Source organism: Pseudophryne corroboree, chromosome 5 (assembly GCF_028390025.1).
Source record: "Pseudophryne corroboree isolate aPseCor3 chromosome 5, aPseCor3.hap2, whole genome shotgun sequence".
In the NCBI taxonomy this organism is placed as follows: domain Eukaryota; kingdom Metazoa; phylum Chordata; class Amphibia; order Anura; family Myobatrachidae; genus Pseudophryne; species Pseudophryne corroboree.
In genome coordinates, this window is record NC_086448.1 from 210,594,245 (window position 1) to 211,096,869 (window position 502,625).

At 45.1% G+C, this 502,625-nt stretch overlaps 1 protein-coding gene and 3 pseudogenes across 4 annotated transcripts; 2 read left to right on the top strand and 2 right to left on the bottom strand.

Moving 5' to 3' along the window:
* Window positions 1–21,668: 21,668 nt before the first annotated feature.
* Window positions 21,669–21,787, bottom strand: LOC134930993 (5S ribosomal RNA; annotated as a pseudogene).
* A 4,915-nt stretch (window positions 21,788–26,702) lies between these two features.
* LOC134930266 (5S ribosomal RNA) lies at window positions 26,703–26,821 on the bottom strand (annotated as a pseudogene).
* A 450-nt stretch (window positions 26,822–27,271) lies between these two features.
* LOC134930076 (5S ribosomal RNA) lies at window positions 27,272–27,390 on the top strand (annotated as a pseudogene).
* A 43,284-nt stretch (window positions 27,391–70,674) lies between these two features.
* Window positions 70,675–315,454, top strand: ZEB1 (zinc finger E-box binding homeobox 1). Of its 4 annotated transcripts, none has more exons than XM_063922067.1 (9): window positions 70,675–70,773; window positions 201,791–201,985; window positions 235,600–235,662; window positions 250,556–250,717; window positions 255,203–255,405; window positions 260,501–260,606; window positions 262,636–264,386; window positions 309,320–309,500; window positions 312,976–315,454. In XM_063922067.1, exons 1-9 carry the CDS (start codon window positions 70,716–70,718, stop codon window positions 313,506–313,508), a joined length of 3,252 nt encoding a protein of 1,083 aa, XP_063778137.1. In that variant the 5' UTR covers window positions 70,675–70,715; the 3' UTR covers window positions 313,509–315,454. The 4 variants fall into 4 exon arrangements, with proteins under 4 accessions (XP_063778137.1, XP_063778136.1, XP_063778139.1 ...); XM_063922066.1 differs by lacking the exon at window positions 70,675–70,773 and adding an exon at window positions 71,928–72,031; XM_063922069.1 differs by lacking the exon at window positions 70,675–70,773 and adding an exon at window positions 72,114–72,135.
* Window positions 315,455–502,625: the final 187,171 nt, after the last annotated feature.

Genomic DNA, 502,625 nt, shown 5'->3' on the forward strand with positions numbered 1-502,625 from the left:
GGGGGATGTTAGTGTAAAGACTAACTACGTCTATGGTGCACATAATAGTTTGTGCTGCCACCGGATTAAGCTTTTGTAATTTCAGTAAAAAAGCTGTAGTGTCCTTAAGGAAGGTTTCCTCAGCCTGGACCACAGGCTGCAAGTAATGGTCTAGAAATTGAGATACTGCATAGTAGATGGAATCCCTCGCCGCAATTATAGGTCTCCCCGGCGGTTTTTGGGGATTTTTGTGCAATTTAGGGATTAAATAAAAGACCGGTAACTTTGGCCAATACCGTTTAAGGGAATCCCTATGTTTTGAATCTAACAAACCATCACTTACAGCAGCGTCCAGGACTTGGAAAAGTTCCTGCTGAAAAGACTCCGTAGGGTCTTGATCAAGTTGTTTATACACATTGATGTCCGACAGTTGTCTTAACGCCTCAGCCCTATAATCCTCCACATTCAGTACGACCAATCCCCCACCCTTATCAGCCACCCGCACAACGATATCTTGATATGAACTAAGATCTCTTAATGCCTTACGTTCTAATAATGTAAGATTATGGTGTTTAACATTCAGCCTGCTCGCGTTTATGACCTCGTTTTCCAAACGCTGTACAAATACCTTAATGGCTGTGTTTGTAGAGGGGGGATAAAACAATCCGTAGCTTCAAGGAAAGGATGGCTGCCCACCGATCAGGGATTAGAAAGGCCATAGAGAGTGCGGATTCTGCCCCTAAAAATAAGAACAAAATGAATGATCAACCGGTTGCTAGACACTTCCGAGATTCTCGACATAGTTTAGCTACATTAAGGTATAAAATGATTGATTGGGTACCCCCCTGTAAAAGAGGTGGCAATAGGGACAATCTATTATTACAGCTAGAGACGAAATGGATTTATAAGCTACAGACATTGCAGCCATTTGGGCTGAATGAACATCTGTCTTATGCATGCTTTCTGGATACATAATTTTCACTATATCAATAGTTGATTTATTTTTTGTTCAGAAATATTTTTTCAAAAGTATTGTGTATAATGTTTTGATTATGATGTTATCACAGTAATTCAGTGCTTCAACTTAGATGCATTTGTTGTTGTTCAACTATACAACCATGGTGTTGGGTATCACTATAGCAACGCCCCGGCCGCCTACCAAGCTTGAACCAACAGTGTGACGCGGATTTACTTCCGGTGACGCCAGCGGGACGGCGACGGGAAGCGGCCGACGGGCTTCACGTGCACCTGGGTGAGTTGAATAAAGGTATGTTTTTTTCTGTTGTTCTGTATTGTCCTGACGAAGGAGATTAAAGGTCTCCGAAACGTAGACCGATTACATTTACTACTTTGAAAGTCTCCTGAGTGCCGTTTTTTCTTCATTATCCTATATATATATATATATATATATATATAAAACAAATCAGCCTGACGCTCCTCTATACACAATAACAGCTCAAGTGCCCTCTGGAATGGCTGGACAAGGTGCATTGACAAAGGGGCACCATGTAGTCGGAAGGCAACATTAGTCATACAGGTGTTTACACTGGCATCATAATGGATGATGTTTAATTTCCAAATTATTTATGATGCTATTGTTTGTGCCCAGGTTACTTGTAATATACTTGTCATATGATAAGTATATTGCAAGTTATTTGGGCACAATCAATGGGAGGCATTCAAGTTGTCGGTTGCCGGGATCCCGGCGGTCAGGATACTGATGCCTGAATCCTGACACTCAGTGAAATACCAGCGGTTGCAATCCCGACCCACGCCCGGAATCCCCACTCGGGTGGTGGTCCATGCCACCACATGAGGGGGAACATAACCGTGTCACCACTGGGCCCGAAGGTCTCCACTGGGCCCCAAGCATGGCTAGCACAGTGTGCCCGCGAAGGGACACGCTGCGTTCGCCACCAGTATTCATGGATCCCAGCGTTGGTCTCCGATATCGTACTAAATCCCAAACAATAACATAGAAAATAATTGGTAAGTTACTCATCATCCATTATGATGCCAATGTAAACACCTGTGTGACTCCTAGGAAGTCATAACTAAGGTAATTTAGCTATAATATCTAATTTAGGGTACTGTATTAGAGGTTAGTTTAGGGGGTTGGATTAGGGCAGGGGTAGCAAACCCTGGTCCTCGAGAGCTACCAACAGTGCACGTTTTCCAGGTCTCCTCACAGAGTCCACCTGTGGATCTTTTAAAATGTGACAGTTCGTAATAACTGCACATGTGCACCTGCCAGGTGAGCTGGACAGCGTGAACTGTTGGTAGCTCTCGAGGACCAGGGTTGGCTACCACTGGATTAGGGTATTGCGTATAGGGTATTAGAGCTGATGTAGTGGTTTGGGTTAGGTTAGGGTCCTATAGTTAGGTTAGGGGTCTGGGTTTTGGGGGCGCCAAACCGGTATCTTGCCTAGGGCCCCATGAGGTCTAAATCTGTCTCTGTATCTGGAACTCCTATTCACCTGTTAGTGATTACACTAGAAATCCACTTCATACAGTACGTAGAAATTGTTTAATCAGACAAGGCAAAATAAAGTATGGTCAGGTGCTTACAATAACCAGGTAATAATTTTTTATTGATTGTAATTGAAAGATTTAAAGACTTGATTAAAACTTGACACATTTTTGTAAAAATTGAGAACTTTTGTATTTTAAGACTGCTTTCATAAAAGCTACCCACCAACATTTATTCATTTTACTCTGAAGGGTCAAACACACGATCACATTGTAAACACACAAACTAATTAATGTGTTTTGATGTAACTATCCAAAAAAAACAACTGTATATTTATGGAAGTGATTTGTATTGAATGCTCAGAACATATACATAGAGGACACAACTGTGTGTGTCTGAGCATGCCCAAAAAGAATAGTTTGATCCTCTGAAATGCTACTATGGTCAGTAACTATTGCCATGGATGTGTCTACAACACAATGTGATGTTATGGGGAGGCGGTTAATACATAGTTAAAAGATACACAGTCATTAGGTCGACACCATATAGTCGAAAGTCAAAAGATCGACAGGGTCAAAAGATCGACAATCAAAAGATCGACAGGTTCAAACTTCTGACTGTCAAAAGGTTGACAGGGTCAAAAGGTTGCAAAGGTCAATACACATTCAAGCTTTTAAAACTTTTTTTAATTTACTATCCATGCCACAAACTGTTACCTTTAATAACCTTATAGCGAGTGAAGCGGAGTGAGCCACCGAGTCCGAAGGATTGCAAGCAAAGCGAGCCCGCGTTGGGCCAAATTTCAACAAATTTTTGTGAACATTTTTAAAAAACACAAAATATCTCTAAATTATTTTTTGTCAACCTTTTGACCCTGTCGAACTTTTGTCTGTCAGTCTTTTGACCCTGTTGACCTCTTTGCCTGTCGACATTTTGACCCTGTCGGACTTTTGGCCCTGTCAACCTTTTGACTGTCGACCATATAGTGTCGACCTAATGACTGTCTATCTTTTAACAGTCTAACTTGTATAACACACCTGATGTTATGATAGGCAATGATAATAAAAACATACAAAATTATGAACGAAGGACCATCATTATCATGTGGCAAAAAGACATTCCAGTAAATTATTTTAAAAACCTTTAAAAGTGAAATAACTACCAGTAGTATAAATCTGATGAGTATTTAGAAAATAATATAAGTACATTTTGGGGCATAATCAGTTGGGCGTGTTATATTTTCCCCAAACGATGCGTGAAATTGCATACAACCACAAAGGGTTTTCGTAATCCTTTAGCCGGAATCTGCGTTAATTTCAAAAGGATTTATCACAGCTTTGTTCTCGCAGGTTTAGAGCAGGTGCAAAGTTGGGAAAAATTAATATTTTAGGGTAAAAATGTCAGGACTTGGTTGAGGCAATTAGAACATTTAATTAGCTTAGTTAGGGTAATAATTACTAGAGATGAGCGGGTTCAGATCCCTGAGAACCGAAACCTACCAGACTTCACTACCTGAGCCCGGATCCAAGCCTGGCTCCGGTTTTCCCGCCTGACTCGGAAACCAGAATGAGGCAAAATGTCATCATCTCGCTGCCGGATTCTTGCGTGTTTTGGATTCCATATAAGGAGTCGCGCGGCGCCCCCATTTTCACTCCGGAATTGGAGAGTGTAGCGAGAAGATGTGTCCTCAGTGTCTGTGCGGGAGGGAAAGTGGGGAGGCGATTCCAGTGCTGTCTTGTGCTGCTCAGTACAGTGTAGGGTCTTATGCTGCAGCGTGATCCCAGAGGGGAAGTCAGAAGACCACTTGTACTACTTCAACTAAGGAAATGACTGTCCAACAGTCCTTTGTGAGGAAGATGAAATATGGCAGCAGTCATCCTGTTGCAAAGCGGACAACTGAGGCCTTGACAGCTATGTTGGTGTTAGACGTGCGTCCGGTATCCACCATTAGTGCAGTGGGACTTCAGTGCCAACCCTAGATGAGTCAGTTGTTTGTGCCGCACACTTGTGTCACTTAGCTTAGCCATACAGCTACCTCATTGCACCTCTTCTACTTCTTTGCATGATGTACTGTTTGGGGACTATTTTTTTTAAGTGCCATCTTGTCTGCCACTGCAGTGCTACTCCTAGATGGGCCAGGTGTTTGTGCCGCACACTTGTGTCGCTTAGCTTAGTCCCATAGCTACCTCATTGCACTTCTATTACTTCTTTGCATGATGTGCTGTTTGGGGCCAAGTTTTTTTTAAGTGCCATCCTGTCTGCCACTGCAGTGCCACTCCTAGATGGGCTAGGTGTTTGTGCCGCAAACTTGTGTTGCTTAGCTTAGCCATCCAGCGACCTTGGTGCACCTCTTTTTTCTTTGCATCATGTGCTGTTTTGGGACTAGTTTTTTTTTTAAGTGCCATCCTGTCTGCCACTGCAGTGCCACTCCTTAATGGGCCAGGTGTTTGTGCCACACACTTGTGTTGCTTAGCTTAGTCATACAGCCACCTCTGTGCAACCTTTTGGCCTAAAAACAATATTGTGAGGTGTGAGGTGTTCAGAATAGACTGGAAATGAGTGAAAATTAATGCTATTGAGGTTAATAATACTGTAGGATCAAACTTACCCCCAAATTCTGTGATTTTAGCTGTTTTTATGTTTTTTCAAAAATCATCCAGATCCAAAACCAAACCCAAAACACAAAAGGGTGGTTTTGGCAAAACTAATCCAGATCCAAAACACGAGCATGGATCCAGAACCAAAACCAAAACACAAAACACGAAAAGTGCCCGCCGCACATCTCTAATAATTACATGTAATTATTGGGGTTAAATTCTGAAAAATGCAGAATAATGAGCTAACCTATTAACCTATTAAAACTCCAACCCATAAAGGTATCTTTAACCTGGTATTGAACATGCAGGTGTCGCAATTAAAACTATTTTCACTGATACTCACACTTTCTCTCAAGAAAGACACCATAGTGTCGAAACATGTCGGAGAAGTGACTAGGGACTTTTTTCCTTACCAGTCGGATCCTGTACATCTTGCAGCAGTACATATACCTGGGTTCCATCTGCAGCTTTATGTCTGGCATTCCATATTGTAACAACTTTCTGATACGGAGGCTATTCCCCTTGTTGTTTTAATTAATTTGTACTGTATTAAAATGTTTTAAACTTCTGCACCATTATCTTTGTCCTTATGTGGAGTGAAAAATGGTGAAATCGCCGCATGGGATTGAAAGATACTTTTACATGCATGTATCAGCCATCTCCAAGTAAGAAAAAGTGTGAGCATCAGTCAAAATAGTTGAAATTGTGACACCTGCATGTTCAATACCAGGGTAAAGATACCTTTATGGGTTGGAGCACAAGTGTTATCATGTAAGCACAAATGTGAGTATTCTGTTTATAGTCACTTACTACAGTGTGTTTGGTGATTGCCTATTACACCATCCAGGTGGTTTCTTGGATCATGGGCCTATAACTTACCCCTTTCCATTCTCCATTTACACTTACTTGTGGATACATTGTATTCAGTGGTTTATCACTATTTTTCATGCCTGATTGTGATCACTGAGACGGAGTGAAAATATTGGGAACAACACGGTTCAAAATCATACGGACTCTCTGTAACAAAGATTGGCGCAAGAACTGATTATCAAAAATTGTTCTACAAATAAATAATGAGACTACAATGATGGGTTTTCCAGTTATTTATTTATTTAAGTAAAAAGAGGTAATTAAGCATATAACCATATGAATATATTATGAAGATGACTGAGAAATTAATTGGGTATAAGGTATCAATAAAGTGCCTAATACTGGTATACGGGAAAAAGACATACAACACGACATAAAAACGTTCAGCAAAAGTGTCAAATAATCACTCTTCTCTTTAAGGGTATAGTCCTTGGAAAAAAAGTCTTATTAAGTCCAGTAAAGGAAGTATATACAATGAGTAAACATACAGGGGATATGCCTTGGCGTTTTACTCACCCTGTATATAAGTAAGGTGCTGTAATAGCTGCAATGCTTTATATTAAAGTTACTTGGTTGCTACCTGGGATTGGAACACATTCATAGCATGTGGATATGCAGTATTTGAAGTGTCCTTTTACCCATAAGGGTGCAGGTGAGTGACAGTACATTTATGTAATATGTGCTACATGTAAGGGTTGGGGCTACAAAATGTGTTACCGAGTTGAGGGAGGACACTTAGAGATGATGGGACAGAGGGTTAAATGTTTTTCCGTGATAAATAATAAAAAATGTTAAGAAAATCAAAATGTCATTGCTGCTTCTTCAAATGTGTACAATCTACAAATGTGCCCTGTGGACTATGAAAGGTTGTCACTTTTGTTTAAAGATGCATAAAAACAACTAATTACTTTAATTGCCACTCACCTTTCTGGTAGATTATATCCCTCCAAGATACTGAAAATTGGAGCTGTCCCACGGAAATTAGTATTGTTGTCAAGTATGGAAATGGAATCAAGGCATAAAACTAGACATTAAACACTAAGAATATGCAGTACTAAGCACAAAAGGAAATCTATATATAATCAACCCCATAACCTTGCTGTGTAAATTACTTTTGAAAAAGTATTAGCAAAATTGGCACGCAAGAAAGAAAATATTAATTTTGTGCTGTTTGCTAGGTTGGAGCGAGTTTTGGTGACTATAGCTTATGAATTTTAGTGTTAGAGAGTCCATTTTTAAGATAATAATTCAACTTGTACTGCCTATGAATAAGATTTTTTGTAGTGTGTTTTTATATATACATATTTTAATACATTGTTTTGCTGTCATCGTGGATTAATGGGCAGGACATCACTTAATATGGAGTGAAGATCGGCTGAATGCGGCAACCATAAAGATACCTTTATATGAAAGCTCTACCTAACTTGATTGTAAGTCTGGAATGCAAACTTGACAGAGGGTCGACTACATTCATATAGATACCTTTATGTGTTTTTTCCACTATTCTATTTGAGTGAGTGGGGTGTGCCCTTTCTTCATTTTATGCATGGTGTGGAAGGTTTGGTTGGTAACACATAGTAAGAAGGATTAAAAGATACCTTTACATGCATGATTTCACTTTCTTTTAAGTGAGTATGGTAATAGGTGTTAGTATGTGATCTATGTGGGAAGGTCACCGTACTGTCTGGAGTAATATCCTTGTGAATTGCACCTTGGGTGAAGCATTTTTTTTCTCTTTACTTTTATGCTAATGCACCCATAAGGAAAGGATCAAGTGTGGAGTGAGAAACGAGAAATGAACAGATTGAACTACGATCATTTATTATTATTATTGTTTTTTTATATGGCACCACATGGGTTACGCAGCACCTAACAGAGTGAATACACAAAGAGCAAAATAAGAAAACAACGACCTATGGTAGAAGAACAATGTACAAGTACATGTTACATAAACAATGTTGCATTAAGGTACAGGACACTGAAAATATTATCAGGATGGCAGAAAACGAGGGTTAGGTGGCATTGAATGGGGTATGGAGTAGCAAATAGCCTAAGAGAGGGAAAAGTATATGAGGGGAGAGGGCCCTGCTCAAGAGAGCTTACAGTCTGAAGGGGAGGAGCAGACAGACAAGGACACAGAAGGGTAGAAGTCCCCAAGGGTGCACTTAACAGAAATTGCTCATTTTCGGGAGGAGTCCTGGTCAGAAAGCATCCTAATTTCAGGAAGAGACCTCACTTCTGCCATTGTTTGGTCCCTTTTCTTTTCTTTTTTTGAAATTGTTAGTAACTTGTGTGAATTTTTAATACTTATCACAATTTTTGTAATCTTTTGTAACCGTAAGCTTTGAAGTGCTTACTTAAAATTAAACCCTCATTTTTAGTTCTGATATTCTGTGATTCTTAAGGAGTATACACACGGTGCGATTTTGTCTATCTTCGATTTTGACTATGCGATATGGACTATGCAATATTGACTATGTGTGCTTGCGATATTGGCTATGTGCGATTTTGACTAAGTGCCAATTTTGACTATACTTTAGTACTAGATAGTCAAAATTGACTTGCCTGCACAGTTTATCTAGCTATCTAGGCTAACACCTTGCGATTTGCACTAACTTTCCTTGCGATTTTGCGATTTTTACTATATAGTCAAAATCGCAAGGATAAATCTCACCGTGTATACACACCTTTAAGCTCACAACCTCTAACCAGTCTTGACTCTTTATGGTGGCAGAATTGGTGTTTCTATTAGTGTGGATGAGATTGTGACAGATTGGTGATGTTTGCGATAAGAACATTTGTTCAGTGTTGGTGGTTCTACCCATACCTACTACTTTATTTGCATCATACTGCTTATCCTTATAGGGGGATCTTGTTTATCAGTTTTTGTTTTATCTGTATTTATATATTTCAAATCTTGTCTGTCAGGTTGCAGCACCTTTGATCCTACCTACTGTACCTTCTATGTATTACATTGAGCTGTACTTATTGCTGTCTTTCCACTCTGACGTTCTAGCTCTTTAAGTAGGAAAAACATGAATCAGTTACTGCAGTATAATTAACATTTCAGAAGTAAACTACTAGCGGGAATTAATTTCCAAGCAATGATGTATGTTTTTCATTTATTACACCAGTGGTGATTTCTATATATTTTAACTCTCCCAGCACTTATGGAGATTCAATAATTAATGTGAGACTGAGACAGCTATTTGAGATTAATATGGTCAAGGCATCTATTTCAAGCAATTTGTTATTGTGTATTTACATATGTAAGTAACTAACTGGTGTTATATGTCGCTTTGACATTTTTACTGACCCAATCTCCAGATATATTATTTGCTATCAGTGTTATAATAAAAACTTTTATATTGTTTTATGTTATGTGCCAGTGTGTGTTTGAGTGCTACCTTGTCATATTTTTAGGAGGTTTGGCATACCTCTTCTATGTGAGCAACTAGTGCCCGAACTCCCACCTAAAGTGATGGGAGATTGTGGGGCAATATATAAATGTTTTTTTGTTTTTTTTGTGTACGTCATGCCCAGACTGGGTTTAGCCATGGAAAGTGGGTAAACCCGTCTAAACAAATGGACTTGATGTAAAAAGTGCTGTTTGGGTGTCCAAATAGCTGACTTTCGTACATTTCAGCACCCCACCTCAGGAGACTGTGAGCTGACATCTGTCGCACCGTGACTATTCGCACCTGTATGGAGCAACAATTGAATTGCTCCATTGGGCACCATTAAGTGGCAGCCACAAGGGAAAATATTTGAATCCCCCCCCCCCCCCCCCCCACAAGTGAGAAAATCCCTTTAAATACATAATTTATGTCCATCTAATGTTGCAGAACTATTGACTTCAGGCATCTGTCAATTAATTTACACCTGGGAAGAAAAGGGAGGCTTTTACCAGTACAATTTTTCTGTAAATTAGAATGTAGATATACAGTACAGTCCACTAGTGTTCAAATGAGGGATGGAAAAAGTATGTTATTGTGTGTATTCATTCCCCTCAATCACAATAACTATTCATGAGCTGGCAGATGCAGTGTGGATCCAGCTAACACATGACCACTATTCTGTCACTGTGAGCATTGACTCTCTTCCAGATCTCATACAAGATTCTGTCAAAGACATATTTGTTGGATAGCTTGTATGACCTTAGGGAAAAACTATGTCCAATGACTCATTAAATATCACAAACATATCCTAGCCCAATAATGTACTTGCTAAATTTCCTACATTTTAACTAATATATAAATATATATATATTTACTGTATTACATATATGTATATACAGGCTTTTAAAACCTTTGAGATCTACATCACTTGGTCTTTCCAGTCGATGACTGAAAACAATCCATGACACTGCCAGGTCTCCGCTGTCCAAAGGGGGCAGTACAAGGTATTAACTCTGCAGGGTGCCCAAACTTTTGCAGACACCATTTTTTGTTTTCTGTTCTTTTGAAAGTGTAAATGATGGAAATAAAATCAAACTTTTTTTGACATGTTATAAGAATGTCTAATCTGTAATTTGATGCCTTTTGGAGATTTTTCCATCTTTCCTTGCCTTCTTTTTGCACATTAAAATGATTTTTTGCCTGGGGTGCCCAAACTTTCAATCCCCACTGTATATATAGCAGGTTGAGTATCCCTTATCCAAAATGCTTGGGACCAGAAGTATTTTGGATATCGGATTTTTCCGGATTTTGGAATAATTGCATGCCATAATGATATATCATGGTGATGGGACCTAAGTCTAAGCATAGAATACATTTATGTTTCATATACACCTTATATACACAGCCTGAAGGAAATTTTAGCCAATATTTTTTATAACTTTTTGCATTAAACAAAGTGTGTGTTCATTCACAAAATTCATTTATGTTTCATATACACCTTATACATACAGTCTGAAGGTCATTTAATACAATATTTTTAATAACTTTGTGTATGAAACAAAGTTTGTGTACATTGAACCATCAGAAAACAAAGGTTTCACTATCTCACTGTCACTCAAAAAATTCTGTATTTCGGAATATTCCGTATTTCAGAATATTTGGATATGGGATACTCAACCTGTATATATATATATATATATATATATATATACACACACACACCCACACCCACACACACACACACACACACACACACACACACACACACACAGTACTGTGCTAAAGTTTTAAGCTAGTGTGGAAAATTGCTGCAAAGTAGGGATGCTTTCAAAAATAGAGGTGTTAATAGTTTGTTTTTATCAATTAACAAAATGTAAAGTGAATGAACAAAAGAGAAATCTAAATCAAATCAATAGATCAACCTTTGCCTTCAAAACAGCATGACAGCATCAATTATTCTAGGTACTCTTCTACATAGTTTTTGAAGGAACTCAGCAGGGAGTTGTTCCAAACATCTTGGAAAACTAACCAAATTAACAGATCTTCTGTGGATGTACGCTTGCTCAAACCTTTCTGTCTCTTCTTGTAATCCCTGGCAGACTTGATAATGTTGAGATCCGGACTCTGTGGGTGGCTGGGGCCATATCATCACTTCCAGGACTCCTTGTTCTTCTTTACGCTGAAGATAGTTCTTAATGACATTGGCTGTATGTTTGGGGCCATTGTCCTGCTGCATAATAAAATTGGAGCCAATCAGATGCCTCCCTGATGATACTGCATGATGGATAAGTACCTGCCTGTATTTCTTAGCATTGAGGACACCAATGCTTTTTCTGCACCCATTAATCCAAACCAAATCCCCAACTCCATTTGCTGAAATGCAGCCCCAAACCTGCAAAGAACCTCCACCATGCATCACTGCCTGCAGACACTCATTATTGTACCACTCTACAGCCCTTTGGCGAACAAACTGCCTTAAACTGACTTCTGTTACAACCAAATATTTCACATTTTGACTCATCTGTCCAGAGCACATGCTGCTATTTTTCTGCACCCAAATTCGAATGTTTTCGTGCATAGTTGAGTTTAAACAAGGCCAAGCAACTCAAGAAATCATATATTCCTAAGAAATCAGAATTGTATCAGGCTTCATTGGGATAAACAGCTATGCACATGCAAGGCCAGAAACCAAGCATGCACTTCACATTAACCTTTTGCTGGCAGTGTTTGGCTGTCGGCGACAGAGCAAAGGACATTGACAAGGTGGGAGATTACACTGTACATCGCTGAACAGGTAAATATGGATAAACACTGGCATTATGTAAATATGTGAAGAGAAGTCACACAAAACAAAAGGTACGGCCAGTTGTGGGTCATATTGACAAATAGAGCCCATAGAAACAGGGGTGTTTCTAGAGAGGAGGTCCATGTGCAAGTTCCGTCTGGGCCCCCTCCTATCTAGCCAGCAGCGCTGTAACTCTGGGAGCTAGGGTCCCTAGGGGACCCTAGCGCTGTCCCAGAGTCTACAGCACATGCGCAAAATTACGGGAAAATGGCGCCACCCCATTTTCCCAGTGATTTCTGCAGTGCTGCAGCTGCACCATGGGACTCCAAAAGTTAAGCATTAAAAATAATGGGTGCAGGGTGTGCGCTGAGGGCCCCCCTAGATGCCTGAGGGCCGTGTGCCCCGCACACACTGCACCCATTATAAATACGCCAGCGCATAGAAATCAGTGGTCTCAGTGATTACAGTAACATTGTCTGCGTTCATATACCCAAAATGCAAAGATCTGTTATATTGCTTCATCAGCTATAGTCTAGTGCATGTCAAATCTGCAATATCATGCGGCTGTTAACTCTAAATTAAATACCATGGGCATGGTTGTAACTAGGGGGCCTAAGTGGGTATGTGCCCCAGGCACTGGATATGAGGGGGCATAATTAAGCTTGTCACCTGTCCTAGAAATATGCTGCCAACTGCTTTACTGCAGGGTTCATGGTGGAATCCATGAAGGTTCTGGGTACCTGGGTACGCTGACTGCACGGATATCTTCCATGTCGGTCTCAGCCTGCAGGGGACTTGCTGACGCGGAATCTAGGAGAAGTGTGGAGAACCTACCCTACACAGGTCAGGCTCTATTTGGGGGAAGCGTTGGATGCGTGGATTTCCACGGCAACTGCGGGTAAGTCACCTTTCCTTCCCTCTGCTACACCTTCTACGAATAAACTATTTGCTTCAGCTGTGTCGCAGTCCTTTCGGACCGCTAAGGCAAAAAAGTCCAAGCCTCCTACCACTTTCTTTAGAGGTGGTAGTGCAAAATCCAAAAAGCCTGCACCCACAGGCTCCCAGGACCAGAGACCTGCTTCTGGCTCCTCAAAATTCTCAGCATGACGGTGGACCACAAAGCCTGGAGGGTTGGGGGGTGCGAGACGGGTTGGGTGTCGTCCGGCCTGGATCCCTGGGTACAGGATATTGTGTCCCAGGGGTACAGACTGGAGTTTCAAGAACTCCCGCCTCACCGATTCTTCAGATGAGGCTTACCAGCTTTGCTGACAGACAGCGCTATCCTACAGGAAGCCATCCTAAAATTGGAAAAGTCACAGGTCATTGTCCCAGTTCCACCTCATATGCAAAACAAGGGTTATTATTCGAACATTTTCGTGGTACTGAAACCGGATGGTTCGGTCAGACCAATTTTGAACTTGAAATTGTTGAACCCTTACCTGAGGGTGTTCAAATTCAAAATGGAGTCTCTCAGAGCAGTGATTTCAGGTCTGGAGGAGGGAAAGTTTCTGGTATCCCTGGATATCAAGGATGCGTACCTCCACATTCCAATTTGGCTGCCGCACCAGGCTTATCTAAGATTTGCACTATTAGATAGTCACTATCAATTTCAGGCACTGCCATTCAGCCTCTCCACAGCACCGAGGGTGTTCACCAAGGTGATGGCAGAGATGATGGTTCTCCTCCGCAGACATGGGGTGAACATAATGCCATATCTGGATGATCTGCTCATGAAGGCATCGTCCAGGGAGACATTGTTGCAGTCCATTGTTCTCACGACTCGTCTGCTCAGGAATCACGGTTGGATCCTGAACCTTCCAAGCCGACCAGGAGGTTGTCTTTTCTGGGAATGGTCCTCGACATGGAAGTGCAGAGGGTGTTTCTCCCGAAGGCAAAAGCGTTGGTGATACAAACAATGGTCTGGGATCTCCTGAAGCCAGCCTGGATTTCAGTTCATTAGTGCATTTGCCTTCTGGGGAAGATGTTGGCCTCTTAAGAGGCTCTACAGTATGGATGGTTTCATGTTTGGTCCTTCCAACTGGATCTCCTGGACAAGTGGTCAGGATCTCATCTACACATGCACCAGAGAATATGTCTGGTGCCGAAAGCAAGGAAAGCAAGGATTTCACTCCTCTGGTGGCTGCAACTACCTCACCTTCTGGAGGGCCGCAGGTTCGGGATTCAGGACTGGATCCTTCTAACCACGGATGCAAGTCTCCGGGGCTGGGCCGCAGTCACTTAGGGGTAAACCTTCCAATGAAAGTGGCCAAGCCTGGAATCCAGTCTTCCAATAAACAGTCTGGAACTAAGAGCCATCTACAACAGTCTTCTTCAAGCGGCCCTTCTTCTGCGAGATCAAGTCATTCAAGTGCAGTCGGACAATGTAACGACGGTGGCTTACGTAAACTGACAGGGCAGAACGAAGAGCAGAGCTGCAATGTCAGCGGTAACAAGAATCATCCTCTGGGCTGAAAAACACGCGTTGGTGCTGTCAGCAATCTTCATTCCGGGAGTAGACAACTGGGAAGATGACTTCCTCAGCAGACACGATCTCCATCCAGGAGAGTGGGGACTCCATCTGGAGGTGTTCACGAAGATAACAGATCTTTGGGGTGTACCTCAAATAGACATGATGACCTCTCGTCTCAACAAAAAGCTTTGGTGGTATTGTTCCAGGTTGAGGGACCCGCAAGCCGTGGTGGTGGACGCCCTAGTGACTCCGTGGGTGTTCCAGTTGGTGTACGTGTACAAGTTCAGGCAATCCTCATTGCTCTGGACTGGCCAAGAAAGGCTTGGTAGGCGGATCTTCTGGATCTACTGCTAGAAGAGCCGAGGCCTCTTCCTCTTCGGGAGGACCTGCTGCACCAGGGGCCATTCGCTTATCAAGACTTACCGTGGCTACGTTTGACGGCATGGAGGTTGAATGTCAGATATTATCTCGGAAGGGCATTCCGAACAAGGTTATTCCTACCCTGATACAGGCTAGGAGGAGTAACGTCTAAACATTACCATCGTATTTGGAAAAAATATGTATCTTGGTGTGAGTCCAAGAAGTTTCCTACGGTGGAGTTTCAACTGGGATGGTTTCTCCTCTTCCTGCAAGCTTGTGTGGATATGGGCCTGAGGTTGGTATCCGTAAAGGTCCAGATTTCGGCCCTATCCATTTTCTTCCAGAAACAGTTGGCTTCCCTCCCTGAGGTTCAGACTTTTCTGAAAAGAGTTCTGCACATCTAGCCTCCCTTTGTGCCACCTACGGCGCTCTGGGATCTTAATCTGGTGTAACAGTTCCTCCAATCGGATTGGTTTGAACCTCTACCGGAGGTCAAGTTTCTCACGTGGAAGGCTGTCACTTTGTTGGTCTTAGCTTCTGCTAGACGTGTGTTGGAGTTGGGGGCTTTGTCTTGTAAGAGCCTCTACTTGATCTTCCATGAAGATAGAGCTGAGCTCCGGACTCGTCAGCGGTTCCTTCCGAAGGTTGTGTCGGCATTTCATATCAACCAACCTATTGTGGTGCTAGTTGATACTGACTCCTCCTTTTTATCAAAGTCCTTGGATGTTGTAAGGGCTCTGAAAATCTATGTGAAGAGGACCGCTCGTCACAGAAAATCGGACTCTCTGTTTGTCCTGTATGATCCCAAGAAGCTTGGGTGTCCTGCTTCTAAGCAGACTATCTCTCACTGGACCAGGTTCACTATCCAGCATGCGTATTCTACGGCAGGATTGCCATGTCCTATGTCTGTTAAGGCCCACTCTACTCGTAAGGTGAGTTCTTCCTGGGCGGCTGCCCGGGATGTCTCGGCTTTACAACTTTGCCGAGCGGCTACTTGGTCCGGGTCGAACACATTTGCAAAGTTCTACAAGTTCGATACTTTGGCCTCTGAGGACCTGAAGTTTGGTCAATCAGTTCTGCAGGATCCTCTGCGCTCTCTCTCCCGTTCTGGGAGCTTTGGTGCATCCCTATGGTACTAATGTGGACCCCAGCATCCTCTAGGACATAAGAGAAAATAGGATTTTAATTACCTACCGGTAAATCCTTTTCTTGTAGTCCGTAGAGGATGCTGGGCGCCCGCCCAGCGCTTCGTGATCCTGCAGTTGTTACTTGGTTCAGTACTGCTTGGTTCTTGGTTAAGTACTGTTTTATTGCTTGGTTAAGTAATATTGTTCAGCCGTTGGTTAGCTTGGTTTGCCTTGTATGTGTGAGCTGGTGTGAATCTCGCCACTATCTGTGTAAAATCCTTCTCTCGAAGTTGTCCATCTCCTCGGGCACAGTTTATAGACTGAGTCTGGTAGGAGGGGCATAGAGGGAGGAGCCAGCCCACACTCTCAAACTCTTGAAGTGCCAGTGGCTCCTAATGGACCCATCTATACCCCATGGTACTAATGTGGACCCCAGCATCCTCTACGGACTACGAAAAAAGGATTTACCAGTAGGTAATTAAAATCATATTTATGGGGGGGGCGCCAAATTACTGCCTTACCCTTGAAGCAGTGATAAGAGTGGAGAAGTGAGCCTGTAAAGAAGTTGCCGATGGCAACCAATCCGCTTTTAAGTAACATTTATCAAGTGCATTCTATAAAATTATACATAGCAGCTGATTGGTCGCCATGGGCAACTTCTCCACTAGCACACTTCTCCACTCTTTTCACTAATTCATGAATAGACCCCCAAGAGCTCTTGTGATCATTCGTGGGTCAGTGGCTGTGCTATGTATTGCTGCAAATTAAATAAGACTGTTTTACCAGTATTTAAAAATCTGGGGCTCCTTTTGGAGCCTCAGCAAAACCCTGCAGCTCTCCAAGTTGCTGACAGCCTCATGCTGCTGGTGTAAGCTTATAGTGAAATAACATAGTAGCTTGACCTGGCAGGAATCAAGCAAAGAGTCTACAGCTTCAATTATCCCAATTGCCTTAAAGAGTTAACACCTTCCTGAGAAGGCATTACCTAGCGGTGGAGAAATTAAATGGAGAGAAACTTAAGCTCCCTAAACATAGCATAAACCATCCTCCAAACTGTTGTGGTTTAAGTGGTGTTAGTACAGAGTTCCTGTCAGAGGTGCTAATATACTCTATTAATGGTTCTGACACTGACCAAGGAAAGTTTGCTCTGATACATTCTATGGGGAGATTATTGGTAGATCCTACTATGGTAGTACTGTAGGTGGCAACAGTTGGCGATGGAAGTCAGTCCACATGGCAGAAAAACTTAACCAGGGAATGGTTTATTAACTGGTAGAAGCAGGCAGCAGGATTACACGGGGTTAAACAATATGCAGCAGGTACAGGATTTAGAAATATCCAGTTGCAGTCAGCAGAATTTAAGAGTAGGCTGGTGGGGTTTTTTGCCGTCCGGTGAAAACCGGTGTGTGCGAAAAAGCCCATAGGCAACAGTTGGCTGTTTTCTGCTTTCCCAGCTGATAGCCGTGCCTGCCAAAGCAAATAGGAATCTGGTGTAGGGACACCTGTTATCTTCATCTAATTCACAATTGGCATAACATAATGCCTGTAACTCCAAAGTCTCAATTTTCATGGACTTTAGCTTTTAAGTATCTGTGGATGCGTATTACAACTCTCCAGAGTTCTCTTCATGGGTTGACTGTATATTGACTTACGAGTTTCATGCTTTTGTGGAATAGTGTGCTGAATTGCTTGGCATCTGTCATTCCAAACTTGTTGAGCATCGCCTCAGTGTAGCCTTGTTGGTCTATAACAGTCCCAGCACTCAGATTTTGTATGATCCTCAAATTGGTGCGCCAACCCAAGGTGTTTGAGCTTGTCACTCAGCTATTTGGCTTCGTGACTGTACTTTCCAACAGGTGGGAAGATCTCCATGTAGTCAATGCCAGATTTTTGAGTTTGTGCAATGGAGGTCAGCCCACATGGCAGATAAACTTAACCAGGAAATGGTCTATTAACTAGTACAAGCAGGTAGCATGATAACACAGGTTTAAACAATATGCAGCATGTACAGGATGCAGAGATATCCAGTTGCAGCCATAATCGTTTAAGTTTGTGCTAATGCTTGTAGTGCACCTGTAGTACACACACATATACTGCAGTGGTGCGGTGGTGGCAGCAGCAGGATCTATATATTGCTGAACAGGTGTGGCATGGTATTTATTGGGTCTGCACCATGTGACTGTATGATACAATCTCTGTTGTGCGGAGACAATAATGGGCACATCTGTTATGCAGAATGGAGCTGGTGGAAAGAAGTGCATGCGCAGCAGCCAGATCGCAGGATGACCCTCATGCTGCTGCGGCATCGCTGGATCCCAGTGCCAAGTGGCAGAACAGAGAGACTGAGCGCACTCTCCTAGCACCTCTTTGGTTCCATATCAATAATATGAACAGTCCACATTTGGACACCTCACCTGTAACTAAAACACACTTTCCTAACAGAGATTCAATACCTAGCCATATGTGCTGAGTGCATCTGTAATAATCGGGTGAAGGTATTGCGTGACTAATATCTTTGCTCAATTTTCCTCTCAACCCATAGAGGTGCACAGGAAAATGAATGGATTGCATACATTATAAAATGGCAATGTACAACAGCTGGACATCGCCAATGAGGACATTTACATTTGACTGAATTGGATATGTTATTACCCACACCTATTAATATTTTACAAAGTTATAAAAAAAATGATTGGATTGTATGATCAGATTGTCATCAGGGTAATAGAGGACGAGAAGTAAGTTACCTGCACACAAAAGAGAAGGTAAGGATGAGGAGCTTGGCAAACTGAGGATGTTCCTGGCAAATAACAGAGTAGGCGCCCAGGTGTAGCCATTTTGTGGAGCAGTGCATTAAGAGGATTTCCTTCCCAATGGATGGGATAAAGGGCACAGTACTGGTATATTTTACAGGTGTGTTCCGTATTGGGGGGCACATTTCTAGGCACCAGTGCAATGTTAGAAAAAGAGTCACACACACAAAAATGATCACACAGTGAAGAAAGTTTCATTTGTATCATTTAAGTCAGAGTTTCCCCAAACTCGCCATTTCAGTCCAGGTTTTAAGGATAGCCATGCTTGAGCACAGGTGACTTAATTAGTACGGCAGTCAATTTGATTTAACCATGTGGACTGAAGCATGGATATCCTTAAAACCTGGACTATAATGGCAAGGTTTGGGAAATTCTGATTTAAGCCATACCTGTGGCTAAACATTTTGTTGCCTCCAGTTAATAGTGATATCAGTTGCTGCAAATCAGATCATGAGCTTGTCTTTTTCAATTAGGTAACAGCAAATGGGTGACTCTATTTTTCATGTATTAACACTAACCATTCAGTGGCATATCTATAATGCAGTGTTTCCCAACCTCGGTCCTCAAGGCACACTAACAGTCCTGGTTTTAGTGATAGCCAGGCTTGAGCACAGATGACTTAATTAGTACCTCAGTTATTTTGATTTAACAATCTGTGCTGAAGCCTGGATATCACTAAAACCTGCACTGTTGGTGTGCCTTGAGGACCGTGGTTGGGAATGCCTGCTATAATGTGTGCAGGATTTGCAGTGCACATGGGCCCTCATTCCGAGTTGATCGCTTGCTAGCTACTTTTAGCAGTCGTGCAAACGCATAGTTGCCGTCCACGGGGGAGTGTATTTTCGCATTGCAAGTGTGCAAACGCGTGTGCAGCCGAGCGGAACGAAAAAGTTTTGTGCAGTTTCTGAGTAGCTCTGGACTTACTCAGCCCTTGTAATCACTTCAGTCTTTTTTGGTCCCGGAATTGACAGAAATCAGACACCCGCCTGCAAACGCTTGGACATGCCTGCGTTTTTCCAAACACTCCCTGAAAACGGTCAGTTGCCACCCACAAACGCCCTCTTCCTGTCAATCTCCTTGCGATCGGCTGTGCGAATGGATTCTTCGTTAAATCCATCGCTCAGCAACGATCTGCTTTGTACCCATACGACGCGCCTGCACATTGCGGTGCATAAGCATGAGCAGTAGTAACCTTTGCGCTGCGCTGCAAAAAATGTCAGCGAGCGATCAACTTGGAATGACTCCCATGGGCTCCTGGGTCCAGGGAGGCCCATACTACACACCCTGCATCCATATTCTACAATACTTATCCCTGCGGAGTTCCGCGATAGCAGCACTACACAAATCACCAGGAAAATGGTGTAGTGGCACTTTTGCTTGTAATTTTATCATGTGCATTAGAAAAATCACTGGGAAAATGGCTGCCACGCTATTTTACCAGAGATGTGCAATAGACTGCCTTGTGCCATTGGATAGAGAGCGGTACCAGACATAGACTGTACATGGGCCCCATCCTCTCTTAATATGCCCGTTAATATTTATTTTTATTGTTTTAGCTCCAATGTAATGTTTTTTCCCCCCAAAACAACAGAAGCTCTTCACAACTGAACTGAACTATGAAACTGTAATAAAAAAAAAAAAAACCCCAATGCTTCATACACATTATTGCTGGATGAAATAAAGGCATTGTCTCTATTGTACAGTCTCACTCACGTTAACGCATAAATTAGGCTAAACAGAGCAGGAGAATAAATGTCTGTTTTAGTGAAATGGGTGGTATTAGAGTGGTAGAGAGGGCGGATCAAAAAAGGCTATTGGAAAATACTATATGGGTGAGGGGATAATGGTACAAGGACTGCTAGACATGCCCACAGGGTGGCACTAGACACCCCAGGGTGGCACTAGTCACTCAATAGGTGGGTTGTTTTTGTTTTTGCAGAAATATCAGATAACCTTTTAAAAATATATTATTTGCTTAATTAATTCATTTTTAAATATAATTTTGAGACCTTTTTTTTTTTTATTGCAGTTAAGTGGTTGAAGAAAGTGAGGTCATTAAGGCTGCGGAACCCTTGTGGTGCCATATAAATAAATAAAGGATAATATTAATAGTAATAATAATAATAATAATAATAAGGTCTGATACATCATTAAGTAGTGTGAGGCAAAAATTTTAAATAACCCACATTTTTATTAAAGCCTTTCAGCACTCATCCTAACCCACCATTTTTTTTCTCCGCTCACACGGGGTTATTCTGAGATGGACACCGCACCACCCATACGGTCTTTGCATGCACACCGACCACAGTGCGTGTACGTGACCCTTCACCATGTGATTGCATTCCATAAGGCTGTATTTGCATAGTTATTGACAACAGCGGCCGTCGGGGGGGGGGGGGGGGTGAATGCGGCATTTGGTGGGCATGTCCGGATCATTTTCGGGGTGGCTGCATGACATCACATGCAGCCACTGCTGGACAGAAGATGGTTTTATGCTATTGGTACCTATTAATTTCTGTGTTTATATATATTCAAGGTGACGTTTATGTGAGTTAATATTGAGGATCAAAATGTAGTTTTGGAGTCTAAAAGATAGATAGATAGATAGATAGATAGATAGATAGATAGATAGATAGATAGATAGATAGATACAAAGAATACCAGGCACTTCTGCTTTCGCTCATCTGTTGCCATTGAATGAGTGATGAGAGGGTGTCATGCGCCTATTTTGTAGGTATTGAAAAAAGATAATAAGTGCACTTCTGCTTTCCCAGGTGTTGTGGTAGTTCAGCCTATGTGATTCTACAGTACCTGATATTCCCAGAAGGTTCCCCTTTCCGGTACTGATCAGGCCCAACACTGATTGGTTTCCAAGATCAAATGGGATCGGGCATAACCAGTGTGGTGTGACTGTAGATAATATATACGCGTCACTGTTAATCGCCTGTATTAACCTGTATTGGATGAGAGAGTGCGTGTGAAGAACAAAAATTAGAAAAAGTAAGAAAAAAGGTAAGTACTACACTTCTGCTGTCCAGTGGGAAGTCTCTGTTGTTTGCGTCAACATTGCAGAGAACAGCCATGTACATGAGAGAGTGTGAAATTGAAGAGTTATGAAAAAAAAAGTATGTTGGCTGAATTTTATCTATATTCAATCAAATTGTCAGAAAAAATAATAATAAAGAGTATCGGATTTTTAAATTACAAAGTACTAGTTTTGACTTGTCATTACCAGCTTACATCCTTATAGTCTATTGCAATTTAACTGATTATTATTATTATTATTATTATTATTATTATTATTATTATTATTATTATTATCATCCTTTATTTATATGGCGCCACAAGGGTTCCGCAGCGCCCAATTACAGAGTACATGAATAATCAAACAGGAAAACAGCAACTTACAGTTGATGACAGAATAGGACAAGTACAGGGTAAATAAACATAGTTACATCAGCAGATAACACTGGAATAAGTATCAGGTGGCAGAAGACTGCGAGGAGGGGGACCAACCTTTGGCGCTGCAGGTTTTTGAACAAGTATATAAAGGCAGTAGGGTGTCTATGGGTGTGATAAATAGATGTGTGTAATATGTATAGGTGTAGTGGAAATATATACGTACGGAGGCAGTGGGATGTAAATGGGTGTGATGAATATATATGGAGGCAATGGATTGTGTCCAGATAAAAATTGTTTATTAAGTGAAAAAAATGTTTAAAAATATTAACAGTTTTTGACAATATTCCGTAAAAAATTAGAAAAAGAAGGCAATTATGTTCAGTGTGTTTCTATTACATAATAAACATATGCAGCACATCAATTAAAAATATAAGATATAAAAAATACATAAAAATTATGGAATAGAGTAAAGACACTGTCCCTGACGAAGCACGGCACCATTGGCCGAGTGAAACGCGTTGGACCACGCCCCCTCTTCTCACCCGAAACCCGGAGATCCCGACTTCCTGGAAGACGTCAACGAGGTAACATCAAAGGAACCGGAGTTACAGGCGCCTGTAACAAACCGCGGATACGGAGGAAGAAAAAAGACAAAAAGACACCTGCAGCAGCATAGGACACCCACGGACTCCTCAGCCCTGCTAAGGGCGAAGACACGTAAGCAACCCGTGACACACCATCACCTGAAAAACATCACCATTACAAACTGCCTTTCTAAGAGCAACAGGAACTTATTATAAACCGGACCCTTTTGTGGACACAGACAGCTCTGCCGTGACTCACACCATATTAACCCCGTAACACTCTAAATAGAAGAGACCGGTCTCTCTATGATCAAAAGCAAAGTGTAAACGATCACATATCGATTGACATTAGATTCAAAATCTGGTTTTATATATATATACAATTTTATTTTTATTCTATATATATATTTTTATTTTTATTCTATATATATATCTTTACTCTATTCCATAATTTTTATGTATTTTTTATATTTTTTATATCTTATATTTTTAATTGATGTGCTGCATATGTTTATTATGTAATAGAAACACACTGAACATAATTGCCTTCTTTTTCTAATTTTTTACGGAATATTGTCAAAAACTGTTAATATTTTTAAACATTTTTTTCACTTAATAAACAATTTTTATCTGGACACAATCCATTGCCTCCATATATATTCATCACACCCATTTACATCCCACTGCCTCCGTACGTATATATTTCCACTACACCTATACATATTACACACATCTATTTATCACACCCATAGACACCCTACTGCCTTTATATACTTGTTCAAAAACCTGCAGCGCCAAAGGTTGGTCCCCCTCCTCGCAGACTCTGTAAAACCAGGAAACAAACGAAAAGAGTTTCCTAAACCAACCTGGGCCGCTCGGCTACACAAAACACACAAGTAAACATTTCTAGGGAGCGCAGAGCACATCCCCAACTACACAGGTGGCAGAAGACTGCTGGAGTTGATGCAGTTGAAGATTATTAAAGTAAGAAAGGATAAGCACATGAGGGAGGAGGGCCCTGCTCGTGAGAGCTTACATTCTAAAGGGGAGGGGTAGACATACAGGGCTGACACAGATGGGGTACATGGAGAGTGTAGATACTTTGTCGGTCATAATACCACATCAACAGATTATGTATCCCAAGAATGAAACTGTTGCTAGTTCTTTAAGTCAAAAAAAGAAGAGCAATTGTATCAATTACTTGTAAGGAACAAAATACATGAATTGTACTGTACTCAAAGAAAGTTTTGTGAATATATACAGCCGATTATATAGGTCTCTCTGTCACATGGGAATATATGAGGCATAGTCTATTGCAAGACAATTGATACTTTGTCTGTAATTATACCACATCAGCAGATTATGGGGGTAATTCCAAATTGATCGCAGCAAGAATTTTGTTAGCAGTTGGGCAAAACCACGTGCACTGCAGGTGGGGCAGACATAACATGTGCAGAGAGAGTTAGATTTGGGTGTGGTGTGTTCAATCTGCAATCTAATTTGCAGTGTAAAAATAAAGCAGCCAGTATTTACCCTGCACAGAAACAACATAACCCACCCAAATCTAACTCTCTCTGCAAATGTTATATCTGCCCCCCCCTGCAGTGCACATGGTTTTACCCAACTGCTAACAAAATTCCCGCTGCGATCAACTTGGAATTACCCCCTCTAACTCTCTCTGTACGTTATATCTGTCCCCCCTGCAGTGCTCATGGTTTTTCCCAATTGCTAACAAACTGGATGCTGCGATCAACTCAGAATTAGGCCCATTGTTTGATCCAAAATAGGGAATAGTTGGTTGTATGATTAAGTTGCAATAAAAGATAGTGCATTTAAATTATATCCTGAAAGGTTGATTTAATTAGAACCAACCTGTACTCCGGAAGATCTAAACACCGAGTATATCAACCGATATGCCGGATATTAAGCTGATGTATAATTCCTGGTAGCAATCACAGTCCTCACTGTGATGGTTCTGCACCTATGATCCATGTATTGTGCAACAGTGAATGCAATGTGGAAATGATGGTGTCCGGGAGCACACCTAAGTGTCCGACCGGACGCACACCTGTATCTGACGGAGGTGTAGGTAGCCGTCTGCGGTGCTCGTCCATAGTGCATGTGCGCGACCCTTCACCATGCGATTGCATCCCATAAGGATGTGATTGCATAGCTATTGACAACGGCGGTCATCGGGGAGGGGGGGGGGGCGTAAATGTGGAATTTGGTGGGCATGTCCTTTGGGGCGGCTGTATGACATCACATGCAGCCGCTGCTGGACAGAAGATGGCGCCGGACTGCCTGCCAGGGGTCGTCCTCTAATTGATGATTGTGAATGCATCACGGGGTGGTGCAACACACATGCTGGCCGGCCTTGCTCTGTGCTGGGTGTCCCCCAGCATGTGAGTAGATGGATGTAGATCTTGCTGCTGAAGGAAGACCTGCGTCCATCTCTGAATAACCCCCACTGTCTCTCCCTTCCATGTCACCCCTATATGTCTGTCAGTACCACTTAGATCAGGGGTGGCCAACCAGTCAGAGACAAAGAGACAAAAAAAATTTGTTAGGTACGTCATAGAGCCGACATCGAGCCGTAGGCGCACATGCAAAAATGGGGTGTGGCCATGTGCCTTCTAGGCCACGCCCCTGGTAAAAAATATATTGAAAAAGCCAGATCCAAAATAAAATACATTGAAAAAGCCACTTCCACAGAAAATAATTGTAAAAGCCAGATCCACATAAAATATTTGAAAAATCCAGATTCACATAATACACTTCAGCTCCCCTATGTGTCACTCCAGCCAGCACCCTCCTGTCACTCCAGCCAGCACCCTCCTGTGTCACTTCAGCTTCCCCCAATTTATGCCACTTCAGCAGCCCCTTATGTGTCCTCTGTTTGCTGGTGGGTGTCTCATCTGTAGTATCTGACTCCCTCAGTTCTAAGTCCCCGTAATGCTGCTGCGTGTTTTTCTGGAGAGCAGTGGTTACCGGATCTGTTGTGGTCATGTGACTTTGTGTGTTAGGAGCCACATTTGAAGAAAGAAAGAGCCGCATGTGGCTCAAGAGCCACAGGTTGGCCACCGCTGACTTAGATTGTAAGCTCTCATGAACAGGGCCCTCTTCCTTCATGTGCTTTTCCTCCCTGTTTTATTTGCACTGCTGCTGTTTATGTATTATATAAGGTACTGTGGACCCCTTGTGGCGCCACGTAAATAGAGGATAACAATAAATAATGTGATTATAATGAAGTTATTAACATATCTTTGGGGAATACCGCACAGGATATAATTGATATAGAAATATAATTTAGTCAGTACCAAAATAGAAAATTGCAAAGAAAACTAGGTTTTCTAATTCTTATAGTTTGGTGGTGCACCCCGAGTCAGTATTAAGACTTGGGACAACAGAGAGAAAAGAAGACTCTTTTGTGGGTGCACTCTTGACTTTGAACAATGTATGAAATATACAAAATATGATATATAATAATAAAATCAACTTTTATTGACACAAAATAATATAAGTAGTGGTTAATGAAAAAAATAACAGTCAAAAAGACAATATAAGCAAAAAATTGCTAATGTATTAATAATATCCCGGCTGACGGAGTTGAATCTAGATGTTATAAGTAGTTAACGTAAATATTTGACGGTGCGTTCCAATAACAGATAGATCCCTGTCCTGTGTTAGTGCCAAAATGAATGGTATACGAAGCCTGAATACTGATTACAATTGAGAATATAAATTCCTATGATATCCAGCTGATACAAAATAAAGAAGCAGTTGGAAATAAGATGGCAGTGTGAATCTGCTGTCAATGTTAGACACTGAGCATGTGGAACCAATGTATGCTCTACTAAACTGAGTCTTCCTCAATGGTCCCCCACTTGAGTACTGACCCAGCCCAACACTGATTAGCTTCCAAGTTCGGACGGCTTCGGGCATTTCCAGTGTGGTATGATAGTAGAGAGAGTAGGCGGTAATTGGAAGCTCTGGAATCACTGATGAGAGTTCACGAATTACATAGTATCAAGAAAGAGACAGAAATTAGCCAATAGAGGAAAATAGATGGATCTGCTGCCAATGTTAGACAGGGGTGTGGCCCTGAATCAATGGTGAGAGTCCATGAAATTAAATGTAGCTAGGAATAAGAAAAAAGAGTAAAGAGAAGTACCAGTATAAATTAGGTATCAGCAAAAAGCATATATCCTGATGGACTATTAAAAATTAATAAGGAGCATATGGGCACATTAAAAAACAACAATCTTTTGCAATTGCTGAAGTGAAGCCAGACAACAGTGTTACTACTGGAAAAATGTACTATTTTCCTCTATTGGCTAATTTCTGTCTCTTTCTTGATACTATGTAATTCGTGAACTCTCATCAGTGATTCCAGAGCTTCCAATTACCGCCTACTCTCTCTACTATCATACCACACTGGAAACGCCCGAAGCCGTCCGAACTTGGAAGCTAATCAGTGTTGGGCTGGGTCAGTACTCAAGTGGGGGACCATTGAGGAAGACTCAGTTTAGTAGAGCATACATTGGTTCCACATGCTCAGTGTCTAACATTGACAGCAGATTCACACTGCCATCTTATTTCCACCTGCTTCTTTATTTTGTATCAGCTGGATATCATAGGAATTTATATTCTCAATTGTAATCAGTATTCAGGCTTCGTATACCATTCATTTTGGCACTAACACAGGACAGGGATCTATCTGTTATTGGAACGCACCGTCAAATATTTACGTTAACTACTTATAACATCTAGATTCAACTCCGTCAGCCGGGATATTATTAATACATTAGCAATTTTTTGCTTATATTGTCTTTTTGACTGTTATTTTTTTCATTAACCACTACTTATCTTATTTTGTGTCAATAAAAGTTGATTTTATTATTATATATCATATTTTGTATATTTCATACATTGTTCAAAGTCAAGAGTGCACCCACAAAAGAGTCTTCTTTTCTCTCTGTTGTCCCTTATAATGAAGTTGTAATGGTTGTGTCTGTACATAGAAATGCTTTTGGAGAAATATGCTTTGTGATCAATGTTACAAATATGCATCAAAATATTACATGCCACTACTGTCTTTGTAAAATTAGTTCCGCTGAGCAATAACAGACATCCACACAAGCCACAAGCAAACGCTAGTTGAGTAATCCTATATACAGTAATAAAAGGTTAACGCTGCTCCACAACTCTATGGGGGAAATTCAAGCGTTTTGCATGTCGGCAGCCACTAGATTGCGCCCGACAGAGTAATTGAAGTGTTGCTCCATTCAGCCGCGCAAAACCGGTGCTGATGTTACTGTTATGTTGTTCCGTCATTTTGAAAGGCTGGTAACTAGCAAGACATAATGAGCCTGATTCAGGTTTGTAAGAAAATCTACACACAACTGTAACATGTGCAGAGAGATGAAGATTTGGATGGAGTGTGTTCAAACTGAAATCTAAATTGCAGTTTAAAAATAAAGCTAATATTTGTGGACTACATGCAAAAGCAGCCAGTATTTACCATGCACAGAAAGAATATAACCCACCCAAATTTAAATCTCTTTGGGCCTAATTCAGACCTGTTCACTCGCTAGAGTTTTTTTGCACACCTGCGTTCGCATAGTCGCCACCCATAGGGAAGTGTATTTTCGCCTTGCAAGTGTGGGAACGCATGTGTAGCAGAGCTGTACAAACAGATTTTGTGCAGTCTATGAGTAGCCCAGGACTTACTGAGCAGCTGCGAACACTTCAGCCTGTCCGGGACCGGAATTGACGTCAGGAACCCTCCCTGCAAACGCATGGATATGTCTCAGTTTTTCCAACCACTCCTGGAAAACGGCCAGTTGACACTCACAAATGGCTTCTTCCTCTCAATCTCCTTGCGAACGCCTGTGCTAATAGATTCTTTACACAAACCCACCGCTGAGCGGCGATCCTCTTTGTACCCGTGAGACGTGCCTGCGCATTGCGGAGCATACGCATGCGCAGTTTAGACCTGATCGCCAGCTGCACAAAAATGCAGCCTAGAGATCAGGTCTGAATTAGGCCCTTTGAATGTTACATCTGCCCAACCTGCAGTGCAATATGGTTTTGCCCAGTTGCGTGCTTTTTTGCTTTGCTTACAAAGGCCTGAATCAGGCCCAATAAGAATGGATAAAGTGAATTTTAAAAAATGGTGTCATTTTCTATGCGAATCTGGCATCTGGCAAGAGGCGTTACAACTTCACGCAAATATTAAAGGTAAACAGTAATTTTCAAATGAAGTCGGAATATCGTACATGAAATTCAGGACTAAAAAGAGGAAATGGAAAAATCCCCCACGCCCCTCAAAGTTGACCAATATTGTAGTACTGCTTTCTATATAACTTCCTCCAAATGGAATTCCTCTTGTACAGTATAATACTGTATAGCTACACGTAAAAATCAGGTTCCGTTTGCTCTTGTAAAACTCTATAGTACAAGAATATTAAGATTTTTTTTCTACTTCTGCATTGTTCAAACTTAAGTCTAATATGTATCTATATGTTTTGATACTATCACCTTTTATAAGCCTCTTATTTTCTGTATCTTCTCCCTGAAAACTCTATAATAAAGAGTAGAAACTAAAAGAGTAGGATATCCATAAATGTGCATGTCTGATTATTACAAAAAGGTAACTGAAACTCTGATAGAAGATTCCATACAGTAAATAATAACTTTACCTGAGACAACCTTTAAAATGACCAGACTCACCGTGCTGAGCTAATATGTAATAAACAGATCCTAACTCCCCCCCACCACCACCACTCCACACACACATACACACAGCCACACACATACGCACAGCCCCCCACACACACACACACACACACACACACACACACACACACACACACTGCGTAAAATAAGACCATCTGGGTCAGGAAACATAAGATATCCGCATCCTACAATGGGCAGTGATCATGAACCAAAAACTATAGGTTGCTCCCCATAATCATGTGATGTATGCAATTCAGTAAATACTAGCTGCATTAACAAACTTTATCACTGGGAAAAATTCTGTCAGCCTTGGCTCAGTAACACCTGAAAAACATAATTCTAATAATAATAATAATAATAATAATAATAATCTTATATCTTGTTCTTGTTATCATGACCTATACTCTGTGCAACCTGATAATCCATCTCTTCATGAACTCTGCTCAGTGAGGCTAAACTCTGCAAGCTCCCCAGTGCTCAACGGGATATGCTGCATGCAGATACTAAATTACTGGCTAATAAGAGAATATTCTGACCTACATGCATTTAGGGAATCCGATTGGCCTTTTCCTCACCACACTTTATCGCGAATTACAAAAGGATTCCAAACTTTTCTTTTCTTTTTTTAAGCTTGGGAAAAGGCTAGATCAGGTATCCTCTTATAATATAGACTGATAACCTTAGTGAACTTTTACAATTTTGTCTAAAGTAATGGTCAATTATTATTATTAACAGTTTCTTATATAGCACAGCAAATCCCAATCATTTACAGATTATTCATCCTGGTCTCTTGACCAGGGCTGGAGCTACCATTAGGCAGCTTTAGGCAGCTGCCTAATGGTGTGTACACACGGTGAGATATTTTCTTACGATTTTGACTATATAGTCAAAATCGTTAGAAAAGTTAGTGCAGATCGCAAGGTGAAAGTCACTTTGCGATCCCGATTCGATGCCGATGCGTGGTCCCGCGCGGTCGGCATCGCAAGCCTAGATCGACTGTGCAGTCAAGTCAATTTGGACTATCTCTATAGAAGAGATAGTCAAAATTGACACTTAGCCAAAATCGCACATAGTCAGTAGCGCAAGCACACTCATTGGTGGTCATTTTGAGTTGATCGCTAGCTGCATTCGTTCGCTGTGCAGCGATGAGGCAAAAAAAGGCACTTCTGCGCATGCGGCGCAATGCGCATGCGCGATGTACTATTACAACGAACAATGTAGTTTCACACAGGGTCTAGCGAATCTTTTCAGTAGCACTGCTGGCCGCAAAGTGATTGACAGGAAGAGGGCGTTTCTGGGTGTCAACTGACCGTTTTCAGGGAGTGTTCGAAAAAATGCAGGCGTGCCAGGAAAAATGCAGGCGTGGTTGCGCAGGGCGTGTTTGTGACGTCAAACAGTCTGAAGTGATCGCAAGCGATGAGTAGGTATTAAGCTACTCTAAAACTGCACAAAAAAACTTTGTAGCCGCTCTGCGATCCTTTCGTTCGCACTTCTGCTAAGCTAAAATACACTCCCAGTGGGAGGCGGCATAGCGTTTGCACGGCTGCTAAAAAATAGCTAGCGAGCGAACAGCTCGGAATGACCACCATTATGTGCTTGCGATGCCGACCTTGCCCCTGTCGCATAGTGTGAATCGGGCATAGCCCGAATCCCACCGTGTGTATGGGCCTTAAGTGCACCGACCACTGGAGGGCACCACTGAGTCCACGAAAAAAAAGAAAAAGGATATCTCTTTCAGTATTGGCAAGCCTCCCCTAGACCCCCAACACTGCTCTCACACCTGTGAGTGCGTTAGACTCAAGTCAGCAGCAGTGGTGCCACCCGTTCACTCTCCTGCAGTCCTCCCTCTGGGTGCTACCAGCCTGTCGCTCACAATCACAGAGGAAGCTCCGCCTCCTAATCAACACGAAGAGCTGCTGCTGCATGGAGCTGGCTAAGGTATGTCTGTTATGCTATTTTTTAGGAGAAAGGAATACTGAGTTTATGTGTATGGGGTGGGGGGCTTGTGTGTAGTGCTGATAAAGCTAGAGTGTGTATGTGTTGGTGGGGGGAGATTAATGAGTGCTAGCAGGATGAGTTTGTGTGTGCGTGGGGGGTGGATTTGTTGTGTGGTGACTGGGTGACTGTGTGTGGGGGGGAGGTGGATTTATTGAGTGCCGATAGGGAGAATGTGTGTAGGGGAGTTTAATAAGTGCTGACAGTGTGTGTGTGTGTGTGTGTGTGTGTGTGTGTGTGTGTGTGTGTGTGTGTGTGTGTGTGTGTGTGTGTGTGTGTGTGTGTGTGTGTGTTGGGGGGGTGGATTTCTTGAGTGCTGTCAAGGTGAGTGAGTGTGCGGGGGTTAATGTGTCCTGGTAGGGTGAGTGTGCATGGGGGTGGATTCATTGAGTGCTGACAGGGTGAGTATGTGTGTAAATGTTTTAATGAGTGCTGGCAGGTTTTGTGGGTGTGGGTCAATGAGTGCCGGCAATGTGTGTGTTAACGAGTCCTGTTAGGCTTACTTTTGTGTGTGTGTGTGTGTGTGTGTGTGGGGGGGGGTTAATGGGTGCTGACATCTATTGAGGCACAGATGTGTAGCATAAATATGTATTGGGGGCATTATACTGTATGGCATAATTCACACTATGTGGAATACAAGGAATTTGGGGCACAAAAGTTTGGCATATTATGAATTGGAGGTAGCAGGGGCAGTGGGTGAAATGTTGCCTAAGGTTCCCAGAAACTTGGCACGGGCCCTGCTCTTGACCCTTTGGTTTTATGCATGATCGTCACTCAGTTTACGAGGTACCACCTCTAGTTATAAAAGTTGCTGGGTATCTTTCTAAAGCTGGACATATACCATACAATTATCTGGCATACAATCTGCCAGATCTCCCTGGTTGTAATGAAAATCTGGTAATGGATGAGAGCAAATGACAGTAAACCATTTGCTCCCAAACACTGGAAAAATAACAAAAACTATCTTTCAGAAAAATTGGTTTAATCACAGATTTAACCAATTGTATGAACGCAAGGTTTTGTTCATTTTCCACTGTTTGGGAGCAAATGGTTGATTGTCATTTGCTCTCATACATTACCAGATTTTCATTCCAACCAGCCAGATCTGCCAGATTATTGTATAGTGTATGCCCAGTTTAAAGGCCCATACACAATAGAAGGCTTGAAAGATGTGAAAAATGAACAATCTGGAAGATGCGCGATTTCCATTGAACTACCTGACAAACAATATTGAGTGTACACACTGAGCGATTTTACAAACGATCTGAACGACGAACGATCTGCTCTGCTGGGTTTGAAGGGATTGAGTTGCATGCATGGAAGATTGACGACCTGCTTCAAACGAGTGCGCGCATAGTTTATCGTTTACTGTGTACACACTAGACAATTTGAGCGATAGATCGTTCAAAACCATAGTTATCGTTTAAACCGATGGAAAAAATCTTCTAGTGTGTATGAGACTTAAGTCAGATGTGGAAAAGACATTGACAATGTCTCGTGGCAGCATATCCAAATATTTTTAGAAGGTGGTGCTTGAGTTTGCTACATTCTTTCATTTACTGCCCCCATTTCTCTTTTATAAATGGAGTTTATGAGCCACATGTATATATGAAACAGGGGTAAGGGTATGAAACAGGGCCTCCCGCTCTCCCTACTCTAGTTTAATCTGCCTTTGGTTTTCCTGTTACATTTGACATCTTTTCAGTTTCATTGTAAAGGTATAAATTGGTGACGAGCAGGCCCGGGTGGTGGCGTTTGCTGATGATTGCTTGAGATTTGTTTCTGATCTTCATCCTTTGCTCCATCCCTTACTTTCTAGATTTTTGTGTCATTATAAATCTATAATGATGTAATTAGGCTCCATAGTCAAACTGTCGTTGAATTTACATTCACTGTATCCTTTTCCTTCATGTATATGAGAAATTCAGCTACCTAAGGATATTTCAGATTTTAAATATACAGAAGGAATCAGGACTGCGATTAGGGAGATGGAAGGCTGGAAACATCTGCTATCTAATTTAGGGGTTTGGGACATGCAGCAAGTTGACACTGTACAAATGTCGACATCCTCCAAACAGTGAGTTCTGGCGGTGCTGTGATCACTTACCTCCATTCAGTTCCGGTGGTGTAACGGTATCCTCTGCTTCCGGCTGTGTCAGGTAATGCAGATTTTTGGTGGTGTCATCTGATCCAACGGTTCTAGCAGTGAGTACGCTAACTCTTAAAGCAGGCTAACTCTAATGTCGGCATTCTGCACAATGTTGGCATTCCACATTTCAGATGTCGACATTCTGGAATTATTGATATGTTTCATGTCAAAATTCTGACAACGTCGACGTCATGGTGGTGACTGCATCCTCGCCAATCTTCTTAAAATAAAAATATTCCCCAAGCTTCTGTATCCTCTATGGCAGGGGTAGCCAACCAGTCAGAGACAAAGAGCCAAAAATCTTGTTAGGTACGTCAAAGAGCCGAAATAAAGCCGAAGGAGCGTGTGCAAAAATGGGGTGTGACCTTGTGCCTGATAGGCCACACCCCTGGTATAAAATACAATGAAAATGCCAGATCCACATAAAATACATTTTAAAGCCAGAATCAACATAAAATACATTGAAAAAGACACTTCCACATAAAATAATTTAAGAATCCAGATACACATAAAATATATTGGAAAAGCCATATTCACATAATACACTTCAGCTCCTCCATGTGTCACTCCAGTCAGCACCTTCCTGTGTCACTCCAGCAAGCTCCCCCATGTGTCAATGTGTCACTCCAGCCAGCACCCTCCTGTGTCACTCCAGTCATCTCCCCATTGTGTCTCTTCTGCCAGGATTCTCCTTTGTCACTCCAGCCAGCTCCCCATTGTGTCACTCCTGCCAGCACCCTCCTGTGTCACTCCAGCCAGCACCCTCCTGTGTCACTCCAGTCAGTTCCCCCATTATGTCTCTCCTACCAGGATCATTCTGTGTCACTCCAGCCAGCTCCCCCTTGTGTCACTCCAGACCACCTTCATATGTCACTACAGCCCAGTATCTGGCTCCCTCAGTTTTCAGTTGCCGTAGTGCTGCTGTGTGTCTGGTTGGAGTGCACCAGTTTCCAGGATCTGTTGTGGTCAAGTGACTTTGAGTGTCGGGAGCCACATTTGAATAAAGAAAGAGACACATGCGGCTCAAGAGCCACAGGTTGGCCACGGCTGCTCTATGGATTTCAAATTGCTGCAGACTCCCTCAGATTGAGAGATTAAGTTTTCCAAAACCATATGCTTATGCTGTGTTCTCTGTTATATATGGGAATTGTTGCACATATGTGATATTTTTGTTGACCTTGCATTAGAACAAAAGTTTGTCCATGATACTGACCAGATTGCCTTTCTCCATTGTGAGAGATATCCCTGATTCCACACACAACAATTACTTTTAGGATGGGAAAATATATGACGATGCGCATAAGATGCAACATCAAGTGAAACGATATTGGCCCTCATTCCGAGTTGTTCGCTCGTTCTTTTCCTTTGCATCGGTGCGATTTTCCGCTAACTGCGCATGCGCAATGTTCGCACTGCGGCTGCGCCAAGTAAATTTGCTAAGAAGTTTGGTATTTTACTCACGGCATTACAAGGTTTTTCTTCGTTCTGCTGATCGTAGTGTGATTGACAGGAAGTGGGTGTTTCTGGGCGGAAACTGGCCGTTTTATGGGAGTGTGTGAAAAAACGCTGCCGTTTCTGGGAAAAACGCGGGAGTGGCTGGAGAAACGGGGGAGTGTCTGGGCGAACGCTGGGTGTGTTTGTGACGTCAAACCAGGAACGACAAGCACTGAACTGATCGCAGTGGAAGAGTAAGTCTCTATGCTACTCAGGAACTGCAAAGAAAAATATTTTCGCAATATTGCGAATACTTCGTTCACAATTCAGCTAAGCTAAGATTCACTCCCAGAGGGCGGCGGCTTAGCGTGTGCACTGCTGCGAAAAGCGGCTAGCGAGCGAACAACTCGGAATGAGGGCCCTTGTACATACACACTGAACGATATTGTTACCGATATCGTCAGTGACGGCATCCACCCACATCCAGGTGCATGCAGTCTTGTCCAACATCTTTAGATTTCAAGGCTGGAACTAAAGATATTGGACTTTGTTAATGACCCACGGAAACACGCATCATTAACGATACAGAGTGTAAACACTGGATGATATGAACGATATCAGAATCAGCTTTATCGGCCAGGTGTACTCACGTAAACTAGGATTTTTTTGCGGTACAATGCATCGCCAAGCAGCAACATGAAAGGGGAATACATAGCATAAGGAGGAGAGAAAACGTAGCACACAATACAAACATTACACGTATGAGTTCATACTGCACATTGCAACTGTACGATAGACTCAACAAATTAGACATATTATACAAGTTAGACTTTTAATATATTGTTCAGCTGGTGGACAGTTAGTGAGAAGAAGCTTTTAATGGATCGGGTCGACTTCGCGGGAATGGACCTGTAGCGTCTGCCTGATGGAAGCAGTTCAAATAGTTTGTGACCTGGGTGCTGCATATCTGCCACGATTTTCTCCACTCGCTTCCTGACCCTTGACTGGTATAATTCCTGGATGGGAGGGAGGTCCGCCCCAACGATCTTCTCAGCTGTCCTCACCACCCTTTGCAGCCTGTCTGTCACTCTTATTGGCAGCTCCATACCAGACTCTGATCGAGGAACATAGGACCGATTCTACAATCGAAGAATAGAATAGAAGAATAGAAGATGAGCAGCAGCTTCTGTGGGATGTTGAATTTCCTGAGTTGCCTCAGAAAGAACATCCGCTGCTGGGCCTTCTTTACAACAGTGCTTATCTTGGGTCTCCATTTAAGGTCTTGAGAAATTTTTGACCCTAGGAATTTGAAGGAGTCGACCCACGAAACCACGCTGTCGGTTATTACGAGTGGTTGCATGGCATTGGGTTTCCTTCTGAAGTCCACCACCATTCAACTGTTTTGAGGGGATTTAGGTCAAGGTTGTTCCTGCCGTTCCACTTCACGTCTGTATGCAGATTCATCTTCATCCTTGATTTAGCCGATGACTGTGGTGTCGTCTGCAAATTTTATAATTTTTACTGATTGCTCGGCCGAGGTGCAGTTGTTGGTATATAGAGAAGAGCAGGGGGAGAGGACACATCCTTGAGGGGCCCCCGTGCTGACCGTGCGCCCACTAGACATGAATGACCCAGCTTTCACCACCTGTTTCCTTGCTGTCAGGAAGTCAATGATCCAGAAGCATGTTGATTCTAGGACCCCTAAGGAGAGGAGTTTGGCTTGCAGGATACAGGGGACTATTGTGTTGAATGCCAAACTGAGGTCGACAAATAGGACCCTCGAATAAGAGCCCGGCCATCTAGGTGCTATAGGATGTAGTGCACCCCCAAGTTAACTGCATCCTTGACACTCCTGGTTGCTCGGTATGCGAACTGCAAGGGGTCTAGGTGGGTGTTAGTCACTTCTCTCAGGTGGTTCAGCCCTAGCCGTTCAAACACTTTCATTGCCATAGATGTTAGTCGATTGGCCTGTAGTCATTTAGGTCTTTTGCACCTGCGCTCTTTGGAACCGGGATGATTGTTGAACATTTAAAGCAGGAGGGAACCTTGCACGTCTCCAGTGAGGTGTTTAAGATCCTGAGAAGATGGCTGCGAGCTGAACAGCACAGTTCTTTAGGGCAGATGGCGATACTCCGTCCGGGCCTGTGGCTTTCCTAGGTTTGACCCCTCTGAACATTCCTTCTACCTCTTTCTGATACACCCACAGTGCCTGGGAGTGGGGACCAGGATAGGGGAGTGGGTGGTCAGCTTCGCCCGGGACAGGGGTAGGACTGGGACAGGGGGGCCTCCTCAAATCTGCAGTAAAAGTTGTTCAGTTTGTCCGCCGGTTCCTGGTGCATGAGAGTGGGTTTTCAGGTTTTCTTGTAGCTGGTTATGGCTTGCATACCTCTCCAAACTCGTTGTTAGTCAGCTTGTTGGAGAATTTTTTAGCCAGCCTGATTTTGCGTGTCAGCCTGATTTTGTATGTTTGTACAGGGCCTTGTCCCGGCTGCTGTATGCCTCCTCCTTGGCCCGATGAAACTTCCTGAGCTGGGAGCTGAACCAAGGCTTGATGTTATTGAAGGTGCGGGCTGTTTTTGTTGGCACACACGTGTCATCGCAGAAGCTGAAGTAGGATGTCACTACATCAGCCAGGTCGTCCAGGTCGGTAGCAGAAGTTTCAAAAACCCACCAATCTGTGCAGTCAAAACAGGCCTGAAGCTTCAGCTTTGCTTCACTTGTTCAGAGTTTGGCCAACCTGACCACAGGTTTTTCCATCCTCAGCTTCTGGATGTATGTGGGGAGCAGGTGGACTATGCAGTGGTTGGAGAGGCCTAGGACTGTGCAGAGGATGGACCGGTAAGCTGTCTTGATGGAGGTATAGCAGTGGTCCAGGGTTTGCCCCTCCCTGGTATGGCACTTGACTTGCTGCTTTTACATAGATAGCTCCTGGCTCAGGTTGGCGTTGTTGAAGTCTCCCAGTACTATAAGCAGTGAGGCCGGATATTTGAGTTCTGTATCTGTTATCCTGGTGGCCAGCTGTTGCAGGGCATCGTTTGCGCTTGCTTGGGGGGAATATACACCCCCACCAGTACTGTTGAGGCAAATTTTCGGGGGAAGTAGAACGGGTTGCAGTTAATGATGAGCGTCGTCCAGCCATGTCTTAGGAAAGCATAGGATGGATTATCCAGGAGTACCCGACCTTGCATCTCTCATGAGCAGGGATAGCTCATCCATCTTGTTCGCGAGGGATCGAGTGTTTGAGAGTAGGATTGCTGGAAGAGCAGATCAGTGGCCTCTGCGTCTCCACTTGACTAGGGCCCCAGCATGGCAGCCCCTCTTGCGGGCCCTGCACCTCTTGTGTGCTCCATTCTGCCCTTCAGTCCACTGGGGTCCCACTCGGGAACCCTGTCCGCTGTTTCAGCCACAGCTGCAGGGGTATTCCCAGTCCATCCTGGGTAAGCCAGCATGCCAGGTTGTTGCTGCTCCACTGCTGGGAGTTTGGTTGCGGGGCACCCGCCGGCCAGTGTCCCATGCCACAGGGGACTTTTCTGCTCCATTGTGCCTCCTGGTGGTGCCACAGGGGGCCAGCTTCGCACCGCTGCTCCCAGTGGCCGCTGACGCACCGCAACTACAGGAGCTGGAGTTGTGGGATGGGCCATCCTGGCTGAGGGCCATGGATGGAGCAGCAGGCGGGTTAGCCGGCGTGGGGGGAGAGCCAGTGGGGATGGGGCCCATGGCTGGAGCAGCAGGGGGGAGTGCCAGTGAGGGGGTGAGCCAAGGGGGCCTCAGGCCAGTGAGGGGGGTGAGCCAGCGAGGCCGCGGGCCATGGCTAGGCCGTTCATTGAATTAATGGACCAGGAGATGTGCGTACTGAGGGCAGCATCAAGGGGGAGAGTCAGTGTAAGGGGTGAGCCAGCGGGGCCACGGGCTGTGGCTAGGCCATTGCTGGGATGGGGGCCACCACTATTACTCACCAGGGCAGGGCTTCCGTGCTGCCTTCTCCGTTGGCTGTCCCATGGGAGCCACCACCGGCCTTTCCAGGAGCCGGGTCTCCAGGTTGTGGGCTGAGAGGCACTCTTCCTCCTCTGCACCCTGTGTATGTACCACGTCCTGAGGTGCTCAACGGGGCTCCAGCCTTGAGGGCATCGCCGGCGCCTCTCTCATGGGTGTACCACAAAGGGCTACCGCGGGGTTCCGGGCGGCCAGCCGCACGTTTCCAGATGGGGCACCTCTTCTCCTGTGAGGTCGCCGCGAGACCACCACCATACTTCCGGCTGCTCCGGCTTCACTGCCCCCACACAGGATATCGAGAGCAGCAAGAACCGGCGATACGGCCAGCAGCTCCAGTGAGTTTGGCCGGGGGGGCGAGTCCTGAGAAACCCAGAATTTCCTCGCTGCTGACAGTGGCGCTCACAGGGGGGGGGGGGGGGGGGGATAAACTTAAAAATATGAAAAAAACGAAGGCTGCTTGGCAGAGCAGCACCAAGACAGCCATTTGCGACGCCATCTTGAACTCATTTATAATGTTGTGTGATCCAAAAATTATAATGGGTTCAAGACGGCCGCCGGACCGAACTATAGATCGGGTGCATACAGGGGCGTATCTACCCATTGGCCAGGATGGCACTTGCCAGGGGCGCCAGCTGAGGAGGGGCGCCACCAGGCAGTGTCATCCGCGGCCAGGGGTAGATCCTAGTGTGCCCCAGTCCCCCTGAGCAGTGCCTGGCCAGGACGGAGACTCGCACCGCATCTACTTACTGTTAACAGCGCCGGTGCTCTGTACCGCACTACAGTAAGGACGATCTAAAACTACAGCTCCCAGCAGCCTTTGCTGCTGGCCGTCCTGCAGCCGGCAGCAGCAGCAGCAGGACACAGAGCCCGGGCGGAGGGATCTATTGTTATTTATTGTGTGTGTGCGGCCGCCGCACTCGCTGCCCGGGATCGCATGTGTTGCATTTACAGCGCAGGAATAATAAATGCACAACACCCGCTGCCCCGTGCGCCGGGAGAGCGCTGCCGCCGCCACTGCGGGTGAGTGTTGCACTTCCCAGCCCGGGACTCTGTGTGTTACTCCCCATCATATTTCCTTATTTGCATTTACTCACTTTTCTTCTGCAAACTTCTCTTTTTCCCTTTATTTGCCTCCCAGCCCCCCTCTGCCCCGGGCACTGCCAGTCTTACTGTCCCTCCAAAGTACTTTTGTGCCTCCATGGTGACTGGTCTCCATGGCTACTGTGATGCTGGAGGCTTCTGCAACTAGTTTGCTCCACTTAAGTAGGCGAAAGTTTAGTACATGAGTCTGGGAGCTCCCGGCAGTAAGGGCTGCTGGAAGCTGTAGTTTTAGTGCTTAATCACGGTAGTGCGGTAACGGGCACCGGCGCTGTTAACAGTAAGTACATGCGGTGACACCCATCCCGTTCCAGCCGACCAGTGTGCCACAGTGCTTGATGAGTGGAGGGCGGCGCAGCAGCTCCTGCAGGTCCAGCTGGAGGGGTGAGGAGCGTCCGGGAGGTGACAAGCGTCAGCCCCCCTGCCCATGGAAAACACGCTGTTTAAACGGATCCTTTTGTGAGTAGGAGCACACTGCACACTGTGGAGAGAGGGAGCATGTACAGTGGCACACACAATAGAAAAGAGAAGTGTGGGTGTGGGGGGGGGGGGGGGGGGGGAATATGGAGAAGAACACACTACCCCAGTGGATGCCAAACTTTTTTTAATCACTAGAGAATCAGAAAAAAAAAATTCACGGCACCGCTAGGCCAAAAGTTTATTATTCAGAAATTTAGAAATAATATTACATTGAGTAAATTGTGTTTATAAGTCATCCTTAGGGTCAGTTGTGTGGTGAGGGACAGGATTTGCTTCTGTTTGTTCCCATATTGGTGGTCATTCCGAGTTGTTCGCTCGCAAGCTGCTTTTAGCAGCATTGCACACGCTAAGCCGCCGCCTACTGGGAGTGAATCTTAGCTTATCAAAATTGCGAATTAAAGATTCTCAAAATTGCGAATAGAAATTTCTTAGCAGTTTCTGAGTAGCTCGAGACTTAAGGCCCATACACACTTGACGATAAAATGAACGACGTCGTTCATTTCAGCCCTCATCAACGACGTCGCTCATTATATCGTCAAGTGTGTATGCATCCGACGACCACCGATGCGCGGCCCCGCGGGACGTTAACGACCCTCGCTTATCTGTGGAGCATGTATGCTCAATTTCCTCTATGGTCGTTACCGACCAGAGACGTCGTTGAATGTGTATGGTGTGAACGACCAACGACCAAGCCACTGTTCACCAGCCCTGTTCCCAGCTCATTATTTAAATAAACTGTTCAGCTTGGATGCTTCAACGATGAATGGTCTATGGTCTTTGGTCTTTCGTCTTTGGTCTTTGGTCTTTCATCGTTGGTAGTGTGTATGCTCATGTCATTTGCTCAGCTGTTCAAGGGAAGTTCAAGGGAAGTCGTTAACGACGGTCGTTAACGATGTGTGCATCGTCAAGTGTGTATGGGCCTTTACTCTGCCAGTGCGATCAGTTCAGTCAGTTTCGTTCCTGGTTTGACGTCACAAACACACCCAGCGTTCGCCTAGACACTCCCCCGTTTCTTCAGACACTCCCGCGTTTTTCCCAGGAACTGCAGCGTTTTTTCACACACACCCATAAAACGGCCAGTTTCCGCCCAGCAAACACCCACTTCCTGTCAATCACATTACGATCACCAGAACGAAGAAAAAACCTCGTAATGCCGTGAGTAAAATACCTAACTGCATAGCAAATTTACTTGGCGCAGTCGCACTGCGGACATTGCGCATGCGCATTAGCGACTAATCGCTCCGTTGCGAAAAAAAAATAACGAGCGAACAACTCGGAATGACCACCATTGTATGATTGGCAGCCACCAGCTCTGGTATTCGCTACTACATTGACCATAAATACTTTTCCGGGCAGGATAATAAATTATGGTAAATTGCTGCTGCTAAATACTGGCCACAGGGCCTGATTCAGACCTGATTGTTGCTGTGGGCACAGCGGGCAATTATGGATTGACTGTGCATGGGTATGCACCACAATGCACACATGTGTCACCAAACAGCAAAAAGCTGGTGCGAAAATTTTGATTACACAGCCATTCACAAGCTGATTGACAGGAAGAGGCCATTTGTGGGTGGTAACTGCCCATTTTCTGGGAGTGTCAGGGAAAACGCAGGCGTGCCCAAGCGTTTTCTGGGAGGGTGTGTGACGTTAGTTCCTAACCCGATCAACTTGTTCTTTTCGCACTGTAGGAGTTAGTCCTGGACTGCACACACTGGAAAAAACATTCAGTGGTGAGTGAGTTGTAAACGGATTTGCAGCTGTCCGCTGACTGAGGGATATTTTACACATGAAATCACACACTTGCACGGGCGAATTAACACTCCCCCTTGGGTGGCGACTTCCTGATCGCATTACAACACAATTTTTTAGCACAGCGATCAGGTCTGAATTAGGCTCACACTATAAGGAGCACTACTGTGTGACATAATGTGTATAAGGGGTACTACTGTATGTTGTAATTTGAATTTGTGGTACTATTTTGTGGCCATGCCCTGTTTTCAGCACACACGCCTTCCCTATTTCAAATATGGGGGGGCGCCCATCCCCTTACTTTGCCAGGGGCGCTCGGACTCCTAGATACACCCCTGGGTGCATATCATAAGGTGTGAGTGTACCCACGCAAGCCCAGTCTTGGTACTTGGTGGTCATTACTTGATAGTTTTGTTGGTACCCTACTCTGAACGTTAGGATGCTGCAATCACCCCCTTTTTGTGTCATCTCTTCTAGGGGTGGACTATTTCACCCAGGGTAATCCTACGCAGTACACCCAAGATGGCTGCCGCACCTTGTACCCTGTAAGGGTGGAATACACTACCCATGGAAGTTATTACCCAAAATGCCTACACAAATCCTGCATTATGATTACTCTATGCGTTCTAGGTTTTTCATTTTCTATGTCTGTGTGGCCTGTGTATTGCTGTATTAATCTTCTGTATTATGTTTATTGTTTTGATGTCTGTTTTGAGTCCTGTTTGGCGAAAGAGCACTATATAAATTAAATTATTATTAATAACTGTTCATTAACCCATTATAATTTTTGGGTCACATAACATTATAAATGAGTTCAAGATGGCGCCGCGGATGGCTGCCTCGGTGCTGCTCTGCCAAGCAGCCTTTGTTTTTACATGTATAATATGGCTAATATGTCGAGTCTAATGTACAGTTGCAATGTGCAGTATGAACTCATACGTGTAATGTTTGTAATGTATGCTACGTTCTTCCCCCTTCTTATCCTATGTATTCCCCCCTCCCCCGTTCATGTTGCAGCTTGGCAATGCATTGTACCACAAAATAAGTTGCTGCTTGGCAATGCATTGTACCACAAAAAAAACCTAGTGTACGTGAGTACATCTGGCCAATAAAGCTGATTCTGATTCTTTTCTTTGAATTTACCTCTACTAGGAAATCCCACTTTAAAAATGGCCAGGCTCAGTTGGCTTTTATTTTTGGACGTCTCAGAACATTGGAGGTACTGTATCAAGCAGTGAAACGAGTGGAACAGTGGACAAGTGGAGAAGTTGCAAAACCAATCAGCTTCTATCATTTTATAGAATGTACTTGATAAATGCTACCTCAAAGGAGATTGGTTGCTATGGGCAACTTCTCCGCTGGTCCATTGTTATCACTGTAATTGAACGCTATTCCTTTACCTCTTGTCACTTTGCAATCTTTTAAGCTTGGTATTAATGTAAATTCAGTATTTAAGCTACCACCTCTGCTTGATTAGTCCAGTGGCTTAGATGTGTTATTAACTTAGCCCCTTACTGTCAGGAAAACAATAGCCCAGCTCTATTGCCCAATTTTGATTATGAGGTTAGGTCAGGATTGTTCCATTATTAAGTAGTTTTCCCTATGGCCCTCATTCCGAGTTGTTCGCTCGCTAGCTGCTTTTAGCAGCATTGCACACGCTAGGCCGCCGCCCTCTGGGAGTGTATCTTAGCTTAGCAGAATTGCGAACGAAAGATTAGCAGAATTGCTACTAAATAATTCTTAGCAGTTTCTGAGTAGCTCCAGACCTACTCACAGATTGCGATCAGCTCAGTCTGTTTAGTTCCTGGTTTGACGTCACAAACACGCCCTGCGTTCAGCCAGCCACTCCCCCGTTTCTCCAGACACTCCCGCATATTTACCTGACACGCCTGCGTTTTTTAGCACACTCCCAGAAAACGCTCAGTTACCACCCAGAAACGCCCCTTTCCTGTCAATCATTCACCGATCAGCAGTGCGACTGAAAAGCACCGCAGGATCCACAGCAAATCTACTAAGTTTTTAGTTAAATAACTAAGCGCATGCGCATTTAGCAACAAATCGCAGCATAGTGAAAATCGGTAACGAGCGAACAACTCGGAATGACCCCCTATATGCGGTGTGGCTATTAAATTACGAGATGGATGCTATAATTAATTTTTTATTATATTGAGTACATTTAAACTCCATTCCCCTTCTATGTATTCCCCCCCACACACAGCTACATTCATATTTTCCATTGGTCAAAGTCATGCTTTAACTCATCTGTCAGCTGTCCTTACAGCTCTGATGTTTTCTGCTTTACCTCAGTAACTCATGCAAAACAGGTTCCCTTGAATATAGATTTGACTTTAGGGAAAACAAAGAAGTCACATGGTACCAGGGCCTGTGAATATGGAGGGGATTCTAGCACTGCAATCTGTATCTTGGCCAAACACTGCTTCACAGAGAAAGCTGTGTGGGCTGGTGCATTGTACTGATGGAGGCTGAAACCATTTTTCCACAAATCTGGCCTCTTTCTTCTGATTCTTTCCCGCAAACTAGAACATTTTTGTAGTAATGCTGATTCACTGTTGTGCCTTCTGGTACCCAGCCTGCATGCCAATATAACACCCTTGATATCAAACAATTAATATGGCCTTTAAATTTGGATTTCCTTTGACATGCTTTCTTCATTCCTGTTGATGAAGATGTTTTCCAATGCATGGACTGGCATTTTGTCTCAGAATCGTACTGGAAGATCCATATTTCATCACAGGTAATAACTTTCTCTAGAAAATGCAAATCCGCTTGAATTTGTTCCAAAATGTGTGTACAAATTCACTTCTGATTTTCTTTCTGCTTGGCATTGAGAAGCCTTGCTACCATCATAGCACAAACTTTTCATTATGCTCAAATCTGCCTATTTGTCCTAGAGCTTGTCACATGGGCCCTGAAACGTTGGTTATTTCATGACACCTCAATATACGATCGATTATTTGCAGGGGGCGCGTGTTGTGGCTGGGGGGGGAACTGTCTGCCGTAATGTGTAACAAGGGCACGCTGTCTGCCGTAATGTGTAACAAGGGCACGCTGTCTGCCGTAATGTGTAACAAGGGCACTCTGTCTGCCATAATGTGTAAAAAGGCACGCTGTCTGCTGTCATGTGTAACAAGGGCACGCTGTCTGCCGTAATGTGTAAAAAGGCACGCTGTCTGCCGTTATGTGTAACAAGGGCACGCTGTCAGCCGTAATGTGTAAAAAGGCACGCTGTCTGCTGTTATGTTGTGTAACAAGGGCACGCTGTCTGCCGTTCAAGGGCACGCTGTCTGCCGTTATGTGTAACAAGGGCACGCTGTCTGCCGTTATGTGTAACAAGGGCACGCTGTCTGCCGTAATGTGTAAAAAGGCACGCTGTCTGCTGTTATGTTGTGTAACAAGGGCACGCTGTCTTCAGTAATGTGTAAAAAGGGGGACGCTGTCTGCCGTTATGTGTAACAAGGGCACGCTGTCTGCCGTTATGTGTAAAAAGGGACGCTGTCTGCCGTTATATGTAAAAAGGGGGATGCTGTCTGCCGTAATGTGTAAAAAGGGGGATGCTGTCTGCCGTAATGTGTAAAAAGGGGACACTGTCTGCCGTTATGTGTAAAAAGGGGACGCTGTCTGCCGTAATGTGTAAAAAGGCACGCTGTCTGCTGTTATGTTGTGTAACAAGGGCACGCTGTCTGCCGTAATGTGTAAAAAGGGGGATGCTGTCTGCCGTTATGTGTAAAAAGGGCACGCTGTCTGCCGTTATGTGTAAAAAGGGCACGCTGTCTGCCGTTATGTGTAAAAAGGGCACGCTGTCTGCCATTATGTTTAACAAGGGCACGCTGTCTGCCGTTATGTGTAAAAAAGGGACGCTGCTGCCGTTATATGTAAAAAGGGGGATGCTGTCTGCCGTAATGTGTAAAAAGGGGGATGCTGTCTGCCGTAATGTGTAAAAAGGGGGATGCTGTCTGCCGTAATGTGTAAAAAGGGGACACTGTCTGCTGTTATGTGTAAAAAGGGGAATCTGTCCGCCGTAAGGTGTAAAAGGGTCTCTACCTGGTGTAGTGGTGCTACTGTGCGGCGTAATTTGAATAATGGATACTACTGTGCACCGTTTTATGAGTTGGTATTATTTTGTGGCAACACCCCTTCCCCATGAAGCCACGCCCCTATGTATTTTTGTGCGCGCCTACGGCGCGCACTGCCCCTGTTTTGCATGCAGGGGTGGGGCTCCGATGCTGTTTCTTGTACACAGTGCGAAAATGTCTAGTTACGGCACTGTTACCAGGTATCCATTTCTCTGGCCCTGAGCAGGTCCCCCTCACCAGATCCTCTCCAGGGGTGAGGGGGTGGACTTGGATGGGACAAGGGGGGGGCAAAGCATTTTGTCGCACCTGGGCCCACCGCTCGCTAGTTCCGCCACTGGGGCAGCGGCTTAGCGTTTGCACGGCTGCTAGAAACTGCTAGCGAGCGATCAACTCGGAATGACCCCCTTAATCTTTTGTGCCACTCAAACACACGTGCACGTGACATACAATCTGCCCTGTAAGCCCCGGTTAGCATACGGAAACATTTGGTGGACATTTTGTTCAGTTTAACTAAAAAGTTTCATTTATTCTACTTTTGAACTAAGTATTTTTATGAAGCATTGCAAAAACACAACTTCCTTTTAACTCACGCAGTATGGTTTATTTTTTGCAAGTACAGTCTCGTTATGTAATAGCCACACCTACTTGGAAACATTTTCTCAACATTTACCTATTAAGCTTGTAGCATATATAAATAATGTTTTATATTATATATCACAGAGGATACCTACTTCCATGGTGCAGTACTGCAATTGCCCTTGATCACATGAGGATACGGTCGTTAGGTCGACACAGCCTAGTTGAGTCATTAGGTCAACCACTGAAGGTCGACATGCATTAGGTCGACAAGGTCAATAGGTCGACATGGTCATTAGGTTGACATGTACTAGGTCGACAGGTCAAAAGGTCGACATGAGTTTTTCACTTTTTTTCTTTCATTTTTTGGACTTTTTCATACTTGACGATCTACGTGGACTATAGTTGGGTACGGTGCCACTTTACGAAGAAAACAACACAAAAAAGTCCTAAAACCCATGTCGACCTTTTGACCTAGTACATGTCGACCTAATGACCATGTCAACCTATTGCCCCTGTCGACCTAATGCATGTCGACCTTCAGTGGTCGACCTAATGACTGTCGACCTAAGTTGAGTCGACCCAACGACCCATCACATGCCATGATATAGCGTATGTTTAAAATCTGTGTGACATCTAGTGTGGTAGTAAACAGAGTATTGTAATGTTCTCTGAGAGACAGTTTAGGTCCAGCTAGAAATGACGACTTTGACGCTGTTGGCTTGCTTAAACATACTGCAATATGTGGAACTAACAGTCCCTGGGGGCGCCTGACAGCAATGGGCACCCGACAGAGTAATGCAATTGTTGCTCCAATTGGGTGCAAGTGCTTCAGGCGCACACATTTCTTCTCATAGCATACTGAGGAGGTGACCAGGTATGTGGGACAGATGCTTTAAGCAGCTAAACCCAATGCATTTGGGCACGACAAGCACAATAATTAATAGACACCCAAAACAACTGAACTGCTCCATCGGGAGACCATTAATTATCACCACCAAATAAACAATTGAATAATCCCCCCTGATTTTAAATGGAATACATTTTGGAGTGTAATAGGTGAGTGGGGAAAAAGAGAGAAAGGAGAGGGCAATCTAAGGGGTCAGGCGTATTAGGCGCTAGCCTCCTCATGGCGTAAGTGCTACTATATGCCGCACTAACTCCTGACTCACTGAGTTTTGGTTGCAGCCCCCTAGGTAAAATGAACCAAAGGGTTTATTCAAGCATAAAGCATCAGCATCATTTTGGCAACACAGTGTATTTTATCAAGCTTGATAACAGGCACTGTGTTGCATAACACATCACTGTTTTGCGTTTTACTATAAAGACATAGACACTTTCAATGTTTTATATAAACCAAAATATTATTGATATAGTCAAAATACTTACATGGATATGTTGCATATGTCTAAAGGTGCATACACACGGAGAGATTTTGACTATGAGAGATTTTGACTGAGCGATTTCCCTTGAACTGGCAGTAGGAGATTTTGACTAACTTTACCAGCGATTTTGACTAACTTTACCAGCGATTTTGACTAACTTTACCAGCGATTTTGGCAATGAGCGATTTTGGCTAACTCATTCAAGCAAGGGGATGCTTTTTCTTTTCCAGCGACATAGCCAAAATTGACTTGCCTGCACAGTCTATTTTTAGCAGCGATAGCGACCTGACGGGGACGCGCATCGCTATCGCTGGCTGTGTACACATGGAGAGATATGCACTAACTTTCTGAGCAATTTTGACTATATAGTCATAATCTCTCAGCTATATCGCTCCGTGTGTATGCACCTTAAGTTTCTATGACTTATGGTGCCCATACACTTGTGAGATTATCGGTACTAGCCTTCGATTTCGACCACATCTGTGAGAGAAATCGGGGGAATGTATGCACATTTAAGGTATATTTCGATGCGATGCGCGGGCACGCCGGTCGAATCTCGCGTCTCAAGATATTACGTGCTGCACTTATTATTTATCGAATCGGGGTGTGATCGCATGCTGTTTTTTTACCACTTTCGATTTATCACATCGCGATGTGCGTTATGTGAAGACAGGAGACGACTTCCTGGCCACTCCTCTTCCCCTCACTGCGCACATGACTGAAGAGGAGGCTGGAAGCACGCTGCTGAGCTCCCAAACACCGCACAAGGTATACTATACCACTGGCCACCAATGATTATTCCTTTTTACCAGCACTGCCCACCCTCTATGCTGCTCTACCCACAATTATACAGGCCCCCTGCCCAAAATGCTGCACTTCTGCAAGCCCCATGTGGCCGCGCCCTAATCGCCATTATACTGTGCCACTGACCACCAATGATTATTATTCTTTTTTAACAACACTGCCCACTGTTTCTGCTGCTCTACCCACGATTATACAGGCCCCCTGCCCAAAATGCTGCACTTCTGCAAGCCCCATGTTGCCGCGCCCTAATCGCCATTATACTGCACCACTGCAACCCACATCCCACTGTTATGCTGCTGCACCCTGCACACCAATGTATTCTCACTACATATTTCAGATAACTCACACAAGTAACTGGAAAACAAACTTCATTTAACCAGAATAGTTTACTTTTTCATGTTTTTTTAATTTTTCTTTTTTGCATTCTGTAGATGTCCTATGAGAACCGTGAGTTTCTTTCTGGCTTCATCAGCCTGTACAGCGAGGAGGAGTGTCTGTGGCTGATGTCCTCACCGGACTACAGCAACAAGCAGAAGAAGGAGGCTGCTTATACACGGATGGTGGACTACTCCAAGCCCACCTTCTCTGCTGCCCCGGTGGCCTGGGTCCGAAAGAAGATCGCCAATCTACGGACAAGTCTTTGTGAAGGAAAATCGCAGGGTGGAGGAGTCCAAGAGGTCAGGGGCCGGTGCAGACAAGGTCTATGTGCCGCAGCTGTGGTACTTTAAGGATCTCAACTTCCTCCTGGAGAAAAGGTCTGCTAAGGAGTCCATGGTGGTGATGGCCGAGTTTGAGGAGGGAAGTCTGGACGTGGATGAGGCCGAAGGGGTAAGTTGCCTTTTAAATAGTTTTACCTAATACATTCCTCCTGCCAGTTTGGGTAATTCCAGCGCCTCTCAAAGTCCTCTGCAATAGCTTGCCATTCTGCCACGCTTGTAGGGAACTGTAAAAGAAATAAAATTAGACTATCCACTAAATATGTCTCTCTTTACCCTACAGACACCTAAAGAAGACCTCAGCCGGACCCCTGCCCTCATCAACACCTCCCCTGAAGAACCTACCTCTCCGCTGCGATCTACTGGGAAGAGGAAGCCACGGAAAACAACATTTGTAGAGGACCCTCTCTTAGCGGAGGCACGTTCACAGCTGCTGCGCAAACCAGATGAGTTTGACAACTTTGCTGCGTGTCAGCAAAACAATGCGAAAGGTTTCTGCGCAGCAGCAGGTAGAGTGCCGGTGCCTGGTGTCGCAGATGTTGTACGAAACACTATCAGGTAGTGATGAGCGGGTTCGGTTTCTCGGAAACCGAACCCCCCCGAACTTCACCCTTTTTACACGGGTCCGAGCCATACTCGGATTCTCCCATATGGCTCGGTTAACCCGAGCGCGCCCGAACGTCATCATCCCGCTGTCGGATTCTCGCGAGATTCGGATTCTATATAAGCAGCCGCGCGTCGCCGCCATTTTCACTCGTGCATTGCAAATGTTAGGGAGAGGACGTGGCTGGCGTCCTCTCCGTTATTGTTGAACTTGATTGTGCATTATTGCTTAATTGTGGGGAGGGCTGGGGAGCAGCTGTATAATATAGGAGGAGTACAGTGCAGAGTTTTGCTGATCAGTGACCACCAGTATACGTTGTCTGCCTGAAAAACACTCCATATCTGTGCTCAGTGTGCTGCATATATATCTGTGCTCACACTGCTTAATTGTGGGGACTGGGGAGCAGCTGTATTATATAGCAGGAGTACAGTGCAGAGTTTTGCTGATCAGTGACCACCAGTATACGTTGTCTGCCTGAAAAACACTCCATATCTGTGCTCAGTGTGCTGCATATATATCTGTGCTCACACTGCTTAATTGTGGGGACTGGGGAGCAGCTGTATTATATAGCAGGAGTACAGTGCAGAGTTTTGCTGATCAGTGACCACCAGTATACGTTGTCTGCCTGAAAAACACTCCATATCTGTGCTCAGTGTGCTGCTTTATTGTGGGGACATGGGGACTACCAGTATAATATTATATAGGAGACGTACAGTGCAGAGTTTTGCTGACCAGTGACCACCAGTATATAATATATAGCATTACGGTACAGTAGGCCACTGCTGTACCTACCTCTGTGTCGTCATTAAGTATACTATCCATCTACATTCTATACCTGTGGTGCATTTTAGTTTTGCAGTTTGCTGACACAGTGACCACCAGTATACTATATATAGCAGTACGGTACGGAAGGCCACTGCTGTACCTACCTCTGTGTCGTCATTAAGTATACTATCCATCTACATTCTATACCTGTGGTGCATTTTAGTTTTGCAGTTTGCTGACACAGTGACCACCAGTATACTATATATAGCAGTACGGTACGGAAGGCCACTGCTGTACCTACCTCTGTGTCGTCATTAAGTATACTATCCATCTACATTCTATACCTGTGGTGCATTTTAGTTTTGCAGTTTGCTGACACAGTGACCACCAGTATACTATATATAGCAGTACGGTACGGAAGGCCACTGCTGTACCTACCTCTGTGTCATCATTAAGTATACTATCCATCTACATTCTATACCTGTGGTGCATTTTAGTTTTGCAGTTTGCTGACACAGTGACCACCAGTATATATAGCAGTATGGTACGGAAGGCCACTGCTGTACCTACCTCTGTGTCGTCATTAAGTATACTATCCATCTACATTCTATACCTGTGGTGCATTTTAGTTTTGCAGTTTGCTGACACAGTGACCACCAGTATACTATATATAGCAGTATGGTACGGAAGGCCACTGCTGTACCTACCTCTGTGTCGTCATTAAGTATACTATCCATCTACATTCTATACCTGTGGTGCATTTTAGTTTTGCAGTTTGCTGACACAGAGACCACCAGTATACTATATATAGCAGTACGGTACGGAAGGCCACTGCTGTACCTACCTCTGTGTCGTCATTAAGTATACTATCCATCTACATTCTATACCTGTGGTGCATTTTAGTTTTGCAGTTTGCTGACACAGTGACCACCAGTATACTATATATAGCAGTACGGTACGGAAGGCCACTGCTGTACCTACCTCTATGTCGTCATTAAGTATACTATCCATCTACATTCTATACCTGTGGTGCATTTTAGTTTTGCAGTTTGCTGACACAGTGACCACCAGTATACTATATATAGCAGTACGGTACGGAAGGCCACTGCTGTACCTACCTCTGTGTCGTTATTAAGTATACTATCCATCTACATTCTATACCTGTGGTGCATTTTAGTTTTGCAGTTTGCTGACACAGTGACCACCAGTATACTATATACAGCAGTACGGTACGGAAGGCCACTGCTCTACCTACCTCTGTGTCATCATTAAGTATACTATCCATCTACATTCTATACCTGTGGTGCATTTTAGTTTTGCAGTTTGCTGACACAGTGACCACCAGTATATATAGCAGTACGGTACGGAAGGCCACTGCTGTACCTACCTCTGTGTCGTCATTAAGTATACTATCCATCTACATTCTATACCTGTGGTGCATTTTAGTTTTGCAGTTTGCTGACACAGTGACCACCAGTATATATAGCAGTATGGTACGGAAGGCCACTGCTGTACCTACCTCTGTGTCGTCAAGTATACTATCCATATACATTCTATACCTGTGGTGCGACCTTGGTGCGCCCCTTTTTTTCTTTGCATCATGTGCTGTTTGGGGACAATTTTTTTGAAGTGCCATCCTGTCTGACACTGCAGTGCCACTCCTAGATGGGCCAAGTGTTTGTGTCGGCCACTTGTGTCGCTTAGCTTAGTCACACAGCGACCTTGGTGCGCCTCTTTTTTTCTTTGCATCATGTGCTGTTTGGGGACAATTTTTTTGAAGTGCCATCCTGTCTGACACTGCAGTGCCACTCCTAGATGGGCCAGGTGTTTGTGTCGGCCACTTGTGTCGCTTAGCTTAGTCACACAGCGACCTTGGTGCTCCTCTTTTTTTCTTTGCATCATGTGCTGTTTGGAGACAATTTTTTTTGAAGTGCCATCCTGTCTGACACTGCAGTGCCACGCCTAGATGGGCCAGGTGTTTGTGTCGGCCACTTGTGTAGCTTAGCTTAGTCACACAGCGACCTTGGTGCGCCTCTTTTTTTCTTTGCATCATGTGCTGTTTGGGGACAATTTTTTTGAAGTGCCATCCTGTCTGACACTGCAGTGCCTCTCCTAGATGGGCCAGGTGTTTGTGTCGGCCACTTGTGTCGCATAGCTTAGTCACACAGCGACCTTGGTGCGCCTCTTTTTTTCTTTGCATCATGTGCTGTTCGGGGACAATTTTTTTGAAGTGCCATCCTGTCTGACACTGCAGTGCCACTCCTAGATGGGCCAGGTGTTTGTGTCGGCCACTTGTGTCGCTTAGCTTAGTCACACAGCGACCTTGGTGCACCTCTTTTTTTTTTTTGCATCATGTGCTGTTTGGGGACAATTTTTTTGAAGTGCCATCCTGTCTGACACTTTAGTGCCACTCCTAGATGGGCCAGGTGTTTGTGTCGGCCACTTGTGTCGCTTAGCTTAGTCACACAGCGACCTTGGTACGCCTCTTTTTTTCTTTGCATCATGTGCTGTTTGGGGACAATTTTTTTGAAGTGCCATCCTGTCTGACACTGCAGTGCCACTCCTAGATGGGCCAGGTGTTTGTGTCGGCCACTTGTGTCGCTTAGCTTAGCCATCCAGCGACCTCGGTGCAAATTTTAGGACTAAAAATAATATTGTGAGGTGTGAGGTGTTCAGAATAGACTGGAAATGAGTGGAAATTATGGTTATTGAGGTTAATAATACTATGGGATCAAAATGACCCCCAAATTCTATGATTTAAGCAGTTTTTTAGGGTTTTTTGAAAAAAACACCCGAATCCAAAACACACCCGAATCCGCCAAAAAATTTTCGGTGAGGTTTTGCCAAAACGCGTCCGAATCCAAAACACGGCCGCGGAACCGAATCCAAAACCAAAACACAAAACCCGAAAAATGTCCGGTGCAAATCACTTCTATCAGGGCATCTGACACCGGAGTGGAGCGTCCATGGCCCAGAACCTAAAGCACCTGCTCATCTCCCATTGTCCTTTTGTTCACCACCACCCACCTACCCTACATCTACTACTCCCCATCCCAGCTATCATTCCGGTTATCCGCACCCGCAGGCCCAATCCAACTACCCTTCCTCCACTTTCCATCCTCCTCAAACCCCTCCTCATCAAACCATACACCCTTCCCGTTTTCGTCAACCCCCAACCCCATCCACGTACCCTCCCCCACTTTCCAATCTCCTCCTCAAACCAGCTACCCTTCCCAAGCCAACCACACATCCACCGTCTCCTCCGCAATTATGACCTCCTTGATGTCACAGGGGGAGTGGACGAGGAGGAGGAGACAAGTCTCTTTCAAATGTAGGGTGATTCTCAATTTTTGGTGCCCTTGTTATACATACCAACAGATGTGGTGCAGTCTGATACTACGGTGAGTGTCAACGCTTTCAGGCGGACAATGCACACATGCTGCTAGGGACTGGTTGATGGTAGTGGGGACCCATCTTCCTGCCCCTAGCTGCATGTGTGCATTGAGCCCCTGGCTGCGATGCCAGTCAACACCGCAGTATCAGAATGTACCACATCTGTTGGTATATATAACATTCCTGCTGCCCTGGTATATACTGTGATAGATCTGTTGCACTATGATATACGGCGTTTTAGTGGCGCCGCTTTCAGGTGGACAATGCACACATGCAGCTTGGGTCCAGTTGATGGTGCCGGGGAGCCTGAAGCCGGTCCTACCTTCATGTGTGCATTATGCCCCTGAAAGCGCTGCCACTCAAAATACAATGTATATCATACTGCACCGTATATCATACAGCACTTATATATTGCAACAGATGTTCTGCATTTTGATAATACGGCGTTGAGTGGCACCGCAGGCAGGGGCACAATGCACACATGCAACTTGGAGCAGGTTGATGGAACCAGAGACTCATCTTCCTACCCCAAGTTGCATGTGTGCATTGTGCCCCTGCCTACGGTGCCACCAGTAGCGGATCTTGCCACGGGCAAGCAGGACTTTTGCCCGGGGCGCCGCCTTCCGGAGGGCGCTGGTGCCATCCGGAGGGCGCCGCACCGTGGCAAGATCTGCCACTGCTGCCCGCTGTGTCCCCCGTCCGCCTCAAATGCCCGCTGCCGTCCCCTGTGAAGGGAACTAGACGCTATGCGTCTAGTTTCCCTTCGTGGAGAGTAACTTTGCTGAGCGGTGCGCGATGACATCATCGCGCACCGCACAGCAAAGGTCCTCTCCACGAAGGGAACTAGACGCATAGCGTCTAGTTTCCCTTCGTGGAGAGGACCTTTTGCTGTGCGGTGCGCGATGACGTCATCGCGCATCGCTCAGCATTCAAGCGGTGCTAGAATGTACAGGGGGCGTAACTGACCACGCCCCCTGTATTAGGCCACGCCCATTCCCGCCCGGGGCGCTATGCGCCCTTGAACCGGCCCTGGGTGCCACTCAACGTTGTAGTATCAAAATGCACCACATCTGTTGCAATATATATAGCATTTTTTTTTTCATTTAATACATGTAATGATGCACATGTGTGCATCATGAAAACTTAATATTTACTGACATCTAGCCATGTCGGCCACATATGTCTTGAAATAAAAAGAACATATTTTTTCAAAGCAATTTCATGTGCTTCATCATGAAAACTTTATACTGTTTGCAAAAGTTCAGCCATGTTGGCTGCATATTTAAAATAAAGTTATAGGCATTTTTTATACGTTTCTCAAATGGGAATGCTGACCTTGATATATATAGCAACAGATGTGGTGCATTGTGATACTACGGCGTTGAGTGGCACCGCAGGCAGGGGCACAATGCACACATGCAACTTGGTGCAGGTTGTTGGAACCGGGGACCCATCTTCCTACCCCAAGTTGCATGTGTGCATTGTGCCCCTGCCTGCGGTGCCACTCAATGGTGTAGTATCACAATGCACCACATCTGTTGCTATATATAGCATTTTGTTATCATGTCTGAATGCATAATGCATGATGCATAATGAAACCTTTATTTTGTTGTTAAAAAGTTCAGCCATGTTGGCTGCATATACAATTATGTCTGGAAATAAAAAGCATGTATTTTTCTACGCAAATTCAGTTTGCAAAATAAAATATTTTGTTATACGACAAGCAATGTGTGGTGTAATTTTCTTACCTTGCAGTACTTATACTGAACCACTTTGATAATAGCCTTGCAGGTTTCAGGCATGATGTGTCCCAAAGCCTGCACAGAGATAAGTTTCCCATACTTCAGGTCCTCAAAGGTTTATATATCCCCCATATAGGCCAGCCCACTATTTACATTTTTCTTAATCTGGCAGATAAATCTGGTGTGCTTTTGGGCAGCATGAGATGAGCTTGAATTCGATCATACGATACCAGTCGATTTCCGGTCGTAAGAGGCATGAGATAAATTTCAGGATTGTATGCGCATCAAATGCAGTAAAAATGCACTTTCGATTAGATTTGTCTCAAGGTGAGCTTCAAGGGAAATCGGGCCTAATCTCGCGTCGAAAGCAATCGCACAAGTGTATGGGCAGCATTAAGATGGACATTCACTATTCAATTAATTATCTGGCAGATCTGGCTGGTTGGAATGAAAATCTGGTAATGGATGAGAGCAAATAATAATCATCGATTTGCTCCAAAAGGGATCAGTATGAATGACCGATGGACAGGATGCCGGTGGTCGGCATACCGACACTGGCATCCCGTCCATCATAATCCCGACAGTCCCCCAGTAAGCCCTCTACCCCTCACCCTTTCCCTACCCAAATCATAACCCTCCCTTGTGGGTCCCTAACCCTCCCTGGTGGTGCCTAACCCCAGGGCCGGCGCCACCACTAGGCAGCTTTAGGCATCTGCCTATGGGCGGCAGCGCTGGAAGGGCGGCACTGACTGTAACTATAGAAAAAAAAAAAAAAAAGTGACCGCGTTCCTCCTCACTCCCCCCCAGGCCCGGCGCTACCCGCTCAGCTGACCTGGGGAGGCGCTCTCCCTGCTCTGCTGTGGTACATTACTGCTGCCGCTGCATCTGTGATACTGACAGTGTGATACTGGCAACGGCGCCGGCAGCATAACTAAGACGCAGGTCCTCCTCGGCACTGACTAGGGAGGCGGGAGGGCCGCCCACTGATGTTTCCAGCCAATAGTAGCAGGGGGCAGCGGCTGTAGAAACATTGACACTGTGCAGTTTAAGCAGAGCCTACAGAGGGAACACACTGCCCAGACACCGCTCTCACAGAGACCCCGGTCCGTGCTGCAGCTGTGTCATTCAGGCTGTGCTTACAGTCAGTGTCCCGATGTCAGTCACACTGTCTGTTTTACCGAGGCCACGCCCCTTCTCCCGCGAGACTCCGCCCCTTCCCAGCGAGGCTCCACCCCTTCCCTCCGTTAACCTATCGCTAGCCTCCTCTCCTGGAGGCTCCACTCCCTCCATGTCACTATCACTGATCCCTCTCCTCCCCAAGTCCCTTCCTCCTCCTCTCCTCCACCCATGGGCTGCTTCCAAGTTCCATCCTTCTGAGAGTGCAGACTCAGAAACCAAAGAGCCTTCTTCTTCCAGCTGAGCAAGTATATGGTGTGTGTGTGTGTGTGTGTGTGTGTGTGTATGGTGTGTGTGTGTGTGTGTGTGTGTGTGTGTGTGTGTGTGTGTGTGTGTGTATGGTATGTGTGTGTGTGGGGGGGGGTTGTCTATTAATACAACTTGTAGTTGGATATGATGTGTACATTAAATTTTGGGTTTTTAGGTTTTAGGGTGTATTTGGAGCCAACACTACCCACTCAGCAGAGTATACAAAGCGCGGAGGCGCATGGCTGGATATGCGCTCTACCCACTCTGCTATGTCAAACTGTATGATTGCAGTGGCACCGGCAGTGTGAAACAGCTCTTCTAGCGTCAGCTCCCTCCTCTCTCCTCCCCCCTCCTTCCCACTACCTGCACCTGAATAATGGCAGCCACGCCGGCAGCATGTAGCGTCAGCTATTCCCTCCCTCCTCTCTCCTCCAACCCCTCCCCACTCCCTGCACCTGTATGATGGCAGCCGCACCGGAAGCGTGTAGCGTCGGCTCCCTTCCTCCCTCCTCTCTCCTCCCACTCCTCCCCGCTGCCTGCACCTGTATGATGGCAGCCGCACCGGAAGCGTGTAGCGTCGGCTCCCTTCCTCCCTCCTCTCTCCTCCCACTCCTCCCCGCTGCCTGCACCTGTATGATGGCAGCCGCACCGGAAGCGTGTAGCGTCGGCTCCCTTCCTCCCTCCTCTCTCATCCCCGCTGCCTGCACCTGTATGATGGCAGCCGCACCGGAAGCGTGAAGCAGCAGCTACCTCACTCCCTCTTCTCTCCTCCCACTCCTCCCCGCTGCCTGCACCTGTATGATGGCAGCCGCACCGGAAGCGTGTAGCGTCGGCTCCCTTCCTCCCTCCTCTCTCCTCCCACTCCTCCCCGCTGCCTGCACCTGTATGATGGCAGCCGCACCGGAAGCGTGTAGCGTCGGCTCCCTTCCTCTCTCCTCCCACTCCTCCCCACTCCCTGCACCTGTATGATGGCAGCCGCACCGGAAGCGTGTAGCGTCGGCTCCCTTCCTCCCTCCTCTCTCCTCCCACTCCTCCCCACTCCCTGCACCTGTATGATGGCAGCCGCACCGGAAGCGTGAAGCAGCAGCTACCTCACTCCCTCCTCTCTCCTCCCACTCCTCCCCGCTGCCTGCACCTGTATGATGGCAGCCGCACCGGAAGCGTGTAGCGTCGGCTCCCTTCCTCCCTCCTCTCTCCTCCCACTCCTCCCCGCTGCCTGTACCTGTATGATGGCAGCCGCATTGGCAGCGTGAAGCAGCTCTTCAGTCACCAGACTACCCGACACTGCTCTCCCGTGTAATGCTGGGCATACACGCTAGAATTATTAGATAATTGCAACCAAAAATATTGATCGGTCAAGCATGCTGGATCATCCAGCATGTCCCTCTGATGCAATATTTTCTAAGTGTCTGATCGGCCGAATTGGCAGTGTATGCCCTACTGTGGCCGACCGATGGATATTTCCCCTGTTCATTCACATGGGAAATGTATCCTTGCTGGGGGATAGATCACAGATATCACATGACATCCACTGTGAGAGATCTCACAGTGTATGTGCCAGATATCAGCAGGGTCAGATAAAATGCCTGACAATCATTTTATCTGCCCGTGTATGCCCAGCATAAGGACCACACTCCCCCCTCTCTCTCCTCCCCTCCCCTCCTGTGGACATATATGTAAGGGGCACTACTGCTGTGGACATTATGTGGGGCAATACTACTGTGAGCGTTATGTGTAAGGGACACTACTACTATGGGCATTATGTATGACACTACTACTGTGTGACTTATGTGTAAGGGGCACTACTTTTGTGGGCATTGTGTATAAGGGGCACTACTGTGTTGCGTGACATGTACAAGGGGTACTGCTAAAGGACATTACTGTGACATAACGTGAATATGGGGCACTACTGTGCGTCGTAACATGAATAAGGGACATTACTATGTGGTGTAATATGAATCAGGAGCACTATGTGCAGTGTAATGTGAATAAGATTGTCTAAATGTGTGGCGTAATTTGACTTGGGGGTTCTGTTGTGTGGCCACGTCTCCCTTCCTTGTGAGTTCACACTCCTTTTCTGTGGCGCGAGCCTTTGGCGTGCACGGTCCCTTTATTATGTATGGGTGGGAGGGCGCAAATTTATTGCTTGCAGTGGGGTACCGAACACCCTTACACCGGCCCTGCCCCCCCTCCGTCCTATCCCGATGACCACGTAAAAGACCTGCTTTCTCCAAAGGGTCCTGAAACCGTTCAAAGAGGCCACGGAGCTGCTGCAGCCAGAGGAGGAGAACGGACCTTCACCCGGGGGCCGGGGCGAAGATATATGTCACCAACTACACGCGGATCCATTGCTTGAGCTGCTTCCCGCACCGGCACACCCCCTTCCATGCGCATGTCCCCGCCTCGGATGTCAGCCCGGCGGAGAACGGTGAGTAGCAGCGCAATGCAGCCAGGGAGCTGCGGGCAGTGGCGGCGGGTTACATGCTGGTATCACCGCACAATCATTCCCTGGCAAAGTCCGGCGTCTGCTCTCCCTGTCCCTGTGCAGCCAGGAGTGTGAGCAGCGACCGGCGTGTGGACCTGCCTTAATGTCACACAGCATCACTCTACCCTGTGTTTTATATATATATATATATACACATATACAGTGGTCGAAGTGGGGTGGTATACGGCGGTATAGTATACCGCCACTTCTTCCACTGACCCGGAAATGAGGAACTGAAAGTGCAGCAGGAGGCAAGGGAAGTGCTCCCCGTCCCTGCGTGTCGGCCAGCGGCTGTGTAGAGCGCTGTACTAGCTCGCAGCCGGCCACCGCTCACCGCTGCCAGCCGCCCGCCGCTCTCCGCCGCCAGCAGCTCACCGCTGACGGCCACCAGCAACAAATGAGGTAATGCTCCCCTGCTGTCACCTCTCTCCCTGTCGTTACCGTCCCTGTCCCTACTGTCACTCTCTCTCTCCCTGCTGTCACTGTCGTTACACTCTCCCTGTCGTCTCTCCCTGTCGTCTCTGGCTGTCCCTGTCGTCACTCTGGCTGTCCCTGCTGTCACAATTTCATCTCACTCAGAGGGGTCGATTCTATTCGGCAACTAAAGAATAGCGCCGGGAATTAGCTCCCGACGCTATTCAATTCTGCTACTAGTTGCCCGCAATTGTCGGGAATTCTTCTCTCATCCCCGGGGGATGAGAGAAGAAACCCGACAAAAGTGCTGCCTCGCGGCCGGCGCGAGGCTGATTCTGTCGGGAATCAGCCTCGCGCCGGGTAGTTAAGTCGGAGAATGCCCGTTCTCCCGACAAAACTACCTGTTAAGTCGGCGAGAACGGGACATCGCCGACTTAACTTTAGCTGATTTGAATAGCGTCGGGAGCTAATTCCCGGCGCTATTCATAAGTTGCCGAATTGAATCGACCCCAATGTGCTATAATGTGAATTTCGGCTCATTCCTTTTGCTACAATGTGAGTTTTGGCTCATTCAGTGTGCTATAATATGAATTTCGGCTCATTTAGTGTGCTATAATGTGAATTTCGGATCATTCAGTGTGCTATAATGTGAATTTCGGCTCATTCAGTGTGCTACAATGTGAATTTCGGCTCACTCAGTGTGCTACAATGTGAATTTCGGCTCATCCAGTGTGCTACAATGTGAATTTCGGTTCATTCAGTGGGCTATAATGTGAATTTCGGCTCATTCAGTGTGCTATAATGTGAATTTTGGCTCGTACCGTGTGCATTAATGTGAATTTCGGCTCATTTAGTGTCCTATAATGTGAATTTTGGCTCATCCAGTGTGCTATAATGTGAATTTCGGCTCATTCAGTGTGCTATAATGTGAATGTCTGCTCATTCAGTGTGCTACAATGTGAATTTTGGCTCATCCAGTGTGCTATAATGTGAATTTCGGGTCATTCAGTGTGCTATAATGTGAATGTCGGCTCATTCAGTGTGCTACAATGTGAATTTCGGCTCATTCAGTGTGCTATAATGTGAATTTCGGCTCATTGAGTGTGCTACAATGTGAATTTCCCACTGGGGAGGGTTAAGATTAGGAAGGGGAGGGGGGGGGGGAGTGGTGGAAGATTAGGGATCAGGGTTAGATTACATAATTAGCAAGTGTTGGAATTTTAATCTTCGGGATGCCACTGACCGTATTCTGACAGCCGGCATCCCGAGCGCCAGGATGTAATATATTTTATATAGTTATATATATATATATATATATATATATATGCACCTCTCCCTAATAATAACACCTAACCTTAACCCACACTGATAAATCAACCCTTATTTCCTATTCCTAATACCGTAACCCCAATATCCAAACCAAAACCAATAGATTATGAGGTGGTTACCTGGGGGGGGGGGGGCTGCTGACTGTTTGCCTAGGGTGCAGAGAAACCTTGCACCGGCCCTGCCTAACCCTAACTGCTTGCTCCCTAACCCTCCCTGGTGGTGCCTAACCCTAACCCTCCCTGCTTGCTCCCTAACGCTCCCTTCCCCACTGCCTAAACCTAACCCTTCCTGCTTGCTCCCTAACGCTCCCTTCCCCACTGCCTAAACCTAACCCTCCCTGCTTGATGTCTAACCCTAATCTCCCCATCTATGTGCCCAACTCTAGTTCCCCGGTCCCTAACCCTCCCTGCGCTTCCCCCTAACCCCCCTTCTTCAGCCTAAACCTAACCCCCCCGCCCCCTGCGGCAGGACGCCAGCGCGTCCCACTGTCAGGACATTCGGGATGCCGCCTGTTGGTATTGTGATGCCGGCATTCCCTTTGGCATTGGTATGTAGACGCCGGTATGGCGTCCTTCTTCGGGATGCCGGTGTTGGTTAGGTAATTGCTTCCCCTCCCAAACACTGAAAAATTACGAATACTATTGTTTAGAGAAATTTGTTTAATCACCAGATTTCCATTCCATCTGCCAGATAACTGTATAGTGTATGCCCATCATAAGTTACAAATGTAACTAGCAACAGCTGCTGTGATTTTTTACACTTACAGGAAGTGGAGGAACAAGAAAAAAAATCACAGCTGGGTTGAAAGTTTTCATAACTGCAGCTGTTTATGATGTCAGCATTGCGTGAGCGGCCTTAGCGTCATGTAATCAAAATGGCTGCTATGCTGGTAGAGGTTTTTTGTGTGCTAAAAGTACCAAAAACAAACTCTGTTATGGGGGGGTACCGACGGGAGAGATGTGTGTTGAGTGATCTTAACACAGACCGTTCAGCACACATCTCTCCCCCCGCTCAGCACAGCGTGATGTGCTGAGCGAGGGGAGGCGACGACGGGGGGACCGCTCACTTCACACAGCGCTGAAGTGAGCGACCTGCTAGATTGAGCCTGCATGCAGGCTCAATCTAGCACCGGCAATAGCGATGCGCGGGGGCCACGCATCGCTATCGCTGGGGGGCATACACACAACAGATCCGTGCTTAAAATCTAAGCAATCTTGTCAGATTGCTTAGATTTTAAACACGGATCTCTCTGTGTGTACCCCCCCTTTACTGTTGTACAAAGACATTTTAGAACATGATGTGGGAAACCTCCACATACAAGGCTAGAGCATGAAATTTATGGACACTGATTGTATATGTACGATATAAGAGTAAAGTTCTGGGAGGCCATCTGTATCATAGGAACAAGTGGCTCGTGTCCGTGAGATCTACACGCACAGCCCTAAGAAGTTGACAACATGTGCAAGTTGAGACTTAGAGATTCAACAACAGACTAATTGGATTATCGTATTGATATCTGTCATGTGACAAAAGGCTCACTCATAGAACATTTGTTACTTAGTCATGAAACTTACAGATATAATAAGGGGCGGGTATGGGATCCCGACAGTCAGAATACCGCAGTGGCTTCCTCAGACTTTTTAGTAAGTATGCTAACCCTCCCCCTCCCCCTTCCTACCCACAGCCTAACTCTCCCCTCCTGCAGCCTAGTCCTAACCCAACAGCTCCACAATAACCCTACCCTCCCACATCCTAACCCCCCCCTCTAGTGCCTAACCCTAACCTCTCCCTCTGCAGCCTAACCCCAACCCTCCCCGGCATACTTCCGATTGGGATGCTGACTGTTGGGATTCTGGGGTCGGGTTTCTCAGAAGGGTCAGGATTCAAGCGCCGGTCTTCTGACCACCGGCATCCTAACCGTCGGAATTCCAACTACATCCCAATGTAAGTATTTTGACTATAACAATAATACTTTGGTTTAAATAAATTGTTGAAAGTGTCTATTTACTTTATAGTAACCCTGTATTTAAGATCCTTTACCAATAGCTATATGTATTTACAATAAACATCAATATGTTTGTATATTATTAGATTTTATTTTCACTGTTGCTATACAGGAAATCTTTGCTGTAACATCTATTTCTAGATGAGACTAGAATTTCCTTTCATAAACTATCCATGAAGCTTAACAAAGCCACCAAACATACATAGAACCTTGGCACTCTGGCTTACCTGAAACTCCCATTGTAGAATGTGGCCTATAGTTTGCCAGGACAAACACATTAAATGACACTATATACACTGTGACAGAAGAAACCGGCCTCACAGCTACCAAATTTAACTTAGGTGGTTTTGGGGATAACCTGATTCAACAAAGATCAAACAAAAAAAGGAATGACGTATTGAAACCACAAGAAAACAGATGTTCACACCATGTGCCTGTAATAGCACTGAAATAAGTTAAGAGTTTGGAAACAAATGGCATTGCTAAAATTGCACATTTGCAAAACATATGTATTAAGTTATTAAAACAAGAAACTATTTACCATCTACCCATAGTGTAATCAAATCACTGAATACAAACATTTATTTGTGTGTCTTTTATCACTATTTCAGTTTGACATTACAGTGAAGCAATTCTGTCCAACTTTTTAAAAATATATATTATAGCTATATTATTTACGGGGCGTAAATTTTTAAATAAAATACTAGATAGCAATAAAGAATAATAACAGTTATTACACTGTCCTACCTGACCTTTAGTTCATACTCTACTTTTTTTGCAAAAAGGTCCAGGAACAAGGTTAACTATATATGGTCTCCAGCACATGAACAATGAAAAACCATATCAGCATCTCAAGACTCTAGCTAGACCAAAAGATTAAACTGTTTTAATCTGTATATGTTGAAGTGGATAGCACAAAATGTGCTAAGGCAGTGTTTCTCAAACTGTGTGCCGTGGCAACCTGGGGTGCATTGGGGTACTTGCAGGGGTGCCCTGGGTTGGTGGTCCCGGACCAATTCAAATTATTTATGGACAGTATAATAGACAAAACCAGTGCTGGTGGCTGCCAGTCATAAGTTATGTGGACAAACAGAAGTGAATCCTGTCCCTTACCACATATCTGAACCTAAGGAAGACATATAAACACAATTCACTTAATTTCATATTTTTTTCTGAATTTGTTAACAAGAATCTTTTGGTCTAGGGGTGCCATGAAAAAAATTCTGAGACTCCAGGGCGCTGTGATTGAAAAAAAAGTTTGGAAACCACTGTGCTAAGGAATACAACAGACTGGGGGCATAGCAGATCTGTCTACAAGGCTTGTCGCCTCCTGTAACACAATATGAAAAGGTACAATACTGTACATGGGGGTGTAGAAGCTGGTAGTGCTGTTCTCTTGACAGAGAAAGGGTTAACAGTTTGCAGTCTCAACCTGGTCATTGGCTGGTTTCAAAACAGTTTACACTGCTTTCATTAATTTAAATCTGATTAAAATATTTGCAGTAAAGCAGGTGTTCTTTTATATATAATCATTATAATACAGTAACAATAGGTATGCTAATGGATTGATACAGTTGCAAGAGAAAACAAACCTCTCTAGTCCATAACTGCTGTCTTTGACTGGAGCCACCAAACCCAGCAGTCACATCATGCTTCTTCTTACATAAAAGGTTCAAAGAATTCACACAAACATTTGTATGTGTATATGTGTGTGTAGATATCACATATTAAACACAACAACCTATATATGCGCTATGTAGTAACTCAGTATCCAATCTGAACACAAGCCTGAGCTGCATCCCTGGGGATGGTCCTTTGTCGGCACAGACAGGACCCAATTAGGTGATGGATAGAAGGATTTCCCATTTACTGCCTCCCTGCGAAATCCTTCTATCTATATGCAATGCATTGTGCTGTGGCACAAGAATAAGTACATATAACACCTAAAATACCACCAGTGTTTATTCTGCAATGAAGTGGTTGTTTCCTCTTTGCATTTGTTGTATTTTCCATTTGTTGCAGGCTGTGCTGCTCCCTCCTCTCATTACTTCCTCTGTTCCTCTATCTGTGTGCGTGGAACAGCAGTGGTGATGACTCTGCTTCGGGGGAGGCTGCAGTCCTGGAGACCCCTCCCCACCTGGTTACGTGTCTGGCAGGTGGGCTGAAGCTCTGGCAGAGGATGCTGAATAGACACGATGCGACGTTTGGCAGCAGCAACTCCTGTCACATTGTGTCACTCAGCAGCAGCCTGGGGAAGGAGGAGACTGGAGAGTGGGGAGGGGAGGCTCCTCCCCCACCATACCCCAGTGAGTCCTCACAGACCCATATAGCTGCTGCTGCTGCACAGTTGATAACATATGTACTACTGTATATATGGGAAATTTTGACATGTGGAGAAGTAATCCAAAGGAGAAATAACGCGAGGCTACATACATCAAGGAGATGTCTTATTATAAACGCTTATTATATTACTATGCTCGGTAAAGCTGAACTCCAGAGCGCTGTAACTTTATTGGCTGACAGCTTTCTCACTACACACTGTGTAATGTCATGCTGTTGCAGTAGATGTATCTCAGTTGCTGCCCACACTCGCCCATGCTAACCGCTTAATTGGCTAATATTTTTTTCCAAAAAGTCCCCAAACTTGTTGATTTTTCCATCAAATTTATGTAAATAATACTGATTTAAATCTGATTCAGTATAATTGTATTAATATTCAGATGTATTATACAGAATAAAGGTTAAATAACTCTTATTTACATATGCCTTTATTTATCATTGAGTGATACATTTCACTGTGAATGATAAATTGCACCAGCCAACTGCTCCTGTTATTTTTCAAACCCAGCCTGTGACATGGAAGTTAGGAGCTGATTGGCTGGTGCAATTTATCACTCACACTGAAATTTATCACTCATTGATAAATAAGGGCAATAATTTGATACTATAAAAAAAATCAACAATTTTGGGGACAAAAAATAGTTTTACAGTTAAAAAAAATAAAAAAAAATTGGTGCTTTATATAGATAGATACACATACACCATAGACTTTTCTTTTACTATATAAAACAGAATTATACTTCGACTTCTTCCAGGACTTCACATCCTACAGATCGCACATAACTTACTGCTGGCTGGTAGTGGGAGAGATAGCAGGGGGAGGTGGGGCTGCTGCAGTACAGTTAGCCCAGGCTGGTGGGCGATATCTATCTATCTATCTATCTATCTATCTATCTATCTATCTATCTATCCACGCTTGGACTGGCCCACAGGGGTACAGGCGGAAACCACCAGTGGGCCCCACTGCCTGGGAGCCCAACTCCTGCTCTAAGGCTCAGGTTCCAGACTGTGCACTTGAATTATACATCTACATATGTTACAGTACCTTACACTGTACTATGGTGTATTTTCAACAGTGCATTGCTGTTATTACTCTGTTATTAATCTGGTACATTATCATGCATGCAGCAGATGAATTTACTGTATATATTTATGAAGGGGCCCAGACGTAGCACTCTCTAATGGTTAGTCAAACCAATGAGGTGGCAGGCCACAACCCCTCTGCGGACTGGCCAAACCCCTAAACACCCGGCCCTACCGCTGCATCCACCCGATGGGCCCTAAATGCCACAGTACGACACTGTATATATATACATACATAGGTGACAGGGTAACTCTGCTTCTGTTCTACCACAAAAAGTCTCTAAAGAGCTGCTGTACCTTACAGCTGCAAGTCACATAACCAATCAGCAGAGTGGCTGGTCCCATGGCTCCTCATTCAGAGACTTCATATGTTCTGTCCAAACACCCCTTTCTTCCCTACAGCCATCACGACCAGTGATAGATACTGAGCCAGCGCACTAGGCAGGCTGACATGAAGGCATCGGTTGCAGCGGCGTCCAGTCCCGACTCCCTGAGTTGCAGCAGCCAGCGGGCCAAGCTGTAGATCACCCCCCCCCCCCCACCCCAACTCCCTTTCGACATTGAACATGTAAAAAATAAAAAAAATGCCAGTGGTATGTGTGTCAGGCGGGCACCAGGACCAAGCAGGCCTTATGGATATTTCGGCTCTGCCAGTTGTCGTCCCCCCCACACACACCTCTGCGGCCCTGGGGGTGATCTTTTAAGGACACTCCCGTTTCACAGCTGGCAGAAGGGGTCAGGGCTGGAGAGGCTGCTGTGACCAGAGGCAACGCAACCGAAAGGGGTGGGTGCTGGTAATAATTATTTAGGCCCTGTCTGGAGCTGTCCCTTCTCTCCTACCTTACCTATTAGTAGCAGCTGCTTCTTTGTACAGCCAGCACATGCTGCTGTTTCTGGCTGGGCTAGGCTGATGCCAGTGTGAGGGTTAGGGGAAAAGCAATTACTCTGATTGTGCCTCCCTCTGATGTTGCCCCTGACTGAGGAGTATAATGGTGCCTTCCGGTTTTATTTTGCGATACTTTTTGAAAATACTTTTTTTTTTTAAATGTATTAGATGGCATAGCCACGCCTCCTGTAATTAGGCCATACCCCTCTAAAAGTACCTGGGTCTGCAACACTTCTCTATTGCCCTGGCCACCGGCAAGCTCTCTTGATGTGGTTGTATCATACTGTACACAAATGAGTCAGTGAAAGCCCAGCTTGGAGAGGTTGCATCTCATGCGACCATGCCAGGCAAGTAGTTAAGGCACTAGCATCACCTAGCAGAGGGATCATGGCAGTGACATGCGCCATCTTACAGTGACATATATTAACATTAAGTGACATACACCCATCATACAATAGTATACATCATCATACAGTAACATACATAATCATCTAGCGACATTACAGTGATGTACACCATTATACAGTGACACAAATCATCATAGAATGAGAAACCTATACAATAGCATACATCATCATACAGTGACAGTGACATAACCCATCATAAAGTGACATACATCATACAATGACATGACACCATCAAGCTGGGATGTACTAATCTTACGGATACATCCTGCCACACATTGCACTGATACTAATCGCATATGTACTAACATATGCGATTAGTATTATGAAGGATAGCTTTTCCGATAAGAGCTGTCTTTCGTGATGCTCTCCTGTCCCATAGGCTTCTATGTGTCAGAATCCAGGCGACATGTCTTTAGTACATTTGGAAACGCGGTAAAAACCCAGAAAACTGCATTTGTGCTTTAGTACATCCCACCCTCGGTGACATCATAGTGACAAGCACCAGCATACAGTGACAGAAACCATCACACAGTGATATACACCAATATACAGTGACATACAGATGTATCCACACTCATCTTGGCTACATCTGCGGCAAACGGGCACTCTCTGCGCGGCTAGGTGTGCCAGCGCCTGGCTGCGTCTATTGCTGCCCCCATTCATGCGAATGGGCCATGTGTTCATTTAAGGCACCTTAGACAAGCTCGTGGTCGTGCCTGACAAGGCGTAAATGCGATGATATGTAGCCACGATAAGCGAGGCTACATCTGTACACCATCATACTGTGAAATGCACTGTATACAGTGACATGCACTAACATACAGTGTAGTGTGACATGTCCCATCATACAGTGACATACACCATTGTACAGTGACATATACCAATGTACAGTGACACACACAAGCATACTGCACCATCATACAGTGACGCACCCCATCATACACTATCGCAGTCACATGCACCATCATGCCCAGCAGGTATCTTTATAGTGTCTGATTATGCCAGGATTTACTATCACTTGCCAACTCAGACCTTCCCACTCCCTCCACACTGACTGGGGTGGGCACTAACACGTGCCAGTCAGCACAGATCCAAAGTTTACTTTCAACAGCACAAGCTCTGCTACTAGCACTGCTGGCATCACGCGCCCCCCTTCCCCCCCCCCCCCCCCCCCCTCCCTTAATAATGTATGAGTGGCACATAGGTGCAGCACCCTACACCCCCTAGTCAGTGTCAGGGGCAAGTCCTGCTTTTTTTATTTATATGTAGTGAAGTGGAAATAGCAGGGTGACACTTGGAGTGGATGGATGCCTATATACATATTCATTCCTATCTCAGCTGGTACTGATTTAAAGAAACTGTGCCTAGACCCCATCAGGACCACCAGCCACCAGGACAGCATGCTGGGACTTGTAGCTCCACAACAGGGCATATGAGATGCAAACATAACAGGAGATGTAAATATGAGGTGTATGCAGGCAATGACACTTCTAGCTAGGTATATCCCCCATACACCTCACCTTCCCCCACCTGAGCCCCGGCCCCTGGCCCATACACCCGTGGGGAGGGGACCCCTAACTCCACTGAGGTGCTGAGGGCTAAGGGGGGGATTAGGTGATGTCGTAAACGAGGAGTGTCGTAAACCAGGTGCGGACAGAGGCAGCAGCAGGCAGGGAAGGGGGGTGAGAGGAGAGCAGGGAGGGAGGGGGGCAGAGGAGGGGCGGGGAGGGAGGTGACTCCAGCATTTAGACACAAGAACGAGAGGATCATGGCGGATGGCCCCAGGTGTAAGCGCAGAAAACAGGCGAACCCGAGGCGGAATAACGGTGAGTGCCCAGGGGGTGAGGGGCGACCGGGGTTCCCGGGTCCGGGACGGGGCTCCTGGGCTGGCTGGCAGGCGGGGGCAGGGGCTCTGGGCCGGGGCTGTGTGTACCGTTACATTACCTGCTGCTGCTGCTGCTGCTGCTGAGGCTCCTCCGCCTAGCGGCTCCCTGGACCGTTATCCGCATCTAATCACATGCTAATGTATGGGGGCAGCTCATCCCCCCCTACTACCCTCATCTGCCTCTCACTGTCCCCCCCATGGAAAACTTCCTCCATACCCCGCTCCCCCCTGGGGCAGGTAGCGGATCAGCAGCAGCAGCGGCCACGTTATGGAGGAAGAGGTGGGTGCTGCTGTGTGCATGGCTGCCCCCCTTCTCCCATGGTCATTGTCACTGGCTCATTACTAGCGCGGAGTAAGTTAGTTTATTGGGGTGTTTGGGGGTAGTTGTCACCTGGGCGCCCGGCAGCCTGGGCAGGGTCCCTCCTCTGGGGCAGCAGCAGCGGGCACTGTTGCTGCAGTGTATTGATTGTGTGTGCGCTGCTCTCTACATCTGTATACAGCTAGGTGTGAGCTGCACTGGGTGCTACAAGTACAGGACAGGTATTTTTTAACCATTAATTATTATTATTATTATTATTATTATTATTATTTTTTCAAATACCCAGATTTCTGGGCATCAGTAACTGTCACATATCTATTAGGGTCCCCCTTCCTCTCTGAACAGGTTACCCGTGGAGATAACACACAGCCGCTGCAGAACCTCTTCGGATGTCTAACTGTGAAATGCACATTGGTGCCAGCCGGACCTGAGCTGTGCAGCATCAGAGGGCAGTGATGGGCACACCAGTCTGCAAAGAGGTTCTGCAGTAGCTACAGTTTTTTATTTTTTGCCCACTCTTTACCGCAATGTCAGCTTTGATTGACAGGCCAGGGAAAGTCACTTTGAGAAGTGCAGAAGCAGCATGCCCTGTTTCTCAGTAGTGGGTCCAGGTCTTAAACTAGTTGCCTCTCTGATGGGCGAGTGACCTTAAATGGTGGCCTAAATGGGAAGGTAGGGGGGAGTACCCCCCCCCCCCCCAATCTCTGCTTCTGCATCAGAGTGACGCCCCCTTCGCCGATTGGTTTAACCCCTCTGTGCTGCATAGAACCCTAGTAAGTCGTTGCCCATGGCAAAGCTGGTACTGCAGAACTGTCCATGCTCAGCCAGCAAGGGGTTACTGCAGCGCAGCTTTTTCATCTTATTTCCAGCCACTTTGAAGGTAATTTGCCTGCTTCCAGTCACTGCCGTGTGTTCTGGTTTCCATCCCCTTCTCAGAGCATGATCTATATCTGAGCCCAGTCCCTCCAGCTGTGCTGAATGCAGGTACATAGGTGGTTCTGGCCATTCTGACCTGGGAGGGGATTTTGGTTGGTTGTTTGCCAGGGGAGGGGGGGAGTGCTGCTGATGATGAATTTGGGTGCGGTGAAGGGAATGGCCTACGCTACGTTAAGTAAAGTTTTTTTTTTTTTCTCATTACTTGGTCATCTTTCCCCTCCTTCTTGCAAGAGGTACCTGCCTGTCTACAGAGGGGTGGTGTCTGTGTGCAGAAAGGGGGGCTCCTTCTCTGGCCAACAACGGCTGCTGCAGCCTATATAAGGGAAACATTTACATTTCACACTCAAGTCTCAGCTAGGCTGCCTTTATTTATATCCCCCCTCCTCTCCGTCCTTTCTCCCCTTTCTCATTAGTTACAGGGAGATATTCAGGAGTTTCATCCCAACATTGACAGAGGTTCCCCACCAGCCTCCTGCTCTGAGGCCCCCCAAGCCTTACAAATGGGTTCAAATAAAGATATATTGTCCCAGTCCAGGAAAGGACAGATGAAGGGAGAGGGAGGAAATACTTGTTATTTTGTAGCACCCCTGTGCTGTGTACATCTTGTAGCTTTTTTCTTCTTCTTTCTACATTGTTATTATAATGTATTTTTCTGTTCTTGGTTAGGGGTTTGTATTGGGATTTCCTGTCTTGCAAGCTGTGTGTTGGCAGGGATTGTTACTGCTGATCTAATCTGTTACATGTATACCTGCAGCCTGAGTGTAACCCTTCCATGCCCGCAGCCCCCATAGGGTATTGAGGATTATTTGCTGCTGCTGCTGCACACGTTATATTGCTTTAGCAAGGTAAGTTTCTTTAGCGGTGTGTGATACCTGCCCCCTCCGGAGCCCTGCGATGCTGGCAGGGAAAAGGGGCACTTCTCGGTGCTGCTGACGACATGCGTGTGACATGTGGGTATGTGCCACCAAGCGCCTGTGCAGGAGCGCTGCCAACATGTATTACCTGCGCGGGGAAGGAAGGAATCCGGGATGCCATGGGAAATAAAAGGATGGTCCATCTGGAGTCTGGGGCGATGCGTTAAACCCGCCGGGATCTCTCCCAGCCTATTGACATCAACAGGAAAGCGCTGCGCCAAATGGCAACTTGTGCAGGTAGAGGAATAATAAAAAGGATGGTGTGTAGCCAATTCCTGCATTGCCCCCTCCTGCATTGCCTGGCAGCCCCCTCCTGTTTGCTGCCTCCGTCCTCCAGGGAAGCATTCATTTACCTCTTGCGAAGGTTCTCCCCCCACCCTACCTTCTGCTTTAATGCAATTTCTACAACAAGACGTGGAGCCGAGGCTGACACATTGCATGGTCTGCATCTAGCTGCCGCCCACCCAGGACACAAAGGTGCACTGGGCAGGGGAAGCAGGCACACAGAATACAATGTCAGGTAGACGTCACCCTCTTCTTCCTCCCTTACATCACTCTACACACCCTGCATCTGACACATGGGGCTATTTAAGCCTTTATTCCCCCCTGAGGCGATGTTAGTTAAAAGGGGCTTAACGTGTGTCTCACCATACAAGATTTACTGATGGGTTCAGTGGAATAAAACACATTTTCATACTTTGATATTGATGTTGTTTAGTGTGTATCTATGTGTGTGTGGGGGTGGGGTTTGTGTAGCCTAGTTGGTACATTTGGATCTTTATTGTAGAACAGTAAATAAAATACATCATGTCGATGTGATTTGTGGCACTTTGCAGTAAGGTGCATTGCAGGAGGAGGGGACTGCTAGGCTAGTAGGTAATGGAAGTTGACAGCCTGTAAACTAATTGAGAGCAGTTGGCTAGAGCGGCCAAACTGTATGCATTCAGCTTCATTGTAATGCTATTGCTCATGCATTATAGAGCTGCATTAGATACTGTTTTATTACTCATATTTTAAGGCTTTTTTTTCCATCTCTCTGTATGTATGGAAACAGAATTCTGATAAGCTTTTAAGCCCTTTTGTGGTGTGGTGCTGTACAGTGATACACTAGTGGAGTGCAGAATTATCTGTCTGCCCAGTCTAGTTACAGTCAGGACAAATGCTATTAAAGGTCTGTACAGATACAGTGGGGGAGGAGCCTGCTGTAAAGAATGACTTGCTATTTTCTCCTTTCTAAAATGTCATTCAGTGGGTGAGGTGATGCTGACCTCTAGATTCAAACATGTCATCTGGTCAGGAGAACAGCCAGAAGTGGTCTTGTAGAGGATCAAAACATATGTATAGATCTCTTCGGTCAGTACATGCACAGATATTAAGGGAATTACTGACTCTATATATGCATATAATGAAGAATATATATATATATATATATATATATATGATATAAATATACACATAGTGTGTGTGACGTGTATATAATATATATATATATATATATATATATAGTCAGTCATTATTTGTGTTTGCTTAATATGCAGCATATATCATTAGAGGATGCCTATAGTACAGTGAAGTTTGCACACATTTATTAAGCAAACTTTTTTCTTTAAACGTCGTATTCATATTATCAACTTAAATAGGTCCTGTTCTTGGGTACAAGCAAGTGTGTTGATGAGCTAAAAGGACAATCATGGCACATGTGCTTTGTTTTCTTAACTACAGTAAAACAGCAGTATGTATGATAAGAAAGCATGCATTGCACTTTAAAAAAAACCCTGCTATCTGTACCTCCCAGAATAAGCCTTGCCACAAAATGAGCTTGAGTCCGTTAGCTTAAAGGTGTTAACAAGTGTCAGGATGTCAGGTGGCACTGACGCCTGGGATACTGCATTCTTTGTTACAGTGTCCACCCCCATTTTTACTTCTACTTTCAACCTGGTATCATGTTCACTCTAGCTGTATTTTAAACTTTCATTTGGGGAATAGAGGAATTTCGGCCTAAGTTAACATTCCAAGCTCAACATGCACATTATAAGGCCAACTAATTCTCTGGTTTGAACAGAATGAAAACGTTTCATGTCATGAAAGTAAGAAATAACATTTCCTCCTTGGGTTTTATTTGAATACAATGCAAATGTTGATTGTATTCTGCACTGCTAGTCTTAGAATAAGTCACATTTCTTTAGAATATTTTCCATCTATGGTTATTTTATGCCTGTACTAGTCTAGCATGTCCCACAAAGCTTATATTAAGGGGAAATATATATATTGTATATATATATATATATATATATATATATATATAAAAATGTTAATGTATAGATTTATTTATTTTATACTTCTTTTCAATATTCCCTTCGACGGCACGGAATTCCCCAGTTTTCTGCCGCCCTGATATTTATTTCATCGTCGCTATGTTTATATACCTTGTATCTGTCCTATATGGTCTTGAACTGTAAGTCACTGTTTTCTTGCTTTGCTTATTTCTTTTATGTATTCTGTAACTGGGCGCTGCGGATCCCATGTGGCACCATATAAATAAAGCATAATAATAATAATTTTATATATATATATATATATATATATATCTAATTAAGCTTAGATATTTTAAAAGAATGTGCACACTAATTTTACCTAATTTTAACTGATACAGACTGAGGCCTTTTATATATATATATATATATATATATAGTGATTCAAAAGTCGCAGTACACCTTTTGTTTCAAAAACTGCAAGAAATGGGAAAACTGACTTAGATTCAAGATGGCGCCCATGTTCGGTACATACCCTAAAAGATAGCCAACCTCACCCATACCTTACTGGAGTATTCAGTTTTCCCATTTCCCGAACAAAAAGGGTGTACTGTGACTTTTGAATCACCCTGTATGTGTGTATGTATATATATATATATATATATATATATATATATTTATATATATATATATATAAAAACATATACATATATATATTCATAGAAGCAGTCCACACTCTGGCCTTATTCATATATGCTGGGGTGACTTCCAAACAGTAATGAATCCTCAGAGATCCATTAGTACAAATGTATCCAGTCAAAAAGTAGGAGCACTCCCCAGTCTTCTTATAATTCTCATTATTTATTAGCAGCAAAGCATCAGTAGAGGGGTGTAATCAATTACACCCCTCTACTGATGCTTTGCTGCTAATAAATAATGAGAATTATAAGAAGACTGGTGAGTGCTCCTACTTTTTGACTGGACACATATATATATACATATATATATATATATAGCATTGTTTATATACCATATACTTGTCCTGCATTGTTCTTGTACTGTAAGTCATTGTTTTATTGTTTTGCTCATTTGTTTATGTACTCTGTTAGGCTCTGCGGAACCCTTGTGGCACCATATAAATAAACAATAATAATAATTATAGAGCTCTAAATATTTTTAGACATCATTTTGTTCACCTATGTTTCCCCATTTTGGCTGCTATAGTCTATATTAGACTTATTCCATATTGTCACTGCTAACTTTAGAAGCAATGTATTCCTTCTGTAACCCTTTAGTATATAATCTCTGAGTTCCAAGCGTTCCAGAAGAACACATTTTATACCTAAACCCACTATGGTACATAGGTATTGTGCATTACTGAGATAAATATTACACCTGAATCAATGAAGTGCAATCTGTCCAACATGTTTTCTATCCTCTGGAGTTGATGCAGTGAAAAAAGTGGAGGTGTGACCATAGCTACTAATCGGCTTCTACCTATCATTTTATAGAATGTACTTGATAAATGCTACCTCAAAGCTGGTTGGTTGCTATGGGCAACTTCTCCACTTTTATCACTGTTTCATTCATCAGCCCCTCTGGGGGTTTTCCTGTTGCCGCACGGCAAAAATGGGCTAATATTGCAATTTTAGCCCAATGGTATTATAGGGCTATCCTATTATAGCCCCTTTTGCCGTGCAGTAAACTACCCACTGTCGGCCGATAACACATGGGATCAGGGATAAGTTCCCGGACCCATGTGTTACCACCGCAAAAATGGATCTCCTGGGCTGCTTATCAGGGATTGCGCCATTGTATGCCTGAGGGATCAGCACCCCATATCTGGACTAATGGGATAGCACCTGGCGACTCTATTAGCAGCAGTAAATTATTGCTGCTAGTGTCTTAAATGTGAGGATTCTCTATTTTGCACATCTTTGGAGTAGTACATAAGCTTTTCTTTGCGTCACATTCTTGCAGTCTCCTAGTTAAGGGAAGGGCTTTGTACTGCTTGGTGGATTCACATACAGGAGCAATACAGGTGATGTCACATCGATCCTAACTGACATACTGTGCTATGGCTTTTGTGCTTTTTGTTCTTAATCAGCATGTATCTAGTCATTGTTTAATGACTGTGGTTTGTGTCTCTTACTGTTGTGGAAGTCATAGTAAGACAGAACAGTACATTTTATGTTCATGCACCATATATGAATTTTTTTATTTGTGGATTTAGTTGTCATTTAAAAATACCCTAATGCATTCACAAGATCTCAAGTCTCAGTAGTTTCTGTGTAGGTGTGTTTCTGTTGCACCCTCCTGTGGCATAGCCAAATAGCATTAATTTAAATCCACCGGCTGTGCTTGCGTTCCAGGAATAGCAACATACTGGAGACCAGAGGACATATTAAAAATAGATCAGTGATGGAGGCAATCAGAGAGGAGTTCAAGTTTTCTAATGGCTGCTTATCATTATTCATTCCTATACCTCAACGTGCTGTATGTGTGATTGGACTCCTTTATTTTTGGTTTCAAACATTTGTAGTGTGGACACTTGAGGACCTATATACCTGTCATTCACTTTGATTGACACATATTTAGTTAAACTGCACGACAAAGTAAACTAGATTTTCTACAATATTCTAGCATGGTTGACCCTAACTCACTCCCTAGGAGAACTTAAAAAACTTTTTTTGTATTTCTTCACTATAAACACACTTAAAGAAGTCAAATTTAATCAATCACGCAGAGTTCTCCAGGAGTTTGAGACACTCAGATCTAAATGGGTCTCAGTGATGGCTTGTCTGATCATAATATTGATTTTAAAATATGCCTATTAAGTTTTACTTCATTAATGTGTATTATTTTATATATGTCCATTATTGCAACCAAGTGATGTTGAACTACAGCTGCAGACTGCTACCATTTTGCTCAAGTACATAATCTACTTTTGAAGTACACTGTTAATGAACATGTATAATAACACACACACACACACACACACACACACACACACACACACACACACACACACACACACACACACACACACACACGTGGCAGTGAACGATATGCAATACTGCCACTTCTACATACTGCTCATTTACTTATCATTTGATAAACAACTGCATTATTCCAATGTAGAAACCACAGCGGGTGAGTTATTTATATATTATTTGGTGCATTTTGGTCTCCAGTAAAATGGCTGCCAGTCAGCCAGTAATAGACACATTATAAAACAGAAATTACTTTGCCTGAAACTTATGTTCTAGCAGAACTTTATTTAGCAACCTCACGACAGCATAATGAAGAAACCATGAGTTCTGTTTATTACGTTTGCTTTACACAACACCAATCGCAGTATCTACCTCAGGACACAGGCAGTGTTATAGAGACATACCTCAGGGTGCAATTGGAAGGTGGAATCTGCCATGAATTTGTGCTTTATCCTTTGATATTATAGTGTGTGTGAGTGTGTGTGTGTGTGTGTGTGTGTGTGTGTGTGTGTGTGTGTGTGACATTGGAGGAAAGAGATCGAAACGCATGTAATTTATGTTTGTATTTTACTAAATAGCGATATGTTGAGAAGTATCTAATATTTAATATTAACTGATCAAATCCCTAGACGTCTCTGGTAATTTAGCTATATTTTCCATATTGCCACTTCCAGTAGTAGAGTGGGGAGCTTGCACTGTGTGCATGTAAGTAAATGCATAAATTCGTACATGTCTGTATTTGAATGCATATGCGTGACTACTCTGCCTTCATTCATCTGCTTGTTCAAATAATGATCACCGTTATCAGCACGCACTTGCACCAGCATACACACCTGTGTCACACCCTTACTTCATTTTGCATATGTGTGAATACCCTGTTACCACCAAGTTTCATCCTTTCAGCAGCAAGTGGAGATGCGACTGATATGCCTATGATTTGCATGCGTCAGCCCAGGTGTATGTGTGTGTGCTTCAAAAAGATGCTATGGGGGGCGATTCAAATGTTTTCCCGCGTGGCTGTCACTAGGGAGCACAAAAGAGAGCAGTTCAATAGTTGCTCTATTCGGCCGCCCATCAGCCGCAGAAGACACATGCGAATAGTCCGTGGTTTGGGCACCCTAACCAGGACATGACTGGTTTATCCACTATACATGGCTAAAACCCCATCTATTTGGGCGCTTGAAAGTGATGGGCATACGATCAGAGCAACAATTGAATCACTCCGATAGGCGGCCAGACAATTGAATTGCCCTCTCAGTTTTTTTATTAATCTTTCTACTGTTTTTGCCTTCTCATGATTTCCATGTTGATCACACAAACATTGGCCCTCATTCCGAGTTGTTCGCTCGGTAAAAATCTTCGCATCGCAGCGATTTTCCGCTTAATGCGCATGCGCAATGTTCGCACTGCGACTGCGCCAAGTAAATTTGCTATGCACTTAGGAATTTTACTCACGGCTTTTTCATCGTTCTGGCGATCGTAATGTGATTGACAGGAAATGGGTGTTACTGGGCGGAAACAGGCCGTTTTATTGGCGTGTGGGAAAAAACGCTACCGTTTCCGGAAAAAACGCAGGAGTGGCCGGAGAAACGGAGGAGTGTCTGGGCGAACGCTGGGAGTGTTTGTGACGTCAAACCAGGAACGACAAGCACTGAACTGATCGCAGATGCCGAGTAAGTCTGAAGCTACTCAGAAACTGCTACGAGGTGTGTAATCGCAATATTGCGAATACATCGTTCGCATTTTTAAGATGCTAAGATTCACTCCCAGTAGGCGGCGGCTTAGCGTGAGCAACTCTGCTAAAATCGCCTTGCGAGCGAACAACTCGGAATGAGGGCCATTGTGTATCTTAGGGGAGTGAATATAGCTCAGGGTGCTTAGATTTGATAGGTTTGGTTGTTGTTGTGTCTTTTTGAAGCTATATATACTATAGTGACTTTAGATCTCTGTTTTAAAGTATACTCCTTTACTATGCACTGTACAAGATCAAGGGCCTAATTCAGAGTTGATCGCAGCAGCAAATGTGTTAGCAGTTGGGCAAAACTATGTACACTGCAGGGGTAGCAGATATAACATGTGCAGAGAGAGTTAGATTTGGGTGGGGTGTGTTCAAACTGAAATGTAAATTGCAGTGTAAAAATAAAGCAGACAGTATTTACCCTGCACAGAAACAATATAACCCACCCAAATCTAACTCTCTCTGCAAATGTTATATCTGCCACACCTGTAGTGCACATGGTTTTGCCGAGCTGCCAACAAATTTGCTGCTGCGATCAACTCTGAATTACCCCCCAAGTTTCTAGTGACTTAATAGGCTGAATGCTGAATAATATTGGTCTAGCCCACAAAGTGGAATTTCACTCAGACTTACTGAAATTATTCCTTATCGCTGCATATTTGGCACATTTTTTTTTTTTTGGCAAGAGTCAGATTTCGGTTAGTTCCAGTTCTGGATCCCTGGGGCTAATTCAGACCTGATCACTGCTGTGCGTTTTCGCACAGCAGTTATCAGGTCTGAACTGCGCATGCATCGGCGCTGCAGTGCGCCGGCGCATGCCAGACAGCCGACGGCTGTCTCAGCCCTGCAATCGCCTCTGCCTGATTGACGTTTGGCCGCCGTTTAGGGGGCGCGGTCCAGGCGTGCCCGGACCGTTGGGGGGGTGGGCAGCGGCGGCTGCATGACGTCAGCCGCAGCCGCTGTGACCCTCATAGCGACGGGTAGCTCCCTGCCAGCGCGCAGGAGCTGCGCTGGTGGGGAGCTACTCTTCAAGCACAAAAGCATCGCCACCGTGCAATGCTTTTGTACTTGTGCGACGGGGCAGGGCCTGACATGCGGGGCAGACTAGCCCTGTGCTGGGCATACCCCTGCATGTCAGGGAAGCTGAATTACCCCCGATGTGTGGCCATTGCGGATGTAAATGTAACCTATATCCTACAATGGATGACACAGCGAAGCTTAAAAAGCAAAGTTTTTGGAGTCTTAGTAAACTGGGACTTTTTGCTGTTACCATGGAAAGTTGTTGAGACGGACACAGTAGATACCCCCTTGTTAAATAGCTTTGCTACAATAAAATGCGGCAATTCTCTGAAAACAGACATTATTTTAAGTTTAGTAAGTAGGTTCCTTAACCCGCTAATTTGTTCAATTGACACATATATAATATTACTTTGTTTCGTTATTGTCAGGCAGTAAGGGGGTCAAAGTGTGAGCATCCATGTATGGAAATGAGGAAAGTATGCACAATGTTTATGCTGGTCCATGCAGACTTTCAAGTGACCCTCCAGTTAAACTCATTACATTGTATTGTGAATTCTGATCTCATCCAGGTCTAGTGAGCCATCTGCTATGTTCAGACTTCATCCAGCTTATGCAGGTCACAGTACATGGCGAGTCTGTGCTATCAGAGCCATTGTACTGTGGATTTGTTATTCATCAGCAGAGAGCACCCGTTTAGGTGTTGTTTTATTGGAAACATGCACCAAATAAATATAAAAACATTACATTTCACAGCTACTGCAAATTAGATTCCTAAGCATCAGTTAAAAACAGCCAATGACTTTAATGAAAAAAAGGTTAATGTTAGTTACTACTTGAGAAACTCCAAAATAAACTGACCATACACTAAGAGGCAGAGTCAGGAGAACATTTAACTTCTATGGAGATACAATGTTTTGTTTCCACCAATGGTAATTTCATACAATCAATGACACAGGCTTGCTTTCATGTCTGTGTCATTAAAAGACTGTTAAGTGATTTTCAGAGTCACTTGTACTAAAATACCTAAAAGCCTCACGGAGATCACTGCTACACATAGGTAGCAGATATTAAGAGCACCTGTCTCTGGCAAATAGTTGTTTGAATTTTGTATGCTGGATTGATATTTATGAGTATGCAGACAGATAACCAGGTAACATTCTGTATACTGCTCTAGGGACCCTGTGATATTACTAATATATTGACCTGCTACATTCATATAGACATTTGCCTTTGGCCACATTATGTGTGTGCACAATAGATGTTCGTTAATAGTTATATGTGCTCCATGTAAATTTATTATGACACGTTTATCACTATATAAACTTATTTCACATTAATTTCTTGATTTCATCATCTTGGGAATTTTATCCTAACCACCTTCAGTTAGCGGTGGCAGTAATATATATTTTGGTGCTGGGAGAATTATTATTTTTTCAGTTATTTATATAGCGCATGCATACAGTATTCTGCAGCACTTTAGAGAGAATATTCAGTAATTCAAATCAGTCTCAGTCCCATTGGCGCTTAGCACATGTGCACACACAATAGGGTTAATTTTTGTTAAGAGCCAATGCACCTACCACATTTTTTTAGATTGTGGGAGGAAACCTGAGTATCCAGAGAAAACCCACGCCAGCACGGGGAGATTATACAAACTCCACACAGACAGGGAGGGCTGTGGTGGGAATCAAACCCAAGACCTCAGTGCTGTGAGGCAGTAAAGCTGAAGCTGCCCAAAAACAAAAGCAGGAGAGTAACTACTACTGTATAGCAGTCTTGGTCAGTTTGAGTTGAGAAGGAACCTGATGTATGATTTCTTTGCAGTGTCTGTTCCGTAGGCAGACTTTCAGTGCATACTGTATCTATGTTCTATCTACCATTGCTGCATTGCTGATATAATATTTATGCTTACCTACAATTATGCTAATGAAGTAGTTTAAAAACTGTATTACTTATAGAATCTGCATCTCAAGGGTTTGTGTGAGGGGAAAACACTATTCCATCAAATTAAAAAGACGCGCGGTCTGAAAAATCACGTAAATGTCATAATTTCAGGCACAAATTGCAATTACTTTATTTTGTATAATAATGCAGTGTTACTCTGAGTCTCAAGCCGTTTCTGGGTGTATCCATGAGTTAAGTGCCCATGCTTGCTCTTAATTGATTCAGTGAAATGACTTCTATGTGATGTGGATTATCCTTAAAACTGGGACCATTAGGGGTCCTTAAGGAATGTATTGGCGGACTCTTTGTATTCCTGAGATTAGATTTTGTTTCCTCTTTGACTCACAGGCATCTCCTAATTTGTGGATCCGGGTGTCTGACAAATTCTTATAATAGAACATTTCCATAGACTGTGTGGCATTCATATGGAACATTACCTGACTCCATCATTGTGTAAACCCGGAGAATTCTCTTCATAGTTTATCACACAAATATTACAGCATCCTGTTCTGTGTGCCTTGTCATCATTTCCTGGTCAAAGTCGGTGAGGAAAGAGCATTTCCTGGTAGTTACCATGCCTCTTGGAAACAGAGGAAGCATACATTATATGCCCACATGTACCTGATAGCCGCTAAACAAGGCTCCCACCAGGCACTTCATTTGTTAAATAGCTCCAGTGTGTATATGTGTGTCCATATGATAGGGGATATAGATTGTAGGCATCATTGTAGCAGGGTCTGATCTGAATAACTAAATATACTTTGTAAATTGGTGAATAGTATGAACGCGCTATATGGTGATACATAATAACAGATTCCTCTTTCTCACATGCACTTTTATTATGAGAATTTATATGTTCTCATGATTGAATATCTGAACCTTTATGAATTTTTTGAAAAAGATTTAAGACACAGTGGACAGCAGCTGTACGTGACCATGCACTGTCAATAAAGTTGTGTATTTTGTGTTAACGAACAACTTTCCAGCTGAAAAGAGAACTCTTGTATTTTCATTTCGAGTTTTCTTCCTCACTGCAAGAGTTTGAAGATGCAAGCTAGGGTCACATTCTCCCCCTCCTTCACTTTTCCCTCCCCCACTTTGCAGCCACATGGGATACATCAGATGGTTATAAAGCAGTTTTTATTTCAGTTGTAAAAAGGGTAAACTGATCAGTAGCAAACACCTAGAGCTATTTCTGTAGGGCGCAGATTATATCTGGGTTATGGAAGGACGTTTTTTTTTCCGAAAAATACTTTAAGAAGTTCTGGAACCCACAATCCCTGTTGAGTGGATTTTCTTCTGCTACTAAACTCTTACATCTCAGCCTCTAAGGACTTGTATCCACATGAAAAGATATCAAAGCTTGCAGTCTAAATATATTAGTTCTCCAGCACTGAAACGGTTTCCGTGTGAATTTTTTTTGTGTATTTGTTCTTGGCAATCACTGGTATCAAACCTCCAAAGTTTTCTTTCTTTCTTTTTGTCCTGTTGGGATTCAAATGTAGCAGAGGTGGAGTTGTGGAAAGACCTCAGTCCTTGTATCCTACTTTTGCATGTCGGAGTGACAGCTGGGTCCTCCCTGCTCCTTTGTGAGACCATCATTCCCAGCGACTGCAGACATGGAAATTGATGCATTTGTTGTCCCTCTAGCACCCTCCCCCAATGCGGTCACTCTTGGTAAATTACCAGTCATGTTTCTCCCTTTTACAATTCAGGCTTGGTCCAGCCATTCATTGTTGCAGCCAGCACTCTGCATGGGGATTATTTTGAGCTATCAGAAGGTTTTCATTGCAAACTAGATTGTGTTAATCCAGTACTTTTTTTTATGGCTGGGACTGTTTGTGCAGTGATGCAACCTTATGATTTAGTTGGAAAATATTTAAATGACGTAATATTTAATAAAAAAATAAAAAAAGCATCATAGATTATTTGGTGTTCAGTAAGCATGTTGTTATTATACATACCATTAAGCTTTTGTCCCGTGACATGGCTACTAGTGAAATAGTCACTATTATTTCATAGAATTTATATTTAATTCTGTCTTTAGTATAGTTTTTTTTTACATTTATATAGCTCTTTCTCTGTATACATCTTGATAAACGTTTAAATTAAGACAAAACCCAAAAGAATGAATTATTTGCTTATTAGAAATAGACAAGTAAACATAGCCGTTAAGAATTATTAAAAGAGGAAAGCAAATTAAATCTGTGGAAATATATGGTAATGATCTCAAATTTTTTTAAAGCTATTGCTCTAATTTGTTTTATCATAGTTTTGCGCTTTGATGTGTCCATAGTGAATCTATGAAATGTGCTCATGTGTTAAGATCTCTCAATGGGTGGAAATAACGCACATGAAAGGATTAAAGATACAGGTTGAGTCTCCCTTATCCAAAATGCTTGGGACCAGAGATATTTTGGATATGGGATTTTTCCGTATTTTGGAATAATTGCATACCATAATGAGATATCATGGTGATGGGACCTAAATCTAAGCACAGAATACATTTATGTTTCATATACACCTTATACACACAGCTTGAAGGTCATTTTATCCAATATTTTTTATAACTTTGTGTATTAAACAAAGTGTATCTACATTCACACAATTCATTTATGTTTCATATACACCTTATACACACAGCCTGAAGGTCATTTAATACAATATTTTTAATAACTTTGTGTATTAAACAAAGTATGTGTACATTGAGCCATCAGAAAACAAAGATTTCACTATTTCTCTCTCACTCAAAAAAGTCCGTATTTCAGAATATTCCGTATTTCGGAATATTTGGATATGGGATAATCAACCTGTATAGCATACAGTGTTCTAAAAATGAGGTTCTGGGCAGTATTATGGATTAGATCCCTTTATGGATAATAATTTAGAGTTTATCTAGTTGAAATAGATTAATACTAATGGCTGCACTTTACAGATTACTTAGGGTTTGTAGATAGTAAAATCATACATCTGCTGTAATATAATTGCTGTGTTATGCATGTGAATATTACCTGTTACCAGTGGTGGATTTTACCTAGTATAGGCTGCGATTAGCAGAGAGCTGGCTTCCTGTGGACCCAATCAGCTGGTGTTTTGCGCATGCACAGTCCCCACCACCGGTTATGCTCATGCACGGTCCTAGCACATGCCAGATCCATTGTGCAGGTGCTGGGACCAGGCTGGCTGGGTTCTCCTCTCCAGGCAGCACGAGTAGCGGCAGCCCCCCTCCTCCAAAGAGGTAGGAGCCATCACTGCTTGTCACTGTAAAGTTGCTGCATTCAATGGAAGTATTATAAAACAAGTTGTCATCAGGGACGGATTAAGGTTTGGGGGAGCCCCAGGGCAACAAACCTGTGGGGGCCCCTATAAATAAAATTATCAAAGTTTTATATATATATATATATATATATATATATATAATTTTTTTTTTGTATACATGCATACATTCATTCAAATCTGCAGATGCCATAACTCCTCCTATGATGTAGTTGAACTCTGACCTCACATTATATTGTGCACGCTGGGTCAGGGACCAGGTCACCAGCCTGGCAGCACCGCACTGAAGCTCTGCAGTGTGTGTCTGCACCACAGGGGTGACCAAGGCATGCTGGAGACGCTGAGGTCGAGGTCGGAATGGACTGAGTTAAAATGGCGCCTTGAGGTCTGACTCAGTCACTCAGGCTCCACTCCTTCTGTGTCCAGTGGCCATGGTTCTGGGACAGTGTCTTGCGGGATTTGACTTCATTATACCTCAAGACCGTGACAGCTGAAAGGAGGGAGAATGGAGACACCGCTAAATGCTGTGCACTCCGGTTTTATGTTAATAATAGCAGTGCCAGTAACCGATTCTGGGGACAGTTTGTGGGGGCCCGTAATGTGTCAGGCCCTGGGGGCGACTGCCCCTGTCGCCCCTCCTATAATTACAAATACATCAAAATTCAATTTTACCTCAAGGTGGGAATGTCACCATAGGATTGAATGAGGGTAATTAAGTGTACATGTGTCGTTACCTGTGTTAACCTATCTGCAGCTGACTTCATACATCTAGTATAAACTAGGCAATGGCAAATTTACTGATGTGCGGATTTGCCCAGAGCAACTAGTCAGATTCTGGTTATCATTTATCTGGGATATTTTAGAAAATCATAGCTAGAATTTAATTATACCCCTTTCACACCGCACAAATAACCTGGGTCAGTGTGCAGTGTGAAAGGGCCATGGTCGAATTCCCAGGTCGCCTGACCCGGTAATTCAACCCGGGAATAAAGCAGTGTTATACCCGGGTTTAATACTGGCTCAGTGGCAGCGTGATCAAACCGGGACCCGTTCACTACATAGGGAAGAGGCGGCACGGAGATGAGCTCATCTCCCAGCGCCGCCCCCGCTGCCGGCTCCGCCCCCCCCCCCTCGCTATGGCATCTGGTCCAGCATATCACTGGGTCGGGAAGCCAGTAGGTTAGGTCCAATGCCGGATCCCACCCGGGAAGGACCTGTTTCCACTTTCCGGGTGGGCATTAGCGGTGTGAAAGGGGTATTAGTTGCTATGGCCAGCACTTTTTACTATTGAAAACATGCATTTTTGTAAATTCACCCCAATGTCGTTTCTGTTGATGTACATTGGCATTTTGTTATTAAATATCCCTCAGTGTCATTTTATTGGGTGGGGGCGGGGGGTGGGGTGTGATATTACCATTCCGTTTTCAGGATGGAATATTTTACTATTCTTTCAAAAATGAAATGATCAGACATTTTCTCAAATTCAGAAATGTTTTGAGCCCTGTAGAATAATGGCTTGCTCATGTGTTAACGGAGTTCAATAGCCAGGTAGTTACATATTTGCTTGTGTTTCATGAGTTAGAACTTTTTCTGAAGATTGGTGCTCATACATTTGTCCTTAAAAATGCAGATGAATAGATGCCGGGCACGGAATGGACATCAAGTTTTATACCTTGCAGACTTTGTCATTTACCTGAGAACAGACAAATGCATTATTCTCATGTCAGATTCTCATTTTACCCTGATGAAGAATTTATGGGAAGGGAAAAAGAATATTCAGTTTGAAGGCATGAAATGTTTAGTGACTGATCTACAACGCCTGAGAATCATTGCATATGATATCACTCTTGCTAGGTCCCATGATGTTATTTCCTTTATTAAATCAATGCATTCATTAAGCCTGACGTTATGGTCAGGAAATTAGATATTTTTTTTTTAATCAAATTTATGTTGTCTATTTGTTGCATGAAAGTGCTAAAATAAATGCTTGATTAAACATGCTGTATAATTTAATGAAAATGTGGAAAAAGCCCCATCTCTGAACCGCTCTCGGTTGTCATGTGCACACTCTTTTTAGTGAATAGTTACTATCTGTAACAATTTGGTAAGGTGCTGGTGTCCCTTTGTTTTGTATTGAAGTGGGGATATATTTACTAAGGTGTGGGTTTTTAGAAGGGGAGGTATTGCCTATAGTAGCAACCAGATTCTATTGGCGAGATTCAATTGTTTATTGCGTTCGATCTCCCATCTTCTAAAGTGACGGGAGATCGGGAAGCATATTCAATTGTGCTTTTTTTATTGCGCTTGTCGCAACCAGAGAGGTCAGGTTTAGCCGTGTAAAGCAGCTAAACCCGACCAAAGTGATGTAAAAGTCCCATTTGAGTGCTCAATCAGGTCACTTCTCACTCTTTTAGCTCACCATCCCCGGGAAGGGGTACGAGCTGAAATGCCGGCACCGACAGCTGATCGCGCCCAAACGGAGCAACAACTGAATAGCTCCGTTGGCTGCCGGCGAGAAAACAATTCAATCTCGCCCTATGTATAATTTATCTAGCACCTTCTAGAAGATAATAGCTAGAATCTGATTGTTTGTTATAGGCAACATCTACTGTACAATTATAAAAACCCACACTTTAGTAAATATACCCCTTGTAGCCTACTTTCTTGTACATACAACATTATGACCATTGGTGTCACAGCAAGGATAACATAAATGCTGTGCTTTATTATTTCAGCTTTTTGCAGCACTATTGTATGAGATTAAATCACTAATTGCAGGTTACCCCTGTCCCTGACACGAGGGTACACATGTATAGGGTAAAGAAACCTGAGGTAACCTTTCCCCCATCTCATGAACGAGTTATTGAAAAGGCTTGGGAATCTCCAGACAAGAAACTGCAGATTCCCAAAAGGATTCTTAGGGTGTATCCTTTCCCGACTAAGGACAGGATACGGTGAGAATCTTCCCCAAGGGGGGAAAAAAGCGTGGACATGCTTATCCAAAAGAGTAAAACTGCCATCCCAAGATATGGCTACCCTCAGGGATCCTGCTGATCGCAAACAGCAGGCTACCTTAAAGTCCATTTACACACATTCTAGTACCTTACTCAGACCGGCAATAGTGTCGGCTGGAGTTTGTAGCGCTGTAGCAGCGTGGATAGGTACCTTATCGACGGAAATTGATACCCTGGATAAGGGTACCATTTTATTGACCCGGGGTCATATTAACGAAGAATCAACGCTATGTCGATTTCTGCTAGGCGAGTCCTATGGACCCGGCAATGGACAGGTGATGCCGACTCAAAGAGGCATATGGAGGTTTTACCTTACAAGGGTGAGGAATTGTTTGGGGAAGGTCTCTCGGACCTGGTCTCCACAGCTACAGCTGGTAAATCAAAATTTTTGCCTTATATTCCCTCACAGCCTAAGAAAGCACCACATTATCAAATGCAGTCCTTTCGGTCACAAGAAACAAGAGAGTACGAGGTGCGTTCTTTCTTGCCAGATATAAGGGCAGAGGGAAAAAGCTGCACAACACAGCTAGTTCCCAGGAACAGAAGTCCTCCCCGGCCTCTACAAAATCCACCGCATGACGCTGGGGCTCCGCTAAGGGAGTCCGCCCCAGTGGGGGCACGTCTTCGAATTTTCAGCCACATCTGGGTTCACTCACAGGTGGATCCCTGGGCAATAGAAATTGTTTCTCAGGGTTACAAGCTGGAATTCGAAGAGGTGCCTCCTCGCCGGTTTTTCAAATCGGCCCTGCTGACTTCTCCCCCAGAAAGGGAGATAGTGGTAAATGCAATTCACAAATTGTATCTTTAACAGGTGGTGGTCAAGGTTCCCCTACTTCAACAAGGGAGGGGATATTACTCAACCCTGTTTGTAGTCCCGAAACCGGACGGTTCGGTCAGACCCATTTAAAATTTAAAATCCCTGAACCTATACTTGAAAAGGTTCAAGTTCAAGATGGAATGCTCAGGGCGGTCTGGAAGGGGGGGGATTTTATAGTATCTCTGGACATAAAGGATGCGTACCTTCATGTTCCCATATATCCACCTCATCAGGCGTACCTGAGATTTGCGATACAGGATTGTCATTACCAATTTCAGACATTGCCGTTTGGGCTTTCCACGGCCCCGAGAATTTTCACCAAGGTAATGGCGGAAATGATGGTGCTCCTGCGCAAGCAGGGTGTCACGATTATCCCGTACTTGGACGATCTCCTCATAAAAGCGAGATCACGAGAGCAGTTACTGAACAGCGTGTCACTTTCACTGACGGTGTTACAGCAACACGGCTGGATTCTCAATATCCCTAAGTCGCAGCTGGTTCCTACGACTCGTCTGACCTTCTTGGGCATGATTCTGGATACGGACCAGAAAAGGGTTTATCTTCCAACGGAAAAAGGCTCAAGAACTCATGACTCTGGTCAGGAACCTATTGAAATCAAAACAAGTGTCAGTGCATCACTGCACTCGAGTCCTGGGAAAGATGGTGGCATCTTACGAGGCCATTCCGTTCGGCAGGTTCCATGCGAGGACCTTCCAATGGGACCTACTGGACAAGTGGTCCGGGTCATCTCCTGTGGTGGCTGCAGAGTGCTCACCTTCTAGAGGGCCGCAGGTTCGGCATTCAGGACTGGGTTCTGGTGACCACGGACGCGAGCCTCCGAGGTTGGGGAGCAGTCACACAAGGAAGAAACTTCCAGGGTCTTTGGTCAAGTCAAGAGACTTGTCTTCACATCAACGTCCTGGAGTTGAGACGCCCTTCGTCAAGCGGAGACCTTGCTTCGCGACTTACCAGTTCTGATCCAGTCAGACAACATCACCGCAGTGGCTCATGTAAACCGCCAGGGTGGCACAAGGAGCAGAATGGCAATGGCGGAAGCCACCAGGATTCTTCGCTGGGCGGAAAATCATGTAAGCGCACTGTCAGCAGTGTTCATTCCGGGAGTGGACAACTGGGAAGCAGATTTCCTCAGCAGACACGACCTGCATCCAGGAGAGTGGGGACTTCATCAGGAAGTGTTCGCACAGATTGCAAGTCAGTGGGGACTGCCCAGATAGACATGATGGCGTACCGCCTCAACAAAAAGCTGCAGAGGTATTGCGCCAGGTCAAGATACCCTCAGGCAGTAGCTGTGGACGCCCTAGTGACACCGTGGGTGTTTCAGTCAGTCTATGTGTTTCCTCCTCTTCCTCTCATCCCAAAGGTGATGAGAATAATAAGAAAAAGAGGAGTACAGACAATTCTCATTGTTCCAGATTGGCCACGAAGGGCCTGGTATCCGGATCTGCAGGAGATGCTCACAGAAGATCCGTGGCCTCTTCCTCTAAGACAGGACCTGTTGCAACAGGGTCCCTGTCTGTTCCAGGACTTACCGCGGCTGCGTTTGACGGCATGGCGGTTGAACGCCGGATCCTAGCGGAAAAGGGCATTTCGGATGAGGTTATTCCTACTCTGATAAAGGCTAGGAAGGACGTGACAGCTAAACATTATCACTGTATATGGCGAAAATATGTTTCTTGGTGTGAGGCCAGGAATGCTCCTACGGAAGAATTCCATTTGGGCCGTTTCCTTCACTTCCTACAAACTGGAGTGAATTTGGGCCTAAAATTAGGCTCCATTAAGGTTCAGATTTGGGCCTTATCCATTTTCTTTCAAAAAGAATTGGCTTCTCTCCCAGAAGTACAGACTTTTGTGAAGGGAGTGCTGCACATTCAGCCTCCGTTTGTACCTCCGGTGGCGCCTTGGGACCTTAACGTGGTGTTGAGTTTCCTTAAGTCACACTGGTTTGAACCACTTAAAACAGTGGAGTTAAAATATCTCACTTGGAAAGTGGTCATGTTGTTAGCCTTGGCTTCGGCTAAGCGAGTGTCGAAATTGGCGGCTTTGTCTCATAAAAGTCCCTATCTAGTTTTCCATATGGATAGAGAGGAATTGCGGACCCGTCCTCAATTTTTGCCTAAGGTGGTGTCGTCTTTTCATATGAACCAACCTATTGTGGTGCCTGTGGCTACACGAGACTTGGAGGATTCCGAGTCCCTTGATGTGGTCAGGGTTTTGAAAATTTACGTGGCCAGTACGGTTAGAGTCAGAAAAACAGAAGCACTGTTTGTCCTGTATGCAGCCAACAAGGTTGGCGCTCCTGCTTCAAAGCAGACTATTGCTCGTTGGATCTGTAACACGATTCAGCAGGCACATGCGACGGCTGATTTGCCGTTACCAAAATCGGTCAAGGCCCATTCCACTAGGAAGGTGGGGTCGTCTTGGGCGGCTGCCCGAGGGATCTCGGCACTACAGCTGTGCCGAGCTGCTACTTGGTCGGGTTCAAACACATTTGCAAAGTTCTATAAGTTTGATACCCTGGCTGAGGAGGACCTCCTGTTTGCTCAATCGGTGCTGCAGAGTCATCCGCACTCTCCCGCCCGTTTGGGAGCTTTGGTATAATCCACATGGTCCTTACGGAGTCCCCAGCATCCTCTAGGACGTAAGAGAAAATAGGATTTTAAACCTACCGGTAAATCTTTTTCTCGTAGTCCGTAGAGGATGCTGGGCGCCCGTCCCAAGTGCGGACTACTTCTGCAAGACTTGTATATAGTTTTGCTTACATAAGGTTTATGTTATAGTTTTCATCGGTCTCCGACTGATGCTATGTTATTTTTTCATACTGTTAACTGGTTAGTTTATACACAAGTTATACGGTGTGAATGGTGTGGGCTGGTATGAATCTTGCCCTTGGTTTAACAAAAATCCTTTCCTCGTACTGTCCGTCTCCTGTGGGCACAGTTTCTCTAACTGAGGTCTTGAGGAGGGGCATAGAGGGAGGAGCCAGTGCACACCCATACCTAAAGTCTTTCTTAAAGTGCCCATGTCTCCTCCGGAGCCCGTCTATCCCCATGGTCCTTACGGAGTCCCCAGCATCCTCTACGGACTACGAGAAAAAGATTTACCGGTAGGTTTAAAATCTTATTTTCTGTCACCAATCTGGCGTCTCATGTAATCCAACCTATGTTCTCTATATGATGCATCTAACCTCCAGAATTGTATTAAATACTTGCTGTATATTTCAGTACTCCCCTGAGCTGTGGAACTACAAATCACACAAATACTGCCAGCTTTTGTTACCTACAATTATTGTTCGGTAACCTGAAAAGTTGTTTGTACAAGTTTTATTTTATTTTTGGGTAACTAGAGATGTCTGAAGCATAGGTATTTATGGCATTGCTACTGATGTTGTGTGTGACTGTTTTTCTCCCCACACCCACGTCTACCTAAAATAAAAAGTAACAGTAGGCAGAAAGTAGAGCCACATCTACAAGTTTGTCTCCACCAGGTTTGGTGAATTCTTTAATGAACTGTTGTGTCAAAGAAGTGAAAACGTTTCACAAAAGACCCTGTTACCTATACAGTTTGCTCGTTGTACCTCGTAGAATTTTATTCTTGAAGAAAAGCTCCATTCAGTGCTTGTTGTATAAAAGCCAATAGCCTATTCAACAGGAATTGTGGGAAACGTCTTTCCAAATTGTATACTTTTTTCTAAGTATCTCTTCATTTTAATTTTAACTGCTAATTTATGGAAATTTTAAAAATATACTTTTAAAGACAGTACACATTTCTATCTGCAGATAAAATATATAGGGATTTTAACTCTGTTCTAACTTTCAGGTAGATTATTTTTCTTTGTTGAAAGTTATATATATTGATTATAGACTGGTGTGTGGGCATATGTAGAAATTTCATTAGGGGCGACACATGGCATTATTATACACATATCTGCTAGGTACACATAAACATTTATGTTCCAAGCATAAATCACACACACACAGAATATTTAATTGTAATAAATTCTGACAAAATTATCCACATATCATAAGAGCATGTAAAAATACATGTCATGGCCACCCACCTGCTGGTAAGGATAAGTACTGCAACTGCTGTGCTTGGTTTGTTTTATGACCAGCCCAGGTAGTATTGTAGACTAAAGGGGGATTCCATTGGAATCATTCCAAATATGTTTTAATCACACTTTGTAAAGATTTCTGGAACCCCTTATATGTCGTGGGGGTTTGGAGAGGGCGCATTTATCAAAGCATGGAGAGAGATATAAAGTCAAGTGGAGAGAATAAATCACTATCCAATCAGCTCCTGTAATTTTTCAAACACAGCCTGTACAATGAGAGTTAGAAGCTGATTGGGAAGTACTTTATATCTCTCCACTTTATCTCTCTACATACTTTGATGAATACCCCTCATGGTATTACAAAAGTATGTCTGAGCGAAGCTGTATAGTAGATGCTATTCCGCAATATACTGGCTTTCACATTAATCAAATCTGTTGCTTACAAAGGGGCATGCTGGCTCTTCTCCATTATCATACAATCATATGAAGCTGTTGGGGATCACATAGAAAAATATAATTACAACGTTTGCACTTTTGCAAATCCAAAACTCCCATCGTGAAAGTGGCTGGGAAAACATGGGATAACAGCTTGAATGCATCGCAGTGTGATCGTGTCATTTTACGCTAGCCATTTTGACCCAGAGAGCCTGTAACTCTATATCTCGGACACGGTCTGGATTTTCAGCTCTACCTGAGCTTCTCAACATATGGTTGAAGTTAGAGGTGGCAGCTGCAAACACAATCAAAGATGACTCATAAAGAGTAGACCATGAAATTCCCCAGGAATCAGTTCAGTTCCACGTCCCAGAGTTCTGCCTATGTGTAGGTGTGGTGTGAAAAATGCAAATCCTCAATTAAGCCTTTTTTCTTTAGATGTTTCGGAAAGAAAAGTTCATCTTTTCCTTTGAGAATTGTTTAAGTAATACTGTTCGGAAAAATAAAATCGTTTGAAAACAGTAATTTTTTTTTCTTCTTAAAACACCCCTATTTCTGTTTACATTTTCAGTTACCTAATGTCAGCTGAGACTCCAAGACTTTTTTTTAGTAGACCTGGAATAGGGACAGTGACATAACTTATATTCTTATGAGTTTAATACAATTATAGTGCATAGCAGGAGCAAGGTTATTTCCACCATCTCCCTTATAGGCTCCTAGACTAGCTTCAGTCATATGAAGTTGTCTGCAGTCTACTCCTACCCCAGTGATTATACATCTTTACAGTTCTCCAAAATCCCAGGTCCAGCCTGGGTCACTGAACACGGGTTTCAAGTCGTGTCACTGTGGCTTGAAACCTGTTCACACCACAGGGTGGACCCAGGTTATTGGCAGGGTTTTTCCTTTGCTGGCGCTTGGAGATAACATCCCCAGGTGCTGGTGAGCTGGCTCTCCATAGGGTGTTACTGTTAAATGGACCCAGGCTGGTTCACACTGCTCTGTAACCGGGTATGGGTCATTAGATCGACCACACTTAGGTCGACAGTCATTAGGTCGACCACGATTGTTCGACATGCAGTAGGTCGACATGGTCAATAGGTCGACATGGAAAAAGGTTGATATGAGGTTTTTTTTATCTGTTTTTGGTGTCGTTTTCTTCGTAAAATGATGGGGAACCACAATTAGTGCACCGTGTCTCCTCGCATGCAAGGTTACCATTCCCAATTGTAGTCCACGTGGATCGCAAAAGTATGAAAAAGTTAAAAAAAGGTGAAAAACGCATGACAACCTTTTTCCATGTCGACCTAGTACATGTCGGCCTAAGTGCTGTCGACCTAATGACCATATCCCCTGTAACCTCGGTCCTTCCAGGGACCAACCATTTTCGCTACCTGGGTTGGAACCTCTGGTCACTGGATCCTGGGTTATTGTTCGGATACCCTTTCACACCAAGCCTCGACCTGGGTTAACCCTGTAATAACCAGGGTTAATGTGGCGGTGTAAAAGGGGTATTAGTCAGAGTATCAATGTTTGCTTATAGAATATGAAATAACACTCAAAAATGTTTTACTACTACAAGACAATCAGACACGTAGGGATGATTCAGTTGTTTTAGCGCACCTTCTTCTGCCAAATTGCCAGTCACTTTAGAGAGAGCGATAATCATTTGTTTGTTCCATCGGTGGCGGTCACTGGTTTTTGTGCATGTAGTGCCCAAATAGACCAGTTGGATGCGTAAAGTAGCTAAACCCATCTAAAGTATTGGGCACAACAAGGAAAATAGGTGAAAAGCCAGACTTTTTGCACATTTTTGGCTAGCCACCTCATTAGCTTATGGGCAAAAATAATGGGCACTGGCGGTATTCACACCAGATCTGAATAAAAATTGGATTGCTCTGTCGGGTGCAAGGTACTCACAAAACAATTTCATTCCCCCTTACTTTAATAGTTTGAGATTGTTAAAGCGAATTGCAGATTAGTCACTATTAGAGATGTTCCAAACTTTTTTGTGAACTTTTATATTTTATATACCTTTTATATAGGTACATTCAGAGGATTCTAGGTACTGGTTATTACATACTGCCTGCACCTGAGATGGACAAGGACCGCACTCCACAGTGTAGCAGGGTCCTTCGCCCCCCATCTTTCTCTCCCTCTCTTGGCGTAATCCAGTAGGGGATTTGATCGGTGGGGGGTGCTGGCAGTGGAGAATTAAAGGTGATGCTGTGGGTTGATCGTGGGGGGGGGGTATGGGCAGAGGATCGTGGGTGGGGGTATGGGTAGAGGAGATGTGGGTTGAAGATCGCGGGCGGGCGGGGTATGGGCAGAGGAGATGTGGGTTGGAGATCGTGGGGTGCGGGGTATGGGCAGAGGAGATGTGGGTTGGAGATCGTGGGGGGCGGGGTATGGGCAGAAGAGATGTGGGTTGGAGATCGTGGGGGGGCGGGGTATGGGCAGAGGAGATGTAGGTTGGAGATCGTGGGGGGGCGGGGTATGGGCAGAGGGGATGTGGGTTGGAGATCGTGGGGGGGCGGGGTATGGGCAGAGGAGATGTGGGTTGGAGATCGTGTGGGGGCGGGGTATGGGCAGAGGAGATGTGGGTTGGAGATCGTGGGGGGGCGGGGTATGGGCAGAGGAGATGTGGGTTGGAGATCGTGGGGGGGCGGGGAACGGGCAGAGGAGTTTGAAGGTGCTGCTGTGGGGAGGGTGGTTGATCTCGGAGGGGGGGGGAGCTACTCAGCCGCTGCTACTGATACAGTGACAGGAATCCTGAGCTGACAGAGGCAGCACAGCAGGTCCACCTACTTATCTTTCAATTGGGGGAAACTTTCCCCTACACTAGAATGATTAGTTGGACCAACCATTTTCTTTTTCTTCAGTTTTTCAGAATGTGGGAGCACACTGTTGATGATCATTCGCTCCCACACACTGACCGATTACCAAGCAGGCAACTGGAATGATACTGTTCTTTTGTATGGGCAGCCTAATTTTAGAATCCCAAGCAATAGGTGTACCTACTTGCCTTGCTGTTTGTGGATATATCAGTGTTATCAGTAGCTGTTGCTAATGCAGTTTTGCAAGAAAAGACAACCATGCAATGTTTTAATTAGCATTAAACAGTAGAATATCTTGCATAGGCTAACCAAATAAAATTGTAAAAATTCTCGGTACAGGCTTTATAAGCAGGCTTGCAATCTAAATAAAAAGACACTTTAATGGACATGTTTGAAGTACCAGTGACTTTAAAAAGATCTTTTGCGGAATGAGAAGATCAGGGTGTGACAGCTGCAGTCCTTTCATAAGCCTGTCATGTGACTGCACCAGGATAGTCACACAGGGCTATTCTGACAGGAGAGGTAAGATCCTGTGTCACATGACTATTTTCTCTGCATGGAAAAATATTACTGAGTTTGAACAGTATTTATCTCAGAATTATGCAAGCTTTGCTTCCAGTACTACAAGAACTGCAATATCTCTGCAATTGTTATGCTGTCAAATCTGGTGGTTTATGTATTTTCACCCTAGCTTACCGTTTTACGCAACCTTATAGGGCAAATTCAACATGAACTGCCAACGGCATCTCACATCGGGGCAAATTTACTAAGATGGGAGTTCTATTTAAGATGGGATGTTGCCCATAGCAGCCAATCAGATTCTACTTCTCACTTATCTAGCACCTTCTAGAAGATAATACCTGGAATCTGATTGATTGCTATGGGCAACATCCCATCTTAAATAGAACGCCCATCTTAGTAAATTTACCCCATAGTGCTTTTTCCTGCTATTACTATAGGTAGATTCTGCTCACACCTCCTTAGGATGGGTGCTAGCAGAATCTGCCTTCTGTAGTTAACATGTGGAAGCTGATGGAAGGGCTTTGGTGGCTTCCGCACTTTATTGATACTGCTCCTATGTGGTACGAGGAAAAATAATCTAAGATATTGGCCTATACATTGTGCTGAATTGAATTGCACCCAAAGGGTCTTGTTTCTCATGTCTATCCTCCTTGTCTTAATGGGTTATTAAGGGATCTGCCTTCTGTCCATTACCAATAAACAGATGGACCCTATTGCAGAAGAACATTGTTTGTAATAATTAAAATACTGAGCCCGTTTTCACCCATTTTTTAGGAAAATTTTCACCAATGCCTTTTCACCTTTTTTTTTTGGTGAAAAGGCATTGGCGAAAAATGCCTCAAAATCTACTAAAACGGCCTGTGTTTTCACCAACGCAGGAGATAAAACATGTGGATTTGCCAATCAACATATTTTTAGCTCCTGCTGAATTTTTCGCCTAGGCTAAAAAACGTCCCTGCTATTGAATAGGGGGAATCCCCATTCACCCTAAAAATAGCGAAAATGCCTTTTATTCGCTGTTTTTACGGACCTAATTGCAAACTCCCATAATTTACAAAATAAAAGCAAGTGCCTCATTGGTGTGTCAACTTTGTTACACCATTACTTCTGTATTCGTTTTCAGAATTCCCCCAACACATCTTTTGCTACTACTGATTTGACTCATTCAGTGGGAAACCACTATGTTATCACTGTAAAGTTTATGATTGTTTCCAATTGTTTACGCATTTGTAAAATCAGAAAAACTGCTCCGGTGCAGTAAACACATCAGCAAGTGACCTAGGTCAGTATTTTATTATATGGCATTTTAAATCACCGATTACGTTTAATGAAGATTGCTATGTTTGTAGGCTTCTTATCAATCAACTTTTAGGCCTTGTTTACACATGTGCTGGGGAAAAATGGGGAAAAAATTAATGTGCCCTTCATATATGTTTTGCTGGTGAATTTTTTGTAACATGCCTTCAATGTACTTTACCTGCTTTGTGCTTTTGCCAATGCAGTCCATTGTACTGATAGCGCACATTAATACCTGAGTAATAGTTAATGCAGTGTTTTAAAAGGTTCAGTGTGGCATTAATATTTTAGAATGCAGAGTGGGAGCTGGCCCATAAGAAACCATTCATCCTATTTGTAATGTGCTTTTGAGTCATTAGCTGTAGAAAAGCGCACTCACAGTGTATAGAGTTGAACAAGTCCTAAGTTTATACTTAAAATGTATGATTTGATTCTACAGAGCAGGAGAGACTTCTCTTTAAAGGGACAATTACTTTATAATTGTGTTTTTTATTTTTTTATTTTCTATATCTACTAAGGGATGAATGTATGAAAAGATAAAAAATGTTGCTGATTCCTGTATTGGCGGCAGCAGGACGGCTTGCTGAGCTCACCGTTTAGGGCAGTTCCATTCCATTCTCGTACCCAGAATACATTATGTCCATGTTATAATGCTATCTTAATACCATTTCTTGGGGTGTGGTCTGATGGTAAAGGATATGTGTCATATCATTTGGGGCAGGGCATAATTTCATATGAGATGTGGCCTTGTCCGGAAATGGACAGAAATCTGAAAAAGGGGGTAAAGAGGTAAGTCCCCCAGGCCATCTTCTAGTCTGCATCCATGGATGACACAAAACTTGGTGTAGCTCACTGTATTTAGTATAATACCCTGTGTAATAAGAGTATATTTGAGGTTAGTGTCTCTCTAAAGTATTTCTGCAAGGGACTTTGGGGCAGATGTATTAACCTGGAGAAGTCATAAGGAAGTGATAAACCAGTGATATGTGCAAGGTGATAAAGGCACCAGCCAATCAGCTCTTAACTGTTAATTTACATATTGGAGCTGATTGGCTGCTTTGTTTATCACCTAGCACATATCACTGGTTTATCACTTCCTTATGCCTTCTCCAGGTTAATACATCTGCCCCTTTGTTACTAAAGGTAACATTATCAGGGTTCTTTAGTAGGATATATTTTCAGTTGGTAAGCCTATTCATTCACAGTGCAAAGCACAAGTACTGTACACTAAACCTAGTAGTAATTTGTATCCGTTCCGTAATGAAAGCAAAGTCATGTGTTGTACTAAACACAGTTTATAGCATAAGCCTGTCTCATCACATGCAGCTCACTGTGACACGAGGAGTGCTCACTAGAATAGTTACTGATATGTAAATGCATTCATTGCACAAACATCAGTAAGACGCGGTGACAGACATTTTTCTATCCCCAGCATCATCTCCAAGCAGAGCTGGCTGATAATATGTTTAATGTATCTGTGCAGTCTCCATCTATCATTGACCTTCCAGCTCATATTAAGCTGCAGTAACCAGACTACTCTGTCAGCTGTCTAGCTTTACTAAAATGTTGGTGGCAATATTCAATCCCTAATTATTACAAATAGTGATTTATGGCTTATTCAGATTCATTTTTTTTGTATCCTAATGCCGTGGTTCTCAAACCACTGCATCAAACCACCCAGGGGTGCCTCAGAACACTTGCAGGGGTGCCTTGGATTCGTGGTCCAGGACCAATTCAAATTACTTATGGTCAGTGTAATAGGCAAAACCAGTGCTGGTGTTTGTCAATCAAAAAGTATGAGGACAAACAGAAGTGAATCCTGCCCCTCACCACATAACAATCTAAGGATGACATATAAACACAATTTACTTAATTTAATTTCTCTAACGTCCTAGTGGATGCTGGGGACTCCGTCAGGACCATGGGGAATAGCGGCTCCGCAGGAGACAGGGCACATCTAAAGAAAGCTTTTAGGATCACATGGTGTGTACTGGCTCCTCCCCCTATGACCCTCCTCCAAGCCTCAGTTAGGTTTTTGTGCCCGTCCGAGCAGGGTGCAATCTAGGTGGCTCTCCTAAAGAGCTGCTTAGAAAAAGTTTTTTTAGGTTTTAAATCTCAGTGAGTCCTGCTGGCAACAGGCTCACTGCATCGAGGGACATAGGGGAGAGATTTTCAACTCACCTGCGTGCAGGATGGATTGGAGTCTTAGGCTACTGGACATAGCTTCAGAGGGAGTCGGAACACAGGTCATCCTGGGGTTCGTCCCGGAGCCGCGCCGCCGACCCCCCTTACAGATGCCGAAGATCGGAGGTCCGGAAACAGGCGGCAGAAGACTCTTCAGTCTTCATGAAGGTAGCGCACAGCACGGCAGCTGTGCGCCATTGTTGCTACACACTTCTCACTGACCAGTCACGGAGGGTGCAGGGCGCTGCTGGGGGCGCCCTGGGCAGCAATATTAAATACCTTTAGTGGCAAAGAATACATCACATATAGCCATTAAGGCTATATGTATGTATTTAACCCAGGCCAGATTTCTCAAAACCCGGGAGAAAAGCCCGCCGAAAAGGGGGCGGAGCTTATTCTCCTCAGCACTCAGCGCCATTTTCCTGCTCAGCTCCGCTGTGAGGAAGGCTCCCAGGACTCTCCCCTGCACTGCACTACAGAAACAGGGTAACAAAGAGAAGGGGGGCATAAATTGGCGATATTTATATATTAAAAGCGCTTATAACAAAAACAACACCTTTTAGGGTTGTTTATATACATTTATAGCGCTTTTGGTGTGTGCTGGCAAACTCTCCCTCTGTCTCCCCAAAGGGCTAAGGGGGTCCTGTCTTCGATTAGAGCATTCCCTGTGTGGCTGCTGTGTGTCGGTACGTGTGTGTCGACATGTATGAGGACGATGTTGGTGTGGAGGCAGAGCAATTGCCGGTAATGGTGATGTCACCCCCTAGGGAGTCGACACCGGAATGGATGGCTTTAGTTATGGAATTACGTGATAATGTTTGTACATTACAAAAGTCAGTAGACGAAATGAGACGGCCGGAAAACCAGTCAGTACCGGCTCAGGCGTCTCAGACACCGTCAGGGGCTGTAAAACGTCCCTTACCTCAGTCAGTCGACACGGGTACCGACACAGATGAATCTAGTGTCGACGGTGAAGAAACAAACGTATTTTCCAACAGGGCCACACGTTATATGATCACGGCAATGAAGGAGGCTTTGCAGATCTCTGATACTGCTGGTACCTCAAAAAGGGGTATTATGTGGGGGGTGAAAAAACTACCTGTAGCTTTTCCAGAATCAGAGGAATTGAATGACGTGTGTGATGAAGCGTGGGTTAACCCAGATAGAAAACTGCTAATTTCTAAGAAGTTATTGGCATTATACCCTTTCCCACCAGAGGTTAGGACGCGCTGGGAAACACCCCCTAGGGTGGATAAGGCGCTCACACGTTTATCAAAGCAAGTGGCGTTGCCGTCTCCTGATACGGCCGCCCTCAAGGATCCAGCGGATAGGAGGCTGGAAACTACCCTGAAAAGTATATACACTCATACTGGTGTTATACTGCGACCGGCAATAGCCTCAGCCTGGATGTGCAGTGCTGGGGTAGTGTGGTTGGATTCCCTGACTGAAAATATTGATACCCTGGATAGGGACAGTATTTTATTGACTCTAGAGCAATTAAAGGATGCGTTTCTTTATATGCGAGATGCTCAGAGGGATATTTGTACTCTAGCATCAAGAGTAAGTGCGATGTCCATATCTGCCAGAAGAAGTTTATGGACGCGACAGTGGTCAGGTGATGCGGATTCCAAAAGGCATATGGAAGTATTGCCATATAAAGGAGAGGAATTATTTGGGGTCGGTCTATCGGATCTGGTGGCCACGGCAACTGCCGGAAAATCCACTTTTTTACCTCAGACCCCCTCCCAACAGAAAAAGACACCGTCTTTTCAGCCGCAGTCCTTTCGCTCCTATAAAAACAAGCGAGCAAAAGGACAGTCTTATCTGCCGCGAGGCAGAGGAAAGGGTAAGAGAGGGCAGCAAGCAGCCCCTGCCCAGGACCAGAAGCCCGCCCCGGGTTCTACAAAGCCATCAGCATGACGCTGGGGCTTTACAAGCGGACTCAGGAGCGGTGGGGGGTCGACTAAAGATTTTCAGCAATCAGTGGGCTCGCTCACAGGTGGACCCGTGGATCCTGCAGATAGTATCTCAGGGTTACATGTTGGAGTTCGAAAGGTCTCCCCCTCGCCGGTTCCTAAAGTCTGCTTTACCAACGTCTCCCTCAGAAAGGACGACGGTATTGGAAGCCATTCACAAGCTGTATTCTCAGCAGGTGATAGTCAAGGTACCCCTCCTACAACAGGGAAAGGGGTATTATTCCACACTATTTGTGGTACCGAAGCCGGACGGTTCGGTAAGACCTATTCTAAATCTGAAATCCTTGAACCTGTACATACAGAAATTCAAGTTCAAGATGGAGTCACTCAGAGCAGTGATAGCGAATCTGGAAGAAGGGGACTTCATGGTGTCCCTGGACATAAAAGATGCTTATCTGCATGTCCCAATTTACCCCTCACACCAAGGGTATCTCAGGTTCGTGATACAAGACTGTCATTATCAGTTTCAAACGCTGCCGTTTGGTTTGTCCACGGCCCCTCGGGTCTTTACCAAGGTAATGACCGAAATGATGGTTCTTCTACGAAGAAAAGGCGTATTAATTATCCCTTACTTGGACGATCTCCTGATAAGGGCAAAGTCCAGAGAACAGCTGGAAGTCGGTGTAGCACTAACCCAAGTAGTGCTTCAGCAACACGGGTGGATTCTGAATCTTCCAAAATCTCAATTGACCCCGACAACACGTCTGCTGTTCCTGGGAATGATTCTGGACACGGTTCAGAAAAAGGTGTTTCTCCCGGAGGAGAAAGCAAGGGAGTTATCCGAACTGGTCAGGAACCTCCTAAAACCAGGAACTGTGTCGGTACATCAATGCACAAGAGTCCTGGGAAAGATGGTGGCTTCTTACGAAGCAATTCCATTCGGCAGATTCCATGCACGAACATTTCAGTGGGATCTGCTGGACAAATGGTCCGGATCGCATCTGCACATGCATCAGCGGATAACACTGTCACCAAGAACAAGGTTGTCTCTCCTGTGGTGGTTGCAGAGTGCCCATCTGTTAGAGGGCCGCAGGTTCGGCATACAGGACTGGGTCCTGGTGACTACGGATGCCAGCCTACGGGGCTGGGGAGCAGTCACACAGGGAAGAAACTTCCAGGGTGTATGGTCAGACCTGGAGACGTCTCTTCACATAAATATACTGGAGCTAAGAGCGATATACAATGCTCTAAGCTTGGCAAAACCGCTGCTTCAGGGTCAGCCGGTGTTGATCCAGTCGGACAACATCACGGCAGTCGCCCACGTAAACAGACAAGGCGGCACGAGAAGCAGAAGAGCAATGACAGAAGCTGCAAGGATTCTTCGCTGGGCGGAAAATCATGTCATAGCACTGTCAGCAGTGTTCATCCCGGGAGTGGACAACTGGGAAGCAGACTTCCTCAGCAGACACGACCTTCACCCGGGAGAGTGGGGACTTCATCCGGAAGTTTTCCACATGATTGTGAACCGTTGGGAAAAACCAAAGGTGGATATGATGGCGTCTCGCCTCAACAAAAAACTGGACAGATATTGCGCCAGGTCAAGAGACCCTCAGGCAATAGCTGTGGACGCTCTGGTAACACCATGGGTGTACCAGTCAGTGTATGTGTTTCCTCCTCTGCCTCTCATACCAAAGGTACTGAGAATTATTCGGAAAAGGGGAGTAAGAACAATACTAGTGGCTCCGGATTGGCCAAGAAGAACTTGGTATCCGGAACTTCAAGAGATGCTCACGGAGGATCCGTGGCCTCTACCTCTAAGAAGGGATCTGCTTCAGCAGGGACCTTGTATGTTCCAAGACTTACCGCGACTGCGTTTGACGGCATGGCGGTTGAACGCCGGATTCTAAAAGAAAAGGGCATTCCAGAGGAAGTTATTCCTACCTTGATTAAGGCTAGGAAGGAAGTGACCGCACAACATTATCACCGCATTTGGAGAAAATATGTTGCGTGGTGTGAAGCCAAGAAGGCCCCAACGGAAGAATTTCAATTGGGTCGATTCTTACATTTCCTGCAGGCAGGATTGTCTATGGGCCTCAAATTGGGGTCTATTAAAGTTCAAATTTCGGCCTTATCAATCTTCTTCCAGAAGGAATTGGCTTCAGTGCCTGAAGTACAAACTTTTGTCAAGGGTGTACTACATATACAGCCCCCGATTGTGCCCCCAGTGGCACCGTGGGATCTAAACGTAGTTTTGGATTTTCTCAAATCTCATTGGTTTGAGCCTCTCAAATCTGTAGATTTGAAGTATCTTACATGGAAAGTAACCATGCTACTGGCCCTGGCTTCAGCCAGGAGAGTTTCAGAGTTGGCGGCTTTATCGTACAAAAGCCCATATCTGATTTTCCATTCGGACAGGGCAGAACTGCGGACACGTCCTCATTTTCTCCCTAAGGTGGTTTCGGCTTTTCACTTGAACCAGCCTATTGTGGTGCCTGCGGCTACTAGCGACTTGGAGGACTCCAAGTTACTGGACGTTGTCAGAGCATTAAAAATATATATTTCAAGGACAGCTGGAGTCAGAAAATCTGACTCGTTGTTTATATTGTATGCACCCAACAAGATGGGTGCTCCTGCGTCTAAGCAGACGATTGCGCGTTGGATCTGTAGCACAATCCAACTTGCACATTCTGTGGCAGGCCTGCCACAGCCTAAATCTGTAAAGGCCCACTCCACAAGGAAGGTGGGCTCATCTTGGGCGGCTGCCCGAGGGGTCTCGGCATTACAACTTTGCCGAGCAGCTACGTGGTCAGGGGAGAACACGTTTGTAAAATTTTACAAATTTGATACTCTGGCTAAGGAGGACCTGGAGTTCTCTCATTCGGTGCTGCAGAGTCATCCGCACTCTCCCGCCCGTTTGGGAGCTTTGGTATAATCCCCATGGTCCTGACGGAGTCCCCAGCATCCACTAGGACGTTAGAGAAAATAAGAATTTACTTACCGATAATTCTATTTCTCATAGTCCGTAGTGGATGCTGGGCGCCCATCCCAAGTGCGGATTGTCTGCAATACTTGTACATAGTTATTGTTACAAAAATCGGGTTATTATTATTGTTGTGAGCCATCTTTTCAGAGGCTACTTCGTTTGTTATCATACTGTTAACTGGGTTCAGATCACAAGTTGTACGGTGTGATTGGTGTGGCTGGTATGAGTCTTACCCGGGATTCAAGATCCTTCCTTATTGTGTACGCTCGTCCGGGCACAGTACCTAACTGAGGCTTGGAGGAGGGTCATAGGGGGAGGAGCCAGTACACACCATGTGATCCTAAAAGCTTTCTTTAGATGTGCCCTGTCTCCTGCGGAGCCGCTATTCCCCATGGTCCTGACGGAGTCCCCAGCATCCACTACGGACTATGAGAAATAGAATTATCGGTAAGTAAATTCTTATTATTTCTTTCTAAATTTCTTTGTGAGAAACGTTTGGCCTAGGGTAGCCGTGAAAATTATTTCTTTGGGGTGCCGTGATTCCAAAAAGTTTGGGAACCACTGTTGTATACTACTGTAAGAATGTTACTCGGTGCCCATATGCCAAGACATACACTGAAAATGGAGGTAGGTAGGTTCAGGGGAAAAGTAAGGAAAAATTACTTCACAGAAAGGGTAGTGGATAAGTGGAATAGCCACCCATCAGAGGTGGTAGAGGCTAAAACAGTAGAGCAATTTAAACATGTTTGGGATAGACATAAGATGGGCCAAGTGGTTCTTATCTACGATCAAATTCTAACAAGAGATAACATTGGGGGTAATTCCAAGTTGATCGCAGCAGGATTTTTGTTAGCAATTGGGCAAAACCATGTGCACTGCAGGGGAGGCAGATATAACATGTGCAGAGAGAGTTAGATTTGGGTGGGGTGTGTTCAATCTGCAATGTAATTTGCAGTGTAAAAATAAAGCAGCCAGTATTTACCCTGCACAGAAACAATATAACCCACCCAAATCTAACTCTTTCTGCACATGTTATATCTGCCTCCCCTGCAGTGCACATGGTTTTGCCCAATTGCTATCAAAAATCCTGCTGCGATCAACTTGGAATAACCCCCATTGTACAGTACTTCTGCTAAGTTCATTATCTAGTTAACATCAAATAGATATTTATATATATATATATATATATCAATCAGGGTTGGGTATGCGTGACCGGCGGTCAGGAGACCGGCGGTCAGCATACCTCCGCCAGTATACCGGTAGCGGAATGCTTTGGGGGGAGGAGCGCAACAAGCCCCTTGCGGGCTCGCTGCGCTGAGGGCTCGGTGTCGACCTGCGGTCGCCACAATTTCTATTCCCACTCTAGTCCATGTTAGTTGGCATGCCGACTGTCAGGATTCTCAGGGGGCGGGATGTAGGGAGAGGTGTTACACAGTCACATAACTACATCTCCCTACATATATATTTATTTAATTTACTTTGTTTTTGTTGTCACAGCTGAGTGAAACTTAATTGTTCCTGTTATTGCTTTTGATAGTAATTCTAGATCATATACCAAAGGTTTACTAGTATGGATTGTTCTTGCTGTCTATATCATTTTCTCTAATGTGCTGTATACAGTATTAGAAACACTGGAAGTCAGGGAGGATATCACCCTTGCAAGTAGCAGAGCCTATCTTCTATTGTGCGGAGGAAGTTATGGCATTTGTGGACACAATTAGTATAGAGGGTGAGGCCTTCCTGCATTGTTCCTGGCTCTAGAGTAGAGCATGCTGGTTCGTGTGATGGCTGTGGGACTAAACTGCACGCACAGCCAGTGAAATGTATACATCAGAATACAGTATATGTGATGTGCATCAGACCCTCCTGCATAACACTTCCGTCCGGTATATTTGCTTCCAACGTACTTTTCTATTGCAGTTACCTGTGCTGAAATAATTAGTGAGAAACAAGCTAATTAACCTATAATACAACAGTAAATTAAGTGCAGCAACTAAAGAATTTTATACCATCTGGAAGTAGACATGTTGCATGGTGTGTGTTGGTTATCCATAAAATAATAGAAATAAACTGAAATATAATCATACATGCCAGGAGAGAAAACAAAAGCACTCTCCTTGGGTTGGTGACTCTGTTGCACAATAATACATGGTAACTGGTTATATATGTGTGTGTGCAGGGCTTAAAGTGGTCCTGGAGAGGTGGTAGAACTCATTTACCACGCCACACCTACCCCCCCCCCCCCCCCCCCCCACACACACACACACACACACACTCACATTAAGCGGAGTCACTGCCAGTGCTAGGGTTTTCTGCACCCTCCTGCAAACAATAAACTAGTGCCCTACTTCCCATACTTTATGTAGGGATATTGATCTCACAAAGAAGCAGCATGGTCTCAAAGTAGTACCCCCAATTCTAATTACACCACACAGTAGCACAATTATTCACATTACACAGCATGTAGTGCCCCTGATTCATATTACACTACATAGTAATGCCCCTTATTCAGGTTACATCACTCAGTAGTGCCCTTTATTGAAGTTGCACTACCCTTTATACAAGTTATACATAGTAGTACCCCTTATATATAATTCCCACAGTAGTAGTGCCCCTTACACATAATTCCCACAGTAGTAGTACACCTTACACATGATGCCCACAGTTGTAGTGCCCCTTACACATAATGACCACTGTAGTGCTGCTTATACACAAAATGCCCACAGTAGTAGTGCTGCTTATATACAGAATATACACAGTAGTAGTGCCCCTTACAAATAATGCCCACACTAGTAGTGCCCCTGACACATAATGACAACAGTAGTGCCCCTTATACACATCTCTGCCTCTGTCACTCCAGCAGCTCACCACCTCTCTTGTCCCTCCCACCCCCTCTCATCTTGTCTTCAAAATGCACAGAGCCTGCTCCTCTTCATGGCTTTTCTGCCAGCATGACATCACATACGACGTCCCAGAAAAGGAATCTACTGGGACTTGAGAAGAGGACAAATGACAGACACAGCATGTGTGTGAGTACCAGGAGGGATGAGCTGTAGATGGAGGAGGACCATGGAGCCACCAGGACCTGAGGAAGGGGGAGGTGGCTGCAGCTCATCAGTAACACTAGCGCCGCATGCATTATCTATTGATATAGGTGATGGGGCTGGCTTATCAGTTGAAATTACTGTGCAGTGTCATGGAGGAGGTGGAAATAGTTCTCCCTACCATTACAGGTGGTGGAACTCTGTTCCACCTTGTTCCCCTCCACTTTAACCCCTGTGTGTGTGTGTATACTGTATACAAAGACAGTAGTGCCATCTAATATTGTGATATATATTTTATATTGTACACATTGATCACAACATTCTTTGTAAATAATATTTGCAGTTTTTCCTCCAGTGTTTTGGACTACTAGATCTTGAGCAAGCCATGTAAAGCTGCACATTGGGGAAGCAGCTGGTCATGAGATCTACGCCTGCAGCCCTGAGACTTTGCCCCTGTGACTTGTTGTTTGTCACAGTGAAGCAGACACTTACAAGAAACTGCAGGCGCTTCAATTGAAAAGAAAAATTGTTGGGTATAAGGGGTATATGTGGTATAAACACAGTCTCACCTGTGACACATTCCATTAGAATCTCTGCCTCAATTAGGTTCCTCTGCAGAGTAGTCACTTTAACTTGGGCGGAGTCAAGTACCGCATAAGCATGAATGCAACAACATATCTATATCCATATAGTCATTTTGGACTTGAGAAGTCTGCACACTGCACATGCCGAGTGTCAAGCATCTGGTTTTTCTTTTATTGCGCCTCTCCCTGATGTCACATTGAGATCATACGGGTGTGGTTTGTAAAGTCGACAGTAAGTAGGTCGACAATGTTTGGGTCGACCACTATTGGTCGACAGTAAGTACGTCGACAGGGCCTGTAGTTCGAAATGCTCTAGGTCGAAGGGTCAAAAGGTCGACATGGGTTTTTGATGGGTTTGTGTCGTTTTTTCCGTACAGTGACCGGGAACCCCAATTAGTGCCGTGTCCCCTCGCATGGCTCGCTTCGCTCGGCGCAGGTTACCATTCCCAATTGTAGTCCACGTGGATCGTAAAGTATGAAAAAGAACAAAAATGTGAAAAACTCATGTCGACCTGTTGACCTAGAACATGTCGACCTAAAGACTCTGTCGACCTAGAAACCCTGTCGACCCACTTACTGTCGACCAATAGTGGTCGACCAAAAAATTGTCGAACTACTTACTGTTGACCTAAAGACCGAATCCCAATCATACATACCTCAGTTTCTTTCTAGGTCACTAAGCTATACAATAGGGAAAACGCAATCCAAATTCATCCAGTAGCTTTTTGTGATGCCGAAGCGAAGAGATAGACAAACATAGTTCGTTTCCATAGTTCATAAACAGTCCCTATAAATAGATACAAAAAAAAAATGCTATGTACAGACACAACCCTTACAGTTTTAGTATAAGTGTATATAATAAATATATATGTTTACAGCGGGACTGCTGTGATTCAGCAGCATTGGGCTACAGAGAAATTGTCTGTAGCCCCACTGCTGCTGAATCACAGCAGTCCCACTGGCTACTACTGGTACTTTGATAGTTTTCTATCTTTGTGCAAATTATTTGCTTGCCATGTCCTCTTTTCTAAATACAAGTTGAGTATCCCATATCCAAAATGCTTGGGACCAGTATTTTGGATATCAGATTTTTCCGTATTTTGGAATAATTGTATACCATAATATGATATCATGGTGATGGGACCCAAGTCTAAGAACAGAATGCATTTATGTTTCATATACACCTTTATACACCCAGCCTGAAGGTCATTTTAACTAATATTTTTAATAACTTTGTGCATTAAACAAAGTTTGTGTCCATATAAACAATTCATTTATGTTTCATATACACCTTATACACACAGCCTGAAGGTCATTTAATACAATTTCTCTATCGTCCTAGTGGATGCTGGGGTTCCTGAAAGGACCATGGGGAATAGCGGCTCCGCAGGAGACAGGGCACAAAAAGTAAAGCTTTAGGATCAGGTGGTGTGCACTGGCTCCTCCCCCTATGACCCTCCTCCAAGCCTCAGTTAGATTTTTGTGCCCGGCCGAGAAGGGTGCAATCTAGGTGGCTCTCCTAAAGAGCTGCTTAGAAAAGTTTAGCTTAGGTTTTTTATTTTACAGTGAGTCCTGCTGGCAACAGGATCACTGCAACGAGGGACTTAGGGGAGAAGAAGTGAACTCACCTGCGTGCAGGATGGATTGGCTTCTTTGGCTACTGGACATTAGCTCCAGAGGGACGATCACAGGTACAGCCTGGATGGTCACCGGAGCCTCGCCGCCGGCCCCCTTGCAGATGCTGAAACGAGAAGAGGTCCAGAATCGGCGGCAGAAGACTCCTCAGTCTTCTTAAGGTAGCGCACAGCACTGCAGCTGTGCGCCATTTCCTCTCAGCACACTTCACACGGCAGTCACTGAGGGTGCAGGGCGCTGGGAGGGGGGCGCCCTGGGAGGCAAATGAAAACCTTTTTTGGCTAAAAATACCTCACATATAGCCTCCGGGGGCTATATGGAGATATTTAACCCCTGCCAGAATCCATTAAAGAGCGGGAGACGAGCCCGCCGAAAAAGGGGCGGGGCCTATCTCCTCAGCACACAGCGCCATTTTCCCTCACAGAAAGGCTGGAGGGAAGGCTCCCAGGCTCTCCCCTGCACTGCACTACAGAAACAGGGTTAAAACAGAGAGGGGGGGCACTAATTTGGCGTTAGAAATATATAAAAGATGCTATAATGGAAAACACTTATATAAGGTTGTCCCTATATAATTATAGCGTTTTTGGTGTGTGCTGGCAAACTCTCCCTCTGTCTCTCCAAAGGGCTAGTGGGTCCTGTCCTCTATCAGAGCATTCCCTGTGTGTGCTGTGTGTCGGTACGTGTGTGTCGACATGTATGAGGACCATGTTGGTGAGGAGGCGGAGCAATTGCCTGTAATGGTGATGTCACTCTCTAGGGAGTCGACACCGGAATGGATGGCTTATTTAGGGAATTACGTGATAATGTCAACACGCTGCAAGGTCGGTTGACGACATGAGACGGCCGACAAACAATTAGTACCGGTCCAGACGTCTCAGAAACACCGTCAGGGGTTTTAAAACGCCCGTTTACTTTAGTCGGTCGACACAGACACAGACACGGACACTGAATCCAGTGTCGACGGTGAATAAACAAACGTATTCCTTATTAGGGCCACACGTTAAGGGCAATGAAGGAGGTGTTACATATTTCTGATACTACAAGTACCACAAAAGAGGGTATTATGTGGGATGTGAAAAAACTACCGTAGTTTTTCCTGAATCAGATAAATTAAATGAAGTGTGTGATGATGCGTGGGTTCCCCCCGATAGAAAATTATGGGCGGTATACCCTTTCCCGCCAGAAGTTAGGGCGCGTTGGGAAACACCCCTTAGGGTGGATAAGGCGCTCACACGCTTATCAAAACAAGTGGCGGTACCGTCTATAGATAGGGCCGTCCTCAAGGAGCCAGCTGACAGGAGGCTGGAAAATATCATAAAAAGTATATACACACATACTGGTGTTATACTGCGACCAGCGATCGCCTCAGCCTGGATGTGCAGAGCTGGGGTGGCTTGGTCGGATTCCCTGACTAAAAATATTGATACCCTTGACAGGGACAGTATTTTATTGACTATAGAGCATTTAAAGGATGCATTTTCTATATATGCGAGATGCACAGAGGGATATTTGCACTCTGACATCAAGAGTAAGTGCGATGTCCATATCTGCCAGAAGATGTTTATGGACACGACAGTGGTCAGGTGATGCAGATTCCAAACGGCACAAAGGTGTATTGCCGTATAAAGGAAGAGGAGTTATTTGGGGTCGGTCCATCGGACCTGGTGGCCACGGCAACTGCTGGAAAATCCACCGTTTTTACCCTAAGTCACATCTCTGCAGAAAAAGACACCGTCTTTTCAGCCTCAGTCCTTTCGTCCCTATAAGAGTCATATCTGCCCAGGGATAGAGGAAAGGGAAGAAGACTGCAGCAGGCAGCCCATTCCCAGGAACAGAAGCGTTCCACCGCTTCTGCCAAGCTCTCAGCATGACGCTGGGACCGTACAGGACCCCTGGATCCTACATGTAGTATCCCAGGGGTACAGATTGGAATGTCGAGACGTTTCCCCTTCGCAGGCTCCTGAAGTCTGGTTTACCAAGGTCTCCCTCCGACAAGGAGGCAGTATGGGAAACAATTCACAAGCTGTATTCCCAGCAGGTGATAATCAAATTACCCCTCCTACAACAAGAAAAGGGGTATTATTCCACATTATATTGTGGTACTGAAGCCAGAAGGCTAGGTGAGACCTATTCTAAATCTAAAAAAATTTGAACACTTACAAAGCTTCAAATCAAGATGGAGTCACTCAGAGCAGTGATAACGAACCAGGAAGAAGGGGACTATATAGTGTCCCGAGACATCAGGGATGCTTACCTCCATGTCCAAAATTTGCCCTTCTCACTAAGGGTACCTCAGGTTCGTGGTACAGAACTGTCACTATCAGTTTCAGACGCTGCCGTTTGGATTGTCCACGGCACCCCGGGTCTTTACCAAGGTAATGGCCGAAATGATGATTCTTCTTCGAAGAAAAGGCGTCTTAATTATCCCTTACTTGGACGATCTCCTGATAAGGGCAAAGTCCAGGGAACAGTTGGAGGTCGGAGTAGCACTATCTCGGATACTGCTACAACAGCACGGGTGGATTCTAAATATTCCAAAATCGCAGCTGATCCCGACGACAAGTCTGCTGTGCCTAGGGATGATTCTGGACACAGTCCAGAAAAAGGTGTTTCTCCCGGAAGAGAAAGCCAGGGAGTTATCCGAGCTAGTCAGGAACCTCCTAAAATCAGTGCATCATTGCACAAGGGTCCTGGTAAAGATGGTGACTTCCTACGAAGCAATTCCATTCGGCAGATTTCACGCAAGAATTTTTCAGTGGGATCTGCTGGACAAATGGTCCGGATCGCATCTTCAGATGCATCAGCGGATAACCCTATATCCAAGGACAAGGGTGTCTCTCCTGTGGTGGTTACAGAGTGCTCATCTTCTAGAGGGCCGCAGATTCGGCATTCAGGATTGGATGCTGGTGACCACGGAGGCCAGCCCGAGAGGCTGGGGAGCAGTCACACAAGGAAAAAATTTCCAGGGAGTGTGATCAAGTCTGGAGACTTTTCTCCACATAAATATACTGGAGCTAAGGGTAAATTTATAATACTCTAAGCTTAGCAAGACCTCTGCTTCAAGGTCAGCCGGTATTGATCCAGTGGGAAAAACATCACGGCAGTCGCCCACGTAAATAGACAGGGCGGCACAAGAAGCAGGAGGGCAATGGCAAAAACTGCAAGGACTTTTCGCTGGGCGGAAAATCATGTGATAGCACTGTCAGCAGTGTTTCATTCCGGGAATGGAAACTGGGAAGCAGACTTCCTCAGCAGGCACGACCTCCACCCGGCAGAGTGAAAACTTCATCGGGAAGTTTTCCACATGATTGTAAACCGTTGGGAAATACCAAAGGTGGACATGATGGCGTCCCGTCTGAACAAAAAACGGGACAGGTATTGCGCCAGGTTAAGAGACCCTCAGGCAATAGCTGTGGACGTTCTGGTAACACCATGGATGTACCAGTCGGTGTATGTGTTCCATCCTCTGCTTCTCATACCTAAGGTACTGAGACTTATAAGACGTAGAGGAGTAAGAACTATACTCATGGCTCCGGATTGGCCAAGAAGAACTTGGTACCCGGAACTTCAAGAGATGCTCACAGAGGACTTATGGCCTCTGCCGCTAAGAAGGGACTTGTTTCAGCAAGTACCATGTCTGTTCCAAGACTTACCGCAGCTGCGTTTGACGGCATGGCGGTGGAACGCCGGATCCTAAGGGAAAAAGGCATTCCGGAAGAGGTCATTCCTACCCTGGTCAAAGCCAGAAAGGAGGTGACCGCACAACATTATCACCACATGTGGCAAAAAATATGTTGCGTGGTGTGAGGCCAGAAAGGCCCCACGAAGAAATTTCAACTCGGTCGATTCCTGCATTTCCTGCAAACAGGAGTGTCTATGGGCCTCAAATTGGGGTCCATTAAGGTTCAAATTTCGGCCCTGTCGATTTTCTTCCAGAAAGAAGTGGCTTCAGTTCCTGAAGTCCAGAAGTTTGTCAAGGGAGTATTGCATATACAACCCCCTTTTGTGCCTCCAGTGGCACTGTGGGATCTCAACGTAGTTCTGGGATTCCTCAAATCACATTGGTTTAAAACCAGTCAAATCTGTGGATTTGAAGCATCTCACATGAAAAGTGACCATGCTCTTGGCCCTGGCCTGGACCAGGCGAGTGTCAAATTGGTGGGTTTTTTTTTCTCAAAAAAAGCCCATATCTGGTTGTCCATTTGGACAGGGCAGAGCTGCGGACTCGTCCCCAGTTCTCTCCCTAAGGTGGTGTCAGTGTTTCACCTGAACCAACTTATTTTGGTGCCTTGCGCCTACTAGGGACTTGGAGGACTCCAGGTTGCTAGATGTTGTCAGGGCCCTGTAAATATAGGTTCCAGGACGGCTGGAGTCAGGAAAACTGACTTGCTGTTATCCTGTATGCACCCAACAAACTGGGTGCTCTTGCTTCTAAGCAGACTATTGCTAGTTGGATGTGTAATACAATTCAGCTTGCACATTCTGTGGCAGGCCTGCCACAGCCAAAATATGTAAATGCCCATTCCACAAGGAAGGTGGGCTTATCTTGGGCGGCTGCCCGAGGGGTCTCGGCTTTACAACTTTGCCGAGCGGCTATTTACTCAGGGGCAAACACGTTGGTAAAATCCTACAAATTTGATACCCTGGCTAAGGAGGACCTGGAGTTCTCTCATTCGGTGCTGCAGAGTCATCCGCACTCTCCCGCCCGTTTGGGAGCTTTGGTATTATCCCCATGGTCCTTTCAGGAACCCCAGCATCCACTAGGACGATAGAGAAAATAAGAATTTACTTACCGATAATTCTATTTCTCGGAGTCCGTAGTGGATGCTGGGCGCCCATCCCAAGTGCGGATTATCTGCAATACTTGTACATAGTTACAAAAATCGGGTTATTATTGTTGTGAGCCATCTTTTCAGAGGCTCCGCTGTTATCATACTGTTAACTGGGTTCAGATCACAGGTTGTACAGTGTGATTGGTGTGGCTGGTATGAGTCTTACCCGGGATTCAAAATCCTTCCTTATTGTGTACGCTCGTCCGGGCACAGTATCCTAACTGAGGCTTGGAGGAGGGTCATAGGGGGAGGAGCCAGTGCACACCACCTGATCCTAAAGCTTTACTTTTTGTGCCCTGTCTCCTGCGGAGCCGCTATTCCCCATGGTCCTTTCAGGAACCCCAGCATCCACTACGGACTCCGAGAAATAGAATTATCGGTAAGTAAATTCTTATTATTTTTAATAACTTGGTGTATTAAACAAAGTTTGTGTACATTGAGCCATCAGTAAACAAAGGGTTCCCTATCTCAGTTTCACTCAAAAAATTCCGTATTTCGGAATATTCCGTATTTCTGAATATTTGGATATGGGATACTCAACCTGTACATTACTTTATATTTCTTCTGTCTGTATAAAAAAAAAAAAAAAAAGAAGCCTTTACACCACCTAGACAGTATTTTTTTTTTTTGTGCCCTTGGATACAACATAAGACTGCTCTATGATTACAGTTATGTCCAATGAGCATAGCTGAACTGTATTGTATACTGTATGTGGTCGTGGAATAATTAACTCAGGCTATGGTGGGGGAAAAAATGATAGTGTTCAAATTGAAAAAGTTAATTTCAAGAGACTACAAACTGTCCCAGCATTTGCTGGGGAAAGTGTGGCAATTTATAGTATGACGTCGGCATACTTTGTCACAGAAAAAAAAACAAGTAGGTGTGGACATGCATGGTGTAAGTTTTCTGATTCATACAAATAGCCCACATTCTGTACTAGCAGCTCAGGATAGCACAGGCCTAAAAAGGAAAGTCACAGTGTCTAACCACATAGAGACAAGATTGAGGGCTCTTACTGTACTATTAATGTTTAACTGGTATATGTTATTGGTCTCTGTAGAAATTGTGAAAATGTGTAATTGGCTGGGAATAATGAAAACAGTTTCTTCTGGGAAGAGACTACTATATTAGTGGCCAAAATTTTTCTTTTGAGCGTTCATCTGCCTTGCTTGCGAAAGATTCACCTTCCTACTTGTCCAGAGACCCTTCTCTTCTTCCTCTTATTACGAATTCTGTCTCACATCTGTCAGTTTTATGATTTTTAGGTTCACGTCCCTTCGCTGCTTTACCAAAGTTACACATGTGCACCTCTGTATTAACATGCTTTATGTTCATGGCCATTTCACTTCTGAATAACTTGTTATTTGCAGACCCAGAGGGCATATTCATTGTACCACATATTAAGGTTTAGCTCAGGCATGTCCAAACTGCGGCCCTTTAGCTCCTTAGAGAGTTTTTTTTTTTTTTTTTACTATTGTTGAATTATCTTTGTTCTATTTGGGTGGAACTAGCATTCACTCAGGCAGCTGTATACCCTGTTTGGAGCAACACTTTTTGCCCTCTATACTCTAGTTTTTGCTTTTTGTATTCTGATAAATATCTGTCTAGACCCCCAGAATGGCTGCTTTAACTGGTTTGGTCAAGGATCCACATTAACTTTGTTGGGTGGTACTATATGTGTTACCCTGTTTTAACTATATAAGTACATTAAGGTTGTCAAAGTTATTGAGTCGTCAGTTCCAGCTAGCAATCTTCTTTGCACTTCACCCCTAGCCATCTGATAGAGGCCCCTCTTCCTTCTCCCCAGTGAGAAGCTGAACAGATTTCTAGTGTTCAGCGAGTACATGTGTACGACATTTGGTTTATAGCAGGAGTGGACATTGCTGTTGTTCAGTTCCTCCCTCCCCAATTCTTCCTTCAGCTGCCTCCTGATTGCACACCTGCTCCCACTTGTCAGCACGACACACACAGCAACAACAGGCAGGGAAACGCAGTTTCGTTTTTTTTGTTTAAAAAACTTATTCAAATGCAGAAGAGACATTGATACATTTAGGATGTTCCTCTGCTTTCAGTCAGTGGATGCTGTAGTTTTTGGATCACACGTGTTCATACCATAGATTGAGTTTTTGCATCATTATGAGCTAGAATGTCTTGAGAGAGCATTAAACGGTTCCTTTGTGGTTGTTGTTTTTTACTTGCCAATTATCTTATATTAATTCCACATAGTTTCATCTATGTAATTAACCCCTTAATTTCTGGTGCAGTGGGAAAATCTTGTAATTTTAGCAAATTGTTTTTTTGATTAACTTGTAGTTTAGGTCTACTTTAATACAGATGCAATTTCTTAAACTGCAGATTGTTCAATTATTGCCTGTCTTGTGTAACCCCCTTCTCCTCCGATATAAAAGCTTAGGTACAGTGGAGACAAACGGAGCCGTGACTAGACATTTTAGTGCCCTATGCCAGAAAGAGCACAGCCCCCCCCCCCTCCCCCATAGATAGGATAAGGACATCAGTGAACAACGGATGCGGTCTTGTGGTCTAGTACCCCCAGTTCACATAACTCCACATAGTTGTGCAACCTTATTCCCATTTCACCGCACAGTGGTGCCCCTTATTCATGTTATGCTGCACAGTAGAGCCCCTTATTTACATTATGTCACACAGTAGTGCTCCTTATTCACATTGCATTACACAGTAGTACCCCTTATTGACATTATGCCACAGTAGTACCCCTTATTGACATTATGCCACAGTAGTACCCCTTATTGACATTATGCCACACAGTAGTACTCCTTATTGACATGCCACACAGTAGTGCCCCTTATACACATTATACCACACAGTAGTTCACCTTATACAAATTTTGCCACACAGTAGTTCACCTTATACACATTATGCCACACTGTAGTTCTCCTTATACATATACCACACAGTGGTACACCTTATTCACATTATTCCACACTGTAGTACCCCTTATTGACATTATTCCACAGTAGTGCCCCTTATTCACATTTGTACCCCGTATACATGTTATATCACACAGTAAAGCTCCTTATTCACATTATGCCAAACAGTAGTTCCGCTTATACATGTTACACCATATAGTAGAGCTCCTTATTCACATTATGCCACACAATAGTACCCCTTATACACATTATGCCACATAGTAGTGCCCCTTATACATATTATGCCACACAGTAGTAACCCTTATACACATTGTGCCAATCAGTAATGCCTCTTATACACATTATGCCACCTGGTAGTGTCCCTTATACACATTATGCCACGCAGTAGTGCCCCTTATACACATTACGCCATACAGTATGCCCCTTATACACATTATGCCACATAGTAGTACCCTTTATACATGTTATTCCATTCAGTAGTACCCCTTATTCACAATAAATCACACAGTATTGCCTCTTATTTATATTATGCCATAGAGAATTCCCCTTTATACACATTATGCCACATAGTATTACCCCTTAGTCACATTATGCCACACACTAGTGCCCCTTATACACATTATGCCACACAGCAGTGCCTCTTATTGACAATAAAAAGTCTAGTCCTGCTGCTAGATAAGGTTTAGGCAGAGGAAAGGAGAAGACATTACAATTAAACTAAAAAAAATAATAAAGTATTTTTCTGTAAATTGAATTAAGGAAGAATAATTGCCTAAGTCTGATCTAACAGCACTGCAGGACTAGGTCTGTAATTTACCCCCACCCATAGCCGTCACCCCACCACCACCACCACTACCACCACAAACACATTGTGGGAGACATGTCATGGTACTTTATCTCTTTCCACCTTATCTCTCTCCAAGCTTTGATAAGCTTTGCCACTAAGTCTTATTTTCATATAACTCATATGTAGCTAATGAACATGAGCACCATAGCTGGAAAATTTGGCAAGTTATTACAATTGCTGGTCAAAGGCAGCAAAGATTATTTTGAGTGCAAACTACAGTACCTGCCTGCCTTGGGCAGAGTTTAAGTTGACAGGCATTGAATATATCAAGACAAGACCCAATCAGTAGTATAATTTATGATTATAACAATCCCTGGCTTCTCCAAGCATATTCAGAGTTTTTGCACACCATATACCAAAACTTGTACAGGCTGGTACAGAAGGCTTAAGGGAGGATAAGGCTGGTACAGAGTGCAAGAGGGAGACACAGCCTGATGTGGAGTGCTAAAAAGAGGCTGACACTGGTAAAAAGCACTAAAGGGGCCATAGTTTGGTATATAATATACTGATCGTGTAAGAAGTAAATTTTATTGGTTACCTCTTATTGGGCCAGATGTACTAAGCCTGAAAAGTGATAAATATCACAGTGATAAAGTACCAGCCAATCGGCTCCTAACTGTCATTTTTCAAACACAGCCTGTATTATGGCAGTTAGGAGCCGATTGGCTGGTGCTTTATCACAGTGATATTTATCACTTTTCAGGCTTAGTACATCTCCCCCATTGTGTGTCACTGCACACCTAAAAAATAATAATAATTGTGCGAGTTGTTGATTGTTCTGTACGCTGATTGCTGATTTTTGGTAATGACTCCTAACTTTTCAATACATTTTTCCAGCTGCTTTTATATAAGGACACAGGTACAAACCACTTGCAACTTTCTTCTGTCCTAGTGCTTTGCTCAGTACTCTAGAACAGACATGTCAAACTCAAAATCCCAACTGGGAATAATCAAGGTCTAAGTCATACTTGCCTACTCTCCCGGAATGGCCGGGAGGCTTCCGAAAATCGGATGACCCTCCTGGCACCCCGGAGGAGCAGGCAAGTCTCACAATTTTTGAGGTCCCCCTGCCCAGCCGCCAACTTAGTGAGTAAAGTGGGCAGGCCGGGCAGTTGATGACGTGATTCTTGCTGAATCGCGCCCCCTGCAGTATAATGCCGGTAATATTGGCATTACAGAGCAGGGCTTAAATGACGCAGCACGGCAACCACGTCCCATTCTGTCTCCACCCCGTTCCGCCTTCGCCCCTTCTGTGCGTCATAGCCTTGCCCCGTCCCCCTGCTGAGCCGACCTGGTATGGTCTAAGTCTTGTGTGGGCTGCAAGAAAAAGAAAAACTCTTGTATGCAATTTAAAAAAAAATGTTTATTAGAAAAACCAACAATAAAGTATATAAAAAAAAAAAATTTCAATACCAGGAAGAAAACAACTTTAATAGTGGAAGCTGTGTTATTCCCCTTATATATCACTCCTCTATATATTAATAATACCACATATCAGTGTGAGCTGGGAGCTGTGTTATTTCCCCTCATATCACTGTGCAGTCCCCTCTCTATATATTAATAATACCACATATCAGTGTGAGCTGGGAGCTGTGTTATTTCCCCTCATATATCACTGTGCGGCCCCCTCTCCTCTATATATTAATAATACCACATATCAGTGTGAGCTGGGAGCTGTGTTATTCCCCCTCATATATCACTGTGCAGTCCCCTCTCCTCCATATATTAATAATACCACATATCAGTGTGAGCTGGGAGCTGTGTTATTCCCCCTCATATTTTGCTGTGAGGTCCCCTCTCCTCTATAATACATATTAGTGTGAGCTAGTAAAATATGTCACTTCCAGCCCCCCTCTATCCCTCCAGTCCAGCCACATGCCCCCTGCAGGGCCGTCTTAACAGCAGTGTAGGCCCCTGGGCACAGCAATGCACTGGGCCCCCTACCCATCCTCCAGCGATAGGGGTGGGGGGTGCTATCAACGGCAGCTTTGATGTCCCGTGGGCGGTAGGGGGTGTTCTATCTTCCATTCAGCATGTAGGACCTGGGGCAGTAATTTCTGCTAATTACTCCTTTACTGTACAGATGGGGCTAAACTGTAGAAGGGGGCATTGGGCTGAATGAAGAAGCCCTAGTACATGACTTTCAGGGAGGTAGGGGGTGTTTAATACGTAGGGGAGGGGTGGATAGTGGAGTGGGCTTAATATTTATCAATTTCCGGTGGGAAGGCAGCTTGCTTGACTGCAGATATCTCAAATTCCTGAAAATGTATTTCTTAGCTTTGAATGGGATAATAAAAAACTAGAGAGTCCCACCTTTCAGGAGGTACTGGGGACTTGGGGATCAGAGTTCAGGAGCCAGAGCAATTCACCAATGAAAATCTAAAACTGCATATTAGGCATGTGGAGCTGGTGCAGTGACCAGCTGCTTGAAGGCTGATATCTCTGGTTCTGGGCATAGTAGAGACAAGCTGCCAGTGTCCACCAAAAGGGGAGAGTCACGGCTTTAGGATTATACCCTCAGAAAACCTCTAAGTCAGACAGAACCCGAGATATCTGGCTTGAAAGAGCAATTAACAGGCTTGAATGGGGACCACTGCTTTCAAGTCTGATATCTCCGGTTCCCCATGGCCGATTTTCAAAAATCTGGTGCCCCTGGAAAGAGGGGACCCTCAGCTATCAGCCTAGGGCCATTATACTCCTGGGGCCCTTGGGCAAGAGCCCATTGAGCCCATACGAAAAGACGGCCCTGGCCCCCTGGTATTACCTCTTGTGCTTGTGTCCCCTCCAGCCACTTGTCCTCTGTGCCTCCCGAGTCTATTCAGCCTCCAACCCCTATGTCAGCCCCCACCAATGTACCTTCTTCAGTGAGAGACATTTTTCTATCCAGATCGCAGAAGAATCCTCATGCAGTTAGGGCAGCTGGGTACTCAGGGCAGTCAGGCACATACACATACAAGGTGTGACGGCTTCAGTACTAATGGCACTGAGCAGGCGGGATGTAGTGGGGGTAGAGCTTTGCAAAAGCAGCTGGACATGTGTGGCAGCTCCCCCAGTGGATATTTCCCAATCTGTATTATTTTTTTCTTGCACATGTGCCAACAGTAGCTCATCCAGCAGTGGCGGGCCACATGCGGCCTGCGGGCCACGAGTTTGACATGTCTACTCTAGAAGCATGGGGGAAAATGTGTGCATTTTTCTAAGTACATGATTCTAAGCAGGAAAACATTACTGCACATTATTATTAGTTTTTATTTATATGCAGTGTCTTATATAGCGCCGCATATTCCGTTGCACTTTACACAGTACTAAATTCACTCACGTTATGCACTCCCCGCCCCCCCCCCCCCCCCCCCTCCCAATTTATTTGAACTATCCAGCTTGTAAATAATTGTTTGGTTCACCCTCTTTTTATCATAGTATCTCCTATATAACAGCCCAGAGCTGTGACTCTGTGCCTGTGTGTATGATGCTAGGAGCTCTCATTGGGTTAGCGGCAGGTCTGTCACACCCAGTCCACAGCTGAGTGTGCGAGAAACGCCCTCCCACATAGGTTACATCCAATGGGAGGCTCTGCCCTTTGGCTGCTGTGTGTTCCCAGAGCAGGATTAACAATGGGGCTGATGGAGCTGTAGCTCCAGGTCCACACACCAAAATAGGCCCACTGCATCTGCTGCAACATACCCTCCAACAATTTACACATACACATCGCTGCAAATTCGAAAAGGGGGCGTGGCCACAGGTAAAGTTGTATGGCCACGCCCCTTTTCCTATACTTTCAATGGAAGTTTGGAGAGCCAAAAATCGGTACAAACCATAAAAAAAAGGTACTGTACCTGCCAAAATGGTCCAGCTGGAGGGGATGCCATTGCATGTGCAGTAAGTCTCTGTGCTGTAGATAGGGGAAAAATCCTTTTACTGCAGCGTCCTATGTCCTGCTGCCAGTCCGCCTGCCCCCTCCGGCATCAGCAATCCCCACCCCCTCCCCCACCCGCAGCACCCCCGCACCTGCCACTCCCCCACCCGTTGCACCCCTGCACCCACCCCTCCCCTCCCCCACCTGTGGCACCCATGGAACCGCTACTCCACCCGCGGTGGCTCCAGACCCGCACCCACTCCTCCACCCGCGTTGCTACCACACCAGCCCCTCCCCCACCCGCGGCACACCCACAACCGTCCCTCCCCCACCCGCAGCACCCCAAGACCCCATCCGCGTCTCCCCTGCACCCGCCACTCCCCCAACCACAGCACCTACTAGGTGATTCATCAGGCACTGCGTGCACTGTGCACGCCGTTGCAAGGGGCTATGTACCCTTAACCATCGCACGCCCTTTGTCTGTGCAATATTTAACAACTCACACAATTATGATTGAAGGTAATACTCCGTATAATACAAATATTGCACGCCACAAGGGCGTGCAAGGGTTAAGCCCCTTACGACGGTGTGAAGAGCGCCCGTAGGGTGCGATGAATCACCTAGTAACTAATAAAAGTGAGGTCACATTAAGGCTGCCCCTATTTTGAATGACATACATATGCACTACATGACCTGTGATGCACTGATGTTGTTTGGGAATTTGTGGTCTCACAGTGTCCGTTACAGGGAGGGTTTGTTGCTGCTGTGTGTGTGGAAGCTGCAGGTTCTCACACAGTATGACCATGTTACTGGTTATGTGTGCGACTGTGCCTGGGAAAGTGCTATAATAGTATGAGTGTGTGTTAGTGTGTGCTTGTGACGCCAGGCCAGTGAAAGACGCTTGCTTTATTGAAATAGCTTACATGCATGCGGAATGCATCTTATCTAATTGCAGTGTAGGAATCCAACATGTATATTTCATAGGTGACCTGGGAACCCTAGGGAGTGTAGGAGTACATTGTGGCATCTATCCAATTCATGATGGAGGAAGGGTGTGTTAGGAAATATGTCATTACCAATACACTGTAATTATTTTAGTGTATATGATTCGTTACTGTTTGTGGTTTATAGATGAAACTAATGTGTAGAATAGAATTACTTCTCCTATGCTACTCTTCCTGTAATCTGTTCCATGTAAGAGATTTCCTTTACAGTTACATTATTCATTACCGTTATATTTTGGTACCAATGAGATGGATCTCCGCCAATCACTTTACAGAATGGACACGGGTAAACTTCTTAAACTTCATCCATAGTACCCAGCTCCAGCCAGCTGCACATAACAGCCGGCTTATGAACAAGTACAGACCAGTGTTTGCTTTACAGCCAGCAGCTGGTTTGTGAGCAGGCATATGTGCCCGCTGTTCCAGGTTCACTCCCATTGTCACTGATGGACATGCCTATTTGTGTTGCCCTGATGCCATGTGCTCTAGTAAATTTATTGTTCCGTTATAACAAATGTGACCATGATCAACTTAACGAAAGGTGCTAAATCGTAATGTACCCCTTTCCCTGAAATGCAAGTTGCATTAAAAGAAATACTAGCGACATTTATAAATGTATTTGTAAACAGAGTTTTAAGTTTAATTTAATGTTAAAGTTTAATGTTTTGGCTGGGGAAGTTTTGACATGTTTTTCACATGTATATCTAACTACCTGCCTGTAAGGTGTGTGTGTGTGTGTGTGTGTGTGTGTGTGTGTGTGTGTGTGTGTGTGTGTGTGTGTGGGTGGGGGGGCTGAAATCACAGCTGAATGGAAGTCACAGCTTGCAGACACACACACATATACTATAGTTTTAGATTATACTGTGCAGGCTATGAGCAGTCCCGGGGGGCTGTGGCCAGGACTTACTCAATCCTCCTGATCGGGGCCGGAGCTGACGTCATACACCGTCCCTCAAAACGCCTGAGCCCGCCTGCGTTTTTTCCAGATACTACAGGAAAACAGTCAGTTGCCACCCACAATCGGCCTCTCACTGTCAATCTCCTTGCGAACGCCCGTGCGACTGGATCCTTCACACTATCCCGTCGCAGGGCGCCGATCCCTGTAGCAGCCGTCCGTCGCACCGGTGCATTTCAGTTCAGACGCATGCGCAGTTCATATCTGATCGCACGCTGTGTGAAAACGCATAGCAGCGATCAGATCTGAATTACCCCCTATGTACGGTACAGAGAAAACTGGAACATTTAGGAGGTACACAGGAAAGACTGGTATAGTGTGATGGGGTCAAAAAAGGGCCTGGCACATAGAAACATACAAACATAGAAACATAGAATTTGATGGCAGATAAGAACCACTTGGCCCATCTAGGCTGCCCCCATTTTTTTTTTTTACATTTTTTTTTTCTCTAACCTTGTTTGAGCCTTATTTCTTTGTAAGGATATCCTTATGTCTATCCCACGCATGTTTAAATTGCTCCACTGTCTTAGCCTCTACCACCTCTGATGGGAGGCTATTCCACTTGTCCACTACCCTTTCTGTGAAGTAATTTTTCCTCAAGTTTTCCCTGAACCTCACCCCCTCCAGTCTCAGTGCATGTCCTTGTGTCCTATTGCTTCTCTTCATTTGGAAAATGTTTCCCTCCTGGACTTTGTTAAAACCCTTGATATATTTGAAAGTTTCTATCATGTCTCCCCTTTCCGTTCTCTGCTCCAAACTATACATATTGAGATTTCTTAGTCTTTCTGGGTATGTTTTGTGATGTAGTCCATGCACCATTTTAGTTGCCCTCCTTTGTACAGTTTCTAATGTATTAATATCCTTTTGAAGATATGACCTCCAGAACTGAATACAGTATTCTAGATGAGGCCGTACCAATGACCTATACAGTGGCATTATTACTTTCTTTCTGCTGTTGATTCCTCTCCCAATGCAGCCAAGCATCTGACTAGCCTTCCTCATTGCTTTGTTACATTGCTTATCTGCCTTTAAGTCACCTGAAATAGTGACTCCTAGATCCCTTTCCTCCTCAGTAGTTTCCAGTGCCATTAATACTATATTGAGCCTTTGGATTTTTGAGACCCAAGTGCATGATTTTGCATTTTTTGGCATTAAACTGTAATTGCCACACTCTTGACCATTCCTCTAGTCTACCTAGATCCTCAATCTTTGTTTTACCCCACCTGGTGTGTCTAACCTGTTGCATACCTTTGTGTCATCTGCAAAAAGGCATACTTTCACTTTAATGCCATTTGCAATGTCACCAATGAAGATATTAAAAAGCACTGGTCCCAGTACAGATCCCTGGGGTACTCCACTGGTAACATTTCCCTCCTGTGAATGCACTCCATTTACCATAACTCTCTGTTTTCTATCCTTCAACCAAGATCTTATCCATTCAATAATCTTAATATCCAATCCCAAACTTTCAAGTTTATTTAGAAGTCTGCGATGTGGAACAGTGTCAAAAGCCTTACTAAAGTCCAGATAAGCTATATCCATGGCTCCACCTTTATACATCACTTTAGTCACACAGTCAAAAAAGTCAATAAGATTTGTTTGACATGATCTCCCCCCAGTGAATCCATGCTTTTTAGGATCCTGTAAATTGACGGATTTGAGATAATCTATTTCCCTACTACTGATGTAAGACTCACTAGTTGTTTGCCTCTTCCTTGCTTCCACTTTTGTGCAGTGGGACTACGTTTGCTCTTTTCCAGCACTCTGGAATTACTCCTGTAGCTAATGACTGGTTGAATAATTCTGTCCATGGTGCTACCAGTACCTCTTTAAGTTCTTTTAGTATCCTTGGATGTATCCCATCTGGCCCCACAGATTTGTCCACTTTCAGCTTTGAGAGTTCTGTTAGGACCTTCTCCTCTGTAAATGTACTTGTTTAATTTTCCTGAATATCCCTGCAACTTAACTGGGGCCCCATCCCCTCTCTTTCAGTAGTAAATACTGAGCAAAAATAATTATTAAGATGATCTGCTATTACATTGTCTCCCTCAACAAGACTCCCAGTCTCTGTCTTTAGTTTTATTATTCCGCCTTTTGTTTTTCTCCTTTCGCTTATATACCTAAAAAAAGTGTTTCCTCCTTTACCCACTGACTGGGCCATTTTCTCCTCAGCTTGTGCCTTTGCACATCTGATTACCTTCTTATACCCCTTTTCCACCTACTGAGCACGGGTCGCAGCCGGGAACCTGACACGGGTGCTACTTGGCTGCGGCCCGTGCTCAGCCCCCTTTACCACTGTGCTCACCAACCCGGCATATTGCTGGGTTGGTGACGCTGCTAGTGATGCGGCAGGGGTGGCGCTGGGCGGCACTGTGAGATCACATGAAGCGCCGCCCTTCCATACAGTATAAACGGGAGCCATGTCACATCGACACGGCTTCCGTTTACACTACAACCCTACCCGGATCATTCCCGTGTCCTACCCAGGTAGTTACCCGGGTAGGATTCACGGGTCACTTGATCCTGGTTTTTGCGTGGGGGGGACCCTTTTCCACTAGCAAAAAACACAGGTAAATGCGCGCCCCCGTGCATTTACCCTTGTTTTTTGAGCTAGTGGAAAAAAGGTATTAGTCTCCTTCTGTCTAACAAGATATATCTCTTTGTCTTCATTATTTTGTGTCTGCTTATATTTCCTAAAAGCCATCTTTTTTGCTTTCACAATATTTGCTGCTTCTTTCGCAAACCACACTGGCTTCCTTTTCCTTGTGATTTTCCTAACACTTTTGATACAAAGGTCTGTTGCCTTTAATATTGCACATTTCACAGTATCATGGAGGACACAGTAGAAGCTGGTACAGTGTGTGCACAGAAATAGTTGGTGCCATGTGATATTAGCACAGGAATGGTTGGTACAGTGTGATGGAGGGCTATACAGCATAAAAAGCAATCATTTTATTCAAGCCTCACCTGCAGCCTCTATCACACGGGCTCAGTCCTTTCTGTGCCCTCCATCACATAAACTTGTGAGCAGGGCCCTCTTTGTTCAATGGGGGTGATTCAGACCTGATCGTTGATGTGCTATCAGCCTCTCCTGTGCCCTCCGTCACACCGTATCAGCCATCATCCTCTCCTGTGCCCTCGCGTCACACCGTATCAGCCTCTCCTGTGCCCACCGTCACACCGTATCAGCCTCTCCTGTGCCCCTCCGTCACCCCATGTCAGCCATCATCCTCTCCTGTGCCCTCCGTCACACCGTATCAGCCTCTCCTGTGCCCTCCGTCACACCATATCAGCCTCTCCTGTGTCCTCAGTCACACCGTATCAGCCTCTCCTGTGCCCTCCGTCACACCGTATCAGCCTCTCCTGTGCCCTCCGTCACACCGTATCAGCCATCATCCTTTCCTGTGCCCTCCGTCACACCGTATCAGCCTCTCCTGTGTCCTCAGTCACACCGTATCAGCCTCTCCTGTGCCCTCCGTCACACCGTATCAGCCTCTCCTGTGCCCTCCGTCACACCATATCAGCCTCTCCTGTGCCCTCCGTCACACCGTAGCAGCCTCTCCTGTGCCCTCCATCACACTGTATCAGCCTCTCCTGTGCCCTCCGTCACACCGTATCAGCCATCATCCTCTCCTGTGCCCTCGCGTCACACCGTATCAGCCTCTCCTGTGCCCACCGTCACACCGTATCAGCCATCATCCTCTCCTGTGCCCTCGCGTCACACCGTATCAGCCTCTCCTGTGCCCTCCGTCACACCGTATCAGCCTCTCCTGTGCCCCTCCGTCACACCATGTCAGCCATCATCCTCTCCTGTGCCCTCCGTCACACCGTATCAGCCTCTCCTGTGCCCTCCGTCACACCATATCAGCCTCTCCTGTGTCCTCAGTCACACCGTATCAGCCTCTCCTGTGCCCTCCGTCACACCGTATCAGCCTCTCCTGTGCCCTCCGTCACACCGTATCAGCCATCATCCTTTCCTGTGCCCTCCGTCACACCGTATCAGCCTCTCCTGTGTCCTCAGTCACACCGTATCAGCCTCTCCTGTGCCCTCCGTCACACCGTATCAGCCTCTCCTGTGCCCTCCGTCACACCATATCAGCCTCTCCTGTGCCCTTCGTCACACCGTAGCAGCCTCTCCTGTGCCCTCCATCACACTGTATCAGCCTCTCCTGTGCCCTCCATTACACTGTAGCAGCCTCTTCTGTGCCCTCCGTCACACCGTATCAGCCTCTCCTGTGCCCTCTGTCACACCGTATCAGCCTCTCCTGTGCCCTCCGACACACCGTAGCAGCCTTTCCTGTGCCCTCCATCACACTGTATCAACCTGTCCTGTGCCCTCCATCCATCACACTGTATCAGCCTCTCCTGTGCCCTCCATCACACTGTATCAACCTGTCCTGTGCCCTCCATCACACTGTATCAGCCTCTCCTGTGCCCTCCATTACACTGTAGCAGCCTCTTCTGTGCCCTCCATCACACCGTATCAGCCTCTCCTGTGCCCTCTGTCACACTGTGTCAGCCTCTCCTGTGCCCTCCTTCACACTGTATCAGCCTCTCCTGTGCCCTCCGTCACACCGTATCAGCCTCTCCTGTGTCCTCAGTCACACCGTATCAGCCTCTCCTGTGCCCTCCATCACACCGTATCAACCTGTCCTGTGCCCTCCATCACACTGTATCAGCCTCTTCTGTGCCCTCCATTACACTGTAGCAGCCTCTTCTGTGCCCTCCATCACACCGTATCAGCCTCTCCTGTGCCCTCTGTCACACTGTATCAGCCTCTCCTGTGCCCTCTGTCACACCGTATCAGCCTCTCCTGTGCCCTCCATCCATCACACTGTATCCGCCTCTCCTGTGCCCTCCATCACACCGTATCAGCCTCTCCTGTGCCCTCCGTCACACCGTAGCAGCCTCTCCTGTGCCCTCCGTCACACCGTATCAGCCTCTCCTGTGCCCTCCGTCACACCATATCAGCCTCTCCTGTGCCCTTCGTCACACCGTAGCAGCCTCTCCTGTGCCCTCCGTCACACCGTATCAGTCTCTCCTGTGTCCTTCGTCACACCGTAGCAGCCTCTCCTGTGCCCTCCGTCACACCATATCAGCCTCTCCTGTGCCCTCCGTCACACCGTATCAGCCTCTCCTGTGCCCTCCGTCACACCGTATCAGCCTCTCCTGTGCCCTCCGTCACACCGTATCAGCCTCTCCTGTGCCCTCCGTCACACCGTAGCAGCCTCTCCTGTGCCCTCCATCACACTGTATCAACCTGTCCTGTGCCCTCCATCCATCACACTGTATCAGCCTCTCCTGTGCCCTCCATCACACTGTATCAACCTGTCCTGTGCCCTCCATCCATCACACTGTATCAGCCTCTCCTGTGCCCTCCATCACACTGTATCAGCCTCTCCTGTGCCCTCTATTACACTGTAGCAGCCTCTTCTGTGCCCTCCATCACACCGTATCAGCCTCTCCTGTGCCCTCTGTCACACTGTATCAGCCTCTCCTGTGCCCTCCATCACACTTTATCAGCCTCTCCTGTGCCCTCTGTCACACCGTATCAGCCTCTCCTGTGCCCTCCATCCATCACACTGTATCCGCCTCTCCTGTGCCCTCCATCACACCGTATCAGCCTCTCCTGTGCCCTCCGTCACACCGTATCAGCCTCTCCTGTGCCCTCCGTCACACCGTATCAGCCTCTCCTGTGCCCTCCGTCACACCGTATCAGCCTCTCCTGTGCCCTTCGTCACACCGTAGCAGCCTCTCCTGTACCCTCCGTCACACCGTATCAGCCTCTCCTGTGCCCTTCGTCACAACGTAGCAGCCTCTCCTGTGCCCTCCGTCACACCGTATCAGCCTCTCCTGTGCCCTCTGTCACACCGTATCAGCCTCTCCTGTGCCCTCCGTCCATCACACTGTATCCGCCTCTCCTGTGCCCTCCATCACACCGTATCAGCCTCTCCTGTGCCCTCCGTCACACCGTATTAGCCTATGCTGTGCCCTCCGTCACACCGTATCAGCCTCTCCTGTGCCCTCCGTCACACCGTATCAGCCTCTCCTGTGCCCTTCGTCACACCGTAGCAGCCTCTCCTGTGCCCTCCGTCACACCGTATCAGCCTCTCCTGTGCCCTTCGTCACAACGTAGCAGCCTCTCCTGTGCTCTCCGTCACACCGTATCAGCCTCTCCTGTGCCCTTCGTCACACCGTATCAGCCTCTCCTGTGCCCTCCATCTAATTCAGATTTGTACGTAAACCTAATGGTTTACTCCATCAGCCGCAGCATGATTGACATGCTGTGGCACTTGGAGGAGGCACCTGGCACCGTTCTTCAAAACATGGGTGTGACGTCCCCACTTTGAAGGCGTGACAGGTCTACGGACTGCATCGTCAGATGCAGACTTACTGGACTTGGGTGTCTACCTAAATCGCACACATATATACAAGTCACATATCAGATTAACCAGCACAGACTCCTAGTGCGTCCTAGTCAGATCTCGTTGTGTCTATGACTCATGAGGCCCTCTGTCAGTACAGGTTGAGTATCCCTTGTACAGGTTGAGTATCCCTTATCCAAAATTCAAAAACACACATGTGTACTAATGGCTGCCATTATGATATTTCCATTTAGTTCTTTCTTGCTATATGAACTTGGGTTTAGTGCCCTTTAAAAGCAGATTATCCACTAGCATTTTTAGAAAGATATAACATTGTTAAGTATTTACTCCTGCAGACATAGAAGATAGATCACCTAATAAAAAATGTTGGCAGATTACACTCTTCAAATTCTGTGTGTTTGCAGCAACATCAGGATCCTCCATTTAAACTGCAATAAGTATTTTACTTTTTCACCTATTGCCTTGTGAAGCAAACAAGAGTACTGTCTAGGTGGGGCAGATGTGACATCTTCACAGGGCTCCAGTCATATGTGCTTCTCTTTGAAACTAATTGTTGCCTGTACTTTATCCCAGTACATATTAACATAGTTACTGCGGCTGCAATGTCTGCCTCTTATCACATGTCACATGACCCTTGGAGGTAGTATAGAAGGCACATTCCTCCATGACTCCCTGCTGCTCCAAACTTTAGGAATCCAGGAAGACAACTGCAGCATCCTGTACTTCTGCTTTGCAGTCTCAGTAGGCAGATGGACATTGGTTTCTGAAGTACAGATGTATCCTCATACACAATTCCTATAGTCGCACCAAACATCCCTTCTCAGCGTGCCAGATCCTATGCGACTAGGCTTTCGCTATGCATCTTTTTCACACAAATGTGTTTCTGAATCTGTATACGAAGTGCTACGATGCAGGGGCCACAACTTTTATTCATAGAAAGTTCCACTGTTCTTCTTATACGGGGCCTGATTCAAGTTCATAAGCAAAACCATGTTGCACTGCAGGTGGGGCAGATGTAACGTGCAGAAAGATTTAGATTTGGGTGGGTTACATTTTGTCTGTGCAGGGTAAATACTTGCTGCTTTTGCATGTAGCCCACAAATGTTAGACAGCTGTATTTTTACGCTTATTTCAGTTTCAACACACCCCACCCAAATCTAACATCTCTGCACATGTTATATCTGCCCCACTTGCAGTGCAACATGGTTTTGTCCATTTGCTTGGTTAATTGCCTTTCTTACAAACCTCAGTCAGGCCCACAGATTCAGACTTGGATATACAAATGTTGCATATCAAATTAATCAGTACAGTCTTGTGATGCGGTTTTATTGCATTGCATACCTCCCAACTGTCCCGATTTTCGCGGGACAGTCCCGTTTTTTGGGGACTGTCCCGCTGTCCCACCCGCGGGCCGCAGTGTCCCGCGGTGGGGGGGGAGGGGGGCAGTTGGGAGTCTCTGTGTCTCGCTGCCCTGCTTAGCAGAGCAGCGGTGAATAGACGCTGTGCGCATGCGCACAGCGTCTATTTACTGAATTCAGAGGGAGAGGGGGCATGCCAGCGGCTCACAGAGCGCTGGGCATGCCCCCTCAGTGATGAAAACAGGGGCGTGGCTCACGATTGTGGTCCTCCCGCGAAGCCACGCCCTTTTTCTCAGGCCACGCCCCTTTTCCCTCTTTAGGGAACTGTAAAATTGGGAGGTATGGCATTGCATTGTGATTAAGATGCACATTTCTGTAAAAAAAGACTCTTGTTGCGCTCACTCGCACCATATGGTGTATTGAGGCTTGGTATATGAGGATACATCTGTAATAGTGTTAGTGGTTTAAATAATTTATAATTTAGGGCCTTTTATCACTGAGATAGCAAGCAAATAAAGACTAATGGTTAAATGATGAGCTTCTCTGTGGTGGTATGACCACCTCTCTCATATTATTAAATAAAAATAGTGTAATTAGGTTAACATAGTTTCTCTAGCATCCATAAGGGATATTGGGGACAGAATTAGTATGATGGGGTATAGATGGGTCCAAAGGAGCCAGTGCACTTTAAATTTCTTCAACTGGGTGTGCTGGCTCCTCCCCTCTATGCCCCCTCCCACAGGCAGTTTAAAAAAAAGTGCCCTCAGGAGAGGATGCACACTCTGCAGCTCCAGAGTTTTTTTCTTCAATTTCATTCAAAACTTTTGTTTGTTTCGGTATGCTGTTTGGGCAACAGCATACCTGCGCCATGGGCGTTAGGGGGGGGAAACGGTCACCCGCCTCATGAGGTGCAGCCTCTTCTCTGCGGCAGGACCACCGTCCTGAGAGGCTGTTTGTTCAGCGGGGCACTGCGCCTTAGCTGTCGCAGCCGCAGCTTGCCTCACACCCCTAACAGAGCCTGAAGGTGATCGTCGTGGTGAGTACAAACCTGGTGCCCTGCTAGGGGGGCTCCCTCGATTCATTGTGCGGCAGACGCGTGGGTGAGGCGTGCGGGTGCCCCTGCGTGAGACTAGCGGGAGGTATGTTGTACCAAGCAATTATGTGAGGCTACACAGCCTGTGGAGACATTGCCAGTATAAAAATCTTGTAGTAGCTCCGGCGCCAAAGCGGGGGGCGGAGCTACATCAGAGCGGGCTCAGCGGCATTTTGGCGCCTTCCTCTGCATAAGTGAGCAGCAGTAGCCTCATACAGCTCCTCAAAACGGTCACAGGAATGCTGGAATCGGGTGTAGAGGGGGAGAGCCGCTATTAGTGCAAAGTTCACAAATTATCTGTACAGCAGTATCACTGTATTATTGTACTACATAACATGCTGACAGTCTCACTGGGGCTGTGCAGCGTTGGGTGCGCTGGGGTCCTCTCTTCTGTGTCTCCTCTCACATGCTATAGGGCAGGCTTGTATTGTATTCAGTCTGTGTTGTATGTGTATTGTTTCTGTATTTCATTATGGTGAAACAGAAGTTATGTAGTGTATGTAATGCCAGATTCTCCCCTATTTCATCACAAAATGCTGATAACATGTGGGAGAGTCCAGAGCCTTCCTGGATGGGGGCTATAAAAACTATGATGTCGGATATGTCATCTCAGCTCACTGCCAATGCCAATAAAACACAAGAACTGCAACAAGCAGTGGCTAACCTAACTGCCATGGCTGATTCTTCCCATCTCCTGCTGTCTACAGGTGCACAAAAACATGCTTTACCTGCAATCCTATCAGATTCTGATGATGATGTACAGGTGGATGGGGATGATGGGGACCCCATTAGTGGGGATTCCACCCCTACACAGGGTATAGAACCCCTCATATTGGCTATACGGGATGTGTTAAAGCTCCCCCAGGAGGACGCTACTGATCAGCAGTAATTTTTCCTCCCACAAGACAAACTGACTGTCACCTTTCCTGATTCCAAAGAATTGGATGATTTATTTAAATTAGCCTGGAAAAATCTAGACAAAAAATATCAGGCGTCCAAAAAGGTTTTTAAATACCTTCCCATTTGCCCCTGAAGGCAGGAAATTCTGGGAAGAATCTCCAGCAGTAGACGTCTCTGTCTCTCGCCTTTATAAAAAGGCGGTGCTCCCTGCTCCGGGCTCTTTTACGGTAAAGGACCCAGGGGATAGGAAAATAGAGACCACGCTAAAATCTATCTACACTGCTGCAGGTGTAGCTGAAAGGCCGGTCATTGCAGGTTGCTGGATGACACATTCCATTCATACATGGGCTACTCAGATTCAGGAGGGTCTTTTGGGTGATATGACCTAGGTTACTACTGTAACTTTCCTGAAACACATTCAGGACACGGCAAGAGTTCTCTGTGACTCCCTTAAAGAGATTGGCAATATAAATGCTAGAACCACTGCTATGGCTGTGTCTGCACGCAGACCCATATGGTTGCATCAATGGATTGCAGACGCTGATTCCAAACGTAATGTGGACTCTCTTCCCTTCACAGATGAATGACTCTTCAGTGAGTTGGACGCATGGATCTCCAAAGCTACTGCTGGGAAAGCCTCGTTTCTCCCTTCAGGGGCTCCGGCTGCTAGGCGTACCTACCCGGGACCATCTACTCAGTCCTTTTGGTCCTCCAGATTTTGATCTAGGGCCCGGGGTGCCTCCAGTGCAGCTAGAGGCTCCAGAGGTAAGCCTAAGAAACCAGCCGTTGCTGGCTCTCAGGAACAGAGCACCAGTTCAGCTTCCACAAAGACTTCGGCATGACGGTGCCCACCCACCCCGAGAGGATCTCGTGGTGGGAGCTCGGTTACGTCACTACAGCCACATCTGGGATGGTTACTGCCAAGATGCCTGGGTAAGGGACCTTATCTCTCAAGGTTACAAGCTGGAGTTCGACGGTACTCCTCCCCAACGATTTTTCAAATCAGGCTTGCCAGTTTTGGAAAATATGTGTGTTACGCTACTACTGGCCATCGACAAGTTGGTCCAGTCCCAGGTCATTGTTCCAGTACGCCTGCTGCAGTGAGGGAAAGGTTACTACTCCAGTCTGTTTGTAGTGCCAAAACCAGACGGGTCTGTGAGACCCATTTTGAATCTGCAGTCCTTGAATCCTTACCTGAAGATTTTCAAATTCAAGATGGAATCTTTGAGAGCGGTGATCGCGGGCCTGGAACAACAGGAATTCCTCGTGTCCCTGGATATCAAGGATACCTACCTACGTATCCCGATTTGGCCTCCTCATCAGGCCTATCTACGGTTCGCCCTACTGAACGATCCCTACCAGTTTCAGGCGTTGCCCTTTGGCAACACCTGAAACTGGGGTGTTCACGAATGTGTGGCGGAAATGATGTTCCAGCTCAGAGTCCAGGGGGTCAACATTGTCCCTTACCTGGATGATCTCCTGATAAAAGCAAGTTCCAGGGAGCTTCTACTGCTCCATATAGATCGCACTATCCAACTTCTGTATCACCACGGGTGGATCCTCAATCTACAGAAGTCTCAACTGGAACCGTCTCAAAGGCTCCTGTTTCTGGGTATGATACTGGATACTGTGGCTCAGAGAGTGTTCCTCCCAGAGGACAACGTGAGAACACTTCAAGAGATGGTTCGCATGGTTCTCCGACCTGCTCGAGTTTACATTCATCTTTGCATACAATTGTTGGGGAAAATGGTGGCCTCGTATGAGGCGATACAGTTCGGCAGGTTCCATGCCAGACCCTTCCAATTGGATGTCCTGAACAAGTGGTCCGGTTCACATCTTCAGATGCACCGAATGATTCAGCTGTCACCCCAGGTCAGAATTTCACTCCTGTGGTGGTTACAGCCTTCCATCCTGCTGGAAGGTCGACGTTTCGGGATTCAGGATTGGAGCCTCCTCACGACGGATGCGAGCCTGAGAGGATGGGGAGCTGTCACCCAGGGGGTGCAGTTCCAGGGCAGGTGGTCTGCCCAAGAGGCCCTACTACCGATCAACATTCTGGAACTTCAGGCGATCTACAGTGCTCTGATTCAGGTCTCCCCTCTACTCAAGGATCAGGTGATCCAGGTGCAGTCGGACAACGCCACAGCAGTGGCGTACATCAATCGACAAGGAGGGATAAAAAGCAGGGCCTGCATTCGAGAAGTGTCAAAAATGCTTCTTTGGGCGGAAAGAAATGCAAGCGCGCTGTCTGTAATTTTCATTCCAGTAGTGTACAACTGGGAAGCGGACTTCCTGAGTCGCCACGACCTCCACCCAGGGGAGTGGTTACATCCTCAGGTGTTTCAACAGATTGTCGACAGGTGGGGATACCCGCAGACAGACATGATGGCGTCTCGCCTCAACAAGAAGCTTTGCTGCTACTGCTCGCGAACCAGGGACCCTCAGGCGAGTGCAGTGGATGCAAATAAATTCAATATGGAACCGCTCAACCTTGCTACCATATCACGCTTCTTTTTGAAACCTTTACTCTAAGGCAGGGGTGTCAAACTCAAATTCATCGGGGGCCGCATCAGCAGTTTGGTCCCCATCAAAGGGCCGGTTGTATCTGTAGGTCTATCCAAAATTTACCGCTCCACCTGCCTTATATGTGCCCAGCCATCTGCCCCCTTTTAAAGTGCCCAGCCATGTGCCCCCTTTTATAGTGCCCAGCCATGTGCCCCCTTTTATAGTGCACAGGTCCCCATTTTACACATTGTGGCAGGCACAGGTCCCCATTTTACACATTGTGGCAGGCACAGGTCCCCATTTTACACATTGTGGCAGGCACAGGTCCCCATTTTACACATTGTGGCAGGCACAGGTCCCCATTTTACACATAGCGGCAGGTACAGGTCCCCATTTTACACATTGTGGCAGGCACAGGTCCCCATTTTACACATTGTGGCAGGCACAGGTCCCCATTTTACACATAGCGGCAGGTACAGGTCCCCATTTTACACATTGTGGCAGGCACAGGTCCCCATTTTACACATTGTGGCAGGCACAGGTCCCCATTTTACACATAGCGGCAGGTACAGGTCCCCATTTTACACATTGTGGCAGGCACAGGTCCCCATTTTACACATTGTGGCAGGCACAGGTCCCCATTTTACACATAGCGGCAGGTACAGGTCCCCATTTTACACATTGTGGCAGGCACAGGTCCCCATTTTACACATTGTGGCAGGCACAGGTCCCCATTTTACACATTGTGGCAGGCACAGGTCCCCATTTTACACATAGCGGCAGGTACAGGTCCCCATTTTACACATTGCGGCAGGTGGTGGAAGGAGGGAGAGAGAGAGAAAGAGAGGAAGGGAGAGGGGCTGACTTACATTTGAAGCGGTTCTCGCCGCTCTTCAGCCGCCTCTCCCTCCTCGTCTGCGCGGCTCCCTTCTCCCTCCTCCGACGGGGTTTCGTTGAATGACGCGTTTGCGCCGTGACGTCACGACGCAATCGCGTCATTCCGCGAAACCCCGCCCCCCCCCCGAGCTGGGCACTCGGGAGAAGGGGGTTTCATGGCGGCGGCACCGCGGGCCATCAGACGAGGTCTGGCGGGCCGGATTTGGCCCGCGGGCCTTGTCTTTGACACCCCTGCTCTAAGGCATGTACAGTGACTGTTCTGGATACATTTATTTTATCAGAACATACTGATATTCATCTAATATATTGCTTCTGACATTTTCACCTTCCCCTAGCAACTTGTACCTCATTTACTAAAAAGGTTAAACAAGTTCCTTTTGCTAACATTAGACACGAGTCTCAAAATTATCTCACATTTACCTTCCTTTTATTCAAGAAACAATTAAAGGTTAAGTTTTATTTTACTTATCATTTACTCCATTTACATCATACAAATTATTACAAACGAGTGCTCCCAAACAAGGGTTTTTTGTCTTGTCTCTCCTTTTCAATTGGAGTGCAGTGGATGCACTGACTTCGCCTTGGCCTCACCGGCTGGTCTACCTATTTCCTCCGATTCCGTTGATCACAATGGTGCTCCAACGGATCAGACATCACAGAGTCCAAGCAGTCCTGATTGCGCCGGATTGGCCCCGAAGGACGTGGTACGCAACTCTTATGGACATGTGCATAGAAGACCCTTGGCCTCTGCTGCTAAGAAAGGATCTTCTCCAGCAAGGACCGTTCGTCTACCCGGACTTACGGTGGCTTTGTTTGACGGCATGGAAGTTGAGCGGAATATCCTAGCTCACAAAGGGCTTTCCAAAAAGGTCATTGCCACTATGGTGCAAGCCAGAAAACCTGTGACGTCAAAACATTATCATCATATCTGGAGGAGATATGTCTCTTGGTGCGAGGAACGCACGTATCTGCCTGGGCTTTGGATGTAGTCTTGAAATTTCTACAGTCCTCCTGGTTTGAGCCTCTGATGATGGTTGAAGACAAGTACCTCACATGGAAGACAGTGATGTTATTGGCCCTGGCTTCTGCTAGACGCGTTTTAGAATTGGTGGCCTTATCGTGTAAAAGTCCATACTTGGTCTTTTACGAGGACAGAGCAGAGCTCCGGACTAGACAGCAGTTCCTGTCGAAGGTTGTCTCCGCGTTCCACCTGAATCAACCTATTGTGGTTCCGTCCTGTTCTGATGCTTCGGCTCCTCCGGAGTCTTTGGATGTTGTGCGTGCTTTGAAGATCTATGTCGCGCGCAGCTCGGGTCAGGAAGACGGATTCTTTATTCGTTCTTTATGATGCGCAGAAAAAGGGTGTCCTGCTTCAAAGCAGACCATTGCTCATTGGATTAGGCTTACTATCCAACAGGCCTATGTGTCAGCAGCTTTACCTGTTCCTCAGTCTCTGAAGGCCCACTCTACAAGGTCAGTGGGCTCTTGCTGGGCGGCTGCCCGTGGGCCTTGCAACTATGCCGAGCGGCTACCTGGTCAGGGAAGAACACTTTTGTTAAATTTTACAAATTTTATATCCTGGCCAAAGAGGATACCCAGTTTGGGCAGGCGGTGCTGCAGCAGTTTCCGCACGTTCCCGCCCGTTCTGGAAGATTTGGGACATCCCCATCATACTAATTCTGTCCCCAATATCCCTTATGGATGCTAGAGAAAATAGGATTTTAAATGCCTACTGGTAAATCCTTTTCTCGTAGTCCATAAGGGATATTGGGCGCCCGCCTCTGTGCGGGGACTTCTGCAGGTTATCTGTTCTGTGTCTCCTGTTCAGCTGTTGCTGTTTTTCTGTTGCCAGCCGTTGCTGGCCAGGTTATGTTATGGTGTGCTGGTGTGAAAATCTCACCACACTTCTTGTTGTCATGTTTCCTTCTCTCAAGTATGTCCTTTCTCCTTCAGGCACTGTTTTACCTATAACTGCCTGTGGGAGGGGGCATAGAGGGGAGGAGCCAGCACACCCAGATGAAGAAATGTGAAGTGCACTGGCTCCTTTGGACCCATCTATACCCCATCATACTAATTCTGTCCCCAATATCCCTTATGGACTACGAGAAAAGGATTTACTGATAGGTTTTTAAAATCCTATTTTAGGGTCTTGTCCATTTGCTTTGCTGAACATTTATAGAGAAATACAAACATTTCTGATTGTAAAGTTGTGCCTCACTGGTTACACAAATAATGCTGCATTCTTATGATCATTGGTCTGTACCACAAAATGGCCGCCTCAGTGGTGTGTGGAGACACACCTGTTAACTTTTCCCATTGAAATATTGGGACAAATTAGGCCATGCTCCCGTACCACCCAAACCACAGCTACTTTAGGTGAAGCCACGTACCTTACTATTCTCCGGAAGATGCCAAATTTTGTGAGTGTGACTCAAAACATTGTGACTGCTGCTGAGCATGTTATAGGAAAATGAATACACCTTAAAGGTGCGTACACATCGGCCGGTTCGTTGCGATATTGTATAGTGTGTATGCTCAATACAGGATAAGCCCCGCTCCTCCCCTCCGTTGCAGCCGACAATGGCAAGTGATGTTGGGGCTCCATCGCAGACGGTGTCGCATTGTGCGAACATTGTTCTGATGTGTACACAGCCTTACACCTTTCTTTTAATCAGCCACAATGCCGGTTGTGTGAATAATGTGTGGTTTCTTTGATATCAATTTTTTTTGTTCATTTTAATAATTTTGTTGTTGTCAAATATACAGTATAAACAATAGCATAAATAAATAATAGGAAATAAAAGACTAAAATATAAAAACTATATAAATAATAGCATAAGTATATAGCTAATAGGAAATGAAAGACTAAAAAAATATGAAAAGTGGGAGAATACTTTATTAGTTAGTACTCAAACGGTTGTAAAGAAATGATCATGGGGCCCATCGTGGGAATTCATTTGTGCTGTGCTGCTTTCTATGTATGTGACAGACAATTTACATATTCAGACACACACATGCATTACTGTAAAATGTGGCGTACACTTATATTGATTTCTCAGAGTTTTACATAAAATAAATGTTTCCATCCCAGAATACTATATTTAGATTGCAGTCCAAGACTTGCTGGAGCCCTTTGATTATATAGACACACGTGAATGAAGTTCTGGTTTTATTGTCTTTCAGGTGGAGAATTTCAAAAAGGCAAAGGTGTATATCATATCACACGAAACTTCAATGTTTCGGGGCTCACCTGCCCCTTTGTCAAGGTGTGTGACACACCTAGACAAAGGGGTAGATGAGCCCTGAAATGTTGGAGTTTCGTGTGATGTGAAATACACCTTTGCCTTCTTGAAAAAGTCTCTGAGTGCCGCTTATTGTTCATATTGGGAGATATACTACTGTTCCAGAGGGCACCGGAGCAATTGAACTGTGTGTAAAGTGGAGTACTGGTCCGTTTGCAAGATATATATTTTTTTTTGGGGGGGGGGGGGGGGGATTTTTGTTTTGCTGTTCGTTCCGGCAGCATGCAAAAACTACTGGATGAATTTAGACTGCGTCTTCACTGTTGTATAGTTTCGTGACTAGGAAAGATACATAGGTATGTATGATCTCAATGTGACATCAGGGAGAAGATCAATATAGGTAAAATCAGATGCTTTACACTCAGCGCACTGAAAGTTGGTGTTCCGATCATGTTTCTGCAAAACTTGACTCAGCCCAAGTTCTATAAGAGCTATCGATGCGTTCCATATACAAAAGTTAGCTTGAAGATTAAACGAAAGCTACCATTGTAACTTGTTCATTATTAATATGTTGGTTGTATATGTATAATTTTATTAGGAGCGGGTATAATTATTTGCCTTCATTTTTAATTTTTTTACTTGTATGAAACTTTTTTTTTTAGATCCTCCACTAGCAATTCTTTAAACGAGAGACAAGTTAATGTGACAATAAAATAAAGTTACCAGAACATGATACCATCAGACATACACGTGTTCTACACAACTAGCCATGCATAGATGTTCTGCTTCTGTTCCACCAGGCGGTCACACCAACGTCTATTGTTATTCTAGCTGCTTGGTGTTTGCAGTTTACAGACTAATTACTGTAGCATCATTAGTCAGATGAGCAAGGTGATAAGTATGCATTTAGTGTGAGGAAAAGCTGCTATTTCAGGGTACATTGCAAGACTGTCCACAGTTGACTAATGAAGCTGATTGTGTTGTTATTGTTTTTCTTTATATCTTCATTGTGCAGCCACTGAATAAGAGCAATGTAAAGGAAGTAGATGTAAGGAAAAGGAAGTACTTTTTGCCGTCATTTTGTTGTTATTGCTAATGGTGTATGTGTGAGTTGTTTGATGGGCTTTATGGGGTGTTCCTTTTGGGGCAAATAATGCAACTTTCCAACGTCACTGGTTTCCAGTAAAGAAAAACCTGAGATTAATTAGTTTTAGCAGGTCGTAAAAGTCAGTCTTCATACATTAAGCAGTGATGGCATCCTGCCGGCTCTCTCCGGGAGGTGCTCAAGCTAACAAAGTGATTGTGAAAACTCTAGTAGCTGTTGTACCTGTATTATCTCATGTGAAATGCAGCTGCAAGCTTTCAGTTATTTTCTAAACCATTCTTGTTTGTAAATGTAGCATATAAAGTAAAACTGTATCTGGTCAGTCTATCTACGGCTAGCTAACGTTACAGAGTGACGAATGTTTAACTTCTTTTATATTATTTTTATTTTATTTTTTGCCCTGATCTAAAATTGATGAAACGTAACTTATTCAATTAAAATCGATCAGTATCCCATGATTAATGTCTGGACTCCTTTTAATAAAAAATCTGGACACCTATTTGGCCTAAAAATTGTTCACACCATAAAATGTATTCTACATTAGTTTAGGTCTCAGGTAAGATACAGCAGCTATATGGATCTTTTCCCACTTGTCCTGTTAATTTTGGAGTTAAAATAATGGGAAAATAAATATTATGAGTGTATGTTTTGGGGCAATAAAAGGGGACCGTCTTGGGAAAACCGGCACACGTAGGAGACCTACATATAAATATGAGTCAGCCATTGCCTCTGTGATGTTACTGGTTCCTTGGTAATTGATAAGCTACTGTAACTTCTGGTAGAGCCCACAAAATAGATGGGAGAGTTCCAGGCTCATCGGGTGTGTAAGGGAGACCTGTGTACCGCCAACTGGTGTTCTGAAAGCCTTATATAACACTCATGTGTTGGTTGTTGCCCATATTTATCCCATTCTAATTAATAACAACTTGTTTTTGTACTGATCTGGCTTTTGTTGCTATATTTCATATAATTTTTAGAAGCTAACTCTATAAACTATTTTGCAGTTAATAATATTAACGGTTGTATTTTATGTATCATCCCTTTTACCAGTTTGTTTTATCTTATAGTATTAGTAAATGAGTTTGTTGATTCCTTTGACTATTCAGGATCTTGAAACTAAGGTTTCCTACGCTAATGTTTACAAGGCATATGAAATGGCACAAGTCATTGTATCTAGCAGGGAGTTTTATAGGGGTCTACGATATATAGCTTATACCGCTTTCACATCTCCGGCAACCCATTCACGCTGCCACTGATCCGGTATTCAACCCGGGAATAACCCTTCTTATTACCCGGGTTGAATTACCAGGTCGGGTGACCCGGGAATTCTCCATGGGCCCTTTCAGATCACACAGTGACCCGTGTCTACCCGGCAATGTGCCGGGTCGATACAGGGTTATTTTTGCAATGTGAAAGAGGTATTATGTAAGTAACAATTCATGTATACTCACCTTCCTGTTGGAGTGAATTGAAGAAGTGGGCTCCTGCTATCATGCGCTCTGCTGCGCTTCTCTGTGTTACCACGGAGATGGAATGGTAGTCTTGTCTGCGCATGCTCCGTCTGATGTACTCAAAATGGAGGTCATTTCTATGCATGCGTCGTGTACCGCAACGCAAGGTCAGAGTGGCGGGAAGGGTTTGGGCAGCGGGCTTTTAGCTGACCGTAACCCGGCATATGCTGGGTCACATCACTTATACTAGTCGGAACGGCGTCAGGGCTGGGGGCAGAGTGGCGGTAGGGGTGGGGGAGTGTTTACAGAGTGACAGTGGCGTGGGTGAGAACAGGGCAGCGGCGGAGGGGGGAGGTATACAGAGTGGTGGCTTGGGACAATAGTGGAGCCATTAGGGAGTCAGCACAGCAGTCTGAAGTGACCTGGCCTATTCCGGGACACTTTAACTCTGTGCACCCCTGATTGGGACGGAGAGAGCAGGGAGGAGGCGGGGAGACTGCTGCACTTCTCCCCTCAGCAGGCTCTACTCCATCCTGATATGGCGAATGCTTTTTGAGAAGTGAAACAGAAAGCTGAGCTTTCCATGCTTCTAAGACTAGCTCTTCCAATACTAGTCTATGGGGAAGCGATTCTAACGACCAGGGGCACCACTGGAGAAATCCTAACACCCTCTGTGAATAGGAGCAAGCAGTGAAAAGCCCTGTTATCTCTGATAAAGGACTTCTCCATGAATAGACCCCATGGAGCCTTATTCACTACCATCTGAAAAAGGAGGAAATTGGTCAGAATCTCCATTTTCTGCTATTCTTATGCTTGTTTAACTCTGCTCTACTTTACTTCATAATGGAGATGATCAACTTTGACAATAAATTGCTTTATGTCTTCATTAGTAGCTATTAATGAGCGCTAGTAGTCACAACTGAATAGCAGTTTGGACTGTCTGAGGAAACATGTAGTGCAGCTACTGAGTTTGAAATCGGATCCGGGATTTTGGTGTAAAAGGGGTATTCATTTCAATTTCATATATCTCTGAGTGTACTTTATTGGGGGGAATTCAAATGTTTGAAAAGTCGGTTGGGTGTCTGTTTTTTCCTATTAGGAAAAAAAGACACCCAACTGACTTTTCAAACAATTTAATATCCCCCTATTGTCACACTCGCGGCGCTGCGGCTGCCGCGCTTACCGCTCCGGGTGTGCTGGGTCTCACGGCGGTTGCCCCCCCCCCCCCCCCCGGTGGGCACCGGGTTGTTGCGTCTCGCTGGCGCTGCCTCCGGCGGGTTCCCGGTGTGTGGGCGCTGCCATTGCGCCTGGCGTTCACGGGAGCGTGGTGGGCGAGTGACATCATCGGCCCCTTCCGCCAATTGGGAGAGAGCGGGAAGTTCAAAGGAAGACGCCGTGCAGAGCTCCGGCGCCTGAGTATCGTCTCTTCTATGATCACCAGTGCTAGCAGCGTTCAGTGAGTTCTCTGACTGAACGTCTCCTGTGTACCAGCGTTTGCAGAGTATCTCTCAGTGGAACATTCCTAGTGCTTCCAGCGTTTGCAGAGTATCACTCAGTGGAACATTCCTTGTGCTTCCAGCGTTTGCAGAGTATCACTCAGTGGAACATTCCTTGTGCTTCCAGCGTTTGCAGAGTGTCACTCAGTGGAACAATCACTGTGCTACCAGCATTACAGTGTATCACTCAGTGGAACAATCACTGTGCTACCTGCGTTACAGAGTATCACTCAGTGGAACATTCACTGTGCTACCAGCGTTACAGTGTATCACTCAGTGGAACATTCACTGTGCTACCAGCATTACAGTGTATCACTCAGTGGGACATTCTCTGAGTTACAGTGTTTCTCTTAAGGGGACACCTCCTGTGTTTCCTGTATTACATGATATCTCCAAGTGGAACGCCTTCCATACTTCCAGAGTTACACTGAATCTTAAATCCTCATTCATTTCTTCAACATCGCTCACAAGCTTCTCATTCTTCAAACATCGCTCAAAAATTCTTCATTCTTCAGTGTGCTTCACCATCATTCTCAAATCCTCATTCATTTCTTCAGCAACGCTCACAAGTTCTTCATTCTTCTGTGTGCTTCACCATCGTTCTCAAGTCCTCTTTCATTTCTTCAGCATCGCTCACAAGTTCTTCATTCTTCTGTGTGCTTCACCATCGTTCTCAAATCCTCATTCATCTCTTCAGCATCGTTCACAAGTTCTTCATTCTTCTGTGTGCTTCACCATCGTTCTCAAATCATCATTTAATTCTACAGCATTATACGCCAGTTACTACGGCTAGTTCTGCATGAGGAAAACTTGCATCCGGCCATCCCTGCTCCGGCCCAGCTGTGGTTCCTCCTTCCGATCATCGGAAGAACCCCCGAGTTCTCAACACTCCGAACCCAGGTCAGTGACAGTATGCTCAGGCAACATGGACCCGGGGGATCGGAACCCAGAATCAAGTGCCATCCAAAACTTAGTTTCCCGAGTTCAGAGTCAGGAGGCGGCACAGGGCCAGGTGATGCAGTATCTCCAGGAATTATCCGGTCGGCTGGATCAAATTCAGGCTTCCCTGGCTTCTGTAGTTCCGGCTGCAGTTCCAGTATCCGCTCCAGTGGTTGCCACCAGTAATGTTCAATCTTTGTCCGGAACCAGGTCACGCCTTCAGCTTCCCACTCCCTCTCGCTATAATGGGAATCCAAAGAATTGCCGTGGTTTTCTCAATCAATGCAAGGTGCATTTTGAACTTCTCTCACACAACTTCCCCACGGATCGGGCCAAAGTGGCATACATTATTTCCTTGCTTGAAGGTTCAGCGTTGGATTGGGTGTCTCCGTTGTGGGAGCGATCTGACCCTTTGGTTTCCAGTTACACCAATTTCATCGCGTCATTCCGAAGGATTTTTGACGAGCCCGGCAGAATGACCGCTGCTTCCTTGGACCTGCTCCGAGTCCGTCAAGGCTCCCGTTCAGTGGGACAGTATGTGATTCACTTCCAGACCATAGCCTCGGAACTACGCTGGAATAATGATGCTCTCTGAGCCGCTTTCTGGAACGGGCTCTCCAACCATCTAAAAGACGAGCTGGTCACTAGGGATCTGCCAGATTCCTTAGAACAGTTGATCTCACGCTGCGTTAAGGTGGATCTCCGCATGCAGGAACGAGGTGGCGAACGTAGTCGGTCGGATCGATCCAGATTCCGGTCTCTCCCGTCTAAGCAAACAGTTACCCCAAGTTCGGATGAACCCATGCAAATCAATCGATCTCGGCTGTCCCCGGAAGAGCGACAGAGCCATCGTGAGGGTAAACTCTGCCTCTACTGTGGAGCCGCGGATCACTTTATCAAATACTGCAAGTCCCGTCCGGAAAACAGGCAGTCCTAGCTTGTTCCGGAGAAGTCGAGTTAGGGGTTACATCTAAATCTTCTCCGACAGTGGATTGTTTACTCTCCGTGTCTCTGTTTTCTGAGTCTATAGCTAAACCTGTTAAAGCCCTGCTGGACTCTGGGGCTGCAGGGAACTTTGTTTCTCTTTCTTGTGTTCAGAGTCTGGGTTTACAGTTACAGTCTGTCAAACGACCTATTACGTTGACCGCCATCAATGGTACCAAAATATCTAATGGTCTTATTACAAGTCGCACAGAGCCAATCAAGCTGCAGGTCGGAGCTCTGCATCAAGAACATCTGGAGTTCCTAGTAATTCCGGAGAGGCCTCACGATCTTGTTCTTGGTCTACCTTGGCTTAGAATTCACAATCCTCACGTCGACTGGAAGTCGTCACAAATAGTGTCCTGGAGTTCGTTTTGTCACTCTAATTGCCTCACTCCTGTTTACCCGCTTCGTGCATTTTCCAAGTCGGATGAGGAGCTTATTCCAGAGGCCTATCGGGAGTTCACAGACGTATTTTCAGAACAGGCGGCCGATCAGTTACCACCGCATAGACCCTGGGACTGTCCCATTGAGCTTATCCCAGGGAGAATGCCACCTCGGGGACGCACATATCCCTTATCATTACCCGAGACCCAAGCTATGTCGGACTACATCAAGTCTAATCTGCTGAAAGGATTCATTCGCCCCTCTACCTCCCCGGCTGGAGCAGGTTTCTTTTTCGTGAAGAAGAAGGACGGAGGGTTAAGACCATGTATTGATTATCGTGGCTTAAACGATATCACCGTTAAGAACAAATACCCTCTACCGCTAATCACGGAGCTATTTGATAGGGTTCGTGGAGCCCACGTTTTCACTAAGCTCGACTTAAGAGGACCCTATAATTTGATACGTATCCGACAGGGGGACGAATGGAAGATGGCCTTTAATACCAGGGACGGGCATTACGAGTATCTGGTAATGCCGTTTGGCCTCAGCAATGCCCCTGCCGTTTCTCAGGGATTTGTAAATGAAATCTTCCGAGATATGTTACATCAAAGCGTAGTGGTGTACTTGGATGACATTCTGATATTTTCTAAGAATCTTGCAGAGCACAGAGTACAGGTCAAAGAAGTACTTCTTCGCCTACGAAGGAATCGTCTCTACGGCAAGATTTCCAAATGCGTCTTCGAGGTCCCTTCAATTCCATTCCTCGGATATGTCATCTCAGGTACGGAGCTTCGCATGGATCCGGAGAAACTCACTGCCATTCGGGACTGGACTCAGCCTCTCTCCTTGAAAGCGGTACAAAGATTTCTTGGCTTTGCAAATTACTACCGGAAATTTATAAAGGGATTTTCTACCATTGTTGCACCTATTACTGCCCTAACCAAAAAGGGATCTGACCCAAGTCACTGGTCTTCAAAAGCTGAAGTAGCGTTTGCCCGGTTGAAATCAGCCTTCATGTCTGCTTCGGTACTCCAACAACCAAATTTTTCTAAACCATTCTTTTTGGAAGTCGATGCTTCTTCAGTAGGCATCGGTGCCGTTCTTTCACAGTACTCCTCTGATGGGAAGTTACATTCAAGTGGTTTCCATTCTCGTAAGTTCTCTCCTGCTGAACGAAACGACACCATTGGAGATCAGGAGCTTTTAGCAATAAAATCTGCCCTAGAAGAATGGAGGTACTTATTGGAAGGTGCTAAACACCTAATTACGATCTATACCGATCACAAGAACTTGTTGTATATCAAGACGGCCCAGTGCTTGAATTCCCATCAAGCTAGATGGGCGCTCTTTTTACTCGATTCTCGTTTGTTATTAAGCACCGGGCCGGGACTCTCAACACTAAGGCTGACGCTCTGTCTCATTCTTTAACGGCCTCGGATGAGGAGAATTCCTTTGAAAAGAGTTTGATTCTCAGTCCAGTCTCTATTTCAGCAGCTCCCACTACTCTGGGTCCTCCTCCTGGGAGAATGTCTGTACCAGTTGAATTTCATCCAAAGTTGCTGCAGTGGGCTCATATCTCCAAGTTTTCCGGTCATCCTGGTGTTCAAAAAATGTGTGAATTTCTACGAAGGTCATATTGGTGGGACACCATGAAGAAGGATATACAAGATTATGTAAACTCATGTCCTCAATGTGCTCAGCACAAAACTCTTTGTCTGCCTCCTGCGGGGTTGCTTCGTCCACTGTCCATTCCTAAGAAACCCTGGACCCATATTTCCATGGACTTTGTTACTGAATTATCCCTCTCCAAGGGTTACAATACCATCTGGGTGATTATTGACCGCTTTTCTAAAATGGCACATTTTGTTCCGTTGTCCGGGTTACCAACGGCTCCCAAGTTGGCTTTACTATTTATTCGTGAACACTTCCGCCTGCATGGGTTACCTCGGGAGATAGTCTGTGATCGAGGGGTACAGTTCACTGCTAGATTCTGGAGGGCTCTCTGTTCAGCTTTACAAATAAAACTCAAGTTCTCATCTGCTTACCATCCACAAACCAATGGGCAGACTGAACGAGTCAATCAAGATTTAGAGACTTTTCTCCGCGTTTATCTTTCTCCTTCGCAGGACGATTGGGTGGAACTGTTACCCTGGGCCGAGTTTGCCCATAACCATCTGTATCACTCTTCCACTGGTGAGTCTCCATTCTTCATTAATTATGGATTCCATCCACGAGTTCCAGAATTACCCATCTCTCCTTCGGAGGATGTTCCTGCTACAGCTTCTACTCTCCAGCACTTCAGTCAAATCTGGAGTAAGGTTCATGCTAATCTCAAAAAAATCTCTGGCCGCTACATATTCTTTGCGGATAGAAAATGGCGAGCAGCTCCTCAATACAAAGTTGGTGGCAGGGTATGGCTCTCTACCCGCAATCTTCGTTTAATAGTGCCCGCTATGAAGTTTGCTCCGAGGTTCATCGGTCCTTACCCTGTTTTGCAAGTCCTGAACCCGGTTGTCTGTACATTGGGGTTGTCTTCCCACTTTCGGGTACCAAATTCATTCGATGTTTCTCTTCGTCCCCTCATCTTAAATCGGTTCCATTCAGAGTCTCCTAGGCCGACCTCGGTAGAGACTGAAGCTGGAACAGAATTTGAAATCAAAGCTATACTTGACTCTCGTTATCTTCACAAGAATTTACAGTATCTGGTAGAATGGAAAGGTTATGGTCCTGAGGAGAGGAGCTGGGTCAAAGCTTCTGAAGTCACTGCTCCCCGACTAGTCCGGATCTTTAATTCTAAGCATCCCACGAAACCAGGAAAGTGTCCAGGGGCCACTCCTAGAGGAGGGGGTACTGTCACACTCGCGGCGCTGCGGCTGCCGCGCTTAACGCTCCGAGTGCGCTGGGTCTCTCGGCGGTCGCCGCCCCCAGTGGGCACCGGGTTGTTGCGTCTTGCTGGCGCTGCCTCCGGTGGGTTCCCGAGGTGTGGGCGCCGCCATTGCGCCACGGGAGCGTGGTGGGCGAGTGACATCATCGGCCCCTTCCGCCAATTGGGAGAGAGCGGGAAGTTCAAAGGAAGACGCCGTGCAGAGCTCCGGCGCCTGAGTATCGTCTCTTCTATGATCACCAGTGCTAGCAGCGTTCAGTGAGTTCTCTAACTGAACGTCTCCTGTGTACCAGCGTTTGCAGAGTATCTCTCAGTGGAACATTCCTAGTGCTTCCAGCGTTTGCAGAGTATCACTCAGTGGAACATTCCTTGTGCTTCCAGCGTTTGCAGAGTATCACTCAGTGGAACAATCACTGTGCTACCAGCATTACAGTGTATCACCTAGTGGAACATTCACTGTGCTACCAGCGTTACAGTGTATCACTCAGTGGAACAATCACTGTGCTACCAGCGTTACAGTGTATCACTCAGTGGGACATTCTCTGAGTTACAGTGTTTCTCTTAAGGGGACACCTCCTGTGTTTCCTGTATTACATGATATCTCCAAGTGGAACGCCTTCCATACTTCCAGAGTTACACTGAATCTTAAATCCTCATTCATTTCTTCAACATCGCTCACAAGCTTCTCATTCTTCAAACATCGCTCACAAATTCTTCATTCTTCAGTGTGCTTCACCATCGTTCTCAAATCCTCATTCATTTCTTCAGCAACGCTCACAAGTTCTTCATTCTTCTGTGTGCTTCACCATCGTTCTCAAGTCCTCATTCATTTCTTCAGCATCGCTCACAAGTTCTTCATTCTTCTGTGTGCTTCACCATCGTTCGCAAATCCTCATTCATCTCTTCAGCATCGTTCACAAGTTCTTCATTCTTCTGTGTGCTTCACCATCGTTCTCAAATCCTCATTTAATTCTTCAGCATTATACGCCAGTTACTACGGATAGTTCTGCATGAGGAAAACTTACATCAGGCCATCCCTGCTTCGGCCCAGCTGTGGTTCCTCCTTCCGATCATCGGAAGAACCCCCGAGTTCTCAACACTTTGAACCCAGGTCAGTGACACCTATATGTTTTAATATGCTTAGTGTACCTACATATATTCAGATGTAATAAGAATAATAAGCCTAATAACTTTGAATTGTTAACTATATAAAGCATTAAAAAATGGTTAATCAAGGTTTTCAATACAATGTTTTACAGTACAGGTTGAGTCTCCCTTATCCAAAATGCTTGGGACCAGAGGTATTTTGGATATGGGATTTTTCCGTATTTTGGAATAATTGCATACCATAATGAGATATCATGGCGATGGGACCTAAGTCTAAGCACAGAATGCATTTATGTTTCATATACACCTTATACACACAGCCTGAAGGTCATTTTAGCCAATATTTTTTATAATTTTGTGCATTAAACAAAGTGTGTCTACATTCACACAATTCATTTATGTTCCATATACACCTTATACACACAGCCTGAAGGTCATTTAATACAATATTTTTAATAACTGTGTGTATTAAACAAAGTTTGTGTACATTGAGCCATCAAAAAACAAAAGTTTCACTATCTCACTCTCACTCAAAAAAGTCCGTATTTCGGAATATTCCGTATTTCGGAATATTTGGATATGGGATACTCAACCTGTATTAATATAATAAGCAGGATCCAATTTTTTCCCATTAAAACGTTAATGCTAACCCCCCCAAATAAAAATTAAATAAAAAAATAAAAAACCCCACATGGTTTAAATGGTTCTTTTTGTTTTCCAACCCTGAGAAAGAGCAAGGATAAAATACATGGTGTGTCTCTGAGAGAGTACAATGTATTTGTGAATTCACTTTGAGTGTTTGCTGACCAACCATTTCCCACCGACAGAGATGCACAAAAAGGGGCCAACATGGGTATATCATGAGAAATATGTCCACAGAGCATGACAAGATCTGGTATTATTATTATTATTATTATTATTATTATATTTAAGGAGTAAATATAGACTTAGGTTCCTTTGTTGATCAATACTGAATGCAGAAAGCACTAGAGTGCCAGCACCCGTAGGCACCGTAGGAGCAGTATCTCCTAGCTCCCATTGGTAAGTTGCATTATAATTAATATTGATGTAACCCACACAATGGCTAACCCCCCCATGTGTCTTGGAAACAGGTGCATTTTAAATCTGCCTAAATAGCTGCATCTGCAGTAGCTGGTATGGCTTTGTTATTCAACTCTGACTCTTTCCCTTCTTGCTGGGTAAAAGCTTTTTTCTTTTCTGTCCCAGACATGATTTTCTCTCCAGTCCTGACAGCTGGCTGCGAGTATTTTGGCTGTTTGTCTCCTGCCAACAGGTGCTAACGTTGAGCAATCTATATATTCCCACAGTAAAGCTGACCATTTGCTTCAGTCCAGATGGAAGTCTTTTCCTGAGAGGCTGCTCCCAAAGTGACAAGACTCTGCAGAAACTTTAGCAGAGAACAATGAGGATTGTGCAGCTCTCAGTTGTGAGTTGGAAACCTGTATCTGCTTTCACAGCAGGATTGTATACGAGTTTCCACTCAGAAGTAACGTGTGTCAGTATGTTGCAAAGTTTGAGAATGCATAAAAAAATTAAGAAAAGAGGTTGAGTAGCTCTATCCTTAACGTGCAAGTGTCGCCTCCACACAGCAGAGGAACTATTTAGTGCACTGAGGCCGTCATTCAGCCTGGATCTCATTTGTAAAGCTGCTCACAGGCAGCTTTGCAAATGCGATCCATATTAATGCAAATGCAGTAGGAGGTATTAAATACCCAGTCAAACTGCCACCTGAGTAAGCCTCACCATACTAAGGCTTGCTGTCACAGAGTGGCTTGCAAGACCAAGGGAACTGCGATGTAGTCCTTGGCCTCGCCACTCTCAGAAAACAGTGTGACACGCCCATGTTTCCTGCAAAGACAGCCACCCCCTTTCCTCCCCAGAATGCTTTTGCCTATCAATCAGGCAGAGGCGTTCACAATACTGCAGTGCAATCCCAGGACCCATTCTGCACATGCGCAGAATGGGGCCTGCGCCTGCTCAGTTTCTTGATAATCAAGAAACTGCGCAGGGGATCGCTTGTGCGATCCAAGCTGAATAACCCCCTGAGCCACTATAAATGGGAATGTTACCTATCAATAGACTAAGGGAGAAATTCAATTGGGCACGATCGAGGTTTAACAAGGTAAAACAACTTGCGCACCTCGCACACAATTTTGGATTACCGTGACTATGCCTGCTTCCGATACCCTCGGTATACAAAAAAAAAAAAATGGTTGCAGGGTTTTCAGCACTGGAAACCCTGCGGTGCATGAAAAAAATTAAAAACATACTCACCTGTTCGATGCTCTCTGGTCGTCTCCTGGGCTCCTGGTGGTCTCTCCTCCATCTTGCCACTGGGGAGGGGGCTGCTGGGAGACTCCAGGGGGGATTTAAGGGTCAAGGACTCTGGGAGATGTAGTTTTCCCAGCAGTCGACTCAAGGGCAGATGACACTGCATGGGGGAGGGGCACACACTCTGGGGGTAACTCACACACACACACACACACACACACACACACACACACTTGCAAACACTCATACACACTACATACTAACTCACCACTGCTACAGTGGACCGGCTCCTGACGTTGGAAGACACACTGCTTTGGAAGGTGAGTAATTACTGACTAATTAAGCTAATTGGAAACTTCCAATTGCTTAATTAGTCCTCAGTGGGGGTGCTGCTGGAGTGCCAGCGCACGTCCCGGTGAGTTCTCATAATATTAACGATTTTGGGAAAAATCAGACTTGCGTCCCATTTTCTTTCCTGTAATTGAATACCAAAACCCTGCGCTGTGTGTTTTGTTTTTGTTTTTTTTTAACTTTTCCTGTCTGCAGTTGGATTCCCCCCTATGAAATGGTACTTCCTGAATACTGGTGATAACTTGCCTCAGTAATGTCACTAGTTCCTAGTGAAGGGTGGTCTTCTGTTTGCCGGCGGTCGGGCTCCCGGCGCTCAGTATACCGGCGCCGGGAGCCCGACAGCCGGCATACCGACACTTATTTTCCCTCGTGGGGGTCCACGACCCCCATAGAGGGAGAATAAAATAGTGTGGCGCGCGTAGCGCGCCACCGTGCCCGTAGCGTGGCGAGCGCAGCGAGCCCGCAAGGGGCTCATTTGCGCTCGCCAAGCTGTCGGTAAGCCGGCGGTCGGCCTCCCGGCGCCGGGATGCTGGTCGCCGGGAGCCCGACCGCCGGCCAGCCGTAGTGAACCCCTAGTGAATTCCCATTACTTTACAGCATTATTATTACAGCATTCCCATTACTTCATCCACAAACTGATTGCCACTGCTGTGTGTAGGCAAAAGGAAGACTTTAGATATTCCATACTTTGCAACATGTGGAAGTTATAACGCAAAGGTACTTTTCACTACTCTATAAACTATACTAGACAAATTTTAGGAGCCTGACAGTCAGCAGTCACCGCTGTTATCATTTGTCTTATATCATTGCTCCGGCTGAGTCATATAATAAATGGAATATAAGGTTTCACATGAGAGATATGAGATGCAGAAAACCTAGGATGTAGGTCACAATTTGGACATTCATAAAACATGACAATCTGGGAAATAGTCCCTCTTCTGGTGAGATAACTGTACATGGTACTTACAGAGGCATCAGAAAGACAACTGCAAGGGCATTTAAGTCATGTAAATGAATCAATGGTCTGTGTTTTCTGTAGCATGGTCACTATCGAATAGTCTCTTTAACGTATCATGAACATATACACCAAGTGCCCATATAAGGACAGTCGTAAAAAGTTAATAGACATGGCAAGCGGTTGTTTTCTTTCTTGTTGAAATAGAAAAACATGTTTTCTCCAGAATTTGTTCCTAGTTACTGTGTCTTGTACAAATAAATACTCATAGTTCATTTGCTGTGGTGCTGGAGTTGGGCCGAGCAGACATACGATAATGTTTTGTGCATTGTCATGGTATTTGCATGTTCCCCCCTCCTAATCTGGCACAATTTTACTTAATGGAAGATATCATACCTAGTGATTACACATCAAGAACGATGTTCTGTGATTCAGGGATTACTAAACTGGAAAACAGCAGGAAACCATTTCTAAAAATAGCTGGTTCCTTTCCCAGCAGCCTGTGCATCCCTGTAATACACTCTACAGCTCCCCCACCTGTTTCTGTATTATCTTTCCAAGGACTGTGCGAGTTACAGTCATACTTGCCTACCTGACCCTCTCCCTGAGGGAGAAAATGCTCTGTTCCTGGACTTTCCTGGTAATGTATGATTGCCATCACCTGTGGTGAAACGCCTTTCTTATCAATTAACTAGCTCACCACAGGTGATGGCAATCATACATTACCAGGAAAGTCAAGGAACAGAGCATTTTCTCCCTGATGGAGAGGGTCAGGTAGGCAAGTATGAATGTATGATTGCCATCACCTGTGGTGAGCTAGTTAATTGATAAGAAAGGTGTTTCACCACAGGTGATGGCAATCATACATTACCAGGAAAGTCCAGGAACAGAGCATTTTCTCCCTCATGGAGAGGGTAAGGTAGGCAAGTATGGTTACAGTTTAATCTATATCAATGTAAAAAAGGGCTTTTAAATTAAAGGAACATTAAGTCAGCACGTTTTAGTAACAACATATTTTTGAGCATTCCTGTGTAACTTTTAATTAGTAACTATTTTTTAGTAAAAGTGACAGGTTGAATTCAAATCAATTTGGTCACTAGGAGCACTGTTCCATTAGACTATTTATGTTTGACTCTTGATCAAACTATTGGTATACAGCAGGCATTCCCAACCACGGTCCTCAAGGCACACCAACAGTGCAGGTTTTAGTGATATCCAGGCTGCAGCACAGATGGTTAAATCAAAATAACTGAGGTACTAATTAAGTCACCTGTGCTGAAGCCTGGATATCACTAAGACCTGCACTGTTGGTGTGCCTTGAGGACCGTGGTTGGGAATGCCTGGTATACAGGCTTGATGAATAATATCTCTCTTAAGCCCATTGCAAATACTCTAGGCTACTGTATATTTATTAAGATGTATCTTTAGCAAGCTGACTTTTCCCTGCGAGTTTGAATTTCAAGTGGCAGTAATATAAAATGCAAAGCCCAACTTGCTTTGCATTTAATATTAGTGGCACTTGACATTTTGAGGTCAAACCGACCACTGTAATATACCTCCCTGTGTTCAGACCTTCAAGAAAAGACAAGATGTTCTAAATTGTAATGATCCTGATATTCCACTTTAAAGTTTTGGCATAGTAGGGCAACACGTGTGTTACCTGTGAGGCTTTTCTTCTATGTACTGAGGTCAGGTCACTACCTTAGATGGAAAAGCAATGGATACAAAAACATCTTGTTCATGGTAATGTCACTTTATAGGCTGTACACCTATAAACTCCAGTGCTGACGAAGGTCTATGTCCAGGTGTTATATAATCATTGGAATACAAAGGAGTCCTAGGCTAAATGAGGTAAAGATGCCAAATATTTAGGTGCTAAATTGCAATATTAATTTATTATAAATGTAACATGCATCATGAATATAATAATAATTCTAAGTATTATTATTATTAATAATAAATAAGATGCAGATTAGTATGCAAGCAGTTGCAATCTTTACTTCATTTAGCCTATGACTACTTAGTATTACAGTGATGATATAACACCGAGACATAAATCTTAGTGAGCGCTGGAGTTTATATGTATACTGATTTTGGGAGGTTTTGTTTGCCATTACCGTCCACATAGGGAACGGGAGTACCACTAAGGAGCTCATTCAGAGATGGACACAGATCGCTGCATATGCAGCCGGAGCAAGGCCGTCCAGCATGTGTGAGGCTGCCTCCCGATGCGCCTGCAGTTAGATTGAGGACGCATCGGAACTAAGGCTGACCCCTGGCACAACAGCCCGGCTGCGCTGTCAGGCAGCTGGACGCCATTTTTTTTATCAGAGCGGCTATGTGTGACATCACGCAGCCGGAATGAAAACGGGCCCGCCCCCCCAGTGCCTTGCGAACGCCTGCCGCTGTCAATCACATTGCGGTCACATCCATCGGGGGTGCAACTGCAATGTGTGTGCTCACGCACGTGTGATGCAGCCACTGCCCTGCGCAGTTTGCCCATTTTGGCAAACTGCACTGCGGCCCGCATCAGCGGCCAGGTCAGAATCAGCCCCGGATATCCACACAGCAGCACACCTGTGGTTTTCATCACACTGTTCACTCATACATCCACCAATGTCAACACATATGCAAGAGCCATTATACTTTAAAGGCTGCACCCGTCCATGTTTTTAGCTTAAGATTTTTTATTTTATTTGCTTCTTTCATTTGTTATTTATTAACAGTTTCTTAAATAGCTCAGCATATTCCATTGTGCTTTACAATTTGCCCTTGTTTGTACAGGTTGAGTATCCCATATCCAAATATTCCGAAATACGGAATATTCCGAAATACGGACTTTTTTGAGTGAGAGTGAAATAGTGAAACCTTTGTTTTTTGATGGCTCAATGTACACAAACTTTGTTTAATACACAAAGTTATTAAAAATATTGTATTAAATGACCTTCAGGCTGTGTGTATAAGGTGTATATGAAACATAAATGAATTGTGTGAATGTAGACACACTTTGTTTAATGCACAAAGTTATAAAAAATATTGGCTAAAATGACTTCAGGCTGTGTGTATAAGGTGTATATGTAACATAAATGTATTCTGTGCTTAGATTTAGGTCCCATCGCCATGATATCTCATTATGGTATGCAATTATTCCAAAATACGGAAAAATCCCATATCCAAAATACTTCTGGTCCCAAGCATTTTGGATAAGGGAGACTCAACCTGTAGTAGTAAGTCCAGGGAATCTTGAAACTTGCTGGGTTCACTTCATTAGCTTGGCAGGATATATAGATTATTTATATTCTGATACATGCTAAAGTGACTACTAATGCATACATCTTAATAAAGTTCCAATTAATTTCCATTCTTATTGATTATTGTTTTAAATCCATCAAGATGCCCTTGGCAAGAGATTGAAAGCTTACGGTTCGTTTTGAACATGTATTCATTATGTGACTTGGATAGAAAACAGCAATGCTTAGTCATCTCCATTTCTTGGACCTGATCACTGTATTTCTCACCACATAGTGGTGATGTAGTTTATAGTTATTGCGTTAAAGGGATTGGATCATGGGGGAAAAATTGTTGTGTTCTTTCCTTTTGAAATTTATAGGGTCTGATTTTGAGTCTCCTGGATCTCTGTACATGGACGCAACGCATACAGCGCACTTGGAGATGCGAATTTACACATTTTTGTGTATGTCCGTCATATTCTGGGTAATGCGTATGGGGAATGAAAGCTTGTTTCAGGCAGATCCCTTGAACCTATCGTGGAGCTGATGCAAGTGCCACTACTAATGATGACATTGTGGTGGCTATTGAAATATCGGGACGGCATGGGGCTCTACTTGCAAACACACAAACCCATACACTAGCCCTACAGATTCTCGCATTAGTGTGTATATTGTGAATTGCTATATACATACAGTGAAAAGCTGTTGTTTCTTGTGTCCCATTATACTATTGGCATTAGACGTCCCCTTCTTACATCTGAAATCACACCGGAAGATAAGCCATATAAAAGACACACGTGAATAGATTTTGAGCTATGGACCAGTCATGAATAAAGCATCGACACATGGCATATTTCTCAAACAGACATAAGTGGCTATTTCCCTCTGCCTGGCTTTAACACCTACTGCCTTGCTGCATTCACATAGTGGATTAATGTAACCTGACATGAGAAATCCTTGTTGAGAGATGCAGCCTGAAACACTCTAGCAGCTGCGAGATCTGAAACACCTCTTGGTTGCACATGCACTGAGCACTTAACTTAGTCATCAATCTCTGCCTCGTGTTTTCTTATTTATTTTTTTCTTAATGTGCATCACAGTTAAACTCCTGCTGCTGTTCACTCCATTCTCTGCTGCTTTCATTATTGCACATTTGATGAACGGTGATAAACCTTTTGGTGTGGCATTGAGAATGTAATTCTGTCCTTAAAGTAGTTGGAGACATGTACTGTAGATCTCTTCAGAAGCACAAGTTTTCTTTGCAGCCATTAGAGAACAGAAATGGTGGAGGTGCGAAACTCAGCATCTGTTCCGTATATTGCTTTACTTGGTTGATAACAGGCCATCTGTAGTACTCAGAGCTGCTACCACACACTGCAGGAAGCCATTGACCTAAGATGGCCACACATTCTCAGGATGCTTGTGAAAGATACATGCTGCAGAGTGCACCAAGTGTCCATGTTGTTCTGCAGTAATCTGGAGTTTGGTCAATCTGACAGTTCATATTTATACATAAAACTAGCCAAGCTCACACATTTCAAAATGAAATAGAAAAACTATGTACTGGAATCCTGTCTAATGTCAGCGCCGGAGGCTGTGCACGCCCGAACGGAGCAACACTTGAATTGCTCTGACGGGCGCCATCTAGTGGCCGCCGTTGTGCAAAACACTTGCATTCCCCTTATAGAGGTGAGGAGCAGTGTTAGCCTTTTATTATATAGGATGTATTCAGTTTTGGAATTCTTCAAGGTTTGTCCTATTCATCCTAGATCCATGTACATAAAACCTTCTAATTTCACTAGAAACCAGTGACCGTAACACTCCTGGGTGCATTTCTCATTTGTATTGTATCAGTCACAAAATTGCTCCCTCCCCTCTGTACACGCCAGATACACACTGGGGCCCTCATTCCGAGTTGTTCGCTCGTTAGTGGTTTTCGCAACGGAGCGATTTGTCACAAACTGCGCATGCGCAATGTTCGCAGTGCATCTGCGCCAAGTAAATTTGCCAAAAAGTTTGGTATTTTACTCACGGCTTAACGAAGAAATTTCTTCGTTCTGGTGATCGGAGTGTGATTGACAGGAAGTGGGTGTTTCTGGGCGGAAACTGGCCGTTTATGGGTGTGTGTGTGGCTGAAGAAACGGGGGAGTGTCTGGGCGAACGCTGGGTGTGTTTGTGACGTCAAACCAGGAACAAAACTGACTGAACTGATCGCAGTGGCAGAGTAAGTCCCGAGCTACTCAGAAACTGCAAAGAAATTTCTATTCGCAATTATGCGAATCTTTCGTTTGCAATTCTGCTAAGCTAAGATTCACTCCCAGTAGGCGGCGGCTTAGCGTGTGCAAAGCTGCTAAAAGCAGCTAGCGAGCGACCAACTCGGAATGAGGGCCTGTATTCTTAACTTTTAAAAAAGCAGGAGTCATTTTCTGATTTGTGAAAGTACAAATGACAGCAGAAACGCTTGCGTGCGCCCAGTTAGGCACAGCAGCCGGATAATTTGTGGCAGTGTCTACTGCGGTGCAAAAGTTTGAACTGGCAAATGGGAGGAATTTTTAACTGGGGTAATTTGTTGTGGAGTGCAGGGTGTATGTGTGGGAAATATGTGTGTACAGGTATGGTGGAGTTGTGTACACACCAGCCAAATATCCTCACACTGTTTATTGAAGAGAAGTGTTTTACAGCAATACTCCTTGTGATACATTGGTCAAGGAATGGAGTGGAGTGGAGCAGAACATTGGGGCAGATGTATTAACCTGGAGAAGGCATAAGGAAGTGATAAACCAGTGATAAGTGCAAGGTGATAAAGGCACCAGCTAATCAGATCCTAACTGTTAATTTACATAATGGAGCTGATTGGCTGGTTTGTTTATCACCTTGCACTTATCACTGGTTTATCACTTCCTTATGCCTTCTCCAGGTTAATACATCTGCCCCATTGTTTGTTGCAGTTACCAGTCAGTAACTATGTGATACAAACAGTAGTGGTGCGGGATGCTGGAACAGCGGTAATTGCAGGTGAAACGCCAGGTCTCTTAGAGCTAAATAGAAGACGTCGGTCTACCACCATGTCATTCTTACACACTGACAAGATGGCTCTGTGCATGCGTGGTACTGTCCTTGGTGGCCATCTTGGTAAGGGAATGAAGTCTCCCCTAAGGAACCAATATGGAGTATGTGCAGTAGCTCACTGCAATGAATGTGGGATGAGATGAACTGTATTGGGAGCATTTATGTTACACTTTTCTTTATTGGTATTTACAAAGTTTAGTTGTACAAGGAAAGTTCAACAAAATTGTTGTTACAATTATCTGATTTATTACAATTGTATTTGGAAGCATGTATTGCTGGTTAGCAGAACATCATACTGTATAAATGATTACTTTCAAAAGAGATATTTTTATCTATTATAGAGATTTTGTATTAGTACAGAATTACATTGGATCTCTTTGGTGCAGACTGGTAAATGTGGGTAGTAGTCTGCAAAGGTTAAGAAGTAAAGCAAATAGATCATAAAATCGGGATTATCACCCCTTTTAAAAAAACGAACCTGCTAAAGCTGACGCTGACTTTGTAAAACATAAATGGATGCAGTGAACAGGGCAACACACAACTTAATATTTATCACTTCAAATCACTTCTAATAACATAGTTAAAAATGTTGTAAAATAGTCACAAAAAAGTTGCACTACAAGTGCAATATATTGAATGTGTTTATTTAAGTAAGTACACATCGACAGCAGAATGTTGAGTGCAGAATATCGACACAGTAGTAATGTTATTTAAAGCATTTTACTTTGTTAGTACTGTAAGCATGATATTACAAGTATATTGTAGGTGTTAAAGAAAACTGTAAGTATGATGCTTTACCATTATGTTTACATTATGCTTTCTCCATTTTCACTGTTAGACAAATATACCAATATCCACCATTCAGTTTTTCAAACTAGCAAAAACAACAGTAGAACCGCAGCTTAATAGTAGTATTAAGTTAAAGAACACTTTGGTTTCATAAAGGTTATTTCTTAGAGGAATGTACCCTTCTTGCCAAGAATAACAAATTGCCAAATTTAGGCAGCACCAAATTATTCCTAAACATGACAGGGATCACCGTAAATGAGGAATTGATCATAAATGATACAATACTCTTTTATTTTATGACTTACGAGCACTGTATTATGTAAAGCAAAATTTCCTAAGGTGGGAGTTTTTTTTTAGAACTGATGATGTTTCCCATGGCAACCAATATTATCTTCTAGAAGCAGCTAGATAAATGTTACGTAGAATCTGATTGGTTGCTATGAGCAAAATCACCAGTTCTGCAAAACTCCCACCTTAGTAAATTTATAGTGTGTAGTGTAGAGTAGACCGCTCTATCATACATGGCACTACACTTGTTCCAATTGTTTTTACTAAAGGATTGTGCTCTGTGATGGTACTATAATCATTAAATATGTGTTTTATTTTGGTTGCTGTGCAACCCGCTACAATACACACTGTACAGCCATTTGATGGTCGGGCGCTGATTGAGAACAGGTTTCTTCTGCATTCTAAAGTTGCCTACATTGTGAGGGGAAAACAATTATGTAACTAACCCTTGGTGCAAAGGAGTTTTTAATGTACTCAGTAGCAGTCAGTGGCTTGTTTTCCTGGTGTAATATAATTCAGTATATCCCTTTATGTTTTTGTTGAGACCAGTGGATTATTGCATATTTTGAAGTTATTGAAAATGTGATTGTATTTGCTCAGCTTGATGGCCCAGAACATGTGCATTACTGTGCTCGCCTTTCAAGTTCGAGGCTTCCCATTAAAATGTGACAACTCAAGCAAGATTACAACCTAACTCGAACATGGTCAAACCATTTGATTCTCTCAAAAGGATCAAATTTGTAATAGGTCTAAAAAGTGAGAGAGTATTATAATTTCTGATTTTTTAACCGATACAGTGAGCTGATTTGAGCATCTTTAATTATGAAGTCTCTGAAAATAGTGCCAGCATGCAATGAAATTGGTATGGTGCTTGACCAGAATGACTAGAGGGCATTTAGAAGCTGCCACAGGCTCAAAGGTTCTGCAACTGGCCATGTCTGTACAGTCAAATCCATGAAGCAACAGAACAACATGCTCCAGAGACACTGACACTAGACTTATTGGGGCTACCTGGGGAGTACAGAAGGGGAATACCATGCTAAACTATGTAGGGTAGGTAAGACTGCAGCATGCAGGTTATGTATGACTTGCTGGCTATAACTAATATAAATGGGGGTTCAGGTGACCAGGGTGTCTCATGTTAGCTGGTAAGTCCTGAGTGGCTGGAGGCACTTACCTTCGGGTTGGTCTGGCAGTCTCTTGCTGTTTCCCTTTCTCTCTGATTGTACTAGGGAAAGGAAGTGTGATGAGAGTGTGGTAAGAGGTGGATATAGAAAAGTCTGCATTTGCCAGCAATGTAGGCATATCATTTATTGATCCAAGTCAGTGACTTCAATTAAAACAGAGCAAATAGTGTACAGACCTGAAATAAAATTGATTGATTCCTGTGGGGAGATTCACTTCTGCAGTTTACCTCATACTCCATAGAGGTGCGCAAGGAATACAATGATGATGGCATAGTATAATACACGGTAATGCGAGCAGCTACACATTGTGACCCAACATTGCACGGAATTAAATTGCCTTTTAAGATAACTTATACACATACAGCAGGTGTTGGTAAACCTTCCATAGGCGTTGATAAACTTTATGCTTGCCCTGGCTTTTATAAAATCATCTAAAGAGTATTCATTATCGCATCGCAACTCTTCATAGACCTAATGAGAATTACAATAGAACTTATTTTAACTACCATCAACACCTTTGGGCACTGCCGGCAATGACCCGAAAATAAAACTAGTCAGCACGTTATTTACTTACATTATGTAAGTAATGTAAAAGCTCTTTAATTGGAATTTGAGAATGCATATTAAATGCCTTATAATAACACCTACGTGTAGAGTTATATTGTCGTAAGCATAGCCTGATGTGCAGAAGCTTGTAGGTGTAATTATTGTTACAATATTGCTAATGCATTACATTATAAGTGATTGTACATTATTGTTTGCCAGGCTCCATGATTACATGGATGGTGACATCATTGGGACAGTTTTCAATCCATTAATACTTTTTTATTAAGCTATCCACTCGGATAAGCTGCCAGGCAAGAGCTTTGGGCTTAATAACTATCATGTTTTATGCCTAGATGATTGATCTTCTAAAACCAATGAGAATTTGGCTTAATGTTGTCTTAATGACTGACGGGTATAGACTGATGCATCTAATTAATAAGGACAAGTCACTTTTCGTTAACCTCATTGTTTCTTATTAACAATATACTGTATTTATTGATGGGAAAAGCAGTTTTGGACTAGAGATGGAATAACCCTTCTGGATACAATCTAGTGTACTTAACCCTTTCTGTACCTATTTTAACAGTGCATCATTTTTACACCCTCCAACTGTACCTTTTTAGCAGGTACAGTACCTTTTTTTTTGGTCTGTACCGATTTTTGGCTCTCCAAACTTCCATTGAAAGTACCGGAAAACAGGCGTGGTCACACCCCATTTACCTGTGGCCACGCCCCCTTTCCAACTTTGTGCCGATTTTTATGTGTAAAATGTTGGCGGGTATGCATTTTCATAGCGGAATATACCTTAAGCATTTTGTTAGTAAAACGAGTACAGGTGGCTTAGATTGACATCAAGAAACTCTCCAGGATGGAGATTATGGTCATGTTCCTCTTTGAGAGACGTAAGACTGAGCCCACTGTGAGAACAAGGCATGGATAGTGTTATACATTGGTAATAGAACGTAGAGTCTGGGTGAGCGCTGTGCTCCATTGAGCTATACTTACGTGTCCATGTCATCCCGGGCTGTGAGGTTTCTATAACACCTACAATATACTTATATTATCAGGCCTTTCCTCTAACCCTCTTCTGCATTTCCTGACCTCCGTATCATTTGCAGATAGCATAATGTAATTTCTGCATGTCCTAGTACTGGTCAACATTTTCTGTTCTGTCTATACTTTAAGGGGGGATCTGCTTGTTTTTAGTGTTTACTTGTTTTATCTAGCCCTTACATATTAATGAAATATATATATATATATATATATATATAAACAGTGAAAAACGAGGCGGCACTCAGAGGCTTCAGAAAAGCAGCAAACTTTGTATTAGTGCAGATCAACGTTTCGGGGTCTCCCCCTTCGTCAGGATTAGTGCAAAATGTCAGACAGTGCAAATAAATACCACTTACCCCCAATCAGAACATCCCCGCATGCTGATGCCGCTGGCCGCAGCCGCCGGACCTCCGTTCTGACGTCACCCGCGTCTCAGCGGAAGTGACGCGCCGGGAGCCCGTCGGCGCGTCCATGGCAACGCACCCTGGTAACGGAGTTGTAAACAATGCATGAAACACCAGTGTCAGTTTCTGATAACAACGTGACGTGCCCACTTAAAAGTGTTTGCTGCAATATAATGCAGCACCATAATTAAAAACCAACAGTGAACAGTTAATATATTACCAGGTTAATAAACGACATATAAGTGATAAAAAACATAATGCACATGCAAACAAATTACAAGATAAAAATACACATCAGTGACCTGCAATGCACCGGCAGTTACTAGATGCAGATACATTTTATATTAGTATATATTGCAACTACCCCCTGGGCCTAGCATCCTATCCTACATGAAATTGATGAGCCCTAGGTTATCATTAAGACCCACAGGCCTAAGAGTGTTAAGCCTGTGGATCCACCGGGATTCCAGCTGCAATAGCTTTTTCCCTCTGTTACCACCTCGCATAGATTCAGGAACGTGATCAATTATTCTATGTTTAAAAGTGGCCATCGTGTGTCGGTGCTCCAAAAAATGTTTGGCCACAGGTTGGTCACCCTTCCCTGTGGCCAAAGCATTCCTAATGGCCAGTCGGTGCTGTGCCATCCTGATCTTAAACTGGCACTCGGTTTTGCCTATGTAGTATCTGCCACAAGGGCACATAATGGCATACACGACAAATTTAGTGGTGCAGGTAAGAGGCCATCTAATCGGGAATTTTTTACCAGAGCAAGGGTGCACAATGTGATCGCCCACGGACATATGCGAACACGTTGTGCACCCAGTGCATTTGAAGCAGCCATTCTTGCGTTTCAGAAAATGTTTCGGTTCCTCTCTGAACTTGGCCATATCTGTTTTAACGAGCAAATCTTTGATGCTCCGCCCCTTCACAAAGGTAGGCATAATGTGGTGATGTTTAAACATTGGCAACTCAGGGTCAGAGGTTACCACCGGCCAAAGCTTCTTAATCTCTTTTTGAATATGTTGGCTGTGTACGTTATAAGCACTAACCCATGGGATTACGTCACCTAACTTTTTCTTCCCTGCAGGGGCCAAACAGTCAATTCTATTCCTTTTTACTGCCTTGTTACGGGCTTGAGTTAACAATTTTTGTGGGTACCCTCTGACTCGTAGTCTGGTCTCCATCTCGTCTAGCTGTCTGTCCCTTTCCTCAAGGTTGCTGTTGATTCTGCATACTCTTAATAATTGGGCATAAGGGACCCCCCTGACCGTGGGGATTGGATGACAACTATCGTACCTCAATATTGTATTGCGGTCAGTTGGTTTCTTGTATAACGACGTGGCCAACTTACCATCCCTGATTTTAATATTCAGATCCAGGAAACAAATTTCATCTGGACTGCTGTTCAATGTTAATTTGACAGGGCTATCAGTGGCATTATGTGCCGCAATCATATTGGCCAAATCTATTACATCTCCATGCCACATTATCAGCAGGTCGTCTATGTATCTAAAATACATGAATAATCTACTAGACACTGACCTGTTGGTAAAAAACAGACTGCGCTCCACATCCCACATGAAGGCGTTAGCAAACGAGGGTGCCACGGAAGATCCCATGGCACACCCCGTTTGCTGCCTGTAAAACTGCCCATCAAAACTAAAGAAATTATGAGTAAGAGTGAATTCAAGCAATGTCATGAAGAAATCAATATCAGGGCCGTCATATAGGCCATTCCCAGTGATCAACTGGCGAACAGCCTGCATCCCTTGGCTGTGAGGGATGCAGGTGTACAGGTTAGTAACATCGATCGTGGCTAACGAAATATCAGGGGGAATGACGTCAAGTGACCCAAACTTTTGCAGTAGAGTAGTGGAATCTTTAAGGTGGGTAAAAGTACCCTGCACACAGGGCTGCAAATAACTATCCAGAAAGATGGCCACTGGTTCACACAGCGACCCACGGGCAGAAATGATAGGTCTGCCCGGGGGTCTCTGTGCGTCCTTGTGGATTTTTGGAATGATGTAAAACAAGGGGGACACGGGATATTCCAGCAGTAATTTATCGGAAATCTCCGTGGAGATGATGTCCTCATCCTTAGCCTGCTGTAGGATATTTCTTAATTCAGCCTGGTAGGCCGCCGACGGATCATGTGGGAGCCTGCAATAAGTAGCTTCATCACTGAGCAGCCTCAGGCATTCAGCTCGGTAGTCTGTAGTCTCCTGGACCACGATCGCCCCTCCCTTGTCCGCACCACGGACTACGATGTCCTTCCTCTTACTTAGATCACGCAAGGCCATCCTTTCATCATGTCGCAAGTTGTGTGGTTTGTGACCATCCTGCGTGTGCCCTGCTGCTTCCACCATCCTGTGAAAAGTCTTAAGAGAGGCATTTTGTGTGCTGGGATCAAAACGCGACCTGGGGCCCAGTTTCTGAATCCTCGGTGGTAACTTGTCTTTCTGTTTGCCAGGCGGTTGTTTACCAAAGTACTCTTTCAGTTTTAATGAACGATGAAGTTTATAAGCATTGACCTTCCAGTCAAACTCGTCACCATAAGAAGTTGGGACGAAAGATAGTCCTTTGCTGAGGACTTTTGTTTCAGCCAGAGTAAGCGGGGTTTTAGACAGATTGAAAATTAATGTTTCTTCGCCCTGGGTAACTTGGGGCGGGTTCTGTCTTTTGTTCTGACCGCCTCTTCGCGTCCATTTCTGTTTCTTCCTCGTGCCGGATATTCTGCACGGGTATTTACCCCTAAAGGGGATTCACGTTGCACAGAAGATGTTACTGGAGTGCGGGCGTCGTCAGACTCACTCGCAGATGTGTTCTCAAACCGCTCAGGCTGTTTCGTTCTACGGAACCGCTGGAATTTCCCACCGCCTGATGTGTTGGTGGTAGTTCCCAGCCATGGGTACACTCGATGAAAGGTGTAATCAAGCTGAACTTTGGAGAGCTTTTCTTTTTTGAATTTCAACAGGTTATTCTTGTAGTGTTCCACCTGTTCATTCAATTTTGTCAACCAGGCTGTCGACTGTTCGGCCGCCAGCAGTGGGGCGTGTTCTTGCTCAAAAGTGGCTATATGCTCTTTTGTTTTGTTGTGCTCTCTAGTGGATTCGTCGATCACCAAGAGGATCAAATCCATGGAGCACTTATTCAGTACGGATATCCACTTTTTGCAGAACTCCATATTGTACCGCCCAATAGTGGGTACATTATGTACCCTAAAACCCCTTGGGAGCTGTTTCGCCCGATAATAATCGGAGAGTGTCCGGCTATGGTACAAGTAGTCAAGTTCCCTCTTTCGTAGCCTTAATAGCTCCCTAAAAGCCTCCTCATTAGTAGTGACAAATGGTTCCGAAAACACTGGCTCTTTGTGCAAAATGCTTTCTGCCTCCAAATCTGAAAAACTGAGAGTATCGTATGTATCACAGTGTAAGAGGAATGAAGTGAAGTCCCCTGGCTCTGGAGCCGATGTAGCCATGATGAGTTGCAGATCAAACTGGGCTGTTGTCGGTTAAAGTGCTAATGTGCAGTCTAAAGTGCTTGCAGTGCCAATGTAAACTTGTGAAAAAAAAGGAAAAACGGGAACAGAGGTGATCCTGTGGATAATGTGGTAAGTCCCAGTATATAAAGTACCAGTGCCTTGAGTACAGAGTCTCGGTGCCTGCACGGCACAGGGAGACCCGGATACATGCAACAAAATGGACTCCGGCACTTGGATATGTCCCTTGCACGGGACTGTCTTGCTTAGGTGCCCTCCTCCGTGGACAGCGTCCACCTTACATATAAACAGTGAAAAACGAGGCGGCACTCAGAGGCTTCAGAAAAGCAGCAAACTTTGTATTAGTGCAGATCAACGTTTCGGGGTCTCCCCCTTCGTCAGGATTAGTGCAAAATGTCAGACAGTGCAAATAAATACCACTTACCCCCAATCAGAACATCCCCGCATGCTGATGCCGCTGGCCGCAGCCGCCGGACCTCCGTTCTGACGTCACCCGCGTCTCAGCGGAAGTGACGCGCCGGGAGCCCGTCGGCGCGTCCATGGCAACGCACCCTGGTAACGGAGTTGTAAACAATGCATGAAACACCAGTGTCAGTTTCTGATAACAACGTGACGTGCCCACTTAAAAGTGTTTGCTGCAATATAATGCAGCACCATAATTAAAAACCAACAGTGAACAGTTAATATATTACCAGGTTAATAAACGACATATAAGTGATAAAAAACATAATGCACATGCAAACAAATTACATGATAAAAATACACATCAGTGACCTGCAATGCACCGGCAGTTACTAGATGCAGATACATTTTATATTAGTATATATTGCAACTACCCCCTGGGCCTAGCATCCTATCCTACATGAAATTGATGAGCCCTAGGTTATCATTAAGACCCACAGGCCTAAGAGTGTTAAGCCTGTGGATCCACCGGGATTCCAGCTGCAATAGCTTTTTCCCTCTGTTACCACCTTGCATAGATTCAGGAACGTGATCAATTATTCTATGTTTAAAAGTGGCCATCGTGTGTCGGTGCTCCAAAAAATGTTTGGCCACAGGTTGGTCACCCTTCCCTGTGGCCAAAGCATTCCTAATGGCCAGTCGGTGCTGTGCCATCCTGATCTTAAACTGGCACTCGGTTTTGCCTATGTAGTATCTGCCACAAGGGCACATAATGGCATACACGACAAATTTAGTGGTGCAGGTAAGAGGCCATCTAATCGGGAATTTTTTACCAGAGCAAGGGTGCACAATGTGATCGCCCACGGACATATGCGAACACGTTGTGCACCCAGTGCATTTGAAGCAGCCATTCTTGCGTTTCAGAAAATGTTTCGGTTCCTCTCTGAACTTGGCCATATCTGTTTTAACGAGCAAATCTTTGATGCTCCGCCCCTTCACAAAGGTAGGCATAATGTGGTGATGTTTAAACATTGGCAACTCAGGGTCAGAGGTTACCACCGGCCAAAGCTTCTTAATCTGTTTTTGAATATGTTGGCTGTGTACGTTATAAGCACTAACCCATGGGATTACGTCACCTAACTTTTTCTTCCCTGCAGGGGCCAAACAGTCAATTCTATTCCTTTTTACTGCCTTGTTACGGGCTTGAGTTAACAATTTTTGTGGGTACCCTCTGACTCGTAGTCTGGTCTCCATCTCGTCTAGCTGTCTGTCCCTTTCCTCAAGGTTGCTGTTGATTCTGCATACTCTTAATAATTGGGCATAAGGGACCCCCCTGACCGTGGGGATTGGATGACAACTATCGTACCTCAATATTGTATTGCGGTCAGTTGGTTTCTTGTATAACGACGTGGCCAACTTACCATCCCTGATTTTAATATTCAGATCCAGGAAACAAATTTCATCTGGACTGCTGTTCAATGTTAATTTGACAGGGCTATCAGTGGCATTATGTGCCGCAATCATATTGGCCAAATCTATTACATCTCCATGCCACATTATCAGCAGGTCGTCTATGTATCTAAAATACATGAATAATCTACTAGACACTGACCTGTTGGTAAAAAACAGACTGCGCTCCACATCCCACATGAAGGCGTTAGCAAACGAGGGTGCCACGGAAGATCCCATGGCACACCCCGTTTGCTGCCTGTAAAACTGCCCATCAAAACTAAAGAAATTATGAGTAAGAGTGAATTCAAGCAATGTCATGAAGAAATCAATATCAGGGCCGTCATATAGGCCATTCCCAGTGATCAACTGGCGAACAGCCTGCATCCCTTGGCTGTGAGGGATGCAGGTGTACAGGCTAGTAACATCGATCGTGGCTAACGAAATATCAGGGGGAATGACGTCAAGTGACCCAAACTTTTGCAGTAGAGTAGTGGAATCTTTAAGGTGGGTAAAAGTACCCTGCACACAGGGCTGCAAATAACTATCCAGAAAGATGGCCACTGGTTCACACAGCGACCCACGGGCAGAAATGATAGGTCTGCCCGGGGGTCTCTGTGCGTCCTTGTGGATTTTTGGAATGATGTAAAACAAGGGGGACACGGGATATTCCAGCAGTAATTTATCGGAAATCTCCGTGGAGATGATGTCCTCATCCTTAGCCTGCTGTAGGATATTTCTTAATTCAGCCTGGTAGGCCGCCGACGGATCATGTGGGAGCCTGCAATAAGTAGCTTCATCACTGAGCAGCCTCAGGCATTCAGCTCGGTAGTCTGTAGTCTCCTGGACCACGATCGCCCCTCCCTTGTCCGCACCACGGACTACGATGTCCTTCCTCTTACTTAGATCACGCAAGGCCATCCTTTCATCATGTCGCAAGTTGTGTGGTTTGTGACCATCCTGCGTGTGCCCTGCTGCTTCCACCATCCTGTGAAAAGTCTTAAGAGAGGCATTTTGTGTGCTGGGATCAAAACGCGACCTGGGGCCCAGTTTCTGAATCCTCGGTGGTAACTTGTCTTTCTGTTTGCCAGGCGGTTGTTTACCAAAGTACTCTTTCAGTTTTAATGCCCGTAACAAGGCAGTAAAAAGGAATAGAATTGACTGTTTGGCCCCTGCAGGGAAGAAAAAGTTAGGTGACGTAATCCCATGGGTTAGTGCTTATAACGTACACAGCCAACATATTCAAAAACAGATTAAGAAGCTTTGGCCGGTGGTAACCTCTGACCCTGAGTTGCCAATGTTTAAACATCACCACATTATGCCTACCTTTGTGAAGGGGCGGAGCATCAAAGATTTGCTCGTTAAAACAGATATGGCCAAGTTCAGAGAGGAACCGAAACATTTTCTGAAACGCAAGAATGGCTGCTTCAAATGCACTGGGTGCACAACGTGTTCGCATATGTCCGTGGGCGATCACATTGTGCACCCTTGCTCTGGTAAAAAATTCCCGATTAGATGGCCTCTTACCTGCACCACTAAATTTGTCGTGTATGCCATTATGTGCCCTTGTGGCAGATACTACATAGGCAAAACCGAGTGCCAGTTTAAGATCAGGATGGCACAGCACCGACTGGCCATTAGGAATGCTTTGGCCACAGGGAAGGGTGACCAACCTGTGGCCAAACATTTTTTGGAGCACCGACACACGATGGCCACTTTTAAACATAGAATAATTGATCACGTTCCTGAATCTATGCGAGGTGGTAACAGAGGGAAAAAGCTATTGCAGCTGGAATCCCGGTGGATCCACAGGCTTAACACTCTTAGGCCTGTGGGTCTTAATGATAACCTAGGGCTCATCAATTTCATGTAGGATAGGATGCTAGGCCCAGGGGGTAGTTGCAATATATACTAATATAAAATGTATCTGCATCTAGTAACTGCCGGTGCATTGCAGGTCACTGATGTGTATTTTTATCTTGTAATTTGTTTGCATGTGCATTATGTTTTTTATCACTTATATGTCGTTTATTAACCTGGTAATATATTAACTGTTCACTGTTGGTTTTTAATTATGGTGCTGCATTATATTGCAGCAAACACTTTTAAGTGGGCACGTCACGTTGTTATCAGAAACTGACACTGGTGTTTCATGCATTGTTTACAACTCCGTTACCAGGGTGCGTTGCCATGGACGCGCCGACGGGCTCCCGGCGCGTCACTTCCGCTGAGACGCGGGTGACGTCAGAACGGAGGTCCGGCGGCTGCGGCCAGCGGCATCAGCATGCGGGGATGTTCTGATTGGGGGTAAGTGGTATTTATTTGCACTGTCTGACATTTTGCACTAATCCTGACGAAGGGGGAGACCCCGAAACGTTGATCTGCACTAATACAAAGTTTGCTGCTTTTCTGAAGCCTCTGAGTGCCGCCTCGTTTTTCACTGTTTATATGTAAGGTGGACGCTGTCCACGGATGAGGGCACCTGAGCAAGACAGTCCCGTGCAAGGGACATATCCAAGTGCCGGAGTACATTTTGTTGCATATATATATATATATATATATATATAGATAGATGTACGCACAATAGTTTGTAAGTTAAAACTGTTGACAATAACATTAATTGGGGGTTTCACGTTTTTAGAAGAAAAATCAATATAATATCTTTTGGAATCATAGTACTGCGGCGGAAGTCCCTTACCATGCTCCATATGCTGTATTTAGACATAAAGAGCTAGGATCAATGCTATTCATATGGGTGTGGATCATAGGGTTGACAGTAACTAGGTCGACCACTATTGGTCGACAGTGACTGGGTCGACACCTGAACTGGGTCAACACTGTCATTAGGTTGACATAAGCAAGGTCGACATGGAAAAAGGTCAACATGAGTTTTTAACATTTTTTCTCTATCGTCCTAGTGGATGCTGGGGTTCCTGAAAGGACCATGGGGAATAGCGGCTCCGCAGGAGACAGGGCACAAAAAGTAAAGCTTTACGATCAGGTGGTGTGTACTGGCTCCTCCCCCCATGACCCTCCTCCAAGCCTCAGTTAGATTTTTGTGCCCGGCCGAGAAGGGTGCAATCTAGGTGGCTCTCCTAAAGAGCTGCTTAGAAAAGTTTAGCTTAGGTTTTTTATTTTACAGTGAGTCCTGCTGGCAACAGGATCACTGCAACGAGGGACTTAGGGGAGAAGAAGTGAACTCACCTGCGTGCAGGATGGATTGGCTTCTTGGCTACTGGACATTAGCTCCAGAGGGACGATCACAGGTACAGCCTGGATGGTCACCGGAGCCTCGCCGCCGGCCCCCTTGCAGATGCTGAAACGAGAAGAGGTCCAGAATCGGCGGCAGAAGACTCCTCAGTCTTCTTAAGGTAGCGCACAGCACTGCAGCTGTGCGCCATTTTCCTCTCAGCACACTTCACACGGCAGTCACTGAGGGTGCAGGGCGCTGGGAGGGGGGCGCCCTGGGAGGCAAATGAAAACCTATTTTGGCTAAAAATACCTCACATATAGCCTCCGGGGGCTATATGGAGATATTTAACTCCTGCCAGAATCCACTAAAGAGCGGGAGACGAGCCCGCCGAAAAAGGGGCGGGGCCTATCTCCTCAGCACACAGCGCCATTTTCCTCACACAGCTCCGCTGGTCAGGAAGGCTCCCAGGCTCTCCCCTGCACTGCACTACAGAAACAGGGTAAAACAAGAGAGGGGGGGCAAAATTGTGGCAAAATTATATTATTAAAGCAGCTATACAGGGAGCACTTATTATAAGGCTATCCCTGTCATATATAGCGCTTTTTGGTGTGTGCTGGCAAACTCTCCCTCTGTCTCCCCAAAGGGCTAGTGGGGTCCTGTCTTCTTTAAGAGCATTCCCTGTGTGTCTGCTGTGGGTCGGTACGTGTGTGTCGACATGTATGAGGACGATATTGGTGTGGAGGAGGAGCAATTGCCAAATATGGGGATGTCACCCCCTAGGGGGTCGACACCAGAATGGATGCCTTTATTTATGGAATTACGGGATAGTGTCAACACGCTAAAGCAGTCGTTTGACGACATGAGACGGCCGGACAATCAATTAGCACCTGTCCAGGCGCCTCAAACACCGTCAGGGGCTGTAAAACGCCCTTTGCCTCAGTCGGTCGACACAGACCCAGACACAGGCACTGATTCCAGTGGCGACGGTGATGAATCAACCGTATTTTCCAGTAGGGCCACACGTTATATGATTTTGGCAATGAAGGAGGCGTTACATATTGCTGATACTACAGGTACCACAAAACAGGGTATTATGTGGGGTGTGAAAAAACTACCTATAGTTTTTCCTGAATCAGATGAATTAAATGAGGTGTGTGATGAAGCGTGGGTTGCCCCGATAAAAAAATGCTAATTTCAAAGAAGTTATTGGCTTTATACCCTTTCCCGCCAGAGGTTAGGGCGCGCTGGGAAACACCTCCTAGGGTGGACAAGGCGCTCACACGCTTATCAAAACAAGTGGCGTTACCCTCTCCTGAGACGGCCGCACTTAAAGATCCAGCAGATAGGAGGATGGAAAATATCCAAAAAAGTATATACACACATACAGGTGTTATACTACGACCAGCTATAGCGACAGCCTGGATGTGCAGTGCTGGGGTAGCTTGGTCAGAGTCCCTGATTGAAAATATTGATACCCTGGATAGGGACAATGTTTTACTGTCTTTAGAGCAAATAAAGGATGCATTTCTTTATATGCGTGATGCACAGAGGGATATTTGCACACTGGCATCACGGGTAAGTGCTATGTCCATTTCGGCCAGAAGAAGTTTATTGGACGCGACAGTGGTCAGGTGATGCGGACTCAAAACGGCATATGGAAGTTTTGCCGTATAAAGGGGAGGAGTTATTTGGTGTCGGTCTATCGGATTTGGTGGCCACGGCTACAGCCGGGAAATCCACCTTTTTACCTCAAGTCACTCCCCAACAGAAAAAGACACCGACTTTTCAACCGCAGCCCTTTCGTTCCTTTAAAAACAAGAGAGCAAAGGGATATTCATATCTGCCACGAGGCAGAGGAAGGGGGAAGAGACTGCAACAGGCAGCTCCTTCCCAGGAACAGAAGCCCTCCCCCGCTTCTACAAAAGCCTCAGCATGACGCTGGGGCTTCTCAAGCGGACTCGGGGGCGGTGGGGGGTCGTCTCAAGAATTTCAGCGCGCAGTGGGCTCACTCGCAGGTAGATCCCTGGATCCTGCAGATAATATCTCAGGGGTACAGGTTGGAACTAGAGACGGATCCACCTCGCCGTTTCCTGAAGTCTGCTTTACCAACGTCCCCCTCCGACAGGGTGACGGTCTTGGAAGCCATTCACAAGCTGTACTCTCAGCAGGTGATAGTCAAGGTACCTCTTTTACAACAAGGAAAGGGGTATTATTCCACTCTATTTGTGGTACCGAAGCCGGATGGCTCGGTAAGACCTATTCTAAATCTGAAATCCTTGAACCTGTACATAAAGAAGTTCAAGTTCAAGATGGAGTCACTCAGAGCAGTGATAGCGAACCTGGAAGAAGGGGACTTTATGGTATCTTTGGACATCAAGGATGCGTATCTCCACGTTCCAATTTACCCCTCACACCAGGGGTACCTCAGGTTCGTCGTACAGAACTGTCACTATCAGTTTCAGACGCTGCCGTTTGGATTGTCCACGGCACCTCGGGTCTTTACCAAGGTAATGGCCGAGATGATGATTCTTCTTCGAAGAAAAGGCGTATTAATTATCCCATACTTGGACGATCTCCTAATAAGGGCAAGGTCCAGAGAACAGCTAGAGATGGGATTAGCACTGTCTCAAGAAGTGCTAAAACAGCACGGGTGGATTCTGAATATTCCAAAATCCCAGTTAATTCCGACAACACGTCTGCTGTTCCTAGGGATGATTCTGGACACGGTTCAGAAAAAGGTTTTTCTCCCGGAGGAAAAAGCCAAGGAGTTATCCGAACTTGTCTGGAACCTCCTAAAACCAGGAAAGGTGTCTGTACATCAATGCACAAGAGTCCTGGGAAAAATGGTGGCTTCTTACGAAGCAATTCCATTCGGCAGATTCCACGCAAGAATTTTCCAGAGGGATCTGTTGGACAAATGGTCAGGGTCGCATCTTCAGATGCACCAGCGGATAACCCTGTCTCCAAGGACAAGGGTATCTCTTCTGTGGTGGTTGCAGAGTGCTCATCTATTGGAGGGCCGCAGATTCGGCATACAGGATTGGATCCTGGTGACCACGGACGCCAGCCTGAGAGGCTGGGGAGCAGTCACACAAGGAAGAAACTTCCAGGGCGTGTGGTCGAGCCTGGAAACGTCTCTTCACATAAACATTCTGGAACTAAGAGCAATCTACAATGCTCTAAGCCAGGCAGAACCTCTGCTTCAAGGAAAACCGGTGTTGATCCAGTCGGACAACATCACGGCAGTCGCCCATGTGAACAGACAGGGCGGCACAAGAAGCAGGAGTGCAATGGCAGAAGCTGCAAGGATTCTTCGCTGGGCAGAGAATCATGTGATAGCACTGTCAGCAGTGTTCATCCCGGGAGTGGACAACTGGGAAGCAGACTTCCTCAGCAGACACGACCTTCACCCGGGAGAGTGGGGTCTTCATCCAGAAGTTTTCCACATGCTGGTAACCCGTTGGGAAAGACCAATGGTGGACATGATGGCGTCTCGCCTCAACAAAAAACTGGACAGGTATTGCGCCAGGTCAAGAGATCCGCAGGCAATAGCTGTGGACGCGCTGGTAACGCCTTGGGTGTACCAGTCGGTGTATGTGTTTCCTCCTCTGCCTCTCATACCAAAAGTATTGAGAATTATACGGCAAAGAGGCGTAAGAACGATACTAGTGGTTCCGGATTGGCCAAGAAGGACTTGGTACCCGGAACTTCAAGAGATGATCACGGAAGATCCGTGGCCTCTACCTCTGAGAAGGGACTTGCTTCAGCAGGGTCCCTGTCTGTTTCAAGACTTACCGCGGCTGCGTTTGACGGCATGGCGGTTGAACGCCGGATCCTAAAGGAAAAAGGCATGCCGGAAGAAGTCATTCCTACTTTGATTAAAGCAAGGAAGGAAGTAACCGCGCAACATTATCACCGCATTTGGCGAAAATATGTTGCGTGGTGCGAGGATCGGAGTGCTCCGACGGAGGAATTTCAACTGGGTCGATTCCTACATTTCCTGCAATCAGGATTGTCTATGGGTCTCAAATTGGGATCTATTAAGGTTCAAATTTCGGCCCTGTCGATTTTCTTCCAGAAAGAATTGGCTTCAGTTCCTGAAGTCCAGACTTTTGTTAAGGGAGTGCTGCATATACAGCCCCCTGTGGTGCCTCCAGTGGCACCGTGGGATCTCAATGTTGTTTTGGACTTTCTCAAATCTCATTGGTTTGAACCACTAAAAACTGTGGATTTGAAATATCTCACATGGAAAGTGATCATGCTACTAGCCCTGGCTTCGGCCAGGAGAGTGTCAGAACTGGCAGCTTTATCTTACAAAAGCCCATATCTGATTTTCCATTCGGACAGGGCAGAACTGCGGACTCGTCCGCATTTTCTCCCTAAGGTGGTGTCAGCATTTCATCTGAACCAGCCTATTGTAGTGCCTGCGGCTACAAGCGACTTGGAGGACTCCAAGTTGTTGGACGTTGTCAGAGCTTTAAAAATATACATTTCAAGGACAGCTGGAGTCAGGAAATCTGACTCACTGTTTATACTATATGCTCCCAACAAGTTGGGCGCTCCTGCGTCTAAGCAGACTATTGCTCGCTGGATTTGTAGTACGATTCAGCTTGCACATTCTGTGGCAGGCCTGCCACAGCCAAAATCGGTAAAAGCCCACTCCACAAGGAAGGTGGGTTCTTCTTGGGCGGCTGCCCGAGGGGTCTCGGCATTACAACTCTGCCGAGCGGCTACGTGGTCGGGGGAGAACACGTTTGTAAAATTCTACAAATTTGATACCCTGGCTAAGGAGGACCTGGAGTTCTCTCATTCGGTGCTGCAGAGTCATCCGCACTCTCCCGCCCGTTTGGGAGCTTTGGTATAATCCCCATGGTCCTTTCAGGAACCCCAGCATCCACTAGGACGATAGAGAAAATAAGAATTTACTTACCGATAATTCTATTTCTCGGAGTCCGTAGTGGATGCTGGGCGCCCATCCCAAGTGCGGATTATCTGCAATAATTGTACATAGTTATTGTTACCTAATTCGGGTTATTGTTGTAGGGAGCCATCTTTCAGAGGCTCCTCTGTTATCATACTGTTAACTGGGTTTAGATCACAGGTTGTACGGTGTGATTGGTGTGGCTGGTATGAGTCTTACCCGGGATTCATAAATCCTTCCTTATTGTGTACGCTCGTCCGGGCACAGTATCCTAACTGAGGCTTGGAGGAGGGTCATGGGGGGAGGAGCCAGTACACACCACCTGATCGTAAAGCTTTACTTTTTGTGCCCTGTCTCCTGCGGAGCCGCTATTCCCCATGGTCCTTTCAGGAACCCCAGCATCCACTACGGACTCCGAGAAATAGAATTATCGGTAAGTAAATTCTTATTTTTGGTGTCATTTTTTTTCGTAAAGTGACCGGGATGCCAAATTTGCGCACCGTATCCCCTCGCTTTGCTCACCATGCTTAGGGGAAGGTTACTATTTCCAATCGTAGTCCATGTGGATCATAAAGTATGAAAAAGATCAAATCATTTAAAGAAAAAAAAGTGAAAAACTCATGTCGACCTAGTGACAACGTCGACCTAAAAACCGGATCCCATTCATATTTACCCTAATGCCATATTCAAATGTGTCATTACAGCCTTTACTTAGAAAAATAGACAAATTCAGTTTTAAAGTAAAAAACAAACAAACAAACAAACAAACCTCTTTAAGCAACGTGAAGCTATTGTAATCAGCAACTGTCCAGCTTTTTTGTTAATTGCACCCATGTTTGTTAATATGCAGCCAAACAGCTCCTTAGGAAACCATAATAGAGTCACGTCCCTATGGACTAGTGACTGAAAAGGCCACAACTTCATGATTACTGTTTCAGCTGACGAAATAGCCACCTAGCTAGCTAACGCATACTTGCAACATTTTATTCCATCTATTTGCAAATTGTTTTACTTTGTAAAAAAATGTAGCTGTAGCCATATTCATATTCATATTTATATATGTCTGTGCAATTGTATTAAAACAAATTTCCTCTTCTGCAGAATTAACCAGACACCTGAAATGTATAAATGGTATTGCATAATAATGTAGGCATAGATTTAACCTAATAACCTTTATTTAATTAGGCTGCCCCGTCTATAAATGATTGCTGACTTGTGTGCTTTAGAGTAATTTACAAAAATAAAACCACATATTAGGTCTATAATGACATTACACCTTCTCTCCTACAAGCATATTCTTACATGTGACCTTATGAGTGGTTCCTACCCTGCTGAAATGATGAATTTTTCCGTGGCACTGTGATGTCATCAGTGGAAAACTAGAATGTAATTAGGTTCTACATTTCCACCTGTGGTGATGGAAATAACGCTCATTGGCACTTAACGATACATTCCTGCAGATAACAGAAAGACCAATTAGACTTCTGATGCTGTGATTAATTAACAACCTGTGCCTTGGAAAAAAAATCTGTAACTATTATAATATTTTTTGCCCTTTTAGTTTATTTCTGCTTCATTGAGCTGCCAGTGCTAAGAAATATGTGTAATGCGTCCCCAAAGTTTACTTGTATAACTTGTACCATAGAAATTACTGTAGAGACATTCAGCAATGGAGGATTTGCAACTCCTACAGAACCGAAAGTAAAAATAAACTATTGCTGTATACCCAACAGCATTTACTATATTTCTGTCAGGTAAACTTGAAGCATGTTTCTGGTTTACTTTTGGTACAGACTAGAAAAAATTTAAAAACTTTGGTATTGGCTGGTTTCCAGTACCCAGTGTATCAAACTATCTGAGTGGCTGTTTTTCGGAGCTGATGGGAGTGGTAAACATTCCATGATATACGTCTTTTAGATGTTGATGTATGAAGAAGTGAAAATAGTGGAGAAGATGCCCATGACAACCAATCAGCATCTACCTATCATTTTATAGAATGAACTTGATAAATTATACCTTGAAGCTGGTTGGTTGCTATGGGCAACTTCTCCACTGGTCCACTTATTCACTCTTTTCACTGCTTTATACATTAACTCCTCAGTCTCTTACTCCATACCTGGAATTCTCTTGGATGAATAATGTTTATTACGATACTTTATGTACTAGAAAGGAAAATCAGTGGAGACCTGGGATGGCCATAGACCAAACGTTCTCATCATCGGTCCTCAGGACCCCACACAGTGCATATGTTCCAGGTCTCACAGAATCACAAATGAAATAATTAGCTCCTCCTGGGGATCTTTTCAAATGTGTCAGTGAGTAATGAGTACACCTGTGCACCTGCTGGGTTACCTGTAAAACGTTGACGGTTTGGAGTCCTGAGGACCAAGTTTGAAAGCCTATGCCATAGACCATAGAAGATTTAAGATCATCAGTGGTCTATGCCCGTTGTGGAATGCTTTTACCAACAATGAGGGAGATCCAGATGGTTTCCCGCGTTCGATGATACAGAAGCACCAAATGTCACAGAGCTTAGCTCCACCGTCTGAAGCACCCGTGATATCCCGACCCTAGGCTCTGATTGTCCATCAACCGATTGAATGGTATAGCAGGGGTGACCATCGGTGGGTGAAAACAGCGACGGTACCCTTACAGATGTTTTCACACCATCGCGGTTAACCATCAATGGTACCATCGATGGACAGCCCTACTGGAGAATTGTATGGGTGGAACATCTAAATTTGTATTTTTTGAGTGGTCACATGTGAGACTATATATTTACTGCATGGAAGATTGTTACTTTTGGGACAGGTAAATTTGTATTCACCTAAAGAGGGTATAGGACAAGCTGTTTCTATGTTTGATGTTTCAGAGCAAGTCTGCATCTATTTATTGTATCTGGATTTCTTAGGTACTGGCCAAACAAACTGTAATAGGGTCCGAGTTTGCCGGAGGAGCGGGATGCAGGCCGATCTCGGACGTTTTTTTTTTTTAATGCAGCAATCGTTTGCAAGGCATGGTTTTGCTTTGTAAATGATTGGCGCTTTAAAAACCATCTGAGATTGGCCTGCATCCCGCACCTCCGGCAAAGCCTGTCCCTATTACGTTTGCCCCATATCACATTTTGGGGCAGATGTACATAGTCCAGGCGAAGCAGAATCCCCGGAAACAGTCCGTTTTCGTCCGAAAACGGGGCTGTTTCACACGAAACCACACAGGTTTCACTGAACCTGTGTGTTTTCGGGAGGGAGGTTTTTTTTTTTTTTTTACAGGCAATCAATCTGGATAGCCTGTAAAAAAAAATCGGTGAAACATCAGAAAAAAATCCAAAAAACAGCTAAAAACTGCAATTTTTCGGACCAGATGTTTTTATTGTGGATAATTGGATATCCCCCATAGCCTGTAACATGGCAGTTAGGAGCAGATTGGCTGGTACTTTATCTCCATCCACTTTATCACTCTCCAAGGCTTAGTACATGTGCCCTTTTGAGCCAATAGATTGTCAAAATGCCAGAAATAAAGTTACAAAGAAAACCCTATTATTCTAGTAATGCAAGTATTTAGTGAAGGATATGAAGAATTAGTATTAACTCGTCAGTGGCACATTGGACACTCTGGTATCTAGAAGGATATGTAGAACAAGAAGATTTGTGGCCAAACTCATTTTGTTGTGAAATCCGTCACTCAGGCAAAACCTCTCCTATCTGATGCTACCAGTCGTTGAAGTACTAAGATAGAGGTGGAACCTACTGGCTCTGCAAAACTGGCTGCTGATGTGCAGATAAAAATGTTTTTGCACTGCAGAAACCTGCTCAGTGTTTATCCTCTTGTTGTTCTAACTTTTAAACAGTTGAAATTTCCCATACTTTCTCCGTAAAGCTTAATCCACACTCTGTACGGTCCTGCAAGTCACCATTTTAGCATCTTTTGTAGGTCTGACTTTCTGTATTTAAAATCCACATTTCTTTAGATGAGACAGATCCATGGATAACTGTTCTGGAAGCTTCACATTTGTGCAGCATTATTAATAGATATGATAGGTGTGTAACAGTAATATGACTCATACCTGTTTTCACTAACCCACGTCAGTGGTCTATGTGTATCAGATCGTTATCAGAAGTCAGGCTTTCTGTGTACTGTAGAGGATAAGAGGCTTTTTCTTTGTGCACACCAAAAGCCTCTTTCTGTGCACCAGAAAGATCTCTTGCATTGAAGGGAACACCAACAGCCATATCTCCATTCCATGGTCACACGTGGGCGCTCCCCTATCTTCCTGGGCGAGACCCTCCTCCCTAAATTGTCTGCTTCATCCACTCTGGCAACTTCCTCCAGGATCTCCTGGAAGGAACTTCATAAAAGTTGGCATGTATCGTGGACCTCAAAGTGGGTGGAGTTTACACAAAAAAGTGGGTGTTTCTGGGCAGATCAGAGGCGTGGTTAATTTTGCCCCTCTTTTGCATGTCTGATTGTTGAGCGGCATGCCATAAGCATTATTCATGCGAGTACAGCCGACCACTGAAGCATGAGGTGCTCTATGTCTAGTGAATTGTTAGGCTGACATTGCCTCAGCCACTGCCTCCTCTTTTAGCTACAAGCACACTGTAAATTCTACCCTAGGTATGTGAACTATTGTCTATACATCTGGGAATGTTACACAATGACCTCATATTGAACCAAGCTGCATTTTAAAGTTAATGTGCCTTTACATGTACATACAATTAAAACTTAAAGCTACCTACAATTTGTTATGCAAGAAGAATGTATCTCCCTACATTATTCTCCAGAATCACAGTACTCTCACCTGTGTCCATTGTTATGCTGACAGAAAAGCAAAACTCCAGTCACCCAGCTGTTGGTTCACCTTTGCTTTTAGTTGAAGATAGAGTATGTCTCTTTACTGTAACTATCTGCACATTGCTTTGTTGCTGTAAATCATACCCTGGCCATGGCGACGGTATCTGTCCAAATAGACTCTGTGTACCCCATAAATACCTAGACAGTGATAACATCCAGACTGCTAACTCGCACCATACCTCACAGCTAATAGAAAACACCAGCAACAGAGCACGTTTTAGGGAAGGCCAGCTGCCACAGCTTGTAACTTCATTCTGGGCAAACACCCTGGATGGGTCAGTCACATATTATTATCCTCAGTGTTTATGTGGGGCTTAATTTCGCCTTTCTATAAAAACATAACTTATATACTATATACGTGCCTTACTTCCCTAATAATATGCACCGATCACCTTCTCTTCATTGCCCACAAAATGTTTTTTTTTATTTTTTTTTAGCTAAAATAAGAGTCGTTTTATGTTGTCCCAATAGAAGACATAGTCACAGAAAGTCTGCATCCGTTTCATCGGAACTGGAAGCGCAGCTGTCCTGGCAGCCTCCTACTTGTGTCACCATTACATAGCTTTCTCTGTAACTATGGTTACATTATTTAAAATGACATATGATGTCAGAATTTCAGCACATTTACCAGTCAGCTGAAGCTGGAAAACATATTTAATGTTTATTCTTCCCATTTTGTTCCTCCAGCTGATCACTGTGAAAATTAGGAAGTTTTCATTTCCTTTTTTTTTTAATAACTCTTAAATTACATCACAGCTATCTTGTATAAAGTATTTATAGGGATTCAGTATGATATGCCGATGGACGGGGTGTTGGCCGTCAGAATCCCGACAACGGCATATCGGCCAACACAATGACCTTCCTGTTCCTGTGTATTATTTTTTTGGCTTTTTGAAAGGAGACTAGAAATGTAAATAAGAATACAACAGAAAATAAAATGTGATGCAGTGAGAGGGAGATGATGGGATTGTGGTACCATACCTCCGAACTGACCCTGTTTTGGCAGGAATCCCAATTTGTGGATCCAGAACGAGGCAGGGATGTGCTATCGTTTGTTGGCAGCCATTTTGTGCATTATGCTGTTTGATGATCTAGCTCAGCATAACTGCATTCTTGGAAATGACTTTAAAATCTCGACAATTAATGAGTTAAGGAAGTCTATGTATGTATGTCATGTATTTTAGTCATACTTACCTCTGCTAAGGGAGTAGGCCAGCTGCCTAAATCTGTCCTCTTCTCCAGATAAGAGGGCGTTTTGTGGGCTGGATGATGCTTTTGTGCGGAATTGCTTTACCTCAGGGCACCCCACCCCTGTTGATCAATGCTGCGAATTCTGCAGAGCTGCAATTACACAATTCATGCCCACCATACTGCCCCCTCCTGCCTCTCTTGGGCAGCCCAGCAAGTATTATGTTATTTACTACTATAGAAAGTAAGGCATGGGGGCAGCCATATTATGGGCTATATTAAGATGTTAGGAATGCTGGAAATTAATTTACTATACATGTTTGAGTACTGATTTCATCAAATACAATTCTCTAGCCATAATAAGACAGGCTCAGAATTGGAATCCACTCGTACGTTTGTATTTAACACACTTGCTGCACTAGCATGGTACATTATGGCTGCTGCATTGCCTTGTGTGTCTGTGAGGCATGCTGGCTGAGAGCCAGGGTATAAACCTGCACTGTGATTCCTCATAGAAGGTGCTGTATTGTGTCCAGGAAATTTATCTTTACCTTTCTTTTTCCCTTTGCTGGTTCCTGTGTGGCCTGGAGCTGTGTTAATCAGCAGGCCTCCCAAGTGTGTCAGACTGCCTGCTCCTTACCTTTTATAGCCCGTGGTTTCCGGACTGGTATAAATACCTCCACAGCCCAAACCTGGCTTTCCCCTCTTCACTCCACTGCTTTCCTAATTGGTGAGACTTATGTGTCTGTTCTGGGCATTTAACTGTTCCGCTTCCTGATTTTCTTTGTTTTTCATCTTTGTTACACTTATTCTTCTGTTCAGCGACTTTGTTTACTAGTGATCACAGTGTGCAAGGATGCCTTGTTCACAGAGACTATCTAAAATGCTTCCTCATAGACTTTTATGAGATTTAAATGAAACCAGTTACTAAATGCATGCATGTCACTAAACACAGAGTCCCAGTGTGAAGAATGGTGTTGACATCAGTATACTACTGTATGTACTCACAGGCACTGCAAGACTATAGCAAAAACACTCTTACAATGTATTAGTACATTTTATTTGTTAACTATGTAGCAAGGTTTAAAAATAGGGGGGAAAAACTCCACCAGAATGGATGATTCTTTGAGATGTGACCACATTTATCATGTTCCTGAATGCTAAAAACTAACATGTCTTTTAAATGGTCATTCAAGTTATACAATGTTTTTTTCTCTCCTCCCCCAGTTCACCAGATTAGTCATTTGTGTGTGTGTGTGTGTGTGTGTGTGTGTGTGTGTGTGTGTGTGTGTGTGTGTGTGTGTGTGTGTGTGTGTGTCCAATACCCTCACCCCCCCCCTTCCCTTTCCCGGACCCTTGAGGTTTGTCCAGTTCAATAGGACTAATAGGACTACAGGGCTTCATTCTCTGCTGATCAGCTTTTACATAGTGGCACCAGTAGGAAGGAGAGGTCCACGCTCCTGAACAGAGGTAGGCACATAAAATCATGGGTTGGTTGGCACCAGGGGCGGATCCAGAAAAAAATTACAGGGGGGGCACCATAAGTGGTTGTGCTATCAAGGAGGGGTGGAGTTAGAAGTAGAGTGGGCGTGACCAAGTTTAAGTGGGTGTGACCAATTGTGTGAGGTCAAGTGCTTAATGTGAGTATCGAGTGTGTCTATGGTCGAAATGCACTGCTGGAGGGGGTACAGGTTCACAGTTAGTTCTTATAGCTTGTGGGGGTAATTCTGACCCGCTCGCACGCTGCTGGTTTTCGCAGCCGTGCGAACAGGTCGGAACTGCGCATACGCAACGGACGCAATGCGCAGGTGCGTTATTGCTCACTATAGCACCACTCACTGCAGCAATAGACCGCTCACTGCAGCACCATTCTCTCCAGGTCACCCCCACACTCCCCCTCCCCCCCCCCACCAGCAAAAGACTGCTCGGCCTCACAGCATCACCAGTCTCCCTCTCCAGGTCCCCCCCCCAGCAGTCAGGCAGGCGTCGTCTTCTTCTGGGCGGCGCTGACGGCTGCTGTCCCGGACGGACCCTTGCGCTGCTGTGTATGGGTGGTCAGCGGGCTGCTGGTCACACAGGTGCACACCACCGTGCACTGTTCCTGGGTGCTGACCCTCAGCGGCGGCGCGCTGTCCCTCAGCGGCGGCGGCGGCGGGCTGGATCTGTGAAGTTCCTCCTCCTGCTTGGCTCCTCTGCACTGACTACATGTCACATTTCTCCAGGGAGCCAATCAGGAGGAGGAACACACGTGAGCAGAGCAGCAGCAGCAACAGGTGACAGGGAAGGAGGTGGACATGTCGGGTGCCGGGTGCGGCTGCGCGCAGCGGCGCGAAAATCAATACAAAAAATCAATTAAAGATGACGGGGGGGGGGGGGGGGGGCGTGCCCTGGTGCCCAATCCCCTAAATCCGCCACTGGTTGGCACATCTCCCCATATCTAGCCAGGTACATTGGATCCTTACCTTGATGGATGCTTTAATGAAGCTGGCCAGCAGAGGTCCCTGCTGTTTGCAAGCCCCAGGATCCTGCTGAGCTGAGCAAGCTGTAAGGGTCCCAGGGCAGCATATCTATCACCTATCACCTATAGTTATGACAATGTAATGTTAGAAATACTTCCCTTTGCTGTAAAATATAGATATTACCGTGTGTAAAACTTCTGTTCTACCTGCTCAGACTGCTGCAGATCTCCCTTACACAATAATAAAAGCTATGTAAGACTCCACAACCCTTAATAATGTTGTTGTTATTGTTGTTGTAAGCCATGATTATGTTATAAAAAGAAAACCACAATAAATCAGGTTTAACCGTTATAATTGATACTACTCTCACTGCTAGAATAATAACTGGTAGTAAAGTGTCATCCACTGTAAAATGATTTTGGTTCCTGGGTCACCATAATCAAATCTGTTGGCTAAATTGGCCATCAGCAAACTGTATAGCATAAATAAACATTACATGTAATTGTTACTCATACAGTAACCATTTATATGACAAACAGCTCAGCCCTTTTTTACAGTTTGCCAGTTTTTCAGGACACAGAAAGCATAATTAGTCGCGGCTCATTGAACCATGTGATCATTTACTTACAAGCATTTGTTGTGTACTTTTGTATTTATTACAATGGATTTACATTAATTGCCTGCCAAGTTTCAATTCTGCCAGCCACTTTAGGACCAGAGTACTTGGTGATATGGATAGATATACTACTGTGTTCAAAATAGTTATTCAGGGTGAACAAATAAAATTATAGAACAAATACACATTGAATGAGAAGGAAGCATCACTCACTCAATGAAAATTTTCTAAAAATAAAAAGATTCTTTGCACCTGATATCGTAATCCTATCCAGAATTCCACTATATTCAAGTTTTCCTTTAGTATATATTTTTTCCATTTAAACTAAGGCGCATTACCATTTGCATTTTTCCACCTTTATTAATGTTATTTAGGGGGCATATTTATCACAATCTGCATTTTTAATATTTTTCACCTAAATTGCAAAAATGATTTTTGCCGGGAGATGGGCTCTAATAAGAGTCCACCCTGGAAAAAAGCTGCTTTCTGGTTCGGATCCATGGAGCCAATATGCGTGCCCAGATAGGCTGGCTCATGCATAACTGGGGGCTGATGGGGAGGGAAATATAGTAGCCATAGGCTCCTGTAGGCACACCATTTGCTGATGGCATTAGCTATCGGTCCTAGGTTTCCAACTACGTAGCAGCCCCTATGGACACCTGTATTTGCGCTGAGAAATGGAGGGACCGTGGCAGATATGGTACACCTGTTTTAACTTTCCAAAGAAATTAGAATCTTTTCGGTCACTATGGTTACAGCACAGTTGTGCACATAACACCATTTTATTAAATCCACATCTTCACCATACACATGAGAAATCTCACTATTTGTATCAATTTACTTTCCATGTCATGTTTCTGGAGCTATAGGTGCTTCCTGGAGTTTGACAGAGAAAACAGAGAGAAAATAATAACAGTTGCCATGTATTTTGCACACAGTTATATACTAGGTTGTATTTGCTCAATAAAAACGATTGTCAGAGCCTGACGTGCCTAACCCTCCATGTCCACCGGGTGAGCTATTTATTTAAGGGTTAAAGGATTACCACTGAGACACCTTAATTCCATTAGAAAGACATTCTCTGGTAAGTTTCCCCGTCTGCATCTGGGGAGTTGTTTATGATGTAATGTTCTAGCCGGGGAAGTTATGACAACGTTCCAAACAGCTGGCTTCCAGTGGGTAATGGAAGAATGGAGGCTAGCTTAGACAGGGCCACATCACCAAGCAGCATGGGTGTCATCAGTCTGCAGAGGAGAACAGACGCCAACGTCCTCACAAACACACACGTAAAAAAAAAACACCTTACACATCTCTGGAATGGGCTGCAGAGTCTGCTATAAAACTGCAAAACACTTCTAGCTTTCCCAATACTTAAAAAAAAATATACAGTATATATTGACCATGAAAAATCCTTTTAAAGACGGAATAGACAGCTTTGCCGTTATGGGTCAATAGATATACAGTAAAAGGGTCGACAGTCATTAGGCCAACACCAACTGGTCAACATGCACATGGTTGACATGGTCAAAAGGTCAACAGTAGCAAAAGGACGACATGTAAAAGGGAGACAATGGAAAAGGTCAACAGGGACAAAAGATCGACATGGCAATGGTCACAACACAAGTCGTCAACACCCGTTTTTTTTGGAGTACATTTTGATTCTGTTCTCATCTGTGACCACCATTTGTTGAAACACGTATGCTCGCCACGCTTTGGGGACAGTGTCTCGGTCCACTTCGCTCGCCACAAGGTTACTAAAGGTTATGATTTGTGATATGGATGGTCAATAAAGCAAAAGTTGAAAAAACATGAATAAAAACCCCAAAATGTGTCGACCATATGTGTGTTGCCCATTGTCATGTCGACCATTTGAACCTGTCGACCATAAGCACTGTGTTGACCTTTTGACCATGTCAACTTTTTGTACATATCAACGTAGTGCATGTCAACCATATGGTGTCAACCTATTGACTGTCTTTCTAGACCAGGTGTGGGCAATTATTTCAGCTGAGGGGGCCACTTGACACTTTCTTGTCAGTATCCGATGGCCACACACAAAATAGCAGCTCCCCCCACTTGCCAAAAATATAGGAACGTGGCTTCATGTGGAAGAGGTGTGGACAAAAAATAATACAGATTCATATTAGGCTGCACAATAGTCTCCATTATTCAAATTGCACCACACAGCGCCACTTACACACATTACGGCAGGTAGAGCTCCCTTTTACACAGTACGGAAGGTAGAGCCCCCTTTTACACAGTACGGAAGGTAGAGCCCCCTTTTACACAGTACGGAAGGTAGAGCCCCCTTTTACACATTACAGCAGGTAGAGTCCCCTTTTACACATTACAGCAGGTAGAGTCCCCTTTTACACATTACAGCAGGTAGAGCCCCCTTTTACACATTAACATTTTATTTGGGATAATTATTGTGCAGCAAGCAAATTATCCGATCAGGAAAGAGCGATTGTCCCACTAGCGGGGAAAGGTGTGACACAGTGATAGAACACGGGGGGGGGGGGGGGGTTCTGACACAGTGACAGAACACGGGGGGGAGACAGTGATAGAACCCGGGGGTGTGTGACACAGTGACAGAACACGGGGGGTGTGACACAGTGACAGAGCACGGTGGGGTTGACAGTGACAGAACACGGTGGGGGTGACCCAGTGATAGGACATGGGAGGGTGACACAGTGACAGAACACGGGGGGACGGGACGGTGAAAGAACATGGGGGGTGTGACACAGTGACAGAACACGGGTGGTGTGACACAGTGACGGAACACGAGGGGTGACACGGTGACAGAACACGAGGAAATGCTGATGTCACGCCCGTCGCCAGCAACATTTCAATAGCTGCCGACAGCACGATCGCTGCCAGGAGGGGGCGGCAAGATTTGAATCTCGCCCATATACTGTATTTTATAACTTGTATTATATAAGGTGTATGTCCCAGTAATGAAAGTTTAATTATTTTAATTTATTTACCATCTCTTTGCTCATGAATGACCTCTGACATCTGCATGTGATCAATCTGGTGTAACCATCCATTTTTGGGAGAGCGATTGCTATTGGTTTAAGAGGTGACCTTGGCAAAGACATGCTATAGATGTTAAGAAGAACTTGATTCATTTCTTTTGTTGATGGGTTTCCTGATCTGCTGCAAAGATTTTTAATTAGCTGGTCCCGCCAGATTAATATTCAGCTTGCACTTGAACCATGATCCTCTCTGTTCACGCTCAGTTCTGTACTGTACCTTACTTCATTGATGCCAATATAGTTAGAAGGTGAAAACTTAATGACCCAAACTCAAAGTGTGTATTTGCTATGCAAAAATCATGAGAACAAAAGGCAGTGCTTGATTTTATTGAAATTAAGAATTTAAATCCATTCTTTACTGCGTAAACTGAAGCATAGGAATTACACTTTAAATGACTAAATGATTAATTTACCTGGCTCTATTGGAGTAGGGAGAAGTGAAATAATTGGCCTAGCATCCTTCTGGCGGCTCAGATGTCTCTATTTTTCCATTGGCACTATTATTTATTCAAATCAGAAAAATATGTTTTGAATCTCTGAAATGTACAATTGACCTGTTTTCATCTCTACATATTGGGGTTCATTCTGACACGATCGCTCGCTGCAGTTTATCGCAGCGCAGCGATCGGATCGGAATTGTGCATGCAGTGCGCCGGCGCATGCCGGACGGCCGAATGCCGTCATTTCCCTGCGTTCGCCTCTGCCTGATTGACAGGCAGAGGCGGTCGGTGGGCAGGAGGGGGCGGAACGGTAGCGTTTGCCCGCCGTTATGGGGGCACGGTCCGGCCAACGCAAACGTGGCTGGACCGTGCGGGGGGGCCGCAGCGGCTGTGTGATGTCACACGCAGCCGCTGCGAGCCGGGGAGCGATGAGTAGCTCCCGGCCAGCACGCTAAAGCTGTGCTGGTCGGGAGCTACTCTTGAAGTGCAAAAGCTTCGCCTCTGTGCTATGCTTTTGCACTTCTGCGAGGGGGGGGGGGGCGTGGCGGGGTAGCCCTGTGCTGGGCGTCCCAACGCATGTCTATTGTCATGATCGTAGCCCTGCAAAATTTTGCAGGGCTACAATCAACTCGGGATGACCCCCATTGTGCATTAAGGATCACATTATACTGTCAGACTTCTCTAGCTGCAGATTTCGGTTTCACACCATCCATGGCCTCCACACAGTGAGATCCATGCTTAGATGAATGTAGATGCGTATATTTCTATTGCTTATGCCCACAAAAAAAAAAAAAATAGCCACATACATCCGCAAGCAGATTTGGTTGCATCTGACACATGCGTGGCATTTTGCCTAAAACAACGGAGGGAAGGGGCAGTCAAACTCAGTCCAGGCTTAAGAGCTTATTGTCATAGAAACATAGAATGTAATGGCAGATAAGAACCTCTTAGCCCATTAAGTCTGCCCATGTACACACACCAATTAACCTACTTGTATATTTTTGGATTGTGTGAGGAAACCGGAGTACCCAGATGAAACCCATGTGGGTAGAATATACAAACTCCACACAAGTTTGTGGTGATAATTGAACCAATGACCTCAGTGCTGTCAGGCAGTAATGCTAACCACTACACATCCGTACGGTCTCGGGTTGAGTATGTTATGTTGACGGTGACCATGTAAACATGAGAATGTCAACATGGTCATAATGTCGACAATAGTTTTTTTGGTAAATCTAACTCTAACATTGTCGACTGAGACAGAGATGTAGATATGGCTGTAATTAGCTATACGTGTATCACATGTTGGTGGCCGCTGACAGGTTGAAATAAAGCCTGATGATATTCATATCTATTGGGGGCTTCTTGTTTTCCATTGTGCCTATATTATATGATTCTATGGTTGAAATTTCTGCTACTTTCATTCGTACACGAAAAGGAATATTATACCTGCTGTAATAAAAAGTTGTTTGTTATTGAAATCAAACCTAATAGTGAATATGTTTTTCATTACATAAATGTTACATTTCTACTTAGGCTTATGAAAACGTTTTTTCTCACATTGTTTCTGTTAATAAAGTTTGTTGGAAATGCTTTGTGCTGTAACCGTTAATTTTAGTGTTCATGTCAGGTAAACGTGGTGGTCACACTATTCGTCGGAACTCTCCAGAATGCTATTCGAACAAATTGCGGACAACTTGGGACCTATCACATGGTGGATTATCCTGCTGAAATACTACATTAATGTGAGGGTACATAAAGTCCATGAAGGGCTGCAAATGGTTATCAAGCAATATAACATAGCAGTTACAGGTCAATGACATGTTCAGCTGTACCTGCAGTCCCATCCCATGTCACATGAACACACCCCACAGCATTATGGAACCATCACCAGACTTCAGGGTTCAATTAGCAACGTCATGAGCCCAGAGGAGGCGATGTGTCCGGTGTCGTAGTGTTAACGGGCACTCCATATCCCATAGAAGTTAAAGAACGCTACAATGACCTGCTGCACATGCGTCTGGTACCTCCTCCATTGAATGTCGATGTGATTTGAGCCAGTGTCACTTGTCTGTTACCATGTACAATTCTGGCCAGATGCCGCTGGTCACGATCATTAAGCTCCCATGGCGCTGTCCATGGTGGGTGGTAATGCCTTCTGTGAGGTATTGCCAGTACACACATAACACTGTAGATCGAAAAATGTTGAATGTCTCCACAACTTCGTAAACTGAATGTCCCATCTGTCGGGCACCCACTATCATGTCCCTTTCAAACTTAAATAATTCACCCCACTATCATGCCTGATTCAAATTCCAATAATTCATGTCTCCTTGCCATGAGCAGCCTAGCCGGTGCTCAAACTGACTCAAGCTTTTTTTTTGTTTAAACCATTTTTTGTTGTTTTTATTTTGGATTTAAACCATTTTTTTTTATTTCTGCATTAATGTTTTAATGAGAATAAATTGAATCACGTATTAGAAACCGTGATCAACCATGTTGTAGTGCTTTCTAACATTAATAGTGTTATTAGGCTTTGATTTGATTTATTTTACATCTTTCAATTAAACCTATTTTTTTACAGCTTATTCCTATTACATCTGAATATATATAGGTAGACTAAACATATTAAAACATAAAAGTAAACTCAGAGATGGATGACATTGAAAATAAGAGCAACAAGTTAATGTTAAGCATTAGTCCTACTTATTATAATTAAATAAATCTGAATAGTAATACAAAACGGAAAATGCAAAAGCACATTTCAGAGAGAGAAACACACACACACACACACACACACACACACACACACACACACACACACACACACACACACATTCAGCATTAGCACTGGGCATTCCACTGGCATTAAACATTTTGAATAAAAACACTAGTTTTTTTTTAGTATATTAGGCTTTTTATGCATTCATATTTTCACCAAAGAAATAAAAATTGGTGCTTTGTCTTCTAAAGCTCGTCTATAACCTCCAAGCAGACCTGTTTCTTCTATTATGGGCAAAGTGTGCATTCATCTTAGTCTGTAGGCGTGTTGGCACTGAATTAAATTACAGTACAATTTAAAAGATAAACTTGCAATGCCTGTCTGATAAATGAGTCTTTATATAATATTTACTCTGGATTAAGGGGGACATGTACTAATCAGTGATAAAAGTGGAGAAGTGAGCTAGTGGAGAAGCTGCCCATGGTAACCAATCAGCTGCTCTGTATACTATTATTTTCTGCAAATTATAAATGTTACGTCAATGCTGATTGGTTGCCATGGGCAGCTTCTCCACTGGCTCACTTCTCCACTTTTATCACTGCTAAGTATATGTCCCCCTACATTATTTCATAGGCCTAGATTTCCAATAGATTACCCCGTCAACTGTAATTTCACATGCTACATTCTGGGGCAATATAAAATTTTGTTTAACCTGCAAATTGATGGCATTTCCTGCACTAATGTACAAATTGAGTAGTATGTGAATTACAATAAGCAAACACAGGCTGTGTTCACTAATGATATTCCCCTGTTTATCTAACGTTTCTACATTACAATTTAAATTTGCACAAATCCTAGGATGGCAGCTACATTTTACTGCTGCCACATCACTTTCTGAGATTCTTGTTTTGTGGATTAGTTAGTTTCATGTCTCTTTGATGTATTTTACTTGCTTTATTCTGTATATATGTGACCACACCAATATTTTTAAGCTCATAAAATGAGTAAAAGAGTAAAAGGTCACTACTAAGATGGCGAATCATCCTCAAGATTGGCTTACTGAGTTTCAAAGCACTACATGACCAGGGCCCAAGGTACCTGAAGCACCTTCTGACCCCATACTGCCCCCACTCGATTACTGCGATCTGTAGATGAAGGACTATTAGTAGTACCTAGAATCTCCCGTAATTCATCTGGGGGTCGAGCTTTTAGTCATGCGGCTCTGATTCTATGGAACTCACTTCCCCGCACAGTGCGAGAGGCCACCACTATAGAATCCTTCAAAAATAGACTCCAGACTTTCCTGTTTACTCAAGCATTTCCATAATGTCCCTTTAGTATCTTCATGCTTCTGTATTTTATGAAAAGAAGTTCTGTACTTCATTGTTTCTGTACTACCGTATATACTCGAGTATAAGCCGACTTTTTCAGCACATTTTTCTATGCTGAAAAAGCCCCCCTCGGCTTATACTCGAGTCAATGGCTGCAGCAGACGCCGTGGGCTGTGTGGGCGTCCGCTGCAGCCGGCTCCAGGACAGACACTAGAGGTCATTATTGACCTCTAGTGTCTGTGCGCGTTGCTATGGGAGAGACGTCATGACGTCTCTCCCATAGAGATGATCGGGTGCCGGGGAGCGGGCGGCCGGACAGAGCGGCGGCCGGACGGAGCGGGCGGCCGGACGGAGCGGGCGGCCGGACGGAGCGGAGCAGCGCAGCAGCAGAAGAAGCGGTCGGGGAAGCAGGAGCGGGGCAGTGGTAAGTATTGTTTTTGTGTGTGTTTGTGTGTTTGTAAGCGGCGACGGGGGCACTGCAACAGGGGGCAAAGAAAGAAGGGGGCACTGCAACAGGGGGCAAAGAAAGAAGGGGGCACTGCAACAGGGGGCAAAGAAAGAAGGGGGCACTGCAACAGGGGGCAAAGAAAGAAGGAGGCACAACTACTGGGGGCAATGAAAGGGGGCACAACTACTGGGGGCAATGGAAGGGGGCACAACTACTGGGGGCAATGAAAGGGGGCACAACTACTGGGGGCAAAGAAAGAGAGGGCATAACTACTGGGGGCAATGAAAGGGGGCACAACTACTGGGGGCAAAGAAGGGGCAAAGCAACGGCGGCATGTTTTTATCTGGCACTGTGGGGGGATATCTGTTACTGGGGGTATATGTGGCACTGGGGGCACAACCCTAGCAACAAGCATTACCCCCTGGCAACAAGCATAACACCTACCGCATGAAACCCCTGGCAACGAGCATGACACCCTGAGCATGAAAACCCCTGGCACCGTACATTTCCCACCCTAGGCTTATACTCGAGTCAGTAATTTTTCCCAGTTTTTTGTGGTAAAATTAGGTATCTCGGCTTATATTCGGGTCGACTTATACTCGAGTATATACGGTATATTATACTATGTATCTGTTAAGCACCTTAAGTCCTATTGGAGAAAGAGCGCTATATAAATAAAATTATTATTATTATTACTTCCATTAACCTAGCGGATCAAATGCAGGGTGATAGTTAACTGCAGCTGTCTAATTTATTCACTAATACTTAAAGCAACAATGGATTACCACCTCTGTACATATTTCATTGCCCAAAGGGGCATTTAAGAGTTCTGTACCTTGGTGAACTTATAACTGCAACTTTGGCGTACAGACCACTAGATATTACTATATGTACGAGATATAGACATGAGTCCCACAACCAGGGGCTGGCTGGCAACTTTCAGCCTGGGGGGCAGAATCAAGTGAGTGGCCAAGCTTTTCACAGGGAATGCAATGCAAAAATGGCCCTGAAACACTTAAATTGCACTGGCCCAGTGGGCAAATGGCACCCTGTCCCCCTACCCAGCCAGCCCCTGCCCACAACATGCTAAACTTCAGTAACCTAATTGAGGAACTATCCAGACTGTGTATGAAAATACTTGGGTATCATAATGATAGGTCAACAGTGTCTAGGCTGACAGTCAATAGGTTGACAGGTACAAAAGGTTAACAATTGAAAGATCGACATGCTTCAACAGGTTCAAAAGGTCAACATGACAATAGTTCATGCACAATTGGTCAACATGGGTTTTTGGGGTTTTCTTACATGTTTTTCCAACTGTTGCTTTATGTACTATGCAAGTGGACTACGATTAGGAAATGTATCCTTGCCCGAAATGTAGCGAGCAAAGTGAGCCCACAAGGGTATACGTTTCCATTGATTGTGGTCATATATGTTAAAACATACAAAATTACACACACAAAAACAAAAAAAATAACTTGTTGGTCATTTCTGTGTCGACCATTATCATGGTGACCTTTTGACCCTGTTCACCTTTTGTACCTGTCGACCTTACCTGCTCTCTACCTTTTACCTGTTGACCTTTTGACTGTTCACCTTTTGACCCTAATGACTGTCTACATTGACACTGTAGATATTTTATGCCACTCAAATCCAAAAGAGGAGCAATTTTAACCTGCAATAAAGACAGGGGGGATTTCTGTACAGAGGTTATATAAACCATGTATATTATGAGTATTTTATTTTGTTTATTAGTTCTAAATCTAATTAACCAGATTTCATTTGTTAGTCCTAAAGGACTAAAAGCATGCATTTGTAGTTACACATTCTCTTTCTCTTCATTTTTACTTTGTTGCATATGTGATTACACATACTGTATATTATAAGCAAAAGTGCTGCCAAAAAAAGTTGACTATTTTAAGTTCAAAATGGCTGGTCAGTGACAATATTGCCTGCCTACCTTTCCTTGTGCTTCAATGATTGTATCGTTATCACACCCAGAGGCATGTAATTCTGCTTAATAGACATTTGCTTTGTAAACATGCGTAAAATAGGACAAGCGGAAGAAAAGATTGAGAGGCAAAGTGATTTATTTTATGTCAGGATCCTATTGGGAACTACTGAAGATTTTGTAAAGGCACATAGTTAATTAACTCCGTCATGTAGGTTTCTTTCTGGTACTCTGGTCTTTTCCATAGTCCTAAAACATACTGAGGTTTATTGCCTGCTGACTAATACCCTTTTTCAATCTACCGATGCGGGTCGCAGCCGGGAGCCTGACACGGGTGCTACCCGGCTGCGACCCGCATCGTCCCCTTTCCCATCAGCAGTCACCATCCCGGCATATTGCTGGGTTGGTGACACTGCTGGTGACGCAGCGGGGGCGGCCCTGGGAGGTCATTTGATCTCCCAGCGCCGCACTTCCATACAGTGTAAACGGGAGCCGTGTCGCATCGACACGGCTTCCGTTTATACTACACCTTACCCGGATCATTCCCGTGTCCTACCCAGGTAGATACCCGGTAGTATTCCCGGGTCACTTGATCTGGGTTTCTCCTGAGGGAGCCGTTTCCACTAGCAAAAAACACAGGTAAATTCACGCCTCCGTGCATTTACTCGTGTTTTTTGAGCTAGTGGAAAAGGGGTACAATACTCCGTTACCACTGCTGCAGTAACATGGGGGGCTGTCAGGTCTACCCAGGTAGCAGCTCAGTGAAAAGAGTCCTTGTAAAATAAAGGACAAGGGTAATGGTGCAGTGTAAATGTTAAAAGCCGGATCACTGGCACTTGGAAATGATGGAAACCAAGCGTCGGCAGAGGGGAGACCTGCCGCCAACCCGTTTACAGCCTGTATTGTGAACGTGGGTTTCAAGCTGCAGTGACATGGCTTGAATGCCGGGTGGAGGGGTGAGTGCAACAAGCCCCTTTGCGGGCTTGGTGGTGACCTGACGGTCACATGACTACATCCTGCTTGAACCAGTTACCCAGGTCAGAGAACGATTTTAGATGGAAAAGGGTTATTACATTTACTTTATCGCATCTGCATCATATGATAAAAATCATAGGAGGGTATCCAATTAGAGGTGAAGAAACATCGGGTGTGAAAAACTAACGTTTTTCACAATTATTCCCGATGTTTCACCCGTAATTTTTTTTTTTTACAGGCTATCCAATTTGGTCGCCTGTAAAAAAATACATTCTCTCCCGAAAACACACAGGTTCAGTGAAACCGGTGTATTTTTGGTAGAAACAGCGGGGCTGTTTTCGGGGGATTTGGTTTCGCCTGCCTGATAATTAACTGCGGCTAATTGGCTACCCCCATTAAATTTCACATTCCATTTAGAGGATTATTTTAATTTGAGTTTTCTATTTATTATTATTTGTAAGTGTAACAGCCCTTCTCACCACAAATGTCATGCTCAGGTTTATCATGTTAGATTGTAATTATCCTAATACTGATCAAACAGATTGGCGAACTCTTTATGATGCTCGTTTTTCTCTATTGAATAAGAAAATGAAGAAGGATAAGACATGAGTTAAAATAGTTTTCGTTGTTGAGGGTATTTTACAAACAAAAAATACATAACTCAGCGGTTGATGTATCACGCATTAAAAAAGTGGAGAAGAGGACCAGTGGGGGAGTTACCCTTTGCAAGCAATCATTGGGGTGCAATCTATAACGTGATAAGCACAAGTTGTTTGGTTGCTATGGGCAACTTCTCCTCTGGTCCACTTCTCCACTCTTTTCCCTGCTTGATACATCAACCCCCTAGTGTTGATGTCATCTGACATCTTTGCTAAATTTATTTTTCTAAAAGTTATTTTTCATAAAAGTTTCTGTCACTTTTAACCAATTTGATATTTGACTTTTCATTATAATTGTACTTTTCTGTTAATTTTATGCATGTCATTGTTTAGTAGATATTTCTGGTTTGAAACTGAATTAGTTGGCAACACCACCACTGCTTTTCTTTATACTTTCTTATACGTTATATGAAAAATGCATTTCAGGTTTTAAAATGTATTTTCCTACTTAATTTTCTCCCCATACAATGCATTTTTTCCCCAAATCTTCAAATGTGTGTGAAAAGATAACATTTCACTTTCACTTACTATTTCTTTATAGTAAGAATGGCAATGTATGTGATGTGGGATATTGGGTAATATTTTTGTTGATAGTAAATTAGTGTTTGTTGGCCAATTACAGATTTTTGTTTATATGTATTCTAATTAGATGTGTAATATTCCCAGCGTGGTCGCAGGAGAATTGCTTATTGTTGCCACTCATTAATTTGCCACATGATCTCGTTATAAACGCCGGCTGCTGTAATGATACGTTCGCAATAAAGAGTTCTTTCTTTTTCTCCTGCCACAGTTACCAATTACAACAGTGTGTTAGACGCAAATTCTGACTCAGACGATGAAGACAAATTGCACATAGTGGAAGAGGAAAGTGTTACAGATGCGGCAGATGGTGAGGGCAGTGTGCCAGAAGACGACTTGCCAACCGACCAAACAGTATTAGCAGAAAGCAGTGAAAGTGTGAAACAAAGTTGCTGGGATGATGAAGGTATATGCTTAGTTCTTAAGGAGAAACCCTGTATTATGCATAAGTGGGCTTGTTTGTGGTTATAATTAGTTTTCCAGAAAATATTTGTGCAGGTATCCACTGAGAGACCTTATTTATCTTCAGACTTAGATTTTATATTCTCAAAGGGGCTTTAATGCTAATTGCTTGGGTGAAGTATATTAAGTTATGGTTCTTAGGGTCTGATTTATGTTTGTAAGTAAAACAGAAAAGCAATTATATAAAAGCAAAAGCATACACCTTTATATTTTTTCTGTGCAGTATAAATACTGATGGGTTTTGCATGTAGCCCACAAATGTTAGACAACTTCATTTTACACCGCAATTTAGGATTCAGTTTGAACACACCCCACCCAACTCTAACTCTCTTCACATGTTACATTTGCTCCACCTGCAGTGCAGCATGGTTTTGCCAAGGTGCAAAGTTACTTGCTTATGTTTGCTTTACTCCCCACTCAGAATTAGACACATTGGGCGGTATTCAAATGATATATCACGCCCAATCTCTTTTCTAAAGTGATCCCCGTTACCGCACATTTCTCTTACGTCCTAGAGGATGCTGGGGACTCCGTAAGGACCATGGAGAATACACGGGCTCCGCAGGAGACATGGGCACTAAAAAGAACTTTAGGTATGGGTGTGCACTGGCTCCTCCCTCTATGCCCCTCCTCCAGACCTCAGTTTAATATTGTGCCCAGAGGAGACTGGGTGCACTACAGGGAGCTCTCCTGAGCTTCCTGAAAGAAAGTATTTTGTTAGGTTTTTTATTTTCAGGGAGACCTGCTGGCAACAGGCTCCCTGCATCGTGGGACTGAGGAGAGAGAAGCAGACCTACTTAAATGCTAGGCTCTGCTTCTTAGGCTACTGGACACCATTAGCTCCAGAGGGAGTCAGAACGCAGGTCTCCCCTAGCGGTTCGTCCCGGAGCCGCGCCACCGTCCTCCTCGCAGAGCCGGAAGATAGAAGCCGAGTGAGTATAAGAAGATAGAAGACTTCAGAGGCGGCAGAAGACTTCAGATCTTCAATGAGGTAACGCGCAGCGGTAACGCTGCGCGCCATTGCTCCCACACAGAACACACACACAGCGCACACTGTGAGGTGCAGGGGGGGGTGGGGGGGGGCGCCCTGGGCAGCAATGTATACCTCTAGGACTGGCTATGATTTGATTTACACTATTTAGTGGTATTTCAGAGTATCCCCGCCAGTTTGTTTTATAAAAAAAGCGTGACCGAAGCCCGCCACTGAGGGGGCGGGGCTTCTTCCTCGGCACTCACCAGCGCCATTTTCTCCACAGCACACGCTGAGAAGCTGGCCCCCCGGACTCTCCTCTGCTGATCACTGGTGACAGAGGGTTTTAAAGAAGGGGGGGGCACTTAATTTGACGCAGTGAATATATATATAAAAGCGCTATATCTGGGTAAATTTTTGTTTTTCATGGGTTATTGGCGCTGGGTGTGTGCTGGCCTTGCGGGGAAACTGTCTCCAAATAGATCTTTCCCTGAGTGTGTGGTGTGTCAGTACGTGCGTGTCGGCATGTCTGAAGCGGAAGGCTCTCCTAGGGATGAGGTGGAGCGCATGAGTGTGGTGTCGCCGTCGGCAATGCCAAAACATGACTGGATGGATATGTGGAATATTTTAAATGCAAATGTGAATTTATTGCACAAGCGTTTGGACAAAGCAGAGTCCAGGGACGGTACGGTGGGTCAGACCCTGCCTTTCCCTATGTCACAGGGGCCTTTGGGGTCTCAAAAGCGCCCACTTTCTCAGATAGTTGACACAGATACCGACACAGATTCTGACTCTAGTGTCGATTATGATGATGCGAGGTTGCAGCCAAAGTTGGCAAAGAGTATTCATTATATGATTATTGCTATAAAGGATGTGCTGCATATTATAGATGACCCCGCGGTGCCAAATCCTAAGATCCACATGTTTAAAGAAAAGAAGCCTGAGGTTACTTTTCCACCTTCTTTTGAATTAAATGAGTTATTTGAAAGTGCTTAGGAAACTCCAGATAAGAAACTGCAGATTCCCAAGAGGATTCTTATGGCGTATCCTTTCCCGATCAAGGACAGGATACCGTGGGAATCCTCCCCACGGGTGGACAAGGCGTTGACGCGCCTTTCCAAAAAGGTGGCGCTGCCGTCTCAGGATACCGCTGCCCTCAGGGATCCTGCTGACCGCAAGCAGGAAACTACCTTGAAGTCAATTTACACACATACCGGTACATTACTCAGACCGGCAATAGCGTCGGCTTGGGTTTGTAGCGCTGTACTAGCGTGGACCGATACCTTATCTGCTGATATGGATACGATGGATAAGGAAACTATTTTATTGACCTGGGCCATATTAAGGATGCGGTCCTTTATATGAGAGAGGCTCAGAGGGATATAGGCATACCGGGGTCCAGAGCGAACGCTATGGCGATTTCTGCCAGGCGAGCACTGTGGACCCGACAGTGGACGGGTGATGCCGACTCGAAACGGCATATGGAGGTTTTACCTTACAAGGGTGAGGAGTTGTTTGGGGAAGGTCTCGCGGACCTAGTCTCCACAGCTACTGCTGGTAAATCAACTTTTTTACCTTATGTTTCCTCACAGCCTAAGAAAGCGCCACATTATCAGATGCAGTCCTTTCGGCCGCATAAATCCAAGAGAGCTCAGGGATCTTCCTTTCTTGCCAGAGGTAAGGGCAAGGGGAAAAAGCTGCCAGCTACAGCCAGTTCCCAGGAACAAAAGTCCTCCCCGGCTTCTACTAAATCCACCGCATGACGCGGGGGCTCTGCGGGTGGAGTCCGCTCCTGTGGGGGCACGTCTTCGTCTTTTCAGCCAGGTCTGGGTTCATTCTCAGGTGGACCCCTGGGTAATAGACATTGTTTCCCAGGGGTACAAGCTGGAATTCGAAGAGGTGCCTCCTCGCCGGTTTTTCAAATCGGCACTGCCGACTTCTTCCCCAGAGAGGGAGGTAGTTTTGGCAGCAATTCAAAATTTGTGCCTTCAACAAGTGGTGGTCAAAGTTCCCCTGCAGCAGCAGGGGATGGGCTATTACTCAACCCTGTTTGTGGTCCCGAAACCGGACGGTTCAGTCAGACCAATTCTGAATTTAAAATCCTTAAACCTATACTTAAAGAGGTTCAAGTTCAAGATGGAATCGCTCAGGGCGGTCATCGCAAGTCTGGAAGAAGGAGATTATATGGTGTCCCTAGACATAAAGGATGCATACCTTCATATCCCCATTTATCAACCTCATCAGGCGTTCCTGAGATTTGTAGTGCAGGATTGTCATTACCAATTTCAGAAGTTGCCATTTGGGCTTTCCACGGCCCCGAGGATTTTTACCAAATTAATGGCAGAGATGATGGTGTTCCCGCGCAAGCAGGGGTCACAAATATCCCGTACTTGGACGATCTCCTGATAAAAGCGAGATCGAGAGAAAGATTGCTAGACAGCGTATCACTCTCCCTGAGGTTGTTACAACAACACTTGTTCAGTGCCGCATATTTAATTAAGGCTCACTGGGCTGGTGTTTGTTTAGTCAATCACTGTGTAATGTAACACCTTTGATTAGTGGGACATTTGCCTCAGCTGTAGTTGGGTCAATTTCCCATAGTATATCTGTAACTTCAACCATGCACAGCTGTGCATGTCAGCTGTGCGTTCCAATACTCAAAGCGTTCCTTCTCTAAGCGTCTTGAAAATGAACAGTTAAAAAAACAGTTGAACAAACATTGAACAGCATCAAGAAAGAAATCTGGAACATTATGTGGCCTCTCCTCACCTCTGCCATGAGAACACCAGGACCAATGCCTACTACTTCTGTGTCCAAGAACATCATGACTGCCCCCGGGACTACCCCTCAAGCTCAGCAGGGAACTGAGGGACGTGCGCATCAGAACCAGACTTTGCTGGGTCAGTTCCATTGGACATTAGTGTGCACCCCACATTCTCACACCCACCCGCACTGCTCTCATGAGACCAGGACATTTATCTTTTTCACAAAATAATGTTAGTACAGTTTTCCTGCAAATGTGTCTTTCTCTTCTCTTTCTTCTTACACGGTACTTCCACCCCACTGTGTGCTATTCCCGTAATGTGTACCTCCATTGGTTGCACACCCTGCCAGCAGTAACCTATGCAGTGCGCCCCACATGGCTGCCTCGGATGGTTCCCCTGTGGGCGGGGTGTGCTTCATTTGGATCTTTCCATGCAGGGTATAGCATACTCCTACACACGTGTCAGTTCTCCCATACATGCATTTGGCCCCTGTATGGCTCATCTCCCACTGTGTAACCTTGTAGTGCGCCCAACATGGCTGCCTTATCTGGTGCGCTTGTGGATGGGATGAAAAATGCGTGGACCTGATGTTTTTATTGGAACCCTACTCTGAACTTAAGGACTCTGCAATCTCCCCATTTTGTGTTCTCTTCTAGGGGTGGACTATTCCACCCTGGGTAATCCTACGCAGTGCGCCTAAGATGGCTGCCGCACCTGGTGCCTTGTGATGGTGGAATACACAACCCCTGGAGGTTATTACTCAAAATGCCTACACCAATCATGCATTATTCTTTCTGTGTCTTTGTCTGTGTGGTTTATCTTTTGATGTAATACTTAAATCTTCTGTATTATGTGCATTGTGTGAGTTCTAGTTGGCGCCGCGGATGGCTGCCTCGGTGCTGCTCTGCCAAGCAGCCTTAGTTTTTAGTCTTAAATGTATAATATGTCTACTGTACAGTTGCATATGTGCAGTATGAACTCATATGTGTAATGTTTGTAATGTATGCTACGTTTTTTCCTCCATGTTGCTGCTTGGCGATGCATTGTACCACAAAGAATTCCTAGTGTACGTGAGTACACCTGGCCAATAAAGCTGATTCTGATTCTGATTCTGAACACGGTTGGATTCTAAATCTACCAAAGTCACAGTTAGTTTCAACGACCCGATTGCCTTTCTTTGGCATGGTTCTGGACACTGAACAAAGGAGGGTCTTTCTCCCGATGGAAAAGGCACAGGAACTTCAGAGCTTGGTCAGGGACCTGTTGAGGCCGGACAGGGTGTCGGTACATCACTGCACTCGAGTGCTGGGGAAAATGGTGGCGTCTTACGAGGCCATTCCATTCGGCAGGTTCCAGGCCAGGACTTTTCAGTGGGACCTTCTGGACAAGTGGTCCGGGTCACATCTACAGATTCATCAGATGATCCGCCTGTCCCCCAGGGCCAGGGTGTCTCTCCTGTGGTGGCTGCAGGGTACTCACCTTCTAGAGGGTCGCAGGTTCGGCATCCAGGACTGGGTTCTGGTGACCACGGACGCGAGCCTCCGAGGATGGGGAGCAGTCACACAGGGAAGAAACTTCCAAGGTCTGTGGTCAAGCCAGGAGGCTTGTCTACACATCAACATTCTGGAATTAAGGGCCATATACAACGGCCTTCGTCAGGCGCAGACCTTACTTCGAGGTCTACCGGTTCTGATTCAGTCAGACAACATCACAGCAGTGGCTCATGTAAACCGCCAAGGCGGCACAAGGAGCAGAGTGGCAATGACAGAAGCCTCAAAGATTCTTCGATGGGCGGAGAGTCATGTAAGCGCTCTGACAGCAGTCTTCATTCCGGGAGTGGACAACTGGGAAGCAGACTTCCTCAGCAGACACGATCTGCAACCAGGAGAGTGGGGACTTCATCAAGAAGTCTTGGCAGAGATTGCAAGTCAGTGGGGACTGCCTCAAATAGACATGATGGCTTCACGTCTCAATAAGAAACTTCCGAGATATTGTGCCAGGTCAAGGGACCCTCAGGCGGTTGCAGTGTACGCACTGGTGACACCGTGGGTGTTTCAGTCGGTCTATGTGTTCCCTCCTCTTCCTCTCATCACAAAAATACTGAGAATCATAAGACGAAGAGGGGTTCTGGCAATTCTCATTGTTCCAGATTGGCCTCGAAGGGCCTGGTATCCGGATCTGCAGGAAATGCTCACAGAAGATCCGTGGCCTCTTCCTCTCAGGGAAGACCTGTTACAACAAGGCCCCTGTTTGTTCCAGGACTTACCGCGACTGCGTTTGACGGCATGGCGGTTGAACGCAGGATCCTAGCGGAGAAGGGCATTCCGGAGGAGGTCATTCCTACTCTGATTAAGGCTAGGAAGGAAGTGACATCGAAACATTATCACCGTATCTGGAGGAAGTATGTGTCTTGGTGTGAAGCCAAGACTGCTCCTCCGGAAGAATTCCATCTGGGCCCTTTTCTCCATTTCCTGCAAACTGGAGTGAATTTGGGCCTAAAGTTAGGCTCCATTAAGGTACAGATTTCGGCCCTATCCATTTTCTTTCAAAAGGAATTGGCTTCTCTTCCGGAAGTCCAGACTTTCGTGAAGGGGGTGCTGCATATCCAACCTCCTTTTGTGCCTCCGGTGGCACCATGGGACCTTAACGTGGTGTTACGGTTTCTTAAGTCTCACTGGTTTGAACCGCTTCAAACAGTTGAGTTGAAGTATCTCACTTGGAAAGTGGTCATGTTATTGGCCTTGGCTTCGGCGCGGCGAGTGTCGGAGTTGGCGGCTTTGTCTCACAAAAGCCCTTATCTGATTTTCCATGTGGATAGAGCGGAGCTGCGGACTCATCCTCAATTTTTGCCTAAGGTGGTTTCTTCTTTTCATATGAACCAACCTATTGTGGTGCCTGTGGCTATAAGAGACGTGGAGGATTCCGAGTCCCTGGATGTGGTCAGGGCATTGAAAATTTATGTGGCCAGAACGGCTCGGGTTAGGAAAACAGAGGCTCTGTTTATCCTGTATGCAGCCAACAAGATTGGCGCGCCTGCGTCTAAGCAGACTATTGCTCACTGGATCTGTAACACGATTCAGCAGGCTCATTCTATGGCTGGATTGCCGTTACAGAATTCGGTTAAGGCCCATTCCACTAGGAAGGTGGGCCCTTCTTGGGCGGCTGCCCGGGGCGTCTTGGCATTACAACTTTGCCGAGCGGCAACTTGGTCAGGTTCAAACACTTTTGCAAAATTCTACAAGTTTGATACCCTGGCTGATGAGGACCTAATGTTTGCTCATTCGGTGCTGCAGAGTCATCCGCACTCTCCCGCCCGTTTGGGAGCTTTGGTATAATCCCCATGGTCCTTTCGGAGTCCCCAGCATCCTCTAGGACGTGGGAGAAAATAAGATTGTAAACCTACCGGTAATCTTTTTCTCGTAGTCCGTAGAGGATGCTGGGCGCCCGTCCCAGTGCGGACAACATCCTGCAAGACTTGTATATAGTTTTTGCTTACATAAGGGTTATGTTTTTCAGTTGGATCAGTTTTGGACTGATGCTGGTTTTGTTTCATACTGTTGACTGGTTCGTATCTCCCATGTTTTATGGTGTGAATGGTGTGGCTGGTATGAATCTTGCCCTTGGATTTACAAAATCCTTTCCTCGTACTGTCCGTCTCCTCTGGGCACAGTTTCTCTAACTGAGGTCTGGAGGAGGGTTATAGAGGGAGGAGCCAGTGCACACCCATACCTAAAGTTCTTTTTAGTGCCCATGTCTCCTGCGGAGCCCGTCTATTCCCCATGGTCCTTACGGAGTCCCCAGCATCCTCTACGGACTACGAGAAAAAGATTTACCGGTAGGTTTAAAATCTTATTATTGCGCCCATAGTAAATCAGGTTTAGCTGCGTAAAGGGTTAGGCGCCCTCACTACCCCAGGGGTAGCGAGCTGAAATGATTATACTACTCCCGTCAGCAGAAACAAAACGGGTGTGGAAAGGGGTGAAAACAATTGAATACCACCCAATATGTCTCTTGATACCAACTGAGCATAGTTTAAATGCCACAGCCTTGATGAGTATGTTGTTGGCCATGTGAATTCATTTATAGCCACAGTCTACCCATACCCTAATGGCTACGTCAGCAGGATAACAAATCACGTAATCTCAAGTGTACTACATTTACCTCCACAGTAACCAGATCTCAATACAATGGATTCAAAAATCAATGTGAGGCACTGCGCAAGTAGTAAATAACAAACAGTACTGGCATGGCAGAAAGTTAATCAAGATACGGGTGGGTGAATAAATGAACATCAAATAACCAACTAAAGATCACACAATGCAAAACATATAAGTGTGTATTTATAAGATATGTTCACTTAAAAATATAAATCATATCAAACAATAAATGTCCTTAAAAACCCGTTATTTAAAAAAAATCTCATGTTAATGCACTGTTAGCTCTGCCTGTGTTCATAATTATTACAGCCCACACTAAGTGCAAACTGAATGGGCTTACTAGAGTCCTAATACTGCATGTTATTATGAATGACCCAGATTAGATCATTCTATGGAATCCTATTTACCAGTGTGTAGTCCGGCACGATGCAGTTGTTCCTTAGTGGGGATCCATATGAAGTGCGGCTCCAAACAGAGTCCACTGTACAAAGCTGATAGTCCTGGTGTGAGCTCATATAAAGGTCCTGAAGCAGCCCTGACAGTGCAGGGGGCAATAATCTGGTGGCTGGATCTTTTAGCATGATGCGGAGACTTGCAAACAGTGAATGGTATCGGTGGATAGATTCTCATGGGTTTAAGAGAGGTTGGTTTCACCTCCAACAGAGGCTTTATCAAAGAGTCGAAGAACAGGAGATTTACAGCAGTCAACAAGTCTGCAGCAACTGTGTGATATTATCAGGTCAGCATGGACCAGGTTCTGCCAGCACGTCACTGAATCCATGCAACAAAGAGGTCAAACTGTCCTGGGAGTACAAAGTACTACAATGGTGTAGCTCATAAAATGGCTACTGTGTGAATAATGTAAAATATATATGATATAAAAAAAATAATGCTGTAGCCATAAAAGATTATATAACACTTCCCAGGCATCATTTGCTTAAGTTTCTCTGATGTCACAATAATTAGACACAATGTAATATATGTTGGTAAGAGTCACGGTGCAGCTTTCTGATCTCACTGAATCTACAAGTGATCTTAGTAAACAAGCCAGGTTCTTATTCCATGCAAATAAATGAAATAAATCAACAGATCACACAAAATGTGGTAATTAGTCTCTTATCACCAAACACTTGGAATGCCTGTCTCTGTAATGGAGCATTAATGATCAGAGAGTCGCAGCTGTTAGCTGTGATGTGCGGCTATTATCTTGGCATGCGCAGTTGTGTATTAGATACTATCATTTTCCAACTACAGTATAGGGTACTGCTGGTAAGCAACCTGACATACTTCAAGGACCACATGTCTGGCCCCCAACCAATTAATATTTTTTGTATCATTTCTCTGACGTCCTAGTGGATGCTGGGGACTCCGTCAGGACCATGGGGAATAGCGGCTCCGCAGGAGACAGGGCACAAAATTTAAAAGTTTGACCACTAGGTGGTGTGTACTGGCTCCTCCCCCCATGACCCTCCTCCAAGCCTCAGTTAGGTTTTTGTGCCCGTCCGAGCAGGGTGCAATCTAGGTGGCTCTCATAAAGAGCTGCTTAGAGTAAAAGTTTTGATAGTTTTATTATTTTCAGTGAGTCCTGCTGGCAACAGGCTCACTGCAACGAGGGACTTAGGGGAGAAGAAGTGAACTCACCTGCGTGCAGGATGGATTTGCTTCTTAGGCTACTGGACACTAGCTCCAGAGGGACGATCACAGGTACAGCCTGGATGGGTCACCGGAGCCGCGCCGCCGACCCCCTTGCAGATGCCGAAGTAAGAAGAGGTCCAGAAACCGGCGGCTGAAGGCTTTTCAGTCTTCATGAGGTAGCGCACAGCACTGCAGCTGTGCGCCATTGCGCTCAGGCACACTTCACACCGGCGGTCACTGAGGGTGCAGGGCGCTGGGGGGGGCGCCCTGGGCAGCAATGTTAATACCTTTCTGGCTAAAAAGAATACATCACATATAGTCCATGAGGCTATATGGATGTATTTCACCCCTGCCAGGTCTCAGAAAAACCGGGAGAAGAGCCCGCCGGAATAGGGGGCGGGGCCTATCTCCTCAGCACACAGCGCCATTTTCCTACACAGCTCCGCTGCTAGGAAGGCTCCCAGGCTCTCCCCTGCACTGCACAAACAGAGAGGGGGGCATTTTTTGGCGATATTATATATATTTAAGCAGCTATAAGGAAACAACACTTATATAAGGTTGTTCCTATATAATTATAGCGCTTTGGTGTGTGCTGGCAAACTCTCCCTCTGTCTCCCCAAAGGGCTAGTGGGGTCCTGTCTTCTATCAGAGCATTCCCTGTGTGTCTGCTGTGTGTCGGTACGTGTGTGTCGACATGTATGAGGACGATGTTGGTGTGGAGGCGGAGCAATTGCCGGTAATGGTGATGTCACCCCCTAGGGAGTCGACACCGGAATAGATGGCTTTGTTTATGGAATTACGTGATAATGTCAGCACGCTGCAAAAGTCGGTTGACGACATGAGACGACCGGCAAACCAGTTAGTACCTGTACAGGCGTCTCATACACCGTCAGGGGCTGTAAAACGCCCTTTGCCTCAGTCGGTCGACACAGACCCAGACACGGACACCGAATCTAGTGTCGACGGTGAAGAAACGAACGTATTTTCCAGTAGGGCCACACGTTATATGATCACGGCAATGAAGGAGGCTTTGCATATCTCTGATACTGCAAGTACCACAAAAAGGGGTATTATGTGGGGTCTGAAAAAACTACCTGTAGTTTTTCCTGAATCAGAGGAATTGAATGACGTGTGTGATGAAGCGTGGGTTACCCCTGATAAAAAAACTGCTAATTTCAAGGAAGTTGTTGGCGTTATACCCTTTCCCGCCAGAGGTTAGGGCGCGCTTGGAAACACCCCCTAGGGTGGACAAGGCGCTCACACGTTTATCCAAACAAGTGGCGTTACCGTCTCCTGATACGGCCGCCCTCAAGGATCCAGCTGATAGGAGGCTGGAAAATACTCTAAAAAGTATATACACACATACTGGTGTTATACTGCGACCAGCAATCGCCTCAGCCTGGATGTGCAGTGCTGGGGTGGCTTGGTCGGATTCCCTGACTGAAAATATTGATACCCTGGATAGGGACAGTATTTTATTGATTATAGAGCAATTAAAGGATGCATTCCTTTATATGCGAGATGCACAGAGGGATATCTGCACTCTGGCATCAAGAGTAAGTGCGATGTCCATATCTGCCAGAAGAAGTCTATGGACACGACAGTGGTCAGGCGATGCGGATTCCAAACGGCATATGGAAGTATTGCCGTATAAAGGGGAGGAATTATTTGGGGTCGGTCTATCGGATTTGGTAGCCACGGCAACAGTCGGGAAGTCCACCTTTTTACCTCAAGTCCCCTCCCAGCAGAAAAAGACGCAGTCTTTTCAGCCGCAGTCCTTTCGTTCCTATAAGAACAAGCGAGCAAAAGGACATTCATATTTGCCCCGAGGCAAAGGAAAGGGTAAGAGACTGCAGCAAGCAGCCCCTTCCCAGGAGCAGAAGTCCTCCCCGGCTTCTGCAAAGGCCTCAGCATGACGCTGGGACCTTACAAGCGGACTCAGGGGCGGTGGGGGGTCGCCTCAAGAATTTCAGCGCACAGTGGGCTCACTCGCAGGTGGACCCCTGGATCCTGCAGGTAGTATCTCAGGGTTACAGGTTGGAATTCGAGAAGTCTCCCCCTCGCCGGTTCCTAAAATCTGCTTTGCCAACGTCTCCCTCAGACAGGGCGACGGTATTGGAAGCCATTCACAAGCTGTATTCTCAGCAGGTGATAATCAAGGTACCCCTTCTACAACAGGGAAAGGGGTATTACTCCACGCTATTTGTGGTACCGAAGCCGGACGGCTCGGTAAGACCTATTCTAAATCTGAAATCTCTGAACCTGTACATACAAAAATTCAAGTTCAAGATGGAGTCACTCAGAGCAGTGATAGCGAATCTGGAAGAAGGGGATTTTATGGTGTCCTTGGACATCAAGGATGCTTACCTTCATGTCCCAATTTGCCCTTCACACCAAGGGTACCTCAGGTTCGTGGTACAAAACTGTCATTATCAGTTTCAGACGCTGCCGTTTGGATTGTCCACGGCACCCAGGGTCTTTACCAAGGTAATGGCCGAAATGATGATCCTTCTTCTAAGAGAAGGCGTATTAATTATCCCTTACTTGGACGATCTCCTGATAAGGGCAAGATCCAGAGAACAGCTGGAGGTCGGAGTAGCACTAACTCAAGTAGTGCTCCAACAGCACGGGTGGATTCTGAATTTTCCAAAATCCCAACTGATCCCGACGACACGTCTGCTGTTCCTAGGGATGATTCTGGACACTGTTCAGAAAAAGGTATTTCTTCCGGAGGAGAAAGCCAGGGAGTTATCCGAACTCGTCAGGAACCTCCTAAAACCAGGGACAGTGTCTGTGCATCAATGCACAAGAGTCCTGGGAAAAATGGTGGCTTCTTACGAAGCGATTCCATTCGGCAGATTCCATGCACGAAATTTTCAGTGGGATCTGCTAGACAAATGGTCCGGATCGCATCTGCAGATGCATCAGCGGATAAAATTGTCGACAAGGACAAGGGTCTCTCTGCTATGGTGGTTGCAGAGTGCTCATCTGTTAGAGGGCCGCAGATTCGGCATACAGAACTGGGTCCTAGTGACCACGGATGCCAGCCTGATAGGCTGGGGAGCGGTCACACAAGGAAGAAACTTCCAGGGCGTGTGGTCAAGCCTGGAAACGTCTCTTCACATAAATATACTGGAACTAAGAGCAATCTACAATGCTCTAAGCCTGGCAAAACCTCTGCTTCAGGGTCAGCCGGTGTTGATCCAGTCGGACAACATCACGGCAGTCGCCCACGTAAACAGACAGGGCGGCACAAGAAGCAGGAGGGCAATGGCAGAAGCTGCAAGGATTCTTCGCTGGGCGGAAAATCATGTGATAGCACTGTCAGCAGTGTTCACCACATGATTGTAGTCCATTGGGAAAGACCAATGGTGGACATGATGGCGTCCCGCCTCAACAAAAAACTGGACAGGTATTGCGCCAGGTCAAGAGACCCTCAGGCAATAGCTGTGGACGCTCTGGTAACACCATGGGTGTACCAGTCAGTGTATGTGTTCCCTCCTCTGCCTCTCATACCCAAGGTACTGAGAATTATACGGCAAAGGGGAGTAAGAACGATACTAGTGGCTCCGGACTGGCCAAGAAGGACTTGGTACCCGGAACTTCAGGAGATGCTCACGGAAGATCCGTGGCCTCTACCTCTAAGAAGGGATCTGCTTCAGCAGAGACCGTGTCTATTCCAAGACTTACCGCGGCTGCGTTTGACGGCATGGCGGTTGAACGCCGGATCCTAAGGGAAAAAGGCATTCCGGAAGAGGTCATCCCTACCCTTGTCAAAGCCAGGAAGGAGGTGACTGCACAACATTATCACCGCATTTGGAGAAAATATGTTGCATGGTGTGACGCCAGGAAGGCCCCGACAGAGGAATTTCAACTGGGTCGATTCCTACATTTCCTGCAAACAGGATTATCTATGGGCCTCAAATTAGGGTCCATTAAGGTTCAAATTTCGGCCCTGTCGATTTTCTTCCAGAAAGAATTGGCTTCAGTTCCTGAAGTCCAGACTTTTGTAAAAGGAGTACTACATATACAGCCCCCGGTTGTGCCCCCAGTGGAACCGTGGGATCTCAATGTAGTTTTGGATTTTCTCAAATCCCATTGGTTTGAGCCACTCAAATCGGTAGATTTGAAATATCTTACATGGAAAGTAACCATGCTACTGGCCCTGGCTTCAGCCAGGAGAGTGTCGGAATTGGCGGCTTTATCGTATAAAAGCCCATATCTGATTTTCCATTCGGACAGGGCAGAATTGAGGACGCGTCCTCATTTTCTGCCTAAGGTGGTATCAGCGTTTCACCTGAACCAGCCTATTGTGGTGCCTGCGGCTACTAGCGATTTGGAGGATTCCAAGTTGCTGGACGTTGCCAGAGCATTGAAAATATATATTTCAAGGACGGCTGGAGTCAGAAAATCTGACTCGCTGTTTATACTGTATGCACCCAACAAGCTGGGTGCTCCTGCTTCTAAGCAGACGATTGCTCGTTGGATTTGTAGCACAATTCAACTGGCACATTCTGTGGCAGGCCTGCCACAGCCTAAATCTGTCAATGCCCACTCCACAAGGAAGGTGGGCTCATCTTGGGCGGCTGCCCGAGGGGTCTCGGCATTACAACTCTGCCGAGCAGCTACGTGGTCAGGGGAGAACACGTTTGTAAAATTCTACAAATTTGATACCCTGGCTAAGGAGGACCTGGAGTTCTCTCATTCGGTGCTGCAGAGTCATCCGCACTCTCCCGCCCGTTTGGGAGCTTTGGTATAATCCCCATGGTCCTGACGGAGTCCCCAGCATCCACTAGGACGTCAGAGAAAATAAGAATTTACTCACCGGTAATTCTATTTCTCGTAGTCCGTAGTGGATGCTGGGCGCCCATCCCAAGTGCGGATTGTCTGCAATACTTGTACATAGTTATTGTTACAAAAAAATCGGGTTGTTTATTGTTGTGAGCCATCTTTTCAGAGGCTCCTACGTTATCATACTGTTAACTGGGTTCACATCACAAGTTGTACGGTGTGATTGGTGTGGCTGGTATGAGTCTTACCCGGGATTCAAAATCCTTCCTTATTGTGTACGCTCGTCCGGGCACAGTATCCTAACTGAGGCTTGGAGGAGGGTCATGGGGGGAGGAGCCAGTACACACCACCTAGTGGTCAAACTTTTAAATTTTGTGCCCTGTCTCCTGCGGAGCCGCTATTCCCCATGGTCCTGACGGAGTCCCCAGCATCCACTACGGACTACGAGAAATAGAATTACCGGTGAGTAAATTCTTATTTTTTATAGCACTACCATTTTCGCAGCACTTTTGTTATTTACATCAGTAAACTGTCCCACGTGCCCCAAGGACCTTCTCACATGCTGCCTATACTATCTTCAAATGCCAATCAAACCTCCCCATATGTCCCCACTAACGACGTAATCTGTATTAAAAGTACTTACCTTTTGTCAAAGCATGGAGACCCGCAGGGGAAGGAGGGAAGACGCAGGCTCCCAGTTTCCCACCATTGGTATAAAAAAATGAAAGAAGGTGCGTGCTGGGTTGTTATCGTTCCAGCACCTTCTCTCCTGTTAACTTTAAACAAGTTCTTCATAAATATCCTCCCAAGGTAATGGAAAAACAGGATACACAAATTGTTATTCCACAGTTCTTCTCTAAAGAGCTATGGAATCCATTCTTAAATTATCCTTAATCTTCACCGCCTTACTTAAATGATGGTCATCTGCTCAAGTGACAAAGTAGCGTATTATACTTTTGCTTGTAATGCTGGATGGTGAAAACTATTTACTAACATTTGTCTGTATACAAAACTGAATTGCTGTATGTGTTTATTATATGTATTATTTTTACTTGTTTTAAACTGGAATGCATATAGGTATAACTGTACTCCAAATGCCATTTTATTGCTCTGTAATGTCAGCCTCTTCCCACATCTGTTATAGAAGAAGATACAGTACATTGTTTAGAAATATGTAGTCAATGTAAAATCATACCTTGGTATTTTTTTACGTTAGTAAAGTCAGTAGATAATAACAAACACAATATGATGTGTCCACCTGTTAGAGCCTACGGCTATCAGATAATCTTGCTCAGTTCACACGCCTTGCTGGTGGAGACAGGTGTGCGAGGAGTCAGTTAGCCCAAGTGACACAGGCAGATGAGACCACAAAACTGTTCTCATGAAAATATTTAACATTTTGCAATAAAGATAATAATGACTGTTAATGATGTCTTATGTTTGTTCATCAGCATTTATATCATAGAGTATTGGCATTTCATAGGTGCCTGACTCTAAGTCACCTTTTCTTAAGTTGCCCCAAAATTACTCATGACAATAACAAGTCACACTAATAAAAAAGTGGATATTTCGATTTGATATGTTTATGTTGGAGTTAAAATCACTTTATAGCTTAAGTATGTTCAATATGTTGTCAATATAAATAATAATAATTTACAAATGGCATGTTTACGACTCAGGGCCTTGGCTGCTACTTTGAAACTGGTTAATTTCACCCAATAATACATTTTGAACTAAAAATTTGTAACAAATATTTCCCCTCTTCTAAGTTACGGACTTTTGGGGTCACCAGCACTAGAACTGCTCCTTCATTATTCACCAACAACACGGGTTCCCGACAGTTCTGCTAGTCCAGAAGCCGGGTGTAAAAGTGTACACAGTCTTACCTTTTCCTCATATGTAGCTTCTCTTTTATTTTTGCCAATTACATTTGCTGTTTCATAGCAAAGTAATTGCACTAACGCAGCTGGACACTTTATCTGAATCCCGGTTGTAATATTAGATTATTATTTGTCAGAGCCATCAGTTATGTTCCTTTACTGCTAATGGGCCAGAAAATGAACATACATGGGAGTATATGGTATCCTTCAATGATCAGACTTATGCATGCAGAAGGCATCACTGCGCAGAAGATGTGAGTAGCCAAATGTCATCGATGTACCTGCATAAAGTGCATGCTCAACTGGCAAAACGATTGCCCGACAGAGCAAAGTTGGCAGCATTTGCAAATGGACCTATGCAAACACACATGTAGAAATATATACAAATATGTAAATACAGCACACATATGTAGTGGCACACAGAAATTGGTTCTACCATGGTTTTGTAGAATATGTCATTGTATATGTTCTGCAGTTGGCACAGCACAGAATAATAAAAAAAATCTATATGTTCCCTGTTGATGATTTAAAGTGAGATGGACTAGGCAACCGTGGACACTTTCCTTTCTCCTGCAGTATTCCACATGGACTGATCCAGGTCAGGGTGGTAGGGCTGCCTGCAGTGTGAGAATAGAAAGAAAACTACAAGAATATAGCTACATTTTCCTGATCCTTCTAACAAAATCTAAGCTTGAGCCCTCTGCTCATTTGTCCCTGATTTCACTAACAACACTTATGGCCTGATGCTGTGTCGCATGATATGCTGATACTCGCGCAGGTGGGCAATGTTTTTAGTACAGTGCACGTGTCTGAGTTGCACGTCGCAAGGGTCCCGATTGCTACCACACCAAGGCTCAGAACTAATTTAGACAGTGAGTGTACTTTTTAATGGGTGTTCCTGGGCGGTAACAGGGGAGTGACTAGGCAGAAATAGGCATGTCACTGACAGCGGCTGTGCCCAAAGATGCACAGCTGCTCACACAGGAGGCCATGTTCAGATAGACTTAGTGCTGGTGTGTGTTTGGATATAGACAGCCATCAAAACTTGGGCCAACCAACGCAACCTTTGGGCTGTCCATAGTAATTTATTTATTTATTAACAGTTTCTTATATAGCGCAGCAAATTCCATTGCGCTTTACAACTGGACACATATAGCAGCTTGTCCTGTCAGATAGAGATCGGCAAAGCAGCCTAGGTCTTGTAGCTCTGTAATAGCCAGCCTTCCACATTTTACTCAGCTTACACCATCCTCTCCTTTTCTAGAAGTGCATCAGCAAACCAGACAACCATTTGTTACACCTTACTGTAGGGCAGTTCTTCTCACACTTAGGGGGTAATCCAATTACAAGTGAAGATACATCAGATTTTTCCCGATGTTTCATCCATATCTTTTTACAGGCTATCCAATTTGGTCTCATGAAAACACACAAGTTCAGTGAAACCTGTGTGTTTTCGGTAGAAACATCCCCGTTTTTGGGTTTCGTATGCCTGTGGCAGGTGAAACAAAATTCCTGATATGCCTCGGCTCGCATCGGCTTATCGGGGGTGATTAGATAGCCCCTGGTGAGACAATTAGTCACGGTAATTAACCGCAGCGGCTAATTGGATAATCTCCCTTGGTCCTCAAGACACGCTAACAGTCCAGGTTAAAGTGATATCTATGCTTGAGCACAGATAGTTGAATAAAAATCACTGAGGCACTAAATAAGTTACCTGTGCCCAAATATGCATCTCCTTAACTTTCCTAGGGTGTTGCAATGGAGCATACACCTAAGGTGTAATTTGATATGAGTCAAAAAAGACCTGAACATCCTAGGAAGGTTAAAAGATGGATTGTTAGTGTGTCTTGAGGGCCAAGTTTGAGAAACACTTGTAGAGTGCTCAGGGAGATGACAGATCGCACAGCTATCATGAATTAGAAAGGCTGGTATTATAAAAATGTGACTCCAGACAGTTGATTGCAACTGTAGTCACATACAGACCTCTCAGGAGCTTCGAGCCCTAACAGAGCAGTGACTGTTATAGCCTTAATTGTAAAAAACTGTAAAAATATCTACGTTTGTAACTTGGCCTCTGAGATCCAGATGTCTTGACCTGTAGAGAAGAACCAGCCTCTCTTGACTCTCCAATAGCAACTAATAAGGTCACACCTGTAACACAAAGCAGAGAGATGAACCACTTGGGAAACTTTCTGCATGGGAGTGCTTGGGAGCTGAGAGAAAGCTGCTCCGCTTTTTCGCTGTGCTCGTGCCACAGTGTTGCTCTGGGCTGCGACAGGGGGACTACAGGTGTCCATAGTAAGGGGTAGTTCCACCACAGATACCTAACTTACACAAGTGTGAGGGACAAATAGAGGAGAGGGTGTTCTGACTGACTGACAGACATGACTTACCTTGAAACAGATTGAAATGTTGTGATGCAGGTGTAATGAGAATAAATGAAAATATATAATGTACACTGTAAGGTGATGAATAACCGGTTTGTGATACCTCTGTTGGTGAGATCAGAATTTGGTTTAAGGAATGTTGGCATTAATCCAGTATTTTGTCTTTGTAGACTATGGGCTGAATTCAATTACATTTTAGCCCTTGGTAAGCCCACATGCTGCACTTAACACGGATTTCTGTTTGCACCCTCCTGAGATGCGAACCGAAATCTGCGCCAGGTAGGGCTTTTGGGGATTACTGCTGCTGTCCACGAGTGGATAATCCATAGCTTCATGCGCTTAGTCCAAAATCTACTGCGTGAGAAAACAGGCTGCTAATTGTATAGCTCCAGGCATTAACACCAGGAGCCGCAGCTGTACGCTAAGTTGGGCAGCTAATTGAATCCCCCCTCATGTCAGTCTAATAAATCAAACTCTACCAGCAACAATAGTGCAACATGTATTTATGTCATAATCAAAATCAAAATAGCAGCGACTCCAAAGAAAGACTTGCATGACTCGTAATTCATGGATGTCTTGCCCACTTCATCAGAAAGTTTAGCAGCAATAATACGTGAGTGCTGTAGAAAACAAGTTGCTCCTTAAAAACTGAACGTGTTTCAGATACACTGGGTCGTCTCCACCTAATCCAGACATCCTATTTTGTTCCCTACCTGCTTCACTTGGGCAGCAGGGGGCAGAGTGATTTTAAATTTAAATTATTTTGCAAAGAGCCCTCACTGGACATAGTTTCCCTATGGGCCACCTCCAGTAGCTTTCAGGCACACATTCACACATGATCAAATAATTGTCTCTATATATTTGTAGTTTAACTAACTTAGGGGTTGATGTATCAAAACTTGGAGAGAGATAAAGAACTAACTAAGCAGCTCCCAACTGTCATTTTTCAAAAACAGCCTGGAAAATGGCAGTTAGATGCTGATTGGTTGGTATTTTATCTCTCTCTCTCTCTCTCTGCAAACTTTAATACATCTCCCTCCTTAATCTTTAATCAAAATTTATAAAAACAAGTAACTTGGAATTATGCATGTAGAAATCAGCAGAGGAGCTGCTTGAATCGGTAAAGGCAGCTAATCTTAGACTGGGTAATTCCCCTTTACATTTTAGAAAAACAGGATGCCTGGTAGTAAACTGATCTGAGTATAGAGCACAAGAAGGCAGTTTTCAGCTAACATATTTGCATGGCATTACAGATAGTCATTTTCCCATGGTAGATGCTTGATACTTGTCATTCAAAGGTCACTTGGAAAAAGTAATTGCATTTAAACGATTTTAACAAATGTGTAAATACTTTATTTTTAGCTACTGCTTAATTTATTTTTTATGGAAGGAACAAGCTTTGTATGCATGGGTGCATGTCTATGAATAGAAGAAATATGGCAGTCTTTATTCTCAGGCATTACTCCCATGATGTCAGCAAAGTGTAACTGAATGGGAAATGTCATTTTGGAATAAAGCTGGCCACATGTTGTGTTTTGCCGGGCAATTTGGTTGTTTCAAACCTACAGCTTTAAATAATGATTACCATGCCGTCTCAACAGGTCGGATCAGATGTGATTTTGTTCAGGTCAAAGAGCCTGTTATCCAGTAGTTGGATCTACAAGTATCAATGTATGCCAGAGTAGTTGGCATTTAATAAAAACATTTCTCTGACGTCCTAAGTGGATGCTGGGGACTCCGTCAGGACCATGGGGAATAGCGGCTCCGCAGGAGACAGGGCACAAAAGTAAAAGCTTTAGGATCAGGTGGTGTGCACTGGCTCCTCCCCCCATGACCCTCCTCCAAGCCTCAGTTAGATCTTTGTGCCCGGCCGAGAAGGGTGCAATCTAGGTGGCTCTCCTAAAGAGCTGCTTAGAGTAAAAGTTTTGTTAGGTTTTTTTATTTTCAGTGAGTCCTGCTGGCAACAGGCTCACTGCATCGAGGGACTTAGGGGAGAAGAAGTGAACTCACCTGCGTGCAGGATGGATTGGCTTCTTAGGCTACTGGACACTAGCTCCAGAGGGACGATCACAGGTACAGCCTGGATGGGTCACCGGAGCCGCGCCGCCGACCCCCTTGCAGATGCTGAAGAGAGAAGAGGTCCAGAAATCGGCGGCTGAAGACTTCCCAGTCTTCTTAAGGTAGCGCACAGCACTGCAGCTGTGCGCCATTGCTCTCAGCACACTTCACACCAACGGTCACTGAGGGTGCAGGGCGCTGGGGGGGGGCGCCCTGGGCAGCAATGAAAGTACCTATGCTGGCTAAAAATACATCACATATAGCCCCTGGGGCTATATGGATGTATTTAACCCCTGCCAGGTTGTCAGAAAAACGGGAGAAGAAGCCCGCCGAAAAGGGGGCGGGGCCTATTCTCCTCAGCACACAGCGCCATTTTCCCTCACAGAACTGCTGGTGGGAAGGCTCCCAGGCTCTCCCCTGCACTGCACTACAGAAACAGGGTTAAAACAGAGAGGGGGGGCATTTTTGTGGCGATATTATTACATATTAAGATGCTATAAGGGAAAACACTTATATAAGGTTGTCCCTGTAAAATTATAGCGTTTTGGTGTGTGCTGGCAAACTCTCCCTCTGTCTCCCCAAAGGGCTAGTGGGGTCCTGTCCTCTATCAGAGCATTCCCTGTGTGTGTGCTGTGTGTCGGTACGTGTGTGTCGACATGTATGAGGACGATGTTGGTGAGGAGGCGGAGCAATTGCCTGTAATGGTGATGTCACTCTCTAGGGAGTCGACACCGGAATGGATGGCTTATTTAGGGAATTACGTGATAATGTCAACACGCTGCAAGGTCGGTTGACGACATGAGACGGCCGGCAAACCAATTAGTACCTGTCCAGGCGTCTCAAACACCGTCAGGGGCTTTAAAACGCCCATTACCTCAGTCGGTCGACACAGACACGGACACTGACTCCAGTGTCGACGGTGAAGAAACAAACGTATTTTCCATTAGGGCCACACGTTACATGTTAAGGGCAATGAGGGAGGTGTTACATATTTCTGATACTACAAGTACCACAAAAAAGGGTATTATGTGGGGTGTGAAAAAACTACCTGTAGTTTTTCCTGAATCAGATAAATTAAATGAAGTGTGTGATGATGCGTGGGTCTCCCCCGATAGAAAATTAAAGGCGCTCACACGCTTATCAAAACAAGTGGCGTTACCGTCTCCAGATACGGCCGCCCTCAAGGAGCCAGCTAATAGGAGGCTGGAAAATATCCTAAAAAGTATATACACACATACTGGTGTTATACTGCGACCAGCGATCGCCTCAGCCTGGATGTGCAGCGCTGGGGTGGCTTGGTCGGATTCCCTGACTGAAAATATTGATACCCTTGACAGGGACAGTATTTTATTGACTATAGAGCATTTAAAGGATGCATTTCTATATATGCGAGATGCACAGAGGGATATTTGCACTCTGGCATCAAGAGTAAGTGCGATGTCCATGTCTGCCAGAAGATGTTTATGGACACGACAGTGGTCAGGTGATGCAGATTCCAAACGGCAGTATTGCCGTATAAAGGGGAGGAGTTATTTGGGGTCGGTCTATCGGACCTGGTGGCCACGGCAACAGCTGGAAAATCCACCTTTTTACCCCAAGTCACATCTCAGCAGAAAAAGACACCGTCTTTTCAGCCTCAGTCCTTTCGTCCCCATAAGGGCAAGCGGGCAAAAGGCCAGTCATATCTGCCCAGGGGTAGAGGAACGGAAGAAGACTGCAGCAGGCAGCACCTTCCCAGGAACAGAAGCCCTCCACCGCTTCTGCCAAGTCCTCAGCATGACGCTGGGGCCGTACAAGCAGACTCAGGTGCGGTGGGGGGGGTCGTCTCAAGAGTTTCAGCGCGCAGTGGGCTCACTCGCAAGTGGACCCCTGGATCCTACAAGTAGTATCCCAGGGGTACAGATTGGAAATTCGAGACGTCTCCCCCTCGCAGGTTCCTGAAATCTGCTTTACCAACGTCTCCCTCCGACAGGGAGGCAGTATTGGAAACAATTCACAAGCTGTATTCCCAGCAGGTGATAATCAAAGTACCCCTCCTACAACAAGGAAAGGGGTATTATTCCACACTATTTGTGGTACTGAAGCCAGACGGCTCAGTGAGATTTATTCTAAATCTGAAATCTTTGAACACTTACATACAAAGGTTCAAATCAAGATGGAGTCACTCAGAGCAGTGATAGCGAACCAGGAAGAAGGGGACTATATGGTGTCCCTGGACATCAAGGATGCTTACCTCCATGTCCCAAAATTGCCCTTCTCACCAAGGGTACCTCAGGTTCGTGGTACAGAACTGTCACTATCAGTTTCAGACGCTGCCGTTTGGATTGTCCACGGCACCCCGGGTCTTTACCAAGGTAATGGCCGAAATGATGATTCTTCTTCAAAGAAAAGGCGTCTTAATTATCCCTTACTTGGACGATCTCCTGATAAGGGCAAGGTCCAGAGAACAGTTGGAGGTCGGAGTAGCACTATCTCAAGTAGTTCTACGACAGCACGGGTGGATTCTAAATATTCCAAAATCGCAGCTGATTCCGACGACACGTCTGCTGTTACTAGGGATGATTCTGGACACAGTCCAGAAAAAGGTGTTTCTCCCGGAGGAGAAAGCCTGGGAGTTATCCGAGCTAGTTAGGAACCTCCTAGAACCAGGCCAAGTGTCAGTGCATCAATGCACAAGAGTCCTGGGAAAAATGGTGGCTTCTTACGAAGCGATTCCATTCGGCAGATTTCACGAAAGAATTTTTCAGTGGGATCTGCTGGACGAATGGTCCGGATCGCATCTTCAGATGCATCAGCGGATAATCCTGTCTCCAAGGACAAGGGTGTCTCTTCTGTGGTGGCTGCAGAGTGCTCATCTACTAGAGGGCAGCAGATTCGGCATTCAGGACTGGGTCCTGGTGACCACGGATGCCAGCCTGAGAGGCTGGGGAGCAGTCACACAGGGAAGAAATTTCCAAGGAGTGTGGTCAAGTCTGGAGACTTCTCTCCACATAAATATACTGGAGCTAAGGGCAATTTACAATGCTTTGAGCCTAGGAAGACCTCTGCTTCAAAGTCAACCGGTGCTGATCCAGTCGGACAACATCACGGCAGTCGCCCACGTAAACAGACAGGGCGGCACAAGAAGCAGGAGGGCAATGGCAGAAGCTGCAAGGATTCTTCGCTGGGCGGAAAATCATGTGATAGCACTGTCAGCAGTGTTCATTCCGGGAGTGGACAACTGGGAAGCAGACTTCCTCAGCAGGCACGACCTCCACCCGGGAGAGTGGGGACTTCACACGGAAGTCTTCCACATGATTGTGAACCATTGGGAAAAACCAAAGGTGGACATGATGGCGTCCCGCCTGAACAAAAAACTGGACAGGTATTGCGCCAGGTCAAGAGACCCTCAGGCAATAGCTGTGGACGTTCTGGTAACACCGTGGGTGTACCAGTCGGTGTATGTGTTCCCTCCTCTGCTTCTCATACCTAAGGTACTGAGAATTATAAGACGTAGAGGAGTAAGAACTATACTCGTGGCTCCGGATTGGCCAAGAAGGACTTGGTACCCGGAACTTCAAGAGATGCTCACAGAGGACTCATGGCCTCTGCCGCCAAGAAGGGACTTGCTTCAGCAAGTACCATGTCTGTTCCAAGACTTACCGCGGCTGCGTTTGACGGCATGGCGGTTGAACGCCGGATCCTAAGGGAAAAAGGCATTCCGGAAGAGGTCATTCCTACCCTGGTCAAAGCCAGGAAGGAGGTGACCGCACAACATTATCACCACATGTGGCGAAAATATGTTGCGTGGTGTGAGGCCAGGAAGGCCCCACGAAGAAATTTCAACTCGGTCGATTCCTGCATTTCCTGCAAACAGGAGTGTCTATGGGCCTCAAATTGGGGTCCATTAAGGTTCAAATTTCGGCCCTGTCGATTTTCTTCCAGAAAGAATTGGCTTCAGTTCCTGAAGTCCAGAAGTTTGTCAAGGGAGTACTGCATATACAACCCCCTTTTGTGCCTCCAGTGGCACTGTGGGATCTCAACGTAGTTCTGGGATTCCTCAAATCACATTGGTTTAAACCGCTCAAATCTGTGGATTTGAAATATCTCACATGGAAAGTGACCATGATGTTGGCCCTGGCCTCGGCCAGGCGAGTGTCAGAATTGGCTGCTTTGTCTCACAAAAGCCCATATCTGATTGTCCATTCGGACAGGGCAGAGCTGCGGACTCGTCCCCAGTTTCTCCCTAAGGTGGTGTCAGCGTTTCACCTGAACCAGCTTATTGTGGTACCTGCGGCTACTAGGGACTTGGAGGACTCCAAGTTGCTAGATGTTGTCAGGGCCCTGAAAATATAGGTTTCCAGGACGGCTGGAGTCAGGAAAACTGACTTGCTGTTATCCTGTATGCACCCAACAAACTGGGTGCTCTTGCTTCTAAGCAGACGATTGCTAGTTGGATGTGTAGTACAATTCAGCTTGCACATTCTGTGGCAGGCCTGCCACAGCCAAAATATGTAAATGCCCATTCCACAAGGAAGGTGGGCTCATCTTGGGCGGCTGCCCGAGGGGTCTCGGCTTTACAACTTTGCCGAGCTGCTACTTGGTCTGGGGCACACCCTGGCTGAGGAGGACCTGGAGTTCTCTCACTCGGTGCTGCAGAGTCATCCGCACTCTCCCGCCCGTTTGGGAGCTTTGGTATAATCCCCATGGTCCTGACGGAGTCCCCAGCATCCACTTAGGACGTCAGAGAAAATAAGAATTTACTTACCGATAATTCTATTTCTCGTAGTCCGTAGTGGATGCTGGGCGCCCATCCCAAGTGCGGATTGTCTGCAATACTTGTACATAGTTATTGTTACAAAAATCGGGTTATTATTGTTGTGAGCCATCTTTTCAGAGGCTCCGCTGTTATCATGCTGTTAACTGGGTTCAGATCACAGGTTGTACAGTGTGATTGGTGTGGCTGGTATGAGTCTTACCCGGGATTCAAAATCCTTCCTTATTGTGTACGCTCGTCCGGGCACAGTATCCTAACTGAGGCTTGGAGGAGGGTCATGGGGGGAGGAGCCAGTGCACACCACCTGATCCTAAAGCTTTTACTTTTGTGCCCGGTCTCCTGCGGAGCCGCTATTCCCCATGGTCCTGACGGAGTCCCCAGCATCCACTACGGACAACGAGAAATAGAATTATTGGTAAGTAAATTCTTATTTTTTCTATTCTGTGCTGTCCATGCAACCTACTAGTAGATCAATCAGAACTAGGACAGTTTGGTTTTACCAAATTGACAATTATTCAGTAGTTCCGCACATCCGCAATCACAGTGTCAAGTGAACGCCTTCACTCTGTGTTTGATTGTTTCACCTTAATAACGAGCACTAATCTGTAGAACACTGACAAATCATTTAGCTGTTTTCAAGAGCATTTGCTAGCTAGAATCCAGAAACATACCAAAAATAGGATGTCTGAACTAGAGATGAGCGGGTTCGGTTTCTCTGAATCCGAACCCGCCAGAACTTCATGTTTTTTTTCACGGGTCCGAGCGACTCGGATCTTCCCGCCTTGCTCGGTTAACCCGAGCGCGCCCGAACGTCATCATGACGCTGTCGGATTCTCGCGAGGCTCGGATTCTATCGCGAGACTCGGATTCTATATAAGGAGCCGCGCGTCGCCGCCATTTTCACACGTGCATTGAGATTGATAGGGAGAGGACGTGGCTGGCGTCCTCTCCATTTAGATTATAAGAGACTGAGAGAGATTTACTGGAGCTGACTAGGAGGAGTACTGTTACTGTAGAAGTGTAGAGACTGAGTGGAGAGAGTTTACTAGTGAGGACAGTGCAGTTTACTTTATAATCCGTTCTCTGCCTGAAAAAAGCGATACACAGCACACAGTGACTCAGTCACATACCATATCTGTGTGCACTGCTCAGGCTCAGGCCAGTGTGCTGCATCATCTATTATCTATATATAATATTATTTCATATATCCGTTCTCTGCCTGAAAAAAGCGATACACACAGTGACTCAGTCAGTCACATACCATATCTGTGTGCACTGCTCAGGCTCAGGCCAGTGTGCTGCATCATCTATATATATTATATATCTGTCTGACTGCTCAGCTCACACAGCTTATAATTGTGGGGGAGACTGGGGAGCACTACTGCAGTGCCAGTTATAGGTTATAGCAGGAGCCAGGAGTACATAATATATTATATAGTGAGTGACCACCAGACACACAGTGCAGTTTATTTAATATATCCGTTCTCTGCCTGAAAAAAGCGATACACACAGTGACTCAGTCAGTCACATACCATATCTGTGTGCACTGCTCAGGCTCAGGCCAGTGTGCTGCATCATCTATTATCTATATATAATATTATATATATCTGTCTGACTGCTCAGCTCACACAGCTTATAATTGTGGGGGAGACTGGGGAGCACTACTGCAGTGCCAGTTATAGGTTATAGCAGGAGCCAGGAGTACATAATATATTATATAGTGAGTGACCACCAGACACACAGTGCAGTTTATTTAATATATCCGTTCTCTGCCTGAAAAAAGCGATACACACAGTGACTCAGTCAGTCACATACCATATCTGTGTGCACTGCTCAGGCTCAGGCCAGTGTGCTGCATCATCTATTATCTATATATAATATTATATATATCTGTCTGACTGCTCAGCTCACACAGCTTATAATTGTGGGGGAGACTGGGGAGCACTACTGCAGTGCCAGTTATAGGTTATAGCAGGAGCCAGGAGTACATAATATATTATATAGTGAGTGACCACCAGACACACAGTGCAGTTTATTTAATATATCCGTTCTCTGCCTGAAAAAAGCGATACACACAGTGACTCAGTCAGTCACATACCATATCTGTGTGCACTGCTCAGGCTCAGGCCAGTGTGCTGCATCATCTATTATCTATATATAATATTATATATATCTGTCTGACTGCTCAGCTCACACAGCTTATAATTGTGGGGGAGACTGGGGAGCACTACTGCAGTGCCAGTTATAGGTTATAGCAGGAGCCAGGAGTACATAATATATTATATAGTGAGTGACCACCAGACACACAGTGCAGTTTATTTAATATATCCGTTCTCTGCCTGAAAAAAGCGATACACACAGTGACTCAGTCAGTCACATACCATATCTGTGTGCACTGCTCAGGCTCAGGCCAGTGTGCTGCATCATCTATATATATTATATATCTGTCTGACTGCTCAGCTCACACAGCTTATAATTGTGGGGGAGACTGGGGAGCACTACTGCAGTGCCAGTTATAGGTTATAGCAGGAGCCAGGAGTACATATTATATTAAAATTAAACAGTGCACACTTTTGCTGCAGGAGTGCCACTGCCAGTGTGACTGACCAGTGACCTGACCACACTGACCACCAGTATAGTTAGTAGTATACTTATATTGTGATTGCCTGAAAAAGTTAAACACTCGTCGTGTGACTTCACTTGTGTGTTTTTTTTTTTTTTATTCTATAAAAATAAAACTCATTCTGCTGACAGACAGTGTCCAGCAGGTCCGTCATTATATAATATATAATATATACCTGTCCGGCTGCAGTAGTGATATATATATATTTTTTATATCATTTATCATCCAGTCGCAGCAGACACAGTACGGTAGTTCACGGCTGTGGCTACCTCTGTGTCTCTGCACTCGGCAGGCAGTCCGTCCATAATTGTAATACCACCTAACCGTGGATTTTTTTCATTCTTCTTTATACATACATAGTTACATAGACATCTTCTCTTTATCAACCAGTCTATATTAGCTGCAGACACAGTACAGTACGGTAGTTCACGGCTGTGGCTACCTCTGTGTCTGCACTCGGCAGGCAGTCCGTCCATAATTGTATACCACCTAACCGTGGATTTTTTTCAGTCTTCTTTATACATACATAGTTACATAGACATCTTCTCTTTATCAACCAGTCTATATTAGCTGCAGACACAGTACAGTACGGTAGTTCACGGCTGTGGCTACCTCTGTGTCTGCAGTCGGCAGGCAGTCCATAATTGTATACTAGTATCCATCTCCATTGTTTACCTGAGGTGCCTTTTAGTTGTGCCTATTAAAATATGGAGAACAAAAATGTTGAGGTTCCAAAATTAGGGAAAGATCATGATCCACTTCCACCTCGTGCTGAAGCTGCTGCCACTAGTCATGGCCGAGACGATGAAATGCCAGCAACGTCGTCTGCCAAGGCCGATGCCCAATGTCATAGTACAGAGCATGTCAAATCCAAAACACCAAATATCAGAAAAAAAAGGACTCCAAAACCTAAAATAAAATTGTCGGAGGAGAAGCGTAAACTTGCCAATATGCCATTTACCACACGGAGTGGCAAGGAACGGCTGAGGCCCTGGCCTATGTTCATGGCTAGTGGTTCAGCTTCACATGAGGATGGAAGCACTCAGCCTCTCGCTAGAAAAATGAAAAGACTCAAGCTGGCAAAAGCAGCACAGCAAAGAACTGTGCATTCTTCGAAATCCCAAATCCACAAGGAGAGTCCAATTGTGTCGGTTGCGATGCCTGACCTTCCCAACACTGGACGTGAAGAGCATGCGCCTTCCACCATTTGCACGCCCCCTGCAAGTGCTGGAAGGAGCACCCGCAGTCCAGTTCCTGATAGTCAGATTGAAGATGTCAGTGTTGAAGTACACCAGGATGAGGAGGATATGGGTGTTGCTGGCGCTGGGGAGGAAATTGACCAGGAGGATTCTGATGGTGAGGTGGTTTGTTTAAGTCAGGCACCCGGGGAGACACCTGTTGTCCGTGGGAGGAATATGGCCGTTGACATGCCAGGTGAAAATACCAAAAAAATCAGCTCTTCGGTGTGGAGGTATTTCACCAGAAATGCGGACAACAGGTGTCAAGCCGTGTGTTCCCTTTGTCAAGCTGTAATAAGTAGGGGTAAGGACGTTAACCACCTCGGAACATCCTCCCTTATACGTCACCTGCAGCGCATTCATAATAAGTCAGTGACAAGTTCAAAAACTTTGGGTGACAGCGGAAGCAGTCCACTGACCAGTAAATCCCTTCCTCTTGTAACCAAGCTCACGCAAACCACCCCACCAACTCCCTCAGTGTCAATTTCCTCCTTCCCCAGGAATGCCAATAGTTCTGCAGGCCATGTCACTGGCAATTCTGACGAGTCCTCTCCTGCCTGGGATTCCTCCGATGCATCCTTGCGTGTAACGCCTACTGCTGCTGGCGCTGCTGTTGTTGCCGCTGGGAGTCGATGGTCATCCCAGAGGGGAAGTCGTAAGCCCACTTGTACTACTTCCAGTAAGCAATTGACTGTTCAACAGTCCTTTGCGAGGAAGATGAAATATCACAGCAGTCATCCTACTGCAAAGCGGATAACTGAGGCCTTGACAACTATGTTGGTGTTAGACGTGCGTCCGGTATCCGCCGTTAGTTCACAGGGAACTAGACAATTTATTGAGGCAGTGTGCCCCCGTTACCAAATACCATCTAGGTTCCACTTCTCTAGGCAGGCGATACCGAGAATGTACACGGACGTCAGAAAAAGACTCACCAGTGTCCTAAAAAATGCAGTTGTACCCAATGTCCACTTAACCACGGACATGTGGACAAGTGGAGCAGGGCAGGGTCAGGACTATATGACTGTGACAGCCCACTGGGTAGATGTATGGACTCCTGCCGCAAGAACAGCAGCGGCGGCACCAGTAGCAGCATCTCGCAAACGCCAACTCTTTCCTAGGCAGGCTACGCTTTGTATCACCGCTTTCCAGAATACGCACACAGCTGAAAACCTCTTACGGCAACTGAGGAAGATCATCGCGGAATGGCTTACCCCAATTGGACTCTCCTGTGGATTTGTGGCATCGGACAACGCCAGCAATATTGTGTGTGCATTAAATATGGGCAAATTCCAGCACGTCCCATGTTTTGCACATACCTTGAATTTGGTGGTGCAGAATTTTTTAAAAAACGACAGGGGCGTGCAAGAGATGCTGTCGGTGGCCAGAAAAATTGCGGGACACTTTCGGCGTACAGGCACCACGTACAGAAGACTGGAGCACCACCAAAAACTACTGAACCTGCCCTGCCATCATCTGAAGCAAGAAGTGGTAACGAGGTGGAATTCAACCCTCTATATGCTTCAGAGGTTGGAGGAGCAGCAAAAGGCCATTCAAGCCTATACAATTGAGCACGATATAGGAGGTGGAATGCACCTGTCTCAAGTGCAGTGGAGAATGATTTCAACGTTGTGCAAGGTTCTGATGCCCTTTGAACTTGCCACACGTGAAGTCAGTTCAGACACTGCCAGCCTGAGTCAGGTCATTCCCCTCATCAGGCTTTTGCAGAAGAAGCTGGAGGCATTGAAGAAGGAGCTAAAAGGGAGCGATTCCGCTAGGCATGTGGGACTTGTGGATGCAGCCCTTAATTCGCTTAACAAGGATTCACGGGTGGTCAATCTGTTGAAATCAGAGCACTACATTTTGGTCACCGTGCTCGATCCTAGATTTAAAGCCTACCTTGGATCTCTCTTTCCGGCAGACACAGGTCTGCTGGGGTTGAAAGACCTGCTGGTGACAAAATTGTCAAGTCAAGCGGAACGCGACCTGTCAACATCTCCTCCTTCACATTCTCCCGCAACTGGGGGTGCGAGGAAAAGGCTCAGAATTCCGAGCCCACCCGCTGGCGGTGATGCAGGGCAGTCTGGAGCGACTGCTGATGCTGACATCTGGTCCGGACTGAAGGACCTGACAACGATTACGGACATGTCGTCTACTGTCACTGCATATGATTCTCTCAACATTGATAGAATGGTGGAGGATTATATGAGTGACCGCATCCAAGTAGGCACGTCACACAGTCCGTACTTATACTGGCAGGAAAAAGAGGCAATTTGGAGGCCCTTGCACAAACTGGCTTTATTCTACCTAAGTTGCCCTCCCACAAGTGTGTACTCCGAAAGAGTGTTTAGTGCCGCCGCTCACCTTGTCAGCAATCGGCGTACGAGGTTACATCCAGAAAATGTGGAGAAGATGATGTTCATTAAAATGAATTATAATCAATTCCTCCGCGGAGACATTGACCAGCAGCAATTGCCTCCACAAAGTACACAGGGAGCTGAGATGGTGGATTCCAGTGGGGACGAATTGATAATCTGTGAGGAGGGGGATGTACACGGTGATATATCGGAGGGTGAAGATGAGGTGGACATCTTGCCTCTGTAGAGCCAGTTTGTGCAAGGAGAGATTAATTGCTTCTTTTTTGGGGGGGGTCCAAACCAACCCGTCATATCAGTCACAGTCGTGTGGCAGACCCTGTCACTGAAATGATGGGTTGGTTAAAGTGTGCATGTCCTGTTTTGTTTATACAACATAAGGGTGGGTGGGAGGGCCCAAGGACAATTCCATCTTGCACCTCTTTTTTCTTTTCTTTTTCTTTGCATCATGTGCTGATTGGGGAGGGTTTTTTGGAAGGGACATCCTGCGTGACACTGCAGTGCCACTCCTAGATGGGCCCGGTGTTTGTGTCGGCCACTAGGGTCGCTAATCTTACTCACACAGTCAGCTACCTCATTGCGCCTCTTTTTTTCTTTGCGTCATGTGCTGTTTGGGGAGGGTTTTTTGGAAGGGACATCCTGCGTGACACTGCAGTGCCACTCCTAGATGGGCCCGGTGTTTGTGTCGGCCACTAGGGTCGCTAATCTTACTCACACAGCTACCTCATTGCGCCTCTTTTTTTCTTTGCGTCATGTGCTGTTTGGGGAGGGTTTTTTGGAAGGGACATCCTGCGTGACACTGCAGTGCCACTCCTAGATGGGCCCGGTGTTTGTGTCGGCCACTAGGGTCGCTAATCTTACTCACACAGCTACCTCATTGCGCCTCTTTTTTTCTTTGCGTCATGTGCTGTTTGGGGAGGGTTTTTTGGAAGGGCCATCCTGCGTGACACTGCAGTGCCACTACTAGATGGGCCCGGTGTTTGTGTCGGCCACTAGGGTCGCTAATCTTACTCACACAGCTACCTCATTGCGCCTCTTTTTTTCTTTGCGTCATGTGCTGTTTGGGGAGGGTTTTTTGGAAGGGACATCCTGCGTGACACTGCAGTGCCACTCCTAGATGGGCCCGGTGTTTGTGTCGGCCACTAGGGTCGCTAATCTTACTCACACAGCTACCTCATTGCGCCTCTTTTTTTCTTTGCGTCATGTGCTGTTTGGGGAGGGTTTTTTGGAAGGGCCATCCTGCGTGACACTGCAGTGCCACTCCTAGATGGGCCCGGTGTTTGTGTCGGCCACTAGGGTCGCTAATCTTACTCACACAGCTACCTCATTGCGCCTCTTTTTTTCTTTGCGTCATGTGCTGTTTGGGGAGGGTTTTTTGGAAGGGACATCCTGCGTGACACTGCAGTGCCACTCCTAGATGGGCCCGGTGTTTGTGTCGGCCACTAGGGTCGCTTATCTTACTCACACAGCGACCTCGGTGCAAATTTTAGGACTAAAAATAATATTGTGAGGTGTGAGGTATTCAGAATAGACTGAAAATGAGTGTAAATTATGGTTTTTGAGGTTAATAATACTTTGGGATCAAAATGACCCCCAAATTCTATGATTGAAGCTGTTTTTTAGTGTTTTTTGAAAAAAAACACCCGAATCCAAAACACACCCGAATCCGACAAAAAAAATTCGGTGAGGTTTTGCCAAAACGCGTTCGAACCCAAAACACGGCCGCGGAACCGAACCCAAAACCAAAACACAAAACCCGAAAAATTTCAGGCGCTCATCTCTAGTCTGAACAACTGCAGCTCTTATAGGAACCTGCTCATTGAAATATTTTATTACAGGAGCTTCTTTTGAAAGTTATTCTTAATTACTTGTACACTCCTAACGTAAAGGTGATGTAAATTAAATGTTCCTGTTCTTGTTTTACAGATGGGACAGATGGAAATGAAATCCTGGGGCCTGAAGCTGAGCTGGATGATATTGCATGTACAGGTGCTTATTTTTTATCTCTATTGAGAACATGGTAACATGGGTTATGTTCTATTAATAGGGTCTGGTTATTGTTTCTTTATATATAAATGTATCTCTAGTAATACGCATAAACTATGAGCATAAAGTTGTGTATAGGTTATGATCTACGGAATACTTACCGTAAATACTCGAGTATAAGTTGACCCGAATATAAGCCGAGGCACCTAATTTTACCACAAAAAACTGGGAAAAATTACTGACTCGACTATAAGCCTAGGGTGGGAAATGCACGGTGCCAGGGGTTTTCATGCTCAGGGTGTCATGCTCGTTGCCAGGGGTTTCATGCGGTAGGTGTTATGCTTGTTGCCAGGGGGTAATGCTTGTTGCTAGGGTTGTGCCCCCAGTGCCACATATACCCCCAGTGACAGATATCCCCCCACAGTGCCAGATAAAAACATGCCGACGTTGCTTTGCCCCCAGTAGTTATGCCCCTTCTTTGCCCCCAGTAGTTGTGCCCCCTCTTTCATTGCCCCCAGTAGTTATGCCCTCTCTTTCTTTGCCCCCAGTAGTTGTGCCCCCTCTTTCATTGCCCCCAGTAGTTATGACCCCTCTTTCTTTGCCCCCAGTAGTTGTGCCCCCTTTCTTTGCCCCCAGTAGTTGTGCCCCCTCTTTCTTTGCCCCCTGTTGCTGTTCCCCCGTCGCCACTTACAAACACACAAACACACACAAAAACAATACTTACCACTGCCCCGCTCCTGCTTCCCGACCGCTTCTTCTGCTGCTGCGCTGCTCCGCTCCATCTGTCCGCCGCTCCGTCTGGCCGCCCGCTTCCCGGCACCCGATCATCTATATGGGAGAGACGTCATGACGTCTCTCCCATAGCAACGCCGCACAGACACTAGAGGTCAATAATGACCTCTAGTGTCTGTCCCTGGAGCCGGCTGCAGCGGACGCCCACATAGCCCACGGCGTCTGCTGCAGCCGTTGATTTGAGTATAAGCCGAGGGGGGCTTTTTCAGCATAGAAAAATGTGCTGAAAAAGTCGGCTTATACTCGAGTATATACGGTAAGTTCAAAATAAAACTTTCATTTCTTAGTGAAATTCCACTTACCCTCACTCCCCAGTCAACGAGTCTGGCTGGTCCTACTACATCTTACATGGGCCCAAGCAATAACGTCTCTCTCCCGTTCAGGCAGGCATTATTAAAACTGTCAACATTATATCACCTTAAGCTTCCCATTCACCCGAATATAAATCCCATGGGAAAAGGTCCTTGATAATGCCGATAGACGTTTGACATAAGCCATCTCCAAGTAGGAGAGAGAGCCTCCTACTAGAGACATTGCAGGATATTCAATTAGTGCTGAATTTTCCAACAGTCGGAAAATGGACACTAATTCGACCTGTGTGTATTCAATAGCAGGCATTTTCGCCCATTTTTTAATCCACTTTCGCCCATGCCTTTTTTTTTTTTTTGTCGAATCGGAATGGGTGAAAAATGGACCCAAAAACTGTTGAAAACTCCTGCAAATTTGACAAATCACGTGGATCGTCGGCGAATTTGCGATCCACAAGATTTTCGCCCGTGCGGATTTTTCGACCAGTCGAAAAAACGGCACAGGCATTGAATAGGTGGAATGTAAATTCAACCTAAAAACGGGCGAAAATTACACTGATTGAATACCCCCATTGCAGGACTAGCAGATAATCAGAGGACCATGGGGCTCTGTTTTATAACCATTAAGTGCTGCTTTTTAATTTTCACTCGAATATGTAATATGACCATTCCACTCGTATTATTACAGGACTGTAAGCAGGAAAATATGGTTCTGTGCACAGGATAACTCATGTTCATTCAGTTTGCTGAACATTTATAGAGAAATAAATCTTTTATTGAGTAGCCATAATCCATCTTGTAAAGTATTGCTTGTGTCACCTATAAAACTAATGAAAATGAGGGTACGAGAGGGCTGCCCCTCTTTCAGATTACACATATCTGTACTACGTGCATTTTGTAGTTGCGCATTATTGTATAGCTTCCTTATTGTTACCCTTGAAGCATTTTCGGTGGAATCACATAAAATCAGACACTTTATATGTATAGCGTTTTTTTTTCTCCTAGGAATTCATTTAAATATATTGTTCAAAAAAAGGAAATATTGTTTTGAAGGTCCTTCTTCATCGTATATCTTGTGTGTATGTATATATATATATATATATATATATACACATACACATATATCGGCCATAATAGTGATTTAGGCCGATCCACGTCACACCCCTCAGCGGCTGTACCGATTCCTTATTCCCTTCTGTGGCATGCATTTTGTGCACAGACTCATGGATGTACAGGAACATTTCTGATCTCACAATGTTAGTTAAGGAGTGGCTACATTGCTCCTGTGTATAAATGACCCCTGCACAGTATGACCATGTTACTGGTTATAGGCCCGATTCTGAGTCAGACACAAAGTGCTGGCAGATTTACTGCCTTATGTGTATGCAAGTATCTGTACTGCTTAATATATATGCAGTGCTCCTCCCACTGTTTTCCAGGCCACAGCTGTAACTGTCATTTATTACTACTGCCACTTGCACCCACTGCTTGCTGGTTGCAAAAGATCCAACTAAAAAAAGGCATTCCTTCTTGTATGCACACCCCGAATGAGACTGCTAGTTTGGTTACAGACCCTATGTGTGCGGATGTGCCTGGTTATGTGCTATGATAGTGTGAGTGTGTGTGTGTGAGTATTTGCATGTGACGCCAGGCCAGTGAAAGAAGCTTGCTTTATTAAAATAGCTTACATGCATGCGGAATGCATCTGATCTAATTGCAGTGTAAGAATCCAACATGTATATTTCATAGGTGACCTGGGAACCCTAGGGAGTGTAGGAGTACATTGTGGCATCTCTCCAATTCATGATGGAGGAAGGGTGTGTTAGGAAATATGTCATTACCAATACACTGTAATTATTTTAGTGTATATGATTCGTTACTGTTTGTGGTTATAGATGGAACTAATGTGTAGAATAGAATTACTTCTCCTATGCTACTCTTCCTGTAATCTGTTCCATGTAAGAGATTTTCTTTACAGTTACATTATTCATTACCGTTATATTTTGGTACCAATGAGATGGATCTCCGCCAATCACTTTACAGAATGGACACGGGTAAACTTCTTAAACTTCATCCATAGTACCCAGCTCCAGCCAGCTGCACATAACAGCCGGCTTATGAACAAGTACAGACCAGTATGCAAAAAAAGTAGACTTAAGGTGATATATCCCTGCGCAAGTAAATGGAGGCAGCCCTGTATAGTGGAGATCGAAAAAAGTGTCTCTCCAAACCACTTTATACAATACTGGAAAATGTGAGGGTGTGATCCCACTAAAATAGGCGCCACCTATATAAAGTGTAGACACCACAAAGGTGAATAGGAAATAAAGTGTACGTTCCTTACAACAACTTCATAGATGTTCCAATCCACATTCAATTCTGTATGATGTCCACTCCACATGTAGGAAAAGACATATCATATCATGTGTAGTACAACAAATTTATTACAGTAAATACAGGTACATAAAACAATGCGATGTCCCTGAGGGACATATGAACCATCACTGGACTAGTGTATGCTTTACAGCTAGCAGCTGAAATAAACCTACCAAACTCCATAACACTTAAGGGTCCTCCCCACTTGAAGATCTAACTGAACGATATGAACGAATATAAACGCGTTCTCGTTCATTAATGAACGAGAACGTTCATATCGTTCAGTTAGATCTTCAAGTGGGGAGGACCCTTAAGTGTTATGGAGTTTGGTAGGTTTATTTCAGCTGCTAGCTGTAAAGCATACACTAGTCCAGTGATGGGAAACCTTGGCACTCCAGCTGTTGTTGAACTACACATCCCAGCATGCCCTGCTACAGTTTTGCTATTTGGCCGTGCTAAAACTGCAGCAGTGCATGCTGGGATGTGTAGTTCAACAGCAGCTGGAGTGCCAAGATTCCCCATCACTGCGACTAGTCTGTAATTGTTACAAAAATATTAATTATTTATTATTATTATTAATTTTAAGTTTTTTTCTCTGTTCTAAGCAATCTTTCCATTCAGCCTGCAATTCCTTGGACCTGCTCTCTGTACTTTGGATTCCATTAAGGGTCATTTGAGCCCTGACATTTTTCTGTGCATCAAACATGAAGAGAAGACAGGCATGACTGAAATATGATGAAATATTAAATATTGCTGTCCGGCCAGACGGTTCCAACTTAATTAGGTTTTCTAGTACATAACTGTTGTTTCAGGAAGTCAGACTTTGCAGCTTGGATTTATCAGCTATCATTTCTGTCATAAACTCAGGACTGTCTAAATCTTTCACAAGGTTTACAGTATTAGACTCCAACAGAATACATACTATTTACCGGCGGGCAGGATGCCGACAGCGGGGCAAGCGCTAAGAATCCCCTTGCGGGCTCACTGCGCTCACCACACCATGGGCTCGGTGGCTCGCCACAGGTTATTTTCTTACCCTATGGGTATGGTGGACACCCATGAGTGGGAATAGCCCCTGTGCGTCGGGATTCCGGCTGTCTACAATGTCGGCTGTCAGGATTCCGGTGTCGGTATCCTGACCGCTGGGATCATAACATCCAGCAAATTGAGTGCATCCCGAATCCAACATGGACTATAGAGAAAACTTTGGGCTGCAGAAAATATAAAAGGATTCCTATAGACCTCTAGTTAAAATGATAAAGGAGCCTAAATACAGTTTATCTCTGCAAAGCCCCAAAGCCATCATTCCTTGTTCTTTATATTGTGGCGAGAAGGATTTTTTTAGGGCACTTTATAAGTCTTCATACCGGTACAGCCACTCTGATGAGTAGCAATCCTGGCGAATGTCAAATTTAAACATCTTACCACCGATGGCAGTGGCCAAAGTTTACCTTTCTGTGTTCTGTTCATGAGCTACCTTAGGTCCGGCATGGGCACTGAAAGAGCCAGGATGAGCGGAGGGATTGGAAAAGAACCCTCTTCTCACTTGCAAGCATTGGGTAAAGGGCATGATGGGACTTAAATTAGCAGCTGGACAGGTTTCCCCTGCTTTAATTGGATCTGTCGGTAAATGAGGTACCAATTACACCAGCACACCCACATTTTTGAATTTCTAATTAAGTCGTATTTTCACACATGGGGCCAAAGTCAGACCTGATCGCTAGCAGGCGATTTTTGCGCTGCTGCGATCAGATAGTCGCCGCCTACAGGGGGAGTGTATTTTAGTTGTGCAAGTGTGCGAACGCATGTGTAGCAGAACTGTGCACACAGATTTTCTCTGCGCAGCTCAGGACTTACTCAGGCACTGCGATCGCTTCAGCCTGCTCAGGACCAGAACTGACCCACCCTGCAAACACTTGGACACGTCTGCGTTTTTCGAAAACACTCCCAGTTGTCACCCACAAACGCCTTCTTCCTGTCAATCTCCTTGCGAACGCCCATGCGATTGGATCCTTCGCACAAACCCATCGCTGAGCGGCGATCCACTTTGTACCCATGTGACGCGCCTGCGCATTGCGGTGCAACTGATCGCCCGCTGTACGAAAACGCAGCCTAGCAATCAGGTCTGAATTAGCCTCATAGTCGTCTTATTGAACGTTTGTGCACACACAGGAAAACTCGAATCATACACATTAATGTATCTAGATGTACAGGAGTGAGATCTCTTCTTTACGATCACACTACATCAAACTTATGCAATACATTTGTATTTATACTTCTGAAAACTCTTTTTCTCTTACGTCCTAGAGGATGCTGGGGACTCCGTAAGGACCATGGGGTGTAGACGGGCTCCGCAGGAGATAGGGCACCTAAAAAGAACTTTGACTATGGGTGTGCACTGGCTCCTCCCTCTATGCCCCTCCTCCAGACCTCAGTTAGATCTTGTGCCCAGAGGAGAATGGGTGCACTGCAGAGAGCTCTCCAGAGTTTTCTGTGGAAGAAGAATTTTGTTAGGTTTTTTATTTTCAGGGAGTCCTGTTGGCAACAGGCTCCCTGCATCGTGGGACCGAGGAGAGAGAAGCAGAGCTGGCTTGTCAAGTTGGGCACTGCTTCTAAGGCTACTGGACACCATTAGCTCCAGAGGGAGTCGGAACACAGGTCTCACCTGGGATTCGTCCCGGAGCCGCGCCGCCGTCCACCTCACAGATGCCGAAGATAGAAGCCGGATAGAGAAGGCAGAAGACATCTTAGGCGGCAGAAGACATCAGATCTTCATGAGGTAAGGCGCGCAGCGGTAAGCTGCGCGCCATTGCTCCCAGTCACACACACACAGAGCAGCACTGAAGGGTGCAGGGCGCAGGGGGGTGCGCCCTGGGCAGCAATAAATCTCACATTTTGGCACAAATACAGTTTGATTAGACTGCGGAGGCAGTAAATCTATGATCCCCCGCCATTTTATTGAAAAATCACTGGGACCGAAGCCCGCCGTCGGGTGGGCGGGGCTTGATCCTCAGCACTAACCAGCGCCATTTTCTCCACAGAAGCTGCATGAGGAAAATGCTGGCTCCCTGGTCTCTCCCCTGCTGAACTTCACAGGCTGGAAAAAAGAGGAGGGGGGCACATTAGCGACGCAGTGAGTGGGAATTGGCATATTATATATAAAAAAGCGCTATCTGGACATATTTTTTCCAGTGTTTTTAAGCGCTGGTGTGTGCTGGCATACTCTCTCTCTCTGTCTCTCCTTAGGACCTGGTTGGGGTTTTGTCCCCTTATAAGTTAATCCCTGTGTGTGTGGGGTGTCGGTACGTGTGTGTCGACATGTCTGAGGCGGAAGGCTTCTCCAAGGAGGAGGTGGAGCAAATGAGTGATGTGTCCCCGTCGGTTGTGCCGACTCCAGATTGGATGGACATGTGGCATATGTTGAATGCAAGTGTGGCATCTTTACATAAAAGGCTTGATAAGGCTGATTTAGGGGCGACATCAGGGGGTCAATCCTCGGATTGGACCGACTCACAGGGCCCGTCGGGGTCTCAAAAGCGTCCCTTAACACAAGACACTACTACCGACACGGATTCAGATTCAAGTGTCGACTATGACGAAGTAAAATTGCACCCTAGGGTGACTAAAACCATTCAGTGTATGATTGTGGCAATAAGGGATGTGTTGCATATTGTGGATGAACCCTCGGTCCCCGACACAAGGGTACACATGTTTAAGGAAAAGAAACAGATTATTAACTTTCCCACATCTCATGAATTAAATGAATTCTTTGGAAAAGCTTGGGAGACTCCGGATAAGAGACCGCAGATCCCCAAAAGAATTTATATGGCATACCCTTTCCCTAAGCAGGACAGGGAGATTTGGGAATCACCCCCCACTGTGGACAAGGCCCTGACGCGCTTGTCCAAGAAAGTGGCGCTACCGTCTCCTGACACAGCAGCCCTTAAGGACCCTGCAGATCGCAGGCAAGAAACTACCTTAAAGTGTATTTATTCTCATACGGGTGCTGTGCTAAGACCGACAATTGCGTCGGCATGGGTGTGTAGCGCAATTGCAGCTTGGACAGATGAGCTGACAGATCAATTTGATAATATGGATAAGGATACTATATTCCTAACTCTAGCCCATATTAAAGACGCAGTCTTATTTATGAGGGATGCTCAAAGGGACATTGGATTGCTAGCTTCTAGGGCCAATGCCATGTCTGTCTCAGCAAGAAGATCCTTATGGACTCGCCAATGGACGGGTGATGCGGATTCCAAGAAACATATGGAAGTACTACCCTATAAGAGTGATGTATTGTTTGGGGATGAGCTGACGGACCTGGTTTCCACACTTACTGCAGGTAAATCAAATTTTTTACCATATATTCCCCAACAGCAAAAGAAAGTAACACCCTATCAGATGCAGTCCTTTCGGTCGCACAAGTCCAAAAGAGGTCGGGGATCCTCTTTCCTCACCAGAGGTAAGGGCAGAGGCAAGAGAGCACCTGCTTCGGCAGGTGCCCAGGAACAAAAGTCCTCCCCGGCAGCTCCAAAACCCACAGCATGACGCTGGGGCTCCCCTGAGGGAGTCCGCACCGGTGGGGGCACGTCTTCGACTTTTCAGTCAGGCCTGGGTCAGTTCGGACCTGAATCCCTGGGTGTTGGAAATAGTTTCCCAGGGTTACAAATTGGAATTCGAGGAGGTGCCCCGCGCCGATTTTTCAAATCGGCCCTACCAGCTTCCACATCGGAAAGGGATGTAGTGTTAGCTGCAATTCAAACGCTGTGTATACAGCAAGTGATAATCAAGGTTCCCCTGCACCAGCAGGGAAGAGGTTACTACTCAACCCTATTTGTGGTCCCGAAACCGGACGGTTCGGTCAGACCTATTTTGAATCTGAAATCCCTAAACCTGTACATAAAAAGATTCAAATTCAAAATGGAATCTCTCAGAGCGATAATAGCCAACATGGAGGAAGGGGAGTTTATGTTGTCTCTGGACATTAAGGATGCGTACCTTCATGTCCCCATATATGCCCCCCATCAGGAATACCTGAGATTCGCTGTACAGGATTGTCATTACCAATTTCAGACGTTGCCGTTTGGACTCTCCACGGCCCCGAGGATTTTCACCAAGATAATGGCGGAAATGATGGTGGTCCTGCGCAAGCATGGAGTCACAATTATCCCATACTTGGACGATCTCCTGATAAAAGCGAGATCAAGGGAGAAATTGCTGAGCAGTGTGGCGCTCTCGCTGAGAGTGCTCCAGCAACACGGTTGGATTCTAAATTTACCGAAGTCACAGTTGATTCCGACAACTCGACTACCGTTCCTAGGTATAATACTGGATACGGAACAAATGAAGGTCTTCCTCCCAATAGAGAAAGCCCAAGACATACAGAACATGGTCAGAGACCTGCTAAAACCGAAAACGGTGTCAGTTCACCAATGCACTCGAGTTCTGGGGAAAATGGTGGCGGCCTACGAGGCCATTCCCTTCGGAAGGTTCCATGCAAGGACTTTTCAATGGGACCTTCTGGACAAGTGGTCCGGGTCCCATCTGCACTTACATCGGAAAATAACTCTGTCCCCAGGGACCAGAGTGTCCCTCCTGTGGTGGTTGCAAAGTGCTCACCTCCTGGAGGGTCGCAGGTTCGGAATTCAGGATTGGATCCTGGTTACCACGGACGCGAGCCTCCGAGGATGGGGAGCGGTCACACAGGGAAAAAAATGTCAGGGTTTTTGGTCAGACCAGGAGTCCTGTCTACACATCAATGTGATGGAACTCAGGGCCATTTACAACGGCCTTCGACAAGCGGAGAGTTTTCTTCGAAACCTACCGGTTCTGATTCAATCAGACAATGTCACAGCAGTGGCTCATGTGAACCGCCATGGCGGGACAAAAAGCAGAGTCGCGATGGCGGAAGCCACAAGGATCCTTCGCTGGGCGGAAAATCATGTAAGCGCTCTTCATTCCGGGAGAGGACAACTGGGAAGCAGACTTCCTCAGCAGACACGATCTCCATCCAGGAGAGTGGGGACTTAATCAAGAAGTCTTTGCAGACGTAACACATTTTTGGGGAACTCCTCAAATAGACATGATGGCGTCACGCCTCAACAAAAAACTTCGGAGGTACTGCGCCAGGTCTCGGGACCCTCAGGCAATAGCAGTAGACGCTCTGGTAACACCGTGGGTGTTCAAATCGGTCTACGTGTTTCCTCCTCTTCCTCTCATCACAAAAGTGTTGAGGATCATAAGACGAAGAAGAGTACAAACGATACTCGTTGTCCCAGACTGGCCTCGAAGGGCCTGGTACTCGGATCTACAAGAGATGCTCACAGGAGATCCCTGGCCTCTTCCTCTGAGGGAAGACCTGTTGCAGCAGGGGCCCTCTGTATTTCAAGACTTACCGCGGTTACGTTTGACGGCATGGCGGTTGATCGCCGAATCCTAGCGAAAAAGGGGATTCCGGATGAGGTCATCCCTACTTTAATAAAGGCTAGGAAGGAGGTGACGGTTAAGCATTATCACCGTATCTGGCGAAAATATGTGTCTTGGTGTGAAACCAAGAATGCACTTACGGAGGATTTTCATCTGGGTCGTTTTCTCCACTTCCTACGGACAGGAGTGGATATGGGCCTGAAATTAGGCTCTGTTAAGGTACAGATTTCGGCCCTCTCGATTTTCTTTCAGAAGGAATTGGCTTCTCTTCCAGAAGTCCAGACGTTTGTAAAGGGAGTGCTGCACATCCAGCCCCCTTTTGTGCCTCCAGTGGCACCATGGGACCTGAACGTGGTGTTGCAGTTCCTAAAATCACACTGGTTTGAACCGCTTAACAAGGTTGAGTTGAAATTTCTTACCTGGAAGGTGGTCATGTTGTTGGCCTTAGCGTCAGCAAGGCGAGTGTCAGAATTGGCGGCTTTGTCACACAAGAGCCCCTACTTGATTTTTCATGTGGATCGAGCTGAATTGAGGACACGTCCGCAATTTTTGCCTAAAGTGGTTTCTTCGTTCCATATGAATCAACCTATTGTGGTGCCTATGGCTACAAGTGACCTGGAGGATTCCAGATCCCTGGACGTAGTCAGGGCCTTAAAAATGTATGTAGCCAGGACGGCTAGAATTAGGAAAACAGAGGTTCTGTTTGTCCTGTATGCGGCCAATAAGATTGGCGATCCTGCTTCGAAGCAGACTATTGCTCGCTGGATCTGTAATACGATTCAGCAGGCTCACTCTACGGCTGGATTGCCGGTACCAAATTCGGTTAAGGCCCATTCCACTAGGAAGGTGGGCTCTTCTTGGGCGGCTGCCCGAGGCGTCTCGGCATTACAACTTTGCCGAGCGGCGACTTGGTCGGGGTCAAACACTTTTGCTAAATTCTACAAGTTTGATACCCTGGCTGATGAGGACCTAGCGTTTGCTCAGTCGGTGTTGCAGAGTCATACGCACTCTCCCGCCCGATTGGATGCTTTGGTATAAACCCCATGGTCCTTACGGAGTCCCAAGCATCCTCTAGGACGTAAGAGAAAATAAGATTTTAAACCTACCGGTAAATCTATTTCTCCTAGTCCGTAGAGGATGCTGGGCGCCCGTCCCAGTGCGGAAACTCTGCAAGACTTGTATATAGTTGTTGCTTACATAAGGGTTATGTTACAGTTGACATCGGTCATGAGAGGGAGGAAACATTACCTCAGGTTTCTTTCCCTTAAACTTACAGAACCTTGTGTCAGAGACAGTGGGGTCTTCTGTGATATGTAACACCTCTTTAATTGCCACAATCATGTACTGAATACTCTTGGCCCCCACCACCCTGTATGTGGCCCCATGTATCACCTGCCTTATGTGTGTGAAGCACCCTTTACCCTCCTCAGCGTGGTGTGTGGCCCCCTGTGTGTGTTTGACACCTTGTACCCTCCTGCCCCCCCAACAATATAATTTATAGCAGAGAGCAGAGTGCCGAATCGAATCCGACGCTGTGTGATAGTCATTTATCTTCACTAACATACAAAATATACCAGGAATTCATTAGGGAATGATCTCTAATTTGTGAGGTGCCTTGTGGAAATCTGCTACCAATCACAAATATATGTATAAACGTTTCAGAAGACATTTAATATGAAGTTTGTTGAGAAAGATTTTTGCTATGTATAGCAAATGTCTGTCTGTAGAAGGACACAGGCAGCAGATCTCTCTCAGGCTGAAATGACTGATCAAACAGAATGATAACTTGAACTCACTGCAAATGTAAACACATCTCAAACATCCCAAGGTCTGTGAAGTCATGGGAACGATTCCACTTATATTTGTGAATGGTGGTAGTAGCACTCAATATAGACATTTGGGCCTGATGCAGAGCTGAAAGTAAATCAGATTTATACATTGCTCTTAAAGAACCGTGTATGTAAGATATTAATATATTTGCCTATATGCAGAGCTCGAGATGCAATAGTTTCTGCATCTATAGTATATGTCCCTGGTTTGCTACAAGCTCATCATCACTTCTACCTTCACAATACTAGGTGCAGAATATATACAAACATAAAAGCATATTTTTGCTTGCATCTAAGGGGTAGATTTGCTAAAGCCTCTTATGAAAAATGGAGCTGTTGTCCATAACAACTAATCAGATTCTTGCTGTCATTTCTCTGTTGCATCCTAGAAAACGATAGACTCTGATTGGTTGCTATGAACAACACTACCTGTTTTAATTTAAGGTAGAGTGGAATAAAAGGAGACAATTTTTATTTATGTTGTCCCCTAGGCAAAGACAAAGGTGAAAAAAGAAAAACTAAAATATCTACCGTTATTTCGGGATGTTTCCTGTCATTTGAAATGATAAGAATTAATCTATGACAAAAAGTGGTCTCGTGGCTCAATTTACCCCAGTATATTTAGCCATCTGGAGGTATCTGTACTGTCACACTCTGGAACTTCATCATGTGACTTACCTTTGCTGCCTGTCCTGCAGGTCAGGTTTCCTTGTTGCACTTGTGTTGTGGAGCTGATGAATGGATGTCACCATATTGGTTCTTGTCAACTGAATGCATCTCCTCCAGTCAGAGTGCTTCTTGCGTAAGCTGACTCTGGCAGTTAATATGTGACCTGCAGCTCCTATATCATTCCTTCCAGTACTCCAACTCACTGCCAGAGCAATAAGTTACATTGCTAGTTCCTGGCTCCTGTTTGCAGAAAGTTTGTAAATCCTAGTTTGCTACCTGTGCCTCTGTATAGCTGGGTTTCCTTCCTGTAAGCTATCCAAACTACAGATTTCTCCTGAGTTCACTGTGTATCTTATGAGCTAAGTATAAGTATTTCCATGCTACAATCGTACCTGTTACCTGTCTCTCAGCTCAGTGCAGGCTCCAGCTGCACCTTACTGATTACTGACATCCTCAGTGTATTCAAGTTCCAAGTCTGCTGAAATCTGCTCCAGAGATCTACAGCCTTGTTTACAAGCTTGCATCTTAGTACTGCTGTGGCTCTCTCCTGATTGTGCTACCACCTGTGAGTCCCATCTATCCAGCACCAGTGTGTTTGCCTGCAGTTTCCACGTTCTACTGAGTTCAGTTCATATCTGTTTATAATCAGTTGCATTCTTCCTTTGGAATAGTGCACACATCACTCTCCTGCTGCAAGCCTATGTTATAATGTGTACAATTTTCCAGCTTTCTACCTCAGTTCATGCATTACTGATTCTATACCGGTATCCAGCATAGCTGGTCCCAGCTTGACATCCAGTCCGTCATCCAGCCTGACATCCAGCTTCAGTCCTGTCTCCAATGTATACCAGCTCCTGAACTAGGAAACCCAGGCAACCTGCGTGTTGGGTACAACAAAGCCCAAACCTCCTTGCAGGGGTCTCTGGCAAACACCACCAGCACGTGGGACTCCGCGTGTCTGCACTGGGTTAGTGAACTCCTTAGTATGGGTAAATATCCATCAATCCATCTGAAAATCGTGACACTGACCAATTGACTTTTTCAAGTTTAAACATGTGCATAGTTTAAAAAAATAATGATAATGCCTTTTCCTTTTCCTAATAGTCTTTATTTATTTTCTTAAAGGTAACTTTAAACAATATAAATCCAACCAAAGTTTAAACAATGAAATTATTTTCATACATCATCTGTTTGGCATTTCAACGGCTATTCAACATTACACCCATCATGCAGGGAAATATTACGTTTTGCTCCCTCCTTACCGTTTCCAGCTTTTTCAGGCTGAGGTAGCGTCATCAGCAAATCACTTTTGGGGAGATTTATTAAAACGTGGAAATAATCAGCTCATAACTGTCATTTTTCAAAAACATGCTGTAAAATGACAGAAGCTGATTTGTTAGTACTTTATCTCTCTCCATTCTCTCTCTCTTCTAGCTTTGATAAATCTCCCCATTTGTTGAAATAATTACAAATAATTATCCTCTCTTTGCCGGTGCTTCCCCGGATTCTTCTGAGAAATCTTGCGCTCATTTAATAGCCCTCAGTTTCAAACTGGCTCAAATTACCACACAGAGTCTATTTTGGAAAAAAGGCATACTATAGCTTAATAATTCAGGCTAATATTTAGCTAAATGATAGTCATGGTTTTATACATAGGCAAATCACCAACATTTTGCTATCCCTAATGCACACTGAGTGAAAAATAACACTACATAATAATCAGATAATACAGAGATCTTAGTTGCGTATATCTGCAGATATAGGGTTAAGCCCCCAGGCCGAATGGCAAGGCGTCTCTGTCACTGGGGGTCCCTAATACTAGGTATGGTCTGGGTGCGGGACCCCATCACGTCGGTACAGGTTGGCTACCCCAGGGCAGCACACAGGTGAAAACTAGTAAGGGTTAATAAGAAATCACCAACATGTATGTATGTATGTATATTTTTAGACCTGGGTACATTTGCTTTGACATTACTATCATTATACCTGACGTAGAAAATTAAATTTGACATGCAAAAAACAGTTTCTTGTGAAAAAAAATATATACCAGTTTACCATGTGCTTCTCTCCACCGCAGCCATGCAAAAATGACGGGTGCTTCCTAAATTTATGGCCACATGACAACAAAAGTGTACAGTTGCCTAGATACAGAGGTGGCTCATCTTACCCCACTCTCCCCTATAGAAGCTTTAGTAAGTCTACCAGTAAACCTGCATGGCCTTCACTTCAAGTATACATGCCCTCAGTGAACTATACATATATGAGAAAGCTCCATCACAACCCAGTTCGCCTCTCTCCGGTAGCATAGCCTACACTTGTGCGGGCACATTTTTAGAGCAAGTGCAGTGCAAAAACTGCAAGACAGCAAGACAATGCTCTGCAACTATATATAAGGCTCTTGGGTTTAAGGTTTTAGAGTTCTTTAACAACTGAGATTTGAAGAAATTTGTCTGAAACCTGAAATTCAATTTGTAATCTCCATTCTATTTCAAGGGCATGATGAAGAATGTGATTCAGATGTAGAAAATGAACAAAACCATGATCCAAATGTGGAAGAGTTCCTCCAGCAAGGTGATACGGCTGTCATTTATCCGGAAGCTCCAGAGGATGACCAGAGGCAAGGCACCCCAGAGGCTACTGGCCATGATGAAAATGGTAATTATATGGCATGGGAAACGGTCCAGGCTTTGTTTCTGATGAAAAAATTGAACAGTGCTTAAAAACAGCTGGAACCATTAGGCATGTTATAATAAACATCTGAGATGCTCCTTTAGACATTTAAATGTTCAGATGTCACCTGTGCCAGGTAGTACCATTAACAGTAAACAAAGCCTTCATAGTTCTTGGTTTGGTTTGTTATACACAAAAATATACTGGTAGGTCAATTGGCTCCCAACAAAAAATGAACCCTAGCGTTAATGTGTCTGTGTGTACATGTGATAGGGAATATACAGTAGATTGCAAGCTCCACTGGGGCAGGGACTGATGTGAATGGGCAAATATTCTCTGTACAGCGCTGCGGAATATGTGCGCGCTATATAAATAACTGGTAATAAATAAATTGTATTCTCTCATAGTAGGGTATTTATCAAAGCATGGACACAGATATAAAGCACTTCACAATCAGCTTCTAACTCTCACTATACCAGTGATGTGCGGTGGGGTGAGGCAGAGCCTTTGCTGTTATACTAATGTTTGTTCCAGAGTTTTGACTGTATAAAGTATAAGAAGATTACTAAGAATATGTTAGACATATCTTCTTTTTATTATTCTAATCATTTTTATAGTCATAACTCTGGAGTAAAAAGTCTATGACAGGTGAGACACAGCCTCCCCTGACTATCTTTTTTGCAGATCTCTGATCAAAACACACCAAATTTCCAGGAGTCTATACTGTTGTACCTGTGTATAATGCCCATGTGAATCCTTGGGCTCATATATTGTCTGGTACTGGCCAGTGCCACCTGAGAAATATACCTCACTGCACGTCCCTGCACTGTACAGGTTGTACTTGAAAAATGACAATTAGGAGCTGATTGGTTAGTACTTTATTTCTCTCCTCGTTATCTCTCTCCATGCCTTGATAAATCCCCCCAATAATATGTGTGCAGTAAATAATAACATGCCTGATTGCCTACATCTAATAGTACTGTATGTAACAGTGTTAGCTGGAGAGAAAAACTTCTTACTGAATATATTATTGGTTATGTTTGGATAAAAGTTATTGTCTGTATTAGTACAGGAAATATGTAAGAAGTTATTCAGTGATGTCATACTTTCCTAAGCTGCATTCTCATAAGTCCAGTAACGATATAACCAATACAGTCTCACTGTCTGGTGGATTAGATCCTGGAGCCTGCAGCGGCAGTGATCGCAGGCTGAAGCCCAGTGTGGTGTGCACACACGCAGCAGCCGCACTGCACTTGCGCACACAGAGAGATGCGAAGGCATGTCTAGTTTGGAGGAGAGAAGGTAAAGGGGGGACATGATAGAAACTTTCAAATATATCAAGGGTCTTAACAAAGTTCAGGAGGGAAACATTCTTCAAAGGAAGAGAAGTATTAGAACTCGAGGACATACACTGAGACTGGAGGGGGGGAGGTTCAGGGGAAATTTAAGGAAAAATGACTTCACAGAAATGGTAGTGGATAAGTGGAATAGCCTCCCATCAGAGGTGGTAGAGGCTAAGACTGTAGAGCAATTTAAACATGCTTGGGATAGGCATATGAATATCCTTACAAAGAATTAAGGTTCAAAAAGGGTTGAGATTGCCTAAAGGATAAAAAAAAAAGGGAGCAGACTAGATGGGCCAAGTGGTTCTTATCTGCCGTCAAATTCTATGTTTCTATGTCTGGACTGTTTGTGGGGCAGGCCATGGTGACTGCGCAACGTCACACACAGCCGCTGCGACCAAACACATGGCGGTTCGCCGCCTGCCTTCGCAGTGCAATGCTTTCACACCTCTGTGAGGAAGGGGGGTGTGAGGCCTGGCATGCGGGGTGGACTAGCCCTGTGCTGGGCGTCCCCCCGCATGTCAGAGATTTTGATCGTAGATGTGCGTTTTTTCTCACATCTACGATCAGCTCTGAATTAGGCCCCTGATTTGGGGAGAGTTATGAGTTATGTCCTACTAGGTTATTCTCCTTCAGTGCTGCATGTACCAGGGGCAGGCACCCACGGCATCAAGGGAGTATTTTTAGGTAGTGTCATCTGAAGTTCTGCACACCTCCCCCAGGGTATGTGGCATGCACCCAGTATGACATAACCACACAATTGAAAGAAGGGAGTCCCCTCTTTCAAGTGATGCTTCCCCTTAGTAGTGCTTGTCAGTTTTCTATAGATTGGAGCAGGGCAGATTGTGCCGGCATCTCAGTTCCCATAGCCATTCTGCGTGACAATACGTGTGTGTGTGTGCGCAGTTGCTGATGTTAGCGAGGCCGCCAGTGGGCACCTCATTGGCCTTTCCAGGCGGCAGCAGCATTAACATATTTTTGTACATTAAGCTTTCTGGATTGCAGCTGCTTTTGCATTAGCGTCCACATCTGAATAAGACCACAGCTGAAAGTAGATTGTAATACATATACATTGAATTATGATGATGGCGTGAGAAGGAAGTGATTACTATAAGGATGAGTTATAGCATTTAACCCTTTGTTTCAATGGGTGTAGTACTGGTGACCGGCGGTCTCCTGACCGCCGGTCACCTTACCGACGCCGGGATCCCGGCAGCATACCGACGCTGGGATCCCGGCGGGGAGGGGCGAGTGCAGCAAGCCCCTTGCGGGCTCGCTACGCTCGCCACGCTGCGGGCTCGGTGGCGACCTACGGTCGCCACGGGTTCTATTCCCACTCTATGGGTGTCGTGGACACCCACGAGTGGAAATAGTCCCTGTTGGTCGGCATGCCGACCATCGGGATAGTGAGCCGTCGGGCTCACGGAGGAGGTCATGTGACTGTCGGTCAGCTGACCGGCGGTCACATGAATACCACCCGTTTCAATCTCCACTCACCAGGGCCATTTTAGCAGCACTGAAGGCCCTGGGCAAAGCAATGCACTGGGGACCCTACCCACCCATTCACAGGAATAAATAAAAAATCATAATTTACCCCTCCTTTGGTTCTGCAGCGTCTCTTCACATCTCGCCTCATACTTCCATACAGTAAATGTCAGCACTCTGATTGCTGGATAACTCCAACATCCATCAATCAGCAAGCTGACAGCCTTTCACTGTCTGACTGCAGGTTGGAGGCAGGTAGAAAATGCTGCACTCTGATTGCTGCACTCACAGCTCCACAGCTATGCTACAGATCAGGTTAATAATATTGCTCATATTTGTAGAGATGTAAGCTTGGGACACAGGAAAAGGGTTTTCTGACAAAAAAGAAATATGCCCACTTCTTTGTAGTTGTGAGTTGTAGTGAATCGATAGGACCTGTTCTCAGTGATGTAGTGCAATAACCACTTGTAACCGCGCCGATCCTCTTATTAGCCATACGGAAACTCGCATTAGCATAATGTAGTATATCAGGCTTTCGAGGCAGCAGGCAAACACAGACACTTTCTATCTGAGTCAAAGTCAGCCCCTTTACCCGTGAAATGCCAATATTCCTTCTATTGGGAGAGACTATAAATAAAAACAGCACACACAATACAGAGTACCCTTGTTGGTTTTCATAGATGGACTTCATACTAATTATATTTACTCCATGACAGCTTTCTTCAGTCACCTCTTCTGCCTCACAAGTGCTCCGAAAAGAGAAGAGACACAAGGAGGCCACATGATTCTTTCCAGCGCTAGCATTTACCCCTCCAGGAGAGTTCCCTAGTGGAGATGCAGATGACTGCTGTGGGTAGTGGCGTTACAGCACTATTTAACATTATCTCCCCCATAACATATTGATCCAAACGTAGGTCTGTGAAGAGGGGGAAGTGGCTAAGATGACGCTATTCTATTTCTATGTTGTTTGTTTTACACATACATAGTTCACTATAAAAATGACAGTAGTGTCCGCATACTCCGTGGCTTCAGTCATGCCAAACAGCCACTCTTGTCCCGGGCAACTCGCCCTCACCATGTGCCTTTTTCACTCAGAATGTGCATCTTATCTGCAGCTATAAAACAACTGGAAGCAACAACACTACACTGCTGGATTACACTGATGAATATGATGTGCGACATTTGTACAAATTTCAGCAAATGAGTCTGAATCTGTGTACGAAGTGCTGTGACGCACAACAAATTCTCTTGTGCATCACCTGTGACTTTGCTCATGTGTAAAACTAATTCCTGTGTGGTGATAGGTGCAGCCCAGCATCTCTGGTGCACTGTGAGCAGTTTTGGCTGCATCTGCGATGCGAATAAGATGCAAAATGTAAAGCAAAAGACTGCATGCTACACCTCTGGGAGTGGCTCAGTAGCACCGGGCATCTGAAAATGCAGAAGATGTAAATGTTAAATTAAAAGATCAATTTTAAACTAATGATAAGGAGATTTTATTGACCGCTTCTGCCCCTACATAGGTGTCATTTTATATGTGTTTTAGAATGATATTATTTGCTTGAACTAGGAGTTTAATGAATTACAAATGCTGATTCTTGGCACACCTACTTGGTGTTTAATGGCATAATCTCATTTACAGGAACTCCTGATGCATTTTCCCAGCTCCTCACTTGCCCATACTGTGATAGGGGATATAAGCGCTATACGTCACTGAAGGAACACATTAAATATCGGCACGAGAAGAATGAAGATAACTTTAGTTGTTCTATGTGCAGTTATACCTTTGCTTATAGAACCCAGCTTGACCGTCATATGACATCACACAAGTCAGGAAAAGATCAGGTATGTAAGGAAGATTTTTCAAGTACAGATCCTCATTATTTTGTTCAAATGTTTCTTTTGCACATCTTACTAACATGAAAATGCAATTGTAGTGGATAAATGTGTACTTTAGTATACAGAAGTATGTTAAATATCCTAAATTGTCAATGGTTTAACCATTCTACAAATGTCCTGGCAAAATAATCTGTGCAAAGCTGGTGAAGCAATATCAACTGTGGTTACGTTGTTTTGTGCTGCAGAATCATTTATCTCTGTTGTATGGATTATTTACTGTGATTTGGATGTGATAAAGTTACCTCTGTTTGGAGATCATACACTTGAACTCCTCATCAGAACTTATTGTCTCCCCCATTTAAAAATGGATGGCAACAGTTGTGTCTCAGACTTCTCCACTTACACCCAAAATAAAATTTCTCAAAAGAAAACAAAAAGTCTCATGGTCTTGTACTCTACCCAGTGCAAAAAAACAGCGGTCTGATATCACTGTGGACAGTATTAGCAATCTTCCACTATCTATGGATTTCACAGTCATCTACAGTGGGTCATTTTGTTTTTCTAAGATGTCTCAGGGAGTAACCAACTACATCTATCTAGCAAACTTCTGAATTAAACAAACCTTCCCTTTCCACGATCTACTGAATATCTGACCAGCAAATGCAATTTGTTTAAAATTCTGGAGTGCCTTCTGTAAACAGCTGGATAATAAAATTTAAATTTGTCTGCTGTAAATCCCTGTTGGAAAGATTGAGAGGGTCAATCAAGTACTCAAGTGGAGATATAACTCGGCACACCAAGGTGAATTGGCATTTGTAGGGCCTAATTCAGGTTGGATCGCAGTGTGCGATCCAACTGTAATTTTTTAGAAAAAGATTCGGGCGCATGCGAAGCATCCGTCCTGTGCATGCGCCCACATTTTATGCGGGGGAAGTGGGGCGCAGAAAATGCTATCGCCTCTGCCTGTCAGTCCGCTTCTAGGGAGGAGACGAAGCGTTGAGGAAATCATTAAAATAAAATAGTTATGACTACATATATAGCGCAAGTATTATAGAAATTATGCATTAAAAAGTATACTTTAAGGTAATGTATTCCCTTGTGCCTGAATATGTGGAAATCATAGGCTATGATATGTACTGTATATTAGCCCAGTCTAGTGGTCTGATACAGTATTTAAGCATGTGATATATAAGATGGAAAACTGAATGTATAAATAGATGGAGTGTTAGATAATAGTAAAGTGCATTTAAAAATTAAAAAGGGAAAATAAAATTTAAAAATAAGAGTAAAGTCAAAAGAAGAAAAAAGTATTTAAAAAAACCCGAAAGGAAGGGGTAAAAAAAAAAGGGGGGGGGGGGCTATATACATAATGTATATAAGTGAATTTATTGGTTAGGTCACAATCGAGAATTGTTTATTTAAGAAAAGATAATAAAGTAGACAATATATATGTGTGTGTATATATATATATATATATATATATATATATATTAATATATTATTTTTCTATATATATATTATATATATATAGAAAAGGAAGGGGGAAATAAAGGGGGAAATATACATAATGTATTAATGGGTGAAATTATTGGTGAACTTTGGCCACAGCAATTGAGTATAGTATAATAGAAGAGAATAGCACTACCTATTAATGTGAATAAAAAGTGTTTGAAATGTAAAAGTGGACCCAAATGTAAAAAGGTAAGAGAATGGTGTAGTAGAACCATTTTGGAAAGTTGCTATGTAAGAAAGGAACAGGTAAAACTATATGGCTTTGCTTGTGCTCCGCACTTTTCCAATTTGGCTTTACGTGTTGTAAGCCACAGAATTTCAGTTTTGTATGCAATGATAAAATGGCTGGAAGCAGAAATGTGTTTTTTTTCCAGGTAATTTCTACATCCTATATAGCAGGCATTCCGAACCTCGGTCCTCAAGTCACACTAACTGTCAAAGTATTAGTGATATCCAGGCTTCAGCAGAGATGGTTAAATCAAAATAACTAATGTGCTAAATTAGTCACATGTGCTCAAGCATGAATATCACTAAAACCTGGACTGTTAGTGTGCCTTGAGGACCGCCTGCTATATAGTTTAGGAGGAAATGTAATTATTTTGTTCATTTAGTCCTGTTCTAATCTTCTTCCGAGGGTTTGAATATGTTTAGAAATAGTTAGAAAGTTTCTAAAACTTCTAAGTTTTTGTATATTATTATTTTTTTCTAAAAAATAGTTTTGATATCTGCCTCCAGGCTAAGCACAATGCAATGTTTTTTAATGATCTTCTCGAAAGTGTTTGTATTACTATTAAATTGGGCAAAATTTTTTACATTGAAGTCAGTTGTTGGTTTTGCAGTCTTTTATTAAATCAATTCTTCTCTCTTTAGTACGTCCACTTATAAAAAAACTTTCCTTTAAGTTTCTCAGTTTGAATGTTGAGAGTCGAAGGGCATGTACAGTTTCTTTTCAGTCTACAATCTTGACCTCCTGAAATATTATGTACTTAATAGGATGATGATTACTAGTTGCAAGGAGGAAATTATTGTATTCTACCTCCTTTAGATGAGTATTGGGTTTCAAGATGGTCCCTTCTACAAAGATTTCCAGATCCAGGAAAATTAGTTTCTCCTTACTTTTATGTGAACAGAATTCTATTTTTTTAGTTATTAGAGTTGATAAATTTGAGGAATTGTTCCTATGTGACTTTAGAGCCATATCATCAATATAATGATTCCGAACGTCTCATGTGGTTGAGAAAGTTGTTGATTTCCCACCTAGCTACAAATAGATTCATGTTGCCATGGCGGCAGCACTGTTTTGTTTAGGAAATCCTATATTGAGATGAAATTCTGCCCATAGTAATAGGGTCTTTCATGTAATATTTCTGCAAACATATTTTTCTAATAAAGTTATGGTGCCGAACATATATATTTAGTGTGAAGTGAAATTATATGTATTCAGAAAAGATTGAAGAGTACATTTGAGCTTCTTATTCAGTAGATGAAAAAGACGGTTATATACCATTGTTTGTATTTCCCAGCATACTCCTATCCAGCATAGGTATTCATCAGCACCTCTGCAGTCCATTTATCAACCTACCTGGCATGCAGCCACATGCCAAGTTTATTCCTGCTGATGTCAGCGGTGCAGGTTTAAAAGTTGCAGTGCAACATATTTTCATTTAGTGTTGCTTGTCTGGTATTCTCACCCAGATTGTTTCCTGACCATCTCTCTTGTGTTTATGATCCTGGCACATTTATTATTTCTGAACTAGTGCTGACCATTCTGGCATTTTTGTTCGCTGTTTCGCGGCTCTTAAGTCACCAACTTCTTAGCTGGGTGATCCGGAGGATAGCAACCTGTATGTGTTTTGCTGCACAGTCCACAGCCTACTTACATGTGTCCCTGGTGAAGAGTGGGCACATTTGACATCCGGTTTGTCCCCGCCACAGCAAGTTCCCATCCATAGCCTTCGACTGCACCGCCAGCAAGTGAGCTCACCCTCCATAACAAATTCTGTAACATCACTGTGGTGTATTTATATGGGGAAAAAATTATATAGCCTTGGCCATGTTTTACAACCGCAGACATATTTAGTCACAGATTCCTGTGCAGTGTTATCTTTTACCTCATTTGGGCTGAGCTTGTACAGTATAACAAATGATTGCAGCTATATAGGCATCTGATCTATAATCAGGTTTATATAATCTTAACACCATCAGTTGTGTGTGATAATCCTCCTCATTTAGCAGCCTTTTCTAGTCACTTACTAGGATGAATAGTGCCTCTTCCAGTTCTCCTGATTGTGCCCATTGCCCCTACATATGCATGCCTGAACCCCCAATTGTTATGCATATCATATTTAAAACCCACATACAGTATGTAATAGTAGAAAGTGCTGCATATTGAACTGCCTCAGAACGAATTCTCTTCTCAACTGAGTATACACTAGTAGCTAAAACTGGGGCAGATGTATTAGCCAATCAGCTCCTAACTGTTAATTTACATATTGGAATTGATTGGCTGGTGCGTTTATCACCTTGCACTTATCACTGGTTTATCACTTCCTTATGCCTTCTCCAAGTTAATACAGCTGCCCCAAAGTGATAAAACCTGAACTTTTCATCAAATATGTCATTGTTATTATTTTTATTTATATGATGCCACAAGGTTTCCATAGCACCATGCATATGAGTGAAACATACAACAATTTACATAAGTACAAGCTAATACAGACAAGCATATAACTTTAAAAATAACCATAATTACAATGCTCAAATTACATTGTCATGTAGAGAATACAAAGTGGAGAAAGAGCCCTGTTCCCAACAACTTACATTCTAGGGGACAGGAGGACACAAAGGTCAGTGGCTTCCAGGGTGAGAAAGAACCTGATCCTAGAGATATTAAGGAAGTTCAGTCGGCATGATTGGAAGAAGCAGTGATTGTGACTAGAGAACGAGAGTGCAGAATTAAGGATGGCACTCATACAGTGGACTTGGGGGGAAAGGGAAACATTTAAGAACCCCAATCTTCTCCCTCCCTAACTTACATTTGTAATAGTAGTAATCTGTATGTCAAAACATATGTTGGAAAGTTACTTTATAGTTAATATTATTTGCTTATTTGGTACCACAACGTGTCTGTGGCGTTGTGCAGGCAAATTACAGTACAACACGCAAATACAGAATTTTCTGACAATACAGGGTAAAAACAACCAGTGTGATATCTATACATGACAGGTAGCAACATACATACTTACACATTACCAACTGTCTTCACTGTCTTCTCAGATGACATCAAGGGATCAACCATTGTCTTTCAGGTAAAGTTGTTTAGATCGGTAATTGCTTGGAAATACTCCTGTGTTTCTCTTTTATATTCTGGTTATCCCAGTAGTGTGGGTAAAACACAACATTTTCTATTGATTGATTCAGCCCCTTATTTGTATTGATCATTAAGCTGCTTATAATTGCCATCTGCTCATCCAGATCAGTGTATGGCATAGTTTCCAATTTGATAGACTGGCTCACATCTCTATGAATTGCAAGCATTCATGCCTAAGTATTGTATAGCTATTAGTGATCCATATTTTGTATCTCACAGAGACATGTAACACAGTCTGGAGGAAACCGTAAATTCAAATGCACTGAATGTGGAAAAGCTTTCAAATACAAACATCATCTAAAGGAACACTTACGAATCCACAGTGGTAGGTACTTTGAAAACTGGATTTCGAGTTTGCCATATGAAGATAGTAGAAATTTATGAATATACTGTATAATACGGTTGTGTAAAGAATCTGTGTGCAGTGTCTCTATATAAATATTGCTAAACTGTGTTAACGTTTTAAGATGATAAAAATATGCTCTTTGAATATAGAGATTAGAATTTTCCCCAAAAAGTAACAATGAGCGATGCAGTTACCATTTAAAAAGAGGCACTGAAAATGTCAATGCAGAAAGGCCAAGCTGAAGTAGGTGTAATTCACACACAGTCATAAGTGCTGAGGATTTTAAGCAAACATGCACAGTTTCCGAATTAGTGTAGTATGAACATGCTTCATTGCCTAATTCTAAGCCTGCTTGTGCATTGTGTGAACTAGAGGCATGTGTTTCACTTTCTTCAGTGGTTAGGGATCATTCACATACTGTATATGGGGGGTCATTCCGAGTTGATCGCTAGCTGCTTTCGTTCGCTGTGCAGCGATCAGGCAAAAAAACGGCACTTCTGCGCATGCATATTGGGCGCAATGCGCACGCGCGTCGTACTATTACAACGAATGATGTAGTTTCACACAAGGTCTAGCGAAGCTTTTCAGTTGCACTTCTGGCTGCAGAGTGATTGACAGGAAGAGGGCATTTCTGGGTGTCAACTGACCGTTTTCAGGGAGTGTTGGAAAAAATGCAGGTGTGCCAGGAAAAACGCAGGCGTGGCTGGGCGAACGCAGGGCGTGTTCGTGACGTCAAAACAGGAACTGAACAGTCTGAAGTGATCGCAAGCGCTGAGTAGGTCTGAAGCTACTCTGAAACTGCACAAAATTATTTTGTTGCCGCTCTGCGATCCTTTCGTTCGCACTTCTGCTAAGCTAAAATACACTCCCAGTGGGAGGCAGCATAGCGTTTGCACGGCTGCTAAAAACTGCTAGCGAGTGAACAACTCTGAATGACCACCATTAGCCGAGCTACTGCTACGGAGAGGCGGGCAACGGCATTAATGCACGACTGGCATAGAGTGGCCATACACAGTCATGTACCTGTGAAATGACTGCTGTTTTGGGTTACATTAGCTATAAGATGTCATTTTTGCACCTAATTAAATTGGATGCGAGTTGATGATGATGATTGTTGAATCTGTGCACAGGATGCATTTATATTCTGAATTACGGCTGCACATATTGAGTCACTTTTGATTTTACAGGTGCTTTCAATTTCATAATAGAGTATATGATAGTGCAAGAGGGCAATTCTGCCTAGATATTAGTATCACCTTATAATAATTTTGGTAGAGATGATTGCGCATGTCATTTTATAGTGTAAAACAAGCATGAGTTTAGAAGGAATGCAGTTATGTGACCGGCGGTCAGGAGACTGGCAGTCTTATTACGTCCCCCTACATCCCACCCGCTGAGAATCCCGACAGTCGGCATGCCAACCAGTAGGGACTATTCCCGCAGTGTGGGGAGCGCAGAGTCGGAATGCTGACCACCGGGATCCCAATACACACTCTTTTAGATTACAGCTGTGTTTTCTCAGTAAACCATTTCATAACTGAGAAAAGTTAATTCTACTTGTGATGTATCTGATGATTGATTATATCAAATATCCTGTTTACTCCCATAACACCTAATCTGAATATGTGTGTATATCTATATATATATCTATATGTATCTATCTATCTATCTATCTATATATATATATATATATATATAATATCATGAATGCTGAGTTACTTTATCTTTCACTGTAAATGTATAGGATTGCTTCCTGCAATACTTAAGTCATTTATGTACAAGATCTTTGCAATCCCAATGCTTTTTTTTATGTAGTTGATGATCCGTTACACTTTTTTACCAGATTTCATGCACATCTATTTGGTGCATTTTGTGGAAATTGTAATAACTGTAGCAAGTAAAAAATATAGAACTTATTAAACAATACTTAATAATATTGTTTATATGTTTGTAGGCCATAAATTAGTATGTGAGTATTGTTTTTGACATATTAACTTTTCTATTTAAGGAGAAAAGCCATATGAATGCCCAAACTGCAAGAAGAGATTTTCCCATTCTGGGTCATACAGTTCCCACATAAGCAGTAAGAAATGTATTGGAGTAATTCCAGTTAACGGTCGAGCGCGTTCTGGTCTGAAGACCCCCCAGTGTTCTTCTCCATCACTTTCTGCATCCCCTGGAAGCCCAGCACGACCACCCATTCGACAGAAGATTGAGAACAAGCCTTTACAGGAACAACTTCCAATTAACCAAATTAAGACTGAACCTGTGGATTATGAAATTAAGCCCATAGTGGTTGCATCAGGAATCAATTGTTCAGCCCCTCTGCAGAATGGGATCTTTAGCAGTGTTAACCCTCTTCAGGCAACCAGTTCTCCTCAGGGTGTAGTACAAGCTGTTGTTCTACCAACTATGGGCCTGGTATCACCTATTAGTATTAATCTTAGTGACATTCAAAATGTTCTAAAGATGGCCGTGGATGGAAATGTAATCAGACAAGTGTTAGAAAATAACCATGCAAGTCTTGCATCCAAAGAACAAGGGACTCTCACCTCTGCAACACTTCAGCAAGCGGGTCATTCTGTTATTTCAGCTTTTAGTCTTCCTTTGGTTGATCAAGATGGTACAACCAAAATAATCATAAATTACAGTTTAGAGCAGCCGAGCCAGCTGCAGATTGTTCCACAGAACTTAAAAAGAGAAGCCCCAGTGGAAATTTGCAAAACTGAAAAATTACCAGAAGATCTGACTATCAAGACTGAGAAAGACACAAAGTCTGCTGAAGAGAGCACTTGCATGCCTTGTGATGATCATCCAGAAGACCCAAATGCACTTCAAGAACTTGAGCACTATGATCAGAAAAAGAGCGTTGTGCTTCCTGACAGTAACAAGACTGATAAGGCTGAGTCATCTTCTGTGGATACTGTCGATGGGAATCTTACTCCCAGCCAACCACCATTAAAAAATCTCTTATCTCTCCTGAAAGCTTACTATGCGCTGAATGCACAGCCGAGTGCCGAAGAGCTTTCCAAAATCGCAGATTCAGTAAATCTACCGCTTGATGTGGTAAAGAAATGGTTTGAAAAAATGCAAAGCGGACAGATATCTGTTCAGTCCTCCAGGTCATCTTCTCCAAAACCTGAACAAAATGGTATCATGCCTGAAGAGAATATTGAATCGGGAGATGGTAGCAAAGTTCAAAATGGTGTGAATGATTCACAGGATCTCCCCAAAAATGAACCCTCTCAACCTGTGGCTGTAGATGTTTCAGAAAGCAGCACAACCTCTCCTTCACCACTAAACCTCTGTTCTTTGAAAGACTCAGATGAGGTACAAGGCAACCAACAGCAGCAGTCGGAACCTCTTGACTTATCCTTACCAAAGCAGCTTGGAAATGTGTTGGAACGACCTTCCATAACTAGCGTTTACCAGAGCAGTGTTTATTCCCTTCAAGAAGAACCCTTGAACTTGTCTTGTGTTAAAAAAGAGCCAATGCAAACAGACAGTGTCATAACAACGGAGCCAGCTCTTATTTTAAACTCAAGTGCCAATCCCATAAACATTGCTATCCCTACACTCACTGCCCAGTTACCCACAATTGTTGCCATTACCGATCAGAACAGTGTGCCCTGTCTAAGAGCGCTAGCTGCCAACAAACGGACTATCTTGATTCCTCAAGTGACATATACTTATGCCACCACTTCTGCACCTTCAGTTCTAGAACCTCAACAAAAGAGCCTCCAGATTAATGGAAGTCAGGTAATGTTCCTAATTTTATATAGAATCGATAGTTTAGCCACTGTAATATGAATATTTCATAAACAGTTCCTACTGCAATATCTTGCACCAGAATTAGTATATAAAAGAACCAATGTGTGTAGTTTGAGAAATGTTTAAAAATGGAGCAAGAAGAGTATGGTCACAAAACAATTGTAATTTTCCCAAATTACACTGGTTATGATGAGCAATAGTCATATAATTAAACACAGAAAGGCAGCTGGGAAAATCGTTTCAGGGATTTGGTATTGTTTGAATTATCTCTTTGTTATTATCATTTATTAGTTTATTTATAAAGCGCCAACATTTACAGCAGTGCAGTAAAATGGAGAAACAAACACATACTGCTTGGAATACAAGAGTTAACATTAGAGGGAATGTGAGATGGCCTTAGGGATAACTCACTTCTGGCTAAATTAGGGTGGGTACACATATGGACGATATCTGCACAATTTGACATATCAGAACGACAAATCATGCTGATTGTCTGATTACTGTGTGCCGGTGATTGCACACGCGGATCCATTCAGCATCGTCTGGTCAGCTGTGCTGCGTGGACAACTGGAAGATGTCGCATGTGATCCTGTGCATTGTAATGAAGGATGGAACTGGATGTTGCTCCGTCCTTCATTACATCGTCTAATATGTTAAAGTATGAATTTATTTTTTGCAACTTGCTTTTAGTCAAATGTGCAAAATAAACACAAATAGACTGCTTTACCAATACACCAAATACTACATTTAACTGGTACATTCCAATTCTCCAACTTTATGGGGATAGGTGTATGCAATTATTTACATACATTCAGACCCCACTGTCACACAGTGTGCCAAACGGAATACATACGTATTCCCGACGGTCGGGATTCCGGCTGACAATATCCCGACAGCGACATCTTGCCAAACAGAATGCTGGGAGCGGTGCGAGTGCAAAGAGTCCACTTGCAGGCTCACTGTGCTCGCCAGGTTTTCCAGGATTCTGACTGTCGGGATTACGGTGTTGGTAGCATGACCGCCGGGATCCCGACAGCTGGCAAATTAACTGCATCCCTGCCAAACATCTTCAGGTTGGATTCCCCAGTGATACATATTGTATCTCTCAGAATTTCAGATCCAGGAATTGTACCTGGGATGTGGGCAAGTCTTAATTGTGGTATTGCAGTGTCACAATAAGTGCATGCATAGAGCTTGTTGATCACTAGGTCCTCATTAGGCCAATTCCCCTTCAAGCTACCATTCAATGCCAACCAAACCTGTTCATCGCTGTTCTACTATGCAGGGCCATACATACCACCTTTTCCACCATGGGACAGACATATTCCAGGGTGTTACAATGGGGCACAGCCCTCAAGTTGTGATTGTCCAACCTAAATTAGTACAGTTGGGGGGTATTGTACTAATAGTTTTTTTGCATTACTGATGTTGATGTTTGACATATGATGTGGCTGTGGGAGGGTGGGCATAGAGAGAGGGCTGGCCTCTTGTAGATGGATAAGACTTGTGGGGATCCCGCACTGACCTTTTCTATGTATTCAGTCATATAGCTGACATTAAGTATAACCAACTTAACCATAGTATTACTGCTACTATGCTGTATGATAATGACCTTGTTGGTGGTGCTCCCTGAGAATCAAAAACAATGTAATTAAACAGTGGATAGAAAAGTAAACTATCCTTGTTGGGGCACTCTTTAGTAATAAAATGTAATCTTTATTGAAATTTACATTAAAATAATAAACATGCCTTCTCTTTGGTTCAAAAAAATCATAATAAAAACTACATTAAGAGACAGAATATCCTTGGTATGTTCTCCTTGTTGAGTAAGAGTACATACAATCTGTATGTCAATACAATCTCTAAAATAAAAGGATGCTCCAGCCAATTAACTTTATGATTAAATTATTTGGACCATAAATTATCCTTAAATCACATACCTGACGCACAGGGAGGCAGCAGGAGCTAAGGAGAGGGCAGGAGCTCTTGTTTCTACACTGTTATACAGGTTGAGTATCCCTTATCCAAAATGCTTGGGACCAGACGTATTTTGGATATAGGAATTTTCTGTATTTTGGAATAATTGCATACCATAATGAGATCTCATGGTGATGGGACCTAAATCTAAGCACAGAATGCTTTTATGTTTCATATTCACCTTATACACACAGCCTGAAAGTAATTTTAGCCAATATTTTTTATAACTTTGTGCATTAAACAAAGTGTGTCTACATTCACACAATTCATTTATGTTTCATATACACCTTATACACACAGCCTGAAGGTCATTTAATACAATATTTTTAATAACTTTGTGTATTAAACAAAGTTTGTGTACATTGAGTCATCAAAAAACAAAGGTTCACTATCTCACTCTCGCACAAAAAAGTCCGTATTTCGGAATATTCCGTATTTCGGAATATTTGGATATGGGATACTCAACCTGTATCTCCAAATGTGATTTAACTACATTTAAGGATTGCAATACACAGACTTATTCTAATTGTGTCAGTGCTATAGAAATTATGAAAACCTGAGGATCTTATTTTTGATCACCCAGGCTATTTTGCGTGACATATTATGCATAAATGTATATTTCTACCTGTAACTACAAAACCATATCTTTGTTGAGTCATAATCTCTGTTATATCATGTTTGAATAAACACAGCCGGGACAGATATGTGATTGAAGGATAATTTATGATCCAATTAATTTAATCCAAGGAGAAGGAATGTTTATTATTTTAATGCAAATTTTATTATTAAAGAGTGCACCAACAAGGAGACTTTACTTTTTTTGTCCACTCCCTTGTAGATGGAGACATTACAGTAAGCTAACAAGTACAAGTAGCAAATAATTATTTTGTACAATTTCCATGAAGTTCTAATGGGTTGGTCAAAAATTATGGATGAAACAAATAACAAATTTATGCTAGAAAACACCACAAAAATTTAATTTAATTAGCTACTGCTAATTTTGTAAACAGATTTGTGGTTACAGTTTTGCTGTCTTGTTGGAATAAATGTCTTTACAAAGTGGAACTGCAGCTTTATTAACAACTGAAATTAAAAACTACTTTTTGGGTTAATACTTTTTAAATAACAAATTCAGTGTAGACAATTTAACATTATTTTATAGATGAAATCATAAGATTTATAATAAATATTATTATTAAAATAGAAGACATACAAAGGCAAAACTAAAGCACATTCCGGAGGCACTATTTAATGATTAGTTGTAAAAGCATATTATTGTCAAAAAGGTAAGGTATTTTACGAGAACAGTATACAATAAACAAGTGTGCAAGAGGTTGAGATGGACATGCCGTATATTGGGTTTTATTTTTATCAAATTTTAACTTCACTTCTTGCCTGTTCTGCTATTTACAGACTATGCTGCAATTGGAGTATTCTTACACATGTAGGCGTATCAGAGTATAAATCTGGGTGTCTGTTGACTAGGTAATTTAAATTCTATAAAGGATAACACATATAGGATATGCCTCATGTTACTGTCTATATTACTAGATCTATGTACATTTTTTAAAATAAATGATATAATTATATTACCTCTCCTTTTTACTTTCTAGATATATATATATATTCCATCAATATGGTTGGCACACGCACTACTATAGTAGCAACTGCCTGGGGTGCTGACCAGTATCCAATATATCCTCCAAAATAAAGGTGCACTCACCAGGGACTTTTTCATGCAAACAGCTCCAAAAAGAAATTTTATTACTCACATCACCAGTGTAAAGACATAATTGGTCGACGTTACGGTTAGCTTAATGTGACCTTTTTCAAGACCGTTATCCAGGCAGTAGGAGAGACAGAATTATGTCTTTACACTAGTGGTGTGAGTAATAAAATTTCTGTTTGGAGCTGTTTGCATGAAAAAGTCCCTGGTGAGTGCTTCTATATTTTTTTTTTGGGGGGGAATATATATATATAAAATAAATATATATATATATATATATATATATACATGCATACATATAAAAGTAGAGGAAGTAGGTGCTGAATATTTATAAGTAATCTGAACATACAATGTAGGTGTATACCAAATATATTTTTTGGCATATGATATATCACACAGTGGTGAATGCCTGTCTCTGAGCCGTACCAACAAGTTGCCTACGGTCTGGTAGTCCCCGCTGTAAATCAGTCCTCTGTGTAAAAAAAAAAATCAGAGTGGAGTACTGTGAATTCCCGGTATGGTATAAATATTACTCTAGTGAATATAAATGAATCTGCTGTTCAATTTAAAAAAAAATGTTTCTAAATGACAAATTGAGCTAATATATCCACGGGTGATATTAAAAAGGGGTGGGGGTGGGGTACAATCATTAAATTATATTTAAAAAAATTCCAATAAAAAACAATGTAGAAAAACAATTATTAAAGACACCCTTGAGGAAGTCACGAGAGATGAAACGCGTTGGTTAATACCATCTTGACCTTCTGTAAGTGGTGTAAACCTGCTGTCTGTGAGCTCTCCTCAGCTGGAGTTGCCAGTAAGTTCTCAATTGTACCACCTGGCCCACGAAGATCAAGAAGGATATGACTATGTTTATGTGCAATGTAAGATTTATTTAATATTAATCCATTTTTAATTATGGAAATTTTTTAACAGTTTGACTGATACACAATTTTTTGGGTGTACTTTGGTATGAGGGTCTCTATTTCAGACTTAAATATCCAGAAAGTCATCTCCACTCTTCAAGAAAGCCTTTGAAGGACTTAAAGATTTGTAAAGAAGTTTGCGGTCAACAGCAGCTAAAACCTCTGGGCGCTCCTCAAACACCATTGTTTATTCAGTATCTATTGGTCCTTACTGGCAAGGGACAGTTGAGGACAGCAGCAGAGCCTCACAAGGATGTTTGGTATACAAATAAGTCAAATCATTATTTTTAAAGACTGTTATTTCAATCGCATTTTTGGCCTTTGTTTTCATATATATATATAAATATATATATATATATATATACAGGGTGATTCAAAAGTCGCAGTACACCCTTTTGTTTCAAAAACTGTGCAGAAAATGGGAAAACTGATTTAGAATCAAATGGCTGATTTCAAGATGGCGCCCATGTTCGGTACATACCCTAAAAGATAGCCCACCTCACCCATATTGTTTTCCCATTTCCTGCACAGTTTTTGGAACGAAAGGGTGTACTGCGAATTTTGACTCATCCTGTGTATGTATATATATATATATATATATATATATATATATTGTCTGTGTTGTGAAGCTATCTCCGAACCAACTATAAGGAGAAGGAGGAGATTGTTGTGATCCTTCAACATTTGTATTCAGCGCTAAGAGTCATACATCTTAAAGTGTGGAATAATATATCTCCTCTGTATTAATTTGAATATGTTTTTAATAAATGTTTTATGATGGAACATGTTATTATTATTTTTTAAAGTATTAACCAATTAGGGGTTGGAATAGTGGGAGTTGATGCGACCCCCTGGCGCCAATTCTTCTATTGTTGTATATATATATATATATATATATATATATATATACTATGTATTTATATATGAGGAAGGAGAGGAAAGAGGTGCTGATTAAGTAAGTATTTAGAAGTAGATAGAACATACAACAACAAAAAAACATAGGTGCGTGCCAAATATATTTTTAGCATATATATCACACAGTGGTGAATCCCTTTCTCTGAGCCATACCAACAAGTTGCCCAGGGTCTGATAGTCCCCAATGTGAATCAGTCCTCTTTTTAAAAAACCTCATAGGAGAGTATTGTGAATTCCCAGTGTGGTATAAATATCACTCCAGTAATTGTAAATGAATCTTCTGTTCAATAAAAAAAAAAAAAAAAAATAGTGTCCCAAATTTTTTCCCCCTCCAAATGACAAAATTAGCTAATATATCCACCGGTGATATTGAAAAGGGGTGGGGGTGGGGTACATTCATTATACAGTATTTTAAAAAAATCCAAATAAAAAACAATCGAGAAAAACAATTAGATAGCTGAGGAATACTTATCTTTTCCCAGATATAGGCAGAGCAGAGTCCTGTTTGTCTAAACAGATCAAATAAAAAAACGTTTAGTCCATAAATCCATCAACAGGAAGAGGCAGTTAGCTGATTTCCCTAATCGGCCCATAGAGGAGAGAGCTGCCATGACTATATGAATTTTTATATATCACATATTTATCTCTCTCTCTCTCTGTATATATATATATTGTGACAAGAACACTGGGATAGTGTTTGAGGGCAGGTATGTTTGTTCCAGGTTCTTGTCTTACATGTTTTAGAAAATGAAAACTTCAAGGAAAATGCTTTTGTTTTGTTAGAACCTTTTCAGTTTGCTGGAAAAGCTGGATAAGGGCTGGAAAAGCTGGATAAGGGCCCTGAGAGAGAGATAGGGCGAGTTCCAGACATTGGGCCCAGTTCGGATCTTTGGCCTCACAGAGGGCTAATCAGGGCTTTCAGCTGTGCAAGAGCCTTATAGGGCTTCTAGCCTGATTAATGGGTGCAGACTGCCTGGGAAGACTGCAGGATCTCTGTGAGAGAAACACGCTTCCTGATACAAGTGAGCTATACAGTGTTTACTGGAGAACTCTGTGTATTTGTTTAGTGATAGTTAGGAACTTCTTGTGTTTAGTTAGTGCCGGACAGGCAAGGTATTTTCTTTTGGTGTTTGTTTTATTTTCTGTATAATAAAACTGGCTGGGGCCAGTTGTACCACAAACTGGACTTGTGTGATTCCTCAGCTGCTGCGTGCTGCCATTTACCCCAGGAAACGGCACCTTGTACCCTTACAGTGTTACAACTTGGTGGAGAATGCGAGCATGCCGTTCTGCGCATAAGTGAAAGCAGCAGCTTTATGAGGCCTGCAGAAAACGGTAGTTTATGCAGATGCAGCCCAGTGTGAAGTTACTGAGACTCGCCCTGAGGATTTGATATATGTCCTGGGTGAAAGCAGCTACAAAACCGCCTGAAAAGTCTGTCGACATGGAGGAACTGCTCAAAGCCTTGCTGCAAGCTACAGCGGCTCAGCAGGAGGCCAACAGACAGCAGCAGGTGACAATGGAGGAAAATAGGAGACAGCAGCAGGTGGCTATTGACGAACTTTACAGGCAACAGCGTCAGGATAGAGAGGCCTTAACAGAAGTGGTGCAGAGCCTTGCGGCCCGGATTGGAGATATGGCCATCAGTGCTTCGACCAGCTCTAGTTCTATACGGGCCAGTCATTTCCTGCAGAAAATGACAGAGGCTGATGATGTGGAGGCCTACCTGACCACGTTTGAAAGGACTGCCGAGCGTGAGAACTGGCCGAAAGCACAGTGGGCCAGTCTGCTGGCACCTTTTCTGTCAGGTGAGCCCCAAAAAGCGTACTTTGATTTAAGCCCTGCTGAGGCTCGGGACTATGATAAACTAAAGACTGAGATCCTGACCCGCATGGGAGTCACGCTGTCAGTACGAGCACAACGGGTGCACAGTTCGGTGTACGCCATGGAGAAGCCTCCTCGCTCCCAGATGCATGACCTTATTCAGCTAACAAAAAAATGGTTACAGCCAGAGACATTAACTGGTCCCCAGATGGTTGAAAGAGTTGTCATGGACCGCTATTTGAGATCTTTGCCCGTGGTCCTGCGCAAGTGGGTGAGCCATGGAAACCCGGATACTGCTGACCAATTAGTGGACATGGTAGAGAGGTATTTGGCAGCAGAGGAACTACTGATGACCACCCAGCAACCTATAGATCCTCGACAGCGCCCTTCAGTAAAGACTGGTAAGACTGTTCCATGGGAAAACGTTGCTGGGCGGTTAAGAGAACGTAAGGCTGGAGAGACTGTAAACACTGGCCCTGGAGACAGGCCAATGGGGCTAGAACGGTCTATGCTGCCCAAACGGGTTGATAATCGTGTGGCTAAATGTTTTAGGTGTGGTATGCCAAGTCATGTTATTGCCAATTGCCCAGTCACGCAAGAACCTATGCAATGTGATGCTGCCTTTGAATGTCGCAGAATGTCTTTCTTTGCTAGGTTAGCCTGTACTGTGGTACCTTCACCTGAGCTGGAAAAACAAATGTGTGATGTGTTCTTAGAGGGTAACCAGGTAGAGGCCTTGCTAGATTCAGGAAGTTTAGTTACCCTCGTGAAAGCTGGGTTAGTGAACCTCTTAAAGGTCCAACAAATACCTATTGGGGTAACTTGCATACATGGGGATACCCAACATTATGTCACTGCTGAAGTGAATATAGAAACTTGTTGTGGGTCAGCAATTGTTAAAGTAGGACTGGTCCCCACCTTGGTGCATGAGGCCATAATAGGGAGGGATTTTCCTCATTTTTGGAAACTGGGGGAATCACGGTTATCAACAGATGTGAGAAGTAAAGAGCCAGTTGATAATACCGGTGATTTTATGGATGTACGTGTTTCTTCGGAACTTTCTGACCATTTGCCTTTTGCTAGTTTGGCTGGGGAAGTGACAGATGGGGAGTCCAGTAAGGACCCTCTTGCTGAGAACAGAGACATAGTAGTTAGAACTGAAAGCGTTCCTGACCTGGAGGTAAAGAAGGATCTGTTTGCGTCTGAACAGTTAAAGGATCCTACCTTAATAAAGGCTAGAGAGAATGTTAAGGTTGTTAATGGGGAGCCTGTGGTACCAGGTGACAGGGTTACGTATCCCCACATGGCCATCTGTAATGAGCTCTTGTACCACATTGTCAAAAGGGGTGAGGATGTGGTGGAACAGCTGGTAGTTCCCCAGCCTTATCGGAGAACGGTACTAGATTTAGCTCATAGTCACGTTACAGCAGGACATTTAGGGGCAGAAATAACCACTGAAAGAGTTTTACAAAGGTTCTTTTGGCCAGGGGTTTATAAAGAAGTGTCTGAATATTGTTCTTCCTGTCCTGAATGCCAGTATCATGCCCCTAGACCCCATTTCAGGAGCCCACTAGTTCCCATGCCTATTATAGAGGTCCCGTTTGACAGAATAGCCATGGATCTCGTGGGGCCCTTGTTAAAGTCTGCTCGGGGCTATCAGTATATCCTGGTAATTATGGACTATGCCACTCAATATCCTGAGGCTGTCCCTTTACGCACTATCACAACCAAGGCAATAGCTAGTGAGCTGGTGCAGGTTTTTAGTAGAGTGGGAATACCAAAAGAAATTTTGACTGACCAAGGTACTCCATTTATGTCAAGGATCATGAAAGAATTGTGCAAATTATTTAAGGTCACTCACCTCAGGACGTCCATCTACCATCCCCAAACTGACGGGTTGGTGGAAAGGTTTAAAAAAAAAACATTAAAAAGTATGTTAAAAAAGGTTGTTGATAAAGATGGGAAAAACTGGGATTGTTTGTTGCCCTACTTGTTAATGGCCATCAGAGAAGTTCCTCAGTCCTCTACGGGGTTTTCTCCATTTGATTTGTTGTATGGTAGACACCCCAGAGGGCTGTTGGACATTGCCAAAGAGACGTGGGAAGGACAGCCCACTCCTTATAGAAGCGTTATTGAACATGTAACACAAATGCAGGATAGGATTGCAGCCGTGGTACCTATTGTCAGAGAGCACATGGAACAGGCCCAAAGTGCTCAACAGAGGGTATATAACCGGTGTGCCAAATACGGGAATTTGCTCCTGGAGATAGAGTTCTTGTTTTGGTACCCACTGTGGTAAGCAAATTCCTAGCTAAATGGCAGGGTCCATTTGAGATTAGGGAAAAAGTGAATGAGGTTAATTACAAAGTATACCAGCCGGGAAAGAGAAAACCCGAACAAATCTACCATGTTAACTTAATCAAACCCTGGAAAGATAGGTTGTCTCTGTCAGTGGAGCCTTGCCCTTCGGTGTCTTCACCTCGGTTGCTTCCCGCAGTAAAGGTGTCAGAGACATTATCAGCTGATCAGAACAATCAGGTTAAAGAATTTCTCATCCAAAATAGGGAGATATTTTCAGAGCTGCCTGGCCGAACGACCATAATAAAACATGACATTGTCACAGAACCAGGGGTCAGAGTCCATTTAAAGCCATATAGGATTCCTGAAGCTCAGCGAGAAGCTGTTTCTAAAGAAGTTAAAACCATGTTAGAACTTGGAGTCATAGAGGAATCTAACAGTGAGTGGTCCAGTCCCATAGTTCTCATCCCGAAGCCCGATGGTAGCATACGCTTCTGTAATGACTTTCATAAGTTAAATGAGGTGTCCAAGTTTGATGCATACCCCATGCCCCGTGTGGATGAGCTTATAGAAAGGCTGGGAACAGCCAGGTTTCTCACCACGTTGGACCTGACCAAAGGTCACTGGCAAATACCTTTATCTGATAGCGCAAAAGAAAAAACAGCCTTTTCGGTTCCGGAGGGGCTGTACCAGTATAAGATGTTACCCTTTGGGTTGCATGGGGCTCCAGCAACCTTTCAACGGGCGATGGATAAAATTTTGAGGCCCCATAGAAAATATGCAGCTGCCTATTTGGATGATGTGGTAATTCACAGTACAGACTGGGGGTCCCATTTGGTTAAAGTACAAGCAGTACTGTACTCAATCAGAGAGGCAGGGTTAACTGCTAACCCAAAGAAGTGCTGCCTCGCAATGGAGGAGGTCAAATACTTGGGCTTCACCATAGGCAGAGGTCTGATTAGGCCCCAATTGAATAAAATTGATGCTATTCAAAACTGGCCTCGTCCAGTGAATAAAAAACAGGTAAGGGTTTTTTTGGGAATAACTGGGTACTATAGATGGTTTATTCCCAATTTTGCGACCACAGCGGTGCCGTTGTCAGACCTTACCAAAGGGAAGCAGTAAAATATGGTGAAATGGAACCCTGATGCAGAAAAAGCGTTCCAAGCGTTAAAAGTGGCTTTGTGTTCACAACCAGTATTGATAATACCAGATTTTTCAAAAGAATTTGTGGTACAAACAGATGCCTCAGAGGTAGGGATAGGCGCTGTGCTGTCCCAAACCAGAGATGGGGACGAACACCCTATCATTTATTTGAGTAGGAAACTCAATGAGCATGAAAAAAGGTATGCCATTGTGGAAAAGGAGGCTTTGGCCATTAAGTGGGCACTAGATACCTTGAGATATTACCTCTTGCGTAGACAATTCAGACTAGTGACAGATCATGCCCTTTTAAAATGGATGTATGTAAATAGAGGCAAGAATGCTCGTGTAACTAGATGGTTTCTAGCGTTGCAGGATTTTAAGTTTACTGTCGAACATAGACCGGGTACACAATGCATTGTCCCGCATCTTCTGTTGGGGGCTACAAGTGTTCCGGTCCCTAGGTCGAAACAGGGGAGGGGAATATGTGACAAGAACACTGGGATAGTGTTTGAGGGCAGGTATGTTTGTCCCAGGTTCTTGTCTTACATGTTTTAGAAAATGAAAACTTCAAGGAAAATGCTTTTGTTTTGTTAGAACCTTTTCAGTTTGCTGGAAAAGCTGGATAAGGGCCCTGAGAGAGAGATAGGGCGAGTTCCAGACATTGGGCCCAGTTCGGATCTTTGGCCTCACAGAGGGCTAATCAGGGCTTTCAGCTGTGCAAGAGCCTTATAGGGCTTCTAGCCTGATTAATGGGTGCAGACTGCTTGGGTAGACTGCAGGATCTCTGTGAGAGAAACACGCTTCCTGATACAAGTGAGCTATACAATGTTTACTGGAGAACTCTGTGTTTTTGTTTAGTCATAGTTAGGAACTTCTTGTGTTTAGTTAGTGCCGGACAGGCAAGGTATTTTCTTTTGGTGTTTGTTTTATTTTCTGTATAATAAAACTGGCTGGGGCCAGTTGTACCACAAACTGGACATGTGTGATTCCTCAGCTGCTGCGTGCTGCCATTTACCCCAGGAAATGGCACCTTGTACCCTTACAGTGTTCATATATATTGGTAGATGCTCAATTAGCTTAGTGATATCATTCAGGTGCTAGAAGGGGAGGGGTATTTCTAAGCAAGAAAAAAAGGCATTTGTTTCCCCTGGCACCCTGAATGATAACCGTAACCAGATATAAATTCCACATAATAATAGAATTCAGAGATCTTCGTTACACATATTTGCGCAAATGTGTGAATAAGCCCCAAAGCCGCATCAAGGCGTCTCTGTATATTTGGGGTCCCTAGCGCTATATCTAGGTACAGGGTGTGGCACCCCAAAACACCAGCATAAGCCAGAAAGCCCAGCGTAGCATACCAGTGAAAAAACTATAGTGTTAATAAATTAGTATTTAGGAAGCCGAAGCTATAGAGAAAGTGATAGAAAAATTAAATGCAATTAAAATAGAGAAATAGTGTTAAAAAATGAATAAGTGAAAAGTGTTAGTAGAATGTAAAGGTATGCCACACAAAGGCCATCCAGCTCAGCCAGTCCAGAGGCACCACACCTCACACCTCCATTACCACAATCTGGGTCTAAGATTATCCAGCAAGGAGCCACATGATAATGGCTCCTTACTACAATATGTCTAAGCTAAGAGCTACCTACCTTGGAGCAACCCCATAATGCTCCATGTGGCATGTCAGGGCCTGCACCTCCTCCTAATGCAGGAACCTCTCTGCCTCTCACAACAAACATATATATTGGTAGATGCTCAATTAGCTTAGTGATATCATTCAGGTGCTCGAAAGGGAGGGGTATTTCTAAGCAAGAAAAAAAGGCATTTGTTTCCCCCAGCACCCTGAATTATAACCGTTACCAGATATAAATTCCACATAATAATAGAATTCAGAGATCTTCGTTACACATATTTGCGCAAATGTGTGAATAAGCCCCAAAGCCGCATCAAAGCGTCTCTGTATATTTGGGGTCCCTAGTGCTATATCTAGGTGCAGGGTGTGGCACCCCAAAACACCAGCATAAGCCAGAAAGCCCAGCGTAGCATACCAGTGAAAAAACTATAGTGTTAATAAATTAGTATTTAGGAAGCCGAAGCTATAAAGTGATACAAAAATGAAATGCAATTAAAATAGAGAAATAGTGTTAAAAAATTAATAAGTGAAAAGTGTTAGTAGAATGTAAAGGTATGCCACACTAAGGCCTTCCAGCTCAGCCAGTCCAGAGGCACCACACCTCACACCTCCATTACCCCAATCTGGGTGTAAGATTAACCAGCAAGGAGCCACATGATAATGGCTCCTTACTACAATATGTCTAAGCTAAGAGCTACCTACCTTGGAGCAACCCCATAATGCTCCATGTGGCATGTCAGGGCCTGCACCTCCTCCTAATGCAGGAACCTCTCTGCCTCTCACAACAAACATATATATTGGTAGATGCTCAATTAGCTTAGTGATATCATTCAGGTGCTCGAAAGGGAGGGGTATTTCTAAGCAAGAAAAAAAGGCATTTGTTTCCCCCAGCACCCTGAATGATAACCGTAACCAGATATAAATTCCACATAATAATAGAATTCAGAGATCTTCGTTACACATATTTGCGCAAATGTGTGAATAAGCCCCAAAGCCGCATCAAGGCATCTCTATATTTGGGGTCCCTAGCGCTATATCTAGGTGCAGGGTGTGGCACCCCAAAACACCAGCATAAGCCAGAAAGCCCAGCGTAGCATACCAGTGAAAAAACTATAGTGTTAATAAATTAGTATTTAGGAAGCCGAAGCTATAAAGTGATACAAAAATGAAATGCAATTAAAATAGAGAAATAGTGTTAAAAAATTAATAAGTGAAAAGTGTTAGTAGAATGTAAAGGTATGCCACACTAAGGCCATCCAGCTCAGCCAGTCCAGAGGCACCACACCTCACACCTCCATTACCCCAATCTGGGTTTAAGATTATCCAGCAAGGAGCCACATGATAATGGCTCCTTACTACAATATGTCTAAGCTAAGAGCTACCTACCTTGGAGCAACCCAATAATGCTCCATGTGGCATGTCAGGGCCTGCACCTCCTCCTAATGCAGGAACCTCTCTGCCTCTCACAACAAACATATATATTGGTAGATGCTCAATTAGCTTAGTGATATCATTCAGGTGCTCGAAAGGGAGGGGTATTTCTAAGCAAGAAAAAAAGGCATTTGTTTCCCCCAGCACCCTGAATGATAACCGTAACCAGATATAAATTCCACATAATAATAGAATTCAGAGATCTTCGTTACACATATTTGCGCAAATGTGTGAATAAGCTCCAAAGCCGCATCAAGGCGTCTCTGTATATTTGGGGTCCCTAGCGCTATATCTAGGTGCAGGGTGTGGCACCCCAAAACACCAGCATAAGCCAGAAAGACCAGCGTAGCATACCAGTGAAAAAACTATAGTGTTAATACATTAGTATTTAGGAAGCCGAAGCTATAGAGAAAGTGATACAAAAATGAAATGCAATTAAAATAGAGAAATAGTGTTTAAAAATTAATAAGTGAAAAGTGTTAGTAGAATGTAAAGGTATGCCACACTAAGGCCATCCAGCGCAGCCAGTCCAGAGGCACCACACCTCACACCTCCATTACCCCAATCTGGGTTTAAGATTATCCAGCAAGGAGCCACATGAAAATGGCTCCTTACTACAATATGTCTAAGCTAAGAGCTACCTACCTTGGAGCAACCCCATAATGCTCCATGTGGCATGTCAGGGCCTGCACCTCCTCCTAATGCAGGAACCTCTCTGCCTCTCACAACAAACATATATATTGGTAGATGCTCAATTAGCTTAGTGATATCATTCAGGTGCTCGAAAGGGAGGGGTATTTCTAAGCAAGAAAAAAAGGCATTTGTTTCCCCCAGCACCCTGAATGATAACCGTAACCAGATATAAATTCCACACAATATTAGAATTCAGAGATCTCAGTTACATATATTTGTAAAAAACTATAGTGTTAATAAATTAGTGTTAGGAAGCCGAAGCTATAAAGACAGTGATACAAAAATGAAATGTAATTAAAATGGAGAAATAGTGTTAAAGAAATGAGTAAGTTATAAGTGTTAATAGATTGAGGTAATGGAGGTGTGAGGTGTGGTGCCTCTGGACTGGCTGATCTGGATGGCCTTAGTGTGGCATACCTTTACATTCTACTAACACTTTTCACTTATTAATTTTTTAACACTATTTCTCTATTTTAATTGCATTTCATTTTTGTATCACTTTCTCTATAGCTTCGGCTTCCTAAATACTAATTTATTAACACTATAGTTTTTTCACTGGTATGCTACGCTGGTCTTTCTGGCTTATGCTGGTGTTTTGGGGTGCCACACCCTGCACCTAGATATAGCGCTAGGGACCCCAAATATACAGAGACGCCTTTGGTGATATCTATGAGTGACTGCTAAAGACTCTGCATTGACGCCGGAACGAGCACCGGGAACGTGATTTGTGAATTATTACATTTGCTTGGTCTATAGGTGGTTGGAATTCCACCATAAACGGTACACCTCTCATCTATAGGGTGTTAATAGTGGTGGAGGTTACCGAATATCATGGTAATGCACTAGGAGGCGCCTATTTTCATTTTTAATTTTAGATTAATAGGCCTGTTAGAACAGCAGACCATCGGAAAAAGGGCAGCCACCCCGGAAAAAATCAAAGAGAGAAACGAAGGGAGAGTGTACTTAAAGAATTCATTAGGACTAATATCCAACACACATTCAGAAAGAAGGTTTAGCGCCTATTGTCATCATATTACCATATATATATATATATAGTAATATTATATATATATATATATATATATATATATACAGGTTGAGTATCCCATATCCAAATATTCCGAAATGTGGAATATTCCGAAATACGGATTTTTTTGAATGAGTGAAACAGTAAAAACTTTGTTTTCTGATGGCTCACTGTACTCAAACTTTGTTTAATACACAAAGTTATTAAAAATATTGTATTAAATGTCCTTCAGGCTGTGTGTACAAGGTGTATATGAAACATAAATGAATTGTGTGAATGTACACACACTTTGTTTAATGCACAGTTATTTAAAATATGGCTAAAATGACCTTCAGGCTGTGTGTATAAGGTGTATATGAATCATAAATGCATTCAGTGCTTAGATTTAGGTCCCATCACCATGATATCTCATTATGGTATGCAATTATTCCAAAATATGGAAATATCCGATATCCAAAATACTTCTGGTCCCAAGCATTTTGGATAAGGGATACTCAACCTGTGTGTGTGTGTATATATATGTATATATATATATATATATATATATATATATATATATACCCCCTTTAAAGTAATATCACTACTGAAGTCACCTGGGGTGATATAGTAGGTGTAAGAGGAAATATCTTAGGTTGTAGTTGTTAATAATTGTTTCTATGCAGTTTTGCACAAAGATTTCAGTTGTATTTATGTTGGCATAGATATCTTGTCGTGGAGTTAGCAGTGTATGTTCCTCAGTCCCAATAGTTTGTTACGTATTTTACTTGTTGCAGTGGATTGTGACTGAAATCTACTGTATGTGGAGAATGAGTGCTTTGTCACACAGCACTGTAGGTTTGTACAGTTATAAGTAGTTTGTAATTTTCAAATTAGGTTGAGAATAAAATAAGAATGCCATTCTGTGCCATCTACTACAATAAACTCTTAATACTCTCTTGTAGTAATGTCTATTGTGTATGTAGTTTCAGCTATACTTATCAAGAGGACGGCGTGATAGACATAGGGCTTGTGTTATATTTTTCCAAGATTACTGAATCAGCAGGATTTTATAAAACCAGCCTTGTAACTAATTGCTGCTTTAAATTTAGAGACAAAGTCACAGAAATCACAAACCTATTATCTTTAATTGAATTTTGTTGTTGTTGTTCAATCTAATGTTTATTAAAACAATTCAGCATTACATATAAAAGGTCATAAGAGATCCATAATAGAATGTACACAAATAAATGACAAAAAAGATACAATAAGTGGGCAATCAGTTTGAACATCAGCGTATAATCACATACATCCCATCATAGAAAAAAACATACAGAGAATTGTTGAAAGGTTAACTAAAAGATAAAGGAAGAAAGGGAAAGAAATAAAGATAAGAGATAAGGGACAGGCAGTCATCTATGAAAGTCAATGTGCCATAGTGGAAGGAGAGCCAACGTGTACACTATATTCAGCTGATTCCATTAGGGTTAACCAGCTGTGCCAAATGACCGTAAAATTTGAGGCAGGGAGTTTCAGAAACTGAGTGAGGTATAATCATATAATGGTCCATCCTCTGAAACCACCGGGAAATAGAAGGGCAGGCCGAGGATCTCCAATAGCACAGTATGGTGACCCTGGCAGCATTCATCGAATGCCAAAGTAGAGAGTTTTTATATGTTGAGAGAGGTATGTCCACTAAGTTAAACAACCAGAACTCAGGCATATCAGGTAAAGGGAGTCCACTGATCGACTCGTCACTTTACGGACTATCCATCAGAAATCCTAAAAGACAGGTCCACCAAATATGGAGGGGTGTATAAATCGCCTGGTCACTTCACCAACAAGTATCAGTCAGGCTTGGAAACACCCTGTGGATTTTCTCCGGACACCTATACCACCTAGCTAGAAGTTTATATTGAGTTGCTAGTACTTGGGGCCTAATTCAGACCTGATCGTAGCCCTGCAAAATCAGGCACACTACCATGCGGGGGGACGCCCAGCACATGGCTAGTCAGCCCCGCATGTCAGGCCCCCCGCACGTAGAGTGCATAAGCACCGCCGCATTTACACTTCAGGAGTAGCTCCCGGCCAGCGCAGCTTTTGCTTGCTTGCCGGGAGCAACTCATCGCTGCCTGGGTCACAGTGGCTGCGTGTGACGTCACGCAGCCGCTGCAGCCCACCCCCCGCATGGTCCGGCCAAGCCTGCGTTGGCCTGGACCGCGTCCACAAAACGTTGTCCAAACACCGCCGTGCCGCCCCCTCCCGCCCAGTGACCGCCTTTGCCTGTCAATCAGGCAGAGGCGATCACTAGGTAACGGCGCATGCGTACTTCTGACCTGATTGCTGCCCTGCGATGAACGGCAGCATGCGATCAGGTCAGAATGACCCCCTTGGAGCGAAGGGGAGCTAGCAAAAGTATTACAAAATGTGCGTGTACATTGAGCTTTCTTCAAGTCACTGCCTAGTTCCCCCTGCCAGGCAGACACAAATGAAGGGTAACTGAGAGTGAGCGCTTTCGAAGCACATCTGGTATAAATAAGAGATAAAATGTCTTGGTGCTGTTACGGTCATGCAATATGATTCAAACTTGGTAGGGGTCCGCTGAGGTCGACCCGCTGCAAGGAAGGACACATAGTGTTGAGCCTGGAGATAGAAGCAGAAGGAACGAGATGGAGGATAGTGTTCTCTTTTGAAGATCCGTAAAGGGCCGCTGCTCACCGCCAGAGATCAGGTGAATTATATACGTGAAACACCCACAGAAGACCAACAAGTCAGTCCAGGAACTGAGAAACCCAGCGAGAAATCAGGAATCGGCAATGAAGTGCCTGGGCTAAATAAAGGCGACTGTCTAAATTTATTCCAACATTGGAGTGTGGGCCACAGCGTGGGGTGCTTTAAACGGGGACATTTAGTTGGCCAAGGGAGAACATGTGATGGTACAGTGATTGCGTGATTCAAAATTAGCGGGCATTGCTTCAAAACAGGTAGTCTGGATATCTAAATATTCTTAGTTAAATGGACTGAGTAGTAATATGTAAGAAAGTGAGGTAATCAAGGCCACCAATAGAGCGACTTTGAGTCAGGGTAGCTTGTGAAATTCGAGGTCTGCCAGACCCCTATACAAAACTAGGCCTTGTAATTCCATGAAATAGGACCTAAGAATAGCAATAGACAAGGCTTGCAACAGGTGCAAAACTTTAAGTCAAATATTCATTTTTATTGTGTTGAGCCTGCCCAACCAGGACACAATCAATTGAAACCATTTCAGAAAATCTTTTTTTTAAATTGTGCGCGTAAGGGAGGGAAATTGAGCCAAAATGGATTTGCAGTAAGAGGAGATAGGAGGACCCCCAAATACTTAAGTAGGGAGGGATGCCAAGTAAAGAGACCAGCCAGCACAGATACAGGAGTTGTTCATGGCCACAGATTAAGAGCAGTCTATCTTAAAGTTAGAAACTTGACCAAATCTATCAATCTCATGCATTAGAGCAGGGAGAGAGGTCACCGGTGCAGAAATAGTAGTAAGCAGATCATCACCAAACAATGTCAATTTGTATTCATGATCACCAATCGTTCCACCTTTGATATCACAATTAGACCGGATAGCTCTCGCCAGTGCCTCCATGCATAGCATGAAGATATGGGGGGGCAGTGGGCATTCCTGCCTCGTGCCATTTCTTATTGAAAAAAATAATTAGGACACCATTAACTCACACCCGAGCAGAAAAAGAAAGATAAGAGAGTGAGAATATAGTAAAGACAAAGAGGACCAAACCCAGACATCGAAGACCTTCCATGAACTACCAATCAATTCTGTCAAAGGCCTTCTCCGCGTCTGTGGAGAGAGAAATTGCATGGGGCCCATAGTCGTGTTATCCTTAGCCTCCCTTCCCCGCACAAAACCTTCTTGATCTCTGTGAATCAGACCTGGAAGGAGGCGACCTAGCCTATTAGCAAACAACTTGGAATATAGTTTTAAGTCATTATTCAATAAGGAAATAGGCCGATAGCTAGAGCACTGAGTGGGATCTTTGCTTTCTTTTAGGAGCACAGAGATATAGGCCTCAAGGGACTGAGGAAAAAACAGTGCCTCAGCAGAGTTCATATTACAAGTCCGTAAAAATGAGGGGCATTAACTGGGACCAGAACACCTTATAATAGCTCACCAGGATTCCATCCGAACCCGGGCTCTTCCGAATCGGTGTAGAAGACAGGGCAAGTCTAACTCATCAATAGTAAATGGCTGCTCAAGAGAGGCTAGGTCATCACCTGCAAGTCACAGAAAGTCGACTGAGGAGAGATACTGTAATCCTCCACTGCCTCTGAAAATGCGGGTAGGCCATCTAAGGAATGACAGCCTTCAGATTATAGAGATTCATATCACAATTTAGAAATGCAGCTGCTGAAGAGTGCGCAGCTTTCACGCCAGAGTCCCTTACTCAGTTTACATATGACTGTAGGTGCTGGGTTCTCAGTGCTCTAGCTAACATAGAACCAGGTTTATCACCCAATTGGTAATATTTATGCTGGCATTTCCACAGGTCATATTTAGTCCTATCCGGAAAAAGTCTGTTAAGAGCCAGCCTAGCTTCAGTGAGATCACGCAACACTGCTTCATCTATTGAGCACTTATGGGATATCTCCAGTGTATGTATATGGGCCGTAGTTGCTCAAGCCAAGCCTCCTTCTCCCATTTTAATTAGGAACCTAATTGAATATGTTTTCCCCTAATCATACATTGATGTGCCTCCCAGATCGCCACTGCAGGAGTGTTCGGAATATCATTAAGAGAGATATAGCCGATAATGGCCAGAAGAAGTTCATCCTTAGTGCGAGGGTCATGAAGCAAGAATTCATTGAATCTCCATGTCCACAGCCTGGGAGTTGCATCAGGAGGACTTAATAAATGCGTAAACTGAAGCATGGTCAGACCATGCAATTTGGCGAATGTGACTGCTAGGGAAGAATTGTAAGTTCCTCTGATCAATAAGAAAGTTATCAATATGAGAGTACACTTCGTGGGGGAGAGAAAAAAAGGTATAGTCTCTGAGGGTGGGGTGCTGAATCCTCCACAGGTCTAGTAGTTGGTACTCATGTAAGAGCTGACGTACTTTACAATAAACTTTAAGTGAGGCACGGGGGGACCCAGAGGAGCAGTCAAGTGGAGGTTCAAGGGACCAATTGAAGTCGCCACGTAGGACTAAACACCCCTCTTTTAACGGTTCTATAAGTCCTTTACGTTTATTTTAATAATTTTGACTACTGATGCTGAATAAATATTTGCCCGCTTGCGGAGCATACAGTATCTTGTGGGTTCTCGCACTGTGCATGCTTCAGAATTGAGTGCATGTGAGTATGGGTGATGCAGAGTCGCATGAGTTTCAATTGCATCTCCTGTTGCTGAGGTGTAACTGGACTGTAATGGGGTACCCTCAAATAGACAAAATTCAGTGAGGGCATGAAGTGCAGAGATGGACGTAACCATAACTACACGTTTCAAGATGTATAGTTGGCCCAATTGCAGTGTGGTTCAAGTCTGCCATTATGATGATGAGTAGCAAACTAAGCATACATATCAGGGGCCGGCATGTCACAAGATGCGTACATTCTGTATACAGGTGAATATACAATTGGATTTTTATCCTGCGCACAGTGTGGGAGCATATACGGCCTCATCAGGCCCTTTTGTTTAAAAGTACAAAATGCCTGATGATAAGCCTTTAAAACAAAGGGGTGAATTCAATTAGCCGCGGTAATTTACCACAGGCTAATTAAAGCGGGAGGCTTGAAAAGAAATCTGCGTTAATAGCCTGTTTGCAGGTGCTGCAACTGTGTTAGCACATAGGTCAAGGGAAGTGAACCCGGATTCTATGGGTGGAATCCGGTCAGCATACCGGCATACAGGATCCCGAATGGATCAAAATACAGACATTGTTACATAGCATGGTACTTAAATGTGTGTAGACACAACCGTTTCCACCTGATTTAAGTAAAACAGGCCTGATAAATACCCCTAAGTCTAAGTCACCTGCGCTCAAGCATAGATATCTTTAAAAGGGTCTGGTATGATATATCAGGCGTCGGGACGACGTCGGCGGGAATAAGCATTCTTACCCTTAACCTAACCCTCTGGGGATGGCGGCTAGGGCTAACTCTCCGGGGTTGGTGGCTAGGGCTAACCCTTGGGTAATGGTGGCTAGGGCTAAACACCCCCTCCCCAGGAACTAACACTAACCCCCGTAGTGCCTAACCTGCCCCTCACCCGGGCCCTAACAGGTCCCCCATACTTATTTTTGGGATGTATGCTGTTGGTCTTCCGGTACCGGCATCCATTCCATTGGGATGCTAAACGTATCCCTTTAAAACCAGGACTGTAATGAGGGTTTGAGAATCACGTTTGAAAAACACTGTATTGAATTACAGAGACATTACATTACATTATTACTCTGCCCCTATACCAAGTGCTTAGTATAAAGACACACACTGGAATAATTACTGTTTATTGATGTCTTTAACATGTCCCCTCTTTTTATTATCTCTATAGCTATCACATTGTGTTTCTTTGCAGAGTGTGGGAAAATTTCCTAGTGAAACCACATCAATGAGTATCTGTTTTTATCTTAAATCTACGGTACTGTATAATCAGGGCTTTGGGTTCTATTGGAACCTGCATAAAGCTTGTACGTTCTCTCCATATTCAAGCAGATGTTCCTCCACAGCCCGAAGACATACTAGTATGTTATTTGTTTCCGTCCAAATTCATACTTCCCAACATAAAAACAGGCAGCATTAGAACCCAGGAAGCCCTGCCCCCATCTACCTCACTCATTTCCTCCTTCCAATGTCCCCTTTGGCTTTGGATGAAATGCAGCATATTTTCACAGCGAGCACAACTCTTTCTGGGATCATTATTCAGGACCGTCCTCACAAAATCTGAGCAGATGAGATGTGTGTGAATTAGCCCTGGCCTGTGTTATTCATTTGATTATTGCTTTATGTCCAAACTGATCCTGGGCTGTGTTTCAGTAACATGTGGTGGGGTGAGGCAGAGCCTTTCCTGTCATACTGACGTTTGTACCAGAGTTTTGACTGTATAAAGTATATGAAAAATACAAAGAATATGTTTGAAATATCTTCTTTGCATTATTCTAATCAGTTTTATAGCCAAAACTGTGGAGTAAAAAGTCTATGGCAGGTGAGGCAGTGCCTCCCCTGCCTATCTTTTCCGCACATCTCTGATCAAAACGAACCAAGTTTCCAAGAGTATATACTGCTGCACCTGTGTATAATGCCCAGATGTACTCTTTGGCTCATAAATTGCGTGTAAATCTGGCTCTGGTGCTAGCCAGTGCCTCCTGAGCCACTTAGCTCATTGCACGTCCCTGTTGTGTTTGTGTGCCTGCATGGAAATTAGTGCTTGAATAATGTTCTCTATGTTTACAGTACACATAAGTATATGCATTATACTACATAAATACAACAAACTTAAAACAATAATGTTACCGCAAAAAATAAAAAATAGACTCTTAAAGTTGATAATGCAATAGATAATGTAATGCATAATAATGAACCATTACGTATAATACACTTGACCAGTATGTATAATACACTACTATTTATTTATTAACAGTTTTTTATATAGCGCAGCACATTCCATTGCGCTTAACAGTTGGAAACAGTGATAAAACAAAACTGGGTAATAACAGACAGTCATAGAGGTAGGAGGGCCCTGCCTGCAAGCTACAATTCATAGGGAAATAGGAATTGATACACAAGTATAGGTGCTATCAATTGCATAATGGTCTACCAGATTGCAAAGGTTCTCGTGGGCTGTATGATATGGTCACACAGCAATGTTGGCCTGGGATCAAGAGGCTGGAGAAGTGAGGAAAGGGAAAATATGTGAGGACATATTTGGACTGTACAATGGGGCTCTAATTGGATAGGAAAGTTTATGAAGGTTATGGGGGAGGCAGAGGGAGATTAGGGAGGTAAATGTGTGGCTTAGAGACTGGTGTAGGAAGGAAGGGTTTGTGTTCTTGGAACACTAGGCGGACTTCTCAGTCAGGCGCCATCTTTTTTGTCGCGATGGATTGCACCTGAATGAGGAGGGGGCTGCAGTGCTGGGGGCAGTATGGTTAGAAGGTTTGAGGAGCATTTAAATTAGGAGTCTGGGGGGGAGGGTTTAGCTAGAAGCTACGGCTCAAACAGTGAGAACAGTAAGGATGGGAGTAGTGATCAATTTGGGGGTGGAGCAGGGGGGAGCGAAAGATCAGCCGGCAAGGGTATTTGCTTGGGTATTAACACTGGAAATACTGACGCAGGTATTGCCCAAGATATTCCCAATTTATCACCTAATGACGAGTATGGCTCAACAATAAGGTATATAGAAAATTATGTCCATAGCATAAGGGAAGATACTAACATCAGGGGGGGGGGGGTTTAGAAAGTCTTAATGGGTCAATTAGAGATAGTAGTGGGGAAGGCTGTATTAAGCATGATAGAAACATAGAATGTGACGGCAGATAAGAACCACTTGGCCCATTTAGTCTGTCCCTTTTTTTTTTTTTTTTACATTATTTTTTTCTCTAACCTTGTTTGATCCTTATTTCTTTGTAAGGATATCCTTATGTCTGTCCCATGCATGTTTAAATGATGGAGGTGGAAAGAGAGGGAGGAGAATAACAGTCGGTAAGGGTGAGTCTAGAAGGGCACTTGTAAATAATAAGATACCATTAAAACAAACGGGCAAGGGAGATACTAAGCTAAAATGTATGCTTGCAAATGCAAGAAGCCTATCAGGTAAAATGGAGGAATTGGAATGGCTTGTATCAGAATCTCAGTATGATATTAAAGGTATTACAGAAACATGGTGGGACGACTCTCACGACTGGGTTGCGAATTTGGAGGGATATTCTATCAGGAGGGATAAGGCTACCAAAAGGGGAGGAGGGGTATGTCTCTATGTTAAACCATTTTTAAAACCAAACTTAATAGATGGTATTTACGAGAGGACTGGAGATAACGTGGAATCACTATGGGTTGAGATCACAAGTGGGGGCACAGAAGCAACGAAACTAATCATTGCCACGTGCAACAAGCAATCAGATATTAGCGTACATGACGAGGAACAACTCTTACTGCAGATTGAAAAAGCTGCCGGAATGGGGTACATCCTAGTGTTAGGGGATTTTAACTATCCGGATATAAATTGGAGTAACGATTCATGTGTAAAAACTAGGAGCAGCAGATTCTTAAATACAATAAAGGATCAATACTTGTCTCAATTAGTCGAGGACCCAACTAGAGTTATAACTATTCTGGACCTAGTTATTACCAATAATGTGGACATTACATCAAACACTAAAATTGGGGAGACCTTGGGAAACAGTGACCACTATATGATCACATTCGATATCAGTTTCAAGAAGCATAGTGTTAGGGTCTCCTGCCCTGTGCTGCCACGTCGTCATGGCAACCGGGAGACAAGTGCTAGCGGAGTAACCTGAGCGCAGCTGATACTCCGGTTCGGGTCTTTTGCTGTGCAGTGGTTATAGGCTCTGTGCACGGCAGGGGATCCGGTGCTGGTTTTTGTGCTCACAGTCTGTGAGGTCTGAGTGGGGCGTGGACAGCACCTGCTTTATAAGGCCTCTTCTCAGGGTAAGCAGATGCTGCTGAATCTTTGTTGGTTAGTCAGTTCCTGAAAGTTAACCAGTACTGTGTAGCTGTGTATTTGTTTGTTGCTTACTGCAAATAGGCCTGGGGATTTGGTATTACACTCTGCCAATCCAGACCTAGCAGTAAGACTGGAGTCAGTCGTTTAGCTTGCTGGGGTTCTGTTACTACTCTGTGAACTTAGCAAGTTTGCGGCTGCATTCTAAGACTTGCCTGTCTAATCCTGTCTCACTGTGCTAGGTGTCAGGGGTCAGTTTAGTGGCAGTAAGCTGAACCTGTGCACTGCAAGTGAGAATTAGGATTGTGGAGACTCTCCTTGTGTCTATCATTCCATCTCTGACCAAGGAGTTTACTGCCACACCCGTTGGTAACCCTTTAGGGTTTTGCTGTTGCCCTTAGCAACAGCATTTCGGGTTCTCTACGCATTAAAACACAACATCTTGCTTTTCCCATCTGAGCATTTCTAATACAAGGGAGATACCCAGTTCCTTAGCCTCTGGGCTTCTCTGTTCACTTTGTGTGTATTTTGTTACCCTATCACCTTCTGTGTACGTTATGTCATATTCCCCAGTCTGTCTGTGAGTCCATTTGTTTTGCATAACAGTTCAAACACCAGTACATTCCTGCAGGCACTGGAGTGCATAACAGTTCTGACACCAGTACTTTCCTGCAGGCACTGGTGTGCAGAACATATTCAGCAGCCTAATACTCCCGTTGAAATTTTGTGGGAATATGGAGCATACCCCTCAAAATACGTTGCAACAGGTGGTCGATCAGGTGCAGGTCCTGACTCGACAATTTAATGATTTGTCTATTAAAATGCACACCTCCCAGGCTGCTGGCGGAGCTCCCGCAGCAGCAGCACCTGCAGGGGTTAAGGAGCCGAAAGTAAATCTCCCGGATCGTTTTTCTGGAGATCGCTCGCAGTTCTTTTGTTTCAAGGAGAGCTGCAAGCTATACTTCCGGCTTAGGCCTCAGTCTTCTGGGTCGGAGATTCAGCGGGTGGGCATAGTGATTTCCTTGCTACAAGGAGACCCACAGGTCTGGGCATATGGGTTGCAGCCTGACTGTCCGTCGCTTAAAAGTGTTGATGCTTTTTTTACGGCACTGGGCATGTTGTATGATGACCCTGACAAGACGGCCTCAGCCGAGGCTCAGATTTCGATCCTTAAGCAAGGGCGAAGGCCAGTTGAGGTTTACTGTACGGAGTTTCGGAGGTTGGCCCATGATACCCAGTGGAATGACCCAGCCCTGAGACACCAGTACCGAAGAGGTCTTTCTAACCAGATAAAGGACCAACTGGTACAATATCCCTTGCCTGATAGCTTTGATCAGCTCATGCAGTTATCCATCTGGGTGGATAGACGGCTGAGAGAGCGTAGGCTTGAAAGGGAGACTGAGATTTCCTTCCTTCCCAAGGGAACCTCAGACTCTGAGGAATTTTCCGAGGAGCCTATGCAGATTGGGGCTACCCGCCTCTCCTCGCGTGTGAAGACGCGGAGGAGACAGCAGGGGTTGTGTTTGTACTGTGGGAATAAAGGTCATGTGGTAGTATCATGCCCAGAAAAGCCGGAAAACTTCAGGGCCTGAGGGTGATGGGAAATATCCTGTCAGGCCAGAAGTCAGAATTTCCCAAGAAGACTTTTATCATTCCGGTGACCTTGAAGATCCTCGGTCAAACTGTCAAGACTGAGGCCTTTGTGGACAGTGGGGCCGACGGGGTTTTTATGGACCGCCAATTCGCCCTGAAACACTCTGTTCCCTTAGTACCCTTGGCATCGGAAATTGAGATTTGTGGGTTAAACGGGGAACCATTATCCCAAGGTAAAATTACCTCTTGCACTAGCCAGATTTCTTTGTTTATTGGAGCCACACACTCTGAAAAATTGTCCTTTTATGTGACTGTCTGTACTTTTGCCCCATTGGTGTTGGGGTTACCCTGGTTAAGGGCCCACAATCCTCAATTTGACTGGGTCTCTGGGGAGATTCTTAGTTGGGGTACTGATTGTTTCAGGAGTTGCTTGAGCCTTCCAGTCAGGCTCTCGCAGCTAAGTTTGCCAGGATTGCCAGGGTGTTATGCAGATTTTGCGGACGTGTTCTCCAAAAAAATTGCAGAGGTACTACCTCCCCATCGCCCCTATGACTGTGCCATTGATTTGTTGCCAAATGCTAAGCTTCCCAAGAGCAGGTTGTACTCCCTGTCACGTCCTGAGACTCAGGCTATGGCAGAGTACATTCAGGAGAACTTGGCTAAGGGATTTATCAGACCTTCACAGTCTCCAGTTGGGTCGGGGTTCTTCTTCGTGGGTAAAAAGGACGGTTCGTTGCGACCCTGCATCGACTTCAGGGAATTGAACCGTATCACGATTAAAAACTCATACCCACTGCCTCTCATTTCGGTCTTGTTTGACCAGCTTCGTACTGCCACCATTTTTTCTAAGATTGACCTACGCGGTGCATACAATCTAATCTGAATAAGAGAGGGGGATGAATGGAAGACTGCCTTTAATACCCACTCAGGGCATTATGAATATTTGGTGATGCCTTTTGGGCTCTGTAATGCCCCGGCAGTCTTCCAGGATTTCATGAATGATGTGCTCAGGGAATATTTGGATAGATTCTTAGTTGTATACTTAGATGACATCCTAATCTTCTCCCATTCCCTGGAGGAACATCGGAAGCATGTACGCTTAGTCCTCCAGAAACTCAGAGACCACCGGCTTGGGGCGAAGCTGGAGAAGTGCGAATTTGAAGTTCAGCAAATCGCATTTCTAGGATATATTATCTCCCCAGAAGGTTTCCAAATGGAGGGTTCCAAGGTACAGGCAGTCCTGGATTGGGTGCAGCCCACTAGTTTGAAGGCGCTTCAGCGTTTCCTGGGCTTTGCGAATTTTTATAGACGATTTATCGCTGGATTTTCGTCTATAGTGGCGCCCTTGGTGGCACTCACTAAGAAATGGGCGGATGTTGCTCACTGGTCTTGTGAGGCTAAAGCGGCTTTTGCCCGTCTCAAAAGGGCATTTGTTTCGGCCAAGGTGCTGCGACACCCAGATCCAGAGCGTCCTTTTGTGGTGGAGGTGGATGCCTCTGAGATGGGTATTGGGGCAGTGCTTTCTCAGATGGGAGTGTCTGATAATCGCCTTCATCCCTGTGCTTACTTTTCCCGTAAATTTTCGCCTGCCGAGATGAATTATGACGTGGGTAACCGGGAATTGTTGGCTATTAAGGATGCACTCGAGGAGTGGAGACACTGGCTTGAGGGGGCTAAGTTTGTGGTCTCAATTCTCACTGACCATAAGAATCTGGCATATTTAGAGTCAGCGAAGCGTCTCAATGCCAGGCAGGCACGATGGGCTTTGTTTTTTGCTCGCTTTAATTTTTTGATAACATATCGCCCTGGGTCAAAAAACATCAAGGCTGATGCGCTCTCGCGGAGTTTTGCTCCAATCCAGGAGACCACCGAGGAGCCGTTGCCCATTGTTTCCCCATCATGTATTAAAGTGGGCATTACCCAGGACCTCTTATCATTAGTCCTTAGAGCACAGGAGCAGGCTCCTCCAGACCTTCCGGTAGGTCTTTTGTTTGTGCCTCCTAGGTTAAGACAGCGAGTGTTCCTGGAATTCCATGCCAAGAAGTCGGCAGGTCACCCGGGTATTGCCAGAACTCGGGAGTTGCTATCTAGGGTGGTGTGGTGGCCCTCGGTGGCTAAGGATGTGGATCAGTGGGTTCGGGCATGTGACATCTGTGCCCGAAATAAGACTCCTAGAGGGGTTCCTGTTGGCCCATTACATCCACTCTCTATCCCATCTAAGCCATGGACCCACATTTCAATGGATTTTGTGGTGGACTTGCCCAAATCCTCGGGGATGACAGCCATCTGGGTTGTCGTTGACAGGTTTTCGAAGATGGCGCACTTCGTTCCACTGGTTGGGCTGCCATCGGCCAGACGCCTGTCTGAATTATTTATGCTGCATGTTGTGCGTCTCCACGGGTTGCCACTTGATGTGGTCTCTGACCGCGGATCCCAGTTTGTGGCCAAATTCTGGAGGGCATTTTGTTCCGATCTCCAGATTTCTGTCAGCTTGTCGTCAGGCTACCATCCGCAGTCTAATGGGCAGACTGAAAGGGTGAACCAGTCCTTGGAGCAGTTCCTCAGGTGTTATGTCTCCAAGTGTCAGACTGACTGGGTTGCTCATCTGTCCATGGCGGAGTTTGCCTATAACAACGCGGCTCACTCTGCTACAGGGATCTCTCCCTTCCTTTGTGTGTATGGGCATCATCCTAAGGCCAATTCTTTTGACCCCCTGGACTCCACGCCTGGTGGTTCCTCTGTGGTTTCGGTCCTTAGAGGTATTTGGCGGAAAGTGAAGAAAGCCCTTGTGTCTGTGTCATTAGTGACCAAAAGGGTTTTTGATAAGCGGAAAAGACCCTGCAGCTTCAAATTAGGAGACTTCGTCTGGTTGTCTACCAAGAATTTGAAGTTGAGACAGCCATCTCATAAGTTAGGCCCCCGGTTCATCGGCCCTTATAAGATCACCAGGGTTATCAATCCGGTGGCATTTCAGTTAGATCTGCCCCGTTCTTTGGGTATCAATAAAACATTTCATTGTTCCCTTTTAAAACGGGCGATTAGTAATCCTTCTTCCAGTGGAAGACCTTCCCCTCTTCTGATACGTGGCCAGAGGGAGTTTGTTGTTGAAAGGATTCTTGACTCCAAGATGGTTCGGGGTCGGCTGTCATTTTTGGTGCACTGGAAGGGGTATGGCCCGGAGGAGCGGTCGTGGGTGCGCAGTTGTGATCTTCATGCCCCCAGACTGATACGCTCTTTCTTCTCGCAGTTCCCCGATAAACCCGGTGGTAGGGGTTCTTTGACCCCTCGTCAGAGGGGGGGTACTGTTAGGGTCTCCTGCCCTGTGCTGCCACGTCGTCATGGCAACCGGGAGACAAGTGCTAGCGGAGTAACCTGAGCGCAGCTGATACTCCGGTTCGGGTCTTTTGCTGTGCAGTGGTTATAGGCTCTGTGCACGGCAGGGGATCCGGTGCTGGTTTTTGTGCTCACAGTCTGTGAGGTCTGAGTGGGGCGTGGACAGCACCTGCTTTATAAGGCCTCTTCTCAGGGTAAGCAGATGCTGCTGAATCTTTGTTGGTTAGTCAGTTCCTGAAAGTTAACCAGTACTGTGTAGCTGTGTATTTGTTTGTTGCTTACTGCAAATAGGCCTGGGGATTTGGTATTACACTCTGCCAATCCAGACCTAGCAGTAAGACTGGAGTCAGTCGTTTAGCTTGCTGGGGTTCTGTTACTACTCTGTGAACTTAGCAAGTTTGCGGCTGCATTCTAAGACTTGCCTGTCTAATCCTGTCTCACTGTGCTAGGTGTCAGGGGTCAGTTTAGTGGCAGTAAGCTGAACCTGTGCACTGCAAGTGAGAATTAGGATTGTGGAGACTCTCCTTGTGTCTATCATTCCATCTCTGACCAAGGAGTTTACTGCCACACCCGTTGGTAACCCTTTAGGGTTTTGCTGTTGCCCTTAGCAACAGCATTTCGGGTTCTCTACGTATTAAAACACAACATCTTGCTTTTCCCATCTGAGCATTTCTAATACAAGGGAGATACCCTGTTCCTTAGCCTCTGGGCTTCTCTGTTCACTTTGTGTGTATTTTGTTACCCTATCACCTTCTGTGTACGTTATGTCATATTCCCCAGTCTGTCTGTGAGTCCATTTGTTTTGCATAACAGTTCAAACACCAGTACATTCCTGCAGGCACTGGAGTGCATAACAGTTCTGACACCAGTACTTTCCTGCAGGCACTGGTGTGCATAACACATAGCTATAAGGGGACAACTAAAAGATTTAACTTTAGAAAAGCTAACTTCAATATGCTGAGACAGGCACTAAACGACATTGACTGGGAAGTTTTGTTTCATGGTAAAGACACATCGGAAATGTGGGTAGCTTTAAAAGGGCTGCTTGATAGCAATATTCACAAATTCATTCCCATGAGCAGTAAACGAAGGAGTACTAAACATAAGCCTATGTGGCTTAATAAGGAGGTCAAAGATGCAATGTCTAAAAAGAGGTGTGCTCTCAAAATATTTAAATCTAATGAAGGGGAGGAGTCATTCCAGAATTATAAGGAATGCAATAAAAAATGCAAAAAAGTAATAAGGGCACCTAAAATTGTAAACGAAAAGCAAATCGCTATAGAGAGGAAAACCAATCCTAAAAAGTTTTATAAATAAATAAACAGTACAAAGATATGGAGAACATAGGCCCATTAAAACATGAATTGGGAGCTATGTTAAACGATGATAAATAAAAGATGAAATACTGAAAAAAAATTTCCCTCGGTATTGACCAGGGAGGATCAGACGGTGCGAGTAGTGCATAACGATAGTGAAGGTAATGACTCTTGGCTTGATGCTTGTTTAAGTGAGGAAGTAGTCCTGGAGAGACTAAGCAACATAAAGATTAATTAATCACCAGGCCCAGACGGTTTTCATCCGAGGGTTATTATGGCGCTTAGGTCGCAGCTAGCAAAACCACTATACTCGATTTTTCATAGTTCAATTACATCAGGCATGGTACCAAAGGATTGGCGCATAGCTGAGGTAGTGCCTTTATTTAAAAAGGGAACTAAAAATAATCCTGGTAACTATGGACCAATTAGTTTAACCTCTATAGTGGGTAAAATATTGGAAGATATTTTGAGGGACTGTAGTGGTCAGCGGAATGTTCTCCAGCTGGGCACCAGTAGTCAGTGGAATACCACAAGTGTCCGTCCTTGGGGGGTCATTCCGAGTTGTTCGCTTGCTAGCTGTTTTTAGCAGCCGTGCAAATGCTATGCCGCCTCCCACTGGGAGTGTATTTTAGCTTAGCAGAAGTGTGAACGAAAGGATCGCAGAGCGGCGGCAACGTTTTTTTGTGCAGTTTTAGAGTAGCTCAATACCTACTCAGCGCTTGCGATGACTGCAGACTATTCAGTTCCTGTTCTGACGTCACCAACACGCCCTGTGTTCGGCCAGCCACGCCTGCGTTTTTTCGATCACTCCCTGAAATCGGTCAGTTCACACCCAGAAATGCCTACTTCATGTCAATCACTCTGCGGTCAGCAGTGCTACTGAAAAGCTTCAGTAGACCCTGTGTGAAACTACATCGGCCGTTGTAAAAGTACTTCACGCATGCGCATTGCACCGCATACGCATGCGCAGAAGTGCTTTTTTTTCCCTCATCGCTGCACAACGAATGCAGCTAGCGATCAACTCGTAATGACCACCTTGGCCCGCTACTATTCAATATATTTATCAATGATCTAGGAATAGGCCTGGAAAGCACAGTATCAATCTTTGCAGATGATACTAAACTGTGCAGGGTAATTAAGTCAGAAAGCGATGTGGAGTCTCTACAGAATGACTTATTTAAACTTGAAACCTGGGCGTCTAAATAGGGAATGAGGTTCAATATAGAAAAATGCAAAGTTATTAATTTTGGGGAAAAAAACACACATGCATCCCATACTCTTAATGGGGAAAATATAGGAGTAACTGTGGTGGAAAAAGATTTGGGCGAGCTCATATATAATAGGCTTAATAACAGTACACAATGTCAAAATGCAGCAAAAAAGGCAAGTAAGGTGCTTGCGTGCATAAAAAGGGGCATTGAGACAAGGGACGAGGATGTAATCCTGCCACTGTACAAATCATTGGTACGTCCACATCTTGAATATTGTGTTCAGTTTTGGGCACCTTATTATAAAAAAGATATTAGGGAACTAGAAAGATTTCAAAGGCGAGCTACTAAATTGATTAAAGGGTTAGAGACACTGGAGTACGAGGAAAGGCTTACTAGGTTAAATATGTATACACTAGAAAAGAGGCGTCTAAGAGGAGTCATTATTAATATCTTCAAATATGTAAAGGGTCATTACAAGGATTTGTTTATTAAAAGAACTCTGTATAGGACATGTGGGCACTCGCTGAGGTTAGAGGTTAGAGGAGAGAAAATTCCGTGTACAACGTAGGAAAGGGTTCTTCACAGTAAGGGCAATAAAGATTTGGAACTCCCTGCCAGAGAAGGTAATAACGGCAGACTCTGTAAATGCATTTAAGAACGGACTGGACACATTTTCAACTGGAAAAAGTATCCAGGGTTATATCTTTTGACATAGTGACATTAATATCTGTGAGTGGTAACAATCATAGTTGTCAATTGGTACTAAACCATTTCTTCAGCAGGTGCATTATAATATGAACATCTTAACACAGAATACAGGTTGAACCCGATGGGCATTTTGTCTCTTTTCAACCTCACTAACTACAGTATGTACTATGTAACTATGTAACTACTGTATGTACTATGTAACTATGTGGGCAGTTCCAAATCTAATAAACTTGCATGAAGAGGTGAGTTTTCAGGGAACACTTGATGGTTTGGAGACTAGAGGAGAGTCTTATTGTGCGTGGTAGGGAATTCCACAGAGTAGCCCAAAGAAAGTCTTGTAATCGTGAATGGGAGCGAATATTGAGTGTGGATGAGAGACGTAGCTCTTGTGCAGAGTGAAGAAGTTGGGTTGGCAGCTATTTTGAGATAAGTGAAACAATAGGATTTTAATTACCTACCGGTAAATGCTTTTCTCGTAGTCCATAAGGTATATTGGGGAGACTTAGTACGATGGGGTATAGATGGGGTCCAAAGGAGCCAGTGCACTTTAAATTTCTTCACTGGGTTTGCGATACACCTGCTGCTGTGTAGATAGACTTTAGTGTAGTCTCTATTTTCCTGTCCCCAGGGTCCTTTATGAGCCCGGGGCAGGCAGCACCGCCTTTTTTGACAGTCGAGAGACTGACAAGTCAACTCCCGGGGGTTCTTCCCAGAATTTCCTACCTTCAGGAGCAACTGGGAAAGTATGCAGCGTCCTCTAGTGGGAGCTTTAACACGTTCCGTATAGCCAGAATGAGGGGTTCAATACCCTGAGCAGAAGCAGAAACCCCACTAACGGGATCCAAGTCATCCCCATCCTCCTGTATATTCTCATCTGAATCAGACAGTAAGGCGGGTAAACCACGCTTTTGTGGTCCTGAGAAGGGGGGCTGTGTAACATCTGCCCTAGCAGCTAAGTCTGCAACAGCCTGTTGTAGTAGCTGAGTTTTCTGAACATTAGCAGTGAGTTGTGATGACATATCAGACATCATATTCTTAAGGGCCCCTAGCCAGGAGGGCTCTTGACCCTTTCCCCCAGCCCCCTCACTGAGTTGTGAAGGTTGGCTGCATTGTTCACATGAAACAGAATCAGATGATAAGGGAGAGAATCTGGTGTGGCACACACTTCATAGTTTGTGTTATCCATGGTCACAGTAATTCACAATGACATACACACAGAAAGTAAAACTTATCAAGCCTGCTCTTACTGTATGTGAGAGGGAGACATAAGAGAGAGAAGACCAGCACACCCCAGCTACACAGCCCCAGTGAGGCTGTCAGCTTATTATATCACAGTGAAACACCTATGATTACTGTCCTATATATGACACAGTTTGTGTACAATAGCGGCTCACCCCCTTTGCTACACCCTGTACCAGTTTTCTGAGTGTCAGGAGGAGCTTTGTGTGCCTGCTGCTGCTGCAGTAAGCAAAGGAAGGCTCCAAAATGCTGCTGGTCCCGCTTTGAGGTAGCTCCGCCCCCCTCCCCCCCCCCTCCCACCCTGAATGGCGTCGGAGCTACAGTGTTTTTTATACTGGCAATGTCTTTTAGTTTGCTTAAAAAACATCACAGCGGTGCTAGTTTAAGCCACCGCTACACAGGGGGTTCTAGCGGGTCCCCCCTAGGAGGGTCCCGTGTGCCGCACCCGCATTCAGCTGCACCATGAACTGGGATACCCCCCCTAGCGGGGGCCCCGGTTTGTACTCACCACTGTCGTCACCTTCAGGCATCTGTTAGGGGTGTGTGGCGTTCTGCGATTGCGACAGCTAAGGCGCAGTGCCCCGCTGAACAAACAACCTCTCAGGATGGTGGTCCTCCAGCGGGGAAGTGGCTCTGACACCTCGCAGGGCCAGTGACCGTCTGCCCCTAACTCCCATGGTACAAGCATGCTGTTGCCCAAACAGCATACCGAAAATAATAAAAGTTTAAAAGAAACTGAAGAAAACTCTCTGGAGCTGCAGAGTGTGCATCCTCTTCTGAGGGCACTTTTTTCTAAACTGCCTGTGGGAGGGGGCATAGAGGGGAGGAGCCAGCACACTCTTTGTACTAAGTCTCCCCAATATCCCTTATGAATGCTAGAGAAAATAAGCGAAAAGATGTACATTGTGTAGTTTAGTTAATAGCCTTATGTGTGAGTAAAAGTATTTTATATTGAATACGGTAGACTAGAGTGGAGGGATTGACAGAGTGGATCCGCAAAAAATAAGGGGTAAATTTACTAAGATAGGAGTTCTATTTAAGATTCAGATCCAGGTATTATTTTCTAGAAGATGCTAGATAATGGGAAATAGAATCTGATTGGTTGCTATGGGCAACATCCCATCTTAAAAAGAACTCCCATCTTAGTAAATTTACCCCTTAGGGGCGGTATGCAATTAGGTACATTTTTGTCGAGTAGATGTAAAAACGTGACTTTTTCGCTATTTTTAGAGAGAATCGTGTCGAAGTCAAAAATATTACATAAAAAGAACATACAAACTCTACACATCATAAGTCGCTATACTTGCAAATAAGCGCAGCAAGCACAGCAATATATGGTAACACATGCATTTACACAGACATGCCACAGAGATGGATTCGACACTTATTTCATGCAGTACATAATTATAATAATATCAAGCGCCAGACATCATGATGATTTAAAATTATATAATGAAGTAATGTCATGTATGTGTATTATTTGATCGAAGCAAGATATACCTGTCATATTTACTATTAAAGCAACCAGGTTAATGTGTAGATTAATTTGATACTTGTTATTAAGTTGTAGGACATTGCAACAAATAATTATGATTAAATGTATGTAAGCTAAAATCACTTTTATTAGAACAATAGATATTCCAAACAGGTAGTGGACAGGAAGCTCAGGCCAGCCCCTTTGGACGTCCCCAAGGCTGAAACTGTTTAGCATATACAAAGAGACTAGTGACTCATCATGAATGAGTAAGTTCCCTCCCCCAAAAACTAGATAACACATTGCTGATCACACAGGAGCTCAGTTTCTGTTCTGTCTCAGACGATGATGGAGTTCCAGCATGATTTTACAGAAAGAGAGAGAGTGATATGGAGAGACTTTTATACGAGAAAGATATGGTGATGTATTTGCTGTAACTGGCCTGTAACTGTATGTAACTGTAACTGTATGCAACTGTTCGTATTAACTGCTTACTGTATGAGTTGTAACTATAGGTATACTGTACATTGTAATATATTGAATCCATATCCTTTTAATAACAAATATATACATCAATGAGCTTTGGAACTCAGATAATGTGTGGGTGTTTTGTTTTCTCTTATGGGATGCAGTGTTTTGCGATGTACAGCGCACTTTTATCGTATATGGTAATAAGATGCGCCTGGCGTCTGCAATATATATTAGAGCAGGCATTTTAAATATTTGTGAGAAAACAATTTGGCATTCACAATCGGTATTCGCCCTATTCAATAGCATGGACATTTTTTCACCTGCGCTGGCAAAAACACTGTCTGTTTTCAAAACTTTTGAGGCATTTTTCGCCAATGCCTTTTCACTAATAAAAAAAAAAAGGTGAAAAGGCATTGGTGAAAATGTCTCTATAAAACCAGGTGAAAACAGCCTCAATTGAATAGGCAGTGGGGCGAAATAAATAGCTCCGAGATTATCGGCGCTAATTGCATATTCCCCTTAATGTCTAGTGAGGAAGATTAGCTGATGCATTCAGAATGGATTGTAGTGGTGAGAGTCTCTTTTTGGTAAGACCAGTAAGTAGACTATTGCAAAAATCAGTGCAGGAGATACAATAATAATTTCCTGTATTTCCTTTTTGGACTTTTTTCAGAGCACTATAGAGTATTGTGCCCTTCTCGGGAGTTATGAATATGGGGTGGAAAGCATTTATATTATAATATTTATTCTAAAACAACTAATCCAAAACATCCTGCAGCCTTTGCTTATTTTGATATGAATGAATTGGGTGAATTCTGGTAGGGTGTGGTATGTAAGGTCGACCACACTTAGGTCGACAGTGTCTAGGTCGACCACTATTGGTCGACAGTAACTAGGTCGACATGGTCTAGGTCGACAGGTCAAAAGGTCGACTTGAGGGTTTTTTTTTAAAAAAAGGTTGTCGTTTTCGCCGTACAGTGACCGGGAACCTAAATTAGTGCACCATGTCTCCTTGCATGGCTCGCTTTGCTCGCCATGCTTCAGGTTACCGTTCCCAATAATAGTCCAGATGGATCGTAAAGTATGAAAAAGTTCCAAAAAAGAAAAAAAAATTGAAAAACTCATGTCAACCTTTTGACCTGTCGACCAAGAACATGTTGACTTAGAGACCCTGTCGACCTAGTTACTGTCGACCAATAGTGGTCGACTTATACACTATCGACCTAAGTCTTGTCGACCTAGAGACAGGATACCATTCTGGTATTGGTTGGTAAATCTGCTGTAGTTGTTTCCTACTATTTATGGAATTACAAGTGGAATAGCCTCCCATCAGAGGTGGTAGAGGCTAATACCACTTTTCCACTAGCTTTTAAAACACGGGTAAATGCACGGGGGCGCGCATTTACCCGTGTTTTTCCCTAGTGGAAAAGGGTCCCCCTGCAAATTCCCGGATCAAGTGATCCGAGAATCCTACCCGGGTAGCTTGCCGGGTTGAACACGTCTTCAAGCCAGTAAGATGTGTAGTGTGAACGGGATACGGCTCCCGTTCACAGTGTATGGGAGGGCGGCGCTGGGAGATCATGTGATCTCCCAGCGCCGCCCCTGCCGCGTCACTAGCAGCGTCAACAACCCGGCAATATGCCAGGTTGGTGAGCGCTGTGTGAAAGGGGGCTGTAGCACGGGTCGCAGCCATGTCAGGCTCCCGGCTGCGACCCTTGCTACAGTGGAAAAGGGGTATAAGACAGTAGAGCAATTTAAACATGCATGGGATAGAAATAAGGATATCTTTACAAACAAATAAGGATCAAATATGGTTTAAAGTACCTATATGGGTTAAAAAGTGGAAAACTAGATGGGTCAAGTGGATCTTATCTGCCGTCAAATTCTGTGATTCTATGTTACAACATCAAAATTTGTGAAATATATTGGATAAAAATAAATCTAACTAGGGATATTGCTCTCGACTGTAGTGCCTAACCCTAAACACATCCCCTTCCTGGCCCTAACCGACATCCCTGATACTTACCTTTGGGATATCGGCGGTCGGTGTTCCGGCGCAGGGATTCCAAGTGGTGTGGGTTTCTAGAGGTGGTCACACGACAACTTCAGGAGCAGCTTACTTAAGATCATAAAATAAAACACGTGTAATGGATGGCATATTCCTTTAACCCCTTCGGTGCTATGCACGGAAATCTTCCAGGGTAGCCAGTGCTGGCTATCACGGAAGATTTTCATGCATACTAGCTGCTGATTCCCTGGGTACAGCCGTGCAGCGTGCACGGCACCCGGGAATCAGTATACTCCATTATGGAGTTTAGCATGCCCCCCGGACTCCTATTGGCTTATGCTGATTCCCAGGGCCGGGAATCAGCGCTGGCAATCCTCACCCTGCAATAACCCCCCCTCCACCCCACCCCTTCCCACCCGCTCCCACGACAATCAGAAACACCGCCCCAGGGTGTGTTTTTAAATTGAAAACTCACCACTGAAGGGGTTAATGTTGCTGGTGCAGTTGGCAATAAATTGATGAAAGCCAACCAGTTATTTAGAATTCATCCTTCCTCTAGGAGTATTTCTTTTTGCAGATGTAGTAAATATATATATTTTCAGAAACACAGATGACAATATCGTGATCTGTGTCTGTATGATTTGTGTGGGACTGTATTTATTGCACATTGTGTTCCAGAGAGAATTGTGTATAATGCAGAGACTGATCATTGTTTGTTGTGACACCTGTGGATGAGACTCTGCAATGTTATCAGTTCATCACTGACAAATTCATGTCTGCTTTTTGTTACAAAAGGAAATGGGGCAAAGGTTCCTTCTAGATTACTGTGTATAAAGTGTACCAGATTATGGGGCTGGTTCTGAGTTAGTAGAAAAAAAACAAAAATGTTAAACTTTGCACCTGTACAAAACCATGTTGCTCTGTGGGTGGGGAAGATGTAAATGTGAGGTGACCAAGCCGAATTCTAACTTGCAGAGTAAATTTCAAGCTGTCCAGCTTTTATGGGCTGCATGCCAAAACAACCAATATTCACCCAGCATACAAAATATATAAAATAAATTCATATAGATGCACCCTATGAATTGCAAAATGGTTTGTTCCAGATACAAAGTTACTTGCTTTTTTATTTTTCTCACAACTCAAAATCAGCCACTGATCTATCAGGCATTAAAAACCGCCACTATGCCTGATCTATCAAGCATTAAAGGACAAAACCCGTTTACCTGAGTGGCAGTGGTCACTCTCCTTGGACCAAATTTGCTCTGTGACATGGAGACCCATAACATAGAGATTGGTTCTCTGCCACCTCTGCATCATTAAGCTGCTTTTGTTGCTTGCCCCTATAAAGTTTCAAACAACTGACAACAGATTTTATTGGCATTGGACACTTCAAATGTTACTATTAGCAGGTGAAGATACCCAATGACACAGGTGAGACAAGTCCATCATGACTCCCAACCATGGTGCAGTCATCAGGTCCTCCTTTGTGATGTACAATTTCATTATAGATCCCTAAAATACTGATACATAGCAGGAGCATATACGATTCCTCCTGGGTGGTATAGTCCTTAAAGACTTTTATTCTGACAGAGCCCCCTGATGAGGTTCGGAGTTCACCTTCAGCCTTTGACCTGTCTTTCATATGCAACATCATACAGTATATATTGCCATAACTTTCACACAATAACAATCTTACTAGCATAGGCACTAAGCTATGCGTCAGACCAGGCAGATACTAAAGGTGTTCAGGGCGCCCTCCCATACTTAGTAAAGTGATAGCACCTGCCTTCGGCGCACGTTGCAAATAAGGGGTGTTGTCTCACAAGGAAAGGAAATGGGCACACAATAGTACCCGCAATTCCCTTACACCTCACAGTAGCACAATCTTCTGCACATTACACTGCATGTATTGTTATTATTATTACATTTTATTTATAAGGCACCACAAGTGTTTCACAGCACCGTACAAAGGACAGTACAGGGAGACAAAACAGCATTATAGTAAATAAATAACAAAAATAGAGTACAGGTAACAAAGAGCACCACAATTCTCAAAACATAATACAGCTAGGATGTAAGAAGCGAGGGAGAAATCATCGTACTACTTGGGGCTGGCAGCCATAGATAGAGATGGGCCTTTACCAGCAGAAGAAAAAGCGGGTAAGGATGGTCACTGAGTAGGAGAGAGCTGTGAGTGAAATGTGTCGAGAAGAGGGCTTTGACAACAAGAGGTAAGAGGGCCCTGCTCTGAAGAGCTAACAATCTAGTGGGAAGGGGCGACAGACAGATGACATGAGGTGCAAGCAAGCGGGAGGTAGCCCAATGGCAGTAAGTAAGCAAAGCAGAGATGTTCAAGCATGAGGCAGAGGGGTGGAAGAGCAGCCTCAGGACTAGGTTATGCATCGGAAGGGTGCGCTTTGATGAATAGGTGGGTTTTCAGTGCCATTTGAAGCTTTGCAAGGTCGGGGAGAGTCCAGTGGAGCGGGGGAGCACGTTCTACTGAAGGGGTGCCACACGGGCAAAATCTTGAACTCGAGCATGGGAAGCAGTGACCAGAGGCGATAGTCGTCGGCCGTGCCGTTGATTCATATTACAACACATAGTAGTGCCCCTTATTCACGTTATGCTACCCAGCAGTACCCCTTATTCATGTTACGCTACACAGTTAGCACTCCTTATACATGTTATGCTACACAGTAGTGCCTCTTATTCACGTTATGCGAAACAGTAGTGCCCCGTATTCATGTTATGCCACAGTCGTACCCCTTATTCACATTATGCTACACAGTAGTACCCCTTATACACATTATGCTACACAGTAGAGCCCCTTATTCACATTACGCCACACAGTAGTGCCTCTTATTCAAGTTACACTACACAGTAGTACCTCATATACACAATGTCTGCAGTAGTGCCCCTTATACACAGAATTCCCACAGTTGTACCCCTTACACATAATGTCCATAGGTGGGGAGGGGAGAAATGGGGGGTGTAGTTCTGAAGATTGAAGTGCCTGCAGCAATTTATTTTCAATTTTTGTAAAGCAACCGCATCACTTCACATCAACTTTTAACATAGCATGCAGTGATGGAATTCTCTGAAATAACATGAAGTTCTACTGAATCAGTAATGAAGAATTATGTAGTATATTATATAGCACTGTAACAGGGCAGCAATGCACCCTGTACCTGCCCCACACCACAAACCCATGGTGCCATTCACACCTAGAGGTTAGGGCCACCCGCTCTGGGAAGTTAAGGATGTTACAGGCAGCTCCACAGGCTGCCTGCCTGGAGAGTCCCATGGATGCCATAGGAAGCTCAGTAGTAGCGCTACTGGCTGCATGGTGCCTGCCTGGAGAGTACTTAGGATGTTCAAGGAGGCTCAGTAGTAGCGCTCCAGGCTGCAGGGTTCCTGTCTGGAGAGTCCCTTGGATGCTCTAGGAGGCTCAGTAGTAGCGCTCCAGGCTGCAGGGTTCCTGTCTGGAGAGTCCCTTGGATGCTCTAGGAGGCTCAGTAGTAGCGCTCCAGGCTGCAGGGTTCCTGTCTGGAGAGTCCCTTGGATGCTCTAGGAAGCTCAGTAGTAGCGCTCCAGGCTGCAGGGTTCCTGTCTGGAGAGTCCCTTGGATGCTCTAGGAAGCTCAGTAGTAGCGCTCCAGGCTGCAGGGTTCCTGTCTGGAGAGTCCCTTGGATGCTCTAGGAAGCTCAGTAGTAGCGCTCCAGGCTGCAGGGTTCCTGTCTGGAGAGTCCCTTGGATGCTCTAGGAAGCTCAGTAGTAGCGCTCCAGGCTGCAGGGTTCCTGTCTGGAGAGTCCCTTGGATGCTCTAGGAAGCTCAGTAGTAGCGCTACTGGCTGCAAGGTGCTGCTCCAGGCTATCTGCAGGCCATATGCTGGTGCCGCAGGGCAGCGGCAATGCTGCCCCGGGGGCCTTTCGCCCAGTGTGACGGCACCGCTCGCACACCCAACCCTGATGCTTTGCTGCAAACAGATTTCCACAAGTATCTGACATTATTAAAGGCCAGGCAGTGTACTACATTTTGGCTGTTTTCAACTAGAGATGTTTCTCAGCACCTCTCTGTATGAGCTCTCAGGCAATACGATAAAAAATGGTATCTTACTGACATAAACTAGTAGTATCAGAAAAGGAAGGAGTCCAGCTAATTCTGTTTGATCTCTAGGATAAATCTGTACCTATTGACATGTCACAGCTGAGAGGATTGACTCTCCTTCCTACATCAGGGTTTTAGCTTCCAAACATAGTTCATAATCCTTTAATGTTTCTTGCTTTCCTCCGGTCTGGCATCCTGAGTGATACAAACAGTGCAAATCACCTGCCATCACTTCCACCTGTCATTAAGTGATTGCACTGAGCTGCTCTTCATCTACCTAGCTATTATTAGCACAGGCAATATCTAATAAAGCGCCTAGCCCTGTGCCAGGAATGTTGCCGACATATGTATACAGTATCCATGGCGTAATAAGCTCTTACATTTCAGGCAGCAATCTTTGCAGTAAATGAGCCAACAGCAGGGTTGAACCAATGTATCAATGTTTATCAAATATTTTCATCAGGGTGGGGCTGCTGGCTCTGGGAAGTAAATAGAGGGGGTAATTCCAAGTTGATCGCAGCAGGATTTTTGTTAGCAATTGGGCAAAACCATGTGCACTGCAGGGGAGGCAGATATAACATGTGCAGAGAGAGTTAGATTTGGGTGGGGTGTGTTCAATCTGCAATCTAATTTGCATTGTAAAAATAAAGCAGCCAGTATTTACCCTGCACAGAAACAAAATAACCCACCCAAATCTAACTCTTTTAGCACATGTTATATCTGCCTCCCCTGCAGTGCACATGGTTTTGCCCAATTGCTATCAAAAATCCTGCTGCGATCAACTTGGAATTACCCCCTCTATTTACTTCCCAGAGCCAGCAGCCCCACCCTGATGAAAATATTTGATAAACATTGATACATTGGTTCAACCCTGCTGTTGGCTCATTTACTGCAAAGTGTTGTGTGTATGTGTATATATATATATATATATAGAGAGAGAGAGAGAGAGAGAGAGAGAGTGAAACATTAACATTTCTGTCTTTTTAAATATTTATTTGCCTTCCTAATAGTGTATACTTTATAAAATTAGGTACTTGTCAACTTTGTTTTTCTCCTCTTCATGAGAAGCTGGGAGGGGAGATGAAGCTGACAGATTTGGGGTGGGGCCTTTCCAGACCATTAGGCCCTGCCCCCAACATGGCAAAATGCTGCAATTTGTGGGTTAATGTGGAGGGGCGGAGCTAAATGACACCCCCTCCGCATGGACCTGAATTTCCCAGTTTTATCTCCCATCCTGCCCACTTCATTAGTAAGGGGGTGGGATGCAGGAGTTCCGCCTACTCCATACCTCCCAACATGACCCTCCAGGAGGGACAAAATGCTCTGCTTCAGCACAGGTGATGGCAATCATAAATTAAGAGGTAAGTCCTGGACCAGAGCATTGTGTCCTTCCTAGAGAAGGTCATGTTGGGAGGTATGGCCTACTCTTCCAGGGGTGCTGTAGGTAGCATTGTCAATTTACAAAGTTACAACCTGCCTCAGTAGTGTCACTAATTACTAATACATATCCAGAAATATTGGTTCCTCTAACTGTGTATATTTCACAATTTCATAAGAACCCATTTATCCTATTATGCGTTTTAAAGCTCAGGACCACTTTTATTTGTACAATTCCAGTGATATGATTATACAGAGGCAGAAATCTGGAGAGAGGTGCAAGACCTTGTTACATCCCTCCGAGCTCAGTGTTGTCCATTTCACAGAAATGAAGGAATGCTCAGACATATCTATTTGCAGAGACAGTGTTTAGTGGGAAGTGTTTGGTTTGCAGGCCAAGGTGGTAGCATTGGCAAAGTTACAAAGTTTTGCTTTTTCTAATACAAGGAGCTGTGCAGATTAGAGCGATGCTTAATGAGTAAGAAATATGCGCCCTAATGCACCCAGTTATTCACCCACATGTGAAACAAGCATTTAGTGACATATGTCTTGTTAAGGGCATTTTGATTTGTCCACATCCTCGGCGGTCGTAGAAACGGAGCCTCTTCCTATGCTGTCACTGAGATGTCTTTCTCACCGCCCATGCACACGTCATATGGGAGAGGGCATTTGTAGGCAATTACAATTATGTTAAACCATTCCTACTGGGGATGTAACAAGTATTCAATTGCAGCATTTATTAATCTGAATGATAATGTTAGCCATTTGCTGTGTGGTTCATGCTGTTTATTCATGACAAAATTATATTTATACTTTTCTCCATCTTTTATTTCAGGATGAGAGACAGGATACAAGTTCGGAGGGGGTGTCAAATGTAGAAGATCAAAATGATTCTGATTCCACTCCACCTAAAAAGAAACTGAAGAAGACAGAGAACGGGCTGTACGCCTGTGACCTCTGTGATAAAATATTTCAGAAGAGCAGCTCCCTGCTGAGGCACAAGTATGAACACACAGGTGTGTACCAAATGCCCCAAAGTCTCAGATCCACATAAACCATTCTAAACTCTGCATCATCATCATCATGTTCCTATAGATTGATTACTAGAGCCTTTACTACTGTGTAATACTGTTTTCTGTTTTGTTTTTACCAGCAGCTGCTATCATGTATGTCCATTCATGTTACACCAATAAGTGGTGGAGACAGAACACAGCCGAGACCTGATTAATATGTGCGATGTGGTACTAAGAGAGGGGTGGGATTCATTTTGAAAAGATAACTTATAAGTTATAATCGTTTATTTTCTTAAATAAATGAATCCAGCTTCTCTAAAGGGGGTAGATTTACTAAAGCTGAAAAATAGGTGTCTCCTATAGCAACCAATCAGATTCTAGCTATCATGTCTCGATTGCATTCTAGAAAATGACATACAGAATCTAATTGGTCTAATTGGGAAACATTGCCTGTTTTATAAGCTTTAGTAAATCTACACCTAAATATGTCGTTCAGTTTGTTTTCTCAATCTATTCATTGTACGACCGTAGCTGGTGTCAGCCGCCTGTGCCCTCTACCTCTACTGAAAACCAATTATTATAGTCACACCTGGTAAGGAAAATATTGGTTTTCATGTAATGTGTATACAGTAGTAACGTATTCCAGCCACACTGTTCATCTTTCACACTCTCTCTCTCAGATTTCTAACTACAATAATAAAAAATACAATTTCATTTTTCTGACTAAACTGCGCATTGTGGTACTCACCTGATCTATGGAAACACATAAAAGCTAATCCAATGATCTTGCAGGAATGAAATTGTAAAGTGACAATTTATTCCTGCCTGTTAAGGATTTGGGGAAACATCATTATGGGAAGGTCCAATATAAAGGCTATGGTGGCCTGGCTACTTGGAGGGGAGGGGGTACTGTTCAGTCATTTCATAAAGTGCCAGATGGGTACAAAGGGCACAGCAATTGAAGGAAAATCCTGTTAGCAAGGCGTGCACGGCCATTTTCGGGGCATGTTTCTGCCTTCAGCTGCAATCATGTATGTAGAGAAACATGGCGGCAGCGTTGGTATTGCCATGCCCAGGGGAGTCGATGTCCGTTGCTTCAGCGATGATGCTGCATATGCGTGCACAGTTGCTGAGGACTTTGTGATGGCTCCAGTGGGCGCCTCTGTTTTTACTGGGTGGCTGCTTCACTTGCAGTGATTATCAAGTCCGTATGCTGAAAAATCGCAGCTGCGTAGGCATGTGCGCACAAATCTGAATCAGGCCCTAAGATACAGCTCACGGGCTGTATAGTGCATACATCTGAGCAATATAGTGTTGCATGCCAGGGATATGGAAATAAATAATCTTACCTGAAGAACAAAATTCTCTGCAGGTGGGGATTGTATTTAATATATAGACCCTACCCACATAGTAATTCATCCCTTTCCCCATGTTGGAACTGGTAACAGCATTGTGTCATTGCAGTGAAGAGTTGATGATGAGTGCAAACTCATTTCTGGCAAGGGGCCAGAGATGGTGATATCTGATACAGTGGTCCCTGGGACATTTTCATGCAGCACTTGTACACAATCTAGACGTGGGACATTTTACTGTGATGTATTCACAGAGGAGTGGTGCAAGGCATTATGAGGATTTGTGCTTCCAATTGTACCTCACCAAATATGCTCACTCTCTGGGTTGAGCACTGTCGACTCATGTGTAATGTGTGGGCAATACTTGTTATGTATCTGGGAAGTTATCGAGTCCTGAAATGTTTGAAAATGAGCTGATGCTACTAATATTGTATCTGTAATGTGCAGTGGTAATGTGGTGGAGTAGGCTAGGGAAATACAGTGAATGATAAGTGCAATAATAAGAGCACTGTCTGTATTAAAGAATATTCATTTCTATAAATATATACACTCCACTTAGGATGCTCATTTACAGTTTCATATAGAAATTGAGTAAAGTTCATTGACAAATAGTAATGAGCACGTTTGTGACAGGCTAATCAATATTCTCTTTAATATATATCTTAATACACAGGTTAAAATGGAATCCATCTTCTGTCTTATAGATAATCATCAATAAATATTAATGCCTTTATAAAACAATGTGTTGTCAAAGGTTAAAATGTTAGTATAAATACATAAGTATTATTGCTTCATTGGGATGTCATTTTAAACTAGGCAGAGTCACAGTTGCCAACTACTATACTGTATCCAAAGGATGAGTGACTGGGTAAAATGTTAGCATCAATACGCCATGTGAGATGACTGGCGAGAGTGAGTTGATTATTATGATATGAGGCATGCCTATATTCACTGTAACATAGCATTCGGTATGCAAATACAGCCATGGTCGCACACAGAATATAGGCTTGCCACATATCATTTTAATCAACATTAGCTGCTTGTGCGAATAAGACACATTTTAACGGAAAAAGTCGCACATAAAGACGCTCATTGCTCCGTGTCCATGGCATGACTAGAAGGGCTGTTTAACGTGACTGTAGGTCATCGGTAGGCAGGGGCGGATTGAGATGAAAAATCAGCCTGGGAAATTTATTGAAACAGCCCCAATGGGGGTGCGGTCTGATGAAGGGGTGGGGTCTGTTGAGGGGGAGAGATCGCTCTGCATAGGGCCTGATTGTATGCAGTTGCGGTCTTACTTGCGTCTTTTGCTGCAGTTGTGTCTGAGACCAGGGGTGGTTTGGGAACTAAGAGTGGCCCTGTAAAATGTTGTAGACGTGGCCCGACATGGGCAGTACAAGAGGCATACCGTGTAGCCATGGCAGCATCACTGGATGGCAGAGTTGCTTTACTTCAGAGACAGAATAACAGAATGAATGGGGACAATGCAGTGTACTGAGTGCGATGGGCTGCCTTTCATGTGTGGGTTGGGGCCACATGACAACACACAAAACAGGCCCCACAGACATGTCGGTCTACCAGGAATCTTCCTGGTGAGTCCAATGGCCAATCCACCCCTGTCGGTAGGTCAAAAATTGTGAATTGTTACTGGTGGCCAGTTTGTGCACAAACAGCTTTTCTTTTCAACCGAACCTCTTTGTATATGTGCAACTTTAGATTATGTCCTTAAGAAAGGTTGATACAACTTTCTAGAATGACCATTGATATTTGAAACAACAGTCCATCTTTTTGAAATTGCATGAAACATACTGTTACTGCAATCTGAAGGGTTGCTATGACACTCCATAGCAAGCTCTGACCTGCATGGGTTTCCTTCATTGCAGAAGTTGCTCTTAATTTTCCATTCGTAAGAACTTGGCTGACAAATGCTAGCAGCAATATGTTTTTAATTTTAAACCAGCGATTTCATGCAGATATCCTTAAAAGGGCCACTAATAGGCTGGGAGTTATAGTTTAATATAATGTCGGAGGTCTTAATTTAAGCATCATTACTGTAGGGTCTCTTCTGCGGTTACCATGGCAAAATTCCTTTGTAATGAACTTACTCTTGAACTTTATTTTTGCAGGCAAGAGGCCGCATGAGTGTGGAATCTGTACAAAGGCATTCAAACACAAACACCATTTAATTGAACACATGCGCCTCCATTCGGGAGAAAAGCCCTACCAATGTGATAAATGTGGCAAGAGATTCTCACACTCCGGATCCTACTCACAGCACATGAATCACCGTTACTCATACTGTAAGAAGGAGGCAGAGGAACGTGATGGCATGGAGCAGGAAGAAAATCTGCAAGAGACCCTCAGTAATGAGCATGTGGATTCCCAAGCTTCTCCCTCTCAGATAGACTCTGACGAACACGAGAGCCTAACACGGGAAGATGACAGTGAGAAAGAGGAGGATGACGAAAAAGACACTGATGATGGACAGGACGAAAAAGAATGTGTTATAATGCATGATCTGGAGGAAACAGAATTAGGGGTTGAAGCAGGAACATTGGAAGGTACTCTGAAGGATGAAGAATGTGTAGATAAAAATCAGAATTTGGAGCCAGAAGTCACAGAAAATCACGTGTCTGAAAATGACACTGCCCTCCCTTAGCTGGTCTCTTTTTTCCCCCAAAATGGAAAAATCTTTTGACGTTATAATGAAAGTTATTCTATATTACACATGCTTTTCTCTGAAACACAGTTGTGTGTATACTGTGATTTCTATTCACTACTGTGTTTAAAAAAAAAAAAAAATCCAGGTGTGCCTGAATCTCAAACGTAGAAATTTTTCACAGCAATTTTAAAATTTAGGAAAACGAGTTTGTTACTTGCAACGTCAAAGATATATATAGTAAAAAAACAAATGACTCAGAAGTCAAAATTAATCAGGTTTTAATGAACCTACCCATCCAGCTCATTTACGCATCTGGAAACTTATTTTATTAGTATTACGTTTCTTTATTGTGTCGATTAGTTTGTACATTTGGGAGAAATGTTTGTCTTTTATTTTTTGGGTTTTATTTTTTATTATTATTATTATCGTTACGGACATCTACTAAATCTACTTCAGTATTTTATTTTATGGGAAAAAAAATGTGAGTATAACTGCACTACAGAATTCCTTTACAGATAAGTCATATTTTAAATATTACTGCTACCTTGGTATGTCCAAGACAAGGTAGAGTTTTATAGATAATATAGTTTGCAGAAATATAATTTACAGCATATTTTTAGCCTTACGAAGACAGCAGTGTGGGAGTCAGTGGTGTTCTTATATATGAGGTTAAATTGTAATTAAGTTTTCATTAAAGCTCCTATTTGCAGGGACTAACAGTTTATTCTGGGGAAAAAACTGCAAAAATCAGTGTTGTATTTGCTTGAAATATAGTACATATATGAAGGATTTAAAGCTATGTATCTCCTCTTGGCCTTATGCAAGACCTTCTGTGCTGTAAGTGCCATTTTCAGTATTTTAAGGGCAGAAACTTGCCTTTATTTAATGGTGGTCTGTAATCACTAGCATTTGTAGTATTGGTATTTTTCCCTCTTCTGCCTAGTTAAAGCCAACCTTTCTAAAATTCTAATTACATTCTTTATTCTTTTAATGTGTTTTCTTTCTATTTTGACAGCTTTTCTTCTCCCTGTTAAAAGTACATTTAAGTCTTTATTTTATCTCTCTTTATTTTGTATTAACACGGCCTTTCCCGTGGGAAAAACAAATTGCCAATATTTGCTCCAAAATGCTAACTATTATAGACCTTGTTTATTAATGGTGTTAGCTAAAATTACCTATCAGTATTATTTTAAGTTCTTTTAGTTTAGGTCTGTGCAATGTTTTTTTTGTACTGTATGTCTTCAAAACCTGGCAGTATTAATACCCTTCTTACTGACCTGTACCTTTTAGTTTTAGAAAACTTTTATATTTATGTGTCTTATTTTTATATTTCTTTATTTATTACACAGTCTAGTGTATAAAACTGTAGTTTGTATTAATACAATAATATATTTTAGTATGAAATTTTGGAAAGTTGATAAGATTTAAAGTAGAGATACAAATGGTTCTTTTGCATTGAGATTTGATTTTAACAGTGTTATGTTAACATTTATACTTGCCTTGGACTGTAGAATACGTAACTTGAGACAGGAATGTATTAGACTTACACTTACAATCAAACTCTTGTACCATTATCTGGATTTTGATATGTAAAACAAAGTTTTGAAATTCACTGTGAGATTTGTGGCTGGATGCCAAGCAGTTTATTTCAGATAATCTCTAACCACCACAATTACTGTCCTTAGCAAGCCAAATTAGACAACTTTACAAAACAGTGTTGGGAAGTGGGAACAAAGTTTAAAATTTTTGTGCCAATTAGATCCTGTATTCATGTGTTTTGTTTTATTGTTTATTTGTTTTTTGTTTTTGTATGTTTTTTTTTTTTTTTTTTGGCTGGGAAAAAAACAAACAAAACATACATTTTTATGTTCATTGTTATATCATAGTCATTTTCTAGTTTTTTACCAAGCTCCCTCTCTCACAATAAAATACATCAACAAGTATTTATGTGTCTCTTTCTTATTTCGTTACATTGGATATACTATTCTCCTAGAAACTAGACATTTTATAGCTGCAAACAAATAAATCTACCTTTATTAAATGAAAGCAGTGGAATGATTGAGAACAGACATTAGTCAATCTGTCATTATCATTACCTGGAAATTACCTCTGTCAGCTGGAGAATTGCCATAAAGTCAGTGTTTTTTTTTTATGGAAGGTTCTAGTGATGAAAATGTAACGGTAATAGTTATGAGTTTTAAGAGTAATCATTAGTATACAAAAATATATTCTACCGCTATATTATATCTAGCTATAAATGTTTTTTTTTAGAAAACAAGGAAATAATGAAGCAATGATTAAATATTTTTGAGTGGAATCTGGTTAAATGAAATTAATTTAATATACATATTCATTGGGCATTTTCCCTGCAAAATTTCTTCTATGCATGCACAAATTGCTGAATTGGGACTTCGGGGAGGCAAATACACGGGTGCAGTGTGGGCCCTTGTGATGATATTTGAGGGGTGGTAGGCTAACATTTTGCCTGTGATGCCATAGAACTTTATACCTCCCCTGCTTAAACTACCATGTGTTCCTGGTTCAGGTCTTTGGTGCGTACTGTGCATGCATGGCCGCTGGCCAACACTTGCATGCAAGGGGGACATCTCTGGATCACTCCCAAAGGAAGCCCCAATACAGTAAACCATAGGCTACTATAAGTTATCGCCTTCAGATGGTGTTCGCTATTGTCGTCAAGCCGTCAGCATATTTACGTTTTTGTAGGAAATCCCTTGAAAACAGGTGTTTACCCACAAATTTCACCTGGTCTGTTAAATATGTAAAACAGCTTCCTATAAAGAAAAACTGTTGACATATCTTATTGGTGTAAAACCTAGAAGGTTAGCAATAGGCACCAGCGGAATGTGAAATTAAGTTTATGCCACACAGTGATCCTTTATCAGGCTTGCAGGTTTATTGTAGAGCAGCAGTAACAGGTACTTACACCTATGAGGAGCTAATTGCTGCTGGAAACGCAACACAGTGACAAGTGCAGGGTTGCACAGGAGAAGTGAATCTTCCGACGGCCATCTTGTTTATGGGGGCCTTGCCGGCTTCACTACAGGAAAAAGGATACAGTGCAGGTGCACACTCCATTCCCACAAAAACAACCTTAAAAAACATTTCCGAAGTATTTGACTACAGGTACAGTATGTGCAAACTTTACTTATGTGTGTCTGCATGAAGCAGGCATAATGTATGTCGTGCCTAAACTCTGCGCTGATACTCCATTAGTACAAGTTGTAGGCAATCACTAGAGCAAACATGGTCATTTGTAACCTTCATTTTCAGCTGACATCAGACATAAAGGCCCAAATTTATCAAGCCTTGGAGAGTGATAAATAGCACTGTGACAAAAGTGCCAGCCAATCAGCTTATAACTGCCATGTTTCAGGCTGGGTCTGAAAAATGACAGTTATGAGCTGATTGGTTGGTACTTTATCACTGTGTAATATATCACTCTCCAAGGATTGATATATCTGTGCCACAATCTTTCTCAGATGTCTCCCTGGAAACGTTTCCCTTCTGTGGAGAGAAACAGCTGAGCTTTATACCTTTATAACAGACACCAGATTAGGGAAATGACTGTATAACACTTTTGTACAATGAGCTGACAGCTAGAGACACCCAATGCAATGTAACTGCGCACATACTGTATGACACAAGTAGCAAGTTTCAATAAAAACACAGCTTTTAAAATGACGTATACAGTAGTTGTTACAGTGCAATAATCTGTCATATGAAGTCATAGGCGTGCGCAGAACATTTTATTAGGGGGTGCACCATCGGAGGGGTGTTTAGCGCCACCTAGTGGGCGTGTCTATCACCGTCTATTGGGCGTGTCTGGCACCACCTATTGGGCGTGTCTGGCACCACCTATTGGGCGTATCTAGCACCACCTACTGGCATTTAATGTAATATAAATCACATACCACAAAGGGAGTGGCCACTGCAAACGGGCATGTCAGCATGACACGCCAACTGTTTCTAATCACTCTGGGAGCCTTCCTTTCCATTCCATATGCACCTTACCTATATGGTGGTTTCTCAGAATGGGGAACCTCTGAAGAAATGTCCTGCCTGGGCAGACAGCGTGTTCAGTCGGTAATCACTATTCATGTAGGAAATTACATGGTCCAGAAGAGGCCTGTTTGTGTAGGAATATAACCAATATCATCATCATGTCACAGAGGTTCAACCAGACTTGTGTCACCTACTGCCCTCTGCATCTCTCAGCCACACCATCATCTCCTCCCTGTGTCTCTCAGCCAGACCCTTATCTCCCGCCTGCATCTCTCAGCAACACCATATCCTCCCCTCCCTGTATCGTCTCTCACCCCAACCATCATCCCCTCCCTGCGTTATCTCTCCTCAGCCTGCCCCCTCCACTCTGTCTTTCAGCCTCCACCTCCCTTCATTCTGTGTCTAATGCCGCTTACTGACAGTGCCTACAGTAGTTTTGCCCCTTACACAATGCCCACAGCAGTTGTGCCACTTACACAATGCCCACAGTAGTAGTGCCCCTTACACAATGCCCACAGTGGTAGTGCCCATTACAAAATGCCCCCAGTAGTAGTGCCCCTTACACAATGCCCCCAGTGGTAGTGCCCCTTACACAATGCCCACAGTGGTAGTGCCCCTTACACAACACCCACAGTGGTAGTGCCCCTTACACAATGCCCATGGTAGTAGTGCCCTTACACAATGCCTGTAGTAGTGTCACACACAATGCCCATTGGCCCTCATTCCGAGTTGATCGCACAAAGCTGCTTTTTGCAGCCCGTGCGATCGACTAGTCGCCGCCTATGGGGGAGGGATTTATTGCATAGCAAGGCTGCAAACGCTTGTGCAGCCCTGCTATGCAAAAAGAGTCTGTGCAGTTTCTAAGTAGGTCCTGACCAGTGGTGCAAGTGGGCGGGTACGGGTGGGTACGGCGTACCCGTAAGAATTTAGCCGTGGGTACGCCGTACCCACACCGACGGGCCGTCGCTCCTCGCACCGCCGCTGATGTGAGGGAAGGAGAGCGCAGCCTGTGCCTCTCCTTCCCCTCAGTCTCCGGCGGGTGTCATAGTTTAATTCAGCGCCGATCCGTGAGCCAATCAGAGCTCGCGGTGGGGCATTTCTATCTGGCACTGGGGGATATCTGGCACTGGGGGGGGGCATTTCTATCTGGCACTGGGGGATATCTGGCACTGGGGGGCATATATTCCTGGCACTGGGGGATATCTGGCACTGGGGGGCATATATACCTGGCACTGGGGGATATCTGGCACAGGGGGGCATGTATACCTGGCACTGGGGGATATCTGGCACAGGGGGGCATGTATACCTGGCACTGGGGGATATCTGGCACTGGGGGGGCATGTATACCTGGCACTGGGGGATATCTGGCACTGGGGGCATATCTGGCACTGTAGGGGCATTTCTGTATCTGGCACGGGGGGCAATGTATATCTGACACAGTGGGAGCATTTGTGTATCTGGCACTGTGGGGCAATGTGTATCTGGCACTGTGGGGCAATGTATATCTGGCACTGTGGGGCAACGTGTATCTGACACTGCGAGGCAATGTATATCTGGCACTCTGGGGGCATTTCTGTATCTGGCACTGTGGGCAATGTGTATCTGGCACTGTTAGTCAATGTGTATCTGGCACTGTGGGGCAATGTATATCTGGCACTGTGGGGCAACGTGTATCTGGCACTATTGGGGTCATACGTGTATCTGCCCCTCCCCCATATGTGTATCACGCCCCCATTTTCATTGGCCACGCCCCATATGGCATTTGGCCACACCCATTTTGCCCGTAAGACATTTTTTTCTACTTGCACCACTGGTCCTGACATACTGGCTGCGATGTCTTCAGCGTGACTGGTCCCGGAGTTCACGTCAGAAACACCTGGACACGCCTGCGTTGGACTCACCACTTCCAGAAAACGGTGAGTATCCGCACCCGGAACGCCTCCCACCTGTCCGTCTACTTGCGATCGCCGCTGCGATCACTTTTCTCGCTGGTGGCATCATGGCCCGGTCGCGGCAACGATGCACCTGTGCAATGCGTCCGCCACGCATGCGCATTTCTGACCCGTTCGCACCGCAGCGAAGAACCGCTGCGTGCGAACGGGTCAGAATGACCCCCATAGTAGTAGTGACCCTTATACAATGCCCATAGTAGTAGTGACCCTTACACTATGCCTATAGTTCTGCCCATTACACAATGCCCATAGTAGTAGTGACCCTTACACTATGCCTATAGTTCTGCCCATTACACAATGCCCATAGTAGTAGTGACCCTTACACAATGCCTGTAGTTCTGCCCATTACACAATGCCCATGGTAGTAGTGTCATACACAGTGCCTATAGTAATAGTGCCAGTTACACAATGCCCATGGTAGTCGTGCCCCTTACACAATGCCCAATAGTAGTAGTGCCCCCTACACAATGCCCAATAGTAGTAGTGCCAGTTACAAAATGCCCAATAGTAGTAGTGCCCCTTACACAATGCCCAATAGTAGTAGTGCCCCTTACACAATGCCCAATAGTAGTAGTGCCCCCTACACAATGCCCAATAGTAGTAGTGCCAGTTACAAAATGCCCAATAGTAGTAGTGCCCCTTACACAATGCCCAATAGTAGTAGTGCCCCTTACACAATGCCCAATAGTAGTAGTGCCAGTTACAAAATGCCCAATAGTAGTAATGCCAGTTACACAATGCTCAATAGTAGTAGTGCCTCTTACACATGCCCATAGTAGTAGTGCCAGTTACACATGCCCATAGTAGTAGTGCCAGTTACACATGCCCATAGTAATAGTGCCAGTTACACAATGCCCAATAAAGGTGGTGCCCCTTACACATGCCCATAGTAGTAGTGCGTTACACAATGCCCATAGTAGTAGTGCCAGTTACACATGCCCATAGTAGTAGTGTCAGTTACACATGCCCATAGTAGTAGTGTCAGTTACACATGCCCATAGTACTAGTGCCAGTTACACAATGCCCATAGTAGTAGTGTGTTACACAATGCCCATAGTAGTAGTGCCAGTTACACATGCCCATAATAGTAGTGTCAGTTACACATGCCCATAGTAGTAGTGCCAGTTACACATGCCCATAGTAGTAGTGTCAGTTACACATGCCCATAGTACTAGTGCCTGTTACACAATGCCCATAGTAGTAGTACCAGTTACACATGCCCATAATAGTAGTGTCAGTTACACATGCCCATAGTAGTAGTGCCAGTTACACATGCCCATAGTAGTAGTGCCAGTTACACATGTCATGCCCATAGTAGTAGTGCCAGTTACACATGCCCATAGTGGTAGTGCCAGCTACACATGCCCATAGTGGTGGTGCCAGCTACACAATGCCCCACCAATAGTATTAATGCCCCTAACACATTCCCACAGTCCCAAATCCCGACACGGCAGCACAATACTTACATGAGACCCGCTCCAGCGCTGTCCGCCGCCCGCAGCTCCTCGCGTTTCGTAGTAAGTGTGTGAAGGGAGAGACGTCATGACGTCTCTCCCTTCACACACTGCTGGAGCCGGAAAACAGAAGGCGGAGCTCAGGAGTGAGCTCCAACCTCCGTAGCTGTACTACATCTCCTTCGTTTGGAGGACCTCCCAGCTGCTCCGGCTGCAGTGCACGGTTGGGGGGGAGGGAGAGGAGGAGGATGGACCCGCATCACTGTTGCTGTAAGCGAGCCGCATATGTGAGGGGGTGTCGGACATTAGGGGGTGCCTGTGCGCACCAGGCACCCCCCGTGCGCACGCCTATGTATGAAGTGCTGAGAAGGTTAAAAGAAAATAATATACTTTATTGTGGTTCTGGAATAAAGTAAAAAAGTGGTTTTGGTAAATAGCATATGAAAGCTCAAAATAGAAAAAGGGTTGGACACGAAAGCAAAACAGCAGTTATGGTAGACTTACCGTTGATAACTCTGTTTCTCCGAAGTCCACAATTTCCACAGGATATACATTGGGCTGTAGGTGGCATCAGAGGATCGGCACCAAACAGTTACAGCTTTTGGTGCTCCCAGCATGCATCGGTCCAGTCTCACTATAACCCCGCCTCCTGGTTTAGGGAACTCAGTTTGTTATAAAGCCCAGGTAGGAGCAGGATTAGATCAAGAAGGAAGACCTATTCAGGCGAGAAAAACACACACACTTCCATACCAGAAGGAAGGAAGGGATTAGTAAGTGTGTAGATTTTCAAATCAGGTGCGTCAGGGTGGGTTCCCTTTGGATACTGTGGACACCGGAGAAACATAGTTATCAATGGTAAGTCTACCATAACTCCTGTTTTCTCCTTCAGGGTCCATAGTTGTATCCACATGATATACATTGGGATGTCCCAAAGCAGTAATTAAGGGAGGAGACGCTCCTGATTGGACAGGCAAAGGTGTCAAAGGCATAATGTTTAATAAATGTATTTATGGAAGACCATGTGGCTGCCTTACAGAGTTTCTCAGCTGAGGCACCACTGTGGGCTGCCCATGATCGACCTACTGAACAGGTAAAATGGGCAAAGACATTATCCGGGATAGGGAGATTGGCTTGAGAGTATACTTCTGAGATAGAGAGCCAATGTTTGCTTATTGGCAGGCCATTGTCTCTTGTGAAATCCGTAAAGAACAAAGAGAGAGTCTGTTCTTCTGATGGCACTGGTACGATCCACGTAGATCCTTAGTGCACAAACGACGTCCAATGATGCATCTCGCACAGAGAGATCAGGCAATTGGAAGGCCGGAACTACTATTTCTTCATTAAGATGTAACTTTGAGATCACCTTAGGAAGATATCCAGGTTTGGTTCGGAGAACTGCTCTGTCTGGATGGAATACCAGAAATAGGGGGCGACATGACAGTGCCCCTAAATCTGATACTCTTCTAGCTGATGCTATTGCCAGAAGAGAACTCTCCATACATGCACACAGGGTGACAGCGGGACATATACACGCGGTGTGAGAGTGGGCATACACGCGGTGTGACAGTGGGACATACACAAGGGGTGACAGTGGGACATACACAAGGGGTGACAGAGGGACATATACACACAGGGTATACAGTATGTCTCGCTGTCACCCCGTGTGCATGTACCTGGCATAACGTGTATAAGGGGTAATACTGTGTGGTATAATGTGACTGACAGACGCTACTGTGTAGTGTAATGTGAATTGGTACTATTCTGTGGCCACGTCTCTTCCCCATGAAGCCACGCCCATATATTTTTGCGCACTGTTCCTATTATAAATTTGGGCGGGGGGGGGTTTGAAGCAAACAGGAAACATTTGCCCTGGGTGCCTCAAAGTCTAGAACCGGCCTTGGGCAGAGAGCACAATATATTGTACACTTTGGCTATTTTGGAATGTGATTTGGAATACTTGCTTTTTCATCTGACTAAATTGTGCTTTTTGAATATTCTGTAAGCACCTACTATTCCTACCATGTAGATATAAACATGTTTCTGGCTATAAGCTTCTCCATATGCATGGTCCTGCATGTTTAGGGTAAAGATTCTGGAATTGTCGGAAATGTTGGGGGTTTACCAGTTATGTAATAAGCTGGCCTATTTGTAAAAGAGAATATACTGTAAGGTCATTGATGATATTCAGACAATCGATAAGGCAATATTCATCATCAGAATTAATAATTGAATATCATCAGGGAAGATACGGGGACAGTGCCATTATATAGTGCGTCTTAGAGTAAGGCATCTCAGACAGTGGCCTCAGACCATTAATAACATGTTTTTAAAGAATTATGCAAAATCTATTAGGATCAAATGAAATCAATCAATCAATCAATCAGATAGCGGGGGTAAACACATAACAGATTATACCCAATATCCGGCTACACTAAATAACTATTCATTTATTTACAGAAATCTGAAACTTAGTGTGGCGTGTGTGTTTTATAGGATTGAGTATTTAGACTGGATGGGGTATGGCACAGGTTCTCAAACTCGGTCCTCAGGACCCCACACAGTGCATGTTTTGCAGGTCTCCTCACAAAATCACAAGTGAAATAATTAGCTTCACCTGTGGACCTTTTAAAAAGTGTCAGTGAGTAATTCATACACCTGTGCACCTGCTGGGTTACCTGCAAAACATGCACTGTGTGGGGTCCTGAGGACCGAGTTTGAGAACCCCTGGGGTATGGAATTAATGTGAATGATTAAAAACATTATTTGTAAAGTGCTGTATATTGGCCCTCATTCCGAGTTGATCGGTCGCAAGGCGAATTTAGCAGAGTTACACACGCTAAGCCTACGCCTACTGGGAGTGTATCTTAGCTTCTTAAAATTGCGACCGATGTATTCGCAATATTGCGATTACAAACTACTTTGCAGTTTCTGAGTAACTTCAACCTTACTCTGCCTGTGCGATCAGTTCAGTGCTTGGCGTTCCTGGTTTGACGTCACAAACACACCCAGCGTTCGCTCAGACACTCCCCCGTTTCTCCAGCCACTCCTGCGTTTTTTCCGGAAACGGTAGCGTTTTCATCCACACGCCCATAAAACGCTGTGTTTCCGCCCAGTAACACCCATTTCCTGTCAATCACATTACGATCGCCGGAGCGATGAAAAAGCCGTGAGTAAAAATACTATCTTCATTGTTAAATTACTTGGCGCAGTCGCAGTGCGAATATTGCGCATGCGTACTAAGCGGATTTTCATTGCGATGCAATGAAAAATACAGAGCGAACGACTCGGAATGAGGGCCATTATGTTGGTACTACATAAATAAAGGTTAATAAATAAACGGCATAAAACACCTTAAAGCATTATTGTCTGAAGGCTGAAAGCATAAGACAAATACAAGTATTATTTCATATTTTAAATGCACTGATAGAGCATTCCTCCCAACCATCATGATTTGGGCAGGACAGTGGTACAGTAGTTTCATGGCTCTGCCCCATCAACGAATCGTCCTGGCATGTGGTAGGTGTGTTCCAGTCACTGAGTAGCAGTGTGTGGATGATGCGTGCACCTGCCACTGGTGTGCATGGTAGTGAGAGGGTGTGGGGTGGGATAAGGGGCAGCTTGGGGCATGGCAACTCCTCCGTGATACAGACCCCCACCCCCTCTCACTTTGAATGTTGGGAGGATACTTCCCGGAGGTATGACTTGAGGGCCTGTTAATGGGACTAATAGAAGTTAGTAATAGCATCCCTTCAGTGGTTGGATTTGCCCATATTAATATCATTTTTAAGGCTGTTACTGAAGCTGGTAGCACTCGTGAAGCTTTATAAACGTTACTTCAACAGCGGCTGGCTAGCTTATACTGTAGCTTACCTGCTGCCTTTCTGACTTGTTACTGTATCACTATCATAGTTTAATTCAGCCAGGCCGAGCTGATCAGGGACAATCTCTAAGCTCAGAGTCCCAGATCTCCGCTGGCGAATACAATAAAAGGGCCACTGTTGTAAAGCAGCCATATGCCAATTTACCAGAAATAGGTGCACTGCAATAATAGGAATTTAATACCTAATGGTAATTCCTTTTCTCGTAGTATGTAGTGGATACTGGGGTGACATTAGTACCATGGGGGTATAGATCGAGTCCATTGGAGCCTGGTACTTTAAGAAAATAGTCAGTGTGTGCTGGCTCCTCCCCTCTATGCCCCTCCTGCAGACTCAGTCTAGGAAAACTGCCCGAGGAGATGGACATACTTTGATAGAAGGATATAAACACAAATAGCGGTGAGGTAACGAACCAAAACACAACAAAAACGAAGATAGCAGAGCTAACCAGAACAGAGGAAAGCAACGCTAACTATAATAAAGGATAGCAACGCTAACCAAACATGGAACAATGACAGCAACAGCAGACCCAACCAAGAACACTTACAACCAGGTAGGCAGGAACTCGAAGCACTGAGGCGGGTGCCCAGTATCCTCTACGGACTACGAGAAAAGGAATTACCGGTAGGTATTAAATTCCTATTTTCTCTAATGTTCTAGTGGCTACTGGGATGACATTAGTACCATGGGGACGTCCCAAAGCTCCCAGAATGGGTGGGAGAGTGCTGAGACCCCTGTAAAACCGCCTGAGCAAACTGAAGGTCATCACTGGCCAAGGTGTCTAACCCATAGAACTTAACGAACGTGTTCGAACCAGACCAGGTAGCTGCACGGCACAACTCTAAGGCCGAGACACCCCGGGCAGCCGCCCAGGAAGAACCCACTGTCCGTGTGGGTTGGACCTGGATAGAACTCGGCAGAGACCAGGGTTCCTCTAGAGACATGGTAAGGAGGTCTGCGTACCAGACCCGTCAAGGCCAACACGGGGCAATTAGAATTGCCTGAACTCTTTCCCTTTTGCGTCCTTTTAGAACTCTTGGAATAAGAGGGATTCGAGGGAACAGGTATACAAACTGGTAGTACCACGGCGCCGTCAGAGCGTCCACTGCTGCAGCCTGCGAATCCCTCATTCTAGAACAGTAACGACAGCTTCTTGTTGAGGCGAGACGCCATCAGGCTGAGATGGCGCTTGTGTTGGCTTCCGCCCAGAGGAGTATCCTTAACACCTCTTGCATTGCGGCCCTGATTCTTGTTCCACACTGTCGGTTAATGTACGCCACCGACGTGGCGTTGTCCGACTGCACCTGGATGGCTTGATTCCGAAGGAGATAGGTGGCCTGCAGAAGAGCATTATAAACTGCCCTGAGTTCCAGGACATTTATGGGAAGGGCAGATTCCTGACTCGACCACTTCCTCTGGAACTGGGCCCCCTGGGTCACAGCACATCAACCCCTGAGACTGGCATCCGTTGTCAGTAGGGTCCAAGACTGAGTGCTGAAAGGCTGACGCTCCACCAGGTGAGAGAGCTGTAGCCACCACAACAGGGACATCCATGCTTTTGGAGAGAGAGTTATACTCTGGTGCATGTGCAGGTGAGAACCTGACCACTTGTCCAACAGATCCAGCTGGAACGGACGCGCATGAAACCTGCTGTACTGTACTGCCTCGTAGGAAGCTACCATCTTGCCCAGAAATCGAATGCAAAGATGAATCGAGAATTTGCGGGGTCTGAGCACCGAAAGAATCATAGCCTGGATTGTCAAGGCCTTGTCCATAGGAAGGAATACCTACTGAGATACCGTGTCCAGGGTCATTCCCAGGAACTGAATTCTCTGAGACGGTTCCAGGTGAGACTTCTGGAAATTTAGGATCCAGCCGTGGCCCGTAAGCAGGCAAGTTGTCAAGTCGATGCTGCCTTTATCAGGAGATCGTCCAAGTATGGGACTATATTGACTCCCATCTTGCACAATTGCAGCATCATTTCCATGACTTTTGTGAATACCCTTGGGGTTGTGGAGAGACCAAAGGGTAAGGCCTGGAACTGGAAGTGTTGATCCAGTACAGCGAACTGAAGGTAAGCCTGATGTGGCGACCATATTGGGATATGAAGGTATGCATTCTTGATATCCAGAGATACCAGGAACTCCCCCCTCCTCCAGACTGGAGATCACCACCCTTAGGGATTCCATCTTGAATTTGAACACGCAAAGATACGGGTTCAGGGATTTGAGGTTCAAGATCGGCCGTGCCGAGCTGTCCGGCTTCGGAACCACAAAGAGACTTGAGTAAAATCCCTTTGTGTGCAACGGAGGAGGTACTGGAACAATAACTCCTGTGGAAAGCAGTTTTTGAATTGCTTTTTGCAAGGTAACTCTTGCTACGGGTGAAGCTGGTAAGGCAGACTTGAAAAATCTGAGAGGAAGTAGTTCCTGAAATTCCAGCTGGTATCCTTGGGATATGAGCTCCTTCACCCAAGGATCCCGGCAGGACTTTGCCCGCACATGGGCGAAGTGCTGAAGGTGAGCACCTACCTGGAAGTCGCCATGCTGCTGGGGCCAACCGTCACGCGGAGTGCTTTGTGGATGAGGATCCGGAGGCCTGGTCCAGAGCTCCAGCAGCTGCTGGTTTATGGGACTTACCGCGAGTTACTTTAGCAGCATTGGACACACCTCTGGTTCTGCCTCTGAATTTTGCCACACGAAAGGAATGCAGAGAGGGCCCAGGGTAGGGATGTCTAGCAGGTGGTGCAGCAGACAGCAAATATGTAGACTTACCTGCCATCGCCTGAGATATCCACTTGTTTAGTTTGTCTCCAAACAAGGCATCCCATGTAAAAGGAAGGTTTTCAACACCCCTTTTGGAATCAGCATCTGCTGACCATTGTCGCAGCCACAGGGCTCTGCGAGCATACACCACCATAGCCGTGGAACGGCCATTAATGAGACATAATTCCTCAACTGCCTCACTCATAAAGTTTGCAGCATCTTGGATATGCTGCAGCAGTATAATAATCTCATCCTGAGGTAGGGAGTCAAACCCATTTATTATATTATCAGACCATTTAGCAATGGCCCTAGATATCCAGCCGCAAGCAATAGTGGGGCGTTGAGCTACGCCCACTGCAGTATAGATTTATTTGAGTGTAGTCTCAATCTTGCGATCAGCTGGGTCTTTGAGGGAGATAGCCCCAGGTCCAGGCAGTACAATTTTACGTGACAGCCTGGACACTGAAGCATCTATGGACGGTGGGTTTTCCCAAACTTTCTTATCCTCAGCAGGAAAGGGAAATTAATTTAGTAATCGTTTAGGAATTATGAATTTCTTGTCAGGATTTACCCATGCCTCTTTGGAAAGGGAGTTTAATTCTTTTGAGATAAGGAAGGTGGCAGAGGATTTTGGTTTTAAATTAAAAAAACAATTCCTCTTCTGGTTTTGTCTCCTTATCATGTATGTTGAGGACTTCTTTAATAGCATAAATCAGAGCCTCAACCCCCGGGGACAGAGCATTGTCATCTTCCACCTCCAGTTCTCCCTCATCTAACTGGTAATTCAGTATCAGAGTCAGACGGGAGCACCTGTGGGAGTGTACATTTATGAGAGACCACCAGAAGGGGCTGAGTAGCATGTCTGTGGTCAGCAGTCTTAACTGAGAAATCATCTACAGACTGTTTCAGGGTCTGCCTTTCTTGCTTTGCAGCAGCTGACTCTGAATTTATATTAGTAATCATTGTTTTAAATTATTCTAACCATTCTGGTTCCTTCAAGCCACTACCTTGTGAAGGCAGAGAACACTGGGTACATAGTAGGGACCCTTGTGAAGAGGGTGTAAACTTGGCATTGCAAGAGGGGTACACAGATTTTTCCCCCAGACATGCTTACAGTAGAAAACACAGAGTTATACACAGTGGTAGTCTTAGGTTTGCCGGCGGCCGTGCTCCTAACGACCAGCATACTGGCCGGAATCCCGATCGCCGGCATACCGATAGCTTATCTCCCTCTTGGGGGTCCACAACCCCCCTGGAGGGAGAATAGATAGCGTGGCGCACGTAGCCTGCCACCGTGCCCGCAAGGGGCTCATTTGCGCTCACCCAGCTGTAGGTATGCCAGCGGTCGGGATTCCGGCGCCGATATGCTGACCGATGAGAGCCCGACCGCCGGCATAACATACTACACCCATAACACAGTGCAGTGATAACACGTTAGTGAAACAGCACAATAATAATAATAATAGTAATTTTATTTATATAGCGCTCTTAATCCAATAGGACTCAAGGCACTTAACAGATACATAGCATAATATAGTACAGAAAATAATGAAGTACAGAAAAGCTTTTCATAAGATACAGAAGCATGGAGATACAGATGTATCCACTTACATCTTTGCTTTTTTACAAATTTGGCACAACATGCAAAACACGGCTAAGCTGTTTTTCACGAGTAGCAAGTGGATGAATTTTACAATTTTTGTTTGCCATAATAGAATATGTATAAAGTAACATATTATAGAAGCAAATTAAGAAAAATCACAAGGCATGGCTAAATCTCTTAGTCTATGGCATGCAAAACTGTGCCATACATAGCGGGATATAGCAAAGATGTATGTTCCTGGTTTGACATCACAAACGCCCTGCGTTCGGCCAGCCACTCCCCCGTTTCTCCAGCCACTCCTGCGTTTTCTCTAACGTCCTAGTGGATGCTGGGGATTCCGTAAGGACCATGGGGATAGACGGGCTCCGCAGGAGACTGGGCACTCTAAGAAAGAATTAGGACTACTGGTATGCACTGGCTCCTCCCTCTATGCCCCTCCTCCAGACCTCAGTTAGAATCTGTGCCCGGAAGGAGCTGGGTGCATTTTAGTGAGCTCTCCAGAGCTTGCTATTAAGAAAGTATTTTAGTTAGGTTTTTTTATTTTCAGAGAGCTTCTGCTGGCAACAGACTCTCTGCTACGTGGGACTGAGGGGAGAGAAGCAAACCTACTAACTGTGGCTAGGTTGCGCTTCTTAGGCTACTGGACACCATTAGCTCCAGATGGATCGAACACAGGAACCTAACCTTGGTCGTCCGTTCCCGGAGCCGCGCCGCCGCCCCCCTCGCAGAGCCAGAAGTCAGAAGCCGGCGGGTTGAAGCAAGAAGACGTCAAAATCGGCGGCAGAAGACTCCTGTCTTCATATGAGGTAGCGCACAGCACTGCAGCTGTGCGCCATTGCTCCCACACTAACCCACACACTCCGGTCACTGTAGGGTGCAGGGCGCAGGGGGGGGCTCCCTGGGCAGCAATTGATTACCTCCTGGCAAAAAGCAGCATATATACAGCTGGGCACTGTAATATGCATGAGCCCCCGCCATTATTTTTACACAAAATCGCAGGACAGAAGCCCGCCGCTGAGGGGGCGGGGCTTCTTCCTCAGCACTCACCAGCGCCATTTTCTCTCCACAGCTCCGCTGAGAGGAAGCTCCCCAGGCTCTCCCCTGCAGAAGAAGAGGGTGAAAAGAGAGGGGGGGGGCACATACATTGGCGTAAAAACAATATATACAGCAGCTACTGGGTTAACACTAAGTTACTGTGTGATTCCTGGGTCATATAGCGCTGGGGTGTGTGCTGGCATACTCTCTCTCTATCTCTCCAAAGAGCCTTGTGGGGGAACTGTCTTCAAATAGAGCATCCCCTGTGTGTGTGTGGTGTGTCGGTACGTGTGTGTCGACATGTCTGAGGTAAAAGGCTCCCCTAAGGAGGAGATGGAGCAAATATGTGTGTGAGGGTGTCTCCGTCGAAACGCCGACACCTGTTTGGATATGTGTAATTAAGTGCTAAGGTGAATTTATTGCACAAAAGATTAGAGAACAGACAGGGAATCTACCCATGTCTTTCCCTATGTCGCAGAGACCTTCAGTGTCTCTCAATGCTCACTATCCAAAATAATAAACACTGATGACGACACGGAGATTGACTCCAGTGTCGACTACGATAATGCAAAGTTACAGCCAAAATGGCAGAAAAGTATTCAATATATGATTATTGTAATAAAAGATGATTTGCATATCACTGATGACTCATCTGTCCCTGACACAAGGGTACACATGTTTAAGGGGAAGAAAGCTGAGGTAAATTTCCCTCCTCTCATGAGGAAAAAGAGCGGGAATCTCCAGACAAGAGACTGCAGTTTCCCACAAAGAATTCTCAGGCAGTATCCTTTCCCCACTAGGGCCAGGATACGATGGGAATCTTCCCCTAGGGTGTCACGTTTGCCCAAAAGCTAACCTGTCGTAACAGCTATTCTCAGGGATCCTGCAGATAGCGTGCACATTCTGGTACACTACTCAGACCGGCGATTGTGTCGGCATGGGTTTATAGCGCTGTGGCAGCATGGACAGGTACCTTATCAGCAGAGATTGAGACCCTAGTATGCATATAACATATGTATATATAGAGATATATATATATTAAAGATGCTGTCTTAAGAGATATGTATATATGAAACATGCCCAAAGAGACATGAGTATACTGGGTCCTAGAGTCAAAGCTATGTCGATTTCTGCTTGACGTGTCCTGTAGAATATGCAATGGACAGATGATGCCGACTTAAGAGGCATATGGAAGGCTGAGGATTGTGTGGAGAAGGGTTCTCGGACCTGGTCTCCACAGCTATAGCTGGTAATTCTGTTGTTTTGCCTTATATTCCTGCACAGCCTAGGAAAGCACGACATTATCAAATGCAGCCTTTAGAACAAAGAAACAAGAAAGTCCGAGGTACGTCCTTTCTTGCCAGAGGCGGGGGAAGAGGAAAGAAGCTGCACAACACAGCTAGGTCCCAGGAACAGAAGTCCTCCCCTACTTCTACAATAATCCACCGCATGTCGCTGGGGCTCCACAAGGCGGAGCTAGGCCCGGTGGGGGCACGCCTGCGTAAGTTCAGCCACAAGTGGGTTCACTCCCTGTTAGATCCCTGGGCAATAGATATTTTGTCTCAGGGATGCAAGCTGGACTTTGAGAAGATGCCACCTCACCAACGGCCCTGCCGGTTTCCCCCCCACGAGAGAGAAACAGTGTTAACTGCAATTCACAAATTGTATCTTCAGCAGGTGGTGGCCAAGATTCCCCTCCTTCAACGAGGAAAGGGTTACTATTCGACCATGTTTGTAGTACCGAAACCGGACGGTTCGGTCAGACCCATATTGAATTTAAAATCCCTGAACATATACCTGAAAAGGTTCAAGTTCAAGATGGAATCGCTCAGAGCGGTCATCGCAAGCCTGGAAGGGGGGGATTTTATGGTGTCTCTGGACATAAAGGATGCATACCTTCATGTCCCCATTTATCCACCTCATCAGGCGTACCTCAGATTTGTGGTACAGGATTGTCATTACCCATTCCAGACGTTGCCGTTTGATCTGTTCACGGCACTGAGAATATTTACCAAGGTAATGGCAGAAATGATGGGTTTCTGCGAAAGCAAGGAGTCACAATTATCCCATACTGGGACGATCTCCTCATAAAGGCGAGGTCCAGAGAGCAGTTGCTGATCAGCGTAGCACACTCTCGGGAAGTGTTGCAACAGCACGGCTGGATTCTGAATATTCCATGGTCGCAGCTGATTCCTACGACGCGTCTGCCCTTCCTGGGCATGATTCTGGACACAGACCAGAAGAAGGTTTTTATCCCGGCGGAGAAGGCTTGGGAGCTCGTGACTCTGGTCAGAGGCCTCTTAAAACCAAAACAGGTGTCGGTGCATCAATGCACGCAAGTCCTGGGAAAGATGGTGGCGTCTTACGAAGCCATTCCCTTCAGCAGGTTCCATGCGAGGAACTTTCAGTGGGACCTGTTGGACAAGTGGTCCGGATCGCATCTTCAGATGAATCGGCTGATCACCCTATCCCCCAGGGCCAGGATGTCTCTTCTGTGGTGGCTGCAGAGTGCTCACCTTCTCGAGGGACGCAGGTTCGGCATACAGGACTGGGTCCTGGTGACCACTGATGCAAGCCTCCGAGGATGGGGGGCAGTCACTCAGGGAAGAAACTTACAAGGGTATCCTGCAACTAAGGGCCATATACAACGCCCTGAGTCAAGCGGAGCATCTGCTTCGCAACCAACCGGTGCTGATTCAGTCAGACAACAACACCCCAGTGGCTCATGTAAACCGCCAGGGCGGCACAAGAAGCAGGGTGGCGATGGCAGAAGCCATCAGAATTCTTCGCTGGGCGGAGAATCACTTGCAAGCACTGTCAGCAGTGTTCATTCCGGGAGTGGACAACTAGGAAGCAGACTTCCTCAGCAGGCACGACCTCCACCCGGGAGAGTGGGGACTTCATCAAGAAGTCTTCACACAGATTACAAATCGATGGGAACTGCCACAGGTGGACATGATGGCGTCCCGCCTCAACAAAAAGCTACAAATGTATTGCGCCAGGTCAAGAGACCCTCAGGCGATAGCTGTGGACGCACTAGTGACACCGTGGGTGTTCCAGTCGGTTTATGTGTTTCCTCCTCTTCCTCTCATACCCAAGGTGCTGAGAATCGTAAGAAAAAGAGGAGTGAGAACAATACTAATTGTTCTGGATTGGCCAAGAAGGACTTGGTATCCGGAACTGCAAGAAATGTGCACAGAGGACCCATGGCCTCTGCCTCTCAGACAGGATCTGTTGCAACAGGGGCCCTGTCTGTTCCAAGACTTACCGCGGCTGCGTTTGACGGCATGGATCCTAACAGAAAAAGGCATTCCGGATGAGGTTATTCCTACGCTAATAAAGGCTAAGAAGGACGTGACGGCTAAGCATTATCACCGTATATGGCGCAAATATGTTGCTTGGTGTGAGGCCAGGAATGCCCCTACAGAGGAATTCCAGCTGGGCCGTTTCCTTCACTTCCTACAGTCGGGAGTGACTTTGGGCTTAAAATTGGGGTCCATTAAGGTCCAGATTTCAGCCCTATCCATTTTCTTTCAAAATGAACTGGCTTCTCTTCCTGAAGTTCAGACGTTTGTAAAGGGAGTGCTGCATATTCAGCCCCTTTTGTGCCACCAGTGGCACCTTGGGATCTTAACGTGGTGTTGAGTTTCCTGAAATGACACTGGTTTGAGCCACTTAAAACAGTGGAGTTAAAATATCTCACGTGGAAGGTGGTCATGCTATTGGCCTTAGCTCCGGCTAGGCGTGTGTCAGATTGGCGGCTTTGTCATGTAAAAGCCCCTATCTGGTTTTTCCATATGGACAGGGCAGAATTACGGACTCATCCGCAATTTCTGCAAAAGGTGGTGTCATCCTTTCATTTGAACCAACCTATTGTGGTGCCTGCGGCTACTCGTGACTTGGAGGATTCCAAGTTACTAGATGTAGTCAGGGCTTTGAAGATTTATGTAGCCAGAACGGCTGGAGTCAGGAAAACTGACTCGCTGTTTATCCTGTATGCATCCAACAAGCTGGGTGCTCCTGCTTCAAAGCAAACTATTGCTCGCTGGATCTGTAACACGATTCAGCAGGCTCATTCTGCGGCTGGATTGCCGCATCCAAAATCAGTGAAAGCCCATTCCACAAGGAAAGTGGGCTCTTCTTGGGTGGCTGCCCGAGGGGTCTCGGCTTTACAGCTTTGCCGAGCAGCTACTTGGACGGGTTCAAACACTTTTGCAAAATTATACAAGTTTGATACCCTGGCTGAGGAGGACCTTGTGTTTTCCCATTCGGTGCTGCAGAGTCATCCGCACTCTCCCGCCCGTTTGGGAGCTTTGGTATAATCCCCATGGTCCTTACGGAGTCCCCAGCATCCACTAGGACGTTAGAGAAAATAAGATTTTACTCACCGGTAAATCTATTTCTCGTAGTCCGTAGTGGATGCTGGGCGCCCGTCCCAAGTGCGGACTTCTTCTGCAATGCTTGTATATAGTTATTGCTTACATAAGGGTTATGTTATAGTTGCATCAGGGTTGATCTGATGCTCTGTTGTTGTTCATACTGTTAACTGGGTAAGTTATCACAAGTTATACGGTGTGATTGGTGTGACTGGTATGAGTTTTACCCTGGATTCCAAAATCCTTTCCTTGTAATGTCAGCTCTTCCGGGCACAGTTTCCTTAACTGAGGTCTGGAGGAGGGGCCAGTGCACACCAGTAGTCCTAATTCTTTCTTAGAGTGCCCAGTCTCCTGCGGAGCCCGTCTATACCCATGGTCCTTACGGAGTCCCCAGCATCCACTACGGACTACGAGAAATAGATTTACCGGTGAGTAAAATCTTATTTTTACCTGGCACGCCTGCGTTTTTTTAGCACACTCCCTGAAAACGGCCAGTTACCACCCAGAAACACCCACTTCCTGTCAATCACACTACGATCACTCGAGCGATGAAAAAACGTTGCTCGAGCTTGTGCAAAATCTCCAAAGTTTTGTGTTAAATTACTGAACGCATGCGCGCTGCGTACCGTGCGCATGCGCATTTTCCACCTAATCGTTCCGTTGCGAAAAAAAAGCAACGAGCGAACAACTCGGAATGACCACCTATGTCTTCTCCTGAATCCTGATTGGAATGGATCATAGATATCATGGATTGTCAGGCGGGTTTCCAGTTGATTTGCAACCACTTTCTCAATAACCTTTCCTAGAAAAGGAAGGTTTGATACCGGTCTGTAGTTGGTCATGCAATCGGGATCTAAATTAGGTTTTTTAAGAAGAGGTCTAACAATTGCTTCCTTTAGGGGTCCAGAAAAAATGTCTGCAAAGAGCACTGAACAATTTTTGCAAAGACAGGACCAATTATATCCATACAACCTATTAGAAGCTTGGTTGAGGCAGGGTCCAGATCACAGGTGGTGGGATGCAAAATCCGAGCAATTTCAGCAACGTCCTTTACATCCATTGGGTTAAAGCTGGTCCATGTAGGCAGGTGGCTTATATTGGCAGGTTTTGTAGTCTGGCACTCCTTTGATGGCACTGTGGAGATTCCCGCCCGGATGGTGGATATCTTATCTGAAAAGAAGTTTGCAAACTCGTAATAAGCCCAGACAGCCTTGAATGGAGTGACACAGAGAGGATTGGGACCAGCACACAATACCTCAGTCCAGAGCAGCGCCCCACTGGGTATATTTATAAGTTTGCTCCAGTGGCAGAACTAGCGAGCGGTGGGCCCAGGTGCGACAAAATGTTTTGGGCCCCCTCATCCCATCCAAGTCCACCCCCTCACCCCTGGAGAGGATCTGGTGAGGGGGACCTGCTCAGGGCCAGAGAAATGGATACCTAGCAACAGTGCCGTAACTAGACATTTTAGCGCTGTGTGCAAGAAACGGCATCGAATCCCCCCCCCCCCCTCTATGTAAAACGGGCAGTGCGTGCCGTAGGCACGCGCAAAAAATATAGGGGCGTGGCTTTGTGGGGAAGGGGTTTGGCCACAAAATAATACCAATTCATATAACGGTGCACAGTAGTCTCCATTATTCAAATTACGCCGCACAGTAGCACCACTACACCAAGTAGAGCCCCTTTCACCTTACGGTGGACAGATTCCCCTTTTTACACATTACGGCAGACAGCGTTCACCTTTTACACATTACGGCAGACAGTGTCCCCTTTTTACACATTACGGCAGACAGCGTCCCGGTTTTACACATTATGGCAGACAGAGTCCCCTGTTTTACACATTACGGCAGACAGCGTCCCCTTTTTACACATTACGGCAGACAGCGTCCCCTTTTTTACACATTACGGCAGGCAGCGTCCCCTTTTTACACATAATGGCAGACAGCGTCCCCTTTTTACACATTAAGGCAGACAGACAGAATAGATAGAAAGAAAGAAAGAAAGAAAGAAAGAAAGAAAGAAAGAAAGAAATAAAGAAAGAAAGAAAGAAAGAGAGAATAGATTATACTTACTGTCTTCGCTGGCAGTCAGGCTCCTCGGTGCAGCAGCTTCTGGCAGATCCCGGGCAGGGAAGGAGGAGGAGGGAGGTGGAGGAGGGAGCCGCAGCAGCGCTGTGTAATTGGTGTAGGCGCCGCTGCTGCTGTCCCACTCCTTTACCATAGGCTGTCCTCCGCCGCTGTGAATGCTGGGATGCGCTTCCCAGCATTCACAGCGGCGGACAGCCTATGGTGAAGGAGAGGGACAGCTGCAGCAGCGCCTCCACCAATTACACAGCTCTGCTGTGGCTCCCTCCTACACCTCCCTCCTCCTACACCCCCTTCCCCCGTGTCCGCTGCACTCCTCTCCTCGGCGGTGGTGGGCCACAGCACACATCAGCATGTAATGAGTCAGTTTGACTCATTACATGCCGCTGGCTTTGGGCCCCTTGACAGTGGCGGGCCCCAGTGCAAGGCACCGCTTGCACCGGTGGTAGTTCCGCCACTGATTTGCTACTAGCACAGCTGTGAAACCGCTGTATATATGCTCCCCCCTTTCTATCAGACCCCCTGGTACCAGTATAATTAGTGGTTCAGTGACCTCTGTGGAGGAGCAATCTCAGTGTGCAGCCAGTAGTCAGTAGCAGCAGGAAATGGCACCTTTCAGCATCTGGCCTCACTCTCTGGGAAGCCCCGTCCCTTCAATGGCGCACGGTCCCTATAAATATTATACTGGCATTTTAATGTCATATTGTGTAAAAAGAGAGATTAGGATCCCCCTTTTACTCTGCGCCAATGTGGATCCCCAGCGGGCACCGCAGCTCGAGGCACAGTGACCGCCGCACCCTAATGCCGCCATTGTCACCGGGGACCCGCTAACCAGGACTCCAGAGTAGTACTCACTGCACCGCGTCTATTCGGCATCTGTTATGGGTGGCGGCATGCTGCTGGAATGGGCTCACACCCTGGGGCATGAGTAACAGCGCCTCAGGAGCTCAGTGTCCTGTCAGCGGGGATACGAACCATTAACTCTATATTAAGTTGGTTCGGTCCCCCCCCCCCCCTCCCCCTAAGTCCCACGATGCAGGCAGACTGGTTGCCAACCAGTACTGCCTGAAAATAACAAACTAACATAAAGTCTGAAGAAAACTGTCTGGAGCTACAGAGGAATGCGCCAGGATCCTTGGGCACATTTTTCTAAACTGAGTGCAGGGGGGGCACAGAGGGGAGGAGCCAGCACACACTGGGGTTTATTTACTAAGATTCGTGTTTCTGTCGAATTGATGGGAGTTTAAACTCGAATTTTATCAGCTGTATGTTTCTGCAACTTTTTGAAATTATTTTCGGTAATTTACTAAGCTGACGAGTTTGCGTTTTTCATATTTTCCGATGTCGATGTTATTCATATTGTTGGCAGTGTTTTACGGGAGTGATTAGTAAAACAGTGCCGGACATAACACAATGAAGCCCGGCCGGATCAGTGAGATCCATGCAGGGCTTCATTGTGTACAGTATAAGTATTTAAACAGTTAAATGTAAAAAACAAATTGTGTGGGGCCCCCCCTCCTAAGCATAACCAGCCTCGGGCTCTTTGAGCCAGCCCTGGTTGTTTAAATACTGGGGGGGAAATGACTGGGGTCCCCCTGTATTTAACCAATCAGAACCGGGCTCTTGGGCCGGCCCTGGTTCCAAAAATATGGGGGACTAAAGACGTAGGCGTCCCTCGTATTTTTAAAATCAGCACCGGCCTCCACTAGCCAGAGAGCCGGGGGACACTTTTATATAGGTCCCTGCGGCCGTGGCATTACCCCCCGCCCCCCCCTGCCAAATAGTCACACCTGGCCAGTGTTCCCTGGAGGAGTGGGGACCCCTTAAATCAAGGGGTCCTCCCTCCAGGCGCCCAAGGACAAGGGGTGAAGCCCGAGGCTGTACCCCCCATCCCTGGGCGGTGGTTTGGCTATTGTCGGCAGTGATTGTGAATACGAATTCTTAGTAAATTACCGAGTTGTATCAAATAACAGGCGAGATTTGTGTTTAGTAAATTCCCGAGATGACACTTAGAAAAAAAAAAAACTCGGACAAAATCGGGACCTTAGTATATATACCCCACTGAATGTTTTCTTAAAGTGCCAGGCTCCAATGGAACCGATCTATACCCCCATGGTACTAATGTCACCCCAGTAACTATCCACTAGGATGTTAGAGAAAAAATAGTTACCACTTTTCTACACTGAGCTATCTCTGGTGGTCATTCCGAGTTGTTCGCTCGCAAACTGCTTTTAGCAGCTTTGCACACGCTAAGCCGCCGCCTACTGGGAGTGAATCTTAGCATAGTAAAATTGCGAACGAAAGATTAGCAGAATTGCGAATAGACACTTCTTAGCAGTTTCTGAGTAGCTCCACACTTACTCGGCATCTGCGATCAGTTCAGTCAGTTTCGTTCCTGGTTTGACGTCACAAACACACCCAGCGTTCGCCCAGACACTCCCCCGTTTCTCCAGCCACTCCCGCGTTTTTCCCAGAAACGGTAGAGTTTTTTCACACACACCCATAATACGGGCAGTTTTCACCCAGAAACACCCACTTCCTGTCAATCACATTACGATCACCAGAACGAAGAAAAAACCTTGTAATGCCGTGAGTAAAATTCCTAACTGCATAGCAAATTTACTTGGCGCAGTTGCAGTGTGAACATTGCGCATGCGCAATTAGCGGAAAATCGCTGCGATGCAAAGAAAATTACCGAGCGAACAACTCGGAATGAGGGCCTCTGTCTCTAAGCTCATCACTTATGTTCCCTCAGCTCTAATATACCCCAGTCATACTATACCAGTTCCTCCTGTGCCAACATCACATTGAACTATCCTACCATTTGCCTCAATCACACTGTGCCAGGTCCTCCTCTTTCCAATGCCTGTTCCAACCTCTCCGTTACCACCTTTACACTGTGCCAATCCCTCTTGTCTAGTGCCTAGCATCCAGTATAATGCACTCATCCTATATACTGTAACTAGGACCTGATGAATCTTTAACCCGTGAAAAGATTATTTTATAAATTACTGTACATCTTATTTGTAGCCAACCTTCTTTAGTAATGCTTCGTTTCATTATTCCCTTTCTGCCTGCAACATGCAACAATTTCTCATGCTTTCTGATGAATGTTTTTCAAATGACATTAATTTTGAACAACCCTTTACATAGAGAGATATCACATTTATAAACCCACAATTCACATTTCACTAAAACCAGAATGCATATACAGCTGCGAGATCTCTTATAAAACCCTAAGAGTTCAGAATATCAGAAAGGAAAAATTTCACATTTGCTGCCATTTGACGCCTCAACTTTCCCGAGAAGTGAAATGTCACAGGCAGCATGCGGAAAGACAGTTTATATAGAAAGTAGTGATGTGCACCGGAAATTTTTCGGGTTTTGTGTTTTGGTTTTGGATTCGGTTCCGAGGCCGTGTTTTGGATTCGGACGCGTTTTGGCAAAACCTCCCTGAAAATTTTTTGTCGGATTCGGGTGTGTTTTGGATTCGGGTGTTTTTTTACAAAAAAACCCTCAAAAACAGCTTAAATCATAGAATTTGGGGGTCATTTTGATCCCATAGTATTATTAACCTCAATAACCATAATTTCCACTAATTTTCAGTCTATTCTGAACACCTCACAATATTATTTTTAGTCCTAAAATTTGCACCGAGGTCGCTGGATGACTAAGCTAAGCGACCCAAGTGGCCGACACAAACACCTGGCCCATCTTGGAGTGGCACTGCAGTGTCAGACAGGATGGCACTTAAAAAAAATAGTCCCCAAACAGTACATGATGCAAAGAAAAAAAGAGGCGCAATGAGGTAGCTGTGTGACTAAGCTAAGCGACCCAAGTGGCTGACACAAACACCTGGCCCATCTAGGAGTGGCACTGCAGTGTCAGACAGGATGTCAGATTTAAAAAATAGTCCCCAACAAGCACATGATGCAAAGAAAAAAAGAGGTGCACCAAGGTCATTGGATGGCTAAGCTAAGCGACACAAGTGGCCGACACAAACACCTGGCCCATCTAGGAGTGGCACTGCAGTGTCAGACAGGATGGCACTTCAAAAAAATAGTCCCCAAACAGCACATGATGCAAAGAAAAATGAAAGAAAAAAGAGGTGCAAGATGGAATTGTCCTTGGGCCCTCCCACCCACCCTTATGTTGTATAAACAGGACATGCACACTTTAACGAACCCATCATTTCAGCGACAGGTTCTGCCACACGACTGTGACTGAAATGACTGGTTGGTTTGGGCCCCCACCAAAAAAGAAGCAATCAATCTCTCCTAGCACAAACTGGCTCTACAGAGGCAAGATGTCCACCTCCTCCTTATCGTCCGATTCCTCACCCCTTTCACTGTGTACATCACCCTCCTCACAGATTATTAATTCGTCCCCACTGGAATCCACCATCTCAGGTCCCTGTGTACTTTCTGGAGGCAATTGCTGGTGAATGTCTCAACGGAGGAATTGATTATAATTCATTTTGATGAACATCATCTCCACATTTTCTGGAAGTAACCTCGTACGCCGATTGCTGACAAGGTGAGCGGCTGCACTAAACACTCTTTCGGAGTACACACTGGAGGGGGGGGCAACTTAGGTAAAATAAAGCCAGTTTGTGCAAGGGCCTCCAAATTGCCTCTTTTTCCTGCCAGTATACGTACGGACTGTCTGACGTGCCTACTTGGATGCGGTCACTCATATAATCCTCCACCATTCTTTCAATGGTGACAGAATCATATGCAGTGACAGTAGACGACATGTCAGTAATCGTTGGCAGGTCCTTCAGTCCGGACCAGATGTCAGCACTCGCTCCAGACTGCCCTGCATCACCGCCAGCGGGTGGGCTCGGAATTCTTAGCCTTTTCCTCACAGCCCCAGTTGCGGGAGAATGTGAAGGAGGAGCTGTTGACGGGTCACGTTCCGCTTGACTTGACAATTTTCTCACCAGCAGGTCTTTGAACCTCTGCAGACTTGTGTCTGCCGGAAAGAGAGATACAACGTAGGTTTTAAATCTAGGATCGAGCACTGTGGCCAAAATGTAGTGCTCTGATTTCAACAGATTGACCACCCGTGAATCCTGGTTAAGCGAATTAAGGGCTCCATCCACAAGTCCCACATGCCTAGCGGAATCGCTCTGTTTTAGCTCCTCCTTCAATGTCTCCAGCTTCTTCTGCAAAAGCCTGATGAGGGGAATGACCTGACTCAGGCTGGCAGTGTCTGAACTGACTTCACGTGTGGCAAGTTCAAAGGGTTGCAGAACCTTGCACAACGTTGAAATCATTCTCCACTGCTCTTGAGTCAGGTGCATTCCCCCTCCTTTGCCTATATCATAGGCAGATGTATAGGCTTGAATGGCCTTTTGCTGCTCCTCCATCCTCTGAAGCATATAGAGGGTTGAATTCCACCTCGTTACCACCTCTTGCTTCAGATGATGGCAGGGCAGGTTCAGGACTGTTTGCTGGTGCTCCAGTCTTCGGCACGCGGTGGCTGAATGCCGAAAGTGGCCCGCAATTCTTCGGGCCACCGACAGCATCTCTTGCACGCCCCTGTCGTTTTTTAAATAATTCTGCACCACCAAATTCAATGTATGTGCAAAACATGGGACGTGCTGGAATTTGCCCAGATGTAATGCACGCACAATATTGCTGGCGTTGTCCGATGTCACAAATCCCCAGGAGAGTCCATTTGGGGTAAGCCAATCTGCGATGATGTTCCTCAGTTTCCGTAAGAGGTTGTCAGCTGTGTGCCTCTTATGGAAAGCGGTGATACAAAGCGTAGCCTGCCTAGGAACGAGTTGGCGTTTGCGAGATGCTGCTACTGGTGCCGCCGCTGCTGTTCTTGCTGTGGGAGGCAATACATCTACCCAGTGGGCTGTCACAGTCATATAGTCCTGAGTCTGCCCTGCTCCACTTGTCCACATGTCCGTGGTTAAGTGGACATTGGGTACAACTGCATTTTTTAGGACACTGGTGACTCTTTTTCTGAGGACTGTGTACATTTTCGGTATCGCCTGCCTAGAGAAATGGAACCTAGATGGTATTTGGTACCGGGGACACAGTACCTCAATCAAGTCTGTAGTTGCCTGTGAATTAACGGTGGATAACGGAAACACGTTTCTCACAGCCCAGGCTGCCAAGGCCTGAGTTATCCGCTTTGCAGCAGGATGACTGCTGTGATATTTCATCTTCCTCGCAAAGGACTGTTGGACAGTCAATTGCTTACTGGAAGTAGTACAAGTGGCCTTCCGACTTCCCCTCTGGGATGACGATCGACTCCCAGCAGCAACAACAGCAGCGCCAGCAGCAGTAGGCGTTACACTCAAGGATGCATCGGAGGAATCCCAGGCAGGAGAGGACTCATCAGACTTGACAGTGACATGGCCTGCAGGACTATTGGCTTTCCTTTGTAAGGAGGAAATTGACACTGAGGGAGTTGGTGGTGTGGTTTGCAGGAGCTTGGTTACAAGAGGAAGGGATTTAGTGGTCAGTGGACTGCTTCCGCTGTCATCCAAAGTTTTTGAACTTGTCACTGACTTATGATGAATGCGCTGCAGGTGACGTATAAGGGAGGATGTTCCGAGGTGGTTAACGTCCTTACTCCTACTTATTACAGCTTGACAAAGGCAACACACGGCTTGACACCTGTTGTCCGCATTTGTGTTAAAATAATTCCACACCGAAGAGGTGATTTTTTTTGTAATTTGACCAGGCATGTCAATGGCCATATTCGTCCCACGGACAACAGGTGTCTCCCCGGGTGCCTGACTTAAACAAACCACCTCACCATCAGAATCCTCCTTGTCAATTTCCTCCTCAGCGCCAGCAACACCCATATCCTCATCCTGGTGTACTTCAACAGTGACATCTTCAATTTGACTATCATGAACTGGACTGCGGGTGCTCCTTCCAGCACTTGCAGGGGGCGTGCAAATGGTGGAAGGCGCCACCTCTTCCCGTCCAGTGTTGGGAAGGTCAGGCATCGCAGCCGACACAATTGGACTCTCCTTGGGGATTTGTGATTTAGAAGAACGCACAGTTCTTTGCTGTGCTTTTGCCAGCTTAAGTCTTTTCATTTTTCTAGCGAGAGGATGAGTGCTTCCATCCTCATGTGAAGCTGAACCACTAGCCATGAACATAGGCCAGGGCCTCAGCCGTTCCTTGCCACTCCGTGTCGTAAATGGTATGTTGGCAAGTTTACGCTTCTCCGCAGACGCTTTTAATTTTGATTTTTGGGTCATTTTACTGAACTTTTGTGTTTTGGATTTTACATGCTCTCTACTATGACATTGGGCATCGGCCTTGGCAGACGACGTTGATGGCATTTCATCGTCTCGGCCATGACTAGTGGCAGCAGCTTCAGCACGAGGTGGAAGTGGATCTTGATCTTTCCCTATTTTACCCTCCACATTTTTGTTCTCCATTTTTTAATGTGTGGAATTATATGCCAGTATCAATAGCAATGGCCTACTACTATATATACTGCGCACAACTGAAATGCACCACAGGTATGGATGGATAGTATACTTGACGACACAGAGGTAGGTAGAGCAGTGGCCTTCTGTACCGTACTGCTATATAGTATATACTGGTGGTCAGCAAACTGTGCAAAACTGAAATGCACCACAGGTATGGATGGATAGTATACTTGACGACACAGAGGTAGGTAGAGCAGTGGACTACTGTACCGTACTGCTATATATATAGTTATACTGGTGGTCAGCAAAATTCTGCACTGTCCTCCTACTATATACTACAATGAAGCACAGATATGGAGCGTTTTTCAGGCAGAGAACGTATAATACTGGTGGTCACTGGTCACTGGTCAGCAAAACTCTGCACTGTCCTCCTACTATATAATACTGCTGGTCCCCAGTCCCCACAATAAAGCAATTAGCACACTGAGCACAGATATTTGCAGCACACTGAGCACAGTCAGATATGGAGCATTTTTCAGGCAGAGAACGTAGATATTTGCACTTGCAGCACACTGAGCACAGATATTTGCAGCACACTGAGCACAGATATTTGCAGCACAATTTGCAGCCCACTGAACATAGAAACTGAGAGGACGCCAGCCACGTCCTCTCACGATCATCTCCATTGCACGAGTGAAAAATGGCGGCAACGCGCGGCTCCTTATATAGAATACGAATCTCGCGAGAATCCGACCACGGGATGATGACGTTCGGGCGCGCTCGGGTTAACCGAGCAAGGCGGGAGGATCCGAGTTGCTCGGACCCGTGAAAAAAAAGGTGAAGTTCGGGCGGGTTCGGATCCCGAGGATCCAAACCCGCTCATCACTAATAGAAATGGAAATACATTTTAAACGCAGGGCTCCAAATGACATAAAAAAAGCAAACACTGATATAGAAAGCCCAAGTTTTTTTCTGTGCGTATTATCAAAGTGATAAGGAAATTTATTGATTGGAATTACATTGTTGTAGTCACAGTTGTTCATTTACAGGGATGTACAATAACTGTTCTCTTAGGAGCAAAATATATTATTTACCTGAATTTTTTGGAAGAGACAACTATACAGAAAATAAAAATGGAGAGCTGCATCTCTTCTCTCATTTATTTGCCCAATACTGGATAAGAATTCAGTTATAGGCTGCCATGTTGCCTCGTCACTCAACAGTTTTTGCTACTTATTGCTTTGCCGAGGACCAGAAGAATATTTTACACTTACCTTTTACCATGCACAAGGTGTATTCAGGTTGTCATGGTTACTGGGGATTTCCTTTAAGCTGTATCTGTGCCTTATGCGGTTGTAAATAAAGCAGCCAGCATTTACCCTGCACAGAAACAATATAACCCACCCAAATCTAAAGGTGCATACACACGGAGAGATTTTGACTATGAGAGATTTTGACTGAGCATTTTCCCTTGAACTGGCAGTAGGAGACTTTGACTAACTTTACCAGCGATTTTGGCTAACTCATTTAAGCAAGGGGATGCTTTTTCTTTTCCAGCGACCTAGCCAAAATTTACTTGCCTGCACAGTCTATTTTTAGCAGCGATTGCGGCCTGACGGGGACGCGCATCGCTATCGCTGGCTGTGTACACACAGAGCGATATACACTAACTTTCTGAGCGATTTTGACTATATAGTCAAAATCGCTCAGCTATATCGCTCCGTTTACGGACCTTAACTCTCTCTGCACATGTTCTATCTGAACCCCCGCCCCCCCTTTCCCAGCAGTGCACATAGTTTTGCCCATCTGCTAACAAATTTGCTGCTACAATCAGGTCTGAATTAGGCCAATAGTAACATAGTTTTTGAGGTTGAAAAAAGACCATTTGTCCATCGAGTTCAACCTATTAGTTTTAAAATATTGCAGTATAGGAGATCACTAATTTTAACTTTGGTGAATGTTTTAACTGTTACGTCCATTTCTGTTGTTTTTTTGTTTTTTTTTAGTTATTTTATCTTACTATTAAAGTGCATGATTTACCCACCATAACTCTGAATATCCTTATCCATTAGGAATTTATCTAGCCCATTCTTAAAAGCTATACTAACACTTTAGCATAACAAAAGCCATCAGTGACATAATTTTGGTAAGTGCCAAGTGTCTATGGAGGTCATTCCAACCTGATCGCACGCTGCCATATTTTGCAGCGCAGCAATCAGGTCACTACTGCACATGCGTATGCACCGTAATGCGCAGGCACGTTGTACAGGTACAAAGCGGATCGTTGCTGTGCGATGGATTTAACGAAGAATCCATTCGCTCAGCTAATCGCAAGGAGATTGACAGGAAGAGGGCATTTGTGGGTGTCAACTGACCGTTTTCTGGGAGTGTTTGAAAAAACGCAGGCGTGTCCAAGAGTTTGCAGGGCGGGTGTCTGACGTCAATTCCGGGACCAGACAGGCTGAAGTGATCGCAAGGGCTGAGTGAGTTCTGAGCTACTCAGAAACTGCACAAACTATTTTTGTACCGCTCGGCGGCAAAATCGATCGCACCCTTGCACAGCATATATACATTCCCCTGTGGGCGGTGACTATGCGTTCGCATGGCTGCAAAAAGTAGCTAGCGAGCGATCAACTCGGAATGACCCCCAATGTTAGTTATGGATATTACTAAAGAATAACAGTGCATTTTGATTATTGGGTTCATTGGAATTAATGATATCCACTTTTTTTCTTGTGTTAGATGTGCTGTACTTAGGCTTGCGGCGGAGAGAACACTGTCTAATAAGCTTTAATGGTAAATCTACAATTGGTCTTAATATATATATATATATATATATATATACATATATATACATATATGATATTTATATACTCTGCTCTGAATAAGTCAATAAAGCACACTGCCACCAACAGCGGCTCAGTAAAGGTGTTTGCATATGCAAAAAATGCCAGTGTATTTCTCATCAGTGTCTGATCAACCATTAGGCTGCAGTCTCGGGTGTAAGGTCTTGGGGGCGCACAGTTGACAGCTGTAGACTAAAATGAAGACCTAATTCATTTAATGTTGGAGATGGCCGCACAGCTTAATTAAAGAATCTTGTAATTAATCCAGCCGCACAGAGGCGGTGTTGCGAGAAGTTTTGAAAGTGACTACCAGATGGCTATGCTATGTGACTACATAGCTTTTAGCCAAAACCTTTCTTTTATATGCATTGTGCTAAATCTTCATTTTCCTAGCCTGAAAAGCTGCATTCGATTATCTTTAGAGTCTTCCTTGCATTCCTCAGATGCCACAGCTTTGAAATGCAAATGCAGGAGGAGGTGCTTCCTGCATCTGTGATGAACATCGCGACCAACCTCAGGCTTACTCAGGCTTGCCATCACAGGTGGCTTTGCGAGGCTAAGGAAATTGCATCCACGACACAGTCCTTGGCCTCACCACTCCCAGAAAACGGAAGCAACACGCCCCCATCCTTCCCTCCGAACAATCAGGCAGAGGCGTTGCATACCTACGATGCAATCGCAGGACCCGTTCTGCAGATTGGGTCCTGTGCACGTGCAGTGTCCCCACCATTAGAAAACTGCAGAGGAAAGCGATTGTGATCCTTACTGAATCACCCCCATAATCACAATTATACATGCATACAGTGTTCCTGACTGCTGCTATGCATGTCATCAGTGGTGGGATGTACTGCATTCATAATGTGATACACGATACATCCCACCCACTGTTTTTAATCAGTGAGTCTGGTCTAACGAGTGTTTCTGGGCACCTGTAATCCCATAGCACTAAGGGTTGTTGAGTTATTAAAAAGTGCAGTGAAAGAAAGATTTTATCCAAAGTATAAAACATGAAAATAAACATTTTAAATATAATTATGAAGAGTCCACATGAACATGTAATAATCACTTTAATTCAGTTCATGTTTTTTTATAATCAGTAAAGGGCATTCTCATTCCAGGCATTTTATTATTATCTTGCTCTCTTAATTTCCTGCCGCCTCCTACACACTGGCATAAACTTGTCTCCTGATTGGCATCATGTGATCATCTAACAACACAAAACTCTTAGCAAACTATTAACAATGATCATGTAATACCTTGTGTGAAAGATCCAATCTCATTATTAATTGATTGAATCAGCCCTGCATGGGAACAACTGGATTTGGAAAGGTTCTCAAATCTAATAAAGTTTAGCACCTTACAAATACTTTTATGTTGCTTAATTTTTTTTTATTTTTATCATATTAGTTACATTAATTAGAGGATGAAAGCAATTTGTGCCTCATAACTCAAGGATTTAACTAATCCCCTGGTGAATTCATAGACTGAATATAGTTCACAAAAGCAACTGGAGGTAAGTTATTCAGTGCATCAGAAGCACATTACCCAAATGTCTTAATTTTGCACACTTACCATCCACTCTCAGGTCACATCTCAGCTACCTAGCGAGGCCCCTGGGCATGCGTAGGGAGCAGGAGACCCTGAAGAGATGCAATATGCAAAATTCTGAATGTTACGTCAAAGTACAACCTCCTACCCCTTAAGTACCGTTCATTTACACTTTATGTAAGGTGTGCAGTGCTTAGCATTGCATCGTCCGCTGAAGTGCAACATGGAGCTGGATGCATACCTTTTCCTGTAGGTTCAGGGGAAATTTGAGGAAAAATGACTTTACAGAAAGGGTAGTGGACAAGTGGAATAGCCTCCCATCAGAGGTGGTAGAGGCTAAGACAGTAGAGCAATTTAAACATGCATGGGATAGACATAAGGATATCCTTACAAAGAAATAAGGATCAAACAAGGTTAGAGATAAAAAATAATGTAAAAAAAAAAAAAAAAAAAGGGGGCAGACTACATGGGCCAAGTGGTTCTTATCTGCCGTCAAATTCTATGTTTCTGTATAGGATGAGACCTGAAGACCACTAGCTGTGAACCAATTAAAGGGTAAAGACATTTTGCAAAGTGCCAATGGCCTTACACTCATCCATATTGGGGTGCACAACGTATATAAAGTAGCCTTTGGACTGCACAGTGGACAGTTTGTGTTTAGTAAGTGACTTCCACTATTTGTATGTTCACATGTAAAGTAGGTGGAACATATCCATCAGTTAACATTAAACTTATAATAAAAGTTATTTCAACATGAGGATTCTGGAAGCAATTCCTGCTACTATGAGTATAGTGACGATATTATCAAACGCCATGTAGAATACAATCCAGGATTCCCACCATTTACTCTCATTAAGGAGAATGTCCAACCAGGCTATAGTCTTTATTATTGCCATTCACGGAGTTCATTTTTTCAGAAGCACCTTTTAAATATTGCAACTTACCATGTTAATTTCTCCTACATGATTTTAGGGGGATCCGGTCAGCATATCGGCAGTCAGGAATCTCTACACTGGTCAGAAGATTGACACTGGGAATCTCTACACTGGTCAGAAGATTGACACTGGGATTCCTACATGGATCACAATCTTGGTGCCGGCATCCCGATCGTAAGTATGCCTGGGCGGGTTTGTTGCAGGCTGCAGGGGAAGGTTAGGTTTAGGCTGCAGCGGAAGGGTTAGGCTGGAGGGGAAGTTCTAGTTCATTTGATCCACCTCTATTAGCGGCCAGATTTGCTGGAATTGGAATTTAAGTATGTATACAGCTTAGAAAATTATATGCATAGGACTAGGATGTATAGATGTGGTTTATTGTATACCTTTTAATATTGATTTTTTATTAAATTTATGTCAGAATATGCACTGTTTTGTGCAATTTATATATTAAATAATAATTTTACAATTGCATGTGTCTTCACTTATCTCACAAAGCCGATAATTATTTAAATAGCGCAGAGTGAATTTTTCAATTTTTCAGGCCCATAGCGACCTTAATCCGGCCCTGCCTGATTTCATACGTCCCAACTTTTGACTCTAGGGAGTCGGCATGGCAGCGGTCGAAAAGGGTGTGGGGCCTCATGCGATGCGGGGTGGGCAGGGCTTCGGACGGAATGGCAGAGCCTAGCACTGCAGCCCCCTTTTTGTCATTTTGGAGGCGTGCCCAGCACTCCCTGAGCAGCCCCAGCTCACTCCCCGCACTATTAGATGTATTCAGTGATCACCAGCTGCATTGCAGAGCAGAGTAGCGATGATCACTGGCTCTCCCATCTGTCCCCCCCCCCCCCCCCCCGCCCACGGTACACTGCGGTCTGCAGGTGGGACAGTGTCCAATTAGCGGGACTGTCCCACTGTATTTGGGGCAGTTGGGAGGTATGTGATTTGCATTTATTATTATTATTGCACTTTCAAATATGACTGCCAAAATCTGCAAAAATCAAGAGTTTTGAAAATCTGTTGCTTAGTAAATATGCCCCTCAGGCCTGATAACGTTGTTAACCAGTGAAGAGAGACTGCATGCTGATCACTGGCTGTCCAGGTCAGACACAATGTTCTCGGTTAGTTTCAAATGTGCCAGCAGGTAATGTTGCTGGCAGTGATGGCAGTACGGATGGTGTAGTGGTTAGCATTACTGCTCACAGCACTGGGGTCATGGGTTTTATTCTCACCACAGCCCTAGTTTGTACAGTCTCCCCGTGCTTGCGTGGTGTCTTCTCACAATCCAAAAATATACTGGTAGGTTAATTGGCTCCTGACAAAAATTATCCCTAGTGTGTGTGTGCGTGAACGTGTATTCAGGGCAGACTAGATGGGCCAAGTGGTTCTTATCTGCTGTCAAATTCTATGTTGTCAGCAGAAATCTGTGGATGGGTGAATGCCTAGAACGGAAGAAAGAGGTGGTGCTCATAGGCTGTCATTTAGGAAACACAAAAAGCTGCTCCACAGCATAAAACCAGCTTTGGCCTTGTACCTGGGCTTGGCCAAGTTTTTATGGCACATAAGTTTACAGAGCAATATGGAAGAGAAGCAATAGTGCAGGCAGAGGGGCAGCACAGGATTAAAGACTCTCACACAGGACCTCCATTCCTGACCATCCCAGCTAGTACGTTTGTGTTTGGCAGCACAGTGAATAACTGGCCGTTCCTTAAAAGGCCAAACGACCTACAGTAGCTGACCTAAAAGAATGGAGCGCCACCTACTCACATCTGATTTCTCTGGGGTCCCGACTCCCTACACCAGGTTTTGCCCACAGCAGTCATTCCACTGTCAAACAAAAATTTATCTCAAGCTTAAGACATATATGGCAAAAACATTTGACAAATGTAAACAATCACCGACAGTCTCACACAGGGCATAATTCAGACCTGATCGCAGCAGCAAGATTGTTCTCTAATGGGTAAAACAATGTGCACTACAGGTGGGGCAGATATAACATGTGCAGAGAGAGTTAGATTTGGATGGGGTGTGTTTAAACTGAAATCTAAATTGCAGTGTAAAAATAAAGCAGCCAGTATTTACCCTGCACAGAAACAATATAACCCACCCAAATCTAAATTTCTCTGCACGTTATATATCTGCCCCACCCCGCCTGCAGTGCACATGGGGGGTCATTCCGACCCGTTCACACGCAGCGGTTCTTCGCTGCGGTGCGAATGGGTTGGAGCTGCAGTTGCGCGGCACCAGCACCGATGAAAGTGATTGCAGGCGCGATCGCAAGAAGATTGACAGTGGGAAGGAGGATCGGGGTGTCTACTCACTGTTTCCCGGGCATGGTAAGGCAAACGCAAGCGTCCAGGCGATTGGAGGGCGGATGTCTGACATCACTGCCGGGACCTTCATCGCTGGATCCATCGCACTGGGTAAGTAGCTGCAGGCCTAGTCTTGTTTTGCTTGAAACTTTTTTAGTATTCATAAAAGGGGAAAAAAGACATATAGTCTCAAAAGGCCCCGCACAAGCTGATCAGTAATATGAGTGAAAACAATGTAGGAACCAGCCTATTTTGAGAAAAGTCATTTAGAAAGGTACATACCTTGATTATAATTAAGGGGGCTGGAGGTGCACCAATAAGCAAAATACAATATTAGAAGGACACAAATGAGAGAACGACCATAAAGTGGTCGTTGACCCAAAGAAGGCTTACTTGGTGGCGCACTCTTTTAAATATATATGAGAAAATTTATAAAATTAAAACTTAACATTTATTACAATTAATTAATATAAAGGTCAATAAGATATACAATCAAGAATAGGTTAATCAAAATTGGTCATATTAATGACTCTAAATCATAAAATGGCTTTTACGTGGTATATATTTCTATCTATAATGTATCCTGTGAATAAATAAAATTTCACAGTGGATAAATTTATGATATAACCACGTATCTGCTAATGTAACAAAAAACACAATTTATGAACAATTTATGAATTTGTAAAAATTATTTGAATGATATGAACAATTAATCATCAAATAATTATAATGATGTGAAACAAAAGGTGAAAATATTAATGTAATAATTCATTAATCCGGGTAGCCAAAAAATTGTTGAAGAGATTTCTCTCAATAAATAATGAATCTCATTCTGAAGGCATATACCCAATAAGCGGTAACTAATAAGGCTGCTATGAAGTTTCCCTTCTGTTGAGAGGCAGTAATGATCCTCCCAAAGGAACGGATTGGTATAGATGCACACTTGGAATCTATGTGGTAATTAGAATCACTAATTGGTGCATCACGGAATTGGTAATGATCTGGATCATGAATTCATACTCGTATATATGTCCCTTTTTATTTCCAGGCATTCAATAGTTGATATAATGAAGGACATAGAACGAAATAGTCCACTATCGATATTTTTGCACATGGGAATCAGTTCATAATATACATGGCATCATGATCATAGTCCCATCATTATTCTATCAACCATTATGACATGATATACAGACAAGAACCATCAGGTCGACAGTTGCCTAATTTTCAGTGCCCACATAAAACAGTTTTAAGCATGAAACGATAATAATAATATATCGTCTATCAATGTAGTATGTAAAAATCAATAAATTATAAATCTATGTGGGTCATCTGTGTCAAAAAACGGTAGGATAGAGAGACAGCACTGCCCGACAGTAACAGACTGATTCCCCTTTCTGCTGTCGTCTCATGTGCAAAAAGATGCAGTGAATGAGAACGATGAGAGTTCGGGGTATATCTGATGCCGGGATAGAAGAAAGAAGTGCGAGTTGCTTCTGCTGTCCCGAAAGAGAGCCCCTGCTTCCCTGTTATGTCGCCACAGTGCAGGGAACGCAAGGGAACTATTCTGGATGAGAGAGCCGCTCTGAAATAAGGAGACACATATAATCTACCGTTCCTGTGTTTGCAGACAGTAAATAGAAACCGCTCGTGTGACCAGACGCCGGGTCGGGCTGAAGATTCCACGCCCCCGGAAACCGTGTACGTCTGCAATTATTATTCACATTATTTGCATACTGCTTTTTTAACTACATTAATTGTGTTTAAATTGATTAATCACGCCCTAATCACTGAGACTGCTATATGTATAGGCCGGTTTCACAGGTCTGTGCAATACCGATGTGAACAAGCTTTAGTGAAACGTACGTCATCGGCATACCAGACGTACACGGTTTCCGGGGGCGTGGAATCTTCAGCCCGACCCGGCGTCTGGTCACACGAGCGGTTTCTATTTACTGTCTGCAAACACAGGAACGGTAGATTATATGTGTCTCCTTATTTCAGAGCGGCTCTCTCATCCAGAATAGTTCCCTTGCGTTCCCTGCACTGTGGCGACATAACAGGGAAGCAGGGGCTCTCTTTCGGGACAGCAGAAGCAACTCGCACTTCTTTCTTCTATCCCGGCATCAGATATACCCCGAACTCTCATCGTTCTCATTCACTGCATCTTTTTGCACATGAGACGACAGCAGAAAGGGGAATCAGTCTGTTACTGTCGGGCAGTGCTGTCTCTCTATCCTACCGTTTTTTGACACAGATGACCCACATAGATTTATAATTTATTGATTTTTACATACTACATTGATAGACGATATATTATTATTATCGTTTCATGCTTAAAACTGTTTTATGTGGGCACTGAAAATTAGGCAACTGTCGACCTGATGGTTCTTGTCTGTATATCATGTCATAATGGTTGATAGAATAATGATGGGACTATGATCATGATGCCATGTATATTATGAACTGATTCCCATGTGCAAAAATATCGATAGTGGACTATTTCGTTCTATGTCCTTCATTATATCAACTATTGAATGCCTGGAAATAAAAAGGGACATATATACGAGTATGAATTCATGATCCAGATCATTACCAATTCCGTGATGCACCAATTAGTGATTCTAATTACCACATAGATTCCAAGTGTGCATCTATACCAATCCGTTCCTTTGGGAGGATCATTACTGCCTCTCAACAGAAGGGAAACTTCATAGCAGCCTTATTAGTTACCGCTTATTGGGTATATGCCTTCAGAATGAGATTCATTATTTATTGAGAGAAATCTCTTCAACAATTTTTTGGCTACCCGGATTAATGAATTATTACATTAATATTTTCACCTTTTGTTTCACATCATTATAATTATTTGATGATTAATTGTTCATATCATTCAAATAATTTTTACAAATTCATAAATTGTTCATAAATTGTGTTTTTTGTTACATTAGCAGATACGTGGTTATATCATAAATTTATCCACTGTGAAATTTTATTTATTCACAGGATACATTATAGATAGAAATATATACCACGTAAAAGCCATTTTATGATTTAGAGTCATTAATATGACCAATTTTGATTAACCTATTCTTGATTGTATATCTTATTGACCTTTATATTAATTAATTGTAATAAATGTTAAGTTTTAATTTTATAAATTTTCTCATATATATTTAAAAGAGTGCGCCACCAAGTAAGCCTTCTTTGGGTCAACGACCACTTTATGGTCGTTCTCTCATTTGTGTCCTTCTAACTTTTTTAGTATAGCAGGGCTGGACAAGCGATCGCAGCCCTGCTATGCTGAAATACACTCCCCCATAGGCGGCGTTAAGTTGACACACGACTAGCAAAAAGTTGCTACGTGCGATCAACTCGCAATGATCCCCATGGTTTTGCCTATTAGAGAACAATTTTGCTGCTGCAGTCAGGTCTAAATTAAGCCCATAGCTCCTAAAACTGTGTATATGTAAACTATTGTACATACACTAGTTGGTTAATCGCCCAGGAGAAGCCTCAGTAATCACAAAGCTTCAACAGAAACAGCCCTTTTATGATAGTCTGTGTAACATTGGGACTTCCTTCACTAGCTTTGCTATCTATGAGGAATATCATATTCTTGAACCTCTGGGCAGCTCTGATGTGAAACTGAATTCACTGGTCGCAAATCTATGTGATATAAAATATGTTCTTTAATTACATTTTGTGCAGACACAAGCAGAAAGCTAAGTTACATGTCAGACGGAAAAAACAGTAAACTCTCCGCTCACCATTATTTACAGTTTTGTGTACGGCGCGGTGGTGCCAGGGATATTGATTGCTGCCCTGCTAAATTATAAATTGTGTTCATGACCAGGAAAACATTGATTACTGTACATTTAGGTAAAGTGATTTTTGTTAGTTAGCAATCCTTTATACCCTGCATTGCTGCTGGCTAATTTACATTAAGTTATCAATATTTTATTATTAATATATTACATGTATTGAAAATAAAGGCATAATTGGTCAAATACATTAGTATTTCCTGTATCAAATAACAGTGGAATGGATACTTTTCTGTATAATACTGTGCAGGCCAATGGTAAACTATAAAAAGAGAGGGTGTTCCCTTACAATTGTTTGTAAAATGTATATCTTTCTATTGATAATAAGACAAGAAGTACAGATAAGACAAGAAAAAGAACAGATCATCATAAAGACAGTTATCCAATAGCTATTGCAGCTGCCTATGGTGGTCATTCCGAGTTGATCGCAGCCAGCAACTTTTTGCTGCTGCTGCGATTAACTAGTACACGCCTATGGGGGAGTGTATTTTAGCTTAGCAGAACTGCGATCACTTGTGCAGCCCTGCTAAGCTAAAAAATTTTTCAAGCAGAAGTAGACCAGCCCTGGACATACTTACTCTGTGCGACGATCTCTGCGATGCTGGAGCAGGCTTTGACGTCAGACATCCGCCCTCCGTTCTGCTGGACACGCCTGTGTTTTCCTTACCACGCTACGAAAACGGTCTCCAATGGTCCGGATCCGCCCAGGTACGCCTTCTTACATAGTAACATAGTAACTAAGGTTGAAAAAAGGTAATTGTCCATTGAGTTCAACCTATTTGTGGTCTCCTATGCAGTCTTATTATAGGACTAGTTATTTTTATGTTATGACTAGTTATATTAACTATAATGCGTAATGCGTGCCTACGCACCATAACCCTTAATATCTTTATCCAACATAGGTGTGCGCAGCACATTTTATTAGGGGGTGCACCGTGGGAGGGGGTGTGTTAAGCACCGCCTTTTGGGAGTGTCTAGCATGATCTATTGACGGTCAACGCAATATAAAATATCCACCTTGTACCAATCCTAATAAAGCAGATACAACATTGTCAGGTGTTGTGGTGTGCACCAAACAAACACCCCTGCTGGCACTCACTGCAATTACACTGCTCCTCCTCATCCTGGTCTGGCTCCCCCTCTCTTTCCCCTGCAATCTGCAGCAGCTTACTTACAAGTCAGTCACTCACTGACACTGACAGTCACAGACTAGTACTGCTGCTGCTGGAAAAACGAGTGAAGTGCCAATGCTGCTGCCAACCGCCTGCCAGTATTGAATTTGTCTTCCTAAGAGGAACGCTGGTTGCATGCTGATCCTCATCACTGGCTGGCGTTGGCATAGCATAGAAGCAGAGAGGTGGGCGTGTGGCGGATGTGACGGGTGGGCGTGCGAGCAGCATGACGTAATCATGTCACATCACGCTGTTTTTGTACATGGAGGTGGAGCCGGGAGTTTGAAAGCCGGTGGCAGAGGCACCCTTGATTAACCCAGGCGTCTGGTCAGTAATACAGTCCTGACACGGTGCAGCGCAGAGGGGACAGTAATCAGCATGCTCGGCGATCTCTGCATCAGGCATGTGAGATCGGGGTGCCAGACATTAGGGGGTGCCTGTGCGCACCAGGAACCCCCCCTGCGCACACCTATGTTATCCAATAGGAATTTATCTAACCCATTCTTAAAGGTGTTAACTGAGTCCGCCATTACTACTCTCTCAGGCAGGGAATTCAAAACACGTATTGTCCTTACTGTGACTAAACCTTTTTGCCTCAATGTGCAGAAACTCCTCTCCTCTAACCTAAGCGAGTGACCACGTATCCTCTGTGCTGAACTTATAGAAAACAGGTCCCTCCCAAGCTCTGTGTATTGACCCCTAATATATTTGTAGATGTTGATCATGTCCCCTCTTAGTCTCCTCTTTTCCAATGTAAACATACCTAGCCTTGCAAGCCTTTCCTCGTATACCAGCATCTCCATGCCCTTTATTAGTTTGGTCACCTGCCTCTGATCCTTTTCTAGCTCCAGGATATCCTTTTTGTAATATGGTGCCCAAAATTGCACACAGTATTCAAGATGTGGCCTCACTAGTGATTTATATAATGGGAGTATAATACTCTCGTGCCTTGCATCAATTCCCCGTTTTATGTATGCTAATATCTTATTAGCCTTCTTTGCTGCACTCCTACTTTGGGTACTACTGCTTAATTTGTTATCTATTTGAACCCCTAAGTCTTTTTCCAGTACAGAATCCCCTAATATTACCCCATTTAGTATGTAGGTGTTATTTTTGGTATTGCCCCCACAGTGCATTACCTTACACTTGCCTGTGTTGAATCTCTTTCTCCATTTTGCTGCCCATGCTTCCAGTTTAGTTAAGTCGTTCTGAAGAGACTCCCCCTCCGTGTTTATAACCTTACACAATTTGGTATCGTCTGCGAAAATTTACACCATGCTCTCTAGACCTACTGTTAGGTCGTTGATGAAAATGTTGAACAAAAGTGGTCCGAGTACAGACCCTTGTGGCACACCACTTAGTACTTTAGTCCAATTTGAAAATGATTCATTGACCACAACGCGCTGCTCCCTATTATCTAAACAATTACTGACTCAAGTGCATATTGTGCTACCTAGCCCTATTTCTTGTAGCTTATAGATAAGACGCATGCGTGGTACAGTGTCGAAAGCTTTGGCAAAGTCTAAAAAGATTACATCCACCTCCTTACCCTGATCAAGGTTCACACTTACTGTTTCATAAAAGCCAAGTAAGTTGGTCTGACATGATCTGTCCTTCACAAATCCATGTTGGTTCCTTTTAATGACCTTATTTGCATCAAGGAACTTTTGAATACTGTCCCTTAGAATACCTTCCAATACTTTCCCCAGTATAGATGTAAGACTAACTGGTCTATAATTACCTGGTTCAGCTTTGGTCCCCTTTTTGAATATCGGCACTACCTCCGCTATACGCTAGTCTTTGGGACCCATACCCGATTTAACTGAATACATGAAGATCAAAAATAGAGGTCTTGCTAGTTCAGCATGCAGCTCCATAAAAACCCTCGGGTGAATTCCATTGGGACCAGGTGACATAATTAATCTTTAACTTTTTTAATCGGTCACAGACTACCTCTTCACATAAATAAGCATTTAGCAGTGGGACACTATCTTTGTTGAGATTTTGTGTTAGACCCAGCATTTGGTCCTCTCTGGTAAATATCGTTGAAAAAAACGTGTTTAGTTTGTTTGCTATGTCATTATCATTTTTTATTAAGACCCCCTCTTGTCCATTAAAGGGCCTATACTCTCCTTCTTTAGTCTCTTGCTGTTGATGTACTTAAAAAAATTTTGGGGATTCGCTTTCCTTTCCTTTGCTACTACTTTTTCAGTTTCTACTTTAGCCTCTCTTATTCCTTTTTTGCATATTTTGTTACAGTCCTTATAGTGCTGAAATGACTCCGCATCCCCCTCAGATTTGTATTTTTTAAATGCTCATTTTTTTTGTCCATTAATTCCTTTATATGTTTGTTAAACCACATTGGTTTGGGATTTTTATTCCTTTTTTTGCTGCTGGTGGGAATACATTTACGAGTATTATTAATTAGCAGTGATTTTAATACATCCCATTTCTCTGTAGTAATTTTTCCTTGAAACAGAATTTCCCATTCAGTGTCCCTTAACGCTTCCTTCATCATGTCAAAGTTGGCTTAGCTAAAGTTTAGAGTCCTAGTTGAGCCAGTATAGGACTGCTTATGAAAACTGATATTGAATGTGACCATATTGTGGTCGCTGTTACCTATGGGCTCTCCTACTTCAATATTTGATAGCAATTCCCCATTGTTAGTTAATACCAGGTCTAAGATTGCATTGTACCTAGTTGGTTCCTCAATTAATTGAACTAAGTAATTATCATTTTATTTAGCGTGTTTAAAAACATATTGCCCCTAGCAGTATCACATGAATTGATTTTCCAGTTTATCTCGGGATAGTTAAAGTCTCCCATCACTACTATGTCTCCTACTCCTGCTGCTCTTTCAATTTAATTCTCAATAAATTCAATTAATTTCAATTTAATTAAATTTAAAAGTAACATTTTCTCGTCAGACAAATTAATACCAGGCGGCCTGTAGCATAATCCCAATAATAACTTCTTTATTCCTTTACCCCCACATGCAATTTCTACCCATAACATCTCAATAGTATTTACAGTCCCCTCTTGCATATCATCCCGTATAACAGGTTTTATAAATGGCTTAACGTAAAGACATACCCCTCCACCCCGTTTATTTAGTCTGTCTCTCCTGTACAGCGTGTAACCCTCTAGATTGACTGTCCAATCATGAGATTCGTCCCACTACGTTTCAGTAATGCCTATAATATCATATTCCTTGCTTGCTGCGAGGATTTCTAGTTCCCCCTTTTTACCTGTAAGGCTTCTAGCATTTACATACATACAATTGAGATATGTAATTCCCCTTATGGTAGGGACATCATAATTCTTATGCAGCAAAGATGACCTGTAATCGTCATTGGTTACTGTTATTCTAAAACCCTTTTTAGTTCCCATGTTACTACCCTTGCCGTATGCTCTATTCCTCCCCCCTACTCCTCCCCCGTTTTGTTCACTAACGCCACCCCTGCTATTCTTACTGAATGACCCGTAATTTCTTGCTAAACCCTCCCCCCAGGCACCTAGTTTAAAATCTCCTCCAACCTTCTAACCATCCTTCCCCCCTCCTCATTCAGGTGCAATCCATCACGACAAAAAAGATGGCGCCTGACTGAGTAGTCTACCCAGTGTTCTATGAACACAAACCCTTCTTTCCTGCACCAATCCCTAAGTCACACATTTACCTCCCTAATCTCCCTCTGTCTCCCTGGGCTAGCGCGTGGCACAGGTAATAATTCGGAGAATATTACCTTAGATGTCCTTGCCTTCTTCTTCTTGTCAATCTTCTTTGCGGTCGGCTCTGCGTGCATGCCGTGCACTTCAATAATGAATCAACCTGCGTGTCGCCCGTCCCCTGGCCTGCTCGAGGAGCAGGGCTACCAGGGCCAGGCTAAGGGGGAATACGGTCGTTAGGTCGACACAATTTAGGTCGACAGTCATTAGGTCAACCACTGAAGGTCGACATGGGCATTAGGCCGACATGTGCATTAGGTCGACATGTCAAAAGTTCGACATGAGTTTTTCACACTTTTGTTCAATTTCTGTACTTTTTCATACTTAACGACCCATGTGGACTACAATTGGGAACAGTAACATTGCCCGAAGCATGGCGAGCCATGCGAGGGGACACGGTGCACTAAGTGGGGTTCCCCGTAACTTTACGAAGAAAACTACACCAAAAAAAGTCCAAAAACTCATGTCAACCTTTTCACCTGTCGATCTAGTACATGTTGACCTAGTGCCCATGTCGACCTTCAGTGGTCGACCTAATGACTGTCGACCTAAGTTGTGTCGACCCAACGACCCATACCCGGCTGAGGAGAGTCAGATACTTCCCGCTTTACAAAACCCAGCAGTACTGGGACCTGGAACATCCTCCATGCGCCTTCCAAGCCAGCAGTTCCCTGTCCCTCCCCCCTCGGCTGTTGCTGCAGTGTCTGATCCTGACAAGCGGAGCCGAGCTTCTCCTAGCTGCAGCCACTGTACCATGCACTGGACACATTACCCCTGCGGATGACATCTGCTACCCAGGTTCATCGCAGCCAGCTGCGCAGTGCGAGGTGACGGCAGGTGAGCACTACTGCGTGTGGGTGACTGTTGTGTGGGAGATTGCGCCAACTTTAAACTGCCACTGCATCTGCCCTGGTGCTGGGACCTGATTTGAGATGTCAGTGTCCCTGCTTGGGAAGGAGCTGCTTTGCTTGAGAAATGGAATTGGGGAGAGGGGCTAGGGGCTAAAGAGGAGGAAGTTAGTGAGAGGTGCGGGTGTGTGAGAAGGATCAGGTAGGCAGTGGGGGAAGAAAGCAGGCAGGGAGTGAAACAAACAGTGAGAGGTGCAGGCAATGGGGTGGGCAAGCAGTGAGAAGTGCAGAGGCTGAGAGGGAAGAAGGGGTTGAAAGGGTAGCAGGCAGTTAGAGTTGCAGGGGGTAAGTAAAGGTGAGGGACGCAGGCGATCAGACGCAAAGAAGTGCATGTGGGGAGTAGGAGGGTTACCTAGGATGAGGGGGTGTTCAGTTCATACTTCCATATTCCCACTTCGCGCATTGGGGGTCATTCCGAGTTGATCGCTAGCTGCCGTTGTTCGCAGCGCAGTGATCAGGCTAAAAAATGGCATTTATGCACATGCGTATGCACCGCAATGCGCACGCGCGACGTACGGGTACAAAGTCCTTTGTGGTTTTGCACAGGTTCTAGCGAAGCTTTTAGTCGCACGGCACAACGCAGGAAGATTGACAAGAAGGGGGCGTTTCTGAGGGTGTCAGCTTACTGTTTTCTGGGAGTGTTTGGAAAAATGCAGGCGTGGCTGGGCAAACGCAGGCGTGGCTGGGCGAACGCTGGGCGGGTGTGTGACGTCAAAAGCCAACCCTCCAACGTTAGAATCAACACAAACGAAGTGTAAGACCAGGGCTGGTCTTGTTTTGCACAAAATGTATTTGTAGGCGCTCTGCTGCACAGGCGTTAGCACTTCTACAAAGTGAAAATACACTCCCCGGTGGGCGGCGACAATCCATTTGCACGGCTGCTAAAAACTGCTAGCGAGTGATCAACTCGGAATGACCCCATTGACCGTATGTATTCGGGACTGAGTGCATTTTAACATAAGTGCATTTAATGTAATATGTCCTAAGGTTTTCTGTTTCTGTTATTTTGCCGCTTCAGGGTGATCACAAACATTATTTACACAGCCTCTAGAATGTGATTACTCCTCACACTTCATGTCTTTACTGTATATATGTATATATTTATGTTGTTTCTGATGCAGTCTCTTTCCTCCAAACACATTGCAGGCGGTCAATACGATTTTGAGTGCTAATATTTTAACCAGATCGCATTGCAGATGTAATTATTGATAAATGGGCTCAAAGGCTGGGTACACACAAATAGGTATATCGCCCGTTCTATTGAATGGGCTATGTATAGCTACAGAGCATCAGTGGGTGTGTACACTTGTTATGTCTGTACACTGACTGCATGGACTGACATCACAGCTGGGCCAATTCAAATGCTCATCCAGTTGTGCTGTCTGCACAGACACATCAACTGGCTGATTGGTAAACAGGGGCGTCAGAACATTTATAGGGTGGGGGGGCAAGTTAGAGGCTGAGTTTGGCGCCCCCGGGGGCAGAGCCACCAGGAGGAGGAGGCGGAACTACGGGGACGAAATGGAGGCGGCACCATGGTCGGGAGAGTGTCAAGGATAGAAAGAGGGACAGAGAGAGAGACATGTGTCAGGGAGAGAGAGAGGGAGACAGTGTCAGGGAGAGAGGGGAACTGTGTCAGGGAGAGAGAGGGAAACTGTCAGGGACAGAGAGAGACGGTGTCAGGGAGAGATAAAGTGTCAGGGAGAGAGAGGAGCAAGAGGAAAGAAAGTGTTAGGTAGATAGAGTGGGACAGCGAGAGAGAGAGGGAGTGGAGCGAGTGGGAGAGACAGAGACACTACCTGATTACACAGCACAGCCACACAGGTCTCCTATGGAGGCGGGCACTCCTTGGCATATAGATGGTGTCCCCAGAGAAAAGCAGTTTGTGGTGGGGATAGGTAGCGGGAGATGGAGTTGGATTGAGGATGACAGCAGGGAAATGTAGAGGGTGACAGGCAGTGGGTGACACTGTGGAGAGGTAGAGGGGGACAGCTGGTGAGCGACAGTGGAAGACATGACGAGGGTGACGCTGCAGAGAGGCAGTGGGTGACAGTGAGAGGTGGAAGGTGACACTGAGAGGTAGAGGGTGACAAGTAGAGGGTAAAAAAAGAGAGAAAGGGTGATGGGGAGATGGTGATGGGTGAGAGTCAGTGGGTGACCGGGAGAGGGTAACTGATAGAGGGAAAGAGTCACTGGGTAATAGGGAGAGGGTGACAGGAGAGAGGTGATTGGGAGATGGTGAGAGTCAGTGGGTAACGGAGAGGATGACGAGGATAGGATGAGAGATAGCGCGTCACAGGTAGAGGATGTCAGAGAAGAAAGGTGACAGGGAGAGGGTGAGAGTTAGTGGGTGACAGGGAGATGGTGACAGAAGAGAGGTGATGGCGAGATGGTGAGAGTCAGTGAGTGGCAGGTAGAGTGTGACGGGGAGATGGTGTGCGTCAGTGGGTGACAGGAGAGAGAGGTGACGGGGAGATGGTGAGAGTCAGTGATTGGCAAGTAGAGCGTGGGTGACAGTGAGAGGGTAAGAGTAAGTGGGTGACAGGGAAAGGGTGACGGGAGTGAGAGGTGACGGGGAGATGGTGACAGTCAGTGGGTGACAGGAGAGAGAGGTGACGAGGAGAGGGTAAAAGTCAGTGGGTGACAGGGAAAGGGGAACAAGAGTTAGAGGTGACGGGGAGATAGTGAGAGTCAGTGGGTGGCAGAGTGAGGGGGGCTAGGAAAGGGTGAGAGTCAGCAGGTGACAGGGAAAAGGTAACATAAGAAAGGTGATGGGGAGATAGTGAGAGTCAGTAGGTGACAGGAGAGAGAGGTGACGGGGAGATGGTGAGAGTCAGTGGGTGGACAGTGAGAGGGTAGGAGTCAGTAGGTGACAGGGAAAGTGTGCCAGGGAAAGGGTGAGAATCAGTGGGTGACAGGTAGAAGGTGACAGAGGAGAAGGTGATGGGGAGATGGTGAGAGTCAGTGAGTGGCAGATAGAGTGACGGGTAGATGGTGAGTCAGTGGGTGACATTGAAAGGGTAAGAGTCAGTGGGTAACAGGGAAAGGGTGACAGAAGTGAGAGGTGACAGGGAGATGGTGACAATCAGTGGGTGACAGGAGAGAGAGGTGACAGGGAGAGGATAAGAGTCAGTGGGTGACAGGGAAAGGAGAACAAGAGTTAGAGGTGACGGGGAGATAGTGAGAGTCAGTGGGTGACAGAGTGAGGATGGCTGGGAAATGGTGAGAGTCAGTGGGTGACAGGGAAAGGGTGACAGAAGAGAGGTGATGGGGAGATAGTGAGAGTCAGTAGGTGACAGGAGAGAGAGGTGATGGGGAGATGGTGAGAGTCACTGGGTGACAGTGAGACAGTGACAGTGAGAGGGTAAGAGTCAGTGGGTGACAGGGAAAGGGTGAGAATCAGTAATTGACAGGTAGAAGGTGACAGGGAGATGGTGAGAGTCAGTGAGTGAGAGGACAGAGAGCTGACGAGGAGATGGTGCGAGTCAGTGGGTGAAAGGGAGAGCGTGATAGGAGGAGAGTGACTGCCGGGGAGAGGCAGCAGGAGATGATGGACAGAGGGTGGCGCTGCAGAGAGGCAGTGAGTGAGAGACTGTGGAAAACAATAAAGATATGTAAGCTTACCTCACAATCACTTGATTCCAACCGGACAACAAGAGAAGGTCCTCACCGTGTGACAATACCTACAATGCACAACATAATATTTTATGACGGGGAGAGGCAATAGAAGACGGATAGAGGGTGACGCCAGAGAAAGGCAGTGGGTGGCAGTGGGAGATGGATAGAAGGTGATGCCAGAGAAAGGCAGTGGGTGGCATGGAGAGGGTGACAGAGGAGAAGGTGGTTTGGAGAGGGTGAGAGTCAGTGGGTGACAGGTAGAAGGTGAGGGGGAGATGGTGAAAGTCAGTGGGTGACAGGAGAGAGAGCTGATGGGGAGATGGTGAGAGTCAGTGGGTGAAAGGGAAAGGGTGACAGGGACATAGGGAGAGTCAGTGGGTGACAGGTAGAGGGTGACGGAGAGATGGTGACAGTCAGTGGGTGACAGGAGAGATAGGTGATGGGGAGAGTGTGAGAGTCAGTGGGTTGCAGGGAAAGGGTGAGAGTCAGTGGGTGACAGGGGAGAGGTGACAGGGAGAGGGTGATGGCCAGGGAGAGGCAGCGGGAGATGGCGGGCAGAGGGTGACGCTGCGGAGAAGCAGTGGGTGACAGGCAGTGGGAAACAGCATTAAAAAATGTAAGCTTACCTCACTTGACTCCAATCGGACAGCCAGAGAAGGTCCTCACCGTGCGACAATACCTACAATGGATAAAATCCTATGTTTATATTATAATTAATGATTGCATTAATCATAATTAATATAATATTATAATTCATATTTTAAATTAAATCTACACATATACAGATGTAGCCACGCTCATGGCAAACGAAGCACAAATGCACCTAGATATAGCCACAACGTGCGTGGTTACATCTGTACCCCACTTCACCCATTACGATTTTCTACAACCCAAATTGTTTTAAATATTCCTTTATTAAATAGCTATAAACATTTGCAATAATATAAAAAAAAAACTTACCTTTTTTCAGCAGCAGGGTGCTTCTTCTGTCTTTTCCATTCCTGTTCTTGATGGCTCTCCTCTTTCTGCACAAGCTCCTCTTCTGCTGGACGCCATTACTCTCCACTCCTGTGAGGGGAGGGGAGGGGAGAAAGACTTTGACAGGCAGCGGCTAAGGCAGCGGGCAGCTACATGCAGGGGAGTGGGGACAGTCACTGCCCATTCAGTAAGGAGTCAGGGAGGGGGGAGCACCTCTTCATGCTGCCGGCGCCGCTGCCTGTGGCAGCCGTAACATGGAACATTACGAAATAAAAACAGAGCAGGTAGAGCACCTCTAAAGCATGGCGCCTCCCTGCTTTGCGGACTGTGCTGAGCGGGTAGCGCCGGCTCGCTCCTCCTGTAAATCAGCCGGTGCCTCTCATGTTTGGGGGGGGAGGCAGCCCTTGCCCCCCCCCCCATTCTGTTGGCAAGTGTGTATGCTTACCGAATCGGCCGCTATAATAATGGACCCATCTGCATAGTGTGCACTAGACCTAAGAGTGCTTCTGCCCAGTGAGCGCTTTTACTCCTGCTATTAATGTATTCTCATTGGGGTGCACCGCCACTTCTAAAATAAACACAAATTTTTAATCCCTGTTCACCATAATAGTGATACTACTGTATTATCATAATAGTGGAACATCTAAGTTTCACCAGTAACTAATCTAGTATAAACAATAAATGTATGTTTAATAGCAGTGTTGTGTGGTAAGTTAGATCAGCAGCAAACTTTGGGGGTGATTCAGATCTGATCGCTGCTGCGCGTTTTCACACAGCGGGTGATTAGCAATTGACTGCGCATGCTTATGCACCACAATGCGCACGCCCGTTGGCAAACAACAACAGGCATCGCCAGTCAGCATCAGGCTGGTGCAAAAATTTCAATCGAACAGCCATTCGCATGCTGATTGACAGGAGGAGGCCGTATGTGGGAGGTAACTGATCGTTTTCTGTGTCAGGGAAAAGACAGGTGTTCCCAAGTGTTTTCAGGGATGGTGTCTGACGTCAGCTCCGGACCCGATCAGCCTGTTCTCATCGCACTGTAGCACTGGAGCAAGTCCTGGGCTGCGCACAGACAAGACACAGTGGAAAAATCATTCAATGGTGAGTTTGGTGCAAACGGGTTTGCACAGCTGTCCGCAGAGGGATTTTTAGCAGCTCGGTGTACACATGCGACTCGCACATTTGCATGGCGAATATACACTCCCCTTGGGCGGCGACTATTTGAACGCAGCACAAAAAATTTAGTAGCCCAGCGATCAGGTCTGAATTACCTCCTTTGGTTGTGTGTGTAGACCAGTGTGTAGATATTTTTTTATACAATTGCACAACAAGACCATTATACCAGCAGAGGGATCTGCAGATGTATGCTACAACGCCGAATAGAAAATTATAATAAATAGAAGTCTTTGTAACTTTTAAAACTAATCAATACTGTAGCTGACAGCTTTACTTAGAGGTGGGGGGTGGGGTAGGCTGAAGTTTTGCCTATGGTGCCAAGAAACCTTGCATCGGCCCTGATTGCACTCTGTGTTTAAAAACCCAGGAAGATCGGGTCCATGATGTTGCTAGAGTTACCACCCAGCAGAGGGCCTTATTTAGGTTGGATTGCTTATGCAATCCAACCCGCAGTTTCCCAATGATCGGAAAACTGCGCATGCGCAAAACCCGTTCTGCGCTTGTGCAGAACGGGTCCTGCGATCACACTGCAGAAATGCGAACACCTCCATTCGGAGAGAGGTACAGGGGAGGCCGGCACTGGGGAAAAGCTGGGGGGTGTTGCCCCATTTTCTGGGAGTGGCGAGGCCAAGGACTGCGTTGCAAGATCCAGTTTCCTTGGCCATGCAAGCAGCCCTGCGATGGCAAGCCAAAGTAAGTTCAGGCTTTCTCAGCCTTCTGTCCCAGATCATCACGACTGATGCAAGGTTTCTCAACACTCTAGGCAAAACATAATCCAACTGCCCCCAACCACCACCAATATCCACTTCCCAGCCCTTCAGATGAAAGTGTGACTTATAAGTTCCACAGCCACCACTTGCATAAATACAACAAGGATGTTTCATAGACATTCTTTTGTGCTAGTCAGACTCAGTGGCCCCCCCCCCCCCTCCCCCAGATCCCGGTGCCCCAGGCAGCTGCCTAAAGCTGCCTAATGGTAGAGAGGGCCTTGCCCGGTCTGTGATCGCATCGATCGTAGTATTGCTATCACAAATGCAGGAAGGAGGTGCACAGCATTGCTAAGAATTGCAAGCAGCTTTGCAAATGCAATTCTTACTGAATTATGCACCCTTTCCAGAAATGTCACTGTCTTCTGGTAAGGTGACTGGCTAGTCCACATCACTCTCATGATCTTGCAAGCGCTACAGACCTTTCGTCCTGCCTGCAGCCCACTACCTGAAATCCTCTTACCTTGGAAGAAATGCATCAACAGATGGTATCTACAGATGGCATGGCCTACCGGTCCAACCTCTGGAGTGTGCTTGGTGCATATGAGGAATGTGGCTAAAACCTCCGAACACATCACCTTCGAGGGTATGACTGCATTTTTAGCTTTGATGCATCCCGACACTTATCTGCTAATGTCTACAGTGACATGCACTGCAGTCAAAGGCAGAGACAGTGCCTCAGCAGTAGTTCTTCTGCTAGCCAGCAACTGACTGCAGTGTTTGTAGGAGTCTTGGATTCACCTGGCAGTGGTACCAATGGGTTGGGATTGGAATGTCGGTGGTCAGGATCCCGGAGGTCAGAATACAGACCCCGGGATCCCGGCCACCAGAATGCCGGCAGTGGGGCAAGCACTAGGAAGCTCCTTGCACGCTTGGTGGTTTGCTGCGCTCGCCACAGGTTCTATTCCCACTCTGTGGGTGTCGTGGGCACCTATGAGTGGGAATAGCAGTTGTCGGCTTTCTCAGGGGTCGGGATCCTGGCGTCGGTATTCTGACCGCCGGGATAGTAACTACATCCCGTACCAATGTGTGTACAAGGTAAGCCAAGGTGAGAAGCCAGGGCTTTGATGTTGAGGAGGGGTGATGTATGTAAGGGACATGAGGGGGCTCTGTCATTTAAAGGGACATGTGAGGAAGGGGCCTCTGGCATATAAAGGGGCATATGGAGGATTGGGTAAATAATTTAAGAGGTATGAGGGGGCTCTGTCATCCATAGGGACATGTGTAGAATGTTGCTTTAAGAGCATGTGATGATGCATGTAAGGAACTCGGACATATAAAGGGGCATGAGGGGGCTCTGATGGCATACAAAGCGGCATAAGGGGGATCTCATGCATATAAGGTGCATAAGGAGCAAATGGCATTTAAAGAGGCATGTGGGGGCCTGAAATATGAGAAATAAAAGGGTTGTCATCTGGCTGTAGTTTTGCCCATGCGCAGTGTCTGGGAATCTGAAATTAAAAAGGTAGTAACCCTAGATGTAGCTGAGGGTGTGGTCCCCTTTCTGTTAAAGGTGGCTGCTGCAACCTCACAGTGCTTACGGGACCCTGCACCATCTTATGATGTTGTGTGTGTCCCCATGTACTGCAGCAGCGTGCAGCACATGCATTACTATTACCACTGTGTCTGGTAACATTATCTCATTCTACACATAAGGGAAAAAACTTCAGAATGGAAGGTCTGATAGCGGTTCGCTTCCTTGTCACTCAACACAATTTTTGTCCAAGACAGACCTCAAAGAGGCTTTCTCTCCGTTCAAACCATAAGTATCACTAAAGGCTTGAGATTCTTCTGGAAAGATGCCTTTTATCAATGGACAGTCATAGTTTTGGGGCTTTCCAATGCCCAAAGGTGATCATAAGTGAGTTTGTTGTGTTATTTATCTGGAGGATCTTTTAGTGGTTCACTCAGATCGAGAGACATTGCTGTCTCATTGACAGAATACTATATCCCTATTACTGAACCTAGGCTTTTCTATGAGTTTATTTCCTTGTCAGAGCACCTCACATTAGACAATGTGGCTTGAAACCAGAAGTCTTTCACTACATTGTCAGGGTCTTGGCAAACTAGGATCACATCTTTTCATAACTCCAATCAAAGCCCATGTACCAACATTTGTCTCCAGAATTTAAACCCAGGGAGCCTTGCTTATGTCCTTCCCATGGACAGATCTCATCCTGCCTTATGCCTTTCTCCCTCCAGTCCTGCTGATGAGAGTCCTTCACAAGGACAGAGTATACATGGTGTCTCTACTCATTCTGGTCTGACCTTCCAGAATCTAGTTTACCTGAATCAGCCAAATGCAAGGGACCCAAGATTTCCCTAGTATTGTTTTCAGGGGAATACAGACCTCATTCAGATGTTACTACAGTGCATGTGGACGGCAATATTCTACAGCTGTTAAAAGACTCAAACCTTTCAGCATCTTCTGTAGTTTCAATTAATGTGCCTTTCAGACTCACAAACTATGCTATAATTAATAGTTTAATACCTGGAAAGCTACACAAGCAATCTCATTCTCTCAATCTGGAATTAGATTTCCTGCAGCCAAATACAAAGTGAGTTTGGCTTCCGCCACCATACTCTCTTAAGTTCCCTATTCTTCTTAGTACCAGGCCACACAGGGAATAAACTTTACCTGTGGTTACTTAAAGGTGTTAATGCCCACTGTATACTACACTATACAAACAAAAGTGATTGGACACGACCGCACGCAAGTAAAACGGTGTGCTACTGCAACAGACACGTGTTCTTGAAGATATAAATCGGGAAGAGGGACACTGATTAGATCTGCTAATGGAATGGCTTGCCGGAAGGAGTGAACCCAGTTTGAAAAGGGAATCATCGTAGGCGGTCATGTTTCCAGGGTGACGCTGGACTGGTATACTGTGAATTCAAAACCCGGATGGACTGGCCAGCTCAGAGTCCAGATCTTAACCCCACTGGGAACCTCTGGGATGAATTGGAGCAATGGGTGTGTTCTAGACCAACTCGACCTTCTTCAGTGTTGCAGTTGGTCACTTTACTTAAGGCAGAATGTCAAAACATATTGCCAGCTGTTGGCCAACAACTTGCAGACAGTTTGCCAAGAATGGTGTCTGCAGTAATCACTGCATGTTGTGAACATACAGTATAAAGTAATGGCGTCAATAAAATCTTGTTGATCTATTTGCTGTCAACGTCCAATCACTTTTGTCTACATAGTGAAGCATGTGGGATAACAATCATTTTTGAATTTTTTTTTAATTCCACAGACTCAAACTCTTCTTGTCAAGAGAGCTAAAATCTTTCTTGGCATTAGCCTTCACCACTAAAGTGCCAAAATCAATAGTGAAGTTTGATCTGGTTAGAAATCAGGTAGATACTGATTTTTGCTTATGACTATCTTCCTCATTTACATGGATTCCCTTAGACATGAGATTTCTCAGCTGTACATCACCTGCTGTAAGCCTTTCCATCCTGAAAGACCTTCCACAATCTGAGGATGGATCGTTACATCGTTATGGCCATGAGAGAATTGTGGATACTTAATTTTTCAAATCTCATTTACTATGCCATGCTGCCATCACTACTGTAGCTGAAAAAAAAACATATTGCAGGCCACACAATGGTATTCCAGATGCACTATTGGAGACCTTCCGATCTTCAAATTTTCAAAATTCTTAGAGTAACCACCAGGTATACCCGTAGTCTGCCCACCTGCTGTTGCTAGATGGCAAGCCTCCTGATGAACAAACAGTAATTTGTAGTAATCTATAACCTGTAAATGTTTTCAGATCTAGGAATTAGGATTGCCATCCAGCTACAGCAATATATCTTGTTCTGTAAGATGCTGTAAGGGATCAGAAGAAGATGCAGGTGCAGCCAACAGAAGAAGTTAAATAACTCAAATTCCTACAAGTTCTATTGCTGCTCCACTGACTTTCTCCTCCATAGTTCCTAAACTCTCTTCATTGTTAGAGACTATCTTACTTTTTATACACAGTTGGTGAAAAAACAATGATAAAACACAAGTGATGGTATTGATAAGTACACCAAAGGAAGCTGCCCGTAGACCCGGCAGATATAAAAGTGTCACAAACACTTCAATAATACCAAAAAAACATATCACCAGATCATCAGGCGCTGGGTTATTAAAAAGATAATTGAGTAGATATCTATGGATGTTGTTGTTAAACTGTACTGGTGGGACCTATGAAAAACTAAAGACATGGGAAAACATTCACATAGCGCAACTCTGTTGTACAATCAGGTAAGTATCCTAGTAGTCTCTCTTGTGAGGACTCCTGCCTAATTAGGTGGTCTACAGATCAAAGCAGACAGTAAACCATTCAAAGGTGGTAAAGATGGTCAAGTTTGTATCCATACATTTATCCCTCCTCGCTGGCTCTCATATACAATTTCTCACAATAGTGTAAAACAGTTTTAATAATAAAAATCCTAGAGAATCTAGTGTCCTGGCATCATCATATTGATGACATTTTCTTTGTTTGGAAAGGTGAAAGAGATCTTATGGCTGAATTTTGTAACCATCTCAACATTAATAATAGAAACAATGTTTTGACTTTTGAGATTATTTTTTGGAACTGACCATTTATGTTGAAGAAGGGCAAAAAGTATGTGAAACTAACAGATTCTAGATCCTATACAGAGAGAAATAGCTGTCATCATGACAATTGGTTGAGATCCATACCACTGGTTAATTTAAAAGATTGCGGAAAAATTGCTTAGACAAAACTTTTTTTTTTTAACTCAAGCGGAAGAAATGAAAGAATGTCTAAAAGATGTGGCTATGAGGAAGAAGAAGTAACCACTTCTCTGAACATAGCCACTCAACTTGAAGGTAGGTTCTGATCAGTAAAAATAAGATGGATAGATGGACAGATCAAGAAAAATTCAAATGGTCTTATACTACAGAGCAACTTCATAAAGTATATACAGAGAATTATACAGAGCAAAAGTAATACGAATATTGACAAAACATTGGCCGATATTACAAAAAGATCATAGGAAGGGATCTACCTATTGCCCCGTTATGTATATTTTAAAGGGCTCCCGATCTTAAATCCAAGCTTGTAAAGAGTCTTCAACCAGTATCCCCCTAAACCTACAGGATTACAACAGAGGTATTTCACAGGTGTGGGACATGTGCAGGGAGTAAGAATATTGGGAATACTTTTGGTAAGAAGAAAATGGAGGTTATAATAAATGGTAAAAAAATATGCAGTTAGAGAATTTATAACGTCATGTTAAATCAGTCGGACTAGCCGATAACGAAAATTTAGGATAGGAGATCATGTGCGCAATATACGCAAAGGATTAGAGACGAATACGCTTTCTCTACATTTTAAACAGACACATCAGTGGGATATTAAACATATAAAACACTTTTATGGTTTAAAAAAAGTCCTAACATACGAGGATATTATATTGTGCAACAATTAGCAAGAAAACAGATGCAGATGATATATAAGTTTAAAACCCATTTGCCAATGGGTCTTAATAAAGATTTCGAAGTTAAATGGTGTTTATAGCTATCTGCATAGATTACTCCATTTTTTTCTTTTGCCAAAAGTGTTCCAACAATATCAGATACAGCATATATGCTGTTTATATATGAATTAGAAATTATGTTTATATATTCTGATTTGATGTTTTGGTTTTATCTAAGCTAATGTGGTGTTTTTGTTTTTATATTAACTTCCACATGAAAATGGGCGCCCATAAGGAATATATAAGGAAATCCACTGAAAAATCGCCACTCCCTGAGATTGAAACGGCATTCTGCTCTGATCTCCCGGGAGCAGAAGTATGTCAACCGGAAGTGATGCCCGCAGTGGAACATGAGAGAAACAAAATCGTGGTCCGCAACTTCCGATTTTGGCCTGAAATCCATTAGTAATCTGGAGAACGCTGATCCTGTTTGATGAAACACCTGATGGAATGTAGCTTAAGTTAAAAGTGGACAAATGGACTTCATGGGACACTTAGGTGCTTTTCATCTTAGAGTCTATAGGAGGTCTATGTCTGGACTTAGGTTACACTTGGATGAATTATGTTAATGAAAGGTGGGGGTATTTATATCAGCCCTGGCCATACTCTCATTATACCTTGAAAAAGAAGATTGTGGTGTTGAAATGCGTTGGAGCAGGAGAGATATTGAAGGGACCTTGAACATACACCTGGCTGACAGCATCACCATCCAGGGACACCTGGTTTTGTTTTATATCCCTTTTTTGTATACCTTTACCTGTAAACAAATTGAGCCGTTGAGAGTCCATTTTACCCAAATAGTTTTATATTGTATATATTTTTATTATTAAAACTGTTTTACACTATTGGGAGCACTCTTCTTCTGATTCATTCTGAGGAATTTAATGTGAAAGCCAGTGAAGAAGTAGGAATGTATGGATTCAAGCAGGGGCGTCTCTAGAGAGGAGGGGACCCGTGTGCAGTCTCTGTGTGTGGGCTTCCTCCTCTCTCATAGCCGTCACCGCTGCTGCCAGTGCTCTGAGCGCTGTAGACTCTGGTACAATGCCAGAGTCTACAGCGCATGCTCAGGACTCCGAAAAATGGCCATGCGCTGTAGACTCTGGCACTGTGCCAGAGTCTCTAGTGGTCAGTGTGCTAGCAGCGGTGGTGACAGCTACATGAGAGGGGGCCCGCACACGGTCAGCGATGGACTCCGGAAAGGTAAGTATAGGAGAAAGATAGATATGCCACTGGATACAAGCATGACCATCTTTACCCCCTCTGAATGTTTTACTACTTTGATCTGTAGACCACCTGATTTGGTAGGAGTCATCACAAGAGAGACTATTAGGATACTTACCCGATTGTATAACAAAGTTACACTATGTGAATGTTTTCTTATGTCTTGAGTTTTTCACAGTACAGTACAGTACTCGGTGGCTCCTTTGAGGTCTGGGATACCCTCCTAAACCCCTGACCTGAAGTCCCCCGCTGGCCCCCACAGTCTCGGGATTGGGAGACGGTCACACAGACGCTCACGACCTTTAACCAGGTCACGCAAGGTTAGGCCGAGTCGTGGACTCTGTGACCCCCGCCCTCCAACTCATTGCTGCGACCCCTAGCGGATCTCCTGCTACCTTGAATCCCTCTATTACCTCCTGAAGACCCCCCCAAAGCCGCGACCTATTTGAAGAGCCTAGCTGAGGCACATTATATGAACTGCCTCCCTTGCTACTTCGCGGCGGCCATTTTCCTAACGGCCACCGGTGCCAACGCGGCCTCCCCACCGGGGCTATGTGAACCCCAAAAGCGGAACATGACCAACCGGGTTCTCTATGCTGCCACACTGCTGACTCCAGTGTTTACAGGCGTTCGCCTGACGTATATTATGCTATAATATGACCAAACCACGCAGAGGGGATAGCGGGTTATACTTCTAATTGGGATATGTCCTAATGTTTTCTCCTCGGGGCCCTGTTCTGGACTCTGTTCTCTTCACTCAGACAAATGACAAGACGGCGCCGCTCTGGTAACGCATCAAAAGCTAAATCCGCAGCCACACGAGCTGCAGCCTTTCATACTCTATTTGGCACCCCCGTTCCTGGCCCCACCACCTCCACCCCCTTCACTGACTCCTTGCCGTCAACCATCATGGAGGATGCTGGGGCCCCGCCCTCTCCAAAACACCGCCAAGCTGGGCCTGCCAGTAAAGACTCTGCCGATATGGTGGCAGTCTTCATACAGCTACGCTCTCTTCCGACTCGCCAAGACATTCAACAAGATTTATCCAATATGGAAAAAAGAATTCATGATTCCCTACAAGCGAGTCTCTCCACCATCCAGTCTGATCTCACGCACATAGCGAACAGAGTGGTCGACCTGGAAGATCACAGAGATGAAACGGACTCTAAGCTCGCCGACCTCCACGATCTTGTATCTCGATACTCACGTACCACCACTGATATGAGACGTAGACTGGATGATATAGATAACAGAGGTAGGCGGAATAACTTGAGGGTCAATAGTCTACCCGAAGATGTGCAGCCCCAGGGCTTGGTTGCGGCATTGACAACAATATTCAACGGCTTCTTGGTGCCGACCCCAGCTCTCAAATAGTGTTTGACAGAGCACATCGGGCACTACGGCCGAGGGGAGCGCCCACGGAGCGGCCTAGAGATGTCATCTGCCGGCTACATTACTTTCAGGTGAAAGAGACTATCCTACAGAAATCCAGACAGGCCTCGACCATAGATTTTAATGGCCACCACATACAGATTTTCCAGGACCTTTCCTGGGTGACCCTACAGCAGAGGCGTCTTCTCCACCCCCTCACGGAAGCTCTTCGGAAGAAGGATATCAGACTCCGCTGGGGCTTTCCTTTAAGCGTCCAAGTCACCCGTGATGGGAACCGATACGTTCTTGAGGACTATGATGGTGTCCCATCATTCTGCACTGCACTGGGTCTACCGTTAATCTCACTGCCAAATTGGACGGACCCCCTGCAGCTTCCCACTATGGCACTACCCCGCAGGGAACCTTGGAAAAGAGTGGACGCCCCCAGACGACGCAATCGGACTGGCAGAACTGACGGAACATCTGAAATTTCATGACTGCGTTGGCCATCCAAAATTGTGATATCCTTTTTTTTTTTATGTTACCTCACTAAATGCTCACATTGATCTTTTTACTGGTTATTTAATGTATGAGCTTCAACTGCCCAGAGATTGCCTACTACTCTCTTAATGTTAGAAGTTATTTACGTAACCAACCTGGGAGGTTTCCTGTGAGCTGTGTGGGATTAGGTGGCGAGGTGGGAGGAGGTGGTTGATTGGTTTCCCTCCACCCATTTCCTTCCTGATCATGATGTATCCCTTTAAAATACCCTTTTACTTAACTATCTAAAGTTGTTGAACCCGATATCACCCTTTGGACCCCCCTCTCTGCTGTACATTTCTTAGACCATGGGATGCTCAATTTATATCCATGGCTATCAATGCAGAGACTGCTACTATGTGCTGTTGTCTATGTTTCTTTTTTGGTTTCTCCTTTTCTTTTTCAATGGTAAAATACCTATGTCTTCCTTTCTTTCCTCATGTGTTTACCCACCTAACCCCCCCCCCCCCCCCCCTCCCGTGCCACTACCAATTTCAGGCTATTTATGATGTGGCACTGTGTCGGAGTCATAGTCAAGGTATATCGTTCAGTCAGTTGCCCCATGCTTTCTTTTCTATATGGCTAGCTTAAAAATTGTTTCCTACAATGTGAAGGGTTTAAATATCCCTGAAAAGAGATCAGGCCTACTACACACCTTACATACTGATGGAGCAGAGGTTGTTTTCTTACAGGAAACACATTTCAAGCAGGGGGGCTTCCCCGGGTCTTCGCTCTCGTCATTTTCCCAATGGTTACTTTAACGATTATTCTGGAGCGAAGGCTAGGGGTGTTGCCATTCTTTTTGCCAAGCATCTGAGACTGCTAGATGTCTCCGAAATGTTGATAGGTGATGGGAGGGGGATTCTGGTTAGAGCTTCCATAGCCCATCAGACATTCACCTTTGTAAATCTCTACCTTCCTAACCGAGGCCAAACTCGGTTTCTTAGGGAATCATTAGAACTAATAGAGCAAAATCTGATGGGTACTTTGGTAGTAGGAGGAGATCTTAATTGGGTCCTTGAACCCCGCTTGGATTCCTCCTCTGGGTCCCCACGGAATACTCTTAGAGAGTCCAGACGATTTAGAGCTGTTTTACATGATTTTCAACTGGTTGACGCATGGCGTCTTCTGCACCCTTCAGATAAAGATTTTACTTTTTACTCAACCCCACATAACTCATATTCTCGGATTGATTGCCTCTGCGTGAGCCATGCCCATCTGGATCTATTGATTGATGCAACTATCGGCCAAATAACAATGTCAGACCATGCCCCAATTACGCTCACACTTTCTCTCTGTCATCCCCCCCCAAACACTGGCGCTGGCGGTTCAATGAACAACTCATTCGGGACCCGGTTTGCCGAGCCTAAATTGAGACAGCAATAGACGACTACATCTCTTTGAATGCGACTGGTGATGTATCCCCGGTTACATTGTGGGAGGCGCATAAATGTGTGCTTAGAGGCCAGTGCATACAACTAGGCTCGCGCCTGAAAAAACAGAAGGTTGAGTGTAGAAATGCCTTACTAGAGAAAATAAAAAAACTGGAACTGACTCATAAGTCCACGTTGGCGTCGGACACTTTTGCCGAACTCCAAACAGCGAGGCAAGCTCTTAATACTTTACTCAGCGACGGTACCCGCAGGGCGTTCCGTAATTGTCGGCATAAATATCATAGATGGGGAAACAAACCCGGTAAACTTCTGGCACGTGCCCTTAGAGCTCAGAGATCTTTAACGTACATATCTAAACTCACGGGTGCGGATGGGGTGTCCCGGGCCTCTGATACAGAGATAGCGGAGATTTTCCATAATTATTACTCAGCCTTGTACAACCTGACCTCTACGCGGACATCAACTACACGCAAAGATCACAAACAGAACATACAGAAATTTTTTGATGAAATCACTTTCCCGACTCTCCCAACGGACATTGCCCGGGCCCTAGATGGCCCTTTTACTGGGGAAGAACTGTAGGCTGCCCTAAAGTCGTCTCCTAACGGTAAAAGCCCAGGACCGGATGGTTTTCCAGTCACATATTATAAGGCTAAACTCGGCCCCCTTCTCCTGCAGGCCTGCAATGCCATATCATCAGCGGCTCCTCTATCGAGCCAGTCCGTGAGCGCCCATATTACTGTCATCCCAAAGGATTCTAAAGACCCGACGCTCCCTTCCAGTTATAGGCCGATATCGCTATTAAATGTAGATGTTAAATTATTTGCAAAACTCATGGCTAATGGCCTGAAGCCATTACTGCCAGATATATTACACCCTGATCAGGTCGGCTTTGTTATGGGCAGAGAGGCAAGGGATAATACTATTAGAGTCATTGATCTGATAGCACACGCGCAGATAACTGATACTCCCCTCATGCTCCTTTCCACAGACGCAGAAAAGGCCTTTGATCGGGTGGATTGGGATTTTATGGAGGCAGTGCTTCGGCGCTTGGGTCTGGGAGATGTTTTCCTGCAGAGGATTCTCTCATTATATAGAGCCCCGTCAGCTCGGGTTAGGGTGAATGGCGTCCTTTCTGAACCCATATCAATCTCCAACGGCACACGCCAGGGTTGCCCGCTGTCACCCTTAATCTTTGTTCTATGCATGGAGGCCCTGGCCCATGCGATCAGATGCAACCCTAACATTGCGGGCCTGCAGGTGGGCAAAACTGACCATCGTCTGGCCCTCTTTGCAGACGACTTATTGGCGGTCATAACGAATCCTTTGGTTTCACTACCCAACCTTATGAAAGAATTTGCGCGGTTCGGAGACATGTCGAACTTTAAAATTAATTATTCGAAATCCATGGCAATGAATGTCACGCTCCCACCTGCCACGGCATCCCTCTTGTCGCAATCGTTCCAATTCACATGGCAAAAATCCCACATTACATATTTAGGAATTCAAATCCCATCGGCACTCACCACTATAGCTAATATTAATCATACTCCTCTACTTCGCAAACTGAGACAGGAGATGAGGCACTGGCTCACGCAGAGGTTCTCATGGCTAGGCCGTATAAATATAGTGAAGATGAACATTCTCCCCAGGTTGCTATACCTTTTTCAAACCGTCCCTTTGAAACTTCCCCCTCAATTCTTAGCTGAAGCACACAAGGCGATAAGCCATTTCATTTGGGGCGGCCGGAAGCCTAGGTTCAAGCATAGCCATTTATCTAGGCTGAAATCTCAAGGCGGACAACAATTACCTATGATTACTACACACTACCATGCCACACTACTACATAGAGTTGTAGACTGGTCCCGCCCCACTTCCCATAGGAAGCAGTGGGTTGACCTGGAGTCTTCTTCCACCAATCTTAACCTACAGGCAGTGCCCTGGTCTCCTAGATTTAGTCGCTCATCACATCCCACTGTGGGGCCCACCTTAGCTTTGTGGCGGACGCTTCGCTACAAGATGGGAATCTCGTCTAAATGAACATCCCTTATGCCTATTTTCGATAATCCGTTATTCCCCCCGGGAGAGTCTAATAAGATTGCTTCTAGATGGGGGGAGGCGGGTGTGACTAGGGTAATTCACTTGCTTGCACATGGCAAACTCAAAACGTTCTCTGAAATACAGAAAACGGACGACATACCCGCTAAAGATTACTGGTTCTACCTTCAGGTACACCACTTTGTTACCTCACAGCGAGAGGCGATAGACCTTTATAAGGCTCTCACTCCCTTTGAATCCATGTGCAGTCAAGAGATAGCCCCCTCACATGTAGTGTCGGGTATCTACAAGATTCTTCAACAGGGTTCCTTTCCTACTGTCCCTTCTTTTTGTGACGCCTGGGATAAAGATTTAATACATCGGGGAATCAAGATCCAATAGGACACACACTGCAGGGTTATGGCACAATGCTCCACTAGCCTGGACGTTGTGGAAACACAATACAAATTACTGACGAGATGGTATAGATGCCCGTCTCTTCTACATAAATTTTACCCCTCAGTTTCCCCTCTATGCTGGCGATGTAGTAAGGATACTGGTACACTGATCCACATATGGTGGGACTGCCCGTCAATTGCCCCATTTTGGAATACAATTATGGATCTATCAACAAAGATTTTGGGAGGCCCAGTTCCACCGGGTCCGGACTTTTGGCTATTATCACATTCAGATATACCCCTTTCCCGCTACAAGAAATCCCTCCTTAAGCACTTAAATAATGCGGCAAGAGCTGTACTCCCGGTGCATTGGAGATCCACTAACCCACCGACAATATGGGAATGGTTCCAACGCATTGACTTTTACATGCATATGGAAGATGTTTATTCTGCCGCCTTAGACAAATACTCAGACTATATAGCTACCTGGTTTCTTTGGATTGACTTTAAAACGACTAAGACCTATGCTGACTATGCACCCTGATACACACTGATGATGAAGGTTGTTAGGGCCCCCGCAGTGCCCTCTAAATGTTTTACGTCTGTGGCCTATCTACTCCCCCCCCCATTCTTCTTCTCCCTTTTCCCTTCTTCCCCTTGTCCTCCTCTCTTTGTTTGTTTACAAATGTTTACTACCTCACACTTTGTTTAAATACTGTGTTACTAAGCGATATTGTTACGGGGTTGCTCTTTATTTCAGATTCTGTAACTACTGCCGAACGTTACACAGTTTAAGATAACATATATGAATCTGTTAATCTCTCCTTTTCGCAACCACTTACTGATGTTTTATACCTACAGTTGATAAGATATGAGACTACTGTCTACGTTCTATTTTTGATATGTATGTTGACATATTTGGAAAATGTTCTATATTGCAAAATGAAAAATAAAGAATTTAAAAAAAAAAAAGTACAGCTAATAGGATACCGCCCTTCATGTTGGGTTTTACCAGGTGCTGTCTTTTTTTTTTTTTTTTTTTTACTCATGCTGTATTGTATTCAGTGTTTTTACTTTCTCTTCTTGTTCAAATGTAGGATCACGATCTGTAATCTGACCTGAGGGGCAGGTGTTAGTGCACATGTGACCGCAAGCTGCTCTCTCGGCTTAAGCAAGTGGGAATTTTTTACTTTATCCCAGCATAGTTGGGAGGCTTGAACACCTATCCACCAGCTGTTGCTAGGTGGCAATCTAATTCCCTGAAACAGAGGTTCTCAACAACTATGCACAAATACCACTAACAGGTCATGGTTTGTGAATTTCTATCAACAGGAGAAATAATTACTAAGGCAGCAAAATAGTTTAGAGTGTAGAGTTTAGAGTGTAGGTGCACACAGGCTCCTGGGTCACCCACACTGGAGTTCCACGTTGGCAGCGGTATCGTTGCACAAATCCCCGTGAAAATGGTGTGGCATCCATTGCCCCAGCATTTTGCGCATGTGCAAAAGTAAGATTGTGCTGCGGAAGTAGACTCCCCAGAGTTTACTAGGGCTCAGTAGAGTGCTGCTGGCTAGAGAGGAGGGGGCCCGGTTAGAGACTCTCTTAATGCACCCTGGCAATTACCCCTTATTGTGCTCTAGACTGACAGGCGGTATTTCAGGTCAACCCCTGATAAAACACACATTCTATAAGAATGTGTATTCAAGACTGATTTAGGATTAGGCAGTTAAGAGTCCCATCATTGGCGTTTCTACCTGGGTCCAGGGGGGCCCACACTGCGTTAATACTTACCTTTCTGGAGTCCCGCGATGGGTGCTGAAGCCGCAGCAGCCACTGCAAAAATCAGTCCCAAAATGGCCACCACACATGCGCACTAAGAATTTAGTTTCTGGACCTTGGCGGGCACCATGTTTCCGGAAACTTGTGCATGCGCAGTAGACTCTGGCACATTGCTGTAGCCTACAGTGCCGTGGAGAGGAGGGGACACATCCGAAGTCTGCCCACAGGCCCCCTTCTCTCTTAAATCGCCCGTGGTCCCTATATCACAATCTTGTGACCTTTCTGCCCAGATCAAGTGAATTTACTCTTGCATTTCCTGCATGGGTAGCATAGGACAAACTAGGTGAGTTAGGGCTCAATGAAATGAGCATTTTGACAGATCCTGCTCATACTGTGTTCCAAATGGAATGTGACAGAAACAATTATACTCCAGTCTCCACCAACTAGAACCACTAATTCAAATGTAGTTGTGTCAAGGTAGAAGGGGTGGGAAAGGCAAGTACAAAGTGCACAAGCCTAAGCCTCACGCAGTGGAAGGAACTTTCACGGAGAGCCCCATTCACTCCTGATTATAAGCTGCTGAAAGTGACTGTACAAGCTAATATAACTTTCTAATGATTTGTAGAGGCTGGATGCGAAGCCTATGGGGAGCACACAAATCAGCCTCATTGGTGCCCAACTTTAATCCTGGTAGCCTTTAAATGAGCAGCAAATCAGTGGTGTTTATGAAGAGCATAACAGATCATATGTATCTTAAAACAACTTTAATAAGGATTTTTATTGCATTATGAAACAAGTGTGTGTGTGATGCATGGTTAAAAGTGAATGAAGCGTAACCGCGATCTAAAGGGACTTCTCATGAAACAGTTTGGTAGCACAGTATCTTGCTGGTAAGTAGCTATTTGGGTGACAAGATTCAGTAATTACATAAGTCTGTTTCACAAAAGTCTGTTATTATTGGGACTTTAACACAAATTGGTCCCAGAAAGATATAACAGCAGAATACAATAGCACTGACATAACAAGTGCTACAGGAGGTTTAATTACAAAGAATTGTTTCTTCTGTCTCAAGTTGGAAGAGCAAAATTGCAAGTTATCAAAGCAAATGCAAATGAACAATGATAAGACAAAAGGATGCTGCGCAGAACATGATTGTAGATTATACAGCTACTGAGTCTGTCCTGGTTGCTTCACACAAACACAACTGATGTGCAGTAATTATATGTATAGTGCATTAAGACACAAGGTTGATTGCCTTTTAATCTGCACAAATGGCAGGACGCTGACCGGCCAGGGAGCTCAGCCAAGCTGATCAAAATGAAGAAAGACATCTTCTCTCTTTTGAATAATCCTTTGGCTGTGACTTTCTAGATACAATAAACCGCTGGAGTTAAGTCTGTCATTGTAACAGAACAGGGTATTACTGATCTCTTTAGCTTGTTACATGTATCAGGATGAACCTCCCATGGGTTTTAGATAAAGTATAACTGGCAATAGTTCCTAGCGTATGATAGAAATATTCTTTATCCCAGCGGACTCTACTCTTTTCCATCCACTGAAGCATGAAATATGATTCACAGAATGGCAGCACAGCCGCAGTGTATTACGCAGATCTGCAGTTTCTTTCTACTATACAGTAGAGGTAACAACCACATTTGGGGCCTGATGCAGAGCGAAACGAGTAATTTTACATACAGGGTACTGTCTGTTTTTGCATCTATACCAGAAATGCTGGACAGAATCATTTTTACACCTAGATTCTCACCTAGGACACTTGCCTCCCAAATCTCTGCATAGTTTAAATCTCCCCCACTTGTAGTGCAACATGGTGTTGCCAAAGTGCAAAGTTTTTTTTGTAATTATTCTCAGCTGTGAATCAGCCGCTAATGTTGCAAAATGAAATATGACAACATGACAACAATTAACTGATTTCTTACATTTCTTTTTACATTATAGAAACTATATTTCCTGGACTACGCCAGTCCAAAAACATACTGGTAGGATTATTGTGACAAAATGATCCTTATGGAGGAATATAAGTAGCTGCTGGGTTTGCCACGCAGGGAAAAGCTCTGGGTTTCACACCTAGAGCTATTCAATAAAGCAGCCTTGGTAAACACTGGACTAACACTCGCTAACCAACTGATTCTTTGTAAAATGCAGAATCAATGGGTTTCCCTGCCCATTAATCCCCAGCGGGTGCTTTTTTTATCACAGACTTCTCCTTACAGCTCCTCACGCTGTGAGAGAAAGTCCCCCTCTGTTTAGGGGTAAATTCTGCTAACTGAATTGGTGGCCACAGGTAATTAATTGGATTCCCCCTTAGTGTTTGTGCGGCAGGGAAATAATAGGATATTAATTACCTACCGGTAAATCCTTTTCTCGTAGTCCGTAGGGGATACTGGGAATCTATTTAGTACCATGGGGCATAGACGGGTCCACTAGGAGCCTTGGGCACTTTTAATTTAATAATATGCGCTGGCTGCTCCCTCTATGCCCCTCCTACCAGACTCAGTCTAGGAAACTGTGCCCGAGGAGACGGACATACTTTGAGAGAAGGATAGATAAGGAAAGTAATGAGATTACGAACCAGCACACACAGAACAATAGGAAAGCCATGCTAACCAAACTTGAAACATAAACAGCAACAGCTGAACCAACGAGAATACTTAACTAAGTAACAGTGCAGGAAGAATGAAGCATCCTAGAGGATACTGGGAATCCATTTAGTACCATGGGGAAGTACCAAAGCTCCCAAACTGGGTGGGAGAGTGCTGAGGTTCTTGCAGAACTGATTGACCAAACTGAAGGTCCTCAGAGGCCAAAATATCGAACTTGTAAAACTTTGCAAACATGTGGAAATCTGACCAAGTAGCTGCTCGGCAGTGCTATAATGCCGAGACACCCTGTGCAGCCGCCCAAGAAGAACCCACCGACCTAGTAGAGTGGGCCTGAACAGATTTTGAAACCGGCAATCCTGCCGTGGAATAAGCATGCTGGATAGTGAGCCTGATCCAGCGAGCAATAGACTGCTTTGAAGCAGGACACCCAATTTTATTGGGATCATAGAGAACAAACAGCAAGTCGGATTTCCTGTGATGAGCTGTTCTCTTTACATACACCTTCAAAGCCCTCACAACATCCAAAGACTTGGAAGTAGCAGAGGCGTCCGTAACAGCTGGAACCACAATAGGTTGGTTGATGTGAAACGCTGACACCACCTTAGGAAGGAATAGCTGATGAGTCCTGAGTCTTCAGCTCTGTCCTCATGGAAAATTAAGTAAGGACTCTTGTGAGACAATGCCACTAACTCCAACACATGTCTTGCTGAAGCCAATGCCAACAGTGTGACGGTCTTCCACGTAAGGTACTTCACATCAACCTCCTGTAACGGTTCAAACCAGTCCGATTGGAGGAACTGCAGCACCAAATTGAGATCACAAGGTGCCGTGGGAGGCACAAAGGGAGGCTGGATATGTAGAACACCTTTCAAGAACGTCTGGACCTCAGGGAGAGAAGCCAATTGTTTCTGAAAGTAAATAGACAAGGCCGAAATCTGGACTTTTATGGAGCCTAGACGTAGGCCCACATCCACTCCCGACTGCAGAAAAAGTAGGAGACGTCCCAGATGAAATTCCACCGCAGAATATTGTCTGCTCTCACACCAAGAGACATACTTCTTCCATACATAGTGGGAATGTTTAGACGTTACCCCCTTCCTGGCTTGGATCATAGTGTGGATGACCTTGTAAGGAATCCCTCTCCTGGCTAGAATCAGCCGCTCAACCTCCATCCCATAAATCGTAGCTGTGGTAAGTCTTGATAGACGAATGGGCCCCTTTGCAGAAGATCCTCGCGAAGAGATAGAGGCCACGGATCTTCGATCAGCATCTCGAGAAGATCCGCGTACCAGGCCCTTCAAGGCCAGTCCAGAGCAATGAGGATTGCTTGAACCTTTTCCCTTTTTATTCTCTTTAGAATTCTTGGGATCAGAGGAAGTGGAGGAAACACGTACACCAGCTGGTAGACTCACGGAGTCGGCAGAGTGTCTACAGCCACTGCTTGTCGGTCTCTCAACCTGAAACAATACCGCTTGAGCTTCTTGTTGAGTCGAGAGGCCATCATGTCGATCTGTGGATATCCCCACCGACGTGTCAACCACCGGAACACCTCCAGGTGGAGGCCCCACTCCCCCAGGTGCAGATTGTGTCTGCTGAGGAAGTCTGCTTCCCAGTTGTTTATTCACGGAATGAAGACCGCCGACAACGCCACGGCGTGTTTTTCTGCCCAGAGGAGAATTCCTGACAACTCTGACATTGCTGCTCTGCTTTTCGTTCCTCCCTGTTGGTTTATGTACATTACCGCTGTTATATTGTCCAACTGGACTTGAATTGCCTGATTCTGAAGTAGAGATGAGGCCTGCAGAAGGGCGTTGTAGACTACCCTGAATTCCAAGATGTTTATTGGAAGGATGACTTCCTGACTTGACCATCTTCCTTGAAACTGCACCCCCTTGGTGACTGCTCCCCAACCTCTGAGGCTTGCGTCTGTGGTTAGCAGAATCCAATTCTGAATCTCCAACCCTCGACGAGGTGAGAAGTCTGTAGCCACCACAGAAGGGAGTTTCTGGCTCTTGGCGACAGACGGATCCTCTGGTGCATGTGAAGATGTGATCAGGGCCATTTGTCCATTAGATCCAGCTGGTAGGCCCTCGCATGAAACCTTCCGTACTGAAGCACCTCGTAAAAGGCCACCATTTTCCCCAGAAGGCGAATGCACAGATGCACCGAGATCAGGGTTGGCTTCAGGACAGCCCGAAGCATCGACTGGATTACCATAGCATTCTCCAAGGGAAGGAACACTCTTTGAGACTCTGTGTCCAGTATGATTCCCAGGAAAGAAACCTTTGTGTCGGTTCCAGGTGATATTTTGGTAAGTTCAGAATCCACCCATAATCCAGGAGTAGTTTGGTTGAGAGGCTAATGTTGTCCAACAACCGTTCCCTGGATGGTGCCTTTATCAGAAAATCGCCCAGGTACGGAATTATGTTCACTCCCTGTTTGTGGAGTAGAAACATCATCTCTGCCATCACTTTAGTAAACACTCTTGGTGCCGTGGAGAGACCAAATAGCAGGGCCTGGAACTGGTAGTGACAGTCCTGCTGTGCTAGCCGTAGATAAGCCTGATGGGGCGGCCAGATCGGAATGTGAAGATACACATTCTTGATATCATGAGACACTAGGATTTCCCCTTCCTGCAGACCTGAGATCACCACTCTCAGAGACTCCATCTTGAATTTGAACACTTGTAAGTACAGGTTCAACGACTTGAGGTTTAAAATCGGTCTTACCGAACCGTCTGGTTTTGGTACTACAAACAAGTTGGAATAGTACCCATTGTTTTGCAGATGAGGAGGAACTGGGACACTGACCTTGGTCCGTACCTGTTTTTGAATGGTGTCCTGCAAAGTTATAATTGCCTTTTGTAAAATTGGTAAGCCTGATTTGAAGAATCTGTGAGGTTGGTGCTCGTGAAACTCCAGTCTGTCAGTGACGTGCGGTGAGGTCATGGGCTGGGGAGGCAGTGCAGCTAAACACCCCCCCCCCCCCCCCGGGTAAAAAAAAAAAAAAAAAGTGCAGTCCCCCCACACCGCTAAAACCAGCACCAGGCAGAACCAGCCAGGGGGGGTAATGCCATAGCAGGGGAGACACTCAGTGTGGGGTCCCCCTGCCATGCCGTTAAACACCCCCCAAACCAGTCAGCCCAGGGCTGGAATTCCTCGGAAAGTGGGGCCCCCAAAAAATCTAAATGGGGTCCCCCCTCCCGAGCAACATCCAGCACTGGGCTGATAGCCCAATGCTATGCCCCGCACCCCTGGTGGCGGTGGGTGCGGGGTTCATTGTATGCTAATACTGTTCTTTACAGGTGGCCTACAGGTCCCAGCAAGCCTGCCCCAGCATGCTGGCACTTGGAGAACCACAAGTGCCAGCATGCCCGGACATAAAGGGCCCACTGGCACCTGTAGTCCACCTGCAAAGAATAGTAATATTGTTCTTTACAGGTGGCCTACAGGTCCCAGCAAGCCTGCCCCAGCATGCTGGCACTTGGAGAACCACAAGTGCCAGCATGCCCGGACATAAAGGGCCCACTGGCACCTGTAGTCCACCTGCAAAGAATAGTAATATTGTTCTTTACAGGTGGCCTACAGGTCCCAGCAAGCTTGCCCCAGCATGCTGGCACTTGGAGAACCACAAGTGCCAGCATGCCCGGGCATAAAGGGCCCGCTGGCACCTGTAGTCCACCTGTAAAGAAAATATTTAAAAAAAAACACTACACGTTCTTTAAAAAAACCTTTATTAAACAGGGTCTTCACCTGGGGGCGGCGGTCTTTAAGCTCTTTTGCATGGCCGCCGCCTTCCCAGGGCTTCTGGCGTCTTCCTCCGGCGTCTTCACCTGGGAGGCCGCGGCCTTTAAGCTCTTTTGCATGGCCGCCGCCTTCCCAGGACTTCCAGCATCTTCACCTGGTGGGCGGCGGCTGCTAAGCTCTTTTGCATAGCCGCCGCCCATCCAGGACTTCCACGGCGTCTTCGGTCTTCAGGAGCTCTTCACAGCTCCTCCTCCGCCGTCGGACTGACAGCCGCTGCCTCGCGCTGACTTATATAAGTCAGCGGGAGGGGGCGGGGCGATGACGCGGCGAGCCATGATTAGCTCGCGGCAGCCATCTTGAATTTCAAAAATGACGCTGAGGCGCCATTTTTGAAATGGGTACCGCTTCCGCTGCCAAACTCTGCACAATGCTCCTGAATGCCGCGTCCCGCCGCCGCTACCGCCGCCCGCATCTCCGCCGCCCGGCCCGCCGCTTCCCGCACTTCCGCCGCCCGCACCTTCGCCGCCACCGACGCCCACATAGTGATTGACAGCGGATCCAGTGACGGATCCGCTGGCCAATCACTGTGGCCTCACTCACAGCGGCGTGCTTTCATAGGTTGAAAGCACGTCCCTGTATGAAAGCGGCACCTCTAATGGTGCCGCTTTCCCATGCAATTTCAATGGGCTTTTCCTGCCCATTGCTAGGCCCCGCCCGCGCCCGCCCCCCGCTCCCATATCTTTTCCCAATCACTGCGGGAGGCACCACGATCGGTGCCTCCCAAACGAATTATGCACACTTTAATGGTAAGTAAAATAATAAAGGAGATACTTATGTGTCATAAGTATCTTCTTTGTATTATTTTACTCATTAATGACAGGGGAGGCACTGCCTCCCCTGCCTCCCCTGACTGCACGTCCCTGCAGTCTGTAGCTTCGACCTTAAAATTTGCAGGGTCCTGTATATGTTGCAGGAGTAAAATAATCCCCCCTGAGGCAAGGTATCAAACCCCTCAATTAGGTTACCCGACCATTTGGCGATGGCCTTAGTAATCCACCCACATGCTATAGTGGGTCTCTGGGCCACCCCAGCAGCTGTATACAAAGATTTGAGTGTAGTCTCAATTCTACGATCAGCCGTGTCTTTTAGGAAGGCTGCACCCGGGACAGGCAATACAATTTTCCGTGACAGCCTGGATACTGATGCATCCACTATCGGTGGATTTTCCCATTTTTTCCAATCCTCAGGAGGAAAAGGAAAAGATGATATCAACCTTTTAGGATCTTAAATTTCCTATCAGGATTAACCCACGGTTCTTCAAACACGGTATTTAGTTCCTTTGACACAGGAAAAGTGACTGAGGATTTCTTGTTTATATTGAAATAAGATTCCTCAGTCCTCCTCTATCACCTTATCAAGGATATGCAGAACTTCTCTGAAAGCTTCTATGAGAGCCTCTATTCCCTGTGACAGAGTATTGTCACGGTCCGGCGGATCGGGTTCCGGGACCAGCGGTACTTACCTGTCCGGACGCTCTGGCGCGGTCCCTCCGGTGGGGGTGCGGGCTGCTGGCGAGGGGCACAACTTGCAGGCATGTCTGGGAGGAGAGGTCTCAGAGGCAGCAGCAAACATTTGTGCAGCTTCCAGCTGCAGAGGTCCGGGATGGGTGTCGCCGCCTTGGAAGGGTCAGCTAATCTAAAACACTCAGTCACCTGCAAGGTTTGCAAAACCAATGGGAAACAGTCTGCAGGTATAAATCTAGGGATTTCTGGGTAAGCAAATTGCCAGTGCAACGTCTCTCACACAGCCTTGTGTGTGCTTGTTCCCTGTGCTCCACAGCATTGCTTCTAAAGCATCCTGTTCCCTGAGTTCTCACCTGGATTGCTGGATCTACACCCGGTTATTTCTCCTCGCATGCTGACCTCTCCGAGTCACCATCCCTCTCAGCGAGTCTCAGTTACCCCAGCCTACAGTCTTCCTATCCGGGTTTCCGCCAGACGTTCGTCCACAGACGTACAGGTCCTTCCGACGCAACCGCTCTAACAAGTAAACAGCTAGGGCACCCATGGAACCTCCTTAAAAGATCTATGAAAAAGACTTTCATTCAGCCTGCTCGGCTAATCCTGCCTAAAGTCACCGATACCAAACCGCAAGCCACAATTTCGGATTAACAAAACCCAGTACCCGTGACAGTTTGCACTGGCGATATGGATCCGGAGGGTGCTCATGGTTCCGGTACGGATCTTCTGCAGGGCATAGCAGCTCGTCTGGAGAGTCTAGAGGAATCCCAGCGCCAATTAGCTCAAGTTATTCAAGGGATGGCTACCCGTCAGGATTCCACGCAAGCCGACATTGCTCATGTCGCCACTGGTCGACGCCTGGAGACTCAGCAAGTGCCGACCGCCCCAATTCCTATGGTAGCTTCCCCTTCATCCCTGCGACTACCGACGCCCACCAAATTCGACGGGAACCCGAAGATGTGCCGCGGGTTCTTAAACCAGTGTGAGATTCATTTCTCTTTACAGCCCTTTAACTTCCCATCACAGAAGGCAAAGGTAGCATATATCGTCTCCCTCCTGGCCGGTCCAGCCCTGGATTGGGTGTCACCCCTGTGGGAGAGAGCTGATTCTCTACTTGACAAATATGATGAATTCATCGCTACCTTCTGAAACATTTTTGATGAGCCCGGAAGAACCACGTCGGCATCAATCGAGATAATGCGCCTCCGGCAGGGAAACCGGTCTGTGGGACAGTGGGGGTAATTCCAAGTTGATTGCAGCAGGAAATTTTTTAGCAGTTGGGCAAAACCATGTGCACTGCAGGTGTGGCAGATATAACATTTGCAGAGAGAGTTAGATTTGGGTGGGTTATTTTATTTCTGTGCAGGGTAATACTGGCTGCTTTATTTATACACTGCAAATTAGATTGCAGATTAAACACACAACACCCAAATCTAACTCTCTCTGCACATGTTATATCTGCCTCCCCTGCAGTGCACATGGTTTTGCCCAGTTGCTAACAGAATTCCTGCTGCGATCAACTTGGAATTACCCCCAGTATGTAGTACAATTCCAGACCTATGCTTCAGAATTACGGTGGAATGAGGAGGCACTAGTATCGGCCTTCTGGAATGGTCTGTCTGACAAAATCAAGGACGAGTTGGCTACCCGGGACCTTCCGCCCAAATTAGTCGACTTGATTTCCCTTTGTACCAAGATTGACCTTCGTTTTAGAGAGCGTCAGTTAGAGAAGAATCATGAGGAGCGCCCAAGGTTCCGTCCTCCTCCGCCTTCTTCCTCAAGTGTGTCAGCTGAAGCGTCCCAGGATGAGCCTATGCAGATCAATAGGGCTCGTCTCTCGCCAGAGGAGCATCAGAGAAGGTGCAGGGAGAACTTGTGCCTATACTGCGGAGGTTCAGGACATTTGGTAGCCTCTTGCACCCAGCGTCCGGAAAACTAGCGCTCCTAACCAGAAGAGGAGACATTAGGTTAGGAGTGGTGACATTGTCTCCATCTCGTTCTGAGCCTGTCCTAGAGGTTTCTTTGGGCCTGCCACAGGGTTCTAAAGGTTTTTTCTCTCTCCTAGATTCGGAAGCTGCTGAAAACTTTATTACGGCAGATGTGGTACAGCGACTACGGATTCCTACAGTTGAGCTTTCCCGACCAATTGCCCTTTCCGCTGTAGATGGAAGTCGAATCTCCAGTGGAGTAGTTACCCACCCGACTCTTCCCCTTCAGCTATGTATAGGAGCACTCCATAAGGAGTTACTTAATTTCTTAGTCATTCCAATAGCTACTCATGAAATTGTTTTGGAACTTCCTTGGCTCCAGAAGCACAACCCAAGAATCGATTGGGTGAATATGCAAATTTTGGCCTGGGGAGAGTCGTGTGCTCAAACTTGTCTTACCTGTGTTAAACATGTGAATAAAAGCCAACTGGAGATCCTACCGCAAATTTCATCTCAGTATTCCTCCTTTTCTGATGTCTTCAGCAAACAGGCAGCAGAAGTCTTACCACCCCACAGACCCTGGGACTGCCCTATTGACCTGATTCCGGGAAAGATTCCTCCTAGAGGGCGAATCTATCCTCTCTCGGCCCCTGAGACAAACTCCATGTCGCAATACATCAAGGAAAATCTAGCTAGAGGATTTATTCGGCCTTCCACCTCTCCAGCCGGTGCGGGGTTCTTTTTCGTCCAAAAAAAGGATGGTGGTCTTCATCCCTGCATCGACTACTGGGGTCTGAACGACATAACAATAAAAAATCGTTACCCGTTGCCCTTGATCTCAGAGCTATTTGACCGGGTTAAGGGTGCCTCTGTCTTCACCAAGTTGGACCTCAGGGGAGCATACAACCTGATCCGGATCAGAGCAGGTGACGAATGGAAAACGGCGTTCAACACTCGTGATGGGCACTTCGAGTATTTAGTCATGCCCTTCGGGCTTAGCAACGCACCAGCAGTTTTCCAAAATTTTGTAAATTAAATTTTCAGTGATTTACTCTATAGTTCTGTAGTAGTCTATTTAGATGACATACTAATTTTCTCAACCAACCTGAAAGATCACCATTCTCAAGTCCAAGAGGTGCTGTGGAGGCTTCGCCAACATCATTTGTACTGCAAATTGGAAAAATGTATTTTCGAACAATCCTCTATGCCCTTCCTGGGCTACATAATATCTGGTTCCGGATTAGAGATGGATCCAGCCAAGGTACAAACGGTTCTCAATTGGTCCAAACCCACCACCCTTAAAGCAATCCAATGCTTTTTGGGTTTTGCAAATTTCTACCGGAGATTTATCAAAGGATTCTCCTCTATAGTGGCACCTACCACCGCTCTCACTCGAAAGGAGGCTAATCCCAGAGAATGGTCAACGTCTGCAGACGAAGCTTTCCAACGATTAAAACAGGCTTTTACTACAGCTCCAGTGTTGAGGCAACCCGATGTCAATAAAGCCTTTGTTTTAGAAGTAAATGCTTCGGCCAATGCTGTGGGAGCAGTTCTCTCCCAACGTCTGAATGACAACAAACTTCATCCTTGCGGGTTCTTTTCCAATAAGTTCTGACCAGCAGAAAGGAACTACACGATAGGAGAGCAAGAACTACTGGCTGTTAAGTTAGCATTGGAAGAGTGGCGGTATCTCTTGGAGGGGTCTAAGTTTCCTATCACTATTTTCACTGATCACAAGAATTTAATCTTTCTCAGGAATATTCAGTGTTTGAATCCTCGTCTAGCCCGATGGGCAATGTTCTTCTCAAGATTTAATTTCTCCCTAACCTTTCGACCTTGTTCTCAAAACCAGAAGGCAGATGCTCTCTCCCGATCCTACTCCTCTGAGGATTCCAACGACTCTCCTTCTCCTCAGCCTGTATTGGAGTCTCGGAACTTCGCCTCCACTAAACTTCAGCCCCCAGTGGGAAAAGTGTTCGTACCTCCTCACCTTCGGAAGAAATTACTGACCTGGGCCCATACCTCTCGGTTTTCCGGTCATGCTGGAGTCCATAAGACAACCGACCTTATGCAACGCTCGTATTGGTGGCCTGCACTGAAGTCTGATGTTTCCTCTTATATCGCCTCCTGCCAGAGGCAGAACTCTGGGAGGCAATGGAGTCATCTGCCGCTGGGCTCTTGCTCTGAAGGGGGGCTCTTCTCCCCCCATTCTGTGACACCATTGAAGTAAGTTAATTGATGGCTGCCGCTATCTTTTCACTATATGAAGTTACTTCTCTGACAATTACACATAACTTCATATAGTTAGAATTCTCATGCTTCCTGTACTGGAGCAAATAGCTCCATTAGTAAAGTGTCTGCTGTCAGTGGGTTCTAATCCTGGGTATGACCACTAAGAAATGTGTGATTTAAAATAAAAGACAAAGAAATGTATATATACAGTATATAAAAAAATTCAGAACGCTCCATACACACACACACACACACACACACACACACACACACACTTACACATATGCACACATACATACATGTATTTATCTAAATATAGGGGGGGGGCAACTGTTATGAACTTGCCTCCGGGCAACTGTGACGAACTTACGCCACTGCCTCCTGCACCAAGTGTGCACAGCATAAGATCCCTCGTCTTCGGCCAGCGGGAGAGCTAATACCCCTAACTATTCCTAAGATGCCATTGACCCACCTTTCTATGGACTTCATCACGGATTTACCCTCTTGTAAAGGATTTACTACTATTTGGGTAATCATAGACCGCTTCTCTAAGATGGCTCGTTTTGTACCTCTTAAGGGTCTTCCCGGCGCACCCAAGTTAACTCAGCTTTTCATTGCAGAGATCTTCAATGGGATTTAGTACACTAGTAAGCGTACCCCCTGCTATGACCCCCTAGTACCGCTGAGGTAATCTGGAGTCTCTCTGGAGGAGCTACGCGTCCCTGTCAGTCAGTGTCTGTGTCCACTGCAGAGGTAAAATGGCGCTGGGGAGCTGCTGGATCCGCTTATAATGAAACCCCACCCCTGCAATGGCGTCTTCGCACACTTTTTTATACTGGTTGAGATAATTTTGTACCTAAAATGGAGTCAGCCCCCTTTTAAGGCTGTAATGCCAGTCTGGGTACTGTGTACACATATAGTGTACTGAGACCCAGTTCGCTCCCTCAGAAGCTGTGCATCTGCACTGTGTACCGAGGCTGGAGACCCAGCCGCCCCATGTAGAAGCCATGCGTCTCCGTACCCTCATGCCGCCATAATGGCCGGTGTTCCGCTAGCCGGCTTAGTACTCACCACTGTTTTATTTACTGGCTGTTAGGGGTGGCGGCGTGCTGCGGGAATGTACGCTTGCCGTGGTGGGTCTTGCGAATTGTTCCCTCAGGAGCTAGTGTCCTGTCAGCGGGGAACGGAACCATTAACACGTCAAGAGGTTGGGCCGGTCCCCCCCTCAAAGTCCCACGAAGCAGGCAGGCTGGTGCCATCCAGGCCTGCCTGAAAATAACAGATAAAATAAATGCAGAAAACTCATCTGGAGCTTCCAGTGACGTGACCGGCTCCTCCGGGCACATTTTCTAAACTGAGTCTGGTAGGAGGGGTATAGAGGGAGGAGCCAGCGCACACTATCAAATTCTTTAAGTGCCCAAGGCTCCTAGTGGACCCGTCTATACCTCATGGTACTAAATGGATTCCCAGTATCCCCAAGGACGTAAGAGAAAAATCCATAAGCTCCTCTGGGGATTGGTCTGTGCTGCATAATATGTTGATATTGGGGGTAATTCTGAGTTGATCGCAGCAGGAACTTTGTTAGCAGTTGGGCAAATTCATGTGCACTGCAGGAGAGGCAGATATAACATGTGCAGAGAGAGTAAGATTTGGGTGGGTTATTTTGTTTCTGTGCAGGGTAAATACTGGCTGCTTTATTTTTACACTGCAATGTAGATTGCAGATTGAACACACTACACCCAAATCTAACTCTCTCTGCACATGTTATATCTGCCTCCCCTGCAGTGCACATGGTTTTGCCCAACTGCTAACAAAATTCCTGCTGCGATGAACTCAGAATTACCCCCATTATGCTTTATAGATAATGGATAATCAACACATATGCCATTACTCATGACCCCTTTTGGTGTGTACACACGGTGAGATTTTTTCTTACGAGTTTGACTATGTAGTCAAAATCGTAAGAAAAGTTAGTGCAGATCGCAAGGTGAAAGTCACCTTGTGATCCCGATTCGATGTGCGGTCCCGCGTGGTCGGCATCGCAACAATAGATAGACTGTGCAGGCAAGTCAATTTTGACTATCTCTATAGAAGAGATAGTCAAAATTGACACTTAGCCAAAATCGCAGTCAGTATCGCAAGCACATACTGAGTGTGCTTGCGATACTGACTATGTGCCAACCTAGCCCCTGTCGCATAGTGAGAATCGGGCATAGCCCGAATCTCACCGTGTGTATGGGCCATTAGTCTGAACATTGCACTGTGGTTTGTTTGTTTGTTTATTACAAGGAATATCTGTTTAAGTATTTGAGCTGTCTCCAGACCAATAATATGAAATACAATTAGTGACATAATAATGGCACCAACCAATAATGTAATTACAGTACGTATGCCCAAGTGGTTAAAAAGTGGAGGCTTTAATGTCTCTAATTTCTAGCATAGTTCCAACCAATGCACTGTCTGCCTCCTGTACAATATTTATTTTAGGACAATTTTTTTAAAACATCAAAATCATTATTCTCTTGTGATACATTGTAACATCATTCGTCACTCATCACTTTGCAACTATATATAAAGCTAGATGGCTGAAACATTCATTATTCTTGAGAAACGGAGATGTCTTAAATTCTAATGACATTTACTTCTCCACACTTCTTGAGCATGACTTCAATTATTTATTACAATAGCATTTATAACATGGGATTCTTAGTTTATTTCACTGTTTTTCTTTTTCTTTTTTTGCCATATACTGTAAACTCATGGTTATGTAAGGTCATGTATACTTGTTAGTGTCAGATTTGTTATTCCCTCATTTAGACTGTTATATGTGCCGCAGAACTCCCCCCTCAACCATGTAGCTCTCCACAGTCTTATGCCCCCTACACATTTGCCGAGGTTACCGACGGATGACCCAGCGGCAGGGATTGGTGCCTACACACTGAAAGATATGAACAATTTCTCGTTCATTACCCGATGTGTGCGGCCGTTCATATTGGCCACACACATCGGGAAGTGTGTAGGGCCCTTTAGCTCTACTGCATCATACATATGAAATGTAGTAGCGATCCCAGCGGTCAGTATACCGATGCTGGGATCTAGACCGCCAGAATGATGGCAAGGGACCGAGGGCCATTCCCACTCGTGGGTGTCCACGACACCCATAGAGCGGGAATAGAACCTGTGGCGAGCGCAGCGAGACACCGAGCCCGCAGTGTGGTGAGCACAGCGAGCCAGCAAGGGGCTTTGTTGCACTCGCCACAAAAAAAATGGCAACAATGAGCCCAGTTAAAGATTTGTAATATGTATTGTGGCAGGGGAGGTACTTTGCCACCAGTAAGCTACACACAGGGTCCTAGGGGTGGATGGGAAGTGTGAATGGACCGGGACCCCATCCATTTGGCCCAGACCAGGTCTTATAGGCTTCTTAGCCCAAGAAGCTGCTTCATCGGCCAGCACCTGGCTGCTGGGTTTAAAGCAGAGTCTCTCCCATGAGTCAGGGCTCCTGACGGCAGTTAGTGCCCAGGTGATAGGTCTGCTAGGGAAAGTGGGATCTGGAAGACTGGGGAACTAGTGTCAGGATGCCGGGGCCTAAAAGGGAGTGAAGCCGGGCCTAATCTCCCTGGTTGTTTATACTAGAGACAGTGATCTTTGTTTTATGTGTATCTTTGTTTTTGATCAACCTGAATAAAAGGTATTTGTTGTTTTTGCACAAGCCCTGTAGTCGGTCGCTGGTGCAATTTTTGTAGCAGAGCACATTCTTGCAAGGCTCCTGTTACAAATGGCACCCGAACAGGGACCCTTCTGCTAGTCGTGTCACATGTGGCAGAGGACCCAGCAGCCGCAAGGTAGCGGCACACATACCAACGAACTCCAGATTAAGCTGAACTCATGGGCATCAGTATCAGACCAAGGGTGTTGTGAGTAGTGGTTAAAACCAACCCCACGGGGTAAAAATAATGATATGTTTTGTTTAAATTGAATGTGTTTGATTTTGGTGCAAAGGTTTGAATTGGCAGCAAAGAGGTTAAACAGGGTGCATGGACTGTTCTGTCTTCCCTGCTTCACACCATTCATTGACAGTAGCTGTGTTGATTTGCTCTAAGGGGTTGCAAGCATCTGATAATTTATGACTGAATTTCTTTTCCAAACTTATTTTTACCTGTGCCTGCAAATCTGGTAATGGGAGTCTAGTGTCCCTGTTAATTAGCTCATTAAGCCCAATCAAGCAAAGTTTAAACCTTTTATAAATGTGGTTCTATTAAAAGAGAGAAATTTTGTAGCACTATGTGTCCCGGCAATCCCTGAGTTCTAGTTTTAAGAGCATGAAGGGAGAAGTTGTTTATTTACACTACCAGTGTAAGGTATTTGTGACCACTATGTACATGCTACCTTTCAGGGCTTTGCTAAAAGCTTAATCTGTGCTAAAAAAAAAAAAAAAGGAATTTTTATTTTCCCTTACAGTTTACGAAGGGAACAGGGTGAATAAAAATTTTCAGATATACAGCATATTCTGAAGTGTCTCTTCAAATGGTTAACAAAAAGAGACTTCATGCTAAAAAAACAAAAGGGGTGACAGGTCTAATACCTCAGGTCAGGAACTTATGTGACCCTATTAAAGCCCCACAGTTGGAGAGTGAAGTGGAGAGCTTACTGGGGAGTAATCCAGATCTTGGGGAAGATTTTAGCATGGAACTTTTTTTTTGGTGTCACATGATAAGTGACCTTGAAAGGAATGTCCAATTAAAGGACCAGGAGCTAGAAGAGCTTAAGGAAAAAATTGTTTTTCTGCAAGAGCAGGTGAACACCATAATGCAAAAGCTGGAGGAGAAGGAATCTCTTTTGTCTGACTCTCTGACCAAATTGGGAAGGAGTAGAGAAGAGATTGCCAAGCTCCCAGGCCAGGTGTCAGAGTTGCAGAAAACCTTGGCAAAGGCTAAACCCAGATCTGAAAACTTTGTAGTACATAGCTAAGGACTATTAGAGGAAATCTCCTGTGACCAGACACGATATGGAAGTCTGGTACTGGCCAATAAGTCTCGGTCGCAAGACTTGGAGCTTCAGGACGAGGTTTCTAAGCTAAAATCATTGGCTATGCCTAGTTTCAGTTCAGAGACAGGTGTAGCTACACCAATTGCTGAAGACGTTATGCCGAATGTTGGGTCACAGATATTATCAGCTGAAATGAAGATGCCATCTCCGGGGGAATTGACGCCGATGGTGGTGCAGGCTGCGGAAGTATGGTACCATACTGCAGTGGAACTGGACTATACTGGATTCCCTGTTCCAGCCAGAAGGAACAGAAAAGTTGAGCCAGAGCTGCCAGTGCCTAAGTCCCGGAAGGCTCCCTGCTATGCCACTAGTAAGGCCATCTGCCTGGAAAGTGGAAATGAGGGCCCTTCCTCAGTGGTAGTGCCTTTACAGGCACTAAGGTCCATCCAGTTGGTATTGCCGTTCCAGAGCATGGGGGAAGCTGTAGCCATTATTGCGTAGCACACAGAAAATCCACTGGATTTTTTCAAGCAGCAAGAGAGAGCCATATCAGATGGCAGTGTTTTGTTGTTAACCCCTAGGATGGCAGTGTGAAGTTCCTCCAAAGCAGGACCACCTCATTCTCTGGAAAAAGAATGTCGCAGTAGCTTGGGTGAAGAGTGGAACAAAGCCCTGAGTTCAGTGGAACCTGTTCAAGATGGAGCATGGCAGCCACAGGGGCTCACAGAAGATGTGTTTATGGAGACACAAGATGAGGATGTGGGATTCCCGGCTGCTCCTCAGTTTGACAGGGAGTGAGGAGGAAGCGGTAATAGAGCTGGGAGAGGTTGACTTGATGTCAAGTGATTATACACCTCCAAAACAAGAATCCTCTAATCTGCTGGATCTGTGGCAGAATGATGAACCCCAGGAATCTACCTGGACAGATGGCAATTTGATTACTACTCAAGAGCCCATCCTAGAACAGGAAGTCTTATCTGAGCTGGAGATTGCTTCTGTTGAGGTCTTGGAAACCCAGTATCCTTCTCCTGTTGACGTGATGTACGTTCAGAAGTTAATCACTGATGGGACATCACAGGTTCATAAGCCCCCGGTTCTGGACATCCAGTGCACATGTGAGACTTTCTCTGACGAATCACAGACAAATACCGTACCTTTGGAGGTGTCTCGCCTACGTGATCTAGTCATGGCTAAGTTGCAATACAGGAGTCCACTTCCGAAGTCATCCAGGAACCTGCTTCTGAAGGGGTTCCCCTCGTGTATGAGGAGGATAAGGTACACGATTTCGATCTTGGGGTTGTTGCCACCCGGCATGATCCACCACAAGATGCTCAAGATCCAATTGCTGAACTGAGACAGTTTATAAAGGACACACTAAGTAAGGAGCAAGAACCTGTCTCAGAGGAATTGGTGCAGAGTCCAATTTCTGAGGTTGCTCCACCCAGGTAGAGTTCTCTATATGAGACACGAGAGCTGGAAAATTTGAGGGGAGAGTTCCAAAAGCTGGCCCTAAGTAACAGCCAGCTAAAAGAAATAGTGAAGGAGATTCCTAAACTACAGAGTCGAATAAGAGACCTGGACAAGAGAATCAAAATGGGTTTTGTGCAGGTCATAGAACAGCAGGAGACAGTGAGTAGGGTCAAAGATGGGAGATCGGAGGATGAAGCAGTCACGTTAATGAAGAAAATGTTACCTAAGCTAGAAAGACTGAAGGAAGCACTAAAAGTTCAACAAATGAAAGGACTTTCTGAGACTCAGGACCAATGCCTCACTCTGAGGGAAAGGGTGGGGGCAAAGTTGGACCATGGCCTCAGAACTATTAAAGTCAGGGCAGAGACTAGGTGTTACCGGCACCAAGAGCTTGGCCATAAAAGGTGGAATTGGCCATATAGGCCAAGACCAGTGAGGGCTGGGGTGACTACTAATCCCAGAGTGAACTTAAAAACCTTCCCCAGTCCAGAGTTGGTTAAGGTCAAGTGTCACAAACACCCAGACAAGAATGAAGCGACTTCCTCAGTAGTCAGTAAATCCGAGCCAGATAAGGGAAACATTCCTAAAGGTGGAAAGGTGAAGAGGTGGGGAAGTTTAGTGGGCAACGGGAAGTTGTCCATTAAAACGACCACTTCGGACACTATGGCAAAGTGGAGGGAAAAGGAAGGTGGCACTGTGGAGTCGGGGCCACCAACCTTTAATGGAAATAGATTCCAAGGCCAGTTAAAAGGGCCCCGGGCATGTACTTGGGAGAGGAACTTGGGACCCAGGTGTATGGGCCCAAGTTATGTCCCAAAGATTTGTCAGCCCAAAATGATTGGCAAATGTGAAACCTTGCCAATGTCACATGCCGCTTTTCTGAGCCAGGAAAAGCTGAGGGATAGGGTATGTGGCAGGGGAGGTACTTTGCCACCTGTAAGCTACACACAGGGTCCTGGGATAGATGGGAAGTGTGGATGGACCGGGTTCTCATCCATTTGGCCCAGACCAGGTCTTATAGACTTCTTAGCCCAAGAAACTGCTTCATCAGCCAGCACCTGGCTGCTGGGTTAAAGCAGAGTCTCTCCCATGAGTCAGGGCTCCTGACAGCAGTTAGTGCCCAGGTGATAGGTCTGCTAGGGAAAGTGGGATCCGAAAGACTGGGCCACTAGTGTCAGGATGCCAGGGCCTGAAGGGTTCCTTATTAAGTAAAAGGTAGTGAAGCAGGGCCTAATCTCCCTGGTTGTTTATACTAGAGACAGTGATCTTTGTTTTGTGTATATCTTTGTTTTTGAGCAACCTGAATAAAAGGTATTTGTTGTTTTTGCACAAGCCCTGGAGTCGGTCGCTGATGGAATTTTTGTATCAGAGCACATTCTAGCAAGGCTCCTGTTACAGTATATATTAAATTTAAAAAAACATTTCCCTCCCTCTAAAAAAAATACAGATAAAAATGATTGAGAGTGCAACCCTTGCTTCCCAGACACCCAACAAGTGACTCCCAGACAGAATTAGAGCACTGTCCGGGGCTTCCTAAGGATGCTCCAGTCAGCTCCACAGGATGCCTGCCCGTAGTTTATCTTGTATGCTCCAGGCAGCTCTCCAGAGATGCTAGTGGCTACTGGGTGGCGTTCCAGGCACATGCCTGCAACACACAAACAGGTGCCATGGTTTAGCAATGCTGCCAGCCCCAAGGCCGTATTCGCACACATCTAGATTCTGCCCTATTACGTTGTCCATTACTGCTCACAAATTCATGTTTCAATAAATGCACATATATTTCATTTTAATCTGACCTACACACAGTAATACTTGGGGTAGTTACTGTATTTACAATAGCCTTTAAGGCACATTACTCTGTATATTGTACTTTGATCATACTGATTCAGTGACATCCATTTGTATCTATGCAATGTATACCAATGTAACTCTCCAACTGAGATGTATACTATAGCTATATCAATCTACATTAATACTTGAAGAACTCTGTGCATTGATGCATTGCAACCACCCTGGCAGTGTAAAAGTTAAAGCTATTAATAATGCATCAGAATTTTGCATATTATTTTACCATGATGCTAAGAGTAGAAATGTCTTTACAGCATGTTATTAGTGTTAAACCTCCTGTCATGGGAAATGATGACTATTGTATTCAGATGCATTGTATCACATTAGATATTCCTCTTCACTGATCTTCCTACAGACTGTGATTATTCTGTCTCAGTATGCACAGCACTACTGCATCCCTTATGCATACCTCTGTGCAGTCACCTGCCTGCTACAAGGCATTTTCTCAGCTTCAATCCTCTCTGGGTAAGTGGAAGAAACACAAGCTTACCAATTATTCCACATTCTATTTGCAGACCTGCCAAATAATATGGTTGCTTCAAGTGACGTTGGACATGCCAAATAGCCACATGATGACCAGAGTTCATCAGACAATATAACAAAAAGGCAGGCAGGGCATGATGGGACTTACAGTTCCACAACAGTTGAGCATGACAGGTTGCCTGCCTCTGCTCTAGCAGTGTGGTCAAGTAGCCATCTTTAACAGAACCCTTAGATTCTGCTTTACAAGAAGTGTCAATGGAGTAGTCATGTTTAAAGTAGAGATGTGCGGCTGGCCCTTTTTGTGTTTTGGTTTTGGTTCTAATTCCACTTTCGTGTTTTGGTTTTGGCTTGGTTTTGCCAAAACCACCCTTTCGTGTTTTGGTTTTGGATCTGGATGATTTTTGAAAACAGCTAAAATCACAGAATTTTGGGGTAATTTTGATCCTACGGTATTATTAACCTCAATAACAATCATTTCCACTCATTTCCAGTCTATTCTGAACACCTCACACCTCACAATATTGTTTTTAGGCCAAAAGGTTGCACCAAGGTTGTTGGATGACTAAGCTAATCAACACAAGTGGACAACACAAACACCTTGCCCATCTAGGCATGGCACTGCAGTGTCAGACAGGAGGGCAGATATTAAAAAAAGGCCCTAAACAGCACACCATGCAAAGAAGAAAAAAAGGTGCACCGAGGTTGCTGTACGATTAAGCTAAGCGACACAACCACCTGGCCCATCTAGTAGTGTCACGCAGTGGCTGAATGTCGAGAGTGGGCCGCAATTGTTCGGTCCACTGACAGCATCTCCAGCATGCTCCAGTCACTTGTAGAAAAATCTGCAATTGGTGGACTTATACGGCAGTACCCCTGGACTCATACGGCAGTGTCACACAGGATGGCACTTTTCAAAAACTAGGCCCCAAACAGCACCTCATGCAAAGATGTCGCAGAGGTGCAATGAGGTAGCTGTATGACTAAGCCAAGCGACACAAACAATTCCCGCTGGAATTATACATCCAAATCACTGGAATTAATTGGCAAAATCACTGGAATTATACATCCAAACTACTGAAATTAATTGGCAAGATCACTGGAATTAATTGGCAAAATCACTGTAATTAATAATTATACGTCCAAATCACTGTAATTAATAATTATACGTCCAAATCACTGTAATTAAATGGCAAAATCACTGGAATTATACATCCAAATCACTGGAATTAATTGGCAAGATCACTGTAATTAATAATTATACTTCCAAATCACTGGAATTAAATGGCAAAATCTCGCTATCACCTGCCTAGTGAAGTGGAATCTAGATGGGATTTGGTACCGGGGACACAATACCTCCATCAATTGTCTAAATCCCACTGCACTAACGGCGGATACCGGACGCACGTCTAACACCAACATAAGTGTCAAGGCCTCCGTTATGAGGGCTTCCATCGTCATGTGAAGCTGAACCACTAGTCATGAACATAGGCCAGGGCCTCAGCCGTTCCTTGCCACTCTGTGTCGTAAATGGCATATTGGCAAGTTTACGTTTCTCCTCAGACCATTTAAATTTCTTTTTTTGGGTCTTTTTACTGAACTTTGGCTTTTTGGATTTTACATACCCTCTACTATCACATTGGGCATCGGCCTTGGCAGACGACGTTAATGGCATTTCATCATCTATGTCATGGCTAGTGGCAGCAGCTTCAGCACTAGGAGGAAGTGGTTCTTGATCTTTCCCTATTTTATCCTCCACATTTTTGTTCTCCATTATGTTTCTGGAGTTATATAACACAATATGCGGCCTAGGAATGGCTGATGGCCAGGACACTACCACTGGTCTGATGCAGCACAACACAGCAACACTGTAAGGGACTTGTTGTTGTTGTTGTTGTTGTTATTTAGTTATATTATTATTATTATTATTATTATAATACGGCAGCAATGGACAAATAGCAGCAGCGTATACCACTGTGACTGACTGGTCACTGGAATGACTGATGGCCAGGACACTACCATTGGTCTGATGCAGCACACCACAGCAACTCTGTGAGGGACTTGTGGTTGTTATTATTATAATACTGTAGCAGTGGACATATAGCAGCAGCGTATACCACTGTGACTGCCTGACCACTGGAATGACTGATGGCCAGGACACTACCACTGGTCTGATGCTGGACAACACAGCAACACTGTAATGGACTTATTATACAGCAGCACTGGACATCAGAGGACACCACCACTGTGAATGGTCACTGGACTGACTGATGCACAGGACACTAGCACTGGTCTGATGCAGGACAACACAGATAATTATACAGCAGCACTGGGCATATGGCAGATGACACCACCACTGTGAATGGTCACTGGACTGACTGATGCCAAGGACCACTGGTCTGATGCAGGACAACACAGCAACACTGTAAAGGACTTATTATACAGCAGCACTAGACATATGGCAGCAAAGGACACCACCACTGTGACTGATGCAGCACAACATACCACCACTGAACTGATGCAGCACAACACACCACCACTGAACTGATGCAGCACGACACACCACCACTGGACATATGGCAGCAGAGGACACCACCACTTTGACTGATGCAGCACAACACACCACCACTGAACTGATGCAGCACAACACAGCATCACTGGACAGCACTGGACATATGGCAGCAGAGGACACAAGCACTGTGACTGGACAGATTCAGCACAAGCCACGGACACTGAGATAATGGAGACACGTCCTCTCTGTACACTCTCCAATGCCGGAGTGAAAATGGCGGGGATGCGCGGCTCCTTATATGGAATCCAAATCCCACGAGAATCCAACAGCGGGATGATGACGTTTTGCCTCGTTCAGGTTTCCGAGTCAGACGGGAAAACCTGAGCCTGGCTCGGAACCGGACTCGAATGGTGAAGTTCGGTACGGTTCGGTTCTCTGAGAGCCAAACCCGCTCATCTCTAGTTTAAAGGGACAGGTTCTACAAGACATATATAATGGTAGATGCTCAATCAGCTTAATGATATCATTCAGGTGCTCGAAAGGGAGGGGTTTTTCTAAGCAAGAAAAAAAGAGAGATATTGTTTCCCCCAGTACCCTGAATGATAACAGTAACCAGATATAAATCCCACTTAATATTAGAATTACGAGATCTTGGTTACACATATTTGCGCAAATGTGTGAATAAGCCCCAAAGCTGCATCAAGGCGTCTCTGTATATTTGGGGTCCTTAGTGCTATATCTAGGTGCAGGGTGTGGCACCCCAAAACACCAGCATAAGCCAGAAAGCCCAGGGCAGCATACCAGTGTGATAATGTCGGTATTATCTTAGACCGCAAAGCTATACCCCTTTGTACACTATTACCGTTGAGCCGCTATGGCCGCTAGACTACGTGCACGTGCTACGCACTTTGTACGCTATTTATGTACAGAGTCCTGCACGTGGTACGCGCTTGGCGTATGCACGCTGCGCTGAGTGTACGGAGTACACACAGCGAGCGCTCACACAATGGATAACCTCTAAACCTTGTTAATGATACAATGTAATGATATGCTTATACTGTAAACCTTTGGCAGCAAAGTACTGCAACGATGTTATACCTTTAAACCATAAATAGCGCTGGCGATACAAAGTATCCGCAGTGCGTACACCTTAACAATGCTTATATACCTTAAACAGATAAATCTACTTTAAAACCCATGCAGGAAAGTGAAAACACAACACTGTTTGTAGTTGAAACCACAGGGTTCTAAGGCCTCCGTGGATTGATTCCAAAAGATAAAACAATACAATTTATACACTACAGACTAACAAGTAAATCTAAACAGAAATAATGGCTACAGAGAATGTATGTACGTGAGAATATTCGCAAGCGCAACCCGAATCCAGTCCTCCGCTGGTCATACAGATAGCGTTTAGAGTCTTCTCACCGGCCAGGCAACAATGGTCCTTTTATACACAACATGCATACACAATACAATGGTCACTGTAATCTCATTGTTCATTGGACACAGAGATATGTCTCCACATTACAGCAAAGGTCATAGGTGGATTTGAAAAGGTGGGCGATGTCCCTTCCAACTGCTCTTGTGGGTGGTATCCTCCGGATTCCCGCCGCATATGTAATTTACAGTAAATACAGTTAATACTCATAATCTACTTTTGTACATAACTATACGCAGGTACGCAGGAACAAGCGATCTTTCTCTAACTAACACCGGAATGTTACCCTCAAAATACCCTACAGCTGGATACTAGACATCACCTTCCAACCTTTATCTGACCCTTCCTATCATGCAAAGGCGAATCTCTCTGTCCAGGAACTGTTTAAACTAATAATACTCGCTGACATGGTCTAGGGGAACTATATCTACAAAATACGCTATATGGGTTAAATATGCAATGTTCTAATAACACGCTACACGCTCACAAACTCTACCGTAAATGTGCATACCACGGGCCAAGGCGCATGGCCGTGAAAGCTCCGTTACGCAAAAATGCAGATATGCGCACGCACGGCAGAGCGGGTGCCCGCGCAGCGGGCATGTGCATGGGGTTAGTACAAGGCATATGCATTATGATATTTTTCGACTTTGACAAGTGAAAAAACTATAGTGTTAATAAATTAGTATTTAGGAAGCCGAAGCTATAAAGAAGGTGATACAAAAATGAAATGTAGTTAAAATAGAGAAATAGTGTTAAAAAATAAATAAGTGAACAGTGTTAATAGAATGTAAAGGTATGCAACACTAAAGCCATCCAGCTCAGCCAGAGCCGAATTAAGGCTCTGGGGGGCCCGGGGTACAGAAGGCAAGTGGCCCCTAAGGACTAAATATAGTACATACAGTATATTTATGTTTATATATATATGTGTGTGTGTGTGTGTGTGTGTGTGTGTGTGTGTGTGTATGTATGTATGTATGTATATATATATATTTATATTGCATGACCATTTAATTTTGATTAAAACATAAAGAATAAAAAATTACTTCTGGCTTACTTTGAGCTGCTTGGCTGCAAACACAGCAGTGCCTGCAGCACGTTCCTTTGCCATTACCCCTTCATGTTCCCGCTGCCTCCGCGGCTCCTCCCTGCAGCCCACGAGACAGCCAGTCAATCTGGTTATATTGAAAGCCTGCACACTGCGCAGATGCAGGCTTTCACTTTGAATCCTCCCCAGTGAATGACTGCCGCCACTGGCAGCCCAGCGATGCTGTGTAGTGACGCGCCGGCGCGGGCAGCACAGCTATGAGGTCAGTGACTACCAGCGTAGTGCTGCAGATTGGTGATAAGATCCAATCTGTGGCGGCTGGTGGGGGGCCCTGTCACAGCGGGGGACCCAGGGGTACATACCCCCTGCCCCCCCCCCCCCTTAATCCGGCTCTGACTCAGTCCAGAGGCACCACACCCCACACCTCCATTGCCCCAAGCTGGGTCTATGATTAACCAGCAAGGAGCCACATGATAATGGCTCCTTACTACAATATGTCTAAGCTAAGAGCTACCTACCTTGGAGCAACCCCATAATGCTCCATGTGGCATGTCAGGGCCTTCACCTCCTCCTAATGCAGGAACCTCTCTGCCTCTCACAACAGACATATATAATGGTAGATGCTTAATCAGCTTAATTATATCATTCAGGTGCTCGAAAGGGAGGGGTATTTCTAAGCAAGAAAAAAAAGAGAGATATTATTTCCCCCAGCACCCTGAATGATAACAGTAACCAGATATAAATCCCACATAATATTAGAATTCAGAGATCTTGGTTACACATATTTGCGCAGAGTCAGGCTTCTAATTGAAATAATAGCAAACTAAATCCAATACACATATCCCTGCGTGGTATCTAAAATACATGATGTTACCATGCAGTAACTGTCTCCTATTTTTATTATATTTTCCATAATTGAACATTTTAATATACTTAACTGTATATTTTTGCCGTGTCTGGAAAGGTATAGCAGTACACATTTTATTCATTCATTCAAAGTAAACATTGTAAGTGTTTATTAAGATGTTTTATGGGTTAGGGATGGAAAAATATGTTCTCACAGTCAGTGTCCAGGGGTTCAGTCGAAGAATCATCTGCTAGCATAACTTCTTCACACTTTCATCTGCCAGCTCTTCCATTACTGATCCCAAGTTGGTCATTAAATGTTGTCTAACATGGAAAAGAAACATTCATCAGCTGTTAGACGCCATGTTACTGATTTTTGAAATTGCAAACTAGCTTTTTGTAAATTGAAGATGAATCGTTTGGTCATTAAGTGAGCTTTTTCTGCTCCATGTTAGGGCAGCACAGGGGTACAATGTTAGCGTACTGCCTTACAGCGCTGCGGGTTTGGATTCCCACCAAGCATATCTGTGTTGAGTTTGTATGTACTTCCTATTATTCATGGGTTTCGCCTAGGTGCACTCGTTTCCTCCCACACTCCCAAAACATACCTGCAGATTAACGGACGTTTAACAAAAAAAATAACTGTAGTGTTTATGCAGTGATTGTCTGCGACTAATCCATGTCCCTTGCATTGTTAGTGCGCATGTAAAAAATTAGGCGTACCCACACCTCATAGGGGACAGAAACACGCCTCTTGGGGTGTGATGCAACTCACAGCACACTTGTATCAATTGTCACATAACGCAACTGACAGGGAAAGAGGTGTCACAATTTATTATACAGATGGGTCCACGTTTATCTTGACCTTTAATAGGATTAACTGGGACTGGCCAATCGGACTTAATCCCCTGCTGTAATGACTTAATCCCCTGCTGTATTGTTCTCTGTATTGTATTGCAGATGAGAACAATAGATTAAGGGTTTATGCTAATAAGTCATGTTGTGCCTAGGCGCAGAAAACTAGTAAGATAACCATGGACCCATCTGTAGTAGCATGGTTTACACTCACAAAATGTTGAGGGTAAAGCTGCTATATCTTTCTAGAATTTTCCATGGTGAATTATACCCTTCACACTGCCAATGCAGGATCCCACCCGGGAATTGGAAACAGGTCCTTCCCGGGTGGGATCCGGCATTGGCAGCTGCTGCAGGCTTCCCCGACCCGGCAATATGCCAGGCAGGTTGCCATAGCAGCGGGGGGCGGAGCCGGGGGTGAAGGTGGAGGCGGCGCTGGGAGATGAGCTCATCTCCGCGTTGCCTCTCCCTGCTGTAGTAAACGGGTCCCGGGACGCATCGACCGTTTACGCAGCCACTGACCCGGTATTCAACCCGGGTATAACACTGCTTTATTCCCGGGTTGAATTACCGGTTCAGGCGACCCGCGATTTCGGCTATGCCCCTTTCACACCGCACGCTGACCCTATATTTATTTGTGCGGTGTGAAAGGTGTATAATATTGTTAGAAAATTAATTTATTAAATAACTACTACTGTAGTACCATTGTGAGCAACATGTGGCAATACAAATCCAGATCATTTTCCAGTGCTGGTTAGTGGAGTTAGGGCCCGATTCAGCGTGAATTGTAGAAGTGCGGAAACCGCTATTTGGCAATTTCCGCACTTCTGTGCATGCGCGCACGTGTGTTGACTTAGATTGCGCAATCTAAGTCCCGGCAGGGAGTGCAACGCATTTTGGGGACGGTAAGCGGTCCGGACAATGGAGGTATGTCCAGACCATGCCCTGTGCTGGGTGCTTTCCCCCCCTCCCTCGCATACTAGAGAACGGAGTCGCAAAACTACAACTCATGCTGAATTAGGCCCTTACACAGATGCATGACGTTAGTAAGAATTTTAGGGCAGCTGTTCTCAACCGTGGTCCTCAAGTACCCCCAACAGTTCATGTTTTGCAGATCTCCTCACAGGATTGCAAGTGAAATAATTTGCTCCACCTGTGGGTCCTTTATAAAGTGTCAGTGAGTAATGAATACACCTGTTCAACTGCTAGGTGACCTGGAAAACATGAACTGTTGGGGGTACTTGAGGACTGAGGTTGAGAACCACTGTTTTAGGGTAAAATAAATATAGACTGAAAACGTATTATGCCTATTATTGGTAAACATGTATATATATATATATACATATATATATATATATGTGTGTGTGCCAAAAGCTAGATCATGCATGCATGTATAATTAATTTGACATGGTACTTTTCATTTGAAAAACTATAAAAATTGCCTTTTCCCCCAAAGTATTTGGAGATATGATTATAACATTCTGTTTTCTTAAGCCTAGAATAAAGGATCCTACGATTTTACTATTTTCGGGAACAAATGTATACAGGTTTAATGCAGAGATTTTTGAATGTACATTTTTGCTCTGTGTCAAAAAATAGAAAAGGAGAGGGAGTCAACGAACTACAGTGCATCCGGAAAGTATTCACAGCGCTTCACTTTTTCCACATTTTGTTATGTTACAGCCTTATTCTAACATGGAATGAATTAATTTTCCCCCTCAAAATTCTACACACAATACCCCATAAGGACGTGAAAACACAGGAATTTAGTACTTGCCGATAATTCCCTTTCTCCAAGACCATAGGGGACACTGTAGTCTTCTTACGATGAGTAAATAGGTGGTGTCAGATAGGAGCCGACACTTTAAATTTTCAGCTATGACAGGCTCCTCCCCCACCATTTCCTCCCCAGACACCAGTCTTAGAAGGTGCCTGAGGGAGTCGGAGACCAGGCAATCTCCTGAGAGTAAGGAAGCAGGAGAAGACAGAACAGGATCAGACCAGAAGAACACAAGATCCAAGCCACACAGACACAGACATACCTCAACAGGAAGAAGCGTGGGGAGGGCGTCCAGTGTCCCCTATGGCCTCGGAGAAAGGGAATTATCGGTAAGTACCAAATTTCTGCTTTCTCCTGCAGCCCTTAGGGGACACTGTAGTCTTCTTACGATGGGGACGTCCCAAAGCTACCCCCACGGGCGGGAGAGTGCTGAGACCCCTGTAACATCATGCGACCAAAGCGAGAAGCAGAAGCCGCAAAGGTGTTGAATCTGTAGAACCGAATAAGTGTGCGAGGCAGACCAACTGGCCGCCCTGCACAATTGTGTAAGTGAAACTTCACGGGCAGCTGCCCAGGAAGGGCCCACCGAGCAAGTAGAATGAGCCGAAATTGATTCAGGAGGCGGCTGCGAAGCCTCCAGATATACCTGACGGATAGTCAGCCTGGTCCAATGAGCCAAGACTGTTTGGAAGCAGGCCAACCATGTTTTGCTGTGTCACACAAGACAAATAGGACGTCAGTCTTGCAGAGAGACGCTGTTCAGTCCACATAGATGTGTACAGCGCGCACCACATCCAACGAACTAGAGTCTCCTGACAACGCTGGAACCACAATGGGCTGGTTGATGTGGAACGCTGAAACAACCTTTGGTAAAAATTCCAGATGCGTTTGCAGCTCTGCTCTGTCCTCGTGGAATATCAACTAAGGCTACTTGCAAGACAGGACGCCGACATCCAAAACCTGTATTGCTGATGCCAAGCCAACAACAAAACCGTCTTCCAGGTGAGGAAACGAAGCTCCACGGATTCCAACGACTCAAATACCTCCGACTGTAGGAAGGACAGAACCAGGGATAAATCCCACGGTTCCGTTGGTGCAACAAACGGCAGCTGTAGTCACAGGGCCCCCTGTAGGAAAGTCTGAACGTCGGGGATAAGAGCCAATCAGCGATGGAAAAAACAGACAAGGCTGAAATATGGACCTTAAGAGAGCCCAGCCGAAGTCCCGCTGACAGACCTGCTTGGAGGAAACGTAGAAGACGGGACAAGCTGAACAACGTAGTAGGCAAATGACAATTTTTGCATCAGGATACATAGGACTTACAGATGCGATGGTAATGTGTAGAAGTCACCAGTTTCCTAGCTCAAAGCATAGTGGGAATAACCGCATGCGGGATGCCCTGCCTCCTTAACAGCGTGGTCTCAACAGCCACGCCGTTAAACAAAGCTGACCTAAGTTTTGGAAAACGAATGGTCCTTGCTGGAGGAGATCTTCATGAAGCGGAAGTCATCATGGCTCGTCTGCTAGAAGCATTCGCAGAACGGAGTACCATGCTCTGTGAGTCCAGTCCGGAGCAATGAGAATCACTGAGACTCTCTCTCTCTCTTGATGCGTTTGAGGAACCTCAGAAGAAGTGGCAGAGGTGGAAATAGATATACCCCTCGAAAATCCCAGGGAATCGACAGTGCGTCCACATCTGTCGCCTCTGGATCTCGTGACCTGGAGCTATACCATGGAAGCTTCTTGTTGAGCCTGGACACCATCAAGTCGATCTCAGGCAGGCCCCCCCTCAGTGTGAGCTGGTGGAAAACAGACGGGTGAAGCGCCCACTCCCCTGGATGAAGGTCTTGATGACAGAGGTAATCTTCTTCCCAGTTGTTGATGCCGGGGATGAAGACTGCCGATAGACCTATTGCATAATTCTCCGCCCAAAGTAGAATGTGGCGGACCTCGCGCATGGCATTGCAGCTTCTTGTTCCTCCCTGTCGATTTATGTATGCCACCGCTGTGACATTGTCCGATTGAATGTGGACTGCCCGCCCTTGGAGAAGGTAATCCGCCTGTCGTAAAGGCATTCGCAACCGCCCGAAGTTCAAGGACATTGATTGAGAGCTGCGCTTCCTGGCATGGCCATTGCCCTTGATACTGATTGTTCAGGACTACTGCACCCCAGCCCCTGAGGCTGGCATCCGTTGTCAGCAGTGTCCAGTCCATGATCCCGAATTGATGGCCCTGCTGAAGATGGCTGGACTGCAGCCAGCATTGGAGAGATAGTGTAATTTCGGCCGACAGGCATACCAGCCGATGCATGTGTAGGTGAGAGCACGTCCACTGGGACAACAGGTTCAATTGGAATGTTCTGGAGTGGAACTGGCCAAATGGTAGGGCCTTGAAAGAGGCTACCATCTTCCCTAGGAGGCGGATACACAGATGAACAGACACCTTGCAAGGGCCGACTACCTGTCTTACCAGCTGTTGAATGGATTGCATCTTGTCCTGAGGTAGATACACCTTCTGCTGAGTAGTGTCCAAGATCAGGCCCAGGAACAAGAGGCGTTGTGATGGTACCAATTGTGACTTTTTGAAGTTTATAATCCATCCGTGATGCAGTAAAAAGTCGTAGGCCTGATAAACATTGCAGAGAAGCTGCTTCGAAGAAGGAACTTTTAGGAGGAGATCGTCCAAGTAGGGGATTACCATAATTCCCTGCACCCGGAGTTCTCCCACCATGGCCGCTATGATCTTGGTGAAGACTCTGGGCGCAGACGATAGGCCGAATGGAAGGGCCCTGAATTGGTATTGGTCTTCCAGCACTGTGAACTGCAGAAAAGCCTAATGTGGCAGCCAGATCGGAAACATGCCAAGTACATGTCTTTTATATCCAGCGACACCAGGAATTCCTGCTGTTCCAGGCCGGCAATGACCGACTGGATAGACTCCATTTTGAAATTGTTGTAACTGAGATACTGGTTGAAGGACCTTAAGTTGAGGACGGGACGTACAGATCCATCCGGCTTGGGGACAACAAAAATATTGGAAAAATATTCTTGGCCGCGTTTCGAAGTGAGCACGGGTTGGATAACCCTGGAGGCCAGCAGTTGTTCTATAGGTGGAAGTCCTGTTGTAAAGAACCGAGATGGAGGGTGGAAGGCAAAATCGATTTTATAGCCCCAGGTCACGATGTTCTGGACCCAGGTGCCCCGGCAAGTCCTAAACCAACGGTCCTTGAAATCCAAAAGATGTGCACCCACCGTAGGATCCCCCAGGTGGGCCAGGAGCCCGTTATGCCACTGGCTTGTCAGCCGGTTTAGGCTCCTGAGAATGGGAGAATGAAGATGATGCTTCTCTGTCTCTCTGACCTCTAGAGGTAGCGAAAGCTCCTCTCGGATTGCCTCTGAACCTTGAGGAATCCCCGAAAGGACCGAAAGGATGGTCCCACAAAGGCATTGCGAGGGGCCGGAGCTGCAGAGGGTAAGAAAGTGGATTTCCCACTTGTTGCTTGCGAAATCCAATTGTCAAGTTCGGGTCCGAAGAGCATGTCTCCCGAAAATGGTTAGGCTTCTGCTGCTTTTTTGGGCTCCGCATCCGCTTGCCATGACCAAAGCCAAAGGGTACGGCGCGCAGCCACTGCTGATGCAGAAATTCTCGAACTGAGGAGACCTATGTCTCTGGAGGCTTCACCCAAGTAATCCACTGATTCTCTAATATGCTCGGTGAGTGTTCTAAGTTCCGAACGAGGACGGTTGTCTTCCAAACCCCATCCTAGTTCTTCAGCCCAGCTTTCTATGGCTTTGTTGACCTATGATCCTACTAGAGCTGGATGAAGAATAACACCAGTATAAATGGACTTCAAGGTAGTCTCCAAGCGACGGTCAGGCACCTCCTTCAATGATGTAGCTCCCGGGACGGGAAGCGTCGTCTTTTTTGATAGACGTGAAGCTGAAGCGTCGACAGGAGGTGGATTTTCCCCATTTGGCCCTGGACTCTTCCAAGAAAGGATTTAAAACTTTAAGGCATCTGGAAATCTGAAATTTCCTATCAGGCGTCTTCCAGGCTGCAGCAAGAGGCTCCTCCAGTTCCTGGTCCACTGGAAAAGAAACAGAGTTTTTAGTACTTACCAAACAATGATGTAGTAATAGGTGCCTCCGGGTCCTTAATTCCAAGGTCTGTCTGACCAGCCTTATGAGATCGTCGACACCTTGTGAGTCCTTGTCCGGAGATTCTTCTGGTGGGGGATCGCCATCAGATTCGTAGTGGAATTCCTCTTCTTCCAGAGTCAGGGTATTCCGAGGCATCAGATTGTAGAATTGCGGGCACAAATCTCCTCTTAGAAGGAGGCGGTACTGGTATAGCAGATGAAGATCCGACTACCTGGACCAATGTGTCTACAGACCAAGCCAAAGCCTGGGCCCATGCCAGCCCAGCTGTGTCGACCAGTCCCCCTCATCGTGGCTGTGGATCCCCCCCACCAGCCGCGCTAAGCTGACGGGCGCCACAGCGGTGGGCGGATGCCCTCTTACCAGATGCAGCTTCCTCCGGGTGTGCCGCGAGGTAAGAATGTCCTCACTACACCACCGCAGGAATCACCTGTGTAACACCAACGCGTTTCAAATCTGTTCTAGGTTATTTTTCAAGGTAACTTACCTTGAAAAAGAACCTAGAACAGGTTTGAAACGCGTTGGTGTTACACAGGTGATTCCTGCGGTGGTGTAGTGAGGACGTTCTTATCTGGTTCCAGATTAGTGTTTGCCCTGGAGACTATCTGGTTGTTTACATCTATTTGAGAACTTATCGGTTCTCTCATCATCCGGTAATTATTTACTCCTACCACTTCTGGATTCATTTCACCTGTACAAAGTGTGCTTGTGTTTTTAAGCTCCTTAAAAGGGAGGTTTTTTATACATTTTTGTTTGTTACTTTATGGGATCATTGTTGTGGTCTCTATTAAACTATATACTACACTAGATTCTGGCACCTTTTTATCTTTCATGTCTGGTACAACTGAGAGTTTGATGTGCTGAGGAGCCACTTGAAGGAGAAGCAAGTGAAAGACCCAGTGATATGCCTGCTGATCTATAAGATAAAGGAACGTAACTACAATATTATTTGAATCCTAACTATTTATGAAGATTTACACTTGTTGCATCTAGTTGGAAGCGCCTTTACGAATTGTGCACTATTTTCTGTTCTATATATGTTTTATTGTGGGTGAGGGAGGCACCCTTAAAGTACAGGATTTGTTAAGGCTGCATCCTATTGCGCACTAGGGATTACATTTAGTTTTTTTGATTGCACATGTACATAAGTATTCACATCCTTTGCTCAATACTTTGTTGATGCCCTTTTGGCAGCAATTACAGCCTCGAATCTTTTTTGAATATGATGCCACAAGCTTGGCACACCTAACTTTGGGCAGTTTTGCCCATTCCTCTTTGCAGCACCTCTCAAGCTCCATCAGGTTGGATGGGAAGATTCAAGTCTGGGCTCTGGCTGGGCCACTCAAGGACATTCACAGAGTTGTCCTGAAGCCACTCCTTTGATATCTTGGCTGTGTGCTTAGGGTCGTTGTCCTGCTGAAAGATGGAACCATCACACCAGTCTGAGGTCAAGAGTGCTCTGGAGCAGGTTTTCATCCAGCATGTCTCTGTACATTGCTGCATTCATCTTTCCCTCTATCCTGACTAGTCTCCCAGTTCCTGCCGCTGAAAAACATTCCCACAGTATGATGCTGCCACCACCATGCTTCACTGTAGGGATGGTATTGTTTCCTCCAAACATGACGCCTGACATTCATGCCAAAGAGTTCAATCTTTGTCTCATCAGACAAGAGAATTTTGTTTATCATGGTCTGAGAGTCCTTCAGGTGCATTTTGGGAAACTCCAGGCAGGCTGCCTTGTCCTTTTTATGAAGGAGTGGCTTCCGTCTGACCACTCTACCATACAGGCCTTATTGGTGCACTGCTGCAGAGATGGTTGTCCTTCTGGAAGGTTCTCCTCTCTCCACAGAGGAATGCTGTAGCTCTGACAGAGTGACTATTGGGTTCTTGGTCACTTATATGACTAGGGCCCTTCTCCTCTGATCTTTCAGTTTAGATGGCCAGCCAGCCAGCTATAGGAAGAATCCTGGTGGTTCCGCAGTTCTTCCATTTATGGATGATGGAGGCCAATGTGCTCATTGGGACCTTCAAAGCAGCAGATATTTTTCAGTACCCTTCCCCTGATTTGTGCCTCTAGTCAATCCTGTCTCGGAGGTCTACAGACAATTCCTTTGATGTCATGCTTGGTTTGTGCTGAGACATGCAATGTCAAGTGTAGGACCTTATATAGACAGGTGTGTGCCTTGCCAAACCATGTCCAATCAACTGAATTTACCACAGGTGGACTCCAATTAAGCTGTAGGAACATCTCAAGGATGATCAGTGGAAACAGGATGCACCTGAGCTCAATTTTGAGCTTCATGGCAAAGGCTGTGAATACTAATGTACATGTGATTTCTTAATTTTTTTTATTTTTAATAAATTTGCAAAAATCACAAAAATGTTTCACTTTGTCATTATGGGGTATTGTGTGTAGACTTTTGAGGGAAAAAATGAATTTATTCCATTTTGGAATAAGGCTGTAACATAACAAAATGTGGAAAAAGTGAAGCGCTATGAATACTTCCCAGATGCACTGTATCTGTTCTGTTGAATAATTACCCCGGCAGATTTTTTGGTCTATAATCTGTTGAGTACATTGAATTTGGGATGAAGTCAATTTACCTACAATCAAAATCCCGATGGTCAAAATACTGACAACAATTGACCGATGGTCAAAATACAGACAAGGTCAAAATACCGACCTTAAAAATGTCGACACGGTCAATAAACCGACATGTATACAAAATTGATCGGGATTTTGATTGTAGGTAAATCATACTGATCCTCTGAATTTACCTTTTTGGTATAAATGACACAAAATAATATCATACTTTAGTAATGCTATTTTTTTTTTCTTTACCAAATACAGTAGTATAAAAGCTCTGTATCCTATACAATTTCAGCTAAACACTTTAACTACATTCAAAAGAAGGAAAGCTTCACAAACAAGTAGATTTGTTTTCCTGTCATTCTGTATTATTACCCTTAATTTATATGGGTTCTGCAGCGCCTTGTTACAAAGTACATAAACAAAAAATCAAAACAGGAAAACAGCAACTAATATAGGACAAGTAAATAAACATAACTACATCAGCAGATGACAGTGAAATAAGTATCAGGGTGGCAGAAAACAGCAGTATTTGGTGCAGTTGAAGATTATTAAAGTAAAAAAAGGATAAGCACGAGGGAAGAGGGCCCTGCTCATAAGAGCTTACATTCTAAAGGGGAGTGGCAGACAGACATGGGTGACACAGATGGGGTAAACAGAGAGCGTGGAACAGAGGGTTAGGATGAGAATTGGCTGGGTTTGGTATTGAGAGCCCGTTTGAAGTTTTTTAGAGAGGTGGAGAGTCTAACGGGGAGAGGTAGAGAATTCAAGAGAAAGGGAGCAGCACATGAAAAATCTTGGAGGTAGGAGTGGGAGGAAGTAATCAGTAGGCAGGAAAGTCGGCGTGCATTAGCAGAGCGAAGAGGACGGGTGGGAAAGTAAAGGGAGATAAGGTCAGAGATGTAAATGGGAGAGGAGTGGGTGAGGGCTTTGTAGGCGAGTGTGAGAAGCTTGAATTGAATTCTGAAAGGGAAGTCAGTGAAGGGTTTGTAGGAGAGGGGAGGGGGACATAGTGCATTTGGTGAGGCTGATGCCAGGCTGCAGCATTGACGATAGATTGCAGTGGAGACACATTTGTCAGGGAGGCCAGTCAGGAGGAGATTACAATAGTCTAGTCTGGAGATGACCAGTGAGTGGATAAGGGTCTTAGTAGCATTCTGGGTCAGAAAGGGTCTGAACCTGAAAATATTTTTTAGATGAAAACGGCAGGTTTGTGAGATGTGCTGAATGTGTAGTTTGAAGCAGAGGGGAGGAGTCAAGGATTACTCCAAGACCGTGGACCTGGGTGCTAGAGAAGATAGTTGTGCCTTCAACAGATAAATTGTGGGAGGTGAGGTTGCGCGGAAGGGTGGGAAGATGATCAGCTCAGTCTTAAACATGTTAAGTTCAAGAAAGCGCTGGGATATCTAAGAAGAGATAGCAGAGAGACAGTTGGAGATAAGAGTGAGGAGGGGAGAGGTCTGGGGAGGAAAGGTAGATTTGAGTATCATCAGCATAGAGATGATATTGGAAGTCAAAAGAACTAATAAGTTCACCCGTCCTAAAGAAAACGTATAGAGAGAAAAGGAGAGGACCAAGAACGGGATCGGTATGGTATCCCGCCGCATGGGATGTCAAAGGTCTTTATACCGACATCGGCATCCTGAGCGGTGGAATGCCAGCAGGGGGGCGAGAGCAACAAACCCGCTTGGGGGCTCACTGTGCTCACCATGCTGCGCTCGCCTTGCTGCGGGATTGGTGGCGAGCAGGTTCCCATAGAGGGGGAATCACTTACCTCACCGGTATACCGGCGTCAGTATGGTGTCCCAGTTGGGATCCCGGTGTCGGTATTGTGACTGCCGGGATCCCGATGAGTGGTATGCTGGCTGCATACCCCAAGAACATAACCTTGGGGGACACCTACAGTTAGTGGAAGTGGAGGGGAGGTGGAGTCATGAGAGGAGAAAGAGAAGGAACAGTCAGAGAGGTAGGAAGAGAGGACAGTATCACGCAGACCAATGGAGTGAAGGATTTGCAGAGGGAGAGGGTGGTCCACAGTGTCAAAAGCAGCATAGAGGTTAAGAAGAATAAACAGAGGGTAGTGGCCCTTAGATTTGGCAGCATGGAGGTCATTGCAGATTTTTGAAAAGGGCAGTTTCAGTGTGGAGTAGACGGAAGCCAGGCTGGAATGGATCAAGCAGTGAGAGTAAGGAAAGAAAGGCGGTTATAGACAATACGCTTAAGGCATTTGGAGGCAAAAGGGAGGAGAGAGATGGGTCGGTAGTTGGAGTGTTTGGATCAAGGGTAGGTTTTTTAAGAATAGTAGAGATGAGTGCATGCATGAAGGCAGAAGGGACAGTGCCCGATGAGAGGGAGAGATTGAGAAGGTGGGCAAGATGGGAGCAGGCAGGAGAGAGGTAGCGGAGGAGGCGGGAGGGTATAGGGTCAAGTGGGAAGGTGGTGGTACAGATGAGGGCCATGACTTTCTTACCAGATACATGGGATAAAGATGTCAGAGTTGGTGAGAGGGATGGGGAGGGGTGGTAAGGGATAGGTAGTGGCTGGTTGCTGATGGTCTAGTGTGATGTGATGTCCTGGCATATGGAGTAAATTTTGGTGGCAAAGTCAAGAGCAGAGAGTGAGGAGGGGAGACAAGGTGGAGGTGGGCAGAGGAGTGAGTTGAGAATGGCAAACACCGGGGGTTAGAAGACTAGGAGGAGATGAGGTTCTTGAAGTGTGACTGTTTTTCGAGGAAAAGAGCAGCATAAGTTTGAAATGGAGACGGCCTGCCTAAGAGCGTGATTTCCTCTAGTGTCGCTCAGCAGTATGTGAGCATTTTTGCATATATCTGGTGAATTTGGTGTTCCAGGGTTGAGGTGTTAATTTGCGAGGGTTAATACTGGTTGGTGGAGCGACAAAGTCAAGAGCAGAAGGGATGCATTGTATAGGGAAATAGCTTGTTCAGGGCATGATAGAGAGAGAATAGGAGATAGAAGAAAGTCAAACAGGGAGGATAGGGATGTGGTGTCAACAGCATCAATGTTACGCTTAGTGATGGTAGCCTTAGGAGGTAGAGACGGGGAAGCAAAGAGAGATAAGTTAAAGGACAGTAGGTGGTGGTCAGAGACGGGAAATGTGGAGTTGGAGAAATCAGAAATATCACAACGGCATTGGCGGATCCAGGGGGGGGCACTCGGGCCCGTGCCCCCCCCCCTGTCATTTGGGCAGTTCTCCCTCCGTCCATCCGTCCGTCCCCACCGCCGCCGCACAAGGAGATGACGGGCGCCCGCTGAGATTGTTTTACCAGCGAGCGCCCGTCTCCCTGCACAGCGGCAGCCGGAGGCAGGAGCTCAGTACTGAGCTCCGGCTTCTGGAGCTGTCACTGTGCGGCATGCACTATGGGAGAGACATCAGTCATGTCGTCTCTCTCATAGTGCTGAGGAGAGGACGCCAGGAGGAGGACTGCAGCGGTCTGGAAGCGGGAACGGGGCTCGGTAAGTATGAAGTTTTTTTTATCTTCCATAGTGCAGCGGGGGCATCTACTGGGGGCAAACTATGGGGGGACATTACTACTGGGGGGCATCAACAAGGGGCATTATTACTGGGGGCAAACTACTGGGGGCATTATTACTGTGGGGCATCTACTGGGGGCATTACTACTGGGGGGGTCATCTATTGGGGCATTACTACTGGGGGCAGCTACTGGGGGACATTTTTACTGGGGGGCATCTACTGGGGACATTATTACTGGGGGACATTATTAGTGGGGGGCATCTACTGGGGGCAAACTACGGGGGGACATTATTACTGGGGGGCATCTACTGCGGGCAAACTACTGGGGGACATTATTACTGGGGGCCAACTACAAGGGAGCAAACTACTGGGGGTAAGCTAAAAGGGGGCAAACTACAAAGGGCTAACTACTGAGGGCATACTACAGGAGGGCATTACTACTGGCAGCGTAACTACAGGGGCATTACTACTGGTGTTGTAACTACAGGGAGGCCAAACTACTAGGGGCCAAACTACTGGGGGATAACTACAGGGGCCAAACTACTGGGGGCTAAACTACAAGGGGGGGCATAACTACAGGGGCTAAACTACAATGGGGCAAACTACAGGGGAGCATTACTACTGGTGGCTAAACTACAAGCAGGCAAACTACTGGGGGCATTACTACTGGGAGGCTAAACTTAAGGGGGGTGAACTACTGGGGTCATAACTGCAGGGGCATTATCACTGGGGGCATAACTACTAGGGCGCTAAATGACTGGGGGTATTACTACAGGCAACATTACTACTGGGGGCAATACGGGCATTGCATAAGGGGCACCACTACTATGGGGTCTATATAAGGGGCACTACCAGTACAGTGGACATTGCATAATGAGCGCTACAACTGTGGGCATTGTATAAGAAGCGCTACTGTGGTGGGCATTATGTGTATTACGGGGTGCTACTACTGTGAGCATTATTACGCTGCCCCCTGTACCCAGCACCACACACACTGCCCCCTGCACCTTGACCCTCACACGCTGCCCCCTGCCACTCAAACGCTGCCCCCTGCACACTGCACCATGCACCGAAGCCGCGCGCAAATGTACTTGCCCCTTCTATGGTGCCCCCCTTTTCATTTTCTTCTGGATCCGCCCCTGCACAACGGTGAGTGAAGACCAGATCCTTTGAGCTCCCATTCACATGGCAGGATGAGGAGGTCCACTGGGAGAGACCAAGTGATGATGTGAGGTTAAGGAGTTTAGAGGCAGGGGATTTTGAGAGTATCGATAGGGATGTTGAAATCACCTAATAGGATAATGGAGGACATGTCAGAAGAGAGGAAGTGAGGAAGCCAGCAAGCAAAGTTGTCAAGGAATTTGGAGGCAATGCGGGGGAGGGGGGATGACAGCTACTCTAAAATAGCCAAGACTGACTCCATATGTCAGGACATCACATCCCACCAGACCAGCCACCACCCATCCCTTGTCACCCCTCCTCTTCCCTCTCACCAACTCTGACATCTTTCTCCCATGTATCTGGGGAGGAAGTCATGGCCCTCATCCATTCCTCCCCACTTGACCGTATCCCCTCACTTGCCACCCCTCCCCTTCACTCTCACCAACTCTGACATCTTTCTCCCATGTATCTGGTGAGGAAGTCATGGCCCTCATCCGTTCCTCCCCCCCACCACCTCCCCACTTGACCCTATCCCCTCCCACCTCCTCAATCTCTCCCTCTCATCAGGCACTGTCCCATCTGCCTTCAAGCATGCACTTGTCTGCCCTATTCTTGAAAAGCCTACCCTTGATCCAAACACCCTCTCCAACTATTGACCCATCTCTCTCCTCCCTTTTTCCTTCAAACTCCTTGAGCGTATTGTCTATAACCACCTTGCTGCCTTTCTTTCTTTCCTCCCACTCACTGCTTGACCCATTCAAGTCTGGTTTCCATTCTCTCCACTCTACTGAAACTGCCCTCACAAAAGTGTGCAATGACCTCCATGCAGCCAAATCTAAGGGCCACTACTCTCTGCTTATTCTTCTTGACCTCTCTGTTGCTTTTGACACTATAGACCACCCTCTCCTTCTGCAAATACTTTACTCTCTAGGTCTGCATGATACTGGCCTCTCCCCAGCTGTCCTCCTACCTCTCTGATCATTTCTTCTCTGTCTCCTCTCATGATACTACCTCCCCCCTACTTCCACTAACTGTTGGTGTCCCCCAAGGTTCTGTTCTTGGTCCTCTCATTTTCTCTCTCCATATGTCCTCTTTAGGTGAACTCAGTTCTTTTAACTTCCAATATCACCTCTATGCTGATGACACTCAAATCTACCTTTCCTCCCCTGATCTCTCCCCAGCTCTCCTCACTCGTACCTCCAACTGTCTCTTTGCTATCTCTTCCTGGATGTCACAGCACTTTCTTACTTTCTTAAACTCAACATGTCTAAGACTGAACTGATCATCTTCCCACCCTCCCGCACAACCTCACCTCCCACAATCTCATTATCCATTGATGGTACGACTATCTCCTGTAGCCCCCAAGTACGCTGTCTTGGCTTAATCCTTGACTCCTCCCTCTCCTTCAAACAACACATTCAGCACCTCTCACAAACTTGTAATTTTTATCTCAAAAACATTTCCAGGATCAGACCCTTTCTCACCCAGGATGCCACCAAGACTGATTATTTCCATCCACTCACTGATTATTTCCAGACTGGATTACTGTAATCTCCTCCTAACTGGTCTCCCTGACAATTACCTCTCTCCACTCCAATCTATCACCACTGCTGCAGCCCGGCTCATCTTCCTCACGAAATGCACTATGTCCACCTCCCCTCTCCTACAAGCCCTTCACTGGCTTCCCTTCCCATTAAGAATCCAATTCAAACTTCTCACACTCACTTACAAAGCACTCACCCACTCCTCTCCCATTTACATCTCTGACCTTATCTCCCTATACTCTCCCACCCGTCCTCTTGCTCTGCTAATGCACGCCGACTCTCCTGTCTTCAATTACTTTGTCCCACTCCTACCTCCAAGATTTTTCACGTGCTGCTCCCTTACTTTGGAATTCTCTACTTCTCCCCCTCAGACTCTCCACCTCTATACAGAACTTCAAACGGGCTCTCAAGACACACTTCTTTACCAAACCCAGCCAAATCTCATCCTAACCCTCTGTCCCACACTTGGTCTACCCCATCTGTGTCACCCCTGTCTGTCTGCCCCTCCCCTTTAGAATGTAAGCTCTCATGAGTAGGGCCCTCTTCCCTCATGTGATTATCCTTTTCTTACTTTAATAATCCTCAACTGCCCAAATCCTGCAGTTCTCGGCCACATTGATACTTATCTCTCGTCTACTGATGTAGTTATGCTTAGCTACCCTGTACTTGTCCAATATTGTCTTCAACTGTAAGTCACTGTTTTCCTGTTTGGATTATGTGTATATGTACTCTATTGATGGGCGCTGCTGAACCCTTGTGGCGCCATATAGAGGATAATAATAATGGACATGTTGGAAGAGGCATATAGCATGGACCTCAATTGTAGAGAATGTAAGGGATGGTTTTGGGGGCATGAGTTGGTAGGAGTAACTAAAGGGTAAAAGGACCCCAACACCACCACCATGGCGACCCCCAGGTCAGGGGGTATGTGTGAATGTGAGACAGAGAGTAGTGTCAGCGGGAGTAATCCAGGTTTCAGTTATGGCTAGTAGATGCAGTGAGTTGGAGATGAAAAGGTCATGAGTATGGACCAGTTTGTTACAAACAGCACGTGAGGCACGTGCCTAGGGGCGGCACCTACTGGAGGCGGCACAGAAATCTCCCCCCCCCCCCGGGTTGTACATGCAGTGGAGCTAGTAGGGTGGACACAGGGACGGCCAGACAATTATGCACAGTACGCAGCAGTTTACGGGCGCCATGCCATAGGGGCGCTAGCACTGTCATGATTTGCTGCGCCCCTGACAAAGCCCACCGCAGCTGCCATTCATTGACCAATCACCAGCGCCCGCCAGCTACCACACATGTGCGACAGGTCCTCCGAGAGCCAGAGCTATCTCTGTGCATGTGCGCCGGTTAAAGGAAAATGGCCGAGAGGAGCTGTTGTGTGCAGTCCAGTTGCTCCTTAAATGCCATTACAGAGGCTTCAGTCTCCTCTCTTCCTTTTTTTATTGCTAGGCGAACGTAGGCTGATTGACGGTAACCGGACGCTTGGGGGTGGTAGCTGCCCATTTTCTGGGAGTGTCAGGAAAAACGCAGGCGTTCCCAAGCATTTTTAGGGTGGGTGTGTGACGTCAGCTCCGGCCCAATTTGCCTGTTTCTTTCGCACTGTAGGAGTAAGTCCTGGGCTACGCACAGACTGAAACGGCGTACACAGACTTGCACGGAGCGGATTATCACTCTGGCTGGGCGCGGACTATCTGATCGCAAACCTCTGCAAATTCGCAATCAGGTCTGAATTAGGACCCAAGTCAGGTAGTTCAGTGTTATTTAATCAGATTCAAAAATCAGGAGATGAATGATATGAAGAGTAAGTAAGCTCACATTTGTTTTTGTTTTTTTTAAATTAGTTCTTCAGTTTTCTATTTTTTGATAGATTGGTGTCCTTCTCTTTTCTTCTGTTTCACTTCAGGTGAACGCTGGGTGATTGCTGCTGTTATGTGTCAATTTTATCACACTTTAAAATGCACACTTTGATAATGCACAGCCTACAGGATAGAACTTAAGTAGATAATTCATTTACAGTGGGCAGTGGTAATAAATAATAATTTTCCATAAATATACCTTTCTTACAATAAACAACTTTAGAAGTATAAATTGTTGTTCGCAATATTCTGGTTAGAAGGAATGGCTATGACATTCAAATAAACCAAATAATGATTCAGTTAATCACTGTTATTGCTTTATAGTAGCTCTTTATTTTTCCCGGGCTCTGACCTGTTGGGTGTTTCATTTTGTAAAGAATTAGAAATAAAATGTCATGTTAACAGCTCCTGCTGACAATCCGTTAGGCTTGTAATCTCCATCTCTCCAGGACGTAATGTAACAAGAAAATCTCAATGAATAACTCAGTACTAAATATAAAAACTTTATTTTTTCACAAGATTTTTTAATTAATATTTGTATACATGAATGTTTAAAAAAGGTTTCATTAGTTTCATTCCAATAATGTTCTGTTCTAATACATTTATTGTATTCTAAGAAACCCTTTACTCTTTAACGGGGCTTACATAATACAATTGCGATAGGCAAATAAAATCATGCTGTGTGCGTATAAACCAGCTTCAACCAATCAGATGTTTTCTTTCATTCTCTAATCTGTCTAAAATGGTTTTAATTAGCAACTGTATTAATGGTTTTGTTACACTGGTCATTAAGCAATGGACCCCTATCACATATGAATTATTTAAATGCATCCTGCCTGCTTGATTGCTGTTATTATGCAGTATGCATCAGATATTGGGGGATTTTTATCAATGATCTGCATCCATTAGAGCAGTCCTGGCCAACCTGTTGGTCTCCAGCTGTTGTGAAACTACAGGTCCCAGCATGCCCAGCCACATTTTTGCTATTAGGGAATGCAAGAACTGTAGGAGGGCACTCTGGGATGTGTAGTTTTACAACAGCTGGAGAGTCACAGGTTGTCCAAGCCTGCATTAGGAACACACTAAACCAGCTGGGGAGAAAACTCTTGTTAGTTATGATATTTTATTTCCTAGAGTTAAAATCTAGACAGAGAGAGCCGTATTCAGAGTTGCACGCAGTTGTGTTTGGTGGAAAGATCTTGTAAATATTTGCGCTGTGCCAAGCATACACTTCTATGAGCTTTTCACAGTCATACACGTCTCAGCCAGTCTCCAATTCGGGTTGAATGGATGTAAATTAATGGTTGGCAACCGTGCATTCGCATGTACACTACGAGGTATATTTAATCCTGCGCTCAATTTTGAATGACCAATTAAGCAATTTGGAGTTTCCAATTAGCTTAATTAGTCCTCATTTAATCACCTTCTGAAGCGGTGTCTTCTTCTTCCAGCCTGTCGGGATCCAATATTCTGTGTGTGTGTGTGTGTGTGTGTGTGTGTGTGTGTGTGTGTGTGTGTGTGTGTGTGATCCCTAGTGTGTGTGATGTGACCAATCAAAGCTGAAACCCCACGTGCATTTGATACTGCTGGTACTGGGAGCGCGGATGCCCACGGTAATCCAAAATGGACACACGTTTTTTAGGCGGGCAAAACCTTGCGCCCAGTTGGATACCCCAATTAGTGTTCTCAAAGGCTTGCCTGCAGGAAGGAGTAGCGGGCTATGCAGCGCAGGATATTTTGAATCTGGTAAAGTGCTGGTGCAAATGTGCGCTGATAGTGATGATAGTGTGGCCAATACATTTGTGCTACTCCGAATACAGATGATGATCCACATTTATTTCACAGCAACACAATGCAGCCACAGTCTGAATCAAGCCTAGAGACTTTCCCCTCTCCCCAGTAATCATTTCCACCCAGGGGCAAAACGATAGTCCAAGTCCAGATCTGAAAGACAATATGGGGCTTTACAGAGCATGTTCAAGAAGATCCAAACCGGGGGCCAGGAGGGATAAACACATATTCCTGCCCCCAACAATCTGGCTATAAGTCCTGGCAATTTCGTGTCGCACTCCTGCTCCCAACACCATACCCTCCAACACTTTACACATAAAAATCGGTACAAATTAGAAAAGGGGGCTTGGCCACAGGTCGCCCCTTTTCCTATACTTTCAATGGAAGTTTAGCGAGCCAAAAATCGGTACAGACCATAAAGAAATGGTACTGTACCTGCCAAAAAGGTACAATTGTATGGTATGCAACACTCTTTAATTGTAACATAGCTATAAATCCCAGGGTGCCTTATTAGCTTAATATTAAACAAACTAATACACACACTGATACAGCTATGCCCTCATACATCTTTGCTGTAGTTGCACCAAACATCTCCTCTCGGCGCACATGGTCCCATGAGGCCAAGTGTCATATATCAAATTAATCAGCAAAGTCTCCCCGTGCGTCTTAGTCACATTGCGTTGCGAATAAGACGTACTGTATTTTCAGCAAAAATAGACGCCCGATATTAGAAGAGTTGCATGGTACCTGTCGTCTCACTCACGCCAGGCATCTCACGCTGTGTGGCTAGATGTATGAGGACACATCTGTATATATAAAAGAGATGGAGCACCATTAAAACATATTTACAAAACAAGTCTATTCTAGTGAAACAAAAAGGAGATTTATGGTAGACTTACCGTGGTTAAATCTCTTTCTGCGCGGTACACTGGATTCCACAGGGAATAACATCGGGGTGTAGAGTTGGATCTTGATCCGAGGCATCAACAGGCTAAAGCTTTGACTGTTCCCAGGATGCACTGCACCGCCTCCTCTATAGCCCCATCTCCAGGCACTGGAGCTCAGTTTTGTTAACCAGTCCAATACAGAAGCAGGTAAAATAGAGAAGGTAGATGTTAGCCACATACTGTAGAACCATATTCTCATGACAGGAGAAGGTACCAGCGGCTAATGCCATACAAACCCAAAGAAGCTAAGTGCGTCAGGGTGGGTGTCCTGTGTAATCCAGTGTACCTCGCAGAAAGAGATTTAACCATGGTAAGTCTACCATAAATCTCATTTTCTGCAGCGGGGTACACTGGGATTCCACAGGGAATAACATCAGGGATGTCCTAAAGCAGTTCCTCATGGGAGGGGATGCACTGTAGAGGGCACAAGAACCCGGCGTCCAAAGGAAGCATGCTGGGAGGCGGAAGTATCAAAGGCATAGAACCTGATGAACGTGTTCACTGAGGACCACGTAGCCGCCTTGCACAATTGTTCTGCGGATGCGCCACAACGGGCTGCCCATGAAGGTCCAACAGACCGAGTGGAATGGGCTTTGATAGCAGCAGGAGCTGGGAGCTCAGCCTGCGCATAGGCTTGTGCAATCACCATTCTAATTCATCTGGCCAAAGTCTGCTTATTCGCAGGCCAGCCACGTTTGTGAAAACCAAAAATTACAAAAAGAGAATCAGTCCTCCTGATGGAGGCAGTTCACTCCACATAGACATGGAGAGCCCGTACCACAAACCAAAAATTTTTATTTGGCGGACAGACCAGAAGAGGTGAAGGCTGGAACCACAATCTCCTGGTTAAGATGAAAAGAACAGCCCTGTCACGGTGAAAAATCAGAAAGGGTGGATGACAGGATAAAGCGCCCTTCTAGCAGAGGCATTTAAGGTCCACAGACTCAAGAGGTTCAAATGGAGACTCTTGCAGGGCATTCAATACAACAGACAGATCCCATGGAGCCACAGGAAGGACATAGGGAGGCTGAATCCGTAGAACACCCTGAGTGAAAGTGTGAGCGTCAGGAAGAGAGGCAAATTTTCCTCTGAAACCACACCGACAAGGCAGATATATGAACATTGAGGGAGGCCAAGCAAAGGCCCAAGTCTAGGCCTTGCTGGAGAAAATCCAAAAGTCTTGAAGTTTTGAAAGTATACACATCATAATTCTTAGCGCACACCAAGTGAATTAAGAATTCCAGACCCTGTAATAAATAAGAGGCGAAGCTGGTTTACGGGCTTTCAACATAGTTTGAATGACCACCTCAGAGAATCCTTTTGCTCTCAGGAGTCTGGCCAGGTCCGGGTAGACACAAGGGCCCTGAATGAGGAGGTCTGGGTGTTGAGGAACTAGAAGAGGACTCTCTGTCAAGAGACCACGCAGGTCTGAGAACCAATGCTGTCTGGGCCACGCTGGAGCGACTAGAAGTTAGAAGTGGTACTCCTCATTCTTGCTTGAACTTCTGTATTACCCTGCGCAGGAGTGACACTGGAGGCAACACATATGGCAGCCGAAAATTCCATGGAATTGCTATTGCGTCCACGAACGCCGCTTGAGTATCCCTTGTCCTTGCTCTGAAGCCCAGAACCTTGTGAATGTGTCGAGATGCCATCAGGTCTAAATCTGGTAGGCCCCACTTGTCCAATAGGAGTTGAAAGACTTTGGGATGAAGAATCCACTATCCGGCGTGTACGACCTGACGACTGAGGACTGAGTTGAGGACTCCCGGAATAAACACTGCCGATATGGCTGGCAGATTGCGTTCCGCCCACTGGAGAACTTTGACACTTCATCATTGCCATGCGACTTCGAGTGCCGCCTTGATGATATATATGCGCCACCCTGGTGGCGTTGTCTGATTGTACTTGAGCAGGCCTGTTCTGTACCAGAGGCAGCGCCAGTGTCAACGCATTGAACACTGCCCACAATTCCAGAATGTTTATCGGGAGGAGACATTCCTCCTTGGTCCACTGACCCTGGAGAGAGTGTTGCTCCAACACCGCGCCCCAACCCCGCAGACTGGCGTCCGTTGTTAGGAGGACCCAATTGGAGATCCAGAAGGACGTCCCCTGCTCAACTGTTGGTCCTGTAGCCACCAGCTCAGTGACAGACGAACCTCCGGAGTCAAGGAGATCATTTGAGACCTGATCCAATGAGGCAGGCCATTCCACTTAGAAAGTATTAATCGTTGTAGAGGGCGGGAATGAAATTGAGCAAATTCTACTATGTCGAATGTCGACACCATGAGGCCTAGTACTTGCACGCTGAGTGTATTGACACTCTCTGGCGAGAGAGGAAGTATCTGATCCTGTCCTGAAGTTTCAGGACTTTGGAGACAAGAATAATCGTTGGTTGTGTGTGTCTAGGTGCACCATGCTCTGTGCAGGAACTAGCGAGGACTTCTTCCAGTTGATGAGCCACCCGTGGGCTTGTAGGAATTGGACCGTCAGTTTCAGATGGATGAGGAGAACATCTGGGGAGTTCGCCAGGATCAGCAAGTCGTCCAGATAAGGCATGATCCTGACACCCTGATGGCGACGAAGAGCCGTCATGACTGCCATGACCTTGGTGAAGATCAGAGGAGCTGTGGTCAGTCAGAAAGGCAAAGCCTGGAATAGATAATATAGGTTGCCAATAGCAAACCGCAGATATTGCTGATGCGACATGGCAATAGGTATGTGCAGGTAAGCATCCTGTATGTCTAGGGATACCATATAGTCCTTGGGCTCCACAGCCAGTATAATAGAGCGCAGAGTTTCCATACGGAATTTGGATAACCTCACAAATTTGTTCATAGATTTGAGGTTGAGTATAGGCCGGGAGGACCCATTTGGTTTCGGGGCTAGAAACGGGGTCAAATAGTAACCCCTGCCTCTTTGAGACAGGGGTACCAGCACAATCACTCCAGTATCTAGGAGAGATTGTACAACCAAGTGTAGAGTTTGTGCTTTCAGCGGATCCGAAGGGATAACCGTCGAGCAGAATCATTGAGGGGGGCGTCTCTTGAAAGAGATTGCATACCCGTGCGAGACAACTTCCCACACCCAGGCGTCTGAAGTGGTTCTTAACCAGGCTAGGACGCACTGCAGAAGTCGGCCTCCCACCCTGGGGTCCCCCAGGGGAAGGCCTGCCTCGTCATGCTGCAGGTTTGTCCTGTTTGGAAGCAGGCTGACGGGCAGCCCAAGATTGCTTAGACTTGGGCTTGGTGGTTTTGGATGTACGAGCCTGTCTCGGATACGCCTGTTACTGTTAGCCTTCGGAGCAGAAGCATTAGTACTTGGGAGACATGGAGTCTTGGCTGTAGCCAAGTCAGTTACAATCTTGTTCAGATCCTCCCCAAATAGTATGTTAAAATTAAAAGGGAGCACCTCCAAGGTCTTTTTGGAGTCCAGGTCCACTTTCCAGGAACTTAACCACAAAATCTGGTGAGCCAGGATAGACGTAGTAGAAACCTTGGCCGCAATTATACCGGCATCAGAGGCCTCCTCCTGAATATAGTGAGAGGCTGTGGTAATATATGACAGATACTGTCTGGCAGTGTCAGAAAAATTTAGAGGTAGCTCATCCTCAACTGCCTGAACCCATGCTTCAATAGCTTTTGCAGCCTAAGAGGCTGCCATGGTGGGTCTATGTATAGCACCGGTAAGTGTGTAGATAGACTTCAGGCATCCCTCCACACGCTTTTCCATCGGGTCCTTCAGTGAAGTGACAGTGGTGATAGGCAGAGTAGAAGACACCACTAGACGGGCAACATGAGAGTCCACCGGCGGTGGAGTTTCCCACTTGTTACTCAACTCCGCAGGGATAGGATAACGAGCCAACATCCTTTTAGACAGGGAAAAATTCTTTCCTGAAGATGACCAGGCTTCCTGGCGTATGTCAATTAAGAGGTCAGAATGAGGTAAAACTACTTTAGCAACCTTCTGACGTTTAAACTTATCAGGTTTCTTAGACATAGTAGGAGGTTCAATCTCATCATCAATCTGGAGAATCAGCTTGATAGCCTCCACTAGTTCAGGAACATCAACCTAAATTGTAGATTCCTCATCAGAAACAACTGTATCCATATCAGAAGGATCAGTATAATCCCAATCCTCATCGGAGGAATCATCCGAAATATTAGTGGATTGTGAGGAATAAATGGGCCGCTTAGAGGACCCTTTGGTCCCAGTAGGGCGAGGGTTAGGTTTGTGTTTAACCAAGGACTGATTTAATTGCTGTAATTGGGTTGACAGAGCATCCGCCCATGGCGGATTAACTACAGGGACAATATGTGGCTGTAATGGCACAGGAGGTCCCAGAGGGTGCGTAAATCGTGTTACAAGCGTAGTCAGCATATTTGAAAAAGCAGCCCAAGGTGGGTCTTGATTAGCCACAGGTGCTGCAGACTGACTGGAAGGTGCAGGGCACCCAGTATTTGAACCCTCAGCTGAAACCTTTTCCTCAGTGAAATTCGTGGCGCCAGCACTGCATGATGCAGGAGCGTCTGTGGATTTCCCGCTCTGTGTAGCAGATATTATTGGGAATGTAGCCTTAGGGCGCAACAGTACAATATAGCCAGACAAAAACAATACCTGCAAAAAAAAACTTTATTATGTGACAGCAAATGTAAAGCACAAACAGAGGATTTAAGTGGTGTGAGGTGACTGACACACACAGTGAAAAATAGAAAACAGTATATCCTGTGGAACACTATATGCTATATGAGACCCTGACGTAGGAGGTGCATTGCATCCTGGGAACAGTCAAAGCTTTAGCCTGTTGGTGCCTCGGATCAAGATCCAACTCTATACCCCGATGTTATTCCCTGTGGAATCCCAGTGTACCCCGCTGCAGAAATTGATATATATATATTTCACTGTACATAACAGCTTTCTTAATATAATTAACATTAATAAAATAAGAAGATATTAGTACACCAAAATACTGCATATCACAATGGCCAAACCCATCAGGCTCCTTTCTAAAACTCATTCTGCCTGATCAAGCAGAACTGTACAGCAGTGGGGCATTGTGCCTGCAATCTTTCATTTGGAAGTTCGCACCTTTACAAGTATGTGCTACACTCCTGGATAAAAGCTTCACACTTCTGCATGGATTCTTATTTTTCATGGAAAATACATAGAATAAAAACGAACAATGCCTCAAATGTATAAACATCCACAGTAATTACAGAAATTCAGCCAGGGATAATTTCCAACACTCGATTCTTCCTTTTTAACACCTGGAAATTTTAATTGCCATCTTTTGTATATGTGAACATTTTATTTCATTAAGAAAACCATGGAAACGTGTGGCTGCAAGCTGTGAAATGATCACATCTCACACGTACGCCCTGTATGCGCACACCTTCCTTTATCTGTTCATAATATGGAGTCAGTCATTTGAGCTAGCAGGGTTCTTTATATACAAGGAGGTGGTCTTGGACTCTGGCTGTTAAATGAAGATGAGAAATTACAGCGACAGAGGAGTGTACTGCTAGTACATTGCCTGGGAGGTTTCAACGTTAATCAGAGCCAGAATCTTTCTAAATATATTTTATATATACACATATGATAAACATTCTGAATAACAATACCAGTAGCACATGGGAAGTGTTGGAAAATGTTTGCATATCATAAATTATATGGGGGAAAGGATACAAATAACTCACCACCACAAGCAAGGAGGTCAGGTGCCGCTGAACGGCGTGTAAATGCATGTAACGGTATCAGAACTTGCCCCCTCTCAGATTGGACAAAATTCTGCGATACCGGCGGTACCGTAAGTACAGCATATAGCTCACACTAACGCACAGGGGCGAGAACATTGCCCCCTATGAATGCGTATAAAGGGGGTCTTTTCCGGGTTGATCGTAGCTGTGCTAAATTTAGCACAGCCACGATCATGAACTCAGACATGCGGGGGAATGCCCTGTGCGGGGGAATGCCCAGCACAGGGCTAGTCCGCCCCGCATGTCAGTGCCGCCCCCCCCCCCCCCCCCCCCGCAGAAGTGCAAAGGCATTTCACAGCGGCAATGCCTTTGCACTTCAAGAGTAACTCCCGGCCAGTGCAGCTTTAGCGTGCTGGCCGGGAGCTACTCTTCGCTACCCAGCCCACAGCGGCTGCATGTGAAGCCACTCCCCGCACGGTCAGGCCATGCCTGCGTTGGCCGGACCGCGCCCACGAAACGATGGCCAAACGCCGCCGTTTTGCCCCCTCCAGCCCCTCGACCGCCTCTGCCTGTCAATCAGGCAGAGGCGATCGTAGCGTGCGATCGGGTCAGAATGACCCCCAAAGTTCCTATATGATGAGCACTGTTGGAAAATGTATGCTGATAAAATTCCTTAAATGTTGTTAAAAGCAATACACTGGCACTGTTGGTAATAAATGTACGTACACACATAATAACCTGTATCAATACTGATAAAAATCCATATACAGCCACTGTTGGTAAATATATATACATAAAATAAACTATGTATCCAAGCAATAAATTGGCCCTGCTGCTAATACTTATAAATTTAATAGACTAGAGGAATACTGATAGCAATCCATATATGGGTGTTGTAGGTAAATATATAAACATAAAATAAACTATGTATAATACATATAAATATAATAGACTAGAGGAATACTGATAACAATCCATATATGGGTGTTGTAGGTAAATATATAAACATAAAATAAACTATTGTCAAAGTCGAAAAATATCATGATTCACATGCCTTGTACTAACCCCAATGCACATGCCCGCTGCTCGTGCATTCAGTCTGCCGTGAGTGCACATGTCCGCAAATTGCGTAAACTCGCTCCGGCGATAACGCGCGTGATATGCGTATTTACGGTAGAGTTTGTGAGCTTGTAGCGGGCGACTCGTTTATAGCATAGTTAACTCACATAGTGTGTTTTGTAGATAATATTTCCCTTAGCAATGACAGTAAAAATGTTTAGTTTAAATGGTTTGTGGACATGGGGATTCCTCTTTGCATGATATGAAGGGTCAGACAAAGGTTGAATGGTGGTGTCTAGTGTCTAACTAAAGAGTATTTTATTAGAAACATTTCAGTGTTGGTTAGGAAGAGATTGTTCGCTGCTGCGTATAGTTATGTTTAAAAGTAGTTTATAGACATTCACTGTATTTGCAATTCATTACACATGCAGGGGGGGAATCCAGAGGATACCTCCCACCTGGGCAGTTGGAGAAGGACACAGCCCATCTGTTTAAACCCACCTATGACCTTTTGTTATAATGCAGAGACACATTCCTGTGTCCAATAAACAATGAGATTGTAGTGACCATTGTATTGTACTGTAGGATGTGCATATAAAGACCACCATAGCTAGACCAGCACTCACTTCTCTCTACAAAGGTTTTCATGGTGAAAAGCTGAGGGCTGGTTTCCAGATAGCGCCTGCGTGTCATTCCCACGTGTGTAAGTTTCTCTGTGGCCATTTCGTTACTCTGTGTGTATGCAATTGTTCTCTTTTTGTTATCCTTTAAGTGTTTGCCATTTATTCTCTTTCTGTTTATGTGTATTTGCGATCGTTCACTATTGTTTATATTTCTGTTTAGTTATTCTGTTTAGTTATTAATGTTAGGTCTGTAGTGTATGAGCTGTAACTGTTTTCCCCTTTTTACGTACGAAATATCATCTATAAAGGTGTTGGAACCTTAGCAAGCAGTGTGTGTTTCACCAGTCATTATAAAGGGTTTCTGAGCATCTCAATCGCTCAAACAGCTGGCTTAAATACTAAGGTTAATCAGTGTTACATCATTACAGTATCACGGTATTAAGGTTTACAGTGTAAGCATATACTGTTTAAGGTTTAAAAAGGTTATTGTCTGTGTGTACGCTCGCTGTGTGTATTCCGTACACCCAGCGCAGCGTGTGTACGTAACTTGCGTACCACGTGCGAGGTCTTTGTACGCAAATAGCGTACAAAGTGCGTAGCACGTGCACGTGGTTTAGCGGCCATTACGGCTACACGGTATTAGTAAATAGCTTATGTTAAAAGGTAAATATTTGACTCTATCACTATGTATAATACATATAAATATAATAGACTAGAGGAATATTGATAACAATCCATATATGGGTGTTGTTATTTACATACGCAAATAATAAACTATGAACACTGATAAAAATCCATATACAGTATAGGGACTGTTGGTAAATATATACTGTACACATAACACATATAATAAACTATATTAATGACATATCCAGTATCAATATCGCTAATAAGCTGGGTATAGGAGCATGGTATCTCACATTGTTGAATATCAGGATAACCAATATATAAACATAATTTGTTACCAAACAATAGACCTTTATTGACATGAGCCATTTGTTAGTGGAAATGGGATCAGTACGAGATCCCGCCAGACGGGATCCCGGCGGTCGGAATTCCTGCACTGGGATCCCGACCGGCGGGTGCTGCTGACATCGAAGAAAGCGGTCGCATCGGCGATCGCAAGAAGACTGACAGCAGGAAGGTGTTCCTGGGCGTCAACTGACCGTTTGAAGTCATTTTTGGGGAGTGGTAAGAAAAACGCAGGCGTGTCCAGGCGAACGGAGGGCAGATGTCTGACGTCAAAGCCGTGACCATCATCGCTGGACCCGTCGCACAGGGTAAGTATGTCCAGGGCTGGTCTTGTTTCGTGTGAAACTTTTTTAGCATAGCAGGGCTGCACAAGCGATCGCAGCCCTGCTATGCTAAAGTACACTCCCCCATAGGCGGAGATTAGTTGATCGCACCAGCAGCAAAAAGTTGCTTGGTGCGATCAACTCGGAATGAGGGCCCTGGTTTTGACCAACTGCTAACAAATTTGCTGCTGCGATCAACTCTGAATTACTCCTCCCCCCCCCCCCCCCTCCGCCCATGTGCACTGCAGGTGTGGCAGATATAACATGTGCAGAGAGAGTTAGATTTGGTGGGTTTTTTTTTGTTTCGGTGCAGGGTAAATCCTGGCTGCTTTATTTTTACACTGCAATTTAGATTTCAGTTTGAACACACCCCACCCAAATCGAACTCTCTCTGCACATGTTATATCTGCCCCCCCCCCTCCCCCGCAGTGAACATGGTTTTGCCCAACCGCTAACAAATTTGCTGCTGCAATCAACTCTGAATTAGGCCCAGTGTGTCTGTCTGACCTGTTTGTCTGTTGTCCTGTTAGTCTGACTTTAAGTCCACTCCACTATTTTCTAGAGATGAGCGGGTTCGGTTTCTCTGAATCCGAACCCACACGAACTTCATGTTTTTTTTCACGGGTCCGAGCGACTCGGATCTTCCCGCCTTGCTCGGTTAACCCGAGCGCGCCCGAACGTCATCATGACGCTGTCGGATTCTCGCGAGACTCGGATTCTATATAAGGAGCCGCGCGTCGCCGCCATTTTCACACGTGCATTGAGATTGATAGGGAGAGGACGTGGCTGGCGTCCTCTCCATTTAGATTAGGAGAGAGAGAGAGAGATTGACCTGAGGCTGATACTGTAGAAGAGAGTGCAGAGTTTAGTGACTGACCACAGTGACCACCAGCAGTGCAGTTGTTTTTAATATATCCGTTCTCTGCCTGAAAAAAACGGTACACACAGTGACTCAGTCACATACCATATCTGTGTGCACTGCTCAGCCCAGTGTGCTGCATGCCTGCATCATCTATGTATATATTATATATCTGACTGTGCTCAGCTCACACAGCTTATAATTGTGGGGGAGACTGGGGAGCACTGCAGTGCCAGTTATAGGTTATAGCAGGAGCCAGGAGTACAAGACAGTCACATACCATATCTGTGTGCACTGCTCAGCCCAGTGTGCTGCATCATCTATGTATATATTATATATCTGACTGTGCTCAGCTCACACAGCTTATAATTGTGGGGGAGACTGGGGAGCACTGCAGTGCCAGTTATAGGTTATAGCAGGAGCCAGGAGTACATATTATATTTAAATTAAACAGTGCACACTTTTGCTGCAGGAGTGCCACTGCCAGTGTGACTGACCAGTGACCTGACCACACTGACCACCAGTATAGTTAGTAGTATACTATATTGTGATTGCCTGAAAAAGTTAAACACTCGTCGTGTGACTTCACTTGTGTGGTGTTTTTTTTTTATTCTATAAAAAACTCATTCTGCTGACAGACAGTGTCCAGCAGGTCCGTCATTATATAATATATATACCTGTCCGGCTGCAGTAGTGATATATATATATTTTTTATATCATTATTTATCATCCAGTCGCAGCAGACACAGTACGGTAGTTCACGGCTGTAGCTACCTCTGTGTCGGCACTCGGCAGTCCATCCATAATTGTATACCACCTACCCGTGGTTTTTTTTTCTTTCTTCTTTATACATACATACTACTACATCTCTTTATCAACCAGTCTATATTAGCAGCAGACACAGTACAGTACGGTAGTTCACGGCTGTGGCTACCTCTGTGTCGGCACTCGGCAGTCCGTCCATAATTGTATACCACCTAACCGTGGTTTTTTTTTCTTTCTTCTTTATACATACATACTACGACATCTCTTTATCAACCAGTCTATATTAGCAGCAGACACAGTACAGTACGGTAGTTCACGGCTGTGGCTACCTCTGTGTCGGCACTCGGCAGTCCGTCCATAATTGTATACCACCTAACCGTGGTTTTTTTTTCTTCTTCATACATACATTCTACGACATCTCTTTATCAACCAGTCTATATTAGCAGCAGACACAGTACAGTACGGTAGTTCACGGCTGTGGCTACCTCTGTGTCGGCACTCGGCAGTCCGTCCATAATTGTATACCACCTAACCGTGGTTTTTTTTTCTTTCTTCTTTATACATACATACTACGACATCTCTTTATCAACCAGTCTATATTAGCAGCAGACACAGTACAGTACGGTAGTTCACGGCTGTGGCTACCTCTGTGTCGGCACTCGGCAGTCCGTCCATAATTGTATACCACCTAACCGTGGTTTTTTTTTCTTTCTTCTTTATACATACATACTACTACATCTCTTTATCAACCAGTCTATATTAGCAGCAGACACAGTACAGTACGGTAGTTCACGGCTGTGGCTACCTCTGTGTCGGCACTCGGCAGTCCGTCCATAATTGTATACCACCTACCCGTGGTTTTTTTTTCTTTCTTCTTCATACATACATACTACGACATCTCTTTATCAACCAGTCTATATTAGCAGCAGACACAGTACGGTAGTTCACGGCTGTAGCTACCTCTGTGTCGGCACTCGGCAGTCCGTCCATAATTGTATACTAGTATCCATCCATCTCCATTGTTTACCTGAGGTGCCTTTTAGTTGTGCCTATTAAAATATGGAGAACAAAAATGTTGAGGTTCCAAAATTAGGGAAAGATCAAGATCCACTTCCACCTCGTGCTGAAGCTGCTGCCACTAGTCATGGCCGAGACGATGAAATGCCAGCAACGTCGTCTGCCAAGGCCGATGCCCAATGTCATAGTACAGAGCATGTCAAATCCAAAACACCAAATATCAGTAAAAAAAGGACTCCAAAACCTAAAATAAAATTGTCGGAGGAGAAGCGTAAACTTGCCAATATGCCATTTACCACACGGAGTGGCAAGGAACGGCTGAGGCCCTGGCCTATGTTCATGGCTAGTGGTTCAGCTTCACATGAGGATGGAGGCACTCAGCCTCTCGCTAGAAAAATGAAAAGACTCAAGCTGGCAAAAGCAGTAGCACCGCAAAGAACTGTGCGTTCTTCGAAATCCCAAATCCACAAGGAGAGTCCAATTGTGTCGGTTGCGATGCCTGACCTTCCCAACACTGGACGTGAAGAGCATGCGCCTTCCACCATTTGCACGCCCCCTGCAAGTGCTGGAAGGAGCACCCGCAGTCCAGTTCCTGATAGTCAGATTGAAGATGTCAGTGTTGAAGTACACCAGGATGAGGAGGATATGGGTGTTGCTGGCGCTGGGGAGGAAATTGACCAGGAGGATTCTGATGGTGAGGTGGTTTGTTTAAGTCAGGCACCCGGGGAGACACCTGTTGTCCGTGGGAGGAATATGGCCGTTGACATGCCTGGTGAAAATACCAAAAAAATCAGCTCTTCGGTGTGGAACTATTTCAACAGAAATGCGGAAAACAGGTGTCAAGCCGTGTGTTCCCTTTGTCAAGCTGTAATAAGTAGGGGTAAGGACGTTAACCACCTCGGAACATCCTCCCTTATACGTCACCTGCAGCGCATTCATAATAAGTCAGTGACAAGTTCAAAAACTTTGGGTGACAGCGGAAGCAGTCCACTGACCAGTAAATCCCTTCCTCTTGTAACCAAGCTCACGCAAACCACCCCACCAACTCCCTCAGTGTCAATTTCCTCCTTCCCCAGGAATGCCAATAGTCCTGCAGGCAATGTCACTGGCAATTCTGACGAGTCCTCTCCTGCCTGGGATTCCTCCGATGCATCCTTGCGTGTAACGCCTACTGCTGCTGGCGCTGCTGTTGTTGCTGCTGGGAGTCGATGGTCATCCCAGAGGGGAAGTCGTAAGCCCACTTGTACTACTTCCAGTAAGTAATTGACTGTTCAACAGTCCTTTGCGAGGAAGATGAAATATCACAGCAGTCATCCTACTGCAAAGCGGATAACTGAGGCCTTGGCATCCTGGGTGGTGAGAAACGTGGTTCCGGTATCCATCATTACTGCAGAGCCAACTAGAGACTTGTTGGAGGTACTGTGTCCCCGGTACCAAATACCATCTAGGTTCCATTTCTCTAGGCAGGCGATACCGAAAATGTACACAGACCTCAGAAAAAGAGTCACCAGTGTCCTAAAAAATGCAGCTGTACCCAATGTCCACTTAACCACGGACATGTGGACAAGTGGAGCAGGGCAGGGTCAGGACTATATGACTGTGACAGCCCACTGGGTAGATGTATGGACTCCCGCCGCAAGAACAGCAGCGGCGGCACCAGTAGCAGCATCTCGCAAACGCCAACTCTTTCCTAGGCAGGCTACGCTTTGTATCACCGGTTTCCAGAATACGCACACAGCTGAAAACCTCTTACGGCAACTGAGGAAGATCATCGCGGAATGGCTTACCCCAATTGGACTCTCCTGTGGATTTGTGGCATCGGACAACGCCAGCAATATTGTGTGTGCATTAAATATGGGCAAATTCCAGCACGTCCCATGTTTTGCACATACCTTGAATTTGGTGGTGCAGAATTATTTAAAAAACGACAGGGGCGTGCAAGAGATGCTGTCGGTGGCCAGAAAAATTGCGGGACACTTTCGGCGTACAGGCACCACGTACAGAAGACTGGAGCACCACCAAAAACTACTGAACCTGCCCTGCCATCATCTGAAGCAAGAAGTGGTAACGAGGTGGAATTCAACCCTCTATATGCTTCAGAGGTTGGAGGAGCAGCAAAAGGCCATTCAAGCCTATACAATTGAGCACGATATAGGAGGTGGAATGCACCTGTCTCAAGCGCAGTGGAGAATGATTTCAACGTTGTGCAAGGTTCTGATGCCCTTTGAACTTGCCACACGTGAAGTCAGTTCAGACACTGCCAGCCTGAGTCAGGTCATTCCCCTCATCAGGCTTTTGCAGAAGAAGCTGGAGACATTGAAGGAGGAGCTAACACGGAGCGATTCCGCTAGGCATGTGGGACTTGTGGATGGAGCCCTTAATTCGCTTAACAAGGATTCACGGGTGGTCAATCTGTTGAAATCAGAGCACTACATTTTGGCCACCGTGCTCGATCCTAGATTTAAAGCCTACCTTGGATCTCTCTTTCCGGCAGACACAAGTCTGCTGGGGTTGAAAGACCTGCTGGTGAGAAAATTGTCAAGTCAAGCGGAACGCGACCTGTCAACATCTCCTCCTTCACATTCTCCCGCAACTGGGGGTGCGAGGAAAAGGCTCAGAATTCCGAGCCCACCCACTGGCGGTGATGCAGGGCAGTCTGGAGCGACTGCTGATGCTGACATCTGGTCCGGACTGAAGGACCTGACAACGATTACGGACATGTCGTCTACTGTCACTGCATATGATTCTCTCACCATTGAAAGAATGGTGGAGGATTATATGAGTGACCGCATCCAAGTAGGCACGTCACACAGTCCATACTTATACTGGCAGGAAAAAGAGGCAATTTGGAGGCCATTGCACAAACTGGCTTTATTCTACCTAAGTTGCCCTCCCACAAGTGTGTTCTCCGAAAGAGTGTTTAGTGCCGCCGCTCACCTTGTCAGCAATCGGCGTACGAGGTTACATCCAGAAAATGTGGAGAAGATGATGTTCATTAAAATGAATTATAATCAATTCCTCCGCGGAGACATTGACCAGCAGCAATTGCCTCCACAAAGTACACAGGGAGCTGAGATGGTGGATTCCAGTGGGGACGAATTGATAATCTGTGAGGAGGGGGATGTACACGGTGATATATCGGAGGGTGATGATGAGGTGGACATCTTGCCTCTGTAGAGCCAGTTTGTGCAAGGAGAGATTAATTGCTTCTTTTTTTGGGGGGGGGTCCAAACCAACCCGTCATATCAGTCACAGTCGTGTGGCAGACCCTGTCACTGAAATGATGGGTTGGTTAAAGTGTGCATGTCCTGTTTTGTTTATACAACATAAGGGTGGGTGGGAGGGCCCAAGGACAATTCCATCTTGCACCTCTTTTTTCTTTTATTTTTCTTTGCGTCATGTGCTGTTTGGGGAGGGTTTTTTGGAAGGGACATCCTGCGTGACACTGCAGTGCCACTCCTAAATGGGCCCGGTGTTTGTGTCGGCCACTAGGGTTGCTAATCTTACTCACACAGTCAGCTACCTCATTGCGCCTCTTTTTTTCTTTGCGTCATGTGCTGATTGGGGAGGGTTTTTTGGAAGGGACATCCTGCGTGACACTGCAGTGCCACTCCTAAATGGGCCCGGTGTTTGTGTCGGCCACTAGGGTCGCTAATCTTACTCACACAGTCAGCTACCTCATTGCGCCTCTTTTTTTCTTTGCGTCATGTGCTGATTGGGGAGGGTTTTTTGGAAGGGACATCCTGCGTGACACTGCAGTGCCACTCCTAGATGGGCCAGGTGTTTGTGTCGGCCACTAGTGTCGCTTAGCTTAGTCATCCAGCGACCTTGGTGCAAATTTTAGGACTAAAAATAATATTGTGAGGTGTGAGGTATTCAGAATAGACTGAAAATGAGTGGAAATTATGGTTTTTGAGGTTAATAATAATATGGGATCAAAATGACCCCCAAATTCTATGATTTAAGCTGTTTTTTAGTGTTTTTTTAAAAAAACACCCGAATCCAAAACACACCCGAATCCGACAAAAAAAATTCGGTGAGGTTTTGCCAAAACGCGGTCGAACCCAAAACACGGCCGCGGAACCGAACCCAAAACCAAAACACAAAACCCGAAAAATTTCAGGCGCTCATCTCACTGCTTAGTACATCTTCCACTAGAGGTCTATATACTAAGCCTTGGATGTAGATAAAGTTGCTGGAGATAAAGTACCAGCCAATCGGCTCTAAACTGACATGCCACAGGCTGTGTTTGAAAAATGGCAGTTAGGAGCTGATTGGCTGGTACTGTATCTCCATTCACTTAATCTCCATCTGAGGTTTAGTAAATAGACCCCTTAGGGAGAAAGGAGGAAGAGGGATGGGATGAAGAGAGTGAGATGAGAGTAAAGGTCCATACACACTAGACGACAGCACTCTATGAGTGACGTCTATTGTTTCCCCTCCCAGACCGGGCGGTCGGCGGCCGCCCGTACCCACTGAGCGATATAACCGTTATATCGCTCAGTGACATCACACAGCGGCCGGCCGTGCATGCAGCTCCTGGACAACAGTCCAGATAGAGTATGCATGCACTGTCGTCAGCCACGATTATTGCCGAACTGCGGGGCCACGCATCGATTGTCGCTGGCGATATACACACTTGCCGAGAAAAATAGGAATTTAATACCTACCGGTAATTCCTTTTCTCGTAGTCCGTAGTGGATACTGGGGAATAGTATATTACCATGGGGTATAGATCGGGGCCACTGGAGCCTGGCACTTTAAGAAATCAATAATGTGTGCTGGCTCCTCCCCTCTATGCCCCTCCTAGCAGACTAAGTCTAGGAAACTGTGCCCAAGGAGAAGTACATACTTTGAGAGAAGGATATAACACATAAAGCGGTGAGGTAATGAACCAACACACAACAATAAGATAGCAGAGCTAACCAGAACAGAGGAAAGCAACGCTAACGATAGAAGGATAGCAACGCTAACCAAAAATGGAACAGGAAAGCAACAGCAAACCCATCCAATAACACTCACAACCAGGTAAGCAGGAAAACGAAGCACAGAGACGGGTGCCCAGTATCAACTACGGACTACGAGAAAAGGAATTACCGGTAGGTATTAGATTCCTATTTTCTCTAACATCCTAGTGGATACCGGGGAATAGTATATTACTATGGGGACGTCCCAAAGCTCCCAGAATGGGTGGAAGAGTGCTGAGACCCCTGCAAAATCGCCTGACCAAAGGTCATCTTTGGCCAAGGTGTCAAACCTGTAGAACTTAACAAACGTGTTCACACCAGACCAAGTTGCTGCACAGCACAACTGTAAGGCTGAGACGCCCAGGGCAGCCGCCCAGGAAGAACCCACCAACCTTGTGGAGTGGGCCTGAACCGAACTTAGGATGTATAGATATTACTAAAGTGAACTTTTTCTGGATATATATCAATCAAGCGCAAAAGCACATTGGAGTTAAATTCTATTGAAAAAGGTTACACCTTTACACATAGTAAGAAATGCAGCTCCCAATAGATACTCTGTGTGTATCAATCCAGGTAAACATAACAACATACAAGAGAGTGCAATGAAAATTAATAAGATACAAATTTAATTGTTAATGATATACAAAATAAAATATAATGTTTCACAGAATTAAAAAGAGCTTGTTGCATAAAAAAACAACTCAAATTGAGTAACTGGTGCAGTCCCACTGTTGCTCCTAAGAATATGCTTGATTATATTAGTGTGGTTCCAGGTGTTCAGTTTATGATGCAAATACAGCAAATAGGTTGAGTGTTGTGGCTGGGTGATTTGTATTGCAAGCACAGCAAGTTGGGTAAATATAGATTAATGGATCATGCATTCTCTATATAGGAGAGCTGCGCTATACTACCACCTCCCACATTAGATGTATGCTCACCGCACATAGGATGTGAATCCTCCCCGTAGGCAAGGGGGACCGCCGGATCTTTGAGCTGTGTATGTCCAGCGGGGGACAGTACTCTCTCTCTTGACTGTACTCAATCAGAAGCGGGAGTTTGTAGCTCAAGTGGGGAGGGAGGGCGCAGCCCTGCAAGCGGAAGATGAGTGGTATATGTCCACTTGTCCGTAATTATTCTTGCTGTGCAGGAGCAATATGCAGATTTCGGAGCATAGTGTACTGTAATCACCAGGGGATCCTTGACGCGTTTCTCTGCTATCCCAAACAGGCGGTTTCATCAGAAGGTTGGATTCAGTGTCCAAAAAGCCCCATATTTAAATGGGAATCCTCAGATGGGAGCAGGTTAATTAGTGCAATGCAGGTGTAACCAATTAGTATCCAGGTTTGTTTGAAAAGGTTTTTATGTGTAACTAGTGGTTTCACCCTGGATTAAATACATCAACGTGGCAAAAAAACTGAATATGGATAATACATAGGCATCTCAATACAGAAATGAATTAGTATAACACAATATAAAAAACAATAAATGGCCATCAGTCTGAAGCATTGTTGGATAATCAACAAAAGAACAAAAATGTCAGATACTCATTCTTCACATTGTGTTTCCTGTAGCCTAGTGGGCTAAGGCTGCATATCACTAAGCAGAGAGACCCAGCATACCAGGTTCAAGTCCAAGATATCTCTTCAAGTTTTTAATTTAATTAGATTCCTATTTTCTCTAACGTCCTAGTGGATACCGGGGAATAGTATATTACCATGGGGATGTCCCAAAGCTCCCAGAATGGGTGGGAGAGACCCCTGCAAAACCGCCTGACCAGACAGAAGTTTATCTTTGGCCAAGGTGTTGAACCTGTAGAACTTAACAAACGTGTTCACACCAGACCAAGTTGCTACACGGCACAACTGTAAAGGCCGAGATGCTCCGGGCAGCCACCCAGGAAGAACCCACGGACCTTGTGGAGTGGGCCAGCAACTTGGCAGCGACAGAGCAGCCGAAGTATAGGCTTGTTGGATAGTCAGTTTGAGCTAACGAGCAATGGACCACTTGAAGGCAGGACAACTAATTTTCGTAGAATCATAAAGGACGAAAAGCGAGTCAGACTTCCTGTGACGAGCAGTCCTTTTGATGTAAATCTTCAAAGCCCTCACAACATCCAGGGGCATTGGAGCAACAGAAGTGTCGGATATCACAGGAACCACAATAGGTTGATTCACATGAAAGGCCGAGACCACTTTCGGCAAAAACTGCGGGCGAGTTCTGAGCTCTTCTCTATCCTCATGGAACACCATGTACGGGCTCTTACATGACAAGGCCCCCAATTCTGACACTCGCCGAGCCGAAGCCAAGGCCAGTAGCATAACAGTCTTCCATGTTAGGTATTTTAAGTCAACCCTATGTAAGGGTTCAAACCAATCTGATTGGAGAAAAGTCAATACCACATTGAGGTCCCACGGAGCAGTGGGAGGAACAAAGGGTGGTTGAACATGCAACACCCCCTTTAGAAAGGCCTGTACTTCAGGAAGTACCACCAGCTGTTTCTTGAAGAAGAGAGAGAGAGACGAAATCTGAACCTTGATGGAGCCTAAACGTAGGCCCTTATCTACTCCTGCTTGTAGGAACACAAGAAAATGACCGAGACAAAACTCCACAGGAGATCATTTTCGACCTTCACACCAAGAAACATATTTCTTCCAAAGACGGTGGTAATGTTTGGAGGTAACCACCTTACGGGCCTGAATCATAGTGGAAACCACCTTGGAGGGAAGAACCTTCCTGGTTAAAATTTCCCTCTCAACTTCCAGGCTGTCAAACGTAGCCACTGTAAGTCTGTATAGACGAACGGTCCTTGATGAAGAAGGTCCTTGAGAAGCGGCAGAGGCCAGGGATCTTCCAACGACAGGGTCAGAAGGTCCGCATACCAGGCCCGTCGAGGCCAATCCTCTTTCCTTTTTGAGTCATTTGAGAACTCTTATAGGAATTGGAGAAAACAGGTAAACGAAGTGGTAAGTCCATGGCGTCATCAGAGCGTCCACCGCCTGTGGGTCCCTCGTTCTGGAGCAGTAACGACGGAGCTTCTTGTTGAGCCGAGGAATTCATCAGGTCTATCTGTGGACAACCCCACCAGTGAACAAGTTGTTGAAACACCTGAGGGTGGAGGCCCCGTTCCCCCGGATGGTGGTCGTGCCTGCTTAGGAAGTCCGCTTCACAGTTGTCCACTCCTGGATGGTAAACGGCTGAGATGGCCCTTGCATTGGCTTCCGCATAGAGGAGTATTCTGGGCAACTCTTGCATTGCGGCCCTGCTTCTTGTTCCTCCCTGTCGGTTGATGTACGCTACTGCCGTGGCATTGTCCGACTGCACCTGGATGTTCTGATTCTGAAGGGGTGTAGTCAGTGCCGTTTCTTGCGATGGACGAGCCATGCAACTGCACAGGGCGCCCGCCGCGGCACTTCCTGAGCATTTTCAAACCCCCCTTCCCTCTCCTCCCGAGTGCCCAGCTCGGGGGGCGGGGTTTCGCTGAATGACGCGTTTGCGTCGTGACGTCACGACGCAATCGCCTCATTCCGCGAAACCCCGCCCCCCGAGCTGGGCACTTGGGAGGAGGGAGAAGGGGGAGCCAAGCCGGCCAGCGCTGCGCAGACGAGGGAGAGGCAGCTGAAGAGCGGGAAGACCCGCTTCAAATGTAACTCAGCCCCTCTCCCTCTCTCTCTCCCTCCCCCCCACCACCACCTGCCGTACTGTGTAAAATGGGGACACCTGTCTGCCGAAATGTGTAAAATGGGGACACTTGCCTGCCGGAATGTGTAAAATGGGGGCACGTGCCTGCCGTAATATGTAAAATGGAGACACTTGCCTGCCGTAATGTGTAAAATGGGGACTCTTGCCTGCCGGAATGTGTAAAATGGGGGCACGTGCCTGCCGTAATGTGTAAAATGGGGACAGTTGCCTGTTGTACTGTGTAAAATGGGGACACTTGCCTGTTGTACTGTGTAAAATGGGGGCACGTGCCTGTTGTACTGTGTAAAATGGGGACTCTTGCCTGTTGTACTGTGTAAAATGGGGACTCTTGCCTGTTGTACTGCGTAAAATGAGGACTCTTGCTTGTTGTACTGTGTAAAATGGGGACACTTGCCTGTTGTACTGTGTAAAATGGGGGCACGTGCCTGCCGCAATGTGTAAAATGGGGACACTTTCCTGCTGTAATGTGTAAAATGAGGATTTTTTTTTTTATCCTGTGGTGGCCGTGATGATGAGATCAGATGACGCCACGCCCATCTTAACAAAGCCACACCCATTTTAATGAGGTCACGCCCCCTTGACGGGAGCGCGCGCGCCTTCTTTTCCTCTTTATATCTATGGGGGGCGCGCATTTTTTCTTATGTGAATGGGGGTGGGGCGCATTTTTAAATCTCGCACTGGGAGCCAAATTGGCTAGAAACGGCCCTGGGTGTAGTATGTTATGCCTGCGGTAGGGCTCCCGGCGGCGGAATCCCGACCGCCGGCATACCGACAGCTGGGCGAGTGTAAATGAGCCCCTTGCGGGCTCGCCACGCTATCTATTCGCCCTCCAGGAGGGTCGTGGACGGCTGTTGGTATGCCGGCGGTCGGGATTCCGGCGCCGGTATGCTGGTCGTCGGGAGCTCGGCCGCCGGCAAACTGAAGACCACCCTTCCGAAGGAGGGATGAGGCCTGTATTAGAGCATTGTAAATTGCCCTGGGTTCCAGGATGTTAATTGAAAGAGCACCTACCTGAAAGACACCTTGCTGCTGGGGCCAACCGCCATGCGGAGGGCTTCGTGGAAGAGGATCCTGAGGCCTGGTCCGCAGGTCCAGCAACTGCTGGTTTACGGGACTTACCATGAGTTCTTCTAGCAGCATTGGAGGCACCTCTGGCTTTGCCTCTGAATCTGTCCCCCCGTAAGGACTGCAGAGAGGGTCCAGGGTAGGGATGCCTGGCAGGAGGCAGAGCAGACGGCAGATATGTAGATTGTCCTGCAGTTGCCTGAGATATCCACTTGTTCAGCTCTTCCCCAAACAAGGCATCACCTGTAAAAGGAAGGTTCTCAACCCCTTTTATAGAATCAGCATCTGCAGACCATTGTCACAGCTATAGGGCTCTACGAGCCGATACTGCCATAGCAGTGGTACGGCCGTTAATGATATTAAGTTTCTTGATGGCCTCACTCATAAAGTTTGCAGCATCTTGGATGTGTTGGAGTAATGTAACTTTCTCTTCCTGAGGTAGTGTAAGCAGCCCCTTCAGGATCTCATCAGACCATTTTACCATGGCTCTAGAAATCCAGCCGCATGCTATGGTAGGGCGTTGGACTACACCCACTGCAGTGTAAATTGATTTAAGAGTGGTTTCAATCTTGCGATCAGCTGGGTCTTTTAGAGAAACAGCCCCAGGAACAGGTAAAACAATCTTATGTGACAGCCCAGACACAGAAGTATCCACTTCCGGTGGGGTTTCCCAGACTTTCCTATCCTCTGTAGGGAAAGGGGATGAATTCAACACCCGTTTCGGGGTAATACATTTTTTGTCATGTTTTATCCATGCTGCCTTAGCCGGGGAATTCTTTAGAAACCGTCAAGGTTGCTTTGGTTTAACATTAAAAAACAATTCCTCTGTCTGTTCTTCCTGCTTATCAGGGATTTTGGGGGTCATTCCGACCCGATCGAACACTGCAGTTGTTTGCAGCGCAGCGATCGGGTCGGAACTGCACATGCGCCGGCGCCGCAGTGCGCCAGCGCATGCCAGACGGCCGTCGTTACCTAGTGATTCCTCTGATTGACAGGCAGAGGCGTTCGCTGGGCGGCCGTTTAGCCGCTGTTTTCGGGGAGCAGTCCGGCCAACGCAGGCGTGGCCAGACCATGCGGGGAGTGGGCCGCTGCGACCTTTGGCAGTGACGAGTAACTCCCGGCCAGCCGCAGGAGCTGCGCTGGCCTGGAGTTACTATTCAAGTACAAAAGCATCGCCGCTGTGCAATGCTTTTGTACTTGTGTGGGATGGGGGGCCGGACTGACATGCGGGGCGGACTAGCCCTGTGCTGGGCATCCCCCCGCATGTCTGGGAAGATGATCGTAGCTGTGCTAAATTTAGCACAGCTACGATCAACTCGGAATGACCCCCATTGAGAACCTCTCTAATTGCATAGATGAGGGCCACAACACCTGGGGACAGGGAATTATCCTCGTCCACCTCAGCCTCTCCATTCTCAAACTCTGGTAGTTCAGAATTAGAGCCAGATTGTAATAATTAAGGGAGAGTGTGTTTGTGAGAGACCAACATGGGGGGCTGAAGAGCCTGTCTGTGGTCTGCAGCAGCAACTATAAACGTGTCCATAGTTTGTTTCAGGTCTGTCTTTCTTGTTTAGCCGTAGCTAACTCTGAGTTAATAATAGAAATCATAGTTTTAAATGATTCCATCCACTCAGGTTCCTGCACATTACTTCCTTGTGAAGGAATTGAGCATTGGGTACACATGGGGGACCCCTGTGAGGAAGGTGTAAACCTAACCATGCATAAAGTACACATAGACTTATTTGCAGACATGTTTGAGCAGAAACACACAGTTAGTATATAAACACAGTGCAGTATTAGTGAGATATGCACATTTATCCCAAACTACCCTGAATGGAGTGACAGAGGATTGGAACCAGCACACTACACCACAGACCGAGCAGCGCCCCTCTGGGTGTTCTTTATATGTAACTTTCCACACAGCAGTAGAACCGTTGATTATGAGCTCCCCACTCACTATAACCCCCTGGTACCAGTTACAATGGTGATTTTGTGGGTCTTGAAGGAGCAGTCTCCGCGTGCAGCCTTATCAGCAGCAGCAGGAAATGGCGCCGTTTAGCCTCTGGTCCCGCTCTCCGGGAAGCCCCGCCCCCATAATGGCCACGGTCCCTGTGTATTATTTATACTGGCTATCACCATAAAGTGTGAAAACGAGTGACCGCAGCCACCGTTCACCATGTTGCCAGTCTGGGTATCCAGTGGGCCCGGCGGCCCGGAGCCGGGTGAACACTGTCCCTTCATGTCGCCAATTTGTACCGGGGACCCGCTAACCGGGACCCCGGTGTAACATTCACTGTGTCGACTTCGACATCTGTTAAGGGGTGGTGGCATGCTGCTGGAGTGGGCTCACAACCCGGGGATGTGAGAAACAGCGCCTCAGGAGCTCAGTGTCCTGTCAGCTGGGATTGAGAACCATCAACTCTTAGGAAGTTGGTTCGGTTCCCCCCTTAAGTCCCACGATGCAGGCAGACTGGTTGCCAACCAGTGCTGCCTGAAAATAACAAACTAAAATAAATTTCTGAAGAAAACTCTCTGGAGAGCAACAGAATGCACCTGGCTCCTTGGGCACATTTTCTAAACTGAGTCTGCTAGGAGGGGCATAGAGGGGAGGAGCCAGCACACACTATTGATTTCTTAAAGTGGACCCGATCTATACCCCATGGTAATATACTATTCCCCAGTATCCACTAGGACATTAGAAAAATGAGCAATGTTGCTCATTTTCTCAGCAAGTGTGTATGCACCTTAAGAGAGAGAGAGAGACGGAGAATGAAAGAAAGGGAGATGGGAGGAAAAGTGGGAGACAGAGGAGAGAAAGTGAGAAATGGGAGGAGGATTGGGGGAGAGAGATGGATGGAAGAGGAGGAGAGGGACATGGGAGAAAGAGTGAGAGACAGAAGAGAGAGCTCAAGAAATGTGAGGAGGATGGGGAGAGAATGAGAGATGGACAGAAGAGTGGGAGGGAGATGGATGGAAGAGGAAAAGATAGGGGAGATAGAGATATTGATGGTAGAGGAGGAGAGAAGGGAAGATTTGAGGAAAGCTGGGTACACACTGCCAGATATATAGGCCATTCAAGCAAAACAGACAATATATTACAAGTCCGACAGCAGGTGCGTTCCCCTGATATGTCTGTAAACAATGTTGTTCACAAATATTGCATTGCTTGTGCAGCACAGCCGATGCCTGAAATCTACAGATATATCGGAAAATAGGATTTTAATTACCTACCAGTAAATCCTTTTCTCGTAGTCCGTAGAGGATACTGGGGTTCCATTTAGTACCATAGGGTATAGACGGGTCCACTAGGAACCATGGGCACTTTAAGAATTTGATAGTGTGGGCTGGCTCCTCCCTCTATGCCCCTCCTACCAGACTCAGTCTAGTAACCTGTGCCAGAGGAGACGGACATATTTTGAGAGAAGGATAGATAAGGATAGTGGTGAGATTCCGAACCAGCACACACAAACAAGAGGAAAGCCATGCTAACCAAACTTGAAACAGGAACAGCAACAGCTGAACCAAACAACAATACTTAACCAAGTAACATTGCAGGAAGAAACGTAGATCTGGGCTGGCGCCCAGTATCCTCTATGGACTACGAGAAAAGGATTTACCGGTAGGTAATTAAAATCCTATTTTCTCATACGTCCTAGAGAATACTGGTGTTCCATTTAGTACCATGGGGAAGTACCAAAGCTCCCAAACCGGGTGGGAGAGTGCTGAGGTTCCTGCAGAACTGAGTCACCAAACTGAAGGTCCTCAGAGGCCAAAGTATCGAACTTATAAAACATTGCAAACGTGTTAGAACCCGACCAAGTAGCTGCTCGGCAGAGCTGTAAAGACGAGACACCCTGGGCAGCAGCCCAAGAAGAACCCACCTAGTCTAGTGGGCCTGAACAGATTTCGGAACCGGCAAGCCTGCCGTGGAATAAGCATGCTGGATAGTAAGCCTGATCCAGCGTGCAATGGACTGCTTTGAAATAGGACACCCAATCTTATTGGGATCATAGAGAACGAACAGTGAGTCCAATTTCCTGTGACGAGCTGTCCTCTTTACATACACCTTCAAAGCCCTCACAACATCCAAAGACTTTGGAGTAGCAAAGTTGTCCGTAACAGCCGGAACCACAATAGGTTGGTTGATATGAAATGCGGACATCACGTTAGGAAGTGTAAATGCTGGTTTACAAACAGTACTAAAGGAACACTTTAAAAAGACATTTCATACACTTTAAATGAAGCCGCTGCGGCCGCTATACTTAATCCACAACCTACGTACCTATTACACCATTAGCGTACAGAGTCCCGTACCGTGTACGGACTTTGCGTACAAACGCAGCGCTGACTGTACAAAGTACACGCAGCGTGTACACATCCAAAGATACACCGTGAACCCTTAACAGCTATGCATGCGATAGTAATACACTTTAAACTTTAGCAGGGAAAGGAAAACACGACACCAGATTGTATTTAAACTGCTGGGTTCCGACACCACAACATATTATTACTGAAAGGGGGTTACAATCACAAAGCAATACAATACAAAAGAATAATGGCTACAGTCAATGGTACATACTTTTGGTTTTGCCTGCGCTTTCCGGTCCTGTCCTCAGTCATCAAGGGTGATGACCTTCAGAGTCTGTGATAATGACCTGGCATGCAGCTGGCTCTTTATACAGTAGATCAAAACATAATACAATAGACACTGTGTGCTCTTCATTCATTGGTTTGGGGGTGGGACATATCCTGTGCACCAGGGATCATTGGTCAGCTCAAGAAGTGGGCGATGGCTAAGACTTGAGATGTGATTTCTGTTGTTTGCATCTGAGTTCCCGCCCCCTGACCAGTTAAACCCATCACATTAATCATACATAAATCTGGTATTATTAACAATTTAATGTGGTAATATATAATAATATTCTTATTCCCACCAGATTAATGTTTACGTGACTCTGAACAATATGATCCCACACATGATATGATTATCTATTTCCATCCTCAAGATATACATATATCCACATATATCCATATATATATATATATATATATATATATACACACACACACACACACACACACACACACACATACTCCTGCTATTACAATTTGTTAGGAAATATATATATATATATATATATATAAATATATCCAATGTTTAAAGAAGGCACTCACCAGACTGTAGTTGAAATGCAAAAAGGCGTTTATCAAGTTTCACATCAAAATTAATGCATGGTTGGTCGACGTTTCGGTCCTAGCCGGACCTTCTTCCAGACCAGAGTATACAACCGTCACAATCACATGTGATTGTGACGGTTGTATACTCTGGTCTGGAAGAAGGTCCGGCTAGGACCGAAACGTCGACCAACCATGCATTAATTTTGATGTGAAACTTGATAAACGCCTTTTTGCATTTCAACTACAGTCTGGTGAGTGCCTTCTTTAAACATTGGATATACTATGGGACCTTGTGGAAACAAGTTTCTCTAGAATTTTGGACACCCCAGCAGACAACTTTGTATTTTCAGTGAGTGCCACTTCACCTATTTTGATATATATAAATATATATATATATATATATACATACACAAACACATACATCTCCAAGAGTTTAGGCTATGAATGTTTATATCTCAGATTTCTAAATGTCTGGTTTGTATTTTTGTTAGCTATTGCTAATTGAGTTTCTCTCAGCCTAGGTTCCTGGGTATTGTCTCTTTGTTTGTTTTGTCTTCAGGTGAGACAATGACAATCCAGTACTTATTGCTTTCAATAGAAACTCGGCTACCCTAGTAAACAAAGGTGTTTGCCTTCTTCATAGAATTTCAAAGCTTAGTGTAAATAAGGCCATTGTATTTTAGTCTCTGGGAGTTTAATTTATGTGTGACCGATCTTCATGCTATTTAGAAGATTGAAGCAGACAGTGTGGGATTTATGCAATATATAGATTAGATTTATGATATGTCTTTGTGGCTTACCATGCGAGTACAAATTCCACTGTAATTACTCATACTACGCTCTAATGCGCAGGACCGCGGGAGCGACCATACGCAATTTGCGAATATGTGCACACACAGCCGAATACGTACACACACGGAGGCCATCTATGTGGTGTTTGTACGTAATGTGTGTGTTGTAATATTTTCTGACTTCGACAGTCCACCCTGTGGCAGTCAATAACTGCCACTAACTAATCAATAAACAGGAAAAAAATATTACCTATACAATATATACAAAAGCTTGGATGATCGGGGAAGAGTTGTAGGTGGGAAATGTATGACCTAGTGGGATAGTAAAAAGCATGTATGTATGAATCCATGTCTGAGGGGCATATATCATTGTGCCGTATATGTTCTAGATAAGCTTCGAGGTATTGCGAAGTATACATTAAATCCTTCTCATCTCGTATTAAGGGTCTGTAAATGGGCCAACAAACAATACCGAGCTCTTTTCGGCTTCTTGTTCCAACAAATGGGGTGCACATTTAGTTGATGATACATGGAGGGGGAATATATGTGAGTGCTAGTATATGTGGATATCACCTGTCGACTATGTGTGCCATTAGCTGGAGGTTGAATAGATGAAGATAAGACACATATATAAAAATACATTCACATAAACATTTTGGATAGGGCTGACTACTTTTCCAGTTGGATGTATCTGGGCAGAGGGGGAGACAAACAAAAAACGGGTGAAAGAAACAGGCCATGAAATTCATTTGCAATCCTTATCATAACACTGTCTCTATGGATGGGTCGTAAATTAAATCTGCTGTTATAACAGCGCCCTCGCTCCTTAGACTCATCAAATTTGTGCCGTACTTGCTCCGCATTAGAATTTGAACATACCTAAATATCGAACCGATAATTATGACGACTCCCAGGATACAAAGGAGAAATTTCCGCACACTCATAATGACATTCTGAGACCACTCTCCTAAACCTGAGAACCATTTGCGTGGGTTCAACCATGAGACCCAGCCGGTCAGTTCATTACTCACAGTCGCTAAGGTAAGGTTGTGCTTCCTCCTGAACTCCCACTTCAACTGCAAGATATCGTCCATCTTTTGATCGATAATCTCCGTTGGGTCGTCAGTGCTGTTTGTAATATAAGTACAGCACTTCACACCATATTGAGTTGCCAGGGTAACACAGTACCCACCTGTCACGGCTGTGACATAATTAAGGACCATTCTGTGCTGAATCAGTTCCTTCTTGTAAGCTTGTAACTCCCTTCCCGTATACCTGAAGGTGTCGTCATACATCTCAGTGATATTATCTATCAAGTTCGCTAGCGTATGGATATACCTATAATTTATAGTTCCTCTGGCAGTACGGGTAATGTCTAATGCGAGAAGGAACTGAATCCCGGTGGATTCGTGGATCAAATCAGAGGCTGCGTGCTCTGCCCTATCTATGAGGTGTCTCTTGATGATGTGTTCATAGTGAGTATGAGTATAAGGAGCCTGAGCACTGCGGTGAACGTCTTTCATTTTATCATGGGTTATGGTCATGACCTCTGGTAGTACTCTCCCAATATAACACAATCCCTCTGAGCTCGGGGCAAGCCACTTGTACGCCTTCCTCCCACATATGAAATAGGCATCATCTGGGAGAACATAGGGGACAAAATATAACATCACCATATTACAAATTTTCCAAGTAAAGAAACCAATCCCTAGTTCTCCCATCTGCTCAGTACAAGTATCGGGCTGGATGATATGAGCACAATACCCTTACGATACTTTTCCAACCCACATGGTCTTGCTTCCACGAGTATACCTATACCGGAAATACCTCCCACTGTTGGCTATTTGGCGTACAAGTTCAGAGTCTATGGGTATCCTATCAGCTCTGTATGAAAAGGTCATTGTCTGGTTATTCCACGTCACTTCCCAATTTCCCGGTTTTCGGTAATTGGAAATATTAAAACACAATAAGGACCTGTCTACATGATACTGGTGGAACTTCAAACTAGGGGGCCTAGAGATATTGAATTTCTTGTCCACCGGTCTCCCACCCCGCAATTCAAGTACCTCATCTATTGCTAAAGGGTATGGTACTAATCCTGACTTACTCTGACCTTGAGGTACTTGTGAGCACACCCAGCATTCTGTCTGGTTTAAGACCTTACCCACTAGTGAGTGGTAATCACTCAACGGATGGCGGTCCATGTTGATATTAAGGTTGGACTGACATATCTGGATGCACCCATCTTCTATTATATTCTCACAATTCCTACAAATACAATATTCATCAGACAATAACCCCTCACAGTGCCTCCGAGCTCCCTGACTACCAGAGCGCTTACTGATGCCAGCCTTTACTAAAGTGATGTGCTGCTCCTGAGATTCTACAAATTCATACTCGCCATCAGAACCCATTCCAGATCCCTGCTCGACCTCTCTGGGACCCTCACCAAAACAAACTGTCCTGATCAAAACCAGAATTACTAACAGAACCCGAAACGCAGTCTCTTGTGATCGATCCATTTTGTTAGGGGAAAGGAGGAAAATAAGAATGAGAAAAGAAAGGAAAATTCAGGAGGAGGTGAAAAAAGAAAAATGGTGCGACAACCGTTCTAGATCTTGTTACTCTCTGTGCTCAGATGCCCTTCAACAGTCCTGCCTCTCAACTTTCCCAGAACAAACACTCCAGTGATACGAGATTCTCTATACTCTGCTCTTTGGCACGAGTTCTCTCCGGGTCAGCAACCTTCTTGCAGTGGTACGAGTGGACCCAAGTCTCTCTATCGGCGACCTTCAATGCTGTCGTGCTGGTTAACAAGACTTGGTATGGTCCTTCCCACCTGTCTATGAGGCAACCTGAGTGGAAGAAATTTTGAATCATTACATAATCCCCAGGCTCAATGTCATGACAATTACTGTTCGGTAGGTCAGGGATCACCAGCTTTAAATTTCTTTGTTGATTTCCCAGCTGCTGGCTCATCCCAACCAAATATTTCACAGTCACTTCATTATTACATTTCAAATCATCCTGGGGGTCTATCATTACATGAGGTTGTCGACCAAAAAGAATTTCAAAGGGTGATAAGTTAAGGGGAGACCTGGGAGTGGTTCTGATGCTGTACAACACTAGTGGCAAAGCTTCTGGCCACAGCAATCCAGTTTCATTAATTTGCTCAGCTTGTTCTTAATAGTGCTGTTCACTCTCTCTACCTTTGCACTTGTCTGTGGACGGTACGGAGTATGCAGCTTGCTATTAATTCCCATCAGTTTGCACATGACCTGAAAGACTTCACCTGTAAAATGGGTACCCCTGTCACTTTCAATTATTCTACGGATACCATATCTACACACAAATTCCTGCACAATTTTCTTTGCAGTGAACGTAGCAGTATTTGTGGCAGCAGGGAACGCTTCTACCCAGTTGGAAAATACATCAATACAAACTAACACATATTTCAAATTCCTACAGGGTGGTAACTGTATGAAGTCGATTTGTATTACCTGAAAAGGTCCGTCTGTAGGAGGGATATGGGATGGATCTGCTGGTATTGTCTTTCCAATATTCTTCCTCAAGCAAGTAAAGCATGTCATTGCTCTCTTACCTGCATGAGAAGAGAATCCTGGCGCACACCAGTAGGCTCTCATCAGCCTGCACATACCCTCTTTGCCTAGATGAGTCAGACCATGTGCCACCTCAGCTAGACTTGGAAGATATGCTCTGGGGGCTACTGGCTTACCGTGTCCACCTGTCCACAGTCTTGAGGACTCCTGGCGATACCCCTTTGTCCTCCAGACTGCCTCTTCCTGTAGGGAACACAAATTTTTTCATTTTAATTTACTATCGTGTGTTATCAGTTGTGTGAAGTAAACCGTCTCTGGATGAGAGAAGAGAGAGGAAAAAAATAGTAAATAAAAAAAAGAAAATGTCAGGTTTGGAAATGTCAGGTTTGGCATTCACCAACAGGCTGTCGCACCATCACGCATATCGGTGTCTGTACACAGTCTCCCTTCACCAGTATTCTCATTCTCCACCCTTTGTGCATGACCAGGCACACTGCATTAATACTGGTGTCCTTATGTCCTTATGCTGGTGAGATATACTGGATTTGGGCAGAGCTCTGAAGGACCGATTAGGCATGTGGCGTTTGAACTGTGATCGGGTCCATGTATTGTACCCTCCTGTCGGTGAATGTAAGAAATGAGGCGGAAACTTTGAAGGAAAATCACATAGATGTTAGTAACAGATAAGTTTGTAAAGGCAAAGAGGATTTTATAAAATTTGACAACTGGATTGTGCACTATGGGAAAGTGATTCTCTACTGTCTATACCCCTAAAAAAAAAATCTGTGTGTCTTATCTATAGTGGGACTATCCCAGCCATCAATCCAGTGTCCTGTCCATCCTAAATTCATAGCGTACCCAGTATCTGTGAGATAATTTTCTCTACCTGTGATGGACATGCATCTAGAACAGTGAAATGCAACATTAGTCTTCGTGGGTATCCAACATACTTTGTGCTTCCTGGGCGGAAGCACATTATATGTATATCATCTCTAACAAAACTCCTGTTATGTTAATCTTGGGCTATTTCTGCTAGAGAAAGAAGCAAAAGTTTAGAGGCCTCCTCTTAACCCCAGCAAGTTCTGTCAAAAGGGTAAAGTTGCATTTATTCTGTTCTTCCCATTAACCGAATCTGTGTTTTCTATATGGCTCGTGATTCCTTACTATATGTCCCTTGATCCTGTCTATGTGTTTAATACTGTGTCTTGTTTTCTTTGTCTAGGGGTATATATTGACTATGTGTTCTACTATATCTACAATCTCTGGCAAAATGCCCTTCCTTCCTACAAGTGTAACATATCCTAGGTCTTTTCTTACTATCAGGGCTTTTGGGGTTTAGGTTGATGAGACTTTGCTGCAAGAGCCTGTAGACTTATTGTCATCAGCTCCTCCTCCTGTTGTTTTCTACGCCTAGCAATATTCTTATGATGTTCAATTGCGCACGCTCTAAGACAAGCTACTGTGGCCCCTCTCCAATTAGGCAAAGATGCTTGTACCCTGTCCCTAACTGCCTTATTGAGTCCATCCATTAGCACAGAGACAGCCATCTCCCTGTAATTTGCATCGTTCCCTGTATCTGATACCCCAATGTATCTATCCATTATTTGCAGGGCCCGATGGAAATATTCAGATGCCATTTAATTTTCTCTCTGTTTTATGGAGAAAATTCTTCTCCACTTAACAGTAATGGGGAAACACAACTCTAGTTGCCTATTAATTCGTTCTATATTTTCCTGATTGTTTCCATCAGTCATAGGACTATCCGACTCTAACCTACAATCAGTGATACATTTTTGGGTGTCAATATTAGGGGGTAGGCACGCTTTTAAAAGTATCCGCCAATCTTTATTAGCTGGTTCATAAGCATTACCCAGATCTCTGATAAACTTTTGACATCTGGCTAAATACTCCCGGGGATCGGGGAATTCTGAAATGATTGACCGCAGCTCAGCTCTGGACCACGGGCAATACATTGCATTATTCCTGGTGAGGATTACTCCCTGACTATCGGTTCCCCCATTGGGAGTTACTATTTCCAAGACAGGATGTAATCCTACCATTCCGTTTCTAATCTGTTTACTGTAGGGTGTTGTTGTCTCTGTGCAATGACCCGTCTCACACTTACCGGTAGCTGTGACCTCACCAGTTCTTTCAGTGGGGAACACTGGTACTGCTCTAACTGGGTGGACAGGCCCCACCTGAGTTTCCTGCAAAGCGACTGCCTGAATGAGAGCTGTGATTTGGCTGGATACTTCATCTTCCTGTGACCTATGACCTTGAAAAGACTTCAAAACAGGATACAACTTGCAAAGGTTAGGGTTAATACATTGCTCTTGCATACTACTATCATTTACAGATGTACCATTGACTGTAGCCATCTTATTCCCTTCGACCTGTGTTGGTAATGGTGAGTTCATGTATCCATTCCTGCTTGGTTTGGAACCTGCTTTACGAGTTTGTTCCCTTTGCATCTCCCCCTCTTGCTGCCATAAATTTAAACAATCGTTATGTCTAATCCTTTGTTTTCTGGATTTAAGAAGACATATTTTACTGCTTACATTCTGCAGTACCTCGGGTTCAAAGCTGCCCACCTTAGGGAATGGTACCCTATCTTTGTCAGTCATACGTAACCATTCATTGCAAAAATCCTCCGTGTGTGAACCATACTTTTCACACATAATAAACCTTGCTTACCCTCTCGGTCGCAATTCTGACCTTTTCGGTCCCACTTCTTCAGCCTGCACCCTAGCTACCAAACGCCCACTGCTTGTGCAATTGGATCCCATTGCGGACTTTTTGGCAATAAACGCAATCCCCAATGCACACCGCAGATAGACGGTGAAAGACACCTTGCGCTTTCACTCGCTCCTTCTCCGCTGAGTACCACGACTCACTCCAATAGTGAACACCGCGTACCCAGTGAGGCCCTATTTGTGTCTATTTACTGGAAGTGTTAGGAGTAACTTACCTTTTCCAGTAAATATCCGCCGCTGGAGAATTTCCTGAGAGAGACCAACGAAAACTCCCTATACACTTATACACAAATCACGCTTGCGTATGCTCTATACAGCGCGATTCTATGCAAAAAGCTCGTAAAAGGGGTATCAAGTTGCGCTATATATCGCACCCACAAACGCGCGGTCCAATCGCACAGCATAAAGGTACTTGTTACCTATCTGCCGTACAACCACGGGTCGATGTACAAACTGCGACCTTCAGCTCGGAGCGTAACAAAAACCCAATTCCCTATTACGCTCCTCTGCAAATCTCCTCATAATTTACATATTTCAATCTATATTAATGTGAGCCAGCCGCCTCACGCCACCAAGCCTCCACTTACTTGGTGTACCACGGGACCCGATTTCCGGGGTTCAAATCCACTCACTCCTACGTTCGCTCACTCAAATACACTTTGGTTTTTCTGTACAGAAAATTTTAATTAATTCAGATAGGCAGCCTTACCCCAGAGGCAATACAGCTTAAACAAAAGTTTTAGTCTTATGGCAACAATGTGAGAGGGTATGCAAAGTATGGGATTTTTAAATAGCATTTTTCCTGTTGTTTTACGGGTTCTACCAGCACCTCTGCAAACCATACAGAGCAGATGTCATCTAATCAGCACAGAAGTAGGGTTTTCAGTGTATCCATCGACCACAAAAAGGTTACATAGGATACTTTCTGTCCACCCTTTTGCTGATAGATTAAGTCTGCTATGACCTGTTAGGCTGTGAGTATGTGGAAATCGGATGAGCCCCCAATTGTAAATGCTGGTTTACGTACATGACTAAATCAACACTTTAAAAAGACATTTTATACACTTTAAATGAAGCCACTGTGGCCGCTATACTTAATCCACAACCTACGTACCTATTACACCATTAGCGTACAGAGTCCCGTACCGTGTACGGACTTTGCATACAAACACCGCGCTGACTGTACAAAGTACACGCAGCGTGTACACACCCAAAGATACACCGTGAACCCTTAACAGCTATGTATGTGATAGTAATACACTTTAAACCTTAGCAGGGAAAGGAAAACACGATACCAGATTGTATTTAAAATGCTGGGTTCCGATACCACAACATATTATTACTGAAAGGGGGTTACAATCACAAAGCAATACAATACAAAAGAATAATGGCTACAGTCAATGGTACATACTTTTGGTTTCGCCTGCGCTTCCCGGTCCGGTCCTCAGTCATCAAGGGTGATGACCTTCAGAGTCTGTGATAGTGACCTGGCATGCAGCTGGCTCTTTATACAGTAGATCAAAACATAATACAATAGACACTGTGTGCTCTTCTTCCATTGGTTCGGGGGTGGGACATATCCTGTGCACCGGGGATCATTGGTCAGCTCAAGAAGTGGGCGATGGCTAAGACTTGAGATGTGATTTCTGTTGTTTGAATCTCAGTTCCCGCCCCCTGACCAGTTAAACCCATCACATTAATCATACATCAATCTGGTATTATTAATAACTTAATGTGGTAATATATAATAATCTTATTCCCACCAGATTAATGTTTACGTGACTCTGAACAATATGATCCCACACATGATATGATTATCTATTTCCATCCTCAAGATATACATATATCCACATATATATATATATATATATATATATATATGTAAATATCGTGTATATATATATATATATATCTATATATATCTATATCGTATATATATATATATATATATACATACACACACATACTCCTGCTATTACAATTTGTTAGGAATTATATATATATATATATATATATATACACACAAGAATGGTATCAAGTTGCGCTCGGGATATGAAAAAGCAGCACCTCTAGAAGAATCCCTCGTCAGCAAGGATTCACAAATAATAAATACATACAGAATCTGAGGGCGCTAGTGACTTATTACAGACAATCAATATAATTTAAAATTTATTCTTAAAATACAATGTATATCTCTACTTCATCTTTTCAAATAACATTGTTATCATACAGGATGGATACAACATCAAAAGATTTCGATATACACCAATCAAGTTTTTGCTCAATTACAGTACCCAATTCAAATATATACCAATCAGGTTTTAATCAGATGTAGAACCCCTACATCTGATTAAAACCTGATTGGTATATATTTGAATTGGGTACTGTAATTGAGCAAAAACTTGATTGGTGTATATCGAAATCTTTTGATGTTGTATCCATCCTGTATGATAACAATGTTATTTGAAAAGATGAAGTAGAGATATACATTGTATTTTAAGAATACATTTTAAATTATATTGATTGTCTGTAATAAGTCACTAGCGCCCTCAGATTCTGTATGTATATATATATATATATATATATATATATATACACATCTCCAAGAGTTTAGACTTTGAATGGTAATATCTCAGATTTCTAAATGTCTGGTTTGTATTTTTGTTAGCAATTGCTAATTGAGTTTCTCTCAGCCTAGGTTCCTGGGTATTGTCTCTTTGTTTGTTTTGTCTTCAGGTGAGACAATGACAATCCAGTACTTATTGCTTTCAATAGAAACTCGGCTACCCTAGTAAACAAAGGTGTTTGCCCTCTTCATAGAATTTCAAAGCTTAGTGTAAATAAGGCCATTGTATTTTAGTCTCTGGGAGTTTAATGTATGTGTGACCGATCTTCATGCTATTTAGAAGAGGAAGCAGACAGTGGGATTTATGCAATATATAGATTAGATTTATGATATGTCTTTGTGGCTTTTCCATGCGAGTACAAATTCCACTGTAATTACTCATACAATGCTCTAATGCGCAGGACCGCGGGAGCGACCATACGCAATTTGCGAATATGTGCACGCACAGCCGAATACGTACGCACACGGAGGCAATCTATGTGGTGTTTGTACGTAATGTGTGTGTTGTAATATTTTCTGACTTCGACAGAAGGAACTGCTGACAAGTTCTGAGTTCAGCTCTGTCCTCATGGAAAATTAAGTAGGGGCTCTTGTGAGACAACGCCCTTAACTCCGACACACGTGTTGCTGAAGCCAAGGCCAACAGCGTGACTGCCTTCTATGTAAGATACTTAACCTCTATCTCCTGTAACGGTTCAAACCAGTCCAATTGGAGGAACGGCAGCACCAAATTGAGATCCTAAGGTGTTGTGGGAGGCACAAAGGGAGGTTGGATGTGCAGAACTCCTTTCAAGAACATCTGGACCTCAGGAAGAGAAGCCAATTGTTTCTGAAAGAAAATGGACAAGGCCGAAATCTGGACTTTTATTGAGCCTAGACATAGGCTCACATCCTCACCCGACTGCAGAAAAAGCAGGAAACGTCCCATATGAAATTCCACAGCAGAAAATTTTCTGCTCTCACACCGAGACGTATTTCTTCCAAATACGGTGGTAATGTTTAGACGTTACACCATTCCTGGCTTGAATCATAGTGGGGATGACTTTGTCAGAGATGCCTCTCCCGGCAAGAATCAGCCATTCAACTTCCATGCTGTCAAACGTAGCCGTGGTAAGTCGATAGACAAACAAACCCTGTTGCAGAAGATCCTCGCCAAGAGGTAGAGGCCACGGATCTTCGAGGAGCATCTCCAGGAGGTCCACGTACCAGGCCCTTCTTGGCCAGTCCGGAGCAATGAGAATTGCTTGAACCTTTTCCCATTTTATTCTATTCAGAATTCTTGGGATCAGAGGAAGTGGAGGAAACACGTACACCATCTGATATACCCATGGAGTTGTCACAGCGTCCACTGCCACTGCCTGTGGGTCTCTCAACCTGGAACAATACCGCTTGAGTCTCTTGTTGAGACGAGAGGCCATCATGTCAATCTGTGGATATCCCCATCGACTTAAGCAACTTAATACCTCCGGGTGAAGGCCCCACTCACCCGGGTGCAGGTCGTGTCTGCTGAAGGAGTCTGCTTCCCAGTTGACCACCGACAACGCTGCAGCGTGTTTTTCTGCCCAGAAGAGAATTCTTGACACCTCTGACATTGCTGCTCTGCTTTTCGTTCCGCCCTGTCGGTTTATGTACGTTACTACCGTCACATTGTCCGACTGGATCTGAATGGCCCGATCTTGAAGACGATAGGAGGTGTCAGGAATCGACTTACCAGGCTGACATCCGTCCGCCGCTGCGGACTCCGTCCTGGCTCCCTGCGGTCACCGGTCGCCTATGCCCCTGCCATGGGTCATCATCTGGATCCTGGGGGCACTGCTGAGACAGCAGGCGTGTAGCGCGCCGCGTCCCCGCTGGGCCGCGGCGTGGGCGCCGCCATGACAGTCTGCAATAGCCAGTATGCTGCGGCCAATCCGGTGCGTGGCCGCACCCACCTTTCCTGCACTCATCCAATCCCTGCGTACCATGGGGTATATAGGAGGCTACAGGTACAGCTCACAGGCATCCTGGACTTTGTGTCTATCTGCGACCTACATGAAAGGATCGGTTCCTGTCTCTCCTGAGTTCCTGGTTCTCTGCTAAGAACATTATACTCCTGGTTACTCTGCATTCTCCCGTGGAACTTCAAGGCTCAGCAATACCTGCAACCTGCATAAGGCTTCACACTCATCACCACCTTGTGTGCTTCAGCCTGCAGTTGAAGACAAACTCCAGGTGCGTTCATTTCCTCCACCTGTGACACAGCTTGCTGCTGCCAGTGCCCATCACCTGCACTGTGAGTCGGTCTCCTGCTTATGCTCAGGTTTGCCATATCATCTACTGCCTAGTTTCCCGTTTTAACCCTGCACTGGTTTCCAAGCCAGAACCATTCCATAAGACATTCTGCTCTTCTGATTTATATTCTGGATATTATTTCTCAAATTCATTTATCATTCATTTGCCATAGACTTTCAGATTCATTACTGAGTGATTGACTTTTTTCACCTGTTATTATTATTTCTGCTGCAATAACTGTTATACATCTGCCTAATAAAAATACCTTTGCGCTCATGCGCAGGAACGTTATTCAACCTCCTCGTTTCCTTCCTTCCACCTCCACTGACCCACTAGCGCCCCCTCCGGGGACACAGACCGCACACAATCTGACAGTAAGTCCAGGATCGATGGACTCGGATGGTGGACGGAGTGTGGGGTCAGAGGCCTTGCAAGATCTGGTCTCCCGTCTGGATGGTCAAGAGGTTGCGCAGCAGCAGATGCTTCACTTTCTACAAGGGATGTCCTCCCGATTGGATACACTGCAGCAATCCCTGCCCAGTGTACTTTCACCTACTGTTCCAGTTACTCCAGCACCTGCCAGTGCTGTAAATTCTTCTACGTCGGCTGCATCAGTTCCAGTATCACGCCTGCACCTGCCCGTGCCGAGCAAATATGATGGCAGTCCTAAACTATGTCGCGGCTTTCTCAATCAGTGTGAAATACAGTTTGAGTTATTGCCACATAACTTTCCCACACCAAGGTCCAAGGTTGCCTACATCATTTCCTTACTCTCTGGTTCTGCTCTGAGTTGGGTGTCTCCTCTGTGGGAACGTGCTGACCCTCTGATCAACAACTACTCAGACTTCGTGTCAACCTTTAGACGGATCTTTGACGAACCTGGTCGAGCAACATCAGCTTCGGCAGACCTGATCCAACTTCGTCAAGGTAACCGAAGCATGGGACAATATGTCATCCAGTTCCAGACGTTGGCTGCAGAGATCCAGTGGAACAACCAAGCTCTGGTAGCAGCCTTCTGGCACGGACTTTCGGATCGGATCAAGGACGAATTGACAACCCGTGACATTCCTGTTCAACTGCCTGATTTGATCTCCCTATGTATTAAGCTGGACTCTCGCATCCGCGAACGCAATAATGAACGCGCTCGGAGTGAGTCTCGCAGACCAAGGTACATACCTCCTGTACAGTTCCAGTCTCCCTCTTCTGACGAGCCTATGCAGATTAATAGGTCCCGCCTATCTCCTGAAGAGCGGGCAAGAAGAATACGGGAGAGGCTCTGCCTGTACTGTGCTGCTGCGGGTCATCAAATTAACTCCTGCACGATGCGTTCGGGAAACGCCAGATCCTGACTTGTAAGGGAGGAGTCAAGTTAGGATCTCTCAGTCAAGCTCCTTCCCAACAAGACCTCATTCTTCCAGTGACGCTAGAAACCTCCGTTGGGCTCCTGTCTGCGTCAGCATTAGTGGACTGCGGTGCTGCAGGAAATTTTATCACCCAAGCTGCCGTAAATAAATTTCGTCTGTCTACCTGTGAACTTTCTTGTCCTGTATACATTACTGCTGTGGATGGTAGTAGAATCTCTAAGGGGAACATTTCACATCAAACTACCCCAGTGGTTCTGGGAGTTGGATTTCTTCATTCAGAACTGATCAAGTTCCTGGTCATCCCTCAGGCCACCCAGGAGATTGTCTTGGGCATGCCTTGGCTCCAGCTACATAACCCACAGTTCAACTGGACAACGTTGCAGCTTACCTCATGGGGTACACATTGTCACCAATCCTGCTTAGCCCAAGTGTGTCCCATTAAATCAACCGAAGTAAAGTCACAGTTAAGTCTTCCAGCAGTTTATCAAGACTTCGCAGACGTTTTCTGTGAAAAGGCTGCTGATATTCTGCCGCCCCATAGGGAATGGGATTGTCCCATCGATCTCCTTCCTGGCAAGAAGCCACCTAGGGGGCGCACCTACCCTTTATCTGTTCCTGAAACAGAGGCGATGAGTAATTACATCAGAGAGAATCTCCAGAAAGGATTCATCCGTCCGTCATCATCACCCGCTGGTGCAGGTTTCTTCTTTGTCAAAAAGAAGGATGGAGGACTGCGTCCATGCATTGACTATCGGGGTCTCAATGACATTACCATCAAGAATAGTTATCCTTTACCACTCATTACCGAACTTTTTGATAGAGTTAAGGGGGCCCGCATTTTCACCAAGTTAGATCTCCGCGGTGCCTATAATCTCATCAGAATCCGGAGTGGTGACGAGTGGAAAACAGCTTTCAACACTCGAGATGGCCATTATGAATACCTGGTAATGCCATTTGGGTTGAGTAATGCTCCAGCGGTATTCCAACACTTTGTGAATGAAATTTTTCGAGATGTGCTGTATAAATACCTCGTTGTCTACCTAGATGATATTCTTATCTTTTCTCAAGACCTTCCATCTCATCGCCTACAAGTCTGTGAAGTTCTCCGACGTCTTCGTGAGAATCGTCTCTACGGGAAACTATCTAAATGCACCTTTGAAGTTCCCTCTATACCCTTTCTGGGTTATATAATCTCCGGATCGGATCTTCAGATGGACCCGACGAAATTGGAAGCCATTGCCAACTGGTCCATTCCAACTTCCCTCAAAGCTATCCAGCGGTTCCTGGGTTTCGCCAACTACTATAGAAAATTTATTCGAGGATTCTCCACTCTCATCGCTCCTATTACCAACCTGACTCGGAAAGGGGCAGATCATTCCAACTGGTCAGAAGAAGCCTTGGCAGCCTTCCGGAAAATCAAGCTAGCCTTTATGTCTGCTCCAGTGCTGTCACAGCCAGATGTCGACAGACCATTCGAGTTGGAGGTAGACGCCTCTACAGTTGGGGTAGGTGCTGTTCTCTCCCAGAAGGGATCTGATGGGAAAGTCCACCCGTGTGGATTCTATTCTCGCAAGTTTCTTCCTGCAGAAGCTAACTACTCCGTGGGAGATCAAGAGTTACTGGCAATCAAGCTGGCTCTCGAGGAATGGAGATATCTCCTAGAAGGGGCCAAACATCCGTTTAACATCTTCACGGATCATAAGAACTTGCTTTATTTAAAAGCAGCCCAGTGCCTTAACCCTCGCCAGTCCAGGTGGGCTATGTTTTTCTCACGTTTTAATTTTAAGCTTCATTTCCGCCCAGGTTCACAGAATGTGAAAGCCGATGCATTATCCCGATCCATGGAATCTGAAGAAGGAACATCTGACTCTGTGCCACATTCCATCCTGAGTCCCGTGGTTTTCGCTGCCTCTCAAGTCTCCCCAGCTCCTCCTCCTGGTAAGACTTTTGTTTCCTCAGAGCTCCGTCCCAAGTTGCTATCTTGGGCCCATCAGTCCAAGTTCACTGGTCATCCTGGTGTCCTGAAGACATTCAAGTTCCTTTCCGCATCATATTGGTGGCCAAAGATGAAAATGGACATCCAGGATTTCGTGGCATCCTGTCCTAAATGTGTGCAGCACAAGACTCCTCGTCAGTCACCAGCAGGTCAGTTACAACCCTTGTCTGTCCCTAGTCGTCCTTGGTCTCATCTGTCCATGGATTTTATCACTGACCTTCCATCTTCTCAGGGACATAATACCATTTGGGTTGTAGTGGACAGATTCACCAAGATGGCTCATTTCGTTCCCCTCCAGGGTCTCCCTTCTGCCCCGAAACTTGCCCAAATCTTCATACAGGAGATTTTCCGCTTACATGGTTTACCCTCTGAAATAATATCTGATCGGGGGGTACAGTTTGTAGCGAGGTTTTGGAGGGCCCTCTGTTCTGCCATGCAGGTAAAATTGAAATTCTCGTCATCATACCATCCTCAGACGAATGGGCAGACAGAGAGAGTCAATCAAGAACTTGAGACTTTTTTAAGGTTATATGTGTCATCTTCCCAGGATGATTGGTTCAATCTGCTCCCGTGGGCCGAGTTTGCCCATAACTTTCGATATCATACTGCCACTGATACGACACCATTCTTTGCAGTTTATGGGCAACATCCCCGTGTACCTGAATTCCAAGAGCTTCCTCATATGGATGTTCCAGCTGCCACTTCTGCACTAACTCAGTTTTCAACCATTTGGAAAAAGATTCACGTTTCCCTCAAAAAAGCCTCCAGTCGATATAAGATCTTTGCCGACCGCAAGAGACGTGCGGTTCCCTATTTGAAACCTGGGGATCGAGTTTGGTTATCAACCCGCAACCTTCGTCTCAGGGTTCCTTCCATGAAGTTTGCACCACGCTTCATTGGTCCTTACCCTATTGAGAGTGTCATCAACCCAGTGGCTTACAAGTTGAAATTACCATCTTCACTTCGTATACCTAATGCCTTTCACATTTCTCTCCTCAGACCTTTAGTTCTAAACCGCTTTCAGAATACTCTTCCAGCAGGTCCCAAGATCCGAACTCAGCGGGGCGTGGAATTTGAGATCAACAAGATTCTGGACTCCCGTTGCCGGTATGGACGTCTCCAGTACCTGGTCGATTGGTGCGGTTATGGCCCAGAGGAGAGAAGCTGGGTGAATTCATCTGATGTCCATGCTCCTAGGTTGGTCCGTGTTTTCCACAGCACTCATCCCTCCAAACCACGTGGGTGTTCGGTGTCCACCCCTAAAGGAGGGGGTACTGTCAGGAATCGACTTACCAGGCTGACATCCGTCCGCCGCTGCGGACTCCGTCCTGGCTCCCTGCGGTCACCGGTCGCCTATGCCCCTGCCATGGGTCATCATCTGGATCCTGGGGGCACTGCTGAGACAGCAGGCGTGTAGCGCGCCGCGTCCCCGCTGGGCCGCGGCGTGGGCGCCGCCATGACAGTCTGCAATAGCCAGTATGCTGCGGCCAATCCGGTGCGTGGCCGCACCCACCTTTCCTGCACTCATCCAATCCCTGCGTACCATGGGGTATATAGGAGGCTACAGGTACAGCTCACAGGCATCCTGGACTTTGTGTCTATCTGCGACCTACATGAAAGGATCGGTTCCTGTCTCTCCTGAGTTCCTGGTTCTCTGCTAAGAACATTATACTCCTGGTTACTCTGCATTCTCCCGTGGAACTTCAAGGCTCAGCAATACCTGCAACCTGCATAAGGCTTCACACTCATCACCACCTTGTGTGCTTCAGCCTGCAGTTGAAGACAAACTCCAGGTGCGTTCATTTCCTCCACCTGTGACACAGCTTGCTGCTGCCAGTGCCCATCACCTGCACTGTGAGTCGGTCTCCTGCTTATGCTCAGGTTTGCCATATCATCTACTGCCTAGTTTCCCGTTTTAACCCTGCACTGGTTTCCAAGCCAGAACCATTCCATAAGACATTCTGCTCTTCTGATTTATATTCTGGATATTATTTCTCAAATTCATTTATCATTCATTTGCCATAGACTTTCAGATTCATTACTGAGTGATTGACTTTTTTCACCTGTTATTATTATTTCTGCTGCAATAACTGTTATACATCTGCCTAATAAAAATACCTTTGCGCTCATGCGCAGGAACGTTATTCAACCTCCTCGTTTCCTTCCTTCCACCTCCACTGACCCACTAGCGCCCCCTCCGGGGACACAGACCGAACACAATCTGACAGGAGGCCTGCAGAAGGGCGTTGTATATAGCCCTGAGTTCCAGAATGTTGATAGGAAGGACGACTTCCTGACTTGACCATCTTCCTTGAAACTGCACCCCCTGGGTGACTGCTCCCCCACCTCTGAGGCTTGTGTCCCTGGTTAGCAGAATCCAATTTTGAATCCTGAACCGTCGGCCCTCGATCAGGTGAGAAGTCTGTAGCCACCACAGAAGGGAGATCCTGGCCTTTGGCGACAGATGGATCCTCTGGTGCATGTGTAGATGTGATCCTAACCATCTGTCCAACAGATTGAGCTGGAAGGGTTGTGCATGAAACATTCCGTACTGAAGAGCCTTGTAAGAGGCACCATTTTTCCCAGAAGGCGAATGCATAGGTGCACCAATATCTGGGTTGGTTTCAGGACATCCCAAACCATCGACTGGATTACCAATGCCTTTTCCAATGGAAGAAAAACTTTCTGCAACTGTGTGTCCAGAATCATTCCCAGAAATAGGAGCCTCCTAGTTGGCTCTAAGTGAGATTTTGGAAGATTCAGAATCCAGCCGTGATCCAGGAGTAGTTGGGATTTAAGGCCAATACTGTTCAACAACCTCTCGCTGGACGGAGCCTTTATCAGAAGATCGTCCAGGTACGGAATTATGTTCACTCCCTGCTTGCAGAGAATCCTAATCTCTGCCATCACCTTGGTGAACACCCTCGGTGCCGTGGAGAGACCAAAAGGTAGGGCCTGGAACTGGTAGTGACAGTCCTGCAGTGTAAACTATAAATAAGCCTGGTGAGGCGGCCAGATCGGAATGTGAAGGTACGCATCCTTGATATCCAGAGACACTAGGAATTCCCCCTCCTCCAGACCTGAGGTCACCGCTTTCAGAGACTCCATCTTGAACTTGAACACTCATAAGTACGGGTTCAATGATTTCAGATTCAGAATTGGCCTTACCGAACCGTCTGGTATCGGTACTACAAACAAGTTGGAATACCCCTTGTTTTGGAAATGATATGGAACTGGAACAATGACCTGCATTTGTACCAGTCTTTGACTGGCATCCTGTAAGGTTATACTTGCCTCCTGTGAAACTGGTAAACCTGATTTGAAGAATCTGTGAGGTAGGAGCTCCTGAAACTCCAGTCTGTACCCCTGGGAAATAAGATCTATGACTTAGGGATCCTGGCATGATGTTGTCCAGATTTTTAGTCGGGCTCCCACCTGCCAATTTTCTAGGAATCGTGGTCCACCGTCATGCTGAAGGCTTTGAGGAAGCAGAGCTGGAGCTCTGTTCCTGAGAACCGGCAGTTGCTGGTTTGCGTGGTTTACCTATAGCGCCTCTGGTGGCTGTAGAGGATCCTCTGGCTTTGCCCTTAAACTTGGCTGTCCGAAAGAACTGTAGCGTAGGTCCTGAGTAGGTCTTCCTAGTTGGGGGAGCTGCAGAAAGAAGATATGTAGACTTACCCGCAGTAGCTTTGGAGATCCATTTGTCTAGTTCATCTCCAAATAAGGCCTCTCCAGTGAAGGGTAGGCCTTCCACACCTTTCTTGGAGTCCGCATCCGCAGTCCACTGGCGTAACCATAAGTACCTGTGTGCTGACACTGCCATATTCGTCGTGCGTGCATTAAGCAAACCCACTTCTTTTATGGCTTCCACCATAAAGTTCGCTGAGTCCTGTATATGTTGCAGGAGTAAAACAATCACCCCCCTAGATAAGGAATCCAATCCCTCAATTAGGTTACCTGACCATCTAGCAATGGCTTTAGTAATCCATGCACATGCTATAGTGGGTCTCTGGGCCACCCCAGCAGCCGTGTACAAGGATTTAAGTGTAGTCTCCATCTTGCGATCAGACGTGTCTTTCAAGGAGGCTGCACCAGGGACACGCAACACAATTTTGAGTGACAGCCTGGATACTGATGCATCCACTATTGGTGGATTTTCCCATTTTTTCCTATCCTCAGGAGGAAAAGATGAGATGAACCTTTTAGGGATCTGAAATTACTTATCAGGTTAAACCACGGTTCTTAAAATAGGGTATTCAATTCCTTTGACACAGGAAATGACTGAGAATTTCTTTTTTATATTAAAATAAGATTCCTCACACTCCTTTGCCACTTTAGCAGGAATTTGCAGAACATCTCTGATAGCTTCTATAAGAGCCTCTATTCCCTGTGACAGAGCAGCGTCCCCCCCCCCTTCTGAATCCACCTCCCCCTCCTCCATGTCTGACCCCTCAGCGTCAGAGTCAGACTGCAGGATATGGGCCAGAGTTCGCTTTTGTGGACAAATGGCAAGGGACTGAGATGCTTGTTTGGGGACTGAGTCTTTGTTCATAATCTCATCCACAGACTGTCTTAAGTATTGTGTCTCTTTCTCATTGCGGGCCAAATTTCTCATTGGGTCAGCCCCGCTAGGCTGAGAAGGTGCACTACACTGAGTACATAGTAGTGAGCTCCCTGGGGAAGAGGAACACTCTGCCGTACATGAAACACACTCTTTGCCTGACATATTGTAAATGTGACAGCACACACACATAGGAAAGGTTAAAAGCACAATTAACCCACAAAGAGCCCTTCCAGAGAGACGCAGAGTTATTTGGAGCCAACACAGCGCCCTTATTGCTAATGCCAAGCTTAGCCGGGTCGCATACTAAGTACCCAGATTGGGGACTTAGCACACTAATAATCGCTCCCCCCCCTGCTATGACCCCCTGGTACCGCTGAGGTAATCTGGGGTCACACCGGAGGAGCTGCGCATCCCTGTCAGTAAGCGTCTGTGTCCACTGCAGAGGGAAAATGGCGCTGGTGAGCTGCTGGATCCTCTCATAGTGAAGCCCCGCCCCTTCAATGGTGAGCGGTCTTCCTGCTTTTTATATACTGGCTGAGGTAATTTGTGCCTAAAATGGAGACAGAACCGTTTTAAGGCTTTGTTTCCAGTGTGGGTACTGTGTACAGTATACTGAGATGCAGTTGTGTACTGTGTCTGGAGACGCAATCCGTCCCGGTAATAAGCCGTGTGTCTCCGTACTCTCATGTCTCCATAATGGCCGGCGACCCGCTAACCGGGACACCGACTTAGTCACCACTCTTCTTTCTTCTGGCTCTGTTAGGGGTGGTGGTCTTGAAGGGACCATCAGTGGCGCACCCAGGGGGGGTTTCCGAGCACCCAGAAACCCCCCTCCACTAAAAAAAAAAAAGCTGCATGAGTATTATTAATGGCTGTCTAATGTCCTCTGCAGCCTGCTGTCTTCCTGGTGGCACTTGTAAGTGCAATAAAAGTTTACTTTATTTTAATTATAGTACATATATATCCATGTGCATACATATATACACACATGTATATATATTATATATACATACATACATACATACATATAAACACACACACATATGATATATATATACATGTGTATATATATATATATATATGTGTACTGTATGTGTGTGTACATATATATGTATGCATGTTTAATATGCTATGTACATGTGCATATGTATGTGTGTGTGTGTGTGTGTGTGTGTGTGTGTGTATGTATATATATATATATATATGTGTATATATATATATATATATATGTGTAGATATATATATAGTCCCAGAAGAAAAGAAACCAGCACCTCCAAATTACTGCATAATAAAATCTTTATCAAAAAATAAGATCTTAAAAGCACCAGAGGCAAGAAACATTAGTAGAAGCACATGGGGTGTCAAAAAACTGCATAATATCATATCACCATTTCAACGTGGTAAGTAGTGCAAGCCTCCAGCAACAAACAGGTAGGTCGACAGCTGTTTCGGTGCTCAGAGGCACCTTCCTCATGGACAGTCAACCTGTAATGAAAAGTGTGTCTCTTATACCCACCAGAAACGAGTAAAATATGCTCACCTAATTGGAAACTGGGCGCAGCTGTATCAATCAGGCATCGTCTCCACAAAACAAACTACAACCTACTAGTAATGGGCAATATTATAGTAAATCATTAATTAATGCCCCAAAATAACTAGAAGGAAGCGATGGCGGGGGGAGGGGGGACCGACTGATGCAGCATGGCTGTCGTTAATGAGGACCTCCCTCGTCCGTACATGTTCGGACGAGGGAGGGGGTCATTAATGACGCACGGGAGCGCGCATCGTTAACGATAGTGAGTGTACAGAAAGCCCTTTGTTCACAATACCGCCTAGAGTGTATGGGGCTTTAGATGTGGGAGACAAAGCAAAAAGAAAACCCTCTGCAATACTGGGAACAATAGCTAGCAATATATAGTGAATGCCAGCTCCAAAATACAAATATAATACATGTAGGTGGTCATTCCGAGTTGATCGTAGCCAGCAACTTTTAGCTGCTGCTGCGATCAACTAGTACATGCCTATGGGGGAGTGTATTTTAGCTTAGCAGGTCTGCGATCGCTTGTGCAACCCTGCTAAGCCAAAAAAATTTCAAGCAGAAGTAGACCAGCCCTATACCTACTTACCCTGTGTGACGATCTTTGCGATACTGGAGCCAGCTTTGACGTCAGACATCCGCCCTCCGTTCTGCTGGACACGCCTGCGTTTTCCTTACCACTCCCCGAAAACGGTCTCCAACGGTCCGGATCCGCCCAGGTACGCCTTCTTCTTGTCAATCTTCTTTGCGGTCGGCTCTGCGACCTCTTCCTTCGTTAGACGCGATGTAACCCGGCAACAGCAACGTTGTGCACGCGCATTGCGGCCGCCGCGCATGTGCATTCCGGACCCGATTGCACCGCAGCGATAAACCGCAGCGTGCAAACGGGTCGGAATGACCCCCATAATTGTATGTTTATTCATAACTATGCATTGAAAAGCAAAATAATCCTTTATCTACTGTTATTGATAGAAAAAACTTGTTTTCTAATTTTTATCTAACTATAAATTCACGTAACAGACACCGCCACCTGCTTTATTGCTGAAGTTATCGGGGGCGTAATAACCTGAAAATTGTAATCAAAGAGCCACAGGCTGGCGCATAGTGCCCGGGCACCTAGGGGGCCCGACGCCCGCCTGCCATCCGTCAAGTACGGCATCAGGAAGAGGCGGGAGCAACGTCAGGGAATACTCACACAGCAGCACCTTCCTGTTGCTTCATTCAGTGTGGCGAGACACCTGGGGATCAGAGGATCCGGCACCAAGTCCTGATTGGAAGACTCACAATCACATGCTCCTCTGACCCGGAAGAGGGCGGGGCTACGCCGGATTGCTAACCTTTTTAGTCAAGAGAGACTTCAGGCAGCGATAGGGAGGAGGACCTGCCAGTGCCAGACATGAAGGATGAGGGGCCTGCTGGGATCTCCATACCAAGGTGAAAGGGGACTGGGAAAGACCACAGAGTAGCTCATTATTTGATTGCTCCACTTTGTGTGTGTGTGTGTGTGTGTGTGTGTGTGTGTGTGTGTGTGTGTGTGTGTGTGTGTGTGTGTCTATGTATGTAACCCTGCCAGTGTGTGTATTGCGGTGGGGTGAGGTAGAGCCTTTCCTGTCATACTAACGTTTGTGCCAGAGTTTTGACTGTATAAAGACCACAGAGTAGCTCATTATTTGATTGCTCCACTGTGTGTGTGTGTGTGTGTGTGTGTGTGTGTGTGTGTGTGTGTGTGTGTGTGTGTGTGTGTGTGTCTATGTATGTAACCCTGCCAGTGTGTGTATTGCGGTGGGGTGAGGTAGAGCCTTTCCTGTCATACTAACGTTTGTGCCAGAGTTTTGACTGTATAAAGTATATGCAAAATACAATGAAAATGTTTGAAATATCTTCTTTGCATTAATCTAATAATTGTTATAGCCAAAACTCTGAAGTAAAAAGTCTATGGCAGGGGAGACAGTGCCTCACCTGGCTAACCTTTCCGCACATCTCTGATCAAAACTCACCAAATTTCCAGGAGTTTATACTGCTGCACCTGTGTATAATGCCCAGACGTACGTTTTGGCTCATATATTGCATGTAAATCTGGCTCTGGTGCTACCCAGTGCCTCCTGAGCTATTTAGCTCACTGCACGTTGACTCACTTGCTGTGTGTGTGTGTTTATATGTCTCTATATTTGTCCTGCGTGTATGTGTGTGTGTGTGTGTGTGTGTGTGTGTGTGTGTGTGTGTGTGTGTGTGTGTGTGTGTGTCTCCATATGTAACCTGGCCTGTTTATGTGTTTATATGTTTCTATGTGTAACGTGTGTGTGTGTGTGTGTGTGTGTGTGTGTGTGTGTGTGTGTATATGTCTACGTCTCTATGTAATCAAAAGGGGCAGACTAGATGGGCCAAGTGGTTCTTATCTGCCGTCAAATTCTATGTTTCTATGTAATCCTGCCTCTATATATCACTGCCTATATATGTGTGTGTCTCTTTATGTTCCCTCCTCTGTGTCTCTGTATGTGACCCTCTTTATATATGTGCGGTACCAGGGGGTGCCACTTACTACCCCATCTCCCCTCACCTCCCTCCTGTCTCCCACAGTTGCAACACTGGGCCATCAAGTCTGAATGAAGGTCCTGCCTGCAGCATGTTCTGTCTCTGATGCATCCGCAATCACAACATACTGGCAGTTCCTATGCAGTCATGGTGGAGAATATGGTAAGTAGAAGTGCACTGTTGGGCAGCATATGAGGGAAAAGTTAGTAGTCAGGGGACATGTCAGATATGAGGAAAAATGTGGTAGGAAGAGAGGTATGTAAGAAAAAAACGTGGGCTGCAGAGCATTTAGGTAAAAGCTGATGGGCAGGGGACATGTGAGAAAGCTGGTGGGCAGCGAGGGCCGTGTAAGGAAAAAGCTGGTGGGCAGGAAGCATATGAAAAAGCTGGTGGGCAGATGTGCATGTAAGGGAACAATTGGTGGGCAGACTGGCATGTAAGGGAAAAGCTAATGGGCAGGGGACATGTAAGGGAAAAGCTGGTGGGCAGGAAGCATGTGAGAGCTGGTGGGCAGAGAAGCATGCAAGGAAAAAGCTGGTGGGCAAAGAGGCATATGATTGGAAAGCTGGTGGGCAGATGTGCATGTAAGCGAAGAACTGGTGGGCAGACTGGCATGTAAGGAAAACGCTGATGGCTAGGGGGTTATGTAAGGAAAAAACTAGGGATCAGAGGAGTATGTGAGGGAAAAGATAGGTGGGATAGGGGCATGTGAAGGAAAAGTATTGGCTAAGTACTGTAGAGTAGTAAAGTAGAAAAGGGATGGGGTTTGCCATGGGAAAGGCATTTTGAAATGGACAGATTGGAAGAGGAGGGACCCCCAAACCACAATCTTGCCTAGGGCCCCATGGGGTCTTAATCTGACTCTGCTTACAGTCCACTGTAAATATTGAAACTCCTCCTGTTTTCAGTACGCAGAATCTAACACTATAGCTAGTGCTTAGTAAGGCACTGCCAACAGCATCAGTTTTATGGCCAGAGTACACTTAGAAGATATAGGATGCAGTCACACCTGGGTTAACGCTGGCTGAGTCTAGGTGATGAGTATAATGGTCCCCCAGTTTTTACCAAGAATAGCCACAAGATGGGATGGGATTCATTGCTAGAGATGACTCTGTTGGAGTACAGGAAAAGTACAGAATCAGCAGACAGAAGAATGGTCAGGCAAGCCAAGGGCAGGGTCAAGAGCAGAGGTGCAAAACGTGGTCTGGGTTACAAGCAGTGGTGCACAAAGAAGATGCAAGCTGATGTCTGGGTCACAAGAGGTGCAAAACGCGGTTACTAGCGGCACAGGAAGCAGTCAAACAGAATAGGTAATGGTGGATCACTAGTAGAAGACCTGATACTCTGTTTATATAGGCTAGGCAATTCAGGCGCCAGACTGACGTCACAACGTCAGCTGGACAGGGGGATTAAAACAAACTGCAGTACTGGATGCACACCAGCAGCACAGAGAATCCTACAGCTGAAGAAACCAGCATACCGCTGGCAGCCCCCGAAGCTTTAATGGCAATGAGTATCCCTCACACTGCCTACCTGCAGGACACCTGCATGCAAAGCGGGAGGTTTTACTTTTAAAGCTTACAGTACAGGATGTTCCTAAGTGTGTCCCTATAGCATACTAGCATAGTAGATAAGACTCCCAGATCCTGCTTACATCCCCTGTCTAGCGGGCGATCCAGGATCTTGATAGAGATGAGCGGGTTCGGTTTCTCTGAATCCGAACCCGCCAGAACTTCATGGTTTTTTTCACGGGTCCGAGCAGACTCGGATCTTCCCGCCTTGCTCGGTTAACCCGAGCGCGCCCGAACGTCATCATGACGCTGTCGGATTCTCGCGAGGCTCGGATTCTATCGCGAGACTCGGATTCTATATAAGGAGCCGCGCGTCGCCGCCATTTTCACACGTGCATTGAGATTGATAGGGAGAGGACGTGGCTGGCGTCCTCTCCATTTAGATTATAAGAGACTGAGAGAGATTTACTGGAGCTGACTAGGAGGAGTACTGTTACTGTAGAAGTGTAGAGACTGAGTGGAGAGAGTTTAGTTTACTAGTGAGGACAGTGCAGTTTACTTTATAATCCGTTCTCTGCCTGAAAAAAGCGATACACAGCACACAGTGACTCAGTCACATACCATATCTGTGTGCACTGCTCAGGCTCAGGCCAGTGTGCTGCATCATCTATTATCTATATATAATATTATATATATCTGTCTGACTGCTCAGCTCACACAGCTTATAATTGTGGGGGAGACTGGGGAGCACTACTGCAGTGCCAGTTATAGGTTATAGCAGGAGCCAGGAGTACATAATATATTATATAGTGAGTGACCACCAGACACACAGTGCAGTTTATTTATATATCCGTTCTCTGCCTGAAAAAAGCGATACACACAGTGACTCAGTCAGTCACATACCATATCTGTGTGCACTGCTCAGGCTCAGGCCAGTGTGCTGCATCATCTATTATCTATATATAATATTATATATATCTGTCTGACTGCTCAGCTCACACAGCTTATAATTGTGGGGGAGACTGGGGAGCACTACTGCAGTGCCAGTTATAGGTTATAGCAGGAGCCAGGAGTACATAATATATTATATAGTGAGTGACCACCAGACACACAGTGCAGTTTATTTAATATATCCGTTCTCTGCCTGAAAAAAGCGATACACACAGTGACTCAGTCAGTCACATACCATATCTGTGTGCACTGCTCAGGCTCAGGCCAGTGTGCTGCACCATCTATTATCTATATATAATATTATATATATCTGTCTGACTGCTCAGCTCACACAGCTTATAATTGTGGGGGAGACTGGGGAGCACTACTGCAGTGCCAGTTATAGGTTATAGCAGGAGCCAGGAGTACATAATATATTATATAGTGAGTGACCACCAGACACACAGTGCAGTTTATTTAATATATCCGTTCTCTGCCTGAAAAAAGCGATACACACAGTGACTCAGTCAGTCACATACCATATCTGTGTGCACTGCTCAGGCTCAGGCCAGTGTGCTGCATCATCTATATATATTATATATCTGTCTGACTGCTCAGCTCACACAGCTTATAATTGTGGGGGAGACTGGGGAGCACTACTGCAGTGCCAGTTATAGGTTATAGCAGGAGCCAGGAGTACATATTATATTAAAATTAAACAGTGCACACTTTTGCTGCAGGAGTGCCACTGCCAGTGTGACTGACCAGTGACCTGACCACACTGACCACCAGTATAGTTAGTAGTATACTTATATTGTGATTGCCTGAAAAAGTTAAACACTCGTCGTGTGACTTCACTTGTGTGTTTTTTTTTTTTTTATTCTATAAAAATAAAACTCATTCTGCTGACAGACAGTGTCCAGCAGGTCCGTCATTATATAATATATAATATATACCTGTCCGGCTGCAGTAGTGATATATATATATTTTTTATATCATTTATCATCCAGTCGCAGCAGACACAGTACGGTAGTTCACGGCTGTGGCTACCTCTGTGTCTCTGCACTCGGCAGGCAGTCCGTCCATAATTGTAATACCACCTAACCGTGGATTTTTTTCATTCTTCTTTATACATACATAGTTACATAGACATCTTCTCTTTATCAACCAGTCTATATTAGCTGCAGACACAGTACAGTACGGTAGTTCACGGCTGTGGCTACCTCTGTGTCTGCACTCGGCAGGCAGTCCGTCCATAATTGTATACCACCTAACCGTGGTTTTTTTTCATTCTTCTTTATACATACATAGTTACATAGACATCTTCTCTTTATCAACCAGTCTATATTAGCTGCAGACACAGTACAGTACGGTAGTTCACGGCTGTGGCTACCTCTGTGTCTGCACTCAGCAGGCAGTCCGTCCATAATTGTATACCACCTAACCGTGGATTTTTTTCAGTCTTCTTTATACATACATAGTTACATAGACATCTTCTCTTTATCAACCAGTCTATATTAGCTGCAGACACAGTACAGTACGGTAGTTCACGGCTGTGGCTACCTCTGTGTCTGCAGTCGGCAGGCAGTCCATAATTGTATACTAGTATCCATCTCCATTGTTTACCTGAGGTGCCTTTTAGTTGTGCCTATTAAAATATGGAGAACAAAAATGTTGAGGTTCCAAAATTAGGGAAAGATCAAGATCCACTTCCACCTCGTGCTGAAGCTGCTGCCACTAGTCATGGCCGAGACGATGAAATGCCAGCAACGTCGTCTGCCAAGGCCGATGCCCAATGTCATAGTACAGAGCATGTCAAATCCAAAACACCAAATATCAGAAAAAAAAGGACTCCAAAACCTAAAATAAAATTGTCGGAGGAGAAGCGTAAACTTGCCAATATGCCATTTACCACACGGAGTGGCAAGGAACGGCTGAGGCCCTGGCCTATGTTCATGGCTAGTGGTTCAGCTTCACATGAGGATGGAAGCACTCAGCCTCTCGCTAGAAAAATGAAAAGACTCAAGCTGGCAAAAGCAGCACAGCAAAGAACTGTGCATTCTTCGAAATCCCAAATCCACAAGGAGAGTCCAATTGTGTCGGTTGCGATGCCTGACCTTCCCAACACTGGACGTGAAGAGCATGCGCCTTCCACCATTTGCACGCCCCCTGCAAGTGCTGGAAGGAGCACCCGCAGTCCAGTTCCTGATAGTCAGATTGAAGATGTCAGTGTTGAAGTACACCAGGATGAGGAGGATATGGGTGTTGCTGGCGCTGGGGAGGAAATTGACCAGGAGGATTCTGATGGTGAGGTGGTTTGTTTAAGTCAGGCACCCGGGGAGACACCTGTTGTCCGTGGGAGGAATATGGCCGTTGACATGCCAGGTGAAAATACCAAAAAAATCAGCTCTTCGGTGTGGAGGTATTTCACCAGAAATGCGGACAACAGGTGTCAAGCCGTGTGTTCCCTTTGTCAAGCTGTAATAAGTAGGGGTAAGGACGTTAACCACCTCGGAACATCCTCCCTTATACGTCACCTGCAGCGCATTCATAATAAGTCAGTGACAAGTTCAAAAACTTTGGGTGACAGCGGAAGCAGTCCACTGACCAGTAAATCCCTTCCTCTTGTAACCAAGCTCACGCAAACCACCCCACCAACTCCCTCAGTGTCAATTTCCTCCTTCCCCAGGAATGCCAATAGTCCTGCAGGCCATGTCACTGGCAATTCTGACGAGTCCTCTCCTGCCTGGGATTCCTCCGATGCATCCTTGCGTGTAACGCCTACTGCTGCTGGCGCTGCTGTTGTTGCCGCTGGGAGTCGATGGTCATCCCAGAGGGGAAGTCGTAAGCCCACTTGTACTACTTCCAGTAAGCAATTGACTGTTCAACAGTCCTTTGCGAGGAAGATGAAATATCACAGCAGTCATCCTACTGCAAAGCGGATAACTGAGGCCTTGACAACTATGTTGGTGTTAGACGTGCGTCCGGTATCCGCCGTTAGTTCACAGGGAACTAGACAATTTATTGAGGCAGTGTGCCCCCGTTACCAAATACCATCTAGGTTCCACTTCTCTAGGCAGGCGATACCGAGAATGTACACGGACGTCAGAAAAAGACTCACCAGTGTCCTAAAAAATGCAGTTGTACCCAATGTCCACTTAACCACGGACATGTGGACAAGTGGAGCAGGGCAGGGTCAGGACTATATGACTGTGACAGCCCACTGGGTAGATGTATGGGCTCCCGCCGCAAGAACAGCAGCGGCGGCACCAGTAGCAGCATCTCGCAAACGCCAACTCTTTCCTAGGCAGGCTACGCTTTGTATCACCGCTTTCCAGAATACGCACACAGCTGAAAACCTCTTACGGCAACTGAGGAAGATCATCGCGGAATGGCTTACCCCAATTGGACTCTCCTGTGGATTTGTGGCATCGGACAACGCCAGCAATATTGTGTGTGCATTAAATATGGGCAAATTCCAGCACGTCCCATGTTTTGCACATACCTTGAATTTGGTGGTGCAGAATTTTTTAAAAAACGACAGGGGCGTGCAAGAGATGCTGTCGGTGGCCAGAAGAATTGCGGGACACTTTCGGCGTACAGGCACCACGTACAGAAGACTGGAGCACCACCAAAAACTACTGAACCTGCCCTGCCATCATCTGAAGCAAGAAGTGGTAACGAGGTGGAATTCAACCCTCTATATGCTTCAGAGGTTGGAGGAGCAGCAAAAGGCCATTCAAGCCTATACAATTGAGCACGATATAGGAGGTGGAATGCACCTGTCTCAAGCGCAGTGGAGAATGATTTCAACGTTGTGCAAGGTTCTGATGCCCTTTGAACTTGCCACACGTGAAGTCAGTTCAGACACTGCCAGCCTGAGTCAGGTCATTCCCCTCATCAGGCTTTTGCAGAAGAAGCTGGAGACATTGAAGGAGGAGCTAACACGGAGCGATTCCGCTAGGCATGTGGGACTTGTGGATGGAGCCCTTAATTCGCTTAACAAGGATTCACGGGTGGTCAATCTGTTGAAATCAGAGCACTACATTTTGGCCACCGTGCTCGATCCTAGATTTAAAGCCTACCTTGGATCTCTCTTTCCGGCAGACACAAGTCTGCTGGGGTTGAAAGACCTGCTGGTGACAAAATTGTCAAGTCAAGCGGAACGCGACCTGTCAACATCTCCTCCTTCACATTCTCCCGCAACTGGGGGTGCGAGGAAAAGGCTCAGAATTCCGAGCCCACCCGCTGGCGGTGATGCAGGGCAGTCTGGAGCGACTGCTGATGCTGACATCTGGTCCGGACTGAAGGACCTGACAACGATTACGGACATGTCGTCTACTGTCACTGCATATGATTCTCTCAACATTGATAGAATGGTGGAGGATTATATGAGTGACCGCATCCAAGTAGGCACGTCACACAGTCCGTACTTATACTGGCAGGAAAAAGAGGCAATTTGGAGGCCCTTGCACAAACTGGCTTTATTCTACCTAAGTTGCCCTCCCACAAGTGTGTACTCCGAAAGAGTGTTTAGTGCCGCCGCTCACCTTGTCAGCAATCGGCGTACGAGGTTACATCCAGAAAATGTGGAGAAGATGATGTTCATTAAAATGAATTATAATCAATTCCTCCGCGGAGACATTGACCAGCAGCAATTGCCTCCACAAAGTACACAGGGAGCTGAGATGGTGGATTCCAGTGGGGACGAATTGATAATCTGTGAGGAGGGGGATGTACACGGTGATATATCGGAGGGTGAAGATGAGGTGGACATCTTGCCTCTGTAGAGCCAGTTTGTGCAAGGAGAGATTAATTGCTTCTTTTTTGGGGGGGGTCCAAACCAACCCGTCATATCAGTCACAGTCGTGTGGCAGACCCTGTCACTGAAATGATGGGTTGGTTAAAGTGTGCATGTCCTGTTTTGTTTATACAACATAAGGGTGGGTGGGAGGGCCCAAGGACAATTCCATCTTGCACCTCTTTTTTCTTTTCTTTTTCTTTGCATCATGTGCTGATTGGGGAGGGTTTTTTGGAAGGGACATCCTGCGTGACACTGCAGTGCCACTCCTAGATGGGCCCGGTGTTTGTGTCGGCCACTAGGGTCGCTAATCTTACTCACACAGTCAGCTACCTCATTGCGCCTCTTTTTTTCTTTGCGTCATGTGCTGTTTGGGGAGGGTTTTTTGGAAGGGACATCCTGCGTGACACTGCAGTGCCACTCCTAGATGGGCCCGGTGTTTGTGTCGGCCACTAGGGTCGCTAATCTTACTCACACAGCTACCTCATTGCGCCTCTTTTTTTCTTTGCGTCATGTGCTGTTTGGGGAGGGTTTTTTGGAAGGGACATCCTGCGTGACACTGCAGTGCCACTCCTAGATGGGCCCGGTGTTTGTGTCGGCCACTAGGGTCGCTAATCTTACTCACACAGCTACCTCATTGCGCCTCTTTTTTTCTTTGCGTCATGTGCTGTTTGGGGAGGGTTTTTTGGAAGGGCCATCCTGCGTGACACTGCAGTGCCACTCCTAGATGGGCCCGGTGTTTGTGTCGGCCACTAGGGTCGCTAATCTTACTCACACAGCTACCTCATTGCGCCTCTTTTTTTCTTTGCGTCATGTGCTGTTTGGGGAGGGTTTTTTGGAAGGGACATCCTGCGTGACACTGCAGTGCCACTCCTAGATGGGCCCGGTGTTTGTGTCGGCCACTAGGGTCGCTTATCTTACTCACACAGCGACCTCGGTGCAAATTTTAGGACTAAAAATAATATTGTGAGGTGTGAGGTATTCAGAATAGACTGAAAATGAGTGTAAATTATGGTTTTTGAGGTTAATAATACTTTGGGATCAAAATGACCCCCAAATTCTATGATTTAAGCTGTTTTTTAGTGTTTTTTGAAAAAAACACCCGAATCCAAAACACACCCGAATCCGACAAAAAAAATTCGGTGAGGTTTTGCCAAAACGCGTTCGAACCCAAAACACGGCCGCGGAACCGAACCCAAAACCAAAACACAAAACCCGAAAAATTTCAGGCGCTCATCTCTAGATCTTGATGAAGAGAGTGTGGTTCGAACCCCTCTACACGATAGCACAAATATTTGCATTGAGCAGTGGGGTATTGGCCGAAGTGATGCAATTCACAGCACCACTTCTTTGCATCTTCTATCCAGTTACCCTGCTCTCAATCTCTCAGTAGGGACAATAAAAATGTTGGCATGTGTGAGAGTTTAGCATGTAACCAATGCCGGAATCTCGACACCGCTCGGGAGACCAGCGCCGGAAGACCAACAGCTGCCATCCCGAAGGTAAGTATCGGGGGAACTTTTAGGGTTAGGTTAGGCACTAGGGGGGAGGTTAGCCCTAGCCACCCCCTGAGAGTTAGCCATAGATGCCACCCCCTGAGGGTTAGCCATAGACATCATCCCCGTGGGGCTATCCATAGCTTTCTCCCCTAGATGCGTTGGGGAGGGGGTAAAAATCCTTAGTCTCTCTGACATCAAACTTTTCGGTGTCGGACATGTGACCATACTCTTCTTAAACAAATGCTACAATCCTAGTTCTTCCTACCGATCTAATCACTCTTTCTGTGTCTGCTTCTCTGTATCCACCTCCTCTTCACTATCTCTATCCTCTTTCAGTTGGAGTACCGCAAGGCTCAGTCTTGGGTCCTCTGCTTTTCTCAATCTATACCTCATCTCTTGGTAAACTAATCGGTTCTTTTCAATTGCAGTATCATCTGTACGTGGGTAATACTCAAATCTACCTAGCCTCTCCTAATTTGTCACCATTTGTATACTGTAGTGTAGGTCTGTGTCACTAAATGCCTTTCTGACGTTTCTTCTTTGATGTTATCTTGCCACCTCAAGCTTACCATTTCCAAAATAGAATTAATTACATTTCCACCGACCAATAATATTTACCAACCTGATATCTCTATGGGTGTGTACACCAGTGGCGTGCGGTGAGGTCTGTGGCTGGTGAGGCACTGCAGTCATAATGTTCGCACTGTTGACCCATACCACCACTGTGTTTGTAGACATGCCCCCTCACAGAGAGCCTTCCTCATGCTGACGGCCAGGCCAAGCAGCAGAGGTTTGCAGTTGCAGCGACTCTTGCAAGAGAGCCCGCTCACCCCCTGGGGCTCCCAGCACCTGTAGTGATCCCCACTGCCGTGATCCTCCCCTCCATGGCACTCCCTGCTCACCTGGACCACCGACCAGCGCTCACTTGGAAACCCGTTGGCGATGCAGTGTACAGGGAGGATCCGGGTATGGTGCAGGGACACTCGGGACCCATAGACAAGTAGCAAACAACTCTCTAACCCACTGCTGACAGTGTCGGCAGACACCATGTGACCTGGTTTCGGGGACAGCGGGAGACACACAGGGAAAGGACCCTTATACACGTTACGCCACACACTAGTGTCCCTTATACACGTTATGCCACACACTAGTGCCCCTTATACACGTTATACCACACACTAGTGCCCCTTATACACATTATGCCACACACTAGTGCCCCTTATACACGTTATGCCACACACTAGTGCCCCTTATACACGTTATGCCACACACTAGTGCCCGTTATACATGTTATGCCACACACTAGTGCCCCTTATACACGTTATGCCACACACTAGTGCCCCTTATACACGTTATGCCACACACTAGTGTTCCTTATACACATTATGCCACACACTAGTGCCCCTTATACACGTTATGCCACACACTAGTGCCCCTTATACACGTTATGCCACACGGTAGAGCTCATTCATGTTATGTCACACAGAGCTTAGCGTTATGCCACATAGTAGTACCCCTTATACACATTACTAAGTTTACATAGTCACAGTAAAATGGAAGCACAATAATAGTTTCATACAGAATAATCTAATTGCTATAGGTAACATTAATGTATGTGGTAAGACTACTGTATTTAATCTGAAGTAAACTGAAAAATTAAACATAGCTGTATTAACTAGTATAGCCAAGGATTTATCCAGTCAGACACAAAATAAATGCACTCCTATGTAATATAAGGATATCGATATAAGGACAATGGACCCAGACTGAAGTAGGTATAATAAATAGCTGCAAACATACCACTTTATATCTCAGATCTCATTATATATCAATTAAGGTATAACTTGCAAGTGTAGGCCAAGTGTTTCATGAAGGCTCTTTGGATTCAAAATATTGAGGCTGTCACTCCAACCTTCAGGCAGCAGGTGCTGTGCAATGGGAATCCTTCCCTGCGTGTCTAGCCTCCAGGGGCTCCAGTGAGTGGTGGACTCAGCGGCGCATGTGTACCTTAGGCCCTTCCTCCTTAATCTGACCCTCCCCCACCATGGTAACCAGCTAGTAAATCAGAATCACATATAACGATATTAACAGCTGACTACTGGATCGAGTACTCTGTTATCATGGTTGTATGTGAAACCGGTTTACTAGTTACTAGCTGGGCAGGGGTGTGAGTGGTGTTGGGGATGGAAGGGGCGGGGCCTCAGACAGCGCAGGTTGTGAGCGAAACAGGAATTGATTTTGATTCCTGTACACACTTCCAGTCTCCAGCAGATCTGACTGATATAGAATAGATTATTGATGATGTCCGTGGGGAAGCTATGTGGCATGCTCTCTATTGAAAGGCAGGGTGTGCTTGTTGTGTATCATTATTATTAACAAGAAAAAAGTAGTAAAATAGAGAAATCATCACCCGGACAATGGTGGTCATTCCGAGTTGATCGCAGCCAGCAACTTTTTGCTGCTGCTGCTGCGATCAACTAGTCCCCGCCTATGGGGGAGTGTATTTTAGCTTAGCAGGGCTGCGATCGCTTGTGCAGCCCTGCTAAGCTAAAAAATTTCAAGCAAAAGTAGACTAGTCCTGGACATACTTACCCTGTGCGACGATCTCTGCGATGCTGGGGCCGGCTTTGACATCAGACATCCGCCCTCCGTTCTACTGGACACGCCTGCGTTTTCTTCTCCACTCCCCGAAAACGTCAGGCAATGGTCCGGTGACGCCCAGGAACGCCTTCTTTCTGTCAATCTTCTTGTGGTCGTATCTGCCACCACTTTCTTCGTTCTCCGCGATGTACCCCTGTTGCCGGGCAATGACGCGTGTGCGCAGTGCGGCCGCCACGCATGCGCATTCCGGACCCGTTTGCACCGCAGCGACAAACCGCTGCATGCAAACGGGTCGGAATTATCCCCAGTAGGCAGCCTCCTCAGACCAGACATGCTGTTAAGTGTAATAGCCCCAGTAAATCTGCTTCTCCTGCCAGCCTCTGGAAAGGGAAGTTTATCATCTCATCTGCCGGCGCCGAGGACACTATCAGCAGTAGCTGCTCTTCACGCTGCAGCAGCTGGAAGCAACAACGCAAACCAGCAAGGCTGTAGACCGCGCCTCCCTGCTTTGCATCATTTACTGAGCGGTGCGCGCGGACACTGGGGACCCGTGGACCAGCAGCACACCCACCGCTGACTGTGCCAGCAGACACCATCTGACCCGGCCAGCTGCGGGGACAGCGGGAGAAACATGGGGAATGAGTAGATGCAGTGGCGGAACTAGCAAGTGGTAGGCCCAGGTGCAACAATATGCATTGGGCCCCACCACATATTCCAATTAGTGACCGTGCACGCTGAAGGTGTAGTCTCATTGAAAAGGGGTGTACTCCTTATACGTTACGCCACACATTAGTGCTGCTTATACATGTTATGCCACACACCAGTACCCATTATACGCTACACCACACAGTATCGCCTCCTATACAAGACAACCGCATTAAAATATTGGATTGAACAAGACTGCAGCTCATTATAAGAAACTGTTAAGGAAAAAGATAGATAGATAGATAGATAGATAGATAGATAGATAGATAGATAGATAGATAGATAGATATGATGCTGAATTCCTTTTATATAAACATTATTAAATGAATGATGAAATATTTGATAGCTGATAACATTCTGTCACACATATTAAAACTGAAGTTAAACGGAGATTAAACAAATACAATGTGCAAAGTGGCATTGAACGGATAATAAGGCAGATCAGTGGGGAGATGGTGGGGCGTGACACCTGTACGGAAACCGGTGGAGAGATATATTTAAATTCATCCACCCGGTAATTCTTAGGAGCCCATACTGACCGAGGTGGCTGTTGAAGGAACGGACTGCGGCGCTGCTGATGTCCCGCTGTTTGTGAGCCGTATCTGAGTGGGCGGAGCATCAGCGTGACCGGAGTACGGACCATAGCACCGGTGAATTCTGGCAGGCGGGCAGAGCAATCCCCAGAGACAGCTCTTACAGCGGAGAAGCGGCTGAAGACCAAAGCCTGCAACCCGCTGACAGGACACAGTACTGCTGTTATAGGTGGACCTGGAATTCTAAAGCCCTGAAGTGACGGTAGGCGCACTGGTAGTAGTTACGCCTCTGAGTGGATGGGGGCACACAGTGGTCTCTGTGCCCGAGGCAGGTGGGGGGGCAGAATTACTTACTGCGGCATGGTATGTTGGGCAGCGGCGCCCTCCTAAATGTGGTGCCCGTGCCGTACACAGCGGCTGCCTCAACCAGGTCCAGGAGTAATGATCAGGCCGGCCCTGCCCCCTGCCCAATCACATCTTCCCCAGTGACAGGGGCGTGCTTTCATATGGACTGAGAGCACGCCCCTGTCAAAGCGGCACTTCTGTTAGGTGCCGCTTCTACTGCTTTTTTTAATGTGCTTTCACCGTCCAGTGCTTGGCCCCGCCCCCTGCTTCCGGCGCTTTCACACTGACAGCGGGAGGCACAGAGAACGGTGCCTCCGAAGCTAATTTAAAACTGTTTTTTGTATATGGCAAAAATTATTAAACCAATACACAGTCAAAAGCAGATACTTATGACACAGAACATGGTGTCATAAGTATCTTCAAGTTCTTTGTATTATTTTTATCATTATGACAGGGGAGGCACTGCCTCCCCTGCCTCCCCTGACTGCACGTCCCTGGTGTACACACGGTGAGATCCTTGCTATGCCCGATTTTCATTTGCGATTTCCCTTGAAATCCCCAGAGCCCAGATAGCATAGATTTTGACTAACTTTTCTTGAGATATGGACTATGGTCCTCATTCCGAGTTGATCGCTCGCTAGCTGCTTTTAGCAGCAGTGCAAATGCTAAGCCGCCGCCCTCTGGGAGTGTATCTTAGCTTAGCAGAAGTGCGACCGAAAGGATCGCAGAACGGGGTTAATTTTTTTTTAAGCAGTTTCAGAGTAGCTGCAGACCTACTCCTTCCTTGCGATCACTTCAATCTGTTTAGTTCCTGTTTTGACGTCACAAACACGCCTTGCGTTCGGCCAGCCACTCCCCCGTTTCCCCAGGCACGCCTGCGTTTTTACCTGACACACCTGCGTTTTTTAGCACACTCCCGGAAAACAGTCATTTACCACCCAGAAACACCCACTTCCTGTCAATCACTCAACGATCAGCAGTGCGACTGAAAAGCGTCTCTAGACCTTGTGTGAAACTGCATAGTTTTTTTGTGAAAGTACGTCACGTGTGCGCACTGCGCCCCATACGGATGCGCAGAAATGCCGATTTTTATCCTGACCGCTGCGCTGCGAACAACGGCAGATAGCGATCAACTCGGAATGACCCCCTATGTGTGCTTACGATTTTGGCTTATGTGAGATGTCATTGACATGTGAGATGAACTAGATAGTACACCGATCTAGCAAGGATTGACTTGCCTGACAAGTCTATCTTTTCCTGTGATGCCGACCTGGCGGGACCGCGCATAGGGATCGAATCAGGATCGCAAGGTAACTTTCACCTTGCGATCTGCACTAACTTTTCTAGCGATTTTGACTATATAGTCAAAATCGAAAGAAAATATCTCATCGTGTGTACACACCCTATCACTGTTGAGAACTCTGCAATCACTCCTACCCCACAAGCTCGCTGCTTAGGTGTCATCCTCGACTCTGAACTGTCCTTTGTTCCTCACATGCAATGTGTCTCAAAATCATGTTACATGCATCGAAAAAAACATATCCAAAATACGACCATATCTTACACAAAACACTGCCAAAGCTCTAATCCATGCTCTCATTGGGGTATATTTACTAAGATCATAATTGTCGGGATTTGGTGGGAGATTAAACACGAATGACATCGGTAGTGTGAATTTGCAACTTTTTGGTTTTTTTACATCTCATTTACTATGCTGTCGTATTCTGCATATTCGTTTTTTCCGATGTCGATGTCATTCGTATTGTCGGGCAGTGTTTTACGGGAGTGATTAGTAAAACACTGCCTGACAAAACACAATGAATCCCAGCCGGATCTGTGAGATCCGTGCAGGGCTTCATTGTGTATATTATGAGAAGTGACGAAAGAGTTAAAAATCCCCCAAAAACTTTGCGTGGGGTCCCGCCTCCTAAGCATAACCAGCCTTGGGCTCTTTGAGCTGGTCCTGGTTGTAAAAATACAGGGGGGAAAAATTACTGTGGTTCCCCCATATTTAAACAACCAGCACCGGGCTCTGCGCCTGGTCCTGGTGCAAAAAATACGGGGGACAAAAAACGTAGGGGTCCCCCGTATTTTTAACACCAGCACCGGGCTCCACTAGTCAGAGAGTCAGAGAGATAGGATTGTTAACTCTTTTACACCCCTTCCAGTGGCAAACGCAGGATTTGCATGGGGGGGTTTCCAGAACTGGGTGGAGCCAAGCACGGGGGTAGGGACTGAGGTGACCCAGTATATTATGGGTCCGTAAAACTAGTGTGTCTGTGTGTGTGTGTGTGTGTGTGTGTGTGTGTGTGTGTGTGTGTATATATATCTATATATATATATATATATATACACATATATATATATCTACACACATATATATACCGTATATACACCTCTCTCTCTCTCTCTCTATATATATATATATATATACACACACACATATATATATATATATATATATATGCATGTACACATATACATAGCATATTAAACATGCATATATATATATACAGTACACATATATATTAGAGATGAGCGCCTGAAATTTTTCGGGTTTTGTGTTTTGGTTTTGGGTTCGGTTCCGCGGCCGTGTTTTGGGTTCGAACGCGTTTTGGCAAAACCTCACCGAATTTTTTTTGTCGGATTCGGGTGTGTTTTGGATTCGGGTGTTTTTTTCAAAAAACACTAAAAAACAGCTTAAATCATAGAATTTGGGGGTCATTTTGATCCCAAAGTATTATTAACCTCAAAAACCATAATTTACACTCATTTTCAGTCTATTCTGAATACCTCACACCTCACAATATTATTTTTAGTCCTAAAATTTGCACCGAGGTCGCTGTGTGAGTAAGATAAGCGACCCTAGTGGCCGACACAAACACCGGGCCCATCTAGGAGTGGCACTGCAGTGTCACGCAGGATGTCCCTTCCAAAAAACCCTCCCCAAACAGCACATGACGCAAAGAAAAAAAGAGGCGCAATGAGGTAGCTGTGTGAGTAAGATTAGCGACCCTAGTGGCCGACACAAACACCGGGCCCATCTAGGAGTGGCACTGCAGTGTCACGCAGGATGGCCCTTCCAAAAAACCCTCCCCAAACAGCACATGACGCAAAGAAAAAAAGAGGCGCAATGAGGTAGCTGTGTGAGTAAGATTAGCGACCCTAGTGGCCGACACAAACACCGGGCCCATCTAGGAGTGGCACTGCAGTGTCACGCAGGATGTCCCTTCCAAAAAACCCTCCCCAAACAGCACATGACGCAAAGAAAAAAAGAGGCGCAATGAGGTAGCTGTGTGAGTAAGATTAGCGACCCTAGTGGCCGACACAAACACCGGGCCCATCTAGGAGTGGCACTGCAGTGTCACGCAGGATGTCCCTTCCAAAAAACCCTCCCCAAACAGCACATGACGCAAAGAAAAAAAGAGGCGCAATGAGGTAGCTGACTGTGTGAGTAAGATTAGCGACCCTAGTGGCCGACACAAACACCGGGCCCATTTAGGAGTGGCACTGCAGTGTCACGCAGGATGTCCCTTCCAAAAAACCCTCCCCAATCAGCACATGATGCAAAGAAAAAGAAAAGAAAAAAGAGGTGCAAGATGGAATTGTCCTTGGGCCCTCCCACCCACCCTTATGTTGTATAAACAAAACAGGACATGCACACTTTAACCAACCCATCATTTCAGTGACAGGGTCTGCCACACGACTGTGACTGATATGACGGGTTGGTTTGGACCCCCCCAAAAAAGAAGCAATTAATCTCTCCTTGCACAAACTGGCTCTACAGAGGCAAGATGTCCACCTCATCATCACCCTCCGATATATCACCGTGTACATCCCCCTCCTCACAGATTATCAATTCGTCCCCACTGGAATCCACCATCTCAGCTCCCTGTGTACTTTGTGGAGGCAATTGCTGCTGGTCAATGTCTCCGCGGAGGAATTGATTATAATTCATTTTAATGAACATCATCTTCTCCACATTTTCTGGATGTAACCTCGTACGCCGATTGCTGACAAGGTGAGCGGCGGCACTAAACACTCTTTCGGAGTACACACTTGTGGGAGGGCAACTTAGGTAGAATAAAGCCAGTTTGTGCAAGGGCCTCCAAATTGCCTCTTTTTCCTGCCAGTATAAGTACGGACTGTGTGACGTGCCTACTTGGATGCGGTCACTCATATAATCCTCCACCATTCTATCAATGTTGAGAGAATCATATGCAGTGACAGTAGACGACATGTCCGTAATCGTTGTCAGGTCCTTCAGTCCGGACCAGATGTCAGCATCAGCAGTCGCTCCAGACTGCCCTGCATCACCGCCAGCGGGTGGGCTCGGAATTCTGAGCCTTTTCCTCGCACCCCCAGTTGCGGGAGAATGTGAAGGAGGAGATGTTGACAGGTCGCGTTCCGCTTGACTTGACAATTTTGTCACCAGCAGGTCTTTCAACCCCAGCAGACTTGTGTCTGCCGGAAAGAGAGATCCAAGGTAGGCTTTAAATCTAGGATCGAGCACGGTGGCCAAAATGTAGTGCTCTGATTTCAACAGATTGACCACCCGTGAATCCTTGTTAAGCGAATTAAGGGCTCCATCCACAAGTCCCACATGCCTAGCGGAATCGCTCCGTGTTAGCTCCTCCTTCAATGTCTCCAGCTTCTTCTGCAAAAGCCTGATGAGGGGAATGACCTGACTCAGGCTGGCAGTGTCTGAACTGACTTCACGTGTGGCAAGTTCAAAGGGCATCAGAACCTTGCACAACGTTGAAATCATTCTCCACTGCGCTTGAGACAGGTGCATTCCACCTACTATATCGTGCTCAATTGTATAGGCTTGAATGGCCTTTTGCTGCTCCTCCAACCTCTGAAGCATATAGAGGGTTGAATTCCACCTCGTTACCACTTCTTGCTTCAGATGATGGCAGGGCAGGTTCAGTAGTTTTTGGTGGTGCTCCAGTCTTCTGTACGTGGTGCCTGTACGCCGAAAGTGTCCCGCAATTCTTCTGGCCACCGACAGCATCTCTTGCACGCCCCTGTCGTTTTTTAAAAAATTCTGCACCACCAAATTCAAGGTATGTGCAAAACATGGGACGTGCTGGAATTTGCCCATATTTAATGCACACACAATATTGCTGGCGTTGTCCGATGCCACAAATCCACAGGAGAGTCCAATTGGGGTAAGCCATTCCGCGATGATCTTCCTCAGTTGCCGTAAGAGGTTTTCAGCTGTGTGCGTATTCTGGAAAGCGGTGATACAAAGCGTAGCCTGCCTAGGAAAGAGTTGGCGCTTGCGAGATGCTGCTACTGGTGCCGCCGCTGCTGTTCTTGCGGCGGGAGTCCATACATCTACCCAGTGGGCTGTCACAGTCATATAGTCCTGACCCTGCCCTGCTCCACTTGTCCACATGTCCGTGGTTAAGTGGACATTGGGTACAACTGCATTTTTTAGGACACTGGTGAGTCTTTTTCTGACGTCCGTGTACATTCTCGGTATCGCCTGCCTAGAGAAGTGGAACCTAGATGGTATTTGGTAACGGGGGCACACTGCCTCAATAAATTGTCTAGTTCCCTGTGAACTAACGGCGGATACCGGACGCACGTCTAACACCAACATAGTTGTCAAGGCCTCAGTTATCCGCTTTGCAGTAGGATGACTGCTGTGATATTTCATCTTCCTCGCAAAGGACTGTTGAACAGTCAATTGCTTACTGGAAGTAGTACAAGTGGGCTTACGACTTCCCCTCTGGGATGACCATCGACTCCCAGCGGCAACAACAGCAGCGCCAGCAGCAGTAGGCGTTACACGCAAGGATGCATCGGAGGAATCCCAGGCAGGAGAGGACTCGTCAGAATTGCCAGTGACATGGCCTGCAGGACTATTGGCATTCCTGGGGAAGGAGGAAATTGACACTGAGGGAGTTGGTGGGGTGGTTTGCGTGAGCTTGGTTACAAGAGGAAGGGATTTACTGGTCAGTGGACTGCTTCCGCTGTCACCCAAAGTTTTTGAACTTGTCACTGACTTATTATGAATGCGCTGCAGGTGACGTATAAGGGAGGATGTTCCGAGGTGGTTAACGTCCTTACCCCTACTTATTACAGCTTGACAAAGGGAACACACGGCTTGACACCTGTTGTCCGCATTTCTGGTGAAATACCTCCACACCGAAGAGCTGATTTTTTTGGTATTTTCACCTGGCATGTCAACGGCCATATTCCTCCCACGGACAACAGGTGTCTCCCCGGGTGCCTGACTTAAACAAACAACCTCACCATCAGAATCCTCCTGGTCAATTTCCTCCCCAGCGCCAGCAACACCCATATCCTCCTCATCCTGGTGTACTTCAACACTGACATCTTCAATCTGACTATCAGGAACTGGACTGCGGGTGCTCCTTCCAGCACTTGCAGGGGGCGTGCAAATGGTGGAAGGCGCATGCTCTTCACGTCCAGTGTTGGGAAGGTCAGGCATCGCAACCGACACAATTGGACTCTCCTTGTGGATTTGGGATTTCGAAGAATGCACAGTTCTTTGCTGTGCTGCTTTTGCCAGCTTGAGTCTTTTCATTTTTCTAGCGAGAGGCTGAGTGCTTCCATCCTCATGTGAAGCTGAACCACTAGCCATGAACATAGGCCAGGGCCTCAGCCGTTCCTTGCCACTCCGTGTCGTAAATGGCATATTGGCAAGTTTACGCTTCTCCTCCGACAATTTTATTTTAGGTTTTGGAGTCCTTTTTTTTCTGATATTTGGTGTTTTGGATTTGACATGCTCTGTACTATGACATTGGGCATCGGCCTTGGCAGACGACGTTGCTGGCATTTCATCGTCTCGGCCATGACTAGTGGCAGCAGCTTCAGCACGAGGTGGAAGTGGATCTTGATCTTTCCCTAATTTTGGAACCTCAACATTTTTGTTCTCCATATTTTAATAGGCACAACTAAAAGGCACCTCAGGTAAACAATGGAGATGGATACTAGTATACAATTATGGACTGCCTGCCGAGTGCAGACACAGAGGTAGCCACAGCCGTGAACTACCGTACTGTACTGTGTCTGCTGCTAATATAGACTGGTTGATAAAGAGATAGTATACTCGTAACTAGTATGTATGTATAAAGAAAGAAAGAAAAACCACGGTTAGGTGGTATATACAATTATGGACGGGCTGCCGAGTGCCGACACAGAGGTAGCCACAGCCGTGAACTACCGCACTGTACTGTGTCTGCTGCTAATATATAGACTGGTTGATAAAGAGATAGTATACTCGTAACTAGTATGTATGTATAAAGAAAGAAAAAAAAACCACGGTTAGGTGGTATATACAATTATGGACGGGCTGCCGAGTGCCGACACAGAGGTAGCCACAGCCGTGAACTACCGCACTGTACTGTGTCTGCTGCTAATATAGACTGGTTGATAAAGAGATAGTATACTCGTAACTAGTATGTATGTATAAAGAAAGAAAAAAAAACCACGGTTAGGTGGTATATACAATTATGGACGGGCTGCCGAGTGCCGACACAGAGGTAGCCACAGCCGTGAACTACCGCACTGTACTGTGTCTGCTGCTAATATATAGACTGGTTGATAAAGAGATAGTATACTCGTAACTAGTATGTATGTATAAAGAAAGAAAAAAAAACCACGGTTAGGTGGTATATACAATTATGGACGGGCTGCCGAGTGCCGACACAGAGGTAGCCACAGCCGTGAACTACCGCACTGTACTGTGTCTGCTGCTAATATATAGACTGGTTGATAAAGAGATAGTATACTCGTAACTAGTATGTATGTATAAAGAAAGAAAAAAAAACCACGGTTAGGTGGTACATACAATTATGGACGGGCTGCCGAGTGCCGACACAGAGGTAGCCACAGCCGTGAACTACCGCACTGTACTGTGTCTGCTGCTAATATAGACTGGTTGATAAAGAGATAGTATACTCGTAACTAGTATGTATGTATAAAGAAAGAAAAAAAAACCACGGTTAGGTGGTATATACAATTATGGACGGGCTGCCGAGTGCCGACACAGAGGTAGCCACAGCCGTGAACTACCGCACTGTACTGTGTCTGCTGCTAATATAGACTGGTTGATAAAGAGATAGTATACTCGTAACTAGTATGACTATAAAGAAAGAAAGAAAAACCACGGTTAGGTGGTATATACAATTATGGACGGGCTGCCGAGTGCCGACACAGAGGTAGCCACAGCCGTGAACTACCGCACTGTACTGTGTCTGCTGCTAATATATAGACTGGTTGATAAAGAGATAGTATACTCGTAACTAGTATGTATGTATAAAGAAAGAAAAAAAAACCACGGTTAGGTGGTATATACAATTATGGACGGGCTGCCGAGTGCCGACACAGAGGTAGCCACAGCCGTGAACTACCGCACTGTACTGTGTCTGCTGCTAATATAGACTGGTTGATAAAGAGATAGTATACTCGTAACTAGTATGTATGTATAAAGAAAGAAAAAAAAACCACGGTTAGGTGGTATATACAATTATGGACGGGCTGCCGAGTGCCGACACAGAGGTAGCCACAGCCGTGAACTACCGCACTGTACTGTGTCTGCTGCTAATATATAGACTGGTTGATAAAGAGATAGTATACTCGTAACTAGTATGTATGTATAAAGAAAGAAAAAAAAACCACGGTTAGGTGGTATATACAATTATGGACGGGCTGCCGAGTGCCGACACAGAGGTAGCCACAGCCGTGAACTACCGCACTGTACTGTGTCTGCTGCTAATATATAGACTGGTTGATAAAGAGATAGTATACTCGTAACTAGTATGTAAGTATAAAGAAAGAAAGAAAAACCACGGTTAGGTGGTATATACAATTATGGACGGGCTGCCGAGTGCCGACACAGAGGTAGCCACAGCCGTGAACTACCGCACTGTACTGTGTCTGCTGCTAATATAGACTGGTTGATAAAGAGATAGTATACTCGTAACTAGTATGTATGTATAAAGAAAGAAAAAAAAACCACGGTTAGGTGGTATATACAATTATGGACGGGCTGCCGAGTGCCGACACAGAGGTAGCCACAGCCGTGAACTACCGCACTGTACTGTGTCTGCTGCTAATATAGACTGGTTGATAAAGAGATAGTATACTCGTAACTAGTATGTATGTATAAAGAAAGAAAAAAAAACCACGGTTAGGTGGTATATACAATTATGGACGGGCTGCCGAGTGCCGACACAGAGGTAGCCACAGCCGTGAACTACCGCACTGTACTGTGTCTGCTGCTAATATAGACTGGTTGATAAAGAGATAGTATACTCGTAACTAGTATGTATAAAGAAAGAAAAAAAAACCACGGTTAGGTGGTATATACAATTATGGACGGGCTGCCGAGTGCCGACACAGAGGTAGCCACAGCCGTGAACTACCGCACTGTACTGTGTCTGCTGCTAATATAGACTGGTTGATAAAGAGATAGTATACTCGTAACTAGTATGACTATAAAGAAAGAAAAAAAAACCACGGTTAGGTGGTATATACAATTATGGACGGGCTGCCGAGTGCCGACACAGAGGTAGCCACAGCCGTGAACTACCGCACTGTACTGTGTCTGCTGCTAATATAGACTGGTTGATAAAGAGATAGTATACTACCAGGTCACTGGTCACTAGTCGCAGTGGCACTCCTGCAGCAAAAGTGTGCACTGTTTAATTTTAATATAATATTATGTACTCCTGGCTCCTGCTATAACCTATAACTGGCACTGCAGTGCTCCCCAGTCTCCCCCACAATTATAAGCTGTGTGAGCTGAGCACAGTCAGATATATATATACATTGATGCAGCACACTGGGCTGAGCAGTGCACACAGATATGGTATGTGACTGAGTCACTGTGTGTATCGTTTTTTTCAGGCAGAGAACGGATATATTAAATAAAACAAACAACTGCACTGTCTGGTGGTCACTGTGGTCGTCAGTCACTAAACTCTGCACTCTCTTCTACAGTATCACAGCCTCAGGTCAATCTCTCTCTCTCTCTCTCTCTCTCAACCCTAATCTAAATGGAGAGGACGCCAGCCACGTCCTCTCCCTATCAATCTCAATGCACGTGTGAAAATGGCGGCGACGCGCGGCTCCTTATATAGAATCCGAGTCTCGCGAGAATCCGACAGCGTCATGATGACGTTCGGGCGCGCTCGGGTTAACCGAGCAAGGCGGGAGGATCCGAGTCTGCTCGGACCCGTGAAAAAAACATGAAGTTCGTGCGGGTTCGGATTCAGAGAAACCGAACCCGCTCATCTCTAATATATATACACACATGTATATATATCATATGTGTGTGTGTGTGTGTTTATATGTATGTATATACATGTGTATATATGTATGCACATGGATATATATGTACTATAATTAAAATAAAGTAAACTTTTATTATAATAATAGTCATGCAGAAAAAAAAACGACCAAAAAAAAAAATTTTTTTTTTTTTTTTTTTAGTGAGGGGGGGTTTCTGGGTCC

Bases quoted from the DNA above. Each gene is read 5' to 3' on its own strand.
- ZEB1 (XM_063922066.1), top strand. From the start codon at position 71,968: ATGCTCAGCCAGCAAGGGGTTACTGCAGCGCAGCTTTTTCATCTTATT. The intron at 235,663-250,555 runs GTGCTTATTTTT...TTCTATTTCAAG, and splicing joins GGATGATATTGCATGTACAG to GGCATGATGAAGAATGTGAT. The intron at 309,501-312,975 runs GTGTGTACCAAA...TTATTTTTGCAG, and splicing joins GCACAAGTATGAACACACAG to GCAAGAGGCCGCATGAGTGT.